This window comes from Eublepharis macularius, chromosome 14, assembly GCF_028583425.1.
Source record: "Eublepharis macularius isolate TG4126 chromosome 14, MPM_Emac_v1.0, whole genome shotgun sequence".
NCBI lineage: Eukaryota > Metazoa > Chordata > Lepidosauria > Squamata > Eublepharidae > Eublepharis > Eublepharis macularius.
Genome location: NC_072803.1, coordinates 39,812,035 through 40,381,994, shown reverse-complemented (window position 1 = coordinate 40,381,994; position 569,960 = coordinate 39,812,035). Strand labels below are relative to the sequence as shown.

The following is a 569,960-nucleotide window of genomic DNA, read 5'->3' as shown; positions in this document are numbered from 1 at the left end:
CCCAGCAGTGTCACTTCAACTAAGCCTGGTTAGTACTGCGCAGAAGGCGGCAATGGCAAACCACTTCTGCTAATCTCTTACCTTGAAAACCCTACGACGAGACAAAAAGATATATTTTACATTAAAGCAGTAAAATAAGTTTAGGCTTGTTAAGTAACTATTAAATATATTTCTATTTCCCCCCAATGTCCACTTTTTTCCAAAAACAGAAACAGTATTGCTCTATGGCTATACAATTTCTGGAAATTTTATTCTGTAGGCCAAATTCCTGGATTGTTTCAGGGTTGTGTGTTCCAGCATAAAATTGATTCAGGTACTCTGTTCAATACTGTGCAACTTAAATCCACTAAATCCAACGGCTGACATAGCTAAGCCTCTCAACATGTAGCATTTTGCTCTCAGTGAATCAGGAATTCTCTACCATTAACCTCCAATTTATTTTTGTTTTACTTCCTTTATATCCTACCTTTCTCCCCAATGAGAACCCAAAGCAGTTTATATCATTCTCCTCTCCTCCATTTTATCCTCACAACAACCCTGTGAGGTAAAGTTAGTGTGTAACAAGTCCAAGGTCACCCAGTGAGCTTCCATGGAAGAGCAGGGACTTGAAACTGGGTCTCCCACATCCTTAGGCTGATACTCAAACCATTCCATGACACTCAGTCTCTACAGTATCTGTTACCGCACAGTATCTTCTACAGCCTCCTGGTCATCAAAAGGGCAATGAGTTCAACTTTAGAAATACAAAATGAGCAGTCAGTTGAATCTTTAATCCCAGATGCCTAGAGATTAGGAAAGACCCTGCACATGCTTAAAAGTGTTTGCATCCCATCATGTTCCTAGGCTGAGCGTCGACACTAAAAACAACTTCCCGGAGATACACCTTAGTGTGGTTCAACTCAGATCACAAAGAGCAGGACCCCAACTGCAAGTGCCCTCCTTCGGAAAATTTAAAGTGATAAAGTGACCTCCAAAGTCTATTCCAAGTTACGTCAGAAAGCCATAAGTAGTTTCTTATATGATCAAGATTTTCATAGTTTAAATAGTTAGAAAAAGAGGAAACAGAAACCAGTTCACTTCAGGACATCATTCAGAAGAGAAATCTTTCTTACTGGAAAAAAGAGCAACTTTTCAATGGGTGTGTTCCTAATTTAGACAAAGCAGACACTCACTTCCAGGACTCCCTCCCATAGTTTCTTCCAGGGATGAAAAATGCCAAGCGTCACAATATCTGTTTAAGATATCAGTCAATCACCATTGAAAGTTTGGAACTGACATCTCTAGCATCAACAAAACAGCATCAACAGAAGCATAAAAAGCACAACAAAAGAAACAAAATAAAAACAAATAAGCAGCAACAAATTAGTAGTAACAGCATACAATAAAGCAGCAGATGAGGGGAACTGCAAAATAAAATTACATTACATAAGACTAAAAGCTGTTATTTCATAACTGTGACAGCATCACACATTTAGGCACCAGCCTGGTGTTTGTTACCACTATTAGCACAAGTGATCAATTTCTAGGCTCCCAAGATTTTTCTAACCATAACTGCTTCATTCTTCTTTTATCCCAAACTATTCTGAGACCACAATTACATTTGCACCTTCTGACGTTTTATAACACACCTATAAATCCATCTTCCAGCATGGCCTCAGTACAAGGGCATTGAATTCTGCATGTTTTTCCATGTTCACATCTGTATTTTTGTATTTATTTAGGTATTCACACCTCACTTTACATTCCAAAGGAGATTCAAAGAGGCTTACAATATCCACCTTCATTTTTACCCTCACAACAACCCTGCAAAGTAAATTAAGCTGTGAGAGAGTGAATGGCCTAGAGCAGGCCCGCGGGCCACATGCGGCCCACTACAGAGTTTTTTGTGGCCTGCCAAGACAGTAGAAAAGTGTGATAGGGTACATTTGTCTCATTAAACTGATTCTAAAATTAAATGTGCTTGCAGCTATAGATGATATGAAATTAGCACAATAAATAAATTGAATAAAACTACCACTATTTTATTTAATTTATATTTATTGATTTTTATGATACAATTTATACCTTTTCTGAAATGTAAAGTTAACTAATGAATGCAATCATTTTAAAAGGTGCGGCCCTCCGCTAACCTCTGCTCCCACAAAGTGGCCCCCGAGCCATAACAATTGCCCACCCCTGGCCTAGAGTCACCCAGACAGCTTCCATATCAGAATGAGGATTTGAACCAATGAAAGCAGTGTTGTGTAGTGCCAAAAGTGATGGACTACTAGGATCTGGGTGACTCAGATTCAAACTCCCACGCTGCCATGGAGGCTTGGGCCAGTTACATACCCCCGGTCTAATCTACTTCACAGGATTGTTGTGAGGGAAAATGGAGGAAAGAACGATGCAGCCTGCTTTGGGTATCCATTGGAAGGAAAGGTGTGGTATACATGAAGAAAAATAATATAAAATAAATTGAAAACCCTGGGTCTACAAGTCCCTAGTCTAGCTCTCTAATCACTATACCATGCTGGCTCTCAAGTATGTGGAGAATTAGAAGAGCATTTTAAATGGCATCACTGAATTCAGATTAAGAATAGATTTTTTAAAATAATTACATTTACTTCTGATGAAATGTTTGTCATGCTGTGCTTTACTGTACAAAGTCCTGCCGCTTAACCTTTCCTCCAAACAAACAAAAGTCACATTTTTATTTCTAGACAATGGTAAGATTCAAGGTCATTCCAAAACTTTTAATTACGACTCATCAAGGATTTGCACTCTACATTCACCAACAACACCTGGTTTATGAACATCTGCACTGGCAAGAAACAAAAGGAACCCATAAACTGTAATAACTGTGTTATCATGCAGTCAATGAATGCACACAACCTCCAAGAGCCAGCAGTCCATCACTCACACAAATCTGTGTTAGAACACAACCAGTTGTTGCAGAAACAAAAGAAAGGAAAATATGGAAAGACAAGCAATCACAATTCTTGGCTCTCTCCCTTCTACTACTAGAATAGATCTTCCAATCACTCTGCTTTCAGTGCTCTTCCTCCATTCATACAGCAAAAGAAACATGAGGTAACAGCTAAATCCTTCTGTTCCATACTGTGTAAAATGCATTTTCAGATAAAAACAGTATGCACTTGGATCAGATTACCTTTCTGTTGTCTGATAACCAAGTTCCAAACAGATCTCAAATCTGCCTCTAGTTCTTTTAAAAGCAACAGGCCACAGAGTGATGAAAACAAACTATTTTACCAGCCAGGCATTTTGGCTTGGCTCACCAAAGGCTCCCAGCAGTAAATACCTCTCAGTGTCACGTACCTGATAGCTTTTATTACATTTGCAAATGAGACAAAGCGATAAGCACCTTGCCTGTTAAGACTTGCAACGTGCAAGAAGAAGAGGAATTCTTCCAGAATGTTTCAGTACATTCTACTAAAAGGAACAACTCAAGACAATTTAAGGTGAGTTTATATTTGGCTGCAAAATCAGCCCAGTTCTGCTAATGAATATTCTGTTAGGGTTTTAGCCCCCACGCCAAACATTTCAAAAGATCAGTCACCAGGAAACTTATCCTTGGTCTTCCAACAGCACTGGAACCTTCAGCCATCCAGTCTCATCATCTCCTCACTATCTTGTAGCCTTTGGATAACAAAGCAGAGCTGGTGGCAGAAATGAGAAAAATAAGTTGGTCCATAATAGGCAGATGGTTGTGCCTTGTATGAAGAAATCCTATAGAATAAAGTTGCTGCCATTTGTCATTAACTTTCCAAGCAGGATATTTTATCAACCAATACAACACCACGGGTCACGAATAGTGGCTCAGAAACTTGTAAACAGTGGGCAAGAATACAAATGATATCACGTATAATGGATCTTCAAGAGGCTGCACTGTTCTATTCTGCCTGTGGCTGGATTAATTTTTCAAGTATACACAGACTCACCAACTTTAAGAAATTTCAACCTTCCATGCTTCCTGCTACCAATATTAACACTTCTTATTACACATTGATATTTTATATCTAGGATAAGGACTATTCAGTAAGGGCAAAAACCAGAGCAGTAAGTAAATGTTACCATTCACTAGAACTCTCCTTCAGTTTGGAAGGCTAACTCAAGTAACACCAAACCTGACATGTTTCACACAAAACAACCAACTACACAGAAGCATCCTAACCAGTGTACTCTTGTGCCATATCTATCAGCAACAAAAAAGTTATACATTTAAGAAACAAATACCAAGTAATCGTTCAATGAAATAGACAAAAATCCTAAATCAAAACACAATTTCAGGAAATCTCCAAGTCTTAAACTGCCTCCTTGCCAGTCAACAGGCAATCAGCACATATATCATCATCCTGCTAATCTAACAAATAGTTGATGCAGATCTAAAATACAGCAATGCAGAAATGGCTTGAAATACTGGCAATGGAGCTAAACCTCAAGAAACTAACCTACAAACCCTCAATTAAGTTCTCAAAGCAATTACCATTACAACTTAAGGGTAACACAGAATTAAAATGCAAACTTTAATATAGCTGGAAGCAAATAATTCATTTCAACTCATCTGTATTTATCTTATGAATCCTCAACCCACCCTGTTACCTAAATACCTATTAATTAACAGAGTTACTGCTAAAGGCTTTATTTAAATAACCAGTTTATCTAAAAGATCTACTCTACTTTGCCCATCCCAGAAGAACACTTGCAAATCTCAGTGGCTCATTGATAACAAGTATACTCAAAGGATATAGTGTTCTATCTTCTTCAAAAGTGCATTATCCATTCAAAAATTCCTTTCACCAACTCACACAAAGATCTTGAGAAAGGAGACAGTGAAGAACAGCTTCTCAGCCTCTTAACATGGGATCAGAAAAACCTGGATCTTCTACTCAAACTGGAGGACATTCTTGCCAACACCCACCTAAACCTAATGCAAGAGAATGCAACCCACTAAAACCCAATGCAAGAGAATTTGAATTAAATGCAAGGTTTCCGTTTACAAAAATGCCTAAGATGTCTACATTTATGCATCTACTAGCAACAGAGCCCATTGTGAAAAGAAATGCAATGGGCTCTAGCAGTGAGGCCTTGGGAGGGCTGTACCAGCACGGACCTCCCAAGGCCCTGCAGCGGCCACAGGGAGCTTCCACTCCACCCCCAGCATCACCTTCCTACAGCCTCCACAGCCCCTCAGGGTCTGCCACAGATAGCACAGAGGCCTAGTGTGGACTCTCAAGGCCCTGCAGCAGCTGCTGCCCCCCCCCCAGTGCAGCCTTCCCACCACCTCTGTGGCAGCTGTGGGACTGTGCTGCACCTTTCTGTGCCGCAGATGGCGGGAAGGCCAGACACAGACTTCCCAAGGCCCCGCAGCAGCCCTGCCAGGTCACCGGGCTGCACCAACAACTCCCTGCAGGCCCCTCAGTGCGCCTGTGCAGGGATAAAAAGTAAGTCATCGCCAATACGGCTCAGCTTTTATATAGTTGGATATGGTGCACTGCAGTATGGAATAATATAATCAGACTGGAAAGACCAGGCTTCAAATCCCTATTCAACAAAGAATCTCACTGGGTGACCCTGAACCCATCACCGTAACCTGGCCACTTCCACACATATTGTTACAACGGTATATTGATCTATTGTCATTTTTTCTAAAAAATTACAAAAGCCCTGGTAGCCCAAGGGAGGAGGGGTGTCCACTGCTGGGGGACTGAGGCAGGGAAACCTGCTGTGTGGAAGCCCAATTGCTCCTGCACTTTATCGGCATCTCCTCCTCTCTGTGCACAAACAACCCTGATCTACTTTACAGATTTGCTGTAACATGTGATACATATGCATATAAATATATATTTGTGGGCTGAAGCATATCCCTTATGCCTTATGACAACATTAGCTAGAATTAAAGTTGTAAATTTTCTTATGAAAACAAAAGAACTGTGTTTTCAATATCCTTTTGAATGAATGCAGTAGCTGCCTTTGGAGCAATATTCTCCTTTTGTCATGTTCAATACAGAAAGGAAAAATACACCCCATATTGTCCTGACAGGGCAGGCTAATTTTCAGAAACAACTTTTAAAGCAGCAAGCACTCTCCTCATGGAGCAAATAATGCCAGACCAAGACACTGTTTAAAACTAGCCCAAGTAAAATGAAAGATAACATTAACAAACTGGGAGGTTTAGTAGCCCTTGAAATATGCCAACAGTAAGGGAACCCTATTGCCATCTGCTATGAACAAAGCACATAGCAATTTCTGTCTGAACTCCAAGAAATAAGTGGTAGACTTGCAGCATTCACTTGGTTGTGTGCATAACCACAGCTGCAACCCTTACACACACAAAACCAGAAAACAATTCACTTGGTTATGATCAAGGTTTCCCTTTCATACCCCTCCCTGAAAATCTGGCAGTCAAGGTATTGTGCATGGAGTCTGCAAAAGAATTAAAAAAGCACCAGTAACAAGTGGAAAACTTAGTATCCAAGCCATAGTATTCATCTTCAAATTAGTAATCCTACTAACCACCCAGCTCTTCCTTAGCTACATGTTTATATTAGTATCATTTTGTCCAATAGGGGCACCTAAACTGATTTTTAAATAGATAATCACATAAAATAGAGTTAAAAACCCAAACAAGAAAAAACTATGAAAGCAGCAAGTATATCAATAAAAACAATAAAAGTAACATACCAAATGAGGAAACAGTAAAAGTCATCAACAAAGCAGCAAAATCAAATAGAACAAGAGCCAGCCAGAGCAATAGAACAAGAGCCAGCTACTAAAGCAGAGAAACAACAAGAACAACCATTAAATATCATCATAGACCTTTTGGAATAAAAACATTCTTCGCTGAAAAGCCCAAAGTCATAGCACAAGTCTCACCTCCTTTAACATGGAGGTGGGGGCTGAAGAGGCTCTTCTGTGATTGTCAGCTAACTTTATGTCAGGTTAGGTGGATTATTGGAAGAAGGTGTCATCCATCAGCCTCAAAGCTTGGGCAGATTGATGGTAAAGGTAGTCCTTCCAGTACTCTGGACCCAAGCCACGTAATTCTTTAAAGGTTAAAACAAGCACCTTGAATTGGTTCTGATAACAGACTGGGAACTAAGATTTTTAAAAATGGAGGCTTTCACATGCCTTCTTTATTCTTCAGACTTTCCCTGTTTTCTTTATTCTTCAGACTTTCCCAGCTAAATTCAATGTTCTGAGATACCAACTGTTCTGTGCTGAGAAAGGAGACTATAAAGATACTAATTCCTGAAACAGTACAACATGCAAACTAGCAGGCTGCAATCAGAAGTGATGTTTAGCGTAGTATCCAAGGACATTGGCAGGGGATGGGATTTGAAATCCACAGGTTGGTCTGAGCAGCTAGCTGTACACTGGAGTGAGGGTCTGCCAGCACCCAAGTTTTGCTTGATCTACTGGCCCATAATATCACGAAAGTGAAAATTACCAAAACGCGTGTCTGACATGTGAACTTACATACACCAATATGTGCAAACTCCCAAAATATAGAAACCATGGCATCAGTCAGAGAATGGAGAGTGACAGCTAAGGTTGCCAAGATTGCCTTTTTATAACTCAGGTTATTCCTGAAGAAAACTAATCCCACTTCTAAATGTACCTGAAGAAGGGAGCTTTGACTCTTGAAAGCTCATATTCTGGAAATCTAGTTAGTCTTTATGGTGCTACTGGACCCAAATCTTGCTAATACGGCCATAGTCACTTAAGCTTTGGTAACACAGAAACTGGACTAATATAATGCTGGTGGAGCAGCCTCAAAGACTTCAGGTAGTACAAAATGCAGTCGCTAAGATTTGCCAGCACCTGAGGCCATACTTTACCTACCTGCATGCAGTTGCACAAAGTAAAATATGCACACTTTAAAAACAGGCTTACAAGCACTGATTTGTACAAACTTCCAAAAAGTGAAAATCAAACAATGTTGAGAGAATGGTGAATATGTAGCTAAAGAAGAGATGGATAATTATTATGACCAATTTGGGGAAATACGTAGTAAGAAAGACTGCAGGAAAGGTCAGTCAGTCACTCAGTCATTGTAATTCATGTTACAAAAACCACCATTAGGAAAATCTAAATGCAATGAACTGTAGTGAAGCATGCACATTATTGTTTTAAAAGTTTCCAAGTCTCCAAGTAATTATTTACAGAAAGGATAAAAGAGGCCTTTAAGTTCTTGTTTAGTTCAATTCAGTCAACTGTACACATCTGACTACCTTTTGACAAAAAAAATCACCTCCAATGCTTTTTAAACAGATTTAACAAGCATTCCACATACTATATCCTTGATAAATCCAAACAACTGGGGAAGTTCAAGGAAAGAGAAAATCACAGATAGTAAGAAATTGTCTCTTATTAGAAGGTGCTCATCATAAAAAATGCATTAATATAACCGTGTATTTAACAGTAATATTGACTGCCAGAACAACACAGGCAGAAATAATCCAGACAAAGGAGAGTATTTCTAAGCCTCAATCAGTGATTTAAACACATGCTTAATTCTGATATTGAAACTGAGGAAACTTTGGCTGGATTGTGCCCTAATTCATATCGAGATTCTAATATCTAAAAGCAAAGCGAGGGGCCATTATAAACTGTTTCATAATCATATAGAATAATAGTCTAATTTTAACAGTAATTCCAAAGGGATAGCCATGTTAGTCTGTTGTATCAACGTTACAGAGGAGTCCAGTAGCATCTTAAGGAGTAACTTTCGTGAGCGAGAACTCACTTCTTCAGGGGGCCATTTACAAAGAAGCCAGTATAAAACAAGATCATTCATGCAGAGTGAGTAGAAGACACCTCTAACTAACAGCAGCAAAGTAGAACACAAAAGTATAAAGCATCTGTAAGGGTGAAATATTTAAATCCTAGTATTAAGAGGTCAACAGATTTAAGTCCTGAAAATTGAAATGCATCCATAAGGGAAGTTGAAACTTATTTGGGATTGTGATCAAGAACAGCTCTTATTTGATAGGTCAATGCAGAGGAACATGCAAAAGGTTTCTCTAGCAGCTCTCCTAGATACCACCACCAAATTTACAATCCTCACTAGCATTTCTCAAATATTATGGAAGTCAGTTCATGGTGAAAAGGAAGGCTTACCCTGTCCTACAGGGAGAACTTGCCTGGGAGGATGAGAGTGGTTTAGTCACTCCTGGTTGGGCCTGTTTTGGTGGGGGGGGGAGGGGGGAGTTTCTCAAAAAGCATTTTACACAGGCTTTGGATTGCATATTCCAGGTTGTATTTTTTTCCTCTTAATTTTAGTTATGTTGGCTGCAGATACTCAGCTGGGGTATTGCTTGTAAAAAACAAAAGATGGTATATAAGTATACAAAATGTATGCTTCTTTTGGAAAACAGGATTTTAAAAATTAAATAAGTGATCTAAATTAAGGCAACAAAAATCAACACCTTCTTTTTCAGTCACTTCCTCATATCCAGAGAAATAACACTGAATAGAAGTTTGTATTGGATTCCATGTTCCATATGCATTAAGCCAACCTACAGTCTATTGTTCTTATATCTGGAATTGTTTTTACTTGAATATTTGCTTTTATTTATTGCTTTGATTTATAGCCTATCATTGTGCTTCATGTTTTGTCAGGCACTATAAGTATTCTATTAATCAAAAGGAAGCCTTGATATTTCTAAGCACGAACAAATTTTAGCTCTGTTTTAAACTGTTTTAATGATGCAGTAAGTTTGAAAGGAGGAGTTGGTTTTAAAATGTGATTTTACTATGTATATTTTAATTTGCTATCCACATTGTGACTCTTGTGAGGCCAGAAATGTGAGGTAGAAATCTTGTAAAATATAATGAAGCAAAACATGAGATTATAGATCATGCAACAATCACTCCACTATTTCGTATAGGCCTCTCCTCGCTGTATTCTATATAACATGTCTTAATAAGCAAGCATTTAATTCAACAATACTGCATCCAACTTCTTACATGAGCAATATACAAGAAGATTCAAAACTGGTCATCTCAAGCTCTCAACATGCACTAGTGAAACATGCAGCCAAAGGATAGAAACATGCACCAAACTGAATGGATGCTTTCATAACTGAATGCAACCTGGAAATCTGAAACTGCGTGCAAACTACACAACTGTTTTTCATCCCATAAAAACACTTGCAACCTGTCCACCGCAGCTCAATAAGTAAATCTAGCAAGCTCCAAGCGGCCAACAGTATTCTCCTTCAAGGGAGAATACATGCAATACTTTGAAGGAGGAAGCTGTAACGCTTTTTAGGTACAATTTTATTTCATCAACCCTTGAATGTTGGTTTTATGGGACTAACTAGAAAAATCTAGTTCCTGTTCTGTCACTAGCCACAGTTCAGGTGGAAGGTTACCACAATGGCACCAGAGGGTAGAAGTTTTTCCTACACTTTCTCAGCCTTGCACACTTGAAGAAGCTTCTTGCCACTGAATGTTTAAGTAGCACACCAGTCTTTCCCCTTTCTTCTCTAGGTTTTAGAAAGACTGAAGGTTAAGCTATGTCTCATGCCTCTGCAAGCATTTCACATTTTATTGCAAGCAGAACACAAATAGTGGTTACATCATGTGCTTAAAATACTTCCAAACTCCAATCCACTTACTATCATTGCCATGGAGAAAGAGCGTATTAAACACTGTACTTTGATAACACATTCAGTCCAGAATTACCCAGCATATACTTGCTTTAAAACCAGAAGAAAAATGGGAAGACTTTACAAATTAAAACTCAAAAAAGTGGACCAGGAAGCATTGCTTTGATGTGGCAAACTGGAAAAATAACTGGTCTCCTTGCTGCACTCACATTCAGAGAGGTATCTGAAGCAGAAAGCATATTTTTATACTTTTCAAGCCCTACTCATGTTAACTATACATTTTAAATCTAATCTAGACACTCTAAAGTCAACCAAGACTCTTTCCCACCCTACAACCCATCTTTCTCTACAAAGAAGGTTGCTTACATCACACAACAATTTGAACACAAAGCCACCACAGGCACCATTCAAATACTGAAGTCAGTCAAGCTGGGTATAGACAGGACACAGTACAACGACAGGACAAAAAAAAAAAGCAGATGCAGCTGATAGGCTCAGAACCACTTCAAGAACAACAGTTTTCACTAAACTCATTTTAGAACATCTTGACAAAATACTGTAGTTCTAACCAGATCCAGAGTGATTCGACAAAAGATAATGAAGCACCAAGAGAAAACAGTTTAACTTCCACAGCGTTTGCTCAACAGCATCAGAGGAAAGGAGACTTGATCATCTTCCTTTAACGGGTGCCTACACTGCATCTCTCTAAGGAGCTAGATCACAACTTCTTGTTCTTACTTTCCAGCAAGCAACCACTGCTGCTTTGTCCTGAGGAAGAGACACTGAACCTTATCTTCAATTTATTTATTCTTTTTCAACTGTGTTCTGCAGAAAAAAAGGACAGTTTGGAGGATGGGGGACAGCACAGATGGACACAGTATGAATCCTGGCTGGTCCAAGAAGGAATTAACCATTTGGGGGGATTAACCATTTTGTGGCATTAACTTTACCAATTTAGTTTACCAGCCCAAGCTATTATCTTTAAGGGCAGATATAAATTCTGGCTACTCCTTCAAAGTTCAGCTTGCATTGTATTACAACAATCTGACAGGGGTAATAGACTTTTGCATAAAGGGGCCTCTTCTATATTGCAAAATAAACCACAAGAAGTTTTGCCATGCAGAAATTAAGCACACTGATGCTGAGCTGGAATGGGGAGGAGAAAGAAAAGACAAAAAAGGAGGAACAAAGCCAGGAGGGGAGATTGTAGGGTGGTTGTTTCCTAGCATTTGTTACTTCCCACTTCTCTGTAACGTTTCCCATAACAATATGGGTTTGCATTTGTATAGGGTTTTATTGATCCTCTGCTTTCAACAAGAGAGCGGCGCCAAAGAATTCCAGCGTTATAAAATATTCAAGGCGCTGTTTACACCCAAGATTGATCACCGGCATCGCAACCCACCGCTGACAAGGAGAGGAAGAGGCAGGAGAGGAAGTATCCGAAGGGGGCCGCTGGGAATGGGAGCTGCGCTCTCCAAGTCCCCATTTACAGGTCCCTTCCCAGAGGGACGACCCCCCCCCCAATCTCCCAGAGAAGAAACCGGGGAGGGGGGAGGAAATAGGAGGGGGCAACCCCATTGGAGAGGAGCAACCGCATTTGGGGGAGGGGCGAAGAAAGAACTCCATCCCGGGCCAGTGCCTCCCCCCAAGCCCCCCCCAGCTCTAAAAGCAACGCCTGGGTGCCCCTCACCTCTAAACTAAAGGGGGGCACTCGTGCTCTATCTCCCGCCTCGCTGGGGGGGGGGGGAGAAGGGCTGCCTCGCTGGGGGGGGGCGAGAAGGGCTGCCCCCCGGAACCCAATGATGGCGCCACCGGCCCACCCCCTCACCGGTTCCCGCTCCCTCGCCCGACCACGGCAGCCCCTTCCTCAGAGGGGGGCCCTCCTCGCCCACCCCTCCTCCGTGCCAGCGCCCACCTACCGTTCTGCGGCTGAGGCGGCGGTCCAGGGGGCGGCGGCGGCGGAGGGGGGGGCGGCGGCGCTGACCTCCGCCCTCCTCCCCCGCCAGCGTTGGGGGCGCCCGGCGGGGGCTCGGGCTCAAGCTCCATGGCGGGTGGGTCAGTCAGGCGGGTCCCCGGAGGGGAGGCGGCGGAGGCAGCGGCAGCCCGAGACCGACCCGGCGCCCAAGCGCCCCCATCGCTCGCTCCTGTCAGCGCCGCCCTCGCTCGCTTTCTGTCCGCCCTCGCCTTCCTCAGAGGCGCCACTCGCGCTGGCTCTGCAGCAACTGGCCGACCGGCCGGCGGGACCACCACACCCCCTCAGCCTTCTGTCTACTGCGCACGCGCAGCCCTTCCCCCTGGGCATGCCGGGATGCGTAGTCCGCGACCAGCTCGGGAGAATCCATCGTTCAGCCTGCGATGGGGGAAACAGTGATAAATTAGTAAAATGTTCTCCCACTGTTTTTTGAGTAATGTGGTTTTTAATATCAGATTTATGTCTGGTTTTGAAAGTATAATCCTTCCTTCCTGAGAGACCTCCCCATTTCTTTCGTGCTCAGTGGGCTCTCCCAAGAGGGGCTGGGACAGCGCCGGTCGCGGGCTGTGTACTCCCGCCCCTCTTGAATATTTATTTCCGTTCATGAATATGTATATACAGAGAGAATCAGTCCACCCGGCTGGAAAGTGTATAGCGTCGAGCACTCCGACTGAGTTCCGAGTGTAGCAATATGATCATATGCCCTTACCCTTAGCAGATACCCAAAGGGAATAGCATTCAGCAGAATCAATGGGTCTGGCTTCTCCTCTCCTCTAGTCTCTTACGGTTGGTGGCAGCAGGAGAACTGAAAGGAGGAATTATAAAACGAGACCAGGGACTCAACAGTCCAAGGCTTAGAGACGATACATTTTCCTTGCAAAAGACCGATTCAACCCGCAAAGAGTCATCTGCTCAGATTGGTTGTGGACCACTCCCAAAGACAGATGACCGCTTTAGTACATTGACTCTTAACAGGGGCCATCTGATCAAGAGTATGCATATGAATTCCACAGGAGCAGTTTCCCTTTTGCTGAAGAATAGCCATTTTCCAAGGGACACTAGTCAATGAACTAGTGGTATTACTATTGAGCAGAGGCAAAACTCCAGGATGGGGCTCCAGAGGCACTGCCGCCCCCTCCTGGCCTCCTTGCCGAAGACCAGCAAGGTGTGACCCCCCCCCCGGCCCATTTCAAGTGAGGGGGACCATCGCTGCCATTGGAAGCCAACTGCCTGAGCTCCCGATGGGGCAAGAGCAAGTGACTGTAGAAACCTGCCCTTCTTCCGCCTCCATTTTTGCGGCAGGTGAGTGGGTGGATCATGGGCAGACATTTCTTCCCAAGCACGGGGCACGTTCCTGTTGTCCACTAGCTAAGGCCACCCCTGTTGTTGCAGCAAAAGCAGAAGAGCACCTGAAGACAAATTTATTGTGATATAAATAGGTCTGAAACCCATTTTGTCAGATGCAGTGAGAAAACTAAATTGGTTCGGGGAAAGCAGGACTCTTGTTTTAACTTGGCCAGCGATGGTGTGGGGGGGGGGGCGATGCTCCCCCACTGGCTTCGAATTTTCCATCCTCCCCGTCTTTATCCTCCATTTTCCCACTAGGAGGCAAGCATGCGACGAGAACAGAGAGAAGCTTCGTGATGAATACTAGCCAGCAGCTGCAGTCCAGGGCAAAGAACATTTCTACAGCTGTAACCCTCTCTTGCTTGCCATGCTAGTTTTCTATGTGCAAGGAGTTTTTAACACATTTAGATATTTCAGCACATGGTCATTCATCCATAATCTGATGTGATACTGTCCATTCTACCATTCCCCTTTCGCTATTTTGCGTGGGTAAATCAGGCCTTTTTAGGAGAGTTCAGACCTAGAATTTCTTTGTAATGCCAGGCACCAGTCCTGGAACAAATCAAACCCTGGAGAATATAAGAATCAGAAACGAAGCTTTCTTGGTTCCTTCCCACACACTTCCCTTGCAAGGTTTCAGGGAAAATAAAAGATGTGTGTCGTCCTCAGCTCCTACAAGAAACAGCAGGAGACAAGCAGAGTGAATAAAGAAAGGGAACAAGGAGCGCCAAGGGCACTTCCAGGATCGCATGATAGGACAATTTTTCATCCTTCCAGAGAGTGACTGTAGTTTATCTGGCTCGTGCCTGTCCATCTGTTGAACACATTTCTGGGCTACATGTCCATTCTCCTTTGTCTGCAGTACAGATTTCTCTAGACAGACCTTCATTCCCAGAACAGACTGTAAATACACTGATGCAAATCAGGTGGAAGTTAGTGCCATGTTAAAGAGGCACTATTTTGGGGCACTCGATCCAGCCAAATATCTGGGAACCTTATTTCCACCAGATATTTCTACTCATTCTCTGCTTGCATTCCACTCATGCAGCAATCCCTACCCAAAGGTAAATTTTTCCAGCCAAGGTTGAACCCACACTCCAGGGAGGAGGCTAGCTGTTACACCACCAAGCATGTGAACAAGTACTGGTACAAAAGGGAAGCCTCTTCTTCCAGCAGAGAAGCAGGATATGTACTTGCCAACATATTGGTGTGCTGAGAGCTACAGCCTTAGTTTATAGATGCAGGAGAATGAGATAGCTGGATGTTGAAGTGGTAGAACAGATTACATTGCTTGACTGTAAGCCAGCTTTGAGGGTAGCTTCACTTTATAAACTCCATGCAAACAGAAAGTTAGCAGCACAGCAGGAGAAAGCTTCTCCTCCATTTTTTCCTTCCTCTGCTGGTCTTCTCATTGCAGGAAGAGGACACAGGGGAACATTCTAAGACTTGGTAATGCACCTGTCCTCTGATGTTAGGCGCACCCTGCCACCTCTGCATCTCACCAATGCCTCCCCACCTCATTCTCTTGTATGTGTTAACCAGCCCTTTGTTGGCCTCTCTGCAGGTTGCTAAAGCAAGCAGCAGCGCACACAGAGACCTGGCTCTTTACAGAGAGCATCTGTGGTGAGAAGAAAAAAGGCTGAGCCCTGCAGGAACCAGCTCAGGAGAGCCCACTGCATCGGGCATCCCGTTTCCGACAGGGGTCAACACAGAAAGTTAACAAATTAGTTGCTACCACAACCACCATCACCACTACCAAGTCAGGCAGAAGGAGATCAGAGTTAAGCAGACTTATTTATTTCCATTTATTTATTTACACTGTTTATAGTCCTCCTTTCTCATTGAGACTCAAAGCAGATTACACACTCTAAGTCAAATACAGTCAACATAGTGGAACATCCAATAAATAAAAGCAAAAAGGTTTGAATAATAGAAGTCTGAAAAAAAACAGATATCTGAAAAATTGAGTTGAAAACAAAGCTGAAACAAAGCTTAAGTATCGGCATGTCACATTAAATGATGCCAAAATTGCATAGTAGGATCATACTTAAACAACACAGCACATGCTATACACAGTAGTATAGCCTAGAGTCTCTCTGTCGTTACCAAAGTATCTTTCTGAAACATTTCATTACAGTACAACCCTCATTACCTATGTAAAAGGCTCTCCTGAATAATTCAGTTGTGCATAATTGATGGGAAGCCACAAGGGTGGGAGCCTTCCTTGCTTCATCAGGCACTTCACAACAGAGAATTTTGCCTATTTGCAGGGTGTCACCTGCAGGAAGCCCTGCTCTGATGAGCAAAGCTGTAGCAGAGGAGCAAAGGGCAGGCATCCAACTAGAGCTCTGCAGGGCTTAGCCCTGGAATCTATTCCTAGCATCAGCCTTGAATCATACAATTTAATTTAAAACCATAGACTGTGCAGAGTGCCATTCCCTCTCCAATGAACATTCACAAACAGAGAAGGTGGGGTGGAGGAGGTTCAACATATTCCAGCAGTCCACTCTGGATATATCCAGGTTTAGTCACAGAAAGCAGAGGCACCAGTTTGGTGTAGTGGTTAAGAGCAGCAGGACTCTAATCTGGAGAACTGGGTTTGATTCCCCACTCCTCCACTTGAAGCCAGCTGGGTGACCTTGGGTCACTCATAACTTCTAGGAGGTCTCTCAGCCCCACCCACCTCTCAGGGTGATTGTTGTTGTGGGGATAATAATGACATACTTTGTAAATGCTCTGATTGGGCGTTAAGGGCAGTATACAAATCGAATGTTGTTGTGGTTATTTTCCTATACCTCAGAAAATCTATAGCTATACTATCTCCGCGGAGCAAAGGACAGAGGCCTGCCTAAGGCGCAAGAGCCAGTAATTCTGTCCAGCACTGCTCTTAATGGAACCAGCAAGCCAGGCAGCGAGTTGGGTGCTCCAGGAGAATCCATGCACTGGTTTGGAAAACGGGGGAGATTGCAGCCCCCCTCGGCCAGCGTTTGCTTTGAACGGATGGCGGGCCTGGGGCCGCCACAGCCAGTCGGTTCGTCAGGCTGCGGAGTACCAAAGCAAAATGAGGGTGCAAGGAAGAGACACCAGGGGGAGCCGACAACCCCGACGCCGTCCTCTCCCGCCCCTTCGAAATGGACACCGCTGGGCAGGAGCTGCGCTGCTGGGCGTGGGATCCTAAGGCCGTTCCCACCCCCGATAGCCGTGGTCGCGATCTAAGCTTTCCTTTGGTCCCAAAAGGCGACCGACAGACTGCGGCCGGACCTTCCCGGTGCAATTCTCAGCGCTTAGATGTTACCTGCGCAGAGCTTGCAAACCTGAAGGACTGTTTCTTATCGCACAGGCTCCAGGGTTTTGACTCCTTTTTACTCTGTCCATCGCGATACTCCTTCGATTGATTACCGTTCAATGCCTCCTTTCTTCCAGAGAAGGGGTTCCGGATCCTCTCCCATCCAGGCTTTAGCCTGGCCCAAGAGGTGCTTTGACCGCAGCTGGAGACCCGATGGCGACTGGCAGCGGGCTCGGAACAGACATGGGGAGGGGGGAATCCTTCCTAGATTCGCGGAAGAGATTCGCTAACAGAGAATACCCTGTTGGCTCTAACAAAACAGTGGTTCTTTGAAAGGGCGAGGCGAATTTAAGGTTCACACAGCAGGTCTACCAACCAAGAGCTATATCAGTTATATTTACCAGCTTAAAATGAAGCCTTCGCATTGGAAGGCCGTGCATCTCGGACTAGCGGGTGGTGCCCTCGCAACACATCGTATTTAGTAAGATCGCGCTGCAGGGGGAGGGACCGCTTGCCGCCGTCATCCCTGCTCCAGAGTTCTTTGGCTGCCCACGGATATACTAAGTACTAGGTTCTGGTTAGTACTCGGATGGGAGACAACCAAGGAAGGCCAAGTCTCTACGCAGAGGCAACAATGGTAAACCATCTCTGAACGTCCCTTGCCTTGAAAACCCCAGCAGAGGTCGTCACAAGTTTGCTGCAACTTGACGGCATTTTAATCCTCTCTTTCTCTCCAAGGTCCCCGTTGTGGAGGGTTTATCCGTCGACTGGAAAGTCTCTCTGTTCAGCCACCGCTAGCTGCAAGTCTAGAATTCTTTGTCTTCCTGTCAAAGTTCACACTCACACGCTGTTCTCCTAGGTCAGGCAAGATCCCTCAAGCAGCCGTTGGTGCGGACCGAGGCCCGTTTAGTTTTTTCTTCCTTAGCGCTTGCAGGTTTGATTGCCCAGCTCGAAAGGGTTCTGGTTCTGGATCCAAGAAACGCGTTGTGAGCCTGCGTTGCCTTTGAGCAGGCCCCCCCACCAAGTTTTGCCGCCGCGGGTCACTCAGCTGTCCTCCCCTCCCTCGGCTGCTGAAAAGATCCCCCTTAACGGTTTGCGAGCGCGCTCCCGCCAACCAGCCGCTAGGTGGCAATCTTGCACACCAGCGCTCACAGCGCTCGAAACCACTTGGTACCCAGGGTAATGGATTCACTCCCGAAAACAAAGGGGAGGGGGGTCCGTTTATGCTTTGTGCATATTCACAAAGGCTGGCAGGATGCCTGGATATGGTCCAGACTCCAGAGCACTAGAATGACTGGATTGCAAAGGTACTCTGCACATGCCCAAGGCTCTATGATTGTTTTCAGTTCAGGACTGAGTTCAGCAGATGGAAAGGGATCTCACTGCTCTACTTTTCCCGGGCTGGCTTTTTGATAAGTACCCATCGATGTTTGATGTTACTGGTAGCTGCGTGAATATTTGTAAAGTTTTCTGGATTTCTATCGTTAAATCTACATTAGACTTGAGATAAAGCAAAGCGGGAAAGTATAAACAAAGGTGTGAATGTTAGCTCTAGACTTCTTTCCTTTCTGACGGGGGAAGTCCAGTTAGGTTTTAAGTGTACGATTTTTTTTTCGTGCCTGGCAAAACCACCAGCAGGGAGTTCCATAGATACTGGTGTTGCCACAAGAGGAGAAGAGAGTAAAAAACTGGTTTTGGTCTACCTCCCTCCTGCAGACCTCTGCCTAAGACATAAACTAATGTTGTGTTTTAATGATATTCCGCGCTTTCCGAAATTGTTGGGAAAGGAGGGATAAGTATAGAACCCAAACATAGTTTTAAAAGTCATGTTTAAAATATTTAACTCTAAGAAATGAAATCCGAAGAGCAATCAACTCCAGAAATGAAATCCGAAGAGCAATCAAACCCAGGATGAATCAAACAACCAAGGAAAAACAGTCTCCTACAGGAAAAGTGTTTTTGCCATATATCAAAGGAATTACTGATCAGATGGGAAAGCTTATGAAAAGGCATAACCTTCAAGCAGTATTCAGACCCACCCGAAAAATACAACAGATGCTACGATCAGCAAAAGACAGTAGAGACCCCCTCACCTCTGCAGGAGTATACCGTATACCCTGCAGCTGTGGACAAGTTTACATCGGGACCACAAAGCGTAGCATCCAAACAAGAATAAAAGAACATGAAAGACACTGCAGACTTGGACAACCTGAAAAATCAGCAGTGGCTGAACATAGCCTAACTCAAACAGGGCACAGTATCTTATTCCAGGACACCAAAATACTGGACAACACTTCCAACTACTTTGTCAGACTGCACAGGGAAGCCATTGAAATTCACAAATTCGCAAAACTTCAACAGGAAAGAAGAAACCTTAAGAATGAACAGAGCATGGTTTCCAGTTCTGAAAAACACCAGGCTAACAAAACATTCTATCCCCGACAATAGCCCTGCAGAGAAGATTAGCACATCAAGTACCAATCCATATGCAAAAGAACCTCCTCAGGATACAGTGAAGCCTCCCGCCATTAGCATTCCACACCCTGGGAAACCCTTACAGGATGACTCAGCTCAACCCCACCCCTCCTGAGTAGATACAAATGACCTACATCTTTTCCACACTGTGACACTGAGAGATCTCTGTCTTTTGGTGCTACACCTCTGAAGATGCCAGCCACAGCTGCTGGCGAAACGTCAGGAACTACAATGCCAAGACCATGGCAATACAGCCCGGAAAACCCACAACAACCATATTTAACTCTAACTTTAAAAATTGTAAGGGATGCACATTTTCCAAGGTGAGTCGGCTGCTTAGGTCTAATTTCGGGGGGGGGGGGGATCAGTGTTAATTCATTCATTAACTTGCCAATCCAGAATGTCCTTCTAGAGTACGGCAGTTGCTATCGTAAAGGAGAAGGATCAAAGTTCTAGAAATAAAAATAAAATAACTAGAAAAGGGGAGTCCGGAGGGGCGGTCCTTTAGGGACTACATCGAGATTCCACTTACAATGGATTCTTCCCTCTCTTTATTTAATTCCTTTATTAGCCACCTCTTCATTATTCTGCTCCTGGAGGCTTATAATGTACCAATAAAACAGTTTTTAAAACACAACAAAATCACCAATAATAGCACTGAGTCGAGTTTGTGTAGAATCCTCCTCTCTCCCACACACAGGCATGGAAAACCAGTGCCCCCGCCCCTCCTCTCCCCGGTTTTCTTTTAACTAAAGGAAAAAGAGGAAGAAAGAGTGACGTGTGTTTTCTATGCAACGTCTAGTAAACAGAGTCCCTGGCCTCAGCTCCACCCTCCACACAATGTCCAGTCCTTTAAAAAAGTTTCTGGCAAACTCATCACAAGTGTTAAATCACTACGACAGCAAATCCGAGACAAGGCATAGTTTTGCAATAGCTATACTTATTGAACCAATATTTCAATTCGCGGATGTTAGGAGCAAAGGTAGGGGAGGTGGAGGTGATAGCCAGGGAAAGAGCGCAAAAATTTAAAAGGGAGAAAAGCCAGGGTAGGAGACCGGATGAGCCGACCAAGGAAGTGATTCTGCACTTGTTGACTCGCCCCTGCTTAGACCCACTGGAGGCTGGAATTCCCTTCTTGGGGTTGGCGAGGGAAGCTGTTCCTAGTAAGGCTACGTGTACTGGGATGGGACCGGGTCAGCTACATTTGAGTTCCAGACTCCCTAAATTGCTCGAGTCAAGTTCAGCCTTGTTTAAGCTTTCACCGGGGGTCAGCATAGGGCGATGTTAAGTAAGTAAGAAGAAACCGTTTGAGCATGTACAGAGTAAACTCAGAACCAGCCCCGACCCATAGAAATAACTTTGGCTTCCAGACAAGCTTGAGCCGCAATACTGGTGGCCTCAGTTTCCCCCATCCGCAAAATGGGAGAGCGTCGATGGTGCATCTCCGCTTCGGACAGCACTGGCAATCCAGCGCCTTGTTTCCTGAGCGCCAGGTAGAGAAGCCGCTGCATTGGGCCAGAGCGGCAAGACCCGAGCGCTCTTATCCCGTCCCTGCACCGCAGCGGTTCCCATTTTGCAGGAAAGTGGACTGGGCCCGGGCCGGAACCTGGGGTATGTGTGTCAAGGGCTGAGCACAAGTCAGGTGGGGATTTCCCTTCCTTTCGACGTCAGTTCAAAGCGGAGACGTCGCCTGCAGCTTCGGCCACCGGGCGGAGGGCGTATCGGCGCGCGAGCCCGGAAAACGCCGCCTCCTGCAAAGCTCTGGAAGGCGTGACCCCCTCCGGCCAGTCGGCTCTGCCAGCCCGAGGGCGGGGGCGCCGTCGCGGAAGCCCCTCCCAGCCAGTATCTCTCCCTCCCTCTCCGGACCGAGCCGCAGACCAGGCAGAGCCGCGGGCGCCGAGCGGACTGTCCGCCGCCCGGACGCAGGACTTCCACGGCCAGCTCCGGCCTGCCGTCGGTGCTAACCGCGTGCCCCTCTTCGCCTGTCTGCCGCGGCCATGCCAGAGCACGCCAAGCAGGGCCGCCTCCGGCTCCCGGTCCTGCTGCTGCTGCTGCTTTCCGCCTCGGCGCAAGGGAACAGCAAGGTAGGCGCAGACAGCCTGTGAGGACTTGCCCGCTCTCAGCCACCCGAGGCGCCTCCCTTTGGGGCGCGGCTCTCTTTGGCTGGAGGGAGGCGACCACGTGCGCCAGGGCCCGAAGCCCAGCAAAAGAAGCCCCTGGACGGGAAGGGGCGAACCTTCTGTGGGGAGGGAGGCAGGTAGTTAGGCTGGAAACGCTCCAGATGAACTCCCCTCCAGTGCTGTGTTTTCATGGCTGCTCCTTGTTAATGCCAAGAGGAGACGTTTGTAATGCCGGCGAGCATTCTGGGATCTTGCTGAACACTCATTTAAGCCAAAAACTCCGGCTCGGTCCAAATGACCGAGGCGCGACTTTCTGAGGCATCCCTAGCCCCGTTCCTGCAAGGACTGAGAAGACAGCGAGGGACTTTGAAAATCATTGCTATCATTCTTAATTTTCATCTGCCTTTCCTCTAAGGAACTTGGGCCGGTATACATAGATTACCTGCAGATAAATTATGGGTTTCTTCAGAGTCGGAGAAGTTGTCAGGCAGGTAGAAAAATTCCAGCTTGCAGGGGAGGGTTGAAAGGAGGGAATGAAGAAAAAGTTGCCCCACAGAAGTCAACTAAGCAGGCCCCAACGCAGGTGCAGCTGAATTCAGTGGGGCTGGGGATCGGACAGGAAGGGAAGGCAGTAACTGGCCTTTTCCAGCCCTTAATAGTTCAAAGCAGCCTGAAGGGAGCTGAATGGCTCTCTTGCGTCTAATTGCCCCGCTTCCAGAGCAAGATGCTATAAGCTTTAAGGGCTCTGACCTCTTTGAAGCTTTTATTAGGGTCGAAGGAAAACCGCTTCCTCTGACCTCCGCTGGGATCTCTTTCAGCAGCAGTGGCGCTGGAACCTCTATAGCAGACTGGAAGATGAGAAAAGGGTCGGAGGATTTGGGCCGGGAAGCACACACGCCCCTATACCGAACACTCCCATACCACACTGGGAAACGAAGATAAAAAGCCTCGTTCACCGCACGGCACGGCGTGGATTCCCGCTGGCCCGGTCGGATCCTCAGCTGCAGATACTGCAGCGCCCTGGCGCTAGCCTGCAGGGAGGAACCACTCAGCTGATTCGAGCTGGGGTGTCCTCAGTGTTGCCCCTTTCAGTTCCTCGCAGGCCCGCAGTTTGCAGCGCCATTACCTCAACCCCTCCACCCCCAGCAATCTCAGCACTGGTGGATCCCCCGGGATCTGGGATGAGTCGTGCGCGGGGAAGGGATTTGACGCCTCTCCTTGCAAGCTGGAGCGCAGCTGCGCAGAGCCGAATCTCGCCCTCCACATGGCGGGTGGTGTTAAGTGTGGGAGCGGTTCCTTGGCCAAGGAGGCCTCGCTAATTGGGGGCAGGGTGGGGGATGCATTCCACATTTTCCCTGGGAAGACAGGCCTTGACTTTGATGTCAGGAAGGGGACGGCAGTCTGCGTTAGCTCTTGTGCGTTGCTGGTCTGGTTTTCTTGGGCTGCGTTGTGTAAAGGAGCACGGTCGGATCCTGTTCGCCCACGAGCCGCATCTAGAGTTTGTCAAATAGCAGCGGTGGTCTCTGACCATGTGCAGAAGACACGTCACTCGGGCCAGCTCTCCTGCATTTAGGAATCTTGCAGCCAAGTCAGCGTTGCTTCCGGCCGATCCTCGGCTGAGTTTTGATACTGTTTGCATTTGTTATTCTGTTTGACCAGTAGCTGGCAGAGGAGGCTGCAGCCGCCGTCCGGGGATCTTGCGATCCTCTTCGGCGACCGAAGAGCCCCATCCTCTCGCTCCCCGCTTCAAAAACAAGGTCCGGAAAACCGCGGCGCCCACCAGCGCCCGGGTGGCTTTTCTCGTCCTTCCCCAGCACTTCTGGGGCGGCGAGCAGGCCTGGACTCGCAGCGCTCTATTTAGAGAGCAAGTTCTGTTGCACTCCATGGGATTTACTCCTGAGTATTCGTACTTAGGCGCTCGCCGCCGCCAGTTCCCGCCTTAAGCCGGCACGTTCCCTGGCCGCGGGGCCCCAGTTGCGACTGAACATTGTGCCCAGACAAAGCCCCCGAGGCTGCTTTTACAGGGTCGTTCGAGCTCTTTCTCAATCGGATGAGGCCGACTCGCCAATGACCTTATTGGGGGACTAATTAATCCTCGACTTAACGCGAGGGCTGCCAGAGACAGTCCAGAGAAAAATGCTGCTCACCCACGCACAGCCGGATTGTGCGGCCGAGACTTCACCAGTAAGAGCATGTATGCGCCCCAGGCCGGCTTGACTATGGCGAAGTCAAGGAAAGCAGGCCGCAGCCCCCCCCCCCCCGGATTTTTATTTATTTTCATTTATATTGCACTAGTGGGACCCCAAAGCAGGTTAAGTTGTTCTTCTTTCTGCCAATTTATCCTCACAGTAGTTAGGCTGAGAGTGCGTGATTAGCCCAAGTTCACATGGCAGAATGGGGCTTAGAACCTGGGTCTCCCAGATCCCAGTCTGACACTCAAACCACTACACCAGATCCATTTTGGTGCCTCCCCCTTTGATGTTGGGATATCATTTTTTAAACAGTTCTTAGCAAAAATGGGGAAGAGTGCTGTGATTTTACTGCTCCCTCCACCTGCAAAAATGTCATAGGTCAATATAGCAAGCCTGAAGTGGGACTGATAGCTTTTACTTGTTTCTGCTAACCAGACAAGTAGCCTTACCTGGCCTATTCCTCCTCATGGTGCTGTACAGCCATAGGGCCACAGACAAGTCAAGGCACATGACAACCAGGTGGGGCCGAGTAGAAATGACAGCTGTCCACTGGCACACAGCATCTCCTGCAGCTTTTCATTTTTGGTCATCCTTCCCACCATTAATGTTGCTTGTGCCATATCATGCAAATATTGCTTCACAGAGTACAAGGTCCCTGCCCTGAGGAACTTACAGTCTAAATGTTGAGACAAAGAAGACCACAAAGGCAGGGGAGGGTTGTGGAGGCAATCACAAACAGGGTAAAAATGTGCACTCATGTTTTTCACATGGTGAGTGAGATTTGGCATGTATGTGAAGCACGTATCACATCCACATGACTTACATTCTGCACATCAGTGATCCCCCCCCCCCCGGCAGCATATTCTCCAAATGGCACATGTAGCTTTGGATTTCTGAGCAGTGTGTTAACCACAGACAGAGCCAGCTTCCTACTAGGTGGTTCCAAAAAGAAGTCTTGATACCCTGGCTTATTGCGTTGTGGGATGTCACAGCACCATCACTGATGACTTATGGGATGCAGGATTCAACACATGCCAGATGATGCCTTGATATTTATTCCAGTCTGAAAAGCCACAAATATTCTCCCTGATCACCAGCAGCTTTAGAGCAAGCACGAGACGTAAGGATTCTTGGATTGGCAAGTGCTGGCTTTCCCAGATGCCAGATAGTAAAGGCAAGAATGGATGACTAGGAAAGAGATGTAGGGGCAATAATAAGTGTTAAAATGGGAGGGCGAGCAGAGACCTGTAAGAACACTGTAGCGGAGGTAAGCCTCTTGCTTGCATCTAGAAAGAAAGTGGCCTACACTTCCTCTATCCCTGCCAGTGCCAGTTTCACTTGATTTGTAGAGTAGAGCCTGATCCAAGAGTGCAGATGTACTTCAGGCTGTGCTGTGGGACAGAGAAAGGGACTGGGTTTTGGAAGACATGATCTGGAATTGCTGGCCAGGGAAATAACTGCAGGGAGAACTGCTGAAAGAGGGGCTTGTCTGGCATCTTGGGAATGAGCAAAACAAATACTTAGAACATGTTCACTCGCTTAACCCCTTGCCTTTACTTGTACCAATCCTGCTCTTTCAGATGATGGTGTGTACAGGTAAGTGCAGAATTTTCTTTCCTCTTTCTCATTTTGCATTCTCTCTGGGATATGACTGCCAAGATCGCAGAACCTTCCCAGAGCTGCATTTTGTTATTCTTTTGAGGTCCCATTTGTTGCACCAGCTATGATTGTACAGCTTGCTATATTATTGCCCCTTTGCAGGGTTACAGAGGGCTGGAGCAGCAACATCTATTTGGGAGGGCAGCTGCCCTCAAAGACTTCAGCCCCTTGCAAATTGTTTACATAGAATGCCCAAGAGCCCCTGAAAATGGAATCTGTGGGAAGTGGGGCTAGCAGCAGCGGGGAGGGGTGGTGCATGCTCCATCACGAGGCCGTCAGTGTCTGGAAGTGGCTTAAGCAAACAATGGCCTGCGGGAGAGGAATCTGCTGTCCAAACTGTCTGGGTTCAACCAGAAGCAAGGCTGGGATGGTGCATAGCATAGCAGTTCAAGTCTCCCTGCCGTCAGCTCAGACTCTAACCTAAGAGGCATGCTGGCATGCCTGGAGCAGAGAGCACCATATTCCCTTCATTCCAGACCCTAAAGCTAGGAATCTGCAACCTTTTACAATTTAAAGAGTCGAACAATGCCAAAATTCAGAGCAAGAGATGAACAAAAAGTCAGATAAGAAAGCCTATTTCCATAACTGAAAACATACATCTTGACATTACTGAGAATTGACATGTTCATTAATAATCCATAACTTTTCGGTAGCCCAAACGCTGGTTATCATGAGGACTCTCATAGGAAGTAGCGCTCACAAGGTCTCGCAATAATACACATGAGCATCCTGTGCAATTGTTCTAGTGCACTGGCATAAATCTGTGCATAGTTTACACTTGGATTACTGGCAGCTGTTCATCTCTGTTATATTCCTTACTGTAAAGCATCTCTAAGAAGCATTTTTAGTCCGATAATTCCCCTCGCCATTCCTTTCATAAACTGATGATTCTACCATCCCACTTACCCTCCAATATTAACTTAAAGATTTCATTTTCCATTTTTAAAAGAGACATAATTTGGTTCCTACTGAGCCACATTTGGCTCTAAAGCAATAGGTTGCAGATCTCTGTCCTAAACAATCTAGGTTCCCTGGCTCAGCTGTTGTAGCACAGAAGTTAAGTGGTTGGGCTACGAATCGGCACTGTACTGGTTTGAATCCTGCCATGAGCTCAATAGGTGGCCTTGGGTACTCCTCTCAGTCTCAGCTCCCCAGCTGTTTTGTGGGGATAATAATAGCACTTAACTTGTTCATCACTCTAGGTAGGGCACTAATCTGTCTAGAAGAGCAGTATATAAGCACTATTATTATTATTATTCAAATTTCACACAACAAAATCAATAATAAAGATCACATGTTATCATTGACTGGCCTTGCTGGTATCCAGAGTTTCCACCAGAGACCTAAGTATCAGCCAGGTATCGGTGTAAAATGTTTGCCGTTCCAAGTAACACCATCTTTTGCAGTTCTGTAAGTGTTATATCAGAGAGCTGCAGTTTATCCATATAAGTTGTGAAGTTTTTCGAAATAGTTCCCAGTGCCCCAATGACAATGGGGACTTGTTGTTGTTGTTGTTGTTGTTGTTATTTCTGGAGCAAAGCCCCTTCACCATGCCCAGGCCTGGCAAGCCAGTGCAGGTTGATAACTGCCATAACTGTGAATGCTTATCTACTGGGTGGGGGGGAGGATGGGCTTTCTTCCTGTAGTGTAGTTTTCTTCCTTCATTGTATCTTGGCTTTGCTAAGAGGTCTTATCAGTACTGCTGGGAACGTGTGGGAACGTGTGGGAACCAACCTTGAGAAATTCAGCTTTGCATCTTTTTCAGGACTTTCACTGACTTCAACTTACTTGTTTGGACTGGGGGGAGGAGACTGGGGTTATAACCTCTTGGGGAAGACTTTGCTTCAGCATTCCATGCAATCTCTATGTACCCGTGCACATCTAGAGATATCTAATAAAGACATTTAAGTCATACAACTGTGTTTGATGAAGTGGAGAGTCTGAAAGAATCCTCTAGCCAGTCCGGAAGATAACAGCATAAAATTGACAGATTTAAACCACAACCCTAAGCACACTCAGGGAGTAAGTCCCATTGAATTCCATAGGATTTACTTCTGAGTATACTTGCTTAGGCTTGCAATGCCAGGGTCCTGTTCTAAATATGTTGCTGTCTGGAAGGCCACCTCCACTAAAGTCTGGAAAAAGTCTGATGGTATGCACCACTGAAAATAGGTATTATCACAAAGTTACAGCACTGGAGCATCTCAAGCCCAAAGAACTGGTCTGGTGGATCAGACAAGAGTTCCATGTATCCCAGTTGAAGCAGCAACAGGCAGATGTCACTGTGAACTTAGGAAACAGACCTTCTGCAGGTTTATAGAATGTGGTAGAGAAACTGGATAAAGAGAACTTTTTCTCCCTCTCCCATAATACTAGAACTTGAGGACTCCCTGGTTGGCTGCTATGTGGGACAGGATGCTGGCCTAGATGGACCACTGGGCTGATGGGCAGAGCACATACACTCTGTGCATCTGATGAAGTGAGTTCTTACTCATGAAAACTTAAGCTTATCTGTTTTTAACTGTATTTATGTAATTTGAAATGTTGTACTCCGCCCTGAGCCTGCCTGGTGGGGAGGGCGGACTAAAAATCTAATATAATAAATAATAATAAATAAATAATAAGCTGTAATTTTTTTAAAAAACCTTTAAGGTGCCACTGGACCTCTGTTTAATTTTGTTGGAACAGAATAGCATAGCTACCCCTCTGACATTAATGTAACACCAGTTTTTGTATGGGATTCAAGGGGCCTCTGGAAAATTACAGACTCCTCTGGGGGCTGATTTCAATGATATTACATATTTTTTGTTTCAAGGCCAGCAATTCTACTTTTGAGTTTATCTGGGAAGTGTGTTGCTAGATCAGACCAATGGTCCATCTAGTTCAGCTCCTGTTTCTCACAGTGGCTGACCATATACCTCAGAAGGCCCACAAAAGGGGTGCAAAACTTCTCCTTGTTGCCCCCCCCACACTCACCAGAAACTGATATCCTAGTATATTGCCTTCAGATGAGGAAGTCCCATTCAGCCATCATGGCGGACAGCAATTGATAAACTTTTCCTCAATAACTTTGTCTGATCCTCTTTTAAAGCCATCTAACCTAGTGGACACTATGTGAATTCTACAAGTTAATGATACATTAGAAGCACTTTCTTTGCTCTGTCTTGAATCTACTGTCCATCAATTTAATTGGGTGTCCCTGAGTTTTGTTATTTTGAGAGAAAAGATTCTCTCTACTCGCGTTCTCCAGACCATGCATAATTTTATAAACCTCCACGTCTCCCCTCAGCCATCTTTCCCCCTCCCTGTATTAAACCCCCTAAGATATTTAAGAATGCTTGGGTGAACCGTCATCTCTAATGAATTGTAGATTTCTTTTTGTCAGCACTAAAACTTAAGCCTTCATTTTAGGACTGAGGGTCTGCTGCTTGATATAGTTCCTCTGATGCCTTTCCTAGAAATAACAGCTCAGGTTAGGGCATCTTTCAGTATAGTTCATAGCAAATCCCAAGGCAAAGAAATCATTTAGCTCCTCTGCAATCTCACTACCCTCTTTAGCAATTCTTCCACTTTTTTGTTGTTCAACTGCATACTTGTCTAATGTCCTGCTCCTGATGTACCTTAAAGACTAAAAAAATATTTTAATGCTTCTAATGATTTGTTCCTTCTTTGCTTGATTTACAGTGTAATCCTATGCAGGATTACTTCAATCTAAGCCTGTTTTTTTTTAATGCAGGTTGCTAATTATGATTTCAATGGTCTTGGTCTGCTGCATAGTCTGGAGCAAGCCTGCCTGCCTGCCTGCCTTTTATGACCTCCTTGACTTTGCTATTTAACCATACCAACATCTTTTCAGACCTGTTTGACTTTTTCTAATCTGTGGTAAACATTTTATCTGAGCTTCTGTTAAAAGGATTTAAAATATCCTCCAACTTTTCTGAAACAATTTGACTACCCAGATGCTTATGCAGAAACTCTGATTTCAGTGTGTGTGTGTGTGTGGGGGGCTAAATATGCCTAACTTTCTTTCAACTGTGCCTTGTGCCTGCATTTCAGACTGACAGATTCAGATGGGTGGATTCAGATTCAGTTCAGACAAGGATTCAGTTCAGACTGGGTGATCCTGCATTTAAACAGTTGCACTGAGATGGAATATTTTGCAAGTTACTGCTTTTCCTGCCAGCACCACAGACTGCCATTCTCCAGCCTAAGCAACTGTTTATGCACAGGAGCTCTGCCTTTGGCCTTCAATAGCCAACTAAGCCCCACCTTTCCCACTCTCTGCCATCTGTGTGCTCATAGCTTCACTCACCCCCACTAATGCAACATACACACACATACTCCCTCTCAAACACACACAGTGCAAGCGTGCTAAGGGGCAACTCTTAAGCAAGATTAGAAACAATAACAATCAATCTTAGCCAATCACTTGCTCTCACCCTCCCAAGGGAAGACCACGTAAGCAGCCAAGACCTGTGGCATGCCTTGCTCTGGCACTTCAGACCATTCAGCTGGAAGCCAGACCTATTTGTTTATATCTGCATCTTGGCAGGCTGCAGTGAGGAATGTATCTCAGCTGTCCACATGGCAGCCATCTCTTGGCAGCAACGTCCTTTGAAGTGCTGGCAGTATGCTTGTGTGTGTACTCCAAGGTACAGTAGGATTGTTAAAGCCCACCCCCACCCCCCGCTGGGGGTCAGGCACTGGATTCTGCTGTCTCCACGGCAGGAGCCACTTCACCAAATACTTGCTGATACCTCAAAACTGGGCCAGCTCCCTATACATGCATCACTTTCGCACTCTCTGCTTTGGGCAAAGTCTTTGGTGGAGACTCAAAATGCATCCCAGATGGCTGGGGTTAAGTTTAAAAGCCAAATGCGGGGGGTGGGGGGACAAAGATAGCTGAGCAGACGGCTTATCAATCTCTCTAGGCCCTGGCCACTGCCAGCCCCTGGTTCTAACTCAGAAGGAGATGCCAGTAACGGGGGCAGCATCCTGCCACTGAATGACCTTTGCCAAGCGCTATTATTAAAAATGTTTGCTTTTTATTAAGCAGACTTCCGTAAGGCCAAATTACTTGAATAACCCATATGGTTCCTGTTTAAGGAAGCTGTTTCGAAAACACTGAGCGGTTGGGTCTGTCTACACATCTAAGGAAAGAGAGACGAACAGTGTGCAGCGTGGTCCAAATGCGATCACCAAAGGCCTGTCCCCTCCCAAGCAGCTCTCCTGGAACCTCCTTCAGCTGCAGAACTTCTGACTATGCACAGTGGCAGTCCTGCTTCCACTGCAATAATTTCTGGAATAGGCCCTCTCCCATCAGATTGGGCTGCAGGTGCAAAGCCAGTTGGGAGTAGAAACAAGAGTGGGAGAGAGAGGAACAGGGGACCACTGGCCAGATTGTCTCAGAGTATCATCCTTGTTACCTTTGTGAAGTACTCAAGTCCCTTCTGATTTCATGGACACAGTGTACAAGCTAACACCATTGTTGAAAGGAGAATACTTTCAGTCTCCAATTGTTTTGATTGTGCTTGCTCCCCTCCAACTCCAGTTAGAAAAATTACTATTATTTCCCATTTTACATACAGGAAAAATGAGACTGGGTGACTTGACCAAAGCCATGTCATGAGTCCCTAGAGGTTATGGGATTCCTATCAGATTTTTCCAGGTCCCAATTTCTAGCCTCTGGAATCAGAGCAGCTCTTGCCACAAAGAAACTGTTCTTGGCTTGTGTGCTGGCAGTGTGACAGGGCAGAGACAAGGGGTTTTGAAGAGAGGAGGGCTTGAGAATCATGTTGAGAATGAGTTTCTACACTGTAGTGACTTCTCATCCACCTGAATAGCAGCAGTTGCCAAAATCTGACATAGTAAAATGCCTTCAAAAGAGAAAAAAGCTTCAAGGCTCTTTTGCAAGCACAGCTTAAGCTGGGCTGTGTGTTCACATAGATTCTGCTTTTATAGAGGTTACTCTGGATCAAGTGTCACACTTATGTACCATTTATGCATGAGCATACTTCTATTCCCCCATCCCACCCAAGAAGACCATGTGAAGACATCCCAGTTTTTTCTCTCTAGTTCCAATAACAAAGCAGTCCCATTTTTTGCACCCACCAACACCCAAGCTGTTTCCACACGGCTATTTTGCTCTACCATGGCTTCCTCCCAGGCATGTTGTTTTTAGGAACATTCCCATGATGTCATCCTCTATTCATCCTGCTTCTGTGTCCCCCCCAAACTTAGTATGGTACTATCTTTTTGGAAAGATCACAGTCAAAACAACTTTAGGTGCTGTGTAATCAGGAAGGTGTGCATTTTTGTAAGTCTCACCCACTGGTGCCACTTTCCTTGTCTTGACCCCTTCACTGCCACCCACCCCAGTGGAGGACTTATTTTGGCTTTTTAAGAAAATTTGTAATGGATAGATTGCTATGGCACTGTAACATAATGGCCCATCACAACAATGCAATAATTCCCAGCCTTCATTTTTTAAAAAACAAATCCCTATTGCTAGCAATTTGAGTTAAAAAGTGTAGGCTGCACATTTCCCTTATAATTCTGCAATGAAAAGAACTAGAGGCAAAATAGACGGTTTTAATGTTGTAGTGACCTAGCTGTTATTTTTTTAAAAGCCTTTTGGAGATGTGGGCAGGGAGAATGGCAGCCACAGGGATCTGAGTCAAAGAAAGTACAGAGAAAACTTCTGTGTGGACACGGTTTCGGTTTCCAATGCCCCTGCACTGGTAGCAGCAAGTGCTACACAGAGAATTGTCTGCAGGTGGAAGTAGCATTAGAGTTGCTGAATGCAGGATGTGCACTCCTCTTGAAAATAGGAAACATCCTCAAAACATAGTGTAAGTGGATAGTACTTCAGGTAGGGGGAACCAGGGATCAGATCACCAGTAAATCACAGAGTTTGTCTTGGACCAGTTAATCTGTCTCCCAAACTACCTTTATTCAATTTAAAATAGGGATAGACCAATTTTTCCAGCTTTGTAAAAGGCCGGCTGTCTTGGAATAAAGAGAGAATGCATGAGACCCTGAACTCCTGGGAAGAAGTAGAATAAAAATGTAATCATAATGTGTTTAAGAGACTGCTTGGTTTGTTGCTTACCACACTCCTCATTCAAGCCTTGAAAAACACACATGATGCTATTTATCATCTGTGGCAGAGGATCCCAGCCCCAAGTTTCCAGGAGTCTGTATTTAGTGTCTTTCCCCTCTCTGTAAAGGCAAACTATGTCATTTTCTGTCTCTTCCCTGGGAAAAAGGCAGCTTTCCTTTGGGAGGGAAAATTAGCCATGCTTGTGTGACAACTGAGAACTGTGGGAAGAAACCCACAGCAGTCTCCAGTATACTGCAGCCCAGCTGTTGCCAGCCCCTAAGAGGGTTTCTTCTGGTTTGTGCTTAGATCTTGTGAGCTTTGCCCTTAATAAAGGAGAACTGGGACAAGTAGGATTTTCTCATAAAAAATCACATCTCTGAATGGCTTTGCTCTTCCTCCACTCATTACAAATGGAAACCACGTGACCTCATGATGTTCTGATGGGTAAACTGGAGGACTGTGGATTGGACAAGATATGAACACACTGGAAAAGTGGGCAGACTTAAATAAGATGCGATTTAACATGGATAAGTGCCAGATTCTCCACCTGGATAACAAAAATGTAAAGCAGGCATACGGGATGAGGGATACACTTTGGGGTAGCAGTGTGTGTGAACAAGATCTGCTAGGTAGGAAGTTAAATATGAGCAGTCAGTGTGATGCAGCAGCAAAAAAGGTTAACACAATCCTGGGGTGTATTAACAAAGGCATAACATCCACATCACAGGATGTCATTGTTCCACTGTATACTGCATTTGTCAGGCCCCACCTGGAGTACTGTGTGAAGTTCTGGAGGTCTCACTTCAAAAAGGACGTGGATAAATTAGAACAGGTGCAGAGGAGAACAACCAGGATGATCAGGTGCCTGGGCAAGCTAAGACTGAAGGAACTGGGAACGTTGTTTGGAGGAGGTAGAAGGGAGACATGATTGCTCTCTTCAAGTATTTAAAAGGCTGTCATTTAGAGGAGGGAATGGACCAGTTTCTGCTGGCAACAGAGGACAGGACTCAAAACAATGGGTTTAAACTACAGGAGGGAAGGTGCCAGCTGGAAGGGCCCACGTGCCCTTCCTAAGTCGTTTGCAGTGGGCCCGCTTGCTCGGGAGCAACGCCGCCTTGGCACGGGTGAGACGGGACAGACAGACTGAGGCGCCGCAATCGCCTCCGGCAGGCGAAGCTGCTCTTCCGGCGCTGGGGCGTCTCCCTCCTGTGGGCTTGGGTGGTGCAGTAGCTGACTTCACTTTTGTTGGCCCCAGCTGTGCATTGCCCGGCCTGGGCATGGGTGGGCCGCCTCGATCGCTGTGCACCTTTAGGTTGCGCGTGGAGGCCTCACGCTTCGAAGCGCTTCTATCCTCGCCCCCACTCCCCCGCCTCCGCCCTTCCGTTTGCAGTCCCGGTTCAGGCCCCTTTGCGAGAATTGTTCCGATTGTGGTCTGCTTCGCTGACCTCTCCTGGAACGGCGCACGGGGGCGCCGTCCAGGGTTACAGGCGGGCAGTAGCGCCTCCGCTGGCATAGTAAGACCAGGAGGCCTTTGAGAAAAGAATACGGGGTTAAATTTTGCATTGAAGCAAAACCCACTCGTTGCCTTCCCCGTAGGGCTTTGTTTGCATGCTGGGCAAAAGACGCGCGCACACAGTCAGCGTGTTTCGCCCCCTGTTCTTTGAGAAACTTCTCCAGATGACACGAGAATCCCAGCAGCTGCCAGGTCGCAAAATATGCCTCCACCCCCCAACACCCGGTCAGCGCGTTGGTGCCTTTCTGCCGGGCCGTCTGTTCGCAAAGCTGGTTGCCAGGGTGTCTGTGGGCAGGGCTCGTCCGGCGGGATTAAACTGGGCTTCAGGAGCTTCTTCCGCCCGGCCAGCAGAGTGGGAGAAATGTTGACGGCCGAGGGAGAGGGGGACTTGGCTGGAGAGAGCTGGCCCCTCCCTCCAGGGCCCAAGCGTGGGAGGGGCGTGCGCGATCCAAGGCTGTTGGCCCGACTGAAAATGTGAAACTATCGGATGGTCTTTTCATCAGAATTTTTTTAAAAAAATATTTCCAGGCTCAGAGGGAAAGTACGAGGGGAAGAGTTACAGATTTGTCTCAGGGTCAGATATAAACGACCCCTGCCCCCGCCCCTGCATCCAAGGCAGGCAACCTTACCTACTGGTGAGATCTGGCTGAGGAAGGAAGCCGGATAGTTGCCTGGGGGGGGGCGGAATTCTTCCTTTCTCCTGTTTTAGATTTTATGAGGGCTGGGGAGGTCAGCACTTTGCCTTTGAGTCCATTTGTACCCAATTCATGCTGACAGCACTATGCCACTGAGACAAGCTACGGATGCACTACAAACTCCCCCCCCCCCCAATAATTATGGAGGATCAGATAGAATCCCATAAAATCAGGTGCAAAACTAGCTTCAGTTCAGTGAACACAGTTTCCATTAAAAACTGGGATTTTATTACATTTTAATCCTATTCTTCCAAGGAATGTTGTGAGATTCTGAGGAAGTGGGGGTAGAATCCTAGGTTGCCAAGCACCTGGAACTTCTGATATACCCTATCAGGACTTTTGACTTTATTTCCAGGCATCAGAGACATTTTGGGTTGCGCATATGTTGTGAAACGTCCTGCTTTGATTTGTTTTCCTGTTTGATTAGATGAGCAAACTTCCTAGGTGATAAAGACTGATTACAGCAACAAGATATAGTTGAGGGTATTTTCTGAGTGCTCCAAACAAAAGTCACTTTTACAATTGTCCTTGAACTTTGCATTTTAATTGAAAACTTGCAGGCCAGGCTGGGAGGGATCTTGAAAGAACTCCTTGGCATGGGTTAGCCAAATATGGCTATAATCTTAGGGGTTTGACCTCGTAATGGATTTAGGAAGGGAAAGGTTTTTTGTTCTTTAGGGGTGCCATACGAGACTGCTAAGGATATTCTTCTGAAGGAGTAAGTAGTGCACTGAGATAAGTCCAAATTCATATACTCTCTTCAGATTTAGGAGGTAGCTGTGAAGGCAAGTTGCAATCGAACAGTTTCCTGGGATGGAGCAAGAGTCCAGTAGCACCTATAAGATTAACAAAAACCTATAAGACTACCACAAATGTTGTTAGTCTTATAGGTGCTACTGGACTCTTGCTCTTTTCTACTGCTACAGACCAACTAACATGGCTACCCATCTTGATCAGTTTCCTGGGAATATGCCACAGAAAATAAAATGGATTTATGGCACAGTGGACCAGTTTAGGATTGCTCCTATAATATCCTCTCTGCTAAGGCAGAAGGAGCCTCAGACTTGGAATCTTGTCTGAAACAACTCACTTGAACAGTCCCCCAAATCTGTAAAACAGATTCAGTCAGAGAATAGATGACATTCCTTTTGAAGTCTTAGTGTGAGAGAGATTGTCCCACCTGCACCCTTCCACCAACCCAACAGTTGCCAAGTTTACAAAGATAAACTAGTGTGTGTGCAATTTAAATTGAGAACCAGAATTATGTAACAGAGGCCAAGACTGGAAGTCTGGGAAACCTGGGTTCAAATCCCCACTCTGTCACGGAAACTTGCTGGGTGATGTTGGGCCAGTTAGTCTTTCTGCCTAATTATCCTCTCAGGATAGTTGAGGAGAATGTTGATGCTTTGGGTCTACAGATCAGGAAAGTGGAATATAAGTAAATAAATGGATAAATATTTATGAAAAACTTTATGAAGGCCACACTGTGCACCCCACCCCAAATCTAGAGTACTCCCAGAGATAGCTCCAAACATAGCCCCACTGTCTCTCATCAACTGTAACTAAGAGAAGAAATTATGAAACCTGAGTTGGCTAATGCAAGGTACAGGGGAAATTACCAGTAGGCAAAATTATAAAATCATAGTTTTAAAACAAAGCTTCATTCCCTGAAGTAAACATTAACAGTTCCCAAAGAGAGCTTATAATACCAACAGGTGGGAGATGAAAGTAGAAAAAACATGGACACGTTCTCAAACTTCGGTAATACAACTGAAATGAAAATTAGACTCCCCCTCCCCCGTTAGTCCCTCTAAAAGTCTCTCTGTCTGTCTTGCTGGCTGATTTTCTGAGGTGTTAGTCTTGTCATTTTCAGGAAGTCACAGCTGTCTGTTCTCCTGACAAACTACACCCTTTCCCATACAAAGAACACCACCTTCTTTATCCTCATGGCCAAACCAAATCTGTGTTGCAGCTTCTGTGTTCACAACTTTCAGCAGTTTTATAAACTTAATTTTCAGGTGCATGGTGGCAGTGAGGCAGTGGAACCAAGAGGCCATGGTTTAAGGCTCCCTATCACTCTGAAATGGCCCTGGAGAGCGTCTATTTGTCCTGTTGGGCTAAATTCTCATACATTCGGATCAACCGGGCAAATTGTGGCTCTCCAGGCTGTTCTAGACTAGGAAAATGGCACAGGGGGAGGCTTAACCCTCCTCCCCAAATGCAGAACTGCCAGTGCACATCCGTTTGTTCCTCAAACAATTCATTTCTCACCAGTAATTTTTCTTCTTCAGTGGCTTTCTATGGCTTTCCCTCAGGGACAAAAGCTCTTTCCATGCCAGTCCACCTGAGTTCCAAACCACAAGGCAGGCTTTGACAAATTTTCTTTGGCTCTAGGAATCAGTCACAACATTTAGGAGCCAAATTTGTTTTTACAGCACAATTTTCTAATTATAGAAAAGACTAACTTCTTAATGGTTTTTTGTAATTTTATTAAAGCTATAACAAAAGGTTTGTGTGTACACACACACACTGGAACAGAAAGCATCTGGTTTAGTAATAAATTCATCCTCCACCACTGATTGGTGTAGAGTTGACATATAAACAAGCAATGGCAAGAAATCACACACACATTTTTATGTCATAGAAAGCATTCAGATGTGAAATGATAAATAAGCTCTGGGTTTGACCAGCTTTTTCACTCAACCTTGGCATTATTACAACTTCCAATACATTCAGCCTTGGCCTTCTTACAGCTTTTGTCCATGGAGGTCCCATGATCCCAAACATAGCCTTTAGTGGTCCCCAGGGCTTTTTTTCTGGGAAAAGAGGTGGTGGAACTCAGTGGGTTGCTCTCAGAGAAAATGGTCACATGGCTGGTGGCCCCATCCTCTGATCTCCAGACAGAGGGCAGCACGGCGCAGAGGGCAATCTAAACTCACCAGCCATGTTCCGGTTGGAACGCTGTTCCACCATGTTCCAGCTGAAAAAAAGCCCTGGTGGTCCCTTTTAACTAATGGAAAAACCGGTTAATAACAACAACAACAACAACAACAACAACAACAACATTCGATTTATATACCGCCCTTCAGGATGACTTAACACCCACTCAGAGCAGTTTACAAAGTATGTCATTATTATCCCCACAACAACACTCTGTAAGGTGGGAGGGGCTGAGAGAGCTCCCAGAACTGTGATTGACTCAAGGTCACCCAGCTGGCTTCAAGTGGAGGAGTGGGGAATCAAACTTGGTTCTACAGATTAGAGTCCTGCACTCTTAACCATTATGCCAAACTGGCTCTCATTCATCCCTTTGTATTTTGACCAAGAACTGCTGAGAGATGCTATAATAAAATCCTTGCTGAAAATACTAGGCATCACAATAAAATTTCTAGGTTCCATGTCAACCAGGCACCTGGGAGTTTTCAAGCCATGCTATGAGGTGACAACTCCAAGAAAATTAAGCTATTGTAAGCAAACCTCAGTATTGGCAGGTAAAATCAAGTCATTATTTCCACCTCCTATTTTGGGTTTGCCCTTAAATGATTACTACTGGAGGCAGAGTTCTCATTTGGTGAAAGATTGTTAGTATGTTGCGGGGGGGCAATGAATCTGGTGCTATCTTCCAGGTGATTCTGGGGGTCCCTTCTTTTGGGGACTCTGAATCCTTAAGGTTTGTATCTATTATTTTAATAGGAACATGAAGACATAGTTAGTTAGGCCAAGTTGGACAAAAGCTTAGACAAACTCAAGGCTCAAGGCTTTTCACTCTTGATAGGGAAAACTGCAGCAATCTTGTCCTGCCCCGCATTAGAACTCCTTTTTGAAATGGAATGGAGATTGAGGCTGGAGGCGGGAAACTGGACTTTAGCTAGCTCCTGTGCCAAATAAAGAAGCACCTCATTTTTAAAATCAAGCCTTGAAAGTTTGTATTAGCAGAAACAACAATGAATCATTTAAAGGCCAACAAAGGTAATGTGGCAGGATCATAATTTTCTTTATACTTATATACCACTTTCCCTTAAAAATCTCCAAGTTGTTTATATAACCATTTATTTCTGCCTTTATCCAATTCAAAGCTAATAACAGACTGATCTTATTGTGTCATTTGCACTAAAAGCTGGAATATACTTTCCATATTGATAATTATTCTTGTAGGCCAGAGCCAGAAATGATAGACAGTAAAATTGTGGACCTGAGGGGAAGCGCTACACCCACCAACCTTCCCATTCTGTCAAGACAATTCTGCAGTGCTTGGAGGTGGGCAAGACAGGACTTTCTGGGTACTACAATGACGGAATTGCCTCTCTGAGGACACTTGCCAAGCTGCATCCCAGTTTCCTTTTATTTATGCTTTTGTCCCATTTGCATCTGGCAAACTGGCAGCAAGGTTCACAGGTAGGCAAAAATGAACAGGGCAGAATCCAGTGGTAAAGGCAGGAGTTAGAGGACAGGGATCTTCATAAGAGGCAAGGAGGGCCTAAATCTTAGCAATAAGCTAATATCAAGACTAAAACCCAAGGGAAATGTTAAACCACCTTCAACAACGTACAGATCTAGAGTTAGCTCCTTGAACCTGCTAAGATCTAAAGAGTTGCATCTTTCTCCCGAGAGAGGCTGTAGTATGGGAGATCCCAAGCTGCCAAGCATGTAGTCCTCCATCTGGTCCAGCCTTTTGCTCCCCTTTCTCTGTTCCTGAGATCCTGGGGGACACTCCAGAGGGGCAGGAGGTGGACAGGTCCACTTAGGGGTATCTGCTGGTTCCAAGAGAACATGAACATGAAGCCCCTGTTGGTGAGGAGGCAGTGGAGCTTCTCTGGAGCCGTGGCCATGTGAAGCCAGTGGTTAGAGTGTTGGGCTAGGATCTGGGACACCCAGGTTTGAATCCCTATTCTGCAATGGAAGTTTGCTGGGTGGCCTTGGGCCAATTACATACTCTCAACCTAACACACATCACAGAGTTGTGAAGATAAAATGGAGGAGAGGAGAAAAGTGGGATATCAGAAATGCAGGGGGACTAGGGCAAGCCTTGACAGCTTTTTATTCAGCCAGGCATTTAACTTGGGGCTTGTCTCACAGGCAGCAAAGGGCATTTTACCCATCCACTCTCTGCTGATTGGTTTAACATTTCATGTTCACTCATTTTCTATCAAAAGGATTGCCTTTTGATAGAAAGGCAATCCAGGTAAGTGTATAGTTCGTGAAAACACTAAAATACCACACAGGCAAGGCAAAGCAGAAGGCAAGAAGAGATGGTAGAAACAGGAGAAATGAGCTTGGAACAGTACTGCTGGGATTGAGTCCATATAATGGGGGGAGGGGACAAGCCATAGCAGGAGACATCAGCAGTGGTGCCATCCCTATTTGCTTCCCTGCCCACTGTTTCCACCAGGTGCTTGACGATGTGGACCAGGTACGCATGACCTCTGAAGGCTCTGACTGCCGCTGCAAGTGTATTTTGCGACCGCTCAGCAAAGATGCCTGCAGCCGCCTTAAGGAGGGCAAGATGCGAGTGGAGGATTTCTACACGGTAGAGACAGTCAGCTCAGGTGCCGACTGCCGGTGTTCCTGTACTGCTCCACCAGCCTCCCTCAATCCCTGTGAGAATGAATGGAAGATGGAGAAGCTCAAGAAACAGGCACCTGAGCTCCTCAAGGTAAAGTACTAGGTAGTATGTTAATGCAATGTATGACCTTTCTTGGGTCAATATTCTTGGAGGTCTTACCTACTTGGCTTAAGTCTGAGTGGGAATTGTCCTGCGCTTTCATGCATCACAGTCCTGGTGCAGTAGGACACTGGGGAAGAACAGCATATCTGAACCAATCTGCTTAGGGCTTACAGGTAACAAATCCATTGGCTGATTTTTTTGTTCCTCTGAAGCTGCAGTCAATGGTTGACCTTCTGGAGGGGACCCTGTATAGTATGGACATGTTGAAAGTGCATTCATACATCAACAAGGTGGTCTCACAGATGAACACTCTTGAGGAGGTAAGTCTGGGAAGGTGTGAGTTCTTTGTCTGTCTCTCGGTCACATTTTTATTCTACCCTTCCAAAAGGAGATCCATGCACCTTGTGTCATTCTTTGTTCCTCTGTTTTTTAATCTCACAAGAATCCAGTGAGTTAGGTTAGGTTGCAAGAGAGCGATAGCCCAAGATTACCTAGGCCATTTCCAGATGGCTTACCTGAAGCAGCTCCATGCCGCAAAACTCATGCGAGAAAATGCGTTATTTCGCGTTTTCCCCGGCACGATCCACAACGTTGCGGCATGGAGCGGCTTCAAGTAAGCCATCTGGAAATGGCCCTAATGAGTTTCATGTCAGGGTGGGCATTTGCATCCAAATCTCTTTAGGCCTAGTCCAGTGCTCTAACCACATCACCACAAAGTCTGTCTATTTTTTCAGTGGATCAGCTGGTGCCTCCCAAACATAGTCAAATGTCACACCTTCCCAGTGCAAAGGGCAGCAAAAGAGTTGCTGCAGTCCTAATCACTATACCATCATGTAGCTGCTCCATAAAGTTGGTGTCTGTAGAGTTCTATGACTCCTTGTTTGGCATGCTTGGGAAGATAATGTCGCTGCTGCTTCCAATGACAGATAAATCCTGGAATAAAGCTGAAGCTATGGCTGGAGCTCCTGGACCTACCGTTTCCTGAAGTTGGTGCATACACTTCGAAATGTTCTGAAGTGCAGCTGCTGTGCCTTCCACCCCCTTCCTCTTTCTCCACCTGTTGCAGTCCATAGGATTTTCATGTTATCTTAGAGCCTGTGGGGGAGAAGAGGAATGGGCAAGAGGTTCAGTGACAGCACCCTGGCATTTAAAGATAAAGTCACTTTCATCTAAAGATCGCCTTGGCAACCCTACCTGCTTGACCTTCTGTTTCAAGGAGAATCAATGTGAGAGTTGGCTTTAGGAAGCTGGGTTGCTCCATTATAAGTCCAGGGTTAACTCTAATTATATCATGGAAAACCTTCCAAACGTGATTTGGGCTAGGATGTACTAAGGCAGGGTTCCCCAATCTCATCAAGCCTATGGGCACTTTGGAAATTTTGAGAACATCAAAGGGACTCCACCACAGGGCGCAGTTAACCACAAATTGGTTGCCTGGATCTGGGGCAATCACAAAACACCAGGAGGTTTCAAGCCAAGTGTTCTGCCATGGTGGAGACAGCTGTTTCCACAGTGGCGGCACTTCCTGGGTTCTTCTGAAACGACTTCTGGTCTAATGAGGGTGAGAAAAGCCAGCACTGGCTCTTTACTTTGGAGAAGAAAAAAGTGAGCACCAGAATATAAACTGGTGATTGCTGTGGTGCCCATGGACACCACATCGGGGCTCACTGCAGGAAGACATTCTTGAGTTAAAGTTTTTGCAAGATCAGTTCACCTCAGCAAAATAAAAAATGTGTCACAAAACATTGCCATGTGACTGCCTGCTTATGCTCATGCCCTGTTTAGAGCCAGAGCTAGGTTTTGGGGTCTTGGCTCTCAAATCTCCATCATACATTAAACACAATTCTTCTCAGCTGGGAATAGAACCTAAGCATTTCACTAGTAAGGCTGCTGGGAGGGAGTGTGACTCAAATTCTCCAAACTCATCCTTGTACCCAGACCATCAAGACCAACCTGAGCCGGGAGAATGACTTTATGAAAGAGAGCGTCCTGCATCTGAGCAACCAGATGAAGCGTTATGAGAACTATTCAGACATTATGATGGGCATCAAGAAGGAACTCTCCAGCCTGGGATATCAGTTGCTACAGAAAGATGCAGCTGCCGTACCTGAGACCAAAGCACAGGTCAGCATTCTTTCTGCCATGTGACACAAGTACAAAATGGCACCCTTTTTAAGATGGAGATATCCTGCCAGGCCTCTGGTTGTGGTTGAGGCGTGGGCAAACTACCTGGCCGAACTTCCTGCTGTGGGACTTTTGGGGCTGCTCCGCTCCTGCTAGTCACATCTTGGTGGCCTACTGTGCCCCACCCCACAGTTCTTGAGGGTACTGATTGAGCTATATTGCACACCGCAATTTGGTATAATTGGTTTTAACTGTATCTGTATTGCCTTTGACAATATTTTATTGTATATTTATTATGATTTTAGTGTGTTATTGTAAATGGATCTGATGTTGTTACTTGCCCTGAGTCCACTTGTGGAGAGGGCAGGTTAAAAATCCAATAAATCAAATCAAATCAAATCAAAAGGGTTGAGGAGGGGTAGGAAAGGGGGAGATCAGGAGAATGCTGGAAGCTCACTGAGTGAAAGAGTCAAGGTTATCCTGGCTAAAGCTCCTGACTGGACTAGGGGTACATCCATTATTCTGGGCTGTCAAATAACCAAAGGCCCCATGGTTGAAGGGTGGCTCAACTCTTGGGCTTGGTCGTGCCCCTGAGGAGCCCAGTTTGAGTACTCATTCTCTGACAGGACCCAATAAGGGAAACAAATCAGGAGACTCTATACCTGGGATGTGTTCAATGAATGCCTGTCCCAACTTTTCTTGAAAACCTCCATTGATAAAGTCAGTCTGACTGCTCCTCCTCTCACCAGCTTCATTCATTGTTTAAGTCCTCCTTTGAGGAGTTCATTTTTAACTGCTTCTACAAGGTCCTCTTCACAATCCCTTCTTACTTTGTCAGTGTCATATCTGCCCCTCTGCATTGCTCATCAAATTTTTCCTGATGGTGGCTCTTTTCCTTCTAGGACACAACTGGAGGAAAAGAGAGGGACAATGGTGGGAAGTACTCTGGCAGTCGGAAAAGCCTGGGGGACAAGACAGTATCAAAGGCTCCCAAGGAGAAGCCACCCAAACCAGAGAAGCCACCCAAACCGGAAAAGCCAAGAAAGGAAAGTGCAAAGGGGCGGCTGGGACCATCATTGCCCACTTCCAAACCTAAATCCTCAGGGCACCAACAAACTGTGATCCGAGGTGTCACTTACTACAAGGCTGGACATCAGGAAGAAGCAGAGGGGCTGGTGATCACCCGTGGTAAGTTCTAAGGCATGTGTGCATAGGAAATACTGAGGCAATTTTTGTAAAACTATCTTAGGTTAGGAAATGCAGTTGACTATGATGACAGGGCAGAGGAGCTGCAACTGACCGACTGCAGGGAAGCAGGAAACAAAGCACCTCAAATTATTGGTTGTTCCCCACAGAGAATCACATAAAGGGGGCACTGCAGATGGAGCAGCAAGAAAGCAAAGGCCCTGCGGCCCAACCAGCTCAGGAGGTACAGACAAGAGCTTGGGAAACCCCTGCAACAAGGCCCAGCACTACTGGAAGTCCCAGAACCAGCAGCACTCGGCCTCCCATTATGAGCACTCCAACTCCACTGAGCACTGGTTTTCCCACTGGAGCACATGACAACATCACTGAAGGGCCCGAAACACCCAGCCATGGTATGTACAAACCCTTGTTTCAACTGCAGTGTAAAATTAGGGCTGGAGGTTGCCAGAGGGTAACCTGTTTCCAAATCAGGCCACCCCCTTCTGCAGTGCACTTGGGCCACGTGAGAAAGATTGGCACAGAAAGGTGGGGCTTAGTCTTGGGTATGGTTCTCCCCATGGAAGGGAGATTGCTTTGTGGGGAGGCAGTCCCACAGCTCCAGCCCTCTTGACCTTGCTGTTGGCTCTCCAGTACGTGAGGCAGTGTGTGAAGGTACGCTGGAGTCAGTGGAGGCTCCTGAGAAGCACCACAGCTATGGACGCAACGAGGGAGCGTGGATGAAGGACCCAGCTGCCAAAGACAACCGCATCTTCATCACCAACTATTACTACGGAAACAGCCTGGTGGAGTTCCGCAACCTGGACAACTTCAAACAAGGTGAGGAGGTGGGGACCAGTGCACTGAAGAGTAGTGGTTAGAGAGTTGAACTAAAATCAACCTAACCTGCCTCACAGGGTTGTTGTGAGAATAAAATGGAGGACAGCAGCTTTGGGTTCACCCTGGGAAGAAAGGTGGGGTATAAATGAAGAAAAGGAGAAATAAAATCAATTTGGCTGAAGGCCTGGTTTTGGAACTGAAATTGTGCTGTTCGCTGCATTGACTTCAGAGGAGAGTCAGGGAGTACATTCTTGTTGATTCTCCTGGATCACTTTTTCACTCAGTCTCACCCATTGTCCTTCCATACTACAGCCCTTGTCCCACATGGCTTTTTGTCCATGCAGATCCCATGGTCCCCAGCATAGTCTTTTTGGGTGGAAAAGAGACCCTTCCTTCTGTTTTCACCAGTAGAAAATCTGGAAAGATACCCATGGTATCCTTCTGGACCAATTGGCTGGGATGGGGATCAGATGCTCTGTTCTCCAGTGACTCAGTCTCTATATGGCTAATCAGTACCAGAAGGTAGTACGGAAGGTTACTGCGTGAGCCATTCGCATTTGTGCTGTGGAGTCTGGCAAGGCTCCGTCTTATCCTCGTTGCTCTTTCTGCCACTCGGTGAGGTGGTCCAGACCTTTGGAGTGAGGCATCACCAATATGGGGATGACATCCAATTCTTTCTCGTTTTAATTTTATTTATTTTTATTTTAAAATTATCTTGCCCTTCTGCCCTCACCAGGCCACCAAGGTGGCTAACAAATGTATATATATAAATTTATATATATAAATCTCATCTTAAAAGTCAATAAAACCAACACACATCGTTCACACAAATAAAACATGGGCAGTCCTTTGTGTGTGTTGGTCCAAAACCATATAGGGCTTTAAAAGAGCACCAGCACTTAGAATTATGGCTGGAAACAAACTGGAAACCAATGTCGATGGAGTGATACGGTCCCTGCAATCCCCTCGCCCCCAGTCAACATCCTGGCTGCAGTATTCTGCACCAGTGTCTGAACATTTTTCAAGGGCAGCCTCATTTAGAGCACATTGCAGTTATTTAATCCAGACATACCCATGGCACGTACCTCAGAGGCCAGATCTTTCCTGCCCAGGAAAAACCTCAGTTGGCTAACCAGTCAAACCTGTTGAAAGGTACTCCTGGCTGCAGCTGCCACCTGCTTATCCAGCAGTAGGCCTGAATCCAAAAACACCCCCAAGCTATGGACCTGTTCCTTCGAGGGGAGCAGAGCCACATCCAGAATAGATGATACCTTAAATCCCAGGTCAGACTTTAGCACTTCTGTCTTTTCAGGATTAAGTATTGTTTAGTGTTGTTTTTTTGCTGCCATCACTGCCACAGAGCACACTTTCAAATGAGCTTTTGCCTGTGTTTTATTGGATTTGTCCCATGTTTACCTCCAGTGTCCCTCTAGCCATCTCCCTTGTCTTTTCATTACCTACAGCCCCTCAGTAAACCAAGGGGCTACCTGGGCTCTAACATTTGACTGAGCATCCACCTGAGTCCACGTGCTTCTCTGAGCCAGTGCTTGAAAAGTGGTAATGGGCCAATAAACAAGATAATCCAAATAAGACAGAGGTGCTGTTGGTCAATAACATAAGCAATCATGGGTTTAGGAGTGAATCTGGGTTTGCTCTTTCTCAAAAAGCAGGTTCTCAGCTTGGGGTGCTTTTACTCTTCAGATGGAGGCACAGCCATCATAGTGTGTTGTATTTTGTCTCAGGACGTTGGAGCAACTTATACAAACTACCATACAACTGGATCGGGACGGGCCATGTGGTATTCCAGGGAGCTTTCTACTACAACCGGGCCTTCACCAAGAACATCATCAAGTACGACTTGCGGCAGCGCTATGTGTCAGCCTGGTCCTTGCTACATGATGTGGTCTATGAGGATACCACACCGTGGAAATGGCGGGGCCACTCAGACATTGACTTTGCTGTGGATGAGAGTGGCCTGTGGGTGATCTATCCTTCTGTGGACTATGACTATTCCCAGCAGGAGGTCATTGTGGTGAGCAAGCTGGATCCTGGTGATCTGTCCATCCGCAAGGAGACCACATGGAAAACAGGCCTCCGGCGTAACTCCTACGGGAACTGCTTCATTGTCTGTGGTATCCTGTATGCTGTGAATGCGTACGATGCAAAGGAAGGGCAGGTGACCTATGCCTATGATACGCACACAGACACTGAAGCCAACCCTAAGTTGCCCTTCATTAATGAGTTTGCATTCACCACCCAGATTGACTATAACCCTAAGGAGAAAGTCCTCTACGCCTGGGACAATGGACACCAGGTCACCTACAGACTGCACTTTGTTGCCTGAGCGTTTGCTCCTCCCTTGCCACCAAACAGAATATGTGCCGGGATAAAGCCTCCTCCCTATTCTGATACTGGCAGACGCCCCAGATGGAGAACTGCTCCTGGGACTACTGATGAGTCAAAGGCCATTCCAAGGAGGGAGGCCATCCAAGGCCTTCTGGGAAAACCCCAAAAAGCTTTCTAGTGGTCAGCTTGTCCAACATGTTGAAGGGCGACAGCAGGAGGGAGAGAAGCGTCTTGCTAAAGAGACATGTTTTACCCTTTCTCACACTGAATGCTTACTCATTCCTTTCGCCCTGCTAAGATATTGTGCTTTTGCATCTTATATTGCAGGATGCAGGCAGCAAGTGACAATGGGCAGTAGTGGTGCGATGTTGATATCCACAGGTTGGGTGCAGGGTACTGTTTGCTAGTTCCTGCTCAAGTGTGGTGATGTGACCTAGGCAATCCCATGCCAACAATGCACCTGTCCACTTTCCTTGGGTCAGCCCACTCCTGACTGTGGGGTTGAGTATGTGGAGTAAAGCAGATCCCAGTGGTGAAGGAAGAGAGTGTGTCCATTTGGCTAAAGTTTCCCCCTGAACTTTTCCAGGGAACAGTCTCTCATATGCTTTTGCAGCCCCCTTCCCCAGTACACCTGCCTTTCTCTGGCCACCTTTCCAAAAAGTGCCCATAAGAACATGTCAGCCAGTTCCATGAAGCCCACACCCCATAAGCAAAGTGGCTGTTTTGTGACAGATATATCTCATTGTGGGACTGAAGTTTAAAATATTACCCTGATAAAATTCTCTAAAACATTGACCTGGGTTCCATCCCCTCCCCACTCCTTTTCAGAATCTTGTTTGTATCATTTTCATAATCTTTATGAGCTCAGTTCAGCTCCTCCAGCACATGCCCCACTGTAATGAATGAATCCAACTTGAGGGGGCCTTAGTGTACCAGGCTTTTCTGGTGGATTGTCGTTCTCTCATCCTGTTGCAAAGTGAGTTTGGCGTTTTCCATTTAAATATCCTTTAAGATACAGAAAATAGCTTGCCTTGGGTGGGTGACTCAAAGAAGGATGAATAGCCTCAAGACTTCACGCTCATTCCATATTGCAGTCACTTTAGACTTCCGCTGTAGACTTCCATTACCTATTTGAGGAGAGCAAAGAGAGCAAGCCAACCCATGGTTTGTGTTGGGGTAGGATGAGCATGGGGAAATGGGGTTATTGTGTTTGTTTAAATGTATGGAGTTTTGGCATTGCTCCTTGTTGGATACTAAGGCTGGGCTGAGAAAGAATGCCCCATGGAGAGGCTAGAGAAGCCATGAGGCTGACTTGGACTTTGCCAGTTAGGAGGAGGAGCAGAAGGCGTGGATAATTTTGAAAGCCATTGTAAATTTGCCTTATTCCATTTAATGTGCATATCGTTTTCATGAACACACTTATGCCAAGGTGATCTTATATTGTTACCTTTGTATTTTGAAATTATTTCCCTTTGAGAGTGGAGGTCTTGGCTGAGGCTTTGACCTATTCTTAACGCATGGAGTTCTTGGCATTCATAAGCACTGAAAAGGAAGAAGGAAGGCAGCTTTTCTTTCTTTCTTTCTTTCTTTCTTTCTTTCTTTCTTTCTTTCTTTCTTTCTTTCTTTCTTTCTTTCTTTCTTTCTTTCTTTCTTTCTTTCTTTCTTTCTTTCTTTCTTTCTTTCTTTCTTTGCTTTTGAGATTTTGATACTTTATTTGCATCACCTTCACAAAGTTATCTCTGCATCTTCTCAGGATCTCAATGTAGTGCCATAGGCCTTTTAAAAGAGTACATGCAGGCCCCTCCAGCTTTCTACAGTTTTTCTCCCACAAGGATTGCTTAATGCCTACCAGTTGCTAATGCCCCAGGAAAAAAAGAGAGCTGGACGGGGGGGGGGGGGTCAGGAGGTCTGCTTTTGCATGACAACATTAATGTTTTCATTTTTGTATGTCTGAAATTAAAATCTTTTAAACATAATGCAACTGTTTCTCCTAACACAAACTTTTGGGTAAAGACTTCTTGGTTTTGATGATGATCGCATTTTAACTGTAGTGGGAGAAAGGTGGGAGGAGTACACACAGGCTGCAGATACATGAATGGCGAAACTTCCTTCTCCACACACACAACCCAAAACGTGAACATGTTTTCAAAAAAGACATATAAATGATGCTTTCAGTGCAACATGATGGGTTTAGAGTAGAATAACTTTGCATATGATTGCACTGTTAGATATGAAATTCTCATTTGGAAATCTTCACTTACCTCCCACTCCAACATACATCCACCTTCCATAACAACATTAACAACATTCAATTTATATAACAACATTTGATTTATATATACCACCCTTCAGGATGACTTAACACCCACTCAAAGCAGTTTACAAAGTATGCTATTATTATCCCCGCAACAAAACATCCTGTGAGGTGGGTGGGGCTGAGAGAGCTAGAAGCTGTGACTGACCCAAGGTCACCCAGCTGGCTTCAAGTGGAATAGTGAGGAATCAAACTGGCAGGGCCAGTGCGCCCATTGAGGCCAGGTAGGCGGTGGCCTCAGGGCATGAGGGCACTGGAGAGATGCTGGAGGGGGTGTCGGGGGTGGAGGCGCACGCCACGGAGCTGACGTAGCTGGCCCGCAGCTGCTGCAGCCAGCCAGCCAGCCCCGTGCCACTGCTGCCACCGCTGCCACATGCCCCCAGCCGGGCGCAGCAGCCATGAGCCACTGCCAGGGCGGCGTGCAGAGCGTGGAGCAGCCTCCGCCTGCCATCCCAGGCATCCGCCGGCGAGTGCCCCCGGCTTGCGCTGTGTGATGACGTCATTGCACAGGGGTTTGTCGCAGGCGCCAGAAACCCTGCCACCAGCAGTGCAAAACAGTTCTTCAGAGTGAGGAATCAAACCCATTCCTGCGCTCTTAACCACTACACCAAGCTGGCTCTCTAGAAGTTGTATCCATGAGCCAGTGGTAGCAGTTATTGGATGGTACCCATTTCTTTCTTTGCAGTGGCTGAAGCTCAGCAGAAGCCTTGCTGGACTGTCTTCCAGTTAGCATGTTTCTTTCTCCAGTTTTAGTTGAACAAAAGGGGAGAGGGGGACAACACTCCTCTCCAACTTGCCTTCCCAGGAGGAAATACAAGATCCTCACCTGTTCACCTTAGTCCATGAAAAGAGTGCTTGGATAAAACCTGAGGTAAGATGGAAGGGAGAGGAAGGAACTCAATTTTGCTCCACCATTGTCCCAAGTCTTCTTCCCCAAGAACATCAATCCATTTCAAGTCTCAAGGACAGTCCAAAGATGAGAGCCAATGTAGTGTAGCAATTTCAGTGTCATACTAAAAGTATACAGGCCCGAGTTCAAATTCCCCTCTCTGCCATTAAGCTCACTGTGTGCCTTGAGCCAATCACTGTCTCTTAGCCTAACCCACCTCACAGGTTTGGTATAGAGATAAAATGGTGGTGGGGAGAATCATGTGTGAGAGCCTTGGATGACAAGTGAAATAAAAAAGTGGGGGGGGGGGAATAAAGAAACTTGCTTACAAGCTGTTTGCCCACATGGTGACCAGAACTGCATGTGACCCAGAGATAGTGGCTTTATATATCCTTCCTACCCAGGCAAGAACCCAAATTGGTAGCCAATCAGGAGCAGAAGATGGGCAGCTCTATAGATCAGTAGAGTTTGGGTGTTCTTTCTGCAAGCGCCAGAGGCTGCTCTGCTTTTCCTGATGCCTCGCGTGCCAGCTACCCTTTTGGTGAGGCCAGTGGTGCAGAGACCCTGCCAGCACAGTAGGAAGGGGCACAGCTGACTGTCCAGTGCTGCCTGTGTTGCAAAAGTTGCCAGGCGCATTAAGTTTTACTGAAATGCATTGTACTGCGATGGAGCATGCTCCAGTGACAATTTATGTGCTGGTTGCAGATTAGGATTCCCGGGGTTGCTGGGCAAGAATGTTGCAGGGTCAAGAGACAAGACTATTCATACCAGTCTCCTCTTTCTAGGAGGGTCTGCCTAGCAATGGACAGTCATAGAATATAGTGGTTTAGCTGGACATCTGGTGTGTTTGTCCTGCTCCTTCCTGTGCTACTTCCATTAGGAGCAACTTCCTCGGGATGCTCAAAAGCTTGTTCAGTTGCTGCAACCATAAGCATAACTACCCTGCTTAGAATGACTTCATATCTTCCAAAGAGAATCTTTTCATTGACGACCTCTCACATCATTCCCCCCCTCATAAAAAGAGGGGGGTGGCCTCTGCTCGGGCACGAATTCTCACAGCAGCTCTTTTGTTGTCTGGACCACAGATGGTGCCAGAGGGTGTGCTGGGCCTTGGGAAGTTTCCTTTGTGCGTGGTACAATCAGCCCTTCTCATAGCACATGTACACATATCCTCCACCCTGCAAATGCCTCTGGACTCTGAAGAATTCTGTTGCTCCACCTCCTCTTATGTGCCACTCCTGGTGCCCAGCAGCAAAGCCACAGGATAGAAGAAGGAGGAAAGTGCCATTCACCATTATGGAGAGGCTGGCCAGCAGCACATAAAGTAAAAGGAGCTCTGTGGGTCAGCAACCAAAATGCATTGAGCTAGAAAGTTAGGAGCAGGAGAGAAGCCACAGAGCAGATTCATAAGAGCCAAGATGCCGTTCCTACAAAACACTTCACAAGCAGAGCTCAGCCGTCATCCCAGAATAGCAACATGTATGAAGTGACCTTTTACAGGGTTAGGTCACACCCAAAGCTTAGTCTTATTCACTCTGATGAGTGGCAGCAGTTCACCAGGGTGTCAGTCAGAGAAGGTCTTTCCCAGCAGCTGAGATCCTTTAACTGGAGATGCTGGGATGCAGGGATTTAACCTGCTGCATGCAAAGCAGGAGCCACCCCCAACCCCCCATGTGGCAAATCCTGAGAACAGATTCAGTTTCTCATAAAGGCTGAGATTTATTCCTTCCAAGGTGGCTTTTTCCCCAGCAGGTTCATCCATAGTGATGCATTTTGTTCTCCATAAATTTACTAAATCAGATCATCAGTAGTTACACCAAAATAAGTTGTGCTGGAACTAAACTGGCCAGATTCAAGAAAAACACTTTTCAAGACCTCAGCACCACCTGTTAAATTAAGCAGTGCAAAAGCCAAGTTGTGGAATTAAAGAAAAGTTGTCATCCTTATTGTTGTGGAAGCAAAAGAAGCAAGATAAGAAGCAGTGATCTGCTGTAAGTTAATGGAAATTGAAATTTAATTTACAAAGACTGCAGCCGGATCTGATGGGTCAGGGACGTGCTCATTTCATTCATTCAGATATGTGGGAACATATATCTTGGCTTTCGTTCAAGGGACTGGGAAGGCTTTGAGACAATGGCCTCTGGATGCCCCAAGGATCAGCATGGCTTCTGTTCTGTGGCTTCACCCTGAAGATGGCTTTGCAGGGTCCATTACACTGGCCAGGTCCTTGTTTGCCCATCCAGCAAGTGTCCTCTGTTGTTTTTGCTTCTCTTTGAGCGGCACCACTTACAACAGCCTCTGCTACTTTTCCACCCTGGGATTTCTTGATGATCATTTGCTCTCTTGAGAAATAACATAATGCTTTTTTCAGACCTTTTTTCTTGGGGAAACAGGTGGTGAAACTCAGAGTAGTGGTTGCCAGCACCTGGGGCAACTCCCCACAGGAGGTGGCTACCCTGGCTTCAGCTGCTTGGTGGGGACTTCCCCACCAGACAGCACAAGCAAGCCAGCGAGATATAAATGCCCTTTTCCATGTCATTGCGCAGCAGCACAGAAAGGGGCATTTAAACCCTGGCTTCAGCTGCTTGGCGGGGACTTCCCCACCAAGCAGCCCAAGCAAGCTAGCTTCCAAGCAGCACTGAAAGGGGCATTTAAACTCTGGCTTTTTTTCCGCTTTGGATTTCCCAAAGCACATGATCATTTTGGACATGTGCCAGAACACCGTTCCACCACATTCTGGCTGAAAAAAAGTCCTGGCTTTTTTTTTTTTTTTTAAAATGTCTCACCAACATGCAAGCCTGCCTATAGTTTTGGGAAGGCGCGTGCAAGGGGGAAAGCCCATTCTGCAAAATATAAATGTCCCTCCTCTGGCACTTGACGTGCCACAATTTAAGTGGCTAGGGATCTTTTTTTAAAATCTAGAATGTTCCGATTCCTGCCTGTGGCTGCGCGACCTTCCCCACTGGTTTGTAAGGCAGCAGAAGGGGAGGTGAAACTGACACTGCCTTTGGGGAGGCAAAGAAGAAATAAACAAACCCCCTGAACAGTGATATTTGGGGCTCTATAGAGAGGGGAAATTGACAAAAACTTCCAATCTGTTTTGTATAACTCGGCTTCCTGGCTAACACTGCGCCTCCCTTCATTTGAGCATCCTTGTGAAATTCGTCTTGTTTAAAGAGACCTCTCCTCATTCCACCCTAGTGTGGTTTTTGCCCGGCTCTTTCCTTGAAAGTACACTAGCAGTACCACCTAGCCCTTACTTTGTCCTTCTGATGAAATGTCAAGGCAGTGGTGGGGCCACTGCTCATTTAGGAGAGAGGGGGTTGAATGGACAGAGCTTCAGTTGAGTAGCAAGAAACTCCCTGCTGTAAGAGGATCTGAGCCCCAGACAACGGGGTTTCCTCCCTCCCTTGGTGCAGAGCCCAGCCTACCACCTCTCCTTTGTTAAAGGATGCCATCACTGCAGACCTCTCAAGTGGGTGGCTGAAAAGCTCTGTATCTCACTCGAAAGGACAGAAGAGCATGAGGGTTTGGCAGACACCAAAGGTCACATGCCATCCCTACCCCCTCTATTTAGTGCTTGTGGAAACTTTGATGATGAATGTCTTGGATAAAGTTACCCATATTTTCTCATCAGCATTCCAAATCTTACCATGATACTGGCTTGTTTTAAAAAAATGCTTTAAAGCTACAACATTGGAAAGACCTTTCTCTTCATCACTACTTGCCTTCTGCATCAGGGCTTGAAGACCCCTGCCTCTAGAAGCAGCAGCACGGGGAGCCCTCTGTGCACCAGAGATGGCCTGTCCTTGGAGACTGAGCGGTCCAGGTGGTTTCCAGGATGCACTGGGGGATTTTGACAACTCTGCTGAAGCCTTGGTGGGAGCTTGCAATACTAGACTTTCAGGGGCAATGGACACGGTTGCTCTCCGCACTCTTCTTCCTCCCTTGAACATAATCTTGAACTGGCAGGAACGAAGGCCCAGTGGTAGAATATCTGTTGTATGTGGAAGGGTCCAGGTCCAATCTCTGGTAAAAGGATAGGGTTTGCCAATTCTAGGTTAGGAAACTTCTGGAGATTTCAGAAGTGGAGTGTGGAAAGGATAGATCTGGGGAGGGACCTCACAGGGCATAATGCCATAGACCACCCTGCAAAGCAGCCATTTCCTCTAGGAGAACTGATCTCCATAGTCTGAAGATCAGTTGTAATTCTGGGAGATCTCCAGTGTTACCAGAACTGCTCTTTATTATAATGGGGAATTAGCTGTAGCAGTCTGTAACTATTAATATTAAGCGAGGATCATAACCTATGTTTACGGAGGTCCCGATCCCAGACACTCTAGTGAAAAAGAGGCAGACAAGGAGTAAGGTCCAAACACGTGTATTGAGTGTAGCGTAAGCCTAGCTCGCACAATCATACAAGGAACACACAAGGTCTAAGAAATACAGGGTATGAAATACAGAGACGTTCGCATTAGCTGGTTCCCAACGATGGTAAGGGAAATACTCACAATCCTGGAGCGAAGCAGAGACACGGCAGCGAGGGTGGCCCAATGCCAGCACTGGAACCACAGACGGACAGCAAGGAGGTCTGGATAGGGAATGGCCGAGGCACCGAGTGGTCTGAGAGACCAGCTTAAATACCCCAAAACGTACCCTGGGGCTGGTGCTGTACTTGGTGGTTCTCACAGATTAAAACAAAGGGTCTAATGGGCTACTGAATGGCTTGGATGGGCCACTTTGGTAATCAGATCGTGATAAGTGACACCTCAGGAAGAGGGGACAAAAGAGGGAGGGGGAAATCCAAGTGGGCTGAAAGGATGTTCCAGCGGACAGGGCTTGTCCTGATGTCATCAGCTTTGGAATGCGGAGGTTTCTTTGAGATGCATTCTTTAAGTGCTTGGGATGGTCGGCACTTAGTTCCTTCTCCGGGGCGGCTCCTAAGATATGCAGAGCGGGGCGAGGGGCTCTCGCTGCGGACGTGGTGTGCCCGCTTCGCCGAAATGGCTTCCCAAAGCAGTCTTCTTCCCAGGGTCTTCTGGCTGCCTGAGAACATGGATGCCGGCTGGGCATAGCTGGGGCCGGATAGCAGGCTGCCCGGTAGCGAGGGCAAGCTCGGCGACCGGCTCGCGGGAGGCTCCAGACGGGAACTGACCAGGGAGCGCCTAGCCAGGCTCGCTGGAGGTTTCCCCGGCTGCTAGCAGCGGCTTGGGCCCATGTGAGGCAGGCTTCCATGGAGGCAGCGGGAACAACACTTTAAAACACAGTCCAAAGCAGGGAACAGGCACGGTCCGTGGCAGATGGCAATGCAGGCACGGGGAACACTTGTAACACAGTCCAAACACACACTGGGAAGTCCAGATACAGGTCAGGGCAGGGCTGCCCAGAAAGAGAGTCCTTTAGTGCAGTTACCCAAACATGGAGTCAGTAAACTACACAGTCTATAGCAGCAGCAAGGCAATTGACACGCAGGCAGGAAACTGACACGTGTATCAGAGCACACACGTGCAAAGCAATCTTTGTGCAGCAGTGAAACAGTAACGCAGGAAACTTTAACACAGTTCATAGCAGGCTTTAAAGCAGGGGAGGGAGCCTACTTGGCAACACCAGGCTTCACCTTGGGTTAGTCACAGCTTCTAGGAGCTCTCTCAGCCCCACCCACCTCACAATGTGTTTGTTGAGGGAATAATAATGACATATTTTGTAAACCGCTCTGAGTGGGCATTAAGTTGTCCTGAAGGACAGTATATAAATCAAATGTTGTTGTTGTTACTTGTAAATATTGCAGGAGACCTTCAGAATGTGTTGGTGGGAAACATGCCAAATCTGTCAGAATATGCTATGTATTGAGCTATAGAGTGCACTCAGAGGCCTTTGGCAGTGGCGAAGGAAAATACCTTACCTCTACTATTACAGCAGCTGAATCACAAGTAGCACAACTATTTGGGCAAATCTGACTCTTGATGACTCCAGGATCCGAGTCCCCCAAAGTGATAATTCTACAATTACCTGTGATGTCTTTGCATAGTTCTTTGCTGATAAAATCTCTCAGATGCGCTTAGAGGCCCATTTGGTGAAGGAGCCTTGCTTCATTTGGGCTAGAGTCAGTCAGTCTTGGAGTAGAAAGTTTAACAAGCCAGGCTGCTCGGGAGTGCAAACAATTATTATTTTTTCTCTGTGGATAATCCAAGAATTTTTTTGTATAATTAAACAGCAGAATTATCATTTCCAGCAGGAAAATTGCTGATGAGCAGATCACAAATCATGCTCAGATGGAAAAAATAGTTCTGAATGGCAGAAACACTCAGTCAACTGCCCACAACGGTCTTCTGGCAGCCTGCTTGCCGGTGGGATTGGGTTCCACTGCCCTGAATGTCTGGTGCCCTGTTACTGTGGAGCAATGGGGAGAGAGAGATGCAAACAGAATCAAAGCATTCAGTTTGTTTTTACATGAACTTTCTCTTTCAGTGGGTCAGAGCTGTGGCAGGCTTTTGGCCGAGACTCAAATGGTTCTGGCTTCTTGTTCTGCTAGCCAAAGGCCCCGGGTGGGAGGGAGAGAGGGAAACCATCCAGAAAGGGTTCCTGCTGCAGGCATAAATGGAAAGGAGTCGCCTTAATTGTGAGCACCCCCACCGAACTTTTTCTAATTCAGGATGTGATTCTTCCCCCACCATGGGAAACACAGACTTGGCCAAGATTATACCTTCTGTTGAAGCAAAACCCTGGTCATGTTAAGTGTTTAATGGCAGAAAGGGATCTAAACCATATGTTACCAAGCATGTGGTGTAAAAAAGCACACCACACTCAATCACAACATAGCCTCAAGGGATCATTGAGTAAGAGGGATAGTAGGCTCAGAAAAGAGCAACCTCAAAAAGCCAAAACAAATGCAAGGGGGAAAAAACCATCCCGCAATTCTGCCTGTGCCCTTGCTGTGACAGAGGGGACAGCCATGGAGGCAGACTGGCCAGTTAACTGACAGGGCGAGTTCCTGGTAGGCCAAAGTCCTGGAGTTCCAATGGCAGACTGGAACAAGCAGAGCCAAGTCTGAGCAGGGACAGCAGCTGGAAGCTCTGGCAGCCCTAGTTCCTGCACTACCACACCCACCGTTGGCACTGCTGCTGGCCAGGTCTGAGCTAAGTGGACTTTGTAGCAGGGGCCAAACAGCCTGGCCTGAGTCTTGGGCTCCTGCCTGGAACCAGGAGAGCTTCTGGGCACGTGCAGAGAAACTTCATCTCCCTAATGGGCAACAATGACCATCCTCTGCACATTTTGGACAAAAGTGCAGTTTCCTAGCAGTGTTGAGTTTTTGCATCTCTCATGCCATCACCTGCAGTCATTTTCTCAAATCTCAATGGAGGAGGGGGAAGAGGAGAGAACAGCTGTCCCTGGACTGGTGAACCTATTGGTGGGGACTTCTGAGCAATGGGCTCAGTGGCACTGTGCAGAGGAGAGTGCAGTGGGTAGCCGACTGTTGGGGGGCAGTGGATGGAATGGCACATTCTCCAGGCACCACTTGGAGAGGCAGAATGAGATGGTGCATAAGCAAAGGGAAGGTGATAAGAGGGAGCTGGGGTGTGTGTGTGCTGGGGCAGATAGCAGGCATGCTAGGCTTGTTTGCAAAGACAACAAAATGGTCTCATTTCCCACCACCACCGAGTTGACACAGAGCCATCCCACTGAGCTGGGTTCATGTTGTCCTCAGCCTCTCATGTGTATAAACTCTGCCCATTCCTTGTGATATTTTCACACAACATTTTGCAGGCAGCCGCTCATCAATGTAACAATTTAGATTCCACCTGTTTTCTGTTTGGTCTCAGGGTGTTTTCAGATTGCATCCTGCCCTGCATTGTAGTGTGTGTGTGTGTGGGGGGGGTAATCCTCACAAGAATCCTCTGAGGTGAACTAGCCTGGGATAATGGCTGGTCCAAGGCTCTTCAGTTTGCCCAACCTTCCAGCCACTCCACCTGATTGGCTGCTTCCCCTTGAGGCTTTGGTTCAACTGCAGAAGATCCAGTCAATTGGGAGGAGAAACAAGGCGGTGAGGTGGACCTATGAGGGGGAGGGCACATGGTATCTGCTTTTCTGTGCTGCCTTTCTTCCAAAAATGTCAGGACAGCATCTACATAATTATCCTCAGAACAACCCTATGGGGCAGGTTAGGCTGAGAGAGAGTGATGGGCCCAAGGTGTTTTTTTTGGCTGAATGGGACTTGAATTCGGCTGTCTTCAGTCCAAGTCCTACATGCTACACAATGCACCAAACCGACTCTGATTCCCTTTGTTTGCATCCACTGGAAACCCATATAGTATTGTAATGGTCACTTCCTGGCAAAATAGTAACAATGCAGTATGCAGCACAATGCATTATCTGGTGAGTCCTAGCCTGAACCATTCCATTCAGTTTCTCATGGAGAAGGGAGGCACCAAGTGGCCATGCAGGGAGGAGGGGGATGCTGACTTGATAGTACACAGTGAGGCTTGGCTACTTTTTGTCCCTTAGGATTCATCCATTGTCTTGCCTTGAAATTGCCCCAGTCCAGCTTCCACACCTTTCTGCAACTTTGCTTCCTTATCTGATGAAGGGAGCTCTGACTCTAGAAAGTTCATACTCTGGAAATCTAGTTGGTCTTTAAGGTGCTGCTAAAACCAAATCTTGCTTTCCCTTGCCTATGTATCAGTTCTTGCTTTCTTTCTAGAGCAGCTTCAGCACTGGGCATTTAAATTTGTACTCAGCTCAATATATTACATAAGCAAGCAATTTTTCTGGATATAATTTTAAAAAACCCAAATGATAGTAAAAGCAATACAGAAAGGAAAAAGGGATTGTATAACATAGTTGTGTAAATCAAAAATAGTTATATATAATAGCATATATAAACCACCAAGTATTGCTCCTCACCATCCCCTTCATTAAATTTTTAAAAAACACTTTCTATATACAATAATACTTACATTAAAATACATTTATATTCAACATTTTGATAACAGATTTGATAATTAATCTATTTGTTCTTAGTTATTCTTAATTTTCAGCTATACAATCAAAAAAAGCTTTCAATTTTTCCTGAAATTCTAGAATTGCCCTGTTATGTATATAAGATGTTAACTTTGCCATTGACACGTATTCATAGAGCTTATTCGCCCTTTGTGTCAAAACTGGACAGGATCCTGCCTTCCATTTTGCTGCATATACTACTCTTGCCGCTGTCACCATATATTTGAACAGTTCGCTGAGTATTTTTATAATTAGCAAGCATTTTTTAATGGAACAGCGAGAAAGCCAGTTTAAAACTGGGCATAAAGAACTGTTTATTAAGAACAGATCTGAGATTCAGGAAATAACATAAAGACTCAACTGCCACCTCAAAAGGATGAAGTTGCCCCCCCCCCACACACCATGAGAGCAGAGTCTGTTAGGAGAACTGCCACTTTGGGTCCCAAATAGTCCTGGTTGTAGCAGCAACCAGGTCTGCCACGGCTCTTTGCAGAGTCCAAGCAGAGTTGAACTGCAAGGGATGAGCCCTTCCAAATCTTTCCCTCTCTTGGAGCTCCATCTAGAATTTGTGTAGAATTGCATCCCCCTATTGTCAGCACTCCAGAGAAGCTCTTAAACAGGCCCCTTCTCTGTGCACTCTCAGTGGGAGGTTAATTGATTTCTTTTCTTTTGCTTGTTTCCAAGGAAAAGCGTTTGACTCTTGATTCTAATTCACACAAACAGGAGACCCCAGGGCTCCAGGAAGCTGAGCCAAGGCTAGCCACAAACTCATTCTGTAGTGGATGACATCTTGGTCTTCCACCTCTTCTCCGCCAGCCTTGTTTAATTTGCTAGGCAACTCTGCCTCGTGGTAGCGATGCTCTTCTGACTCCTTTGCTTGATTAAAGATGCTTTGGCCCAAAATCTCTTGAGAAATATTTGACTGGTCTGGGCTCTTGCAAACTTAGAAGGGCTTCCCCACCTCTCTGCTTTCAAGCTTTATCTAAAATGGTGGTCTCTGCAGCAATATGAATACAGCATCTGTACTTACATGGCTGATACTAATTAGAATCTGATTCTGTATATGCCATTTTGCATTAAACTGCTTTATCAGTTTGTGCATTAGGCCCCTAGGGAGCTCTACTCAGCTAAGGATCCTATTCTTGCGGAACTGTTTGTCCATACTTGTCACCCACAGGATGGCAATCTGTGCAAAATTTGTAAAGGCAAATGTGATGTGCTGCATTGGGGGCGGGGGGGTAGTTGTTGATAGTGATACACATGACTGGATGGATTGCTGCTCTGAAATTGCTGGTAAGAGTGGTACAGTGTACAATTGTTATGTTTTCTGTTAAATTCATGACTTGCACGCAATTATTCCATCTCATATATACGTAATTATGTTCATCATGTTATGGTCTTGTGGCAAATTGACTTGGTCATCTGTCTGACCACTTCACGCCTAGAGGTGTCTTTAGACAGGCATTCAAGCCCATATATGAACAGCCATGTTCAAACACTGTCTGAGGCAGCCTCCATGGACAGCTGGCATCAAGCGGGAGGCGTTCATTTGCAAATGTATTTGACTGTACTGTGGAAAAATTGGGGTAGACACTTTGATCTTGATTAGAGCATTGGCGTGTGGGGTTGGATACAGTTTAATACCTGCAGAGTCCTGCCTCATCAAAAAGTGTGGGGCTTTGCACCACTTGCAACCTGCTGAGCATATGGCCTGGCCTGGCCTTTCAGTATCATGGTCCAAGCATCACAGGTGGCACAGCAGCTTCCTGGCATGCAGCAAATCAACAGAAAAGCAGCCGATGGCTCCCTGCCTTGCCTTGGTCATCCTCCTTTAAAGGACAGCCTGTTACAGCACCTAGTACCATATGTTTTATGCACTTTCACCAAGAACAAATGAAAGCTGCAGCTTGTGTGAGATCATCTCTGATTCTCCTGTGATGCCGGATGCTAAACTGGACCAATGTAAACAAGCTGCAAACAGCAGGAGTTTCTCTCTCAGTGAGGGCTGCCCTCACCCAGAACCTCACCTTTGACTCCTTTGAGTACAGGCAGGATGGGGACTCCACAGCTGGGATCCTTTCTAGTAGTATGCGCAATCTCTCTGGCACTTTTAGTATGCAAAATGTTTCATTCATCACAGACCTGCTGTGTAACAGGGCACTGATCTTTGCATTAAGGAGCTGGGACCAAAGCCTCCCTGTGAGTTCATTTATTTTATTTATTTCTGAATATCAACAGCGGCTGCTGCTGCCCTAGCAGGTGTGCAAGGCTGACATACTGTCATCCGCTGCAGCTCATTGGTTCTCTGCAATGCATCACTCCTGCTTTCAGCCCAGGTACTTCTAGCACCGGTACAAGTATGTGGACTTTTAGGGAAAAGTTGTGCTGGAGAACCTTCCCCCACCCCTGGCTAAGGGAGCTCTGTTGCAGGCCTTCACCCTCTCTCAATGATCTCCAGGAAATGTACAACACTGTTAACGGGCAGATAACAGCAGCCATTGTAAGTCTGGAGGATAGAAATGGTCAGAAAAGGAAAGCTCTGAGGTCTGCTAGTATGTTTGACATCCAAGAGGCTGGCTGCTCAGGGGTTAACAAACCAGGCAACTGTTTTCTGAACCACAGTATATTGAGTTTGGTCAAGCATGACAAAGATTTGGGGAAGAGGGAGAGCTGCAGGAACAGAGACTGGGGTCAGTTTTGCTCTACCCTGCTGTGAGGAATGAGCAACTTGCCTCCCAGCTGTCAGATCTGACTCTTTTCATCCTGGTGGTTATGGGGAGGCTGGCAAATCAGTGGGAAGCAGAGCACAAGCTTGCCTCTCTTGGCAAAGTTCCATGGGGTGGATGGATTCCAGTGGAAGGGCTATGGAATGACCAGGTATGGGGCAGGAGAGGGCTGTTGAAAAGTTGTAGGATCACTTGAGAAGAGAAGACCTCTGCCAATGAGTCCACACTAGGTTGGTATCCTCTCACAAAAGGCAAATTTGTTGGAGGCAAATTGCAGTAACAACAGATCCCAGAACAAGGATTCTCAGATTATAGTCCAAAATCAAAGTCCAGAATCAGGTAACATAACCCAGCACTAGGTGCTGTAACATAATCCAGAAGCACAGTTACCAGTCACAGATTTCAATGTCCAAGAGTTTAACAGCAGGCAGGTTAATCCCACATTGGTTCCAGCTTCACTGTAGCCTTATGTAGGGAGTTTCCCCTCCAGGTGAAGCTGGGTTTCTCCTTAGGTTCCTTTCTACAAGCTGAGCCGTCTCCTCTACTCCTGCGGAGTATTGGGGCCTTAATCCTGTAACGGGTCTCTCCTGGAACTTACTCAGCAGGAGGGAGGCCTCAGGCTGCCAGTCATACGCTCCCGCACCAGTTGGGCCCTTTGAAGCTACTTGGCACCAGCGGTTTGGTGCGTGCGTACTGCAGTCCCATTTGCTCCCCCAGAAGCTTGTGAAGAGACCCCCTCTGAGGCAAGAGGAGAAGCAGTTCAGGCTCCAGGCAGTATCTTCTAGGCAGCCTCTCCGCAGTAACATAAAAACAGACCTATCAGTAGTGCTTGTATGTTCCCCCAAATACCAGCTACCCAGCCTCAATTTCAGATATGGAAAATAGTGCAAGGCTCTCCTTTTTTAGTGTGCCAGCTCTAATCTGAATAGGGCTCTCAGGTGCCTGGTTTTAGAGAAAAAAGTTCGCAGGGAACTCCGTTCAGAGAACTCTCAGCATCATATGTCTTTGAGCCTTGAGGGCTCATCTTTAAAGGACATTGCTCAGGACTGGTTGGGTGCCTGATGTAACCTGGCAGGTCAGATGGAACTGGTGCCTAGTCCACAGCGATCCCCTGATGATCTCTGAGCCAAGCTACAAGTGACAAATGACACTTGAACAGCAAGTGAACAGACTCACATATATTCCTCCCTGGAGCACAAGTGGAGCACAAGTGAACAGGGAGGAATACACGTGAGTCTGTTCACTTGCTATTCAAGTGTCATTCATCACTTGTAGCTTGGCCCTCTGCTGCAGATGGGGTCCAGTCAGTGTATTTCCGGTTTCAAGAGGTGGTAAATGCTTATGGCCCTAGCCCTGACTCAGTGATCTCTCTCATCTAAAACGCAAAAGGCACAGACTGGGGTTTCATTCCACCACATACAAGCCTCTGTTGTTCTCAATCCCTGGTCTTGTTTTCTGTACGGAACCTATAATTACAGAAGAGCTAATTGCCCCCAGGGGTGAATAAGAGCCAGTGACTTCCTCTGGGCTGAGTCATGACCTAAGAGACCACCACTGGCTCCAGATAAATGTAGGATGGAGAGGGTGGGCAGGACAGGGACAATGGAGCAAGGGCAGCTGAATATCTTCCCTGGGGAAAAGCCAGATGAAGGTCAAAACAAGGAGCGGCTGAGCTGGATAGCAGCAGCTCAACTCATCCTCAGTCCTCTAGTGCAATAGTGAGTATTGTGAGGTGGATGTCTACACAGGAGCAAATTCAAGATTCATCTTTGCACAAGACATGTGCTGTACAGTGTCTCCAGTTGGCTTGCTCCATGTGCAATGCAGACTCTGAGACATGCCCTTGAGAAATGAAGTTGACTGGAGTGATGTCAGCAAAGGTCTTCCTCCCATGTCCTAGTATGACTAATTCAGAGGCATTTCTTCTTTCTGATAATGTCCTCTTAACTGAATGTTGCACTGTCTGGTTCCACCTGCAGGCTCAGTCTTCGATCCAGAGCGAGAAGGATGTTTGGGCAGCTCCAACCAGAAGAAGTAAAGGCAGAGGGCTGGGGAATATGCTGGCTGTGGCTCCTCAGCAATATGCAGCATGCACTTCAGGGACAGAGGCAAACATTATGTTAGTGTGCTCGCAGGCAGGCAGGGTTGAGAGGTGGTGGGAGAGGAGGAGGAGATACTCAGTCTTCGCCTCATCCTGAAATAGGCAGCTCTGCTTTGTAAATTTGAAGGGGGAGGGAACAGAGACAGACACTTTCAGGAAAAACTCACTAAACAAGATGTGAAAGACAGTGATGAGGAAGGGCCAGATCTTTTTATGCAACAGAGGTTCTCCTACAAGATCTGTATGTCGCGGTTAGTGCTGGGGGGGGGGGAGATCCAATGAACAGCCTGCCTGAGTAAGTCAGGAACAGTCCCACAGATCTATAAGCCCATACAATGTGGAAAATGGTAATATTTAAAGGTGAAAAATGGTAATATTTAGGAGTGCATTTTTATGAAGGGATTGGAACTGCAGGATGGAACGGTCGAGGAGGGCACCTTTATAAGGAAATAGGATTGTAGTCTACTGCAATGATGATTCTAGGCATTATGCTGCTTTTAGTGCCTCCACCTCTGTAATTCTACTTACCTTGCCCTAGTCAGTTCATGGGTCACATCGTCTTCTAATTCTGTACTACAGAATGTTTCATTGGATGTCTTATGCTGAATGACTATGTTGCTTTTATTTTGTAACCCGCCTTGAGTTTCAGTGAGAAAGGTGAGCTATAAATATCATAAATAAATAAATGCATATTCTCAAAGGGCAAGCACCCCCCCCTTTTGTTTCTTTTCTATCCCAGTAGGATCCTGAATTGTGTTTTGCACCCGTTTGCAGCCTGTAATCCGATTAAGTCTGCAGTGCTTCCTGTAACTCCATTTTAAGACTGTCATAAGACTGCAGGCTTGGGGCTTTTCCATCATGCACTGAAACATCTTTTTCAAACCACCCACCCCCACCCCAGGTGAGTAGGGAGCATTCAGCCCGATGAAGTGTTCTGGGGAAACTGAAAGCTTGTGCTCACAATTTTGTGATATTTTGATTGGTATTGTACAGCCATCACCAACCCACCCCCAGTCGGCCACCATGAGTGAACATGGCTGCTTGCAATCTTTGTCTAAAGTACAAAGGAACTCTAACAATGGGTGATCATTTACATGTTAGCTAAGAGTGTGGGCCACCAGGGATGCAGGGCGGATGCAAGACCAGCCCCTCTGTGTTCCCTGTATGCATTAGAGGGCTGGAATCCTTTCATGAGGCAAGGAAGAAAGATGAGCTCAACGGAAGCATGCAAAATTGACTGCAGAGGAGACCAGGTGTTCTGGTTATAGCTCATGTACTTAGCCCCTCAAGCTCCAAAAAGCCCCCCAACATGACAGCATGAGAGAGTTTCTCTGTCTCGGAAGCCTAAGAGGGTTGAGTCACGGTGAAAACTTCCTTCTTAGCCAGACAAGTGGTAACTTGGCACAGGCTGTGCAGCCCACAGGGGCTGGCTGGGCACGCAGCCCAACCACCACCTGCTCCAGTGTTTTTCTTCTACAAGGAACCTGCCCTACTGTGAGCCTGGCAGTATGCTGAGCATGTTCTTCATTCCTACATTTGTTTTGGAAGAAGTTGGGGCACTTGATAGGGGGAACAAGGCTGTCCGCCTCCCTGTAGGGTTGCCAACCCTGTGTTGGAAATTCCTGAAGATTTTCTGAGTAGAGCCTGGAGAAGGTGAGGTTTGGGGAGGGGAGGGACATCAGCAGAGTATAATGCCATGGTGTCCACCTTCCAAAACAGCCGTTTCCTTCCGGGGAACTGTTCTCTGTTGGCTGGAGATCACTTATAATTCCCGGAGATCTCCAGCCCCCACCTGGAGACTGTCAACCCTTTGGCCAGTCCCAATGTCAATATGCAGGGGACAAGTAAAATGTCCCATAGCTTGCAGAGCCCCAGGGATGCTGTTAAATTGGGCCTCCACCCTGAGCTATAAGTATGAAAAGCTTGTGCAGATATCTGCCGTGCCCTTCTGAACTGTATGTCACTGCAGAAGAGGAGGTCTCTGTACAGCACCTAAACACACCCTTTGCACAAAAACAGATATTTGGTGTAACAGCAACAATTGTGGCAGTAAAGTTTCTGCTACCGTAGCTGAAAAACCAACACAAGCTTTCAAGTTCTCCAGAAGTCTTCATTAGGCTGAAAGTTAAAATGGGCAGGAGGAGGGCACATCCTTCAGGCCTCTGGGTTATATTCTGTTTAAAGTCTGTGCATGGAAGCACAACTTCCCTGCTTCCCACCCCCAAAGTGACTCAATACAGTGTGTTCCCTGAAATGCTACTCCTGGGAGAAAGGCTCTCCCTATCCCAGAGTAACATGACCAGAGAGTTGTAGGGCTGCTGCAGAAGAGGGGTGGGTGGGTGGTGGAAATGTGCTCCCCCTGCATGCATGGAACTTTTCAAGAGTTCCAACTCTCTGTGTTTGTGTCCTGTAGGATGCTTAGGTGACTTTAATGGGCACAGGGGGTGGCCAGCTGGTTATCAGATTGTGCCCATGGCATGCTAGGAAAAAGAAGCTCTCCAGTTGAAAATATAAGAACCAACAGTTGATCTGTTTTGCAGCTGTTTCTCTTGTTGCCTCACCCAACAACCCACCTAATACTGAGGCCATAGACCTTTGCTTTAGCAACCAGTTTCCTACACTCTCCAGCTATTGCTGCTCCCCTAAGCCTGATAAATGCTTGTTGGGAGGGACAGCTGTAGTCAAGTGTAATCATGATAACTCCGTAATCAGATCTCTTGTCCAGCTTTTGGTATGCGTTATGCTCTCAGAAGCGGCGCAGATGAATCAAGATTTAAAACAAACAACAATGATGCGGAGGGTGGGGGTGGGATTTGCCAGATGATGGGCATTGGTCACCTAGTACTGGGAAAAACTGGGCCAGCCTGCTCTTTTCTGCTTTTGTTCCCAGAGGGGACCCAAAGCAGCTTACAACATCATTCTCCTCTCCTCTATGTTATCTTCACAACAACAACCCTGTGAAGTAGGTTAGTCAGAGAGAGAACGGATGGCCCAAAGTCACCCAGTGAACTTTCATGGAAGAGTACGGATTTGAACCTGTGTCTTCCAGATCATGGTAACCACTACACAATCCTGGCTCTTGTACATTTAATAGCAGCTTGATTTTCCAGAAACAGTTAGTGAAGTTTTCCACCACAAGCATTAGTGCTTGTTAAAGCCGCCAGATGAAGGAGTTGTTAAAGGGAGGCCACAAAAAAGTTGGCAACCCTGCCATTCTTGCACATGGCTTGAGCGAACTGCTGGGTCCACATCACAAAGATACATGGGGGAAACAGAGGATTGCAGGAGCCTGAACCTGGACTTTATGGAATGAATGCTTGAGAGCATGACACCCACGGAAACAGTAACACCATCACCAAGCTAACACACACATGTGCGCACATTGAGTGCATTCATGGAGACAGCTATGCTCCCAAGGCTGGCTTGCCAGGCCCTTGGAACAAAACGTGCCTTTCAGGAGAGTGATTAAAAAGTGCCCTTGGCAGTTTTTCCGTGCAATCCTAAGCAGAGTTATACCCTTCTAAACCAATTTATTTCAATGGACTCAGTAAGGTGTGAGTCTGTTTAGGATTGCAACCTTTGTCTCTAGGCTGACTTTGCAAGCAATGGTGACATTTAACATCTACAGCAGCACTGGGGGCCAGCCTGGTCTGAGAGACCCACAAAACGCTGAGCCTCGACATTCCTTTGTCAGCAGAATCCCCAAGGGAGAAGCTGGCCACAGCTGCTTTCTCATGCCCCAGAAGGCAAACCTCTCACATCTGACTAAAATAGGAAACAGGATCTCTCTAAAAGAGGGCCACGCATGAAGCACAGCACCTTGAAACTTTCTCGAAGCAATGAAACAAAGCAACACTCTATGGCAAGCTATAGCTCAAGACAAGGAGAGGTGTCTTTGGAAGAGCAAAAACTTTGATAGGAGTTGGAGGTCCCAGTCTAGTCTGTCTGCCTTCCTCTAGGTGATTTGGTGCCATGAGAAGACTGGAGGAAATGAAGATAGGCATTGCAGGATGCAAACGGCAGGCCTCACCTCTGCTGGCAAATCTCTGTTCTCTATAGTTCGCAGCCTTCCCTTGTAGTTTGTGGTCTGACCTGCTTCCTTGAATCACCTGTTTGTTTTTGAGGCAGCTTTTTACAGTGATAGCTAGATGAGCCACCCTGCCATCCCTTCTGACAGGAGGTGCCTGTGAGGGCCATGATTCTGCAGTATCAGGCACAGGGGTGTATTTGGCAGCTGGGCCCAGTTGGCCCGCTACCACCTCATTGGCCAGATCACTTTGCTCCTCTTTCCTGGAGTGATTTTCAAGGCATCCTGGCCCATGGTGGGAGCCACAATCTGAAACAGACTAGGCTGGCATAATGCCAGGCAGCATCTGTTTCTGATTCTTTCTCTGTGAATGCTGGCAATCATTTATTTATGGAAGCGGCATTTCCCTTGGAGAGTGAATTTAATGCTATGGAACATCTTCAGTTACGAAAGGAAAATAAACAAGGTTGCTCCTTGTCGGTCTTGGGGTGGAGTCAAGGGAGGAACTGCCTTCCTCAGCAATTGGCCTCTGAGGAGGGACACACACACACACCCCAAACACACACAAGAATCAGGAGCTCCACCTAGCCTAAGAAGGGAGACTTGCATTAATCCGGAAGGAGTACGTCCAGAAGGCTAGTTGTGTTTGTCTGTTGCAGCAAAATTAAACAGAAGTTTAAGGTCCTGCGAGACCGTTGTTTAACCAGTCCAGAAGGATCTGACCATTTCCAGTATGAGGTGAGCTATCTCTGTGCAAAGGAAAAGAAAACATGGCGTAGCTCAGGGCTGTATTAACCCATGGCCGGGCCCCTAGGCTTTCAGGTCTTCCAGGCCCCCTCCGGCACTTAAAGTCTTTCACCCCACTACAGCTGACAGCCTGACCCTAGTATGGTAGGTACCAGACTGCAGTACATAGCCCAATATCCACTTTGAGGGTCTTCTGAAAAATTCTATTCACAGTTTTTTAATATATATTTTATTGTGTGAGTAGAACACTTCAGGAAAGCACATTTTAGGGGTATAATTGTTCAATACTGTAATATTTTGAAGTGAATAGAATGTTTATTATTTATTACAAATATATAATTTATGGATAATTGTTTTAATATAAGAGAATTTGTTTCACTTCAATAAGGAAGCAGTTAATTATCTTATTAATAGGGATTATATAAGAGAATCAATTAATTGTAATTTATATAGGGTTATGCCTCAGTAAAAAAAAAAAATGTCCAGGCCCTTAGTCCCTGTGGCGCCCCTAGGCTTCGGCCTAGTCAGCCTTATGAATAATACGGCCCTGGCATGGCTCACTTCCTCATGTAACTTTGTGTGGTAAATTCTGCAGGCATTTCCCCCGTTGCTTGGTGGACCTTTGTGTTGCGCCAGCAGGTTTGCGTATTTGGGGCTAGGAGGAAGACAGACTGGCTTTGGGCAGGCAGAGGCAGCCGACAGCTTCTTGGTCCCATCCACCCATCCCTGATCCTGTAGCACAGCAGAGCATAAGCCAAAATGTAAACCCTCCTGGACTTTTTCTGGGGATGGATGTGTAATAAAAGACTGTGATTTGAAGGTCCTTGTGTGCACCATCGGATTTTGAAGCACTGCTCATCTGTTTCAGGGGTAAAGGTCGGGGTGTGACTCCACTCTCCCTTGCCCCTTAGCAGTGATTGTCCATCTGTTGGGGCTGACTCTGAGCACATGTAACTGATCTAGCATGGATCACTGCTCACGCATCTCTGGCTGGGTGCTGGATGTGAGGATTTCCCCCTGGGATCCAACCTGCTTGTACTATGAACTGCCTTTGCAGGATCCACTGCCTTTTTGTGTCCCAAGACAGTCTTTTGTTCAGTATGATGCCTCCATTAGGGGTGTGCAGAAGGAAGAAAAATGGAATCCGGTTTGGATCTTTTAGAAACCTAAATTGGATGCCTTTAATACCGGAATGAAAGGCAGTTATATTAGGAAAGTAATCCAATAGTTATTTCCACTGGTTTCAATGGAAAGTACTTTTCTCACTCCCTGCTGTCTGAAATTAGGATGAAATTCTCATGGATTGCCCTTCCTCCCCATGGGGTCCCCACTCCCATATTTCAGCAAGGGCGGAGAAGACTTCCCCCTTCCACAGGCAATTAACAGTGGAATCCTAAATGATCAATGGGTTTTAAAGGGTGTATCGCTACTCTATGAGTGGACAGTAAAACTTTCAGTCCGGTGCAAGCATAGGGAGATGCAAACTGGTTTGCGAGTGACTTTTCCCCTTTCCGCAATAATTGGGGGGTGGTAGTGGGGGGGGAGTGAAGGGGTCTTCTTTAAAATAATAAAAAAATGTAACACAGAGATGAAGGTTAGCTAAACCCTGCCCCTTCATGTGTTTCATCTCACTGTGGTCTGATACTTGAAGTGGTTTTCTCTCATCCTGGCTGTTTTCCTCATTGGAGACTTGTGAGGAGAAAACATGGTCCAATACGAAAGTGGAGTGGGAGCAGAATTAACTCCCTTCGGGTGGATTTTGTTTCAAAATACGCGCACTCTGCTCTGCTCATGTCTACTGGGTCTCTACACAGCGTTAGTACTTTTAAATGCAACAAAGATTTTTAAAAAATTCTAACCAGCTTCTCTCTGATTATATTGGCTTTTGCTTGCTCTATCTGTTTCTGCTTTGATATTGTTTTATGTATTTTACTGTTTTACTGGTTGGTACTGTTTAGATATAATTTTATCATTTTATGCTGGTTTTCATTCTTGCTGCTGCTTTTTAAGTTTTTGTGATTGTTTTTATTTTGATGTCTGCTTAATTTAAATTACATTGCTTTACTTCAAATAAGCCACCTCAAAGTGTTTTCTGGAAAGGCAGCTACAAAATGATCTAGTAAATAAAGTTGCCTGGAAGATGTCAGATCCCGAAGCAGCAGTTCTTGTGTGCAGAAAGATGGTTCGATCCTCATCACTCACCTTTCAGGTCTCCTAAGTGTGTGTGTGTGTGTGTGTGTGTGTGTGTGTTCTTTTCTACTGTAGGAGGGAGCAATTTTAAGCCTTTGCCTCAATTTCCCCTCTCCAGTTTGTAGGGTAGGCAATCTGCCTATTCCTCTATTCTCACCCACCACTAAAGTCTTGCCTGCCTACCAACATGTGCAAGCAAAGGTGTTGCCTCATTCCCGTGATGCTGTAGGTGGGTTTCTTTGTCATGGGGGTAGGGGAAATGTAACCTGGGGTCAAACCTCTGGTTCTGTTCCCATCTACCCTGTAGTACACTATATGTATGCAAAGTTTGCCCCAGCCTCAGAGGTTGCAGGTGCACTGGTACATATCTTGAATCACTCTCTCCCCTCCTTGGCTTTCCTAGCTCCTCCTGGCCAGGAAAATGAAACCAGCGTTACTGTCAAACAGGAAAGTTTCTGGCTACTCCCAAATGTCACAAATTATGTTCCAATTCAGAGCACTTACCATATTTTCAAATGGCCATTTCTTGGATTAGATCTTCATTAGTAAACTTTGGATTGTCTATTTCATCTCTCTGTGTTGCACCTGAAAAATGAACACCCTTCTAGGAATTTTTGTTGCCGTTTCTGCTACTCCTAAATTTTTTCATGAGAAGAGACCAGAGTTGGCTTCTTTCTGTCCTTTGACAGGGAGTGTTTTGCCAAACAGAGAAATTAACAGACAGCAGATACTGCTCCGTGAGGAGAACTGTAGGCTAGGCACACACTGAGCCTCCAAAGGGAGGATGTAAAAGGTGCACTAACTCGGGAATCATCTATAGAAAAGCAGCTTGCCTCCTCCCTCATGGTTCTTGACCATTCAGCCCTGGAGTGGGCCTAAACAGAGTCTCTTTCCCTTGCTTTTCGTCCGCTGTCACCCAAGCTGGGACCTTTCTGTTTTGTTCCCTGCCAGCTGGCAAACGCAAAAGAGTGGAGAATGTGAAGTTTCTATTTATTCCATGTTAATCCTTCAAAGAGTTCAGGATGGCATGTACTCTTCTCCAGTTTATCCTCACAACCACCCTGTAAGGTAGGTTTGACTGAGTGATTGGCCCAAGTTCATCTAGTGAGCTTCATGACCAAGTGGTGATTTGAACCCAGGTCTCTCCAGTCCCAGTTATGTTTAATCACTATACCACGTTGATTGTTACTTCTCATCATCACCCACAGGTTGGTTATTTTAAAAAAAAACATTCCCAGAGACATGAAAAGTACAGGATCAAGATTAAGTGTTCCCCAAAGAGCTCTCTCCAGCCTCAGCTCCAACCTCTCTCTGTCCTTTCTGTGGGAAGCAACCTTTTAAAATTGGAATCCTTCAAATGCTACTTAGGCCTCTTGATCCCAGTTGCAAAACTGGTGAGAGCCATTGTCTGCGTACACAGAATCAAAAGCAACCTGAAGATGTGGCCCCGAAAAAGCTGTGCCTCATGTAGTCCTCTTGATTTCAAAGGGCCTTCAGTAAGCTTAGCATACCCAGGAAGTAAGTATCTCAGTGCACCTAAGCGTGTTGCAAATGTTGCTAAATGGGATACGTGAAGGACTATGCCAGCAATGCCAAGATACAGCTGGGTTCAAATTTGTCCACAGTTCATAGACTGGCATCTACACTGTGGACTGAAAGCCAGCCCTGCCTGCTGGGAAGACAGTAATAAATTGTGATCGATTTGGAATCATGATGCTGCAAGATCCTATAATCAAAGCCCGTCTCTGTCTGCACTTGAAATACCTCCATTCCTGGAGGAAAAGCAGGATATAAGCTAAATGAATAAATAAAGGTCACACCTCCAGGCTTCAGTTTCAATACTGAGGTGTGGAACATTAAGAAAATCCCAGAATGAGAAGACTCACCTTGCCAACCTTCCCCAGTAAGCAGAGGGGCAGCAGCCCCTATCAAGACACTTGCTGTTGTTTGGGCAGTGGTCGACCTGGCTGAGTTTTTCTGTGAGTTATTCTATGGGGCTTCTCAAGACTCACCGAGCTAACTTTTAAAGTTCCCTTCATCTGGGCAGCTGTTGTGTTTGTCAACCAACCCCTAAAAGTGATTTTTCAGACCCCCGACTGGTATTTTTGTGCATGTGCTTTGTGCATACTCCCGTCCTGTGGAGTATGGCTTGGTTGGCTGGCTTGTGCAAGCCCTTGAGGGCTGTTTGGCCAGGATCATGCAGGCTAAACAAGCAGGGGTCTTCTCTTCTGGGCAACCAAAGAAACTCTGGGTATGGGAGGAAAATATAAGATCCTCACCATTTTAAAAGGCGTTTCCTGGGTATAGACATTTCTAACACGGCCCTCTTGCTGCAGGGAATGAAAGAGGGCCCACTTTGGGCTCCCAAATGAAGATGGAAAAGATCCATCAGTTCTACCTGGCAGACTGTACTGAGAAGCAAGTGGGTAACTTCAGGTTTTAAGCGTCTGTGATTTTTATGCTGGACTTTCAGATGTGTAGCCAGCCTAAATGGGGTGCTGATGACCAACATCTTACAATGCTCTGATGAAGGGTAGCCCCCCCACACACACACATCATCCCCTCCCCTGTGGGAAAAAATGGGAACAGCATTTCCAGGTCTAGACTACCACTTGTTCCTCCACACCATGGACACAACTTTGTCAATGTTCTTTTTCCAGGTTTGCAACTTAAAAATAATGGAGAAGACATGGGTACCACTGTATCCCTCATCCTGGAAATCTGGCAGGGGTGATGGAGGTGCCTTTCACACTGGGTGTTGCGAGTGATCTATTTTCAGACAGATGGGATAGGTGCATGGGCCAGGGCTTGGGAGCAGACAAAGATTTTTGGTATTGCCCCTTTCTTCTCCACCTGGGATCAGACCTGCAAAGGGTGATGTGTGTAGCCTTCTACTGATAATGCTGGCCAAGCATGTTGCCGCTGATAGGTGGTGTTCATAGCCCCCAAAGAGATCCAGTTGGGTAAAAATGGTCATCCTTCTACTGCACGAAAATAGAGGTGTTTGGAACATTCACAGCTTCACGAACCCATCAAAATATCTTTTATGGATACAGTTAAGATTGACAATAATGCTTCCCGCTCAGAAATGCATCTCATTCTTTAAGGTCTTGAATGGACTTGGTTCTAAGAAAACTTAGTCAGTTTTATTTCTGAATTACAGGAGGGGCCAATGCATTTGTACTAGTTTCTGAATCTTTGTATTAGTCCCTGTCTCTTGGGGAAGAAATGCATGCTAATGTTTAATGCTAATGATCCCCAAGGTTGTCATTTCACTTCTTTAGGAACATCTTGAAAAGTTATTAGTGCTGTACTATTTCATTTAGATTGGAAGAGAATTAATCATTCAAATGTTAGAACAACTACTATGTCTGCAAGGGTTCACTCAATTTGTTGTAAAAACCACAAGTTCAAGGAAGCAGTACAGCCAATTTGTCATCAAATTTTTGAAGCATTCCATACATCTAATTATCTCTTACATGAGGGTAGGAAATTCAAAAGGTGCGCTTTAGCTGTTTCACACTTTTAACTGTTGCAGAGTTCTCGGAAACATCACTGGACTAGAGTCAGGATTATACCACTTTTAGACAGCAAAGTAGGGGTTCACCTTCTGGAATGTTCCTCCCTGGAAAAAAATCTTTATTGACAACTGAAAATTAGATCTTGGAGAGGTCTCCAGAAGTCTTCTTCTAAGTTTTCTATGTATATCATAGAAAAGGGGGGAGGATGCCATCATTTGAGGCTGCAACTACAGTGTGAAGTGATACAGCCCACACACAGGTTTGCCATCTTAGCTACTTTTTGTGAGAACTAACAGCCCTGCCCAATTCTTAATGCACAAAACTGGACAGCTGTAGTTAGTCTCGGTTTCACTAAAACAGAATGGCTATAGAGGCTGCCCCCTGGTATCTAGGAGAGAGGTTCTCTCTTCTCCTACCCTCCCCCTTCTCCATCTCAAGATTCATTCACTCCATCTGCTCCTGAGAGAGCACTGCTTTGTTTCTAATCAGCTACCAGTTGGCCTTTTTCTGGACGAAAGGCAAAATGGTACACACAACGCCCTTCTTGTTAAAAATCATTTCTATTTCACATTGTCTTACCACCATTATACACCTTCTGTAGCTTAGAGTTGCGGGTTTCAGTTTCATCACATTTATAGTGGCTTTCTCACAGTTAGTGTTTAAATAGGAAATTACCCCCCCCCCCAAAAAAAGTTTGGGAACTTGATGCCCTAGAAGGGCTGGGCGTTTCTGTCCTTGGAACAACTACCCTCCATAATACTTTGCATGGCCAAAGAGTAATGTGTCCTCAAGCAACACAAGTAAACAAGCAACAGGGTTAATGCTGTGTGTGTGCATGTGTGTCCACGTGCCCATATACATGCACACTGAGCTTCTACCAATTGCTCTGTGTATGAAAAAATGCAGCTACATCCCCAGAAGAAGGGGTTATTTCAGAGCCATTAGTTGGTTCCATGTTATGCAAGTAAGTCTAAATATCCATCCCCCTCTCCAATACATTTATTAAGCAAAAATTGTCTAAAAGCCTGCTAAGATGAATTGAACTTGCTTGATTTTGAGCAGCTAGTATTAATGGGGTCTTGAGACTGCTTGCTGTTGACTGCTGAGTCTTCCACCCCCACCCTAAGGACTTGGAAACTAACCATAACGCCCCTTATTTTCATGCCCTGCATGTGCGTGTCAGGCAGCAGGCTGGCTTTGTTTCAATGCCCTCTTCCGCTGGGTTGCTGCTGCATCAGAGGAGTTGCCCACCTCACGCACTTCACTCTGGGGCATTTTCAATAAGGCAGCAGCCAAAATGGGAACTGCAGCTACTACTGACAAGTTGCCCCACAGAAGACTTTTTACTATAGATTATATACCGTTCTCCCAAAATCCAGTCCTCTGGGGTTAAGTTTCAAACCAGGGCTCACACTACTTAGAAACTCTCTCAAGAACCCTAGAGTGTTAAGAGAGCATTTTGCTCAGGACAGGCACTCCAATAGGGCTAGCCTCAGGTGGAACTATATTATTCATTCATTTCCACTTTCCTGCCGCAATCAAGGAGATTTCACCCAGGCCCAAGCAGCAACTCTTGACCCTGTTTACCAAAGATGCGAATTTCATAGTCAACTCTGGACATCCAGCCACTCTGGATTTAAGCTTTAATACTGGCCATATGATTCTCTGGCACTAGCCAATTAGAGCTACAAACAGCTTTTTGGGGACGCTGGGAGAGGACAGCACCAAGGTGCTGTACTTCTGCCATCTGGTGACAAAACCATGCAATTGCAAAATAAAGAAGAATCTAGTCAATCCCTGCATGAACAGTTTTATTAAAACTGGTAATACATTTTACTTATTAAATACTGAAAAGTGATAGTGTTCAATAGAGTACATGCCACGTTTCCCTCTTCCACTCCTAGGAATGCGATAATCCCCACTTGATAATCCCAGCAGAAACTCTCCTCCCACCTACCCAGTTTCCTCCCAGCACAGGTATTCAGAGTTCCTTTCCCCACTGGATAGTTTCTGCCAATTTATCTCCCACACTCTGGCCCAGTGCTTTGCCCCCTGGAATATCCAGGCCCTGCCCCTCATAAATACAAAACCTGGTGGTTTTCCAAGCCCCCAGGAGAGAGCCGTGTCCGTCCATCTGATGAAACAGATGCAATAGAGTCTTGAGGCACCATAAACACTAACAGATTTTGGCTTACAGAAGGGTGTTCATATCACACACTTTGTTTCATGATACATTTGTAATAAATAATAATGTCCTTAATTCAAGTTTTCAGCCCCCTTGGTCACTGTCCTCCTCCACAAAATACTCAGCCCCCAATTCCTCCTCCAGGAAAAAAATAGAAGCTGCCCATTCCCCAAGACCATAGCCTAAGGGAAGGAGGTTACCGCTTCTCCCCACACTGTTTTCCTGAACTAAAGAAAACTAACTAGCAGGAGCTGCTATTCACCTTGTTTGGGAAAAATGCATCTTTAAGCCCACCCTGAATTCTCCAAAGTGCAGTCTTTGTTCTTGATCATCAGTTCAAAGTGCCAAGCTCTCGTGAGTGCAAGCTCACCTGTATAGTCCCATTGCATGGCTCAAAAACTGAAAAGGCCCCATCTTGCTATCATATTTATCTGGTGGCTTGCAGGAGGCTGTGCGAAGCAGAGCAGATGAACTCTGTAACTTGCCTGCCTTGCAGTTCTTGGGAGCCGCTCCCTAGCTTCTAATTTGTCTTGCTTTCCTTTGAGTTCTGCCAAAAGCATATTCTGATTATGGCTGTTTTGCACTCTTGCTGTGCAACCTATTTGTCCCTACAAAGCTGACTATATTATCCACAATTCAGCAGCACTTCCAACCATTAGGAGGCTACTTTGTGTGTTTCTGCAAAAAGGTATGTGGAGTGCTTTGTGAAGCCAATTATTTTCATGGAGCTTTACCATGAAAAGGGCATTTGATGGATCACCTGATGGGCTGTCTTTGGGAAGATGCTTCCAGATTTCTTGGGATCCAGGCTCCTGTTTGCTTTAGGGCACTTTTGAGAACCGAAAGGAATTCCTTGCATTCTTACTACTGTTGGCCATTCTCACAGCGTTTCTTATTTTTACTTGGAAACAAGCCATACACAGTTCAAAGAGGGCCGAGTTTCTAGTAATGGTTCAATGCAAATATCTATCATTCTAAGGAGTAAATTATCACATGCCCCATAGTACAACCCTCTCTTTGCTCTGTAGGATTATCTCCCCTGCATCTGGTCACTCCACTTGATCAGTTGTCTCTTTGAGGCACAGTCCCCAACAACCCAGAGAAACCCCAAAGCTGGCATAGAATGCAACTGAGTTTGCTGTGCAGACTTGGAAGAGGGAGTATGTGAATTTCTTGCATAGTCCTCGCCTGCTATTCTCAATACCAGTGCAACAAAGCGCACAGTAAGTTTTCATATGGCTTCCATTTCTCTTTCCAAGCTGGAACACTGATCCAATTCCAGTTTAGCTTCAGCAAAGCTGTTGTATCATGTGCCTTCATTCTGTGCTTCTGCACCATTAGTTATGCTTTCCCCTCAACCTGGAACAAATCTATTGCAACCTCTTGGTTAGGACACGGATTTTGCTCCAAACAGAACCAGTTTCAAGTTTATCTTCTCTACTGCCACCTTCTAATTATATCCATTGATGGGCTCAGCACTCTTCAGGGGGGCGGGTCTTGAGTATGTTTTTGCCAAAGCTCCCTTGCAAGGCTCCCCCTCCTGCTTCTACTGGGTGCTTGCTGAAGGAGTGGGCTGTTGGAAACCCCCCCCCCCCAAGGTGAGGATGGCCTGCCTTTAGAGGGAAGCACCTGCATATACCCAGCACATCAGCACCACACCACAGAGTAGGGGGTTTCTACAGCTTTCAAATTAAGAGTTTATGCTAAGTCCTGTTTATACCCATAGTCTCTTAAAACTGCAACAGTGGCTCTCAAACATTTTGAAATCAGGTCCATTTCTAAACTTGCTGTACTTTTCTAGGACTCATCTGTAAATTAAATTCTCTCTCATATCAGTTAACACTGAACAGTTGCTTATTTTATTCTTTATGTTTACTATTTATAAACACATTATGCAGAGGCAAACTCAAACTTGCCATTAATTCTCTTCTCCCAGCTCACCCTTTCTCTCCTCATCCCTCCAGGTTTTCCGACACATGTGCAAGCAGATCACAACTCCCTTTTGAGAACCTGACCCACCACCTGAGAACCACTTTGCTACAGTAACAGCTTAGCAAAAGAGACTGATTAAATCATTGCAATGGCACTTTACAGCCACCAGCCTGCGCCAGAGAGCACTTGCAAGCTCCAGGTGCAAGAGAGCTCTCTTAAGCAGCTTTAGTAACACATTGTTTTGTTTTCCCTGGAATAGCATGTGACCAAAAGCTCTGCCAGCAGCACTGCCATCTAGCACAGCCTAGTGGCCCTGAGGGGTAAACATCAGCTGATTAACTGCTCTCTGGTGCCCCCTGGTGGCTAGATAATGTAGGTACAGCCAAATAATTACTATTGCAAGCAGGACACTAGGACTCTGCAGCCTTTGAACTGTTCTTGGGCGCACCCTGGTGGCTACAACTATGGATTGCTCAGTTCCCAGTTTCCTACCCCTTGGGATTTTCAGAGGGCAGGGCCTGGTGATGTCCCATAAATGGCCGTAGTAAAGATACAAAGAATAATAAAGACACTGAAGAGTCACTGTATGTGAATTCAATAAAGATTCAATTGTCATACGTGTATCAATTAAATCTTATAATAATTGTTTTACCAAATAGTCACTGCACAAATTATGTTACGACATGTCGTAATCTATTTACAACCAAAGTCAATAAAAATAGCAAATAGTACATTTAATTAATGAGTTCCATTCATATAAACTACAATTTTCCAGGAGTAATGTACTGAGTCCCAAAGCATAAACATAACGAGTTTTCTGGATTTTTTTTCTCATTTCATGTTTCTTCATCAGATAAAACGTCTCATAATGTACCACAAAAGGAACAAGAATTCTACTAATAATTCAGTGCTAGGAGCCCCCAGTTCAACAGCAATCAGATGGACCACAGTCTCTGGCACCAGTGTTTTGATGAAGCAGAAATCTGCAGTAAAACAATTATTATAAGACTTAATTGATACACACACGACAATTGAACCTCTATTGAATTCACACACAGTGGCACTTAAGTGTCTTTATTATTATTTGGTTTTCAACTGTATCCCTATTTGTAGTCAATTTTACAGTATTAAAAGTACAGACATATCACAACAGGCACTGTAGCACATGACATCTGTGTATGTGTAGTTGCAACCAAAAGCCATAGCACCACACTATGACACTCCATCTCAGCTGGTAATAGATGTTGGTCAGAAGGGCACACAAACACACTGAACTGCATGGCTGGGGTTGACACAGTAAGCCATTGTAGCTTATTGGTAAAAATATCCGACTAGGACCAGGGACATGCAGGCTCAAATCCTTACTCCACCATGAAATCCCTAGATGACCACGGGCCAGGCAATCACCTACACTCTACTTAACCTATCTTGCAAGATGGTTGCTGGGAGGATAAAGGCTAAAACCTCAGCTACCCATCCACAATAGGGCTCCAATATCTGTCTCCTTCTGCTGCTTAAAGAATTGAACAATCATAGAAGTCCTACTCAATGCAAAAACTTCAGAAAGGCAAGATACCACTTCTAGTGATGCTTTGAGACAGGGTGTAAAAGGGGGCCTGTTGCCCTGGATGCTGAAAAGCAGGTACTTGAGATTCATGAGTTCAGCACTTGATGGAGACCCCTTCATAGCCCTACAGCTAGAAAGTGGCCTACCCAATGCAGAGCAAAACTCACAAGTAGAATGATTAGACTCTGTAAGTGCCTGTGGTCCAGTGATTTTAGTCAATGAGAGGTAGAAAAGTATATAAAGGAGCACAGGGAGGAAGTGCAACTACACCTGCTTTCGTATAGAATAGCATATCCCACAAATGCACTCAGTATGATAAAAGCAGCACTTGGGACTTAGTAAAGCTTTCTATGATCCCTACAGCTCAGACAGGTTGGAGTTCTCCCTATCCAGCCAGCAGGCATTCAGCAACTCTTTGCAGAAATCCTTGTAGCAGCTCCAACTCTAGCAAACCCACAAACACCTTCTTCTACAAGACACTCCATTCGAAAAGAACTGTTGGTATGGTTTTAATATTTTATTATTTTAGAAAACTTGTATCCTCCTTTTCTGTTAAACACACACAAACAAAGCTGCTTACAAAAAATATAGAATACAAAAATAACTTTAAAATTAAATAAAAGCAGAAAGAATAAAGCCCATTTCTAACCTCTGGCAAAATAAAAATCATTAAGTATCATTAAAGGCCTTCTGGAATGAATGTGTCTTCAAATTCCTGTGGAAGGCCTGCACCTTTGCAGGGAGAGAGTGTCTTGGGGCAGAACCCAAAGGCCTTCCCAGATGTCCCTGATAATTGGGTCTCTGGAACAATGGGTTCGTGAGAGATGACTTGAGCTGGTTTGTATGGGTGAAAGCGGTCCATCAGGTACTTGGGACCTGCCCTAATTAGGGCTTTAAGGGTTGAAACCAACACTTGGAATGGGGTCTGGAAATAAACTGGGAGCTGACACAGTCGGCACAGTATGGTTTTAATGCGTTCATTGCAGCAGATCCCACTTAGCACTCTGGCTGCTGCATTTTGTACCAGCTGAAGATTCTGAATAATGCAACATGTTATAGTAATGTGACATTATCCATGAGTTTATGACTCTGCAAACCAACCTAAACAGACAAAAAGTATTCCTGGCTTCCTCCATCAGTTATTTATCAAGGAACACAGAAGAGTCTAGGAGTATTTCCAAATGGCAAACCTCAGAGAGGGTGCAACCCTTCATCCAGAACAATCCCATATCAGCATTACCCCCCAATCCACAGTACTTCCATCTTGTCTGGATTAAGTTTCAGTTTGTTCATCCTCAGCCAGCCCTGCATGTCCTCCAAGCACTGATTCTGCACTTCCACCACCTCCCTGGATTTAAATGGAAAGGACAGAGAGAGCTGGGCATCATTCACATACTGATGACACTTAACCCCAAATTCAACACTATAAAGAGATATCCACTACATTGGTCATCCTGGGAAAAAACTTTAACGGATCCAGCTGAGAGATCCAACCACTAAACCAGAAATAAACTAGTGTTTCACAAACCACTCTTGGGTGTTTTTGTTTCACTGCATACTTGCACAATGAGTTTATTTGAAATATAGTCCCAGGCAAAAAACAAAGCAAAACATCTAATATAGATTCAAGCTTAATGCCATGCCCATGGGCATCCTCCCCGTGCCTCACCGGTTCCATAAATCCTGTGCACCATTCACCAGCCCTAGTCTCTGCGCTTGGGAACAGAAGTGAATATCCGTAGTCCATGCATTGCTTTAATCTCTTCACTTAAAGCCTGGGAAAATAAAGTGTTGCATGTAACTATTACAATACATGACATGCAAAAAAGGTAAAGAAGGATAAAAGGGAAAGTTTTATTTTGGTTCAGATTTATAAAAACAGCCACATTCAAAGCTAAAATAAACACAAAATTGAGTTATTTATATCCAGGCACCAGTAAAATGAATTTGTTCTTATATCACATTTCAGAGACCCACCTATGACAGCAGCCTAAACAACACAGTATTGTGCTTAACACTTTTACTGAGGCATAACGAGTCCTCAAAATCTGTCCACGATAAATTGGTTGACCACAGCAGTCAAACAACATTTTATATTTGACAAGCTTTGATCGATTCAATATTGTTGCTCTGACATACAGAAGTAGGATTTATCTGATTCTTTTAAATCGTTTTTATCCTACTCTCTCCACCACAGATGCTCAAGGTGGCCTATAGATTATTTGAAAAATACCAGCAAAAAAACAATCATGTATTAAAAGCACAGCAAGCAAATGAACATCACCTACATTAAAACTATGTCAATACCAGTAAATTTCTTAGCAGCTTCAGTACAATAGCAATAATAAAAATTAAAATTAAACTGCAAAAACAGAAGCAAAATTAAAAACTGAAATCAATTCATACGGAACAAATAACGAACAAGAATTTAAATGTGGACAATAGAAGAGCAATCATAAACAACGCATTTCAGCTCATTAACTTGAATAGACTTACTAGAGTATTACTCTGCATAGAATGTAAATGTTAAAAGTTGTAACATAAATATTTAGAAATGTTAAGAATTTGCAGGGACATTTAAAAAAACATCAGAAAGCCTGTTAGGCTGGGAGACTAGTGAAGAGGAAAAGGGATTAAATGCCTCAACTTCCTAAATTAGTGCTCTCTCTTCTCTCCTGACTGCCTTTGGTTTAACAAAAACAGGAAATCAATAGGGGATCTCCTGGCTTAACACATTAGGTTGGATCCTATCAAAAACCAATCTGCACATGTAGCAGTGAGGGGAAAGTTCCCTCCTCTAGCAGCCTTTCACCTACTCCATCATTTTGCTCCCATGATTCCCCAATTCCCCAGGAACAGCATTTTAGGGGACAGTCTGAGCTGCTTTGAGAGAGAGCGGGTGAGGGGAAGTCCCATGCAAAGAATTTAGAGAGGATCCAACCCACTATTTGGTCCTGCCTCCCATTGCACGAATACAGAAAAATGATTAAGAACTAGTAAAGAGAGCCTCCACTTCAGAACATGGCAGCCAGCTTACCTGATTGACCATTTGGTGCTGTTGAACAGTTCTCTTTTCTTTAAACTCTTCAGATTCTATATGAATTTCATACATTGCTCCACAGCCACCTTGAAAAAAATTGATTTCCATTTCCCACTGGCCTGTTCATTTAGATACTGATTTGAAGCAGCTATTTTAAACAATCCCTTCATGCATTGACTTCCAATCTCACTTTTTAAAAAAGAACGGAAAGAGAATAGGGGTGAGAAACTCTTTTACATACTCAGCTAAGAGTAGACAACTTGTTTGAAAAATGCGGCAACATAGCATGAGCCACAGCCAATTTGCAAGGTATAACAGTACAACTTATGACTTCCTGCATTTTCCTGCAGTGGACAAAGGTTAGGAAGTTGCAGTGTAATCTAGACAAATCAGAAATTATGGAACGCTTGCCTATCCTAGATGACTTTACACTCCCCTGATGAATAGGGACATATTCTGGGTGTTCTCCAAGGCTCCACTTTGTTTTGGGGTCCATTAAAAGATATAGTGGAAAGAGTCAGTTAACATTTCCATGAAAGATTTCATTTTGGCAACAGAGAATATCAGTCTAGTTAAAACAACATATGCAGTAAGATGACATATAACAATTGCGCTTTGGCAGCTTCACAAGTTATCCAAATCTTTCTATGCACAATTCAGTGTGCCAGTGATTACCATTAATGCTCTTCATGGCACGGGATCTGCATATCTAATGGGCTGCCTTTCTCCATATGATCCTGCACACCAACTAAGGCCATCAGGTGCTTCACTTCTAAAAGTCTCCTCTTGGCCTTCTGGCTAAGATCAAATGTACACACAATACTCTCTATTTGGGAGGTCTGTTCAGCTACAGCCCTTGTGTGCTTGTTTTCATTGGCTATGTTCACACTTAGGAACAGCCTGCCAGATATGGCATGGAGAGCTCTTATACTCTCTTCCTTCCATAAAAGGTACACAATTATTTCAATGCCCCTTTAATGGAAGAAACTAATGAATGTCTATAACACTGAGTTTGGGCTGCAGACTAAGAAAAATTTACTCAACCTTGTATCACCAAATACAACTTGTGTATTAACAGTAAGACTTCAGTGACCTTCCAGGTCACTGGAAAGATTCAGAGTTCTTCAGAGGTGCAAGTATTCTACCAAGGCTTGTGACCAAGCCTGAAGTTTGGCCAGCTACCTGATATATCCACCACTTTGATAGTTGCTGCTTGAGGGAACTTCTCTTTAAGGACTTGTGCCACCCTGGCTTCTCCATCAGTCTGCGAAGCAAACATCCGCACTGTGCTGCGCAGGAGAAAAAGGATCTAACAGACGTACAGAAAGCAGTTATATTAGTATAATACAAAATAAAAATAAAGCCACAGCTTCCATGGATAATGAGAAGGAAGCATACAAATGTTCCTAATACAAGGACAATAATGCATTGCACTCTTCTTTCAACCAAGGATAAACAACTTGGTCCAACATGCAGACATCATGAATTAGCCACAGCCAATGTACTGCCTTCAGCAGCACAGGATACCACTGGTAGAGCATTTTATAGCAAAAAACAAGCTGGCCGCTGAAGGAAAGGGTGTACACAAAGCACCACCAGCACGCCATAAAGGCAGCTAACGTCCAGGTGGTGGCTGGAGATCTCCCGAAATTACAAGTGATTTCCAGGCCACAAAGATTAGTTCCCCTAGAGAAAACGGCTGCTTGGGAGGGGAGCGGGGGCTCTATGGCATTATACCCCGCTGAAGGCTCTCCCTTCTCCAAATCCTGCCCTCTGCAAGTTCAACCCCAAATCTCCAGGAATTTCCCAACCTGGAGCTGGCAACTCTAGCAGTGACAGCCAGGCTGGAAGAGGAGCCGGTTGCTGGCACTCCCTGGCGAGGGCAGGAGAACTTCTGGCACCCCTAAGGTTTTTAGCTACCACCTCCCCTGACCTCTTTCCTCCGCAGGGGAATCCCGTTAGCAGCAGCAGCCATCATGCCTCTACGTCAGAAGGAAGCGCGCTTGCCGTGTCGCTGAGAGATGACGTCACAAACACATTTTGCTTGCCCCGCCTCTCCTTTCTGAAGGGCTTTGACGTAGGACTTACGAACTAAGTCCGGAAGGGCTGGTGTGAGATGTCCAGCTCAGTTTCACTGATTTTCTTTGTTTCTGCCCATCTTCAAAGCGCCTTTTCAAGCACTGCAGTGCCTGGAAGTGTAACCACAATATAGGAGAGCTGAACTGAACCTCCCGGGTGGAAGGCACTCTATCTGGCTACTAGATGCCAAGGAAAGACCATCCTCTTTCCGCTTTGCTCAGAGCTTCTGGAGGCATCTGGCTGGACCCCTGCTGGAAACAGGATGCTGGACGAGCTAAACTAATTTCTTTTTTGTGGGGTGGTCTTTATATTGAAGCAATGGCTATAAAAGAGGGATCAGACAAAGTAATGGAGCTGTTCCAACGGTTGTTCACCACGGTAGCTCAATAGAACTCCCGGTTCAGAGGCAGTGTATGTCCCTCTCAGGCTGCTAGTTGGGGGGAGAAATGGGGTGTGTGTGTTTCCCTCATGGCCTATTTTGGGGCTCCCTACCAGCAACTGGCTCATGCCTGTGATGGAAACAGGATGCTAAATTAGATGGTTAGGCAGTGATGTTCAGATTCTTGTAACTATGCTGCTGTCAGTTCTTATGATGTTGAAGACCACTGTCATGATCTTGGGGAGGGCAAGGTTTGTTGCTCATTCAGTCTCTGTTCCCTGTAATTGCCCAAACCTTATCATCACTTTCAAAAATTTCCACAATTCCTGCAGTGTCATCACCAGCAATAACAATGGAGTAATTTTGTCTTCCCTCCCTCTAGCTAAATCATTACATTCATAATAAATTATCACTAACAAAAAGGTTGTGCATGGCCACAGAGAGATTCTAGCTAGGCAGCCATTGGTACTCTCTATCTGCCTCACTCCATTCTTTCTTCTGTATTCAATACTTCCAGCTCCCTGCTTCGTTTGGCTTATAATTGCCTAAACATTTCTTTGGGAGATATATAAACAACTGGCCTCTCCAAAATCATGATGGCCCCAGTGTTTCCATCTCAGATACTGAGTTATGAAGTCGCTCTAATCAGTATTTGTGAGAGACTGAAATACAATCTGAGAAGTACTGGAATCTTCCAGTTTCCAATTATAGATTTTTCCTTCTCGAAGATACCTCAGATTGTACCTTCTACTTAGAATTGATGTAGTGAAGTTGCCAAGCCTAATAACCCTTAACCGGAAGTGAGGAGGCGTTCCCCCAAGCTCCCCCACCCCAGCTGAGGTATATTTTGCCCTTAGCACTCACATCTGCAAAATGTGGATAATAGAGCTTGTCATTCATAATGACCTTTGAAGACATGAAACACGCTATGTAAATAACATGTGGGTGTGTGGTGTGTCCTCAGCCATAAGGACTGCATGCTGCATACTAGGACTGCTGGACTCAGTGCAAAATAGATGAAAAGAGGCAGAGATGCACTAGCAATGAGTCTGCTCCCAAACTCAGTAAATAGTTCAGAGCTGAGGAAAAGGAAGCAACAGGCACTGGTGCTGCTGGCCATACTCCTTCCCTGTTACAAGTTTTGGTTATGATTGTTCACAAACTCTGCTACAGAATAGTCAGAATCGGGTCATTTCGTAGAAAAAGAGCAGGAGGAACTCATTAGCATAACTCATTAGCATATGCCACACCCCTTGACATCCCCAGAAGTGAGTCATCAGCATAACTGATTTGTGTATGCCACACCCCCTGACGTCACCTATCCTGGCTGTTTTGGACCCAATCCTGGCCATTCAGGGCCGAAATGGGGCCCAAAATGGCAACAAAGGACTGAAAATGGCTGAAAAGGGGCCCCAAATGGTCAGGATCGGGCCGCTGCTGAGCGGGAGAGTGATCTACCACCCATCAGAGGCCTCATCTGGGCCGTTTCGGCCCCAATCCAGGCTGAAATGGGCCCATAATAGCCAAGAGTCAGGTGGGCAGTTCCCCTCTTTGGGGAACTGCCGGAACTGCGTTCCTGTGCGTTTCCCCTCAAAATGAGCCCTGATCAGAATAGGGAGGGAGAATAGGATCTCTCCAGCAGATATAATAGTGCCAACCTGAAGAATGAAGCAGCTTCAGAGGATTTCATGGTTAACTGAACTTTGAGCACGGTCATGCAAAGACAGCCAGAAATGTGTAGTGGTTAGAGTGTTGGACTAGGATCTTGGAGTCCCATTTCAAATCCTCACTCTGCCATGGAAATTCACTGCATGACCATTGGCCAGTTGCACTCCTACCTCACAGGGCTGTTGTGAGGATAAAATGGAGGAGATAATGATATAAGCAGCTTTGGGTCTCCACTGGGGAGAAAGATGGGATATCAGACAGACAGACAACCAGTTCACACCCTCTAGTTAGGATGTAGGGCAGGACAAGAATTGCTAGAGAAAGGTTGTGTTATATATACATATAGGTGCTGTATACTATTGGTCTATCCAAGTCAGTATTATCTATCTGTTCTGACTAGAAGTGGCTGTCCAAGTTCTCAGGTTAAAGTCTTTCACTTCACTTACTATCTGATCTTTTTAGATAGGGATATCTGGAATTGAACTTTTGCATGCAAAATAGATGTGCTACCACTTTGCTCTAGCTTCTCTCCGTGGCTTTCTCTGAGCTCATGTAGCAAGGGAATGAAGGGAATAGGGTGCCCTGTACAGCTTGGCTTGCAACAAAGCACAGTATGAGCAGAAACTTTGTCTAAATAGAAGAGGAAAAAAACCACTGAATTTGAGTGCAAAAAATAAATATAAAATTTATTAAAACACCCACAATAGTTTAAAGATATCAGGAATAATACATTTCACAAACCAGTTGGTTGTGTAACATAATAAAATACAAATTAAAAAAAGAAGAAGGATCCATACTTGCGATTTTTAGGCATCCTAAAAATAAATTTGCTGAGACACTGAAGGAAAAATAAAGAGTGTAAGAAAAAAATACAGACAAAAGGGGGGAAATTATACAAAATAAAATTATCAGCATAAATTTACTGTACTAAGGATATCTACAGTTTAATACACGTCCTATTGCCTTGAAACATTGTAAAATCTACCATTTGTCAACCAACCCCAGATAAAACTTCATTTCAAGTAGCCACAGTCACAAATCAACAAAGAAATCTTCAAGTGTGGTCCACAAGGCGGCCTCCACTGGAGGTCCTGTTTTCCAAATGTGAATTCAAAGAGACAAGAAATCAAATACATTGAGAAGTTTCAGCCTCCAATTAGTCTGCCAAATCCAACCTGGGGTTTTTCCCTCATTTCTCTTAAATTAAAAAAATGCCTTTAAGACAGGTTTATACCTATACTTTGTTTTACACACAAAAATGCATAAAAAATAAATGCTGAAAGCCAACTAGACAATGCACATTTTCCAATGATGGAATAGCAATGAGAAACCTCCAAGCAATGGGTGCTTAAAAAGATTTTAAAAGAAAGGCAAAAAAAAATTAAAATAAAATTAACATCCCTGATATTGGAACAGATGAAGAATTTGGCCAATTTGTATAACTATTCTTAGGCAAGAGAGAAGAAATTCGACAATACAGCTCTTCACTGTGTAATATTCTGTAGGCAGGGAAGACCCACAATGCATTCCACAAGAAAACAGGAATTGTTCCCTTTGCTTACATCATAAACTTTGTAATTCACCTTCCGAGAAATGAGGGCCTGGATACTAAACAAATCTGCTTGAGAATGTGAACTAATCCAGTACCAGAATGTCATCTTTGCTTCTGACTATAAATTATGTCCTAAAAATCTGTTGAGCCTCATCAGAGCTGTTTCTTCCATCATTCTGATAATGAATGATGTCACAGAATAATCTAACTAGGTTCTTCAAATGAACTTTTTGCTCAGGGGTTTACTAATTAAGCAAGGATCCTATTGTTCTTCTTTGGGAACTTTTGTAAAATTTCCATAACATGGTTGGAGAACAACATTCCAGCCAAAAGTTGGAATTTTTCATAAAATATGCTGAAATTATTGATGATAGATCATTAAAAATTTAATTTCTAAAACTCATCCTATGGGCCACATGATGCTGAGAGGTGTTTCAAGAAGCCTGTGTGTCTTGAAACAGATGCATAGCATCCCCAGCACACCTCTTCATTCTGTACAATTTAATTTTCCAGATGTTTCATTGTTCTTTAAAGTGAGAAGTTGCCCAAGAATAGAGTATAAAAGGCCATACAGTTTCTAAAAGTCAAGTACAGTGTTAAAATAATAAAATGTATACCATTGTTTCTAGTATCAGTATCCATTTTATTACCTATAACTGAATCACAGGTTGCCACAATACTCTTTTTTGAGGTATTTTTTGTATGTATTGTGATAACAGCAAGCTTATTATATGATGAAACCCTGGCTTCTAAACATGTTTATAACAACAATGCTTGTGAACGAAAGTGAGCGAGAAAATAAATAGCACCAAAAGAGCATTTTGTAAAAATTTTAGATACATCTACTCACAAATAGTGATATATAAAGCAAAAAAAAGTCATCATAAAGAAGCAGAATGAAGCAGGCTTTGTAGACTAAAGGTTAGCAAATCCTTGTGTAGTCAGATCCTGTCCCCCCTCCCCTCCCCCACCCCAACCATTCTACAGGCTGGTCCCATATTCAGTACTGACATATACAGAATAAATCTGTTTTTACAATGAGATGCAAATATGGTGCAATAAGGATTATTCCCTGGATGAGGAGAGCAAGGTTAGGGCACTATAGGGCTGTCATAAATCCCTCCCCCTCCCCTTTAACAATAAAAGCAAGCAAGCTGAAGAAAACGGCAACTACATTGCTTTTATAAATAGCTGCTCTGTCTTGGAGTGACAGCACCCATCATTTTTGCATAACAATTACCAATACACAGGGTTATGAGTTGTTGCACCATGCACACTTGCTCAGTTGGCACAAGTGTTAATTCTGAGTACAATTTGTAGTACTATATTTCCCCCACACACACACACCTTCTTGAAGAAAGTCAAAGAAAGGATTCCTCCCCTCCCATTTTACTCATCCATAGTCGTATTTCTCATGGCCAGATCTTCTCAGCCCTTTCCACTGATGGAGCTTTACCAGCAACCCAGCCAGTGTAGGGAAGAACCAGCAGGAGTAGGTGAGTAAAAAGACGACCCTCAATGCCACAGCCTGAGCCTTGCAACTCCATTTCTACCAGTTATGGAACTAGCCCTAGAAGGAAGATAGTTATCATTTACACTAGAGTTACCTCATCTGCATCTACGCACAAGTAAATGAGCTCAGAATCATCCAGTTGTATATTATAGACCTAGCACAGAGACTATCTGTACAAATATTTAAAATGTTGAAACTTTCTATTTTCAGTTAATTGTATACAGTTATCTGGTTTTACATATTCAGTAGCACCGTAGCAGGATGAATTCTGGCCAGCCCCGTCCCCCCTTTTTTAATCCACCAAGATAGCACCATTTCTTCAGAAGATTTGTTGATAAAAATACGTCTTCTAGTCTACAAAGCACTCCCCAGAACTAAACATTATCAGATGAGGCACCTCAGGGCTTCTTTTATTCCTGTGTCCTCACTTTGCCTCTTTTATGGAACACAGTTCTGACATAATGAAAAAAAAACAGGGATCCACTGATCTACTGTAGCATATAATCCTCTTTTAGATGTAAATGGGGCTACAGTTCCCTGTCTGCTTCTCATAGGAGACAACACAACTCTTTTACACAATGAAAATGTTTCAGTTTAGCCAGTTCACAGGCCATAGGCTACTTTTTGCCATACAGTTAATTTGACCCTGTACTGTTAAAATGTAATCATTCTTGAGTCTCTTGTTTATTAGACCCCTTTTCGCTTTGGTCCCAGAATATTTTCTTAGTAAATAATTTTTAATAAGATCTTAACTCCTTCTGGATCAGCACAGGAAATTAAGGGCCTAATCACAGTGATACTGAACTATATGCCACAGTGTCCCATAAACCAAGCCAAGCCAAGCCAAGCATTACAGGTGAGGAGACAGGAAACTATTCAAAGAAGTGACCTCAAGAGACCCACTTTTTCCAAAAAAGTTAATAGTAATTTTTAATGACTTCAGCTGAGAGCAAAAAATTGGCCCTTTGTCAAGATTTTTCCAGGGATTATGGATTCAGTGGTTGTTTTAGCACCATGTGTTGGGTTTGGTTGTATTAACTTGCTTCAAATCACTACCCCAAAAGTAACTCTTTAGAAACTCCTCACTACACTTCTGAGAGCTGCTTTGTCTTTGCACATTAGCTTAAAAGACAATCGCTGCAAGCAGGCCAACATGCAAAGGTCAATATAGTGCTCAGAACCCCATTCTGGCTTTGGGGTCCTGCAGCTCTTAAGAGGAGATCAATAGGTACCCAGTTGCTGGTCATGTGCGTGCAGGCAGTGGCTTGTCAAACTTCATTTTAAGGAATGAACAGCATGATCAAACCTGCTCCAGGTTGACAATGACTACCAAAGCAGCATATCTATGCTACCATCTGTGAAAGTATAAATGTTTTGTAGCATATTAACACCAGCCCATTAGCTTTAGTACGGCTAGGACAACTTTGAGCCCTTAGGATCCATACATATATATATATATATATATATATATATATATACCCTATATATACTCTTGTAAATATATCTGCTTCATACTTTTATGGTTTTCTGAACACCTTAACCACAACACAGTAACTGCGATCATCCAGATATAAGCAGAAAAATGACGGTGCCGATGAATAACTTAAAAACAGACTTCTCGGAACTAAGCAGAAGTAGATATCCTATGCATAGTTTTGTATTTCTCATATAAATCAGAAGCATGCTTGCTGATTTTTTTTTCACAACTGAGATTCGAGGTAGGTTATATACTTCGTGTGAAACAACCTTAGATTGCAACCAACTTTGTTATAACATGATCAGTTTATCTGGGATAGAGAGAATCTTGACTTTCAAATGCCTTATTTTAAATCAAACATGTATATGTGGGTCTGTCTATAATTGTTTATAATACATGTGTTTTAGAAACTGTTTCAAATTCTGATGGCATTGTAAGCCAAGAATTAAGCAGACTGGATTGTAAACCAAGAATTGTAAGCCAAGTATTAAGTCCATTGGATTCCAACAATTGCTATAGATTTAATACTGACGTTGCCAGGATCAGATGGTATATAGATTGCCTGCACCTTGGTCAAACAATTATATTACAGGGATCAGAGCAAGGGATCAAAGAACTAGATTTTTTTTTAATATATATATATATATTTTCTTTTTCTTGGACCAAAACTCTTAAATTCAATCTCTGCTGAAGCACATGGGAATTTTGCTTTTGACTATAATTTCAACATAGATTAATGATTCCAGTTAAGTTACTTTAGCCTTATGTCAGTGTAAAGGGAGAACATAATTTGGTCCTTTGGAATATGTATATGTGAAACAAGTAAAAGTTCTGGCCTTTTAATTAGGTTCTCCTCTTTCCTCTGTTCCTTTGAGAAAAAACAATGTAAACAGACAGAGGCCAAACATGGAAGCAGTAACGGGTCCTATCCTGTTGCCACCTCCTGAGATAGCACCCGGTTCTTTAAGAGCTCCAGAACAGGAAACTTACATCTGCTTTTACAAAAAGTTTCCTTTCCCTAAAGATCTCAAAGGCAACCATCTCCTGAACAGAAAGTTGTAACTCCGGACAATTACATGCCAAAACTGGATAGTTAAAAAAAAATCTCAAACAGAAGCATACAAGCCCAATAGGATTTTAAAAGGTCAGATGTGCTGTCACATTCCCCCCAATGTAAAACCTCCCTTCCTGCATATATCACAATTTCTTGCTCTCTGAAGTAATCTAAATGAAGCTTCCAAGGCACCCCTGCAACATCTTCAAAAAAGGGAAATCAAATGAGACACTAACAAAGAATTCACAAAAGCGAAAAACCAAACACCCAGAACACCCCCACCCCCATTAACATTTCTTGGGGAAATTTAGGCCCAATTTTTTTGTAATTGCAGCTGGCTAAGGGACCCATCCCACATCTGCACAATAGCAGGAGGCCATTTACTTGGCCTAGACAAGAATCTGTGGTAATTTAAGCAAAAAGCTTGCATTATGTGTTCAGATAGAGGCCTGCTGAGACGTTGCCAGTTTTAACTGAAGACGTGTGTGTGGAGGGGGTGTCACTGTAGAATGCTCCTGAACATAATAAGCCTCCCTGCATGTAAAAAAAAAAATCATAACCGAGGCTACGCTAAAACATTCCTCCCTCGGTTTTTGTTTGCTTATAGGAAGCCTATAAAAAGTGATTTCCCCCCCTACCAGCAGTTTGAAGTGGTACAATTTAGATAGGAATGTACCACATGACTTTGCTAAATTTGTAGCTGGGCCTTCTGCAGAACACCATGGAATTCAGTGGCTGATTTACATCAGTGGATGATTAGGCCCTGAGTGGTTGCCTTCACAATTGTCCTGTGACCTAGGAATATTACCCATCATCTGACAGAATAATTCTTACAGCTGTAATATGTTCAAGGGTATCTATACAAAATCAATATTCATTCATTGATTTTCCTTGCCAAATATAAGGAACTTTATAGAATACAGTAAAAGAAAAAAATTAAAATGAAGGACGGACAAAGCATGTTAAATATTTTGTCTCTATTTACATTTCTCCCACAATAATCTGTTTTAAAACATACTGCTCTTCAAGTTATTGGGTTTTTTTTCTTTTAAATCTTGGTGAAAGTGCTTTTTTAAAAAAATCTTTCTCTATTTACAGTTTAAAATCAGAACCACATAAAACATCCAGGATGCTGTATAGAGATCCTGTTTATCTGTGCCGGTGCGCTAAGATTGAGAAGGTTTTCTAGTAAACAAATGCTATGTACAGATTTTCATTTGCAAGCTGTCTTTTTCTCAAAAGGCACCTGTTAAGTGCAGAAGGTGATCGAGTATTATAATCCAGTTTCAAATCTCTAACAGGTTTTTGCTCTTGGTCCTTCTGCACTACTGAGAAACCACACATACACACAAGCTCCTCAAAGCCAGTGGGATTCGCTCTGCTGAAGGAGTCAGACCTCCAATTTCTGCAGAAAGACATGCAGAAAAAGATGGCAATATACTCTTACCTATTGTCACTAGAGTTGCCACCATCCAATCTGAAGAGAGACCTTATCTCAGGTTGCAGAGATGTTCTGAAGGTACTATCTTCAGATTGGAAAGTCCCAACCTATGGAAGTCAACTGGGATTTCCCCAATAGATTCAACAGGAGCACCGTGTCCATTAGAAACTTCATCCTTTAGCTCAACATTTTTCTGGTACAAGCGATATTCACACAATATGGAGAAGACCTATGCACCTGAAGTTGCTCTCACACACATCAGTCTATTACCATACATTTCTATCTATCAATCTTTCCCATCAAGATAATAACCGATTTAAACCAAATGAGATCCCAAAACTGGTTTTGGTGTGGTTTAGGTGGTATGAGACTTGTGAACTGGAATAAATTCCACTATAATTTAGGGAGGACCATCGCTAATCAAAGCTTCTCTTAAAGGGAGGTCTGGCTTCCAAGAGGTCTAGCCACTTATGTGAATTAGTATTCTTAAGACAACTTGCATGATTGATTCGGGAGGTTGAGTTATTTTACAAAATTGTGATTCAAAGTTTTAAAAGCACCAGCTGTGTTGCAGTAATTTGTCATCACATAATTGTTGGGGTTTTTTCTTTAAAAAACAAAATGGCACCAGAAAAAAATCCACTTACAAGAAGCTGCTTATTTCATTTTTGCATTTGAAAATATCCACTTGTAAGGAGAGGACATTTTCATTTGGTAAGCATGCACCAGTGGAAAATGCAGTGCAAAAAAGACCCACTGAGTCCTCTTTTCTATTGGACTCTGCACCAGAGATGATAAAAACAGGCCACGGCCTCACGCCCCAGGACAATCCCACCAGAGTTTGCATTATGGGGTTTGGAGGTGGTTTCTGAAAGATACAGTAGTTCAATCCTGAGATTTTTGTGTTTATAATTTCTAATTTATGTCTCTTAGTGCTATAGAACAGAAGGATACAAAGATAATACAGACCACAGTCTGAACTAGCCCAAACCAACTTTTCTTTCCTCTGTGGGAATTAGTTTACAGGCTTGACTGAAATGTAAAAGTTGCTAAATGCAGTTGTGGGAATGCAAACAAGACTAATTATTTTCTCTTCATCCTACTGCTGAATTCCTCCCACAGAATGAGACAAAAAGAAACACTGTCTGGACCAACAGTACTCCTTTGCATGTTGTTTGATATGGACTGCATTCTACATGGATTTCTCCCTATCACCCAGTTACATCTTTCTCCCTCTCTTTTACTTCCTTTTCTCTTGTTTTTCTTTCTCTCCTCTTAATTTAACAGGATTCACGGATTAGGTTATTATTTAACTGTTGATGAAGAAAAAATAAACTAGCTTAATTCTATGCACATCATGCAGCCTCTTTTCTTCACTCATAAGCTTTTCACAAGGGAAGCGGATTTATTTACGTATTTTCAGATCTCGCTGTTCTTCTTCATGCTAACAAACGCCTAAACCTGGTCAAAAGAGGTAAGTTCACATTCATTCCCATTTCATAACTGCTGTAATGATATAGCCTCTTCAGCAAACCTGGTTCGTAATCATTTTGCGCAAGTTCCCTCTTGCAATTCAAGCATCAACATGCATAAACCACATTCATGTTAACACTCAACCCCTGGCAGAGGGTACAGTATCTGAGTTGCCCTACTGAGGCTTCAGTTGTGCAGGGGTTTGGAATTGGCAAGCAAAATGTCTCTCTTTCCCTGGTTTCATAAGGAGTGAGTGCTTTTGACAAGAACAGGAAGTTTCTGTTCAAAGATGGCAAAGACCCACTGAACAGGAAACCATTATTTATCTATAATTCATTGTCATAGAACATGGGTCTAATCTCCACCAAACCTCTTCCTTCCCTACAAAGATCTACTGTATCTGTAAGAAACATTCAGGCAGCAAATTATGCACCCCATTTCATTTTAAAAAATTATTTTTCAATTGAAAGTACACATTTTGGGGTGGTCTCCAAGGTTGAGATTTCTACCAGCATAGATATGAACTGTACAGATTTTTAGCTGGTTTAGTATGAGGTGGGGCTTTTTTGTCTTTTAAACCTGCTTCTTCAGAGCTGTAATAATATTTTGTTAAAAATCCAATAAATATGCATCTGAAATGGAATTTAAAAGCTTTCCTTTGTGAAAGGACACTATAAATTTCTCTTTCCATTCTTGCGATGAACAAGGATAGGATTTTTTTTTAAAAAATGCAGAGATATAAATATTGGATTACTGGAAAAAATGTTAGCAATAAGTTTCTTTAACTTGACTTCTAAGTGTAGATCTCAGAAATGCCACAATTGGCTAGATTTCATTTGTATTCTCTCTGACATCCGCTAGGAAAAAGCACCACAAACTAGCACTGTCTTCCAGTGCCGCAGACTTTGAGGTAAGATGGCCACATGTGAGCAGTATTCTTCTCATATCCAGCGACTGTATGGTCCAGTTACCTTGGTATAGGCATAAGAGGACACAGTGATAGCAGAGTTTGTTGGAATGGCCAGGGCCTGCCGCGTCGGGACAGAATCCTTTTTTTCTCTGTGCTGGGGCTCTGTGGCCAAGCCGCCTCCCCATTTCCGCTTCTTGCCAAAGGCCTTGATGTCCTGTTGAAGGCCGAGCCTGGCTGCCTCCTCTTGCCTTGCCCGTGCTCTCTCTGCCAGCTGTTTCATTTTTGCTTCCCAAAGGGCAAGTCCATGATTGGGCTGGTTCAAGTTCTTGTGCTGGTAGAATACTAGAGAGATACGAGTGGGGTGACATCGGTTGGGTTTCTTCAGAGGGGTGGTGGCATGCAGCTCTCGCCTCGCACATTCAATGAGAATAGAGCCATGGGCCGGAGCCACTGCCACCCCACCAATGTTTTCATCCAGGAAGTTGTGTTCACTGTCTGACCATATTTCCTCCTCTTCCTCCCTGTCCTCTCCCCCCTCCTCCTTTATGTTCTTGTCAGCTGACTCTTCCATGCTGTCATCTAAACCAAAAGGGTCCCAAGGAGGTCTTTCTTGGTGGCCAGCACCTGGCAACATTGCACTGCCTTCTGCTTTCAAGGAAGTAAATGGTTTCTCTCCACACACACCTGATGCCATAGTAGACAATGAACCAAAAGAACTCCATGGCCTGTTGTGTAATCCCGTGCCAGGTGTTGGAGTCCTCCTGTCATCCACTTTGACAGAACCCCAAAACTCCTCTTGAACCCTTGAGCTTCCCTGGCTGGAACCATAGTTCAGTTGTCCAAGGTTCCAGGGTTTCTCCTGAAAATTTGAATTTGTTGAACTGGAAAATACCAAAGAATTTTCATTGGCCTTGCAGGGGCTCCATGACTTCCCTAGCACGTCAGAGCCAAGTGGCAGTGGCTGCCCTTCTCCAGGAAATAAGTTCCACTGTTTCTCCAGTAGATGGGACTGTGGTAACCTGGTAGTGTTTGAATGGGAGCTGAACAAATTTGATTTATTCTGTGTGTTTGCACTGAGCACACCAGCATTGTCACTAGGCGTAAACATGTTCCATGGGCTCTCAGTGTCACTAGTCCTGCCAAAAGAAGACTCATTTCTGTTGGCTTTATAAGGGCTCCATCGTTGTTCTGTTCCTCCATTCTGAGATGACAGGGACAAATCAGATGACTTCAGACTTGAATTATGTCCACTAACAGAAGCAGCCCTCTGAATGCACTCCATATGTGACAAGGAGTCCACTGGCTCTTGCTTGATCGTTCGGTTGTTGAAACAGTTTGCATTTTGTGCAAATGGCAGGACTTCTGCAGGGACTGAGTTAGATCTCTGGGGCACAGCCACTGTTTTTCCTGTATGCCTACTGGCTCTCTCATAGGTTCGCTGGTGGTGGTTTTTGTTTCGTACTGTGGGAGGGACTTCATCTGCTATTTCAGAATTCCTGTAAGCGTGGCTCAAGTTATCTTGCAACATTTGAACATCAGGCTTTTTCTCATAGCTGTTGTTTAGCCAAGGGGCAGTCCTTGTATCACCATAATTCAAAAACTGGGAGTGGAACATATGATTGCTGGAAAATCCATAGTACCCAAAAGATGGAAGTGAGAACTTTGAATGCAACCCATTCATGGAAGGCAGATTAGGTTGTGCATAGTAGGAATGATAAGAGTAAACACTGTTCATGCTGTACGGGTCAGAGGGCCTGCAGTTCCCCAACACAGAATAGCTTTCCACCACAGCATTTCCATTGTATTTGAAAGTGTTGTAATGATTCTGAGGTTCCACTTTAATGGAAGGTTTGACTGACTGCTGCGGAAATCCACCTTTCAAGGCTGCATCTGTGGGCACAGCACCAGAGTCAATATCAGTTTGCAGAAACAGCACAATTTCTTTAACACAAATTTCCAAAGACAGAGGCTGTACCCTCATTTGATGGTCACAGTCACACTATATCTGAAATTTTTATATCTCTTGGCTGAGTGTTAGAGGGGTACAGGTGGCCATTTGCCAGATGGTGATTTACCACTGCATGTATGTAACAGCTGATAAGCTGATTGCCTGTATTAACAGGCAAGGAGAATTTTACCACATTCTGCACCTACTAAAAAAATCTAGGGAATCTTGTGCTTACCCACCCCCACCCCCCGCCAGTGCTGCCTCTCTTCCTGTATCTCACTTGTCAAAGGCCTTACTTAGCACCTGCTCTGGGGTGCTGCAGCTGTGCAACATTCTCAGTTTTTTGATGCTTTCACAGATTGCTAGGCAATCTACACACTCCAGCAAAGTATACCCCAGCCACATTACTTCCTTGGCACGATTCTCGTAACTAGTCCCTTGATGACTGCAACAGTGCCAGTCTGTAATCCCCACAAGATATAAATGGGAGGGAGAGGATATAAAGGAATAAATTCTGATGTTGTGCAACAATTTTTTGGCAATGGAGAACAGGTTTTGTTTCCTGTCCTAAGGGGTCTCTTCCAGTACTGAGGATTCATTTTTCTGCATTTCACTTCTGACCTCAAAAGCAAGAGGTGAAACTGACAAGGGCCACTCACTACACAGTGAATCACCTACAGTAGTGGTTTTCAAACCAAGTTCAGGTGAACCCTTCAGTCTCATGGTAGCTTCTTAGGATTTTCTAAATAAGAACATCAACAACAGAGGAGAATCTTAGCCCACCATTACCAATCTTCCCCTCCAATGTGCTTTCTAGAGAATACCGGGTATCTTCTATGCTGCAGCATCAGGAGAAGACCAAACAGGCCTGGCTAGTGCACCAAGTTAGCTGACGGAACTCATGTTCCAGATTCCTATCAATACACAAGCTTTCCATGGCATATGTGCATGGGTATCCTCAGTAGAAAAGTTGACATAGAAAGCATTTCCTGATAATAGGAAATCAAAAGTTGATGCTAGTAAAAAGTATAATGAAACAGTAGCTACATCAACAGTCCATCCATGGAGGGGGTCCCCCTCCATAAGCTAACCTAGCAAGAATCATGTATCAAAAGCAAGGGATGGGCTGCGACTGCAGTCATCCTTCTGGCTATGAGCCCTGTTGTCCTTACCTGCATTCTGCTGGAGTGCTGGGATCTCAAGGACTTCCTGCTTGATTTTTTCAGGTGTAATCAGCTTCTCTTTCTGCATTTTCTTTTTCTCGGCAGCTGCCTTCCTAGCTTCCAGTTGCCTCTGCCTGCAAGACTTGGCTGGCTCAGGAAGCTTCCTGACTTCCCTTGGAAAGGAAGTGAGCACCTGGATTGCCCCACTGCCCACCTTTGCAGCTTGATTCTCCTCACTGCCAAACTCATCTGTGGGGGACATTTTATACAGTGGAAGGACATGCAGTTGTTCATCCTCTGGGATCTGCCCGATGGTACGATTGTCTTCTTTTGTCAAGGTACACACCTGAAAAAGTGGGCAAACAAGGCACAGGTTAAATGATATGGAATGCAGGAAACCAAGGCCACAATCCAAAGAGCTACTTGTGCTCAGTCAGTGCCTTGTAACGTAAGAAAAACTGCTTTTGCAACTCGATTTCCAACTTGATTTCAAAACTACTGTTGAAGAAACTCAAGACCAAGGATCTCTTGAACGCATGGAGCAAGTTGCATGGTTCTTGGAATTCTGGTCGAGAAATATTCCAGTTCAAGATTAAATCTCTCATTACAGCGTTATACACATGCCTTCATTTCCCTTGGGCTATGAACTTTAATAACTGGTTATAATTAGCCATACATGTTCCTTAAGGCAAAGGGCTTCCTTAATTTTTTCTTGCTGGGGTTCATGCCTATGCAAGTTCCACCAAGGCAAGTATGTGCACACATGCCCCCTTGATTGGATCTACTCAAGTCTACCTTGCTATGTTCCAATACTGCAATGGCAACTTCAGTCCAGTGGGTAGTGCAACAATTTAAAAAGAACTCCGGGCACATCTGCTCTTCACAGTGGTTGTCCAAAGAATTCTGGGAATGCTTTGCTCATGATTCCTCGTCAGCTCCACCCCTGCTCTCACTCTTTCAATGGATGAATGGATTAGTGATATTAGTGATATTCAACCTCAGATCAAGGATACTTTAGTGATATTCATTAGTGATATTCAACCTCAGATCAAGGATACTTTCTTACCACAGTGCACCCATTGTAGAGGTTATGCTGATCCTTATGAGCATGAGCACAGAAGTCCATACATGCTGTCACCCCGGAGAAGGGCCTCCCCTCTTTGAGTCCAAGCCGGCAGTCTATTGCTATATCTTCATTGTTAACCTAATTTTAAGAACATACAAAGTTCTACTTACAATGAGAAGTGTAACAAGACACTAAAATCAGAGGATGTGAGATGGCCCTGTCAAAAGCTACAGCATCCCTCTGCCCTCTCTTAGGATAGTACATGCTGCTTCTCAGCATATTTCTCTGTATGAAGTCTCCCATGTGCTCATTCTATGAAAAAATGCACCTTGCGGCAGACAGAAAGTGATGTGTGTGTGGGCAGCGAAACTGTATATTGCAAGGCCTCCTAGAGGATGCAGGATCACACAGGAGCATGTTGTAGTTCCCAGTGGGTGGGAGGAAGCTGGGCTAACCTGGTCAAAGGAGGGGAATGAAATTTTGCCTCACCACAGCACTGCAGTTCTTTAATTTGCCACAGGAGTGAATTGAAAACAGTTCCATGGGAGAAAATGAAAGGGTGAATTCAGGATCTCCGGGGCATAGGCTAGCATCTGGTTTAGCCTTCTCTCGTCTGCATTACATACTGCAGCTCATTTTACTTTGCCCCATTATCAGTTCCACTTCTTGACCATATTAGGCTGTAAAAAAAACCCTGGGGAAATTGGCTTCTCAATATCAATTCTTCTTAAAGCGAACAGCTGAAGAATGGGAAGGTAATATCCAGCACCTGATTTTGATAGGCATGGGGTGCCAGCTTCTTATAAAGTGGGGCAACTTCTGTAGCCAGGTCCTGGAAACTTCTTCTGAGCACTTCTTCCTGAAACAAGAACCAAAGTTTGCTCATTAAAATACAAAGCAACCTTTCCAAGGGAAGAGACTAGTCGTGTTCTAGCCCAACTCTATCTGCTTTGAATGGCAGCAGCTTTCTAAGGCTTCATGCTCAGAGGACTTTCCCAAGGCTGCTGTCTGTCTGGGATCGCAGGTTCAGCTGTACATGCCAGGGGCTGGATTTTATGCATGCAGAGCATGGGCTCTACCACCGAGTCTCTGCTTTTTCCTCCTGGAGCAGAATAACAAAGAAACAGATGCACTGGGATGTACACTGGACTTAGAAACTGTACAGTCCTATTAGGACAGTGCTGGTAGTCAGACCAGTAGATCTTTATTAATACAGGCTCAAAAATCCACCAATGGCTAAAGACTTGGCTGCCATTTTAAAGACAGGAAACAATTAACCCTCTCCACAATCCTTTCAGGCCACTTACTATTATTCTTATTTTACAGATTCTGAAAGAAAAAGGTCTAGCTTATTGCAAATTAGACCTGGGATCGGAACCAAGATCTTCCTATTCAGAAATAAGACTAGATTTCTGGAATCAGCCACTGCTTAGATGGCTTGAAATGCAAAAACAAAAGAGGAACCCACTGGCAAAGGTAAAGGTAACTAAGCAAGGTGAAAACACACCAGTAGGGACAAAGTAATCACAAAATGTATCAAAAATACTGTAATGGAGTACAACTCTCATAAATAGTCAATCCAATCAGTAACATGAGTCAGGTAAGAATACAAAGACAGGTGCACCAGAGTCGTGTGCAGGTGACTAACATATATGATACAAGAAATCCAACAGGAAGACATCCAACAGGTAAGTCCAGAGATTCCAAGTATTTGAATAAAGTTAATCAAGATTGATAATACGTGTTTTCTTTCAGGTGGAGCTGTGTTCAAAAGCTGCTGCAAAGAAGCCCACGATGCCCGACAGACTGTGCCAGCTGAGTTCCGCTGTTTCGTGTTCCCGCGTCATCAGGGGCAACATTTAACCACCTTAAACAGAAATTAATTCATACTTCCATGTGAGACTCAATACACCAATTGACTGTCTTGACTTTGGCATGTTGGAAGTATGAATTAATTTCTGTTTAAGGTGGTTAAAAGGTGGTTAAAACAGCGGAACTCAGCTGGCACAGTCTGTTGGGCATCGTGGGCTTCTTTGCAGCAGCTTTTGAACACAGCTCCACCTGAAAGAAAACACGTATTATCAATCTTGATTGACTTTATTCAAATACTTGGAATTTCTGGACTTACCTGTTGGATGTCTTCCTGTTGGATTTCTTGTATCATATATGTTAGTCACCTGCACACGACTCTGGTGCACCTGTCTTTGTATTCTTACCTGACTCATGTTACTGATTGGATTGACTATTTATGAGAGTTGTACTCCATTACAGTATTTTTGATACATTTTGTGATTACTTTGTCCCTACTGGTGTGTTTTCACCTTGCTTAGATGGCTTGAAAGGCAATTGTGCTGCTGTGTAGTTTGCATTAACATGGTTCCTGATATGCTAGTATTCTATATGCAGGGATTTAGAGGGTTTTTTGAAAATGAAGCCAGAAGATCAGTTCTGGATGTACTGGACCTAATGTTCAACTGAAGGAAAACCAGGGAAGGGCGTGGTCTGAATGCTGTCTTTGTTTAACATGCATGCTGGCCTCAATTTGCATAATTTAAATCTTGTCCTGTCTGCTGGAATAAAGCTCTCTCGTCCACCATGACCAAGTGCTTTACTTCCTGTTTTCTTTTAATAGTACAACAATTCATTTTGCTTTAGTGCATGCATTTTTGAGAACTGTGCTAGGACTGCAGTGTTATTATTCTAACTCTTAAGTCACCATACACTGGTAAGCCCAGGAGCCTTAACTCACCTTGCAAAATGAATGAGTAGCCCTGCGTTAGGTGTGTGTGTGTCTTACTCACCTCCTTAGGATTGTCTCCTATTAGCCTGAATTTCCTAGGAGTTTTACTTCGAGCATATTTGCACCCGTTGAAATACATGCTCCAGGAGCAACCAAAAGAGAAAGAAGCACCACAAGAGTTGGGGTCCTTGCCTTGACATGCACAGGTCCGACTGGAAATAAGTACAAAACAGCACATGGGCATATTAGTGTAAAGAAAACCACAGGTCTGTGGCAGGAGCAATCCCAATCTAATCCCAGGGTATCAAACACAAATAAATTAGAGGGCCATAAACTCCTCCAGTCAACAGTGCCTGGGAACTACGATCCTTAGCTGGCAGCCTCTGATTTTTTATTTGAAAAACTGCATAGTGTTTGCTAGTGATGCTATGAGTCCCGAAGGTTCAGTCTTCAGCTCATCCTAAAGTAAGCTGTTCAAGTAGCAGCTCTATTTTCTTTTAAGAGAATGAGAAACTCAGTGAGGAGAGAGAGAACGAAAGTGAAGGAAGGACTTATATGAGAAAAAAATTAGAAGTTATATCCCAAGTTGCAGGTTAAGAAAATGCAGTACTGTTTAGTGGCTTAGGACTGGGGAGAACTGAGTTCAAGCCTCTGTTCAGCAATGAAACTCTCTGGGCGACTTTGGGCCAATCTCTTTCTTTCTCAGCCTAACATGGTTGTGAAGACAAAATGAAGAATCATGTATACCACCCTTAGCTCCTTGGAGGAAGGGTGAAATAAAAAGTGAAAGAGATAAAGCTGCTGATCTGAAAAGCTAATCTAAAAATGCTTCAGTTCAAGTGCCTGACCCACAACTGGTTCCCACATGCTCCAACCAGAATCTACGCTACATACCAGGCCTCCTACTAATGTGCATCAGCCTCCCTGTAACAAGCAGGAGGCAACAGGAAATAAGGTTCCCACCCTTGCTCCGAATGGTGCCACCGCAAACAAGGCATATTTTAGTGGAACAATCCACAGAGCTCAGGCAAACAAGACAAGCCTCACACTGCAGAAAGGAACATCAACCAATAAATAAAAACCTCTAACATAGCTCTTTCCCATCAGCCCATCCACTTGGCAAGCATTCAAGGCACTTACTCATCATTCAACCCACATCGTCGAGTGGTGGGGTTTCCATATTTTGTGAGTGTGTCAGTGAGCTCTTGGTACAGGGTGTCTCCCAAGGTGCGAGGGATTCCCTCCCAGGCCAGAATCAAGATGATGATGACAGCATTCTGGCAGTGGTGGCCAGCACGATGCCGCACCAGGCACAACAGCTTCTCATCTGAGTTGTGTCTCCTGATGACCTGGAGGGTGGAAGAGGGCACTGATTGGTTAAGGAAACGAAACACATGTGCACATATGGAAGCTACCCAAGCGCTGCTTTGTGGCATAAACCAGCCTTTTATGCAAGGCAATTCCTACGCTCTGCAACAATGATGAAAGAAAGGCGACAAACCAATACATTAAATGTTACTTTGCTTCAGCTCCCTAAAGCTGTTCTTGAATTGGAGGGGGAGATGTCTAGGAATTTCTTGCATGGTGACAAAAAAATGTGGAAATAGATAACTCTTCAGCCAAGTCTATGTGGTAAAAGCCACTTACCCACTTAGCAATAGGGCAACCGCGAGAACTCTTTCCCTCCTTCCCTGTATAGATCACCTTTTCAATTCTGATGGCTTTCCCCTTCTCACCATACCTGGTTGAAGAAAAAAAATCACAATTCTTATAGAAAAGGAACAAACATGGGGCCCGTGACGGAAAGCTCTGTTCCAGTGGATCCTATCCAAATGATTAAAAATCTCTTCCTGGAGAAATATTAGAGAGAGTGGGTTTCCAATGGCAGTGTGGATGTCCATTCTCCTAGACTTGCTTCCACTTCTGCACCACATCAAGTTAACACATCAGACTCCAGGCAGAGACACTGTGATGACTCATGTTCCGTAAACAACAATAACTATAACATTCTGCAAAACCTTAAGACCTGGAAACCATGTGTAGGACGTCTTATTTTCTAGATTCCTCTCTGAGCGCTGATGAATGGCGAGCGTGTATATTTTCAGTGGGAAAGACTGTATTTTTTGCTGCTTCTTCCCAAGAGCCTCTGGTGCATCTTGAAATCGGTCCTACACCCATCATCATATAATCTCATAGTCTACAAAACCTCCTGGCCTCCACTTTGAGAAAGTTACACATTGCATGCTTTGGGATCTTCCACCTTGGCCTGTAACATCTTTTTTCTCAGTGATGCCATTGCTGCCTTGACGGTGGGACATGCCTGCCATTTGCTTTGCCAGCCAGGCACTTATACAACACTCAGGGGGGTCACAGGCTCACTGCTTCCCTGGCACAAGAGGAGGCTGGCCAGGTCGGACACTTCTCCAATGCTTGGGGGTGAGTGGGCTTGCCACTTCCTGGCCGTGGAGTAGGCTGGTTGGCTGGGCCCTTCCCCGTGGGCAAAATTAAAGGACATTTATATGTCTGGTATTTTTACCATGTTTTCCCTGGACAGCCAGATAAAAAACAGATTGTCAGGGGGAAAACTGGGCACTTAGTAATTCTATATATCTCTGCAATGAAAAGGGCTAGAGGCTTATTTTTTTAAAAAGCTGAGAATTCAGTGAACCCAATACATAAATGTTATGGCAATATTCATGTGTTGATTTAAAAAAATTGAAAATTCCAGTAGCATGGGGGATGGGAAGTGGGGTTGGATGCTGCCAGGGGACTGAGGCAGAGAAAATATGGGGAAACCTATCATGCAAAATCTCTGTTGTTACTGCACTGTACTGACCACCACAGCACCAATGGAAAAACCACACAAACTTGTTCCCTTTTGTAAAACCCCAAGGTTGCTGTGAGAATGCCATGGGATAAATCCACGCTGTGCCACCTTGAGCTCCTTGTAGGAAGGGGAGGGAGTTAATGTGATAGAGACAGAAAGCATCTTTAATCATAAGTTAGCAGAGCCTCCGTTAACCTAAGAGCAATAATATTTAGTATGATGAGTGTTAGCTCAGCAACCCTTATAAAGGTATGCCAATATTATTATCTCACATTGAGGGTGAAACTTCCCATAACCCAAATTTCAGGAACTGAAAAATGAAACACCATAACTTCATGCATATGCAGCCATTTTCTATTTAAAAGCAAAAGGGCAGTCTGTAAACAGTTTCAGTGACCTGCAACCAGGGCTTTTTTTCTGGGAAAGAGGTGGTGGAACTCAGTGGTGGAACTCAGGACTGCACAATGATGTCACTTTGGGTCGGCTGGAACAAGGGGGGAGTTTTTTAAAGTTTAAATTGCCCTTAGTGAAAATGGTCACATGGCCAGTGGCCCCGCCCCCTGATCTCCAGATAGAGGGGAGTTTAGATTGCCCTCTGCACCAGCAGCGCGGAGGCAATCTAAACTCCCCTCTGTTTGGAGATCAGAGGGCGGGGCCACCGGCCATGTGACCATTCTCAAGAGGTGCCAGAACTCCGTCCCACTGTGTTCCGGCTGAAAAAAAGCTCTGTCTGCAACCATTACTGTTTTCAATTACTGCCACAGATTTCTGCTTCTGGTTCTTTCTTGGGGGAGGGACTGCTAACTCCTCACTCTAATATTTGGCCACATCCCAGAATCATTAGGCCTGGACAAAAACAGGGATGGAGTAAAGATGTTAAGGCCAGAGGTGCAGGGACATGGACAGAAAAAATGGAAAGGAATCCTCTGCCCGCCCACCCCCCATTTGGAAATACTGGGAAGTACTGAAAAACTCCATTTAAAATATTACCCAAAATACATCCTCCCTGTTTCTTCAGTGAAAAACTAATCTGCATTCACGCTCTTGTCATCTCTCACCTTGATCTCTGCAGCCTCCTCCTCTCCGGTGTCATTTCACACACACACACACCCAATACCTCTATTCAGCTCTCATAATCATTCACCTCTGCCATTGTTCTGACCCTGCAATACTCCTGCCTATCAGCTTCCATCAGCTTCCAATTTACTTCTGAATCCAGCAGAAACTCTTCATCCTTTCTTTCAAATCTCTTCAAGGCCCTTGTAGTCTCCCACCCAGCTTATCTCTCCATGCTCCTATGCTGATCTTCAGCTCCACTACTTTCAGCAATCTCCTGCTTTCTCTAGCAATCCTGCCCTTTCTCCTTTGCTGCCCCTTTTGCCTGAAGCTGCTTCCCGGCCGGGACACCTGGTGTGATGTCACCTCTCTAACTGCCTTCATACCACTCTTTAAAACCTACTTTTTCCATGAAGCTTTTGGGCACAACTTCTACAGTTCCTGTCCCCTACTGAAATGAAGTCAAAGCATATTATCTCTGCTTGACTTGTTTCTCCTCATTTCCATCTCCCTCTCCTTCCTTTGTAGCATCCTTTGTGTCAAATGGGAGATTGTAAGTTCCTTGAGAAAGGAACCTGTCTTCTTGAACTTTGCTAGCTGCATTAACAGCATTGCACAAAATAAATAAATAAATGAAAAGGACTGTGCTGCCCACTCTCTCAATGGCAGGAGTGCCATTTGTGCTGCAACACACACAGAGTGAGCTTCTCAGAAAATCTGCTTTGTGTGGGAGCTTTAGGGAGCAACAGCAATTGCTGCCTAAAGGTTCTTTTCCAACCTACATCTTTCCTCCCTGCGACGGCTTGCCAACCTTGGAAGTTGAGACAGGGTGCACATGACTCAGCAGTGCTGTCATTAGGTATGACTCAGTGCGTTCAAGAGGCTATGAGTCAGCTGCAGGGATCGAACAGCACCAGTTTTAATGGACGTGCCCACCTGCACGCAGTTTGCAAGGTTAACCCTTCTCTGCCTCCTTTGTTCAAGTAATGTACGGCCTAATCTCAAACAAGCTGCAATAAGTGTATTTCTAATACCAAAATGTTAAGGAACAACATTCTCTTCTGTATACATGATAATACCTCTTGAAATTATTAAGACATGAACCATCTAAAAGAGCAGATCTTAAGCTTCAGTTCAATATATATAAATAGTATTTTGAATGTATGTACAATTTAGAATATACAATGCCAAACTTATTTCAATCAATGGAGAGTTAGGCAACCACTTCAATCTCTCTCATGGAATCACTGGGACATCAAAGTGCTTATGACTGGCTGGATGGTGTCCATATTATCATTAGATAGCTTTTAATGTACTGAATTGACACTTCATGAGAAAGGCTGGTGCAGACGAGTTCTGGTGTACAAAAGAGGTGATGAGCCAAAGTAATTTTCCTTTAACCCAGAGGTGTGCAATCTTTTACATTAAAAGAGACAAGCTACACCAAAATTAAGGGAAAGAGATCAATAAGCCAGAATACGGCCACCTATTTGCATAAGTGAATCTATGCAGCTTAACACTAATGACAAATAACACGTTGATTAATAATCAACAAAGTTTCCACAGTCCAAACGCTAGTTGTTGTTAATCCTTTATTGGGAAGTGGCACACACAAGATCTCATAATAAGTTATAAATATACACAGGCGCATCCTTTGCTATTGTTTTTGTGCACTGGCATAAATCTACACATAGTTCCCACTTAGTGAACGGCAACTGTTCACCTCTATTGTTTCCCTTTCTGCAAAGCATCTCCAAGAAGCCTTTTAATCCCGTAAGAATTGTTGCCTGCCATTCTCTTCACATGCTAATTATTCTAGCATCCCACCTTCCCCTTATACCTTTAAGTAATACCTTAACTTAAAGCTTTCATTTTTTAAATTTTTTATTCCAAGCCATATTTGCGCTAGAGCTATAGGTTGCAGTTTCTGCTTTAACCAGAGCATGTAGAGGTAGGCCCTCACTAACTTTAATATTAATACTATGCTATCTCAAAAGATTGCCATGTACAGAGAGTTAATATTCTGATCAAGCCTTTTGTGTAGAATTGTGGCACTCGTGAATTTCACTTCTATCTTTTTCTTTAATGAGCTCTGCATATTCTGTGACTTACCGGTCCTCCATGAGTTCCCTGATGGATGCCACAGTAGGTCCAGACCCCAGATGAGTGTAATACGGTCCCTCGTCTTTCTCAACTATTTGTTCTGTTTAAAACAAAAAAAGGCACATTTTATTTCAGCCTTGCTACGCTTTAGGGGAACAGGGACTGTTGAATGGGGACGCACTAATGTCACACAAAAAAGGGAACAAAACAAAGTTATCTTGGCATACAATCCCACGTAACTTTTAGTTGCTGAATGTTATCAACCTTTGTCGGAAAACAAAAAAGGACAGTCCAGTTGTCCCCTTGCTCCAGCCCAGTTCCAGAGCAGCATTGGGTTAGGGAGCTGGCTGCTAGTAAGAATCGAGCAGGATCCACCTACTAAAATGGGCAGACAGGTTGCCCTTTGGCAGAATCATGTGATTCTGGATAACCTAGTGTACTCCAGACTTCTACACACTCAGCCATGATGGTCAACCAATCCACACTATTTGGGTTTCAGCTATCAACAAGAACAAGTGGATGCAAATATAAAATGCTCAACAGAGAACACATGGCCAAAGTCAGTCACCAAAGCGGTGTACACTGTACCTGATCATTCAGTCAGGCTAATGCTGGAGATCCTTTTGACAGATTGTGCCCCATGTTTTGGACTTGCTTCTTTCTCCATCTGCTGCCTATAACACGACCCCAAGTTTGTCATCTGAGGACAGTGATAGGACTAGCCCCATCTCATTCCTGCAGAACCACGGACCTCCAGATAGGTCACTGCATGGAGTTGCACAGGCTCACAGAAGCCCTGGCAGGCAGGTCAGGTAGTAACTACCACACCTCAGTCTGTCCTGAAATTTCAGAGTTTGTGCTGCCTTCTCACTAGCCCTCTTTAGAAAACATCTCTGTGTTGACATCAACGTACTTAGAGGGGGGATGGGAATGAGGATGCTGGTCCAGCCGATTTATGATTTCTGGTTCCTTAGTATGGCATCTACATGTATACAAAGTTTATGTGTATACACCAAACTGAGAGCCAGTTTGGTGTAGTGGTTAAGAGTGCAAGACTCTAATCTGGAGAGCCAGGTTTGATTCCCCACTCGTCCACTTGAAGCCAGCTGGGTGACCTTGGGCTAGTCACAGCTCTCTGGAGCTCTCTCAGCCCCACCCACCTCACAGGGTCTTTTGTTGTGGGGATAATAATGACATACTTTGTAAACTGCTCTGAGTGGATGTTAAGTCATCCTGAAGGGCGGCATATAAATTGAATATTTATGATGATGATGATGATGATGATGATGATGATGATGATGATGATGTGCTGCACTCCCACAATCAGTGATGTTTGAAAAAGCAGCATTCCCAGTCATAAGGACAAAGACTACAAATGTAGATGTTGTGCTCATGGTCTGCCAATGGTACATAAGAACTGGGCAAAGCAGTTTGCTTATTCCTGCTCCCCATGTATACATACATTGATTTCAATATGCAGATACTCGCTGAAGAAGGGAAGAAGTAGGAGACTATGTGCATTATCTTGGATAAAAAGGTTTTGCTTAGTTCCACTTTCTCATGGAAGTTCCACTAGGTTCCTCTCCTTACCTACCAGGTTCCACCCTCTGATGTGCCATGCACCTCCAAGGCTCTATTTGCTGAGTCCAAGCCTCAGGAAACCTCAAAACTCTTGATCATTTTTTAAATAACTGGTGCCAGTGAATCAGTGTGCAAGCAAAGAGGAGGGCCTCAGGATCCTATGCAACATCTCAAGAACAGTGTGGCAAAACTCTTGATTGCATAATCTTAGAGTTGCTCTCAACCACCTGAACAATATTGCAAGAGATTCTTGAGAGGAGCACCACATAGGGAAACAAATATACTGAGGTTGGTCCTGGCTTTGTTCCTAACCTCCTAAAAGCATAGTCACACCTACAGGACAAACAGACATGCACAGTGCGAGTAGAGCGAGCCTGCTGTAGGAAACACATTCACCACAATTATGACACAGTATCTTCTCCCCAGGATCAGCTTCAAGGGGAACCTGTTTTCCCTGCTAGACCAGAAGCTAGATTAAATGTTCCTTGTATCAGTCACAAAGCCACCTTCCCCTTCTCCCTTTCCATACTGGTTTTAAAGGGAAACACACACAGAGAACCTCTGAAAATAACAAAGCAAACTAATGATTGCATAACTATGGTAGGAGCTTAAGGTTTAAAAAAAAACCTCACAATGCAGACAGCCCACTTGAGGAGGTGGTACATCTTTTGATCAGAGTAAGACACATTTGTCAGCAGAAGAGTGGGAGTGGCAAACAAGTCCTGCACCCATTCCTGTTTCTATATACATGCTCTGTACACAGCCATAGAGGTTCTGAGCAAGATTTTGGCCAAAGCTTCAAGTTTGCTGGGCTACAGTGCTAACTCTACTAAGAATCACATCTACACAATGGGACTGCAACCATGATTCTGTCTACTTAGGGCTATGAACTAATTAAACAGGCTTTTGTTGAGTCATCATCTGCCTCTGAGTTAATCAATCAATGAAATTTAAATCAATGTACACATTAAAATACCTATGCACCATTATGAGATACTGGAGGAAATATAAAATAACATAATTTAATAAAAAGCTAGTGCTCACTGATGGAAACAAAGTCCATCTTAGATTATTACCTACTTTCTTTTAAAGTAGCACACTAGCAACCAGAACCAAAATAGCTTCAAAAACCAAAGTTAAGTTTCAGCTCTACCAGCTAAAATTTCCCCTCACTAACTAGATTAGATTTTCCTCTCATCAACTAGAGTTTAGGTTGATTTAGAGCACAATCCTAAAGCCAACCTAGAAATGCTTTGGATATCAGTTTATGCCAGCTTAACTTGAACACAGCACTGCACTGACAGCATATCTAGCAGAAGGGTTCATGGCACCCAAGGATGGAGCAAGAGTGAGCCAACAACCCACCCCCAGTGCCAGCATAATGTTATGCCAGTAAGATCACTGTCATAAGCAAAAACAAGTCTTCTCCCTCACCTGTCTTCCACCATGCCTAACATTGTACAGTTTAGGATACCAACTATATCTGTACCCATCACAACTTCCCTAAACAACCATGAACTCTAGCAATTATGTCATAGGTCACAAGGTGCACAGCATCGGGTTCTGTCTCTCTGGCTTGATAATATGCATACTGACAATGCACACAAGATGGAGGAAGGATTTTGGTAATGGACCAAAAGGGGGCATTTTGCACAACCAACCATGGACGAGAAAAAAGATTGTCATGGCATATTACTGTCCATGCTATGCTCAAAATTGTTAGAACTGGAAACACAAGGACAATGCCCCTCCAGTAGCTAAGCAATGGGAGAGAAATCCCCTACCTCCATCTCTGATTGCAGCTAGTATCTCCCTCTACCCCCTTGCAATATGTACCTACTGCTTACTGGCTCAGCAGCCCTTCCTCCCACAATAATTGATGGCAGTATCTCCCACACAGGAGGTGCATAGTCAAATATGCACTGTGAAGGAAGAGACCTCCCATGGAGATACACTGACAGAACAAAATCGTGATGTCAGCACAATGTCATGATTGTGTAACTTCCCATTGCAAGGGGGAACCAAGGAACATGACCACATTCCAGGATTAACATCAGCTGCTTTACTCCAACTATTCATGTTTCGATTTCTCCTTTTATCTTACGGAGCATCAGGGACTGGTCTAACCAGAGACCATAGAGTGCCCCAGTGCAAAATTATACAAGGGATGGATAAATATTGGTCCAATGAATACACTGCCTCCAGCAATAGGTAGATCCTTAAAGATGAAAAATACCAAAGGGGAAGTGTAGGGAACCTCAGTGGTGTCATTATCTCAATTTTGTAGCTCATACCACAGACGTTGTGGCTGAGCCCACATGCTATTTGTTGCTACTGCTAAACATCATTAAGTGTCTCTTTTGGATCTTTCTAGACAGCCCTCCAACTGGTGAGGATGGACCCCATTCACAGTGCAGTGTCAACCATCTGCTAAGCCTACAACATGATCGAAAGCTGCAATGACCAATGTATACCTAACTGCTCTGCTGTGTGGTTTCAAACTCTCTTGTTATAGTCTGGATTCTGCACCAATGCAAGCAACTGTTTGACATGCACAGTTATATCTATCATGGTTATGCAGTGATAGGGACAGCTCAACCTGTGATTCTGTTGGTTGTCACTGCCGCTCTTAAAGGCACAGGAGTCTTGCTAGAACAAGAGAACCGGTAACCCTTTTCATACAACCTGCTTTCAGAATTGTTTTCCTGATATCATTCAATAAATATTTGAATTACTTCTCAGCTGCCTTTCTGTATTAGTAGCATTTGATAAGATAGGGATCTATGCCCACCCCCTACTTGACAAGCCTATACTTTCCTCAAACTGGAAGGTGATTGAAAGTGTCTCCCGATGTCTACGAAGTTGTGCACCAGTAAGAGGGAAGGGCACACGCCTGAGTGCTCACCCCTCCCCATCACTGCTGGAGTGTGGTAAATCATGCTTGCTATGTGGGAGGAAGGGGAGACGGACAGCTAGGGTTGATAGGATGAACAGCAGCAGGCAGCAGTAATTAACTTCAAGGGATGATGATATGGAAAAAGGCTGAGCAAAATGATAAACCTGGGACAGGCAATCAGCAAGAGCTGCCCTTCCACAATGACTGGATCTGATAGTGCAACATCTTAGTTGTGGATAGGATTCCTCCTTCTAGTTCTCTCTGATAACTAACTACAGACTTGAAACAGGGGCCTCAGGCATGACAAGTCTGTTCTGTTTCACAGTGCGACATCTTTCCCTACAGTCTTTCCCACCCTGGTATATATCGCTGGCTTCAAGACCAGAGTCAGGGGAGAATTCCAAATGCCTTGTGATGTGTTTTTTTCTTGTGTGTCTAATTGGTTATGTGGTTACAGGGAAGCTCTGCAGAGTGTGAAGTATGGGTTCTAGGGGTGCGCAAAACGAAATCCTCGAGCCAAAGATATACACAGATTTTTAGAAATTGCTGTTTCTAAAAATTACTTTGATTCTCCAGAATGGTAACAGAAATTCTGGATGCTTGGAATAACGAAACCACTTCCCTCCAAAAATCCAGTTTCAAGTTCTAATACCTACCAGACATGTAGCATGAGCATGTGTTTTCCTTTGTGTATTCCCTGATAATGGCATCTCTCCCTTCCAATCACACTTGCAATGGAGGAGCAAGAGCACTCCCAGCCAATCCCAAGCTTCAGAGAGCTGCCATTCTCCTTCTTCCCTCCTTTATGGTTGGAGAGAGTTTTCTTTCCCCTCTGAAAGCAGAAAGCCTAGACTAGTTCAGGGACCCATATAATTCAAATACTTTGTCTAATTTGCTTGAAACTTGGAGTTTCTTTGGACACTCTGCTGCAATTTTGGTGACATTTGGTTGAAAAACAACTCCAGCCGCCTTTAAAAATCCCCACAGGGAATAATGAACGTACAATTACAATGGCTGGGGGAGGGGCATCTTGTTCAGGGGCCCACAGAATTTAAACCCTTTGTTCAATTTGCTTGAAGCTTGGGTGTTCTTTGAAGAATGGCAGATCTCATGCCTTACTTTATTAAAGAGACCACAACAAGGAAGTACGGCCAACAGTTTTCAGCAGAAAAGTAGAAGTTTTTTTATTGTCAGTCACTGTAAGAGTAGGAAAATAAAATTAATGCAGACAGGGGTGGAGGGTTATTCCTATGCCCAGTCTGGAGCTCTCCCACTAGAGATGAGTGCAGCTACGTAGAGAGGGACCTACTTTGGGGGGGATCTATAAAATCAACCCCCTTGATTGAAATTTAGGAGGTCTTTAGATTAGAGGGAGCAGTGTTCTGTGCAAACTTGATGCCATTATCTTTATAAACAGCTGCCCTGGACCTTGAATAGGCTTTCCATTAAAAATAATGGTCTCAAGGGGACAGGGGGAATCCTCAAGTTTGACTCCCGAACTGGTAATACTTTATCCAGAAATAAGCAATAACAGTAAAAATTTCCCCCCAAAGTCCACATCAGAAATTATAACAAAGATTTTCTCAATGCACATTTCTAGAGTGTTGTGCCTTCTCCTGTTTTAGCTACTGATTGGCTTGTTGCTGGCTTAAAAGTGAGCTTTGCCTTCTTTCCACCTTCCTTGGTGGAATTTGAATCCCTTACTCCTGTGTGATAGATATATAAGACATGGCCCAATCCTCCATACAGTGCCAGACTGCTGTTTCTTTCCTTATGTTCTGCATATGGTTGAGGGCAAGCTTGGAAGGAATGCTGGCATCACCATGAACTGAGTGTTTGCTTCCACATATTGCGGCACTGACATGCCAATCTATGATTAGCAAGTGTTGGCTATGTTGCTAAGGTCTCCAACACAGGATCCTTGGGGTTGTTGTTGTTGGCATTTTTTCTACTGAGATGGTAAAGGATACTGATTAGTTATGCCAGTGCTGCACTGGCCTCAGTGATGTGCCAGCATGGTGTAATGGTTATAGTGTCGTCTGGTCTCTGGGAGAACTAGGTTCAAATCCCAATTCTGCCAGGGAAGCTTGCTGGATGACCTTGTCCAGTAACACACTCTCAGCCTAACTGAATTCATTGATTCGTTGTGAGGATAAAATGGAGGAGAGAAGAATGAGGTAAGCCACTCTGGGTTCCCACTGGGAGAAAGACAGGATATAAATGATGTCGGGGTCTTAGGACGAGGCTGCCAATCCACCAAGTAGATTTTCTTTTCTAACATTTGGTTTGGGATCTTAGTTGGGGAGCTTAGCAATTCTGTATAAATGACCTTTGTTATATTTCTGGTCGTAACATCCTGTGACTGAAGACTGCTCTTCACATTAGTTTCTGCATGTACAGGGCAATGTATGCATCTCATTCAGATGAATGATAATGCATTTATTACTCGTAGTAGCCTACAAGCTGCCAGAGAGATTACAATCATATTGCTCATGTGTTTGCCTGGAAGTCAGACTGGGATATTATATATTCATATATAACTATGCCTCTGTTTGACTTTCTAAAATGTAGCTATGTGAAACTGAAGGGTGGCAACTGGACAGACCAGCCAGTTTCTCAGGCTGCCCTGGCCAACCCACACTACCTTGATACATAATTGCTCCCAGCACAATTGACAGGGATTATTGCCAAAACTGATTAGGGCTATCCAATTCATATGACCCATCCATCAGCAATGACAGCAAAGCCTGTAGCCTCAGTTCTCCAGGGCTTGCCAGATACTCTGGGGCACAACTTTGGATCATATGAGGGTAAGGCCATTATGTGTACATTTTTGTCTTGCGATCTAGTAGAACTGTCCAATGAACAAATTAATTAGAAGATGAGTGCTACTGGATTCTCCAGTAGAGTATAATATGCAGCTTGACTAGCTCAGACTAGCCTGAGCTTGTCAGAGCTTGGAAGCTAAAGTGGTTAGTATTCGGATGGGAAACTACCAAGGAAAGCAATGGCAAACCACCTCTGCTCATCTTTTGCTCTGAACACTCCATGAGGGGTCACCATAAGTTGGATGCAACTTGACGGCACTTTATTATTATTATTATTATTATTATTATTATTATTATTATTATTATTATTATTATTATTATTATTATAGTAATTAATAACTTTGGTCAGGAAATAATGGAGATTGTGGTGGGTTTTGTAGTAGGCTGAAAAGGTTCTGCAGGAATGAAGTGGGCATTTAGGAAAGACTGCATCAACTAGCCAGGACATCTCCAGACTCACCAGGACAACAAGAATTTTGACCAGAGCAACAGTCATTTTAGGGGGAAGTTCCAAAGGCTAGACAGAAACTACCTAGAGCCATCAACCAAAGAATGGATTGCTTTAACAGGTCACCCACCCATCTGGAAATTATGAGAAGTCATCAGTCTAAACCTCACCATAGAATGGTCAGTTTATGAAGGGGGTGGGAGGGGATCATAGACACTTTCCCCCACTGATCTCACTCGATTTTGGTACAGAACATTTGGCATAAATAATGAGGAATTGGTGCCACTTGCTAAAACTAAGAAAATTAATAAGCCTAGAGTTAAGCCTACAGTTAATTAATAATCCTACAGTTCCCAACCTTCAGGTGAGGTATGGAGATTTCCTGGAATTACAACTGATCTCCAGGCCCCAGAGATCAATTTCCCTTGGAAAAAAAATAAAAAGCAAGGAAGCAACCCCCAAACAGAATCCAAAGCCAACGGAGAGAGAAAAACTCCCATTGAGGGAACAAAAACCAATTACTACATATATAAATATTTTCATTCACTCACTCACTCATAAAGTGCTCTAGTGCCAATGTGCTAATCAATATCAATCAATATCAATAAATATCAGAGTTATAACAATGTAGAATCTCATATCAATAAGTACACAATCTAAGCAGACCAATAAATTATATGTCTGTAAACAGTAAACAGTATATATGAAGTGGCTGAACAATGCAAAATATCATTCAAAACACATCAAAGACACGTCACAGTCCATAGGATACCCTTAATGCAGTCTTTACCTTTACTTCTTGCAGGTGCGATGAGAAGAAGAAGGGAACTTCATCTGTCTCAGGTAAGTATATGAAGCTTGTTAACCTCTTGGATGTATTTTCTCCATAGGTGGAACCAACATGCCAGGGAACAACCCCAATGACCCCAATGATGGCTAATCAAGCACTTGTTTTGTATGTAGCATAAGCTTTTGAGAATCACAGCTACAATAAAGTTGGTTAGTCTTAAAGGTGCTACTGGACTCTTTTTGATTTTGCTACTACAGACTAACACGGCTAACTCCTCTGCATCTGTTTTGTATGTATATATCACCAGGAGTTGTGCAATAATTTCACCGTATATCCCCATAAGCATAGTAATTCTGTTGTCTGCTGTGAATCGAGGTGTATCCAGATTCACAGACTCAAAAATTCACAGACTAAGGAGAAATAGCATATTTCATTTCATGAGAGTTGAACCTAGAATTTTGTTTGCCAGTTACAGGAAATCTAAGGAAGTTTGTGAAATGGTTTTTAAAATGGTTTTTAAAATTGTGGGAATTGGTTACAGTCAGTAAAATATGGTATATATGGGCTAAAAAGAGAGTATGTGGTATAGCGATTAGACTGTTGAACATGGATGTGGGAGGTTTGAATCCTCACTCTGCCATGGAAGTTTGCTGGGTGACCTTGGGCCAGTCACAGACTCTCAGCCTAACTTACCTATACTATGTACTATGCATCTGACGAAGAGAACTTGATTCTCGAAAGCTTATGCTACAATAAAATTGGTTAGTCTTAAAGGTGCTACCGGACTCTTTTTGATTTTGCTACTACAGACTAACATGGCTAACTCCTCTGGATCTATTACCTCACAGGGTTGTTGTGAGGATAAAGTGGAGGAGAATGATATAAGATGTCTGGGGGGGTCTCCATTGGAGAAAAGGGCAGAATATAAATGAAGTAAATAAAAGAAAAAAATGAAAGAAAGACAAAAAACAGTTTTGAGATTTAGAAATAGTTTAAGAATTTTAGGCACTGTGTCATACATAGTATTACAGCAAGTCCCTTTGCTTTGTATAAAGTTACATCTTTTAGTAATTCATAGTTATAACTGCAGACAATCAGTAAAGTAGGTGTTAGAACTGTTTGTGTTAGTATTCTAACTTTTTATTAATTTTTACATATGGAATCTCAGGTTAAGGATTCTTATGACTTAACGAAGTATTGCTAGAAATGCTAAAAGGTTTGGGGTCTTAATGTTGTTAATGCTAAAGGAGCGATGCATGGGTAAAATGTTTTCTTTTATTATATAATTTTGTAATTGAAGAATTCAAAAATGGTACATACTCCAGTTACAATTAATGGCATGTAAACTCCATGTAAACTCCATGTAAACTCCATGTAAACTCAGGAGCTATATATACCATGGTTTAAAAACCAAAGTATGAAGTGGAAACTTTTTCTGATATAATGCCTGGCCTTCATAGAATTCCTTTTTAATAACAGTTCCACCCTGCACACAAAATCAGAATATCACATTCGTTTATTGGACATTTTTCTTATATGGCTTTGCAAGCAATTTCTTATGTTCTTGCTTGCACACTCAGCTTCGAAAAAGTCCAGTGAATAAACTTCTGGACAACAATTTCACATGTACCTGATCAAGGGAACCCTTCAAAATCATGTTCTGGTATGTATTTCAGGCCATAAAAGTTCAGCCAACTCACAGTAGCCTATTTTATCACCGGCAACACTGAAGATCTGTAAGAAGCAAGAGTTTCGTTCCCAACATTTAATTTGCTGATGTGGAAGGATTTCAAATTTCAGGATGGAGGGTGCATTTCAGACATTATTCTTTCTAATTTGGAGATGCTATGTGCTTAGAATGTTTGGGTCCAGTGCCAGCTGGAAACTGACAGTTGAGAACTGATAGTTTCTCATGGAGAAAGCGGAGACATTCTCTTGAAAATAACTGTCACCTTCTACCAGGTGACCCAAGAACCATACATTGTTTCATTTGTAGATTTACTGTAACTCTAGATAATCTCCTTCTTTCCCCTATGTTCAACCCCTTTTATAACCTTCAAGACTGAGGATCTCAAAACACTTAGCTGAGGATTGCAGTAATTTTGAAGAATCCCTCTTGAAATATCTTTACTCCTTGTATCTTTTTATTGCTATATACTTGTTTGCAGTGGTGTTTATTAAGTCTAAAAACAATTAATGTATTTTAATTTAACATAATCCCCCCCATGTTAATACCCTAGGATTACTCTGTAGGAAGTAATGAGATTTTTTATGTAATTGCTTTTACTTATGTATATACATGATGTGTGGCATTAAGAGAACTTTCTCTTTCTCTTTGAGTCCAATTGTACCTTAGAGATATACAAGATTTTCAGGGTATGAGCTTACAGGAGTCAAGACTCCCTTCTGTTTGATGGGAGCTTTCACTCTCAACAAACCTTATAGCCTGAAAATCTTGTGGGTCTCTAAGATAGGGTTGCCAGCTCCAGCTTGGAAAATTCCTGGAGATTTGGGGGGTGAAGCCTGAAAATGGCAAGGTTTGGCAAGGGGAGGGATCTCTGGTAGAATACCATAGAGTCTACCCTCCAAAGCAGCCATTTTCTCCAGGGCAACTGATCTCTAAGGCCTAGAGATCAGTTGTAATTCTGGGAGATCTCCAGCCACCACTTGGAGGTTGGCAACCCTACTCTAAGATGCCCCTGGACTCAAATCCTACTAATCCACTTCAAACTATCATTCCATACCTTGATTGTAGCTAATCTGAAACCATGACTTATAGGCATTCAGACATAACATTTAACCATGATTAAGGAAAACAAACAATAAACATTATGTCTGTACCAGGCCAGTATGTGGGCTCAGGCCTGTGAACACCTTCAGAATTAACTGTTCATGTTGGAAGCAACAGTCACTTCTATATCAGGCCTGACTAATTCCTTCACACTGCTAGAACAGAATTCTTGGGAAAAAATCTGAGAACGTGCCCCATACAGCACCTGCCAGATCGCTTGTGCTATAGAAACTTTAAACAATGGCCATGGTGTTCTCCAGGTTGGAAGCAGCCGACTCTAAATTAATTTGGCACATTCTCTGCCCAAACAGAAGGGACTGGGCTTTGACTAATGCAGTTCCCTCTTCCCTCTTCTAACTCTAATTTTTATTCCAGACACATCTTTGTGGCATGGTGTCAAGAGAAAGAGAAAGCAAGTCACAGCTGGACAGCAGCCATTCAGCCAAAGATCAATAATAGACATGCAGCACCCTTAGATTTTATTAACGGCAGCTGATGGCAGAGGTAATAGCCAAAACCCTAGTTCCAGTTCTTCACTGGCTGCCTTCTCTCTTCAGACATTAATATTTTTTTTGTGTAACTAGATCACGTGTATGTTGTACAGGTCTGAGGGAGCAAGTGAAAACCCTGCCAAGTGAAAACCCAAAGAGTGCCTGTGCATTTCCCTGCTTGGCAGGGAAAATAATCAGAGGTGGGGTCTTCTGCCCCCATCCCAACAGTCAGATAATGAAAAGATGCAGCTGCTAAAACTTCTCCCTACTATGTTGTTATCAAGGCTTACGTTTCAAGGCAAGGCACTGCCAGTCATGCAGTCAGGGAGCATGTAGTCTCTTAGAGAGAGTCTGTAGCTCAAGGGAAGAGCCTTTGTTTTACATGCAGAAGGTCCCAGGTTCAATTCTTGATTAAAAGGACCAGGCAATAGATGATGTGACAGACTTCTGACCTGAGACCTTGGAGAGCTGCTGTCAGTCTTAGACAATACTGACCTTGATGGACCTAGGGTCTGATTCCATATAAGGCAACTTTATGTGTGTTCATGACTTAAGGTTGGGTATAGGCTCAAGGAGCGAGCTGGGACAAGTTCCTGAGCCCTCTTTAGATGTGTATCAAGCCCCACAATTAGCAACCAGTATGAAGCCAAGCTTGGATTGGCCAAGTTTAGGGAGTCTCACCGTATTCCTTTACATCATCAACTGATAGAGACTTTCCATCCACTGCAGTTCAGATTCCAGCTCAAGCTTCCTGTTCCACTCGAGTCCCCACTCCAGGCCATAGAACGGTCAGCAAGGACCAAGGGCTGGAAAAACTGTATCCTAGTTTTGGATTTCAAGCACAGTCGCTCAGTATGGCCATAATGCACACGCTGTGGTGGGCTTCCAAGAAGACTGAAGACTCAGGGAACAGGCATTAAATTTATTCCCACACCCATAAGATTAAATGCAATGTATTAGGTGTTGCATACTTTAAAAACTAGAATCCTATTTTTTTAGAGCATTTGCAGCTTAGCAGGCACAGAGGCAGCAACAGTAATCACAATTGGCAATACCATATACCTGATTTGTCCTGCCCACCACCCAAATACACAGCCTCTCCTTCTCCTGTACTCATGAATGCACGAAGAAACTGCCTTTGTCTATCAACGTCAGTATTGTCTACTAAGGCTGGCAGTGCCAGCAGCAGCTCACCAGGGTCTGCCTGAGTCTTTTAACTGGAGATGCTAGGGATTGAACTTGGGACCTCCTGCATGTAAGGCAGATGCACTAGCACTCAGCCATGGCTCCTCCCCTCCCTAGACATAGAGGCAAACAGACTCTTCTCTCCCAACAGGCTAATCTTACACATGAAACTAGCATTCATCAGCTCATCACACCAGACAGAATGTTACAATTTTAAAATTTTCTCAAAGCTAGGAATAGTGCTATTGCGCCCCAATATTGCACAAGAAAACAAGCGCCCTGCTTGCAAGAAGTACTTCTTCACCAATAACATATCTAAATTACAAAACCCACAATCACATGATGTTGTGATAGTCACTGATAGTCACTGAAACTCAAAAAGAGGTTCTATCCAAGTTTGTTAGCTATAAGGATGGTTACTTATGTCTTAATGCCTTGCTTGTGAGTTTCCCAGAAGTATCTGGGTAGTCAAGTATGCATACAGAACGATGGCCTAGATGGCTTGGTCCAACAAGACCATTTTTACCTTCTTAAGAATGTGAAACTGTTTAAAGGAACTAAGCCCAGGATGCAGACTCCCTCTCCCAGAAGCACTCATGGTTGAATTACACTGCCACAGCCTTCATGCATTCTTTAGACAGGACTGGCAATGTTTAACATTGCACCCTTGCTTTCAGTAATGCTGAAATAACTCAAAATCCTGAAATAACTCAAAATCCAAATCCAGCATCAGGACCAAGGTGACTTTCATGTAGGCAAAACACACACACACACCCTGGTGAAGCCCACTCTCAATAGAATTCCCTTTTAATGCAAGAGGTTATCAAATGCCATGACTCACCCACACAGTCACAAGTTGGGAACTCTGCCTGAGCTCGCTTGGCTGGTGTGTCCAGCAAACTTTTGGTTGGTGTGTCCAGGTACTTCAAGGGAGATTCCAAAAATCCACTGAGAGTAGGTGTGAGTGGCACTTTATCCTTGGTTGGGGTCCCTTCCACGGAAGCAGTGTCTGTGTTTTGGTTTTCATCAGAGTAAAAGCACGTGGTGGATACCACAGTAATAGCACCAGATGATTCGATTTTTATCTGCTTGGGAGACCGAGCAGCAAAAGGGTTTTCAAAAGGCTGCTCAGCACCCGGCAAGAGGGAGAACATTTTGTGACCCGCATTGGGAGTGCCCATCGAAGGCGGTGTGCAATCCTTAGCAGCCGAGGGCTGGAAAGCAGGATCCAAGCCCCCAGGAGGCTCCGGAGAGTGGCTCAGAGAAGACAATGGATGTGGGGGAGAAGGAGGCTGGGCTGGCAATGACCCATCAGTAAGCAGACCTGGAGCTGGAAGTTCAGAGTTCTGCAAGCTGAAACTTTCTCCAAATTCAGCCTCAAACTGTTTGATCAGTTCCTCCAACTTGTCATCCACTGTAATTGGATTGTGGGCAAACAGAGGGTGATCTGTCGAGTTCATTGGTCTGTGGAAAGCTTCCTCATGCCCATTGCTGCAAGCACCTGTGGATGAACATGGGGCAAAGCCTGGCACAGGAGAGCTGAGAGAAGCAGAACTGCATGCAGCATTCTCTGGGTAGTAGCAGGGGCTCTCCTCCTGGCTGGGATGGCACATTTCCTGAGAGTTGGGAGCAGGACTTCTGTTTTCAAGTAGCTTCTGCAAGGGAGACAGCTCTGTGGGGCTGGATGTAAACTGAGCAGGAGACAAAAACTTGGTAGGAGTCCCAGGGAGCAGCTGTTCAGGTTGCATCTCTTTGCTTAGGCGCTCCAGTGGGGCAGCTGAGCGGAGCCCTTCTAAGCTGATCTGTCTCACAGGCAGGAAGAGGGGCTGAGAGTCCTTCTGCTTGGATTTTTTAATCTGGACCTGCTTACGGACCGGTTTGACTTGAGCACCTTTTTCCACCTGGATCTTTTTCTTCCTCTCCTTGGGGGACTTCTCTGATGACTTCTGAGGCTGGGCCTGCTGTGACTTGGGAGTCCACCAGCTGGGCAGCTGCTCCTGGGGGGCTCCCTGAGGCAGGTTCTGGTCAAGGAAGAGGCTACGTTTGTGGTGGAGATGCTGCTGAAGAACCTTCTGAGTCTTCTTATGGAAGTTTGTCTCTTGCAGAAGCTGGGACAATTGCTGGCTGGAGGAGGCTGGCTTATGATAGCCAGGGCTCTCGTCCTTCTGGGCTAGCTGCTCCTGCTTTGCTTTGATGGCTTTCACTTTGCCAGGCATCATGTCAGGTCGTTTAAATGCTGTTTTGATGCAATGGCCCGCAGTGCCTAAAAGCTGCTCCAGTTCAGCCATGGGATCACTTGCCAAAGAGGACAGGGATGGGTTGGAGTTCAGACCCCAGAGGTTGTTTTTGAGCTTACTTTCTTCACTCCACTGCTCAGGGAAATCTGCCTTCTGTGGGGTGGAGGTGCAGTTGGGAAACAGACCTGAAGTGTCCAAATGGCCATTGTTGCGATTGAGGCAATAAGGAGCCATCTCCTGAGCACCTTTTGTACCCTGCTGCCAGGAGGAGGAAGCCAAGGACACAGGTGCCTGGGGCAGGTTGTGGCTGGCATAGGCTTTCGAGGCCTGGCTCTGGTACAGCTCGGCACTGGACACAGATAGCACCGAATTAGGGATGTGTGCCGGGAAGGTGGAAGGCTGGACCAGCTGCTCCTTGGAGGTGAAGGCCATGGCTTGCAGAGGGCTCTGGGGAGGGGGTGGAGCCTCTTTGGCGGCCTCAGGAAGAACTGACGATAGTTGTGTGAGGGCTTCAATGGCGATGGCTGTCTGGAGGCTGATGTTCTTCTCCTTAGCAATATTCAGTGCACTTTGGGAAAGGGGGAGAGCCTCCGATGGGCACAGAGTTAGCTTCTCATCTGCAGCAGGCACCTGCTTTTGATTAGCACCATTGTCTAAGGGAGGTTCAGAAGCTTGGTTGAGAAGCTGGGGGGTACAACTCTGGTCCTCTACGGTGGCTGACTTGATCTTGTTTTCCAACCATTCCAGGTAGTCTGGGCACTCTGGTCCATCACAGTTGCAGTTGGGTGGCTTCATGCCGTGTTTTGCCAGAGCAAGAGCAGCCTTGAGAGCATTCAGATCCTCAATGTCAGGGCAGCTGTTGGAAGGAGGCATGGCCGGACCATCCCCTGTCCCACTTCGATTCATCTCGGCATTAAACTTCTCGTACAATTGCATGCTCAGTAATGAAGGGGAAGATGGAGGTCCCATTCCATGCGAAGACATGGCTGCTTCTGCTGCTGCGGAGAAAGCCACCAGGTTTTGAGCATCTTCCAAGTTGGCGTTGGTGGAATCACCTTGGCTAAGGGCAGCTGGCATGCCCTCCCAGTCGGCTTTTTGCTCGGTATGTGGACTGCCAAGCCATGTGCCTGTTTCCATTATCATAGCCCCTTTTCCAGCCGTTTGCTCCCTTCCGCCGTTTGCCAGGCCAGGCCCATCACCCTCATTTAGCCTTCTTTCTTCAACATGGTTAAATAGCCCTTCTTCCATTTGGCCTGTTTGGGGTCCATCAACTGAGCTGCACTCCAAACCAGTCTGAAAAGAAAAAGAGAAAGAAATGAGTTCCAAAGTGGTAGCAACATTCATTTCTTGTTGCAACAACATCAACAACAAAGAGCACCTTAAAGATGAACAAACTAATTACGGCATAAACTTTTGTGAAGTGAGCATAGATTCCTTTACTTCTCGGTACACATTGTCTTTCTCAGAAAGAGTGGTGTTGATTATAGTGGGATATTTTAGGAAGAAACACTCCTGATATTCCAGAGAACAGCCCTACCAGCCTGTTGTGGCCAACATGACGAAAAGTAGGGAACTTTCAACACTAAAACAGTGGTGTATAGCAGACGGTGATGGAGTTGTCTATCAGGCTCCTGTTTGTAATCTGACTTAGTCATGACCACCATGGCACTATTGTGGACAGCGACACACTACAATGTCAGAGTTGTTCCTGAGGCTGTGGCTGAAATGTTAGTCATTGAAGTTCCTCATACAGAAAATGGCAAAAGAGTTTCTGATACACCAATAACATCTACATGCTGAACTTCTCTTACCTCCCACAAATATAAGCATGGATACCCTCAGCATAATCTCTCCCCCCCCCTCTCTCCTCTCTCTCTCTCTCTGGATCAGCATATCTCAAAAACTGGATTAGGGATGTATCTATTGCTACCATCCAGCAGCTCCATTTCACATTTTTCAGGGTGAGGTTATTGATTTTGTTTGGGATATAACTCTTCAGTTTGTCAGCTAGGATGAAGGCAGAGGCGCAAAGAAGCAGCCAAACGAAGTCCAGAGAGAAGCCTCCCTTATTTGTTCCCATTCTGTGAAAAACCACTGCTTCACATTCTATAAGAGATGCAATTCCTTACATATTCTGGTTTTATAGAAGTTAAATCTATTTGCAAGCAGAACAAAATCTTTGTTAGTTTGTTGTACTAAAATATTTTGAACAGAAGATGTTTCTATTGCGAGAAGCAAAACCAAGAAGTACCTTCACAGGAAACGTTATTTGCAGAGCAATTCTAAGCAAAGATTCTAAGCCCACTGATTTCAATGGGCTTAGACTGGAGAAACTCTGCTTAGGATTGTACTGTTGGTTAATGTATACTGCTTCCGTCCATCCAACCCACTTACTCTAGTTCTGCCCCATTACATCAGTTTCACCAGGCTCTTGCTCATCGTTTGCATAACTGCTGTATCCTACCCTTGGAGATGACACTAATTCTGTCTCTTGTTCACCTTTCATCTCACCCAAACCCACCACCAAACAGTCATGTAGCCAGCAGGTTGACACTTCAGTATCAGGTATGCTGAAGTGAGGACTGCATGATGAACTCCTAAAAATAGACAGTTCTCTGCATTCATATTATACTCCAGCATTCAAAGCACTTTGCATACATTACCTCGACAACCCCTGGTGGGTGGAGGAAAGTGCCATCAAGTCATAGCTGAAATGGCAACCCATGCTGGGGTTTCCAAGTCAAGAGACTAAGATTCTCTCTACACGAGATGCCTCGGCACATGTTCGTCAGGTGTAGGGAGATGCAATGTTAGCCGGGAAGCGTAGTTTAAAAAGACAGAGCCAGCAGAGATCGCTCCTCAGAGGGTTTATTAATTTCATGTTCCCCTCCCCGAAGGCTCTGTCAATTTCATCTCTCCAGTCTAAAATTGTGTGAGATCACAAGGGCAGTGAGGAATGGAAATGGGCTAGAGCTGCCTTTCAGAGCCGGGCTTGGTCCTAGAGAGATTATAATGGGCTGAAGTTTCCTTTCTGACATTTCACAGCCCCTTCACACAGCTCCAGTGTATAACAAAGCCTGCTGCTGGCTCTGTCTTTTTAAACTACCCATTTAACATTGCCTCGATCAACATGTGTTCTTCATGCGTCAGATGTCTTGTGTAGAGAAACTCTAACAGCAGTGGCTTGCCATTGCTTGTCTCTGAAACCCTGGTCTTCATTGGAGGTCTCCCATCCAATTACTAACCATGGCCAACCTTGCTTAGCTTCCAAGATCTGACAAGATCAGGCTTGCCTGGGCTATCTAGGTCAGGGCTAACAATCCTTACAACTACTAATGAAGGTACGCCAGTGTTATTGTCCCCACACAGCAGATGGGCTAAAGTCATCTTAGTGTGTTCATGGCAGATTTGAACCAAGGACTTCAGACTCTTGCAGATCCAGATATACCATGAAGCAGGGTGAGGGAGGAACCTCTAACAACAGTCTTTGGAGTATTATTAAAAAGCAACCCACTGCCATTTGTTTAGTTCACTATTCAAATATTTGTACCACTATAGGGGAGATTCATTGGGATTTTCTGCCTCAGGCATCAGTGTTTCTTGGGCTGCCCCTGGTTTCTTAACTACAGCAGCAAAATAGAAACAAAACATCAACCCTTGACAAGTCTTTAAATGTTACCCAGTCAAGGAATATCTGTAGTGCTGCAGGGTACCCCTTGCCATCCTGGCCCACCAAAACTCGCTGCCATGCCTACGACTGGCATTGAAAGCACACATGACGCACTGGGGAATGCCAAAAGCCTCCTTGGGAAGAAGGCCAGGGTGACTCCCAAGCAGCTGGTGGATCCCCTGACCGACTTGGATAAGAGACAAGAAGCTCCCAGACCTGCCTTATCGGCCTAACCTTGGCAAGAGCTCAAGCAGAGAGAGCGGGCGGTGCGTAAGTCTATTCGTACAGAGAAGCAAGTCACTGCTTCACATCAAGCATGCAGGTGACAGCCACACACACACCACTTTCCCCCCAGAAATACTTGTTGGACTCTGCTAGTTCATTGGGGAGTTATTGGCAACTGGCTAGAACAGGCATCTGAGCTATAGCAGCCACAGAATATATGAGACTCTTCTGCTAAAGTCTTTCCCAGGTAGAAGATTCCCTCGGATGCATTAAGCCAATGTTGTGTAGTAGTTACAAAGACAAACTGGGATCTAGGAGACCCAGGTTCAAATCTCCACTCTTCCATGGAAGCTTGCAGGGTGACCTTGGGCCAGTCACACACACACACAGCCTAAACTACCTCACAGTTGTTGTGAGGATATAATGGAGGAGTATATTGTAAACCACTTTGGGTTCTCATTGGGGAGAAATGCAGGGTATAAATGAAGTAAAAAAATAAAATCAACCCACCTTCTTGCCAGTACTCCTAACAAGGAATTTGCCCCACAAAACCCCATGCGATATTTTCCCTCCGTTTTGCAGAACTGCCTCACACATATGGTTCAGTACTACATCACCAACCAACTGTCCAGGCAGCCACTTCCTGGATGCAGCCCAACTGTGCGGCTCTGAAGATCATCCTATTTTCCCACATAAAACTGTACACAAACAGAAACTTCACATGACCTCTTCCAACCCCACTCCCTGTGGCATTATGACTAAAGTTGGGGCCAAGTTTAGCCCATTTTTATATGATTGACTGATATTTCAATCTATATGCTGCTTTTCCACTAGAAACATTCCTGAAAGCAGACTGAAAAACAATGAAACTTATCACAAAACATTTAAAACTAAACATTATTGTAACAGAATTCTTAAAACGAATAAACTCTAAAACTAAAAGCAGCAACACAAAGTGAGTTGAAAAGGGTTGACAAAAAGGCAGGTTTTCTTCACTAAAGGTACTTTACTCAAGGTAAAGAGAGTCTAATAGAACTCTCTTGGGACAGAGTTCCAAAATATTTATCCCAGCACTAAGGCTGAATCCATATGGTGAAGATTCTCTGTTTTCCTGTCATCTGCGTTATTGATGGGACATTCACACAGGAGTTTTGTTCGTACTTCCTTCCATCAGCTGCCATTTCCCTTGCATCCCCCCACCCCACTCCGCCACTGGGAGACATTTTGAAGTCTTTTTAAAAAATGGTAATTGCTATTGAGATACAGCCCAATTTACTAGGTACCCTGAATTCCCAGCTTGCTTGCTTGCTTGCTTTCTTGCAACCCATCCCTTTGTGGAACCTCTACAACAAAAAGGGCTAGGGACATTCTTTTTTTAAAAAATGAAAGCTGAAAATTCAGAGGACAGTAGATTGTAGCAACATATTGTTATATATGTTCTTGCACTGTAACAAAATAGCAATTACTGATTTAAAAAATCTCAAAAAGCCTTCCAGTGGAGCAGTGGGCAAATTGGTTGAGGGGCTGGCCAAAGGAAAATGGCACTGATGTGACTGGGACCTTCTAAAATTCATATCTTGAACTACATAATTTCCAGAAAGAACATATCAAACCAGCTTTGAGGAAGAACATACCAAAAACAGGGAAACCTGGAAAGTGGATGATTAGAGGACAATGTCATGTGTATGCTCCAACTCCCCCTGCAACATGGACACCAAGGCATCTATTTGGATGCAGCCTAAGGAAGCACCAGTCAAGGATAACCTCACTGCTAACAATGGTGGCTGCTGCAGCACTAACTCTCCAACTGACAGTGTGTGTGGGGGGGTGGGGGAATATATATGAGAGAAGACACACCCTAAGGTATTCCAGACTCAGGCTGTTTAGGTTAGGAATACAGCTGACAAGTCAGCAGAAGCTAATAAAATCATCTGGCCACTAATGTCACACAAATGTCTAAAAGCAACATCTGTTCCTGAAGCACACAACCTTTACCTTTCTCCTTATAACTCCAGAATAAAAAGGGTCTTTAAGACTTACTTTTTAAAATGACAGCTACAAACTGGTAATACTATAGCAATACAGCAATTCCCACATTTACAAAAAAAGCCCAAGAAAAACCCTGCTGCGTGAGGAAGGACATGGCAGCCAAAGAGTTTGAGACAAAGAAAATGGCATCAGTGCCTTTGGGATCTGCATTAATGCACCCCTTCCCATCCACATGGTGCCCAAAGGCACTTTGATTGTGATCTTTTGACAAAGATAAGACCAAACTAGGTTTCGGGAAGCCCACAAAAAGCAAGGAAAACACAGAAGCAGAACATACAGAGGACGGCATCATGTGGATACTCCCCAAAACACTGTTGCTGTAAAGAAGCCAAGAGTGAGCAAAACATCCATCTGAAAACAGCGTAAGTTGCATATGGTCTGAGAGACGTGAGCAGGCATTCTCTGTGGCAGAGCAGGCAATGGACCACAAGGTGGTTAGCAAGGTGCTAACTCACCAGAACTTCTGTGAATATTGCTGCCCCAACTGACCAGTTGGATGACTTGGGCAATTATGCCACTCTTGCAAAGAAACAGGCAAAGAAAAACACCTATGCAATTCCTGTTCCAGGATGCTAAGTACAGTTGCAATTAAGGAACTAATTTTTGGTCTCCCCCAAAGCTGCAAAAAGCAATCTTTCGAGCATGCCTGCAGGATGAGACAATGGGAGCTTCCTTCTATTAATTTCATATTGTACTTTAGTGTAATCTGTACAAGGGGTCTATTATCTCCACAAAAGACAGTGCCAAGAGACATCAGAAAGCAATGTAATCAGAAAAGGGGGCTCTCTGGGGGGTCCAGGAGAAACTCTGCCCTTGGCCAGTGTTGTAACTTCAAAGGGCAGACATGAGATGCAATACTTTATTTTCCAAAGGAAAGAAAAATACAGCTAAATGATTGTGTTTTCTCCTCCCAAGTAAAAATGATGCCTTAGGGAAAGTATCCAGGGTTGGGAAAACATTTCAAATGCAAGAAGCCAGCATAACAGCCAGGAAGCCAGGGCTGAAGCTACACTACACATTTCTTAGACTAGTATGGATCTACCATCAGTTACATTTGTATCCCATCCTTCCTCCCATCCTTCTTCCATTTTCAATTTATCCTTAACTCAGCTCTGTGAGGCAGTCCTAGTCCAACATTCTAACCACTGTATCACACCGACTAGCAACGCTGACCTACCTTATAGTGTTGCTGTCAGGATTACAAAAATATATGTGGAACACTTGAAAACACTTTATAAGTGCTCATCAACATGACCATCTCTGAACAATGTTTAACAACCGCTACTTGAGCACAAACAGTCCATGGACCTTAAAGTGCTTTACAAGAGCAACAGATGTTTTCCACATGCAGGGCCAGACCCGTTAGTTGGAGATGAAGCATTTGTCTCAGGTGGCATATTGACAGGAGGGGATGAACGATCAACTTTTCAAAGGGAAGAGAGGGAGGAGGGAAGGAGCTAGAGAGACAAGCTGATACACAATAACCTAGGAGGCAAGAGAGGAATGCAAACCTGGGATGGGGTGGGGGGGTATAACCCCAAGAGCCCTTTTTAGGAAGCCCAACCAGATACTCAGAACCATGTCAGCAACATCAGGCACATTTTGGGCCCAACTCTGCATGGAGAGCCTGCTGCCTACCAAAATTGACTGCTGTTGCCCTCTCTGCCCGCTTGCCCTCTCCCCTCTGGCCCGGATGGCAGTGGGTAAATGAGTTAGCAGTGAAGGCAAAGTAGAGCAGAAGCAACTCCTGGATCCCTGACATGCCTTTTTTCATTCTGGCCAGCAGTGGGGATGGGCCAGGGCAGCAGGGCTTAAATTGATGCTTGACTTCTTTCTCTCTTCCCCTCTTTCTCTGGTCCAGTGAACTACCAGGAGGAGAGAGAGAGCACATTGAGCCCTGCCTCCCCAAGACTGGAGTGATCACTCTAGCTATTAAAAACATGCCAGTTTCGTGGATCCTTATTTTATGTATTTTATTTACTTCAATTATACCACATCTTTCTCCCCAGCGGGGACTCAGAGCAGCTTACACTGTTCTCCTCTCCTCTATTTTATCCTCACAACAATGCTGTGAGGTAAATTAGACTGAGAGTGTGTGAAAGACCCAAGCAAGCGTCCATGGCAGAGAGAGAATTCAAACCTGGATCTCCCAAATTCTAGCCTGACACTAACCACTACACCACACTTACTACCTTTGGGGAGCCTAGGACTGGAACACTGAAAGTGTTAAAAAAACTGAAACAGATATATTCATGGTCTCATCAGACAGGGGGAAAACTGAGCTGAGTTGGGAATTCTGTCCCTTTTTTAGTAATATATTTTCAGTGGGCCTGTTACAGCAGCAATTATTAGTAAGCACTGACATAGTATTTTAAGCATTCAAAGCACTTCCAATACATTATCTTAGCAACCTTTACAACAACCCTGTAAAGTCGGGCCAGCATAACTATAATCTCATACTGCGGATGGCAGATGGAACATACCCCACACCCACACACACAAGTAGCTTAAGGTCAAAGTAGACTTTATAATGGATGGTGCTGCTGTCACTCTGAGAGACACTCTCTTTCAGGAGCATCTAATGCAAACATACCATCACTCCAATCTACATCTCTCTGCCCCTTTGCAACCAATGATGCTTATTGTGATGAATAGTTCTCTTACCACAAAGAAAGGATAAAGATGGCTGCACTGTGCTTCTGGCAATGTCTATACCGGCCTTAGGGCAACCTGGTGAGTTCATGGCAGAGGTGAAGGATGAACCTGGGCCTTCTAAGCTCACATCATAGCCATTGCACTGCACCAGCTCACACCACCACTCTATTCCATTTCTGTCTAATGGAAAGGGTAGAACTAGTTTATTGAATTTCATTGGGAGCATTTAATGCAAACAATGCGTAACATTGGGAGGAAACTGAGATAGACTTATCTGCTGCTTTCTTGGGTGGGGGGAATAGATGTGTGCTCAAGATCTGGAAAGGATCTGGGGGCAACCAGCAAGAGATTAATAAATCAGTGGAGCACTTATGTTTGGGTGCATACACACATACATGCATGTAGCCAGAAGAATCTGAAATAAAGGCCGAATCCACACTTCTTAAGTTTTCCGCTTTTTTCCCGCCCATTATTCGCTTCTCAGAGGGCTGTTCACATACTCTTACCTCAATCCCACCATTCTCTCGCGTCTTTCGCGTTGCGCCTCAGACGAATTTGTCATGTGTTCAAACGCTTCTCTTGCACGGTTCTCACCATGGATGTGGACAAATAGAAGCGTTTCACAAGGAGACCGCCCCCTTCAAACCACCCCACTTCCGTGTTTGCAGCCTTTCCGGAACACCATTCCTCTTTGCCGTGCAATTATCAAGCTTTTCCACTCTCTCCACAGCGTGCCTGCCTGCCCGCCCTTTCTCTCTCTCTTTTTTTTAAAGGGGACTTTCCCAGCATTGTTGCACAATCCCGGCCATAAATCTTAATCGGGGTGCTCCAAAATCCCCGCAGAGACATCAAGGGGTGGCGTCATTTCCATTTCCGTGTCATTTTTAGGATGCTGAACAGTCAGAGAGTTTGGATCTCCCCCACCTTAAATATCAGTTCAAATTAGCCCACCAGAATAATGGTCCAATGGATTTCAAAGAAGAAGGCATAGAATCACATTAACCAATCACAGGCATCATAGGGGTGTGGCCTCGCCATAGCAATTTCGCAAAAAACCGCTATAGCGGAAATCTGATGAAAAAATGAAAAAAAAATGAACGTGATGTCATCATCGGCGACGTCAGATCTAAACCCACCCCATATTGCGCGATTCTACCAGGGATGTGGTCGAAGTATAGCGCGAGGCTGCGGCAGTAAGAGAAGGGATGTGAACACAGACTGGGACATTGCGGGATAGAATCCAGCGTGATTAATGCACATGAAAAGCAGAAGGTAGAGAAGTGTGGATTTGGCCAAAAATAGAATCACACATTTTACATTAGTCTTGGTTTCTGTGCTCTGTCCCCTTAAAGATGTAGGCAGTAGCAGACAGGGCAAATAGTGGCTGTTTTAAAGATGCTTTTCACTGTGATGAAACAGTAGAAATGTAAAATATGTTATAAATTTAATTTTTAGTGTTCTACATATTTTTCTTATACTTTACAGTGCTCAATGGTCATGACTGAAATGTAGGTACTTGGAGTCCAATGAGACATAACAGTGGGAGATCTATACATAAATTTCCTGCAGTGATTTTAAGACTAAAATACTGAGGGGGGATTCAGATTGAGGTCACTGCACTGGAATCTTCCTTCTGGGCCATTTTTTTTTAAAAAAGTAAGCCGCTCTCCCACTAAGCTTCTATTTGCCCTGGGTACAGGTTCTGGATCTATATGTTCCTTTTTTGTGGGATGAATATCAGGCTAGGGGCAATCTGTATCAGGAAAACAGCCTACAAGGAATGGTTTAACCCTCCTTCCCCCAATGTTGCAGCTCTGGTCTGAACCAAGCACTTCTGTGGCTTCTTTTTAAACCCTCTAACATGAGAGGTCCATACACAAACCTTCCAACATCATGTCTAATTTAGCTGTTATACATGGTGTTAGACTGTATTGCTATTGTACTACTTTAGACTGCAGATGGCCACAGAAAAGACATTCCTTCCAGTTTAAACAAAAACCCTGTTCTCTCAGGGGAAAGACAGAGTATCTCTACACAAGACATCTGACACATGAAGAACATGTGTTGGGAGATGTAATGTTTGCTGGGAAGGGTAGTTTAAAAAGACAGAGCTGGTGGCAGGGCAAAGGCTTTGCTATAACGCTGGAACTGTGTGAAAGATCTGTGAAATACCACAAGGGAAACTTCAGCCCTTTATAACCTCTCTAGGACCAAGCCCGGCTCTGAAAGGCAGCTCCAGTCCATTTCCATTCCTTGCTGCCCTCTGGTTAGGATCCCACAGTTTTAGACTGGAGAGGTGAAATTAACAGAGCCTTCCAGGAGGTGAAGATGGAATTAACAAACCCTTGGAGGAGCCCTATCTGCTGGCTCTGTCTTTTTCAACTATGCTTCCCAGCTAACATTGTGTCTCCCTACAGTCGATGAACAAGTGCGGAGGCATCTCAGGTAGAGAGACTCATAGTCTGGAACTATTATTCCAGCCATGCTAATTTTCTATGCGCAGGGCAGGGTTTTTTGCATGGAGGAGCATTTGTTCATGGGACTCTTGTCCTCAGTCTGAAGTAGTCCAGTTCAGACACAGGTTCACCACATCAGTGTAAGGACTTTGTTGCATCAAATCAGACTAGTAAGTTACCTCCAACCCATTTCACAAAGGAAGACAATAGTGAAAATTACCTTTAATTTCCCACATGAACTGATCCTGGATATGTGCACAATCTGTTATCAAAATGTCTTGGCATGACTGGGATGAGGGAGAGATGCATCTTCCCATTGATAAAGTTATTGAGGAGGAAAGTCACACACACATACACACACATGCAGGCATGCGCACACACTATCTTCCTCCTGAGCATGACACTTGGTATAAGGAAAAACGAGGGCTTCAGCCTGACCTCATGCTGGGCTTTGGAAACAATTTGGAGACTGGGATGGTCACTGGTGCCCATAAATTCTGAAAGGATACTACCTAATCCAAATCATATCTATATTGGATATGTCTGGTGTGCCATGCAGAGAGACCAATACTGTCTTAAGAAAGGGCAGAAGCCACTCTAAAATCTAACAGAAGAGGCACCTTCCAAAAATATTGCCACAAAGCCTGGATCAAGGACCATGTTCACACAGCAACGCCAGTGTGCACATTGATTTCTGCATGGGGAACCCCCTGTATACGAAACAGGGATTTCCCTGTTGAACATACAAAGGATTACTGCCCAAGGCACAACACAGCCGCTGTATGTAAAGAATTCTTGCAAACCAGTGCTGTATAAAACTGGAATTTTTGCTCGAATTTGTGCCTGCAAATGGTGCAACTTCATATGAAAAAATTACAATACAGGAAAATCAAAATTGGCCTCAAAGGCCAAGCTGAAAGAGAACAGGAGGAGCAAGAAAAAGAGAGCACTTTCCCATTGATATATTCAGCTTGTGTTAAAATTGCAAGCTGGAGCCCAATTCTAGTAACAAAGTGAGGAGAGTTTCTAAAACCTTAGAACTACACTTTTACTTAGTCTAGACAGCTGCCAAGAGGCTGATTATAAACACAACATCTTTTATACATCAACAGACAATTTTTTGCACACAAAGCTTATCAAATTCCTTTTTTTGTTTAGCAAGTTTTGGACATCCATGGTTTTTCCCGATCAGATTCTTTGTTCCTTCACAGCATAGGAGAACAAGACCTACTGGAGGCTTTTGTGCATTCATCTCCTTCCTCAACACAATCCCATCCCCCTCAAAAACTCCACAATCAGCACAAACCCTTTGGTTTCCTCTTCTTAACTGCATCTGAAAATCCACTGGGAGAGCGAGCATGTGCATCCCAGAGAAAAAATTATGCATGTCCTTCCCTTGCCTAATTGATCCTGGAGAAATCAATAACTCATGGACAAAGTCATCCTCATTTTGTAAAATAAAACCCCTCCATCCCTTGCCATTGTTAATTGTGAAAAAGAATTCTTGGTCCATCACAGAGGAAAATAATACAAGGAAGAGCATTAAAATGAAAAACCTATTTTTTCTCTATTTCAAACATTAAAGCTTCACATTCTTTAAAAAAAAATTAAAATAGTTGCCAACTGATTTTTTTAAAAGGGAAAAAACCCTCGAGGAATTTGGCAAAGCTTCCACATTCAACAAATCTACTTCAAAAAGTTAGCAGCTATTTGTGGTTTAAAGTAACTATTATGGGAAAACTCCACTGTGAAGATGCAAGAGAATGGTTTTTTTTAATGACAGGGTAACCTTCACACAACAGAATGCCTGCCCTTCTTCTCTCATACTCTGCATTGTTTTGGAACAACTATCTGGGTTTAGAATTATCATCTGCAGACATTCCTGTTCCCCTCCATACTTCTTGCAGTGATACACTGCCACACTGCAGAAACTGCAAGCAAAAATATTGACAGAGGCATATAAAGGTTCACATTTCGCTGTTTCTGAAGTGGACTCTGACTCCCCCAACAGTGCCTCAATTTTCTCCACCAGTTCTGCCACACCACTGCAAATCCTGTTTGTTATTGCATTTTTGGGAACTCCATTTACAGGAGAGAAACCAGTCCTCTGTGCACAAGGCAGCAGCATTTGGCTAGCTGCTCCACATACTGCACAGCCGAGTCAATAGCTTCTCTAGCAGCACAAAGAAAGAGACAGACGGACATCTTGGGAAACTGCAAGCAAGGAAGAGGAAGGGGGGGAACATACCACACAGTCACACTTACACTAGCAGAATCCGCCGAGAAAAGACCAAACCCGGAGAAGCAGAAGGAAAGGGAAGCATGGAGGAATCCAGAGGAAAATGCAATACACCACAACCAAAGACCGACCTCAGAGGAGGCAAAGCTGCTCCGGTTCTTCAGCCTACACAGACCTCCCCCTCCCCTCTCTGAACAGCTGTGGGGGCCATTATCCCTCTTGAACATTGCACGTACATCGCCAGGATGGCTGCAGTACTGCACAGAGGACTGGATTGCTGCAGGAAGCAGGAAGGCATTTTCCCCTCTTGAAACTGGGGAGGGGGAGCCACACCCCAGTAAGCTCAGGCCAGGAAGGCCTTTATCTTTTTAAAAATCATCAAAAATAACACCAGATTTTAATTTTTTTTTAAAAAAACTAACTCCACAAGAAAAACAACAACTCCCCACACACAAACATATGAGAAGCCATTTGATTCTGAGAGCAGTGTATCTGCAAACACTGTGCTTTTCTGCTGCAGACTTTAACAGAACTATTCTGTTCAAGGAACCTCGTTGCAACTGAAATGTGATAACATGGCACCAGCAGATTACATTTCATTCTCTTTCCCTCGCTGGCTCTTTAAGGCAGCAGAGCATCATTTCATAACAAAAACCTCCTTCCAAGGTGAGCAAAGAGCTGGATCAAGGACCGATGCAAAAATATAAGCACTGCCACCATTCCCGCCTCCTCTCTCTTTCTCTTTCTCTGTCTCTCTCTCCTCCTCCTCCTCTACTGTAATTTGGAAATCCTTGGGTTGTGGAAATGCTCCACCCCACATGCCTACACAGTTATACCTCCAATCACATATCATGGGGCATGGCTTCCCAAGCCATGTGACTTCAGACGCCGTGGCTGACACTGTTGGCGGGAAAAGTCAAAGTACGTTAAAATAGAGAAAGAGGGGAATTATGAATTGTCAGGAGGCCAGAGCTTAACATCTCCCCACTACGGCCAGTGAGCTGCCATTGTGTCAAGCAGCCAAGTTGTTACCCATTCAATTACACGTGCTATTATTCCCCACTTAAAGCCTACTATCGGATATACAAATACTAATAACTGAAGCTTGAGTTCTCCAAGCACAGAGTTACACTGGCTGACACTAAAAGTTTGCCTCACGCAGATTCAAGCCTGAAAAAGTGATGGATTCGTGCCGCTCTCCTAGCCTAGGATTTGCCCCACAAGCTGCTGGAATGTTGGCCTGTTCATCCTCCAAGATCTGACTATCAGGTTAAAAAAATGCACTCTTCATAGTTTCCTAGTAATCAAAATTTGGCTTCTCTGCTGGAGTGGAATTACCTTATCCAGACTATTCCATTTTTTTTAAAGGGCAGTTACACCCATGGGTGGGAAGAGAAAAGATGGAGTTTAACCCTTTCATCCCCACAAGGTTTTGCTTACTAATCAATCCCCACCCCACAAGTTTGATATTATAATCTCTCTAAAGAGTGAGGAGAGACAGACTTGCTCTTCACCCATATATTTTTTCCCCCTTTAAAAGGTTAACAACAATGTGGGAGATCAGTTTTGATTAGCAAAACCATACAGGGGTGAAAGGTTAAATCCCTTTCTCTGTAAGGGCCCTGCGCAGCAGCAATTTGATGTAACACTTTTAATTCCATTTCTGAGAGAAATATAAGGGTGTCCTGTTGCGAAATTCTTGTGCCTGGGGAATCTTGGAGTCTATTTATCAGATTCTGGTATTATAGATAATCCTGCAGAAACCTGACAATTTTGGATCTCCAGTCAGTCAGTGAGGCCCAAATACATTTATATAGACATATTTAGAGAAATTTACAGAAAGTATTTCTATTCCTCTTTTCTATATCAAATATCCAAGGGCAGTTAACAACATAAAATAATATATACACATTACAACTGTGCACAGAGGCTGATATGTAGACAAGGTTTTCAAGTCTCTGGGGATTTGTGTGTGGGGTCCCCAGCATGCAACACCTCCTTTCTCCTAGGCCTCCAGTACTGGGCCCCTTTTATTTCCATGTAAGGTAAAAGGGAAAGGTAGTCCCCTGTACAAGCACCGAGTCATTACTGACCCATGGGGGGACGTCGCATCACGATGTTTCCTTGGCAGACTTTTTTTACGGGGTGGTTTGCCATGGCCTTCCCCAGTCATCTACACTTTACCCACAGGAAAATGGGTACTCATTTTACCGACCTCGGAAGGATGGAAGGCTGAGTCAGCCTTGAGCTGGCTATCTGAACCTGGCTTCCGCCGGGATTGAACTCAGGTCATGAGCAGAGCTTGGGATGCAGCTGCCATGGCTGCAGTGCTCACTGCTCACCCTTACTATTTTATGCACACATGCAGATATAAAAGAATGCCAAGAAACATTCATAAAAATGCAAGAACTCTCTAATCCAGCATTCTGTTTCCAAAAATGGCCAACAAACATGGTTCTAGCAGTTTACCTGGAGGGTGTGGAGATCATGGTGGGAACAAATAAAAGGGAGCCCATCTATCTATTTTGTTTTTATCCGCCCTTCCTCCAAGGAGCTCCATACCTGGTTCTCCTCTCTTTCATTTTATCCTTTAATCCATCCTATAAGGTAGACTAGGCTGAGAGACAGTGATTGGCCCCTTGTCACTTATTGTGCACTTCTAAACAGAATTAAGCAGAGTGACTTCAACTGACTTTGGTGTTCCTCTGCTTAGGATTGCACTGCCTTTTATGGCTAAGGTTTGAACACACATCTTTCCAGTCACAGTTTGTTACACTAACCACTACACCACGCTGGCTCTTTTGTTCAAAGGTAGACTGCCTCTAGATATGGATATTCTATTTAATCATAGCTACTAATCACCACATATGATCGTGTGATCACTTTATCGGCAGCTAAGCTAGTGACCATCACCATATCTTGTAGAAGTGAATTATTTTACGTTAAATTTGCATTGTATAAAGTAGTGCACCAAATATGAAAGAAAAAAAATGGTGGCAGGAGGACTCAACAACCTGCTTGTGACTTAGTTTTACCAGTGCAGGCCAGAATTGAGACACATGAAAGTGCATCTTGCTACTCTTCAGCAAAATTAACATACTCTCAGTCATTTGTACAAGAAGTCTTGAAAGAAAACCATCTAAAATGGGCCGTTGTCACACGGCCATAAATTTAGCGCCGAACTAGTGCCATCTCCCGCTGAATGCTCACCTTATTCCGTCTCTCTTACGATTTCGCCATTCTCCCCAATTTACACTTTGTGACTCTTTATGTTGTCTTTATCCACTTCCATGTGAATGCCCTGGATCGACTATGAACGCTTTGCAACACCAAAACGCTCACTCTCCCTGATCATCTGTCTCACCTAACACTGATTCTCCTGCCCTACGCTCCCACAAGCCCCAGCGCGACCCGCAATTAAGCCTCAAAGTAATTTTTTTTTAAACGTCAGCCTTATAGCGCTATAGTGCTAGCCTGCCATGGGCGGGAAACCTCTGCTACCTATCACAGTTGGCTTTTGGGTTGGCCCAGCACATTGGTATAATAGAAGAGTGATATAGAGCAAATATGCAAAAAAAAATTTTTTTAAGGGGGCGGGATTTTTAGGGCCCCGTTACTGGAGGCACTTTAACTGACCGTTGAATTGCACTTTTCCTTTTTAATGTGACTAACTGGAAGCGCAAGCAGTCATCAAAAGATGGGAGAATCCGTTCTAATAACGATAACAGAAGAAACGATTTCTAGTGCAAAACTGACGAAATAAGGGCCCGTGTGATGACGGCCCATGGTTTATTTATCAGTAATATGACTGAACACACTTGGATTCAAGAGAACTTTGAAGACTGAGAGGTTCTCTGGTGCTCTGAAACATTTTTTTTTCAATAAAACAACCTTCTGGCCAGAGACACCTAATGCCGCAGCTACTGGTTGCATTCAGATATCCACACAAACCTTAGTTTGCCTGTGACAAAAGTTTTTGTGGTTTAGAATCTTACAAAGCAAGAAACAAGCCACACAATTTGTTAAAATGTCTATTTCATACATTACAATGAAAAGCAATTGGTTAAGATACAGGGGTTATATAATATCTTTTATTAGGACCAACAAAAACATCATGAAGCAGTGAATAGACATTTCAGTTCTCCAGAACTCTTAGACTGGGTGCATAGTACAATACACAAAAGGGATAGGGGAGGGAGATAATCCAGGATATGATCCCAAGGCACATCTGGGATTTTTCAGCCACGCTGTGAAATCTGCATTCTTCCTGGATGCACACACCCCCTCACCTCAAGCAAGCCATTCCTCTTTTGATACCAACCATCCCGCCTGAGGAAGTGTTCTAGGGACCTTGGAAGCCTGCTCATTGCTTGGTGACAATTTAGTCATGACGAACAGCATTCTGCAAGAACACAGAAGGTGAAATGAGAGCTGCCGTAAGCATTTCTTTGAACTGGAAAAGTGGCACTGAAATAACGTTAATAAATATTTTTTTTAGATCAGCAGCATCCTCTCACATAGTCCTTCCTCAGCCCTACTTGAGGCAAAGAAGAGTTACGATAATCCCCTAAGTCTCTTTTGCCTTCTGAAGATAACTGGTACGGACAGTGGCAGACCTGGATTGTATACTCCTTGTATTGGCATCCAGGCACAGGGATCTTACTAGGAGACTCATCACCTGGCTCACCAGCAAGTACCCTGGCTGATGGGGCAGAGATGGAATTGATGCAGAAGACTCCTAGGTAGACTCCACTTTGGAGACTCCAGTTGGTGTAGACTGCCACAGCTCAGCTATTATCAGGGCCGAATCCACACGTCCGTTGTTTTGCATGTTTTTTTTGCCACTGTGTCGCTAAACTCAGCACTGCTCACACGCTGCTCGCACATTTTGCAAAACTCCCACAATCAATGCGCCATAATAGCACTTCCATGCTGTCCCACTTGAGAAGCCCGGAAATGCTTTTTCCACGCCTTTTTTAAAAAAAATTACATTCATAGTGCAATTGTGATATCGCGTTCTCGAAAAGAAGCCCCCTGCAGAGCTACTGACAGTTTCCTGAGACCAGTAAACAATTATTGCTCATGACTCTGTGTTGCAGCTATTTCGGTTTTCAAATTAAACTGAGAACCACATCAAAGCACTAAACTTCTCCTTTCTTGGAAATCAGCAAACACGACAGAACAGATGAAAGACATTCAGTACACCTCCTTCCCACTTTAGCAAGCAACATCAGAACTCCCGTCATTGTCCGCGAGGGAATTGAAGTTAAGGGAACACTTTTCTATGTAAAAGCCAAGACTGCATCTCAGCGCCTTACATGTGAGCAAAGGGGTGTCTGGTGGAAGTTTTACACGGCCAAGTTATTTCAAATTTGCCTGCCAGAACAACGAACCAATTATACTCAAGTCGACCATGATGAGCGAAGAATAGGCCAATCACAGACAACGAAGGGAGAGGGGCCATTTCCAATTTTTAAGCAGTGAAATATTGATATAGTGCAAATCAAGGGTTTTTTTTAAAAAAGGGAAGGAACAGAATGTGTGTCGTCATCGCTGACTAAAGTTAAAGGCTGCGCCCACTATCACACTTTCCTCACTGGCATGTGGAGAACTAATACTGCCATGAAGACACCCTAAGAGCATGAATGTGACTGTCCAATTCATGACAGTGGAATCAACCCGACTGCCATAACTGTGCGAGAAAAGTGGAAGGTGAGTGCGTGTGGATTCAGCCCAGGATTCAGATGGAGCTTGCATAGTATTCTCATTCTTCAGTCACTCCATGGCTGCCCAAGGCACTGGCATACAAATCCTTTCATGTTCTTGGTCCCTCATATCTGCAGGACCACCCCTCCCCACATGCTCTGCCATGACAGCTTCGCTCATCTGAGCAGAGCCTTCTAAGGGTGCCACAGTGCAAATGGGTAAAATCAACAACTGTTCTATTGTGGCCCCTGCCTTATAGAATAACCTGCCTGATAAGGTCACAAAAGCTCCCACCCTCTTGGCTTTCTGCAAACAATGCAAAATTGAGTTACTCAAGAGGGCTTTTTGCATGGGAAATAGGGCAGTACTATAACAAAACAATTGAGAAATAGCTTGGGATAAAGGGTAAGAGACTGTAGACTATACCACTGCTAATGGGTATAGCTCACACTATCTATTGCTGAAAACAGGGTCTTCCTATTTAATTTTTGCATCTTTTCATGTGCCATATTCATATTTGTGCTTTGCTTCACTTCTGTTTCAGATTTCTGGATAGTTCTAGATTCCTACAAGTCAAATCCTACTGCCTCATCTATTGGATATTGATTGTATGGACTTATTCTGTGTAATCCACCTTGAGTTCCAGCGAGAAAGGCAGACTAAAAATAACACAAAAATAAATAAAATAAAAAATATTGTCCCTGGGGACTTCAATGTCCATGCGGAAGCCCCCTTGTCTGACCATCGCCTCAACTGCAACTACAAGGTCGACCCAGGTCCTGTTGAGCCCTGCACATGATGGCTTCGATCTACTGTTCTGTACCAAGTTACTGATCATCTGATTAAACAGCTGGAACTAGTTCCAGAGTTTTTGTTGCGGTTGGATTATCATATGCTGAGGGCTTGGGTTATATTACTCCTCCCTTTCTCAAGAGTGGTGGACCAATTTAAAAAGTTTCCAGAACATTCTGGGGGATTTTAGGAGACTGAACTGTGATACTATTGGGTGTCCAGTGACAGGTTGGAATGTAGAGCTAACTAGAACAGTAGACAAGGTCTCCCCAGTGCCCCTCCCCTCATTTTGTAGAAATGCTGTCCTCAGGTGTACCATTAAGCAAAAGCATCATTGGTGGAAGTCTCATGCCAGATCAGACAGAACACACCACAAAGCCCATCTGGATGCTTAGGAGGTGGCAGTGCTAGTGGTACATGAAACATTTTGCCTAACACATTTACCATTGTGTTAGCCAAATCATGTCTAGCAAGCTTTTTAAAGTTATGTGAGGTATATTGATTCCTACTTCCGAACCTCTGGAAGACTCTGCGTTATCAGTCCACTGTGACACTTTTGCAAATATACTTTGGGCTGAATCCCATGGAATATTTAGTATGTGTCCTGCACCTGGTTGGATGGTCTCCTCAGGAGCTGGTTGCTTGGCTAGCTGGCCTGCGAGGGAGCTTGGAGCTGAAACGTAAGGTTTACACAAAGTGAAGTGGCTGATCCAGCGCTGAAGCTCTGCCAAGCCTCAGCCTAAATAGGCTGAGGGGTGATCTGGCTCCACTGTGTCTGCCAGCAGGAGGGGAGGCCCTGGTCTGCTCTGGCCATGGTCCTGCAAGGACCATGCAAGCATCCCCGTCAAGAGTCCTGACCTGAAACTGCAGGGAGATGGCATGCTGCCAGCCTTGCACTTTGCCTCCTCTGTGCCACTTCTGCCTGGATCCTTTGCTGCTGTTGCTTCCTCGGCATGGGAGGCTGAAGGGACTATCAGCTCTAGCTCGTGTCCTGCCTGATGGGGCCTCAGTGGTAGTCTCTGAGGCAGGCAGCAAGGATTTGCTTGCTGGTGACAAGGACTCAAATGCAGGCTCTGGTGGGGTGGTCTCAGATGCTGCTGGGGTATGGTTGGCCAGGGCATCTCTTGTAGGTTCTGGCAGAGGGGTCTCTGTTACTGGGTTAGCCAGTGCCTCTGCAGCACCAGGCCCATCCTGGTCCTGATGGTCCTCAGGCTCTTCCTCTGAACCCTCCAGATCTGAGTTGCTGGCCTGGTCAGAGGGCTGGTCAGAGGAAGTTAATAAGAGCAACAGTCCTTACACAAGCAGTAGCACCAATATTAGACTTAAATAAAACTGATTGTATCTTTGCTTTCTTTTCCACATGGGCAAAACATAATGCAAGGTATTTCTTCAGATACAGTTTCAGAATCAAAATCATATGACCCATCAGTTGTACATTCCATGGCTCCAAACGCACATCATCACTTCATTAAAATTATATTGAAGTACATGTTGCTAATGCTATGCTATTGCTTGCAAAACTGAAAATTTGCTAATTTTCCTGTCTGCTCATCCTCTGCTAGATTGAAGCCATTGATGATAAAATCTTTTTAAACCAATCAGATACCAATTTAGTAGCCATTTGTGTTCACTGTATGGATAGTTTCAGCTTTCTTTCGCTGACTGAAATAGACAGGATACTTGGGTGTGTGGAGGACACAACCCATAAATGTCATCCTTACCCTTCCTGGCTTGTTAAAGCTTAAGAGGAGACCTCTTTAGCAGGTCTCCTTTAGCATAAATCCCTCTTTGGGGCAAGAGCACCTTTATGAAGAACTGTAAGACCTCTGCAGTTCATGCTGTGTATATGACAAAATAGTGGGAAACAGCAGTGGTCTCAGGGCATGACTGGACAGTACTTGGTGGAAGCTAAAAGCAGGAGTGAGTTTGGCCAGCATTTGGAAGGAAGAATGCCTAAGAACCTCACCATGTATGCTCCCCTTGGGTTTCATGACACAAGAAAGACAGGATATAAATGTAATGAAAGACAGATACCCTGTGTGTTGTAGTGGTCCGAGGATCAGACCAGGACCTGGGAGACACAGGTTTGAACCCCTACTCTGCCATGGAAGCTTACTAGGTGACCTTGAACCAGTCACAGATTCTCAGCTTAACTTACCTCACAGAGTTGTTGTGAGGATAAAATGGAGGAGTTGAGAATAACGTAAGCCACTCTGGGTCCCTATCAGGCAGAAAGGTGGGATATAAATGAAAAAATAAAATAAAATAGAGAGAAAGAAAGAGAGGGAGAAAGAAGGCAGGTAATAGTTTTAGAAAATTGGTTTGTAAGAGGATTCACTTGCCATGGTATACATACACACACGCACAAACCTTTTGTCCCACTGACACCTCTGGTCAAACATGTTTTTCTGCTTTTTGAAACAACAGGGAAAACATGCAAACTTTTTTGAGAACAGGCAAATTGGGGAATTGTTTGAGTACTGCTATATACACCAGAAGCAGAGATTCCCTCACTCAAACCTCCTGGAAAACAATTCCGTCTTCAGCATATAGGTCAAAGTTGCAAACAGTTAATTGCAAGAACCAGGCTATTCATTTTCACAAGAACCTGAGAACTTTGAGACTCGCCTTGTGGAATGAGCCAAAAGGCTTGAATTTGTAGCCTTGAAACAGTCCCCTCCTTCCCCACATGGTTATAATCAGGAGCAACGTTGGAACTGCAGCTCTGGGGCTGAACCAAGTCTGTTAATAGCTCACTTATTTTTATTTTATTATTATTTTGTTAAGGCAAATGCAAACACTAGATTGTGGAGCAGAGACAGAGAGTGAGCGAGCGCTTGGAGCTGCCTCAGCAAGCTTTGAGTCTTTAAAGAGCCAAAGAGCATTCCTGCCAACTCCCCAAAAGAAAACAAAGGGAAATGAAACATTCTAATGGGCTGAGCTCCACCAGCCAGTTTTGATACTACGCTCACACAGACAAGCAGCAAACAAGAGGTTGGGGAGGAGAATGGAAGCAAGTCAGTTTGAGAAAAGCTAAAGGGAGGCAAGCCCAGTACTGTAGGTCAGTTACTTCTACCAGGCAGTGTTCCTATCCTAGTCCCATGAAACAGACAGGAGCTACACAAGAGCACTAGCCAAACACTACAAGGAGGGTCTAGAGATCTACAGAACAAGGGAGTCCGCATCTGTCTGCACAAACACAATCCAGCACAATGCTTTTTTACTGAAGGGCAGTCTCTTCAACCACCTGAAAGTTCCTCTTGTGTGAAGAACAATGGGGACACACATGCACACAACCCAAGCTGGTTCACACATGCATGACCATCACAATTATTGTACACCCGATGACTCACAGGCTCTGATAAATATGTGAACAGGCTCCATAGGAAACAGTGTGCACAAGATGATAGGAAAGTTTTATCTGTGATAGCCCATTCACACATGCAAGTTATCAAGTGATGTTCATGGAGGAGTGAACCAGCCCTATATCAATGCCTTGATCTGGAATCCTTCTGGCATTTTTGGTTTGCCTCCCCCACCCCAGGAGCAAATTATATTTATTCATTTTACTTTACCTAAGTTTTATTATTGGTTTGCAAACCTGAAGGAGTGATGTTTTGGTATGGCTAGTATAAGTAATTTTTTCCTTACCCAAAAAAGGAAAAGGGACAGAAGTGAAATCCAAATAAAGATCAAGAGACAGAGTATAAAGGTTCATGTAACTGAGGCATTGACTTGTTAGAAGCAAAGTTCTATTCTACACTGCAGCTCTGGCAGCAGGAGGAAATTGGCTAACCACAAGAGGATACTCAGGAGGTCAGTGAAGGACAAGGAAGGACACACACACCATTAGACAGCTTGGTCTTCCAAAAGGCATAAGACCTTTTGGCTCTTTGCCTGGGGTTTCTGCAAACACAAAAATGGAACTGTTCCAGACCAGACCCTGACTTTGTGGTTATTCTGAACTGGCACCCTCAACACCATTTCATCACAAGTGTTGGCTGCATGACTCTTGTTCTGATGCAGCTAAGAAAAGCAGCTAGTATAACTTATTTTTCTCTTAAGGGTCAGGGTTTTTTAGCAGAATGTCAAGCAGTCAAACATTTCTGGATTCCAGGCCAAAGACTGAAGCCTGTGTGTCTGGAACAGAACAGAAAACAAAAACACTTAATTCCCTGTGTGTACATGTGAACACTCGTGCAGAACACCAACCAATTCCATCAGCAAACAGGCTAGGCTGAATCTGTCTCTAACGTATTAGTGGGTCAGTATCTCTTGTCCACAGCTTTCTCGCAACTCTCAAGATGTGGGGAAGATGCACAGGTGATAAGAAAGGAAGTAACTTCTGGTTATCATTAGTTGTCAAAAAAGTTTTGATCTCACTGTTTCACCCTTTGGAGGGAGAAAACACATCACCTTTCCCAAAGACCACAAGATATGAAATGAGGCAAGGGGAACAAGTACTAATTTGCTTCAGGAAGAGAACATGAAGACATCCAACATGCAATCACTACACATTCCTCCTTCGCACGTCTTAAAAGTAATAAACAAGTGGAAAATTACCACCAATGACAAGACTTGTCAGTCTGAGCAACCAACCTGGACATCTCCAGTTTAAATTTTGCTTTAGTCATGAACTCGTTTAGGCAAAACACAATCTACCCCCTCACAAATAACCAGGGGACAAAACTACTGCCCTTCCTTACATTGAGAACACTGAGAGAGAGAGGGAGGACTGTCAAGGCTCAGTGGCCCTTAGGCATAACACCTTAGCAGCACAATCTCTTCCCCAGGCTTTTGAGTAGTCCATTGCTATAAGGTGGCCCATACAGACCATAACATTACTGTAATGGGAGTGACTGAGTATGGAAGAAATAAGCACAGAATTGGTCAGTTCTTTCTGTATCTGTGGAGAAATGTTAATAACCAATAATAGTGTGTGGGGGGGGGAAGCACCTTTTAGTTGAACTTTTCTCTCTGCTCACTCACCTGGGGCACTTGAGAATTGCTTCTAGCGAGCTTCATAAAAGTTGGTTCTTTTGGGTCACAAATTACTAACACAAGCTTGAGGACTAGTGAAACGTTTGGTGGATTTATGTTGCTGGGCAATTTGTGTTCAGCAAAAAACACGAATTATGTCAGCAGAATTTATAAGCATCACTATTTCTTAAGCATGAGACAGGTCCTTTTCCCGCCTTTGTTTTCACACACACACCCCACACACACACCAGGTGTTTCATGTTCCACACAGCAGAAAGAAGCCCGTGATTTGCAATCTTGTTTCTAACCTAGGAATACTTCCTTGGGATATCCCAGCTTCCTTGTTACCCTGAGACCTTCCAAAATCCCCCACAGTCATGTTCTTTAAGGCTATACAGTGCAATTCTAGTACTCCCCAGGAGCAGACAACAAAGTTCTAGATACAATACAGGAAAGACAAAACCTATTAACTGAAATTGTAGGGCTTGGATGGAACATTCCCTTTGCCAATACCAATATGCAGTAGAGTATTTTAAGCCACGTGTTATTAATTTGCTCTGGAGGCTTAAAAAAATTGGAAAGCTCAGGGAAGCACAAGCAACTGGCAGGCATTCCAAGCCCCACAAATTGCAGTCACTGCTACACGCAATTCACATGCTAAGCCTTTGCTCAGTGCTTGCTAGAAACATTCTGAAAGAGGAAGCTGCAGTGCTGTACAAAAGAAGCAAGAACATACTGGATGTCCCATGGTACTATAAAAACGTCTGGGCTCATTGCTTGAGAAGAAGGGGTCTGGCCTGCCATTGGCTGTTCTCTTCTGATCCCAAAGCTGCCCTATGGCAGGATTATGTCACTCTTAAGAGCTTGCACTCTACATTCTGTGCCAAGAAAATGTAGATTCTATGGCATGTATAAATTAGGCAACTAACAAATGTGCACAATTTCTCATTTAGCAGAAATCTAGAAAAACTGCAAATTTGCACAAGTTATTCTTGTCTTTGCTAACCATTCGAGGGGTCAGGGGCACTGACTTCTGGCCTCTGGGATTTCAGCAGGCATTTCTAAGCACAAACAATAAAAATAGAGGTAGATATCCTCCAGGAGTTGGCTCCTGCAACCACCACCATCTTCTGTATTCCAAGCAAATCACCCACAGAAACATTCCTGGAGAAGGCTGGGAAAAACGTAATTCATACACCCACAGTTGGTTGGAGAAAGAAAGCACAGAAGCTGTACCTCACACTAGTTGCCTTTCAGAACTTTTGGCAACTATCAATTTTTTTTTATTTTGCTATAGCTGTTCTGAGTTATTTCTAAGATGCTCTCAATGTGCAAGCTCCCTTGAGCCCTGCCTTGGGAGGAAAGGTGGAGTACACATATTTTAAAGAGCATCTCTTTATGTATGCAGAGAGATTGGTAGGATGAGTGTATGTGTATAGCAAGTCATGACTCTGAATACCCCAGTACAAGACATAGCCAGAGGCCATTTAAAAAGAAGCTTTCTGGTGCTGCTAGCAGCTTTTAAAGAAAGGGTACTGTTCCATATCAGCATCTTGATGGTTCTGGTACTAATATTATGGCTGCCTCTGATGACCTAGCAACCATATTAGTGGTCCTTTTCATCCTTCCAGGAATTTATATCACAGTGGGTACCATTTAACATTCAAAAACACACTGGAGTCATGGGTGAACAGGGACGCAGCCAAGTTTGCTGAAAACAGTATGTAAAGAAATACTTGCTTTGATTTTTGTCCTGACCTACTGATAATCCATTTTGATAGTCCTGAAAGAGAAAGCGTTAATTATTTTTCTACACAAGAACTGCTCAAGGGTCTCCTTAACTGGGAGTGAAGAGATCTGGATCTGTGAATGGCATTTTTTCATCCACTCATGGAATGCACTACAGATTATCCCCAAGATCAAAATGATTCTTGTCTGACTTCTGCTAGGCAGCCCCTCTGGGTTAAAGAACGTAAAGCTGTATTATAACCCTTTCCTCGCCATACAACTGCCAAGTTTCCTGGGTGATTCAAAATTGGGAAGAAGGGCTGCAGGCAGAGAGGGCTCCAGAACGAGCAGTCCTGGTACTCGACCTGTGCTTACTTCAGATGCAAATCGAAAAGAGTCCAGGAGCACCTTTAAGGCTAACCAACTCTACTGTAGCATAAGCTTTCGAGAATCACAGTTCTCTTCGCATCTGACAAAGAGAACTGTGATTCTCGAAAGCTTATGCTACAGTTAAGTTGGCTACTGGACTCTTTTTGATTTTTCTACTACAGACTAACACGGCTAACTCCTTTGGCTCTTACTTCAGATGACATCACATACAAAAAACCCAGTATTTTGCCCCTCCTTTTTTGTTGGCTCTAAGGAAAGCCAGCTTTCCTCCATCATCTTTGCTGTTCAGGATGGAGGGTAGCCAGGTTTTAAGGGGCTGTCACCAAAAATGTAGAGTAGATGGCTATTTTACATCAATAAAAAAATGTGAGCCTTCCCTAACTATTACAGTTTCTGGACATGCACCATCCTCTTCCAGTTATCTTTTGTTCCATCACCACCCATACCATGTCTGGGCTTCCTTTAGCTTGCTGCCATTCTCATCCCATTACTTTTTGTACCCTACTACTTTCCTAAGCCCTCCTGACCTTAGAGAGGCAAATCCAGTCTGGAGACCCTTCAGCATGCTGAACCTGTCCCAGTCACTCATTAGCCCCATTCACATGTTACATCCTACCTATATGTGCACATGTGTGTTTGTAAGAAAAATCTTACATGCATTCACTTTATGAACAAAACCAGGGACCAGTACCTGGATACATGTGCGGTTATATCACACATTCAGCTGTACATGTGTTGACTGCAAAATGAGAATCATTCAGCCCGCTTACAAAGAACACACAGGTGTGCATTGTATATGGATTGTACATGAGTTTACTATAACTTGTGAACAGGGCTACTGTCAAGGCATCATTGCTGCCAATATAATACAATGAGTACTTTACAATGTAGATAAAAAAATAAACAAGCAAAAAATGTATAATTTTTTGTTTTAAAAATGTGTTATCTGTAACAAACTGGGGCAAGAAGCCAGCATAGAGGACAGTACAACATAGTGGCAGAGTACTTGCATAATTAAGTCCAAAATCTGCAGGACCAAATTAGATGCTACATGTAATTCTGTGTATGACTCTCTCAACATTTTTTAATTAAAAGGAAGTTGAAGAAAGGAAAAGGAGCTACTTAATCCTTTTCCTTCAAGCTATTTCTCAACTTGAACTGCTGTTCCTATACCCATCCTTTGACCCACAGGTAAGATATCAGGTGTCCCCCATTGCTCATCCACTTCCAAGTTTATTATCCAAGAGCTTCTTTTTAATGGGGGGAGAGGAAGAAGAGATACACATACTACTGCACATCAAGTCTAGCTTGGTCCTCAATCCTCAGCATCTACAGGTGGTAGAACTAGAGACTGCGTTGCAACACCCATGGAACTGAAGGCCACTGGAGGATCCTTTCAGCCGCAGGAGGAACCTTTCAGCCTATTACGCATAGAGATTCCCCCTGTCAGCACCACACAAGTACAGCCACCCTTGACATTGATGCAGAGGCATAGGACTCCGCAATCCGCCCACCTTAATGAAAAACATATAAATGTGAAGTACTGGTGCAACAAACCATGTTGGGTGGCCCTTGATAGAATGAGCCTAATCTTCAGGCGAGACATAAAAAAGGCCCCTGCTGAGAACTTTGGACAGGAGCTGGTAGTCACTGGGCCAGACCCTAATTCCAGCTCAGCAAGGCAGTGGCTGATCTATCTTACTGCAAACTCTATCATGCATGCAAGCATCCTGATGACAGAGGGAAACCACAATGTCAAAACACAGAGCTGCTGGGGAGAAGAAGGATCTTCTCCAAATCTCGGTCATTCGTGCTGGTGCCCATAGTGTAACTTGAGCTCCTCATCATAGTATCCACACAGCAGAAGCAAGTGTGTTGAAGGAGAAGCCAACTGGCAGGCAAGTTTTCTGGCTTTTCAAACTACTTCCAGCAGCTGTTGGAGTCAGAACTTGATGGGGCAAGTTCCAAGGGAATTAAAAAGACTTTGGAGTCAGTCGTTTTCCTCATACATCGCCCAGTTGTCTCCTGCAACAGAAACACTGTCTGATTCCAAAAACGCATTTCAATACTACTTTTGGTTGGCAGGGGTGGGGGCAGTGTGAACAGCTAATAACAGATCATTAAGAAAGGGACTTACCATAGCTACATAAATATCAGACAGTGTAGTTATGCCAACTTTACTTGTTTTCTACAATTACGTATATACACAAACACATATTTAAGGAAAAGGGTCATAGCATCTGAACAAGTCTGTTAATGATAGGACATTTTGGAGGTCTTTGATTCACAGGGTCGCTATAGGTCAGGGGCAACTTGACGGCACATAACACACACAGGGTCATAGCATTTGAAATTTTAGGCAGCTTTAATTGCTTTGTTCATTGTATATATTATACCATTGCAGTTTCTCTAATTTTACAATCCAGTTTGATGCTATTGTTATATAATTTATTCGCTTTATTTATACCTCCCCTTTCTTCCCAATGGTGACCCAAAGTGGCTTACAGCATTTCCTGCTCCTCCATTTTACCCTCACAACAACCCTGTGAGGTAGGTTAGGTTGAATACATATGACTGGCCCAAGGTCACTCAGCAAACTGCTACAGCAGAATGGAGATTGGAACCTGGGTCTCCCAGATCATAGTCCAAAACTCTAATCGCTACAACACACTGTCTCAGTGTATTTTAATTATATATTTTATCCTGTTCCTGGTGTACCATTCCCTTTGTAATCCAGTTTTATTACACTGTTGTCTCTGTATAGTTCACTCTGTCTTAGTGAAAAAGGCAGATTAAGGAAATGAGCACATACATGCACACACAGGAAGTACATGGTCCGACTCCTGAATAACACAGTCTTGTTACCAGACATTCCAAGAAGAAATTACTTTAGCCTTTAAGTGTTGTATTTTTTAAAATCTTCCTTCTTCTTGTAGGTGCATATGGTGGGTTTGCTCATCTACAGGACCTCTTCACACATACTCCCAGCAGCATGAGGATTTCATCATATGGGAAAGCAGCTCAGTGTTATAACAGTCCAGGCAGCTACACAGTTTTCTATTCTTAGCCGGTGATATTCCAGTGGCAATGAAAAGATTAACCTGAGATTGTATCCAAAAATCTATGTTTTCTACTATAGTACTTTCTCCCAGCCCATTGTCATGTACTAACAATGCCAAATATGTAAGAGGTCTGTATCCCTCAATTTACAATCACAAATTTTGCTTTACCTTACCAGGGACAACAAAATACTTTATTTGCAAGTATTCAGACAGAAGGGTGACTCTCTTAATTTCTTCACCATTTCTACAAGAGAAATATTTTTCCATCTTGTGGGGAGGATCACATAATTCTGAAATGTTATACTACCTCTGCTTTTTATTTTCAATATCATATGGAAATGCAGCCCTCAAATTCAGCTAAACTTGTAAGAAACACATCTTGGTATTTATTTACTAAGAAATAAATGGGAGGCATCTCAATAAGGAACTGGCTAGAGAAAGAGAAGGACCAAGATTGCAAGTAGCCACACTGGCCCACCAATACATTTTTTTTAAAAAATGTAATATCTTTTATTACCAAAATACTATAAAACCACATGCATCACAAAAAGCTGCACAAGCTTTCTAGTGTGAACCACTGAAATGATGGAGGGAGTTTCAGCACAGCATACAGGAAAATTCTCTAAAGTAATCTGAGTGGGTCATCATGGATAGGGTTCATTTTTTAATTTAGTTTAAAATGTTCCTATGCCACACTTCCGCCAAATACGGGGTTCCCAAGGTGGTGAAACTCCACGGGTTGCCAGTTTCCCACTGGGGGCAAGGGATCTTCTGCTCCCACTGGGCCATTCCCACTGCTGCTCAGCGGGACAGAAGGAGAAAAATGAGAGGTAAGGGGGGGCATGATAGCTGGAATCCTGATGTTACCAACCTCCAGGTGGGGCCTGGAGTTCTCCTGGAATTACAATTGATCTCCAGACTACAAAGATCAGTCCCCTGGGAGAAACGGCAGCTTTGGAGAGCAGGCATTATGGCATCACATCTCTATTGAGTTCCCTTCCCACCACTCCCAAATCTCCAGGACCTTCCCAAGCTGGAGCTGGCAACCCAACTTCCAAGAGGCCATATGGAATTGTGCTGTGCCTAGCCCTTATTTAAACCTTGCCTTCCCCCCTAAAAGGGAGCCAAGGCAGCTTACAAATATATATGTCCAGCATAATAACCAAGCACCATCCTCCAAGCATACCTTAAACCGTAACTTTGCCAAAAAATCATCACCAACTTATTGACAAAACAGAGTCTTCTGAAAAATATTGGTTCACAGACCCTTCTAAATACCAGTAAAGGCAATGCCTGTCTCACCTCCTCTGGGAAACATTCCAGAGGGACAAGGCCGTAACAGAAAAGTCTCACATTGAGGCCAAGAATGATCTTCCTGAGTGATGGGATGGGGTGGCAATAAAAAGCCACCACGAGAAACGAAGCTGGCATGTGAGTTCATACCAGGAGAGACGGTTCTTCAGATAAGTGGGGTCCAGATTATGAGGGTGTTTAAAAAGTAAGAACTAGCACCTTAAACTGAGCCCAGAAACAAACAAGCACTTAATTTACCTATTTTAGAACTGTCAAGATGTGTTCATACCAGAGCTCTTTAATCAAAAGACAAGTAGCCATATTTTGCACTAACTGAAATTTCCAAGATGGCTTTAAGCTTTTGGGCACAAGTCTGAATCATCTGCTTCCCTCTCACAAACCCCAAAACACCTAGAATAAATAATGTTGTAGTTGACCAGCAGCTGAATAAGTGAAAACTGCACAGAAAAGCACTGTGATATGAAAGTGGCAGTAGATCTGTGATGGCCCAGTCTCACAGGCGAGACATACAACAACCACGATGTAAAGAGTATGCATGTGTAAACCAGATCCTGAAATGAACGTACATGAACAACCAACATACCTGTATGAACCTTTTCAAGTTGGACCCTGGGTTCTAAATAACCCATGTGAAGCATAATTTGCATTCTGTAAATGCTAAATGTTACTAAGTTTGCCACTAAGCAAAAAGTGTAATTAATTGAGATGCTGTCGCATACATCCTGTGAACCTTTTGCAGCTTCCAACCCCGCTTTTGAGTTGCCATGTGATAATGGGCAGGGTTGGCACAAGACATTTGGGTGCCCAAGCCAACCCAAATCATACCACCTCTTTCTCTGCCTCCCACTAATTTATGGGGCACAATCATCCAGGGCTTTGTCCTGCACAAGCTCCAAAATGCACCACCTCACCTTGTCTCATGGTAAGGTCACCTCTGCAAAAGAATGCTGAGCAGACCATTCCACAAACGTAAACGTGGCTAGAAACTAAGCAACCTACATGTGATACATTTTAAGAATTAACATGGCTGAGAGACCTTAAAGAAATGGCTATAAGCAGAATTCCTCTGCCTCCCCAAACAGCCATCTTGCTTCCCTTAAGAGAAAGTTGGTATGTGACTATACTCTCCAAAGAGATCATGAATTTAAACAGGCGACATCCCCAGTGCTAGAGGGACCAAAATTATAGTAGCCCATCTTTGACATATGGGGGGCAGGTGCTGGCTAACCCATAGAACTAGCTTTCCTAATTCTCCTCCTTCCCCCACGTGCCACAGCAACAACTGTGAGCTGCAAGGGAAATCTTGCTCACGCACGAGACAGATGCCGTCACTCCTTTCGCCATTAATGCCTAGAGACGGGTATCTAAAAATAGCACAGACGAAAGAAGCACGCTTCCAGTGCTGCAGAGGTGGGAGGGAGAAGAGGGCTCTGCTTGCTCTTGATGTACTAAAGCTTTGGACTGCAAATAAAATACAGCGCAGAATGCAACCATCAGAAAATGCAGGCCACGTCCTTCAGGCACCAAGCACCAATTGGCTTCCAGTCTCTTCTTGCTCCCTCTTCTATAATGGAGACTGAGAAGGGACACAGTTTACGAGATAAGCCTACAACTCCTAATTGTTCAAGCTCCTTCATTTTTCATTTCATTTCATTTTTTAGTTATCATTTCCCCCTTTTCCTCTCTGCTTTTTTCCTTTTCCAGTCTCTTGATCATTCCTCTTTTCCAGAAACAAAACAAAAAAATCAGCAAAATATGAAAGCCAGAAGTTTTAAAATCCCACTTAAAATAATAGATTACCATTATACAACATCGTTATCAAAATCTGTCAATTAAAATACACATACACACACAGTAAGAACATTTATTTATTAAAACATTTTTAGCCCACCTTTCTCACTATAAAGCATTATTCATAAGGGTACTGAATAATATATGCAGCCCATATATTACTCCACATACACTCCTGTCCTCCAAGCATGATGTTCCAAAATGATAGAAATTAAACTGGGAAAAGGAGGAGCCTAAGCAGTTTCCCATGTGAAGTGGGAAAAATAAACTTGGTGTGCTTCCACAGACCACTTCCATGAAGGGGAGTCATATCCACCATTGGGCAGTAACACTGCTCCCACCGTTCTCTTCTCACATTTGCAAAGCAGCCCACTGAAATAAGAACACTGCGATCAAGGTCAATTTTGGTGCTGCTGTCATCCCAGGGAATGAACCCAGGAAAGGGGAAAAAATGCTGCTTTCACCTTACCTTCCTCCTTCCCGTCCATAATCTGCAAGCCCCAATGCTGTGCCAGGGTTTGCTGACTCATGGAGATGCGTACGCATAGCCTGCAATGTTTGTAAACCCAAAAAGCCACGTGCGAGCAGGCGCTGTGATCCAGTTGTGAGCACTGGCTGCCAACTGCACACGGCGGCCACATCTCCAGAGGAGGATGATGGGGGAGGGAAGGGTGCTCCTTCAATTGCTCAACAGTTTAAAATTAGGTCTAGACACCTCCGATGTCCTTCTGCACATCTGACCATAAGCACAACCTCAGGAGATGAGCACAAAAAGAGAGGAGCAGAAACCCATTCCCTTGATACCCTCGAGCTGACTCGCTGGAGATGTACATTCTCCATTCACACACTTTTTCTTTTTAAAAAATAGCTGGAAGGTAGACAATGAGTCAGTGAACAGTATACAAGTTGCAGCTCTCCCCCCCCCCACCAATTTTATAATGTTGTAATAACAAATTATACTGTTGTATGTAGCAATACTGAAGCTAGATATACACTTGGAAAAGGAATCTTTCTGGGGCATAGGATATGCTCTGAAGGAACACTGAAGGACATCTTGTGAAATCTAAATAGTGACTCCTCTGAATGGGGGACTCCACTGGAATTCAGCTTCACCCCACCCTGCTCCTCATGTATGTATCAACAGCTTCCACATGTAGGTGCAGGGACCACAATGGGACATATACATAATAAACTTATCTGTATTAAAAATGTCAGGGAAATATGTCTCAAACATTTTTTACAAGACACATTTATGGCTCAGAACCGTTCTATACATACTGAAACTAGCTACATTTGCATGCAAAGACACCTAGAATGGTAAATTGAGCCTGTAGAATTTTAGGCTGCCCCACTTCAGACTGCAGCAGATGGAACTCCCTGCATGCAATAAACTAATACATCGGAAGGAGAGTGATGCTAAACCTCTGTTGTTCCCTAATGCGCTAATTTAAAACATGCAGGTGGAGAGTGGGGGGGTGGGATTTCAAATATATTAATTCCCGTAACACATATACAGATGAAACATGATAGTCTGTGTAGAGCTGCTCCCAGAAAGTCAGAGATGCGACTTCACCATAAGCCAATTACAGTCAACTTGACTGTGGGATGAAACAAGCCCAAACCCAGGAAGAGGAAACAGAAGGCAAAAGCAGCTTATCAATTATAGGTGCTGCATACTTCATGCACAGAACTCTAACTCTCTGTTTTCGAACAAATCACTCCTGTAGCCTCAGTTCCCTTACCTATAAAAGGAGAACAAGGTTGGTGAGAGGAGATACACAATATAACAATGCTGCCTCCCAGCCCTGACAGGGCTCCACTATTTTAAAAAAAGTTGTCTAACTTGATTCTTTGACCTGCATTGTTTAAGCAAATTGCAGAAATGTACATAATAATGTTGCATAATTTATTATGCTACTAATCATTGGAAGCCCTGACCTGGATGGCCCAGGCTAGCCTGATCTCCATCAGATCTCGGAAGCTAAGCAGGGACAGCTCTGATTAGTACCTCATTGGGAGACCACCAAGGAAGTCCAGGGTTGTTACGCAGAGGCAGGCAATGGCAAACCACCTCTGATCATCTCTTGCCTTGAATAACCTATGGGGTTGCCATAAGTCGCCTGAGACTTGATGACACTTTCCACCACCAATGGTGAAATGGGCTAGGGAGCTGCAAGAAGCTACAATGGGTGCCAAAGCTTCACCTCTAGCTATTGGAAATCCTATTCAGCAACACTTCTGTTTTTCAAGAGGCCATTAAGCACTGCACATACTTTTCAGTCTATCTTCTCAACCACAAAGACTAGAAACTTTAAAAAATGAAACCCAAACTCCTCAGGAAGCCAATTTCCATGCCCAGTACTATATTCTGAACTTGTAGAGAATGACAGCAGGCACTCTGACTGTAAATCAAAGAACATACATAAATAAATTGACCAGTGTCTTGGGTTTTGGACAGTCTGGCTCCACAGGTAAGGGAATTCATCCTATATGCAAGCTTGTTGTGTTCCTACTTGCCCTTTAAGAAGAAACTGGATATCTGGTTCCTGTAAACATTTTACTTCGTGTTTGTTTGTCATGCATATAAACTTGCTTTGTGTGGGGCAAAAAGGGAAGCTCCTTGAAGAATTAAAAGAACTGTTCGCAATTTCAACAATACTTTGATCTTGGAGTGCAAGCACACACCCTCTATAGACATGCAGCAGCTTTGGATCTTTAGTTTGCATCCGATGGTTCGGCTTAATCCCTCACTACCTCTTGCTTCTTTTTGCCACTCCATACACCAAAGCCTTAGCTCAGTAGCTAGTACATGCACAAGATCCCAGGATACAATTCCTCATGTCTTATCCAATTAAAAGGATCTTAAGTAATAAAGACCCCCTACTTGGGACATGGGAGAACCCCTGACAGATCAATGATCTGAATCTATATACGGCAGTTTCATATCATCTTAAAATTACCCACCAATATAAACTATGACCTTGCTACAATGGAAAAAAAGATACTCCTCGGATTAATAAGTTCTAAAAGCAGTGAGTGAATATACATTGAATGGACTTAGGCTACCACAGTTTCACCCACATTCCCATGTTAAGAAAATGCCCTGGGGGCAGGGATGTTGCCTTCACCTTGCATCTCTTCACCATCCTACCGTACCTACCGTACCTCCCACGAAGGATCAGTCATCTCCTGCATGGGAAAACTGAGCTCCTAAGCTAAATAGATGTCTGTTTTGAAAGCCAAACTACCTGTCATCAATGAGCCAGTTTTAATACTAAATGGTAGTGGTTCCTTCTTGCCTGAACTGCTCTAGGAAGAGTAGTCAACAGATAAAAGGCAAGTGCCAACAGCTTTTTTCCCCCCTGGCTGCTTTCAGAAATCTTTCTGAAAGGCATTTAAGGAGGATCATTCAGGAGATAGAATGATGTCTATTTGTTTACCTAAAAGGGCAGATCCATTTTTTTAAAGCTTCTTCTAGTTTTACAGAAACATTGGCAGCCAAAAAGGCAAATAAGTGGGTTCTAGATCAAATCTAGAACACTGAAGGCAGTAGGAAAAGAGGAAGTCCCAGAATGAGATGACTTGACTCAACAAAGGAAGCCCCAGCCTTCAATTTGCAAGATCTGTTAATGACAGAGTGTTTGGGGGATTGTTAGAGATAGGGTCACCATAGGAGATTGTTGGAGACAGGGTCACCATAAATCGGAAGCAACTTGATGGCACATAACACACACACACACACACACACACACACACACACACAACATTGTAACTAAATTAAGCCTACTTCTCAGATTCTCAAGCTGAGAAAATGGCAAAGATTTGGTAAGATCTCTTCCTTTTTTCTGCATTGGGCAAACTTGTAGCAGATAATGAAGAAACACATAAGTGGGTACAATATGTAATTAAACGCTTTAGTAATTCTCCAGAGTTACTTGAAAGTGAACAAACTCTTAAGGGTAATTTGTTGATAACAGTGAGTACTGTTTTAACAGTGTATTGGAAAAGAATTTGTTACCTTCAATGGTTGTGCAGAGTTTGACAAATTATAGTAATTACTAAATTGGTCTATAACAGACATTTATGGGCACGAACAAATCAAACTGGATACAATTTGATCAACAGAAAGGATTTATTGTACACCAGAATCATAACAGAGTCATGCAACAAGAAATATTGGCAATTCTTTGTTTAATAAAATACTATTTTTTTAAAAAATCAGTGTATCAGAGGTTTTACAGAACAACTTCCAAGCAGCTAAATGTCTGGTTCCAAAGGATTTAGTTCTATCTTTTGCACAGAGGATTGTAGTTCTGAAGTTAAAATAGAACCAAATTCTCCTAATTTCCATCTTCATTTGGCCCATTTTTGAGACAGTCGGATCAGAAGAGTACCAATTCATAACCGCAAAAAGGTACAGTAGACTTTCGCCATTCACAGGTTCATGACTCATGATTTCACTTGTTCATGGTCTGACCACATGATGAAGTCTCGCCTGTTGTTACTCTCACCAAGGCATCATTGGAATTATTATACTGTTACAGCTTGTGAGAAATTTGGTTTGTTTTGCTATCCCCTGCCTTCAAGTATTCACAAATGTCACCATTTGCAGAGATCCGGAAACAGACCCCACACACATACAAATAGTGAAGGTGTCTTCTAATTATTCAAACTGAACGAAGACTCTATGCAAGTTAGCCTTTTTACAAAATAACTACACACAGAGTCTAAGATTTGATTAATCACTTTAAATCAGCAAGTGAACTTCATTGCTGCTCTCTTCTCAAGTGCTTGGCCACATGTACCTCCCTTCTCCCATGTCCCCAACACATTGTTTTCCTTAACTGTTTGTTTTCTCAGCCTCTGCTTGTTCTGTCCACCCTTCTACGAACTCCTCCTCCTCTGTATGAAAGCAGTCCAGCCAACAGCACCCAGAAACCCTTCAGCCTGCCCTGCCCCTCTGTGACACTAGAACAGCCCATGCTTCATAACCATGGCCAAATCTCTCTATGCTGGACAGCAGAGACAACGAGGAGCTATAAAAATGAAGACCTGTTTACAGCCCCTATTCCATCTCCACTGGATAAGCAATTTTAGGTGACATTCCTGCATCCTCCCTGTCTGGTCCCTTTTTTGTTTGCTTTGCCATCAGAAAACGGCACACAAAGTAAAACGTGTAGTTTAAAGCATTCTTACCAGGGCTGGAACTGCCCAGGGAACCAAAACAGGTGTTTTTAAGACACCAGCAAAACCACCAGACTCCTGGAAACACTTCATCAGGTCTCCAAGAATGCTCTGCTCTTTCATCATGTAGTACAGTTTTATGGGGTACAAAAAAGCTGGCCCCAATTCTTCCAGAGGCGCTGTGTGCCCTTCTGACTGGAACATTTGCAAAACAGGTCTCCTCAGTCTGATTTTTGCCATTGTAAAATGTAACATCACAGTACACAGTTACACAGTAACATCAGCCACTGGGTCAAGCACAAAGAAACAGTTACTGGCCTTTAATTCCAGGGCCAGCCAGACAAACATATTCCAGGTTTTAACTGCAAATTTTCATGCACATTTGAGAAGGTTTTGGGTGCCTTATCTTGCAGTGGGAAAAATCAAGATACAAGTCTCAGAACCTGACCCAGCAAACTGTTGCTTCAGCAGGACAACATAAGAACTGATCTCACCTTACTCACAAACTCACTAGATGTCATACAGCAAGCCCAGCCTCTCCCCTTCCAGAAACCTGTAATATGGGTTAATAATTCTAATTTGGTTATTGTTAGTAACAGTACAATCCTAAGAAAAGTTTCATCCTTATAAGCCCACTGACCCTTCTAACTAAGTCCACTGGTGGATTTAGAAGGGTTACCTGTTTTAGAATTACAATATAAGAACATATACATGAAGAACTTCGGACACTTTAAAATCCATCATTTAAATGCTGTATTGCTGTCGTTAATATATGTTAGCTACTGAAGAGCCACAATCAAACTTGTTGGACAAAAAACACCGGACAACTTAAAAAAAGGCAACCCTTCCCCCGCCCCAATATTCAGCAACATTTTTTACACAGCCAGATTTAGAACACACAAATGAGTGCTCTGCGGTCCAGCCATATGCATTATACACTGATGGATTTCCAAATTCTTCAAACAGCTGCAGCTTCTATAGCCCAGCATGAGAGGTGGGGGTGAGAAAGCACTTTAAGGAATGAACCCCCTCCCCCCCCCAAAAAAATCTTCAGTTCAACTGCATGGCAAAGTACTCTTTTTGGGGAGTTCCCATTCAACTCAATTCCATAACATATTCCCCTTCTTGTAGCTGCTTTTCCAGATATGTATTTTATTTTTCTTTATTTATAAGTTTTATTCACTTTTTCAAAATTTCAAAGCAGCATTTCCAAACTTCCCTCCACTAGTCTCCCCAAACACCCAAGTAGCCTGGAAACATTGAGATACAATCACACACTAAACTAAAACAGCAACAAAGGAATATTCAGATACTCCCAGAACATCAAGGGAGATACAACAACTTTCATCCCCAAATGATTTGCCCCTGAAGTTCCAAGAATGGATCAGGAAGAATTTTCCAGTGGCAAAATGGATTTTGAATTTACTAATTCAAAAACTGAAGCCTCACTGCATGATACATGACAGTCTGGCTGAAGACAAAGCCCTACAGAACACAGAATGTTTTGACAATAGGGATGCTCTCCCCACACTTCTTCCCCCACTGTTCGTAGGACTGCAAATCTTTTGTCCGCAAGTTACGATTTTTGTGCTGCATTCTATCAAATGGTCCTAAAAGCCAGCCTCTCCGACTTATTGACCTAGGGCTGCCAACCTCCAGGTGGGGCCTGGAGATCACCCAGAAGTACAACTGATCTTCAGATAACAAAGATCAGTTCCCTTGGGGAAAATGGCTGCTTTGGAGGGTGGACTCTATGGTATTACATATCACAGAGGTCCCTCCCCTTCCCAAATCCCACCACCCTCAGGCTTTACCCCCAAATCTCCAGAAGTTTCCCAACATGGAGTTGGTAACCCTACATTCCCCCCCCCCTTTCATTTTCTATTTACCAAGAACACCCACCAACATAACCTGTAATGCTGCATGCAGTATTTCATCATCACTACTGCCTACTCCTAGGGATTTTCCCACAGAGCTGCTCTCAGAACTGGAACAGCCCTTGAGACTGTCTTGGGTGTGCAGGCAGAGTGGAGTCTTCTGTTGTCAAGTTACTTTCTGTCTGGAGCAGCATAACTGGGGGGGGGGGGGCTCCAGTCTTGAACAGGCACAATGATAAAACTCAGTGAGCCTTCCCTTGGGACATCCCTTCTATGCAAGCACCCTTCCCCCCCCCATCAACCCCCCCCAGAAAATTAAGTAAGCCAATGCTGTTATTTTGTGCCTCCTCCACACATCTAAGATACCAGCTACCTCACAGAAAGGTTAAGACAATTGCCATGGTTACGTCAGAATGCCGTCATGCCTGCTTCAAAGCAAGCAAGGCTCCTCTTTGCTAATTTTACGAGCCATGCTTGGGATTGGGGGGGGGGGAGAGCCTACATTACAGGATCTCTGTCATGAATCCAGAATTAAAAATAATCTTTTAATGAAATGTTCTCCATATTAAAGGAGAAACTGTATGCAAAGAAACCCATGGCAAGTCAGCAGAAAACCCAAACACATGAACAAGGGCAGAAGAGGGGCAAGGCTCAGACATCCAAAGATTTAACACTCAGTTGCCATGCCCTTCACTCAGGGGTGGTCCAGTTCCCTCCTCCCCCAAATCCCTTCAATACTTTTGTGTTTAAAAAAAGAATGAGGGAAAAATGGTACCTCTGCTGCTGGCACCAGTCCTTGCTCACTGGTTTCTTTATTGTCCTTTATTTCCACCTGCAAAGAAGGAACCTATCAGCATATTTTTGTTTTTAAAAAGCAGCTGGAGTCCAAAACTCTCTTTGCATATCCCTCTTGTCTAGAGAACAGAAGAGAGAAGCTTTATTTGCTAGGTCCTTAGTGAAGTATTTAAATGTTCATCCTCCATTTAGAATAATCCTCTCGGAAGAGGAGGAAAGGGGGGGGGTGAGGAGAACACTTGCATTTTAAAAGGTCTTTGGCCATAAACATGCTAAAGGAATCCATTTCTTACCTGGCTGAGCCTTTATTCCACACCTTCCCACTTCGCTGTCCAGCTTCCTTCCCCCCCCACTCCCCCAAGAAGATCAACCCCAGCCCTCCTCAGCCCCAGCACGAATCCATCGTCGCTACCAAGCAGCCATCTTGCCTCATTCTCCTTGAAGCCGCGTTACAGACACCCTGGTGCATTCAGGGGCTTTTCTTCTGCCAGACGCTAGAGTCATTATCATACTGCTGAGCTCCCAGCCCTTCTCCCTCCCACTCCCCCACACCTCCCCTCCCCAAGAAACAAACAGGGTGGACGTGACATGCATGCCCAGCCTAAGCCAATCCTTGCAGGCTTAGCAGCACATAGAAGGAGGAGGAGGGCAGAGAGGGAGGGCTGAAGTCTGGCTGCTACTGCAGCCTCCTCTCTCCAGAGCTTTCACCTGCCGGAGAGGGCAGCCAAAGACAGGCTGGTCTGCTGACCCATCACACCAACTGAAGCAAGGATCTTCCACTACAGATGGGAAAGAGACTTTGGCTCTTCTCCTGCAGGAATGCATTCTACAGACAACTTCACCAGAGACGGGAAGGGAGTTGTGCACACACTGCAAGAAAGAAGCCACTCTTCAGAACCCAGGAAGGAGACTCGTATATTGCAGTGACTGTGTTTAGTCTGGTTGCGCTGGTGTTCCATAAGTGGGGAAAGAGAAGTGTGCGTCTCAAGTATGCAAAGAAGTACATGCTGGATAATTGAGGCCATTGTGGTTCCCCAGCACATGTCTCACATAAGGATCTGGAACACACAGGTCTGAGTCCTCACTCTACCATGGAAGCTTGTTGAATAACCTTTGGCAAGATACTTTCTCTCAGCCTACCCCAACCTCACAGGGTTGCTGTCGTGAAGATAAAACAGAGGAACAGAGATGTAAGCTGTGCCATCGTCACAGCCAACTCATGATGACCCCCTCCACAGTGTGTTCCAGGCATGAGATGACAGAGGTGGTTTGCCATTGCCTTCCTCTATGTAGCCACCCCAGTCCTCCATGGCAGTCTCCCCTCCCAGTAGTGACCATTGCTGACCTGGCTTAGCTTCCAAGGTCTGATGAACTTGGGCCAAACTGGACTAAAGCAAGGTATAATTACCTAAACAAATACACAAAAGCATAAATTGGCCCTTTGAGAGGACTGATGGGAAGGAGAAGACCTGAGTACCCCATTTCTTGCTTCCAGCAGGACAAAAAATGAAAACTAGAGCGGGGAAGAATTTGACAAGTGCCTGCAGTTCCTTAGAGACTTCTCACAATTTTGCAAGCCACAGAGGTATCCACAATTACCTCATGACAGAGCTGGTAATAAGAATTCTACAAAATATTCTCATAGTTACTTAATCTACTCTTCATATAGTAAAATGATAGAGCAGGAAGCAGAACTCAGAATGACAGAGCGTATTTTGTAGGCAAGGCAAGCGACAGCAGGACTATTATCTCATCCAAAAATGCCAAAATATATATGCCCTTTGTTGTATTGTCGAAGGCTTTCACGGCCGGAGAACGATGGTTGTTGGGGGTTTTCCGGGCTGTATTGCCGTGGTCTTGGCATTGTAGTTCCTGACGTTTCGCCAGCAGCTGTGGCTGGATGCCAGCCACAGCTGCTGGCGAAACGTCAGGAACTACAATGCCAAGACCACGGCAATACAGCCCGGAAAACCCCCAACAACCATATATGCCCTTTCTTTGCACAGAGAGCTGAACAGGAACAGAGTAGAAATGGAAGGGTGGCACCTACCTTCCAAACACATTTGTTCAGCATATTCATAGGATCCTCTCAGTCTGTCAAGTACATTAAGACAGACATGTAAAATTACATTGCACTGTGTTCTTAAAGAGAAAGCTCTGCACCCAGTCACATTCTGCTCCACACAAATTGCTCAGACTTGTCTGATCATCTGTAGAAATCACTCCCAGATTGAAATCAGCTGCCTGCACTAAAAGAATTTATCATCTCATAACCTGGCACATTGCGAGGATCAGCAGATGCAGGTTGACTGGTTGTGGAACCTGTTTGTGCATGCCAGAGGCTGAATTCAGATGAGAAAGTTTTACAGGAAACTCTAGAGCAGCAGCCATCAATGTATAAGGCAGACACAGAGTTGTCTGAAATATAGCCCTGTGAAACTTCAAAGCTTTCACATTCCTACAACAATATAAGGAGAAACTAAGAGCAAAGCTACAAAAGACGAATTACACGCAGAGGAGCACGTGGAGGGAATTTTAATGTTAGCCAGGAAGCTGAGTTTTAAAAGCCATGGGAAGGCTTTGTCAATTTCCCCTCTCTACAGCCCAGGGAGATGGCTGCTCATAAGGTTTGTTAATTTCCTCTTTGCCTCCTGAAGGCACTGTCAGTTTCACTTCCCCTTTTAAGAGGCAATGAAGAAATAAACAAACCTTCTGAGCAGCCATCTCCTTGGCTCTGTAGGGAGGAGAAAGTGACAAGGTCTTCCCATCGCTTTTAAAACTCAGCTTCCCGGCTAACATTGCAACTCCCTTCACGTGCTCCTCCTCGTGTAATTCATCTCTTGTAGCTTAGCTCTAAGTTACAATTCTACCTATTCTATAGCTCTTAAAAAGTAGTGGTAGATCAGATTAGTTCTCTCCAGATCTGCATGTATTTCAAGAAGAAGAATACTAACCATGGTGTATTTAGTCATTCCATTTAATGGAAGAGCCCCTTAAGTTGGAAGAAGTCTAGTAGACTGGAGGAAGACTTCAAACTTTGCTGAGCAGAGTGGCTGGATACACCCTAGCAGCCATGCTGCGCTTTCCAGCTCAAAAGGCCAAAAATACCACATGCATTATCTAGTTGTAATTTTTACAATAGCCATGTAAGGTAGGTCAGTACTATTACACCCATATTACAGATGATGAACTAAGAATAAGAGAGTGGCTTGTCTAAGGCCATCTACTAAGAATTTGGTGGCATATACAAGGGAGTGCAAAAATGTGCCCTTTCTATGGTGACAGCAGCAGCAAGCCAAGTAGGAACAGGTGAGAGCATGGTCTGTACATACCTGTTCTCACTCCATCCGTTGCTGCTGCTGCTGCTGGCCCCCACTGTTCTTCTTCCCCCTTTCTGTCACTGCGCATGTAAGGGTACAGCACACCGGATTGGAAAGTGCCGTATAAAGGGGTAAGAGTGGATGGCAGGCATCATTTTGCTTGGCACCATTCTGAAACCACCTCCTCCCTCTTCTGGCTGAAGATGCAGCATCCATGCAGCTTGCCCATTCCTCCCGCTGCAAGTTCCTCCTTTGAACCAGATCAAAGAGAGTTTTGTTTTTGATCCAGTTTAAAGGAGGGAGACCCAGAATGCCTGCCAGTGCTGCTCAGAATGAGAACAACATTATGTGGGCATTCTCTTTAAATGCAGGGACTTTCTACTCTCCATATGGGGGGAAATCCCTGCATGGGAACTCATTTTTGTGACAAAGGAGAGAGTCAGATTAGAGACTTTCATATTCTATAACATTTCTCCAAGGACAATAAACATAGTTTCCATCCTCACAACAAGAAAAAATAACTGGCCTAAAATAACTCAGTAAATTTTATAGCTGAGAGGGGATTTGAATACAAGTCTTCCCATTCATTATTTGGCACTGTAACCACCCCAACACACTGGGTCCCACTAGGTTCATAGCTCAGTGTCCCTCAACTATTTTTCACTAAACCCTGATGCTGACCACAGAATGTGGCATTCTGAAGATCTCAGGTTTCATTTTTTTGAAAAGCAAGTTTCTAGCCCTTGTGATTAATAGAGTTGGCAATGTTGGCTAAAATCTCTGAAGCCTGAAAAGAGCTCTGGAGGATTTCTCCCACTAGCCAAGAGAATAGTCTTTCATGTCCTGTATCAATCTATGCCTTTCAGGATAATTAGAAGCAGAATAAGTTATGCAAATCAATGGGCAACTTTACATAATCCCAATACATTGCAAAGTTCCATTTATCTTAGAACAGATTTTTTGTAGTATAGTGGTTAAGAGTTTGGTCTGCGAATCACCACTCTATTGGTGGTGAATCCCACCAGTGCCATGAGCTCAGCAGGTGGCCTTGGGTAAGCCACTCCTCTCAGGCCCAGCCAGCGCCCCAGCTGTATTGTGGGGTGCTGATTTTAACAACGCTGATTTTGTTCACTATTCTAAGAGGGGCACTAATCTGTCTAGAAGAGTGGTATAATAAATGTAGTTATGCCACCTTGTAATTCCCACCTTCTATTCCTAGAATAATGGTCAAGCAGGTTTAAACTCCAGACCCTATGCCAGCTGAAAAAGCATTTTATTACAGAAGGCCAAAGGGCTGAGGGGCCAGAATATCCTGGTAGTCTTAAATCCCTTAACTCTCACCACAGGAAAATAGGTCCTTGGGCGGATGGAAATACTAGACTTTAATATTAACCAACAGGGAAGAATTGGTAGATGGGGTGAAGGTGGTGGGGACCTTAGGGGGAAGTGACCATATCCTCCTTGAATTCCAGTTGCTGTGGGGGGCCAAGGAAGTTCATAGCCAGACTCGTAGATTAGATTTTCCTAGGGCCGACTTCAATGAACTCAGAGGCTTGATGAGAGTCATTCCATGGGGGAGTGTGCTGGAAGGGAAAGGAGCGAGTGAAGGGTGGGCTCTTCTCAAATATGAGCTTTTGCAAGCTCAAGCCCTCACTTATCCAGCAAGATGGAAACATGATAAGGGCTCCAAGAAACCGATGTGGATGAACAGAGAGCTCCAGAACAAGATAAGGAAGAAAAAGGAAATGTTCGGGAAATGGAGAGAAAGAAAGACCTCTAAAGAGGAATATATGCAGTACTAGGTACTGCAGATCAGCCACCAGAGAAGCCAAAGCTCACTGAGCTGGGTGTGGCCAGGGGGGCTCGTTACAATAAGAAAAACTTTTACAGATATGTGAGAAGCAAATGCAAGGTAAAGGAGGCAATTGGACTGCTGTTGGGAGTGGAAGGAGAAACTCTGATAGAGGACAGAGAAAAAGAAGACAGGCGTAATGATTTTTTTGCCTCTGTTTTCTCCCTGAAGAACTTGAGCCCATCTAGAGATGGTAGTAGACATGACAGGACACCTCGGGAGCTAGTTGACATTGACAGAGAGGTTGTGGAGAGGCACCTGACTGCACTAGACGAATACAAATCCCCTGGGCCGGATGGGGTGCACCCAAGAATGCTGAAAGAACTTTCTAGAGAACTTGCAGAGCCTCTGTCCATCATCTTCAAGGCCTTCTGGAGGACTGGGGATGTGCCACAAGATTGGAGAAAAGCAAATGTTATCCCAATTTTTAAGAAAGGGAAGAAGGGTGACCTGGGAAACTACAGGCCAGTCAGTCTGACTTCTGTTGCTGGGAAGATATTAGAACAGATTTTAAAGGGATCGATCTGTAAGCATCTGAAAGACCACTTAGTGATCCGGGGAAGTCAACATGGTTTTGTCCTCAACAGATCTTGTCAGACAAACCTGGTTTCCTTCTTTGATCGAGTGATGAGGTTACTGGATCGTGGGAACTCTGTTGACATGATTTACCTGGATTTCAGTAAAGCTTTTGATAAGGTCCCCCATGGCATTCTAATGGGTAAACTAGAAGACTGCGGACTGGAGTATAGGACAGTTTGGTGGATAGGGAACTGATTAAAGGACCACACCCAAAGAGTGGTGGTCAATGGTATTTCATCAGATTGGAGGGAGGTTCCAGTGGGGTGCCACAGGGCTTGGTTTGGTGCCCTGTACTTTTCAATATTTTTATCAATGATTTGGATGAGGGGGTAAACAGGCTACTCATTAAATTTGCTGATGATACCAAATTGGGAGGAGTGGCAAACACCCAAGAAGACAGAGTTAAAATTCAACAAGACCCGAATACTCTGGAGAACTGGGCGGTTGTGAACAGGATGCAATTCAACATAGATAAGTGCACAGAATTACATCTGGGCCACAAAAATGTGAATCACAAATACAGGATGGGGGATACACTTCTGGGTAGTAGTGTATGCAAAAGAGATCTTGGAGTAAGAGTGGACTGTAAACTAAATATCAGCAGTCAGTGTGATGCAGGAGCAAAAAAGGTAAACTCAGTCTTGGGTTGTATCAAAAGGGCCATTGCATCGAAATCGCAGGAGGTCATAGTCCCTCTCTATACTGCCTTGGTCAGGCTGCACCTGGAGTACTGTGTGCAGTTCTAGAGGCCTCAGTTCAAAAAGGATGTGGTCAAAATTGAGAGGGTGCAGAAGAGAGTGACGAGGATGATCAGGGGACTGGAGACTGAGCCCTATGAGGAAAGGCTGAGGGCCTTGGGAATGTTTAGTCAGGAGGAGACTGAGGGGGGTCACGATTGCTCTCTTTAAATATTTAAAAGGCTGTCATTTGGAGGAGGGCAAGGAGCTGTTCCAGTTGGCAGCAGAGGGTAGGGCCCGAAGCAACGGGCTTAAATTACATGCAGAAAGGTACCGGCTGGATATTAGGAAAAACTTTTTCACGATCAGAGTAGTTCAAAGGTGGAATCAGTTGCCTAGGGAGCTGGTAAGCTCCCCTTCACTGGCAGTTTTCAAGAAGAAGCTGGATGAATATCTGTCAGGGATGCTTTAGGCTCATCCTGCATTGGGCAGGGGGTTGGACTAGAAGGTCTGTATGGCTGCTTCCAATTCTGTGATTCTGTGAAATAAATTTGTGCCAAGAATAATCAATTTTTGGAATGCCACGACTACAAACACTCTGCAGAGTAACCATACACATCTATCTCCTTTATATTAGCAGATAACAAGCAGGGAACCCACAAGGACTTGCAGGGAGGGCGGTATAACTAAGGAGCTGAGGGCAATTAAACATATCATTGTACTGGGCTGGATAGGCCAGTTATCAGGGAAAATCCCAGTCAGCCGCTTCCCTAAGCCCCACGGTGGAGCTGGTGAGGAGGAACAGGTATCACTGGCATAGGACAAAGCTGAGAGCTTCTGTGCCTATGCTTTTCCATGCCCAGGCCACAGAAGAGGAGCATGGGCACCTGTCTTCCCCTTGCCAGCACAGGTGTGGTATGGCCAGCGAAGGGGCATTACTCATTCTTCTCTTTGCCAACCCCATCATGCCCAGGCTGACAAGGAGGAGCACAGGTACAGCAGCATCTGGCTTCACCCTGTGCCTTCTGAGATGTCAGGCTAGAAGGATGGCAGTGCCTACTTTTGCCCAACTGGCTCAGGTGGGCTGTGGCCAGAAAGAAGGAATGTGGTGGCACCTCCTTTCTCTGTAGCTCACTCTTGCCCCTTCCATCAGATGAGGGGGGCATGGCTGCAGAAGTGGGCCTGCGAGCGTGTCCCTTGTCCAGGACTGTTTTGGCCTGCCAGTGTACCTCTGCATTGTGCTACTACAAAGCATACTCTCTTTTCTACCATCATCACATCTGGGGCTGCAACTGACCCCTAATAAGTGAAACTCAGAAAATTCACTAATTTATTATGACAAATTTGTGTGGCATTTTGCAGATACTCTAATCCATGCCAATTTCCACAATACAGACTAGTTGAGTTCAACAGAAATCTTTCCATTACTGGGGTTCAGGAATATGGACAAGCTGCTTGAAAAAGTGCAACTTACCACATATTTACTCAAAATTTTCCCAATGCTCAGTTTGATTTTTAACAACCCATTAGGTTCAGGAGGCTGTTAACACCTCTTTAAAAAAGGGGGGGGGTAATTCCAATAGCACTGGAAAAAGAGTGATATGGACTTTGCTGGGGAGGGGAACCTTGTTATTAAAAAAATTACCAGTCACCAATAAACACCTTTTGGGGAAAAGTGCTTGAGCAGGTAGTGGCAATCCAACGCCATGCACTTTTGAATGAAATATTTTCTAAACCTGTTTGGCTTCAGACCAGTTTTTGGGACTGAACTATCAACTACCTTGATAGCCCTGATGGAGGACCTTTGCCAGGAAAGTGAAAGAGGAGTGAGCCCTTTAGGATTTTTTTTTAGAACTCTCAATGGCCTTCTATACAATTGACTTGTATCTTTCTGGATCCAGTGTTGGGGCACCATGCTCCACTGGTTCTAATCCTGTCTGGCTTACTGGCACTGGGACAGCATTGTTTTGCCCTGCGACATTTATACTATAGAGTTCCACCAAGTTCAATTTGCTCCCCCATATTGTTTAATGTCTACATGACTTATATTGTTTACCATCTACTCAGAAACGCCATATCGACTTGTAGGATTAAATGCCATCAGTATATGGATGATATTCAGTTTTTTTCTCTCCTCTCCCTCTGAATCAGGTGAAGCAATGGATGTCCTGAGCAGTTGCTGGCAGTCGGCAATGGGCTGGATAAGAGATGATTATCTCAATCTAGACAACACTAAGAGCCAAGCTACAAGAGACAAATTACACAAGGAGGAACACGTGAAGGGAGTTGCAATGTTAGCTGGGAAGCTGAGTTTTAAAAGCAATGGGAAGGCTTTGTTAATTTCCCCTCTCTACAGAGCCAGGGAGATCCCTGCTCAGAGGGTTTGTTAATTTCCTCTTTGCCTCTGCTCTGTCAGTTTCAATTCCCCTTTTAAGAGTTGAAGAGGAAATAAACAAACCCTCTGAGCAGATCTCCCTGGCTCTGTCCAGAGGGGAAATTGACAAAACCTTCCACTCTCTTTTAAAACTCAGCTTCCTGGCTAACATTGTGACTCCCTTCACATGCTCCTTGTTGTGTAATTCATCTCTTGTAGCTTAGCTCTGAGGTACTGTTAGTTGGCACTGGTACTGACTGAGAAAATCGGCTACTGTTGGCCACAGATGTAGTTATACCTGCCTTACAAGAACAGACTCATGGCTTGGGGATGCAGTTATATAGATGTATGTTCAAATAAAATAGAAGTTTACTATGATTGTACACCAGCAAAATAAAATATACCTTAAAATATTTACAAGCAATGTTACCTAAAAATTTTGTTGTTGTTGTTGTTAAATAGCAAGTATGTTTCACTAAATCAGCACTGAGCTACAATAGACACTGCTAGCTGCTCAGCTGGATGAATGCTCAGATTTTTACCAGTTTCAATCGGATTGCCAGCAGCAGACCATTCTCAAGAAGCAATATCTGGCTACATGAACCATGCTCTTATCACCTCCAGATTAGATTACTGCACTGAGATCTACATGGCACTTCCCTTGAAGACTAACCGGAAATTTCAGCTGGTCCAGAACGCAACAGATTACACAAGTGCTTCAAGGGCTTCGCTAACTGCCTACTCATTTCCAGGTCTGATTAAAAGTGCTAGTTTTAGCCTTTAAAATTCTAAACAATGCAATACTAGAGTACCTGAAGAAGTGTCTTCTCTTGTATGAGCTTATGAATGTATTTCTTTTATCACTGCACGTCCAGTTTCATGTCCCCTCCCTCTGACAATCTTTGGAAGTCAGGTAGATAACCACAAGAGACTGGACCTTTTTTATACCAACTCAGAGCACTGGTCTACCAAGGTCAGTACAGTCTATTCTGACCAGCAGGAGCTCATCAGGGCCTCAGGTACAGGTCTTTTACATCATTTACTATCTGATTCTTTTAAATGGAGATGCCAGGGACTGAACCTACAACCTTTTGCATGAAAAAACAGGTATTCTACCACTAGGGTTCCCAACATCCAGGTGGTAGCTGGAGATCTCCCAGAATCACAACTGATCTCCAGGAGACAGAGATCAGTTCCTCTGGAGAAAATGGCTGCCTTGGAATGTGGACTCTATGGCGTTATGCCTAGCTGAAGTCTCTCCACTCCCAAATCCTGCCCTCTCTATGCTCCATCCCTCAAATCTCCAGGAATTTCCCAACCTGGAGCTGGCAATCCTACCCACCACTAAACCATGGCCTTTCCCTGAATGTGGAGCCCCATTTCTGGAATATTCTTCTGCTCTTTGTTCACCAGCCCAAGATATTTTTAATCTGGTCACACTTTTAATTAGTGGACCAATAAATTTAAATAGGATTTTTAGCTGCTGCTGTCATTTTTTTTAAAGCTACTGTTTTAATTATTAGTGCTCTTATGAGACATTTTGTCATTTTTTGCTACTATTTACTGGGTATTTTAACAGGTTATTATTTTAAATTGTGCTTCCATGTGAATGTATGTAAAGTACTTTGGTTTCTCAAAAGTGCTTTATAAATGCAAGGTGTTGCTGTTGTTTATATTATATTACCATTACCCTTAAAATGCTGTTCTTTTCATTGATGAAAAGTCACTGATGCAGTTAACCTCTCTGTTTAACTGGACTTCCTATGGATTAATAAGATAGGTTGTTTACATGACCAGTTAGTATAAATATTATTTAGTCACATAAAATACAGATCCAGTTTCTCCAGTGACAAGCTCCCACCAGAACCAAAATAAAACAGGGTTTCAGTGGCATCTTAGAAATTAACAGCATTTATTCTAGTGTAAACTGGATCCCTTTTTATGTTGCTAGAATAAATTGTTAATCTCTAAAGAGCCACTGGACTCCTGTTTTGTTTCATTGCTACTGACAAATGCAGCTACCCATCTGGAATTACCACCAAAATCTCTTTGGCTCCTTGGTATTTGAGGGAAAAAAACACTTGATCATTATCATCTCATTCAAGACTGACCTCCTAGTAAAGCTGGCTAGGTTTTTAAAGCACACACAAAGGCACACTCAATAGCAGCCAATGCAATACCAGTATTCACAGATTCAACTGGACAACAACCATTACCCACTAAGTAAAGAAGGTACCTTGGGGCTGAACTACTGATTTGTCATTCACTGACTTCTCAGTGCAAGAAAATGAGAAAGTCTCATTGGAAGAAGTATAAAGGGGGAGGAGAATCAGTCTTCATGGGTCAGTGAATACTACTGTCCCACACTGAAGATCTCCCCTACCCCTGCTGTGAGCCTTTGGGAAAAAATAAAGCAGTGACCATTCACCTTTTCCCCTCTAATCAATAGTGACCTCCATAACAAAAAGCCATTCCCCCTTTCTGTTGCAGAGGTCTCTGGCCCCTGCTAGCCTCAAACACACTCACATCTGAAAATCCTCCCCATTAGCCACAGAAACATTTTGCATTTAACAATCGCCCCCACCTTGTATTTAAATAACACCCGAGACAAGCCGCTGAAAGTCACGTGATACAAAAAATCAAAGCCGAAGCCCCCATCTTTTATAACCCTGTTGTCCAGCTGAACAAAAGACACAGGGCAAGTGAACCTTTAACAGACGAATTGCCAGAAGTGAGTTTTTTTAGTTATACAGAACTCTTTCAGACACAGACAACCAAAGCAAAAAAAACCCACAAGTTTTTTTTAAAGTTATATGTTTCAGAGAGCCAGTACAGTTTTAAAACAAAGGGATGGTATGGTATAACGTTTAAACAGGACTTAAGTGTTTGATGTTGCTGGAGGCACACAATTTCCCAGAAACAAAGTAGCAAAACTTTTAAAGACACAATTACAGACATCCCATGGTCAGTGCAGAGTTATACCTTTCTAAACCCACGGCAGATTGTAACACTGTGTAGGAAGAGTGATCTCACCCTCCAGGTTGTAAAGTCACTGGCCTTTAAAGCATAATTCCACATTGGCCTTCTGGATTGAAGGGGCCCATCAAGACATCACTGAATATTGCATTATTATTGTGCCATGGGAATCATTTGACACTGAATTATATTATCCACGCAAAGAAAATTCAGTTTGGAATTGTTGCTATAGCACTATGATAGCTCAATTCCAACAACGTATAGATGCTGTGCAAAATAAGTGCGTCTCACCTGGAAGCAATTCTGACTTTCCATAAACAAACACCTAATGGCTATGAGACTGTTTGAAGAGAAGCTACCTAGGACAATAGTCATACAATAAATGTAGCAATTTGCATATCAGAAAAGGATATATTCCACTTCTTTAACTGAACATATATTTATTGATAATACATGAAACATGCTATGTTTACAACAGTGACACACACGCTTCAATTATATAACAAAGTTTTTTGGACAATACCAGAGATTCTGGAATCTTGAGAGGTCAGAGAAAGATCTACAGCAAACCTATAAAATGGCCCAGGAGCCTACAAGTCAGCACCTCAGGGATTACTCAGCCCAAATCCAGCCAGTGGCAGCCATGATACACATTGGCTCATCTTCATCATCAGCAGGCAGCCATTGAACTGGCACCACACAATGCCTTCACTGAAGGTTCCAAGTCAAGTGACCTGTAGAGCAACTGGAGCTTGGTTCTACTTGCTCCTGACCCCCAGCGGCCCTCCTAAGCAGTGGCTCACTGGGAAATTTCTCTGCCCGTGAATCTATGAAACCTTTTCTGTTCACATCCAAATTACACTTCATCAGGGCTACATCACTTAATCCCCAATAGGAGACAACCCTCCCCCAAACCAAAATACAAATCACAGTCACCACCTCTGAGACTTTCCAGACTTTTTCCACTATTCCTTTAGTTCTCTTTCACCACAAGAACCTTATATACATGAATATTAGCTCATATTCATCCCTTTTCATCCTTGTGTCCTTCTTTTCTCCCCTCACTCTGTTGCCTCTCTTCTGTCAAGATGTAAACTGAAACCTTCTAGGAGCAAGGATCTGGTCCTTTTCCTTATGGTACTCTGTAAAGCACCAGGTACACCAATACAGTAGTAATAAAATAACAATAGTATGTGTTATTAAGCATGGAGTAAAACGTGCCTTAGAAGTGCTATCTTCTCTCATACTCAATCCGTATAAACTAACTGGGGTGATAGATTTCATGACACACTCAGGCTCTGTACCTTTATGAATTTGCCATAGAGCAATTTTAGCCCATTTGAAAATACCATCACTGTCGGCATGGTAACCACATTCGCACTTTCCTGAGCAGAGTATCACTCGCAAACAGTCATGGACGTCAATGGCACCGTGGGTGGGGAGATGTGGGTGATGGCTTTTTACAGTAATCTGTTGACTACACAGAGAAAGGTGTGGATAAGGAGGATCTCAGGCAAACTGCAGAGACGTTCTTTGAAAATAAGTTGAGGAGCTGTTTGAAAGGTTGACTGAAAACAGCAACCCTTTGACTAACACTCTTTACCCAAAAAATGAGCAGAAGAGGGCCACTGGATGCTGGGATTTGTAGTCCCAGCACCTTGTGATGCTTTATAAATACACTAGGCTAACTATTCTAGCATTTTATTTCAAACACAGGCCAGCTAGATATTTTTGGAAGTTTACCTGAAAGGAACAGCCAGCTTCAGCTAACAATACATTTCTGGTAGGCCTGAGGACCCAGCTTGCCCTTGGAACATGGGACTTGATCCCCGCCCCCCCAAACATAATAAACATATATCAGTCCATCAAGAATTAATAAGTTCCAGTCACCAGATATCAACATGTTCACGAATGTTGATAGGTTCAAGCACATCCAACCGTTTAAATTTGATGTTTATGGAACACAAGCACATGTCACTTGTGCTATGTTCAACACATAGCCATTCTGGCACTAAATTAATTATCATATTAGTAAAAACATGTAACCTTGACCAAGGCATGTTTTTTCTTATGCATCCCCTGTGCCTGCTAAGCTACAAGAAGAGACGATTGTGGGCACCCGTCTTAACTATATCAATCTGCATGCATATGGATGGGTGGGAGGGAGAATGATTTGACTGAAGAATTAGATTTGAGGAGAGCCAACCTGCCAGGTATTTGCTAGCAAAACAAAGAGGAAAAAAGTGCCTCACTACCTCCAGAAGGGCTAATAAAAAACAGGCATAGCAGCAGGCATCTGAACTGGGAAGAGGGGCTTCTGCCAAGTATGGCAACTCCATCTGGAGAAATGCTACTTTAGATCATGGCATACAGCCAGAGAAGGAGACTTCTGTAGGCAACAGCGCGATTATTGCTGCTTATTAGAAATCTCATGAAGCATTTTCAATATGCACTTCAGAAAGTTTAAGCCTGGAAACACAAACAGTTAACAGACACAGAGCAGGCAGGCAGGTGCATCGTAAAGCAGGGGTAACACTAAAGACTTGACTACCGGAGGTAGGCAGGGAAGTCTAAGACTTGAGGATCCTAAACATCTCATTCCCAAAGAGACATTTTATCAGAATTTATTCTTTTCAGAAGAAAGGCAACAAATTAAACATAAGCCAATTCAATGAGAGCCAGAGTGATGAACTTTTTAGACTCAAGAGATGTGGGTTCAAATCCTCACAAGTGTCACAGAAGCTCACTGGGAGACCTTGAGCCACTCACTGTTTCTTAGCTTAACCCACCTTACAGGGTTGTTGTGAGGATAATATGGGTAGAAGGGACATGTATACCACCCTGAGCTCTTTGGAGGAAGGGCAGAATGAAATCTAATATATAAATGATAAGCAAACAACTACACAGATCCACCAGCCTAGATTGTGGAAAAAACACATTATATTAATAAAATTTGAGGCTCTGACTGCCTTGTACAATGCTCAAAGACCCAGATCCTTTATATGCATACAGATGAATCCCCCTCTGTGCTTACTTAGACTATCAACTCAAGATCCACTGCAGGATCACACTGCCTTGACAACTAAAGGCCCACAATACTTGGGGTAGGGGAGATTGCTGGAGGAGTTGGAGGTCTTGTCTATTTCTCAGCCACTCTCCACCTCTGAGCTACTGGGACAGCTCCTCCATCACTCTCAAGGGGGGGGGGCAACAACAGGGGAAGTGCATGAGCCTTCTTTGCCCCCAAGGCTATTTAAGGAGTGAAAACAAATACAGAAGCATGGACAGGTCGGAATTGCTTAAGTGTGTGAGGAGGCAGAAGCCCAGCGGCACTACAGGGTAAGAAAAATAACAGGTGGCAGAGCAGCTAATATTTCTGTCTGGCCCACCAACTCAAAGTGGTTTCCAAGCTGTTTTACGAAAGACTGAACGCTGAACAGAAGAACAATATATAAAAACAATAATAAAACCCACACATACAGTACTAACAATAATCTAGGGGGAAACTACATTTTTGTCTTGTTTTTTTTTTTAAAGCAAACGATTATGAAAAATAATTTAAAATGTCAACATTTTAAAAAACAAACAGGGCAGTTGACATAAAATCAAAGCAAACAAACTGGCCAGCAGGTTGCAGAAAAGAAAAGCCATTAAAAGGCAGCAAATTGTAAAATATGTAGTTTATTTTTATGTTTTCCCTCAGTGTGGGATAGTATATGGAGGTTCCATCCTATAAGCCCAAAGTGTCTTTGGCTATCTCTGACTCTGAAGGGATAAAAACAGAAGTCAAAAAGAAAGTGGAAAGTGAAAAAAAAAGAAAAAGGAAACAGAAACAGAAAAAGAAAAAGAAGCTGTTGGTGCAGTTTCCTCGTAAGTGAGCTGGTAAAGGCAAGTGCTGACCTGCTCAACAGGCCTGCTGCAGCTGAGTGGGTGGATTTGGAAACTGACAGTGTAGGTGGTGATCTAAGCATATTTTTTATGAGTGAGCTGGTATGCTTAGTAAGTAAAGGATGATGTGTTGGCAGCGCTCTGAAATCATGCGCATCATTGCACATACCCTACTAAACAAACCACACAGGGCATTTCCCCACCCCCAACCTAGAATGGCTAGAAGTAGAACTGGTGGACCAACCATGCGACACAGAGATACCCTCCTGAGGGCCAGAGCAGCATCTCACAATGGAACACAGAAGGGGAGCTCCTCTACAGAGGAGCAGTTTTTCAACTCTTAAAGTAAACCTTCTTAGAATAAAGAGATTTAAAAACTCTTCAGCTCCAAAAGTGAACCTTCCCAGAAATAAGATGTTCCTCCAATTAAGGGGGGAAAGCTACACAGAAATTTAGGAAACACAAGTAAACTTGCCTCAAACACTTCTACAGGTACATCTCATGAGACTAACCTACAGGAGGAGCTCCTGTTCGGTGTCAGAGGCATGCATCCTATCGGTGGCTTTTCTCTCATGGATTTATTGTTTTGACTCTGCTAGTCACCTTGAGAAGATCTTTAGAGAAGTGGTCAATATATCTCCCGAGTAAATACGCAGAGGTAAAACCACACCAGTACCTCAGAGGCTGCCTACATGCTGGAGTGCCCAACAGAGCACCAGTCAGGCACAAGGCTTAGCTAGTGGCACACATATCCTCCAAAGTTGGTCACCGATGCAATGTGGGTCTGCAATAGGCACCCAATGCAACCATGACATGCAAGGAAACCCTGAGAAATTAGGTTCCTTCCTCCTACCCTCCTTCCGAGGTGAACAGCATGAGTCAAAGATTCCTCCCGGCAACTGCTTTCCCCCTCAGCTACACAAACAAGCAGAAACTGGAAAATTAGTCACTAACTGACAGGAAGGCCAGCAACTGTGGGTTACATGACAGAAAGTGCAAACAGAGAAGTCTCTATCTTTGAGAAGGGCTACAAAATACTAATAAGTCACGACTGGATTTTTACTTTTTAAAATTATTTTGGGTGAATTATTCTCTGTTTGTTTGTTTGTTTCATTTCAAGTACAAAATTACATAGTCCTTGTAATATGAGTGCATGGCTATGCATGCAAGCAAAGGGCCAAGTAACCTAACACACTGGGCATTCCACATTATATACCATAACAAGGTTACCATAACAAGGTTCCAAGTTATATACAGTATTGTGTCTTATGATGATTCTTTTCATAAATTTGTTAACTTTAACATCTGAAGGACCCATCGCTCACAGAGTATCTGCTTTGCATCCAGAGGGGTCCCAGGCTCAATCCCAGAAATTTCCCATTAAACGGAACAAAGCTGGGAAAGGCATTATGCTGGGACCATGGAGAGCTACCCCGACAGTGCAATCCTAAACAGAATTACTCCAGGCTAAGCCCATTGAAATCAATGGGCTTAGACTGGAATAACTCTGCTTAGGATTTTAATATGAGTCAAAATAAGGCTATTAATTAATTACTATAAGGGATTTATACGCTGCCTTTCCAGAAATCAGGTTGAGGTAGCTAAGTGGACCAATGACAAATTATAAAGCATCTTCCAATGGTCAATGGTAGTTCACTAACTCAAGAAGCTCATTAGATTTACTCCATCTCCATATATATTTTCAGTTCTCAGTATAAAAACATTATATATTTAATAGTAATGAGTATCCCCATCCAGTGGATCAAAAATAAATGATGGGGGGAGCACCCTAGGCGAAGGTATATGTTTCTGTAAACCCAGGAGAAAGTCCAGATTTGCAGGAAAATGTGAAAAGTTTCAGGTTGCAGAGCACTAGAAAAAAAACCAAATAGTAATAAACACTATATACATGAGCATAAGCAGTAGTGGGGGGGACTTAAGGTGGCACTTTAGGTTGTCATAGCAACACAAAATGGCATCCCAAAATCAGAAGTAAGTTGGGGGATAAGCCATAACACTAAGAGAATGGGAAGGAAACACTACCATGAGAGCTACAAGATGAAGGAAAAGAGAATCAGTGGAGGGGAGTGAAGGAAGAAAACAGTGAACAAGTGCAACCGGCAGCTAGGTGCAGACAAAAAGGTTGGGATAAGGGATGGAGACTGAAGAAGATATTCCCGTCACTGAAACTGGCAAAAGAGGCAGAAAGGGCATCAGCATTCCCTTCCTTCTCACCTCTGCTGCCTCCCATCATGCACAGCTATTAGTGCACGCACGTTCCATCCTGGAAAAAAGCTTTCCTGGAGGCAGAAAGGACTGCTGAGAGGAATATAGTAAAGTGTTTTCTGCTGACAGATCATGGGATCCAGCTCTTTAACTGGAGACATGAATGCAGAGAAGAATGAATGTTGCATCTCTGCATGAACCCTTGTTCTGTTCTGGGCTTGCTGGAAACACATTCAGAAGAGTGACTGACACAGAAACACCAGAGCTATCTCCTCTGCAGACAGATAATTTGTAAGACAATACTTCAATGAATCTCTTTGGGGGTGAGAGTGAAGGGTGACTAATTCTAATGCAGATTTTTAAACAATAAGTTGGTATCACCTTTGAGAATACTGAAAAATGTTTCCCCAAAGAAAGTGAGGAAACCTCCACAGGTAATTTGCAGAGGGAACCCAAACAAACCACAAGTAATGTATTACAGCTGCAAGGCCAAGGACCCTTAACACAATCAAACTCATCCCATTTTCAAACAAATATTTCTTTGACTTTAGAGACCACATTATGGCATATACAGCTACTGTGTGAATAACTCGATATCTGCCTCCCACCTTCCTGCCATATGTAAACTATGGCCTCAGTTTCTCAAAAGGAGCAGCACTTGCAACCTACCTATAGCAGACTACTAGACTACAGAAGTATTCATACAGTATATTAAATAAAGTTATTTAATCCTAGGATCACACTATAGAGACCTTTCACTGAGAAGTCGCTAAAAAGCCTGTTTATAGAACAGAAGCAGAGACTGCATTCATAAGTGCAACAAGGGCAAAATAATCCATATGGTGTGTTGATCGCCTGGACCGTAGCCCTATCCCCCACGCACCACATTTCTGTGCATGTCCTGCAGCCACAGTAAGGACAAGATGTTCAATGTGTCCACTCCTACTTCACTATGACCATGGGCCTACACGGAGATATTTACTAAGTACTTCCTTAGTGGCAATCTTTCACTTTGTTACCAGTTAAGAGAAGAACTACAATACACTTTCCCAGGTTTTGCCTACACTAGCAGTTCCTTTGGTACCAAAGGGGAGGAGTCTGTGTTTGATGCTACAGAGATGAAAGAGGAATTACCTTTTAATTAAATGCATCTCTCATGGAGAGGACAGCACACTTCTGCAGTAGCTTAAAAGTCTGCAACTGGAAAGAGACTTGTGTAATTGGCAGGTCTACCAGATGCAACTCAGAGATCTGTTCCTTCAGGGATTCCTTTAGACATACATTTTAGCCAGCAGTGCAGTTGTGGCTGTTCCTGCAGTTGCTCCGATACTAGTAAAAGAAAGTCTCAAAGTCTTTTACCCATGCTGGCTGCTGTTATGTCATGCATGTGGCACACCTCCCAGTGGGCCAGACATGGCTTGTCTGTTTGTTAACCACAACAGAAGAGCAATCCACGTGGACAGAATATTTTAGACTTTTCTTACAAGCAACGCAGCAACTGCAGGAACACCATCAGCTACTTGTGCTGGTAAATGCACCGTTTAAGGCGAGGCCAATCCCTTCAATGTACTCTTGTTCATTCGCTGGATTGCAGCCCCTTTAATTGCAGTCCTATCCCCAAGCATCATAACATGTGCCATTGTTCAAAGGCGTGCAAGCCAATCATACCCAGTTCACAGGATATGGACTACTTTCGCATGTTCCCTTCAAAACCAATGGCAGCGTTTTTGCTCATAATTGCCAGTTCTGCTTGTTGAGAAGTTATTGCCAGGCATGACTCCTTGGTCTGATTCACAAGAGCATGTTCATCACGCCATGACGGAAACATTAAGTCATGATTTGTACATGAGGATCCATCACCACCAATCAACGTCAAAAGTAACTTTCACTTCACCTTGAATCACTTCAAACATAATATTTTTCAATGGCACAAATCCATACATTCAGGGATGAACAATGTTTTCAGCAAAAGCACATGGTACAGCCCTCTCAAAGCCACTCCTGAATGCAGATACTAGATCATGTATCTAAATTCTCCCTCACATCAAATCCTCATAACCCAGGAGGTGAACAACAGTGACAGATAAAAGGCTTCATCTTAGCCAACATGTCATTGGGGAAGTGGGGGTGAAACTTCTTACTCATACTGTTCCTCTCAGGGAGCTCAAAACATAAGATAGGAGGCAACACCACTTTGGCCACTTTCCTACCCATACTCTTTACTGCTCCATGCCCACTTACATTCACTCCTGCAGAGAAGGTTTTCTATGTGCAGTTTTTTTCCCTTCACGTGAGCTGCCGCCTGCAGTCTGGAGCTGCAGCGTCCCAGAAGGGCTGTATTACTTCGGAATAAGCAGATGTCATTTGATGATTCACAGCTCAGAACTGAGTCATTAAGCAAGGGGATACTGGGTATAAGCAAGCATGACCAAAACACCTGACACAGAGCTGCAGTGGATAGTCCTCACTCTATGCAGGTACATAGGGTGCTGCATCAACTCCCCAGTTCATGTGGCTGAAGATCTCTAAAGTGAGAATATACCACTGCAAGTCAATACCTAGGAATCTTCCAAAGCACCCAATCTATGCACTTCAGCATCTATCCAAAAAGCGGAGCTAGATGTTTTCGAAATGTCTGCACTGATTATTGTGGCATAAGACACAAAGCCAAACTTTTGTTGGATAGCTGCCCTTTTGGCAGCCCCACTTGAATAAGCAATCTACACATCTGAATAGACAACAATGCATTTTTATGGACACTGATGAAGCAAAGTGCAATCTGAGAGGCACACCCACAGGACCCCAAGCAATGACATGGAGGAGCGACTCTCCAACTCTGACCTCTTGTGAGATCAGGTGTGTTTGCTCTTGGTACACTGCATTTTTTTAAGTGTTGAAGTTTACACTTTGGTACATTGTGGAAATTCCTAAGGAACTACTGGCTGTTCAGCATTTTCCTCTGCTATGTTCATCACAGGCTCACAGTCCACTAAAAGCGCACCAAGAAGCACTTATGAACTCTGGACCATAGTTTTAAAAACTATTGTCACAGGATGCTGAGACTCAACTCTCAGGCTGTGAGCAAACTAAGAGTGGTACCCCAGAATCCTCTCCGATACTGCAAAAGATCCTGGATGCAACTCTCAGACTAACAGACCAATAGGTTGCTGCAATAGTAACGGCTGGGTGTAAACAAGCAGTGATTCCTTCACACTAGCATCTTACATTCAGAAAGGAGGAACCTTTACCTGGTTCAGACCACCCGACTTTCTCTTCTTCAAGACTTCACACTTTCTCATCTTGCAAACCTGGTGGCTGGTCCTTCGGTTCACACAATGGGTGCAAGTTCCACAATTTTCCTTCCTCAGACATGGGACACAAAGCTTGCAGCGCTTCCGTTTCTTCCGGGGAGGGGTGGTGATATCAGACCCGATGCCACTGCTGTCATCCTGCGTCACTGTGGGAAAGCCCCCATTGGACTTGCTCAGCATCTCACCGTTGTCAGGGTAGTGACAGGTGTCTTTCACCGGTGACAAAAATGGGATCTTCTTCATGATTCTGCCTTCACAGAGGCTGCTAAATATGGGGCTGTCCGGTTCAATGTGAGATTTTGCAGCCTTTTTAGAATGAAAGGGAGAGGGGAATCGACAGCTTTAAAAATAACTTTAGGTCCCTTCAGGAGTCCAGCTTGCTCTGGGATAAAAAAAAGAGAGACTTAACTGCTCTTCTTGCTGAATTTCATCTGCGTTCCCCCGCTAACATCTGCCCTCTTGCCAGAGAGCCTCCCTCCCAACCAGCGCTGGGCTGAGGACAACGGAGGTCCGAGATCTCGCCTCGAGAAGAAACCATCCCGGGTACCAGAACAACTTTGGGTGGGATGAACCTGGAATAAGCGCGCAAGTCTCCCCTCAAGGCAGTCCCAACGCAGCGGAACCAGGGAGGGGCCCGCCCAAAAAGGGGAAAGCGAACCCTACATTCGGCAGCGCGGTTTCCTCCCGCCGGGCTGGCTTGGCGACCCGCGGCAGCCCCTGCAGCCCTCACGGAAGAAGGCGCGCTCGTTCCGAAGAAAGGCGGCCTCTCCGCGAGGCGCCTGCAAACTTTAAAGCCCGACTCTCCGCCACCAGCGGCCAATTCTTCGCCGTCGCCAGCAGAAGCATGGGGAGCCGCTGCCCCGAGCGCCCGAGACCGCTTTGCCGACACGCGCCTCCGCCGCCCCGCCACTCGCCCGGCCGAGCCCCCTCGGAAGGCGCGTGGAGGAGAGTCCCGAGCGCCCCCGCCCCCTTCACAAGACACAAAGGGCCATTGACGGCCAGCCGCCGGGAAGGGGCCGCGCAAGAGGCGTCCCGAGCGCGCTCGGCCGGAGCGGGAGGGCGGGCGGGGGCGGCTGCCCGGAGGGAGAGGCGGATAAGAAAGGCGCGCGGAGCCAGGGAGCGGCGGCTTCGGGGCCCCGAGGAGCACGCTGCTCCAGCCGCCGCCTCTTTGTTCTGGAGGTTCCGCCCGCAGCCCCAGCCAGCCCGCTCCAGCGCCCTCCCACTCGGCGGCAGGGCGGGGGCTGGGGCTGGCGAGCGCGCACGAGAGGCTGGGAGGCACGGGGGCGCGGGCCCGCCCTCCACGCGCTCGGGGCCGGGCAGGGCGCGGGGCCCACGAGGCAAGCTTCTCGGGCAGGCGCTACCCCCACCCCCCGCAGGGTGGCTCGTGGCGCTTGGGCACATGTGGGCGAGAGGGGAAAGGCTAGCGCCCAAGCGGACGCGCCTCTTCGAACCGGTTTACACGTGCAAGAGGGCGAGGTGGTGGAACTTCCTGCACATATGGCAGCTTTCAACGTTCCTGTAAAAACTTCCTTGCAACACGATGACAAGTTTCGTGACTAACCACTCGGGAGTCCAGTCGAGGTTTGGGGGTTATTTCTTCAGAATCATAGATTGCTAGATCGCTTCAGCGTTACAACAATATATCGATATGACATTAACAATCCCTGCCCAGGAAAAAAAATCCCTCACTGCAGCGATAGGTGTACCACTTATTCCTCAGTAATCAAAAAGTTTGAAAAGCTTAGGTGCACCTTATCCTCCATCCCAGCTTCCCTTCATGATACAGTTGCCAACTCCAGCTTGGGAAATTCTTGGAAATGGGGGGGGGGGGCTGGGGAGTAATATCAGTGGGATATATAATGCCACCAAAACACAAAATGATAGTTCTACTGTATAAATACATCATATAGTATAGAACAAGAAAGTTATTTATTAATAAATATATTTGCATAAGCTTCATTGCCTTGTTCACCTAATCATTTCATTCTCTGTATAACATAATATTGTATGCCAACAAGATTCTCAGTGTTTCAATGTTGTCAGTTTCACCATTTTTATCACATCCCAGGACAGAGAGAGAGACATCCAGTGATAAGCAAAATCTATTTTTGCCAATTTATTGTAACGCGTTATACAGTAGCAACAGTAGTTGAGAACTTAATTGTAACATTTCCCCCATCTTTATAAGGCAAAAGACCCATGCCTTTGTAAAATAGGCCATGATATGTTCTTTTATGACTTTGCTGTTGTAAGCAAGCATGCATGTTACAAATCCAAGAAACTTTTTTTTAATAATGGCCCTACAGATGTCCTTCTGATGACAAAGAGCAAAGCACAAAATCTGAAGAGGTGCAGACCAGACACATTTTGCCCACTTCTGTAGGATGTACAACATTATAGTTCTTTTCATGTTTGTTTTAAACGACCATTTTCCTCTTTTGCAAGTGCAGCCTCCAGAATTACTTTTTAAAACAAGAGAATGGTATGGGAAAAGAAGGAAACTTTAGCCATTTCCTTCCTTGTGGTTCTGTTGCAGGCAAAAGCCGCCCCCTTCCTCCAAGTTGTTCCAGTTCAAGCTTTACAAATACCCATATTTTCCCCCAGTGGGGATAAAAACAGCCATGTTAGAATATTACTACAGCAGGCAAAAAACACCGTCACATCAGCCACGGTGGGAGGCACAAATAGGTTATCCTTCTATCAGTAGAGAAAGCTCATTAACATTGCTCATATTCTAGCGTATAAACCGCCACACATACCATGGAGAGCATCATATATGCTGCATTTGATTTCTCAGCTCCCCCTCCAAGCAATCCCACACAACAGCTATTTGCTAGCTCTTATCCCCCTGTACAGTTTAACCAAGGGAGCCATCTGTTCTTTATTACTATTGCATGATCTAAAGCATCCATGCACTAGGCATCATTTAAAGCCTCTATCATGGAGCTCAGGCTAGAGCAAAACAAAGTAGTTCCTGTAATAATGAGATGTAAAGGAATTTTGCACACCCGTTATGTTGTTGCGCTTGTCCTCCATCCCCTCCAAGGCAAAATAAAGTGTCACAGGAGACTATCACCAAGGCCACCTCCCCACATCTGGACAGAAGAGCTTCCAGGTCTGAAAGCATGACAAGCTCCACTATCCATGATAGAAATTAAGCCCTGGATCTAGCCCTCTGAAGACAATTATATATTTATTTATTTATATATTTATTTATTTATTTTATATTCGGTTTATATTCCGCCCTCCCCCCACACCAGCAGGCTCAGGGCGGATTACAACCAAATAATTTAAAATTACATTAAATAGTTTGTACAGTTTAAAAACCAATAAAGCATTTCAAAATTACATAGTTAAAAGTACATATATCCACAGCAGCACAATAATCTGACCACTCATTAACCATCTCCAGAGCATCGTAGCAGGGGATTAGTAGGGAGGGCATGTTCTACCGGCCAGGGGGCTTTGCCTAGCATTGCCCGTATGCCTGGCGGAACAGCTCCGTCTTACAGGCCTGGCGGAAAGATAATCCCGCCGGGCCCTGGTCTCATTGGACAGAGCGTTCCACCAGGCTGGGGCCAGGACTCAGAAGACCCTGGCCCAGGTCTTGATCTGGCTTTGTCTCAGTACTAGACCAGTATCTGCAATAGAAAACTGGGATTGGTTGGGGCTCTCTGTCACAGTCCCACACACCATGTACACAGGATCCATACAACTTGTTTTTTAAAATCTCACAATTAAAGAACTTCCTACCTCACTTGGCATGAACATCAAATTCCCACCAAGCCCTTTGTTCTCTAGATATCCACTCACTGTCACCATGCTCAAAGGATATTGACTTCACCAAGGAAGTCAAAGTAATGCATGATATTGGTCTGGGCCAGGCCAGCTCCACACCCCTGGCAGAACAAAAGTGCCACCTACTGTAAGTTAAGACCTGAAAGCTAAGCAGCATTTGCCAGCAAGTTATATCCCACTGGACTCACTGGACTTTTTCAAAGTGAAAATATTTTAAATCACACTATTAGCTATGGGTTGCTTTAAAACAATCATTTTCCATTCAAGGATTTTTCAGAAAATGGTAACATGTTGGACTTATCTAGCAGATATGATAATGAGGTAGATTTCCAGATAATAAGGTAGATTTCCAGCATGATTTGTGACTGAACTGGAAGGGATTACAAGTAATCACGCAGTTTGATTCAACCTTTCCAGATCCAAGACCCACTGAGCATAAGATCCACTGGGCTGTAAGCGCATGTCACATGACAGGAAGAAGGAAGCCAGAGTTATGAGCTCACTGGAGTTGACCAGGACCACAGGCAGCACAGCAAGAGCACCTGGCACAGGAAACACAATATGTGCACCAGTTGGTATGTGCTGTTGTGAGGAACAAGCCAAGGGTCAAAGCTGCAGAGGAACATGCTTCATCAGCAAGTTACCTCATCTCACTAACCTACAGGCAGCCATGGTCCTAAGAAAGATCAAAAAAATAAAAGCCTTTTATTAGAGCCATCCACTCACACACAAGTGTACATAACCCAGTGGTGCTCATTCTGTAGCTTGTGGAGGGCCACATTTACAATTACCATCATCTAGAAGAGCCATCTTTATTTCTATCCTTAGCATGATGCCTGAACCACGGGGAGGCTAGCAGCTTACCTCTTCTTCCAGCAACAGCAGCTTCAATGTGAGAATGAACTGCCAACGAGCAGGTACAGGCCTTGCCTACTTCCCTGGAGAAAATGGTGCAGGTGCCACTTGAAGAATGGTGCTCAGAAGAGTTGCAAGTGACATCAAAGGGCCACATAGGCTCCTGGGCCACTATGTATTACCGATGTATGTTTTCCAGAATTCTTCACCAGGCTTTCCATTAAATTTAAAAAATGAAGGCAGTGGTGGGAAGAAATATTTATTTATTATCTATTTATTTTATTCAGTTTATATTCCATTGTCCCCGCAAGCTGGCTCAGAGTGGATCACAGGAGGTCATAAATACAATAAAAACAAGATCGCATAAATTAAAAACATTCAGTCAGTTCAACAAAATGTATATAAAACAGCTGCACCCATATTGCACATCCACTAAACATTAAAACAGATCCATGGGGCAAGGTGGTCAGCTACCAGATGAAAACAGTCGGGGGGGGGGACAGGACACTTCCCCTCTTGACAGGAGGCCGGTTTTGTGGCCTGCCCAGCTCAACCCCCCATACTACATGGGGGAACTGCAGGCCTGGTGGAAATGTGGGCCTGGGTTTCCACAGACAGTTTCACCAGGTTGGGACCAGGACAAAAAAAGCCCTGGCCCTGGTTGAGAGAAGGCGAACCTCCAGTAGATGTTTGTCTGCCAAATGGAGCAGCCTCTGGGGAATGGGGAGAGGCAGTCCTGCAGGTATGCTGGTCCCAGTCCGCTAAGGGCTTTAAAGGTTAAAAGCAAGGCCTTGAACCTGAAAGCCAGGGCAGCTTTCAGTGAAATTCCACTGAAAGCCAGTGCAGCTGGCACAAAACTGACTGGAACGGAGTCTCGGTCAGAATGTGCGCCACTGCATTCTGGACCAGTTGAAGCTTCCAGAGCAGACCCAAGGGCAGCCCAGCATACAGTGGGTTGCAGTAGTCCAGCCTGGAGGTGACCGTTGCACGGATCGCTGTAGTTAGGTCATGGGCTGAGGGATAGGGAGCAAGTTGCCTGATCTGACTAAGATGACAGAATGCAGATTTGGCAGCTGCCGTGACCTTGGCCTCCACTGACAAGGAGACATCCAGGACCACTCCCAAACTCATCACTGGCACAGGCACCAGCAGCGTCCCATCAAGGGTTGGAAGATGCTAACACAGACTGGGAGAAGCTGAAACAATATCTGGAGAAGAAGTGGGAGGTGGGAGGAAAACTGTGGCAGTTTGAGAACTACTGAAGTACAATAAAAGTATAAAAGAGAGGGGTGACTTTACCGGGGGAGGAAGAGAAATGTGAATTTATAAGCAGTTAGATTAATTAATTGATTGAGATATATATAGATATGTAAAGGTTAATTGATAGAATATTGATAGAGAATAATTAACGGTTTAAACATGAGGATTGAGTAATTAACAATATTTTTTTTTTACTTGATAAGACTTATATGCACCAAACTGAATGTATAGAAGAGTTAAAATGACTGACTATGTGATGAGTTATATAGAAATACTATAAAAAGAAGAAATGATTAATATAGAGAGAACAAATCAAATTGTTTGATTTAAATGTGGGAAATTTTTATGGTTTATGACATACAGAAATATTCAAAACTGGAAAATGGGATAAATTGTTTATCTAAAGAAGTATAGTTTGGATGTTTAGTAAGTAAAAGAGTTAAAGATGTACTGCTTAATATAATGGAGAATATATATTTGTTTTAGATAGAGGAAATTAATAGAAGTAAGGGAAAAGGGACAGAGGGTGGGAAAGCTGTTGGAAGTCAACAAAAGGGGGGGAAAGGGAGGGGGTTAGAAACGAAAAATTAGGGGATAATTGAATGCAATGTAATGTAAAAATATTAATGTTCTAACCCAATAAAAATTTTACAAAAAAAAAAGGGTTGGAAGATGCTTTAGGCCCCGACATTAATGTCTCTTGTGTAGTATGCCAGGCAGACTCGTATAGCTTAGATGGTGCTGGGCGAACTTGAGAGCCAACCATCAACAATTTATTTAGGGTATTTACATACCACCTCTCCAGAGACAGCTCAAGGTGGCTCAGAAAATAAAAACTATCCAATTAGAAAGGGCAAAGGAGGTCAGTCATCCTCTTAAGTACCTAAGAGGATCATACACTATATTAAAAATTGTTTCCAGTGATGATACCAGTATGACACAGCAAAGCTTCCAGTACACTTAGAAATGAAAGGCTGGTCTTGCAAGCCCACATGCAGAAATGCCATTACAAATTTCAGTGTGTATGTGCACTGGCAGCGGGCTGGATTCTGAGCAATATCTGACTGTCTGTTCTTGGACATAGTGAGATTCAGTTCCTAAAGAGACAGTGTATTTTAAAAGCATTTGTTCTGATTATTTTTACACCACTCATAAATATTTGCAGCAATATTATCTACACAGTCACTGCCTAAGCAAAGGGATTTGTATCTTTGGCATGCATAGCTAGTGCACAGGCCCAAAGTACTGAATATTACAATGGTTTACAATAGTGTATAGAACCAGTATGTTAGGTAGCACTCCTGACACAGAACCCCTTGTGGTCTGACACGTAGGGGAGAGCAACACTGTGGCAGCAACAATGATTATCACTCACCCCTCCCCCGACCACAGGAATTCAACTACAATGATGAATTGTGCTTTTCAGCCCCATTCTCTTCACCACGCACCTCAATATTACATACACAATATCTATTTCATTGATTTATTAATTTAAATACAATATTTTATAACTTAGGAGGAATACGGTATCTACAAAGGGTTTTACAGTGCACAGAAAGTGCATTTACACATTAAAATAGAATTTGAAACTATCTACAAAAGCAGGCCTTCCTCTCAACCAGGATGGTTGGGTTTAAACGGGATGACGTACATTAATTTTAGGAGGATTTACACATTACCTTGAGATAGCTGCTCCTGACCCATTCCAGGCAGCACATCTTTTACCCATGTGGTTAGGTCAAACTGTAGGTTTACAGAGGAGTAACTATGGGAGAAAGCAGCGATCACTTCAGTAAAAAATAACCAGGCCTTTGACTTCCTTGAATAGCAGTTAAAAGAAACTGCCAAGCAATTGTATTCAGGAGAAATCCAGGAGTGGTAGCTTTGGACTCTTCTTTCTGCTGTAGCAGAAGATACTAATTTCACCAACAGAACTGAGCCTAGAAGAGCACAAAGCTTGTAGTGCCACCCAAACCACAGTTACACCCTTCTAGGTCCACTGAAGTCAATGGGATTAGAGGGGTGTACCTCTGCTTAGGATGGAACAGTTAGAAGCTCAAAAAGAACCATTTATAGCTATTCCTCTTAGGCATCTGCTTAGCTACTCAACCCTACTCCAAGTTGTAAGTTTATTTAACCTTCCAAACTGTAGGTAAATTCCTTTATGGACACATACATGTCAAGTTCTTTAAGCACAGATCTAGCAACAAAACACCACTCAGAGCGAGAAGAGCAATACAAGCTCACTTTATCATATTACTGTGTTGCTAAGTAAAGCTGAGCCCTACAGCAGAAGTCTTTGAAATCCAAAGATATCAAGGGTAACTAGAGAGGCAAAGAAACAAGCAGAAATCTGATACCTTGTCTTGGTTCCAAATGCTACTGTTTATACTTTAGGATATAGTTTGTAAACCACATGGTTCCAGCAAGCACCTGGCTAATTAGATATGACATGACCTCATCTAAATCATGAAAAGGTGCCATGTGTATCTAGTCTCCTGGACTCAGGTCTTGCATGACGAGTTTACATGAGCGCAAAGCAATGACACAAAGCTCTCACTGACTCTGCAACGTTCTATGTGTGGTCCCTTAAACGTTTTGCCATTAATCTACTTCTAATCTCTTCCCTAGTTTGAGGGTTTTCAGTACAACAGAAAGGAGTACAGATATACAGAAGTGAGGAATTGTTTGACCAGACTACTTTTCAGGGTAATTTCTAGAGAAACCTAGAAGCACAAGAGACTAAAAGCACAGAAGGTGGTTTTTTTTAAAACTTACAGAAAAGTAAAGTGAAGCTCATAAAAAGATCGATGTCACAAGTCCAAGTCACAATGGGCAGAAGAAAACGAGGGCACATAGAAAGCTCCTCCTCTTAGAAAAAAACAGAAGCAAAAGCTGGTGAGGGAAGCACAGGTCCCAGACTGCAGCAGAGGAACTACCATTGCTGATGCCATGGGTCAGCGGTAGGGGAGGTGGCAATCCATGAGAGGGGCAGCCAAACTCTGACCTTGCACTGTACTTAACCAGGCCCACGCCAAGTGAAAGCCCACTTTAAAGTTCCTTAAAAGCCAGAATGGAGGATTGGGGGCAATATTTGACCTAGGCCAGCCCATGCAGAAATGCTCCCTGCCTCCTTCTTCACATGACTGTTTGTATCTCCATGCATTCAGGTGGAAGTGGTCCAGTGAACCATTTCAAGATCCTGCTGGTACTGGAAGGTTTTGTTAGTAGCGTCTTAACTTCAAATATCCTGTGAGTATCACCAACCCTGTTGGAACTCTTTACCCAGCTGATTTTGATCTTCTAGGGTTGAAAAAGGTTTTCACTTGGCCTCTTGGTGGGCAAGCAGCTAAGGGGCATTTGTTTGCGAAACAAGAGTCTGAGCTAGGAAGTGGTAGCAGAAGCAGAAGGCAAAGCTTCAGAAGAGAGGCTCTTTATAAAAGTCTCCACCTGTAGAAAAGGGAAAGGCATCAAGAGATTTGTGTCCGGACAGCCAATACCACATTCGCTTCAGGCAATAAAAGGAACTAAATCAGGCAAGCTGAAAACTTGCTGAGCTACACTTAATGTGTAAATGTTTCTAGCAAAAATCAGAATGATTTTACCTGTCTCACAAGTCTCCTCTGCTCATTTGTGTCATCCTCAAAATCCTTGGTGACATCAAGCATCAAGACTGGAGCATTTCTTAGGTTTTCAAAATGGATCCTGAGAAACCAACAAGCAACAAATGAAAATCCTGAGCATCCAGCAGAAGCAAAGCAGGCACAAGAATTCCGCAATACACATGACACAAGAACAATGAAATATGCCCACAGAGTTCAGTCAGTCAGATTTATTTACAGTTAATAACCAGTACAGACTTGTAAAAAACATAAGTGAGTATCATACACAAAATACACCACTTTATAAAAATAATTATATAAATATATTAGTATATAAAAACTTGACAATATAAGTACAAAAGTGTGGGCTTTCAGGGTTAGAAATAAAAGCAGATGTTACTCCTTTGCACATTACCTGCGGATTCTACAAGCCGCAGCTAAAAATCTGGCACTAGCCAATGTGATCTGGGAATCGGCACCAAACAGGAGTTTATTAATTTGCTCTGTGTCAGGGAGGCTTGAAAGCTTCTTCAATGCAGGTTGGATATGTTTTATACGTATTTCGTGGTAGAACTTACAAGCAAGCATGATGTGCTCAATTGTTTCTACTTTCCCTGCCTTGCATGGACAAACTCGCTCAGCCATTGGGACCTTCTTATAACGGCCTCCAAGTACTGCAGATGGGAATGTATTACATCGGGCTAATGAGAAAGCAGCCCCACAGAGTTCTATTACACAAGGACAGGATGGGTTTAGAAGAAGAAGGGTTGACTCTGATGATCCTTCAGAGGACTCTCTTGTCCTGAAGTGCCATGAAGACTGAGAAAGGCATCTGGGGTGCCCACTAATTCTCCTAGCATGGTTTAAGACTATTGCATTGTCTTTATCCTAAGACTGGCTCAAGCGTGGAGTTCACCAGACAGATTCAAACATATTGCTATTTCTCAGCCCATACTTCCACATCAGGAAAACCACTTAAGTAAAGTTTATTGTATTCTATACCTAAAATTGGTGCATGGCAGGGACTGTGAACCTCAGCATTCAGTTTAAAGAAAGATTTTAATCCTCATGACAACAACACTGGTAACATCTCCTGAAGGCATCAGGAGTGTGGAACTGCCACAACCTACTTATTCTTCCTCCCATTTGTCTTCCTGAAACCCTCCCATGACCACACCCCCTAACTGCCATCATTATTGGTCAAGTATCTCTTCCCACCACCCAAATGTTCCAAATGTTGGGAAACCATTCAAATGCGTTTGGAATTATGCATGAGAAGTGAGAGCAGACCCTGGTCAGATTCGACCTGAGATAAATGCAGGTAGGATGGCCCAGTGATGGAATCATTCAGAGCCCACTAACTGTGGCTGATGAGCAATTCTCTGTGGTGGCTCCCACTCTGCAGAACAGTCTGTCTGAGTAGGTCAGGAAGAACCCTCATGCTTCGATTATTTTGCAGAATGTACAAAACCAAAAAGTTCAGGAGGACATTCTTACAAAAGTATCAGAACTGTAGCATAATGAAACACCTCCAAAGGATGTTTTGATAAGGGAATTGGATTGTAGTCTATTGCAATGATTGCTGTATGTACCATCTTCCCTTTGCTGCAATGCCTTCTACCTGGTCAAACCATTTTCTGCATCATGGCACTGTCATGCCTCAAGACAGTTTCTGTTCTGGGTTTTTTTGTTTGCATCCTATTGCATTGCTCATTGGACATCCTTGCTGTCTGATCAAATTCTTTTTAAACTTTGCAATTCTCCTTGAATCTCAGCGAGAACAGTGGGCTGTAAATAAAATCAAAAATAAAATAGAGACCCCCCCTCTATTCATTTCTATTCTGAACAACACCCAAGGTTCTCCCCTCCTACACTTATCTCCCCTCGCAGCAACACTAGCAAGAGAGGTCGAGAAAGAGTGCTAGTGACCCAAGGTCATTCAGGGAACTGACTGGAGATTTGAATTCAGGTTGCCCCCCCCCCCCACCGCCTCCATTCATCATCTGACTCTCTAACTACTGTACCACCATGGTTTTCTGATTACAGAAGTTGGTGGGGAGAGAGCAAAGAGGCATCAGCATGCAAGAGAACTGAACTTCTTGTAACTTATGTTGCCTGCAGATATCATATTTTTGCAGCCTGCCTAGAGATTTAGGTTTTGCATGGTAGATGGACAGATAGTAGTTCACGTGACCATTACTCTGCTGCAAACTCTGCCCATTTACGTTGTGAAGTCTCATGATGGAAAGGGCCAGGATTTGTGACCCAGAACAGATAAGAACAGGAGCCTCTTGGTACTATAAAACAGGCCTCAGTAGCGGACAAAGCATAGCGTTGCAGGACTGAAGTCTTCATACGCATGAAGCAGTTGGCCCAATCACAGGTGCGCTGGCCGCTTCCAGCCAAATTCTACTACTCACTTTGTGCTTCTCGTCCGGAGCCAGTTTTCATGTTGTAAGTGTAGCTGCTCCAGGTAGCACAGCTGGATCTCCTTCTCCTCAGGCCTCGCTCTTCGTCGCAACCTCTCTAGGCACACCTGAAAGGAGAAAAGGGGTGCCTGCTAACCAGCCCTCCATCACTTTAAAGTCAGTGTTCCCCACTTAAGAGTGGATGTGTGCTTCACTTATGATTTTAAAAAATGAGTCATTTTGAGATTCCATAAAAAGAAGAAACACTTTGAGCTTCTTTTTAAATCACCACTGTGGGCAAGCTCAGAGCAGCAACACACGAAAAGACAACATCCTCTGGGCGAAAGTAACCGACTGACAGAGTCGCCCCTGATGCAGACACATCACAATATGATCAATCCCCTCGCAGAAGCTGACTGGAAAGAGGCAAAGCCAGAACTAATCTTGGCAGGCTCCTTTTTACATGGAAAACACAAGCTCACATGAATCTTTACGTAATATGTTCTTGCAGCACACAGTTTGAGAATTATTTTAAATGGCAGGGGAAAGGACAAGAGTGGTTTGACATGCCTGAGGGGAGAGTGTTCATGAGCTGGACACACTATCTGAACCATTCACTTGCTAGTCCCAGAGAATAAGACTCCACAGCAAAGCCCAAAGCCTCAACCAAGAGGCCAGAAGCACAGACCGGATTGATTAGCATCTCCAAGGTCAATCAAATGAGACCATTTGGAAAGTGATTAGCAGTAGGTAAGTCCAGCTTGTGGCAAAGAGCTACGGGGACAGATTAACTCCATTGCCTGCATTATAGTCCTGCCATTCCAATGGGGCTTTTCAGTTCAGTCCAGGATGTTCACTGCTGCATAACACTCCAACCTTTTATCACTTATTATGGTCTCAACAGATCAGTGACTTTCAATGTCTATTGTTTCTTAGCCTTAGGCTTTCTCTATGCATCCGAACAAAATATCACAGATGCAAAGAGAACAAGATTAAGCAGAAGCAAGTGATAAAGCAGAAAAGCGTTTGGAAAAGGTTCTAGGAAGGACTGTCTGAACTAACCTCAGTACAAGAGCAGCCTGGAAGCAGTGGGGAAAAGACAAGATAGAGAAGGTGGCAGTTCATGAGAGAGAACAGAGAGGAGTCCAACTATCAGCAACCTTTTTCTTGCTCTGTTTCCCCTCCCCCCCCGCCGCCCCTGCAGTCCCACTGACACATGGCAAGTTGACTGCTGGAATCAAGGGACCCATGTAGACAAGTAGTTACAGGGATTTAGGGGCTGCATAGAGAAGGGGAGAAATTGCCCTTTTCTCCCTCTTCAGTCAGCACATCACTAACAGCAGAGGAAGGAAGGGTGATTTTGTCCTCTTCTCCCACCCCCCTTTCCATTGACAGATCACAGGATACAACTTCCCAAGAATGTGACAAAGGCTCCAACCTTGCAACGATTTTGGAGACTCTGTAAAGAGGACTTGTGAATGAAGTTGTGGTCTGCTTAGTTTTACCTGCTTTTTTGAGATTCAAGACGTTTGTTTTCGATGTGATGTGCCTTTAAGCCCCATTGGTCAAAAAAAAAATTAGGAGAGACTTCTCTGTGTACTGAGAGAGAACGGAGGGCAGTTTGTATTTCTCTTAAGGAAAAAAAGCAAGCCTTGAATGCAGTCAACACACAAACAGGCCAGCCTCTGGGTACTTTTTCATGGTTACCTCAGGAGGTGCCCAGAGATAAAGGAAGCCATGGAGTGCAACTCGGTCCCCAAACGCTTGCAGGAGGAAGGTATGCCAATCTTGGTAAATTATCCACTCAATCTCTGCCAAGTGCCCAATCTCAAACAGATTCTTTGCAAAGACATACCTGGGTTGGGGGGGAGGAGTGGGGGGAAGAGACAGACAATCCAATTAAGTTTCCCTGAAGTACTATCTCACCATTTTGGCAGAACAAAGAGGTATGCCATCAAACCATATTTACATTCTTGGCAATATATTCCTTTCAGTTGCATGCCCCCTTCAGTGAAAATATCAGACCCCAACCATCCCACTTCCAGTATTTAAGTAGAAGCCTTCAAACACATTTTCGGACCCAAGAGCCCCCTACAACCTCAACCTGCAACATGGAACAAACATCTTTAAGTTATAAGACCGCATGCCTCTCTTCCCATCTTCATCAGTCTCCAAAAAGTACAAGGAAGGAGGGAATGAAAGGCAGTACCTTGGGTAATCAGCCTTTGGCCAGAGCACCTTTCTCCTGCCTTACTCCCTGAAAAGTTTGGAAACTTTATCTGCAGAGACTCTTTTCCATGCTGGCTTGTCTGATTATTTATGTCATTTATAGTCTGCCTTTCTCATGGAGACTCAAGGTGGATTACACAGTGTGGGATTAGTACAGTTAATATCAAGAACATTTCCATAAACAATGCCATAGGGTAAATAGATACAAGTTCACAAAGACATAGCATTAGCAGGAATCCAATTCAACATAGTGGTGAGGTCTATAGTCCCTAACTTATTAGCGGATCATCTGAGATCCCCTCCCTACAATTCAGCCTTCCTATCTCAGTAAAAAGCCTTTTTGAATCATTCGTTTTTGCGTTGTTTGTGGAAAGCTAGGAGAGAGGGGGGCTCTCCTGACCTCCTCAGGCAGGCCGTTCCACAGGGTGGGGGCCACCACAGAGAAAGCCCGTGTACGGGCTGCTGTTGATTTCGCCAATGTGAAGGACCGACATGGATCTCAGAAGATTAAATGACATTGTCCAGGCCGGGTTCCAGCCAAACCTCCTGGTCGTGATCACTGCCTTGTATTACAGGGCAGTATACAGGTAAAGCAGCATGCAGGTAGGGCCTGCTATTGTGAGCGAAGAAAATTGGGAAACTCTGCTTGCTAGCTGGGCTCATCTGCAGATTTCTGAAAAGGTTGCCCCAATAGATGCTCCTTCACAAGGATTTTCTTGCTATTGTTTCCTCAGCCTTAGCTGCCCTGGTAATAAGTTCCACACAATTAATTAAAATAATGAATTATGACAGAAAAGAAATTATACTGCCTTCCGCTCATTAAAGTGGGGCATTAATATGCAAAGAGAACAAGTCAAGGGACAATGTAATTTTTTTTTAAAAAAGAGAAAGAAGATTTGTTAGATTTTCACCCTTCCATTATATAAACTTCTCATCAGAATTACTTGAGATATTCATCTTTAGTATTTATATCATCATTGAACTCTCTTTAATGGCGTTGTTACAAATATGTTAAGAACTGATAGATAAACTCTAAAGTCATTATCTGCTTTTATTTTAATACTTTAAGTTCAGAAATACAATTCATTCATTCCCAAATAGGGATATGTTGATCCCTGGTAAGTTTGAATTGGAATTGGTAGTAGTATTGTCTGGTTTAAAAGAATTAGTGGGGAACATTTACCAGCTTTTAAGACAAGTTATAAAGCAACAGAAGAATGATTCTTATTTCTCTGTTTTGCCAAGCAAAGAGGAATGGGTTTAGAGAAAGTGTAAAGGTATTTCATAAATATTAAAACAAATGAGAGGGTTTTTGGAAAATTACGTTCTTCCCATATGTGAAGCACCTATATAAACTGACTCATGTGGCTGTTGGTGCTGTCAAGCATTAATCACCGATTTTATTTATTTTGGAAATGGTGACTAATGGAAACAGACTTGGAACATTATCAGAGACATGATGGAATATGACATCCCACTGGATCATGAATCAGGGCTTTGGGGCTATTTAAAAAATATTCCTAGGGATGACATGATGCTTTTAACACCAGCAAGGATGTAGATATCACCTTCTGTACTACCTCTTATGGGCTGGTATAAGAAAATATAGGCTGTCATTCTTTCAACAAAATCGACTGAGTCTAAAAGAGCAACCAACAGAAAAGTCATATATTTGTTGAAAGGCAATTTTGTTCACTGGAATAATAACAACAACAACATTCAATTTATATACCACCCTTCAGGACAACTTAACACCCACTCAGAGCTATTAACAGGTTAGTGCCATTATTATCACAACAATTGCCCTGTGAGGCGGGTGAGGCTGAGAGAGCTCTGAAAGAGCTGTGACTGACCCAAGGTCACCCAGCTGGCTTCAAGTGGAGGAGTGGGGAATCAAACCCGGTTCTCCAGATTAGAGTCCCGCTGCTCTTAACCACTACACCAAACTGACTCTCTGCATTTGCAGTTTGCTGTCTCTAAGTTTATTGTTTATTTTATATATATGAGAACAGGATTTTTGTACCATACCTATCACTGTACACAGATCTCTCAAAAATCTGCACAAGTTCCTGGGTCATCAAGGGCTTCATTGACAGAGGCTGCAGCTGTGCTTTGAACCGACTGAGACATGAGTAGGTCTGGAATGTATAGGACCATCTAGATGGCTCCCTGTAGAGCCTTTGAAGCAAGTTTCCAAAACTCTGAGAAGGCAAGGCCTGATGGGGAATGACAAAGATGTATGTTTAAGAACAAGCTTCCCTAAAATAATGAGGGGAAAATATATCAGGGATGGGTTCTGAGGCATCTTGGGAGGGGGCTGCACTAGTAGGAGCTATTTTAGCCATGCTAAAATTCTGATGCAAAGCCTTCTTATCGATGACCACTGGAACATGGCCCTCAATGCAAAACAAAATACCCTCTTTCTCCCTGACTTAAGTAATGAAACAGAAGCCTCTGATCCACATCAACAGAGATGGAGCAAAAGTTCTGCTTTTAGGATGTCAAATCCTGTAGCTTCAAGCAAAACTGTCAGCAAATTGTCTCAATGATTCTTTCACTACCCTCAACTCTTGAGCCTTTCTACCCAACTTTCCCCCTTCAAATCTCTCCTCAAAACGCACCTTCTTTTGTCCTTCCTGACATTGTTCAATGCTGAAAATGAACACTATAAACTCCCTGTGGGGAAAAGGATCTACAAAGTGTCTTTTGCTTATATGGTCAAGTGTCCTGTGCGTTGTACATGACAAACATTTCCATAAAATAGTTTAGTCATGACAAAATAGAGAACTAGGCCAAGGCAGAATCAGTCAACCAAAAGAGCAACACAGAGATTGCTTATATTGAGTGCATATATAATACAATACATCTTTAAACTGTCCTAATTTCTACAGGCTGAACCTGTATATGCTAAACAATTCCAGATGATGTCCCTCTCAAAATGCTTCAGCTGTGAAATGCCAATGGAAAACCACCCCATACTTACAATGAAGGACTGCTGTTTGACTGGTCAAAAAGTTGCAGTCAGTGCCGATGAAGTATTTTTAAAAGCATTAATTTGATTAAAACAACAAAAAAGATACTGTAGTCACAAGCAGAATTGAAGTTTAAGCTATTTACAAGAATACTTTAAACTGTAACTGTGAAACAATGAAATCTTTTAAAGGATTATTACATTTTTAACAGGAAATATTTGTATAACTGTATTTATTCCCCACTTTTTCTCTCCAACGGAGACTCAAAATGGCTTACATCATTCTCCATTTATCTTCACAACAGCCTTGTGAAGTAAGTTAGGCTGAGTGTGACTGACCCAAGGATACTCAGCGAATGTCCATGGCAGAGTGGAGATTTGAACCTGGGTCTCACAGATCCTAGTCTGACACTAAGTGCTGAAACACACTGGCACGAGCAATTCCCTAAGCAATTTTTTTTGCTAGCTTTTACCGCAGAACACCAGAATTATTCTACAGATTCCATTTAAAAGAGAATAAATTTAAACTGGAACAAAGCTAAAATAAAAGTAACTATTTAAAAACAGGCTGATTCTTCCTGTTTGGAAGCAGTAGAAGGGAAGTAAGTGAAGCTGTGCTACGCTGCCAAGGTTGCCCCTTCCAGCTGTAGGAAAATCTGCCCTTGTTCCTACCCTTGCTAATGAATTACACTGAAATGAGATTTAAAAGCTAAACTGACATCCTGCACAGCAAAATCCCCATCTTGGCATCCTATCTGACAATATTTGACAATGGTCAAATAACGGGCTATCAATTGACAGAATCTAGCAAGTCAACTGATGGATATGTCAACCCAAATGCAACTAACTAGGCAATTAGCTGTAGTTCTGTCAAAACAGTCAATAGTAAACACGTTGCTCCAGATTTCTATCTAGCACTAGTCTTGTGTACTAGCTAGCATTCAGCTGTGTGAGGATAGCAGAAAATAGCACAAGATCCCAAATTACTCTGGTCTCATACACTGGAACCATTGTAATGGCATGGTAGCAAACTTTTAGGCTGCTCAGAATTATTGTACCAATAGGAAAGATGACATCTGTGCCATTCACAGGCTTGCATTCCTAATAACACCAAAGGAATGCAAAGTATTGGATTAGAATGCTCACACGCATTGGAAGTTTTGCACTTTAGTTCTCACCTGATTGGAGTGATCCGCTTGAACATTCTGCCATTTGGAAACTGGTTCTGTAGTCATGTGCCATTCTGGAAATGCTTTTTTCAGCAGCCTTACAAACGTGGATTTCCCTACAGCTATAGGGGGGAAAGTCCATTAACCAGCATCTCTGTTTTAGAAAGAAGGGTCGCCATAAGATAAGCAATAATAAAAAGGAATGACATGCAGTACAGAAAGCTCCAAGTTCAGATCTCCCCTCAGCCATAAACCCAGTCAGTCAGTGTTCTCTCAGCCTCACTTGTGGATAGCCATACAAACCAAATGCAAGAACCATAAAATCATACACATGAACCATTTGGAAATACATGCAAGCAATCACTACACGGTATTAATGTATCACTGCAACCATTCCTCTTCCCACAGAGAAGCCTCCACTTGAATGTGTGCATCTTCCAGATGTGGTGTGTGCTCGAGAGAAATTCTGGTTGCCAAAAGGGGTGAGGTAGAATTGAAACAGAGCCCACAGAAAGGAGCAAGCTGCAGGTCTCCTCAAACTGACAGACCATCTTGTCCCAGTGCTGTAGGGCTGCCAACTCCGGACTAGGAAATTTTTGGAGATTCGGGGTAGAGCCTAGGTTTTGGCGACGGGCTGGAGCTCAGCAGGGTATAATGCCATAAAATCCAACCTCAAAAGCAACCATTTTCTCCAGAGAAACTAGTCTGTCACCTGGAGATCGCTTTTAATTCCAGGAGAGCTCCAGGCCCCATCTGGAGGTTGGCAAGTCAAGGTACAGTTCAGCCCTCTGAAGAGGGTGACTCCGAGTATGTGCAGAATGCACTTCTCATTACCAAGTCAAGAAGAGTCGATCCTCCCCCCAGCCCTTACCGATATTTCCCTCGATGGACAGTTTCTTGGCGGCCTCCATGCACAAGCCCCGCATCCCAAGCATGTCGCGGCGCCAAGCAAGCCGGCGGACCCACTCACCCGCAACCGACAAGCGCCCGATCGCCGGAATCCACTGCGCTGGCGCGGCCGAAGGCGCTCGTCTCCTTCCGGAGCAACGGCGTCCGAGGGCTGCTGTTCTCTTGGTCCGCCCTATAAACTCGGTCACAGAACGCCCGCTCGGACTCGGCAGCCATTTAGGGGGCAGAAGATTCTAAACAGCCAAGCTGCATCCTGGGTTGCTAACTCTTTGTTTGGAAATTCCTGGAGGTTTGGGGGTGTAGCCTGGGGAGGGTTTGTGGATGGGAGTGACATCAGCAGGGTATAATGCCATAAAGTCCCCCCTTCAAAATTGCCATTTCCTCCAAGATTGATGGCCGAGGCAGGGAGCTTCCCTGGATGATTTTTGCACGCACTCAGATTCTCGTTTTAAACTGTGCTGCAGGCTGTGCAAAGTTACACAAGCTGAGGGCCAAGCTACAAGTGACGAATGACACTTGAACAGCAAGTGTATTTCTCCCTGTTCACTTGCCCTCCACACAATCCACTTGCAGTTCAAGTGTCACTTGTCACTTGTAGCTTGGCCCTTAGTTAATATGTGTTATGTGCCGTCAAGTCGCCTCCGACCTATGGCAACCCTATGAATGAAAGACCTCAAAAACGTTCTGTCATTATTAACATACTCCTGCAAACTGGAGGACGAGGCTTCTTTTATTGAGTCAAGCCATCTCGTTTTAGGTCTTCCTCTTTTTCTATTGCCTTCCACTTTTCCTAGCATTATTGACTTTTTCAGAGAATCTTGTCTTCTTGGTATCTGCAGGTGCTAAAAGATCTCCAGCGTGGACACTAAGCACGTGTTGGCAACTTGCTGTGCAGCCTAGACAAGATCCCAACCTTATGCAAAGTCATAAAGAGAAATTCTTTGCCTTGCCAGTGTCTCACTTTAATCAGGCCTGTAATGATGTGTGTGAAGCACTTTGAACAGTTTACTGACTTATATAAACGTTATTAAAACACTTTAGATTAGTGTGGCACCTTAAAGACTAACAGATTTAATGGGCTAAAGCCTTGCATAGGCAGGAGCCTACAAAAGCATATGCTACAATTACATCACAATTCTAAGCAGAGATGCACTCTTCTAAGCCCAGTGACTTCAGTGGATGTAGAAGGGTGTGGCTTTAAATTTTTTATTTTATTTTACTTCATTTATACTCTACCTTGTCTCAAATGGAGATCCAAACCAGCTGCTCGCTTCCATTTTATCCCCACAATAAGGTCACCAAATGAGCTTTTCTGGCAGAGTGGAGATTTGAACCTGATTCTCCCACATCTTAGCCCAAGATTCTAAGCACTATACCACACTGGCTGTCATCTTACCTTTCCTTAGAATGGCACTGCTAATCTGCTGCTTTTAAGGTATCACTTTAGGTTACAGTAGACTAACTCAAATACTCTTCTAAAATGTATCCTTAAATAGTATAAGTAGATGTAGAAAGATTAGAAAAGTTGTGTTTCTTTTGAAATGTGGATTTTCCCCATTCTCTGAATTTTGAATTCTTTGGTGATGCTAATGTAACTTTCACACTAAGATGTTTTGTCTACAATTCCCATCATTTGTGCACTTGATTTTAACAGATAATTCAGATGGCATTATTGGCAACCTGTGGCATTCCAGTGTTTCCTTTGTTGTCTTCCCAGCTTTTTTAAGATGCAATTTGTGATGATTTAAAAAAATTAAAATACGGTTGCATTGCTAACCTGTCTAGCACTGATAGTCAACATTTGATTGAGGCTTCTGAAGGCTAAATTTTGCTCTTTTCCTTCTGCTTTCAGCTTTAATTACTTTCTTTTAATTCAGCTGAAACATTTCTAAATTGATCCTCAATACTTGTTCCAAGGAAAGTGTTTATGTTCTGCTTAAAAAAATGTGTAATTTATAATGCTATTGTGCTCGCCTTAAATGATCACAAAGAGAAAAGTCAATCTTAATTCCCCTCCCCCTTTCCTCTAAGGAACAAGAATGGGCCATTAATAATTGATTCATTCATTCCAAGCCCCTGTGAAATAACTAATCATTCTGTAAGCAAAAGAGCAAATGGAAAATTGCGAGCAGAAGGAGGACCTTTGCTGAACAGCGCTTATTTCCAAGTAAACTTACGGTAAGCTCCTGTTTTGGGGTATGGGTAATTCTAGACATTTGTGAAGAATCTAGCACCATATTAAGTGCTGTATGGAACTACATTTTCAGTTTCACATAACTGATTGCAAAATAGTGGATTCATACCAACCAATACAAAAGTGTCCTTGTCTGTAAGCAGCCCAAAGACCAAAAAAAAAAAGTTTTCTTCCAGGCTGAGCTCAATGATACAAGAAAAGGCACAGGACAAAGTATTACAGACAGTGCTGGTTTGAAAAAGTTTTAATGCATATTGTAGGTTAGAAAGAATTGCAAAATAAGAAAAGCTCCATGCTCTTGAATAATCTAGCTCTGGTCTTTAGAAGCACTTCCTATGCACAATTGAAGGGCCAGCTTCATCGTATTCTGGTTTGCTGATCCACATCTGCTGGAAAGTGGAGAGGGAAGCCAAGATGGAGCCTCCGATCCAGACGGAATATTTGCGCTCAGGAGGGGCTATGATCTGTCAAAATATTTGCAAATCACCATTAGCACATGGAATAGGATCATACACGTTAAGTGCAATCCTAAGAAGTTACTCCAGTCTAAGCCCACTGAAATCAATGGGCAAAGAAGGATGGTTGGTACCTTTTTTGACTGCCCCTTGTTCTTTTGTCTTGAACAGAAAGTTAATTTGCTGGATTTGGTAATATTATCTCCCTGCCTTGAAAAAGCTTTTTCCCCTGAATATTAAGCTATTGTTAAAGGCACATAAGTGGGTCAGGCCATTTATTTTTATTAGTAGGAACAAAAAAGTACCTGTGTTCCTTTCAGAACATATTTGTCAGTGTACTTTGGCTACTTCCACACTGGCTGGTTAATCTGGAATGCACATCATTTGTTCATTCTGTCTTTATGTCCAGACATTGTTGTCTAAGCATTGCTTTCTAGAGTTTTCTATGTGTGTCCCCTCCCCTGCTAATCAATCTTTCTTTTACTTCACATGCAATTGAAGCCCCAACATGTCCAGTGTAGGCTAACGAAGTACTGCTGAAAATTCCTAGGACTGTAATCCCTTGAATTGTTCCATGAACTTGCCTGAAAAAACCTTCTACTTCTTAATAATTTGTTTCTTTTGCACTACAGCTTTCCTGAGTTGGTCAGTTCCTGTTTATGTTGAGGGTATGGAGTTTAATTACCCTTTGCAACCAAAGCAATTGCTCTTCCCTTTTTTCACGATTGCAAAAAAAAAGAGAGGGGATTAAGGAGCATTTGCTCTGGATATAAAGAGCAATTAAAGCATGAAAACACATATGCACATACCCTGCAGGGAACAGAAGGAGATCCATTCAGAAATGCCTGTTAATGGGAGACATGTACTTAGAGCAAGAGCATTTTTTAACTAATGGAAGGGACAGCAGCAATGAAAAATGAGACTGTTTGCTGAACTGAGCTTTCTTCTGAGCAAACATATAGTAAGAATGGGTATTGCTAGGTTTTTATGAGGAATATAGCACTTCGTTAAGTTCTGTGCAGAACCACCATTTTATTTTTGCTTTCAATTCATTGCAGAAAGGAATGTCTCAGCATTGTTAGTGAGTCTTTATTTGTATAATTTGAGAGCCAAGCTACAAGAGACGAGTTACACAAGGAGAAGCGCATGAAGGGAGTCGCAGTGATAGCCGGGAAGCTGAGTTTTAAAAGAGATCAGAAGGCTTTGTTAATTTCCCTTCTCTACAGAGCCAGGGAGATCCCTGCTCAGAGGGCTTGTTAATTTCCTCTTTGCCTCCTGAAGGCACTGTCAGTTTCACCTCCCCTTCTAAGAGGCAAAGAGGAAACAAACAACCCTTCTGAGCAGCCATCTCCCTGGCTCTGTAGAGAGGGGAAATTGACAAAGCCTTTCCATCGCTTTTAAAACTCAGCTTCCCGGCTATCACTGCGACTCCCTTCATGTGCTTCTCCTTGTGTAATTCATCTCTTGTAGCTTAGCTCTGAGATGCTGCATCTAGAATATATTAGGTGCATAGCTGTGTTGGTCTGCAGTAGAACAGCATGCTTGGAGTCCAGTGACACCTTAGAGACTGACAAGGTTTTGAGAGCAAAAGGTTTTGAGAGTCAGACTTCTCTTCTTCAGACACAAGTAGGAACCCAGCCAAAGGTGAGGGTGGGTGGTATAACAAGGGAGGGCGTCAGGATGAAAACATTTAGAATTTAGAATGTTCTCAGATGCAGAATGCCAGGATCCAGCAGAGACAAGAAGATTTTTCTGTTCTTGACAATGAGAACGTTGCAGGAAAGACCAGTTAAACCCCAAATAAAACAGGCTACACATACCTTTATCTTCATTGTGCTGGGAGCTAAGGCTGTTATCTCCTTTTGCATTCTGTCTGCAATACCAGGATACATTGTGGTGCCTCCTGAAAGCACATTGTTGGCATAGAGGTCTTTGCGGATGTCGATGTCACACTTCATAATGGAATTGTAGGTTGTCTCATGAATGCCAGCAGATTCCATGCCTGTGGGGAATTATCTCAGTTCAGTAATCTATCATTCCTAATTCAAGTGGGAATTCAGGAACACTTTCTTAGGGTTTCACCCACATCAGTATACTTTCCTTAATTGTATCAATAGTTTGCTCTTTGTGGTAGTTTAATCTTCTGTTTTGGAAAGTATCTTTAAAGCAGCTTTCTGCTCTCTTCTCTTAGCACTAGTACTAAACTAACACTGGGGAAAGGGAAGAGCGGAAACCAAAACAGCTGCCACTTACCTCCATAATTTGTTATTTAACTAGGGTCAAATGATTAGCCTAATTTAAAATCTCCCTTGATCATTCATTTCAATCTTATGGCAGTATTATATTATATAAATTAGAACAGGGAAGAGTTTATTCTCTTCCCATTCATAATTTGCTCCATCAGGTAAAGGTAGTCCCCTGTGCAAGCACCGAGTAATTACTGACCCATGGGGGACATCACATCACGTTTTCTTGGCAGACTTTTGTTACGGGGTGGTTTGCCATTACCTTCCCCAGTCATCTACACTTTACTCCCATGAAACTGGTTATTCCATCATCCGGACTGAAATATCCACAATTGGAGATTGGAAAACTGGATATTTCAAACTGGATATTGAAATATTGAAATATCCAATTTGCTCCATCACCCAGATTGAAATATCCACTATAGACCAAAACTGATAATGTACTGACTTTTTAAAAGTCCCAAGAAGAGGAAAGACTCTTTTTTGTGCATAAATTATGGCCCTTTGTCCCTAATTCTGAAGTAGTTGTGACTATCTTCTGTCCAGGGATGGAGGCTCACCAATAAAGGATGGCTGGAAGAGGGTTTCTGGGCAACGGAATCGCTCATTGCCAATGGTGATGACTTGCCCATCGGGAAGTTCATAGCTCTTTTCTAGGGAGGATGAGGAAGCAGCTGTGGCCATCTCATTCTCAAAGTCCAGAGCAACGTAGCACAGTTTCTCCTTGATGTCACGCACAATTTCTCGTTCAGCTGCATAAAACAGAAGCAAGTTATACCAGAAGAAACTTTACTATGGATGAGGTGGTCACCTCTGGTGGGAGATCTATGGGGGGGGGGTCTTAAGTACAGCAGAAAGGAAAGGAGGCAGAGTGGCCTGGAACTTCTTATATGGAAGCCCTTGAATAGGAAGGATATGGGTTTTCCCAACTCTGTAGTCTCATTTTACTACCACATTTTTCCTGTTAGTTATGCTCAAACTTTACAATAGCCTCTAGGGTTCTCAAACCAGCATTTGAATTATGGATCTGATGATAAAGCTCAGAGAAGGAGAGAGAGTCAATTGACTTGAATCAGAAGGACTTAATATACATACAACTTGACCAAGAATCTAGTCCTCTTGACAGCGATCCTTAATCATATCTCACATATGGAATTGCCCTCTCAGCTTTCTTACATCCCCTTGTTGCTTCCTTTGACAGAGCATTAAAAACTGTGATTCTGTTAGAATTCCATTATTGTGGATTTTCAATATACTCCCCAAACTACAGTTCCCACAGTCCCTTGCAGGGGAACCATGACAGTTAAAGCTCTTTAAAATTGATTAATTTTTGTAGTGAAGAGATACCATAAGTTAACAAAGTAAAAACTAAATGTAATCTAAATGTTAACCCATGTATACTCCTCAAATCTGTATCTTGAGACTCAGGACAGTTAATAAGAAGTCAACATATGCAGGGGGCTTTCCAGTGCATGTACTGAAGAAAAAAAATGTTCCCATTCACAGTTTTCATGTATATGCACTACATGTATATTGGAAAATTAATGCTGGAACAGGACTAAATAAATCACTGAATCTAGTCCAAGTGAGCCAATTCCTCCTCACCAGTGGTGACAAAAGAGTAGCCCCTCTCTGTAAGGATCTTCATGAGGTAATCCGTAAGGTCACGGCCAGCCAGGTCAAGGCGCATGATTGCATGAGGCAAGGCATAGCCTTCATAAATGGGCACATTGTGAGTGACGCCATCACCAGAGTCCAGAACAATACCTATAGACAAGAGCAGATAATGAATCAGATAATGAATCGTGGGCTTCTATTTTCCTCTCTTTTGTGCTAACAAAAATTATTGTGCGAACATAATGAGTTGTGAAACCTCCATATCACTTAATCATAAAATGTTTATTTTGTTAGAAGTAAACAACACTGTCTACACTAAAGCTGCCACCCCTCAGACAACAGTGTGAGTATAATAAAAGTGTGTCTTATCAAAATCTGCTGCCACCCATACACATACATTCTCTACGGTAGCCCCCACCTTGTGGAATGGCCTGACTGAAAAGGTCAGCAGAGCGCCCACTCTTGGCCTTCCACAAACTATGCAAAACTGAATTATTCTGGAGGGCCTTTCCACTCAGGTAATAAGGCTGTGCTGGAAGAAATGGCTCTGTCTCTTTCGTAAAGCCGTTGTATTGACTTATATTGTGTATTTGTAAAGGAACAGCGACTGCAGACTTTACTGGATACTGTTTGTTGATGTAGCTATGCTCCTACTAGATAGTTTCCACATTGTTTAAAATGTCATGTCAAATTACTTATGTTTTGTTTCAGCAATGTTTCATCTCTGTATCAGGAATTATGCTTGTTTTCAAATTTTTGCAAACTATTCCTTATTGTATTATTTATTGAATATTTCAGCCGTTAATTGTATTGACTTATATTGTGTACTCTGCTTTGAGTCTCACTGATAAAGGCAGGCTATAAATAACATATAACTTAATTTTTTTAAAAAATCAGAAGGGTTCCTAATTGCTGGTTCACACATGTATGCACATTGCTTTGTCCCTGACTCATGATTACACTTGATACCTGACTGCTGAACTAGTTCTAGCTAATATGGAAAAATTAATATGAAGGCTTTAATTTGTTCAGATTCTTTCACATATATAAGTGGGTCAAAGGCATCAAGTGATATACATGCATTTTTAACAGGACAGCTCATAGAAGCTATACCCTGTGCACCCACAGGATGTGTTGTACCAGGTGAAGGATTGCACTGCTTCCTCTGTTCTAGTTTAAATGCTTAAAGAAAGGCAGCAGCCATACCAAACAAATCCCATCCTGAAGGTGGTCTGAATGGCTCCTCCAGGGCAGATGCCAGTTGGCAACAGACTGGGCTGTCTTCATGAACCCAAAACAAAAACATGGTCCTGCTCAGAACTGAGCTGCAGTCTGATATCAGCAGCAGTCTTTCCCAGTCCGTAATGAGAAATATGACTCTGTGTTCTCTGGATGCTTATGGCGAGGAACGTACCTGTCAGATTCTTCAGTTTCCCTATTCTTCATGCTTATATTGCTTCATATTTCCTTCATTGTCTGACTTCACCTCTAGACTTCTGGGGATTGGGATTCAGTGAGGATGTGGAGAATTCTCTAACAGAATTCTTAGGGATTTAGAAGCTATCCCAAAAATAAGGAGAGAAGGCTGGGTGGAACTGGAGAGCCACCGGTCTGCTCACCTTTTCTTTCCTTTTGTTCTTAGAGTGAGGAGGAGCACAGAGAATTAGCTACTAAGGGAGAACAAAGGTAAGCCAGGAGCTCCTGTTTACAATCCCATCCAGCTTTTTCAGGCTGTCTCCAGTGAAATTTCAGAAGTCTCAATAGCTAAAGCTTGGTTTACTTGTGGTGATTGTGACATGATGTAGCATCTGTCTTTTTTGTTGGCCAAGGCTATCAGCAGAAGAGGGGCCAATGTATATAAAAGAACTGGAGTGGTGGGGTGGGGTGTGTTGAGTTGGGGAACACTGTGATCCAAACTAGGCCTGTAGCTGTTCTGTGATCCAAACTAGGCCTCCTGTAGCTGTTCTGTGATCCAAACTAGGCCTCCTGTAGCTGTTCTTTAAATTTAAAGGAAACATTGGGAGAGATCCAATCACAGATCTCCCATAAAATGTGCAATTTGACTTTTAAGGATCTTTTGCACTGGGAAAAGAGAACAACTACACAATCAGTGGAATTCTGCAGTATAAATACAGTATTTACTCAAATGCAAGACCATGTTTTTTCCCTATGTATGCCATAAGTTACAGTTATATCCAGCAATCGTTTTTCTTGTGTGTATAACATTTTTAAGGGGGTTATCTTACATTCAGGGTTGTATTCCTTTTGGTATGCTCTGAGATTCAACACAACTTTTAGAAGCAGCATAAATTGTCTCCCAGGTAGGGCAGCAGTTTGCATATAAATAGACATGGTGCAAGGGTTAATTTATTTCCAAACTTGAACAGAACTCGTGCTTCTGAACACCACAGAAGTGAAGCCCAGTACTCACCAGTGGTACGGCCAGATGCATAAAGGGACAACACTGCTTGGATTGCAACATACATTGCAGGAACATTAAAAGTTTCAAACATAATCTAGAGAGGAGGGAAAGAAGAATCAAGACAGAGCCAGGATTAGATGAAGGCATGGGGCTCTTGTAGGTACACTTATTTAATGGGCTGGCCTAAGATGTGTTGGTGACTAAGGGCAGAACTGTATGTTAGGCTATGGTTGTTTAATTCAAGTATTCCAGTACAGTCATGTAATTCCAGTATTCTTTTTCACAGAATGCAGCTGCAGGGGGCTTTGATTTTAGTGGGAGACTGTTGTGGAGTGTGGGTGTAATTTTTTTTCTTTCCCTTTGAAATGGTACCTTCCAGCACAGTCCACCAGGGAACCCTGGGAGTAATCCTGTATTAGCCTCACTGGAATGAATTGGAGCTGCACAAAGGTGCTCTCCATAGTTCTGACTCCTGACGCTACGTATCTTGCTCAAGAGAACTTCCTGTTGGATTGTTTGCCAGAACTCAGATTCTTACATCATTAACAGTAGAATCTTGAGTAGAGTGACACCCTTCTTAAAGTCCATTTAAGTCAACGGGTTTAGGGTTGCACTCCAATTCCACTAATAGCCCCCATCTCCCATCCTTGTCCGAAAGTGGCCACCTCAGTGTGCCTCATGCTTAGGACTGTCTTGACCTGTACACATGTGCACACTTCCTCCTATGCAAAAGCCACACCTGAAGAAAGCTCCAGGACACAGTGCATGGCCAGTCTTCTCATTACGAGCAGGTAATGCTCTTGCTATGTTCTGAGCTGTGGAGTCAGGGGATTAAGCATCATATACAGCTGCCTGGTGTGCCCTGCAATATTGCAGAGGATCGGGGGGGGGGACCACTTGGATAGTTTCTTCACTAGTGTGCTTGTGTAGCTGCCAGAAGCTGCCTCAGCATCACCTTGTGTGGGGTCGATTGCAGAAGATGGACAAGAATTTCCCTTCAGGCACTGCTGGTTTTACCTGAGTCATCTTTTCTCGGTTTGCCTTGGGGTTCAGAGGTGCCTCTGTAAGAAGAGTGGGATGTTCCTCAGGAGCTACTCGCAGTTCATTGTAGAAAGAATGATGCCAGATCTGAACAAAATGGAAAAGCAACAGCTCATAGCTGATAGTCAAAAAGTGAAGCTTTGGAGCAAGAGCCTCAATCCACACTTTAATAACCTAACCTTGTGCTTATATATCACTCTTTAGGACAGATTATGCTACACTCAGACAAGTCAGTGCCATTATTATCCCCACAACATACATCCTGTGAGGTGGGTGGGGCTGAGAGAGCTCCAAGAGGCTGTGACTGACCCAAGGTCACCCAGCTGGCTACAAGCAGATGAGTGAGGAATCAAACCCGGCTCTCTAGATTAGAGTCTTGCTGCTCTTAACCACCACATCAAACTGGCTCTAATATTATACCTGCCTTTGGGTTTTATATGCAATGTGCAGCTGATAGCAACTTAGAGAAGCAACTGAGGTGCCACATCTAGTTCGTGGATATTTTAATTTCAGTGTTACCTGACATGTGCTTTCCGATAAGATAAAGAACTACCATTGGGTTGTCTTTGGAAAGGATCTTTAGAGAAATCAGTCCCTCAAGTCACTTCTCTAGGACCTGATAATGCCTCAGCACATGAACTCCATCACCGGAAAGTATTTGCAGGTGAGTGATCAAACACAGTTTAGCCCTTGGACCAGCAATGTGACCCTTAAGAACACAGCATTTGTGCACCGCTAGCTTAACTAGTACAATTAGATCTGCTTTCCCACTGATTCCAGAGATGCAAAGAATACTGAGTTTATATTAACAGTATGGAAATAGAAACAAGTTGAAAGGTATTTGTTTAATGTTAGTTTTATATCATGCCTTTCTATAACACTCTGGGCAGCTAACAAGGGTTAAAAATTCTAAATAACAAACTGAAATTAATACAATTTCAAACAATATAGACAAAAACACATCAAAGTAAAAGCAATTAAAACAAATTGATTTAGCAGCAGCAAGAGGGTAATAAAATTAGCAAAAGCAAGTAAACCAACAGTCAAAACACCCAAAATAAGCAGTATCCTCTTTAAATATGCCACTAGTGTGGCATTTATTACTCCACCTTACATCGCTCCAGAAGCCCTCCAACATGCCAGAAAGCCTAAAGGAAGTTGGCAAGATAGGCATCTTGGGAAGAAAGTTCTAAAATCCTACGGGAAGCAGCTGTGGTTTAGTGGTAGAGCATTTGCTTTGTATACCGAAGGTCCCAGGTTCAATCCCTGGCCCTTCTAGTTAAAGGGTTCCGGTAACAAGTGATATGAAAGACCTCTAGCTGAGATGCTGGAGAGTTGCTGTCAGTCAGAGTAGACCTTGACAGTCTAACTCAATATGGCAGCTTCATATATAGATATACATATTATCTTCAATAAAAACTGGAAGTAAAAATGAAGAGGAGAGTTCCTCACCACACCTTTTCCATGTCGTCCCAGTTGGTGATGATGCCATGCTCAATGGGGTATTTGAGAGTAAGGATTCCTCTCTTGCTTTGGGCCTCGTCCCCCACATAGCTGTCTTTTTGGCCCATACCCACCATCACACCCTAAGGAACCAAAAAGAGAAATTAATGAACTTCCTAGCCAAAGACATTCAAAGGGAGGAAAGCACTTGCCTTCAGAGTCTAACACATGGCACAACCATTTCTATACATTGCGCTCCATTCATCAGCACCAGATCATGACCTATTCTATTGAAATTAGAGCCCCCTCCCCTCACCGGTAACCAAGTAGGTGTGGCCTGGCGTTCCCCCAGAATTACAACTGATCTCCAGATAGAGATCAGTTCCTCTGAAAGAAATGGCAACTTTGGAGGGTTGACTCTACTCCTCTTTGTAGAAGACAGATGCTTTAGACTTTGCCAGCACCAGTCCACCTTTCCTCTGCAACCACCTTTGTACTGTTCACACCTGACTCAAGGATCACTACAAGTAGCTGTCCATTTCCCATCACCCAGCTGAACTGAAAACCTGCTGCCATCTGCCAGTATTGCAGTCAAGGATAGACTGTCCCTTTAACTTACTGGGAAAGTTCCTGTTAAACTGCTACCTTGGAGGGCCCACTGGTGGTGAGGAAAAAGCTGAGCTGTGTGTTCCTTGCAGTGTTGGTGGCAATGCAGCCTTGCAGGTGAGACTACATCACTGCCATGACCCAGGTGTGAGACAAGCATCCCCTATGGCACCACAAGCACTGCAAGGGCCATGGCATAGCTTGCTCTGGGGCTCTTTTCACATCCCAATCCACCCCTGATCCCAGCCAGTCAAAGAAAATATTACAGCTCAGAGGATATTGGAACAGGTGAACAGAATGCTGCTTGTCCATCAAATGTCATGTCCTTTCCTACAGCCTCTGTGGTCTCAATAGCAAGGAAGAGCTACAGACAATCCTGGCCTAATACTAAGTCATTTGATTATGCTTCCATTCTTCCCCCATTCACCTGGCCGGAGCCCTTGCTGTCAAACAACAGCCAGTGACCAAGAGTGCAATCCTATGCAGAGTTACTTCAGTTTAAGCCCTCAATGGGCTTAGACTGGAGTAACTCCGCATAGGATTGCACTCAACACATTCTCTCTTATTCCAACACATAATTTTCCATGTCATATGATATATAGTTTCTGCCCCTTTTTCCAGGCAGTAGAATGATTGGGGAAGCCCCATCAAAACAGGTTTATCAAATCAAGTCTGCAAAACCTTGCCGGGGGGGGGGGTAATTCATTGCTTTCCTCAAAGGTAGCCTGCATTTTGCACCATGCATCATTATTAGAAACACCCAAAGAAGATTTAACACACAAACCTGGTGACGTGGACGACCCACAATGGATGGGAAAACTGCACGAGGGGCATCATCACCAGCGAAGCCAGCTTTGCACAGCCCGGAGCCGTTGTCACAAACAAGGGCAGTTGTCTCCTCTTCACACATGGCTGAAATAAGAGGCGGTGGGGCACAGGGGGACCTGGAGGAGAGAAAACCGAATCAGATTTTATGATGCAGCAATGCACAGCGGTCATTTGCAAGCATGGGACTGAAAGAAGCCAGTTGCAACAAGAAGAAGTCCAACATTTAGCAAGCACCCAGTTAGAAATGAAGTTATAGTGACATCGTTGGTTAGAAGGGTCTAATTGAGTACAACTCATCCCAACAGGGTATCCTAGAAGTCATCACAGCACTAAAGACACGCTGGCTTAACATCATTCCCTCTCCATAGAGAGCCCTGGGAAGCAGAGGGAGCCATGACAGTCAAATGGGAGGGGCTGTGGCTCAGTGATATAGCATCTGCATGCCTTGTCAAAAGTCCCAGGTTCAATCCTTGGCATCTCCATTAAAGGGATCAGGTATTAGGTGATGGGAAAGAACTCCGCCTGAGACCCCGGAGAGCTGCTGCTAGTCTGAGTAGATGATACTGACCTTTAATGGAGAATGATCTTATTCAGTATAAGGCAGTTTCATGTGTGTACACTTTTGTACTGTGGTTATGCCCATATATAACTAGTGTTCTTTATCTTCCAACATCCTTGTGACTCTCATCTATTTTCTACTTGCAAACCAAAAGTCTAGAGTGGAACGCTTGCATGCAGATGCAGGAAAACACATTAATAATGTTTATGGAAGCATGAGGGCCTCAGCAAAGACAGCCATGCTTGATCTCTCTCTCCATTTGCATTTTTATTTTGCCTTCTCTCAAAGACGTTCAGGGCAGTGTAGTGTTCCTTTTCTCAATGTTATCTTCACAACACCCTTGTGAGGTAGGTTAGACTTAAGAGTGAGTGACTGGCCCAACATCATGTACCAAGCTTCACAGCTGACTGAGGATTTTAACCTGGGAAGTATTGGTACCTAACTATTATACTGAGCTAAAGAGAGTTGAGCTCTAGTTGATCTTGGACCTGGACTGGTAGATTTGATACCAAAACAGCATGACATCACTTACTTCCCTTTATGAAAAAGTTTGACAAATACTGTAACAGAGTAAGCCTAAAGCACTCACTACCACAAGAGGTGGTTGGTATGGTCACCAACTTATATGACTGTCCAAAGGGGCTGAGCAAATTCACAAAGAAGGAGATGTCCATCTACAGTTATTAGACATAACAATACCTAAATGGCTCCTCCAAGTGCAGAGGCAGTCTCTCCCTGAATGCCAAATATTACAGACCAACAACAGGGAATATCCCTTGGTTTCCTCATGCCCTGCTTGGGCATCTTGAAGGAATATCTGGCTGTCCATTGATGGAAAAGGGAGACTGGGTCAAATGGACCTTTGTCTGTTCCAAGAAAGAAAATTCTCCCCCCTTGAGACCAGCAGCATCAACATCTTATTTTGTACGTTTCATCCCTAGCCCCGGTAGTAACATGACTTCACCATTTTCCTTGGTATACCAATGCCCTAGAACTGTGTATGTTATGTTTCACTGAATTACCAACCAACCTCAGAACGTGGCCCAAATCAATATGAACAAAGTCAGATTAAAGTTTAGTGACCTCAATGTCAGTTTAGCACCAAGCCATTTTTTAAATATCCTAATTTAAAGATTGATCAGATTCGAACCCTTCAGTAAAATAAATTTCAAAGAGGCAGTCACACCAAGCTTGAACACTTGCAAGCAAAAGAACCGAAATCTAATTTCTATTGGCTTTAAAGTAAGGCTGGATCAGGGTTCAACAAGGCTCTACCCTGGCATCTTTTTCAAGTACCAAAGCTTATCCTTCGAACGTATGAAATGGGAAAGTGCAGAGAACACTTCCTCTAATTAAGGATTAGATAAAAGAAGTCCAGATCAGAGAATGACATTTTCTCATAAATAGGATTGGCCATTCTTTGTTGAAGAATCAAACACTACTTTAATGGACTGGCAAAGGCATGGAAGGTTAGGGTGAATTCTGATTTTTGAGATTACTCACAAATATCTTTTAAATCTTGAACTAAATTTGTTTTAGGAAAAAAATATTTTTAACAAAATACTACCAAAGTATTGTTATCTGCCCTCTGGCAATGTCCTAGAGCTCTCTTTGAGTTCTTTTGCAACAGATCTTTCCACTCATCCTGAAAGCAACAAGCATGAATCACAGCGAGTGTAGCATACCACTCCAGTCTGGGTGAGAGTAAACAGAAACATGAGGTACCTCACAAGCTTTTCCCAAAAATGGAAATAATCTTCCCAGCCCCTGGCTTCCATAAAAAGGCCACTCCCCACATTTTTCTTTCAGATCTGGATACAACATATGCAATATCAGGGAAGATTAAACTATTTGTTCTTGAGAATAACAGTTAGTGGTTTCAGTTGGCATTGAAAAGAATACAAAAGTTTTAAGGGAATAGAGAATTTAGGAAGAGGGAAATAAACTAAACAACCAGTAACATGAGAACAGCTCATTTCAAATGCTTTGATATCCACAGACTTTGGGGAGGGGGGGGGGGTTCTTCCCCTGACAGATGTTCAATCTACCAAATTCCACATTTTAGCTGTCCTTGAGTCTGAATTAGTTTCCTTTGCAGAACTATACATTGGGCAGTAAACTCTTCAAGGTGCCTTCTTTATATCTGTCTGCAAACACAGAAAACCCTAAAGCAGGTACACAGACACCCATGTAAATCCCACATCACAATAGCCCTGGAATGGAATACCTTACTTCCCTGGCAGCTAGCCCTTACATGTGATACACACATGCACACACATACACCAGAAAGAAACTTTCCAAAGGAATTGCAGAGCTTAGGGCTCTGCATCCCAAATACTTCCTCTGGATATTCTCCAGAGAAACAAATCTAAAAGAAATACAAAGAGTCAGCAGTCCTTTCCCATCTGTTTCTATAATCCAGTTTCCAAAAAGACACATGCAGAGAAGGTGCAGTCCTCTGGTTACTTAGCAGCAATATGTTTTTAAACCTTGCCAAAGCTGTCATATTCTCATGCATTCCCTGAACGAGACACTATCCTTTTGATACTTCAGAATGCTCAAGCTAGCAAAATCTATCTGTAGTTACTCACCAAGTTTACTAGAGAGCTCCTTCCCTCTGGGACTCTGTCCTGACGATGCTTTTGGTATAAATACCAGTGAGACTATAAAACTCCAGAGGCGGATCTTCTCTAAGCCAAGACCCTAAAAAGGATAACGGATAGTATGTTAGCCATATAAGGTGTTTTATTTCATTACATTGACCGGTCTGATGGTTGAACAGAGCCTGGTGAATTATTATTGTAAGAAAAATGTATGCAGGAAAAGTTGGAAGGCAACGCCTTGCTTGTGAATCTGCTCCTTTTATGCTACACTTCAATAAACACAGAAGGGGAAAGTCCATATAAGTTACGTTGGGAGAGGAAGTAGCAGCACCTCCAGTCACGGAGGTGAGAAAGTTACCAAGAATGGCCCGAGTCAGCTGAGATGTTCTAGTGCCCCCCAGCCAGAAAATCTATATGGCATCCCTCCTGTGCTAAACAATATGGGGCTTAAGTCACCAGGAAGATCTCTTGCACATGGGCATAGCATTTTCCCTTTAATCTGGGAAAATAACGACGATTAAAAGGTAAAACACTCCACTCCTGCACATTGCTTCCCTATAACATGTAGGTCCATTCACATGTCTTTATGGTTGCCACAATGACCAGATGTGCACATGAAGTTCTGTACTCAGAACAATTCCCAGGTTTGTGCAGTCCGATTTGGACTGGGAGCCTGGTACCTAGGGAAAGTGGGCTTCAGCCTCTCTTCCTCACACCATTTTTCTGACCTGAAACCTTGGGGTTTCTGACCACAGGGAAGTTGCTATTTCCTCTTTGGGGAAATTTAACATATTGATGGCTATATTGTAAATTTGCCCACCGAGGCAGGGCTTAAGCTATAGTGCTCTGCAGTTCTGATGCAGATTGGGCCTGCTCATGCCTATGCATTAAATTCCAAGCATGGAACTTCCAAAATACATCTGACAAAAACACATTTGATGGTCCTGAGGCGCTTGTAATGTATGAATTAGCCCATCTTGCGTCAGAATATTCATGGGCTTATTGAAAGAGAGCTTGCATATCGCAAAAGATGAGCTCTAAGGTGTGCTCTTTCACAGCAACATTGAGGTTCTCTAGGCTGGCCAAGACCCTGTGTGACTTGTGTGTCCTAAAACACTTCGCAGAATCCTCTGTAATATGACAGGGAACTCAGCAGACTTGCTGATGTGAAATTAGTTCCATGGAATGAGTCTCAAGAAGTGAAAAAATCTGACAGCTTTTGGTAGGGTGTTTCTTGATCCTCCAGATGTTCAGAGCCTCTCAGGTTGGTCTCTACGTGTTTTCCTCAGATATGGAAGCTAGGGGGCTGGTTGTCACACTCATCTTCCTTCTCAACTGCCATTTAGAGATGGGGAAACAACAGGTTGAGAGACCTTCCTTATCTGCTTCTTTCCTTCTCTCAGAAGGAATGACAATTCTCCATGTAATTCTCATTGACTCAGCAAGTGCATCCACAGTAGCAATGGTGTATCCACGTGGCAATTTTCTGTACACTTTCCTCACACACACTTTCCTTCCCTCAGCCTTCCACAGCTGCCATTTCTACTTGCCTTAGCAGCACCAGAGGGCATTTTTTAAAATAAGTGATTGATAGATCATTATTGTGCACAATGTTATAACAATCTATTACCATGATATGTTAGAGATTCCCTTTAATCTCTGCAATGAAAAGGGTTCCAGACTTGCCTTTTTGTAATTTTTTTTTTTAAACCCGCTGATGGGACAGAGAGCAATTGCAACTGCAGGGGGCTGAGACAAGGAAAATTGTATCAGTATAGGTGGGACCTTCAAAAATGCACACCTTCCCATCCAAAGGCACCCTAAATGAAATCTTTCCTGAAAGAGTTATGAAACCAGGTTTAGGAAAGATCACAGCAAAGCCGAGGAAAACCTAGAAAGAGGACCATTGGGGAATGCTCACTGTGTGAATGCTGCAAAAAACAACAACCCTGCTCTAGTTTGGATGCAAAAGCACTGCAAAACCTGTACATGGACACAACCATGGACGGACAAGTCACATATACTCTGAGATCTCATCTACTTTTACAGGACCTCTGCGGTAGTGTTGCCCTTGCTCTGGCAACCTACTTCTGTTGCTGTTCATGATCAGAGCTGTCCAGCAGCCCGACACTTATTTATAGGGGACAGGGGAGGCTGGACTCATTGGATCTTTATAGGTAAGAACCAGCGACAAACAGAGCTCAGTTAGGAAGTCACCATTTCCATCAAGATATTACCTAGAAATGATAGGTTTGATACTGTCTGAAAGTTATTCAAGTCTGTTTTGTTCAAAGCCTTAACCGCTACCTTTTTAAAGATCAGCAGAACAAACTGTCCATTGGAGAGGTGTTGGTAATATTAATAATTGATACATATGGTCAGGGCTTTTTTTCTGGGAAAAGAGGTGGTGGAACTCAGTGGGTTGCCAGCACAGGGGGCAACTCTTGGTGGGAGGTTGTGCCCCTGGTACTACATGTGCGCACGCAAAGTGCATGCATGCTCCCAGGGCCAATGACATCACTTTGGGTCAGCTGGAATAAGGGGGGAGTTTTTAAAGTTTAAATCACCCTTGGCGAAAATAGTCACGTGGCTGGTGGCCCCGCCCTCTGATCTCCAGACCGCTGGAGCGGCACGGAGGGCAATTTAAACTCCCCTCTGTCTGGAGATCAGGGGGTGGGGCCACTAGCCACGTGACCACTTTCAAGAGGCTCCGGAACTCCGTTCCACCACGTTCCAGCTGAAAAAAAGCCCTGCACACGGTCCACTTTTGACAAATTTTATTAGCCAAGATGTTCATTGATCCAGTTGATAAATGGTATAATAAATTATCATTCTAACGTTGTACCAACTAAAAGATATCAATAGAAACTTAACGGCAGTCCCTAGAACATTGACTCTGTAATCATTCAGTCCAAATTGGATCAGTTGTGGGGAATGTGATCCACAAAATGCTTAGCAAATTGATCACAACAAGCTGCTGAGACATCTCTTATTTTTTCTCTGGGGTCTAGAGGTAACAGCACTCTTACAACTTAAAGCAATATTGTTGAATGTAACTGTGCAGATGAATAATGGCAGATGTAGGATTTCTTTCCCACTATCACCACCACAGGATAGGTCCTAAAGTGAGCTATAGCTTGTTTTTGGTCAGATGTGGCGTTTCTGCACTTCATTTCCCTATTATTTTCTAAGAATGTAGATGTATGTAGATGTAATCTAGCATGTTGGAGAGTTTAGGAGTGTAGGAGCAATTGTGTCTATTTTATATGCAGTCTCCTGATTTCAGTGACCCACGAATTCGTTGTCACAACTGCCAGTTATACCAGCATGGAAATACTCCAAGGCAGTAAGTAAAATACTTGGATTCTTCTTTCTTCAAGGGCAAGCCGTCCTAATTTGCACTCTCCCTCCAGCGCTGTGAGGTTTATTGCCCCAACATTGCCTGGACACTTCAGCACCACTGTGATTTGGGTCATTGCGTCACCTCTATCTACTCAAGAGTAAACAAGGAACTTTCATAGTTGTTGTCTTCTCAACTAATGTCATAGGGGAGAATTAACTGAAATGCTGAGGGCCCTGTGGTTTCTTCTCCCCAAGCATCCAGAATCCAGCATCCACAGGCTGAGTTGCTGTGATGTCATATCCTTCTCCCCCATTCCTTCATGGTCACTTCCTTTCATCAAAATTCAAATTTTTAACTTAAATGTCCTGCTTCTTATTACTCAACCTCCCCCCCTCCAACTCTAAAAATTGTCTTCAGATTTTTCATTGTGTTAAGGAGAAAAATCCATTCTGAAGACTCATAAGAGGAACCCAGCCAACTGCAGTCCCATCCTTTTCTCAACTGCCAGCTGCCTTCTAGCATCCTTACAGGCAACTATCGAGTCTCTATGGTATACTATAGAAGTGGAAGTCCTAGAACACCCACTCTCCTTGACTCTATGTTCTTCCATGAGAACTGATCTTGGTCACCTAAATTTGTAATTCTGGGAGAACTCGAAGCTTCATTGGAAGGCTGGCAACCCCACATAATCAACTGGGACAAATCCATTGTCATAGCCACAGAATCAAGGTCCAGCATTCCATTATTTTATCCTACAGCCTGAGCACTACTAGAAAACTTTCTTTTCTGAATTCAGCGGCATTTGGGCTGAATTTTTAGAGTTTTATGAAACTGGCTACAGTACTTATTTGTAATTGCTTGGATAAGTTTCACCTTCGTTCCCCTCTCCCTTTTTTCCCGTTGTGAGAATTATTGGTTTTATTTTTCTGTTTCATCTTTTCCCTATCCTCCCCTCTTTTACAATGTTCTATTTGTCTCTACCTATTGCTGGGGGAAAAGGGTAGGTTTACTTGGAGGAAGGGCTGTGTCTGACAGTAATTATATTGTATACTTAAAAAATAACAATAACCTTTAAAAAAGAGATAGGGTCCAAGCAGAAACACACGGAGGGTGCTATCAAACATCCAAGTGTTTCATGGTGCTGATTAGAATCACAGTTTTCAGTCACTAAAATCATGGCAATGGCAGGTTCGTTGTAGGATTGTTGCCTTATTGTTTGCATAGAAATTTTGCTGAGATGAGGGATTAAGCAGCTGTCATTTCGTAGAAAAAGGGCGGGAGGAACTCATTAGCATAACTCATTAGCATATCCCACACCCCTTGACATCACCGGAAGTGTGTCATTAGCATATGCCACCCTGACATCACCTATACTGGCTATTTTGGACACATTCAGGGCTGAAATTGGGCCCAAAATGGCAAAAAGGGGCTGAAAATGGCTGAAAAGGGGCCCCAAATGGTCAGGATTGGGCTGCTACTGAGTGGGAGAGTGATCCACACGTCAGAGGCATGATCCGGGCCGTTTCAGCCCCAATCTAGGCTGAAATGGGCCCAAAATGGCCGAGAGGCGGGGCCACCTGACATGTGACCTCTTTGGGTAACTGCCGGAACTGTGTTCCGGCGCATTCCCCCTCAAAATGAGCCCTGGGAGTAAGGATACAGTAAGGTGTTTCCTTCTTGTCCAGTTAGAGCGTTGGGTACATTTGGCCCACAAAATGGTTTATCACTGAAATTTAATTTAATTTAATTTAATTTATTATATTTATATTCCGCCCTCCCTGCTTTCGCAGGCTCAGGGCGGATAACAAATACAAACATGTTTAAAAACATTTAAAAACATTAAATAATACATATAAAAACATTTAAAAACATTAAATATAACAATTCATGCTGCCCAGTGGTTCATACATGCCTCTGTGTTTGCATAGGGGTGATGGTTTAACCCCCCCTTCACGGGGGGGGCACTGCCCGGCGTTAGCCATATGCCTGGCGGAATAGCTCTGTCTTACAGGCCCGGCGAAATGCAAGCAAATCTTGCCGGGCCCTTGTCTCGCAAGACAGAGCATTCCACCAGGTCGGGGCCAGGACTGAAAAGGCCCTGGCCCTGGTCGACGCCAGGCGGGCCTCCCTAGGGCCAGGGACACTTAAAAGATGTTTTCCGCCAGAGCGGAGAGTCCTCCGGGGCTCATATGGTGAGAGACGGTCCCTCAGATACGTCGGTCCCAGTCCGCGTAGGGCTGTGTAGGTTAACACCAAAACCTTGAACCTGATTCGGTACTCCATTGGCAGCCAATGCAGCTGGCGTAGCACCGGTGTAATATGCTCCCACACCGGTGCTCCAGCAATGACCCGCGCTGCTGCATTCTGTACCAGCTGTAACCGCCGGATCAGGCCCATGGGAAGCCCAGCGTAGAGCGCGTTACAGTAATCCAACCTAGAGGTGACCATTGCTTGGACCACTGTAGTCATGTCACGGGGAGACAAATAAGGGGCAAGCTGCCTGGCCTGCCGAAGATAATAAAAGGAAGACCTGGAAACTGCAGTGATCTGGTCCTCCATCTTCAAGGAGGAATCCAGAATCACCCCCAGGCTCCTAACCCTCGGGGCCAGTGTAAGTGCTGCCCCATCAAGTGTAGGAAGCTGGGGTCCCAAAGCCATCTCCCCACGACCCACATACAGGACTTCCGTCTTCGTGGGATTCAATTTCAGCCGACTTTGTCTCAACCAACCAGCCACAGCCTCAAAAGCACGCTCCAGGGCATCAGGGGCCGATCCAGGCTGCCCGTCCAACAACAGATAAAGCTGGGTGTCATCCGCGTATTGGTGACACCCAAGCCCGAAACTCCGCACCAGCTGGGCGAGGGGGCGCATATAGATATTAAATAATAATGGAGAGAGTATTGCTCCCTGTGGCACACCACAAACCAGTGGCCTACGAGATGACACCCTCTCCCCGAGCGCCACCCTCTGTCCCCGATCGTGGAGAAAGGAGACCAGCCACTGCAGTGCTGTCCCCTGAATCCCCACATCGGCAAGGCGGTGGGTCAGAAGCTCATGATCGACCGTATCAAACGCTGCTGACAGATCCAGCAAAATCAGCAGTGCTGATCCGCCCTGATCCAGATGTCTGCGGAGATCGTCTGTGAGGGCAACCAACAATGTCTCGACCCCATGTCCCGGGCGGAAACCAGACTGGAAGGGGTCTAGGGCTGAGGTCTCCTTCAGGAAATTCTGCAGTTGCTTCTCTGCCGCCCGCTCAATCACCTTCCCCAAAAACGGAAGGTTGGAAACTGGTCGGTAATTGAGCAGGTCAGCAGGATCTAATGATGATTTCTTCAGAAGAGGCCGTACCACAGCTTCCTTCAGCGCCTTGGGAAAAACCCCAGAGCTCTTCAGGAAACTTTGAGAATTATAGCTTTATGAGAGATACCAAGGATCTCTAACACAAAACTCAATACTCTCACTAAACTACAATTCCCAAGATTATTTGTGGAAAGCCATGACAGCTGGGCTTTTTAAAAAAGAGAGTGAACAAGCACTGGGGACTGAGGGTGACTTGACCAAAGTCACCCAAGTTCCTTTGAATCCAGGATCAGCAAGGCCCACAACCAACAAATACCACTCCATCATAACACTTTGTTTGAATCCCCCAGGAAACTTTTAAGACAGGGGTTGAGATTCTTTTTTGTTTGTATGTTCCACTTCTTTGGGTTGGAGGGTGTTTTTCTCAAGGGGCTCTCAAATCATGGAGCTGTTAATGTTCAGACCTATTTCTTCAAAGTCAAATATTGATGTTCCAGAACCATGAGTATAAATCTTCTCTCTAACTTGGTTATTAGCTGCAGTGGTTTCGGTCTGCTAGCCAGAAGTTAGAGCCAATTCACCCTTGCATTGACATCATCACTTGAGAATGCACTATTTGGTGTTTCTATGGACTCTCAGCCGATTATATCAACTGCCTCCACTTAAAAACACCATGTACATACTGGTATTGGGAATACAAAGGTTCTGTTTCTGTTTAATTTTTGATGCAGCTACCTGTTTGATATTGCAAGGTTTTGCTAGTGAAACTTTAGGCCCCTGTGGTAGTTACTCAGGCCTGGCTCCAGGTTAGAAAATCCACATGATGTCCCATTCACTTCCCAGTTAGCATTGAGACAAGCACTTGGGTAGTTCTCCCATGCAAGCCTCAATGGAATGTTTGCTGAAATGAGCTACTGTTCTTCTTGTACAGTCTGTTTCAATGGAACTTGTGTAAGAAGAATTGTACAGTGGATTGTGTCACAGGAGAGGTCAAATATTTTCTTCCAATCTGCCCTGCCTTATAATGCCTTAACCTGCAGCCTCAGGTGGCCACCTCACTTTGCTTCGTAGTTGAGCCACCCTTTACTATGCCATTGCGTACTCCACGGCAGCTGTGATTACAAGAGACCTTAGACCACTGACAAAGAGCAGATGCCTAAAAAGATCCAACCAGATGCTGAGAAACTCCCAGCTGCCTTTTTATGGGAAATAAATTACACAGCAGCAAAATACTCTGCAGAGTGAGCAGCAAGGAAAGAGAGGCTGAAGCAGCAGCTAACTGATCCGCAGCGGCAGAGGACAATTACCTGCCTGTTGTGACTCAAGAGCTGGGTTTTAATTTAATTGTCCAGCTCTCCTTACTCTTGCATAGAGAACTGGCATGGTGCTTACAAATAAACAGCAAAATTAACAATATGCAGGCATACACAGAGGGCCAAGCGCTGACCAAAATCTGCTTCCCTTCTTGCTTTTTCTCCATCCTGTCTGGCACTGATTTAATAACAAAAAGGATGTTCTTTGGGTTAAACACAGCATAGAAAAAAAAATCCCATGTTATCAACAATCCAAAATGAACCCCAGTAGTTGCAGTGTGAAATAGACAGCTGTGTGCTGCATGTTGCTTTAGGCTCAAATGAGCCATAAGTGTTTATTTTTTTAACATGCCCTTCCAATAGGGCAAATAAGACCCCTGCGGCCATTTCAAGTCAGGAAAATAAGGGGGGATTCTCTCCACTATGCCGCACTCCCACTCTGAATCAGAACCCAGCAGCACTTGGGGAATTACTTTCCCACAGCTGTACCCTGACTGTGGCGAATGAGCATCAGGCCAGGGGAACCCCCTCCTCCAGTCTCATTATAACACATCACAACTAGCTGAAGCATTAGTGTTCATGCATAGGTCTTTAATGCGGACAGGCATGAGAGACAAGACATATGCATGCATCCACCCACCCATTGTAGCTTCTAGACCCCTAAAACAGTTTTCATTACTACATTGAATATACATCCCAGTTACAAAAATATGCTACTGCACACACTTTTTAAAGAGGTACACCCCAAGTCTCTTGCAAAATAAAACAGGAACAGTGATTTTTCCATAGATCCGCTATCCCATCTAAATAGGGAGAAGTTAGCCATGTGCAACATATTCCAAATGCTAACACGAAGATAATCTGTCTGCTCCGCTTTGTAAATTAGGTCTTCTTGGACTCTGCCCCGTCAATCTGTTCCATTCCGCACACACTAGACTAAATGTAAAGAAGTATGAAAGGATTCTCATCTCTCCACAGAGCTGGAAGTCCCTGCAGTCAGTCTGACAATAGTCTCCCTGAGCAGTGAAGCCTTTTCCCTTGGCTAGAGCTATAGAACAATCAATCATTAATGGTTGCTGCGACAACCACAGACCAGTTTTCCTGAAGCCAGATTGTATTTTGAACAGTATCCAAGGATGAGGTCATGAGGGGAGAGAGTTGCCTTATATGACAATGGAGGTAGAAGGAAGGCACTTTTAACAGAAGGTGGCAGCTGTGTATTAAGTGTAGGATAGCTGAAATATACTTTTCACTTGGGGGAAAAAACTGGGTTCCCATAGTCAGATACACCATCTCAAACATTATAAATTGAGCACTAGCCTCCATATACACCCCATGTTTGCATGATAGCACTACTTCCATCAAGGCTCTACTAACCCATATGTGACATAGCACCTATAGCTGGTGCAGAACCATCCGAAGGTGGTATCAGACCTCATGGAATTATGAATGGGAAAGGCTTCATGCACACCCCGTTTCCAATGGGGACCTGCATCTTTACAGCCAATCAGTCATACAGACAACAACTGGGGAGGGGGAATCCCTTCTTCCCTGTTACTGATGTTGAAACAAGTGTGACAAGAGGCCCCCAGGGGCCTGCTGCATTCACGGTTAAGCAGAATACTGGATTCTCAGTCTAGCTCCTATCCCAGAACTTAACCACAATTTTTGTAGCCAGTAGAAGAAAATGGGATAGTGGACTGCAGTTCCCTGCTTTTGTTCTAATGACCAAAGAGTGCCGTACAGTCCTGTTCTCAGTTTATCATCTTCCTGGGTGAAGCGAGCCAGCTGGTAAAGGGAGCTAGGAATCCAGGATGACTATCTTGCCTATGTCAACAGATCTGCAGATCTAGGATTTGGAGTCACCCAGGAAGGAATGGGACACATTGTCCTGAGCAAGAGGGAATTCTTAACAGAAATTCAAATCCTACCATTCAACTCTCCTATTTGGTTTACAAATCCAGCCTTTCCATTCAAAGCACCAAATCCCGGCAAAAAAAACCTTACTGTGTCCCCAGGCTGCTGCTGGACAGCCTAATAAGGAAGCAACTGACCCAGGCAGCCAATCCAACTCCCCACCCTATTGCTATCCCTTCCTGTGATGGAATGTAATTCAGCCCACTGACACACAGCAGGCCAAGATGGGAGGATCCTTTGAGGAATCTTAGGCATCTCCCACTACAGGAGCATTCTGGGGGTGGGCTCGTGGCTCTCCGAATCTCTCAGTCCAAATGACAATAGTCATAAAACTGCTTCCAGGGATTCGCACGAGTGGTTGCTACTGCCTGATGTTTCCAGTCATCTCCTCACCCAATTTTCAAATTTTGTTTTCACTGAATACATGCTGAAGAACTCCAGAAAGCTATATAGGATTTTGAGGCATGCCCTAGGAAATAAACCCAGTTCCAACATGGAACATGCCAAACTGGAGTCTCACTTGAATTAACTGTGACCTATCTAGTACCTTTTCATCACAACTTTCTTCATTACCCATAATCCTCTCCTTTGTGCATTGCAGGGAAAAATCAGTGGGGGTGAGAGGGCAAGGAATCATTCAGCGAACCTTGGTCACCATGACTGTCAGAAACTAATAAACTTCCAAGGACCCAAAGATTCTCTAGTGAGTAAGTGTGCTGTCCAGTCACAACCGACTCAAGGTGACCCCATGAAGTTCGAACTCAAGAGACAAAGTGATTCACAATTGCCTTCCTCTGCATAGCAGCCCCAGTTTTCCTTGGTGGTCTCCCATCCATGTACTACTGACCATGGGTAAATCTTCCAAACTCTGACGAGATCGAGCTAGTCTGGGTTGCTATAAGATTCCCTAGGACAACTTGAAAATTACATCCCCAGATAAAAAACACCCCTCCACCTGAATCTAAAACGAGACACCCTAGATTCCCACACCTAGTACCTTATTTCGCTAGCACTACTGCTCACACATTCCTAGCTCCATAGCCACAGTAGCAAGCTGCCCTCACTAGTGGCCCTAGTTCCGAGGGGCAACACCCACCAACCTAACAAATTATTACATGTAATTTGATAGTACAACAGTTTTCCTGAACACAATGTAATGCAACCTGGCCCAGAGGCTGGTAGTGCCTACATTTCTGCATATTTACTTCAACTGAAAAGAATATTTACATTAAAAAGACTTGTTTTTAACTTATATTTTCATGTGAAGTCGGGCTATGATGGTTAGTGGTAGAATATCTGTTTTTCATTCCGAAGGTCCCAGGTTCGATCCCTGGCATCTCCAGCTAAAATGATCAGATGATAGGTGATGCAAAAGAGCTCAATTGGATCCTAGAAAGCCGCTGCCAGTCTGAGTAGAAAATACTGGCCTTAAGAGACCAACGGTCCAATTCAGTATAAGGCAGCTTTATGTGTTCAGACCCTCGGCACTAAAGTTTCTTGTCATCTCTGCAAACAGGTGCAAACCCATCTGGGCAACAGCAGAAGACAAAAAGAAGAAAGGGGGACTGGGCTCAGCAATCACCTCAGGTCAGTTGCAGCGGCAGGGGCATTCCTGCTCCGATGCAAATGTGTTACTTCAGATGCAACACAGCAGTGGGAGAACCTCAGGCCCCCCTTCTCCTTTGACTTTTTTTTCTTTTCAGGTATACATCACCTCCTCCCTGAAAAATCTGAAAACACTTGTTTATATGGCGGTCTGCCATTCTTAAAAGTTACAACAATATCTTCTTCATTCACAACTGTTTCTTCCCTCTGTAAACGTTGTGTAGCTGCTCACGGAAGGCTGGGTTCTTGGCATAGCACTGTCAAGCACAAGAACTCCAGATCCATCTTCCCTAGTACATTTTATCCTGCCATTCCTTGCAGGAGTTCAAGTGATGTATTTTGTTCACCTTTTCCCCTTTGTGTTTGCACAACAACCCTGCAAAGTAGGTGTGATTGAGACAGCAAGCCACCCATTGTCCCCCAGGGAGCTTCAAGGCAAGAGGACACATTTGAATTGGGGTCACCTAGATCTTATGTTCAACACTCTAATCACTACAACATACTAGTTCACTACCTGGAGAGTCTAAAGTTGGGGGGGGGGTACTGAGTCTGAGACTTGATTGGAGACATTGAGAGGAAGGAAGACTAACAAAAGGATTCTGGTGCCAGAGTCTTGCAAAAAGCCTTTAATTTGTTTGCTAGATTCTGCCTTTTTGCTTTGCAATATGCTGGAGTGGAAGCCTGATTGGTGAGCAACCAGACACTGGTTAAATCAAGTTTAATGTTAGTTTCAATTTAAGAATGAATTCTGAGTTCATTACTCCCCTCCAACCCCCACATTTAGCAACTGTGTGAGATCAAAGAGACTGCAAAATTCCTGTTGTATTAACAGCTGGTATTACAAGTACTGGGAATCACTGCATAGAGGGGATCATAAGTTACTGGAGGAAAAACTTCCATAAGTTATCTTGGATGACAGTGAACAGGTGACAAAGCATCTGCTTTATCGAAGGTCCAGCACTGTCACTTCCCGCTCCATGACAGTCACATGGTTGCAGGTCTGAAAGGGGAAGAAAGAAAGGCATGATTGTAAGTAACGGTACCTGACATTTTCCATTACATATAACACTACGTAAAAGCAAAAGAAAAAAACCCTATCAGAACAGCAATAGTTAGCATTTAGATGGTATTCTACAAGCATTCAAAGCAGTTTACATAACACACCTCTATCCTTTCAACATGCCTATAAGGTAGGCCAGTGTCACTGCATCCCTACTGCAGAGACAGGAGACTGGCGTGCACAAGGTACACAGAGAGTTGGTAGCTGAATAGGGATTTGAACTGAAGATTTTTGGCTCATATTGCAATACAGCTACTATACTAGCTATGTGCTTGCCACAGAGACTCTAGGAAAGATATGGATTTATCACTGCCACTTTGCAAAGATGAGCAAGGAGCAACAAAGGCAGTGGAATCATGTAGGTGTTCTTCCCATGGTGGGACTCCAATGGTCAGCCATAACTCCACATATATCTCTGCTTTAAGAGTGCTTCCTACCATTCCACAAGAAGGAAGAGAAGAAAAAAAAATCCTGAAGTTGTGGTGACAAGGGGAGGGGGGATTCAATGGGACGCATATTACAGGTTACTTCTTTGGCCTTTCCATTGTACAATTTGCAGGTCACTTCAGAGTAAGACAGACTCAACAAGAACAGCCTAGAACAATCACTGATGCTCAAGGTCTTGTCTTTTGATACTTACAGTAAAGAGAGGTGGATCTTTGCTATGGGGGTGGAATCCTTTTTGTCTACAGGAAGATATCTCTTGCATGCCGTGGTCTGTCAATCTAAAGAATCCTGTTCTAGAAAAAATAGTTGCAAACAAAACAGTTCAACTTCCTACAAAGTTCAGATGGTTTCAGGTGGTCAAGTTCCATGATACTTTGTTACAGAGCCCCAAGTAGTTTAAACGATCAAAGAAAGAGAAATGTACAAAGACCTGCATTTAGCAAAAGCCTGTGTAATGTTTTGTAAAGTTGGTCCAATAAACAGCCATCATTTCTACAAATATAGTGAGAAGCTTTGATTATGTATGCTTTGAATATGGATTCTTCTTCATTTTAAAATGGTACCTTAAAGACTAATGTATTTGTTGTAGTGTAAGCTTTCAGGAGCCAGAGCACACTGTGTCAGATACGCAAAGAGTTATATTCTCCCCCCCACCCCCCACCACACACACAAAACACAAATATACATATACCAAAAACTACAAAGAGCAGAGAAGCGGAGGTGGGGTGATTATTACAAAAGTCATCCTCCAATCAAAAGTTATGTGCTCAGAGTGGATTATCCAGTAAATAATCCAAACTGAGACTGATTAAGAGCAGCAAGACTCTAATCTGGAGAGCCGGGTTTGATTCCTCACTCATCTGCTTGAAGCCAGCTGGGTGACCCTGGGTCAGCCACAGCTCTTTCAGAGCTCTCTCAGCCCCACCCAACAGGGTGATAGCCATGAGAATAATAACAACACTTTCTAACAGCTCTGAGTAGGTGTTAAGTTGTCGTGAAGGGCAGTATATAAACTGAATGTTGTTTTGTTGTTGTTGTTGTTATTAACAACAACAACAAAGAGGAACAAATACTTTTTGCAGTGAACTAGCCACCTCAAGTCTCAACTGATTCCATGCCTGATTGTATCTAATCTACATATGAATTCCAAACTTAGCAACTGCTCTGCTGGAGTTACTTTCTGAAATTCTTCCATTCAAACAGCATAACCTCTAAGTCAGTTATTAAATTCCACAGAGGTTGACATGCTCTTCTACTAGTTTTTTAATGTTCCTGATTTGTTTCTTCTCTTGCAGAGTGTGTCCAGTCTGTCCAAAGTAAATGGCAGAATGGCACTGCTGATTCATGACACTGAATGTGCAGGTAAACGACCCTGGATGGCGCCACTGACGCTGGGTCCCGTGATGGTGTTGTTTGAATGGATGTGGGGACAAAGTAGACAATGGAGTTTGTCAGGGTCTAGTTCTTGGGTTTGTGTCTCCACTGAGTGTTCCATTTTTGCTGGTAATTGCTTCAGACTGGGGAGCTGTCGGTATGCCAAGACAAGCTCCCAAGGCTTAAGAGAGGGAAAAATTATCTTTCAAGAGATGCTGTAGATTCCTAATTATTCACTGGAGAGGTTTTAAGCTTGGTGCTGTAGGTGACTATCAGTGGTGTTCAGTCTTTTTTTGTACAGTCTTTTTTTGTACAAAATCTGTCCAGCAGAACATAACTCCTTGGTACCTGTCTAGCTTTGTCAACTTGCTCTTCTCTCAGTGGGTACTGAAGCTTTAGAAACGCTTATTGTAAATCCTCTTTTTACAACACTGTAGTTCCCTGTCTGTAGCTCTCCCCTACTGACTGCATCCAATTCAACAGACTCTGGCTCATGAAAACTTATACAACAATACCTTTGGCTAGGCTTTATGATGCCACAAGAATCATTTCAGCTGCAGTAACTAATATGGCTACCCCTTGGGAATTTGGCTTCATCTCAGATTTTTTTCCTCCCCCTATTTCCATATCCTTCTGCTTCCCACATGCTCTCTAGTGGAATTTTGGGCAAAATGGAGTGACTATACATGTGTTTTGACTGAGAAGGGCAAACAAACCAGAGACTTACTCTTGGTATTTTGGAGAACAAACAATTGCTATGGACTCGGGCATCATCATTTGATAGGAGCAATGTGTATGCAGATCCACACTGGACAGGAAAGCGGTTTGGGTAGGATGAGTCTAAAGAAGGAGAGGAGGGAGTTAAACCAGTCACCAAAAAAAAAAGTATGGCCACATCTTCAGAGCACTGAGTGTTTATTTTAAGAATCCATATCCTGTGGTCCTCAGCCAATGCAATACAAATATTGTATATAATAAAAAAGTATCAAACTGAAAACCTCTTTGAGAATATGCCAGCTCTTTAGTCCCTGAATAGCTGCACCAGCCATGGTGTTTAAAGGAAGACTCCATGTACAGAGGTAGCAAACCTCTGTATACCAGTGCTTGGAGGCACCAGTAGGGGAGGGCCTTGGCTTTTATACCCTTTTTGTTTAGCCTTCCACGGCAACTGGTTGGCTACTGTGTGAAACAGAATGTTAAACTAGATGGACAACTGATCTGATCCAGTCTTATCTAGACTGAACTTTAGTTTATGGGGCTACATCTAATCCATTACCCCCTCCAGAAGCCAGTTCAGAACATCCACCATCTCAGATAAAACAGAAAAGTAGAGCTGGTTGTCATTTGTATGTTGATGACACTTTACTTCAAATCCCCAAATAACATAGCTATAAACAGTCACACTCAACATAATCCATAGCAAAGTTGTCCTACATAAATGCCATGGAAATGAACAGAAACTGCTCTCAGAGACTGTGCCCTGGGCTTAAACCAGTGTCGCACGGATGAGTGTCATAAGCATCAGAGCCAAGTCTGAGGTATCTTGAAACTTTAGGAAGAAATTGTTTGTATGGAGCTGGCTGCTTGGCAAGCTACCTGGTCTGCTGTGAATGTTTTAAATGGTCCCTTGTTGTACTGTTGGATCCACCGCCTCACCAATGTGGGATACAAGGGACTGCCTTGCAGTGGCTTGTCTCTTTTCTTCATGGTCAGGGACAGAAGGTGGCCCTAGGGGAGAAGTTGTTATCCCACCACCCGTTGGTGTGCGGTGTCCCACAGGGGGCAATATACTCCTCATTACTGTTTAATATCTACATGTGCCCCCTTGCCCAGTTGGTGCACAGCTTCAGACTTGGGTGTCACCAATATATGGACAACACCCAGTTGTATCTGCTGATGGATGGCCAGTTCAACCCAGCCCCGGATGTCCTGGAGCGTACAACGGACTGGGCAGCTTGTCCCCTACCTCTCAACCTGCGACTTAACTGCAGTGATCCAGGCAACAGTCACCTCTAGGCTGGATTATTGTAACTCACTCTCCCTACATATGCCCCAGAGGATGCTTTGATCAGGAGATAAACAACTATTGGTGTTCCCTGGCCCCACGGAGGCCTGCCTGACCTCAACCAGAGCCAGGGCTTTTTCGGTCCTGGAGCCATCCTGGTAGAACTCTGTTGAGAGCAGGGCCTGGCAGGACATCTCTGTAAGACAGAGGTGTTCTGCCAGGCATACGGTTGGGCTGGACTAGGCGTCTGCTGGCCTGGAAAGAGGAGAAGATCTGAGCCCTCCCCATCAGTGTCGTCCACCATCTGGCTGCTGTCTGGCATATTAGCCATTATATTGAAATTTTAAACTGTTTTATTGCTTTTATGATGTAAATTGTATGAAATGTTTTTATTGATATAATCTGCCCTGAGCCTACTTGTGGGGAGGGCAGACTAAGAGTCTAAAATAAATAAAGAAAGAAAAACTCACACTATTATGGGTGCAGTTCACTAGGAAGATTTCCTGCATGAGCCTCACTGAAATCAACAGGTGTTACACAAGATTTCATAACACAACAGCCTAGGAACCTTCTGGGAATTCTGCATTAATCTCCTGCCCCACAGTCAGCAGCAGAGCACCTCAGAAAATCTGTGCCCCAAACGGAATTTTTTCCTTCACCTGAAAGGCCTTGCAAATACAGACTTACATGGATCCATCCCAGAGTGATAAGGCCATACTGATCTTGGATCAGGAAGAGCTCTTCTTCGTTCTCAGTGTTGCAATAGTCAGGGCCCCCATATTGCTTGGGAATAATGACGTGGGTTATTGTGAATTCATTCCTCATCTGGGAGAGAAGACCAAACAACACAGGATAAGGTACCACCACTTCTTATACAGCAAAACAAGCAATTCTTTGGTACAAACAACAAGCAACCTGGATGACTCAGAACACTCTCATTCACTAATGCTCTTTGAACACCACTCACTAATTCTGCATAAAGCTTCCTGCTTTTAGCGCACTACAGACCAGGACACATTTTTTGATCGGTTCATGAAATTCAGCCCTTCCTGTTCACCAAATCCCAACTCTGGCCAACCATTCTCCAGTTTCCAGAACTCTTTTGCCTATCCTACCACTATGACAAGACCACCACCCTCTGGATTTGTGTAAGGATTTCCCCCAACTTCAGTTCCTTTCAAATTCCTGCCTCCTTCACTGTGTTTCTTCAGGGCACTGCTTCTCCCACCATCCCTGTATGTCCTCATCCACTTCCTTCAGGCTTCCCATCCATTTGCCCTTCTTACTCCTCAGTTGTTTAGTCCTGCTGCCTGTACTCCTGCTGACAGAACAGAGCTCCATTTGGTCCCAGGATGTTTCTGTGAAGCTTTTCCCCAGAAAAACACACTCCTCTTGCTTAAAGTTGTTTTTCTGACACTTCCATCCATGCAGTTTTGATAAGGAAAAAGTCAGCCTTTCTGGGAAAGATCAGTTTTAGCCTATTTTATATTTGCAAAACGGCGTTGAAGTATGAAGTCACTTCCTACATGATAAGCAGCAAGCAGAATATCAATAGACTAGAGGTACTTTCAAGTGATCAGATCACCAGCACAGAAGAGTCAGAACCAAAGAGCTACCAGGCAGTAACTTGCAGTTAACACCTTACCAGCTTCCCACAAAGGATCCCACAGGTTTCCACACCCCGTGCAGTGTTTGCGTCCGCCAGCTGGAGAAACTTGTGGCAGAGGTCCCTGGGAATGATAATGTGGCGAAGTCCTTCTATAGTTGCATCTGCAGAAACAGGAATCTTTGATGAGAAATGTCACCTGTATGTTTCAAGCTTATTTCTCAAATAGCAGATGAAGCAGTAAAACTTGTGTCTGCAGAAAGTTTTTTAATATGAAGAATTATTCAGTCAAGTGGGTTCCCACTTTCAATCTGAAGTGGTATTGTCCAGACATAGGCTATTTCTAAGAACCAGAACGCAGAAAAGGTTGCTTTGAGATTTGCACTTTAAGGACCAACACTGTTGTCTACCAGAGCAACTAGCCTATGTTTAAAGCCACAAAAAAACCCAATGGTTAGTACTGTGCACCTGGAAGTGACAACTTGTAGACATTTTCCTCCTTCAGAAGACTGAGAAAGGAACTAGGAGAATTAGTTTAGACTTTTAAATAATAGAGATGCCTTGGTAGATGAGGCGAAAGTATTAGGAACCTTGGAGTTTAGACTTTAGAAAAGCTGATTTTAATAAATTCAAAGAGGCACTTCAAAATGTTTTGTAGAAAGATGCCCGAAAGAAGAAAAGAGTCCATGATGGATGCCAGTTTTTGAAAAATGAGGTACTGGAGGCAAAAAAATCACAAACAATTACAGCACGAAAGATGTATGGAATACGTGTATAGAAACCCACAACGGTTATGTAAGAAACTTATTGATGAACTAAGAGAAATAGAAGGGACACGTTACCAAGGGTGAGAACAGACAAGTAGCTCAACCTTGTAGAGACTGTGTCAGGAAGACTGAAGTGCAGAATGAATTGAGGTTAATAAGGAACTTTACAAGCAAATGGAGTATTTTCAAAGATATATTAAGAGGACAAGAGAGAAGACAGAAAGAGTAAGTCCACCACTGCTTTGTGAAGACTGATAAGTTAACAGGTGGAACTCCTTAAATTCCTATTTTGCTTCAGTCTTCTTTTATAATGGTAATGTTGCACAACTGGACAAAAATCATAAAACTGTTGAGTGGAAAAGATGTGTCAAGGTAGACAAAGAGAGAGTCAGGGAATGTCTAGCAACTTTAAGAAACCCTAAGTTTCCAGGATGGGATGAATTACATTCTCGAGTATTAAAGGAACTTGCTGACGCTCTTTCAGAACCTTTGTCTGTGACCTTTGAGAATGGAGAATGGGGGAGGTGCCAAGCATGTTTATTAACCACTCGTCATTGAACTGAAAAGTTTTCTTTGGTGTACCAAAAGGCTCTGTCCTGGGACTGCTGCACAGTTTAACATTTTTATTAATCACTTGGATGAAGGTGTGGAGGGAAGTCTTATTAAGTTAAATGAATAGAATTGGGAAAAATAGGCAATATCTTTACACAGTGGTTCTTAAACCTACCCCTCAAACTTCCTCTACTTTTTAGGATATGGTTACAAAGTAGCTCTGTGCTACTATCCCCGCCCCCCCAACTTAGAAAGCAAAAATTGTATTATTGGTTAGCACTGAACAAGTTTGTATTTATTGTTAATTTCTACTATTTATAAATGTAAGCCACTGGGTCCCCATTAGGGGAAAAGGCAAGCTATATATGAGGTAAATAAACAAGCAGCGATACTGAGCAGCATGCTGTATTTCATGGCTTTTTCATACACTATGTGGAGGCAAATCCAAATTTGCCATTCAGCCTTCCAGAGCTCTCAGCTCACCCTGTTCCACCACTTTCCTCCTAGTTGCGAGAGTCCCAATCCACAGTTTGAGAATCATTTCCTTGGAAGATACAATTCAAAAAGACCTTGACAGGAAAACTAGGCTGTTATTAATAAAATAAAGTCTGATAGAGATAGGTAAGATTCTGTCCCTAGGTAGGAAAAAGCAAAAGCATAAATACAGGATGGGAGATACCTGGCTGGGTAGCAGTACAAGTAAAAAATATTTGGAGATTGTGGTGAATTGCAGACTTGAGTGCGAAGAACTGTGACAAAGGCTAATGCGATTTGGGGAAATATTAACTAAAGTCATAGGAAGGAATAGTTCCTTTCCATTCTGCACTGTTTAGACCTCATACACAGCACTGCATTCAGTTCTGGGTGCTAAACTTTTTAAAAGATATTGGAAAAACTGGAACAGGTTAAGAGAGGGCAATGAGAAGGAGGAGGCTGATGGGTCAGGAAATGAAGTGCTGCATGGAAAGGTTGAAAGAACTCAGTATGTTTAGGTTAAATAAGAGACAACCATAGAATGATGCCATAGCAGATTGAGTAACGGCCCCAGTGACAAAGCATATGGAATAACAGCAAGTTAAGTAACTGTGCAAGTACAGCACCTGGACAAGCAAGCCAAGGCTCTATTTCCCTCATTATTAGACAACAGTTCAGTCCCAAATAAATACCTTTGCTTTAATTTAAAAGGCATTAAAGTGGAAGAAAGCCAGCAGGGTGATGGGGAATATGTAACATATTGCACAGATTGTCTTCTGCTGATAACCTTCCAGTTTGACAAAATCATGATTTTTAATGGTTCAAATGTTGAGATTTAATTTTAGAATGTTTCCTCCTCTTTTCTGGGGGTAGGAGGGTTCCACAAATTCTTTTGAACTTTAATTAACAGTCCCGGTAAGACTGTTTCAACATTTGGGAGTAACAAGGTAGATCAAGCCAATTCCAAAATATACTAACTGTTCTCTGGACTCCCCAAAGCTCCAGGTTTCAAAGACCTGTCCACAATGGGGGGCTTTGGCAGCACAGCTCCTCCACCAGGGCTTGAAGGGTGTACAGGCGGGCATGGAGTCTTTGCATCAGTTGGGGGCCTGACCACACCAGGTATCAAAGGGCCCTCCAAGGAGTCTGGGCCTGGCTCCAACTTTCCAAACTGCTGCACAATTTTCAGACGCTCTTTCTCCAGCTCTTGGCGCCGGATCATCTCCTCAAAGGCATGAAACTGCTCCTGTTCTGCCTGTTGCTGCTTCATCAGGGCCACTCTTTGCCGTTCCTCATTCAGCTGCTGCTGCAGAGCCAAGTTACATGCAAACTCCTCTTCCTGCTTTTTCTGCAAAGGGAACATTTTGAAAGTAATCAGGTGACAAATTGCAAAAACACAGATTTAACTTTTTGGGCTCAGCATATAGCTTTGCTTGCAGAAGGTTCCAAGTTCAATCACTGGTATTTCAACTCAAAGGAAACCAGGCAGCAGGTGTCTGGAAAGGGACCTCTCTCTGAGACTTCGGAGAGGCACTGCCAGTCAGAATAGATACTGGCAAGAAGGACTAACAGACTAATTTGGTAAACAGCAGCTTCTTGCATTCAAATAGGATGAGATGGAAGACTGCCACTCTTTTGTCTCTAACAGATTGGGCAGGGAGGAAAACCAAAATGATACACTAAGCATTGACATTTCAGTCTAGCTTATATAGGGGGTCTAAAAATATGATAAAAACTTAAGCTTGAACTTATCAGCTTCAAAACTGACTTACAGCAACTGAGCTGTTTCACACTAGGACTGGAAGCCTGGAGCACCTAGGAATCACCACTGACCCACAGAATTCACTGGAACCAGCCTAGGACGATGGCATTCTCCCAGCATCACAGCTCTAGCCTCCTGTGTTTGCATCATTGCAGAGATTAAACTCACAACAGATATGCACCAAGTGAACACCAGTCTCAAGCATGCCAAGAGCGGAGAGAAGGCAATAATGAACTGGCATAGGAAGCACTAATCTCATCAGCACTTGCTTCTCTACAACCATATATACAACCAAGAGCCACAGTTGGTGTAGTGGGCAAGAGCATGGGACTCTAATCTGGAGAGCCGGGTTTGATTCCCCACTCCTCCATTTGAAGCCAGCTGGGTGACCCTGGGCTAGTCACAGCTCTCTGGAGCTCTCTCAGCCCCACCCACCTCACAGGGTGTTTGTTGTGGGGATAATAATAACATACTTTGTAAACCACTCTGAGTGGGCATTAAGTTGTCCTGAAGGGTGGTATATAAATCGAATGTTGTTGTTATTTTCAGTGCCTGACACTGAATGGGATGGGCAGCCTCTAATGAGGCACTGAGACGTGGGCAGGGAGGAGGGAGAGAAGAAACGTGCAGTATCTCTCCCTCACTAACCCTAAAGCAGGTCATGGGGCTTCAGAGTATCATGACTCTTCTCCTCCTCTCCTCATCAGTCATCCACATAGCTAGTTGAGGCCAAAGACTGTTTTCCACTTCCAAGGGCCAACTAAGGCACACTCCAGTGAGCCTCTTCCCAACTCTTGTGGAAAAAGCAAGAGAACTTTGAATATATCATGCCAGGTGGGAAGCAGAGGAAGTAGAAATGATGTGTCCCTCTTCTAATGCTGATTTCTCTTCTGTCACATCTATTTTTGCCCATCTATTTTCTCCTTTGTTTCAACTACTGCCCCTCCCCTTCCAAGCCTATACAACTTCTTTGTAGTTTCTCTTATTTCAGGTGATGAGAAAATGAAACACTGAAAATCTCCATTAGGATGGGGGGAGCCTGGGCATTCCCCACTGGAGGGCGGAAAGGGAAGCTTGAAGAGAGACCGGAAACAGGAAAGGTGTTGGCAAGGCTTCTCTACGGCAATAACAGAAGCTCATCTTCCAGAAGTCAGGGAAGTGGGAATGTTGCTATCAGGCCTTGGCCTCAGTTTATCCTCCTCTCTATCCAATTCCTCTTCTCCTAAACTGTATACAATGAAAATTTTCTATGATCCTCCAGTTGCTGCTGCAAATGCAGAGCAACTGCAGGATGGTGGCTTTCCCCCTCACTTTCCTAGCTCCAGCCTCCATGCTACCAGAGGGATTTTTCAGACTACTTTAATGCTATTTGTCAGCTATGATTTCTAGCACAGAAGCCTGAAAAAGTCCTCCAGTGGAGTGCAGAGGGAGAATGGCAGCCAGAGAGGGCCTGGTGCAAGGAAAATGGTGCTGACGTGAGATGGATTTGCAAAAAGCGCACACTTTCGTATCCTGACAGTGCAAAGGCACTTAAGCCTGTGATCTTTCCTTATAATTACACTAAATCAGGTTTGGGAAAGATCACATAAAGATGGGAGAAAATTCGGAATGTGGACAATTAAGGGATGATGTACTCTGGATAATCCCCCCCCCCAAATTGCTCGAGTTTACACACAAAAACAGCGCAAAACCTCTATGTGAAATTAGCCCCAGTCAGCAGTTTCAGCCAGTGATCACAATAAAGATATGAGATCCAGCAGAGTGAGCAGGACTGTGCCTAATCTCATCACACTCAACAAGGTTAATAGCAGCAGCTCCAGAGGCAACTTGAGCCTTGCCTAGTATTGAGCAATAGTACACTAATCAGGGTTGCCCAGCTATTTAATCAGTGCACTTTGCCATAAAAACATCTAGTTGTGTTAATGCTCTGCCAGGGAAAGAACTATAATCTCATTAGTATTCGGATTGTTTTAACCGTCTGGCAAACACCCAGTTCAATGGCCCCACCTTTTCCTATTTGGAGACCTTCAAGCTCTTTCCTTATTTGGAAATATTCCCAGGACCCAATATCACCCCATTCATTCTTTTTTTGGCCAATCAAGCAGCAGACATCTTAGTCTATCTTGCCCCCTCCCCCTCCAAACACGGAAGGAAAGGAATCTTCTTTTTGACACAAGCCTCTCGCCCTGAGAGTGAGGTCAGAATCTGGCTTCAAATCAAGTTTCTACCTGCCCAGGAGTACCTCTGCCTTGTGAGCTGCGGAGTGCCCAGTCTGACACATCTTATACATTTTCACTGCTTTTCCTTTCTTGGAGTACTTTTGGATGAGTGCCTGCTAGGAAACTCAGACCCCTGCTTAATAACCACTACCTTTGCTAAACCTGAATAGGTAAGACGGATTCACCCTCTGACTCTACTCCTTTGCCCTTTGCCTCCCCTAGCTTGAGTGGAATACACTGCACAGTATGTGTGGCCGCTTGCAATCTTTGGCTCTTATAAAGGTGGGCTTATTAGCATTGGGCACTATATTAAGTTCTTGATATTATTCTGACTGCTTCCCCAGATCAGCTGCTTGCATGATTCTCCTCAATAAATTTGTCCAAACTTGTAGAGGAGCTTCAATAGTTTGTCAGCAGATCTCGTTTGTGTGGGTCCCTGAAGATAAGGGATGTTTCTTTAAATAGCCAGCATAGAAGTAAGATGGCAGAAGGAAGATTAATTCTACATGCTCTGGCTACTTCGGTTTGAATATGGGAAGAACTGGAAGGCAGGTCACATTCACACCAATACCTAGAGTACATGGGTCTCCCTGACCAGACCAAGCAACGTATCATTTCATAGATGTGCTTGAGTAGTGAGTATGCAAGCCTCTGCTGTAAAAGCAGACTCACCGATAAGGACATTAATACCCCGAGCAGGGGTTGTTTTCTGTAAACCACAGTATGTCCTTCAGACATAATATCGCATTACTGACCTTCCGCACATTGTATTCTGCATATTCTTTGTTATATTTTTCTAAAAGCTCCTTCTTCAGCTCCTCAGCTCTAGGAAACACAACTTCTTTCAGTTTCTGGGAGGAGAAAAGACAAGAAAGAGGATCTAGACCAGAAGCTTCAGAGTCAGCCACAACACTCCCCACCCCCACAATGTTCTCTTACACAAATTCCACTGAAACGAGCAGAAGTTGCACAGAGAGGGCACAGCTTTCCTAGCACAAGCGAGTCAGTCAGTCTCAGAAGGTTCTGAGTTTCAGTCTCAGTGAACATGAGCTTGTACCTCTTTTTAGGTGAAGTTACAGCTCAATGGTAAAGTGCCTGCTTTGTTTGCAGCACATTCCAGGTACTGGGAAAGACCCCAAGCTTCAGAGACTTGCTACAGATAAGCAATATAGGACAGGATAGATCAATGCTCTACTGATATATAAGTCATATTCTAGATATATTCCTATCCCAGAGACAGTAGATGAGCTGCTTATTCTTCATCATCTACAGCAGGATTCTCCAGCGTAGTACCCATAACTGCCATTATGCCTACCAGTACTTCCCTTGGCATCTGCTGAGTTTTTTCAGAACGTGGATGGGGTGGTTGTAAGGCAGGGCTTGTTACTAGCTACTCTTTCAAATTCCACTGGAGAATCAAGAGACCTGGAAAGCACCCGGGTTTTCCTCAGTCACTGTGTGCTTCCATTCCTCCTTCAGGCTTTCTTTCTTCCCAGGTGGTGTGAGGTATTCTGTTTGGCTTAAGTTTGGCTCTGCTGACTGAGGAAGCCATTTTTTTGAGTGGTGCTCACTCTACCTCCTCTCAAAAATCCAAAAGTGCCTGCAGGCTCAAAATGGTTGGGGACCCCTGATCTAGAGTAACTACAAGTTTTGTGAGGAAAAGTTTGCAACAGAAGAAGTGGGAAGAAGGGAGGGGAAGCATACATTAGAAATCTTCCCCCCACAAAGCTGCAACCTACTTTTACTGTGTCTTTTTTCTCTGGGATGACAGCAGTTTTGTAATCACGATGCTTTGGGAGTTTCTCTATGAAAAGCCTAGGAAGAGAGAACGAGAGAGAGTTGGCAGCTGAAATGCGGGGGGGGGGGGTAGGGGTGGGGGAAGATAATGTTCAGGATTTATCATGCAAACAATCCCCCAGATTTTCAGTGTATACCTTCTGAACGCAAATTTTTCAGGATAAAATTCTGCTCTTTTATAAACCAAGCATTTATCTCTTCTACTTGCCCCCCTCCCCTCTGGAATGTTTGCAATGAAAGGCTCATTTCAGGAAAAAGCATCACAAACCACAGCAACATTTTAGCATCCACAGCTACATTACAAAGTAGGAAGAACTCATTCTTGGAGTCACAAAAACTTCAATCTCCAAATTGTATGTATGTGGAAAATCCAATTTCATCTTCCAACAAACATTTGTATCTCACTAAGTCCATTGGATGATTTCCCTCTTCCAGAAAACTTTTTTCACCAGTGCCATAGAATGGGTGTTGGCCTTATCCATGATCTGCAAGTTTATACATCATGTTTCTATAGGAAGCATGAACACAGAATAGTGGAATTATTTGTGAAAAGAAAAATATAATGCATGAATCAGCCTACAGAATTGCACAAAAGGATACATAAAAACTGTTCATCGCCTGCAAATAATGTTGTGAATTGAAAAACTAACAGTGCAATTCTATGCAAAGTTCCTGCAGCCTACGACCATTATTTCATTAGGCTTAGAAACGGAGTAACTCTGCCCAGGACACCTTGTAAGACATCCAGTTCAGTAAATCAAACTTACTTTTGAGGTTCAGGAAACGGTATGGGAATAACAGAAACTGCAGCATTATTGAGGGCAAGCAAGCGTGAGCCTGATTTATAATCTAAGCCAATGTAAAAGAGAGACATATAAAGTAATTTTTACTTATTTCTAAAACCTACCCTACTTTCATTCTGATGGGGATTTAAGGAAAACTACCAGTAGATCTTCATTAGTGGGGGACCCTGCAATTCTAGCAAATTTTCACAAAACTGTGGTGGAAAAAACACCATACTATTGTATTTCTATATACACGTTATTGTATTGCTCAGTGTGCTGATCTGATTAGGGTAACTTTCAGAAAGCAAATTCATTTCTCAGCACAACCCAGTGCATTCAGTTCATACGGCTATTTATGCCAACTTTACTAATAAACCTCGACATCTCAGAGGGTTGGATTATTTAGCTGCTGGAAAATAGCGACTAAGTTGGACAACCTAAATTTAGGCTAAGTTACAGTGAGACAATTCCCTCATTGTCAGGGCACACACAAGGCCCAGAAGAACAGATGTATCATCTGTACAATATGCCATCTAGTGAGTTCACCCCTCCACTGCTGCATGTATTACCATGATAGCAGAACCATAGCTGGGACATTTGTTTAGTTAAAGGAGGCTTTAAACAGCTGCCAACAGGGAACAGCGCTGGAAAGATTCCACCAAGTTTTATACTTACCAGGTCCCTTGGCCAGCTTTTCCTCCCAGTAATGCCCATAAAAGATGAGGAAGCACTAGGGGTTAAGGGAGGCTGAATGCAATGCTAATCGGGAAAAAATGTACTGAATGTAACATGGTAAAGCAAGAAAAAGGGAAGAATCAACAGTTTGGGGTAAGAGAAGAGGATGGGAGTATTAGGTTCTCTTTTCCTATCAGGTAATCATATATCTAATATCCAAAGGATGCCCTGTGTGGATCTTTAAACCCACGGACTGGGCTACTTGATGACAAAGTGGCTGCTTTCACAAGCTTGGGGAACTCCCAGGGTTGCAGAAAAATCTGAACACACTAAAGAGCAGGGGATAAAAAATCCCAAAGCCAAACAGCGTGTTCTATGCATGCACACAACACACATCAACCACTTCCTCTGTCATTGTCATTGTGGACAACAGGAAGGGCCCAGGGGAGGTGGAGCGGAGAGCAAAATCAAAGATAAAGAGGCTGGGGGAGGAGAGGCCAAGCCACCACCATGAGGCAAAAATCAGAGATGTGATGAGGCAAGAGTGAAAGTGGCAACATCCGTAACCAGGAAAGGGGAGAGGAGTTGAGAGAGAAGCAGCCACCACGGAAAAAGCACGACAGCTGGGGTCAGCTGGGGGGAAACTGCACACAGCCATGCCAAGGCTGACATGGACAGGTTTCAAGGGAGGGAAACCAACACAGCCCTCCTGAAGAGGGCTGGGAGGGCAGGCTGGAGGAGCAGCCACCCCAGGCACTGCTAAGAGCCTTGAGAAAGCTATGGAAAGCAGGGTCAGTTGACTGGGGTGGGGAAGGAAGCTCAGCGCAGAACCCTGCAACTCCTCTGCACAATTCTTGCAACCCCCCTGCTTGTTCAACATTAATTTAGCAACTTGTTAAAACAAATCAAGAAAGGAATTTTCAATATAATATTATTATATCAAATTCCAAAATTGCATTCTTACTTTTTTTTTAGGTTAAGGTTAAGTCAACATGAACTGATTTTTTGGGCTACAATTTTTATGGGGAACCAGAGATAGTTACTAAATTTATAATAGTGGTCTGGGGAGATTTCTTGCATTTTTCCAGCACTCATATTGTAATATTGCTGCTACTGCTAATGAATAAACTGCTATTGCAAGTACTGGGTGAAACCATAGTTGTACAAACTGTCACAGGCACCTCTCTGATCATGTCTGTGACAAGTAACAGCCTCCACACCCCCACTATGGCTGTGCCTGTGACACAGTGTTAATTTTTTAAAAAAATTCTAAAACTGTTCTGAAGGCTGAATTGTTTATTTTGTGCACTTTATTCTCCTACCCTTCCTTCCAAGAAACACAGGGTAGCATACAAGGTCTTCCCCGTCTCCATTTTATTCTCTCAACAATCCTGCAAGGCTGAGACAGATGATTGGTCCAATGTTACCCAGTCAGTTTAATGGCAAGCAGGGATCTTGCCACAAAGACATGCAGACTACGCTGGTACCAGTACAACTCTCTAACCATTGTAGTTCTCTGAACAATACTTTGCAAATGAATGAATGTTAAGGTCATAAAAATTAGCAAAGTGCTCTTGTTTTCTATACAACAGCCCCAGGCTGTGGAAGTGTTTTGCCTTTATTTAGTTCTTTAAAGGTTGTGCATAGGCCTGCAGCAGCACTGAATCACATCCTCCCTGAATCAAAGGAATGCAAATTTCACCCCCAGCAAGGCCTTTCCCATCAATTATGTACAGTCCTGACACACAGTTCTTATTTTTGTATCAAGACTTTCAGGGCTACCCACCGCTGAGGAAAGCTCTAATTGGTTGTTTGCATAAACCCTTAGAGACAGCATGAGGATCCTATTTAGCCCAAAACAACAACCACCTTCCTCTTACATTTAAGAACCTGGGACTAAGAGAAAAGACAAGGATTTGGAGCACTTGAGTCACACAGAAAATAAGTAGTAGAGCCAGAACAGAGTACAACTCCAGGTGACCCACCTGGTTTGCAATGCAAAATAATTGAAAGATCTATCAGAACAGCCAAAATTTCTTACGTGATGTATTTGTTGTACAATATAAAGGCATTTTCAACGTTGCCTTCCTCAGAATAGATAGTTGCCATTCGGATCATTTCAATCCCAGAACGGTAGTACCTCCGTGGTGGGACATCTTCATTCACCTCCACACAACTCCCCATCTGGATAAGACCCCTGACTCGGTCCTCTGGGGGGAGGCTGACATCGGTGTGATCAGGCATAAGGGTCAGTCTGTAGAAAGAGCAGATATGGCTTATAGTGAAGTCATGTTTCCAGATAAGCCCTCTGCCTGAGCATTTTCAGAAGACAGAGGACCTTGGAATATAAAGACTGATGGACTCAAAAGCAGTGGATCCGATATCTGGGTAAGTGAATAATGCTACTGAAAACACATAACTGTAGTCAAACTAAGTTTAAAGCTTATGTTTTGACTTCAACATTTCCTGTAAAGAAACATTTCCAACAACCAGTCATAGTTACGGAAACAGGAACCAGTTGATTACATACACCTACTATAAGAGGCCATCTTATAAAGTAATGGCAAAGAATTTTCACTAAAAGAACTTCAATAGAAAAAAACCCCTTTCATATTCTTATTAGAAATGTCTCGCCATACAGTTAGGAATTACACACATCTTGTGCTGCAATCATCTTGATGCAAAATTTACAAAATTCATGAGAATGTTAGGGCTCCATAAGAGTTAATTAGAATTCATGTAAGAGAATGAGTAATTTTTTCAAAGAACTTTGCATAATCAAGGGTATATCAAAGTTTTTCATAGTCACCCAGCCAGAGATCTCAATTTATCCTGCCTTTCTCCTTTAATAGATCACCCTTCTTTATGTACAGCTCTCAAACTACAAGGCAGTCAACCCTATGGGCAGCCAACTGCAAAGAAAGGTAGCAGCATCCCATTGCCTCTACTTTATCCCAGTTCTGTCCAGGGATAATATGCTCTACCTTTCTTTAACATAAACACAGAACTACTTAAGGGATGCTTCCCTCCACCCACATTTTCCCTAATCTTCAGCCTGCATGAAGCACAATCTCAGCTCTTTTCTTTCTATCTTACTGGCTGCAGAACTAAGTTGAGAAAGTGCTGCCATTTTGCCCTGAAGTGTCCAGAAGTCCCTCTTAACTTCAGTAAGACAAAAAACAAACCAAAAAAACCCCTAGATTTCGAGCCCCACCTCTGCCACACAACTCCCTGCGCGCCTTGGACAAGTCACTGTCTCCCAGCCTCGATCCCACCACAAGTAAGGCGGAGGAACAGAAGGAGGCTCTTGGCAACTGAAAGACCGCCAAAGACTTCGCTGACTGAGGGAACGGGGGAAGGAGGGCAGCGGCGGGTCTCTCTCTCCCTGTCCGACTGAGGAGGGAAAATATGAACTTCTCTCACACCGCCTCAGCATCAAACTCGCCCCCTTCAGCCCAACCTGGAACTCCACCGCAGAGACCAGGTCAGCCCTAGAGAGGCAGGAACAAAAACTAGTTCCGGGAACACATCGCGACCAAACAACTTCCGGATCCTCTAGCCTAACTCTTCCATAGAGAATTGAACACCGACAGACTTAAAACTAGAGCAAGCCTGGTCAAGCACGGCTATCACCAGGAGGCGGGACTTCCTGGATAGTCCCCCCCCTCCCTTTTTGGGATGGGTGCCCAGAGGAGACATTCCGGGCATTGAGTATGTGGCTTGTCTGACTCATGGTGTTGCCAGCTCCAGGCTGGGAAATCTCTGGAGATTGGCGGTGGAGTCTGGGGTGATGGGGGTTGAGGAGGGGAGAGATCGCAGCAGGGTATAATGCCATAAATCCCACTCTCCAAAGCAGTCGTTTTCTCCAGAACTGATCTTATGTGGCCTGGAGATCAGTTGTCATTCTGGGAGATATTCAGGCCCCAGATGGAGGTTGGCTCCACTACCCCAGTAATTCATCTTATTTCATACTGAGTGTGGGTTGTTTTGTTTTTAGTTTGGAAAAAAAGTCCCACACAATGCAAAGTCACTGCCTAGCTAACCCCATATTAAGGGGGTGGGAGCAGCATCGACCGTCTTATAACATCACTGCAATGTAGCAAGCACATCGTTAATGTGGAAGTTTGGAGGTGGGACACGGTGTGATGTATTTATGTATGGTGTATGCAGGAAAAAACCATTAGTATATGCCGATCTCGCCTTTCTCCAAGAAGTTCAGGGCAGTGCAGGTTGTTCTGTGCTCCTCTTAACAACCCTCTGAGGTAAGTTAGGCTGAGAGAGTGGCTTCCAAATCCTAGCCCAATTAGATTTCCAGGGTATGAGCTTTTGAGAGTCAAAACTCCCCTCCGCAGATACAAGGTAGGAGTCCTTATAATCCAGACACAGGGTGGGAGAGGTATTGCAAATTAGAATTGTCAGGAAGCTAGGTATAATACATGCTATATGTAGCTTGATAGAATTGGGACCTGAAAAGCAGATCAGCGTCTGTGGTGAGAGAGAAATCCAATGTCCCTGTTCAGCTCTTGGGAGGGAGGTGGGGTCCATTGTTCCAAACTGGCAAATAAACTCAATTTCAGCAATCTCCCATGGTAATTTCCCTGGAAATCTAGTTGGTCTCTAAGGTGCAACTGAACTCGACCCTTGCTCTTCTACTGCAGACCAATACAGCTACCCACCTGAAAAAAATTGTAAAAATTGTAATATAGTGTCGGTACCTTCTACTGCTTGGCATGGTGACTTTGGGCCTGTCATTTTTTCTCTGCTTGAGAGTTTGTTGTGAGGTAATACAGATGGGCAGAGAATCGTGTGCCTCGCTGTGAGCTCCTTGTAGGAAAGTCAGGACAGAAATATGCATCCAAAGAGTTGTACAACAGTTACGTGTGGCTGCCCAGTGTCACAATATTTGCAGTCTCCCAAGGCACAGTAGCCTGCTTTTATACAACAATTGGGCCCAAATGAACCAGTATAGCTCTCCTGGTGGTTTCTCTTTCTTAAAGGGAAAGCAGTTGATCACAATAGCAGTGTTGGGGGATTGCGTATCTACTGCATGAATCCCCTTTGACAGTACGGGGAGGGTATGGTTTGATTGCAAAAGGATAAACTGAACCTTCCCAACCCATCCCATCATGAGTAGCTCTAGCCTCAAGAGCATTAAATAGTACTTTCAAACGCTACTGTGAAAATTGCCCCTTTCTGGCAGTGGTGGTTTGGGATTTTGCCAGAAAACCACTGCAGCCTGCAGCCTGGGTGCACTAGTCAGATTACCACCCCCAAGCCCATCCTCCTCCAACTACATGCAGATGCTGCTTGCGTACTTCGACTTGCCTGTTGATGGGCTAGATTTTTGCCCCTTGCCTGGTCACATCCCCATTCAATTCGGAAGCTGGGCTGGCATTCCATCTTTTCTTCCTTCCAAGGATGAAAATGGGGACAGGCAAGTAAAACCCCTCTTCTCGCACCACCACCAACAAAAAAAATCACCTCCTGGGCCTCAGGGACGCCCATTGTTGAAGGCTTCTTTGTTCCTCCTGGGCTGGCAGCAGACGGTTCTTCACAGGAACTGATGCTTGAGGGGGTGGGGTTAAATGTGTACTGGAAAGAGCATACTATTTCAAAATATGTTATCAGCAGTTCAAAATGTACCTCAGCAGTTGCAGTGAGTGAAATGGCAAGCTGTGTTCCTTTTGTAACCTTGGTGTTCACATGCAGCTATTTACACAGATATGCCTTAGAAATGAGACATGGATGTATTTTTTAACTTCTTTGAAAAAATTTAACAAAGTGTTCCAAAAAGGAAGAAATAGGGGCAGCAAATTATTACTTTATTTATTTATATATTTATGTTATTTATATTCCGCCTTTCTCACTGAGACTCAAGGCAGATTACATAGTGTGAGATTAGTACAATTAGTGGCAAGGACAAGGGCAGGCATTTCCATACAGTGTCAAGAACATTTCCATAAACAAATTACTAAGGAAAAGACAAGGGAATAGGGACAGTTAGACCATAAATGCAGAGGAGTTAGCTGTGTTAGTCTGTGGTAGCAAAATCAAAAAGAGTCCAGTAGCACCTTTAAGACTAACCAATTTTATTGTAGCATAAGCTTTCGAGAATCAAGTTCTCTTCATCAGATGCATGATACAGAGACTGGTCAAATACAGAAGAGGAGGGAAAATTGGATGGTCTAGCTGTTTGGCTGCTATAAAATAACAGGGCAAACTCCTTTGAAGCCAACTGATCCACACACCAAAACGAGATGTTTACATATACTAGCAAAGGAATGTTTTGGTTCCCCCCCCCTAATTGCCTCTTCTCTCTCCTCCCCTTCTTTCCCTCCACTTCTGTATTTGACCAGTCTCTGTATCATGCATCTGACGAAGAGAACTTGATTCTCGAAAGCTTATGCTACAATAAAATTGGTTAGTCTTAAAGGTGCTACTGGACTCTTTTTGATTTAGTTAGACCATAAGTCTTTCTATTTAGGGCTACCAGAATTATTCTCTCTCAAGTTCTCCCCAGACCCCCTCCTCCCCAAAAAACACTTTACAGGGAAGCACTCTGCAGATAGAAGAAAGGCCATTGTGTTGGTTACTGAGATCAGGACAGAAGTGAAGAGCAGGCATTATGCCAGAAGGAAACACCATATTCAAATGGTAAAAATTTTCACTCAGCAGAAAAAAAGTGATTTTTAAAATAAAACCAGGTTTTAAAAAAATGTAAAACATTTTGAATTTAAAATCTTTTATTAAATGTAGTGCTTGCTTTATTATGCAAAAGAAAACCTCAAGGGTTGTAACAAGTTACTAGGTTATAGTTAGCAAACAGATAGCATGGCTATTGACTCTCCATGTCACAAAAAATACTGTTCTGCCCAGAACCCTTACTTCTGGAAAATTCTGGGGCCTTAGCCTACAAACTAGGACTACTAATTCCACCTTTAAGTAATTGATGCTGCTTAATGTCCTTGCTGCATAGGCAGCACCAAACAAATCTGTTAAGTTTTAGTTTCTTGTCACTAAGCAGACATAATATGCTTGAATATCAAATCATACTGTACTCGTGTTTAGGAAATATCACATACGATAGATTTACATTGGACATTTTTCTTACAAATACTTTGCGTTAGATCACAAGTGATCTAGATTGAATCAATCTGTTTTGCTTTTCGTGGACTGTAACATAGCAGATAAAGAAGTTTCATGTTTGCTGATGAACAATCTCTGCCCTAGTTGTTGTTATGCTTGTACAGTACATACCGTAATACAGTAGAGGAAGACCCCAGTTTATATTTGTGCCAAGCCATACAGGGACCGGTGAGCGTTTTCCAGTGCCTCTGGAGCACACAGCATTGACAGTCTGAACAAGCCATGCTTTCCCCACCCCCTACCCCCATAGGGAGCTGCCCCTTTTTGCTCCTTAATTTAGGTCTTTGGCTTAAAGGAAAATATTTTTAAGCAAGTGCCTAAAAAAGGCAAATTAGAAAGTTTCCCTTGCATGAGCACACATTTTCCTGAGGGTTGCATATTATATTTACAGCGACTGGTCTAATTTGCATATTTGTATACTTCAAGCCGCAGCTGCTAAACTAAGACCACGATTTGCAAACAAAATTTATTTCAGAGACAGGAAGTGGGTGCCCACTCATTTACAGGGCAGCAAATCCATCCAAAAGTTCTCCTACACAAGCCTTACAGAGGTGACCAAAAAATCTGATTTTTGCTTCTTAAAAATGATTTAGTTTCTGTAATATTAAAAGGTAAAAGTAGCCAGTCACCGAGTCATTACTTACCCATGGGGGGGGGGGGACATCGCATCACGACTTTTTCTTGGCAGACTTCTGTTATGGGGTGGTTTGCCATAGCCTTCCCCAGTCATCTACACTTTACCCCCAGGCAACTGGGTACTCATTTTACTGACCTCGGAAGGAGGGAAGGCTGAGTCAACCTTGAGCTGGCTACCAGATCCCAGCTTCTGCCAGAATCAGACTCAGGACTTGAGCAGAGCTTGGGCTGCAGTACTGCAGCTTACCACTCTGTGCCACAGGGCTCCTGTAATATTAGTACATAATATTAGTAATTAATATCTGTAATATTAGTACATATCAAATCAGGATTACTTTCAATTTGCTTTAATACAAAATATTCCCAGGGGTTAGCCCACTTTGCTGATTCAATTGAGATGTATTTCTCAGGGATTGTGCCCCTTGCTCTACCTATCCTTCTCCAGCCAAGTAGCAGACAAATAAGAGAAAACATTGCTATTTAATAGGTTTTTTAAAAAAAATCTACCTTGCAGAACAAGCCCAAAGAGACATGATGACATTGCATACAAGTTTCGGCTCTTTGCCTGCTAGGATATGGAGACTTTGTGCGTTAGCACATGCATCTTTAGCCCCAAAAAGAACACATGGATGAAGGGGAATTAAAATCCCTGTCCATCATCATTGCAGTACTTTGGTTCATAGCAGCAATTTTCTGGTGTCAGAATTATGTTGGGTAAGGTAGGGAGTCAGCAAAATTTACCTCCTTTTGTCCAATGGGGTCTATTTTTATTACTGATTGGGGTGTTTAGGATTGGCTTTTGTCTTTGTCCATGACAGACATGATTATCAGTAGGAGTTAAATGTCACTTCAGCGTCTACCTGTATTTATACAAACAGCAAACAAAGCTTTGCTCTTGCCTAACAAGCACCATCTCCTGTTAAGCTTATGCACAAAGAGCCTTTCTTCAGCCACAGAGACGGCTCAACAATCAGGAAAAGTGGAAGCATCATGCAACAGAAATGTCAGTTGTGATCATCCTGTTCACCAGCAGCATTGACAAGAACCTGATATGGCTATTGTACAACCAGAAGTATTTGTCCCCCCTCCACACACACTGCCCCTCATGCTACCTAGAGAACCAAAAGCAGACAATAAGGAGCTAATATAGTAGATCAGAATGTTTGCAATTGTTACTAAATGTTAGCAATTACTGTGCTCCAGGAAGTTGTATTAAAAAAAAACATGATGTTCTGGTTGGATTTAGATTCTTTATTATTTGACTGCACAGTCTTAAGTCTCATTGATTTATTTCAATCAAGCTTGTGTAGCAGAATTTCCCACAGGTACTGAACCAGGTCACATCTTTCTGCCTTCCATGCTGCTTAATACAGGGGTGGGCAAATTGCGGCCCGCAGGCCACATGCGGCCCGCTACAGAGTTGTTTGTGGCCCGCCAAGACAGTCAGAAAAATCTGCCTTGAACTGAGATTTCCTTCATTTCCTTCATTCCTACATTTGTCTCATTACACTGATTCTAGAATTAGATGTGCTTGCAGCTATAGATGATATGAAATTAGCACAATAAATAAATTGAATAAAACTACCACTATTTTATTTAATTTATATTTATTGATTTTTATGATACAATTTATACCTTTTCTGAAATGCAAAGTTAACTAATGAATGCAATCATTTTAAAAGGTGCGGCTCTCCGCTAACCTCTGCTCCCACAAAGTGGCCCCCGAGCCAAAACAATTGCCCACCCCTGTCTTAATAGCATCCAAGATATCTCACTTTGCTTCATGGTAGGAATAGTATAGTGTGTAGAAGGAATTAGTTTTAGGTGTCCCAAACAAGTGAATCAAACGATGCTAGACCAAACAAAGCAATACACACAAAAAGAGTGGGGGAGATATGAGTGACAGGATTTCTATCCAAATTTTTCCTTATGGAAAATCCAAACCCAACTTGTAAGAATTCTTCAGCCCTGATTCATAATTACTTATGCAGGCTTAGAGTTTCTTCCATGTGACTTGGGACCCATCTCCCATGCTTCAGTAATCTGTGAAACAGACTGACACAACAGTGTTATTACTTCTTTTCTAGGAACTGGCCATTATAGGAAGAATTTCTTGAGCTACAGTGGTAACAGATGAACCAAATTCTGTACTCTGGTTACCAACTGGATTCTTTGTGTTATGAGGAAAAAAATTATTTCAGAACAAGAACCAAACCTGCTCCATATTCTGGACATGTTGTGGCACAATGTTCAAGAGTTGTATAGGAAGATAATCTTTATTGAACACAATTACATTTCAAACATAATATCCAAAAAAAAAAGTTTCCCGAGCAGGGTGGCATGTATGTCCCAAATATACTTTATTTCATATTTTAAAAGATCAACCCATAGGGACAACTTAATATTTCACTGCTCTTATCACCTAAATGACATCTGGCTTTACAGCAGCAACCCAGCGATGATTTAACACAGCCAGCAGGTTACCACTGGATGACTGAATAATAAATAAGAAAGAGTAGTTCTTCCATTACTGTCCTCTTTGCCAACTGCAATCCCATCAATAAAAGTTATGTCTGTCTGTGTTGTATCTTCCTTGCTGGAGAGGATAATGAGGGTTTTGCATTGGAAAAGAGGATTCATATTGCTGCAAATGGGGATGGTGAGGTGAATCAAACCACTTGTCGTGTCTTCTACTGTGACTCCATCTTTGCTGGATGGTGTCAGATGCAGGGGGATACCAAGGACCGTAAGCAGACTGATCTTCGTCGTAATAGGTGGGGATGATTGGGTTCTTACTAGAACGTCTTCTGAAAAAGTGAATAGAAGCAGTTCTTAAAGGATTCACAAAGAACTTCCAACCACACTGCAAGTTTACAAAGAGCCTCAAGGCTATTCCCAAATCCTTTTACATTTGAACAGCAACACTTCAGTATCCTGAAGGAGGAAGGGTCTGCCAAAGTAGGCTATCCGACTCTCAGAGAGAATGATGGGTCATAAAGAAAATAAGCTTCACTCAGGTCACCCTTTGCATATGAACTTAGGCATAGGAGATCCACTAACTCACATGAAATGGAACAAGATCCCCAATCACTAGAGGGGCCACTCCTCAGTGACTAGAGAAACTAAAGATATTATTTTGTACTACCTGAGAGTTGCCATAGCAGGGGGGAGTGTTAACTGAACATTGTGTCTTTACTCAGGCAAGGGGCAGGAGTTACAGTTTGAAGTTCTTTGCACTGTCATAGAAGATACTGCGTTACACTCCAGATATTTTCCAGTCATCTCAGACTACTGTAAGGAGTAGTCTGGCTGGAGCCAGGAGCTTTGCCTGGCTGACTGTATTTGGTACTGCTAGGGTGTACCATGCAACCATGAAATCTAGTATCTGGCACAAAACTGCATTTTTCACTTTTAAGAATTATGTTCCCAGCCATTATGCTGAAGATAACGGTTCTGAGATTAACTCATACCACTCAGAGAGTTCCAATCAATGTGCCCTTCTTTCTTCCCTGCCGGCCCCCAAGCACTTTACAAAAATCTGTTTTGGAAAGTCTTGCTTTGGAAGTATAACTATGCAAATCAGATATTCAAATTTAATTTGTGTGATTTATGTTTTCCATGAAAATGTGAGTGATTGTTGCTACTACATACACAAACTGAATAGAAGTATCCTCCCCAAGACATATAAGCCAGAGATACAATTAAATTATTTGTAAGATGCTAGGAATTCTCTTACCTGTATGAGTTTTGTCCATCCCTTCCTCTTCTACCACGGAAGTGCCTATAACAGAAAAGGTAAAAGGCTGCTGGCACTCAAAAGTCGTATGTACGAGTTGGAGAAAAAATAGAGAGAACTTTGTTCTCCCTATCTCATACTACCAGAATTCAGACACCTATCAAAACAGATAGGCAATAGATTCAGGATGGAAAAAAGTGAGCGCATCTTTAATTGACAAGTAATTAAAACTGTGGAAAACGCTGCCAGTGGACATAATGATGGTTCTGAGCATGGATGGCTTTAAAAGGGGAATGTATAGATTAGCCACAATGATTAACAGAAACTTCCACATTGAGAGGTATTAAATTTCTGAATACTTGTGCTAGAAAACAATGTCAGGGGAAAGCCTTGGCCTCTTGTCTCTTGGTCCTTCAGGGAAAACGGCTGACCTCTAAACAGGATACTGAACTAGATGGGTCACTGATCTGATCTAGCAAGGCTCTTCTTCAATTATCTTAGCCTCCAAGGTGCACAAGACTCCCAGAACCTTCTTAAGCATCCTGCTATCTAGAACTAGCATTATCCTCATAGGAGCAGAAGAGACTGTTCCTCTTATTAAAGTGTGGACTTGGATCACCCCTGCAGTAGAGATCTGACTAATTTTTTTCTAATTTGTTTCAAAACTTTCAACAGAAAGCTTAAAGGGTTGACCAAGTTTATACTCAGAGAGATAGAAAAATAGAAAAATTGTCAAGTGGTGAATCATTATATGGCAAAGAGTTCAGGCACATGACATCATACTTTCTCCTGCCTTTATTATACTGAACATTCTGGAAGGAGGGGAAAAGAGAAATGAAAACCTTTGATGTTGCAATGCAAACTCTTGCACATTTCGTGGGTTATAGTCAGCTGCTTGAAAACCAGAGTCGTGTGCAGGTCTGAAGTGTCCTTTATTCATCCAACCATATCCTGAGTCAGCTGCATGATGATTCCTTTAAAGAAAAACATTAGCAAGAGTTATATATATTTAAATGTTTAAAGAAAGTATTGCTTTGATAGAATGGACATAAACTAGCAATGGCCATCAGCTGTAAATTCAAAGATTACTATATGTAGATTTCTGCAACACTGAAAAGGAAGTTAATTTGAAATGGGACACATTTTGGAAGGATCACTCGAGCTTCTGAGTTGGGGCCTTGGCATGGCTGGTGTAGACTGACCTATGAGAGAGGGGGTTCCTTCTTTTGCCTGGTCAACAGGGACCAGTACAAAGGAGCTGAGGAGGAGGGCCTATGTGCCTCTAACAGTGGTTCCCAACTTTTTGGATATGGTGACTCACAAGTCCAAATTCACTTGGCACAGTGACTCATCCAGGGTCAGTCTAAGCTGAAGTATGACCGTGGCACCCATCTAGTCCAGCATTCCATTATCTAAACTGGCTAGCCATTTGATTTTTGAGAAACCAACAACATCACAGCCTGCTATAAACTTCAGGCAACTGGCATTCTGAAGTACAAAACCTTTGCATACAAGGGCCTCCCTCCAACCTTTGACCACCCTTTTCTTCTCTGTTATTCCCTCTAATCCCTTTTAAGATTCTAAGAAACTCACTCTGGTAACTACGGGGACACATTTTACTCAGTTCTTTATCAATCAATATGCATATGCAGTGAAGAAAAAAACTTACTAATGTGAAGACTGTTTCCAGGATCAGGTCTTACTTTCCAAAACACAGGTCAAAGCCTCACCTCAAATTAAGACACCAGGTTGGTTCTTACAGGAGCCACTTGCTCATGCTTCACAAATGGAACTGAGAAAGAACTTTCCTCAGATGAGAACGAACAGGGTCCCCAGATGTGACATTTGGCTCACTGCTTAGATCATCTACAAGAACTGATTCAGGACTAAAAGGTCCTACAAACAAATCAAATGGATTGTCCTCATTTATCTACAAAGGGGTTGTTATGCAGAGAATGCTATTAAGAGGACCGCATGGGTTTGAATGTTATACTTCTTTGGACTTACGTTTGTAGTACTATTCTGATCAGGTACTTTGCCCGTGTTATTGATAGAGAAGGTTGTGGTAGATATGAGAGTAAAACCACTTTCTCCCTCTAATTCCTGTTTCTTCATAGCAGGCAAAGGCAATGTAACTTAGCTAATAAGGCTGAAGTGAAAACAGCATACCTGTGGACAGGTCCTCTTCTAAGGTCGCTGATATAGTTCTTCCTCTCTATAGAATGCCCTCTGCATCTATTAAACACTAGAAGAAAAACAAGTTTCAAAGTTATTTCAAAAAGCACCAATTCCAAATTAGATGCTTGAAGCAGCAGAACATCTATGCTTGCTGTTACCTCACCACCAAGTTTCGTGTACATTTAATTACTAATTTTCAAGCTGTATCCTAGGGAACCCTAAGAAAACAACCAGTAGCAGCTGATATTATGCCTTTCTCTTTCAATGGGCAGTAATGGGGGTTTGTAAAAGGGGCTCATATCATACAGGAGGCAAGGGAGGGGCACAGTAGTTATGGCCCAATGTCCTACAAAAACCAGGCATGCATCCAGAACATGCTCCAGAATCCTCTGCCACGTACTGGGGTTAATAGGAAATGTATGGCAAGTTCCTTTACAGATAAGTTGACCTGGAAGGGATTCCCTAGAAGTCAGAAGTTTGAAAAAACGGCATTGTAAGAAGTCCTTCAACAATCTTGTAGCGTAGGTTAGTATTATCTTTATATTGAAAGTGAGGGGGCAAACTGAAAGAACTCTGACTTGCCTAAACCACCCGGCAAGTTTATGGCTCAACTGAAATTTGGACCAGTTATTTCTCAGCTATGGAAATAGAAAACTACAAGTGTGTGTGTGGGGGGCAGTGCGGGGGGCGGGGCGGGATTCCTCCCAGATTTCACCTGCCCCTTGGAAAAAATTGAAAATTGCAAGAAAATGTACATATATGTAATATTTATATTCTTATTAGAACTTACTATTTTAAGTGAATTATTTGACTTCAAACAAGATTGTACTGTTTGATGTATTTGTAACATTTAAATGTGCTACTTTTATTCAAACAATTACAAAAACAGTAATGCAAGCAACTGAGCAGCCCAATATACCAAATCATTATGTACTCCTAATACATAAGATTGCAGCCTCTCTCTGTACCACATGCAAAAGTGGTGTGGGGGTTAAAAACAGACATTAGCAATACACCCAGGCACATCTTTTTTTCACAGTCAACACTGGAGTTATTGTACAAAGCACAAATAATAATCTTTCTTTCAAACAGCTTCCAACCAGGGCAGGGGAGGGAGCTAATGGCTGATTTACATCTTTAAAGACTATCAGAAAATCTGAATCCTGCATTAAACTTTGGAATAATGTTGATCTGTTCAGTAACACATCACTCACAGTTATATGAAAAGTAGACAAAAATTAAAACCAATACTGTGCCATGTAAATAAGTTTTTGACTTACACTCATAATTCTAAGTAGTATTTTATAAGAGGTTCCCCCCCAATTTTTCTAATATTCAATTAAAAAAATTGAAAGTTAGTATTCAGGGGGAACAGGAAGTGACCAGTTCTCTAAAATGCTGTGCCTGGGTGACAGGAATAGCTTTGAGGAGGAGAGAGAGGTCAGAGGTATGCAGCAGAAAGAGGAAACTGTCCCAAATCCCCTAATTAGCAGAAACATGCCATGGGATGCAAGCCTCAGACTCCACTTGCAACCAAAAAGAAGGGGTTATTTGAAAAGGATCTGAAGCAAGCCTGGGTGTATTGCCCTCTGGCACAATCCTAGAAGTGTCTCCTTGTTTAAATTAATATGATATAAATCCTGTATGTGCTGTTATAGCATTTTCTCACTGGCAGAAGGAAAGCGTACCACAAAATTTTGTTGCTATAGTTTCCATCCAAACTTAAGGGTATGTTTTTGAAAAAAAGAAATTATTTGCCCCGAACCCACTGAACAATGCAAATAACAGTGGAAAACTTACATTCTATTGCCATGTTTGGATCCATTCCTTCAACATCAATTAGGTACCTTAACAACAGCAAGATGGCATTCATAAAAGCAAAGAACAGCACTAGAATATTTACAGAAGGTTGTATGTACATTTGAAAACATTATTCCTGCAGAAACCCAGAAAATTAGCATTCCTGAAATCAATATGCTCCACCACGGACACAAAAATCAGGCATATAGCAAAACTTAGATTGTAAGTAGGGGTCCCCAACTTTATTGAGCCTGAGGGCATCTTTGGAATTTTCAGAGGGGGGCAGTAAGTGCTACTCACACTGACTTCCACAAGAGGCAGAGCCAAACCCCAAATGGCTGCTGCAGGAGGCGGTGTCAAAAACAATACCTCCCTCCTCCCTTTACAAAAGAATCACAGGGCAAATGCCTTATTCAAAGTCCCTAGTATTATCTGTTTTTTCATTGGAAGCATGGTCCAGCCCCTGGAAGGACAACAAGCCTGGAGAAAGAATGGGAGCGTTACTATTTCTGGACATTCATCTACCCTCATGCAACAGGCAGATCCCTCGACTAAGCTCCCTTTCTGCTTTGCAAAAAAAGCTCATGGTAACAGTCAGGACTGTTGGGGCAATGGAACCACACTCTAGCTAAAGAAAGCCCAAGTGCTTAGTAGTCCTCCTGATCTTCCAGAAGCTGGAAAACACTTTCATTTGAATGTGGGTAGCCAATAACAAGCCCTGCTTTACAATGGCCCCTCCCACTTTCTGAAAACTTTGACAGGCTCCAGGGAAAGTAGTGGCTGGCACCACAATGGGGAGCACTGTTGTAAACAGAGTTCTTTATTGGAGAAAGGCAGGCTAAACTATTCTAAATAAACCAAAAAACTCTTAACAGTTTGACCCTATCCATGTTTAGATGGGAAGTTCAGTAAGCATGCACAGGATTGCCACAAGATAGCTTCACGATGAACACAAGAATGTATTTCAAGAATGAAGGAAAACAATGTTGCTTAACACCATTTAAAGCTTTAGAAAATTCCTGCGGTACTCTAGCTTTGAGGAAGCGGAGAAGCTATCTAGAACAGTCCTCCAAATAACTCACAGGCTGCTGTGAAGTGGATTGTATCATAGCCCAGTTTTCAGAGCAAAGGGCAGAACCCTGCCTTACATGACAGAGGATAGTTTATTTGCCCCTTAGCAATGGAAGGGGCACTGTCAGTGAAAACCATGCTGTAATATTAACACTTCCAATGCAGAGATGAACTGTTGGGCTCTGCAGCAGCAGCCTCTAGGATACACCCCAACCTGCCCCAGAGAAGTTGGGTTACAGATTTTACCCAACACGTGTCTCTGTCTTTCCTTCCTTCAAGCAGAAAATGATAGTGGCATGGCTGATGTGGCACACCTTAAATCACACTAAAATCTAGAGTTGGGTAGCAAATTTTATTATTATTTTATTTAAAATCTGTATGCTACCTTTCTCCCTTATGGCACACAAGGCGGTTTGCAGCAGGCATAAAAACCTGAGGGGCCAGGCACACCTCCCTGGAGATGCTGTTCCATAATCATGGGGCTGCCACCAAAAAGGCCCTCTCATGTACCCACCAATTGAGCTTCTTTGGCTGACAGGGCAACCAGTAAGGCATCTGAATGTGATCTTAACTCCAGGGTAGAAAAGTATGGGAGGAGATAGTTTTTCAGACACCCTAGTCCCAAGCCATGTAGGTGAGAACCAGCACCTTGAATAGAGCAGTGCTTGCAAGCAGCATGACATAAATACACGTATCAGACAAAGGCTTTTATCTATGAAGACTTGGACCCTATACCTTCTTTCTATTTGTACTCCCCTCTTTGTCTATTTCACAAAGTACATTCTCGCACTAAGCACTCTGGCTCCTTGGAAGACATTGGCCTTGCGCCAGAGGAATACATGTTTTGCAGCAGAAGACCACCTCTGCAACAGATGAAGAGGAGCGCAAGCAGAAGGAAGGTCTAGGATCTAGACTGCTGACTATATATTCAGCAAGAATCTGTGTGACAGATATTCAATATCTACAAAGCCCGCGTGACCCCGCCCCCCCCCCCCAGATCAGCAGCATTTGTTTCTCAGGCAACTCACCTGCAAACAAGGTAACCAGTTCGATTCAAGCCATGCGTGCAGTGAACTCCAATAAGTTTATCTAAAAGACAGAGAATTCATGTTTTTGTACATTCCTCAGTTGCACAGAATTTTATTCATTTGCCCTTGTTTGTTACGTAGTTCGATAATGCTGACATTCCTACAAAGCACTGTTTATAGCTAAGAATTAGATTGTTCATAAACCACTAAAAAGCTGATGTAATTACACAGGAGACTAAACACTCTGTATTTTGGAGTTCAACCTTAGTGAAAACCAAACTAAGTAAAAACTTGATGAAAAGGTAAAAAGCACCTACTGTTCACCATTATCCTGGGGAACAGTTTTAGCTTTCAGTGTAAAGATGGCAAGCACGTACCAACAAGAGAACAGTTACCTTTCTCTCCCCCATTCCTTCCCTCTTCTCCCCTCAATGTCAAGCTTTAGACTGTAAGCTCCTTAGGGAAGCAACCCATCAGCTTTGCTTACGCCCTGTAGAAGAACTGTGCAGTATAGACAGCCAACAGAAGCCCATGGTGCAAGAAGCAGGAAAAACTACTAAATTAAAATCATACACGTGCTATGCATACTGAAAATATGGTAACAACAGCTCTGTTGGCTGAGAAAAAAATCAGGACTGAATCACATTAGATCATTCTCACCATTATGTTGGTTCTCCATCAAGAACTGCTTCACAACACTTTTGAATTTAACAACTGTCTCGTTATCTGGTATTTCATGTCCAACTGTCATAATCTTACAATGCTGCAGTCTATCTGGTAGCTCCTATAAGAATGGACAAAGCTCTTTTGATATATAATGGTTGTAGAGAGCACAAATAGAAGCCAACATCACCATCTACCCCTTTAAGGGATATCTGATCTATTCTCAATGTTTAGGTACTAATGAGATCAAAGACAAATTGTGACTCTTCCCCCCAGAGATCTCTTTATGCACAAGTTTTGCCTATTTTCTAGGCAGTTATGAAGCAAAGGAATGTAGAATGGGAGTTCAGAAACCTCACTGGCTTTTCCTTCCAAGCCAAACTATAGGCTTAGACCCAACAAGCACCACTGGCATTTCTTTCTAATTGAAGAGTATCCACATGGGAATTTCCCCTTGACCTGCCCCCCTGGAGCCAACCCATATGATGTCTCTGCAGAACAATGATGGGGTTTTAGAAAACTCCTACAGCTGTCCTGAGTCACACAGTATACTTGTAGCTACTCACAAGACTATAGCATGCATTTAATGTCTCCTAGAAAGAGGCTGGATGGCACAATCCCCACACCCTCTTCCCAGGTAGCAAACTCTAACTACAACATTGTAGTAATTTGCTGTGTTACAGGTGTGGACAGCTCCATGGGAAATCAAGAATAATTCTCCCATTTTGGCCAAAATACCATATCCCAGTCAGGTTCATGGGCAATAAGCCCCAAACACACACACAGCCTTCTAAAAACATTTCACATTGCTTCCCTGCATGCTACAGCTGTAAGCAACCAATCTGTATACAGCTGTATGCCATACCTTGCAAGCTGAACATGAGTTTGCAGAGTGATGTGGTTGCAAAAAAGGCTTGTGCTATTTTATGCTGTATTTAACACTCATCCCAGTTACGCTGAACTCAGACTCCAGCTGGTGCAGAACGCTGTGGTGCACATATTACTGGGAACCAGGAAGAGTACACACATTACATCTATTCTGCAATTCACACCACTGCTACCAGTTAGTTTTCAGGCTCAATTCAAGGTGCTGGTTATTACCTACAAAGCCCTTCATGGCCTAGGACCCACTTATCTACAGGAGCACCTGTCTTGACAATCTTTGCTAAGTGAAGCCTTCTGAATGTACCACCCTGCCAAGGGGAGTGGGGGGAACTGTCTGTATTAGAGCATTCCCTTTTGTTGCTTCCCCCTGGATGAATGGCTTGCCTAAGGAGGCCAAGAAAGCATGCACACTTCTATCATTCTGCAGATGAGTAAAATGGAACAGATCAGGGGATCATTTTATAAAGGAAACAGTGATGTGGAAAAACAGAAGGGCATTTTCTATAAAAGTAAGGGGGTTCTAATTGCCTGTAAAAACTTTTGGCATTCTTTTCCTTACTCTTTATGCTGCATTGTTTATTGGATATGTTGTACTTTTCACTGTTCTCCAATTTATGAGATGGATTATAATGTTTTAATTTCATTGTGTGGGATTTCTAGCCCTGAGGAGGGGTATCAATCACATTGTCCATCATGTAAGGCCCATTCCAAATCTGTAATTTTAATGCTAACAAAATGTATTTATTTTAATAATAATAATAATAACATTCGATTTATATACCGCCCTTCAGGACAACTTAATGCCCACTCAGAGCGGTTTACAAAGTGTTACTATTATTACCCCACAACAATCACCCTGTGAGGTGGGTGGGGCTAAGAGAGCTCAAGAGAACTGTGACTCGCCCAAGGTCACCTAGCTGGCTTTGTGGAGGAGTGGGGAATCAAACCCGGCTCTCCAGATTAGAGTCCCGTGCTCTTAACCACTACACCAAACTGGCTTTTTAAAGCTTTTACCAAAATCCTGATCATTAAAGAAACTACTTTTCAAACAAGAAGCAAGATCTTCCTTTTAACAAGCATTTCCTTTTGAAGAAGACTACCAAACCTTTAAGGCATGTTTTGTAAAACTTACCTCTGGCTCATAATAGCGAGCAGTATATGTTAAATCAATGATCAAGCCAAGTTCTTCTTTCTGCTCTCTAATTTGATTAACAAGGTCTAATGGAGAAAAACGCTCATTTGGGGCAAGTCTCCATTCAAAACTCTGAAAAGAAATTAGGATGAAAGCATCTTAGAAAGGGTGGTTGAATAAAGTCTAGACTCTTTATTACTGATCATGAAGCATAGCTATATTTGCATAGCTCTGTATTGTAAGAAGACAGAGGAGCATTGTGGGCCCTTAAAGACTAACAAATCTTTATTTTAGTCCAAGCTTTCAGTCTCTAGAGCCCACTTCATCAGATTGGATACAGTCCATGAAAGTTTTTACTAGAATAAAAACATGTTTAAAAGTGTGAACAGAGGTTGTTAAGACATCAGACCAAGACAGCTCCCTCTCTGGAAAAATACTGTAACACAGCACATACTACTAGATAAGTTTCTTCTGCTAAAAGAACTCAAACCCATAAGCAGTCATTATTTCTGGATAACTTGAGACTCAGCTATTAGGTCTAAGAGCTTGCTTTTAACCATTTTGGGCTGACAACCCATAAAAGTTTTATTCCTCCTCACAGAGAAAATTAGGATAAAATGTTGAAGAGAGAATCATATATACCCCCCTGAACTTCTTGAACAGAGTGTGGTATAAAAATATACTAAACAGATAATAAGTTCAGAATCAAATGAATGTGGTTGTCTCATGTGAATAAAAGCAACGGCAAGCAAAACATGCATGATGCAAACATGTTAAAACTAAACCAGATTCCTCTACTTGCATAAAGTACAAAACAATCCAGAAAACTCCTACATCCAATTGCTAACTCATCTGACAAGGAAGAGGATAGGGAGGCTCCCACTTCAGACACAGATCAGATATCACAATCAGTTGTACTGTAGACATGAAGCAAAACTGATATGAAAAGCTACACTAAAACAAGTTGTTCTTCTGGCACAAATCCACCCTGCCCAATCTGACATATTGTACCAGAGGCATAATTTTGGCGTAATGCCTGTAACATCAAACTCCAGAGATGCTGTTTTCTCTTGTATCTATTCTCTAACTGATGTACATTATTAAATTGTCTAGCTGATGTTCTTAAGTGTCATCTAATTCTAGCCTGTTATGGGCAAAAAAACATTACTGTTTTAAAACTGAACAGGCCCTTCATGCTGCCAGCTCACTGTTCTATTCCCTTCATGGACATCAATATAACAAAACCAAAAGTAAAAGTATTGTTCTATCTCCAAACATATTACCTACCTGTTTAAGAGGAACTTTGAAAGCAATAAAGCGCGTCCCAGATATCCTTTTTCCAAGAGGTAGGTAATGAGTCCATCTAGAAGAAAGGCCTTACAGTTATTCTACACTGGCTTCCATACTAAAAGAACTGTGGTTTGTATGCATGTACGGGTCTGTAAGGCTGCAAAAACCTAAGCAAACTTTCTCAGATACTGAAATCCATGGAATGTGCTCCTATAGAATCAGGGCCACTTGCAAAGAGGACAGAACAATCAGATGATAAAGTTGATGTATGAAGACTATAATGACGGCCAAAGAAAAGACCATGAACTAGATCTTCCAGACATTAATCTTCCTGTGTTAAAGACCTTCCTTTTCCAACCATTGCTGAAAACAATGTATAAATCCATTTAGAAACAGAGAACAGGAAGGCCCACCCAACCAGGAAAAATGAAGCCAAGGGCGCTGATGTGGAAAACCAAACCAGGTTCCCACTTTTCTACTCACAGAGTACAGAATACCAATACGTAGTGCTTTTGTTTTTTAAAAGTGCCAGTGTTCATAAATAAGGTTGCACTGATTTCCACCAATTTTCCCCACGGAACTTGGGAGAGCCCCCCCCCATTACTCAGTACATGCACTCTGAGGAAATAAGCCCTCACTCACAACTGCTTATGCTGGGATAAGTTTAGTGACTCTCTTAAATGGCACTGGCATTCTGCTTCAAGTAACTCCAAGAAACCCCCACAATGACTTTTTATTTTGCTTGTTAATATTACTCTAAGAAGTAACATGAGCACCAGTATTTCTATACATCCACAAATGGGGAGGGGGGGGGAGACGGGGACATTCACATCACCAAAGCTTCCCTTGAGGGTTATATAAGGTCAAGACTCAGGCGCTTCAGCGGGCTGATTTTTCCTCAACCCTTTAACAGACACCGCGCGCTTCTCAACACTCTGACGCTTCTGGAATCTACTCGGTTCTTATCGGGCCGTTTTCTGGGGCGGAGGGCGGGTGCCAGCTGCGGACTGGAAATTCCTGGAGATTTGGGGGGGTGGAGCTTGCAGAGGAGAGGGTTTGGGGAGGGAGATCAGCGAGGTATAATGCCACAGATCCCGCCTCCCCAAGCAGCCATTTTCTCTCGGGCAACTGTGGCCTAGAGATCAGTTGCATTTACGGGAGATCTCCAGGCTCCACCTGGAGGCTGGTAACTCCATGGAACGTGAAATGTCCACGACCCAAATTAGATCGGGGATGGGCGCTGAAATATCGCGGTTGTCGCCTGGGGAGGCGCCGCTCCCTCACCTGTCCGGGATGCTCGATTTCCCCTTGCCCATGGCTCCGCTGTCCACCGCTCGGGTTACCCCACCATCCAGGTGTTTCCGGTTCTCACACAGACGACGCGCCGCCGCCCTCCCCAAGCGCTCTAAAAACGTCATCACGTCCCTACGGGCGCTTCCGCGCCGGCCTTCCTAAGCTCCCGGCAGCGACCCCTACAGACCAGCCGGCAAAGCACAACCCCGCCAATTCCTGACCCCGCTCTCGCTCGGGTCGGCGGTGGCTTTCAATGCCGGCTGTCCCGCGGGCCAAACTCGCTGCCGTGAAGCGGCCCCCACCCTCTCTGTCCCTGCCCGCTTGGCGTAAGAGCGCGAGCCCTCTCCAGCGCCTCCAGCCAGCGGCTTCCTACCACCCGGACCCGTTCCAGAATGCCAGTAGCCGCACCTTGTAGGCGACTCCAGTGAGGAAGCTGAGCATGCGCGCCGCGCTAGGCCGCCTGAGGCCTGCCCCGCCTGGCGGGCGGTGTGGAGAGGCTCCGTGGCCGGGCGAAAAGCGCGGGTGAGGGGGTGGGGCGGGGCGGGGCGCGCTCTGCCTGTGGTCGGCAGTGCCTCCCGTTTCGTGGGATTTGGAGGAGCGGGTCGTTCCGTAGGACTGCGCCTCATACCGGGAAGAACGGGGGCAGCTCAGAGCCGCCGGTTCTCTTTCCTCTGCATCGCGCTCCTCCCCTCCCGGGAGGTGGCAGCAGGCACCGGTTGACGAGCGCGTCGACTTTCCTTCTCCCGGCCCTCGCAGCCCCGCCACCCCCTCGCTTGGAGGGTCAGGGTGGAGAAGACTTTCCCTCCGCCTCCGTTAACTCCCAAGCAAAGCCTTGAGGCCGCTTTGTCTTCTGTAGGGGGCGGCTTCGTTCTCGGCTTTCGTGCCTAAAATGGCTGCGGCATCCTCGCCCTTCTCTCCAGCGGCCCCTTCATAAAGCCTTCGCAGCCCAGAGAGCTTTCACTGAGCAGGGCAGTTACTTGGAGCTGCCCTTTTGTCTGACTCAGATCGTTGGCCTAGCAGCTTCGTCTAGAGAGTAGGGTTACCAACCTCCAGGACAGGTGGGGAGGGGGTCGAGTTCTCCCGGAATTCCAGCCGTTCTCCAGACAACAGAGATCAGTTCCTTTGGTATTTCCCAGGGTGGGGACCTCAGGCATCCCATCCCCACCAAGCTCCCTTCCCAAACTTCACGCCCAGTCGCTGCCTCCGAATCTCCAGGAATTTTCCAGGTCAGAGTTGGCATCCTTATTAGAGGGGTACGCTGACTGGCATATGTTGCGGGAGCTTTGGGGATTTGTGGATGGGGGTTGGATTGAGTGGGCGTTTCCTTGGGGTTTTGTTGGGCTTTTGGATTATCTGTCGAAAAGCCAAAAAGGTAAAGAACTGAAAGTGCAAGTCCTGGATTGGTTGTAGAGGCTGGATGAGATGTGGAGATTGGATGTGGTACTACTAGCAAGTATGTGGTATTTTCACAGTTGGTTGAACAAGTGTGCAGAAGGGTAGAGAGCTGGAGAATGTGGTTAAAAAATTGAACTTTCTTTTCTGGATTTCTTATCTAGTCTCGTTTTTCCATCCAAAGAGGCAATGATGAGATGTAAGAACTGTCCATGCTGACGTTAGCAGCAGAGGTGTCTGATTAAGACATGTCTTACCGAAGCAACGAACGGGACTTTCAGACTTCGGCTCGGAGAATGGGGACCTCTCTGCTTTTCCAGCTGTCAGTCCATGAAAGAGAACTCGACTTGGTCTTCCTGGACCACAGTTATGCGAAGCCGTGGAGTGCTCATCCTGATGCCAGCAATGCCCGTCCAACTCGTCTGCTCTTTGTCACTCCCAAGAGGCATCAAGATAGCAGTGCCATGTGAGTTTGGCTTTACGTGAGAGTTGAGCTAAAGGCTTTATGCGTATACCTGTAATTTTATTTCCTCTCCTTAGTGCGTGTGTTTTTAAAATGGATTTATAAAATCAAAGCAGGGTGACCCACATTCTAGAGTAGTAATACTCACTCAACAGCTTGTACAGAGCCTTTAGCTCATTTCCATTCCTGGCATGAATGCATCTCATGGAAGCTTGTAGCTTACCTTTTTCTCTGGGGTGGGGTTTTCAAGGTAGAAACCACCTGCTTCTGCAGGTGTTGCCCATATTCTTGAAACATTGAGGGACTGTGTTCAAAAGAGCCACATGGCATGTCTAAGAGGCACAGAATAAATAGTGCTGTTTTAGAGGTTGTTTTGTGATACATTTGACCCTTTGACTTTTAAGTACATCTAATTTGCACTGGCTGTGTTTTTCTTTTTGATAAATCTACTGATTTAATCAGAACTGTGAAGAGGGGAAGCATTACCTTGACATTTCTGTTTCTGTTTTCAGTGAGGCAGATGTTCCCATTGATGTAGAAACAGTGACACCTACACCTGTGCCACTCTATGACAACCAGAAAGCCCGCACTGTGATGAATGAGTGTGAGCGTCATGTGATTTTTGCCCGCACAGATACTGATACTCCTCCTCCACCTGATGACTGGGAGGAGCATATGAACAGGTAGCAAATAGGGGAGTGACTGCAGGTGATTTTATGTGCTGTTTTTTCTAACACGGGGGTGTTTGTATGTGACTTTTTTCATACCTTTTAAAACCTGGATATTATGTGAGATATTGGTCGACTTTGAATTTCAAAATACTCAGGCAGTACATTCTGATGATTTTCTCTAATATTTTGTTAGTTTTAGTATCTGACAGTTACAGGAAACATCTGCAAAATAAGCAGACATATAGAATATCATTTCTTGCGTACCTTCTTTTGTAGTAGGATCTATGTCTTTATCATGATCAGGCGGTCTGAAAATGAATGTGACAGCATTTGCGACATAAAAGCATGGGTTATGGCATTCAATGAGAATCCTATAGCTTGTTGATTCATATTTTTGAAAAACACCTTTCTGTCTGTCAAGTTTTAAAACGTGCTGAGAGTTTCCAAGTCCAGCATTGTATTTACAGTTATAAAAGTATTCTGCAAATTATGTGAAACATTCAAATGAATAAGAACTGTATATTTGTATAACTGTCACCCGTCATGAATTTGGGGCTTCAAAATTCCACACCCTCTTGGTAAACTTGTTAAACACTGCAACAGAAATATTCAAAACCAAAAATTCTGTATTGTTTTTTATTAGGACCAGATGTAATATCACAAACAGTGAATGCAAGCATTAGAGTTCCCCAGAATTCTTGGAACATAATGGTTCAGGGCACAGCAGAATTGTCCCTGTGTTACAGTTTCTACAATCCTAAGATGGGACACAAGATGCTGCAGACTTAGTAGTATTATTTGGTATTCTATGCAAACAGATTCCAAACCGCATTCATGTTGCTGGGACTGGGATATAGAAAAACAATTGCCACATTTGAAAATATTGTCTAGCAGTTTAATCAAATGCCTCCCCAGCATTAATCAGAATACACAGGTTCTTTGCAAGGTGATAAGCAAGAGAAAAATACAGTAGTCCTTATATTAATAAAGTTGGAGATTAATTTAAGTTGATATGCTATATAAGCTTAGGGTAATGTTATCTAGAGTACATCATAAAGCCATGTGTGCAATTTTGAGCATTGTGTTCTCCTATCCCTGCTTTTATTTTGTACTAAAATCTAAAATAAAGCAGACATTGAGGGGAGAACACAGTGGTTCAGGGCACTGTGGAATAGTCCCCTGGGTCTGCTGTTTCCAGAACTTTAAGAGGGAATACAGGGTGTATTGCAACTTGACTAAATTATTTGATGATCTGAGCAAACAAATATCAGGCATCAGAAGAAAAGAGAATGTGTCCAGGGTGTCAGAACTGGAGACTGAGCTTTTAATCTAAGTCTTCTTTTGATTGTTTGCTAACCTGCCAGCTGTGCTAATTTTTATTCCATGTATCTCACCTTTTAGATGTAGAGTCATCTGAATTTTAGGAAGCATTGAGGAATTTTAAATTAAAAGTGGGCTTTGAGACAGGTGTACTGGTGCAGTGTGAATGCAGAATGTTTTTGTATTGTGCACTTATCTTGTAACAGCAAATATGCAAATTTCCTGCACTGAAGTAACATCCATGAAGGAAATCATCATGTGTAGAACATACTTTAGCATCTGCTGAAAGTAATCATATGTGAACATGGAGATAAATAAGTACGTTATACATAGTGGTGTCCTCATAACTGATAGTTGAGTACAGTTTGTAGTGGAATATCGTTATTTGTGAAACAGTCCTTACACAAGAGGTTTATGATTTTTGAATGTATGTGGTTTCTTAAAAAGTAGTTTTACTTGTGTGTTTAAAACCATGTGCTGCATGTGTGTCCACCAGATACTGCTGGTATAAAGTAGTAAAATCTGGCTTCTGTCAGCTGTTGATTTAAAAGCTGAACTGCTAACTGTCTTTCTGCTTTCTAGGTCAGGCTGGACTGTGGCCCAGAACAAGCTGTTCAATAAAATCCTGAAAGCTTTGCAGTCTGACAGGCTGGCTCGATTAGCTAACGAAGGGGTAAGAGCATCCTCTTTCTACTTCTGTTAGCCTGTTTGTCTAGTCTCAGCTTCCAGCTGCTCTGACAGATGAAGCAGAGGTCCTCCTGCATGTTCCCCTTGTACTTCTGCACTATCAAGAAGGCTCTGCTTCTGTGTGTAGATCTGAGGACCATTAAGTCCAAGCTTCCACTGTAGCTGTAGTCTGGGGATGGCACACTTTATTTTGCTGACATCGCTTTGTGTCTTTGTTTTTCCCCAAGGCTTGCAACGAGCCAGTGCTAAGGAGGATAGCGGTGGACAAATGTGCTCGACGGGTCCGCCAGGCTCTGGCGAGCATTAGTTGGGATACCAAGCTGATCCAGTGGCTTCATTCAACTTTGGTGGAGACTCTCAGTTTGCCCATGCTGGCTGCTTACTTGGATGCCCTGCAGACCCTTAAGGGAAAGGTGATTTGCATGAATTTAAAAACTGCTTGTTGTTATCTGTTGATCCTCCTTTCTGGTTTTTGTCTTCAGGGAGGGGGAGGGAGGGGGGGTTGGGTTCTTCTTTCTCTTTCGCGTGTATGTAGTATAATACATAATACATGTTCTAAGACATAAATAGCAATAGTGGTTTGGTTTTGGTACTGCCCCAAAAGGCCCTCTGTGACCTGGGAGAGTGCGGTACCAGAGCCCTTACGTGGTAGAACAGACTTGCGCTTCTGACTGCAAGTGGTGGATACCAGCTATGAATGTTCCTTTGTGTAAAAAAAACTCTCCACAAAAGTGGAAAGTGAGCACAACAGGGGGAGAAAAGCTACTACCACACTCTTGGTTGCTATGCTGATTTTCTGTTTGCATGGATTTTTAATCTAAGGAGTGTTTCAGGTGCTGGTCCTCTGCTTGCGGTCTGAAGCAGTGCAGTCCATCTTGCTGTCTCCCTCTGCATATGTAAATCAAAACTTTTTTTAATTTGACAGAACATTAACATATAATAGAGATGCAGAGGAGATACTAGGTAATAAAATGAACTCTAAACAGATCGAATGTATGTGTTTGTATCAACCCAGAGACTCTCATCCCCTGTCCCTTACGGCTCTCCTGGCTACTCAGGTCCCCTAGGAGCCTCTTAAGAGCTCTGGTCGTTTGTTTTGAAGCACTTCGGCTTCCTGGGTTCTTTTGAGTGTGTGTACCTCCTTACTAAGCAACACTGGACACAGGCTGGTAAAATATATATTGGAGTTAATTGAAGAAAGAACAAGAGCGTGTGCAAAGCAGAAACTGCTCTTAGAAAGCATTTAGGCAGGGCAGAAAACAAATAACAGCTTGCTGATCTAAATATGTTCTAACTATAAAATACTACTGACTGACTGACTAGGCATTCTCTGAGTTGGTTCCAAAGTTGGTTGATCTTACCAAACTTGAACCAAAGTTTTAGTCTGTATTAAATGGAACAAGGCCTGCTCCTTACAATGTTAATGAATTCAACAGCAACTTTTTGTTGGTTTCAGATTCCCACCCTGATTGATCGGATGCTGTTGTCGTCTTCTGCAAAAACAGGTGCTGAAGCTCTGTCCCTCTTGCTGAAGAGACCATGGGATCCAGCTGTGGGTGTCCTTTCTCATAACAAACCAGTAAGTGCATTGTGTACCTTCAGCAAAGGGGGTCCTGGGTTTATTATTTTGACATTTGGTTTTCTGGGACCTCATTGTCATGAGTGTACATTATTCTTGCAAGTTGTTTAGCTGTCCCCAGGTGGAGTCTTAAACACATTATGTGAACCTGGTAAACTGAGAAATTCAGCAGAAATTTCTATAACAGGGCAATATTTTGGGTTTTTTTTCTATTTGCATAAATGGCCCTAAATTAATCTTGTTTAAATGGGCCAAGTCTCCTGCTAATGCTTAAATATCTTATTAAATAGTTCTTCATAAGACGTTAACAAATACCTCTCCCATGTGCTACTTTTAATTTATCTGTCTTCAGGAGTTTTGCCCCCAAAATTTTTAAGGTGCTGGAACATCTTGTAAACTCTTGTAAACTGTCAACAGACTTTAGGTTTACTTTATTTATTTTTTTCAAGAGCAAGCTGCCTGGTTCTCCCTTGATCCTGCTGGCATCTTCTGGACCTTCCAATTCAATGTTCCCCACTTCCCGTCGGCATCGATTCTGGCAGTCCCAGCTGTCTTGTTTGGGAAAGGTTTGTGTAATTGTGCTGCTGCCTCTTCATGTATATTGGAGCTTTTCTGCACAGTTCAGTTGCATGCTTTTTTAAAAAAAAATTGCAGAAGATGAGCCACTTTTACTGTTGTGTTCCCTTCTTGGATTAGATTTGATATGAAGCAAGTGTAGAATAGCCATGTGTAAATTAGTCATGTTTAGTAGCAGTAGGTCAGGCACCTTCCTGTCAAGTTCTTGGGGCATGCCCTGGGCAGGTAGCAGATGGATGGGATGCTGTGTTATGTTGGCAGTCTATAACAGGTGTAAGGCAGGAAGTGTTTGGGGTGGCAGCTAACTCCAGGATCACCTGTCAGGTATAAGAGACACATATATGTCTCTGATTATGAAATTTTCAGGCATAGTCAACATTAATGAATTGTGCCGTGGTGGAATCACACTTGTATACCCTGCATGCTTTCTTTTATGTTGTTGCCTTGCAGGTGATCCCAGTTGCTACCCATTTGATGAATAACGGCAGTGGTGTTGGAGTGTTGCAGTGCCTGGAACACATGATTGGTGCTGTGAGAGGCAAAGTATTGGAAGTAAGAATAGGAACTTCCACTGGAATACCTGGGTCATGAGTATTACTGAATGGGATAGCTATGGATTAAAAACCCAAATGCTTTCATTTCGATTATGCTTGTGTGGCTTCTTCTAGTCCTGGGCTGTCGAATGATTAATGTCTGCCTTTCTGTTAACTTCCCCCTTTCATTTTCTCTTCCAGATCCACAATCATTTCTCTCACAAGCCAATTATCCTGATTGGCTGGAACACGGGAGCTTTGGTGGCTTGTCATGTATGTAATTCTTCTCCTTGCCACTGTCCTAATAAGACTGTGACTGTGTACTGTATACAGCACCAGCAAGCAGTGTGTTAGTGCAGTCCTGAACAAAGAACACCTTCCCTGCTGTGGGATTGAAAAAACTGCCCTGCTCTACTGTGTGTTAGCCATTGCAATGTGCCTTTGTAGAATTTGCCTACATACAGAAAGGCGTGAATCATGAATTGAGTGGCTGAGTTAGGCATGGGCTGAAGTTCCTGGTCAGCTGTGGTATTACTAGGTAGCCCACCTACCCTGTGTATTGGTAATACTTTGCATTTTGCCTCATGGCTGATTTTTCAGGACAGATCTGTTGAAGAATTGAACACATGTTGAAAATTGCTTTTACTATGAAGTAGCTTAAAATTAATACTGTACTAGCACAAAAATAAGCAACAGTTTGCTTTGGTTCATTTAGAAGTGTGGATCTTTGTATACCAGCAGAAGTCAGTCGATTAAAAGGCATTACTTTCTTTCATTCCCTTTCTTGCTGCACCCATAATGCCCCCTGAAATGCTTCACCTGTGGGAATGGGATTTCCCTCCAAGAATTGCACTTAGAAGAAGAAACATGAGGCTTCAGCTCTAATCCAGCCCCTACAACTAAGCTATATCATCTTGTAGTGCTGTTAGGTGATGATGTTCCCTCTCCCTGCTTATAGGTTTCAGTGATTGAGGATGTCACTGCAGTTGTGTGCCTTGGATTCCCTCTCTTAACAGTGGATGGGCCCAGAGGGGTAAGAATGAAATGGGGATAGACCTGATTAAAAGAAAGATGACTGTTAATCTGATTCATGCTAGTGTGTAAGGGATATAGTTGGGTGAAGTTCTGTGCCTGCAATTTTTAATCTCATTCTTTATTTTATCTGTCTTATTATCTCTACACATAATTGAAGCACTTATCTCTACACATAATTGAAGCACCAAATGCTTATTCAGAGTGCTTTGCTTGTTCAGTACCATCTTCCTTTCAAATGCAGATATGACTAGCAGAGCACTTAGTGAGGAGTGCAACCACAAAATGCACCTTAGGAGTAAGAAGACATCCTGAAGATGGGATTCTCCTTCCATTGTGATTTGGAGATGGGGCTAAACTTTTTGTACAGTTCCTATCTGCTGTAGTAGGGGACACCCCTCCTATTTCTTGTCCAACATAGAACTAGAGTGTAGGGTTTCTCCTGGGGCCTGTAGATTTCAAAGTATGTGAAGGAGTACTTCAGCTTTTCATCCCCTTTCCTTGGAGGATACTTTTCAAAATTAGGAACATAACATTAAAAACTAAAGAAGAGTGGGCCAATATTTGGAGTTGCAAGGAGACAGGATAGGCTTTCTGCTTAGTGGCAATTTTTTTATTTTGGCAAAGACAGCCTAGGGATGGAGTGTGCATAGAGCTTTGAGAATTTGTTTTCTGGGAGGCCCCATACTATCCTCTCAGTGCTAAAATCTAAGCGGGGCGGGGGGGGGGGGGAGCTTGTCCCTCTCCAGCAGAAAAACGAGGGAAGGTAGAGTGCCTCCTTAAGAACCATAACCACTTTCTTTGCTGTTTGCATTCTGTTGGTGCACATCTGTAGTGAGCAAGAGTGGCACACCTTCTGCCTCATTTTGTCTACACAGTGAAAGGAACAGCAATATGGCAAGGCAAGACCATCTGTAAACGAGATTCCATTTTTAGCAGAGACAGGTTTATAGACATGCCCTCACTGTAAAAGCTGTCCTTAGGTTCTTTTTATAAGTGAGGTCTGGGATCTCTCTGCTTTTGAATCTTGTTTTCCTTTTGTATTGGTCACAGAGAGTACCCCCTGTTTTTTCTCTTTTTTATGTTTAATAAGCATGAATAGCAGTTTTCTGTTAAATAAGCTTGACCTTATTAGGGTTCTGTAGTAATTTTCCTGTAGTTTTCCACTTTTTCTTGTTTTGTGAGGGGCTTCCTTTCCTAGAGCAGGGTAAGAAATCTTTGGCCCTATCTCCTGATTCTAACAGAAGGAACCACTCTCATCAGGATGCCTCTCTTACATCCAAAGAGAAGGAACACTTAAGATGAGCCCAGTGAACAATCCCAACATTGTCTAAAACAACCGAAGTCTGAAATACATTGTTTTGGGTTGCAGGATGTTGACGATCCTCTTCTGGACATGAAAACTCCAGTTCTTTTTGTGATCGGTCAGAACTCCCTCCAGTGTAACAGTGAAGCAATGGAAGATTTCCGAGAGAAGCTTCGAGCTGAAAACAGCCTAGTTGTAGTCGGAGGAGCTGATGATAATCTCAGGTGTGTTCAGCCAGCTGGTTATTACTGGTAATATTGGCAGTAAGGTCAGAGCTTCATTCTGAAATAAAAATGCTTGGACTTGAAACTCTTTTTGCCACTGATATTTGTGGAATATGAAATCACTGTAGGCTATTAGCCTATTTAGTCTGTTTTGTCTATTCTTACTCGAAGTGGCTTTTAAAGTTGGAACCCTGTTACCTAGTAGTAGAAAATGTTGTCAAGTTGCAGCTAACTTACAGCAGCCTTGTCAAGTTTTCAAACCAAGGGATGTTCCATGATGGTTTGCCATTGCCTGCCTCTGTTTAGCGATCCTCAACTTCCTTGATGGTCTTGCATTCTAGTACTAACCAGGTCTGACCCTTCTTAGCTTCCAAGAACTGATGAGATTGGGCTAGACTGGGCTATCCAGGTCAGGGCACCCTGTTACGTGAGATCCCTTAGATGGAGCTATCAAGAATTGAACCTGGGATTGTTTTTGTGCAAAGTGTGTGCTCAGCATCTGGTTAGGACCTGATAGCTGACCACCAGCTATGGAGAATATACCTAAGCTAAGGCATTCCAGAACGTTGTTGTCACTCATACTGACTTTTAAATTTTATTACAGTTTAAAATTCTGGGTAGACATCATCATCCTATAACGCTGCTGAAGTCCTCAGTGTTTGGTCCCTTTAAGACATACGGAGTTTCTAGTCTGTTAAGGAGCTTTTGATTTCATCCATCAAACACTAGTTTACTGAATCATAATTGATAGAAATCTCTAGTACCAAGTTGTCCTTTCAGGGTTCATCTACTAACACTGGCATTCAGGTAGAAGATAATGCCAAAATGAGGGGAATGAGGTGAAAAGAAGGGCTAGGAGAGAAATGAATGTATATTTACAGTTCTTTTTAATAGGATAAGCAAAGCCAAAAAGAAGTCTGAAGGTCTGACACAGAGTATGGTGGACAGATGCATACAGGTAAATAGAGCCCCCTCCCTCCAAATTATGATTCTTCACATTTCTTGCTACAGGTGCATCTCAACAGCTTTTGACACATTTTTTTTCTTACTTCATTAGCCCACTTCGTACCCCACGTTTTTCCCAATGAAGATCCAGAGGAGCTTAAGTTGTTCTCCTCTCCACCTTTTTATCCTTGCAACAACCCTGTGAAGTAGGTTAGGCTGAATGTGTGTGACTGGCCCGAGTTCACCCAGCAAGCTTCTATGATAGAGTGAGGATTTGAACCCGTCACCCATATTCCGGTATTTCACTCTAACCACTACACTGGCCACCATGATACTCCACAAATATTATGGCAACAGGTAGAGTTTGTTAGTTATTGAACACCAGGCATTTTCCTCCTAATGTATTTACTGTACTGATATACCACTGCATTAGGATGTCTCCAGGCCTAGAGAGGATGAGGTGTAGGACTTTATTTGCTAGGAGAGATTCAAGGATGGCTGATACTGGCTGTATTTAGGGTGAGAATATGACTAGTACTTCTCTAGAGAAGACAATTTCTTGTTGGGGTAGGAAAATGCAGTTCATCAGTTTGCTTTGCAGATCAAATAAAACCCACTGAGATGTGACTCCTCTTCTAGAGAGCCAGTTTGGTGTAGTGGTTAAGAGCGCCAGGATCTAATCTGGAGAGCTGGGTTTGATTCCCAACTCCTCCACTTGAAGCCAGCTGGGTGACCTTGGGCTAGTCACAGCTCTCTGGAGCTCTCTCAGCCCCGCCCACCTCACAGGGTGTTTTGTTGTGTGGATAATAATGACATACTTTGTAAACTGCTCTGAGTGGGCATTAAGTTGTCCTGAAGGGCGGTATATAAATCGAATGTTGTTACTATTATTATTATTAGAGCTGAATAAAGCTCTAATGCAGTTAAATAAGACAGTCTTGTTAGTAATGACTGCATTATCTTCTTGGTAGTTTTCAACTGAACCCCCTTTTACTGCAACGTGTTTTATTATCTGTACTTGGACAATAGTGATGTAAACATCTAGATTGCCCTGTTGCCTTGGACTGGGCCAGAAGATCCTATTGTTCTTCAGATCTCAGCACATGGTTCTTTCCCAAGCCACCTTTATCACTCTTCATAGGTTTTAATTTTATTTTCAATTGACATGAGTACAGTAAATTAAAATATAAGTGTGGGACTGGTAAAGTACAGGCAATTTTGGCCTTCCGTGGAACCCTGGAGTTCCTTTTATGTGGCTTAATTATCTTACCTGCAAGAAACTGCCTTTAGGCCCAACAATAAAAACACTTCGGGTGCCATATCAAAGTCCAGTTCTGTCTTGTTGCTTCTGAAGGATGAAATAGCTGACTTCCTGACCGGTGTGCTCACTCGAGCCGACAGCCACTCGGGTTCTGACCCTCGTGATTTAGATGCTGAGAAGAAGAAAAAAACACGTGACTCTGCTAGAAGGGATCTGTCATTTGACATGCCGGAGAGAAGCAGTCGGCCTGCTTCCCCTGCAACCAAGATCCCAGCTTCACCTTCAGGTTCAGAGGTGAGAGCAGCAATTTTGGGGTGAGTGCAGTGATGAGGAGGCCTGTAAGATGTTGTAAATGATAACAAAGTTAGTGGTTTTCATTGTTTGGGTTATGTCTTTTTCATGTTCAAAGCAATATAGTCTTAAATAACAGATCATGTTATTTAAGTACTGTCCTTACCTATTTTGGGTATTTTTCAGTTCATTATCAAATATTTCCTTTCTCTCTAATATAAGCATTCCTATTACCGGATTAGCGAGCCCCGTGGCACAGAGTGGTAAGCTGCAGTACTGCAGCCCAAGCTCTGCTCATAACCTGAGTCCAATCCTGGCGGAAGCTGAGTTCAAATAGCCGGCTCAAGGTTGACTCAGCCTTCCATCCTTCCGAGGTGTGTAAAATGAGTACCCAGTTTCTTGTGGGTAAAGTGTAGATGACTGGAGAATGCGATGGCAAACCACCCTGTAACAAAAGTCTGCCCAGAAACCGTCATGATGTGATGTCCCCCTATGGGTCAGTAATGACTCGGTGCTTGCACAGGGGACTGCCTTTACCTTTATTACCAGATTACAGCTAGAGCTCTAAAGAAGCTCAAAATAAAAAATATAATTTAAACACATCCATTTCAGTGACATCTTTATGGACAAAACATGGAATAAACACATAAGCTGGAGTTAGTACAGCAATATTCTTAGAGATATAGTAGGAAGTATTAATACAATGCAGAGTTTAAAGTATTGAGCAGGACATAGCATTAGAATAGTCAAAGGGATGGCAAGACAGTGGAAACAACTGCAGTTTGTAAACAAATGCTGTAAAATTTAATACATTCTTTATAAGAAAACCATTACAATTGAGAGTCTTTTCCCTAACTAAGCATCAGGGCTGATTCAGAGACAACAGTTTACAAATGTAAACTTGTAGCAGAAGTACCATGCTTCAATGTACTTGTGAAAGGTTCATAGGGGAAACTTGCTTCATGGTGAACCTGGGCTTTGAAAATCAGATTTAAGTCGGTAATAGTTCCTGGAGCTAATGTTTTCAAAGTGGCTATTGCCACATAACAAGTTCCTGTATAAAATAACTAAAATTAAAAAGCAGTAAAAAGTATCTCAGTAAAACAACTGCAACAGGCCTGAACTTCAGTTTATTGGCCCTAATCTGCCCATAACTGCTTCTTGACTCTTGGTTCAAGTCCCTTGACTGCTGGCTAGTAAAGTTGGATGTTATCAACATACTAATGTCAGGTGCTTCAAATCCCTAGATGACCTTTCCTGGTGGTTTCATGTAGATGTTAAGCAGTTTGAGTAAACAGAATAGAACATTGCAGAGCAGAGAAAGTAGTACTTTCCCCAGCATCACCTTCTGCAACCCCATTGGTTGCAGATGAGTGAGAAACCGCTCAAGTATGATGTTCCTGATGCCCATCAGGTGTTGAAGAATACGCTTCTCAGAAATAAAGGGTAACTGTATGAAGGAAAGGATTACCTGGGAAAATCATGGGTTTTTTTTAAAGAATGGAAAAAGAAAATGTTGGCAATCTTCATTTTGTTGAAGTGACTTAAACCTTAGGTGGAGTGGCCGTACCAAGGCTCGCTATAACTAAAGTTGGCTTTTGGAGGAGAGGTCTGTGAAGGGGTCAGTGGCAGGACTAGGACTCTGAGAATGAGTTTCATGGTCCATGAATTCCTAAGAGTTTTTAATAGTTTTTCTTACAGTGTAAATCTAATGGTATTGGGGGCTTTTCCTTCCTTGGGTAGGATCTCTCCAGTGTCTCCAGCAGCCCTACTTCCAGCCCGAAGGCTAAAATGGCCACTGTGTCATCTATTCAGAAATCCACTCAGATTGGTGCTACCCAGATGCTGAAGAGGCCAGTGCAAAGAACAGAACCAGTGCTGGCACACAAAGCAGCTCAAGGTAATTTGCCCTGTTTGTGTCCTTGGTGAAATTCCTGACCTCCTAGGTATGTTTATGTTTTGACCTAGGCCACAAGCAACTTTCCTGCTTATGTCTCCTAACATTATTCAGTAACATAGCTTTCATATAAGGGACACCTTTCTGTAAGGTAAAATCCTCATATATTGTCCTTTCTAGACAAAGCCTCAAGGAGTCCAAGAGTTGGGTACATTTAACTGGAAGTTTGAAAGGGCTCAAGTCTGCTCCTAATAACCTGCATTGTAGCTGAGGAGTATCTTCCTGTAGGTTTGCTTATCTTTTTTAAAGCTTTAACTTAAATTTGCAGGTCCATTTGTTTGTTTCCTAACAGTTGATTGAACAAGGGAACATTTTATGAGACATATATAGACTTGTACATTGGAAGGAGACAATGAAGAGCAGAGTTGCACAAGAGCTTCTACAGTGGTGGGCAGTTTTGACGGAGATGCAATCTGTAGTCTGTCAACTCCCTCTTTTCTTTTGTGTGAGAGGAGCTCTGCTTACAGAAGAGGCAAAAGGGAGCAATTTCAGCCTGCTGCAGCCTCCTGACCTGCATGGCTGTTATTCCACACAGGTCCCACAACTCTGGGAATGAACTTCCGTGGTGGCCAGTAATGGCTGCTGGGGGAAGGGGAAAGCCAGGAAGATCGAGGACCTTGCACGTTCCTTCAGCTCCATTTTTTATCCTGTTTGGCAATACATTCATGCTATTGCACGATTTGGTCCATGAAACAGATATGGGTAACTCCAAGTAGGTAGAAGCTGTAGTGTTTTGCCATCTGCTGATTGTAGTAAATCACTGTTGACAAACGTGCCAAAAAGGGGGGGGGGAACCCCAACGCAAGGTACATGACAGCTTGTATGTCTGTGTGCGCGCATGCACGCATTTACCCCATTAGGTTTCTATGCATTCCTTATGGCTTTACAGGCCTGCTAGCTCCCATTAATACCTTGCTTTCACCTTCCTGTTGCGGATACAGATTCTTTCTACTCTACTCTTAAACAGAATGTGTGTGCTCATTAAACTGCTGTGATGCTTTGTTTTCTCTAATAGTTAGGTTTTAATCTAAACTCTGCTATAGCCCTGCCTGCTAAATGCTATCTCTGCCTCATGGCATCTGATGAGTGACATGCTATTAGGTGGAACCAACTTTTGCTCCATGAAGAGTAACATGATGGAGCAATGCAGTAGTCCTATAAACTGAAACTGGAGGAACACAGTCTGAGGAGATGGATGGAGAAGCCACAGTTAATTGGGCTTTGCATGTAGAGTCTGCAGTTAAAGAGATTTTAGGTAGCAAGTGTTAGACACTTTTATCTGCATGAGACTTCTGAGAGCCGCTGCTTAGAGATTATTGTGATAATCTTAGAGATTATTGTGATAGATGAATCGATAGTCTGACTCGACATAAGGCAGCTTCATATATTCCCTCTAGGGTATGCTCTGTTTTGGTTTGACAGTTTCTTAACTCCCAACTATTCACTTTGACATGACATCACACTGTGTATCTGGAGGATGCTATTAGAGATTGGCTGGAGTATATTTTGTTATAGCTCCACTTCTTTCTCCATTTGTCTTTGAGCCTTACACTGTGCTGTATGAAGTCATGGGAAATAGATGCTGAAAAATGGCAATGCATTGCACGGTCCTGTCAGTCTTTGGTGTCTTGGAGTGGAAATTCCTAGCACCTACATTTAGCATGAATACTGCATTGATGAGGATGGGGTTCTGGTGAGAGTTGCTCTTCTATACTTTCTAGCGGGAGGATGTTCCTCCCAGTCCTCCTTGTTCCATACTGTTAGTGCAGTGTCAATTGACACTGCTCTTCTCTGGCCAAATTCTTTCTTTTGCCTTCCTTCTCTTATTCTTTGGCGGTTCAGATGGGATGAGAAGGAGCTTCATTCTTGCTGATGACTACTTGATCCACAGGTGTTATACTCAGCTCCTATGGGAGGAGACCCTAGCTCATAGGTGCTAGAAGGCAGGCTATATTCCTGATAACCATCGTCATATTCAAGCTAAATACCTTCAAGTGGAAGAGAAACAAACTCAGCCCACATCATACTCAGGGGTGCTAGCCAGGTTTTCCCCATTTCTCTCCTGCTACTCCTCCATCTGGCTGCAAAAATCATAAAATAACAGGGCTCAATCTTTTCAGTTTGCTCATTTGTGTTAATGTTATGTCCCAACCCCATGGCTTAGAAAAATCTTTAAAACTTCTTTTTCTTGGATCAGGGAAAGGAAGCATTAGATAGCAAAATTGAAGTGAAAGATAAAATGGCATGGCAATTGGGAATGTTTCCTGCTGAAAATGAGCCTGCCTTAAAAGAAGACATTTTAGCAATAACTAAACAGAAACAATGGATAATAGTTTCATATAAGGTAACTGTAGCCATATGGATGAGTCAGTAAAGAAACTGACTCCTTAGAATCACCTGCTGGCATAGCAAATGGCACACTACGACTGGTGTTAATCTTTCAAGAAAAAAATGGATTCATTCTCCCCACCACTGCACCTTGTTAATTTGTTTTATTTGTATATTGATTTTAGTTTTTGTTTTTATCGATTTTAACTGTTCACCGCCCAGAGCCCCTGGGGATGGGCGGTATATAAATTGAAAAAATAAAATAAAAATAAATAAAAATAAAAAAGGAAGAGATTATGAAAATTAAATTTGAGGACCTTAATAATAGATATCAACTGAAGGACAGAACAGAAAGGGTGTGTAGAATTCAGCCCCCGTAGGATAAATATAGATCCTGCTCAAGGAATACTGTTGTAAATCTTCTCTGACATTGATGTGAAGAAGAGATCTTAAAGGAAGCAAGGGATGGGATTACTCTGCCTTTTCAAAATGTACAAGTATCACTAGACTCTCGAAAAGATGACAACTTGTGCTTATAATGGGGCTCTGAACAATGTTACTGAGTTATAGATGGAGATTTTTATTTAAATCAACAATTCAGTATAAGGGTTTCATACGGAACATTGATGATCAAGAACAAGACATCTGGCTGATTTACGCATTTGCACTTTACACTTCAAAAGTAGAGATGGACACAAAATGGGGAAAAAAAACAAACCCTGAGTTTCATGGTTTGTCATGTTCCATGAGCCCGATTCATGAGGTTCGTGATTCATCAGATCCCAGGGCCCTACAATGACCCCCTTCATACCCAGAGATGCCAAACTCGCAAGGAGACTTCAGAAGGCTCTCCTCCAGCCACCCTCCAAGTAGCTCTCTTCAGGCTCTCTTTGCTGACTTTTCCTTCCCATCCCCTCGTCTTCCTGCTGCTCTGACATGCCCTCCCCCCACCTCCAAGTTCTTGAAGGAAAAGCTGAGCAGAGCGGATCCGCTCTGGAGAGCTTGGGGGCGGGGAGTGGGAAGGCATGTCACAGCAACAGGAGGATGGGAAGTAGAGAGTCAGGGAAAGGATCCTGAAGCTGGCAAGCACTGAGCAGTGGCAGAAGGAGCTGCGGAGGCTGCCGCCGCTACTCCACCATCCTGTTCTTAAAAACGGAGAAGGGAAACAGAGGGGAAGGAGTCTCTGACTCCAGTTCCCAGGTAAACTTGCACAGACCCTCCACGTGTAGTTTGTCATTTGTAGCTTTGCTCAGCTCTCAGGTTGGCAGAGAGAGCTGCCTATCAAGGTTATGTGAACTAAGATTGGGGTTTCCATGGCAACAAAAGGTCTGCAGACATTCCAGGCCTATGTTGCCTAGGGAATCAATGGATCGGCGCCAGCCTGTCTGGCATCATGAAGCATTCACAAATCAAATGAATCAGTCCAAAAAGTCATGGATTTCGTGAAAAACGCAGCCCTACAAAATGCATTTTCGCAGTACATGAATCAGCCCAATTGGTCACAAAATTTGATTCGTATTTTGATTCGTACCCATGTCTACTCCAAAGATCTGTTCAGACATTTAGATGTTAGGAAAGAATGGCAGGAATCATTGTAACAAGGAGTCTCGGTGGGTATTGTCAAAAACGTGAGGGACTCGAGAACATTGTGATTTATTCGAGTCAGCCAAGCAGCACCCTCTTGACATTAAATCATTGATATTTTTTATGTCAGGTTCGAAAGACTACAATTTAGCTATTATCTGTGTAGCTTGTATTGTAGGTAAATGTTGCCCACGTGCAGATGAGAGTGGTTCTATAGAGTGATGTTAAAGGATATAACTTGTTGTGGAAGAGGGAAGCAATTTCTCTTTTTTTTTTCTCCGTCAGTGTGATGCCAGGCACAGAGGCACTGCAGTGCCTGGATATATCTGAGACATGCATTGCCAAGGACTGGTCTTAATTTTAAAGATAAAGTTTTACTTTTCCAGTGCTGGGAAATTTTGGGGAGGGGGGGGGAGAGCATGGTTCCATCAGTAGAGAGAGGGAAATGTTAGACTTGCCGTGAATGTTTCTGCTCATTAATGGATGAAAAGTTTTCTTCCCTACCTGACTAGTCTTGCTGTTTCTGGAACAGGATTGGGTGACTAGCCTTTGACTCTCAGGACTTCAGTCAGATGTAGAGTCCTGGGTATGACATTCAGTCCTATTCTTTTTTCCCTTCAACTTTCACTGATACAAACCCAGTACAGGTCTGGTTGCTTTGTGTATGGTTCAAAATAGTTTCTTCTGGGCTATGTCTGAAAACTGGGAGAAGGAGTTGTTCCCCACATTGGAAGGGACTAACACTGATCAATTAGTGTAGCTCTGCCTGTGATGTGAGTGGAAGGAATTTTGCCCTTTCTAGCATAATGAGAAGAAACGTTTACAGTACTCCAACGTTACTGTCTACACTGCATCTCAAGGGTCGCATATTTTCAGAAAAGCAGTGCTGTATGTTAATGTTTCATTTTTCCCCTTTCATAGATGTTGCTGGTAGTAGCAACTGAATGAAGTCACAAATGCTAGACATGTCTATTATAGCAGTTTGTTGAGAATAGCCTCCAGATCTGTGCTCTCTAGGCTGCCGTATCCTCTGTCTGATCATTGGCCAACACTGGCAGTGTGTGTTGTCTAGATAGAGCAATAGAATTAATGCTGTGTTGGAGTCTGCATCATTGCATATTTTGTTATGAATGTGTTACATATGTTCATGTCCAGGTGTTTTGTAATTGGGTAACCATCTGATTTGAAATAACTAAAAGTCCTCTTGTTAGTAGCTGTGGTGTAGCTTAAGAAAGTAGCCGTCTCAACTGTCTGTATGCTCTTGCCCTAAAGGAATTGTTGTCCAGTCTTGCTAACTCTTAGATACGATACAGTGTATTTGGCCATGGGGAGAGGGGTCTGCCTCACTTCCAGAGATGGTGGTGTTGCTAGTGTCATCGTGCCAGTGGGAGACACTTCTTCAATTGGCCTTCTCCTGGCAAGTACAAGAGAGGAGCCTCCGAAACATGAGCTGTAGTACTGTAATTCTCTCTGATTCATTTCAGCTCAGTTTGCTGCATTTCTGAAACAAAACATGCTGGTGAGGAAATCTCTTCCTCCTGGCACCTCTTCATGCCTCTTTGGTGAGTATTTCCTCACTTTCTGCCTTTGCTGCCTTTTATCCTCCACTGCCCTCCTTCCCTTTCTCTCCTCCTTGCACTTAGTCCATGGTGTTTGGGAGACATCCTGCTTTTTACCTCTGCATTGATTTAATGGGAGCTGAAGCAAAGCAGTTAGAACTTTAGCCACCTTCTCTCCCAACCCTTCCCTTCTTTTTTTTGGTGGCAGGTAAATGATCCTTTTGAAAAATGTTCATTAGCATTTTTTTTAAAAAAAAAATCATGGTTGTCATGGCAGCTACTATTGTAATGGGGCCTGAATCTTTCTGTTCTGGTCCTAGAAGTGCTGACCATGCGTTATTTCCTCTGCTCCGGTAACACTTGGAGCTGGAAATTTTAACAGCTTATGTGGGTGATTCTGGATGCTACAGAGGCAGCCCTGATATGAGGAATCTGGTAGCTTCCTTGGGTGGTAGATTTGGACTTGATGAAGGGCAGCAAAGTGGGATGTGGTTTACGCAGAAAATGCTACAACTGTGTAGAATGTGTTTCTACAATGAATTCATGGAGGGAGAAGGACACTGCCACTGGGCAGCTTTCATGGCAGGAGCTTTAGCCCCTAGCTGGTGCAGCACCATTTACCACCGGGGAATACTAGCCAGACTCATCAAACAAATTCAAGCAAAGCTTGCAAGGTGAGCAGTTCATGGCATGTTTGTTTATTAACTCGCACATGCTGTGAAAATAGCATGGGTTAGGTTGCTAGTTCTAGTATCTTGTTATGCATGGGGGAGATGTTTTCAGTCACTGTATTAACTGAATATAGTTGGCTGTTACATATCCAATTCTGTGCATGTCTATCTGGCAATAAGTTTGATTGATGTTAGTGGGTAAAAGTGACTAGAATTGCAGCTTTAGTTGTCTTCAGCCACTTGTACACGGAAGAACATTAATCAGAGCTTGCTTGGCACTATCTTAATGGATCTTGGTAGAAGAGTCCCTTCCTAGTTATTTGCAGAAAGAATGGCATCCTGCTCAGTGTGGCACTCGAAAGATCAGTAAAAGTCTGCAGAACTCCCATAAAATTCTCATGATGGAGCAAAGTGGAGACAAATTCCTTATTCACACACTGTTAAAAAGTTCAGTAGCCACAGGTAGCTCACCTGAGTTTAAGTTTTGGTTGCTGTCACTACCTGTAGCTCCTTCATCTGTCAAATGCCATTCTTATTGTTATCAGTATTCCTTAATGCTTTAGAGCTAGTCTGGAAATTTGCAGTTTCTCTAGCTCCAGGGAGTGTGTGAGGTAAGTTGCAAAAGAAATATTTACGTACTAAATGAGGGGTACAGCAGAGAAGTACTTATTTGTCACAACTCCCTCCAAAATACCACTTGCAAATTTATTCAGTGTAAATAAATTTCAAATTAATAATTTTATGAAGCAAGTCCAGAGTGGAGTTTGTACTAAGTTTTCAAGTGCTCCTCTTCTTTGCTCTAGCTATAAAAAGGTTTTATGAATGTAAAGGGGAGGGGCATGAGTGGCTGAACTTCTTTGCTGAATGACTAGATGAAAGTAGAGAGGTAGAATTTTCCTGGTCTGGGACAAGTAAGCCTCAAGTTCACTGACTGCTTTTCTTGGAATCAGAATCTATGGATAACAATTGTTCACAGCAAAAATAGCCTTTGTTCGATACTTTGGCTTCTCTGTCATCCATATGTTTCGGAATAATGTGTGGTGCACTTGATTTGTTCTAAGACAGCTGCAGCAAAGTGGATTACATAGGGCAAGCCAATACAGTCAACGTGAAGCGACATCCAAGTAGCAATGTACTAGGACTATAGAAATCTGAATAAGGATAGCATTACAATTCTCCCTAGAAGCTAAAATGAAAAAACTGAGGCTATTGTACTTTGGTCACATCATGAGAAGACAAGATTCTCTAGAAAAGTCAATAATGCTAGAAAATGTAGAAGGCAGTAGGAAAAGAGGAAGACCCAAAATCCTCCAGTTTGCAGGATCTGAGTAAATCTGTTAATGATAGTACATTTTGGAGGTCTCTCATTCATAGGATCGCCATAGGTCGAAGGCGGCTTGACAGCACATAACACTCACAGTTGAAACAATGCAGCAACAACAGTGCACTATATTCAGCAAACAGCTAATATAACCTAAAACACAGTGGTATAGAACACGGTCCCTTCCCCCATAAAATGCTCTCCTGAATCAATAGTATGGCCCTATTGTCTTTATTGAAAAGCCTTCCTGAACTACTGCATTTTACATTGTTTGTCCAATGACAGAAGCATGGGAGCCTTCCTCACCTCGAAGCAAGCCATTCTACAAAGTGAGAGAAACAACACGTGCACGTGTACAGGGGGTTGTTGATGTTGTTTGATTACAGGGTGGTACCTGCAAATATGAGGGATCAGTGATACTGATTCTTAAAAATACCTGGATTGCTTCCTGCTATCAAATAATGAAACTGTTGGTGTTTGCTGTTTGCTGTAGCCAGAGGGGAGAATTGTATTTCTGTGTGTTCCTGTTAGGTATTTGGGCATGTCATTGTTTTATCTCTGATTAAAAAACCGCCAACCTTGCTCATTGTTTTTTGCAGAAAAAGACACTGTGCATTAAGCAGGAGAACCTTGTTCACTTGTCAGTAAATAATGGCGAAATTGGTGAGACATACTGTAATGTAAAAGTGTCTGGCGTTGAACTGTACATCTCACTAATTTCATTGCAAATTATTTTTAAGAAAATATGCTAAGAATTGCAGACTTGTTGTGGAACTTGATATGAGTACTAGAAAGGATTTCTTTTTACAGTCTTCATCTCACATGAATGCAGATCACAATTTCAGTATCTGTTTTCTTCCTATCCCTCCGTTATCCTACACCCCCACCCCTCTTTCCCTCATTATATTCTATTGCTCTACAGCTAGATCAGGCCATTGATTCTAGTATGATAATTCTGCCTTTTGAATAAATGTTGTCATGCCTGCAGATCCATCTTGCAAAGTGGTTCTTTGAAGCTTATTAGAACTGATAATAACTTTTTACATTGTGTAAATGCATATTCTTGGTCTCAGTGTACTGGCAGGGTTTTGGCAATTTTTGACTTGAAGTAGAAAGCTTTTCATACTATCTACTCAGTAAGGATGTAAAGCTTAAAAATAAGTGACTGTTGTGAGCATTTCTTTTTCATATAACTGAATCATTGGTTGACTAAGGTATCCTTTGAAAGCAGATGGGAAAGGCTCTCAATATGTAGGAAGCCAAAGGCCACTTTTTACAAATGACAGCACAAGGAAGCTGCGTGGAAGGAACATGGGCCTTTTGGTTTTATACAGTTTCTAGCAATGGAGGAATCTCCTTATGCTTTCAGCTTAAAGTAAGCTGTTTCATGTTGTTTGGTTCCAGTCTCTTCAGAGCAGCAGCTGGATGCAGGGGAAAAGGAAGATCTGCGAATGCAACTGAAGAGGCACCAGGCTCCTAGCCCCACCCAGTGCACCAAATCCGCCAAGCGGGCCAAAATCAAGGTGACCATTGTCTCCCATGGGGAAGCTGCTGGAGCAGGGAATGGTGCCCCCTTGGATACATCACCAGAAAGTGAGTCCCAGAAATTAGAAGCAGTTTGTACATACCTTCACTGCAGATAGGAAGAGACATGGAATGTGTAAAGGTCAATTATATCATCTTTAAATAGCCTAGTTGCATTTCAACTGACAGGAATGAGTACTAAGAGTTGTGAAATGTGAATGTGGTAGGTGAATTCAGAGTTTGATCCATTAGCTATGATAGTAGAAAGCAAGCTCATACAATCTGGTAGGCAGGCGCTTGGCATCTTTCTTTGCCAAATGCTTGCATAGTTCTACAAACTTAAAACATTATGCATGGGGTAGAGAGAATCGACAGTTTTTCTCCTTCTTCAAAAATGGCTAGAACTCCAGAGCACGCAGTGAAACTGATAGGCAGTAGATTTATAATGGACAAAAGGAAATACTTATTTACACAAGTGATTAAAATGTGGCATTCGCTGATAGAAAATGTTGTGATGGCCACAGACATAAAGCTTTATAATGGAATTAAACAGATTCATGGAGGATAGGTCTACCAGTGGCTGCTAGCCATGGTGACTAAAGGGAACCTCCACATTCAGAAGCAGTAAACCTCTGAATCCCAGTGCCAGGAGGCAACATCAGGGGAAGGCCTTGGCCTCTACGCCATGTTCTTGGTCCTCCAGAGTAACTGGCTGGCCACTCTGTGAGACAAGATGCTGGCTAGATGGACGACTGGTCTGATCCAGCAGGACTCTTTATGTTCTAGAGAATAATATAGATGTTATCATTCATGAGCAATTTCTAATTACAATTATGGAAGGGAAGCAAGAATCACCTGTGCTGATCTGAGTTCTTTGAGCGAAGAGCAGAATAAAAATGTACTAATATTAGAAAGAAGCTTGTATAGTATTGTGAATGTATGATGTGTATTATCTTCTGATGTTTCTTAGAACTTGTTAAATTGCAGTTAGATTACAGATTCCCTCTGTGTACTTAGCTGTGCAACAACCCTCATGAAGGGACAAGTGACAAAACTATAACCATCCCAGAACTGGAGTCCAGTCATTCAACCCCCTTTGTAGATTTCCACTGGCAGTTCTGCCATGTCACTGCACTGCATTGCGTAGTGAGAGTTTGAAAGGGGGAAAAAAAACTTGATGAATACTGTTAGAAGTTATTTCCAGGGCTAAATGTTAACCTTGTGCTGCTAGCTAAGGGAAGATGTTTGTGACTAAACTGCTGCTTTGTGAGCTGCTGTTCCTCAGTCAGTGTGATGGTCAGAAGGCGGGAAATGCTGGAGCATTCTAAATATGAAGGGATTTGTTAGTATGGTCAATGTTTAAAAAAGAATATCTTGAGAGAGTTCTGTAGTCTTTGAACCTGGATCTGTAGAAATGGTTTCTTATGCACAAATATGTTGTAGTCTTAAAAGCTTCTTCCTGGGATCTCATTTGTTCTTTTAAAATATTTATACCCTGCATAGCTGGTTTTCTGGATGGCTTAACTTTAGGATATTACCATGGCCTGAAATATAAAGATCGTTACAAATGTAAAAAGATCTTCCCTCCCCCCCCCCCCAAAGCTGTGAGCCTCTTACAAGCCAAGTGAAATGAGAAACAGCATTTAGTTTCATCCGTTTCCTTGTAACAGGCTGTGTCACACACTTGGTTGTTTGGGAACACTGTGTGCATGACAATCATGTTTGCAGATTCGTATCTTACCAAACTGGGATGGTATAGGATCACCTCATCCATGATGTATGGCACCCCAACTCCTTAGAAGAAGGAAGATAGGTAGGATATAAATATACAAATATGCTGGCCTGGGAATTTGCCACAGTGCATTGATTTGCTTGCATACTGATGCAGATATTGGTTTACCACTGTGAGACGTGAACAGGAGGGTGTGTGTCTGTTCCAAATCTTGATTGTAGTTGGCTCAGTGGCAGACCTAAATGAAAACTAGGTGAATGAATTAACTAGTTCCCTTTACAATCACTGAGGTGAATGCTTTCAGAAGGGTGTAACTTTTGATTGCTGCTTTCTACAGACAGCTTCTCTCAGTATTAGGACAGGACTCGGTGAAAATTTGAGAGCATTGAGATACAGAGGCTTCCAAAGCTGTAGAATGCTGTACTTTTGCAAACCTTCCAGTGGTTAATTTAACAGTATTATTTCTATACTGCACAAATTAACTCTGTGTGAATGTGTTTTAACACTAAAGCATACATTCATCAGCTTTGAAAGTTTCTGTTCCTTTAATTTTTTTTAATTATCCAAACTTTATTTCTTTTCACAGAGAATAATGAAATGCAGAAGTTAACTTGAACAAAACAAGAATTCCCTCTTACCATACGTGGACAGGAGGAATATGCAAGACAAATTATATTTGTATCCAAAACACTACAATAAAAGCATAATTTTAACTCTGTTTTTGTTCCTGTGTATTTTATACGTCTTAGGAGGATGCTGTCAGAATTAAATCTATTAAATAAGGCCCTGCTATGTCTGTTTAGCTGGAGAAACAAGAGTAGTAGAGAGAAGAGAGAAAATAACATAAGAGTAGCCACGGAGAGTAGCAGTTTGCCATCTTTGAACCTGCAGGCCTAGATTTCCAGTGCTTTGGAAGCAATGTCTGGTTTCTGTCTTGTGCATTGTAGAACTGCTGGTATCCAGAATCCATTTCATTTGTTGTTCTATGGTATTTGCTGAGTGAGTTGCTTGATCTCATAGTATTTCTTGCATTTTTTAACAGCAGTATCAGCTTATGGAGTATGAGTGCTGCAGCGTGCTACCTCAACTTTTTCCAGTCCTTCAAAAACAGAAATTAGAGACTTGTTCAATCATGGTGTAAGAGAGAACCTGATGCTTTATTTCTTTCTTTCATTTTGCAGCAGCTGCAGTGAAACCTCTTGCTGTGGCCTTTGGACAATCTGTGCTGGGTACAAAAGAGGTGACAGGAGTGCTTGCCACCTCAAAGTGAGTATGTTGGAAATAGCCAGTCAGAGGCAGCATATTCCAGTTTTAAATGCCAGATTTAGTTGGGCCATTAAAGCTCTAACCTTTCTAATCAGCATAGGAGCTAGCTCATTCATTACTTGATGGCAGAACAGAAATCTCACTAGGAGACCAACATCAAAGGGTGATTTGCATGTGTAAGTACGTCACTTTGATACAACCTCACAGTGGTCTCAGATCACTGGTGCTTTTCCAGAGAAAGTCGGTTCATACATTTAGCTGTGAGAACTCAAAAGATCCATGTACTTCTGTGATCTGGCCTATACTTGGCACTGCCCCGTGAACCCTGCAGTCCTGGCTGTTGTGTGTCACAGGATGCAATCAAAAGCAGAACAGAAGAGGGAATGAGCCTAGAATGTGAAGCTTCAGGTACTGTGTGCGAAGTAGCAAAGTCATGTACTTTGGGGAAAACAAAAGCTCTTCGTCTACTAAAATTTGTTCAGGTATCTGATGCAAATACTTTGAGCAAGAAAGTCTGTATGTGGTTTCAGTTTGACTACCAGTTGGTGTGGTTTAGTGTTTAGACAAGGATCTAGGAGACCCAGGCTCAAATCATTCTGCCATGGAAGCTCAGAGGGTGACCTTGGGCCAGTCAATCTCTCTTTTACTCTAACCTTCACAGGGTGGTGATTTTGAGGATAAAATAGAGGCAGGAAGTGTGGTGATGTAAGCTACTTTGGGTCCCCACTGCAGGGAAAAATGGGATATAAATAGAAAAAGAAATGCCTCCAGTTGTAACTTAGTTGCCAACTTGACTGCATGTTTTTCCAGGCAAAGTTCCACAGCAGACAGCCCCTCTATCAGTCCCACCCCCTCTGCTATAATCCCCAGTAGCGCAGCTCCAAGTGCTTTCCATGCTCTGCAGAACAGACTGGTGGCCAGCGGCACGCACTGTGTACAAGCCCAACCCAGCACTACACTCCAAGGTAACTGCTAATGGTGTCTCGTATTGTGAAAGGCAATTCCTGGTGCTGAAGTGGGTATAGAGAGCAATTACTGTGTTACCTTCGGCCTCAGTTTGGGTATTCCTTCAGTGCTTGGGCATTCCAGCATCACGGATTGGTAAGGACAGTTGAATTATTTTCAGAGACTTGCAGCAGCTTCAGATATGTGATCCTGTGCAGTCAGGTGAATGCAGAAATGGCCATGCGTTTTGTAGCTGTGCAGGGTTGTCCTATCCCTGCCATCCGGAATCATGGCATCAGTCAGCAGTTGAATTCCCTCCTGTAGAAGGACAAAAGAAAAAGAATATTTTATCTTTGGTTGCTTTAGGGGCAGCATCAGCCAGCAGTCTTCTTCAGGGCTTGAGCTTCAGTCTGCAGGACATAGGCACAAAGCCAGCAGTTCTTCCAGCAAGTGTTGCTGCCACTGGTCCTTCTGTTCAGGTAGGGAACAATGTTGATGGTAGTGAAATTGAGATGCAAGCGTGTGAAACAAAAGATGAGGCAAGAGACTACACAGACTTTGTTTAACCTTCTGGCTGTCTCCCAAGATGGAGGAAAGCAGTGCATAGCTTTGTCCCACTGCCACTGTTCGTTCTTTTTGTACTTTGCAGACCTCAGCCTTGAAGACCTCTGCACCAGTCCAGAACTTAACTGCCATAACTACTAGTACAGGAACAATTGTCCGCACTATCCCAGTAGCCACATCTTTATCATCCCTTGGAGCTTCAGCAAGTGCAAAGCCCACCACAATTCACCAGCTGCTCACAAATGGGGGCCTGGCAAAGCTTGCAAGCAGCCTTCCAGGCTTGGCTCACATCTCCAGTCAAGGGGCAGGTAAGAGTCAAACTGTGATGGCAAAATAAAGAACAGCTCCCTTCCAAGTGGCTTTTCCTGGACTAGCACCACAACATGTGACTTCACCAGTATACATACTGAAGTTATCTTGTCAGTATTAACAATAACCTAGTTATCAGAATGACCTAACCTTGAATGGATTGAGACACCACTGCCACACTCAGAGCCAGTGTTATGGAATGTTTTTGAATGCACCAGAGGGTTTCTTCATTTAGAGACCTGTGTTGGTGTGTTTGGAGCCAACTTTGAAAGCAATAAATAAAAATCTAAATCCAAGCTAATGATGGTTATCAGCTGATGAGGCTGGCACATGCTTTCAGTGCCCTATGAAGGGAGTCAGTGTGGTGGAATGGCTGGACCAGAGACCTGGGTTCAAAACCCAGCTCAGCCAGGAAATTCACTGATTGGTCTTGGATAAGGCACTGGCTGTCAACTTATCTCACCAGGTTGTTACGATAACGTGGCCTGACTCAGCATTCTACCCTGAGCTCCATGAAGAAAGGGTGAGATGTGAGATTCTGCAGTATTACTTGCCATAAAAGCAGAAGAAAAAGTTAAGATTATGCCTTTCACCAGTGCACTGATGGGCAGGAAGCCCAGTTTGTCTAAAAAATACTGCCTTGAGAGCATTTTCTGAGCATTTCTAAAACATCAGCTGTAGTAGCTCCTGAGTTTACGGCAAAACGTATGTCCTGAAGTCACCTTGCACAAGTTGAGTGTCTCTCCTTTGTTCCAGGCTTGAAGGCCCCAACTACTATCACGGTAACCCTGCGGGGACAGCCCAACCGAGTTACCACCCTTAGTCAGGCAGCCATCGGAGCTGTCCAGCCCCAGCTGGAAGAACAGCAGCTGCTGCTCCCCCCACCACAGACAACCCAGGTAATTTTAGCCTCCAGAACAGTAATTTTCAAATGAGGTGCATGAGAAACAGTTGCAGAAACTGCCTATTGAGGCTTGAGAGCTAGTGTGGTACCAGGTTCAAATTACAGCCATATAGCTCATTGGGTGAGTTTTTGTGAGAATAGAAGAGGGGGAAACAATGCATATAGCCCTGAGCACATAGTCAGAGAACAATGTGCATCATGGACTCTATTGTCCTCCCATTCTAGTGGTTCTTGCCAAAGCCTTTGGCACCCGATGATCTCAGCATCCTCCAAAATAGGCCTTGTCATCTTCTGTGCCACAGAGGTGATTTACCTGCCCTCTATTGGTAAGGCCTTCTTGAGGACTACTGAGGATCTGGCCATTTCCTGGTTAAACTCTGTAGTAAATGTTCCACCTCATTTGAAATGATCTATTTCTGAGTTCTGTGCTTTAATGGAGAAACGTGTCTGTATAGTCCCTTGTGGATCAGTCACCATGCAACTTCAGCAGTGCTCTGTAGATGCACCAATAGGTGGAATATCTCATTCTAAGCATAAGCATTGTATCAAGTATGCCTTCTGTGTGAAGAGACAGATTTGGGGAGGAGAGGATAGATATATAGGATGCCATGGAGACCATGAATCCAGGCCCACCTGTTCCTTGAACATTAAATCTCTAGATTGAGCAACATGTGAAGACCTACTGAGTCAGCTTAAGCAGGTCAGCCATGTAGCACATCAGCAGAATGCTCCATGACACTGATACAGTTTTGGTCTTGCATGGGTCTTTTGTTGGATATCAAGCAGTGGTCAGACCACTCAGTTCTGAAGGCTCGGCTGGAGATGCCGCCCCCACCCTGCAAGGGCGGTGAGCTTATTTATGCTCGCCCGCGGAGACTGATGGATCCAATTGGTTTCCAGAATGCTCTGCGGGTTCTGATACTCCCTGGCAGTTCGTTGGATAAGCTGGTGGAAGATTAGCAAGTCCGTCTCTTCGAAGCCATCGATGCAGTCTCCCCCCATTGCCCTCTTCGTCATCACACCAGACTGGCTCCCTGGTATACAGAGGAGCTACGATGGATGAAGCAGGAGCTGAGACGGCTTGAGCAAGTGTGGCGGCGATCTCACAACAAAGACGCAAGATCATCTTATAGGACGTTTATGAAAGCCTATGAGATGGCGGTGAAATTGCAAGGAAGGATTTCTACGTGGCTTCCATTGCATCAGCTAGCTCACGCCCAGCAAAATTGTTCAATGTGGTTCGGTCTTTGGTCACCCTGTCAGGGGGAGACCATCAAATTCTGAATTTGGGTATTAAGCTGCGAGGCTTTTGGGAGCTTTTTTGCTGACAAAATTTTGTCTCTGTCACGACTGTTGGTATTGACCTATAAAGCCCTATGTGGACTGGGCCCAGTGTATCTATGGGACCACCTCTCCCTGTATGTACCCCAGAGGATGCTTCATTCAACAAATAAGCAACTTTTAGTGGTCCCTGGCCCAAGTGAGGCCTGCCTGGCTGTGACCAGAGCCAGGGCGTTTTCGGTCCTAGCACCAACCTGGTGGGAACTCTGTCTAATGACACTAGAGCCTGGCAGGATTTGTTATCTTTCCACTGGGCCTGTAAGACATACCAGGCATATGGTAGAGGCTAAGTTGGGCCCTGCCCATCATCCTGTATGTGGGCCTACAGGCCAGACTGAAATGTAGCACTTTATGGTTATTCTATGGTCGCCATCTGAGGAGGAGGTTTTATTGTATGATACGTTTTAATGCCTATTTATATAATGTTTAAATGTAGTATTTTATTGTTTATGGAAATGTTGTGCTCCGCTCTGAGCACACCTTGCGGGGAGGGCGGCCTAAAAATTGAATGAATGAATAAATAAAATAAATAAATATTATTAAAAACATGCAGGAAAGTGCATAATGCAACAGTCAGCAGCCTCTTCTTGAATAGTGTTTCCCATCTCCATTGGCCATTTATTAAAACAGCAGCAGTGTGGAGGCTGTGATCAGTTGACATTGAATACTTTGGCTCCAGTAACTTTCTGTCAAGTCACTTAAAATTTCTTAGCTTAATGTTTATCAGAAAAGCTCATCATCATTAGGCAGCCCCACTGAATACTGTGAAGAGCTTAAAAATTGAGATTTGAAAACATGGTGAGTTTTGTTTGCTTCTGGCTCTGTGGTGATGATTGCAAACGTCCAAGGCACTTCAAGACAAATGCTAGAAGCTTGGAATTTTTTCCCAATTAAAAATACACTGATGTCAAACTACAAGCTGCATACAACGTTTACAGTTTTAAGTGGTCAGCTTTGGCCTCTTCCCATTAACTTCCTGACATTTCTCAGTTCCATAGGGATAGCAATGTTAGTTTGTTGCAACAAAAATAAAGAGGAGCCTTGTGACCCCTTGATTTGTGGTTCAAAATATAATTCTAGTGCTATCTGTTCCTGTGTTTTGTTTCTAGGTTTTTTTGCATGTTTTAATTTTTTTTCAGATTCCAGACAGTGCGATTGGAAGCTTAACTAGCCCAGCATCCAACTCCATCCCTCCCACCAAACTGCTCCCTCAGGTGGAACTTGGCAAAGCCCAGGCTGGTGTAGAGATGCCTCCTGCAGACCCAGTATCTCAGCCAATGTCAGTCACGCTCCCTGTAGGTGAGAAATAGTGTGGGCATCCATCAAAGCCTAGAAGGGGGAGCTCTGCTGTCCTTGAATTAAGTGGGCTTGTCTCTTTGCTCAAACTGATTGAACTGCCCAGGTACATGTTTCCTATGCATTTGAGTTTAGCAAGCCCAGTGGATCGCATTCAGCTCTTCCACTTGAAGTTTTGCTCATTTGTATGGAACAAATGGAATGCCTGTTTCCGGGCCGGGGGGGGGGGGGATAGGGAGGGTTTGTACATTACTGGAGATCCAGTGTGTCTGTACTACCCATTGCAGGTTTTTGCAGTGCTGTCTCCCCAACTGTAATCCTTTGCTTTTTCTTCTAGGAGAGAACAGGAAATGATGAAGGGGATAGGGGAGCTTAGCCTGCCCTGGTCACATCAGTATTGAGGCAGGAAGGGAATATATACTCCCATCACCCAGTTTCCCATTGCAGCTCTCTTGATTTTCAATGGCTTCCACAGTCCAATGGGAGGACATTGAGTTGAATTCTGTGGGGCAGAAGCATGACAGAGACTCTTCTGAAAATCATGGTGACTGGTTGGCTTAAGAGAAGTGTTAGGGCCAGTTTTCAGACTACAGCAAATGGAGGGAGGGGGCAGCATGCGTGTCTTCTGAAAGTCTACAAATAGGATTCCTGATAGGTGGAAACCTGGTGCTGCTAGCAGCTAGCTGGCTTGCTTGGGTTGGTCAGACTTCTAAGCATTGAGGAGTCAACTGAAACACACACCTTGTCTCTCTTCCTCAGCAGTAACCACAACAAGCCCCATGAAGACTCTGTATGTGATGTCAGATGCCAAACTGTCAGCACTCACAAAATCCGTCATGGCAGAGGCTGCTTCTGTCCCGTTGAAGCCCACAGCAATCCAAACCACTGCTGTATCCTCCTCTGCTGCCACCCCTCTTGGAGCTGTAACTTTTGCCACCTCGACCCCAGCCAGTAATCCCAGCCCATCCTGCAGCCTGGTGCATTCCAAAGTGGGACCTGTTTTGCAGACAACATCCAAGACTGTTATACTGACCTCTACATTAACGGCGATGAAAGGTGACCGGGCTCTTGGACAAAGGGGAGAGAAAGTTAATCTGACCAAAGGCCATGCGGTTGGTGCTCTGGAGACCCTCGGCAGGGTGCCTTCTGTCATGGATGATAGCAGCACCATCATTCACACCCGAGAGTCTCTTACTAACAGACACTTATTGCCCCAAGGCATGTTGCCTACTGCACCTGGCACTACGCTTATAACGTTGGGTAGTAACCTGGCCAGCTCATCTATCATAGCCACCACTGGGCCTGCCCTCAGCCAGAAGCCATAGCAAACTCCACGCCGTGTTATTGTTAACTTGATTTTCCCTTTGCTATGGAAAATGAAACTTGGTTATGGGAACAAGAGTATTGTTCCCTAATTCCTATCCTCTGTATTGGGAGGATGCTTTGTTTTGTTTCTTGGTCACCTTTAATAAACTTTTTTTGTGTACACAACACTTAATTGTCTACCATAAGAGGCATACTAATTTTAGCAAATACAGTATGCTGTTGTTGGGTTCCTTATGACAGCTCTTGGAAAAATGTGCAGGCTGAGAAGGTGTTGTATTCCCAGTACAGAGCAGCTAATAAAAATTTCGTTTATGGAGACTACTTATGGACAGATTGACTTGGAGTAGTACAGTCACTATGGATTAAGATTAACCTACCACAAACTCCATTGCTGGAGATAAGAGGATGCCAGCCTGTCCAAACAAATTCTTCCATGTAGTAGGGGGAAGTGGTCAAGGTCTGGTGGAGTGTCTGACAGTGCCATTCTAAGCAGGTCTACTCACAATCCAACTGAGGTCCGTTTAATGGGGCTTACTCCCAAGAAACTGTTTTTAGGATTGTACTGTAAAAGGGGCATCATGGCTGACTGCCTGTTGGTTGAAAGGCTTCCCTAACAAATTATTTTGCTAAGGTTGTGTTAGAGTAGATCCATCTAAGTAAAAACAAGATGGGCTGGTCAGAAATACAAACTAAACACTTTTGACAGGACAGGGTTTTTGTGCTAAAACTGTTTCTCAAAGAGATAACAGACAGCAGTTGTATCAGAAGCTTAGGAAGGCACAGGAATATTTTCCACATTCTTCTGGAAGCACAGAACACAGGCATGGCAAATCATGTACGTAACAGTTTAATGGATATCCTCTCTAAAGTTTCCAGACATCCAGTGAAGAAATGTCCCTGTCCCAATTTATAATTGGAACAGTTGGGAGAACTCGGGAAATCTCTTCTCCAAGAGTTCTCCCAGCCATGAAGACCTGTCATCTGGCAGAGCTCTTTCATTCCTCCTTAGGACTACAGAATAGAGGAACTCTGTTTGCAATGGCACTTACGTGTGTAACTGAGAAGACTGGCAGAAGTTGGCTTTGGTCTCCCTCCCCGATCTGCTTGTAATAAGGGGGTTAGTGGAGGGAAAGAAAGATAAGACTTAAGACATAATGTACCAAGCCACTAATTCAGAGGGATTTAGAATGGTATGGATTGTAGATCTCAGTCTGACTCTCTCCCACCTCATTTCAAAAACTTGGCAGGGGCAACTGCTCTGCTTTTTGCACTGAATAACCCAACAAGCTAGATCATGTGCAGAAAAATTTATTAGCCAGCCAGTGTAAAATGCAATGCATTTCATGGTAACAGGCAGTCTTGAAACTATAGTGTGACATTCCGAATAAACAAGCCAGTGATTTCTATGGAGGGAAGTCCACCACTGATGTAATAACTATAAACACATTTTAGAAGCGCTGTTTCTCCTCACAGAATAGCAGTCTTTGAATGATTTTGTTGTTGCTGGAATGTAGTACAGAACTTTTGGTAGAGGCGTAAGTCCAAAGAATTTAACTGAAAGATATCAGACACTGTGGGGATAGATGCTATGAATGCCAGAGCTCTTGAAATTCAGTGTACTTCTATGCTTTTCTATTTATACAATGATGTACTTGTTTTCCATAAAGCCTATCAAACTGAAGATGTTCTTAAAGATATTCTGATGGCTCAAGATTAAATTCTGCAAGCTAAACGACTATTCTTGTGCTCCTGTGCAAATGGAAAGATCACAAAATAGGCAGACTTTTCCTGTTCACTTCAGTGGAGAAGAAACCTTAGCGCAAGGTCACACAGAACAGCGTGTTTGTTCCATTTAAGTGAATAGGGAAGCCTTAGCAAACAGAGCTTTGTAATTGCTCTGGAGCCTCCACACTTGGAAGGAATCACTGGAGTGGAGTAGTTGTATTCAGATTTCAAAGAGAGGCTCCCATTTAGAAGTCTTCCCTACCTAGGAAGATGATGCAGCAAGTACAGCTTGATATTTCCGTAAACTTCCAACAGATGAGAAAGACAAGACAAACCCATTCAACTTCCAAGGCCATTCTTCTTAGCAGGCAAACTGCTGCTGCATAATGATTTTGCAGGGAGATATAAATTGCAAGATACTCTGCATTATGGCAAAGGAGGCTAATTTGTCACTGTTGGAGATGCTTACTGATCAAGTTGTCTGCTATTTATATTCTTTCCTTGGAAGCCCAGGCCAACATCTCCCAACACGATCTCTGGGAATAAGTCGTAATTCTGAACCATGTTTCAGGAAAACATTTCCTAATGGGGAATGAAAGAAAACTAATTACTACTTAAAGTATACATCCAGAGGTTTATGCTTTTATTTTAATCTAGGCCTTCAGTTGAACACATTTTTGTGACTCCGGGGGGCGGGCGGGCAAGGTAGAGTATGTTCAAACAGAGTGGTCACTGCCCATTTTACGTTGTCCAACAAGGCACAGTAAGATTCACGTTCCATTAAGGCCACTCTACACAAAGGTATGCTGTCAACAGAAATGATGGCATGAAACAGAATAATAGTGGGGGCTACAAATAGAACAATAAAGGATCTGTGGGATATCCTTTTGAGGATGTGGCTTTATTAAAAGCCTACACTTAGAAAATATTCAGGTTTTAAAAATCAGACCCCAGATTGCTACTTACCAGCTGTCTGTGCAGGATTTATTCCTATTCCATCTGGGAAAAGAGGGAAAACATTAAATTGTACACAAACACATGCAACATCAGGCCTACAGGTGCTAAAGAAACCTAGAATCAATGATATGTACCAACTTCCCAAAAAATCTACTGACAAATTTTCCAGAGTTTTATAGGAGAGGGGAATTTGAATATGAGTACAGTCACACTCTTGCTCAACTTCTACCACTGTCAACTAAGTGAGAACTAGAAGGCTTTCTAGACTACCTCTTGCTGGCTAGCACTAACCAGCTTTAATGATAGCAGCCAATAACAAGTGAGAAAAATGCACTATTGAACTTCAGCAATATTATACCAAGCTCTGGAACCTCTGGTTAAGTTGCTAAAAAGCTGCCAATGGTGTTTTCAGAGCAGTGGTGACTCCTGGTTTTGGACTTGGACAGCCCTCTGTGGGCCATCTTAAGTGCAAAAGGTAGGAAACAAGGCAGCACTTTCAGCTACACTGGTAATACCACATCTTCCCATGGCAATGATGGTAGCAAAAATGACAGCAAGTGCTGCTCCTCTTCCTTGCCTGCTTAATAGCAACGTCAGAAAACCCAAAGGGCGCCTTCATGGCTGCTGCTCCTGACTAGGCTCTCAAGATCCACTTTCTCCATCCAGTGAGCATGTCCTGGGTTTGACTCCTGGAAGCTCTTAGCCAGTTCAAGTCAAAACAACTAAACTGGTCCTCCAGGAGTAACGTGGCTGCCTGTGTTCATGGGAGCTCCCCCGTCCTGAGGGATCTGAACCGGGGCAGTGGCAGAGCTGGAGCTGGACTCCCCTAACTTTTCTGGAAGGACAGACTTTTGAGCACGGAAGGAAGAGCTGCAGCCACCAGCTCTATGAATACGGCTCTGTGAGCCAGCCCAAAGACTTAGGGTGGAGCTGGACCTACTTTTCAGCCTTCAGGGTTTCAAATGTGAATGACTTTTCTAATTGCTACCACAACACCTAATCCTCACTTCTTTCTAGTTTCTACACAAAGTGTTGTATATAATTAAATAGAAGGGTAACCCGGGTGGTCACCACAATAAAAAACTTAACTTCTAACTTCTCCCCAATTTCTCATGATTCCAGCATTGCTCTAAAACGCTCCATTTAATTGAATCTTGGAGCCAGTATAGAAAGCAACTGGCTATGAAATGATTTCATCCAGCACTATTAAAGGTGTCAAGTTTATATATAAACAAACAATGATAAGAACTTTATGAGTTTATTTTTGTGTCATACAACAAAACATTCTGATGCAAAATGATAAATAAGTTCTGTGGTTACACTGAGAAATGGCAAGGGACATTACAATAAAATTATTGCTAAAAATATGAGACACCACAGTGACCTGGCACCTAGGATTTGTCAAGCCCTGGATTATAGGCACCATGTTGGTTCTACCCATAAGGCTGAAACTCTGATGGAAGGAACACTCCATGTGGAAAGCAAAGCAAAGTGAAAGCAATACCACAACCAGTTGCTTGTCCAGCTTTTCCCGCTAGCTTTTCTACCATCATCTACGTGCTTGTTTGAATGCATGAGCAGAAAAACTCAATAGTGCTTCTGACATGGTGCTCTGTCATTTGGGATTTGGGGGAGCTTCTAGTGGTGGTAGACCCTGTTCTAGTTGATATTGGACTTGTTTAGAGTTTACTAAGCTGTAGCACAAACACAAGCTGACTCACCATTTGTTATAATGGCACTTGTTGCTGCAGGAACTTTGAACTAAAAGAAGCAGAAATGTTAAAACATGTTAAAACCAATGTTAAAAATGATGAGATGCAACAATTCTTTCTTGTGCATTTTATGCAAAAAGTCTATTAATGAAATTCTGTATTGCAGACAGAAGAAATTACTATTGTTCTGATTTAAGATTCTGGGGATTTTTAAACAATTATAAATCTTTTTAATAAAACAAACAGCAGATACACAAAAATATTACCAGAAACCCACTTACTTCTTCTGCCGCAAACTTCAAGACAGCTGTGAAAGGTGTATTTTCAGGCACGCTTAACCTGTAATATATAGAAAGCCACAAATTTCTTGTCCGCATTTCATAACTGAACATACTGAGAAACAGCAATGCTGCAAAAGGCAGGAATGGCAACTGGTCGCAATTATTATCCCCATATCCTTCTACAGTAGCCCTCTTCACAAGTTACACGTACCCTCCATGTACAGCATACACTTTATTTTCCTTTATATGCATATTAAATCATTCTCAAGTTACTTTCAACATACATACAGCTAAATGTGTGATTCAAATTCCACATTAATCCCCCTGCTGGTTCCCAGTTTCATTTGCAAAGTGACCATGTGGTGGCTCTTTCTTACAAACATATGTGCACATGTACCATTCAGCATATACATGCATTCACTGCCATATGTAAATAGGGCTACAATCAAAAGGGCAGGGCAGGACAGATGAAACCCTCGAGGCAATTACTAGAGGGACACTACTCAGAACATTGGCGTGGGGGGAGGTTCATTCTGGTTGTTGCATTATGAAAATAACTGTTGCCTTAACTCCAGATTTTCCGTGGTCGGATGCTGCAGGAGGAGGAAAGTATTACTATCCAAGCTCGCAAAATAGCTCTGACCAAGCCCAGCAGCTCTCAGATTTTCAGCCTGTAGCGCCCCCATGAGGTTCTCTCTGGGCCAAGGCACATTAGAGCGACGTGTCGGGAGGAAAAGCGCATGCGCACCGCTGAGGCCGGCGTTGCCTCGCGGGGTGGGTAGGGACAGACTCACACTTTATAAGGCAGTCGCGGGTCCGAAGTGAGCGTGACCTTAAAAGTGACCTTGGCCCTGCGAGGGAGAAAGGGAGATAGACACGGGGTTAGACCCGGGAGAACGGAGCAGAGGCAGAACTGCACCACGCAGCCAACTCACATCGTCTCCTGTCAAGCAGCTCCCGGGCGTACAAGTTAACGTCACTTCCGGAACCCTCTGTAGTCAACCCTCCCCAAAGAGGAAAAGTCAAGAGCATTTACTTCCGGTTTTCATTCGGACGCCTATCTGGGAGCCAACATGGAGCCTCTGATTCCAAGTATGGTTCCCAACCTCCAGGTGGTGGCTGGAGATCTCCCGAAATTACAACTGCTCTCCAGGCCACAGGAATCAGTTCTCCCTGGAGGAATTATTATTGTTGTTGGTGTTATTAAATTGCTGGTTTGGAAGGGGACTCTATATGGCATTATATCATCATCTATCCAGGTTATAGGGCTGTGTCGTAAACAGATATATTGGTGGGGACAGGGATTATATGCGACTCTATTGCATAATGACAGACATGCACCTACTGGGGTTTTCCACGTCGCTAAGCATGCCATGCAATTTAGTTGTGTTTTGTTTCAGACAGATTTCTCTTTGGTTTTATGCCTGCTTTTCAAATTTTTTCTGCTTCCGTACCCTATTGCGTCTTTCACTGACAATTGTATCTTTTACTGACATTATTGTACCTTGATCAGTGAATGTCCTAATGGTTTGATTATATTGTATTTTCACTCGCACTGTGTAATCCGCTTTTGATCTCAGTTAGAAAGGTGTGAGCAAAAGCACAGCCATTATTTCTTCCTAGCTCGAATACAAAGCAGTTTAGTTACTTGGCCATCAATGTATAACAATGGAAGAGAACAGCTTAGACACCAAGGGAGTAGCGATAAACAAGAACTAGTTTGAGCGACAGAAATAAGGAGAAGAGAAAGATCCACTAAGGCACAGAAACAAAAAGAGGTGTGTTTTCCTCCAAACAGAGCCCTTGTCTCAAGAAGAAAGGTATAAAAGCGCTCGCCGCCATATTTGGGCGGGCTAAGAACGTTTTTACTTGTTGAAACTCCGTTCCTCCTTATTTCGTGAAGGTTTTTCCTCTTCAAAGTTCTCCAAGTCTTGGTGTAAATCACTGGGCAAAACACCAGGTCACAACCCTTGCTATTTTTGCAACCGAGGCGGGCTGACAATAACAGCAGCCTTCTGAGGTTCTTCTCAAGGCTCCAGCCACCAGATCTCCAGGAACTTCCCAACCTGGAGATGGCAACCAAGGAAACACGGACCTGACCAAGCCCAACAACAGGCCGCCTTTCGAGCTGAGCCCGCTCTCGACCCGGGCAGGAAAGCCGCAGGCGGCGCGCCCGGCAGTCTTGGCGTCCGGACGACACGCGTTGTGGGCGGCCGCGCCCCCGGAAGCTGGGCCGGCGGAAGCGGATGTCGTTGCGGGGTGGCCAGCTGGGCCGGCGGCAGCCTTGGCCCGGCCGAAGGCGACATGAGCAAGCGGAAGGCGCCGCAGGAGAACCCCAACGAGGGCATCACGGACTTCCTGACCGGTGGGTGTCCGCTCGGGAGCGAACTCGGTGGACTGCGACGAGCTTCACCCCCCGCGAAGCCGCCGGGCCCCTTTCGCGCAGGGTTGGCCCCGGATCGCAGGCTGGGCTCAGCCTCAGCCAGGCAACGCGGAGGGCGGATGTGCAGGAGCCCCGGGCCCTCTCTCTGACTGGGGCCACTGCAGCCCGGGCGCCCAGCTTAGAGGCGCCTGGCTTCGGAATGCCCCAAGCGAGGAGGAATTCTGCGGTTCTGCCCAGGTGGGGCAGCTCCCTGCGCTTCTTTGGCCCTTGCCTCCTTTCCTCCTAGCGCAGTGCTGCTCACACTCCTTCGGGACAACACGCCCTTAGTACCCTAAACTCATCTCCAGTGCCCCACTACCCTATAAAAAGCAGTCTGCATGACTCAGAAAGGGAAATAACAATAACATTCAACACACACAGTGATGCCAGTTTCTTGAAATATGTTCTGACTAGAGCTCTGGTGGCATGTTTACTAAAAATCCCGATACTTCTCACAAGATTTCAGCACCATGCAGAGGCAGAAACTTAAACCGTGTTTCATTCAAGGCTCTAACCTGGTCAGTCATAATAATGCGTCAAAGAGGCAACCTCCAACACCCCCCGCCATCCCATTGCCTCTTAACACCCCCCCCCATGTAATCCTACCATTCCCAGGAGGTAGTACTGCTTATTTTGGGAACCACTGTCCTAGTACTTTATTTGTTTGCTCCATTTTGGAACTGGAGGGGAGGTGTGTCCTTTTTACAGACTATCAGATTTGCACAAATGGGTAACCATAAGCACTTCTCAGTCTACCAGATTTCAAGAGGGGCTTAGATCTTCCCTTGAACTTAAAAGCACTTAAATATGCTTGACTTTGCCCATTTTGTACCATTTTAACTTGTGCAACTTTTCAGAACTAAAAGGAATCTTCTTTTCAGAACTGGCCAACTATGAGAGGAATGTGAATAGAGCCATCCACAAGTACAATGCCTACAGGTAAAGCCTGTACTTTGGAGATCATTTACTTTAGGCTGGGGGCTAACTGGAACTCTGGTCAGTAGAGGTCAGAGTGAGTTCATGTACTTTACTGATATATGATTTTCATGCCATGGCATCATACAAAATGTATGTACCAGCAATGCCCATCATGGTACCCACTTGCTGCCTTCTTACCTGACTTCTTCCCCCCTTCTTCTCTGTTCCCCTTTCAAGTTCCCATCCCTTTGTCCTCCTTTGCCCTATTCATGTTCTGTCCTTCTTTTGTCCTCTCCTTTTCTACCCTGCCATTGATCACATTCCTTCCTTCCTGTTGCATTAACTCTCCCTCTCACGTCTCTCTGTCCTTCATCTCCACTGCTTCTCAGCCAACTTTATGGTGTGCTAAAGGCAATGGAAGGACAGAAGTTTTGCAGTTGTGGTGAGGAGCTTGGCAAGGAGGAGGACACAAGTTCTAGCCCCCTCTTGCAAAGTTCATGTTGGGTGATGGGCATCTGAGCTCACAGTTTGATTCCATTTGTCATTGGAGTATGTGTTTCCTTGAAACTGCTTCACCGCAACAATTCCATCAGCAGTAGAGAAGAAGGCGAGGGAAGGACCCTCACCTATCATAAGTGAAAGTAAATATGAGAAAATCCTAAATAGATAAGGAAGGAGGGGAATTTATGCTGCCTCAGTCTCAGCTAGGGTCCTCCTAGCACTTATGACATCCAGAACATCTTCACACGCATCAGATAAATTCCAGTATACACAGGCTTATGTGTACATTGCCTGTTTTGGCTTTAGCTAGATTCCTCTGTCAGTAAACTGGAAAGACTTTCAGATGATAATTAACGCCTACCTATCCCAACATGTTTGGGTTGCAGAAATGTTAGTAAGCATGTGCAATTCATGATTACCTGAAAATTTGGCACCCTACAGAAACCAAAATCTTCTCTCCCCCATCCTCCTTCAGTGTCTCATTTAATTGAAATGCCATTTTAAAAATCTGTATGGGGAAGGATTAGAGTTAGAATTCCCTATGGCGTTCATTTTAGAGTGGTGTTCACTACCCTTTCTTAAAATTCCAAAGTGCGCAAAGCCTCATCAAGGTTGGGGACTGCTGTTCCATGAAGTCAGGTGTAATTGAGCAACACAAAGACAGTATGCCTGGCAAAACTCAATCTCACCCCTTGGATGTGGCAACATGTAAAAACATGGGCCTGTTCACGAACAGCTTCAGTAACACTGCACCAGCTGGGTTTGGATAGAACTATGTCCTCTGTCTTGGCCCAATCGTGATTTTCACAAAACTGCATTTAGATAGTCTGCAGAACCTGCAACACAACTTGGCGTAGGCAGATGAAAAAGAGAGAAGCTGCATTTATAGTGAAATCCCAAGCAGAGTTACTCCAGTCTAAGCCCATTGAAAGCAATGGGCTTAGACTGGAGTAAGTCTGCTTAGGATTTCACTGTTAGTCTTGTCCTTCCTTCTCTGTAATTGATAGTATTTCCAGAGGGGCAGCTCTTCACTGGATTTGCAGGGTGCATTTCATATAGATTTCATGCTAAATATTTATGGAGGAGCCTGGAATGCAGAATTTTCTTTTCTTTATGTAGGAAAGCTGCTTCAGTAATATCCAAGTATCCAAGTAAGATAAAAAGTGGAGCTGAAGCAAAGAAACTGGTAAGTTCTGTCAAGCCAGTAGGAACAGGCTGTTCCCCTGTCTCTCATGACTCATTTAGAATTGTGACATTCATCTGCTTGCGTGTCTATTGTTTGGATGAAGGTTTCAAATGCAACTTATGAGCCAGTGCGATGTAGTGGTTAGAGGGTCAGGCTTGGATCTGGAAGGCCCAGGTTCAAATCCCCACTCACTGGGCAATGCTGGGCCAGTTACTGTCTCTCAACCTAGCCTACCTCACTGGGTGCTCGTTACAATAATAAAATGGTAGAGGGGAGAATGATGTAATCCGCTTTGACTCCTTGCCCTGGAGAAAAGTGGGGTGTAAACATCTAAATAAATAAGGTAAAGTAGCTTTGTAATGCAATGAGAAAAGCAAGCAGGAGACAGGTTTTGTGTAAATAATTGGCCTTTTGAACAGTTGTGCTTGAGCACAGCCCCGTTCATCTCCGTGGCTGAACTTCACAGCAGCTTGTGCCCCTCTTGTTAGAATGGTCCATGCTTGGGGGTGGCTAACATCTTTTTAAAAAACATTTTCATGCTACATGTCCCTTTTTTTGCATACACTTGGCTAATGGATGTAAATTCGCTTGACATCGGAGTTCATTCTGCTGGTCTCCCTCATGAACAGCCTTCCTGGTGCTTCATTTATATTTGCCCATTTCCTTGTATTCTGTAGGATGGAGTAGGAGCTAAAATTGCCGAAAAAATTGATGAGTTTTTATCCACTGGTAAACTACGTAAAATAGAAAAGGTAAGTGTTTGGAATTTTATACATTTATTGAAACCCCAAAGAGCAGAGGATGCCAGCATAAAACTGCTGAGTTGGAATTCATAGGCAGATTTAACACTGTGAAACTGGGAGCAGCTGGCTTAACTGCTCTGCCAACTCACCAGCAGTTTGGAGTGGCCCAGCCCTCTTTAGATGGGGGCCTTTATTCTTTGGATAGGATCTAGTTTTCTTGTGTCCAGCATAGAAATGCCACTACTCGCTTTAATTTTGTTCTTTTATTTTGTAATAACTTCTCTCCTTTCTCTGCCCTTGTTCTGTTTCTTTCTATGTATATTCATATTTGCCACCCGAGGATTCTGCTCATAAAAGCTTAATTTCCAACAAATGGGTTAATCCTTTAAGGTGCCATTCTTTGGGCTGCAATGAGCTAACATGGCTCCCCCTCAAGAATGTCCTTAGTCTTTATGGTACCACTAGACTCCTGTTTTATTTTACTGCTACTCACTTACGTGGCTACTCATTTGGAAATTTATTTATTTATTTACCCCTCTGAAATTTATTTATTTATTTATATTCGATTTATATTCTGCCCTCCCCACAGCAGCAGGCTCAGGGCGGATTACAACCAACATACAATTTAAAATTACATTACATTAATGTAATATAATTACAATGTAATGTAATTACAGTGTATACCTTTATTCGTAACTGTTGCTTTGAAAGTCATTTGTTAATACAGTTTTAGGCAGCTCTTCCCATGGGACTGCCCCTTTTAAATTCTGAATCACATGAAGTTGCCTTATACTGAATCAGGCCATTGTTCCAACAAGTATTATCTGCTCAGACTAGCTGCTCTCCAGAGTCTTAGGTCAGGGTCTTTCACCTCACCTACTAGGTGATCCTTTTTAACTGGAGATGCCGGGGTGGGACCCTTCTGCATGCAAAGCAGATGCTCTGTCATTGAGACGTCGTCATCCCCCCCCCCAATTTTGCCTCAGAGGCAGCCCACCTCTGCACGGCCTTCTTGAGCCCTTGAGTTTGTGCTGGTGCCTCCATCTTCTTCCCTTGTGCTTCCCAATCCAGCCATAGCTGGAAGGGGGAGAGCACAAGGGCAAGTGTCTATTTGGCCCCCAGTACACACCAAAGGCACAATATAAAACTTTTCGTGCAGAGTTTCCCGGAGCTGCATTTTGCTCCTCGACATTTTGCCAGTTCTTGAATTGTGTATTTATGAACTTCCTTTTCAAAGGTCATCCAACTGTTTCTGTCCCTTTTTTTAAGATTAGACAAGATGATACAAGCTCTTCTATCAACTTCCTGACCAGAGTCAGCGGCATAGGGTAAATGTGTATGCATTTTTAAAAATGGGATCAGGATACCCAAATTGTCTAAAAGATGGAAAATGAAAATATTGGGGGTGGGGGCGGTTGATGGTGGTGTCGATTCAGGATCTCCCTTGGCTTTGGAAAGGCATCTGCTCTGATCTCTTAATCTGGCTGGCTGCATGGGTAGCAGATTGTTGATCTTGTCCAGAACTCTTGTTGGAGAGTTTAATATATTTTTCTGGGTGCAAATCTCCTGGTTTTCCAACCTTTGGTCCTTGGCAGTGGCATTAGAGCCCTCCCTCCTTTATCTGCAAAGCCCTTCAATTTCCCCTCTCTTATTGTTTCAATATTTGTGTAGTTACACACAGTTAGCTTACTTGGTCCCCATCAATTGGTTGCTGTTTGTTTCTTTTTGAAATGCCACACCAGTCCCTCAGCTGATACTGGAATGAGTTGTTGTGCTAGAGATTCTAAGCTGCCTTGTCTCTCTGCAGCCCTGCCGCTGCCAGGAAGTTTGTGGATGAAGGAATTAAGACCCTGGAAGGTGAGTCCACTTTGTGGACGGTCTGTCATGGCGGGAGGGAACAAGCAATTCACAATGCTGCAAGTGTGCTTTCGTATTTGTCAGAGTAGGGTAACAGTCTCTCCACACTGAAGCTCTCTTTCCTCCTTCCCCAGTACTGCAGGTGTTGAATATCTTGGAAATTTAGCGCATTTGGCTGCTTGTATTTTGTGTTTTCTTGTAATCTTGATGCTCTTAAGAAATATGTACCAAACAATGCAGATTTCTCTTTTCTAAGTAACTGCTACTCAGACCCTCAGTGCAATCCTAAGAATGCTTTCCTGGGAATAAGCCCCACTGAATAGACCTGGCTAGGATTTGGAGAAGACATGCTTAGGATAGCTGTCTTTGTGAAATTATCCCCCACATCTAAAATTATAGACTTCACTAATGATTTTAAATCCTGTAGCATTGGTGGTGCCTCTTCTCTGTCTGAGGCTCCTGGACACCAATCGCTGCTTTTCCTTCTTGATCCCTACACCCCTGTACAACTTTATCTTGAAGAAGCTGTTTTTCCTATATGCTGTTCTTCCCCTCTCTTCATGCCAAAGTCAGCCAGTTTTCCCTTTTTAGTATTTATAATTTAGGGGTTTAATCGTTTGCCGGGGTGGGGGGTGTCCATTTTTTGTAATTTTATTCTTCTGTAACTCATTGTAAGAACCCATTGGGTTAGTGGAAAGCATGTAGAATTTGAGAAATAAATAAATTGGTCCTACATTAGCCAGGTTCATGATGCCACTGGGATCGTAATTCACAGATGCATGACTGTGTACAGGCCTGTTCTCCAAAAAGAGAATGCCAAATTAAAAAGTTTAAAAAGTGCTAGACTGATTATATTACTCCTTTCTTTCTAGATCTGAAGAAAAATGAGCATAAATTGAACCACCATCAACGAATTGGGTTGAAGTAAGACATATATTTTGTTTCTCCAAGAGCTTTTTGATAGGCTTGAATGTGTGTCCTCCTGGAGATAGAAATCTCTTCAAAGAGCAGTGTTTATCCAGCCTCTAGTTGGTTGCTGAAGGCAAACTCTCCAAGAGAGTTTCAGCTTTTAGTTCACTTTTTGTCATATTAAGAATGCAGATCTGACTTCTTCATAGATTGCAAATTGAAAAGTGAGATTAGATTACTTGGCTCAATTGTGTAATGCCAGGGGTGTTTAGAAGAAAAACGGGTAATATTGAGGCTTTCCCTCTGTAAACTTGGTCTGGTAAGTGATTGATTTAACTAATAGCTATCCAGCATATTGAGTCTATCCATATAGTACTAAGTTTATGTAGTATTTAGTCTGTCCCAGGTGTAAGGCTGATTTAGACAATCTATTTCTGAGTAAAAGCCATTTTGAGGGGGTCTGATGATCCCAGGTATCTTTTGAATCAGACTTCGGTATTCATGGTATGATTTATTAATTCTCATTCCTTGACAGAGTTAGTATATTTGTTTTCAACATAATCTGCATGCAAATAAATATATGTAGAATCACCACCTTTGCTTTTCTCTAAACCCCATTTATATTGCATATACAGGTATTTTGAAGATTTTGAGAAAAGAATTCCTAGGGAAGAGATGTTAGAGATGCAGGTAAGCAGGGACATCTTCTCACTAAAGGGAAAGATACAAACGTCAAAGAAAGAAAGATCAAATGATACGGTTTTCCCTGTGACAGGAAATCGTGTTGAATGAGGTCAAGAAAGTGGACCCCAAATACATCGCTACAGTGTGTGGCAGCTTCCGCCGAGGTTGGTGTTTCAGATAACATAAGCATTCCTCCTGTTTAGTTGTTTTACAGGTTTATTGTCTTGGCCCTTTGGGTTGCAAAAATGCTTTTATTTGAAACGTAGGTGTTCAGCCTGGTGTGTGTGTTCATGTTGCTTTGTGGATCTGTGTGCTCTTTGTGTTTATTTAAAACTAGAAACAACACCTGTTGTGTAGAAAAATACAACAGGCTCTAGAAAACTGATTTGGCAGGCCCCTGCTGCAGGGAATTGGGACATGCCACTGTGCCGGTCCTCCCCGCTGCCCTTGTGACCACTGCGAGGACTTGGGAGGGCCATGCCACCATACCTCCCCACTGCCTCTGCGGTCACTGCAGGGTCTTGGGAGGGGCACAGTGCTGTGCTGGGATTCTCCTGTGCTGCCACAGCCTCCTTGGGGCCTCCAGGGGCCAGAGTGCGCCTACACAAGAATAAAAAGTGAGTCATCGCCAATATGGCTTCTCTTTTATATAGTAGGATGGGTAAGTAGAGCAAGTGAAGAGGAATAATTTGCTTCCTACTGCATTCTAACTTCAAGGCAGGTAAAGAGTAGGAATGCATTGTTGGATTATTCTAACAATTCAGTCACATAATTTCTGCTTGCCAAATCCAACATGCTAACTCTGATTTTAAAATCATTGTAAAGCCAAAGACCAGATGCAAGGAAACATAAAATTGCAGATCTCGTTTATGGCTTATTTATTGCCTCCAGGATTCATTTTTCCTACATCTTCTATTTGTATAGGTGCTGAATCCAGTGGGGATATGGATATCCTCCTGACCCATCCAAACTTCACTTCTGAATCCTCCAAGCAGGTAGGTTTCTGTGTTCCAATTTTAGTATTTGGGCTGTCAAAGCAAGCACATGTGTGAGTGTTTTCTGTTTTATATTCACTCCTGCTTGGCATCAACACTGTTGTAGCATCAAGGACATGAAAATCAGGTATAGATGGGAATTACCAGAATTGAATTGAATTTGGAGGGGCCAAAAAGCGTATTAGATCTGAGCGAGAGATGGAGAGATGGAGTAATGTTTTTGCTACAGACAATACCAATTATTCGGGACTCTAAGCAGTTTGAAAAATGGCAGAGGAAAATATCAGATTTTGTCTGGGCAGGCAAGAAGCCTCGAGTGAAAATCAAAGTTTTACAAGATGCAAAAGAAAGAGGCGGAATGCAACTGCCCAATCTAAGACTTTACTACGACGCAATCTGCCTAGTGTGGTTGAAAGATTGGATGACGCTGAAGAATAAGAAATTATTGGCCCTAGAGGGATACAAAAAATATTTGGATGGCATGCATATCTATGGTATGATAAAGTAAAAGTGAATTCGATGTTCTTACATCATTATATACGGAGAAGCCTATATGTAACCTGGAGGAAGTACAGAGACTATTTACAAGAAGGAACCCCCCTGTGGGTGGTTCCATATGAGGTAATAGATCCGAGAGCTGTCGATACTGAGCAACAGTGTTTAACTTACAAGGAGATAACCCGAATAGAGTCTTCTAAACTTAAAATAAAGACACAGGACGAGTTATCACCAAATTATGACTGGTTTCAGTACAGACAGATCAGAGATCTTTACAATTCGGACTCTGCAAAGGGAGGCATAAGAACAGAGAATTCGGAACTAGAGCAGACACTTTTAAAAGATGACAAGAAGGAAATTTCTAAGGTATACCAAGTACTGTTGAAATGGTATACTGAAGATGAAACAGTTAAAGTACAAATGGTGAAGTGGGCCATAAATTTCAATAAAGAAATAACAATGGAGGCATGGGAATACTTGTGGAAGACTACAATGAAGACTACGACGTGTACTAATATTAAAGAGAACATTTACAAAATGATTTATCGTTGGTACATGACACCAAAGAAGATTGCGCTAGGGAATTTGAATACCTCTAACAAATGCTGGAAATGTAAAAAACATGAGGGTTCCCTGTATCATATGTGGTGGACGTGTGAGGTAGCTAGGCAGTACTGGGGGGAAATAATAAGAGTAATAAGTGAGATTTTACAATTTCAAATTAATAAGAACCCAGAACTCCTGCTACTGAACTTGGGAATGGAGGGCATTCCAGCTCAACACAGGACATTGTTATTTTACATGACAGCAGCAGCTAGACTTTTGTATGCGCAAAAATGGAAAGTACAAGAAGTGTCAACTATCGAAGACTGGATTTACAAATTGCTGTATATGGCGGAAATGGATAAAATGACAAGAAAATTGAGAAACCTTGACCCAGGACAGTTCAACACAGACTGGGAGAAGCTGAAACAATATTTGGTGAAGAAATGGGAGGTGGGAGGAGAACTGTGGCAGTTTGAGAACTATTGAAATACAATAAAATGCAGAGGGGGGTGACTTTACCGGGGGGGAGAAGAGGTAAATGAAAATTTCTAAGCAGTTATGTCATTAGATTATTATATGTAGAATAATATATAGAATATTGATAGAAAATAATTAACCATAAGGATTAATCATAAGGACTGACTAATTAACATTATTTTTGGTAAAATTTGTATAATGTACCAAACTGAATAAGTTTATCTGAAGATATATATGAGTCAAATTGATTGATATTATATGATGATAGTTATATAGATTTATAATTGAAGGGGAACAAAAACAGTAATGTAATTAAATATAACTAAAGCAGAAAGAAGAAGATATGTAGAATGAGTAATACATAGAGCATAAGTTAAATTGGTTGACTTATATGAATGTATGGTTTATATGGTTTATGATCTATAGAAATATTTGAAATTATGAAAAATGGGATAAATTGTTTATCCAACATGGAAAAAGGGACTCAAAGTTAGGGTACAGAGTATCAAAAATAGTTAAAGAATTATTGCTTAGAATAAAGGGAGAATATATATTTGTTAGATAGAGGAATATAAAAGGAGTAAGGGAAAAGGGACAAAGGGTTGGAAAACTGTTGGAAGTCAACAAAAAAGGGGGGAAAGGGAGGGGGTTAGAAATTGGGAAATGGGAGAATTGATTGTAATGTGAAAATAATTGATCCTAACCCAATAAAAAAATTTTCAAAAAAAAAAAACACTGTTGTAGCATCAGATGCTCCCAGATCTGGTTCTGGGCTCAAGAAGCTGCCCGTAGTTGGGGAAGGGGAGAATAGACTTGAAAGGGGGGAAGCCCTTGTTGAATTTCACATTTTCCTACATTGCCAGATTTGCAGGGGAGGCATTTTAATGAATTGCTGTCGGTTGCTACTTTTTACATAGCATGGCAGCATAATGGTTTCTGTGGAAGCCTTGACCAGCAAATGACTTCTTAAAAGATGAGATGAAAATAGAGAAGGTGCTACATATGTATGCTGTTGAGGAAGTTCTGAGCTCTTGCCAAGCAATTTTAGGATTACCACTGATTTGATCTGGGGTGATAATTCTTCCCCACTTCCAACAATGGTGGTCAGTTAAACTCTGGAAGTAAGACAAATCCAGATTGTCCCTAAGGGCCTTTTTATTCACTGCAGTTCCATCCACATGGCCTCTCACACACAGCCTGCCTGCCCGCCTGCTTAGCCAGTCATGTGGGGCCTGTGCTTCTTTCATTCCCTCCTCCCTACTGAATGAAGCTGCCAGCACTGCAGTGACGGGGGCTTCGGAATAAGGGGGGAGCAGCTGGTGGTAGGGAGCCCCATTGGGCTCCTCCCCAGCATGGGCCCTGGAGTAGTTGCCTTGGATGCACCATGGCTAAGACCACCACTGCACACACACACTGGTGGTCTATCCAGGAAGGGTGGTATGACCGCCATTCACAATGGGTAGGAGAAAGGTGTTGGGGTGGGGAGAGGTATGATTGAGGGCCCAGTCCAAACAAAGGTGTTCTTGCCAAGCCTCTCCGAGATGAGCGAATGGGAGAGCCTGTTCATTTCAGCAAAGCTTCTGCTGAATAATATGTGAGGAAGGCAAGTGCTGTTGGATTCCCCTTTCTCAGGCACCAGAATGCTTTTGGCTTGCATTGTTCCCTGATGCTTGTCCTTATTGCTCTCCTTAAGTGACTCTTCCATACCCTAAATATTCTGTGTGAGAGGAGGGAACTGTTCCTTGACCTCTGTGCCCTGCAGTTTGGGGCATCTACTTGTTGCCTCTCAGATTTTGACACACACTGTTGCTTTTTAAGCCGAAGCTTTTACATCAAGTTGTGGCGCAGCTGGAAAACATCGATTTTATCACGGATACACTGTCAAAGGGAGACACCAAATTCATGGTAAGGACCTTTTTGTTTTAATTCTGTGTCTTGAAAGAGAGCCAAATAGTTGGGAAGGAGGAGCCAGGAAAAGCCAGGCGGTGAAGTTCTCGACTGGGGCCATGTTTGTAGCCCTTCTCTAATTTGGATGAGAGGATGCAGCATTCTAGAGAATGGATGTAGCAAAGCCCAGACTTGTCTGTCTGTGTATTTTGTTTTTTGTTAAATGCTAAGAAGCCTGAAACTTTGTGTATCAAAGTGAAGGAAAACTCTTTTCAAGTTTGACCTCAGAAGAAAGTGCATTCCCTTAAAAACATTCCCACAGGATTCAGCTGTTGGAACTCTTTAGCCAGAGGAAAGCCTCGGTTTTGTATTTCAGCAGAATGTTCTTTGTCCGGATGCAGATGCCGCGTCTCCCTTTGATGTGGGTTTTACCACAAATTACAAGTTGAAGCATTATTGGGAGAGGGAGGCCTTCAAGTACGCCTCTAACTCCGTGTGCCTGTTGAATTCTAGCCCCACTTTGAGTGGGTCTGTATAGTATGCAGATGCCTTTTTCTCACTGTGCCTAAGTGCTTATAAAACACTTACGCTGAGATTTAAAAGTCTTGCAGCAAATAAATATAAATCGTGTAATTAGAATAAACATAATACAACCTTCCTTACTTTGAAAAAATCTCATTTAACTGGCATGTTGTTTTGAGACCATTAATTCCTAATATAATATGGAGCGGGGGGAGTGGCATGTGACTTGATGGAGCTTGGGTATAAGTGAGTAGCAACCAGGGTGTATTGGCCACTGGGGAAAGTCCAGTGTCCTGGAGGATCTGCCCCTCCATGCTGTGCCTATCCCAACCTTGGAGTGGCCATGTGCAAAGCCAAGAGGGAGCTGCTGCAAGCTGGCAGCCCCCATGCAGAGAGGGCTGGAGTTGCCACTACTGCAAGCCTGCAGCCGCACCTCTCACGAGGCAGGCAGGAGCTACAAGCCAAAGGCCCCCGTGCAGTGTGGTGCTTCGGGTGCCCCTGCCTTCTGAGACCAGGTGGGTGGCAACCCAGGAGAGGGCCTTCTTAGTAGTGGCACCAAGACTCTGGAGCTCTCTCTCTTTGGGAAACTCACCTGTCCCCTACTGTTGCCATCTTCTTCAGGCAAATGAAGACTTTTTTTTTTAATTTCATTGCCATTCCCTCAGTTTTTTGTATCAATTTTAAGCTCTGGTTTCAAATTGTTTTAATAATATATTTATGTACTGATTTTAATGCTTTTTAAGATGAGATTTTACTTTAATTTTTTAGCAGCCTTTATGACCCTATGATGGCAGAAAGGCTGGGTAAAATTCTGCGTAATAAATGTGGGTAAGCACAAGCTGGGTGGAAGCTGTAGTGAGCCTGCGTCTTCCCTCCCCTCCTCTGTTGGGGGTGGTGTGGCCAGGCCTCTTCCTCCTTCCCTCCCCCCTCGATTCAAGGGGCGGGGCCCTTCCCAGGGCCTTTTTTGTCTCCCAGTCTCTCCCTGGCTGGGTAACACAGGAAAATAACCAGCCAGGACTTGGAAGCTGTGCACAAGGCCACTGCCTCCCACTTTTATATGCCTCTCCAGCACTGCATGCCAGAAGCCTGCTTCAAACCAACACACTCTTGTGATGGTGAGTGGTCCAGGGGCCTAAACCTGGGTGGGGTCTCAGGCGTTTGTAAGAAGTTTCCTACAAAGTAGCAACAAAGCCTTATTTGTGTGAAAGTAAATTTGGTTTCCATGGCATTTCAAATCATGGTGTTTTAGAGTAGTTCTGCGTTTCATAGAAAATGTTTCCATTTCTCATAGTGCCAGATTTGGAGCTCCCTGGAAACAGCATGCTCAGCCCGGGGTGGGGAAGCTCGCCACTGTTGTTCTGTTCACAGCTATTTTTACTTCCAGGGAGTGTGTCGACTTGCAAACAAAGATGAGAAGGCTGACGTGCCTTTCAGGAGAATTGATATCAGGTAACTTCCGCGTATTTACACCATAACTTTCCTTTAATGAGGAATATTGATGTAAAAGCTAGATGATTTTATAGGAATTGTCTGTCTTTGAAGACCCAGAGGATAGGAGCCTATTCTTATGCCTCTGTCAACTTTTATATAAAAGCTAAGCAGCAATATAGGGCTGTACTTAGAATAGAAAAGGAGGTGTATAAATCCAGGACTTGGTCCAAGATATTACTGACTTCCATTAATCATAATAATAGAGCTTTTTGGAAAATAGTTAATGGTTTCCTAAAGAGTTCCTATAGAGTTCCAAGTCCCTGAAGGGTCTTGAGGAGATTGCTTCAGGAAAGAGAATTCTGCACTGCACCATGCACTAGTTAGTGCTCATTTGGCCAAGAAATATTAATCCTATAAAAAGGGAAGGCTTTATTCTATTAATTTAAAGTCTCTAGCACCTGCCTGTGGAAGCTACAACCATACCTATGAGGCTGTTACTCCTAATCAAACAACTTGAAATTATATTACAGTACCCAAGGCTCTCTTACTGATTTGGTCACAGTCACTTGGGGTACATTGGAGTTGTGTTCTTGCTCCCTGTCTTTTCCATTTTTTTTATATGGCCTCCCTCAGAAATTTGCCTCTACTGACCTGTGTGTCCCTCAGTTGGCTGGTCACCTCCTCCTTGCTGACAATGCCGCGTTGCTCTTGCTTTCAGCAGTTGGTATTCATAACACTTTAAAAATATTTGGCAAATGTTGCAAATCTGAATCCTTAAATATTAGCTATTTTAAAAAACAAAGATAATGTAAAGCAAAACTATTATATGGAACCCTAGCTTGGATTCAAACTATTAATCCTTCTAGCAAATGTGTTCGAACTACCGTCTTGTGTGGCCCTTTTGAAGCACCTAGATGTGTAGCCTCATTGGTCCTGTGACGGAGGCGAGCAGGATGCAAATTTCAACCATAGCCTGGACTGCAGCAATTAAGTTTAGGCTGTCTCTTATTCCGTCTGACTCCCTTCCAGCTATGGTGAGCTGGCTTCAGCCTGACTCCTATTCCAGCTTATGGAGCCAGAGGACAGACAAGAAATTTGCTGATCTGGGCCTTTCTGTGACTGGCTTATCAATGTTGGGGTTAAACAAAGCCTGTACAGTAGTATTAGAAAGGCTTGAAAAGCTGGACTGGCAAATGCTAGACGCTGATGCTAGGCGAGACCGCTCACACCTCTTTCTAGGCTTTGTGCCCTTATTTCCCTTTGCTTACAATAAACCTCTAGCCTATCTTACAGTTCCTGCCTATTGTTAGCTGTTCTCTTTCGTCCATTTTAATATGCTTCTCTTAGCAAAGCTAACAGGAAGATTTAGGGGAAGTTTCAGAAGTTATGTCCTTGTGGTGCTCAGGCAGTGGAATCTATTATGTGTTTTCTGTTCTTCTGTAAGATGTATGCTGAACAAAGAGTGAACATGCTTTTTCCACTTAGTGGACTACCACCTGTTAAATCACCTTTTGGGGTCTAAAAAGAGGACAAAATAAACAGTGGTAAAATAGCTTTCATAGGCCCTAAAACACCACGACCAAGTCCTGAAACCTTCTCGATTGATCGAACTCTCATAGTAGGCATAATCAGTTTCTCAGCTTCTCGACATTTAAAAGTTCTAACTTATTTTGTGTGAACCTTCTGATCTGAATTGTGTTTTATATGTGCATGTTTGTATTGAGTCCAGACTAAGTTAAGTCCAAGGCGATTGTGTTTTATGGACTATTTTAATGTGAATAAGTATATCAGGTGAATCTGAAGGAGAATGCAACTGTGTTGGTGCTGTCCTTTCCAGCAGTATATCAGTTGGCAGTCCCTGCTTAATGATTTTCCAGATAAAATGACAGAGTTAGAAAAAGGGTGAAGACAGAGGCTTACAGATGTCAACTGGGATGAATAGAGAAGGCAACAATTTAAAATGTCTTCTGAAGACCATTCAGTCGTGGTATTCTTGCAAGTGATCTAGGGGCGGCAGTTATGGCCAGAGAAAGGAGAGGAACAGCTCTCTGCTTCCTTATAGGGAGCAGCGTTGTGTTCTCTAAAAGGCCAGCAGCAGCAGGCCACTTTATGTTCATCCAGCCTTTCCCATTGGTGCCTCTAGCTTTTCCCTGTGCCTGCCTGTGCAGCTTGTAGAGGTTGCTGACATTGCAGTGTGTGTGAAGGCAGGCTGTCTCAACTTAAGTTCTTTCTTGCATTCTGCATCAAAAGGCAGCTTATAAAATAGAACATAAAAGCAAAACAATTAAAAAATCAGTGAATGGGAATAAATAAGCGAATGGGAATCAATCAGCAACATCTGTCTCAAAATTAAAGTAAGCCAAACCCTGCCTTCCCAGCATCAGGATTAAAAAAAAACCCTACGGCTGCAGTGCTAAGTCAATTTAAACTGTGGTACTGGCTGCTATGGTGGTCAGAAACTGATTTTCTCAAAGGACAGCTTGACTGGCAAGATTCTGCTTCTTCTTATCGCCATAAAATGAAGTTGGTCTCTCTTGGTTACACTATAGGTTGATTCCCAAGGATCAGTATTATTGCGGAGTCCTGTACTTCACTGGAAGCGACATATTTAATAAGAACATGCGCACTCATGCCCTGGAAAAGGGCTTCACCCTCAATGAATACACAATCCGGCCCTTGGGTGTTACAGGTGAATGTTTTCCTTCATTCCTGAGGCTGATTTTGGTCAGGCGAGAGATGGGAGTGGCTTCCTGCCTGGCTGCAGTTGTGTCGCAAGCTCGGGAATCTGATTTGTTTGTCAGACTCCTGATGAAAAAGAAGCATAACTGTCTAGCACTTCAGAGAGCAAGTGAAGCCAATGCTAAGTAAAGATGGGTTTGAGTTTAGTGTAATGCTTTTAGTGTCTAAAGGAATTGGCCCTCCTCCTTGTATCTTCTGTTGCCTGCCATATCCTGGCCCACTGTCCCCTCTTCATGTGGGCTTTGAAAGTGAGTTCCTTTAACATGCCTTGTTCCATCTAAAGCCATTTTAGCATGTGTGGCCTCAAAAATGCAACTCCTTTTAAGAAAAATATCATTTGCATAATCTGCTCACAGTTTTGGCTGTGGAATGGGAGTGGCATGCGTGTTTTGCTGGCTTGCAAAAAAAACAAAACCCTGCATCTTTACCTGCAGAAACAGAGGCAGAACCATTATTATTTGTGACTTTCTCTTTTGTGCTGCATTTGTAGGGGTTGCCGGAGAGCCCCTCCCGGTGGACAGTGAAAAGGACATCTTTGACTACATCCAGTGGAAATACCGAGAGCCGAAAGAACGGAGCGAATGATGCCGCTGTGGCTCAAGGCTCCTTCTTTGGGCTTGGTTCTCTTATAGAAGGTGTACAAGGTTGACTGTTCTTGAACTTTTTTTTCGCTTCTGGGTAAAAAGTATGCTGTAATTAAGCTGCCAACTGTGATGTACTGGTGTACATTCTTTAATTTTAATTTTCCTTTTAAATAGATCATGCTACCAAATTTCCAAAATAAACTGACACTGCATCCAAATCTGTGCAGCAGAAATGTATGTTTGCCTTCTGCAGTAGACTGTGTTGCTCATTCGTGGGAGATGCAGAGTCCCTTTTTTACTTTTCAGTGGGGCTTGTTCAGGGCTGTAAGGCAGGCTTCACTCGAAGAGAAGCTGTCTGATACTGTTCAAAAGGGATAGTGAGTGGACTGGATTTAGCCCTTCACCTTGGGGGGAATCTATCTGGAACTGAGGGTGCCACACAGGAACCCAGAGAAACTCCTGTTTTATTCTGTAATTTAAAAAACAAAACTAAATAACCCCTGTAGAGATGGATTAATTTTTAAATTTTCATGGGCAACAGATTTTTGAAAGAAAAAATACAATTCAGAGCAAGAAATAAAACATGTCTTGTTTTTTATTTTGCCTGCTGTTATTCTGCTGGGTCCTTTTGTTTAACGTGCTGCCTGTAGTTAAAACAGGCTATAATACTTCCGTTGCAGAATAATTACTCATTGCAGCTTTCTTGGGGGGGAAAGAATTATTCCAAAGTTTATAAATAATTGGTTTATAAATAATTGCTTACATGTATGATCTGTGTAATGCACATCTACTTCATGCAAGTGGCGTCACTTGACTTTGGAAAGCACCCGGTGGTGCAGCTATATGAAGTGAGCCGAAGTGGAACATACAGTAAATGGTATATAGGAGGAAGATGTGGTGAGAAATAACCTTTTGTTTCTTAAAAGAATGTGAAGCCATCCAAGGCTTCATGCCCAGAAGCAGCCTTAATTAGCAGCTCAACCTCAAAATATATAATTAGAGGAGCTGGCAAAGGTGTGTTTGCTGGCTGGAGAGCAGATGGCAGTTCAAAGGTAAAGTTGGGAACTGACACATACATGGAGATTTTATCATCGCTTCTGGCACTAAAAATTGCTTAGTTTTTCTTTCAACCACATGATGTGGTGCCTTGAAAGAACTTCATCCCCCTTCTTATGTGAGTGTTTCACTCAAGCTGTGGGTGTTGGAAAAATCAAACACAATCCAGCCAAAGTTGAGCATCTTCGGTTGAGATCAGTGGGGCATGTGGCACACCCTTTACACAGTGGAGCTAAAAAGAGCTTCAGTTTTGCAATGTGATGTCTTGCCAGCTTTAGAGGACGAAAGATGATCTGGATCCTGTCTGCTCTCCTGCTTGTGTTCTTGCTGCTTGGTGCCTTTGTGGAAAAGACCGCAGCTGCTTTTCAGGCAGTACGGACTACCCAAACCTTTGGAGTTGCTTCTGCATTGGCATTGCAGGTGTTGTATATAGTCGAACAAGAGCAGAAGAGTTAAGTAAGCAGCAGCAACTGCACTATACAGTTAAAGCTTGCATGACCTTCCCAGGGGCCTCTGGCTGACCCCTGCTGGGGACAGAACACTGGGCCAGGTGCAGCAAGGCAGAGCTGACATTTTCTAACATGTACATGTTGCCTGTAATCATTTTATCTGTTGACTTTAAACTTTCAAAATCCCTTTGGTTGAGTAGAGAGGCATCAATAGGCATAGCATGATCTTCATCTCTGTTTAAATATAAAGTGTTGAGTCTCTACTGTTCAAACCAACTAGACACGAGAGGGAAAAAGTACTTCATGCAACACCAGATTAAAAACCAGACAGTATCTGGCTGCCCTTGATGTATATAAAAGGTTCAACAGCACTACAGGGGTTACACAACTATATAGTAAGAATTAGAGCAAGTTCACTTGTGGGCTGGATGTCTCTTTTACTGCTAAACTTGGACCACCTTCCAAGAGCTAGAAAAACCTCGGTACAACTGTAACTGTCAGTTTCTCAGACACACACTCAAGCGTGACTGTTGTGACAGTTGACACGATAAGCCTGGCCCACAGTCACAGCGCTGGAAAATTTCTGTTCCTTGAGCTCCCTCTTTCTGTCCTCGCCTGGAGCACACCTCTCCTTCCATGAGAATGGGCTTGCAGATTTTATCCCAGTAATGACGGGCGCAGCAAAGGCCTGGAGCACAATCAGATGTGCGGAGACAACTTTCTCCCTCCTGAGCTGTGGGAAATGGCACAAAATGAAATCCACCTATTAGCGTCTCAGACTTTCCTCCCTGCCCTTCTTCTTGAGAAGCCACAGATCCAGTGTTAAGAGTTAGCATAACTGGTCATCTACTAAAGCCTCTGCCCTTCTTGTAAGGAGTCTAACAAAGGATCCCCCAGGAAAGTATTTTTCCTGCGGAGGAAGTTGCTTAAGAGTAATCTTAATACATGTCACTGCACGTTTTGCAGAATATGCAACATGGAACTGTTCAGGGCATATTTAAGGAGATACTATAAAACAATTATGTAGGAGGGCACTTCTATATAAGGGAAATCAGGTGGTTATTTTAATCACCTGGGAGAATTTTAGGCAGTTTTCTTTTTTCCACTCCCTTTATACTGCATTGTTTTATTGGGAGAATATTATTATTTCACTGTTCTTTATCACAGCCTTATCACATTCTATACAATAAATGCTTTAAATGTAGATCTCTTTTTTGGATCCACTAAAATGTTGCATTGTCTCATGTTAGCCTATTAGGTTTACAGTGTAAAGAACCAACATAAAAAGCATCTGAGCTCACACTGGAATGAGACATTGCAGATATAACACAAACTTCAATCAACAATTAAATACAAAACTTTTATATGCAAAACAAATGTACTGCCTTTAAAACAAAGCAGATAAAAACTATGACTTGATGGCACTTTCTTTCACCACCATTAGATTTAAGTAGCTATGGCTAAAATTCTCTATATTAAATACTTTATATCTAATATAAAGCTTTCTCTCTTATCTGGAACTCTGCACTACTTCCCTTTTACTGATGATAGACAATTAGTACTTTAAAAGAAAATTTCTTGTGGCTAGAGACAATTGCTGTCCATCTTACCCCTTTTTCTTACCTGCATCACTTGAATTTTTGGTATTTCCTTTCTTCTGAATGTTGCCCTCTTGAACTGGATGGTGTTGTATGTCTTTGTAACCAGGGCCAACCTGTTCAACACGTTTCTTTTCATCAACCTGTGCCATCCTTTCAATCTGGCTGCACACATCTGGCATTAAAGAGGAGAGCAGTGTGTTTCTGAAACTGTCTGATGTCATCACTGCTTTTGTCCCTCAAATTCAGTATATACTCAAATAGATAGCCATGTTCCAAGATCTCTGGAATGAGATCTTTCCCAGCTCTGCTTCCTGAAACCCTATTAACTGCAGACACTTGAGGACTGACTGTAGGAGCTTATGCATATGGGAAACAAAATCAAATGTGCAAAAAAGTGTTCTCTCTGCATATTCCTGTCCGTATTTATCAACTTTCAATGATTGTTCTAGATGACTCTGGTCAGGCCTGATTCAGATATAGGGGTGCACTTAAGAAGTCCTGAGCATTTAGTTAGCTTTCCCGTATCAGATCATTTAACCACCACAATAACATTTCAGGTCTCCCAGTGGGTATAGTACATAAATAAATACTATTAAAGAATCTGTTTCTATTCTAAGTCTCTTTTAAAAATTATTCAGCATTTTTAACAATGGCTAAATCAACTCAGAATCATACCGTCCATCATAACTAAATAGATCATTCCAGGAGAGCAATTACATGAGTTCATAAAAATTTCTTACCTCAAAGATAAGAAGGTGATAAGCAAGGAGCCCCTTCTAGAGAGAAGCTCCTGATTAATTCAATTTCTCATATTTATAAAATTTGAGAATCCTCTCTAAACAACAGCTAACTCATTGTCTTATAACTTCAAACACCGTAAAAGTTATTAATACTTGAAATGTCTTCTTAAAATATTTGAAAAGTTTTAAATTCCTTCTTGCTACTTTTTATCTTAAAGCCTATATAAAAAATAGTGATTACAAGTTTCCCATGCATATGAATATCCTTTCGGCCCTCAGCCAATATACCCATCCTTGAATCACATCTTCATTTCTGTGAAGTTGGACATCCTTGCCATTCCTAGATGTTCTCTGCACTTGGGCCTCCATACATAGTGTCTATTGATATGGGTTAGATGGATCCTAATCTATACGAGGCTATACAGTTTGTTACTACTATTTTATTTTGATCTCTAGACTCCCTTTGGGGCATGTTTAGCTGACAGGCCAGGCTAACTCTTTTTCTTTGTGAAGAGACATCCTTCCTCATCTTCTTGGTGTTAAATCCAGCAACTATTCCCCCCTATATTTCTGGCTATATCCATAACATGATGTTTAAAGTTCTAGGGATGGAATATCTGAACAAGATATTAATAATGTTAGGATCCTGTAGAGTGATTCATCAAAGTCAAAATTATGAATGCTTTTCTCTGCATAGCCACATCAAAGGCCAGATTACCAAATATTTTTTGTGCATGACGTGTAGTTCTGCAGATATTTCTCCTAAACGGTTAAGGCTTTCTGCAACTGTCTTATGTTATCAGGTGCTATGACAGGCAAGGATCCTCATCATATTGTCTATTTCCGATATCTTCTTGCCTAAGCTGGTGATTGCTCCCTTGGGCTGCAGCAACTGCTTACCATTTATGCAGAGCATCCCGGGACAGCACATAGTGTTGCGCTGGCATCTCCTCCGTAGTCCTCGGCAAGTAGCACAGTAGGGCAACTTCTCCTGGGGCTTGTAGCAAAACTTCCGTGCATGGCAGTCCTTGTCTGTCAAGCACTGAGGACTCTATGAGGGGGGAGGGAACCATCCAATTTAGGAGAAAGCAACAACCACAGACAGGAGGAGCTGTAAGGCTTTCGCTGCTTCTTTGGGAGTTTTTAAGAAGGCAGTCCTTATGGAAACAACTGAGAGAGAAAGAGACGTGGGGACTCTTTTTTTAAGAAAAGGTTGGGCAGCTCTGCAGGGGCTGCTTTAGGGTAGAAAGACTTCTGGCTCAGGATTTGTGGTTTGAGAGAGACAACCTTCTGCTCTCTGACCTGGTACAACCAAACTGTAATTATCTTGGCAAGAATCCTACTTTCTGGACTTTTCTACTGTTGTCTAAATGCCAGTCATAAGAATGTTGAGCTGAAAAAAACTTCGCCCTCTCCCATTTTTTGGTACCTGAAAAGGAGGAGCAGCTGTTCCCAGCCAGGGAAGAAAAACTTGGGGAAAGAACAGATCAACTGTGCTACTTAAGTTTGAGCCTAACCCTCCATGCAGGCCTACCACTTTGTCCAAGGTGCTGCCTGTTCATTTACTCAGAAGTAAATCTAATTGAATTCAATGGGACGTACTTCCAGCTAGACATGCATAGAAACTGTCTGCAAAAATGAACCCGGTGGCTCTGCAACATTTTTTTTTATCCTACAGCCTCCGAAATGAATCCCTCCCCTTCCCACACTTACCTTCTTGGGTGTGGCTACTTCAGCTGAGCCCCTGATGGTGTTGAAGTCCAAGACCATGGCAGTCAAAGGGGAGCAGAAACAGGTGATCCCCAGTAAGATGGCAGCTTCCATTCTCTCCGCAGCCTAAGTTTTGACCTCCTCCAGAAAATGGCAGCACCTCCTGTCAATTCTTCCAGTTTCCTTGGCTAAAATGTCACCAAGCAACATACCCTGTCCCCGCAAAATATCTCAAACGTCAGGCTTGTGCCTTGTGTGAATAAGCCGCCAATGACATGTCACCCCTGTAGCTAAATAGACTTCTTTGAGCATCCCGCTTTCCTAGACCCATTTATAAGAAGAGCTTCTCACTTTTCCTTCCTCCCCAGACCCCACAGACTCTCCACCTCCCTTTGATCACTACTTCAAAACAAACCCTTGACTGCCTCCAGCCCATTTCTCTCTCCAGCAATTCCTAATTGCTGCGTATCAAAGTCAGTTCAAAGAGCCAGAACAAGAGACGGATGTAGGTATCAAAGCCCCCTGTGCATAATCACCTGTATTTCCTGCTCTCTGAATAATCCCTTTACAGAAGTGGTTTTGTTCTGGGATCTATTTTCACGACTGATGGGTGATTCACTTGGGCATGCTACCATATCTTAATTAATTAGCTGGGTTAGGGTGATGATATAGAAACATACCAAGTATTTTGTGGTTGCTTCAAGCAAACTGCCCCAGAAACACCTGATTGAGCCATCAAGTTCCTAAATGGAAGGCAGTTTTCCTTCATCATAATGCAGTTATGGTTGTTGAAGATTTGGGAATCCACATCCTGGAAATGATTTTCACTCAGTAACCGACAGTTGAGCTTTTGATTTAGGGCTGGCCTTCAGTGCTAGCAAAGGGTGACTTAGAGCTGTTCATCTAGTCCTGTTGAAAAATGTTACTGCTACGCTGCCCTAAAGGCGGCCTGGGTGTGGCTTAATAGAGGTTCAGTTCCCAACTACATTTGCTGCTGACAGAAAGCACTTCCACCATCAGAATAACAGAACTTTCCTCCCCCTCCCCATTAATCACCTCAAAATGCTGCTCCTGCAGCCAGGTGACCCTCAAGAGTGGCATAAGGGACAAACTGGGGCTCTGCTGCAAGAAGAGGGAGTTCATGGAAATTACACCTCCCTTTCTGTTAACGGAAGACTCAGAGCGGAACCACAAGTGACGCCTGACACAGGTTGAACACTCGTCAGCTTCCCTCAAGTTTTGATGGGAAATGTAGGCATCCTAGTCTTGCAGCTTGACTCTCTGACTGCTGTCCAATGGACTTTTCAACTGTCACTTGTCCAACATTCCGTCAAGCTGCTTACATTTCCCATCAAAACTGGAGGGAAGCTGACAAGTGTCCAACCTGTGTCAGGCGTCACCTGTGGTTCCGCTTTCAGTCTGGGACCAACTTCTGGGTCATAAACCAAATAGATCTTGCTGACTGTGATCTTGCTAGTTCAGAGATGCTATGAATGTTTTCAAGAATGGGGCATGCTGAAGAATCCTGGAAACCAAGGGGGTGTGGAAGCTGAAGATGGCTTTCATCTCTGCAGCTTTGCTCATTTGAACTGGGCCTTCTGCAGATACCACCTTGCAGTTGGGCTCAATCAACAACTGCCCATACATGTGCTTTCTCTGTGGTGGCCTCCACCTTGTGGAATGGGCTGCTTGCGGTGGTCAGGTAAGGTCCTGCTCTCCTGACTTTCCACAAACTATGCAAGAATGAATTATTCAGAAGGGCTTTCTACTCAGATTATAGGGCTGTGTCATAAGAATTAGCTCAAAGAGATACCTTGGTAAGGGACAGGGACTGTACACTAGGCTATTGGATACTATCTGCTGATGTAGATACTCTCTTACTGGGTAGTTCAACATTGCTAAAGACGTCATGTTAATCGCTTATATTTTATCCAAGTAGTAACCAGGGCCAACCCTGCTTAGCTTCCAAGATCTGACAAAATGGGACTAGCCTAATTTACACTCCCTTTCCCTCCCAATAGGAATCCAAAATTGCTCACATCATTCTCTTTGCCTCCATTTTATCCTTACAGCTGTGAGGTAGGTCAGGCTGTGTGTTTGTGTGACTTGCCCAAGGTCACCCAGCAAGCTTCCATGGTGGAGTAAGGATGTGAACCTGGGTATTCCAGTTCCAGGTCCAACCATCACCATACACTGGCTCTCAGGCATCATCATCTCCTCTTAACAACAGGTTGAAAGATACTGCAGCCAGCCTTCAGAAAACAGCAAGCTACCTTGAAGGATAAAAATCTTTTGAAGAGCTAGCTTTGCAGTCAATTCTACTAGTTGATATGAACAGCTAAAGAGAACTGGCTGGTAAGAGGGAGGGGGAAGCTCCTTTCTGAAGTCACTTGAACGCATTTCAGCCACCACACCTGCAGCCCTGTGACTGCCCCTCCCTCACTCCCAAGATTAAGGAAAAGATTATTTGTGGCAGAAAGGACTGAGAAACACACACTTTGGTTTGATATGCTTTTTAATTTAAAAAAGGTACTTTGGATCTTAGCAATGGTTCTTAGCTAAAAAATGGCTACTGTGCCCCAGTCAAGGCTCAGATACATGACTGACAGACCAGAAGGTGGCCAGCGCTCTCTCAATTACATGAAGATGGCAGATGGGCTGTGGGTCCAGTGAAAGAGTGGGAAATGCTCTAACAGCAAAGGCTCTCCGGTTCAGGCCCTGGCATCTCCCACTAAAAAGCAGTGACAACACTGGGAAAGTAGGCTGCTGTAGCTTCCACTCAAGGCAGACAGTCTTAGGCTAGACAGTTTGACTGTGGCTCCTTCTACTGCAGAGGGCAGCCATTCCATACAATTCACCACTGCATCTAGCGGTAAACGGAACTGCTTCAAGGTGGTTAAGGGCAACCATGAAATGCATCTGGGAGAAAGTTCCTGGCCTTTGACTCCTTCCCTGCTGCTATTCTTCAGCCTCTCTATGTTCCTTCCAAGCTGCAGTCCCAGCCAGCTCCTGCAGTTCCTTACATTCCACTCCTTTTGCCAACAGATTCCCACAACTATCTGCCTAGCAAGACTACCTGGCTCTAGGGTAGCCCAACAAAGCAGCACAAACACTAAGAGGCCCTTTGAGCCCCACTGTGCAACAGCCACCCCACAATGCCCTGGAGCCCACCTGCCACTGTTGTGAAAGCAACGGTACCCCAACCCAGTTTGGTTGCCCCCATGCCTGCCCCCTCTTCTCTCCTTAGGGCACTATACAAATGTGCCGCTAACACCACAAGAACAGGAGTCAGAGCAGGATCACAACAGGCAGTGGTTCAGAAATCCAGTCGGAGTCTGCAGTCTGTCCACTGAGAAACAGGAATGCAGAGAGGCATCTGCTAAAGGCTTTCTCCAGGTTTAGGCCCAGAAGGCCACAGCACAGACAAGAGAGCGACTCCTTGGCATGCATACACGCTTTCCCTTGGCTCCGCTGTGAGATGAGCCCAGGTTGCTGACTGAGGTCGTTCAGAGTTCAGAATGCTCCATCTCTTTTGAAGAAGTGTCCTGACTGTTTGCAGTGGAGTCCACGTCATATTGCATATTGGCATAGGCTACCTCCTGTGCTAGCTGGTCCAGGGAGGGGCGGCCAAAAACCAAGTTCCGTATGGAGATCCAGGTCATCAGAAGGCTAGGGGTACAAAGAAGCAAAGTGGAGGAATATGGCATATTCCCAAGAAAGCAAAATGGGTGTTATTTATTTTTAAAGGTATACCCTGCCATTGAACCTAAACAGGTACTCTCGCCAGCTTGCAAAACTGATAAAAATCACACAAAAAATCAGACAAATCTGTATTTAACCTAAACTGCAATCCAAGTGTGTTTTCACTAGTTTCCAGCAGGTTATTATTGGTAAAGGCAGTCCTTGAAAGCAGTGTGAGAAAATGTAAGGCAGAATGGACAGCTAAGGCAAGCAAGCAGCACTGGCATGCTCACAGGGATCCTTACAAAAAGCCAAAATAAGCCAGGCTAGAAGGAATTTACAACCTCATCCAAGCAGCAGAAACCAGCCAATGGGGCTGGGCTGGCACCTTAAGCAGCAACCATCATTCTGTACCAATGTGCCAAAAGAGTTCTCAAGAGCTCAGAAAAGCTTCATGGATGAAAACTGCTGGTTTTCGTAGTGCTTCTTGAAAGAACAGGGGTGTGGGAAATTCTGTTATTACGAGGCAAGAATTTAGGTCCACTCAAGACCTTTTTACTACTGCTGGTGTGCTGCTTTTCCACTGTCAGCTACAAGAAGGATTGTAACTTTGGTTCCCTCTGCAGTCAGTACAGTGCTGCATTCCCATTACAACTCTAATTCTCAGCCCCATCGCAATTGCAACACCAGGCTGTGCTGCACCAACCCCTTTGGGATCTGCCCCAAGTGAGCCAGCAGAGAAAGATTTGCCTGCCCTTTCCCCTCCATGCATGGCTCACACTCAACTTCAAACAGAATGATCACATTCTAGTCTATCTCAGGCAAGTGTTCACAGTACTGATTGTTGCTATGACCTTCCAAGCAACTTCTGGCAGCTCCACCGCACCCCACCCGCCCAAGCAACGTCAATTGTGCAATTTCACTGTTCCAACTGAAACTTACAGGGGTGTGTGTGTGAGTGAAATACCTCCCAAAATGTATAAGCATACAATTTCCTCAGTCCTTTAAGAATTCCTTTTTGTGATCCCATCTTGTTAATTGATCACTAGTGCCACTATTTAATTGTTGTGCACCAGCAGATGTACAAAACGTAAGCTTCCAAACCAGCAAGCAAAATCAACTTTTAGTTAAGCAATTCCTGATTTCATTTTCTTTTTGCAATTGCAGCTGTGTAAGAGGAATGAGGGGAAGGCCAGGTTGCATTTTAAAACTGAATCACAAATAGGAAATGGTGGGTCATGATCTGCCACCTCGCTCATCTTGACCACTTTTGCCAGGTGTCTCAATAGCACCTGGCCAGTTCCCATTGAATAAGTAAGCCAAAGATACCACCATAAGCCAGGTTTGAACCAAGACAGAAGGAAAACACTGAACTGCAGCAGGTTGGCAGTAGCATGGGTTGGATTCTGTGTAATAAAGAGTGGGACAAAGAGCAGCAATTGGCAGAACAGTTAGCATAAAAGCAGCCTTGGTAAGCCAATAACACACATCTCAATAAAATAAGGGTCTTCTGAGTAATGAAAGGATGGAAGCTATTGTTGGTAATGTGTTTCCTCACCTCCTGCGAAAGATGAAATACTTCTTGTTGGTGAAACGGTGGAAACGCTCTACCAGTGTGGCATTGCGACGCTTCTGCAGCTCTTCCATCCGATGCTGCCGCCGAAGGAAAGCCTCGACGACAGGGTCTGCCTGGGTCACGTTCTCCAGGGAACCATCTAAGATAGGCTGCAGCTCTGGGGGGAGAGGCTCCGTTTCTAGGGAAAGGGGTAAAAAAAAAAAAAGATCAGGCTCAGACTGCAGCAACCCCCCATCCCCTGGAAAACAAAAGCATTCTAGAGGAGGACAGTATGGAAAAGTCCAACACAGAAGATGTCCCAGAGCCTCAGATCCAGCTGGGGAACTGTACAGGCACCAATTCGTCCATCCTTTAGCCACCAGCAGGACTCACCACTCCCGTTCTGCACCTTTTCCCGCAGCTCCTGAAGCTGAGTGAAGTTCTGCTCGAGGGCTGCTTCAGTGGTGTTGACATACATATACATGTAGCAAGAGGGATCCTGGGACACTGTGAAGACTTTATGATATTCACCAGCTGGCAACTGTGACCATGAACAGAAGGAGAAGTTATGGCGGAAGTAGATTGGCAACTAAGTCTCCTCTCACACTGCAAGGCTTCTGCAGACTAGACATGGGCACGAATTGAAATACGAATCAAATTTCATGACGAATCGGGCTGATTCATGTTTTGCGAAATGCATTTCGTGGGGCCACGGTTTTCATGAAATTCACTACTTTGGGGGCCGATTCGTTCGATTTGTGAATGATTTGTGATGCCAGACAGGCTGGCACTGATCCATTGATTCCCTAGGCAACATAGGCCTGGAATGTCTGCAGACCTTTTGTTGACATTGGAAACCCCAAACTTAGCCCACATAACCCTGATAGGCAGCTCTCCCTGCCAACTGGAGAGCTTCAGTTCTGTCCTATACAGCAAAGAGCAGGGGGGTTAATCCCCTAGGCAACTGAGGAGATGGGCCTTCTGTAGCCATGGGAACACCAATCTCATCCCTCCAAACCCAGTTAGGCAGGTCTGCCTGCCAACCAGAGACCTCCTGTTCTGCTCTATGTGAGCATTTCTTATATAAGGCACAGCTCTCTGCCTCATGCTTTTCAGTTCCAGTAGACAGAGGGAGAGGGAGGACCTGTTGCTGAGATTTGGAGTGAGAGAGTGGAATTGGGAACTTTTGGCTGGATTTGCTGCTGCTTTAAAAGAGACTGAAAAGCCTCTTTCTTATTTTCAGCTCTTGGTCTTGCTGGGAAGGTCATTGGGTGAGGGTGCCTTCTTTCCTCCACCCCACCCAACCCCAGTCTCAGGGCACTGTCTGGTTCTGGTGCCTAGCTTGACTGAGGCCTACCTTTTTTTTCCTTTAATTTTCTTTGCTTATATTCTTATTTAGAGCATTTGTTCTTGCTGGCTTGTTGGGTGAGGGTGGGTGGAGGAGAGTCTGCTGAAGTCTTCCTGCGAGTTTGGCATCTCTGGGTATGGGGGCCATTGAAGTGCCCTGACAAATTGTTTCACAAAATGGGACAATTTCGTGAAACTTCGTGATTTGTGGAATGTGACGAAACATGAAACGCTCGTTTCGTTTTTCCCATTTCGTGCTCATCGCCTCCCAATCTTATTTCTTGCATTTCAAAGAGTCCAGGTGGACCTGAAAATCCTCAGGTAATTTATATTACAGGGTTTGCAATCAGGGCTGGGATGGAGCTTATTCCCACAAGAAACTCCAACAGTCTTCCCCCCTCCACCATTGTACTCAACCCTTACACAACTATTTCATGCACACGGGTGATGCATCTGCATACCACAGCACACAACGAGTCATACTTTCTTGGCTCGGGGGAGTGGCAGGTAACCTCCTCTCACTTTCCTCCTTCATTTGGGGCAGAGCCTCAGCGTTACTGGAGATCCTGAAGGTCAGCTGAAGGAGCTTCACTGCCCATACTCCCAGGTTTTGAGCTCTCACCTGTATTCTGTCTCCTTCTTGCAATGTATAATTTGTCTGCTTGTTGACAATCTCCACAGCGACTTCCCCCTTCAGCAAGTGGAGGCTGGTGTTGCCGAGGTCCTCACTGACAAAGTTCTCAAGGTGCAGACCTGCCACAGGAGCAACCAGGACTTGAGTAGCTTAAATGCAAAGCAGCCCCCTTTGGAGCAGGACCAGAGTGCCTCTTATGCTCCCAGAACACTACTGTTACCAGAGACCATCCCTTGTAGATGCTGACCCACATGAGAAATACAACATACAACTTCCTAGCAAAGGTTTAGTCCAGGTCTAACACTAAGCAATCCGTGGACGCTGGGCTAAGAGGTAAGCTCAGCACGGATTGGATTATCCAAGGAGCCAGCTTCCATGTCACATGGAGTACCTGGAAAGTCTGCAATGAAGACCACCTCTGTCTGGTTGTCCAGTGACTTCTCAATCTCTTGCAGCTTTGTCCGCCATGGTGACAAGTCAACCAAAAGAGGCTTCAGCCATGGCGTCTTTTTGAAAGGTGACCACTCAGCCCTCACAATGTCCACATGGGGGTCGAAGAGTCTGAGATGGGGATGAGTGAAGAGCAAAGTGGAGAAGGGCATGTAGATCCTAATGTCAGCAAGGTCCCAAATATATCCCTCAATGAGGATGGGTCTACCTATGTCTCAGATTCCAGGGAGCTGCCGTTATTACACAAACTCTCCTTCCTAGATATACACAGTGCCCACTTCTATTTGAAAAGCTACTGACCACAGCTATTAAGCTGGTCTCCTTTTGTTGGCAAAATGGACTCTGCTAGTCCAAGGGCAGACTGTCTATTGTTGTTCTTGTCTTGGCTTCTTACATCCTCCTCTCCACTGATGCAGGTGCAGGATGAAGAGCAACCTCCATCCCATCTGCAACAGCTCCACCTCCTACCCCCCAACATTTTTCCTGTCCACCCCCACTTCCCTTCCAGATACCCCAATCTATAGCTGGAAATGCTAAAATAATACTATTTTCCAGGTCCCTGGTTGCAAAGAATACAAAAAAGATGAAAGCAATGGCTTGCTAAAAGCTGGATCCACTTTTCAGACAGATTGATCAAAGAACAGTGTACTTGGAATAGTTTGTAAAGCTGGTATTATTAAGTGTCATCACATTCTGCTTGCATAGAGTAGCTCTTATACTCACATCATTTTAATTTTTTGGTTTGCTATAACCCAGGGTCTCTATTCCTGCCACCACCACTCCTCTACAAACCTCTGCTGAAAGCGGTCGTTGATGGAGACCCAGATATCAAAGTAGATCTCTGGCTGCGAAATATTGTAGTTTTGCAACAAGTGACTCAGACAAGTGGCATACTGTTTCAGCATATCTGCGTGGTCCTTCCAGCGCCGGCTCTGAGTGAACACCTGCCCAAACACACACAGCTAAGACACGGGAATGCATGGGATGTGCTGCTGCTGGAGTTGTAATACCAGCAGGAACTAGAAATCTCTATCCAAAAAAAATGCAGCTAGAAAAATGCAAATCTGAAGCTGAGAAGAGTTACACCCAGGGCTTTTTTTCTGGGAAAAGAGGTGGTGGAACTCAGTGGTGGAACTCAGGACCACACAATGATGTCACTTTGGGTCATCTGGAACAAGGGGGAGTTTTTTAAAGTTTAAATCACCCTTGGCAAAAATGGTCACATGGCCAGTGGCCCTGCCCCCTGATCTCCAGACAGAGCGGTGTTTAGATTGCCCTCCGCGCCATGGCGTGGAGGGCAATCTTAACTCCCCTCTGTCTGGCAATCAGGGGCGGGGCCACCGGCCATGTGACCATTTTCAAGAGGTGCCGGAACTCCGTTCCACCACGTTCCCACTGAAAAAAAGCCCTGGTTACACCAATTGTACCAATTTATCTTGTGTACTTAGTTTGCATAGTTTGTTATGCTTGATAAAAACAAATTATAGAATGTGGACAGCACATTTCAATACAAAAATCAAAGGAGAGAATCTTCACAGAGCAGCTTGTTTCTCCAAGATAGTTGTCCAGGAAGAAGTATAAATTAATACACATCAGGCAATTCACAAGTATTTATATATCATTCTTTCAAAGTAACAGCTTGAGGTTTTGCTGTTCTGCTTGGCCACTTAAATCTTCTATAGCTGAGAAAGGTTCATTTCACAAGCACAACCACATTACACACACCACTTGCCTACCCAAATATCACCTTGGTGCAGGAAAACAAGCATTCTGGTTCCATGCAGCGCACATTTATTTTCCCACATGCACACCCAGCAGGTGGCCCTGATTGATGGTCAATTCCTGCAGTGCATGAACAGGGAAAACTAGGCACCTGCGCATTCAATTAACACAACAGCAATCATGGCCTAGATTCTCCTGCAAGGAAGCCATTGGTAATCTTCAATCACACTAGCAAGAATCCCCCACAAAATAAAGGAAGAAAAAACTGACCCCTGGGTTCAGATAGCCAAGTTCCCCAGTGAGACCATCCCGGTACGTAATCTTCACATGTTGGTGGGAGCGCGAATGGACCATCATGTCCCATGAATAGCCATACAGCCCATTGGTCCAGTTGTTATAACCCTGTGTGGAGAATTGACCGGCTCAGGTGACTTCTTCCCACATGGGCAGCTGCAGCCATTTCATTCTCCCCCCCTTCCTTTCTCCCAACAGTCAAAGCAGTGCCTTAAGTTTCTGCACTTCCCCTCAGACTATTGTTCTATGCCTGAAAGCTGAGTACAAAGTTATGTAACCTATCAAATCCTTTCACTTCAATATGATATTAAAATAGTGAAGCAGAATTAGATCAAGTAATTAAAAAGCAAAGCAAACATAATTACTTAAGAAACATCAAATATTTAACCTGGGGCTGTCTATATACAAAACCGATGCTCTACCACAGAGCCAAAGCCCCTCAGTCTTAAGATTCGGCTGATTAAGAGTCTGCTATCAGCATCTTCCACATGTTTGGAGGTGGCCCTGGGCCACAGACTTCAGGTCTTCTGGGAACAAGATGTCTCAAGGATGCAGAGCAGTTCTATTTGCAGGATTCTAGACACATTGGCATTCCTCAACCCCGGCAGCTGCTCTCTGCAAGTGCCACCACCATCTTCTCTTTGAACAATACATGCCTGGGAATGTCTCATTTATCCTGTAACAACATGCAAGTATTAAACACTCAAGGAATTCTCACCTGGGTGATGAAGTGTGAGTAAGGCAGGAAGAACTGTTCCACCACATAGAGTACAGTAAAGATGGCTCCCAATTTCTGTCGCAGCCCCACCTTCTGAGTTGTCTTGCCCAATCTCTGCTTCCCTACTTCTCTATACACACACTCCTGGCTGGGCTGCGGCAGATCTGTAGAGGGCAGGAACTTCTGCAAGAAGCCTGGGAACTTAGCAATCAAGCGACGTGGCCAGTCAGGGTAACAGAAGAGGGGGCTGGAGGCCAGCATGGTATAGGAAAACATGCCTGTAGTTAAAAAAAAGGCATCCAGGGGGGGGAATTGCTTTGGGGAGGTCTGCACAATCAGGCTTCTTGCAAAATACAATTCAAAAACTAGTAGAAAGAATCTACCAAGCCTCCCATACACTTATGTCACAAGCAAACCATCTGAATGGAAGAACCCTTCACGAATGCACCTATGCAAAGGAATCCCAAACATGACTGCCCAATGAACATTTTACTGGTCTGTTTCTTCAAACATACTAGTGGGTTGCATCCAACAGCCTGCCAGTGGAAGGATCTTTCCCTCTTTTCCCTCCCCCCAGCAGTCCCTTCCAACCAATCAAGAAAGTTAATTTCTGGGGCCTGCAGGCCTCTCTTGGAGAAACAGCTACACGGGTCAGGCAGCTGCAGTGAGAATGGGGAGAAATTGCCCTTCTTGCCTCTTCCATCAGCAGAGCTGCATTGACAAAAAATGCAGCAGTTTTGCCCTTTTCCCACTCCTCACTTCAGCCCACCAACCTACATGTCTATTATTCCATGTGTGTCCACAATCCCAGGCATCAAGTTTTCCCAAGTTCAGAAAGAACTGCTGGAGGGGAAATCAGAAAAGATCCACGTTCCTTGTGCAAGCAAGCTGTGGCACACTCATGTCCCAAGGAGGGATTGGGGGACAACCCACACCATCTTCCATTGGACAAGAGCGCCTTTGCTGGAAACAATATCTACTTCCTCTAGGTTAAGTGAGCGGTGCAAGCCTGAGCTGTAGTTACCAGTCTTTGAATGGGGTTGTCTGGCTCTGTGGGGTACTTACCAATGCTGAAGAGTTGTGAGTTCATACAGTGGAAGTAGGAGACAAAGAAGAGGGCAACAGGGCGGCTGGCATCAAAAAAGAGCAGGAAGCCAGCCGTCAGATCCAGCACCAAACCCCCGCCATGCACCACCAGTAAGCTGGTCATCTCCTCTGACAGCACCAACCTGAGGTAGGAGACATGGAGCAGGTGAAGAGGGGCTCTGTTGGAGCCAAGATGTTAATGGCTTGGGAGGGAGCGGTATCACTCTATCCACACCGTTCATTACAAAATACTGAAGTCCTCCAACAACAGTCAAGCAGCCTCTGGCCCCTCCCACTCACCTGAATGGGCTGAAGAGCCAATGCTTAGCCAGAGAGCCCATGGAGTAGCCTTCCACCCAATCAGCATCCAGCTTCTTGATGCCCGCAATGAAATAAACAATGAAGATCTGTTGGGCAAGAAGAATCTTTATCAAGGCTCAGAGGCCAAGCACTCAGCAGGAGATGGAGAAGCCACCAAAGGGGCTTCCAGCTCATTAGTATCCCAGGGTTCCAGGGAAGCTAAAGGTACTTCTGATGTGAGACTCAGTGACCTTGGGTCCAGTCTCCCCAAGTGCAGACTGGCTGTTATTTGCTCACTATCTTCAGAATACATTGCCTTATTAGTAACTGTTGCTTATGCCTTGTGTCCAGCAGAAGCTGAGAACTACATTTGTAAATATTTTCAACCCTTGTTGCTCTTTCTAAGCCTTTTTATTTTAACCCTTTCCATGGAAATAAATAAACCACCTGTGTGGTTTTTGGGCAAAGTATTTTCCTAAATAATAATTAATACAGGAGAAAAGAAGACTTACAGTACAAGAACACCAAAATTCATTTGACCACTTGGTTTTGCTTAAAGTTTAACCAGAGACGGGAGCGGGGGATGGCTGCCAATAAACTCCATACTATGTGACCCCATTTATATACATTTCCACCTGAACTCCAAATTCATCACACCAATCTGATGTACCACTTGCTCATGCTGACTACCAGTACTCCAGTTCTGGCTGCTATGTTCCCTTATGATGCTTCTTAACAAGGAGCCATATGTCTCACCAAAAAGCAGCACAGATGGGGGTGAAATGGCTCACCCATCAACACAGAGCTCCCTCTGCTTCTACGGGATGCCTTCAGTAAAAAAAAAACTGGCATGGCATGCATGCACGACAGCGAGGCTGTATTCCAGTAGCACATGCACTGTACCTGAAAGCGCAACATTGTGTAGTTCCACAGGGGCACATGAGCATTTCTCTTCCGTGGATTCCATAAGCCATCAATAGACCTGTGGGAAAAGAGACATCAGCAGAGGCTGCCTGGAAGGATTGGGAAGTGTAATGCCAGATGTGCAAAGGCTTTTGGGAACTCTATGGTAAGGGAAAGGTGTGGAGAGGGGAGAGAAGGGTGCCTGTTGCAACCCTGAATGGGCATCTATGGACTGCCAGAGCTGTAGCAACAGCCTTTTGCAGTGGATAGCGTTGGGCCTAGTCACAAATTCCCACTCAGCTGTGATGTTCATTGTAGCCTTGAGCAAGTGACTCTAAGCAAGTTTGTGCAAGGGTAAAAAAATGCCACCCCAATTTTCCCAGAAATAAAGGGCAATAAAATACATCTCACAGGGTTAAGAATCCCAAGAATAGGGAAGGGACAGAGGCAGGCAGAAGCAAAGTGAGACAAAAGGCTCCACATATACTCTTCTCACTATCATGGAGTTTGTAATCCTTGCACAGGTCCCACCCAGAATAAAATATTGAGGATAATACTGTAAATAAGATAGTAAGTAGCACCTCTTCGGGGACTTGCAGCTTGCTACTCTTTTATAAAATCAACTTCCCATGGTGCAGCTTTCTACTTTCACAACAGTTTCTTCTTCACCCTTGCCATTTCCCCCCTAGCTTGGACCCATCCTGATGCTTGTGGATTACTAGGGCCAAAACTCCCTAATTGTTCATATAAAAAAATTCCACAACGGGAATGACGGTTTGTTTGCTTGGCATAATCTTACTGCGAACACAGAGAACCACAGTGAAGTGTTGCAGAACTCCAAAACAGGGCAACAGGAAAAGAGAAAGCCAAAAGAGAAAACTCAATTTGAAAGAAATCGATGAAAGGGCTGTTACCAGTAGCGGTTTGCATTCATGAATGTAAGCTGGAAGCCAATCAGTCCATACAGGTAGGAATGGTTGTTCCAGGCTGTTTTGTCCAGGAAGAAGATATACCAGTACGGCAGTAGGAAAAGCAGGCAGCTGAGCCGGTAGAAGCAGCCCAACATGATGCCCAAGGCACCTGTCAACAGACAGAGGCAAAGTTACAGTTACAGTGATTCACCCTCAAAACACCTTCATAGGCAGATCAACAAGGGAATCAGTTTGCCTTGGAGACATCAGGGGAACAACACAGAAGTCTGGGGAGTCAGATGGTTTTCTTTGGCCAGCAGACCCACCAGCCTTCCTCAAAAACAGAAATAATTTCCCAGAATCCTTACCCAGCAACATCACTGTGTAGACCACGTACATCCAGTCCAGTGGCAGTGGCTCCAGGAAGTTGAAGAGGGGGAAGCGACACACCTGCAGGCCGTCCAAGTACCTGTGGTCCAAGTAGCTCAAGCCCCGTTCTTGTGGAATGTCCAAGGCCATCAACAGACCTGAGAAAAGGATAGAGTGAAAAACAGAAACATAGGTTAATGACAGCAACACAGAACAGAAGGAAGGACCCTATGAGGCACAAGCAGTTCAAAGGAAAACAACTAGGATGAATGGGATCCCAGCTGAAATGTGGCAGGAAGAAGAACCCTGGGAAAAGAAACCTGTTGTGGAAAACTCAGGGCTATGATATTACTCCCTACAAGCCATTACAATCAAGAGGCTGGGAGAAGAGCTGGGCTACACTCTGCGGATGAGACCTTAACCATGACCATGTTTCCTATAGCAAATTTACAAAGCATTCTCCACTTCCATTCTTCCAAACTGAAATTATTTATTTTAATTGTCATTGCTAATGCTGCTCTTTTGTTCTCAAAACAGAACATAATTTGAATTTGGTTCTAATAGAAGTGCCGTTCTGGTACAATCCAGATCACTGGTTCTGCTGGGTTTTGAACTTTATCCCCTTAACCAAAAACACCACTCAGATTCAAAAGCATCTTCTAACATTCCCAGGGGAAGAACATTAAAGTTAGCCATCATTAAAAAACCAACAAAAACATTAATTTCATGCAGCCAATGTACCAAACACAAACCAGAGACACACACAGCAGCCTCTTAGCCCTGGAGCCTCAGCAGGGGAAGCTGATCCAGGCCTTGAGGCTGCAACTTCCGAAGAAAGAGATCTTTGATACAGGAGGTGCCAGCTGGATATCTTCTGTCAGAGCAGCTTTCACCGCTTCCTTTCCCCAGGCCATCCTCCTGAGAGGTGGTAGCATGCAGCCAGGAAAGGATCACAAAGGCCTTCTGTGCAGTACTAGGCAGTTGAGCCCGCTTCAGGTTGTGCTCAGGAAATGCCCACTCCAACACACAGTCCCTTTACTTGAAAGTGGGAAACGTGGTTTGCCAGCCCCCTTGCCACTTGGTGTGCTATTATAGGCAACTCCAGAAAATGGTTGGCGCCGAGACTCTCGGCAATATGGGAATGGACAAATGGCTATGAGAAGTGGGAAAGGTGCTGAAAGTTTCAAAACACGGGGAAAGAAATGTAGCAGCAGCAGCAGCAACTTAACTAGAGCAGCAGGGAAGGAAGCAATGTGAGATCTACTGATTCAGACGTGCATATGTTGCCCAACTATTATACAGAGAACATCTGGGTGGACTATGCTTGTGCTATGTCAAGCAAGCAAGCTGCAGGAAAGCCAGCCCCCACCAACATAACACCAAAAACACACACAGACCCACAGAACATAACCCGAGTTTTGTTGCCAGCCAGTCTGACCTGCAAAGAAATTCCATCCTGCCCCCAAATGTGAGGATGTTGGTCCCTGAAAGTGTAAGAAAACTGTTCAGTGAGTCTTTCACCAAAAAAAGATAAGAGTTTTAAACTTCCAGCATAAATCAATGCTTCCTTATGTGTCCCGGTGACAGAAAAACTAGCCCCAGGGGGAACACCCCTGCCTCACTTCAAAACTGTTCCCAAAGTACTAGACCATATATTTTCTTTCATGATTTGTGCTGTTTTCAAACTAGCACATTGTTTCAAAAAGGTTGCATTTTTGGGCTCCATTTTGCTCTCCTGACGTTCTCCATGAAATGCCTGTGTTTTCTTCTTTGTCCAATGCTGGCTTGCCTCTCCAGGATATAAACAGCCAAACAACGTTTGGCTACAACCCTAAGAATACCTTCCTGGGAGTAAGCCCCACTGAGTAAAATGAGCCTTACTTCTGAGTAGGCTTGCTTAGGATTACTTCCTTTGTTTTTTTCCTTTGGCCACATTTAGATGAGAAGCTATTTTTGCTCCCTGTCCAGCATTTTGGTGCCAAGGTGAACATGAGATACAGTCCTCAGGAATGAAGAAACCACATGAGAAGGACAAAATTGCATTTCTACACATGCATCTTTAACCAAACACAGATGGCCCCATGCTCTCTGAACTGGACAAGGCCTGGCTGGTCACACGGCACTCAAACAGAACCGCCTCTGCTGACAGACACTTGCATGTTAGGGAGGTGCATTATGGCAAAGCTTAAAACACTCTGAACTGGAGCCAGGAGGATATCTTAAGAATTTCAGCAACCAGCCCCAAACACAGCATAGCTGAAAGCCTTTCCAATTCCAGACGGATTTGTGTTAATTTGAGCAACCTCTGGGCAATATTTCAAACAATATTATGAACAGCTGCTTTTTTAGCAACAGTCTCCTGGAAGGCTGATCCCGGATAACAGGTTTGACAAAGGCATTGCCCACTACAACTGGCTCTCTTCCTGCTAAGTCCAAAGTCTCCCACTCTTCCTGATAAGGCAGAGGCCGGCAAAGTTGACCAAAAGTGTGGAAACAGAGGCTGTTCTGCCCAAAGACTTGAAAAGCCCATTGCTCTCCCAAAATACTCGCTGGTTCTAATTCTATTGTGCAGAAACTGCAATTCAAAGAGTTGGGAGACGTATCTATGACAGGATGTGGAGAGTTTGTTGCTGTGTTGGATTACAACTTCCAAGAGTCAAAATTTCTTTACTTCTTTTATAGCTCTCAGGAAAATTGGGCATTTTCTGTGGCCAGCATAGCCTACAATCAGATTTGGAGAGCAGCTTGGTAAAAGACAAAGCAAGCCTGCTGGAAGAAACAGATAGTGTTAAGGGCGGGGGGGGGGGGCGGGGAGGAGAGACCGACTGCTCTGCAAGAACACTCCAAGCAACTGTCACATATGGAGTCAATTCTATGCCTGTGTCTTCTGGGAGCAAGGCCATCCCAAACTGTATGCTCCACCTATCCAAATATAACAGTGAAAGTACCACAAAAAAAGCCACCACTCTTGAACTGCATGCCCAGTTTTACTATGTCCTTGCTCTCTTAACTCTGTTCCCAACCCTTTTTTATACCTGATAATACGTGGCAGACGTGTGCGTGCACGCACGCACACACATGGCACACAAATGGATTTCAGATGCTCAGATGCTGGAAACAGCAAATATTCCTACTCTCTCTGTGACAGAAATGTTATAACCATAAGAACATAAGAACATAAGAGAAGCCATGTTGGATCAGGCCAATGGCCCATCCAGTCCAACACTCTGTGTCACACAGTGGCCAAAAAACCAGGTGTCATCAGGAGGTCGGCCAGTGGGGAAGAGACACTAGAAGCCCTCCCACTGATTCCCTCCCCCAAACACCAAGAATACAGAGCATCACTGCCCTAGACAGAGAGTTCCATCTATACCTTGTGGCTAATAGCCACTGATGGACCTCTGCTCCATATGTTTATCCAATCCCCTCTTGAATCTGTCTATGCTTGAAGCTGCCACCACCTCCTGTGGCAGTGAATACCATGTGTTAATCACTCTTTGGGTGAAGAAGTACTTCCTTTTATCCATTCTAACCCGACTGCTCAGCAATTTCATTGAGTGCCCACGAGTTCTTGTATTGTGAGAAAGGGAAAAAAAGACTTCTTTCGCTACCTTCTCTATCCCATGCATAATCTTGTAAACCTCTATCATGTCACTCCTCGGTTGTTATTTCTCCAAGCTAAAGAGCCCCAAGCACTTTAATCTTTCTTCATAGGGGAAGTGTCCCATCCCTTTAATCTTTCTAGTTGCCCTTTTCTGCACTTTTTCCAGTGCTATAATATCTTTTTTGAGGTGTGATGACCAGAATCATACACAGTATTCCAACTAGAGTATCATCATTATTCTAACAGAAAACTTTATGGTTCAGGGCATATCAATAAGACAACAAAACAGGTATACAAAAGGTATTTTGTAAGTTTAAAAAAGAAGAAGAAACTTCTCATTAAACAGCCTGATGAGGAGAAAAGAGTATGTTCATTGCCCTGAACAGCAAATAAAGAGAGAATAAAGTATAGAGAGGATGGGAAATTTGGTTTGCCCAAACTTCTAAGAACTCACAGTACACTGGCAGAGGAAATTTCCCAATTGCTTATTTCATCCACAATCCCTGGCAGGCTCCCAATTTGTCCTTGGTAGGAGCAGTTGGTACCCGTATTTTCTGGGAATTTGCCTGGCCCAGTTGTACACCAACAGGATACATTATTATAGGCACCGAGTTTCATGGTACTCTGAGGATCTCTGCTCCAAAACTGATCAAGGCACACTGTATCACATGCCCCCCTCAGAGGAGAGCCCTTTCTCCAACTTGCCCACCTGGGCATTCTAAGGGACCAACTCTTCCCTGCTCTGAAGCTGGAAGGCAAGACTCACCAAAGAGGAAACGGAAGACTCCCAGAGCTCCAGGGTCGGTAGGCCTGTTCAGCAAGCAGACAAAGCGATGCCAGCTGGAAAGATCGGCACTTTCAAAGCCCAAGAGAGTCTTGGTCCAACTGCAGTGGGATGGCAGAGCACCCTGTGTCCTCGTTTCCCTGCTCTGCTTCTTCTGGGAGGCAGAAGTCTCTGCCATTTGGGCTCCTGCAAAAGAAAGCTAGACAGGATGAGACCAACTTCTGGAGCAAACTGCAGGGACCTTGAATGGGGAAGATACTGAGGACGCAAAAAGCACAGGAAACATCCCCCAGGCAATTCAGGAGTGGGGCATGCTTACCATGTTGGTAGAAATTACCTGGACTTCAAAAAGTGGCACACTGAACCCTCTCCCCTTCGCATAACTATGGTAGCACATTGTCTTGCCAAAAGAAGTTGGAGGATTTGCATCCCTCCCCCACAGCACAATCTAGGGTTGCCAACTTTGGCTGGGAAATTCCCAGAGATTTGGAGGTGGCGCTGGTGGAAAGCAGGGTTTGGGGAAGGTAGTTCAGTGGGGACTTGATTTCATAGAATTCATTCTCCGGGGCTGCAGGGGATCTTATCTTTGTAATCTGGAGATCAACTGTAATTCCGGGAGAACTCCTCTGGGAGGCTGGCAACCTTAGAGCCTGGAGGGGCGGGGTTGGGGAGGGGAGGGACTTGAGAGGGTTTAATGCCAAAGAGTCCACTCTCCAAGGAGCCATTTTCTCCAGGGAAGCTGGTGTTTGTAGCCTGCAGATCAGTTGTAATTCTGGGACAAGCACAGCCACCACGTGGAGTTTTGGCAACCCTGTCAGCCTCGCTTTGCTTTGGCCCACGGCGGTTGCAGGAATAAGCCTCGCTGCTGCCCAGCACGGGGCCGCGGCGCAGCCTCTCTACACAGAAAAGGGGCCGCGTCGCCCCGCCCTAGCGCAGGCTGCCTCCCGCGCGAAAGAGCTCCGCATCCAGCCCGATCAGTCCCGGCCCCGCCTGACCTGCTGCGGTGCCTCGACCGGGTTCCATCTCTAGGCGGCGGCGAGAGGCGAGGCGGGCCGAGTGCGAGCCCCGTCAGAGGAGTCGCGAAAGACGCTCCTGGCGTCTGAGGCCCTTTTCCTGGTTGGCTCCGAAATCCGCTCCCCAAGCTCCACCCAGGCGCACTGAAGCCCGGCCCAGGAATGGCTGCGCTGCCTGTCCCTTGGCTGGCTCCGCGGCTGGTTTTGGATGGAGCGCCGCCCGCAGTTACTCCAGTCTAAGCTCATTGATTTCAACGGGCTTAGACTGGAATAACTCTTCTTAGAATTGTATTGTAGGACTGGCAAGTGCTGTACACTTTAGGGCTTTTGTATGTTTTATATGCCTGCCTGGCCTTTTATGTGCTTTAAAATTTCAGAGTTTTATTAGCTGTTTTTAACCGTTGTTTATTTTAACAATTTTGTTTTTAAAAATAATTTTATCTTGTTTTATTTTGTGAGCCACCTTTGAGTAGATCAAGGTGGGTAGCCGTGTTAGTCTGTCTGTAGCAGTAGAAAAGAGCAAAAATCCAATAACACCTTTAAGACTAACAATATTTGTGGTCGGGTATGACCTTTCTTGAGTCACAGCTCACTTCTTCCGATACAGCTAGAACGAGAGTCCTTATATCTTGGAAAGTGGCGTGATTATAGAAGCCAAATGATAATAGCCAGTGAGGTGTACAGGCTAAGGCATATATACAATATTGAGTCTTATGATGATACTTTTTATAAATTTGTTAACTTTAACATCTGAAGGGCCCACAGCTCACAGAGTATCTGCTTTGCATCCAGAGGGGTCCTAGGCTTAATCCCAGGCATTTCCAGTTAAACAGAACAAGGCTGGGAAAGGCATTGTGTCGGGACCATGGAGAGCTACCCTGATAGTGCAATCCTAAACAGAATTACTCCAGGCTAAACCCATTTAAATCAATGGTCTGAGACTGGAGTAACTCTGCTTAGGATTTTAATATATGTCAAAATAGCCAGATTTGGGCTACAGCAGTTGAAGGCTAGATAGTAACAGCCACACACCCTCCCTGGTCTGGTTGATCGAGGACTGCATAACCAGGTGGTGTAAATTACGATAGACACACCACATCTTCCTGCAACATCCCACAGAGGTATGCAGTTTTGTGCCTCAATTATCTGGTCTTGCATAGTAATCATGTAGAAATGGGGAAAATAGGGCCTCTTGTGTTGTCAGTTCTAGGGATGCTACAGAGGTTAGAAGGCTGTCCGATGTCCCACTGGGTCAAAGCTGTACACTTTGCAGCATTCTAGAGCTGGTGTGTGTTGCTTGTCCTCCCACATATGCATATGAATGCCCTTGAGGGGCACTGAGAGTTTGGCAGCTGTGAAGGTGTGGAGAGCTGCCAACCAGCTATATATGCTGTGCTCTATAGTGACCTAGAGGGGGAGCTGTTTGCCAGTCTAAAGCGTCTTATCTTATGCAGAATCAAAAAGAGTCCAGTAGCACCTTTAAGACTAACCAATTTTATTATAGCATAAGCTTTCGAGAATCAAGTTCTCTTCATCAGATGCATGATACAGAGACTGGTCAAATATAGAAGAGTATGCAGTGCTCCCTGTCTGATCTTCTCCACTGTGGCCCTGCTATAGTTCATCAGGCCAAAGAAAGTCAATGCAGCCTGTGTTTTGTTCCCAGCAGAAGGCTGTTTAATTATATGTTTTGACAGGCATGCTGTCAGGCTGTACTACCCAGTTCATCACTTCCTCAACTAGAAGAGGCAGCAATGGGCAGCAGAGGTAAACCATCCACTTCTCTAGACTGAGGGTGGAAGCACTGGGCATTCTGACAGCTGCACTGGAACAAATGTCCATCTCCAGTGGCAAGCCAAAGGTTTCCATGTAGCCTACAAGATGGGCAGGAAGGCAAAAGGTGTTGTCTCCTCTTCCCCAGCACAGAGGAATGCTGCCTTTGATTGTGGAGGTTTCATTTACCCATCATAGATTATAACTGTTGATCAACCAATCTTCCATCAATTGGGCTAATCTCCTCTAAAACCACACGTATGTTGGTTCTGGTGAGGATATAGAATGCTGATGTGGCAGAGTGAACGCTACCGCTTTGGATTGCAAGTAGAGAATCATGGAGGAACACATTTGGGATATACTTCCCCAGTTTAAAACTCTCTGCAGACTGAAAACCAGCACGACAAACAGAGAGAAGAGGTAGAACTTTTCTTCCTCTTGTCCTAGTTTTCTGTTTGCATGGAGTTTTAATGTGAAGGGACAATCAAAGCTAGAATCCCTCACCTACAGTCTGAAGGACTCTGCTGCTTCATTGTCTTGTGTATAAGAACCCAGCTTCAGCAAATAGCGATCACTACCTCCTAAGATATCACGACATCTTTGACAGCCAGCATCGGGTAATGGTTAAGAGTATTGGACTGGGATCTGGGTAGACCAAAGTTCAGATCTCTGCTCTGCCATGGAACTAGCTAGATGAGCCAGCCAGAGTTACTGTTGTTAGGGTAGAGTGAAAGGGTGAGAATGGCATTGGGTACCCATTCTCATTTGGGTTTAAATAAATAACTGACCGTGAGACTCAAGCAAATTGCTAACTGTCACAATCTACTAATCTTTTCCAGCAACAAAAAAGACCCTTTGGTGTTCAGGGCTTCCTGAATTAGGCATCTTGAAGATTGTTCAGAAGCTTCATCTGGTACAGAAAACAACGTTGACTGGAGCGGGTCATGGCGTGCATACCACTCTAGTCTTGTTTCATATACACTGGCACCGAATTTGCTTCAATTCCCAATTAAAGTTGCTGGTATTGATCTTTAAAGCCCTATAATGGCCTGAGGCCAGCCTATCTGAAGGACCTCTGGATCCAATATGAACCTACCCAACCTCTCTGATCATCTTTGGTGGATCTGCTTCAGGTGCCCCCACCATGTGAGGCTGGGGTGTGTGTGGCAATACAAAAAAGGCCTTCTTGGTCATGGCACCAAACTTTTGGAATGCCCTTCCCAGGGAGATTCATCTGGCTCCCTTTAGTGTTGTCTTCTGCCAGTAGGTGAAGACTTTTGTTTTGTTTTGTTTGGAATTCCTTCACTAACTCTTATTAGCTGTCCCCCCTGCTTGTGTGATTTGGGGTGCAGGGCTTTCTATGTATCAGCATTTTTTTGTGGTTGGATTTGTGGAACTAGGAACTGGCAGTAAAGAACTGAGAACCAATTTCAGTCTCATCTTGTTCACATTCTTCAGGTGACAACCTTCTCTAGTGGCTCAAGTCCCCCTCCCAGCTCATTTTACTCCAGTGGAACCAATTTATTGGATTCTCCAAGTTTATTCAGTTCAAGATTCCCATGCTCTCACAAAGTGCTTTAGGCTACCGCCCAAGAACAAAAACAAGGCTTAGCTTGTTGCTTATCTGTGCATTTGCTCAGCATTTGTGGTCACCTGTATCCATGTACAACAAGAGAGAAGTAAATATGCCCACTTAAGAGCCCTGCCTGCCACGTTTAGCATCTTCTAGTTTGCATAGGCAATATTATAACTGTCATCGGAAGACATAAGCAGCTGCCTCACATGAGTCAGACCAAATGTCCTCCATCTAACCCAATACTGCCCAGAGAAAAGCCTTTCCCAGTGCTTGCCACCCGAGGACCCAGAGATGCCAGAGGCTCAATCTGAGACCTCTGCCACTGAGCTGCAGCCCCTCCCCAGTTGTGGGGTGCTGCTGTGCCTTCCTGCTGGACGCCTGGAGAAGCAATTGCTGGGGTCAGGAGTGTTTCAGTGGAAGGACGTGCGGGGAATCGTGTTGCTTTAGAAAGCAGAGACACCTCCGGGTAGGTGGAGGAAGACAGAGACGATGCGGTTGCTGGATGGATGGGACCCAATAATTGAAAAGTGCCCAGAGGGAACCTGGAAGAGGCTTGTAGTAGTGGAGAAGATGCCCTTTCTCCAACAAGCGTTACTCTTGTGAGGTTCCTGCTCTTTGCTGGACGCTTCGCTTCCTTTCCCTTGTCCAGCCCTGGGGCTTGCTTAGGAGAACTTTCTACTCCTCCTGTACTTCTGAATATATCTGACGAAGGGAGCTCTGACTCTCGAAAGCGCCTGCCCTGGAAATCCAGTCGGCCTTTTAGGTGCCGCTGGCCTCGGATCTTGCTCTTCTATTGCAGGCCTGCCCGGCTTCCCCCCTGGCTGAAACGATCTTCCCGCTCTAGGGGCTCGGGATCCCGGGGCGCGGGGCGCAGTCTTTTGCACACGGAGCTTGCTGGGAAGCCTCCGCCAGGCGCCTCGCCAGCCCCGTCTTCTCTTCCCTCCCCAGCCAAGGAGACGTCCCAGGCGGCCCCCCTGCTCGAGCAGCCGCAGCCTGCAGCCGGGAGCGAAACCCGACGGGGCGCTTTAAGCGGAAGCGGGGTGGAGGCGGCCGGGCCCGCCCAGGGCCACCTGCGGGGAGGACGAGGAAGCAGGAAGTTTCAGACCAGCAGCAAAGTTCCAGGGAGCGGCTGCCGGGGGGCCTCCGAGACGAGCCAACAGACGACGGCCCATGGTGAGTCCGCTTAGGGGATCCATCTTGCGCCGCGCGCCCTCTTCGTGCCTCCCGGCCGGACGTGTAGCGGGGAAAGGGGCCCCCGTTCCCCCCCCCCTTCCCAACTGTGCCTGCAGGTGTCCCTACCCAACGGGAGGCTCTTGGCTTGTGCCCAGACTCGACTCAGTTGGGCATCGGAGCTCCGTCTGTGGCGTTGGAGTCGCTGCCGGCCCCTTGGAGGGAAAGTCTCTTCCTTCCCGGCGGCGCTGCGAACGAGACGCTTTTGTTGTTCTCTCTCTGCTCCGCCGGGCTGGGCTCCGGATTCCAAGGGTTGGCCTGCTTTGTCGGGCAGCTTGAGAGTACTGAGGACTGGAGGTGCTCAGGGTCAGGGCCGTCTTAACCCATGGCCGGGCCCCTAGACTTGCAGGTATTTCGGGACCCCTCCGCACTTCAGTCTTTCACCCCACTACAGCTGACAGCCTGAGCCTGGTATCCTTGGTACTAGACCACAGTACATAGCCCTATATCCATTTTGAGGGTCTCCTGAAGAATTCTATTCACATATACTTATGAGAGTATATATATGAATAAATATATAGGTACACGTATTGCTATGGTGCACAGCGTAAAGTGCCTTTAACCATTGGAGTCCTAGGGCGCAAGTAAACAGTGCCTCAGCAAAGAAAATTGATGGGCCCCTAGTCCCTGCGGGGCCCCTAGGCTTCAGCCTAGTTAGTCTTATGGATAGTACGGCTCTGCTCAGGGTTCTGGAATCTACCCCCCTCCATCAGTTTTTGGTTTGTGGGGACCATTCAAGCAGATCTCGAGGGCTAGAAACTCTATCCTTTTCCTTAATGAAAGTTGGGGTTCGGAGAGTGCTGGAACTGGGTCCGAAACCCTTGCCTAGTGTATTTTTTGCAGTTGCGCAGGGTTTCCTGAATCTCTGCAGAGCCCTGCATATTCAGGTAGTTTCAGGCAGATAGCCCTGTTGGTCTGCAGAAGGGCAAGAGTCGGGCCCAGTAGCACCTTAAAGACCAACTAGATTTCCAGGGTGAAAGCTCCCGAAAGCCCATACCCTGGAAATCTAGTTGGTCTATAAGCTGCTCTTCTGCTTAGTTGGGGTTAACAAACACACCCACCCAAGTTGATGTTAGATAAACTAATTGGAACATGGAAGTTTCCTCTGAATTTAGCACATAAAATGGTGATTGGGTGTTGATGTGTGTTCAGCTTGCTTTGTTTGGTACTTCTGAGTTGTGCATCAAAGAAAGCCAAAGTTCTGTGTGGTGAGAAGCTGAATTCTGTTGCCTGCAGAAGTTTTATGCAAATGAAGCACACTTGATAAGGAAGAAGCCAGGAGTTGTAAATTCTGACTTGCAGTTTGGCTTGTGACATTCACTGGCCCTTGGCTGCATGCTTTGAAGCAGGGCTTTGCAGCTGGGACGCTAGAAACTTTAAAGAAGTTAAAGAGGAAATTATTGAGAACTTGCAATTTGTATTCAGAGCTGCCATCCGGCCAGAGTGATGTAGTGGTTAAAGTATCAGACTAGCATCTTGGAGACCTGGGACTGAATCCCCACTCTGCCATGGAAGCTTTCTGAGTGGCCTTGGGCCAGTCACACTCTCTCAGCCTAACCTACCTGACAGGGTTGTTGTGAGGATAAAATGAAGTAGGGAAGAACGTTATAAGCCACTTTGGATCCCCATTGGGGCCAAAGTGGGGTATAAATGAAGTAATAAATCTCATCAAGGCTACGTTCAGCTTTTCCTGAAGCCCAAAGCTCAGTTGTGCCTTGGTTATAGTTAAGTAGGTGGTCATTCTTGATAGGGGATTGTTCCCTCTAAATTAATGTCCTTTCCTTGGTCAGTGAATGCCACACTGTATAGCCTGAACTCTTCATCAACGTGACTGGAATCTGACCAAATAGATGAGGTTTTCAGATGTTTCTTTCTATCCCAGTGTGAAATAGGGGAGAATGATTCCCCCACTTTCCTTCGCCTTTTGATTAACTTTGAATGTGCATCCCTCCTCTTCCATCTACTGTTGCAAGGCTCTTCATAGTTTTTGTTCCTCATTGTCCTCACAACAACACAGTATGTGTAGCATCTGTAAAAGTGGAGAACTGAAACTGATAGGAAGGAAAGACCTGTCCAGGTTCCATTTAGGGAGTCTGTGGCTGTGTGGGAGGCTGAACCCAGGAGGCAGTGTGGTGCTCTGTGCGAAAGTACTGCTGGAGCAGTAACTCTGTGGGTCTCCCCCCCCCCACATACTGGCTGTATGCTGGCTGTACATGTGTGATCCATTGTGGTATAGTAGTTACAGGTTCCGATTCACACACTGATGTGGAAGCTCACCTGTGTGACATTAGGCCAGTCTCGCCTATGTAAGCTGTTTGGAAAGAAAACAGAGTATAACATAAATGAATAAATCCTGTGGAAGATGCGGATTTAACCTAAAAAGGTTAAATCCGCCACTGCCCTTATTTAGAGTCACCGGGTCTTTGTTGTATTTCTAGCTTGTCTTTTTTTAAAAAAAATATTTTATTTATAATTTTTAACAGTACAACAGCTTGTTGTCTTGACTCACCATGTTTTGTCTCCTGCCCTCTCTGGTTCACTGAAACTGCCCTTGCCAAAACCACTGGCAATCTCCTAGCAGGCAACCCTGTCCACACACCCCTTGATCTCTCTCTGTTGCCTTTGACACAACTGATCACTCTCCTGCATGACTCCTTTCACACCTGAGCTTTCTGTGACTGCGTCCTCAGCTGGTTGCCCATAGGGATGGGTGAACTCCCTCTTGGGAGTCAGGGTCAAGCACACAGAACTCCATTTAAAAAATAGCAAACAGCGTTGGTTATCCCAGGTCCAGTTTGGAGTGCTCCAGAGCATGCACCAATACCCCATCCCAATTTAGCTGATACTGCAAAGGCAAGCAGAATTAGATGTAGCCCACCAAGAGGGAAAATTCTCCCTCCTTTTCATGTCTTTCCTATCCAGGCTCTTTAGACACATCACATTCATGTGCCCTCTGGGTAATGTCAGGCATCCTGGAAACTGCATGAGACTTGGACACTTTTACAGAGCATACTTGATGACAAGAATGTTGTGTGTCTGAGATGCTGGGCAGGAAAGAAAAGGAAGGCAGCAGGGAGCATCTTCCCTCCTCCAGGCCGTCTGGCTAGCTCACTATTGTGTGCCTCTGCAGTAACAGGTAAGTTGGTATGGGGAGGAGCAATTTTTCTCTGGATCTGGTAAAATGTAGGGGCTGTCATGTTACCTTTTGCAGGAAGTGAGCATTACAGGCTGCCAGAACTAGTACTCTGAACCAAAGGAGTATGAATGCCAGCATTTTTTGTTCCTGTCCTACTTGTCTAATCGTTCATTCAGTGTTTTCACAGAGGGAATCTCTGCCTCAGTTTTCTCATTTTCTACTGGGGTTCCCTGGGGATCTGTTCTTGCCTTTTACTATTCTCTCTCTATATACTGGCCATCAAAAATCCCAAGGTTTTTGGTACCCATGCAGGGCTTTTTTTCAGCTGGAACGCGGTGGAACGGAGTTCTGGAACCTCTTGAAAATGGTCACATGGCTGGTGGCCCCACCCCCTGATCTCCAGACAGAGGGGAGTTTAGATTGCCCGCTGCGCTGCTGGAGCCACCAGCCATGTGATCATTTTCTCCAAGGGTAACCCACTGAGTTCCACCACCTCTTTTCCATGTATGCCTAATGACATGTATGCCTAATACATGTGCCCATGTATGCCTAATGACACTCAAATCTACCTCTGAGCTTTTCTTCGTCCACTCTCATGTCTCCAACTGCCCATCTGTCTGGAAGTTATATTGCTGTTTCAAACTCTGTATCTAAAACTCTTCTTATATATGCTTTATATCCACAAACAGTATTGCTGTCCACGTTGTAGCACAGGCATAAATGCTTAGCTTTTGTGAGGATTTCTCTCGCCCTTTCCCATATTTCTCTCGCCCTTTGCTTCCCATATTCAGGCTGCCTCATCCTTATCAATGTAGCAAAACTACAGCTGTTTTCCTTTGTACTCTTAGTGGGAACTTTCAATGCTTTCCTTTTTTCTGGCTTTATGATTGTGGCTCCTCAGCCTGCTCACCTGTATCTAGAACTTTGCCGCCAAAACAATCCACCTCGCTCATTGCTTGGGCCATGGGATGCCCTCCTTAAATCCCTGTGCTGGCTTCCTTTCCTGAATCCAGCATAAACAGCTCCTTATCTTCAAAGCCCTGCATGTCCTTGTCCCTCCCGCTTCTTCTTATCTCTCTGTTCTTATATCCTGATGCATCCGTGACTGCTCTCAGCCATCCAAAGTTCTCCTGATTCTGCCAACAACTCTGCCTTTTCTACTCCTTATGCCTGGAACGCCATAATGTCCCCATTCTTTCTTCCTTCAAAAACCTACAGCTGACACAGCTTCTTAGACACCATCACCTGCTGAAACTAACTCTTTGTGTAAGAGAAGCAAAGGCAGATTCTGTCTCTGTTGATCTCCTTTTCTCTCCTGTTACGTTATGGTCTCCACAGAGAACAAACATATACCGTCTTTTTCTCCATAAAGGGTCACGCTTGTTAATGGTGCTATCTTAATGGCCCCCCTCATTTTCCCCCACCTTTCCTTTTTTTTTTTTTTGAAAAATTTTATTGGGTTAGAATCCGTTATTTTTACATTTACATTCAATTTTCCCCAAATTTTTCATTTCTAACCCCCTCCCTTTCCCCCCCTTTTGTTGACTTCCAACAGTTTTCCAACCCTTTGTCCCTTTTCCCTTACTTCTATTAAATTCCTCTATCTAAAACAAATATATATTCTCCATTATACTAAGCAGTACATCCTTAACTATTTTTCTTATTATATACCCAAACTGTAAGTCTTTGTTTCCATCTTAGATAAACAATTTATCCCATTTTCCAATTTTAAATATTTCTATATATCATAAACCTATATATCATAAACCATAAAAATCTTACACATTTAAATCAAACAATTTGACTTATTCTCTATATATTACTCATTCTATCTTTTTATGGTAATTCTATATAACTCTCATCACATAGTCAATCAATTTGACTCGTCTATACCTTCAGACATTCAGTTTGGTGCATTATACAAATCTTATCAAAGAAAGAAAATATTGTTGGTTACTCAATCCTTATATTTAATCCTTATAATTAATTATTTTCTATCAATATTCTATTTATTAACCTATTTTCCCCCACCTTTCCAGTGTGGCAATGGCAGTTATTAATTCCATGCTCCTGTGAGTGTCATGCTGTACTCCATGGTTGTGGTAATCACAAAAATATTACACACAGACTCTGAGGCATCTGCTGTATGATGGTAGAGTTTCCTTAACACAGATTGTTCTGTAAACCAAGTCCTACAGCTCCAAATTTAATAGGTTTTCTGAACAGTTGCTCTTCATCCATCTGAGAGTATACATAGATGGTGTTCCCTCAGACAATAAATTCAGTGTCTGTGTTAGTGATTACAGTACTACAAAGGGGCCATCACCAAAGAGGAAGGAAATGCTGGAGAACAGAAAAATGACTTTGGGGGATCCCAAAACTAATGGAATGTGGATTGTGAATGCATGCTGGGAGAAGCCATGGCTCAGTGGTAGATTACCTGCTTGGCATGCAGTAGGTCCCAGGTTCAATCCCTAGCATCTCCAGTTAAAAGGACCAGGGAACAGGTGATGTGAGAGCCACTACCAGAATGAGGAGACAAGACTGACCTAGAGCAGAACCACAAGTGACAAAAGGCACAGACTGGACACTTGTCAGCTTCCCTCAAGTTTTGATGGGAAATGTAGGCATCCTGGTCTTGCAGCTTGGCTCTCTAACTGCTGTCCAATGGACTTTTCAACTGTCACTTGTCCAACATTCCGCCAAGCTGCCTACATTTCCCATCAAAACTTGAGGGAAGCTGACAAGTGTCCAATCTGTGCCTTTTGTCACTTGTAGTTCTGCTCCTAGATAGAGCCATGGTCTGACTCAAGGCAGCTTCATGTGTGCTGTCATAGAATCCTGGAGAATGGGAATGCCAGCCTTCACTCTGCCCCGTGATGGGCTGGATGGCGTTGCCATTTGCTTGTCAAGAAGGCAATGGGGAGAGGAAAAAAATGTGTCTTAGCACTCTCCCCCACTCCATCAACTGTGCTATGGAGATATAACCCTTTAAGGCTGTTAAAGACAGCTATCTATGTAAGTCCTAGAATTGATTATGTTCTGTTTCGGCAATTCCTCAGCCCCATACCGGATCCTTGCTAATACTATATCTTTGTAAACTTATATCTTTTTACTCCATGACATTGTTTATGGAAATGTTCTTGACAGTGTATGGAAATGCCTGCCCTTGTCCTTGCCACTAATTGTACTAATCTCACACTATGTAATCTGCCTTGAGTCTCAGTGAGAAAGGCGGAATATAAACAACATTAAATAAATAAATAAATTAAATTAAATCTGCCAAGCAGGTTTTTACCCTGCCCTTCCTCTAAGGTGCTCAGGAGGGCATACATGGTTCTCTGCTGGTCATTTTATCTTCATGCCAAGCCTTTGAGGAAGGTTAGGTCCAGAGAGCCGCTCTCCTGAAGCCACAATACTCTCTAATGTAGTATTCAGAGGTTTAACACCACCATTGCACATAATTTAAAACAGGGCTTTTTTCTGGGAAAAGAGGTGGCGGAACTCAGTGGGTTGCCCTTGGAGAAAATGGTCACATGGCCGGTGGCCCCGCCCCCTGATCACCAGACAGAGGGGAGTTTAGATCAGGGGGCGGGGCCACCGGCCATGTGACCATTTTCAAGAGGTTCCAGAACTCCGTTCCACCACGTTCCTGCTGAAAAAAAGCCCTGATTTAAAATATTGAACATCTCATTATAGGTCTTTACTTTATATCAGCAAATATGTGGTTCATAAGTGATACTATGGTTGTAGGGGGCATTTGTAAGGGAGGATGGGCTGAAGGTGGACTGCTTAACTCCCTCTCATGCCAGCTGATGGTCTCTTACAAATTCTTCTTTCTCCCTCCCCCCCCCCCTCCCAAACCCTCACTTTCCATTTTGGAACACATCTGAGGGAAAATTGCAGGCAAGAGGAGTATTTTCTAGGGGAGGAATAGAAGATGGGGAGGAAGTGTTAGGCTCTCCCCTCCCACCACCACAGTAGTACTACTGAGGGTTGAGGACCCTTGTAACTTTTCATCCCCTTGATACACATTAGTAAGTTTACTTGTATCATGTCCTTTAAAAGCAGTTGGGAGTCTCTGACTCCCTCATTGTGTAGTTTCTGGTAAAGAGTATTGTGTTCCTGGATGCTTTCAAAGAAAGAGTTAACTATGGTTATGTTTAATTGTTAGTACTCAGGTTTTGAATAGGTAAAGATAAAGGTAGTCCCCTGTGCAAGCACCAAGTCATTACTGAGCCATGGGGGGATGTCACACCGCGGCATTTTCTTGGCAGGCTTTTTATGGGGTGGTTTGCCATTGCCTTCCCCAGTCATCTACACTTTACCCCCAGAAACTGTGTACTCATTTTACTGACCTTGGAAGGATGGAAGGCTGAGTCATCCTTGAGCCAGCTACCTGAACCCAGCTTCTGCCAGGATCGAACTTAGGTCATGAGCAGAGCTTGGGCTGCAGTACTGCATTGTTAGTAATCAGATTTTGAATACCTAATGAATAAACATTGATTTTAGTTCAACGATTAAAGAACAAAGGTATGTTCAAATTTTGTTAGAAGGTAATTCAAAAAAATAGTGCATAACAAAATTTCTCAAATTGCCCCATGCAGTCCCACCATTTTCCATGTCATGCAGCTAGATCAAAGTCTTGACTGAAGCAGTTGCTAGCCGAAACTGGGATCCTTTCCCTTCTGCTGGTGTTCCTTTTACAGCTGCCAGACTCTCAGGCCCTGTCATTCATTTTCTCCACTTGGGCCAAGTTTCCTTGGCTCTTCTTGAGTGCAGCTTCTTCACTAAGAGGCCAAACTGTCACTTTCATCAGGGGTGTTTTCTCTCCCTCTCCTTCCCAGGGCAGCCGGGACCTGGCAGTCTCTGGCTCTTCCCTCAGGGCTACGTTTTCATTCAAGGGCAACTGAATGCCAGCCATTAGTTTGGATCAACTTCCTACAGCAACTGTTACCAATTCAGCCCATGGTGATCCTATCAAATATTAATCAAATTATCATTTTAAAAAGCAAGAGATCTCTTATGTTCCTTTAACATAACTTCTCATAACATTGCTACTTCATTTGCAGGCAGCCAAAGACCGCAGCCCATCTGCCATTTCAGTGGATGTCTTTGGAAGAACATAGGCTTGTTAATTCCTTCCCCCTAACTGACCACCTCCAACTATGTGAGCGCATGAGCTCTTGTTCATGAAAAATACTTTCTGCTGTTTTAGAACCTGGCTAGCCTTGTGATGGTTTGAGAATTCCAGTTTTCCAGGCTAGTATTTGGAGAATAGAATGGCCCTGAGAGTACAGTAGTTGTCCATCTCTGAGTGAGCCTCTGTTCCCTAGGCGGAGGCCAGGTAATGGAACACTGGCCAGTTTCCTTTGGCTGCTAGAACTGATGCTAAGAATACCAGCTTTGGTTAGACTGAACCTTGGTCTCATGCAGCAGGGTGTTTCTTTTTAAAATTTGCAACTCCAAGACTGTATACTCAGGCTATCGTAAGACCATCCTGCGTATGTGCTGTTGCTTTGTTAAAATACGCATATGTTGGTAGACCGTGAGGATTCTAGCGGGGGGAGGGGTAGAACATGCTACCGTGCTGTAGATAACTCGTGGAAATCTGGTGCTGCCAAATGATCTGTTGCAGGTTTATTAGCTGAAGGCAGAGATAGCAAATTCTAAGATCAGATGAGGCGTCAGAAGTATAATCTCTCTCATGATTCCAAGGCTGTGGAATGGTTTCCCTATGGAGGTTCTCCTTGTTCCCTTGCTACTTTTTTTGGGAGTTAATCCAAAAACCAAGAATGAAATCCATGTAATACCTTTTATTAGGAACACCTAAATTGACACAAAAAATTGTGCAAGCTTTTGAGCTCGCCAGAACTCTTTGTCATACTGAATGTTGCAAAATTTTAAAAGATAGAAGGGTAGAATACAGATTTTTTTCAGGCCATGATTTTCTATGGGATGCAGACAGGCAATTAGCTTAACTTTATTGCTGAGGTGTTGAATTACAGCACGTTCTCTAGGAAGCTGTATTTGTGTCCTCCATTCTCTGTTCGTTCTTTAAAATACAGAAGCCACCCCAGATCTATCCTAAATAATGTCAAATGCCAATGAGAAACCCAGTTCCCTTACAGGTTAAGAGTAGTAAGAAGCACCTTATTACAGTTTGTATATTTAAAAATATTTGGGGTAAATTTCAGATGCTACCCAAAGTAATAAGAGTCAATTAAATCCAGAGTAGGTAGTATTACCTTATACCCAGGCCTGCTTCATTTCTGCTGACAATTCCCTCTCACTCTTGGTTGAAATCAGGTATCCTTGATGTCAGCTTTGGAGTTTTACAGAAGGCTTTTGGGAAGTGAAATGATGCTTTGTATCTATTTAGTTTATTTTTCAGAAGTCATGTTTTTCTGGCTGGTGCTTTTTGTTTTGGGATTGTTTTGTGTCTTTAGTGGATTCCATGTGTCTATTTGAATATTTCTATCATTTGGCTGGAAAGGTGGGACAGCAACGCTTTTCAATCCATGGTGGTGGAAAGTGCCATCAAGTCATAGCTGACATATGGTGATCCCTACTGTGGTTTTCCAGGCAAGAGATGAACCGAGGTGGTTTGCCATTGCCTGCCTCTGCATAGCAACCCTGGTCTTCCTTGGAGGTCTCCCACCCAATTCCTAACCCAGGCCAAACCTGCCAAGCTTCTGAGATCTGACAAGATCAGACTTGCCTAGGCTGTCCAAGTCAGGATTTTAAACCCATAGCCTCCTACAAGACAAAGATGCTCCAAGGCTTTGAAGCCTTGTCTGTGCAGTATTCTTTCTTGCCTGTGTGCGCTCATCTGTTGGGTTGCCAGACAAAACATCCTAAAATAAAGGCCCTCGGGAAGCCCGGATGCTTCCCAATGTTAAAAGATTCCTTCCTGTGCCCTGTGGCCTATAGTATTGTACGCTAACTTTGATATTTACAGAGGAGGATGCTCTGGGTGAAGTGACCTATTTAAATCAAGGTCAGGTACGAGGTAGGTGTCAGCCCTAACGTAAGATGTGTTAATTCTGAGCCGTGTGCTGACTTTTGCACACCCTTGTTCTCTTAAGGCCAAATGTCATCTATGCTGTGCGTTCTATTGGCAACTGAAGAGAGTAGTTTTGCTGGTTCTGGGAGATGCCTAGCATACTTGACTGACTTCGTGGAGGGATGGGGGTTATTTATGTAAGTGAGTGTGTGTGTAACACAGAGAGACTCCAGCTGGGGAATCTGCTCAGGATTTTTCCCCGGTTCCCAATACCTGCACAACATATCTGACACTGGAAAACAAATATTGCCCACCTTCTCAGCAAAGGCATAGTTTAGATGGCAGTGTGTTCCACGCAGAAACAAGTTTGTATGGTTGGTGGTACTACGGTTGCTAATACGGCACAGCAACAAGGGGCATCCAAATGGCTGGTTTCCCTACACTTTCTCTGCCCTGGTTCCCTGGCAGTGGTTATTTTGGCCCCTCTCCTCAATCAGTAGGGGCTTTTCCAATTTTTTTTAAAATTGATACTTGAATATTATAGCATTATAACAATCTGTCGCTCAGGTTATCTGAATTCCCAGCTTTCATTTTGAAGAAAGTAACTGTAGCTCCTTTTGTTGCAGTGTTACGCTTTCTCCACAACAAAAGGGTCTAGAGACCCTTTTTAAAAATGAAAACTGAGAATTCAGAGAATCTGCTAGACAGAAGGGGAAAAGCTGCTGTGGGTGTCTACAGTAAAGAAAATAGTGCAGATGAAGGAGAGATGGGACAGCTGGGGTTTTCTGTCCTCAGGGGTGCCACCCCAGCTTTACTATGAATTTTCCTAAAACATCACAGCAAAACATTTGTGAGAAAAATTGCAGGAAAAACAAGAGGTGCATAGAAGCAGCACAATGTTGTGGGAAACCTGGAGGGGGGAATGCTTCCCCATAGCATCCAAGCTAGGGCAAGCAACTTGTGTGTAAGAGGCAAATGTCTCTAAACCCCTGGATTGGGTGCTTTTGATGTGTCTGGAAATGGGAGTTAGGGCCCTTAGCCTTTAGCTAGCACATTTGAGTTCAGAGTTTTGGCAGCCATTGAATGCTCTTTGCAGAAGTTGCTTGAATTTGAGGTTCCTTGCTTCTAGGCCTAATGGTGGTCTTTGTTGAGACATTTCGTCATCATGCCGTCTTGACTATCGTCTGAAGGTGATACTTTCAGGCCAAGGAGAGATGTAGAAATGAAATTTCATTGCCTCTGCGGAATTTGAATTTGGCCAGGTAGGAGATATTGGAGGAGGGATCTAACTGGGTGCAAAAACCAAATATAGGCATCCCATTTAACAAATACGCTATATCCTGTGTTTTTGGGGTACCTTTTACTGCGTAATATGAATTGCAAGACCCAATAAAAATAGGGATTACATTTTCCAAACCTACTTGTGTTTTAACTAGAGATGGGCACGAACCGAAATACGAACCAAAGTTCATGATGAACCAGGCCGGTTCGTGGTTCGCGACCCAGTGGTTTGTCAGAGCCCATTTCTGACAAACCACCACGAACTTTAGGCTGGATCACTTGGTTCATTTTTGGTTCGTCACTGCAGACAGCCTGGTGCCGATCAATCAGTTTCCTAGGCAACAGGGGATGGACTTCCTGCAGACCTTCTGCTGGCCCGGTAGTGACCTGCTGACGATTTGCTGACCTGGATGTGATGTTTTCATGAACCAAACAAACCAGTTCATGAACTGGGGTAGGTTTGTAAAAGTTCATGGTTCGTGCTTCGTGAAATGCGATGAACCACAAACTGCACGGTTTGGGTTTTTTTCTGGTTCATGCCTATCTCTAGTTTTAACTCAAAGCATGTGCTGGTCAACAGATATAGGTTGGGCTGTTGGTGGAATTCAGCTGCAATCTACTTTTAGCGCGTTGATGGATGTTTTGAAATTTATTTTGCATCGTACAAGGGTTCCCAAGTATAATATGTGCTAAAATAGATTCAGTTTGGCTTCTGTGGGCCAAATGTTTTCACCCAGGAAAGAGCCTGTCTGCAAAGTTTCTGTATATTTTATGTCTCTGGCTTTGCCTTGTTTCAGTCAGCCTCTGTTGAGGGACTTTGTGATTGAATGCAGAGGAGTTAGCCGTGTTAGTCTGTGGTAGCAAAATCAAAAAGAGTCCAGTAGCACCTTTAAGACTAACCAATTTTATTGTAGCATAAGCTTTCGAGAATCAAGTTCTCTTCGTCAGATGCCTGATACAGAGATATCAGGCATCTGACGAAGAGAACTTGATTCTCGAAAGCTTATGCTACAATAAAATTGGTTAGTCTTAAAGGTGCTACTGGACTCTTTTTGATTTTGTGATTGAATGATCACTCACACCTGATGCAGAAACTTGGCAGGATTATCTAGTCTTCTTGTTGCCTCTCTGCACGAGTCACTGCTTAGGGCTTGTTTTGACTCATACAGAACATTGGTGGCAATTTCATTCTCTTTTTTGGGGTATAAGAGTTGGGTATACCTGCAGTCTTAAAATCAGAAAGCAAGGCTACTTCTGTGGCCGAAAGGTTGTATTACAGAGCTCTGCAGCTTCTTCTGCTGGGTGCTGCTGGCAAGAGAGAGAGGCTGGCTGGGTTAACTTGCATTCCATGACTTCTTATCCCTTCTTCTGAGAAACTGAGTTTGCAAATTACAAAGAAAACAATTATGTGGAGCTGTTGAGCAAGAGCTGAGATTTTATTATTGCAGCATCTTTGAGTGGGGGTGACGACAAATGTTTTCACTTCATTATTCATTGTTCACACGAGTGGCAGTTTGAATTGTTAAACTGCATATTTGTTTAATCTCTGACCTTGAAGTATGTTCTGTGTCTCTGACTCCTATATTTTTCTTGTAACACTGTTTTATTCATGTTTTTTTAAGCATAACTTCCAATGTCCTAAAGGGCCAAGTAAAAGAAACAGAGGAAGAAGTAGATTTTAATTTTGTGTGACCACTGCCCAAATTCTATTGGTTCTTACTGGAAGAAAGTTAATACACCAGCATTAGCAGAATAGTGTTAAAAGGATTTGAAAGATTGCTCTAAGAATGCTCAAAATCAACATATTACAGGAGAATGAGAGTTAACTCCCAATATAGTAAATGTACTGAGAAATTGGCTCTTTTCATTGTGTAGTAGAGTGCTAAATATCAAAATGAAACACAACCTTATATTTTTTTTCAGTGTCTTGTGTGATGGATTAGAGTAATGCTATAATTATTGAATTATTTTATTTTGGTCAACTGCAGAGAAATACAATAACAGCATTGATACAAAAAGAAATGACAGTGTAAGAAAGAACAAATATAGTCCATTAGCGCAATGTGTTAATTAATATAGAACTGTGTTGAGCTCTGGCAGCTACACAGAATTTGGCCGTAATCAGAATCCATGATCAAAGGCTCATGGTCTGGAAGAAGAAGGGCTGTATATATTTCCATAGATCTATCTGGCATTTTGTTTTTGAAGTAAAGGGGAAATAAAATGATGTCCGAGATCAGGATAAAAAGGGCAAAACAATAGAATATGCCCAATAGTTTTGACTTCCTCACTTCCACAAGGGCATGTCTGTCCCTGAAACTGTCCTCCACAGTATCTCCCTTGCAGAAGTGCAGGAGGTAGGGTGCTTCGTTTGTGCTTTGATTTGTTTTTGTTATTAATCTTGTTTATATATTTACGTATAATTGATTAAAAGAAGGAAAAGGGGAAAAAATAACCTGCAATGGATATTAAAAGTAGGAATAAAATAGAGTGGAATATAATGCACAACCAGTGTAGCAACACAGCTGCTATGTCTGGTCTTCCTTCTAATCTCTTCTAAAAACCCACGAAGCTTTCAGTAACCTCTTTAATCTTTACTCCAACCAAAACTGAGCCTTAATACACACAGCCGCCTTTGCACAACCTACCCTCCCATGCCTTTTCTTTCCTCCATGTTTTCTCTTTGAGCTCATAATTTAGAGATTCCAAGTTCTTTGAGGCAGGAACCTGGGGGATTTGGGCGGGGGTTGGGTGGGGATTGTGTTACTTTGATAAAGCATCATGTACACATTCAGGACCAACAAAAGATAGTACTACTTTGCACAGCTGATAATTAACTTGTCGAACTTATTGCCAGGGGCTGCAGTGATAACCACCAGCATAGGTGGCCTGAGAAAGGGATTAGACCAGTTTGTGGAGGACAGGACCAGCAACAGCTACTAGTTATGATGGTGAAAAGGCACATCCTGTTCAGAGGTAGTGTACCTTTGAATACAGTGGTGCGGGATGGGAGGCAACAACTTTGGGGAGGCTTTGGCAACTGTGTTATGTCGGTGGGTCTTTCAGGGCATTTGGTTGGCTGCTGTAGGGAACGGTGCTGGACTAGAAGGAACCTGCCTTGGTGTGTTCCAGTGTGGCCCTTGGGTTATCATATACTTTGATGACACCATAAAGATTGTGAATGGCAACTTAATAATGCTGTGCTTTCTTATTAAATGTAATTTAGGCCCTCTATTTAAAGGTTTTTTACGTCAAAAGTGGATATGGATCTTGGGGAATATTTATTCATTCACAGTGGAATGTTGTTTGAGATTCAGGGTATCTATTCTCTTTTGATCTAAAAAAAATCTTTATAAAGCATCCAGTGCGGTGGTTGAGAGAAGGATTATATCTAGCTTGTGTTGGCATTCCACCCTCGCCACACCATGTCACTCATGTAGATATGCTAATGCTATCCTTTAGGAGCTTCATTTCTGAAAGAATTGCTGCAGATCAGTAGGTTCAGAGAGCCAGGGTGGCACAGTGGTTACAATGTGAGACTAGGAGTGTGAAGACCTAGGTTCAAATACCAATTAACCACAGAAAAGTTCTTACTTGTCTGTCTGCCTGACCTCACAGGGCTGTCCAGATAAAGTGGTGGAGGGGGGTGCCACATATCTGCCCTGAGCAAGATAGACAAAGAGTGGGATCAACTAGTCTTTGCACACAGCAGCAGGCTGCAACTGCATGCAAGAATCTTGTGGAACATCTGGCTGGGTGAGAAGGCTGGAGGAAGGGTAAATATAGGAGGGGAGGCAGAATTCAAAAGTTCAAAAAGAATAATCACTTCGAGCCTGTTGCAAGGTTTCTTGATCAGATTTATGTCAGGCGGCCTGACTGATTTCAGTTCTTTTTCCTTTTGTTGTTGTTGTTCTTATATGCTTGTAATTTATGCAAATACATTTCATTTTCCTTCCATGGGTACCCTTTCCATGGATCAGCCATATCACTGGCAAAATCTGACCACCATTTAGGGTGGCAGAGTGAGAAATGGACAGATTGGAGTCATGAGGATAATCCTCTAGAGCTATGTGCAGCTTCTGCTTCCCCCCCCCCCCCCCTGCGTTCCCCACTGGATTATGTCCCACATTTGTTACTTTGTGTGGGAGCCCTTTGGATTTTCTGTAATGAACACAAAAATGTTTTAGATCACCCTGTTGCCCTCTGCGCTTGCTTATCCCTTGTTCCTTCTTTCCACAGGAGCCTGGCAGCAAAAGTGGCCCTGGGATGGCCAACAACCAGGTGAAGAACCTCCAGAATGAGGTGGAAGGCGTAAAGAACATAATGACACAAAATGTGGAGCGGATCCTGGCTAGGGGCGAGAATCTTGACCACCTACGCAATAAGACAGAGGACCTAGAGGCTACGGTGAGCTCTGAGATGGGGCGGGGGCGAGGGAGGGCAATGAGGCTGCAGCAGTCAAAGTGGGACGTGAGCCCCTCTAAGAAGGGGGGGGGTTGGATAGGTGGAGGTTTCTTATGGAGTATCCAAGCTGCTGGTGGCCATGGAAAGGAAGGGAAAGATTTTGCCACTTCCTACAGCAGTGTGGAGCCTTAAAGAGGAAGGATACCCCTTAGCCTTTCTGTATAAACTGAGTGGGATTTGCACCACCTGACATACAGCCAAATGCCCCACCCCACTGATCTGAAAAGTACATGCCAATCTACCTACACTGCATGATGTACCCGTGGTGTGGCATTCTTGGTGCCAGTGTGGGCCTTTGATAACGAGAGAGACTCTAGGAGTGGGGCCAGATGAAATCAGGAAACCAGCGCTGGGGATCTGCTTCTGCCATGTGACCAGTAAAATGGTAGGGGTTGGGATGGGATGGGATGGGATGGGATGGGATGGGATGGGATGGGATGGGGAGAGATGGATTAGTGTCACGGAATCTTCTGAGAGTGCCAGATACTGGCAGGCAGAGCGGACTGGTTGGGCTGTTTGTGCGCCTGACTGCAAAGCTCAGAAGGCCCTGGCCATGCTCTGGCTCTGGCTTTTGTTCTGCTGCAGCATTCATTGCCACCTAAGCCTTTTCCCTGGCAACAGATCCAGCAGCTTGTGAGTTTGTCCCGGATCGCAACACAAAACAAAATGTCATCATCCACCAGGTATCTGCTGTGGCGGACCTTCCAAACAGTCCTGGTCAAAAGATGTGGCATTTAGTTGTCCTCTAAAACTCTAGGGGTGTGTGGGGAGTGTTGCTGCTTTTCTTTCCCTGTAGTTTTGATTACACAGGATGGGAAAATGAAGTTGATAAAAAGAGTGAGAAAAAGGACTCCCAATGGATTCGGAGTGGTCCTGCTAGAATTTGTGAAGCTGAATAGCAATTTGCATATGGCAGTAAAAACACCTTTTGTATATGCATTGGTTTTTCACTGTGCTCAAAGGCTGTGGTAAAAAGGGGCTGAACAGATACTGCTGTGGAATTTGCCCATTGTCCATCCATTCATCCTGTATGCTTACAAGAGTCTCTTTTATATGAAGGCTTCTTCAGCGGAAGCTGATGTCATAGTGACTTAACTGAACCTCTAGGAAAGACAGGGGTAAAACAGTACCAGAATACCCATAGCCACAACTGACAACCTGATGCTGGGAAGCCTCACAGTAGAGGTGCTGTTAATAGCCACCAAATTCTGTAAATCTGTATTAGGATGTGCTCTTCCCAAGCCTGTCCTCTTTTACTGTGGCCGCATCTGAAGAAGCAAACACAAGTCTTCACCTGAAAGGTGCAAAGGGAAGAGACCATGTCTGACTAATTCAGTTTGCAAACACAACATTGGATCAGAGCAAAGATGCATTTAAAGTCTGTTGCAAGCTGCCTTAAGTGTCATAAGGTAGAAAGGTGGATAATAAATGTTTTAAATAAATTAAACTAATCACGTCTGTGTCAACCAACCCTGTGTTTCCAAGAAACCACCAAGCATCAGTATTTGGAAGCAAGATATGTCTGAAAGGCATCATGGCTTATAGCACTGCAAGCTCTGTCCTCTATGGACAATGCCATCCTAAGCAAAGCTATACTTGTCTAAACCTATTGGCTTCAGCGGGTCTGAAAGGTATTAACTGCTTGGAATTGCACTGCAAATCCAGTAGCCAGCATCACCACATTTTGTGCTATGGGGTCATTACTGGATGAAGGAGGACTTCATTCACCCCCCCACCCCGCCCATGAACCCTTCTGCCTAATTCCTGGTGAATGAGACTCTCCCAAGAGATCCATTGCTGTTGATTCTTTCCTAATGTGTGTGGGGGGGGGGGGTGCTTTTTCTTCCCATGTTAGTAATTGACCTATTATTTGATCTCCATTGCAGTCAGAACATTTCAAGACTACCTCGCAGAAGGTGGCGCGCAAGTACTGGTGGAAGAACGTCAAGATGATCGCCATAATCTGTGTCATTGTTGCTATCATCCTCATTCTGATTATCCTCTTTGCTACTGGCACAATTAAAACTTAAGCCTTCTTCCTGCCCTTGGATGTTCTCTGTTGCCCCTGTATCTTCTGTACCACCTTTCCCCTTACTAGCTGAAACCTCCCACTGAACCACTTGGCCGAGTGCCACCGTCAAAGGGTTTGGGGCATACCCTGAGGATGCTGACCTCACTTGTTTCCACATTGTGCAGAGGGGTATCCTATCACCCTCCCTGCTGCTCCACTGTTCCTTTCCTTGGCCTCACAACAATAACAAGTTGCACTACTAGGCAGTAAAAACTTCTCTTGCCCCGAGCCTAGGATTCCAAAGCTGCCTGGGCCTCACTGAACCACAGGGTACAGATCTTGGTTTCTGTGCAAGCTGTTAATCTTGATGCAGGTCTCCGTCAAGCAGTTCTTTCCCCCTTCCTCACACCTCCCCCTTGGCATGCTAAGTTTCTGATTCGAGGGGTCATAATCTTTTCTCATTCCTTACTGGAAGGCCCATGTGTAGATCTAATATCCGAAATCTTGTAGGGGGGTTGGGGTATGTGTACAGAGTTGCTGTAATTATAGTGTCATGGAATAGGGGAGGATTTCTGTCTTTCAGAAATAAAATGGGAGGGCATTACTGATATGTATCTGTCTTCTAGTCTCCTATGAACAATTATGGGGAAAATCTTTGGTTAGGCCACTTTTAAAAAATGCAAGATGATGGGTTTTTTCTCTCTTTCTTAAATGTGTTTTGAATTCCTACTTCCTCCTGAGCTGCATAGAGTCCTGGATCTTGATCTTAAGCATGGAAAGAGCAGGTGTTTCTCCCAGAGTTGCAATTACCTGGTTCTCCTGGGAGAAAGGCATTTTTTTTTTAGTGTTCCTCTTTGTTTTTCAGTCCCTGACCCCCTCAAGAAAATATGCTGTTCTCTTGATTTGAGTTTTTACTGTGATTGCCTTCCTTGACCAAGCTTTTCTGATTCTTTAGAAGTCTTCACTGTAATGGATATCTCCCCCCACCCCATCCCTACCTTCAGCAAAGATTTGGTAGCTGTAATAAATGTATATATAGGTCGCTGGCTAATACAGAAGTCTGTTTAGAAGAAATTTGCATCTGACTTTGATTTTGTAGCTCTAGCTTGGTATTGTGTCTACTAATATTTGTATGGGTGGTGTTGATTCTTTAAAAAAAAATTCCTTGAAGCATTCGGGGTGCTTCTTGTACATTATTTCAGAGTCTGTTCTTGAATTTCTAAATAATTTCACACACTTGCCACTGCCAGGTAGGACAGGTCAGGAACATTGTCCCCACAATGTCAAGTGAGAAGTGAGGCTTGTAAAGAGAAGCTTGCCTGCAGCTCTCTAGGATGCTTGAAGCTCAAGTGACACTAAATCAGGCATTTCCTGGTTCATGGTTTATTCTCTCCATTGCTGTGCTTTGCTTCCCATGGAAGGCATATTGAAGCTATAGATCTGAGCACAGCTGGAATCGCCTGCCTGTTCTTTTGAAGTTCTTTTCACCTCCCTACTTCTATAAAATTAAAGGAAAGATCCACGCTGATCAGGATTATGGTTTTGCTTTTAAAATGCCTCTAACAACATTGAGAGGCAAACAAAAGAACCCGTAATGAGGCCTGTTCCTACCCTCTGTCCATGGTTCATGGAAAGAGGACACAGAGATGCATTTGTTCTTTTGTTTCTTTTGGTCTGGAACCAGGAAGCTTCAAGTAACATCTGGTTGCATTTTTGCAGACACAAACAGAATAGAAAACGTTAAGTTGGGGTTTGTCCAAGTGTTGGAATTCTAGTTGATGGCACAGGGCCCAACAACTTCATTTAGAAGCAAGTGTGGGACCCCTGGATCAAAAGGAAGAGTTGTAGTCAAGGCTGTAGGTGAATCTGGGACTCAACAGCTGGACACATCTGGGCAACCTGGGTTCAGCATCTAGTGAATTTGGAGAGCTGGGACAAATCTATCGATCAGGTTCAGTTGCCTATCTGTAAAATGGGTATAATGCAAAGATCTTTTCCTAAGTCTCTTAAGAAGGAATAAGTAAGGGCCTGGAAAACTCTTCAAGCCTAATTTTATGGGCATGTTTTCTAGTGCAGGCCTGACTGATATCTCCAAGCTGGCTGTGAAACGATAGCTGCCAGCAGTGGATCTATTTCTTTTGAAGCCAATACCATGTTGTTGTTTTGTATCTACACAAACCACCTGCAGGCTAAAGCAAAACCAGAAGAGAGCTGAAACATGGTAACAAACTGCTCAAGCTGTGAGAGGAAGGCCGTGCCTGCTCTGTGAAGGCCCCACTATGGTATTGCCAATCTCTGACTCTCAGGTCTTTAATATTAGTATTCAAATATATGAAGTGGGTGGGAGGAGATTGAGAATCTTCTTTGCTCTTAAAATAAAACCTGCTTACCTTGCTGGTGTGCAATAATGGCTGAAGGTATAACCGCTGAAGTGTGAAAAAATCTTTTCCATTTTAAAGCCGTAATCTCATTGTTCTTGAGTGCAGTCCACCAAATGCAACTTCTTACAAGTATGATGAGCTTGTTCGATGTGGCTGATGAGTAGTTAGGTAACCTTTCCTAAGGTGACTGATTTGGTCAGGTATTATGGCAGGCCCATCTATTGACCGTCAACATAAAGCAACTGCCCCACACTTGTCCCAATAGCTAAAAACATGTCTTGGGCCCCTGGGTACTGTTCCCTACCCTGAACAAGCTGCATAACAGGCACCACTGTCACACTGGTTATTCTGATTAGTTTATCTTACCTCAGCACGGGGGGAACTGGCCATTTAACTACCAGGCAGTTCTCTGAGTGGGTTGCTGCCCTGGAGGGTCATTGGCAGCTAGTAGAAAGCAGGGCCACTAGCCAGAACTGAAGGGCTAACTCACAGCACTTTCAAGTCCACTTCTGCTCAGCAGCATAGTCAAAGACTTGTTTCCCTTGGAAATACCCTTGTAACGTTTCTCTCTCCACCAGTCTGGGAAGTAATTCATAGAATAATAGGGTTGGAAGGTACCTCTAGGATTATCTAGCCCAACCCCCTGCACAATGCAGGAAATTCACAACTACTTCCCCTCCCCACACCCTCAGTGACTCCTCTTCCATACCCATATGATTCTATGATTCTGCTCCATGAATCATATGATTCTAAGTAATTGTGTATGGTGAGCCTTCCCACAACTGGCTTTGTGCACATGGCTTCAGCAGTGACTGTTCCTTGTTTACAAGATTGGGACTATTTCAGATGAAGCTTCCAGAGACCTTTATTAATTAGTATCTGCAGTGTGCTGCACATGGTCTGAGCCCCTTTTTAAATCTTTCTACACAGTGCTTAGATTAGAATATGGCCTAGTTCTCCTGTTGCTGGTTGTGCTTGCAGTTTCACTTTAAAACAATGTAAGGACACAATAGTTTCAGGAAGTATTGTAAGTAGGCTTGAGATATTGCAAAGACCCAAAGATGGCTTGGTCTCTGTTGCCCTCCTGTGGCCACAAGTTCCTGGTCTTGCGCATTCCAGAGCCTTTCCCTCTCATTATTACATACATAGGATGAGAAAGTTAAGCAGCCCTCTAAATATTTTAGGTTTTAACTTTTCCCAGAACTTGCAATAGGTTGAGAAGGAGTAACTTGTGGCAACTGCAGAGAAGGAAAGGTCTAATTTTTGGAATGTGACTGGATGCAAATGTAGTGGTGTAGGTGGTCAAGTTCCATTGGCCAGGTCCTCTGATCACTGGAGTCTTTTATAAATAAAGGCTGTCTCCTCTCAAAAGTGTAACCAAATAAATTTTATTTAGATATTTATACCTTGCTTTTCTCTGCAACACAGATTAAAAGCACCTTACTACATCATTTCCCCCTCCTCTGTTTTATCCTCGTAACTCCCCCTGTGATAGTGCACGGGCCCAAAATCACCCCGTGAACTTCCATAGAACAGTCCGGATTCAAACCTGGGTATCCCAGATCCTATTGTGACACTAACCACTACACCACACTGACTCTTGTTAAAATGTTTGAAGTTATGTCTTTCTGTATTTATTTATTTATTGCTGCAGTGTGTTTTATGGCAAAATGCTTATGTCAACACTGATGCCTTCGAGTAACTTGATGATAACTTTTGCATGACTGAGACTTAGCAATATATCCACTATTTTCAGGAATTACCCTTTTCATCTGAAGGTCACAGAAGTAGCTAATCTGCAAAGACAAGCTGGAATAAATGCTTTTGGATGACTGCACCAATTTAAGTTTGGTCTTGACTTTTCTAAATAGTTCTTCAGTGACCCTTAGTTAAGCAACCATATTGGGGTTTCTGACTGTCTGCTGTTCCTGTAACAGAATGCAGGTTCAGGACCCACATCATGAGAAAATAGCCTGCAAAGGTTCCAAGGTTCAGGAAGGGTTGCAGGGATGCCATTCTAGCGTACTTTTTAAAAGCAGCTGTTCTGACTTCCGCCAAAGAGGCAAACTGATTAAGTAGTTTGATGTGAAGCAAGAGAGCATCCAGCTTGTCTAGATATTTTTTTTCTTCCACCCACCCCTACTTGGCAAGTGGGGCCAAGTTTTCCACTCCTAGATCTGGCCTTGGGAGGCTGGCCAGAGCAGAGACAATACTGACTTTGTTTGGGGCATTGCTGGAGATAGAAAGGGAACCACCAGCTGGGCCAAGATGCTGCTTCTTCCTGCCAAGGGAAGGCTGCAAAGAGAGCCCTGGATTTAATTAGTATGCAGAGTGAGAGAGAAAGTTTGCTTTGTGTTGCTTTTGTTTTTAGTACCTGTGTTGCTTCTCTGTCCTTAGGACCCAGGGGGCTAAATCCAGAATTACTTACGGGTTCCACAACAAAATCCCAAGAGGGGGTTTAAGCCCCTGCCCCAAGCAATAGGCTTCCAGCTCCCCCTCCCCCTAAAAACAGCCTTCAACAGCTACCTGAAAAGTAAAAATCGAACAGCAGAAGCAATGAACCAGTCAGTTTGTGCTGATAAAAGCTGTTTCTCCAGCCAGTGGCTCACGAAAGCTTGTATCCTAACACATTTCGTTAGTCTTATAGGTACTACTGGACTCTTGCTCTTTTTTACTGTTAAAAACATCTGCATTCATAACTAACCAGGCTGTCTACAGCTGAAACATGATTATCGTTATCAATGCTTGAAGAAGGGTTCTGGTAATTATACATTGGATGAATGAAAAGATGCCCACTCTATCTGCCATTTCATTCTCTCTCCAGAGGTGAACTGGAATGTCAAGATCAGAACTCCAGCCATGTAATTTGTTCATAAAAATGCAGCTGGAGGAGAATGTGTGCACGTGTCAGGGAGGGAGAGGGAGAAAAAGAATCAGGGCCATGTCACTCAAAAAGAATAGATTTAACCCATCCTGGTACCAGTTTGCTAATGGGAAAATGCTCCCATGGCCTACTTTAAGGAGGAAAAGATTAGAAAAATATGAGTTATACCATATACAATTTCATAAAGGTTTTGGTGAATTTTGTCCATGGAAACGTTATTGCAAACATTTCTAAACTTAATAGGCAGAGCTTCAAATAGTGAAATGTTTGTATTTTATTCCATCCACTGAATTAATGAAATTTGTTCTCCAGATATGGTGGCAAAATATACCAATGGTATATGACAAATGTCCCTGAGGTGGACAGGTTTCAGGGGAAATTGATAGGGAATGGTGTTGATTAGAGATGGGCATGAAATGAAAAAAACCCCGAACCGCTTGGTTTGTGGTTTGTTGATTTCCACAGAACACGAACTTAACAAACTCACCCAATTTCCGCACCGGTTCGAGGTTCGGGGGAGCCCGGGACGGCCCCCTTCATGCTCAGAGGAAAAGCACCCTTTTCCCAAGCACCTCCCCAGTCCCCAGTCAGTAAGAAAAACAAGAAAGCAAGAGAAAAGAGGCTTTTCAGCCCCTTTTCCAGCAGCCAGAAGTGCAGGCCAAAGATCCAAGTTCCAATCCCAGTCCCAACACCCCAGCCAGCCCCCAAGCTCTCCTCCCTCCCACTCTAGAGAAATTGAAACCAGGAATCACACTACTTTCCCTATTTATGGAAAAAGCCAAGAGATTGAACAACACAGGAGCACTCTGATTGGCAGAAAAACCTGCCTAACATGGTTTTGGAAGGAAGAGATTGGTGTTACCATGGCTGCTGAAGGCCCATCTCCTCAGTTGCCTTGGAGATTCTAACCCTTCCTCCCTTTTCCTGGCTAGATAGGCCAGAGTGGGAGCTCTCTAGTTGGCAGGGACAGCTGCCAATCAAGCCTGGAGGCCTCAGATTGGGGGCAAGCTAAATACTGCCACCGTTGCCTGGGCGAGGGAGTATTTGGTGCCAAAAGTGTCCGAACTGGCAACAGAATGGTAAGAAAAGTTCGTTTGGTTCAGAAGAACACGGTCCCACGGAACACATGGTTCTTTGACTACGAACTGGCCGTTCCGTACGGAATTTTGTTCCGTAGTTCGTTTTGTGCCCGTCTCTAGTGTTGACAGTAGGAATCACACTTAACCAGCTAGTAATCTGGCAATATCTAGGGTATGTTTGCCACAGGTCTTTCATGGTCAATATTTACATATGGATCTTTGAAGACCATTGTTCACCCAATGTTAGGAGATACTGTGTATGAAATACCCTTTTAAGGTTTTCTTTTATTGGACATACTCTTTCCCTGTTTTGGTGTGCTTTAGGGCTAGCATTCCCCGATGAATACTTGTGCTACTAGCTAGGGCTTGGTTTTTGATATAATCTGTCTACAACAAGAATAATAATTTTTACTGAAGCTGCTGCCTTACCTACTTCTTGTACACCAGCCCTAGCATAATCTATTCTGTAGATATTTTGGAGTGTAAATTAGCAAAGTATTGCAAGCTATACTCTTTCTTAAATAATGGTGTGTAGTAAACATGATAGAAATGTTTTCAGACTAGATGGATTTTCTTGAATAGGCATGGACAAACTCTTTGATTCTTGCATAACTAGAATTTATACCCAAGCATAAAAACCTAGAATAGGTGCTGGTATGCTTCATTGCTGGACATGGTATGACTGCATAAGAATAGATTCTGAACTTTTGAGTCATGCTTTCCGGGAAACAGTTGGTTTGTGTAGTAAATTTACCTCTCCAGAGGCCTGCTTGAGGCAGCTAGTAATTAAGAAATAGTAACAAAAAAATCCAGTTCTGTGGCAATAAATACAAACAACACAGTAAAACTAGCATTTCCGGCAATGAAACCACTTCAAACTTAGCAGTTATAAAGCCACCTTAACTGCTACAAGCAGCTAAAAGCCATCTTATCAGCTGGTTGTAAAAAATTTCAAAACTCGCAGAAAAGAGGGCCCCATTCTGGTAACATGATAAAGCAACAGTTCAGGAATGGGATATCTTGCAAGAGGCTGCATTCTGCTTGTTTGGTCAGAGAGGATGGAACAGAAGTTAATGTGTCAAAGGCTGAAATGACTCCTCTGGTCCTTGTTCTTCCTGCAGAAAAATTAGGAATTTACTCTTCTGGCCCAGGTCTTAAGCTGCTAGACCAGAATGAGGAATTGACCTCTCCAGCTTTTATCCCACTCATTCCCTTTCACAAATAGGGTTTACTCTCTGCTGTCACCAGCAGGCTATTAATAGAATTGAAGTCCAACACATCAGCTATCCTTTTTTAAAAAAAACAAAAAACCAGAATCCTCTCCTTAATTCAGCCAACCTGGAGTTTGCGGGGGGGGGGGGTGGATTCTTGAAATTTCCTTGTTAGAGAAATTTTCAACTAAGTAACCTCTCGATGTATTGTCGAAGGCTTTCACGGCCGGAGAACGATGGTTGTTGTGGGTTTTCCGGGCTGTATTGCCGTGGTCTTGGCATTGTAGTTCCTGACGTTTCGCCAGCAGCTGTGGCTGGCATCTTCAGAGGTGTAGCACCAAAAGACAGAGATCTCTCAGTGTCACAGTGTGGAAAAGATGTAGGTCATTTGTATCTACTCAGGAGGGGTGGGGTTGAGCTGAGTCATCCTGTAAGGGTTTCCCAGGGTGTGGAATGCTAATGGCGGGAGGCTTCACTGTATCCTGAGGAGGTTCTTTTGCATATGGATTGGTACTTGATGTGCTAATCTTCTCTGCAGGGCTATTGTCGGGGATAGAATGTTTTGTTAGCCTGGTGTTTTTCAGAACTGGAAACCATGCTCTGTTCATTCTTAAGGTTTCTTCTTTCCTGTTGAAGTTTTGCTTATGCTTGTGAATTTCAATGGCTTCCCTGTGCAGTCTGACAAAGTAGTTGGAAGTGTTGTCCAGTATTTTGGTGTCCTGGAATAAGATACTGTGCCCTGTTTGAGTTAGGCTATGTTCAGCCACTGCTGATTTTTCAGGTTGTCCAAGTCTGCAGTGTCTTTCATGTTCTTTTATTCTTGTTTGGATGCTACGCTTTGTGGTCCCGATGTAAACTTGTCCACAGCTGCAGGGTATACGGTATACTCCTGCAGAGGTGAGGGGGTCTCTACTGTCTTTTGCTGATCGTAGCATCTGTTGTATTTTTCGGGTGGGTCTGAATACTGCTTGAAGGTTATGCTTTTTCATAAGCTTTCCCATCTGATCAGTAATTCCTTTGATATATGGCAAAAACACTTTTCCTGTAGGAGACTGTTTTTCCTTGGTTGTTTGATTCATCCTGGGTTTGGTTCATCCTGTTTTTGCAACATATTAAAATACAATTTAAAAATTCATGTACATTAAAAACAACACATTTAAAACAGGATGGTGGACAGCCTTCACAAGGAGGGTTAAGATTTATACACCCCTTTCTCCAGGCTGGCGGAGGCCCAGCCTCAGCCATATGCCTGGCAGAAAAACTCTGTCTTGCAGGCCTGGTAAAAAGATAGTAGGTCCTGCCGGGCCCTGATTTCAGCAGACAAAGCATTCCATCAGGTGGGAGCCAGGACCAAAAAGGCCCTGGCTCTAGTCGAAGCTAGGCGGGCCTCCTTGGGGCCAGGGGCCACCAACAGCTGTTTGTCCCCTGATCGGAATGTCCTCTGGGGAATATATGGGGAGAGATGGTCCCATAGATATGCTAGTCCCAGTCTGCACAGGGCCTTATAGGTCAATACCACAACCTTGAATCTGATCCGGTACTCCGCTGGCAACCAATGCAGCTTGCGTAACAGTGTTTTATGCGCCTTATTTGGCACTCTCATAATAACACGTGCCGCTGCATTTTGTACCAGGTGTAATCTCTGGGTCAGGCTCAAGGGCAGCCCTGCATAGAGCGAGTTACAGTAATCTAGCCTAGAGATGACCGTTGCTTGGATCACTGTAGTTAAGTCACGGGTTGACAGGTAAGGGACAAGTTGCCTGGTCTGCCGCAGATGGAAAAAAGAGGACCTGATAACCGCTGTGACCTGTGCCTCCATTTTCAGGGAGGCATCCAAGATCACCCCCAGGCTCTTAACCCTCGGAACTGGCACTAATGGTGCCCTATCAAGGGCCGGAAGTTGGAGTCCCGAACCTAATCCCCCATGGCTCAAGTACAGGACCTCCGTCTTCGTCAGGTTCAGTTTCAGCTGACTCTGCCTCAACCAACCAGTCACGGCTGCAAAAGCATGTTCTAGGACATCTGGGGCTGAGTCGGGCTGGCCGTCCATCATCAGATACAACTGGGTGTCATCTGCATATTGATGACTCCCAAGTCCGAAACTTCACACCAACTGGGCAAGGGGGCACATATAGATATTAAACAATAATTAAACAACAATTATGTATATAGCACCATCTCTTAATTTTATTTGAATTTGCTTGGAATTTTTTGTTATAAGAGGAGCTCTGTATAACATGAAAGCTATTGAACATTAAATGATTTTTAAAAATGTACTTAGCTTTCTGTGCAACTTTACAGAGAAATATTGTCCTTAAAGCTGCCTCATCTTGACCCCTGAATCATTAACTCATGTGGGCATTGGGCCCACCTGTTATGCATGCCTGGTTTTGACTAAACTGCTTGCCAGCTCCCAGTGGGTTGCTGTGGGAAACTATGCCCGCATGAATTGGGTGTGTGTGTGAGCATTTTATTTCCTAATGATTCCTCATCCCTTTCTTTCTCAGCCCAAGTTTTGTTACACATTTTCCTACAAATGCTAAGAACTGCATGGGATACAGTCTCCCCTGAAAAGCAGACAGATTCTAGGTGGAAAGGGAAATTTTATACCAAAACTGGATGTGTGGTATTTATGCTTGAAAACAGAATCCTCTAAATCACGATCCTCTGGTTTGCTGCCAAAGAAGGACAAAGGCGGCTACATGTTTGCTACTCAAATTAAGGCTGTGTGACACAGGTATAGCGACTCCAGGCACTGCAAATGTGCTTCTGCTTGCCATGTGAGCTGCTGCATGTGTCTGGAGGGCTACTGTTGGACCGCAACTGGTTAAGAAAGCATAGTGGTACCCAGGACTGGTCCCAAAGAGAGTGACAGACTGCCACTTGCTGTGACCTGTAGCAGTGGTTCTCACCCATGTTTCTGGTGGGACACAGTATTTTCATATCAGTGACTAAGAACTCACTTTCCTTTGATCCATGTGTCCACCTGCAAGTGTGATGTGCCAGCTTCTGCCACTCGGAAGATCAAGTATATACCATCAAGGACTTAAAGGTCACTGTAGTTCAACAGAAACCTTTCAAAAACAGAATCCAACGGGAAGCTGCTGGATGGAATTCATATGTAAATTTGACTCAGTCAGGCTTGGATTGAATAGGGACTATGAATGGTTATCTCATTATCAGAAGTAACTGATCCCATTATCAGAAGCTACTGATTGCATCCACTCCCTCCTCCTCTCTCCACCTATATATCTGACCAGTTTCTTCTTACCCTTCATGCATCTGATGAAGAGAACTGTGATTCTTGAAAGCATAAGCTACAGTAAAGTTGGTTAGTCTTAAAGGTGCGACTGGACTCTTTTCTATTTTGTCCTGTTCTTGTGACTCTAGGAAAAAAATACTGGGAGGCTGCGATACCACTTGTGAATCTTTTGCAGGGCTGGTAATTGTAACCTCAAGTGATCTGGGTAGTCATAGTGGTCTAATCAAGGATCGCCTACATTCCCCATCTGAGAACGTTGGGGAGAGGCCTTGCCAGTTCTCCCCGATGCTCATGAGTCATGACTGAATAAGATTTCTTCACCTGATATTTCTCTGATATCCAATAGATAGTTGAAGCATATTACCAACTCCCATTGTTCGAGTGAAAATTTTTGATCTGATTACACAGACCACTCAGTTACAACTTGATGGTACTCTCCATCACCACCACAAGCCTATCAGAACTCACTTCTTCAGATGTCTAGAAATGTACGTCCATCTGGTTGGGATAAATACTTAGAAAAAGGGTGTGGGAGATGTCACAAAGAGAGACTGAGGTAAAACAGGATCCAATCAATGCTAAAAAAATCTCACCCACCGCAAGACATGGTTACACAAAAGGGGCAATCAGTGACAGAGATTCACAATGAAGTAGTAGTTTCACCATTCACTGTGTCGCATAAAACATTAAGCAGAGCAAACAAAAGACAAGATGGCTGGTGGTACATTGTTAAGGAAGTTAAGTTCCCAACTTTTGAACAGTGTGCAAGGAGAGAAAAATACAAAAGGGAAGGTTCTGGTAATAAAAGGATATAATTTTGTACTTGAGTGAAGCTGCAGACAGGAAATGGAAAGAAGGATAAGCAATCATTTACAAGTAACATTCCTATGCAAATTATGTAACACAGAATTGTGCTGGAGGGCATTTTTATAAAGGTAACAGGGCTATGGTATAACAGAATGGTTCATGAAGGTGTTTTTATAAAGTGAACAGGACTGTAGTCTATCCAGCTGTCTTGCCAGCTGTCTTGCAGGCAAACCCAAGTTTTCCAAACATTTATGTAGAATCCCCAACCAGCTTCAGTCCCTTGATCCTGCCCCCACTCTGCTACTTTCTCTCATTCAGAATGTGCATTTAGGGGATTAGCCCCTTGCTCAAACCAGAACCAATATGAACCTGCTTGTTTGTTCCTTCTTAGATGGTTTCAAGGGTTTTTCCTTATTTATTTCTGTCCATTTTTCTCACTGAGACTTAAGGCAGATTCCACAGTGTAGGTCAATGGCTGGGACATTCAATAACCATTCAGTTAAGAATACAACAGAATAAGGATTGCAGAAATTTGAAAACAAGCAAGAATCTGACAAAAAGCTGAAAACAATGCTGAAAATAAAAACATAAGCAAGTTCACATGGCATAGTGCATGATGCAAAACTGTCCAGTAGGAGCACACTTACACCAATGGACAATACTATAGTCTACAGGCCCGATCCCATTTCATTGCTTTTCTCTGAACCATTTCCTTATAGCACAGTCTTCTTAACTGTGTAAAAAAACCCTCCCCTATAATTCAGTTTTGCATAATTTATGCATAGCTAGTAAGTGGGAGCTTTCCTGAGCTCTTCAGGCAGGCCATTCCATGAGATGGGGGCTGCCACAGAGAATGCATATGTATAGGCAGCGGTTGATTGTGGCCAAGTGGCACAGGATGGCACTTGCAAAAGCGTCTGTTCAGACTCCGCCATGGTGGGGCATAAGAAGAGAGGTAGTCCTGTAGATATGAGGAACTGAGACTATGAAAGGTTTGTATGTGATAGCCAAAACCTTGAACTGAGCCCTGGGAAGCCAATGGCGTGACTGCAGAATGGGAGTAACATGCATGCTTTGCCTAGATCCTGATAATAATCGGGCTGTGGCATTCTGCATCATCTTGGAGTACTTTGAGTTGATTTTAAGGGAAGACCTTACATAGATGCATTACAATAGTCTACTCTTGATGTTACAGTGGTGTGGATCCAGATGGCAAAATCTGCTATACGAAGGTTGAGGCCATCTTCCAGGCTAGCTGGAGTTTGCATTAACTTTTTTCTCTAGCAGCAATCCTGGATAACCCATAGGCTCTTAACTGAGTATGTAAGGGTCAATTGAACCCCATTGAAAGCGGAGAGCACAACGTCCTTCAGTATCTCTGCCTTTCCAACCAGCAGCACCTCAGTTTCAATTTGTTTTCTTTCAGCCATTTGACTGCAACTGTCAGGTAGCAGCTTAAGGGCTCTACTGCATCACCAGGAGATTTGAACAGCGAGACACAGAGCTGGGTGTCATCTGCATGATGTGATATCCAATTCCAAAGCAATACACCGATGATGTAGTAAGAATAACCTTTCATGGGCAAGGTGGGGGTTAAGGAGTAATCTGAGGAAGCCTACAGCCAGGGAGCCACACAAGCGGTCAGGAAGGAAATTCCAAGCCTGGAGGAAGGGCAGCCATGGAGAGTGGACGGGTTATCCTCCCCACAACCCTGTGAGGTAGGCTGAGAAAGCCTGAGAGAGAGAATGATTGGCCCATGATCAGAGACACCCGCTCTTATGCAGAGTTATCCCAGTCTAAACTAACTTAAATCAACGGGCTTCGTTTGGAGCAACTCCGCACAGACTTGCGTGCCAGTGACCTTCGAGTGGGGATTCGAACCCGGGGCTCCTGCGCGCCCCACACTGGCCCGCCCCCTCACAGCTTGGCCAGCCCCCCTCCGCAAACCAGCCCGGTGGGGCAGCTGCGCGCAGGGGCGTGGGACGCTTCGGGGCAGCGATCTGTCCCCAGCGCTCCTGGGACTGTTGTCACCGAGCGCCGCCGAGGCTTTTTCCGGGGTAAACAGGCGGGAGGAGGAAAGTGAAAGCTCGCCCGGCAGCGTCTGCCTCGAGAGGAAGCAGGTCGCCCAAGAAGAGCAGACCCCGGCCCGCCCGCTGCCTTTCTTGGACGCTCAGGCGCCTCCCTCTCGCCGGGCTGGGGTGGCCGGGGAGGAAAGCAGGAAGACGGTGCTGGTGGGAGCCCAGAAGAGCCTCACGCCGGCTCCGATCCGTCTTACCTCCGCCGAAGCGGGGCGCCTCCGCCGCGTCGCTGCACCGCCCGACGGATAGCCTTAGCCATGGTAAGGGTAGGCGTGGGACCGGCGGCCGGGCGGCGGCGGGGAAGCCGAGCGGGCGCCACCTTTGCCCCGGGCGGCCTCGACGAGATGGGGAGCAGGGGTAGAACAACCGCCAGGGGGCGGCCCGGGCGGCCGCGCTGCCGCCTGGCCTTTCTTGCCTACAGCCAGGCAACCTCGAGGTCCGTCCTGGCAGCCCGGAGCGGGAGGGTGGAGCTGGACCGGCCAAGCGCTGAGCTGAGCGGCTCCTGTCTCTCGGGTGCCGCTCTGGAGTTTGTGCGCCGGTGATCCCCCCCACCCCGACGGGTTTCTGTTGCTCGAAGACCCGCTTAGGGGCTGGATGAATCTCAATGGGACGCTTTTGAGTCCCTGGGTCGAGTTGCGAACGTGGGGCTCTCCCGCCCTTTCGTGTTCGGGTGCCCTTCGGCGTCTTTGACCTCTTCGGAGCCCTTGCCCGCCTCCCTGCAGAGAGCCTGTTTTCTTTCAGTTCGGCAGGGGACGGGTTATCTTTGCTGTCCCATGCTAGGGCAGGGGCGGGATAACCATGTCAGCCTTCTCTCTGCCAGGCAGATACTACTGGTGTCAACTGCGAGGGAGGGAGTAGGGTACCCAGTTCTACCCCTCCTCAGGTAGATCCATGGGATTGTTAACAACACTGAGCTCTCTTTGGGTAAACATGTGTTTACCCAAGTAACAAGTAACAAATTCCTAATGCCTAAGTAACAAATTCTACAAATTCTCTGCCTAATGTGTATCTACTGAAGTAGCATAGTGGATAAGTGGTTGGGTTGTAAATCGGCACTTTACTGGTTCAAATCCCCCTACTGCCATGAGCTCAGCAGGTGGCCTTGGGTGAGTCACTCCTCTCAGCCCCAGTTCCCTGGCTGTGTTGTGGGGATAATAATAACTCAGACTTTGTTCACCACTCTGGGTGAGGCACTAATATGTCTAGAAGAGCAGTATATAAGCACCACCACCACCACCATTATTATTATTGTGGGCTCCAGGGGGTGGGGGTCCCTTTGGAACCCTCCTACAACTCACCACCATCACCCCATCAGCGTTGCAGCGCCTGTTCTCACCATGTCCCTCTGGCCACAGCAAGAATGCGATCTGGCTTGGGACCAGACTCCTCTAGCTCCAGATGGTTTATTTTGACTGGCAGCCATTCTCCCTGGTCACCTACTGAGATCCTCCTCTTGCAATTCTTCAAACCAGGAGATTTAACCCGGGACCTCCACAGCTTCTTCCCATAATACTTCAGAGTGACTTTTAAGAGCTCAAAGTCCTTCAGCCACATGGTCTCAAATTCCAGAGCTGGAGTTGGGTCGACTGTTGCGGGGAAAAACAAAAGATAGATTGGTTAGGACCGAACGTTTTGCCTGCTAAAGTTCTTTCCATGGATCTGACAAAGTGCACTGTAATCCACAGAAACCTCCACCACGATCAGTCAGTCTGTAAAGTGCCACAAGATTCCTTTGGATTTTATATGTTGTTTCAGTAGTTCCTGTAACAGCGGTTCTCAAACTGTGGCTCACTACTCCCTTGCAGGTGGGTTATGAGGTCAGGAGTGAGGAAGAGCTGGGAGAGTCAATGGCAACTGCGGGTTTGCCTCTACATCACGTATAAAATGAGCTTATTGCTCAGAAATGCTATATTTTTATAAATACTAGAAATGAAAAATAAAGTACAAATTTGTTCAATGTTCACTGCATGTTATGTCGATAAGAGGGGAAGTAACATAGTGTTTCTTTGCAAGTGGAGCCACCAAAAGGTACAGTAAGTTTAGGTGTGGGTCCTGCTTAAAAAAGAAAAATTGAGAACCACTGGCTTACAACAACCCTGAATGGTAGGCCAGTGTCGTCTACAGATTGTAGATGGGGAGTGAGGTCAACTGAGTTGTGAGTTCATGGGAGTTGAATTTTGTGGACAATCACTGTTACCCAAGGGCAATACTTACTTTGGGTGACTTTTACAAGATGATCTGGCTTTGAGAGCCAGGTGTACATCTCTGTGGACACATCAATGCAAGCATTTGCATATTCACTTGCAGAACAATATTGTGTTGCCTTGTAAGAAGGATGTGGGTTTTAGTTTCCTCTTCTACAAATTCTCTACACATTCTACGGCAACAGAAATAAAACAGAAGTCTTGTGGCAGCCGAATCGTTGAGTAAAAACCTTTGGGGCAGGCTCCTCTGCTACTGAAAAGCTCACAGCCTGTTCTCTAACGGTGCAATCTTCAACAGGTTCTATTTGGAAGTCCCATTTTCTTCAATGGGGCTTACTCTGCAGAAAGTGTTCTTGGGATTGCAATGCAATCCTGATCAGAGCTACATTCTTGTAAGTCCACTGAAGTCAATGGTTTAGAAGGGTTTAACTCTGTTTAATGTTGCACTGTTAATCTCTTTACAAGTTTCCCGGTGTAAAATTGATACGAGCTAGTTGTTTGTTAATGGGGCAGATGAAGAGATGTGGATTTTTTGTATATATTCATCCACAACCATATACATTTTAGTACGCATAGCACTTTGTATACATCTTCATCAAGCAATTCTATAACCACCTATACAATACGTTGGTATGATTATATTGGGGCCCAGTGTGGTGTAGTGGTTAGAGTTTAGAGAGTAACTAGAGACAGACGCTGGAATTTGTCAGTGTCTATGGAGTTTGTTTGATTGCCCTTTGCCCTAAAGAGCTGTGTGTAATTTGAAGCCAACTTTGAAACAGCATGACCAAGACTCACTATCACATCCTGAGAAATTTTCCATTCTCTTTTTAAACTTAAAAAATACATTTATAACATCCAGCCTGATGAAGGGTTCTAGTAAACTCAAAAGCTTGCACTTTGTTATATGTCTTTTGGCTAGTCCAAATAAAGGGTATTGAGGAGACTAATGTTAGAATCTAGGAGGACCAGGATCAATTCCCCCTCTGTCATAAAAGCTTTCTGGGTGATCTTAGGTCATTCACTCATACTCAGCTCAACCTACCTCGCAGGGCTGTTGTGAGAATAACTTGGAGAAGAGAAGAACAATGTTGTAAGTTACCTTGGGTCTCTATTGGGGAGAAAAGTGGGGGTATGAAAAAATACTGCAGATGGGGATCTCAGACTGAGAGAGGGTGGGTCGCCTAAAGCTACCCAGGGATCCCACAGGAATGGATGTTGACTGCCTGGAGAGGGGGCAAGTCCCTCCTTCCTCTTCCAAGCTGAGTTCCATAAAGACAACGGGCTGGTTCATTGCTTATTTATTTAGTCCATTTTACCCAGCCTTTCTCCAAAGAACTCAGAGCGTCATATGCTGATCTGCCTCCATTTTACCTTCACATCAGCCCTGTGAGGTAGGTTAGGCTGAGTGTGAGTGGTTGGCCCAGGGTCATCCAGTGAGCCTCCATGGCAGAGTGGGGATTTGAACCTGGGTTTCTGGGATCCACGTTCAACACTCTAACCACCCTATCCAGCAGTATTTGCCAACTTTGACTGCTGGTGGTGTCACGTGAGTACAGGGGTGGAAGGATGTTATCTGCATGTACCTATGAAGCTGCCTTCTGCATGCATCTTCTCTGGCTGCCAGCCCCTCTCTAAGGCCTTAGGCAGAGTTGTTCTGCTTCTCTGATATCCTTGTCACTGGAGACTGAACCCAGGACTTCTTGCAAGCAAAGCATGGGCTCTGCCAAGGGAGCCCGTCCCCTTCCTGGCCTCTTATTTCTCTTCTCTGCCCTGGAATGGGTTGCTGGCTAGTCTGCTTGTTGCAGGGTGGGGGGTGGGATTTAAAGTGAGCAAATGACTTTGATCTTGAGACTTGTATGTGCTGGTCTGACTCTGTCATGTTGGATCGCCTGGCTCAAGCTTACTACTCTGACTCTTTATTCATCGTTTTGTGAGCTGGCTCTGTGACAATTGAGACTGGGTCATGGCTTGGTTTGTTTTATATTTCAGGCATTTATCAACTGAGCAATGAGGTGCACAATGTGGTTCACTGTGTAATAAAGCTAAAAACAAATTAATTAACCCTACATTCAGCCATGCCCTAAACTTTTAAAAGCACCCCCAAAAGCCCAAACCCAATTAAAGCAGCAGTAGGAAAACAAACAGCCATCTTAAATTAGGTGAGAAATTAAAAATTATCAAGGGGGACAATACACAAACCAAATGACTGTAACTAAAAGCTGGAAAAGACATAAGATTTATCAGGGTAAGAAGGAGAAGGCAAGGCTTAATGCAAAATGTTATTTTTATTTATTATTTATATTTATGTTATTTTATAGCCTACCTTTCTCACTGAGACTCAAAGCGGATTACACAGTATAAGTCAATACAGTAATTGACTGGGACATTCAATAAACAATACAATAAGGTAACGATAAGAGAAGTTTGAAAACAAACAAAAGTCCACTACAGAACTGAAAAAAATGGTGCAACAAGGTATAAGCAGATTGACACGACATAGATAAGACATATTAAAAACATGGAACTATCCAGTACACAGTAGTATACTCTGAACCATTTCCTTAGAGTGCAACCCTATTATCTGTGTAAGAAGTTCCTCCTAAATAATTTGGTTTTGCACAGTTTGCAGAAAGCCCGGAGGAGGGGCGGCTTTCCTGATCTCTTCAGGCAGGTTGTTCCATAAGGAGGGGCACTACAGAGAATGTGCATGTACAAGCAGCTGTTGATTTTGCTGACTGCATGTCCTCAGTGGGTGCTATTGACCCCTTAAGGGCTTGGAGAAAATGGCTCCTCTCTGGTGAGGGCAGTGTGGGGCAGTTGTGCATGAGTGTGCAAAGAAATTGCAGGTTTTGAATATTAGCTACACATTATGTTTTTCTTATGACCTCCCTGGATCTGTTCAATCAGACACGTGTTGTGAATTCTGTGCCGGAAATTTATTCCTGTGCATGCACGGATTTAACTCACATGGAACCACAGTGCATGGGAGAGGGGGCTTATGCCTACCAACCCCTTTCTTTTCCTGACCTCAGCCAGGGAGGGTATTTGCCACATTGGAGAAACTTACCTGTAGTCCATTAGAACATGTAAGTTTCCCTAACAGGTAAATGGAGGTTCTCTGGGGCCATTTCCAGGGGGGAAAGCAAGGAGGGGAGGCCTAAGCACTCTCAACCCCCTATGGCTGTGCTCTGAATCGGGCTTGTACGTGCCTGGGAATTAATTTCCAAGCACAGAACTTGCAATGTACATCTGAGTGTGCAGACCTGGAAAGGTAGCAAGGAAAACATAGTATGTCCTCATTAGGCCCTTTGCCTCCACCTGTGTTCTACTTGTACAGAGAACAAGCACTACAAACCTGCTCCAAGACCCCAGTCTCTTCTCACCCAAAGGCAGCCAACCCACATCAGTGCTGATGCTGGAACTTCTCGCTGCTTGGGGAAGTGGGGGGACCACATGACACTGGTGTAAGGATGGGATTGCATTTCCTTGGAGAGAAACTGCACTAGTGAAAATGAGGCAGAAGGGAGTGAGCAGCAGCACACTCCTGTTATAAAGAAAATTGCTGCTGCTACAATGAGAAGCTTCACAGTCCCTGGTGAAGTGCCTGGAGCCTCCTCACTAGAAGGCAAGATCCTCGCTTGCCCAGCTACTAAAGGGGCTTCTGGTCCAGAAGCTGTAGTTAGGTGTGGCTGAAGGGATCTGGGGATGGATGAGCAGGTGATGGGATTGACTATGTACATGTAGAGCACAGGTGGAGTTTGGCAGAGGTTTCGTCTCTCCAGGAGGCCACAAGCAGTGATCGACTGGGGGAATGGCCCCATCACTGGGAGAGCTCTTGGTGGAGGGGGCGGGGGGGAATCTGCAGGAGCTGAAGCTGAGAAAAATGCAGCCCAGGCACAAACGGAGTGCCTTGGAGCAGAACAAGTTGCAGCAGTCAACCATGAAAAGAGAGCTTGTTTACAGTGCAATCCTGTGCAAAGTCATCCTGCACAGGATTGCACTGTTGTAGACCTGTGCAACCATGGGGGAAGGAATTGTGCAGGAAGAAGAGTTGTAAGTGTGGGTGTCTGGAGGAAATCAGCCACAGCCTGGAGTCACAAGTGAGAAAAAATCCTTTACAGATCTCTCTGGAGTGGGATCAGATTCCTACAGCTGATGTGCTCTAGTGGCAGCCCACTCCAAATGGGAGGCATCCAGATGCCTGTGGGGTTATGGGGTGGGGGTGGGGAATCTATTTGCCTCATTTTGATGTCTGCTTTATAGTGACGATGAGCAAAAAGAGGGCTTATGGACCAGCTTGAGTGCTGAATACACTCCTAGAGAAAGACATATGGCTGGACTTATATTGATAGTTTGGAGCAAGATGTGAGTTGAATTGACCTGGGAACCAAATCAGGAGCAGTAACAGAAGAACTTACTACTCAGAGAATTTGACTGGAACTTTTGTTTTATCTTTCTGGGAATGTGTGTAGAGAATTAGAAATCCTTTTGTAAGTAGCTGCAATGCAAAACTCTACTCAGCTACAGGACAAAGAGATGCATGGTTGATTATGTTTGTTTGGAAGGGGTCCTTTTGAGATTTAGTGCCTTGGTAGTTTCCTGTTGTAAGAAAGGAATTTTTAGATCTGTGGGAGAACTAGAAATAAGTGAATCTCTTATTTTTAGTTAATGAAAAACCCCAAGAAAGCACACAAGAAACTGTACCATGTTTGTTTTGTTCTATTTTGTATTGAGACTGTTAAAAACATTTTTTTTATGAGCTTCTTGACCCATTTGTCATGTAAAATGTTTTTTTAATCACCTCACATAAAACAAACAATAGGAGCTTGGGTATCTGGAATAAACATCTCCTTCTGGTTGCAGGTCAGTCCAGCCTCCCCACAGGAAACCCAACACTTGAATCACTAGTTAGTTCCAGGCACGTTGGGATAAATTCTCCTGGTGACTTTTCTCTCCTGCTGGCAAGCAAGGTCTTGGACCATCCGGAGGAGATCATCCATCAGGTGATCTCTGATGGGCGACCCAACACTGCCAAATGGGAAATGTTTAGAAACAATCCTGCTCTGCAAGGATTTGTGGAAATTGATTTATAACATATGTAAGTGCATTCTCTGTAATGCACGAAAAGTGACTTACAGCATTCATATAATAAAGGAATCAGTAGATAAAAATGCTGAACAGCTTTTAATATATCTGGGGCAAAACATAACCATAATGAAATAATGTTAAAAGAATATCAAACATACAGCACAACAACAATAATGAACACTCAACAGCATATAGTCCATATTTTGCTGATCTCAGTGGAGCAAAAGAAGGGGAAACAGAGCAGATCTTCCCCAACAGGATGGAGGGTATAAAGGGAAAGAAGTTCTGTCAAGCAGATGGGAACCAGTCCATCCATAGAACGTGTTACATGATTCATCCCAAACCAAGAGGATACTTCGAGATGGGTAGCCATGTTAGTCACAAGCAGAAGAACAAAACAGGAGTTCAGTGGCACAAAATTTACTCCAGCATAAGCTTCCGTTCCAACATAAGCTTATTTCGTGAGGTACGTGGGAGTGTTAATACACAGGGCCACTTTATAAGCGAATGAGCACAACAGGAAAATTGGCGAGTGGGGGACAGAAAGAGGTTGGTTTAAAACAGGATCCAATCCAAAAAGTAATCAGTCCTCCCACCCAAAAGATTTCTCATACCGATCAGGTTGAGATTCCCCGGCAGCGGCACGAATGATTGGCAGCTGAGGCTCCCCCTCTCTTTCTGAGTCTCCAAAGGAGAACTCTGTTCGCAGTAAGTGGAGGAAGAAGCTGCTCGGTTTCGGTCACCAACCCTTCTGGCCACTGCTGGAAACTGTATGCAAAGGACTGGTGAAAGACAAGAAAGAAGAAAAGGGGGTAGCACTCAGCAACTTCTGTGCTTCTGGGCAGTATCTACCAAAGACCATCATCTCTTGGTTGAGATGATGCGGTCTCTTGATGTTGGACTAAGCAGGCCTTGTGAGAAGCATGTTCCGCTGAATGGCATGAGTCTGGGGTTTTGTGCCATCTTTGTCCGTTGACTAAAATTAATGACAAATAGAAGTAATGCAACTGGGGCATTGTGCTGAGAGGAAGATCCTTTCCATGCCCACTTTTCTGTGTTTTCCTCACAACAAGAATCAGATCTGTATCCAAAAATGGTGAGTGTTGGGGTGAGGTACTTGTTTCATAGGAGAAAATTGTAATTTTGTTTCTTAATACATTGTGGTAACCTAGAGCTTAGCCCCTCCCTGGATGGCCCAAGTTAGCCCGATCTTGTCAGATCTTAGAAGCTAAGCAGGGTCGGCCCTGGTCCGTACTTAGATGGGAGACCACTGTGGAAGTCAAAGGTTGCTACACGGAGGCAGGCAATGGCAAACCACCTCTGAATGTCTCTTGCCTTGAAAATCTCGTGAGGAGTTGTCATAAGTTGGTAGTGATCTTATAACACAGCCTAGACCTTAGGGCTTTGTTGTGGCATGGAACACACCAGTCAACAACTGCATACAATATCAATAGCACAAGGCTGGCTGAAAGTGTCAGGTAACATATGGGCTGAGGAGTGTTCTCCTGCCAGACCTGCTGAGAGTCTTCAATGTCTGATTCCTTCAAAACGAAAGATTTCCCGTGAGACCAAGTCAATATAGAGCTACCTGAAAACCCATCCTTCAATGATCCCTGTCAACCGGTGGTGGCAGACAGAACAGTTTCTTGGGCTGGTGGTTCTGATGGGACAGTTCCTTCTGGTGCCAGTTGGTAGCTGCTCCAGACCTAATATCCAAAGCTGTTGTTGTCGTAATGACAAGTTCATCTTTTTCACTGAGATCCAAGGCAGATTACACAATCTGAGTGAAAATACAATATAATCAACAGCTAGGATATTAACTGAGCAAATGAACAACAGTTAAGACATTCAGTGAAAGAGATACAATAGGGTACAGTAGCAGAAGATTTGAAAAAAGCATAAAGCTGAGCATAGAGATGAAATCTTTCTGAAACAAAGCATAACTAATGGCAACTAATTTGCAACGTGGAAACTCCCTAGAAGACGCGTATCTATATCAGAAGACAATACCCAACAGAGTAGCGAATATTCCCTTTCCCTACCAATGCATCTCTCTGAGTTACTTCTTACGACACGGCTCTATGATCTGGGCAGAAACCCCCTGAATAATGTGACAATTGATACTAATGAGCACCCCTCCACACACACAACACTTCTACTTATTATATTCAATAAAGATGTAACGAGTAGATAGTTCATCCATCCCAGACCCACAACTATCTTTATGGAATTTATTTGAAATGCCCATTTGCTTATCTCACAAATACAGAATCTTATTCTGGGTGCAACATTTGTCCTCCCAAGCATGCTTGCTTGCTTGCTATTTTGTTGTAAACAATGTGCATGGCACTTTACAGAGTTCAAGTAGCCTCAAGGAGCTTATAACGTCAAATTTGAAACAAGGACTAGGGGAGGGAAGTGCAAGTGAGTGGAAACTGGGGCGTGTGTGTTCATCTCAGTTACATGAATTTGGGAAGGGGAGCTAAGGTTTGTGGCAGAAGCTTCACTGAACACTGGGGTTTTTCTGCAAGGGCCATCTCAGCCAGTTTGGTGTATTGGTAAGACGGAGTGGTAGGACTCTAATCTGGAGAACTGGGTTTGATTCCTCACTTTTCCGCTTGAAGCCAGCTGGGTGACCTTTGGTCAGCCACAGCTCTCTCAGAGCTCTCTCAGCCCCACCCACCTCACAGGGTGATTGTTGAGGGGATAATAATAACACACTTTGTAAACTGCTCTGAGCGGGTGTTAAGTTGTCCTGAAGAGCGGTATATAAATCAAATTATTATTATTCAGTCGTAGAGGATGGTGAGGAGAAGCAGCATGAACTACCCTTTCAGTTACTGGCAGTGATGTACTCCAGGCCATCATGTGCAGCATTCATTCCTGGGTCAGTACCCTACTTCTTGCACATTTGCATCCTACAAATCTTTACTCTTCTTCTGGAATGTAAAAGATTCCAGATCCCATGGCTTCAAAGGGAGAATCTCTTTTCTGAGCCCAACTGTATTGTTCCTCTTCTTGGCTTTCTTGGAAGTGTCCCCAGTGCTTGCTTAGCCTGAGAACACAGACCAAGGCTGCCAAACACCTTCTGAGAAAAGGTGGCATTTAAAACGACCCAGGTCTTGTACTTCCTGCTGTTTGGGGCTTGGCTTTCTGATGAGGTTCATCAGTGGTCCACCAATTCAGAAGCAGGAAGCAGGCAATTTGGCTGATGGATTGGGATTTGAGTTGAATCCTGTTTTCCCTTCATGGAATGGCTATTCCTATGGGATCTTTGAATCACAGCAGGATAGGAAGGATCATGCCAGGCCAACTTCCCTTTCTTCTGAATCATGTTGCCTTTCACAGCATCAGCCTGAGACGACTGCTACTAGGATAGCTTTTATACTTCCTACCTTCAAGGAAGTTTTTTTCATATAAATTAGCCTGTCAAGAAGCTCTTAAGCACCAGGTTATAGTTAAATGGGACTAAGCGGAGTTGCCAAGTTTCCAGGAGGGAACAAAGAAATTAATGGGAAAACAGTCATTTCCTCATAATCATTTCTAGCATCTGTCATCAAGCCACAGATTATCTGTGTACATTAATTCTCTATGAATTGTTAGCATCAGAAACATGTAAGCTGAATAAAAACATTTAATTTTTAAGTTTAAAAACCTTGAATTGTTTATAATGAGCTCTGTTCTTGAAGAAACAAAATGCTCATTAAGCATTCCCTATGTTTTAATGAAGGGTCTGGGAGTGGTTATGGCTGCCATCCTAAAAAAACAGTTTCCTGGGAATTGCCCCATTGGGACACATTTCTGAGCAGACCTATTTAGGATTATGCCCATTGAATCTGAATTCTGCAGCTCCTGAAGGCTGCTTTTAAACCCTTTCTGGTTTCTAAGACTTCACACACATTTTCAGGTTGTTTGCCCCCACAATGAAAACAATTGTGTCTGTTTTTATCAAAAATGACAGGCAGCTTTCCACTTCCATGTTAGGCTGTGTACAAACAGGGTGTCATAGCATAGCACATTAATTCCCACACATTGCTGCTTTCACAATGCAACTTGATGAACTTATCCACAATTTGAATGTGGATCCCTTTGTCCATACTGCTTCTCTCCTTTGTCTGCCTTTTATTTAAAAGTTAGAAAGAGCTGCATATATATTTATTCAGTAAAACACTTGTCCCCTAAGTTAAAAATGCAAACATGATTCTAAATTGTTGAAAAACTGCTCCAGGGAAGGAGGAGAGCTAGTGTTGTGACAGCACGGGTTGCAGCCAATCAGTGCCATGCATAGTCTGTTTCTGTTGCAAACATACAGAGTCAGTGTCCCAAGCCTACGCCTGTACAGAATACAGTGCACACATCTCCACACAGCATCCTTGTATGCTGTACATACTCTCAAAGGACACGCTGTCTGTTCCTGCTCACAGCCAAACAGATTCCTTGTTCCACAAAGCAGTCCACAGCAAAGTGCAGCAAACCAGTGACCCAGAGCTACCCTACCTCATTACTGCATAACTGGCCAAAGAGTGCATGATAACAACCATCTCTGGGCCATTGTGTTTTTGCACGAACATTCTGTCCTCAAGTGGCACTAGAGACTGAATTCCCACTGCTCTGACCAGCCTCTTTCTCTCCTTTCGGCAGCCGGAAAACCATTTAGAGCAATGCCAGAAGGAGACCGAGGAAGTGACTGAGATCATGCTAGAAAACTATAACAAGGTGCTGGATCGTGAGGGCAAACTGCACGACCTGGATGAAAGGGCAGATGAACTTCGAAACCAGGTATGAGGATGGAAAGCGGGTGGGTAGGCAGTGGCTGGTACACAGCCGCCTTCCAAAACTGAATTCTATCAGCGTGGCTGAGGTATGGAGAGATAATTCTCACCTACAGCCCTGGAGAAAGCAGGAGTGCATGGACTTTCCTTTCAAATAGTTTCTGTTTTCTGTCCCAGAAAGCCACAGCCTGAGAGGCACAAAGCATTGTGGGTGTTCACCTTCCTTACTGAGTCTGAAATAGGAAGTGGTGAGGTAGCAGGATTGCTAGCCAGTTGCTTTGAGGAGAGCAGGAGCTAAATGCTGCTCCGAGCAAGCCAGAATTCTGCAGTCTTCACAAAGGATGCATATATTTGATCATGGTAGCATAATCTAGTCATCTGCTAATTAGGGGAATAGTTATACAAACACACACAGTATTGCCTGTTTACCATGCGCGCTCTCTCTCTCTCACACACTACTACTTCTGAGATTTCATCAGGTGCTGCTAGGGCTTAAAAAAATTAAAATTCTGTTCCAGGCAATCCAGGTTCTGTACTAAGAAAGTTGAATTTTGTAACATGTATAACTTAGAAAAATTGAGGATATTTGTGTAACATTTCTTCCTTCCATCCATCTTATCTCCCTCCCTTCCAGGCTTTAAAAGGCTCCTGACAAAAATTATATATTTAAATGAATATAATGAACAGTAACAATAGAGCACCATTTAAAATGACACTTTCATAAACAGTACTCAGTAAAAACCATGCCAGTTCAACAGCTGTAGGTCTTTTGGAGAAGCTTTGCATCCTCTTGGAAAAGTCACAAAGAAAGCAGTCTTGAACCTCTTCTTACAAAATGTATTCTGGTTTTGCCAGTTGGGAGGGGAAGGCACTGCAGTCCCACAACCTCACTGTTGGCAAAAACTTTCAGCCACCCTTCTCTTTTTAGAGATTTCAGTAGGAATCACCTGCACGGTTTCAAGCACCTTTTTGCAGCCATAAGCTCTAGATGCATTTTTCCGCTTCTTTTTTGAAAAGTGAAAGTTGAGATCGTCAAGGCTAAACAAGGCATAACAAGTGAGTTCCCCAATCCATTTCCCTCTTGAAAAGTTAATGTGAGATGGAGAGAATCAATAGCTGAGAGTAAGGGGTTCTCCTGTACTCACCCCTATCCCCACCCCAGTCATTTTAATTTTTATTTTCTACAGGTAGCCTCCAAAAACAAAAGCAAGCCTGGCTGGTGATTAAACAGCCTCAGGGAGGGCAGGGGACAATTAGTGGCCATAGGAGGGGTTCTCCACTCTGTGAATTCCCCCTCAAGTCCCCCTTTCACATTCCCTGGTATCTCAGCCACTATAGGCTTGGGTCCAGGAAGCTGACTGTTGTGCCCAAGGGCCACCATACACTTCGCCATACACTTTCATAGCCTTGCAGCTGTGAGCAAAAGCACAGCCATTATTTCTTGCTAGTTTGAAATACAAAGCAGCTTTTGCCTGGCCTTGAGTGTAATTGTACAGAGAAATGCTTGGACAGCAAGACCAGAAGCAGTAAACAACTACTAGTTGAAACCAGGTAGATAATATGGGAAAGTTCCACAGAGAGCCAAGCTACAAGTGACGAATGACACTTGAACGGAGACACTTGAACAGGGAGGGATACACGTGAGTCTGTTCACTTGCCGTTCAAGTGTCATTCGTCACTTGTTGCTTGGCCCTCTGAGCTGAGAAAAGAGGATGGGCTTTTTGTCTCAGCAAGGAGGTGGGTTTTGTCTCAGAACAAAGCAAGGGGTATAAAAGATCCTCCCCGCCATTTTAGGGTGGGACCAGTGTTTTTTTCCTGGCTTGAAACCCTTTATTTCTGGAATAAAATCTTTTCCTCTTCAAAGTTCTCCAAGTCTTGGCGTAATCATTGGGCAAATCACCAGGTCATGAACCTTGCTATTTTTGCAACATAGCCACAAAGCCCCAACAGTCACCTACACATTTCCAATATTTCACAGTGAGAACTTCCTTTTCAAAAAGGTCAGAGAGAATGCTCAGGATGCTGGAGTGCTCACAAAACCCACTTCGTGCATTGCAATGTTGAAGTTGGGGGGAAAGGCAGTCTGCTTGACTTCCTGTTGAAGATGAAAGGTGAATCGTCTGGGAGTTTTTGGGAGCTTTGCCGAGCATGGCTGGGAGTCCGCTGGGAGCCCGGGGCTGCAGAATACAAATTCTAATGGTTATGTATCCCATTGCTGTTTCCCTCTAGAGTTCTGCCTTCAGCAAGACCACAAAGACCATAGCCAGGCAGCAGCGCTGGAAGAACAGGAAATGCAAGATCATCTTGGTGGTCGTGGTTGCTGGGGCTGTCCTGCTGATCATCCTGGCAATAGTTCTCGCACTCAGCTTCCCCACTTCTGGCAACCAGGAGGCTGCAGCAAAAGCCAGCACTGGTGGGGACTGAGTGGGAATTAAGACAACCTGAGAATCTTCTCCGCCAGACTCTCCCTTGACTCAGTGTGTTGATGCTACTTGGGGCTTGAGCGAGACTTAGCTGCTGTCTAGTGCTCCTGTCACAAGATTTGCTGCCACCACGGCAGCAGCATAATGTAGGGGAGCAAGAGCTGCAACTCTTGTAGCATTCAGTGTCCATGCGCAGGCCATGTGGCTTCGGCTGAAAGATATCTATGCTCAGCCCTAAATGGTGCAACATTGTATGTTTGCAATCTGGTGCCACATGTTGATCAAAAAAGTAAGACATGCCCTTGCATTTCTGCATTCAGGTTCAAGGAGACAGGAAGACATATCCCTGCCATCTTCCACTCCTGAAAACTGCTGCAGGATTTAGTGTGCAGATTATCTGCTTTTTATTAAGGGAAAATGAGAAAGAATTGCTTTTGGCAGCTGAGTTTGGGTGCCATTAAGAGTGACGGACTACATGATAGACAGGTTTGAACCACAGGAGGCAAATAATGGTCCTGTGCAAGTTCCATTCATATTGGTGGGGCTTGTACAGGAAAGCTTAGCCTGGGATTGTGTAACCATGTTAATTAACAGGAGGGGAGATGCCATTTAGATTTTAGGCACTAAATGTCTTGAGCCAGCCCCAGTTTTTAAATTCTTAAGCACATTACCACTATAGATATGTCTCTGCAATTGGGAACATGTATGCTGCTTCTCAATCACGTGATTAAGCCATAAACTGTGTTTTCAGTGATCTTGAGAAATTTTCAGGTGATCTTGAAGTTAGTAAGTTATGCTGTAGCAGGAACGATGCCTACATTTCATAGGATTTCTTTGCTGGATGTCATATAGAGCTTGTGTGCACCACCCTTCAAACTTTGTTTTAGTTGTTTGTGGAATTTTTTTGAATGTGAAAACTGACACCTTGCTCTCACATAGGAATCAATTTTGCTGTTGTGTCTTGCTATCAAAAGTAATTTGAACAAAATTAATACTTTCTTCTGACTTAGCCAATGTTTTACCAGGATTTTTTTCTTTCTAAAATGTATGCATCCAAATATCCTGCTATTTTCATTAACAGAATATCATTTTTCAGCTTTTTTTGTTTCCACATGGCTGCCCATTTAGTGTTCTCATACAGATACATTTCCCCTCCTCTTTCTGATCTTGCTCACCCCTGAATATTTAGAACTGTATAAAACAGCTCTATGTCTTCCTATGCACAAATCTGTATAATTTAAAAACCATGGATCACTATTGCCCACATATTGTGGGGGAAGAAGTTTTATGTTTTTATTAATGGGGTGCAATGCACAATGCTCCCAAAGCATGTGCTACACAGAGGTAATAAAAAAATAGAAGGATTACAATAGAACACCCTGATATTGACACAGCCAAAAACATAATCCACTGCCATACAATACTGCTCCTTGTGGACTTGTGGCTGGACAGTTTCAGATGTTTGCTAGTAACATTGTTCAGTTACATAAATCCAAATTACATAAAACCAAGTCATCTAATAGCTAAAAAATCTCTCACATTTTTAGACGTTGGTGGAAGTCTTATTTAGATGCCTGCTTTGCATTTTTAATACCACTTTACCTTTTAACTTATATGCTATTCAAGCGTGTACTTATTTAACAGATAATTCTTCCTGTACTGTTTCAAGAGCTGTCTTTTATGGCAAGTTCAATAAAAGAGACAGACTGCTACATTCACTGGGAAGTGATAAGAAGTCAAGTGGGGGTGCCTGTCAAGAGAAGACAAGAGCAAGGAGAATAAAAAGCCTGGCAGTACGTTTAGGACTGTAAGGACTGATTCAAACATGGTGCTGACGGGCAAGAAACTGCCTTTGTTCCACTGCAGGCACCCAGCATCTTGTTCAAACTGGACCACTGCAAAGCTAGCACATGAGCGCATAGCCTGCCTAGGTGATGGTAGTCAGGCATGCTAACATTGCATACTTAGCAGCTGAAAGCCCAGTTTTAATGAGACACTGAAATAAACAATCTTTAAAGTGCCACTGGGTTTTTGTTTTATGCGCAGTGTCACAGAGGCAAGTTTTTCTGTCCCACCAGCATCATGTTTAAATTGGACCTGATTCTCAAAAAGTGGACTGGCAGCTTCATCAGGTTGCAAGATGACTTAACAACTGGAGGGAATGCAGGCTGGCAGATTTTGCTAATGGTTTCTCATTTGGAGCAATGGATGTGCATGTTTCTACTAGCAAAACTTTGGCTCTGGGATTTTCTGTTCTAAGGACAAAGCTAAGCCATACTGATTGCGTTTCCCCCCCTCCTGTTTCTGGATAGTGTTCATCTGAGCAAAGCCTTTTGAAGGTTCCACCTTGCAAACAGATAAGATTGGCAGCTGCCCATTCATGGGCATTCTCTGTTGTGGCTCCCACATTATGGAATAGCCTTCCTGAGATTATCAGGAAAGCCCCCCATGCTTCTATCATTTTATAGAATGCGCAGAACAGAAATATTCAAGAGGGCATTTTTATAAAGGGATCAGAACAAAGATATAATGGATCTACTCAGGAGGCTGCATCTATAAGTGGGGTTGCCAACTCTGGGTTGGGAGATTCTTGGAGACTGGGGAGGGTGGTGTTTGGGGAGCCCTCAGTGGGGCATAATGCCATATGATGCCTGTCTTGGGGGACCCTATTTGGGTGGAAAGGTGGTATAAAATGTTTTCATTTATTTATTTAATAGTCCACCCTCCAAAGCTGCAATTTCCTCCAGGGGAACTGATCTCTGTCATGTACAGATTAGTTGTAATTCCAGAATATCTCCAAGCCCTATCTGGAGGTTGGCAACTCCATCGATAAATGATAATATTGGAATATATTGCTGTGGTAGTTGTACATCTCATTCCCCCTTTTGACTGCAATGCAGTGTCTTCGAGACAACCTTTGTAACTCTCCACTACAGGATGTCAAGCCTTAGACAGCTTTGTTGCCTTAGACAATTTGTTTTTGCTTGCATTGTTTTTCCCATTCTTCGGTCCTAGCTGTAATGCCCTGTTTTTGCTCATTAGAGAGCTTTGCTGTTTGAATTGTTTTTCATGTTTTGAAAGCCACCCTGAGACTCAGTGAGAAAGGTGGGCTAACTAACAACAATTTTTGAAGAGCATTCAGAGGGTAGAGAATAAAAACTAACAAAATATTTGTTATGTATATTCTTTTTTTTTTTTAAGAAACCTTGGAGTCATTTGCTTAGGAACAGAAGGATTCAGTGGCTGCTCTGGTGATGCACTCATGAGAAAGCAATGCCTGTGACCATGTTCAAATTGAAGTAAAGCTGTAAAGTGTAAAATAAGGGCAGCAATGAAAACAGGTTCCTGAGGCAGTCCTATTGGGGGGTGGGGGGAGATGATGATGTAGGTCACTTGACTTTATGACTCAGAAAACTTCTCTCCCAGTGCTGCAGGCACAGCTATGACTGTAGCTTCCATGTGGGTTGAAGGCAGCCCTCCCCTCTCCCAGATTCAGATAAGCATGCACCCTTGCACAGCATCTAATTGGAGGGCCATGTGAAGGACAGAAACTTATTCGTGTGTGAGCAGCACAGAGGCTTGGACTGAGCAGGCTCCAGCAGCAGATCTCTGACTGAGCATCTGTATGACTAACACCCACCTGCCTGTTCCTGGCCAGTCTCCTTACAGATATGCCTTAGAAGGGATCTTCTCATGATGACATGGTTTGTTACTGTGCTTACCAAGAAGCTTTATGAATCCTCCCAGAAAGGGATGTCTCTCAACCAAGCTCCAAAGATGTGATTTTGTTCATGAGGACTTGGTGTCTCATTCAGCCTTTAAAAATCCACGCAGCCCAATCCAGTGCAGCCTTATGGCCGACCCTACATGATGATGGAGAAATAAGCCCCACCTCAGGGGATCTTATTTTCTTTTTAGAAAATGCAACTTCATACCACAGAAAAATGGGAAATGCTAACAAAAATACTGGACGCCTCTCCCCTTTTCTGACATTACATCCTGGTCTGGTAACTGGCCAGGAGAATGAAATGCTGCTTGAATTTATCCATGCCCTGGCTACAGCTGGATTAGATTACTGCAATGCATTCTGCTTGGGGTGTCCTTGAAAAGTGTTTGGAAACCTCAACTGATGCACAACGCTGTTGCCAGGATGTTGGCTGGAGTGAGTTGTAAGGACCATATTGCTCCAGTCTTGATCCATCTACACTGGCTCCCAATCTATTTCTGGACACAATTCAAGGTGCTGCTGGTGTTGAAGTCATTTATGGTTTGGGACCAACATACCTGAAGGATTGCCTGTTCTCTTATGAACTGACACAAGGCCCTGTTTTAGGAACCCCTGCCTTCTGAGATTAGGCAGGTGACACCCGGGGAGGGCCTTCATGGTTGGTTCTTTGGCATCAAAACTCTAGGGAGACCTGTCTGTCTGCCTCTGTCTTCTTTCACTGGGTGAAGATGTCTTTGTTGTTGGGGATTTCCCTTAGTGATACCTCCTTCATACCCTATGTTTTAATTTTTTAAAAAATGTTTTGGATGTGTGTCTTAACTTTGGTTTTCATTGTTCTAAAGATACGTTCATGTTTCATTTTAATGATTTTTAAGACAAGTTTTTATTGTTTTTTTTAATCAGCTGCCTTGGTGGCTCTGAGTGGGACAGAAAGGCAAGTTATAACTTTTGTGAATAAATACATTTAAATGTTTATATTCCACTTTTATCCCTACTGGAGACCCAAACTGGTTTACAATATCATTCTCCCCTTTTCTATTTTATCCTCACAACAACTCTGTGAGGTAGGTTAGGCTGAGATCATCCAAGATCACTCAGCATGCCCCCATGGCAGAGTGAGAATTCAAATTTGGGTCTTCCAAATCCGAGTTCAGGGGCTAATGGAGGTTTACTTTTATGCAAGAGATCCAATATGGTGCAGAGGTTAAGAGTGTCAGACTAGGATGTGGGAGACCCAGGTTCAAATCCCTGCACTGCCATGGAAGCTCACCAGGTGACCTTGGGCCAGTCACACTCTCTCAACCTGACCTACCTCACAGGGATGTTTTGAGGATACAATGGAGGAGAGAAAAATGATGTAAGCTGTTTTGAGTCCCCGTTGGGGAGAAAGGTGGGATACAAATGACATATATAAAAAAGGAGTTGTGTATGATCGGCCCTTTAAGGTTGCAATTTTATGCAGGCTTACATGGGAGAAAGGTCCGTCACATGCAGAGATTAATTTCCCAGCAGTCACGCCCCGAACTGGGTCGTATGGATAGTAAAGGCTGATTGAGTCAAACGCATCACGCCTTCGGAGTAGCTGGCTCGTCAGCTCCAGTTTACTGCAACAGGATTAAGGCGCACAGAACAGGGAGCGACTTCCAAGAAACGAAAGCAGCCCGTCCGTTCCAAGGCTGAGTCAAGGGCTGGGGGACTAATCTGGACTCGGAGCGCCTCGCAGTCCGCAGTGATTGGCTCCGGCGCGCCGTCCTCCAACACTCCCGGGCCAACCGTCGAGGCGGACGTTGGGTCCGGATGGAAACGAGCTGAGTCGCGCTTGGAGGCGGGATCGCGTCATGGCTTCCTATTTCGACGAGCACGACTGCGAGCCGGGCTCGGGCCCCCCGGAGACGCTGCACCGCCGAGCGCTGCTGGAGCTGGCTAGGTGGGCTGGGAGACTCCGCCCGTGGAGTTCGCTGGGCGTCCGGGGGTGCGGGATGGAAGGCCCTTCCGCGGGGCGTGAGGAGCTCTGCTGGCCCGAGCGCCCGCTTCCTCCTCCGGGCTCTTGACTCTGGCTCTCGCGCAGGTCTCTCTTCCACGGCCTGGAGTTCGATCTGGGCTCCCTGGAGGGCGGCGACTGGGCCCACCGGCTGCCTCCCCCGGCTTCCAGGCGTGTCGTCCAGAGCCTCCCTGCGCTGCGAGTGACGGCGCTGCAGGCAGGTGCAGGTAAGCCGCGTCGTCGCATCCTTGCCCGGCCCCTCATTCTGTGCGTTCGCCAGAGCAGCCCCTCCTCCGCCTTCCCAGAAGCGAGTAAAACCCACCCCGAGGAAATTCCGAGCGGAAAACAAGGCGGTGTGAACCTGAGAGGAGAGGGGGCCGCCTCTCTCTCTCACTCTCGAGTTCGAGGCCGGGGGACGGAAGAGTTCCGGCTTCCTCGCTATTTTCTGCCGTGACACACAAATACGCGTGGTTTTTCCTAGCCCCAAACTTCTAAGAGGAAGAGATGCAGGGCCCTATGTGGGAGCCACCTCCTCCGGTTGGGTGGCACTACATGGAACAGGGCCTTGGAAGATCCCAAGGCAGAGAGCAGGTGGCCCTTGAGAGAGAGAAAAAGAGAGGCCGAATGTATGTGTTACAGTTTTATCCTGCCTGTCCCCTAAGGAGCCACACGTTGTTTCCCCCTCATCCTGTAAGCTACCATAGGCAGAGTGACTGGCTGGGCCGGATAATTGGACTTCATGGAAGAGTTAGTTTCTGGTGGGAAGCCATGTTGATCTGCACTAAAAGAACAAGATTCAGGTCCAGTAGCACCTTAAAGACCAACTAGATTTCCAGGGTAGGAGCTTCCAAGAGTCAAAGTTCAAGTTCCTGTCCCTCATGGATTTACAGATACATTTAAAGATGTCTGGTGGTTCTATAAAAGGCTTTAGTTTCTAGGGGATGGCAATTCTCTCTCTCCTGACTTGACTTTCTCTATACCCACCCTGGCTTCATGCCACCAAATCCCACCACACAAATTCATGCTTTATATTTGGGGGTGGGGGACAAACATTCAGTGTACATATGCATAACTGATAATATATTCAAGTATGATTTGCATAGGTCTGCATAAGGGGTTGGGGTCATGGGACCCAGTTTAGATTTTGGAGCAGATTTTGAGAAGTCGTAGCTATTCTCTATTATACTGAGAACATACCCCTGCTGAGGTCATTGTTTCCCTCTTCCCACCTGTCTCTCTTCTGCATTTTCCCAGGGCTGAAGTGTCCGGTGTGCCTGCTTGAATTTGAGGAGGATGAGGTGGTCAGGAAGATGCCCTGTGAGCACTTCTTTCACACAGACTGTATCCTTCCCTGGCTTGGAAAGGTGGGAACCAGCACTGTTAGATGTCCTTACTTAACATTTGGGGGGGGGGTGACATTTCTTGAGACAAGGGTGCTAAGTCTTCCTTTCTTGTCCAGACCAACTCCTGCCCCCTCTGTCGCTATGAATTGCCTACCGATGATGAGACATACGAGGAATTCAAACAGGACAAGGTGAGTGACAGGTTATAAATTTGGGAGTGCTTGGTTCAAAGTTCACCTTCGCCATGAACTAGAGAGAGAGGCAGTCAGAGACAAGCCATTCTCTCTCAGCCTCTCCTCTATTAATAATACTCGCCTACCTTACAAGCTCACCTTATTTCTTGGGGTGGAGCTTAAATGTACAATCATCATAATCCACAGTGCCATAAGGGAACTACAAATAGGTCTTTTCTTACAAGTACCTTCAACATTTTGATGGTAAGAACAAGAGAGTCAAGGTGACAGAAGCAACAAGATGCAGCTACGCATTTGGGGCCAGTCTAGCCACCTCCTTAACAATGCCTTTATGGTATCCAGATATGCACCAGGTTTCTTGTAAATACATATTATAAGAAAGTGAGTGAGTAGCATTGTGAGTTGTGAAATGTTATCTCTTGTAAACCCAGCAAGATGGTCCAAGGCAATGGAGTTCTGCAGTTACTGACCTACCTCTGCCTATTCTTACTGAATATTCTGCTAGGCATTCAGAAGCATTCATGAGCATAGAATAAATATTAAATGTGGGCAAGATGATGTCATAACAACACCCTAGAAAGAGGATTGTGAAGGAGCTGTAAAAAGCTTTGAAGAACTGAAGGTAAATGTAGGGGAAGCTGAAATATGGTTCAGCTATGTCCGAGTACTCTTGTCAGTTCTGGTCAAGTCAAGTGTGGCAGCAGAGAAACTTCAGGGGTGGCTGGTAAAGTTGAAACAACACCTCTGACACTTCCTGTATTTTTTTTTTTTTGCTAAATTCCTGTGTGAAAATGAAGCCCTTTTCTGTTGACCTCAGGAATAAAATTTTAGGAGTTAGTGCTCCTCTCAAGCAACTGAATTGTGCCAAATGCGAGCTGTCATCTAAAGTGCTGAGATTTGGGGAGTGGAAGGGTTGATGAGCCATGTTTGTCCCCCTTTGTGTTTGTAGAGAATTTGAATCCAGCAGCACCTTGAAGACCCAACAGGATTTTGTGAGTCACCGCTTACTTGGTCAGATACAAATATAATTCTATTTTTTTCGGTTTGTACTTTGTCAGATACAAACAGAAAAAATAGAATTATATTTGTATCTGGCAAAATAAGCGTATGACTCATGAAAGCTTATTCCTTGAAAACCTGAAACTTTTGTTGTTGTGCAACAGATGCGGAGGGAGCAGCAGGCACACCGACTGGAGTACCTTCATGGGGCGATGTACACATGACATATACTTTACTCTTGAGCCTTCCGTCCTCTCACCTAGTACTGGAGGATTACCTGCAATCTCTTCCACGGCTAGCAGGGACCAAGATGCCTTGGCGGCACAGTATGCCTCCCATATCTTGCCAAGGTTTGTTGTACAAAAATATTGCCTTCTTCCAGGAATAAATTCCTCTCTGCTTATCAAATTCTTCTCATAGTGTGCCTACTGTGTATTGCTCCCTGTGATATTTGGGCTATTTTGAAAAAAAAATTGCAAATGGGTTTCCCCCCCCCCCTCCTCTGGAAAAGATGGCATCCTGTTCTGGGTGGCTGTTCCATCTGCCTGGGGATGAGAGTGGACAGTCTAACTCACAAAGTAGGCTGAGCAGCAATGAAATGGATAACTGACTAGTTTCTCCAACACCCCATATCCCCATTTCTGACTAGTTTCTCACCCACCCCATATCCCCATTTCTGCTTCTTCTTGAACGGAGTGAGTCTGCACTGAGGGTGACTCATCTGAACTTCCAGGACATGTCTTGCAAATGGTGTGAATCTTGGGACATAATTTGCTGTATATAATAAATTCACATCTTTTATCCATATGTATATAAATAGTTACAACTGGGTGCTGCATAGCTATATGATAGAATAGATGCATTTGTTTTTGGTTCGGAAACATCTTGGCTGAAGCATTTTTCAGATGGTCTTGGAATGCATTTATAAAAGAAGGGGGGTATTACATGTTTGTGATTGTTGCCTCCTCTGATCAATGCGGGGGTGGGAGTGAGGGTGAATTTGGCCCTGGATCATGCTAATATATTACCAGTTCATGCTATACATTTATACATGTCATGAAAAGGTTCTTGCAGCAGAGGTGTACATAGGGAATAGACCCAACCAGTAACCCCAGAACAAAGGGTCACTTCTGAAGCAGGTGCACCTGACTGCCAAATCTGTCCCCCTGGCACATGTATACAGTTGATCTTGCAAACAGCACTGCTTAGCTTGGTTTTTTTTTTTTTTGGCTAGGTGCAGTAATAGCAACACAACAGAACACCTATCTGATTGGCTATTTAGCAGCCAAACTACCCTTAAGTTAACTTTCCTGTCTCTAGCCAACTACCCTTCAGTTGGCTAGAGACTGTCACAGTAGTGGAAGAAATTTGTGTGAGCTCCTGGCAGCTGCCCCACCTTTCTCCACTTGTCCTCACTCTTTCAGTCTTCTGTTCATCACAACAGCTGAGGAATGTGTTTTCTGCAGGTGGCTCTGGTGTACTACAGATGCAGCCTAGAAGCACAGCGCAATTATGCACGAGTGTTCTGGGAATGCCTAATTGCGAAGTTCTTCTACAGCAAGGCTGGGGTCTGAGCCTAGCAGCATTTCACCTTGAGGCACTCTTCTCCCCTTTCATAGAGCATATAAAATTTCTGGTGACATGGTATGGACCCCCTCCCCCCTGCTTCCTGGCTTGAGAATCTCCAACATCCCAGAGCTGGTACTGACAACCATATGGGGAAAGCTCAGCAACAAGTGTGCAGGCAGCAATAAGGAGCCCTGAAGCCAGACTTTCTGCTTGTACTGATCAGCTCTGGCATCCATCAAAAGCAGGGCTGCACTGGTCTGAGTCAGTCTCAGCTGCGTTAGTGCCCAACTAGAACTTAGCTTTGAAGGGCAACCAAGGATTCAGCCCTTGAATTCTGGAGTAGCTAAATTGGCACTCCTGCTTCTTTCTCCTTCCTGTTTTTGGCTGGCACCAGAGGGGAATAGGATTGTAAAGCCAATACACCAGCCTAATGGTTGTCTCAAAGGCAAACTCTACTTATCATACTGAAATCTCACCTCTTGGGACACTTCAGGCCGGATGAAGGCCATTTTGCTAATGCTGCTGACCACTCACGCTCCATCTCTAGCTGCCCCCTCATGTGCAGGGTACATGCGAACTGGTAGACAGAACAGCCCCAGAAAGTGAAATGGGTGTGCTGCAGGAGAGTGCCCCTTCTGATTCCCCCCCCCAAAGATAGAACAAAGCTGCTCTGATACAAATTCTCTTTATGTGCATTTTATAGAGATATATAAAAAAGTTCTAAAAAATATCCAAACATTTCACCCAAACAAACCAGCTCAGACATGTGCGGCTGAGCACCAGAAGTATTCTTGTAGCCCATCCCAGTTGGTGGCCACTATGGGAGAGACCAGGAAACACAGTATATGCAAGAGGGAGAGCCGTCCTTCCTCTGCTGGCAAGGCCCTACTTCTTTGCTTGTCGTTATTTCAGGTGCAGTGCGAGGCATCGTGGTTTGTGTGTTGGTAATATACATAATTCCTATGCTAAGGGAGGAGGAACCCACCGATACGGAATAAGCAGCCTTCGTCATTAGAACTATCTGCACCTCCCACATTCCTGTAGTAGCTCAGTTATGTCCATGTACTGAGACTGAAAGGTAGGTAGGTGGGGAGTGGCAGTGAAATGCAATCATATTCTCATGAGCAGCCATCATTACAGGCACCCAAATAGTAATCCCCAAGCCAAGGTAGCCAAACACCGCCCCCTGCTCTCTGGGAAACTGGAATCAGGCACTGTGTATAATGAAGCTGGAAACAGCAGCTGTTCCCTTTGGCACTGGATTGCTAGCCCCAAGGGGCAGTAAGAGGCGAAGGCTGCAATCTTAAGAACACTTCCCTGGGAGTAAGCCCCAATGAGTAAAATGGGTCGTCTTAGCAGACTTGCCTAAGGTGGTTCCCTAAGGTACCATGGCAAGCCTGCTGTCCAGCAAAGATGGGCAGGGAAGGTTGCCATCATCCAAGCTCTAGCTGGGGCCTCTTTGAGAGCTCTGCTGCTTTGCAGAATATCTCCCTTCCAGCACCTAGCCCCAAACAGGCTCTGGCTCCCAGCTGGACCATGGCACTCGGAGGGAGGGGTGGGGGAACTGTTGGCAGCAATAACTCTCTAATTAAAAGAAACCCCTTTGGTACCAAAAACACTAGGAGGAGGAAGATGCTCCTCTTCTCCCATTGAGGGGGGGGGGAGGTAGCTCACTGCAGCTGCAGAATGGGATTTCGCAGCAGGCCTCCCCCTCACTCCTCCCTCATATCATGGCAATGCTATCAGGGTTACAGTTAAGGTGTGTGGAGGTGCTGCTGCTCCCTGGAGACTTGCACCCCCTGTTGTTTGAATGCTGCAGGGCAGCCACCAAGGTGTCATTAGAGACTGCACCAAACTCGTAGGTGAAAGTGCCATAGAAGACCAGGATATCGATGACAAAGATCCATTCACAGATGGCAGTCATATGCTGCAGGAGGAAGCTCTCCTGGACGAAGAAGATGCCAGCTGACAGAGTTGGGGTTAAAGGAAATGAAGGAGAGCTTTGGAGTTTTAAATGGAGAAAGAGCAGGGGAGTTACGTTGTACATTGGAAGCAGGAGCATGCCATGGTCAGTTTGGAGAAATGAGGTCCTGCTAAACCTTGGTCTGAAGTTTCAGGGAATACGGTCCTTGACTGCTAGGACTGCAACGAGCAGTAGCAGCATACAAAGCCTGCTTGTGCTTGTCTGGTTAGGTGGCTGCTGGAGTGTCTCCCAGCCTATCTTTTGTCCACAAACAGACCAGGATCCCAAGCCCCTTGTCTAAAGCAGTGAACCAACACACCTGGCTACAAGTATTTCTTTGCTGATCACAAACAAACGCAAAGGATAGGGAGGCAGCGCAGCAGTAATCAGAAGCATCTCCCCGTAAAATTGACTAGGAAGCGGCGGGTGATGTGAAAGACCCAACACCTGAGAGCTGCTGTCTTGATAGATCTATCATCTAACTCAGAAGAAAGCAACTTCACATGGTGCCACACAGCCTGCTTCCTCCAAGCTCCAAAAACATGGGGTGATTTTTTTTTTACCACAGTGGCACTTCAAGCTCACCCAAAGGAAAAGAAATCTTCACCAATGGGAGTCCTCCACAGAGACACCTCTCCCCCCCCCCCATCAAAGTGACCTGGCCACTTGTTGCCAGAAAAGGATACAGAGGACAAGGGAAATTAAGGCCACAGTAGTAAGGAAGACGCGGAGATGCGCCATCCAGAAGTCCAGGACAGAGACTGCAACGTGGTAGGAGAGGACGCACTGGAGGCAGACAAAGAGCAGGCCAGCAGGGAAAGCTACACAGGCTCCGATGTAGTGAAGATATTTGGCATACTCCACCTATAGTGCAGGTAAAGCCCAAACATAGGCAGTGAAGGCACTTTGTTCTGTACTTGACTACAACCTTTCCCATAAAAAAAGAGCCAGTGTGTGTAGTTAAGAGTGTTGGACTAGGATCTGGGAGACCCAGGTTTGAATCCTCACTCTGGCATGGAAGCTCACTGGGTGACCTTGGGCCAGTCTCACACACACTCAGCCTGATCTCCCTCACAGGGATGTTGTGAGGATAAAATGGAGGAGAGGAAAATTATGTAAGCCACCTTAGGTCCCCATTGGTGAGAAAGGCATGGCTGATATCTTTTCCAGGCCAGAAAGACTCATTAGGGAGAAAAATCCACCATTTCATCCCCCATTTTGAGATCTGATGTATACAATCGATTTTGCATTTCTTCTTGCACAGTATGAACAATAGCAGTGGAAGAGAAAACCTGCTCTGCCACCCACCACCTCCTTTAACAGCACCCCAAACTGACTACCTCACCTTGCTCCACGATGAAATCACCCTTCCTAAGGTAACAACCCCCCCCCCCCCAAGGAAGAGTGCAACAGCAGCCCTTCTCCACCTTCTCACACTAGATATACCAACTGTTTCAGGAACTTCTCCTGTGTAATGCCGTCTGTTCTGGCATGGGACAAAATCCTACTTTCCCCAAAGTAAGGGTCACTCAAAATGAGAAGGGACTTCTCAAAATGATAGAATAGCTTTCCTAAATGTTTTGCTGCCTGGAGCACCATCCATCAAACTCTGTTCACCAACCTGGAAATTGCCAACTATGACTAAGCCTGCGGCGTTGGTACAGCCTATGATCAGCGCTGTGGTGTTCACCCAGGAGCTGTGGCTCTGCTCTATCAGCTGCCCATAGCGCAGGAAACAGATCACCACCACTGTTGGGGGAAGCAAAAGATGCAGTTTGGATTCTTGGGAAGTAGGTACCAAAGTCCGTGTGAAAGAAAGCAGAGCAGCACAGGAGGCTGGTCCTTCAGAGTAGTTGTCTTTTCACGTAAGCAGTGCTGTGGCTCCACGAGAGCGCAGAAAAGTCTGGAAAGCAAGTCTCTAGCCCTTACAATAGTAAAGATATCCTGGAAAATGCATGGCCTATGACTGGTGGAATCTCAGAAGCCAAAGAGGTAGCTGAATAGGCTTACCAGTGATTTTAAGATATCGGTGTCTTTATCTCTTCTATTACTTGCAAGACCAAAAGAAATGATGCAAAGTATCAAGAATTATAGAATTTTCTGTATTTTCTCATTTTAGATCATATATACAAATTCTCACAGTGCCATCTTGCAGTTTAATCTGCATTTTGCAATTCTGATGCCTAGTCCTCTCTCTTTTTTTCTTGCTTTGCAATTGTGTACCCCAATTAATCAGAGAGCATTTTATTATTTTAATTTAGGCCTTTAGTTTAGCTTGGAGTACACAGAGCCTGGGTTACAAGCTTGTCACAGACCAAGAACATTTCTGCATTTTTTTTTAAAAAAAGTAATGATTCTGTGGTCTGTCTTAGAGCTGTCAACTAATACAAGGTATATGTTATTGTTTTTAACAATTTGGCTTGTTTTTATATACTTGATAGTATTAGTTTATTGTTTGAGTCATAAGATGCCTTGTGCAGTTCTGGAGAAGAGGCTGAGAAATTTTTCTAAATAAATAAATAGTTTATTTTGAAATTGTATGAATTTTAAACTGTTCTAATTGGATGAGCAAACAACAGTGGGGGAAGCATTTTTAAAGTATTAAAATAATATTAATAAATCAAGATGGGTAGCAGTAGTCTGTAGCGGTAGAGAAGAGCAAGAGTCTAGTAGCACCTATAAGACTAACAAAATTTGTGGTAGGGTATGAGCTTTTGTGAGTCACAGCTCACTTCTTTAGATAAAGGCCTTGCCACCAAGGGAAGGTGGCAGGGCCCTTTCCAGTGCTGTTTCAGCCTTTGAAAGGAGAGTCATTGGGGACAAGTCCAACGGCAACCATCAGGTGACTGGCTATCACCTGACTTTCATGACTCACCTAGGCCTGGCTGCTTGCTGCTGTTCAACAGCAGCCGCCCCACAAATGCCAGTGTTGTATAATGGTTAGAGTTTCTGATGGAAAACTAAGGATGAAACTTACTTTTGCAAGGCTGCACAATAAATGCCCCTTCCCCATGCAGAGGTTGGATTCAGATCTTTCAGATCCATCCCTGGATCTCAAGAACTTCTAATATTATGTATGGATCTTGTTGAAGAAGCTGTGACAAACATGATTGTTTCATTTTCTTTGAATACATTTTTTACCCCTGTTTTAGAAGACATATGCAGGAAAACCATTCAGAAGTAACAATGTGTACATTAAAAAACAAATTGTATCATTTCATTGAAATAAGCAATACTTCACCACGGCAACAGAAACTGTACGAAGCTGGTTGCCAACTAAAGTGATTTCATTATGATAAGCAATAGTGCACCTTAGAACTGAAGAAAAAAAGCATAGCAGTATTTTATAACCTTCTCCCCCTCCCCCAATGGGTTCAACTTCAGTATTTTTGCTGGTGTTTTTAAATAATGTACTGTGACACAAAAGCAGTGTATGGATTTTGTCTCACTAATAGATACAGATAACAACATTCAGAAATAAAATTGTGGCTTAAAATCCTGTATATCTGAAGAAGTGAGCTGTGGCTCACGAAAGCTCATACCCTGCCACAAATTTTGTTAGTCAGATAGGTGCTACTGGATTCTTGCTCTTTTCTACAAATAATATTAATGTGCCTCTTGTATTACTAATGGCTGCCACTTCTGTTTTTGAAAACAAAAAGCCTAGGCTGCAAGCTCTTCAGCACGTATGTGCAATAGGACTTGAGGCTGACATTAATATTTCCAGGAAGTCCTTTGTCAACCTTCAGGATGCCCCTCCCAGGTCACCTCTGGCTCTTGAGCAATCAGGCAGGGTTCTTCCTCAAGTCCCACAGGCCAGTATAGCATCAATTGCCAAGCAGATACAGTTTCCTCTGCAACCCCCACACTGCGATAAAACTTCCCGTACTCTCCTTGAAGATCTGGCACCCACTCTGGAAAATTTTGCTCAGCTGGGAACCTCTCCCAGGCAGTAAATACTTCATGAATGAAGAGGGGAGGGGACACACTGTCAATAAGCTGCAAGGGCCCATGGCTGCCTACCCTTAGGGCTAGTGCCACAGACCAGCTTTTCAGCTTCCCAGCTCAGTTGTCAAAGGTTGTCAAAAGGGGAACCACTTACCCATGAAAGCCCCAACATTTCCGATAAGGCTGAAGAGGCAACTTTCAGGAGGGTAAGTGCCACATTTGCTGCAGGATAAAGGAAAACAAATGGTTAGCAATGACAAGAGGAACAAACAAGAATGCATTCACCCCTCAAACCCAGTTTATGACTTTTGAACAAGATATCACACCTGGTAAAGCTACTGTTTCTGCCCCTGCTGGGCCCAAATTATTCTGCAGGCCAGAACTAGCTTGTCCCCAAGGATGCAGAGACAGTTGTTCTCCTGATTCTGAAGATCCCAAGCCTCCTTCCTCCCTCACCTGATTAAAGGGATATCATCCAAGGTGCAGCAGCTTTTGGGGTAGCCATGCTTGGCAGGTTCAGAAGAGCAGGACTCATTGTAGGACCTGCAAAAGTTGGAATAAACCAACCAGTGATGTAGGGATCTCTGGAACAGGGTCTTTCAAAGGGTTCTTCATCTTGATGAAAAGACTCACCAGTTCTCAACAGGGCACACGTGGTGATTCATCACTGCCATGGCATACCTATGAAGAACAAAAAGAGCAAGAATTACCGGCACTTAAACTAGAACACAACAAGCATGCATTAAAATATCAGTATAGTGGGTGAGGGTAAAAAGAATACTATTCCCCCCCCCATCTTTCCAAACTAACTTCCCAACGTTAAATGCACCCTATTAATTAAAACCAGTGTGTGTTGAAAAGACTAATATGGGCTAGGATACATTAAGAATATCTCTCAAATGAGTTCCACTGATGTGGTCAGGGAATAAGATTTTCTAGGATGCCTATGTGCAGCCTTTTGCATGATGAAGAGGGGAATTCAAATTTATGGGCAGGCTTCCCAAAGGCATCTTAAAGGGCCAAAATCAACCGTGAACTATTCTGGCAGTCCAGCTGTTACTAGAGACAAAAACAAGTGTCTTCTCCCTGGACCACCAGTGGACACTTGGTGGATTCTTTAAAAATGGTAATAGGAACAGTTAAATGATGCATCTGTTCCCCCCAAATAAAATATCAGTGTGAATCAGCAGTTGAGGGGAAGATAAGCCTAGCACCAACTAGAAAGTGACAGGGAAGAGCAAGTGTTGCTTTTTATTTTGCTGTAGGGTCTTATTACCCTTTCCCCTGGAATCCATTCTAGTCCTAACTTGGAATGGATGGCCTTGGTTTCCATCTTCCCGGGCCTCACTTACAGAGCCAATGGTCCTGAGGACACAATTGCTGATTTGTTCATAGAAGCTGGAATTGAAAAGCAGTCATCATTCTACACATTAAGGGTTCCAGGGTCATTAACTTGCTCCCAGTAAGGGGTCAAGTGCAGTAAAATGTATACACCTACATCTGGAAGATTTCACCAAGACAAATGTTAAGGAAAATGTCCAGTGATTGAAAGCACTTAGAAGCTGCATTCTCAAACCACTTTGTTTTCCTTACCAGAAAATTGGTCCAAATGCGCCTTTCGGAGGCAAGATAAGGATATCCCATTTGACCTTTGCTGCCTCCTTGAATTCAGTTTCGACAGCTATCTCCAGTTTTAGACTGACAAGTCATTCTATTCTCCTGCTTGCATATTTGTTGCCAATTCCTGCCCCTACTTACAGGCCTTTACACATAAATATGTCAGTGGAAGGAAACCCACTTCCTTCTGGAGAGCGGTCTTGCCAACATGAAAAGTCATCAAGACTAGACTAACTCAGACCAGAAGGAAGGGGCCATGGTCACAGGCACAGGGGCCTATGGTTTGCCCTTTGTTCTGGGAAATAATCTGCTACAAGACAAGACAATCTTGCTCTAAATGCCAGGACAGAATCAGGCTCGTACTCTCAAGCTTGCCGCCTTCTAGGTTAGAGATGGGGCAGATTATTTCATCACTGAACCCAAAATGCCATTCATTTGGATCAGGGGTCCTGTTGCCACAGTACCACTTGAATCTGCTGGTTTGATCAGAGTATTTCTGCTTGTGCAACACTAGCACTTCACAAGGGATCCAGCAAGGTGACTTACACTTTCCAGCAGCAGTGTAGTCTTCGCTGCCTGATGCAATTGTCAAAGGCAAGCACACCAGTGCTCCAGGAGAATTAAACTTGCTTTTTCAGATGGCATTGTTCCCTTGGAATGGAGCAGACTCCTGAAACTAACTTGAAGTGATCTTGGTGAGCTGAATCTCAGTGCTATTTCTAATGGTTCTCTTTGTCACACACATACACAGAGTTCCTCTCTGTGGCTGTAGAAAGGAACTGCAGGGTAAGTTAAGGACACACCTAGTTTTTTTAGTTCTTTGTGGAGATGAAGACAATTTGCTATTGTCAAGCAGCCACAATGAGGAATCCCTCTTTCATTGTGAAATGTGCTTGTCCCTATGACATTGTGGGAGGATGTACCTTTGCTGTTCAAAAAGCCATGGACATTTCTCCCAAGGAAACATACCCACCATAGTGCCAGACAGCAATAGGAAGCACAGCATCCCTATCTTCTGTTGGAAACAATATTATTAAATATGTTGAAGAGTTGCATACACCAAGGTGGGCGAGTTCTACAAATCACTGACATGCTGCCTCATGGCAATCAGTACTGGGCAAGTGCACTTTAAATAACTCTAAAACATATGTATATCCTATCAGGGATATGCCCAGATGTTTTGAGACTATATTGAGATAAGCAAGCCCTCAAAAGAATGAAAACAATCTGAAACGGGGTGGGGTGGGGGGGAGAGAAGGGTTTTAAATCTCTCAATTTCAGATTTCTAGCAGGAAGTTGTTAAAAGTGCTTTATAGTTTGAAGATGTTTACACCCTTAAAAGGCAGAGCAGTGGTAGCTGACAACGGACTTGTTTAACAGTATCCTTGGGGAAGCCAGTTGTCTAGCACAACTCCCAAGACAGGTTCTTCTAGCAAGAGGTCAGAGCCCAGAGGCAGAAGATACATTCTTTCCCCTTCTACCCATACAAAAATCAAGGCAAAGACAACAGCGACTCTTACACAATCCATATTCCTGTGATTGAGAAGGCAGAGAGGCTAATGGGGAGGACGATCCACGCTGTCATTAGTGTGTGCAGGTACACAACAGGTGTGTGGGGGAGGGGGGAAATTCAGATGAGGGGGGAGGGAAAGGGAGAGGAAAGGAAAGGGGAAGGGGTGGGTGGGCACCAGCTACCAGCAAAAGCCTCCAAGTGGAACCATCAGAAAGCACCTGGAAAAGAAGCAGAAACAGAGAGGGAGTAGTTGAAGCTGAGCTGAAACAAGATTTGCCCCAAAGACAACGTCTGTTTAGCTGGATAAGTAAAGGTATTGTGGCACCAGAGTTCCTTAGCCTCTCTCAAGCTTTGCTTCAGTAGAAGCAGGTTCTGCTGTCCCACCCAAACACACAAGCAAGCCAAAGTCTGAAAAAGAAGTGTCCTTATAAGCCAGCCACAGTGGGTCCCTGTTCTGCCTCTATCCCAAATCAGCAGCATTAACACATACAGTCCCTCATTTGATCATTCTTGACACCATCATGCATCAATCCTGGCTCAGGTACCATCACAATATAGTGTTTTTCACAGGGCAGTACACAAGCACTTCCTACTCTTCCCATTAAATGGACAGCTGTGACATTCTTATAGCATCAACTTACTCCCTAATCTATTACAGATCTGGCCTCCCCATTCTTCAGCTACCCAACTGCATCTTTGTCAAGACTGGTGGACCCTGTTTCCCAACACTTCAGCTAAAAGACTCTTGCTAAACCAAGGTAGCTTGGATTTCCAGACTTTTGCCTCATGAGATCCTGGGTCCTCACAGAACCCTCCTTCAAAAGATGTTAATTTCAGACTTCCTAAAAATGCCACCAAGTCAGTTTGTTCTGTGCCAGTCACTCAGGACTATTCATAGAACAAACCCAACAGTAGGATAAGCACCACTACTGCTCCAACTTGGAAGCATCTCCTGTATAGGCAAGGAGAGTTGGATGGTCTCTAGGCTTCTTTCTAGTGATAATAAAAGATTGCTGTCAACCATCATGTGACCTGGGTTACGGTGTCTTGCTTTCCACATAGACACAGAAGGCATCTGAAGTTCTTGAGAACTGGAATATAGATTCTGAATGTTTAACCAAGTAAAAAAACCATTCAGACTCAATTAAATCAAATTACATTTAGGGAGAATAAATGTCATTACTAGAAAAGTATAGCTCTAAGCCATCCCAGGTTCTCAAGAACATCATATGATTCCAAGAACCTCATAAAACAACAGCAAATCAATTTCAATACTTAAAGCAAACCACTCCCCTACTATTTGAGCACAGACCAGTTGGGCAGTTGTCCCAGCTTCAGAAGCACACCCTACAGATTCAGGTTTAACAAGAAAAGCAAGCATGTCTGTCACAATTCTGCACCTGATCCAGAAGAACTGGTACCTAGAGACATTCACAGGTTGTTTTCTCATTGCAACACTTCAGCTCATGAGTTTTTGTTTGTAGCCCCTTTAGTTGTCTGAAACTGTTCCATAAATTTGTATCCAGTCAAACTCAACATCTTTGGCCAATAGTCTCACTATTGCCATGTTTGAGATTGCCGGTTATCTCTCTTAGAAATCACTGCAGATCAGCCTTTGGACTGGACATTTCAACCAAGGCCTCTTAGCTTTTAACCCTTCTTTGACTAAGCTATGTCTTCGATTTTCTGTTTCTGACATGGCACATATGCATTCTCTTAGAAGTGAAGAATGTGTCTTTTAAATAAAAAGTTATTGTTAAAACAACTTCTTTATATAAATTAGAACTTTATTTTTCTCCTATCTACAGAGTCACCACTGGAAAATACTAAATACCTATTGTCATGTGAAAAATAGGGCTGAATGAAGCCTGTTGTTTTCCTTGCCATCCTCCTTTGCACTGCAGTGTCACCACCCCATTTGTTTCTATTTCTGCTGTGATGTTTCCTTCCAAGAACAATTTTCCCGGAGCCTTTCATTGGTCCATTATTTGCTTCTCTGTTTTACTTCCAGATCCTGTTCTGATGGGTCCTTAATATTTTGCTGCCGCTGCACAATTTTGCCGCTCTGACCCTTGCCAGCCAAAAATGTTGCCACATAAGATTGAAATGTGGAACAAATAAACGTTACGTATCTCTGTCTCTACTACAATCCATCTAAAAATATCTTTACGCTAACATGTGTTTCAATGCTGCCCGTGTTGCCATGATCTTCCCTCCATTTATCCACAGGACATGTTGGTTCCATTGCACATGTTATTAATATGTCCCTTCCCGCTGCCCTCCCCAGCTTTGTTCTGAAGTGTTTGCTGCCCACTTGATGGAGGAACATCTCCAAGGAGAGATACCACCTGCCCTGGACACCAGTTGCAGAGCCAGGGGAAAGGTAGCCATGGGTGGAAAATAGGCTGGGCCACGAGGACCTAACCCCCCTGTCCATTCGCAAGCATCCAGTCTGGGTTGAAGGGAAATGTTTTCAGAGTCCTCCCCATTCCTCAGCTGCTGGGATCTCAGCGGACTTCTTAGCCGATACTTTCCCCGCATATTTGGCAAGATTCCTACAGCCCCGGCGTGCCAAGAACCGCCAGACGAAGATGCCTGCCAAATCCTCCTCATTGCCAACTCTGGTTTGGAAAATTCCTGGAGATGTGGGGGTAGAGACTGGAGAGGGCAGGCTCTGGGGAAGGGAGGAACACCAGTGAGGAATAATGCATACAGTCTACCACCCGGCACTGCCGTTTTCTCCAGGAGAACTGATACCTGTGGCCTGGAGAACAGTTGTAATTCCGGGAGGTCTCCAGGCCCCACCTGGAGGTTGGCAACCCTGTCACCCCACGCAAATCACACGCCTGGCCGGACTCCAGGCGCCCAGGACGGTCCGGCATCCCGGGATTCCCCCCTCGCGGCCAAGCTGGTCCCTCTCAGAAGCAGCAGGCCGAAACAAGCGAGAGGAAGCGGCCTGGAGGCTCCCCCCTTCCCCGGGCAAATCCAAACCCGCCGCCGGCGAGCAGGGCACCGAAGCCGCTTGGTGCACGGAAGGCTGTCGAGCGCGGGCGCCTCAGCACCGCTTCGAAGCGGGAGGTCAGGCGGCCAGAGCGCCGAGGGCTCTCGGCTTGGCCGCCCTGTCGAGGGGCTTCGGAGGAGCCGGCCGGACCCTCCGCGGTTCTCCCTTACCCGGTCCCGCCGCAGCTTGACGAGGCGCGCCGCCTTCTTGCCCAGGCAGACCGTCAGAGGCGGGCAGGGCCAGGCCAGGCCGGCCCTCCGACCCCCCTTCCCCAGCCGCCCACCCCAGTGACCACAGCCGGGGAGGGGGCTGCGAGCGAAGGCAGCGGAGGTTCTTGGGAAATGTAGTTTTGCGCGGCCAAGGAATGCACCCGGGACGCGACGCCGCTGATGACAGCCGACCGCCTGCTTCTGGGCAGGACGTGTGAGGCAGATCCTACTCGGAGCGTAAGCCTCGGGGTGTGCCGCTCAGCCTCCCCGTTCGTTACCTCATATTGGGGCAAGCGGAGACACTTGGCAGTGCAATCCCATTGGAATCAATAAACTGACCCCGCAATCCTATGCAGAATCACTCCAGTCTAAGCCCATTGAAATGAATGCGCTTAGACTGGAGCAACTCTGCATAGGATTGTAGTTTAGATGGTACAGGATTTCAAAACAGACCCAAAAATTAGACTGCCCCATTCATTGTAAAATCCCAAAGCCACGTAATTCCTTTTATTAACAAAAATAATTGGTTGGTCTTAATAACAGAATAGGGTAACAGAATGGTCATCATCTAAGTCCATTGGTGTTTAGGATGGCACTGTCAAGGCGGGGAAAAGGCTGCATGGCTGTGGTAGACAACAGCTGGCAGCCACTGGACCTGCAAGGTGAGCTGAAGGATGGGAAAGCTGGACTGTGCCTTGCTCATCTGCAGTTTTGTGAACATGCCAATACACAGCTGCTCAAGAGGCCATCATCCTTGGGCCAGTTCTTTCGGGGGAAGAAGCTAACGTTGCTCACATAACCCACTTCATGATTCCAGAGGGGCAGGAGTCCATTGTCAATAGTAAAACACTCTGTTTCAATCAGGTTTGCTCTGTTTCCTCAGACAGGGACTATCGGAGGATTTCAAAACACATTTGTAGGATTATAAAACCCTCTTAGTAAAGTAAGGGAGCCAATCAACAAAGCCAGAATGATACCCAGAACTGGCATGCTATAAGACAGACCCAAGAAGGCTAACCCCACCCCCCGCCCCGGTTATCATCTAATACTCACTACTTAATTCGTCTCCCCCATGAGGATGCAAGTAGCTTACAACATTCTCCCTTCCTCCCTTTTATCCTCGTAGCAACCCTGTAAGTAGATTAGGCTGAGAGTGTGTGACTGGCCCAGTGTCACCCAGCAAGCTTCCATGGCAGAGTAGGAACCCACAGCTTCCCCTGGATAAGGGTAATTCTCTTTCACAGGCATGGGGTAGCAGGTCTTTCCTTGCTTACAGACAGCTTAAAACAGCTTCTCACCAATAACAATGGATCATCCAACAGAAGAACAAACCCAGGAACCAAACCATGGAACAAGCCAACATGTCCCCATATAAACTCAGGCAATGCAATTATTGGCCCCAATAATATTACTTACACCATGTTGAACTCATCCACTTGCACATAATTTAATATATGCCATCTAGTGCCACCCATGCCATTCTAATGTTTACATTGAGCAAATGGGTTGATCCCTACATGAGAAAATCAATTAACACTAATTTGAGAATTTCAGAAACCGGTAGGAGAACATTTTAACCTTCTTGGACATACTGTTGCAGATTTGAGTTACCATTCTTCCAAAATGAAAAAAACATCAGAGAATACACAAAAGTGCTGAATTAAAATTCATCAAGAAATTAAACACGATTTATCATCCTACCTTAAACAAAGATTTGGATTTCCTTACTATCATTTCTAATAGCTCAACGGGACCCAAATTGGTTAATTTTTCCCATTATACTATACTCTTTTACTGATGTTAATTTTCTTATGCTTCAGACTGTTCTTCCTTGATTGGTTATTGTATATCCTGCTTGATTACACTTTCATCTGCACCCCATGAGAGAAGCCGGAACCCTCTGATTTCCCTCATCATACATTTTATTGCATTATAGAAAACTTAAATCTCATTCACTAGTTACTAAACACTGCAACACACTTGCACCATAAAATAAAAACAGAAGTTAGATCTGTTAATGCAGGAAGCCAATGGTGTCTGTTTTCAGCTTTCAGAAGACCACATTTGGAGTCTTGCATTCAACTATGCATGGGGAAATGTTTAGTTGTGGAGGTGGTTCCTACTGAAGGTCTGCTGAAAACATTGAATTTTGTGGAATCTACACAAATACTCTGATGCTGTATGAAGAACTGCCATGTAAGATTCTGCTCCAAGGGATGGCCAGACAGATGCCTTTGGGCAGGTCATGAAATAACAGGATGCCTCTCTGATTTGTCATTAGCCTCTGGCAGGTAATCAAAAGTCTATTGCTTCATGAGTGTTTCATTAACACAGGCATCTAAGAGCAAGTTTGTGATCAGTGATTATTATGCTGGTTTATGCTGCCTTGCTTCAGACAAGATAATGTTGAGACACAAGTTAGCAACTTTGTACAAAAAACAAGTTAAATGAACAGATACAAATTTCCAAAATCAAATGCCCTAGCATTACTCAGATGCTGTTTCCAATCCATTCTTTTATCAACGAGGATCACATTTTGATGTGACAAATATGATTGAATAATGAAAATTAGAGAAGAGGGGAAAGGATCAGCAGTAGAAAGGGGCTTGAAATCCTGGTCATAAATCTTTTAGATGTGATTCTCTGTGTGACTGGACTTGGTTAGGTTGTTACACACCCATCGTACTTGACTTCAGTACATTTGGAAACTGAAACACCCTGAGCAAGTTGTCAGCTAAAATGGCTGGACCAACCTCTTGAGGATTCACCTGTTAGATTCTGAGTACCTGAATTGCATCCCAGACTAGTCGCAAATCAGATCTTTGTTACAAACTCTTTGTATTCTTTTTTCTTTACTTTTTTCCTTCTATTTCTCTGCCCTTATTATTGGGTTTTTAATAATAATGATGATGATGATGATGATGATAAAGTGTTAAAACTGGATACTCTATATGTGGAATACAGGGATACAGGAAACAAACAGATTTATACCTTCCTTTGGTGTGGAAAACACTTAGAACATACTCATATCCCAGTCACGGCTCTTAGCTGCAGCAAAGTGTAAGAACAACAGTACGAGATTAATGCATTTATTTACAATCATGTGGGATGTTTTTGAAAATATTTATTAGTGCAGAGCAATGCAAATTCATTTTTAGCCTAGAGAACTCAACTGAAAGCCAGATGTAACTCAGCCAATTGATACATCCTATCAATGCCAAGAAAATGCTACACAGTCTTAATGAGATGTTGATCTGGAACCTGTGTATTTTGAAACAGGATATTGTAGAAAGATATATGTATGGGTCAAATCTGAGTGTGGACCAGATGTATATTACAAGGCTCACTGCCACCAACAGCCCCATGGAAGCTCAATAACTTCTGCAGAGTTCAGCAACTGCTTTTCTGTTGCTTTGTAACTTCCCTTGCTCACACCAGTCAATGTGCTCCAGGCTCATAGCACAACCATCCTGGGGAATTGTTTGTCAAGTTGCCTGCAGGTCACGGACAAGGCAAACTGAATGCTCAGCTCAAGTGCCACCCAATGGGCTGAGGAAAATGTAAAACAATAATGTGAAACATCTGTCTTGGTGTGAATTCACCTAATCTAGAGATTCAACAGCCAACAGTGGCATCTCACAAAAGGGGATAAAGCTGGGCTAGCATGACAGAGGGGTTTAGTTATGAGACCATTCCTCGGGGCTGCAAGAGACCATCTGATTAGGTTTCAACTAGGTTATGTCTTCCTGATCCTAAATAGCTTTCAAAAAGTCCCTGCGCCATTTCTGGCTGACATTCTCTTGCTGCTGCCCTAGCTTCTCCCAATGACTCCTTTTTAGGCACTGACAACAATGTTGCAGTACATTACTAGGAAGCAGGTACCTGTAATAAGATTCAGCTAACTCCCTGACCCTCTTGAAGCCTCCAAGCCAAACACTGTGGAACAAGTTCACTGCCCCTTTTGCAGAAAGTATTTTCCAGCCAAACAAACAACATATCTCCAATGTGTCTCAGCGCTTCACCCGTCGCTTCTCCAGCTCCTCCTGCACCCGCTTCTTCAGGGCATCACGCAGAGCTGGTTCCAGTTGGTTCTGGGCACTGATTTTCTCTACCACCTCATCAGCATCGTTGTCCTGTAGGAAGAATTACAGGGCCCACTGAGAAAGGATGAGTACAGAACAGACACAATGCCATACACATCAAATTAACAACATCCAGGAAATTAAAAACAAACTCAAAGACTCTCTATGCACACACCCTTTTTCATTTCCCAATCAGACAGTCTTTGAAGCACATGGCTTTGATGAGTGATTCGCCTGGGTAACCCTTTCTTAAAAAGGAAAAAAGAGGTTCAGAGGTAGATAGTAGAGGAAGAAACTGAGTTGGTACTTTCCCTGTCCCATTCTACCACTGAAGGAAATGAAAGCCTACGGGCCTTTCTAGACCAGCAGCACAATTATTGCTTATATGTTCTGTAGGAGCCAGACATCCTCCCTGAATCAAGCATTCTGCTTCTGCAATATCACATTTTTCCAGCATTCAAGCCACTAAATCTTATTAATAGGAAAATGCAATTCTTTCTCCAGCCAGAGAAGCTATGGCAACTTGGAGTGTAGCTGCACAAGAGTCCCAGATACCTACTGGGTATTGACAACTCTATTCTTCAAATGCCCATGCCACATTGTAACTTTAACACCCATGCTCAGTCTACAAAGAGAGCATTGGCAAGAGAAAGGAAACTGGCTAGCCTGAAGAAGCCCCTTTTCAGTTTCCTATACATACCGATGCTGTGTAAGATTTTAGAAAATGCAAACTGACAAAGTGCTTCTCCACACTCTGCCCAGTATTTGATCCATTGCAGCTCCTGGCAGAACATACTCTTTGAAGGATCCCTGCCTTGTGCTACAATGCACACTACCCAGGCTTCAAGGGAAGAAGGGAAGATGCAGCCTAATATTGATAATTGATACATCTATGAGCCCTAGCACAGGTTACGCTTCTTTCCCATGGCACTCATGAAGGAGTTCCACTCTCTGGCTTGTTCAGCACACCAGGAAGCCCTGTACCTGGTGTACAACAACTGAGGTGATCTTGCCACTGTCAGACTCATATTCCAGGCAGAAGAGTGCTGGTCCATAAGGGTCTAGTTCAGTACTGGAACTACTCTCACTTGAGCCCTCATACTCCAAGCCAGATGTGATTTCAGCTCTACCTGGAAAGCAATGAACAAAAATTGCTAGGAAGAGTGTCTGTTTTTTTTCAGGTTTAGGCAGATTTTCTTGCATTATTTATTGTATGTATCATACTGTTTTTACCGCCTTGCTTCATAGTTGGTATAATCCAGTTTTCTTGAATTTTTAAAAATTTTGTAATCCATCTGACAAGATAGGTGGGACTTTCCTTTTCTTTATTTCATGCTCACAGACTAACAGGTCATAAGCAAAGAAAGGTGGACTATAAATGAAGCAAGTCAACCAATAACAAAGGCAAAAACATATACATCATCTATTTTCATCTTAGCCACAACAATCTGCTTTGGGATTCAAATATTCTGCAGTATAGAGTACAGTTTTTGAGGTATTTAGCATAATCTAGCCCCGGAATTAAATATCATTCTTTTCCCAAGAAAACTATCACTTGGGAACTAAAGCGCAATGCACTGGACAAGACATATGGCTGACTGAACTCACTTCTCTGACGTGGATGATAGACCTGCTGATCTGGTTTTCTGGGTCGGGCTGGGGCTGGTGTGTGTCTTTTCTTCACCTTTTCTTTGGCTTGCTTCATCTCCTTGTCATAGTCATCCCTGGAGAGAAAAAGGAAGGATACTTTGGAGATACTGAGCAGTAATAACAACATTTGATTTATATATTGCCCTTCAGAACAACTTAACACCCACTCAGAGTGGTTTACAAAGTATGTTATTATTATCCCTACAACAATCACCCTGTGAAGTGGGTGGGGCTAAAAAACCTTGGAGAGAGCTGTGACTGACCCCAAAGTCACCCAGCTGGCTTCAAGTGGAGGAGTGGGGAACCAAACTCGGTTCTCTGGATTAGAGTCCTGCCACTCTTAACCACTACATCAAACTGGCTCTCATAGCTTAGAAGGTGCTCCTTTTTATGACTTTCCCCCTATTAATTGTGTGAATTCTCAATTATTCTAATAATGAAGGAATGTCTTTGGCAGCCTAACCTATTGCATGCAATACTTTTCTTTCCTAAACAAATGGTTTCATCCAAAATTTCTAGCATGAGCGTGGCCACAATTGTTTCCTTTGGTCCTGATCCTGCAGAGAAGGATAAAATAAGCTATTGCATGAATGAGTACCCCTTTATAGTTACTGGAATCAGTGATTTAAGAAGTTGCAAGACGAGTAGCACATTGACAAATATTGATAAGCAATGATTAAATCTGCATTTTTTCCTGAACTGTTTAACATAGTACTAATTTTCAGTCTTGCACCTTCATGAGTAGGTCAGGAGAGCTCCCACTCTCCTGGCTTTCTGCAAACGATGCAAAACCAAATTATTCAAAAAGGCTTTCTATTCAGATAGGAGGGAAGTATTGTAGGGAGGGGGGTCTCAGATGCTTTGCTAATGAGTTAGGGACCACAGACTTCACCACTGTGTTACCTTGCATATTATCTGTTGCTTTGAATATGTACTCCTATATACTACCTGTGCTTCATGTCAATGTCAGTCCTAGAACTGATTATGTTGTTTCAGCAATTCTTCAACTCTATATTGGATCCTTGCTAATGCTATGTCTTTGTAAAATCCTATGACATTGTTTATGGAAATACCCTTGACAGTGTTTGGAAATGTCCTTGATACTGATTATTACAAATCTCACACTATGTAATCTACCTTGAGTCTCAGTGAGAAAGGCGGACTATAAATGACACAAATAAATATGTTCTCTTCAGCTTTAACAACAAAAAGTGAGGTAATATTGTTGATATAGGCCAAATTATTATAAGCTTTCCTCCCTCTGTGTATGTGTAGGAGTCCCCAGCATGGTGCGTTTTTAGCATGTGGGCATGGCCAGGTGGGGCTTTTGCCCAGTAAGGCTGGCCACGCAGCAGCCACCAAGCCACCACAACACAAGGATCTTCACTGCATGACTGAAGGTAAGCTGTGTGTATGCAGGAAAATATTTTTAAACAATGTGTTAAAATTAAAATGGGAGGGGTGTTGCTCAGTGGTAGAGCATCGACCTGGCATGCAGAAGGTCCCAGGTTCAATCTCAACATCTCCAGATGAAAGAATCAGGTGATGTGAAAGGCCTTGACTGGAGATCTTGAAGAGCTGCTACCAGTTTGAGGAGACAATAACTGAACTTGATGGACGAATGGTCTGATTCTGGATGAGGGAGTTTGATGTGTTCAGTGTGTAAATGACATCATGTTAAACACTGTTTGTTTGAAAAGTTGAACAGTTACTATTAAAATTATGTATAATCTCACTCCTTGATACTGAGTGGTTGAGCCCACCACCCTGTGTCAGAATGCCAAAGGCAGCTGCCGGCTCAAAAAAGGTTGGGGGCACCTGGTGTAGAACATCAGCAACTAACTGCTCAGCTCATCCTCTTTTCCTATCAAGTTACATTATTAGGGCTGCAGTTCTATGCATGCTTGCCTAGGAGTAAGTCCCACAGAACTTAGTAACTTATGGTATATTTAGCTAATTTTAACTTATATGTAATCAAACATGTATTAGGAATGCACTATACAATTACTATCTTATTCTTCAAGGGGCTTTCTCTGTGATGGCCCCTACCCTGTGGAAGTCAGGAGAGCCCCCATTCTCCTGGTTGCCTGAGGAGGTCAGGAGAGCCCCCACTCTCCTGGCTTTCTGCAATTGACGCAAAACCAGATTATTCAAAAAGGCTTTTTACTCAGATAGGAGGGCTGAATTGTAGGGAGAGAATCTCAGATGATCCACTAATGAGTTAGGAACCATAGACTTCACCACTGTGTTGTATTGGATTCCTGCTAATGCTATGTCTTTGTGAATTTGTATCTATTTACCATATAGCATTGTTTATGGAAATGTTTTTGATATTGAGTGTACTAATCTCACACTGTGTAATCTGCCTTGAGTGTTAGAGAGAAAGGCAGGCTATAAATGATATAAACAAATAAAAATAATACTAACCTACCTTACAGGGTTGCAAGAGTTACCAAGGCAGATACTAAAATATCACAATAACTAGTACCAGCAAAGCCTGTTGTAATGGGGGAGGGGGAATCACAAAGATGGTGGATGAAAACAGGAAGTCCCGTTTCAAATCTCGCCTCTATGCTGACCTTGCCGGGGGTCTCTCCCTCGGCCTCCCGCTTGCAATAATAATACGGATCTACCTCATGGGGTTGTTGTAAAGATCAGAACTTAAGAGCTTCCAAAGTGGAAATAAGATCATGCCTGTGTCGCATCTGTACCGAGGTATTATCTCGCCTGGGGTTCTTCGGACCTCCCCGCCGGCCCGGAAAAAGGGGAGTTCCCCAGAGCCAGCTGTCTGGACTGGGCACTGGCTCGCCGCTCCCCCAGGCTCTTCCCGGGCAACAGCCGGTACCTGGCGATCTGGTTGCGCCTGATGTGCCTGACGAAACCGTGGCTCATATCCAGGCGTCCTCCTGGCCGGCAGTCCCCCCAAGCCGGACTCTTCCGCTCCGCTTCCAGCCGCGCCGCTGCCGAGTCCATGGAAATCCGCCCTCGCCTTGCCTCCGGAACCCGAAGGCAGCCCGGCCAGCCCCCGGGGAGGAGCCGACAGAGCGCCCGCCCCGAAGTGCAGCTGCTCCGGCCACAGCGGCCTTGCCGGGAGAGAGGCGCCGGGTCTGACCCCGCCTTGCTCAGTGTGGACTTAGGGAGGCTCGTTGGGCGAAGGGTCGCCTTCATCACCCCGGCGCTACCCACAGATGCTGGGCCCGAGCCCCACGAAGCCAGGCACCATCCCACGGTGCCCGGGAAAGGCTGGCCTCGGAGCGGCGCTGAGACAATTCCTAGCGCCACAGTCGTTTCAGCGTGGCTCTGGGCGAAACAAAAGCGCACACCTGTGGGGCTTTGCGCTCAAGATTTATTTATTATTGAGTTGATTTGATTTGATTTATACCCCGCTCTCTCCACGAATGGGCTCAGAGCGGCTCACAACATTAATAAAATACAACAAATTAATCAAATCTATAAAATCAATAATAATCTTAAAACAGTCATCTGGATGATATCGCAGTCACTATTTGGGTGAAAAGCTAAATAAAATAATAAGGGGCTGAAATAAGGGGCCAAGTTGCCAACTCCAGGTATGAAAGTTCTTAGAGATTTGGGAACAGAGCTTGGGGGAGAGGAGAATACTTGGCAAGGTAGAGATGCCATAAAGTCCACCCTCAAAAGTTGCCATTTTCTCCAGGGGAACTGATCGCTGTGGAGATCAGCCATAACCCTGGAAGGACTCCAGCCTCCACCTGGAGGTTCGCAACCGTAGCCGCTGAATACAGCAATACTGTTCTGATGAAAGGCTACATTTCTACCACAGAACAAGTAAAGGCTGCAACTCTATGCACGCTTACTCGGAAGCAAGTCCTGTTGAAGAAGCTGGGCTTTGCTTCCGAGTAAACACGAAATAGCTCGGAATAGCGGAAGCAGATACAGTTTAAAAACGCAGTTGTGTGTGCGCATGCGCCGCTTTAAGGCCTCTGGCAGCGGGGACAAGAGTCAGATTAACCGGCGCCTTCCAAGTGATGACTTCCGCGTGCGTCTGAAGGTGCTTGGCTCATGCGCAGACTGGTGGATGCTCGTTCTGCCTCCGTGGAGATGTCGGTGCGGGTGAAACGGGAGCGGAGTGCTCGTGAGCCGCCTCCGCGGAACTCGCTTTCGAGCCGGATTAAGCAAGAGCCGGGTAGGGAGAGCAGCGCATCTCGAGGCTTGGTGGGTCGAGACCCGGTGCGTGTGAAGCGGGAGCCCGAAGACAACGAGCCTCGAATCAAGCGGGAGCCCGAAGAGGAAGAAGAGGACGATGAGCCCACCGGTGGGTGAATGGGACGGTCGCGGCAGTCGAGCCATCTCCTTGTCAAAGATGTACCTGTTTATGAAGCTCGTTAACTTGTGGAACTCCGTGCTACAATATGTGATGGCTGCTAAGTTTAGGAATGGTTTTTAACAAAAGGTTTAAATAAATGATGTATTTATTAAAATAGTTGTGAGCCCACCTTTTACTCAACCAGAAAGGAGACCCAAAGCAGAGGAAGGTACTTCTCAACTATCTCCTAAAGGTGCAAGCATCCTTTCAGGATCTGGCCTTGGTAACTTTTTCAGGCTTTTTATGCCATGGATTTGTTGAATCATGTACAAATCATGGTCCCAGCTTCAGTCACTGCATATGTGAAGAAGCAGCAGTAGTCACCTAGCTTGCAGGGTTATAGTGTGGCTAAACAATTAGGACTGTAAAGTGCTTTATTCAAAAACTTTATTCAGTGGCATGTCTGTAAATAACAGTACTTGGGTCCTAGTAACAAGAGAGAGTATCAATCAATTTGTTCTCTAAGATGTCACATTCTCGTTGAGTTGTTATATTCATGATGCAATGTGGCCTCTGCATGGATCTTTTAGGACAAAAAGCTCTTTAGCTGATTGCAAACCCTGTTGCCTTGTGATTTTGGTACTGAGAGAAGAAACTAATTATATTTCTTTATAAGTGAAAGGCTATATGCTTTTGTGTTGCATGTAGGCATATGCTGCTTTTATTATACAGAATGAAAAGAGATATTTTGTCAAGTGACTGTCTTTAAATTTACTATAGTATTTTTAGTCTGTTTTTCTCATAATCAAGGCTCAAAGAGGATTAAAAACATTAAAACAATTAAAGCTGTACAATGTAAAGCAATCCATACCAAAACACCATATTTTTACCAATTATCAAACAAACATCAACCAGTGCTAAACCTGGTTTGAAGTGTGTCTGGCTGCCCTTTCATTCAAGGAAAGCCCACTTCCAGAAGGCTAAACAAGTTAGGGCTTTTCTCACTGTCCCTTCTGTAGCACAGGGGCTGCTATTGAGAAAGTTCTGGCCTGGGCCGTCACTGTTCTAACTTGCCTGCAAGATAGAACTGCTGATAAAACTTAATCTTATGAGGAGAGGTGAACCCCAAAGTATTAAGGCACCAAGCAATGAGCTGCTTTTAACGTAATAACCAACAGTTTGAATGACTCTGGAGATGAAATATCAGTGCAGATCTTTTAAAATTGGTATGATATTATTAGCCCCCGGCAGTTACTTAGACTGCTGTGTTTTGTATTAGCTAAAGCTTCTGAATTGTCTTCAAGGGAAATAATAATTCATAATCCATTAATCAAAGTGATGAATATTTTCATATCTCTAGTAGGGAGAACTAGTGGTCAGTAGGAGTTCTACCAAATGAAACAGTCCCAGAGAGACTCTTCTAAGATCCTCATGCTGCCCCATCTTTTACACAGTTTTACAGTTTTTAAACAAAATAAAGTACCACTTTTTATTGTTGTTGTCTTTTATTCTGCTGTATCTTTTCAGTTTGTGGTACTGGATTTCTTTCTGTTGCCCTTTTTTTGTTCATCACTTTAGTACTTCTGTTAGGAAAGCAACTAGTAAAATGTATAAATAAATACAGGATTTCACCCCCTGTTTTGGCTAGAAGGTACTTGTTCTGAAGAAAGGTATTTTGGTATGTTTGTTTCTCATTTTCCTTTCTGCTTGCCTGTTTCAGTGAAGTATGGTCGATTTGACCCCGAAGACCGGAGGAGCAGGCACTGCCCATATTTGGACACCATAAACAAGTCAGTACAGAGAGAAAATAAAGTGTGTGGTGGTAGGGAGAATTAAATTAATGCATACAAGCGATTGAAAATGTACACTGTTCGCAGCAGAAATCAATAGGTGGCTGAACCCTTCCAAGTAATCTTCTTTTCCCACGCATGCAATAATGGTGTCCAAATACCTATAAAAGTGCCAGAATTAGACATGTGCCCCACTCTTCTAGAATCACGTTAAGATGTTGATGTGAAAGGAGAGGTTGGCTACAAATGCAGTCTCCTGAAATGCCATGTGCAGTGTAAGGTTGGTTGAGTTGGAAATACTGCTGAGTGCTGTTGGATTGAGGAGTCTGGCTGCTCCGTGGTGATTAACTGGCTAATATTCTGCCCTTGTAGGAGTGTTCTGGACTTTGATTTTGAGAAGTTGTGTTCAATCTCGCTCTCGCATATCAATGTCTACGCGTGTTTGGTGTGTGGAAAATATTTCCAGGGTGAGTTTGCATTCATTTTAGATTTTCCTAGCCATCAGAGAGAATATATTGGGGCATACTACCTCAGAATCAAATTGTAGTTGTGGGTTTCATGCACAACAAAAGGACAGGTCTTCACACTGTAAGCTTAATGTGTTACATGTCTCTTTTGTTCACAAAACATTAGGGAGAGAGTTACCATAATGTTATTGCAGTAGTAATCTTTTATGATGCTCTTGGAAACCTGCAGTTCAAGAACTGGCTAGTTAGTTCCAGTCAGAATATGGAATTCATTCCCTTTTGGGCTTTTGTTCACCCTTTAGGGTTGGGTCACAATGCTGCAATGATAGTAGAAGGCTTATGGTAGGATGGCCCCATTTGATGCAGGATCTGATGTTCACTTGGTTCCTTGTACTCACATTCCCTAGTACTGCCTGCCTGCCAGTCATGGCTTGGATCCTGAGCAGTGCAAGCAGAGCTGCACTTGAGGAAGGCAGCTTTCCCCTTTCATTGCAGTCTCCTGGGCCCCATGAAGTTGTGCTCTTGTGGATCAACAGACCCAGACTCCTGACTTGCTCTCCATGCTGTCTCTTAGGGTCTAAGGGACAGCACGGGAAACAAATTAGCAATCTGCAGCAGGAGGGTGGGATTGGCAAAAATCTCTCTCCCCTCTTCCATAGACAGAAAAGTTGTTCCATCAGAGGAGCTGCAGCTGAGCCAGTGGAACTCCACCATCCATGCCACTCTCTGTTGCTCCCACCCTATTTCCACTCTCCTTCAACCGTCTCTCTTCCCATTGTGGCTTTCCAGCCTACTGCTGCTTTGTTCCACTACCTTTAGTTACTCTGCCTCTTCACCACCTTTTTTGCAGTCCTTTCTCTTTCCTCCCATAACTCACACGCATGTCCCAGCTTAAGTGCTGTGAGAAGTCTTCAAAGCTGCTGCCTCCTTCTCCCTTTTCTTATTCTAGCATTAATAGTGTTTTCAAGGTTTTCCAGATTATTTCACCTGCCGCAAGAGAACTGTATGATGCTCTCTTTATTCATGATAGTCTGCCTTTTTCTCTGTAGGTCGAGGCTTGAAGTCCCATGCTTACATTCACAGTGTCCAGTTCAGCCACCATGTCTTCCTCAACCTTCACACCTTGAAGTTCTACTGCCTGCCAGACAACTATGAAATCATTGATTCTTCCCTTGAGGATATCACTGTATGTGACCTTCTTGATGGACTGTGGGTGGGTGGGTAAGTGGGTTGGTTGCCTATGGTTACCATAGGCAAGCTGTCCAGGATAATGAGCCCTACTATATTTGTTGACCTTTTTCTTTCTTGAGACAGAAGCTTTTCTGGGCTATCTCAAAAGCTGTTTGGTTGCTACCCCTTGGGTTATATGTCAGGAGCAGTTTCTGTTGTGTCACAGGAGATTGTTTTTGCCTCCTTTCTTTGCAATGCATATCTCTGGGATGGGTCCTTAGATATAAATATGTTTGCAGGTTTCATGTCCTGAGTTCTAGGGGAGAAGTGATGGGCATACAGTTCTAAGCAGCACAGTCCTGCAGTCAGGGTACGAAGGTTTCTAGTACAGTGCGGTTTGTTCCAGCTGTAAGCTCAGCATACAGCTACTTCTTTTTGGAAAAAAATAAATTTTAAAAATTTAAATGTTAAAAATTTAAAGTTTATCTCCTGCATTCTTCAGCCAATGCAGACTTCTTAATTGTTAAATAATTGGAACAGGTTGTGCTTATATTGGAAAATACATTCGGAATAAAAAATTAGGGAAAATTCTTGCTGGCTATTTGATTTTGCCCCTCTGAAAATCTAAGTTTGGTGTCTCATACATATGGAAAGCAGCACACTGCTGTGTGAAGTGGGTGACCCCTGCTCCTGAGCTAAGGCTGTTATCATGGGTGGGGGGGAAACTCTTCAACATATACAAAGAACTTGGCTGATAAGCTCTTCCCTTGCTGTCTACAGTATGTTTTGAAGCCCACCTTTACTAAGCAGCAAATAGCCAACTTGGACAAGCAGGCCAAACTTTCTCGGGCCTACGATGGTACCACATACCTGCCCGGCATTGTGGGACTGAACAACATCAAAGCTAATGACTATGCCAATGCGATACTCCAGGTAATGTTTTTGGAATATATTGAAATAAACGTGTTACAGGCGATAACCATTCCACAGTCACTTTCATGAGAGTCTCAGCCACACATCAAGCATTTGTTCCATTGTTGTAACTGTATTCTGTTATCTAGAGACAGCTTCTTGGTGAGTGGGCTCTTCACTGAAAAGGGGGTTCTTTGCCACTGACCTCTAATATGTATGCCTAGGCACTATCTAATGTCCCACCCCTGCGGAATTATTTCCTGGAGGAGGAGAACTATAAGAATATCCAGCGCCCTCCAGGGGACATCATGTTTCTGCTGGTCCAGAGGTTTGGCGAGCTCATGAGGAAGCTGTGGAATCCACGAAACTTCAAGGCTCATGTTTCTCCCCATGAAATGCTGCAGGCTGTGGTTCTCTGCAGCAAGAAGAACTTTCAGATCACTAAGCAAGGTGAAGCAGGGGAGGAGCTTAGCTCAAATCAGTGGTCTGGGAATTCTGTTTAGGGGGTGGGGGCTCAAGTGTGTGCAAATTATTAGCAGACCAAACCAATTACTTTCCAGGGAGGCCAGTAATGCTGAGTCCATCGCTCCCTTCCTTTGAGAGGGCTTAAACCTGTGATCATCTGCCTGAAGAAGAGGAGGCTTCAGCTTTAACCATAGAGGCTGGATCTCTAGCGCCTTTGCTGTGTCAAGCTGCCATGCTCCTTTCACACTCTCCGTCCTTTGCAGGTGATGGAGTTGACTTTCTTTCCTGGTTCTTGAATGCATTGCACTCTGCCCTTGGTGGGACAAAGAAGAAGAAGAAAAGTAAGTCTGAGGTGGCTGCCTTATTGAGCGGGACTGCTGCTCTTCATCCGATCAGTGTCAACTGTGGATGTTCTTGAGTTGGGTCATGTCCAATTTCATGTTTAGTTTCTATTGCATCAGTTTGCTAGGAAGTATGTTTCTTCAAGTGATGCCAGCAGGAGCATCCCTGAGGTGTCTTCTTTACCTTGGGGAAGATCAGCAGATACACCTATTTTGATTTTCCTAGGAGATGTGAGATGAAGGGGAGATGGCAACAGCTACCTTTGGGAAGAGAGTTATGAGAACTTGCTTCTCACTCCCCCTCGCCATTGCTATCTGTCTGGCTGTAGAGGGCAGTCAAGGGAGGGCATCCCTTCTGCTCCTTTCTGCTGATGTTATTTACAGTGCCATCCTAAGCAGAATTACATCCTCAAGCCCATTGACCTCACTGGATTTGGAATGGTGCAGCTCTGCTTAGAATGGCTTGATGGCTGTTGCTGCTTAGAGATAATGCAGGAGCAAGGTAAAACTGAATGAGTTATGGCACAGCAAAGGTGGTGCCTGTTCCAAGAAGGAAGCAGTTCACATAGCAATAGGCAGTGTTTGGCAGGATTACTTGCATTATGTGACAGCAGGGGAAATCTCGGTACTGTGCCTTGGATTTTTAGGGGGGAAATGATAGGCATGCACTCCTAGACAGTATAGTGTGGCAGTCTAAGTATGAGGATTTCCAGTAAAGTGCAGTTTGTTCCAGCTGTAAGCTTAACAAGCAGCTCATACCACTTAACTAAGTGGAAAGTGCATGTGGTGGAAATGCTGCAGTTTCTGTCCCCACCATGTCCGTAACAGCAGTGCAATCATTCCATCATCTCTAATGTTGCACCTGGATACAGTTCCAGCATTTTAAGTAGCGGCAGTGTTGATCCTAGACCGTTCCCATAGTATTGCAGAGGGAAACTACTGATCAAGTTGGGCAAGGGGTAGAGAGAGAGAGAGAGAGCGCAAATGAATGAATAGTAACCGTTTCCCCCCCACTGTCTGTATTTGCAGCCATTGTGACAGATGTCTTCCAGGGCTCCATGCGGATATTCACCAAGAAATTGCCACACCCAGATTTGGCAAGTTTTCTGCAAATGGGCTGGTTCTTGGTCACAACAGTTGGGTGGGGGGGAGGTACGTGGGAGAAATCTTGGTAGTAAGAGGGAGCTAATAATCTCTGTACCATTGTATAAAATGTAACTGATGTCAGACATGCACCAAATAGAAGAATCCTTCCTCTGATTTTAGAATTTAATTTCACAATGATAATGACTCTTAACAAACAGCACATGAATTGCACTGAAGGGACTGAAAAGAATCCAAAGGACAGCCCAGCACCAGGTAGCTCATGTAGCTCACCGGGGGTTTATTGTTAAGGGTGTATATGTGTGAGCCCTCTTCCAGATGAAAGATGTGTGAGAGTTCTCATTCCTATCTATGGTATGATGGAATGATAAGGTAAGAACATAAGAGAAGCCATGTTAGATCAGGCCAATGACCCATCCAGTCCAACACTCTGTGTCACACAGTGGCCAAAAAACCAGGTGTCATCAGGAGGTCTGCCAGTGGGGAAGGGACACTAAAAGCCCTCCCACTGATTCTCCCCCCCAAAACACCAAGAATTCAGAGCATCACTGTCCTAGACAGAGAGTTCAATCTATACCTTGTGGCTAATTGCCACTGATGGACCTCTGCAAGTATTTCCTTTTATCCATTCTAACCCGACTGCTCAGCAATTTCATTGAGTGCCCACGAGTTCGTGTATTGTGAGAAAGGGAGAAATTTCTCTGCCTTCTCTATCCCATGCATAATCTTGTAAACCTCTATCATGTCACCCCTCAGTCATCGTTTCTCCAAGCTAAAGAGCCCCAAGCACTTTAACCTTTCTTCATAGGGTAAGTGTTCCATCCCTTTAATCTTTCTAGTTGCCCTTTTCTGCACTTTTTCCGGTGCTATAATATCTTTTTTGAGGTGTGGTGACCAGAATTGTACACAGTATTGGAAATGGGGCTGCACCATTGATTTATACAGGGGCATTATGATACTAGCAGAAGGTAAGCTGCCACCTTCTCAAGAATTTGATATATTGACTGTATGATCCATTGGTTGACTGATCCAGAAATCTGTGAAGGAGGGCTGGGGATGTGTGTGAAGTCACATCTGATTAGTAGAAGTCCCTCCAAAGTCTCTTCTTTGTATTTCCAAAGTTCACATAGTCACCATGTTCAGACTTCTGTTTGCAACTTTCTTAGTTAGGAAAAAAGTTTAAAAGAGCTGCAAACAGAGCATGCAGTAGAAGAGGGTTTTTTTTTTCCCTGTGCTTGGCTCCATCCTGCAAGGGGCAGGCCAGAATCTGCAAAAGGTGCTTGGGTTCCTCTGTCGCTGCAGACTTGGGGTAAACTTGCATCTAGGAATGTTTTTGTAGTCTCGGTCCATCCTCTCTCCCTGGCAATGTATCCCTGTGTCTGCCCCCAGGCTTGTCCTCCTGCATTGGCAGCTCTGCTCATTGTGGTTGCTTTATCTTCCTCTCTCAGCCAGCAGAGGAGAAGGAGCAACTGCTCCTGAATGACGAGTACCAGGAAAAAATGGTGGAATCCACCTTCATGTACCTGACCTTGGACCTCCCCACGGCCCCTCTTTACAAGGATGAGAAGGAGCAGCTTATTATTCCCCAGGTGCCACTTTTCAATATCCTGGCCAAGTTCAATGGAATTATGGAGAAGGTAAGTCCTTCTCTGTTTGGTCTGCACTGCTCTTTTCATCTCTCCTAAGAACTGGTATAAAGGGATTGGGGTGAAAACGTATTGTGCTGACTCCAAACACTATACCCCTTCACCACTGGGAAAGTCCAACCAGCTGCCCATCCCACATTTTCAAAAGATTTAGAAGCAACTCTGTGCTGAATTTAGAGGGGATATACTTTCTCTTAAAACCAGAGTTGAGATTGCAGTTATTTTGCAACTGGAATTCTTTCAGTGACCAAAAACTGACCGTAGGGACTTGCCAACGGTCTCCAGAGGCTGTGCCTGTGCTCTTGAGTGTGTGTTGGCCACAGGGGCCCCTTTTAACCTAATTGGGAGAGCACCACAGGTTGCCATGTAAGATATTTCCATTGGCTCCTCTATTCTAACACACTAGTGTTTTTTGGTTCCTGTGGCTGTTTGGTGGCCTTCACAAGATGTGTACTCAAAGTAATTAAGATTAGAGGAACAAGCAGGAAGCTATATTTGCCAGGCTTCCCAATATTGATGATAGCTTTCTTCACTGTACCTTCTACCCACTAAACTAAAAGGACAGTTATTTCCCTCATGCTCTATTACGAAAAATGAGATCTAGCCCCAAATGTTGCAGGATGAGTAAATGTACAGTCTTGGCCTGTTCCCCTTGTGATTGGTCTTTTCTGCATTTCTTTTGGACAAACCATTTCTTTGGGCCTTCAGTGCTTTAGTTTGCACCTAAGCATGGTTAACTCACCCTTGCCTAAAAGAGGGGCTGAGGGAGAGCAAGATCAGTTGCGCTAGATGAGAGGAGAGGGCTCATCTGCATATCCAGCTGCATGATGACCTAGTTCAGATTCTCTGACAGCACATCTGCAAAAATTGTTTTCCTTAGGAATATAAAACCTACAAGGAGAATTTCCTAAAGCGTTTCCAGCTGACCAAGTTACCTCCTTACCTCATCTTCTGCATCAAAAGGTTCACCAAGAACAATTTCTTTGTGGAGAAGAACCCCACCATTGTCAATTTCCCCATCACGTAGGTACCACCATGTTGCCATGTGATGTTTCTCTGTTCCTGTGGCTCTTTTAGACTCTTCCTGAACTTGGGGCTGAACCTGAGGGAGAAACTTTGGAGCTTTCTGGATGTTGCTTTTTAGATGACAAAGTTGGAAGCTTCCTATCAATGTCACTTCTGAAGGCATTTACTGTTTGGTTCCTAGTTAATTTTATTTCCTCAGTTCAAGTAAGAAACGTAAAAACAAAATCTAGCTAGTGAAAGATAACATTGACATGGATGTTAAAAGTGATCTCTCTTTAAACATCCTTCAGAAATCCCCTGGGTTATAAATTGAGAATTATCTGAGCATTACAGTGGTCACATGAAGTTACTTGAAACAATGTTTGTGTGGTACCTGCTGTGCACTGTGCCTGTAGAATGGGTTGACCCTAACATGCACAGTGTTTGCACAGCCTTCTGAGAATGTCAGGCAGGGACATAGAGATCCCTATATAATGGAGGCAAATGGTCTTATCAGCAAAGATAAGCAACTGGGAGTGGCTGGTCCACCATCCTTCATCCCCCTCGTAATGGTTGGTCAAGGCTTTGCAGGTGACTGTAGTTGCCAGCAGCCTTGAATTTCAGGTGCGCACTTTTGAGTATCTCTAGTTAGAAGGAAAGCTCTGCCAAAGGATCTTGGTGAGAGTAAGTCCTTCTCGTGTCTTTTGGTAGTCTCCTGGTTCTAACAGTTCTGATCCAGGCCTTGGTAACCAAATTACTGGTGCTGGTTCATGGATTTGTATGAAAGAGGGGGTGGCTTTTTGTCAATCTATAAAGACTTGTGTATTTGGTTGCCATAACCAGAAATAGCAGATTCGAAGCGCTGTCATCATGATGCAGGGGGCCTTGGTTTCAGCAGTAGTCCACCAACTTGGGCCAGCTCAGGCATGTTGTGGTCAGGAGTGGTACTCAAAGTGTTTATAATTTCTGGTTTATCTTCTGTGCCCTGGGATTTTGAAGAAGGTGCCAGGAATGCTTTGCTGGTATTACTTCCACCTCCAAAAGCTCATGTTGTACAAACCCTGTACATACGGAGCAGGGGCACGCCCCAGAGGGGGGAAAGCTTACCAAAACTGCAGATTTATGGCATTCTGTGTATGGGAAGGGAAGCTGCAGGCATTCCTGTTTTTTATAGTTGTATAGTAAGTAAAGTACTTCCCATTTTGGTTGCTTCTATTTCTGTTGCAGGAATGTGGATCTCCGGGAATACCTCTCTGAAGAAGTACAGGCTGTGCATAAGAATACAACCTATGATCTTATCGCAAACATTGTGCATGATGGGAAGCCAGCTGAAGGGGCATACAGGATCCATGTGCTGCACCATGTGAGGCTTGCTCTTATTACCCCTGTAATCAGAAATTATGCTCCAAGCAGTTCTAATTCTTGGCTTCCCAGAGGGATTGCTGTTTCTTGCAATAAAAGCACATTGTGTACGCGCACACTCTACCGCCAAAGCTGTTCGCCTCCCTGTGTTTGCTAGACCCATTCTGTGACCCTCAGCTATTTTTTTAGGCCTTTCCTTTGGCCTTTGTGACAAAATAGTGCTGCTGTGTCAGGGGGTCCAAATTCCAGCCTCACCCTAGACAGAGTAAATGTTTGTGCCATATTGTCTTCTTTGCTCATGAATAACCCTGCTGGCCCACATCTTACCCTTGTCCCTTTTGTTATGGCTTTGGCAGGGCACAGGCAAGTGGTATGAGCTGCAAGACTTGCAGGTGACGGACATTCTCCCCCAGATGATCACACTTTCTGAGGCTTACATTCAGGTGAGTGTCGGGACCGGTTGGTAGGCAGAGGCTGTTCTGCATCTTGAAGCAGTGACTGAGATCAGCTGAAGAGAAGCCAGTGACACGTGGCCTGGGGTTTCAGAGGGAGGCCAGGATACCAGTGTAGTTAATAACTCAGTATGTACATGTCATTCTCTCTGTGTGTGCTTCCTACCACAATCATACCTAACGCAATCTAGATTCTGCTCAGCCCTTGGAAACATTGGGATAAAAGTATACAAACTAAGCAAATACTCTTAAACTAATTGGAGTGTCATTTCATTTTGATTGGAAGATTTAGTGTAGTTTTGTGTACACTGAAATAAGGCCTCTGTGGATTCAGAATACGTGCCACCAAACTAAAATGAGGTTTGACTTATTTCTGTAGATCTGGAAGAGAAGAGATAATGAAGAAGAGACCAACCAACAAGGGGCTTGAAATCAAGTGTGAGCCATTGAAGGATGAAGAGAACAGAAAGCTGGACTCATCACCAACTTCCTCTGCTGAGGTTGAAGAGTCCAAACTTGGACTGTTGAGTAATCTGTTCAGATAAGCTGTTGCCACTGACAACAATTGAACAGTGTGGACCTGTCCCTTTTAGAAGCCTTTGGTTGCTGGTTGTGTCCCTTCTTCAGCCCGTCTCTTGGTTCCTTGCTGCCTCTATAGGGTTGGAGCAGGGGATGAGGGAGAAGAGGTCAGAACCTTTGGGTGTAGTTTACTCCACACATTTCACCGTCCTGTTGGCCTACCCAGGGAAGATACCCTGAATGCCGAGTGACTAACAAGGACCTTTCCCATGTGCTGTGCTGGATATTTCTGTTTATGTGCATTAAATGTACTTTTTTTTTAAAGCGTGTCTTTAAATAATTTTCTGGAAATTACACAGGCATGTGATGGACAAGAGAATTCCATTTAATTTAGTCATTTCTGTGTAGCGTCCATGAGTGTGCTAAGCAGCAAGCTACATCTTATGAACTGGCAACAGTAATATTGCTAGCCGCAACTGTTTAAAATCGTAAGTCTGGAAAAATTTTGCTTTGTCTTGTGAACAACCTGTTACAACAGAGTCGGTCAGCCAGGCAGTGATAGCTGTGAAGGTAGACTGTGTGGCTCTTTCCTTTCCCTCAAGCTTTAGGGATGGAGAGTCTAGGCATGCATTTTTTGGGCTAGCCAGTGGGTTCCCAGCCCTTTTATGCCAGTGTTCATGTGAAGCCTGCTCTTTGGCTAAAGAATCTTATAGGCCATCTAATCCAGCTCTCCAAACAAAGCAGGAAATCAAAGCTAGAATATTCTCAAGAGAACTGCTTTGAATTCCCAGACTCACTGAATTCTGTCTTTGTTTGCCAAGTCATTCTTACATGATGAGTCCTTCATGGAACTCTCCTTTTTTCTTGGAGTGGTGGTAGAATGGCTCTCAACCCACTTTGAAGTTGTGCCAATATTGAGAGGGTAACTGTAGATTTTTCACTTTAATGTGATGCTTGACCATGACATTGGGTTGGATCTCATGGGAAAGATCATCACGTGCATGAAGGAGAGGGTTTTTTTGCTGATTTCCTCCTGCTGTGGCGACCCCTCCTTTATGCTCCTCCTATGTGTGTGTGTGTGGGGGGGTCTTCTCCTCCAGGAGCAGCATTTCAGGGGCTATTTCAGGCTGCAGCAGGAACGGAAAGGCAAGAAGTTACATTTGCATGTGCATAATGTAAATGGAACCCAACCCATTGCACACCCCTTGCTTTTTCCTGCATCTTTCCCAAACTCTCCTGCCCTCACTTGCTTCCTCTCACTGCAAGCCATCTCCTCATCCAGCCTTATTTGTTGCTCCATCTTTATTGTACCGTAATTTATGAGCACAGAGGGAGAAGCAGTTCTTTTGCTGTATGTGGTTCTCAAATATATTTCAAGGACAAGAGTCAGTCATGTTGGGATGAGTTTTAATATTCAAGGGTATGAGACACTCTTACATTCTACTTCCCCTCAATGATCAATAAGCAGGAAGGATGCAAACAACTGGGTCAGAGGGCAGGAGCTTGTTCCAGCACCATTTGGTTCCTTATCTGGCTACATCCACACGTGAGCCTGGCAATGCTGTACCGCCTAGGAGACCATGAGAAAGGGGAGAGAATTAGATCCAAACTCAAAAGGATGACAGGGGCTACGATCAGTGGAGGTAGTGTTAGTACTTGAGCATTGTGTTGTGGCCATTCAGAGGTCTGGGACAATAGCCAATCCTGCTGAAGTTCGTTCACATGTGAGAAATGGTTGTATGAACAGACTCTACATACCTGAGAGGCCCAGTCCTACTCTTTATTTATTTATCACATTCTCTCATCTTCTTTGTCCTCACAAAAACAACCTTGTGAGGTAGGCTGCGCTGAGATGGTGATGGGCCCAGAGACACCCAGTAAACTTCCACAGCAGAACAGGGACTCGAACCCAGTTGTCTCAAATCATAGTCTGACACTTTAACAAATATGGCATGCTGACTCTTTCCTTCACCTCTTTTGAATGACCTCCTAGTAGCACTTCTAGGCTGAGACAATATTTATATTGTAATGATTTCTCTGTTGCCTGTCAACCATAAGACTCTTGCTGGGGGTGGGTGGGGGTGGGTGGGCGGGAGTAATGATATAAAAACGAAAAGCTGTCAAGTCAGCAACCTTTGAAAAGTCATAAAGTACAAACCACAGTGGTGGGGAGAGGCAAGAGGCATGGTTTCCATAGAGCCCAAGCTGGACTTGCCCTTCAAAGACCAAGCTCAGAAGCTCCTGCCTGCCATGTGTCTGGTGATCTTGGCAGCCAGGGGTGGCTCAGTTTCGCTGCAGGTGTCTGATGCATGGCTTGTCCACAAAGCAAACACAGTCCTTACCTTGCATTGCTCAGCAGCGCTCAAGCTGGAGCACCAGTACGTAGGGCCCTGGGCACATGCTGTGTTTCCGGAAAATGATCCCCCCTCAGCCACACAGGCACCCAGTTCCTGTTAGCAAGGAAAAGGGAACAAACAGGAGGAAGAGAAGTCAGTGGAGTCCCATGCCTTAAGCAAAATAGTCTTACTGCCTTATATGCTGCCGCTGCTTCCTAAGCCAAGTTAGGCTCTGGAGTGTTCATGTTCTGTGAGGTGGTGTTCTGTGGTCATTAAGAGAGCTTGAAACTGGAATGTTCCCCCGCTCCTCCTGTTGCTGATACCCCTGGGGGGCTGAGCTCTGTGTGATCCTAGCCTCAAGTTGCAGTAACATTTATTCAGCACTTTGCTGCTGCATGGTTTGCTTCACAAATCAGCTGAGGCTTTTGTAGCTGATCCTTTCCTCCACCTGACTTGGTTTGTCCAGTTCACTGGACAGAAAGTCGGTGAGCAAATGAAGCAATGAACAGGACTGAATGAGGCTGGACTGTATGGAAGGTGCTGCAAGCTGATTCAAGGAAGACAGCCAAGCTTAACAGAGATGGTTTAACCTGAGGAAATCCCTTACTCTTGTGTCCGCACCTGCCTGCTGCATTGCTTGTTGTTAGTTAAATACACATCAGAAAACAATGGCTGCTTCGCAGTCTCCCATGTTGTGACCTTCACCTGTATCATACCTGCAGAGCTAGATCTCAAGCTAGGCTGTGGCATTTGAGGGATGCTGTCTGTCATTAACAGGCCTGGCATACCTGACATGTTGTCTGGGAGCTCCAAGGTTTTGTGAGCAGAGTGGCCAACTTTGACTGGTGCTGGTAGACGAAGCTTTCACACTGCAAAAGAGTTGAGAGTAACTTTACCATGATATGGGTTAGATTCACCCAGGTTTTCTACCAGCAAAAAAAGATGGACTTTGACTACTTAAAAGCTATGCTGAGAATCATGACCTGCATGTACAAAAAGCCTGATTGGGGGTGGGGGGGCTGTGGCTATTGTCATATGGAGAGGAATCTGGTGAGCTGACTGCATCCACCCCTATATCTATTTCTTTTCCTGGAAACTTGGATTCCTGCACATAGAAGTTATTGGTATCCCACTGCCTCTATAGATCACTTTATCCCGTGTGGCTGGAAAATAGAAATCATTTCTGTTTGTTGGCAGGAGGGAGTATAACTACAACTATCTAGGTATCACCAAAGCCTAACCAACTGCCTCTTGGATGTTTGGGAGGACGGAAGGTGGCATCTCTGCCTAAAACAAATGCAAGGATCTTATTTGTAATTTACATAGCTTTTAGAGGAGGGCTCTGTCAGTTACCCTACTCTCCCCTTTAAACAGAAAAATACATTGTCTCATGTAATGTTGGATAGCCCCTATGTAAGTTTTAGGCAGGTGGATATAATGGGGGGGGGGATCTCTGTGGCTCTTGGCTGGCCCCCTCTCCTTGCTGCCTCTTAACTTGGAACATAAGAGCCCTGGTGGGTGAGGCCAGCAGCATTTTTTTAATACAGTGGCTAACCAGTTGCCCTGGAGGGCCAAGAAACAGGGCCTTCCCCTGAATAAGCAACTGCCGGAAAGAGCAAGAGCTTTTCCCTTCCTGCAGCTCAGCAGCTGAACAATGTCTGCTTTGCAGTTGTGTGTTGTCTCCCCCCACCCCCGTCTAGAGTTTCAATTGTCCCACTTAAAATTCCACACTGTCTCATCATACTGATAATTAGATTTTGCTTGAGCACAAACAGCTTCATCTGTTAATTCTTGGCTTTGGTGAGGCCAAGACTTTGGCACAGAGTCCTGGGCCATTGGTTGCTCTCTCTCCTCTCTTTGGGCACTCACCTCTTTTTGCCAGTCTGAATAGGTGCTGCTACAGGTGCTAAGCAAGGCTGCCTCTATTTCAGTTTGGGTGGTGTTGGCCTTGAGGGACAGCTTCACCTGGCTGCTGATAGCGAGACAGGCCTGGCAAGGGAGCAACCCTGGACTCATCTCTGTGGTGGAGAAACACGCAGTTCTGGTGAGGGGAAGCCATGGTACTCAGCTGCTTGCAGGGCACCTTGGGATCTGCCCACTTGAAGCAAAACTGTTTCCTAGTCTGCTGTGTCTGTATTTCAGCCCTGGTAGCTAACCTGTTACAGCCACTTTGAAGCCCCCTCCTTGCATCAAAAGCTCTGTGCTACAAAGCTGATTTGTACTGAAGGGCCATCTCTCCAGGGCCCTCCTCGGCACAAGAGCTACTATCACCTGCTGTTCTTCTGCCTCAGCCAATGATTTTTGTCTATTCCAGGGACTGGGTGTGTGGGTTAAGGAACCTTGTGCTTAGCAGCTGTAGATTGCAAGCTGTCCTAAGCAGGAAAGGGGTGAGAAAGGTGCCCTGTGGCTGTTGGAAGATGTGTGTTATCCTCCCTCTCAACGCTAGCCATTGCACCAGAGCTGAAGGGCAGTAGTGGAGTGTGAGAGAAGGTGGAAAGAGGGAGGAAAACTGTGTGGCCCACAGCCAGGCAAATGGAATGCGTGGCTCTGGTTTGCCCCGGCATCTTACATGCCGTTCAGGAACATCCCTCTCTCTCTGTTTGCATCTGCTGCTCTGGAGATCATCACTGTCCATTCCAGGTGTAGGCAACCTTTTTTGACCCAAGTAGTGAAAAAAATGCAACATCAAGTGTGTAGATGTTGGTGTGCAGGCAGATCCAAGGGGGGGAGGGGGGGCAGGCTGTACTTGGCTAGAGATGCTTGTAGCAAGCCAGTTCCCAGAAGTACTGGCAGCATCTCATGGATTTATCTTGGTCTGAGCTGGTAGCTGAACAGGTCTGGGAGGTGATGACAGGCATAAGCCATGTCTGTTGCCTTCTCTGCACCACTGACCCAAGCAGAGTTGCCTGCACAACCGGCAATAGGATAGAGCTGGTGGGAGAGTCTCCATTGATCTTGAAGTGGCCTGGTGAGAAACAGGCATGTATACATACCTGACCTGTTTGAGAATAGAAAGAGTTCATCTTGACTAGCTTTGTACCTGGACCACAGTTTTCCTCTGTAGCACACATGAGCATCATCCCGCAGATCAGGCGTGGCCCCAGTTTGCCCAGGATCAGGTCAACAATGATCACGGTATATTTCTCCATCAAACACTGGCACATTCCAGCAATGGCTGCTGGCAGAATCCGGCAGAGTTGAGACAGGGACTTGGCAATCGCTCCCTGAAGACAAAGCGAGGATTAATGAACGTTCGTGGGCTGATCAGCGTCTAAGGCAAGAGAGATCTTGACTGGGCCTAGTAAGTTGCTTGAAAATGCTTGTCCTGCTGAACTTTGCAGGTGTAGACATAGGCAGGCGGGGCCAAAGAAGGAACCTTGTGCTCTTTCAAGCGCTGTGCAAAGGTCCGTGTTTTTAGAACTCGTTCAGTGTCACTTCAGCATGATGGGAAGGACTCTCAGCAGCACCCGTCATTGGCAGCCCAGGGTGTCCTGTGCAGGGGAGTGGTGTTCTGGACCCAGACCCAGTATTGCACAAAATATGAGCCAGAAGCCCATGCCCCTCCTTCACTGGCCTGCATTACTCTGCTTCTGCTTGCGGGTGGGGGATGTGCACAGAGAACTAGCCAGAGTACTGAATCCTCATCTCTGCTCTAACCAATAGAGACTGCCATCTGCCTCTTCCATAGATGGGGAATGAAGGCCCCTAGGCCTCTGCAGAACTTTTAATAGTTGCCATTGGCATGTACACAAGCTTAACCGTTTCAGGTTAGAACTTCTGGGTTTTTTTCTTCTTAAGACAGCAAACTTAAATGCTCAAGCTGCTGACCTCTACGCCAGCTTGCTCCTGTTTTGTAAGAAGGAAAATGGTTCCTGTACCTTTGGGAGGGTGGATTCAATCCTGCCCACAAAAGATCTGCACATCCAACAAAGAGGCAGGGGGATGGGCAGCTCCTCCCCTGGTTTTGCCTAGGAAAAGGATTAAGTATCAGCAAGTCCCATCTTGTAGCTGTAATAAAAGCCGCACTGAAACTGGTTTGGGTTTAGTGCCTTGTTTACTATGGAGCAGAAAAGTTTTGGCTCTGTTGACCCTTTCTGATCTGTTGTTCCTTGGGCCTAAACAATCCTGCTTTATCCAGGCTCATAGATGGGTATCCTTCCCCTCCCACTTTGTTTTGTTGAGGCTGTTCACCCCCCTCCCCTTACATGCCCGCCCAGTGCCAGGCTTGCTGGACTCCTTCCTTCCACTAGGATCTCTCCCTGTGCCCTGGCCAAGAAGATCTACAATTTCCTCACTGTGTTTCTTGTGTAACTGATAATTTCAGGCAGGTGAAGTCTTTGTAATACTCTTCTGCACCAAAAGCACTTCCTGAGCAAGGGGCCATAATACACCCCTTGGGCTCACACATCGGTTCATGCAGGATTAAGGTTAGCCTTAGCGGAGGAAGGCTTTCTCCTCTCAATCTCAGTCTGGCAGGGTTAGCACATTGAAGCAGTCCTTACCTGGGTCTGGCTGTTGGGTGTGATGAGAGCTTTGCCTTGCAGTAGCTGAAAGAACTGCTCCACCACTGGAACCAGCTCGTCAAAGGTGTTCTCGCTCGCTATTGGCTCAGAGTGGCAGAGGCCCAATTTTGTGCAGACAGAGCTGGGCTTCTGAAGGACAGAAGAAAATCCAGGGTGGGAAGTGAATTGTTAGTTCCTGTTTCACAGGCAGCCTTATCCAGAAGCAAAGTGAAGCAACTGGAAAGCTGACCCTTGGGATCAAAATCTCCTGTGAGGGTCTCTTGCCAGCCCCAAGAGCAAATAGTTTGTTTCTATGATGCTTCTGCAGGAGATCTTCACAGCAGATTGGTCCAGATATGTCTGTCTTTTCTTCCACCTCTGGACCTTTTCTCCTGCTGCAGTAGTTTCTACCTGGGCTTCTTCCCCCACTCTACTATCAGTCAGCTTCATGGTTATTAGACTGCTAAGACAGGATTAGTGGCAGAGCTGGTCCATCAAAAGGCTACTTACGATCTGTCCTTCCATAGTGGAAATGAAGAGGGCGAAGTATGTATCCACCAGTGTCTGGCAACGTGGGATCAGCGTCTGCAGTGGCAAGGTGGTACATTCATGCTCCAGGTACTTCTGGATGGCCTCCTGTGTGAGGACAATAGTGGGAATTGGGAGGAGGAAGAGAAAGCAATATGAGCAGGCTTGGGGTGCCTGTTCTCTCCTCTTGTGCCTGCCTCTCTAGCAGCTATTCACAGTCAAATTAGGAGGGGATAGCTGTACCTTATAGGATGTCAGCTTTATCCACTATTTGCTCCAACATAAAGTTGGCTGTTTGGAGGGTACAGTGATGCACAGCACTAGCTGGATTGTCCACAGTCTCCTGCATTTGTAACAACTGGGGTTGTGATGTTCAGTCAACTGAGTAACAAGATTCATTGACTAACCCATGTGTTTTGATGACCTAAAAAGACTGACTGCCTTCAATCAAGCAGCAGGTTTTGGTGTGTGTGTGTGTGTGGGATCTTTGTTAGTACAAGTAAGTTATAACAACTGCATTTGGCAAGAGGCATTCCCCCTCTTCCATCCAGGAATGCCTCTTTCTAAACTAGAGTTTGCTATGATGCTTGGGCAAATAATTAAAAAATAAGAATGATTTTTTATGATCTGTTCATATTTAAAATATTTATTTAAAATGGCTGAATCCACATGCCCTTGGAGCGTCCCGGCGTTGCGCTAAATACCTGGAAGTATAGCATCTTTCTAGTGCGATTTCTGGATCATGCTAGAAAGACGCTATACTTCCGCGTGTTTAGCGAACATTTAGCGCAATGCCGGGACGCGCCAAGGGTGTGTGGGTTTGCCCATTACCTGCCTTTTTCGCAGGGCCAAAGACAGACGTATAAAAATATGTTCAGATTTAATTCTTCTGCTGTTCTTAGACTGTTTCTACTTTAGAATAATTTTATTTATTTATTTATTTCAGATTTGTATTCCACCCTCCCCGCGAGCGGGCTCAGGGCAAATAACAACATATTAAAAATACAATTAAAAATTCATGTACATTAAAAACAACACATTTAAAACAGGATGGTGGACAGCCTTCACAGGGAGGGTTAAGATTTTTCCAGGCTGGCGGAGGCCCAGCCTCAGGCTCAGCCATATGCCTGGCGGAAGAACTCTTGTCTTGCAGGCCCAGTGAAAAGATAGTAGGTCCTGCCAGGCCCTGATTTCAGCTAATCTGTGTTAGCTTTTAATGCTGATTATTCTGCTTGTAGTTTTTTATTGTTTGCTCATCTAACTGAATTTTTACTTAGAAATTTTCTTGAGCAATTTTGGGGGGGGGACCTGCCATATACATGTTTATCAAGTAATAAAATACACTGAGATTAGCAACTTTAACAGTTTAGTTTATGCAATGGCAGTAATGTGAGGTTTCTAAGTCCTGTGCCTGTAGTTCTTAGCTGCTGCTTACTAGGGTCTGACTTCTGCTCTGAATTAAAGGGGGTTTGGGGACCAAGACTTTTATGATCTTTGTGCCAAATTCTGTCTTTCAGATACACATAGATAATTAGGCAGGCATGAAGATGGAACTGCTCCCCCCCCCCGACTTCTATTGGAGGACCTGAGCTTGGTCCATCTCTCTGTGGTAGACTGTAAAACACTAGCAACTCACACTAACAAAATTTGCCCATGGCCTTTGTTCCCTCCCACATGCCAAAAGAATGAGCTTTGTGGATATGAAAAGAGCAGGAGGTAGAAATCAACCAAGATGCTCTTAGATGATCGCACAACTCCAAGGGCTGCTTACTTGATTCTGATCATGTTGCCTAAAAGTCAGCGCAACTCCTTTCCAATCCAACTATGCATCATTTTACAGATGAAAATAGTGCTATGCTTCTAACCCCCTCCTTGTTCTCATTCTGCTTAATGAACCCATTGCTTACCCATTGCTGGAGGCTTGTTGCCATTTAAAAACTTATATTCATCTTAATTTGCAATTCCCTGTCTTCCACTGAGTCTTTTATTGAAAGCTGCACTATTTATTTATTGATTTCATTTGATTTATACCCCCACCCTCCCCACAGATGGGCTCAGGGCGAAACATAATTGTTCTACAATGCATTATCAGCGCTTGCACTGTAAGAAGTGGCTGGCCCTGTACAGGGCATGGAGCCTTACAGACAAGCTACAAGTGGCGCCTGACACAGGTTGGACACTTGTCAGCTTCCCTCAAGTTTTGATGGGAAATGTAGGCATCCTGGTCTTGCAGCTTGACTCTCCATTTAATTGAAGTTTACAGAGCTGCAGTCTATGGGAGGGAGAACTTGCGGTCGAGAGGGGAGTGCAGGCATCGGGCTCTCGCCAGGTGTCCCACTTCCCCTCCGCTGTGTGTGTGTGGGGGGGAGGTTTCTGTAAACTTCAATTAAATGGAGAGCCAAGCTGTAAGACTAGGACACCTACATTTCCCATCAAAACTTGAGGGAAGCTGACAAGTGTCCAAACTGTGTCAGGCATCACTTGTAGCTTGGCTCGCAGGCATTCACAGGGACGTGCCCTGGGACAGATGTATCCTTTCACATGTAGAAGAGAGTGGAACAGTTGAAAATGAAACTTCTAGCAGCTCCCAACAAAAACATCTCAAGAAGACATCCTGCCCCACAGGCAAAAAAGGGCAATGATTTGCCAGAGGCAAGGGGAGCAGAAAATAGGGGCTGGTAAGTGGAGCACAGACTATCTGGTTCTCTTGGTTACCTTAAAGGCTGACTCCTTGGCCATGCGCATGAGGATGGTGACAATCTGCTCACAGTCTGTGCACATATCTTCCTAGGAGGCAAGAGTAAGTGCTACATCACAAATTGGAGGCAAGCGAAGTACACAATAAGCTTTTCCCTGATGTAGCCCTGGCATGGGGGTACACCAACATATTCTGTGCATCCAATGTGCACCTGGGCCTAATTTGGATTGGGCCTTGGCACATGGAGAGAGCACCCAAGTGTATCCCTCTGTGCAGCTTTCCAGATGTGAAATGGCCCAGTGAGCCACTATTTGACCTTTAGGGGAAACTGAATGTGTGTAGTGATAAGCTAAGGATTAATTTTCCCCAACGGAACAAATGGCAGCACCCTGGGGATATTTTAGGTCAGGAAAAGAATATGGGAGGGGAGGCTTACTCCCCTCTCCTTGCATGCCATGTTCCCAATCAGAAAAGGTTAGCGCATAGAAACCCCTTCATGGCCTTGGAACCTCATACCTGCAGGACCATTTCCCCTCCTTTGCTCTGCCATGGCAACTTCACTCATCTGAGCAGGGCCTTCTGAGGATGCCATCTTGCACCTGGGCAAGACCAACAACTGCCTGTACATGTGTGTTCTGTTTCAGCCCCTACTGTGTAGAAATGACTGCCTGAGGAGATCAGGAAGGCTCCCAAACTATTTTCATTATGTAAACTGTGTAAAACCCAATTGTGCAGGAAGGCATTTTTATAACGGTAGTAAGGCTATATATTATAACATAATGGTACATTTCTAAAGGGAATGGGTGAGTGGACTATACCACTGTGAATAGAATGCATCTTTTCCCATGCAGAAGACAGCTGAACACTTGAAAAGGTGTTTGCTGTATGTATTATGCTGTTCTTACTACATTGTTTCTACTTACATAATGCCACTTTCTGCATTGTTTATCATATCATGTCTAATACCCTAGGCTTTGTTCCAAATTTCTGCAATCTTAGTCCTATCGTATTATTAAGTGCCTCATCCTACTAACTTTATCGACGTACACTGTGTGATCTGCCTTGGGTCTTAGTGAGAAAGGCAGACTATAAATATAGTAAGTAAACATTTGGAGCATGTGTTTCCTGTAGCTAGGCCCTCCAAAATACTATTTTTCCAGTCGTCATAGTAGGTACCGTATTTTCCTCCCAGCAGCAATCCTTTGTTTTTCTTCCTTGCCTGGTGGCCAGGTACAACTGCAGATTCTTCCTCACCTCACTGTTCTATAATGAATGCCAAACCACATAAATGGAGAAGGAGCTGCTGGAGAAAGATACTAGCAGATACTCACGTTGGTGGTCCAGTTCCAACCTGCCTGCACGCAGTGTTGCAAGGTGCCACACTGGATGGCCGTCATTAAGTTCTTACACCAGTATGTAGGACCTTTGGCACATTGAGGATGAATGGAGATCTCATTGGCCAGGGCTGGAAAAGAGAGCCAGGCTTGTATAAACAAACACTGTACTGGGAGGACAGATATATGTGCTCTTGGAGAAGGATTTATGGTCAAGTACTTGACCAAGGTGTTGGTCAAAGCATCAATATGCAGCATTACCAAGACAATAATAGCCCTTCACTTGAGTATCCAAAACATTGTACATATTTTATCTGCTTCTTTTTGTTGCAGTATTAATCTTCACAAGTAGCTTGCTATGAGCCCCATAATGCAAGGTTGAAGGTGAAAAAACAGTGGTATCCTAAAGTCCCTTGAGCGTCCTTATAGCCCAGTCTCATCAGAACTTCAGGTGGGTAGCCTAGCTTCAAATCTTTCTGATCCGAACTTGGAAGGCAAGGTGGGCCACAGTTAGTACTAAGATGGGGAGACCATGGTGTTGCTAAGCAGAAGGTGGCGATGGCAAATCACCTCTGCTTATCTCTTGCCTTGAAAACCCCATGATCCTAGGTTTGCATTAGTTGGTTTCAATTTGATGGCACACAATTTTTATTATGTTAAAGTCCCTTGTGAATTTGTGGCAAAGATAAAGATAAGCTGGAAAATCAGGGATTTTCCAGCTTACACTCTTACACTTTTTGTCTTTTATTGGAATTTTAGGGCCTGCCACTTTGATGCACAGTCATATAAAAACACAACCAGCAACGTAAAAATACAATGCAAAAGAGAGGAAGAGAGTATAGTTAGCTTACCCCCAAGCTTCCAAGCTGTCAGAAGTTAGCTATTTCAGCGAGTCTGTGAAAGGAGAGGAGGAACTTGGCCCACTGACCTTCCCTTGAAAGCAGGGATGGTAGAAGGGAGGGGGACCAGTGGAACTTATTCTTGTTAATCTGACCTCCAGTAATGGTGGATCAAGAAGCAAGGCCTCAGATGAATACCCAAGTATTCAGTCAAGGCCAGACAGGAGCAAGGGAGATTTCAGGACTCTGATCCTCAAACCATTACGTATTTGTGAGTCAAACCCAGCAGTTAGTACTGAGCAAAATGTGGTTTTTGAGTAGTCTTCAGAGGTAATCCTACATCATGAGTGTAACATTTTTCTAATTTGAAGGTTACCAAGGCATGATCAACAGCATGAAGATTATAATTTCCAGATGCAGAGGTTCCAACTGAAGCTGATGAAAATTGCTCTAGGTTGCTTCCTGAGCATCTAAGAACCATGTTCAGGCCAAGGAGCAGAGACACGGTCCTTAAGACTGAAATGGAGAGAATCACACCTCTTCTGTCTGTCTCCCAACATCGGGCAACCGAAGCACCTCCATTCCAAACCTGGGTCTGAAACCACATTGATGGAGGTTGGTTTCATCCAGGAGAGTCTGGGGCTGCCCCACCATCACATGCTCAATAATGGAACAGGGCAGATGTTGCAAAAGCCACCTGAGTCCAATTAGGGTTTTTTTTTTTTTTAAAGGAGTTATCTCAACACTGCCTCTTTCAAGGCAGCAGGCACCAACCAGGCACTTGTAAAGAAATATTAACAATCTCTTGGGCCCACACAGTCAGATGAAATTAACCATGAAGGACATGAATCTTGTAAGCAAGTAGCTGGCCATTTCCATTTAACCAGAACTTTCTATAAACAGAAACCATAAAATGATGTAGCAAGCATCCATACAAAGTATTCTAACAGTGCAATAAATGCATTTCTGGATTGGTGCAAAAGGATATGGACAGTGGCCTAACTAAATTAACTTGCAGCAAACAAAAAAAAAGGACGAGAATCCCAATCAAATTCGTTTTTAAAAAACTGGATATTTTAAATTAAATTTTAGGATACATATCTTGCTGGTTCTTTGAGACCATATGAATTATGTTCCTTGATATAATCTGAAGAGAATATAATTTTTTTAAAAACTGCAATGATTTAAAGGTCGTATAAATACATGTTTAACCTTCCAAGCTAAAAGTAATTTCACAGTCCAAGCAACCACAACAGTTTAAATAATGTTCTTTAAGGAGGTCCAGTTCACTTATATGGGTCTCCTCTCCTTCATTTTACCTTCTCAACAGCCTTATGGGGCAGGTTATTCTGAGAGAGCAAGAGAGAGAGTGTGTGAGTGACAGGCCAAAGATCATCTTCATAGCCATGTGAGGATTTTAACTGATTTACCATGCTGACCATTACACCACACTACCTCTCCTTTTTGCCACGATGTTCTCTTAGCTCTTCATTGGGGTGGGGGAAGAAGACAATGTGTTCCATGTTGGCCTTCTCCTTGGCAGAGTCCAGCACCTCTCCCACAAACATTAGAAAGGGAGTTCTTCATTGTTTGGGTTTGGACATACAATGGGAATAATACACCAGGAAGTTCTCAGTCACAAAGCCCATTGAAGTAAGGGAGAGGTCCTCCATTAGCTCAGCTGCACTCTTTCTCTTTCGCAACACCCTTTTATGGAGCTTGTTCAAAAGTCTTACTTAACCCCTTGTCTGCAGTACTAGAATCACCATTGTCACTGCTTGGTTTCCCACTTCCTAGAGGAGTGTTTCACCTGAGCTCACTATGGACCTCATAAGGATGTCACCAGCATCAACAGGGACACCAAAGAGTTGAGAAAACTCCACACCCCTCTAATCCATCTCTTTGCTGCTGACCACCAAGGGATTACTCAGAAGGAGCCTCATTTCATCTGGAGCCAAGGGTCTGGCATTGGACATCATTTGATTGAAAGTTGGAATATAGTTCTTTAAAATACAAACCAGCCTGATGTAGTGATTGGGGAGTATAAGCTCTGGGAGACCCAGGTTCAAATCTCCACTGTCCCATGAAGCTTGCTGGGTAGTGACTTTGACAACTGTACAACAAACAAAAGGGCCCCTTCAGCTGCAGCAAAGCTACTACAAAAAACAACCATCTGGAGGTATGACAAATCAAACTATACTTATAGAAGTATTTTAGACTTACAGAAGTATTATTATAGAAGTACTTATACTTCTCTAAGTATATACTTAGAGAAGTATTTTTAAATATATTTTTTCAGAAAGGGCAATAGAGCTAAAGTGCTCAATCTTAATACCAAATAACAATCCTGGTTTCAAAAACCTATCAATAAATTCTTATAAATAAATATCAATTATAAATAGTAGACATGAAGTATTATGCATTAAATCATTCATAATAAATACATATTGTTCATAATAAATGACAGTCATTAGATATTAGACATCCAACTGGTGAAAGAGAATCCTCCTTAAGAAGCAGAAGAGTTAGCCGTGTTAGTCTGCAGTAGCAAAATAGCAAAGTCCAGTAGCACCTTTAAGACTAAACTTTATTGTAGCATAAGCTTTTGAGAGTCACAGCTCTCTTTGTCAGATGTATCACAATTATTCGGCAGATGTATCTGATGAAGAGAGCTGTGACTCTCAAAAGCTTATGCTACAATAAAGTTGGTTAATCTTAAAGGTGCTACTGGACTCTTTGCTATTTTCCTTCTTATGAATATGTATTGTATCTCTTTAACAAAACATGAGAAAATACTCTGAAGAGGATTCCGACTTCCAAATCTGAAGCCGAGCCAAAATGAGAGAGTGAGCCAGTCTAACCATCACAGGGTGGCTGTGGTAATGATAAAATTGAGACTTATACCTATCACTCCAAGCTCCTTGGAAGAAGGGCAGGATAAAAACATACAAAATATTGATCTGAGCTCTTTGGAAGAAGGGCAGGATAAAAACATACAAAATATTAAACAAGAATAAATAAAATATATCTGTTAGCCTGTCACTAAGTGGGGCTCAAATCAAGTCACTAGAAGGGAACAAGGAGTAGAAGATGCTACTAGAAAAGAAAACAGACATAGCTTGTGATATAATACTAGGGGATGGAGCAGAAGGTGAAGTTTATCCAGTTAGGGTGAAGGCAATAAATACTAGCCGCAAGAAAAACAGCGCTAATGCTCATCAGGCCCTGTGCATGTGAGCCCTCGAACACCCTCCGTTTGCATCACATCCCTTGCAACACTTTGAGAGCTAAAAAGCCTCGTGCTAGGACAAGGTATTGGTCCACTTGAGAAGTTTTTCCTGTTTGCAGCTTAGGTCAGATCCCCCCCCCTTGACTCTCCCCCTCCAGATGATGTGGGTATGATTCACAATGTTCCCACTTGTGCTGTTTACTCAGATAGGCTTGGCACTTGGTGTGAGCAAGAGTCTCCTTTTGTAAAGCAGCAGCTTTCAATTTTTTCACTATTCCAAACAAAAAAAAGGCAATGCAGACCCACAAAACACCAGCCTAAGACATTTTTCTGCCCCTAGCAACTGTCATGTGTGTTCGGAGAAGGTGCTTCAGGAGCTCTTGTGGCCTCGTGGGAGATGCTAAGAGTGCAGCCCTGGAATCAAACACTTCCCAGATGTTATAAAATCAGGGCTTTTTTTCAGGGGGGAATGCAGGGGAACTGAGTTCCGGCACCTCTTGAAAATACTTGGCAATAGTGCTTGAAAATAATATGATTTCAAAGAATCCTGTGTTTCTTCCTCATTTCCCTCTTGAAAGTTCCGCCACCTCTTTCCCCAGAAAAAAAACCCTGTATAAAATGTTGCCTAGAAAGCTGTGCCAGATTATGGTGATGTCAGTGTTGAATCTAAAAAATTTCCTTTTACAGAAGGTGGAGAAATATTACTATCTTGATCACACATTCAACCAGAATTTATGGCTACCTTGAAAAAATTCTGTCCTTCTTATAGCCTAATAAACTGGGATTCCTGAAAAAACAGCATATTTTAACATTTTGTTTCCAAATCTATCCCTCTAAGCCAGTTCCCTGCATTCTGACCTGCTGTCCACAAATAGAAGACAAAGCAATGCATTCTTAATAGTTGTTTTTATTGGTGATTTCCAGGGGCAGGTTTTGTTCCTGCACAGAAGTATCCCTTAATTTCTAACAGTTGTCATCCATGTCAAAGTGGACAAATAAAGTGCTGCACTTAGGGACCCTGCTAGGAGCAGGACGAAATTTTCCCATTGCTTGATACTGGATGGCCTGGCCTTTGCTGAAAGGAATAGCACAGGAGTTTGTGCATGCAGACACACACACACATACAGAGAGAGGATCCCCTGCATTCTACAAGCCACCCGCCACTCTCCCGTACCAGCTTACAACTGCCATTTTGCTAGGCTTGCAAATGTTATCCTGTTGCTTTTGCTACACCAATGGGTCTGTAATAAGAATGTTTCCCCAAATCCCCTTTAAAGGAGCCAACCCCAGCAATCTCTATCACTGACAAAACTAAACTAAAATCAAAAGTTGGGGAATACACAGTTGGAATCCATAACCTCAATAAGAATGGGTCTGTAATAAGAATGAGATAAACAACAACAATGCCTGGTAATGGCATCTCCTTTACAGGGCCCAGTGATATTGTCCTGCCAATTATCACTCCCCTGCCTCTACAAGATTTCTTACTGGGGTAACATATGACCCAATGCCACACAATACAATGAATATAGATAACCAGATTAATCATGCATTTGATGAAGAGAACTGTGGTTCTCGAAAGCTTATCCTACAGTAAAGTTGGTTAGTCTTAAAGGTGCTACTGGACTCTACTATTTTGGTACTACAGACTAACACGGCTAACTCCTCTGGATCAGTTAATCATGCTATCCATAGTAAGATGCCCTCTGGAAAGTAGTGATCTTTATTCACTTTGACCAGGTCATCTTAAGATCAGGTTGTGGGGCTGGAGGTGGAAATTCCTCCCCGTGTTCCCAACCAATCCTGCTTACCTGAGCCCCCCCAGAGTAGGGTGAGTAGAAGCAGTTGCAACACGACCATGTTGTGCTTTGATATTCAAATGTGTATCCTTTTATAAAGGAGTTCCTTTTATAATATTGCTGGTTAAGGAGGGGCTTGCTTGAGAAGAGTGGAGCCAATGGGCCCAGCCAAGAAGGAGGGTCTATATAAATCACTCTCAGTGACAGGTCTAATGCTCCTGGTATCTTTAGTCACACCAGTCTTTGGGGTTGTCTTCTAGTTGCAAAAGTGGCCACTCTCCCCCATGATTTGGGGGTGAGACCAGATTCTGAAGTATAAGGAAGATGAATGTGATCTTTTCATGATTGAAACTGGCTAAATAATTGTGCTACAGCAAATGTAAAACTGGGGCCCGGATTATGATGGAACACAATGGTCTCTGTGCTGGTGATAGCTCCTCAGCTGCAAATCACATTTTACCCTTGCAGCCATTCCAGTTGTTTCTGGGTTCCATTTCTCTCACAACTTTACTACTCATTTTTTACTGAAAAGTCTCCACAAAGTAACTTTCTCACTTGATCCTTGTGTGGGTCAGGGTGTATAATCCCCTTCTAGCTAGCAAGTCTCCCTCCTTTTACAATGTACATTTTTCTCGATGCTATCCAAACTCTCTCACCTGTCCTGTTCCTCCTGCTCTGACTTCCTCCTTAAACCATTCTGTGTATATCTCTGGCCTTGTGGGAATGTATCAGCTTTGGGGTCCTCCATCTCAAGGGGCTGTTGTGGGGGCTTTTGGATTCCTAGGCACTCCCCCCCCTTCACAGGTATGAGCTGTTAGTAAGCCAGAGGACTTGTTATATGAGCTGGGTTAATGCTTGACTCCTTTCATCCAAATGGTACTAAAGCATAAGTGGCAGAGACAGCAAACGTGATGGGGAAACTAAACTGAGGTGTGCCTTTTCTTCCCTCTAGGAGTGTACATTTACGCACTTGGTTTCCCTCTCATTTAGCTGAGTGGGACTCTTGAAATGGGCTTACATAACTGAGTAAACAGCACCTGAATGGAGCCATTCATCTCTTCCAAGTGCACGAGGAGGCCATCCTTGATGATGGGTCTAGGACTGGGCCCAGTTGGCTGTTAAGTTCCAGCTGTGCATTCATGATGTGTGTGGAATTGCCTTTCTTCTGGAAATTCTTCTGGACTAAGACTATGCCCACAGATCTACAGTGTAAGGAGACTAGAGGAGAAAAACAGGGGTGAAACTCTATTTAATGTAATGAAACAAGGTAAGTTTTAGCAGGAATAAAAACAATTCAATATTCTTTCTTGAAAGGGAATGCAAACTCTCTGCATCTGCTGGTTCTCACACCTATGGTAGAGTATGGCTCTTTTTCCCTTTTGGGACATTTTGCAGAAAGGGAAGAAGTGCAACCTCTCATAGATCTCCAGTCAATGACTTGGTAATATACCAAATGCTTGGTGATTCTCTATGCTTCTCTTTTATTTCATGTGTTCCAGGGCCCTTGCATTTAGGAAAATTGCTAGAGTAGGTATTTGATAAAATCACCCTTCTTCTCATGCATTACTATTGATAGTATTGGCAGCCCCGTGGCACAGAGTGGTAAGCTGCAGTACCGCAGCCCAAGCTTGGCTCACGATCTGAGTTCAATCCTGGTGGAAGCTGGGTTCAGATAGCTGGCTCAAGGTTCACTCAGCCTTCCATCCTTCCGAGATTGGTAAAATGAGTACCCAGTTTCCTGGGGGTAAAGTGTAGATGACTGGGGAAGGTAATGGCCAACCACCCATGATGCAACGTGACGCAACCTCCCCCCATGGGTCAGTAATGACTTGGTGCTTGCACAAGTGACCTTTATCTTTACTATTGGTAATGACATTTACAAAAGGAAACTATCAAAACTCTGCCCACTCCCTAAACCTGCCTTTGGCCTAAGACACATCTATCTTGAACAAGTTACAATTGGTGAAAATGCACAAGAGGGCTTTTTGATTCATCCACCCAAGACAGGAAACTCCTTGTCACAAGAGCCTTCTCATTCTAAAGGATGGTGAAGACCATTATATCCATGCTTTTGCTGATAAAGTAGTCCATTTTTATGATTTTTAATTTTTTTTCCTGTATTTTTTAATTTTTACTAGCTTTTACTGTTGGAATGTTTTATTGGTGGTCTGCTGGTGTTATTTTTTATGATTTGTTTGTTTTGCTGCTTTTGTATAGGGTCAGAGTTTAAGGCTATTGTTAATGGTGGTGATGTGACTATTTTAATTTGTATTTTTATGTTTGCTGTTGGTTGTTGCAATTTATGGGGAGTGAACATGGCATGATCTTGATAAAGATTCACAGAAACGAGATTGTAATCTGGCTCCTTGTCAAGTGGAGCTGTAAGGGTGTCTTCTCCCCTGAAGAAGAAAGAAAAAGAAAACAGAAGTTAGCAACACTGAGAAATTATTGCACTGTGCCTCTTTATTGGACTTACCTGATCTCCTAGATCAGTGTGACGTGTATTGATGAATTTATTCTTAGATTCTTTGTTTGTACATCTATCTATACTTGCACTTTGTCACTTTATTGGACTTCCTGGAGGTCCAAAAAACCAATAAATACATGTTTGAAACAGATTTAAAACTTGTAATATTACTCTGTAAATTTTTACCAATGGCAGTTGTTACGCATATTGGTGAATTTTTTCCTAGAATCTTTATATATACAATTTTCATATATCATTTTGTCTTGAACTATTGTAGTTAACAAGTTAAGGTGATTCCTCCTTGTTGGTTTAGCTATTTAACATAACTCTCTTTTGCAGTTAACCTAGATCAGCCACTAGATCTCTTCTGGTGGCTCCAGTGATCTGCAAAATGCATTTGGCTTCTTGTAATGGTTTACCCATCCTGTGAAGTATGGATTTATCTTTACATTCTGGGACACCTTTCTAAAGGAAGTGTGGATGTCCCCTTCCTCCCTTAGTTAAAGTTGCCAACCTCCAGGTGGTGGCTGGAGATCTCCCAGAATTACAACAGGTCTCCAGGCCTCAGAGATCTGTTCCCCTGGAGAAAATGGCTGCTTTGGAGGGTAAACTCTATGGAATTACACCCCTCTAAGCCCCTAACCCTCCAAAACCCCACCCTCTCCAGGTTCCACCTGCAATATATCCAGGAATGTCTCAATTTGGAACTGTTGACCCTAAGTTTTTAAATCTGTTTTCTTGAAAGATGTTGTCCAAAAAAGCAGTTGTCTTTATGGAATTTTGATAGGCATTCTATTTTTGTATTTTTGCAAAAAGTTTCAGACTTCTTCAAGGAGAAGGACTAAACGTTTAATAAATATAGCAAATAAATGCAGCGACTTTCATTACATGTACATCTTGCAATATGTGGATTAGATGATATATTAAGCAGCGATACAGACTGATATAGAAAAAGATTCCAGGTAATCCTGTTGGTTCAAAGAAAAATCCCCATAACAAAAGCTCAGTACTGTTACATTTTTATTATTGTTAAGGCGAACCCAAATGATACAAAGGGTTGTTTGGCATCGCAAGCCAGCTCAACTTTCTTGTCCGGAACTCCCAATGTACCGGATGAGGAAAAAACCCGCTGCCACCGATCCCTGCGCAGGCGACATCCGCCAGAGGCTTTCTTGGAACAGTTCGAAACCAGCCAAGCAACCAGACCTCGCGAGGAGCAGCGGAACTTTTTTTCAAAGCCTGGAAGGATTCCGCCTCCTCCTCCTATTGGCTTCTTTGCACGGGGCGGGAAGAAAGGCGGCGAATGGGAGCGCAGGAAGAGCCCCGCAGCAACAGTAACCGTAGAACCGACAGAAAGTAACGAGCGGGGCGAAGTTTCCACCGGCTCCCACCTGCCGCCCCGGCCATGGTCTCGCGGATCTTATGCAGCGCTGTGGTGTGAGTCTGGTGGGGGAGGGAGCTTTGCCGGGCGCGCCTGCCGCAAGTAGCTGGGGGGAGCGATGCTCCCGGGTGGGCGGTCGGGAGGGGAACAAGTTTGTTCGGAGTTCGTCATGCTTTGCATCGCTGGGGAAATTTCCGCACACCACAGGGACCAGAAACTTACTTGTAGACTGGAAGTCCGGGGCCTTGCCTCAACGTTGCTATTTTCCTAACGGTCGAACTCCTCGTGAGGCCACGAACTCTGCGTCGAGCTGGGCTATTGCTCGGCTTAGCCCACCCACGCTCCAGGCGGTTCCGATGTCCTTTTTTCTGTAACAAAGCGCACGGGGTGCTTCGGAGGCCTTGCAACTGGACAAGCAAGGCTGTGGCCCTGGAACCTTGCTGGATCGGAGACCGCCCTGTAAACCGAGTCTGGGCCAGCCAGCTGTGCCTCGGTCCTGCCACGATTCCCAGTGGGGCAAGGAGGAGGAGCCAAGCAGCCCCCCACCTTGATGCGTGGGTCTGTGGTGTGCCCTCAAGTCGCTTCCGACTTCTGGCGACTCTATGAATGAAAGACCTACAGAACGTCCTAACCTTAACAGTCTAGTTCAGATCGCGAACACGAGGCCTGGCTTCCTTCCCTCTCGTGCTGGGTCTTTCTCCTTCCTTCCACTTTACCTGACATTATCGAGTCCCTGATAGCGACTCCTAAAGAGTCCCGGCTGAGAAGGCCCTGCTCCTTCAAGTCCTCCTGCACTGCGGAAGGAACTCTGGGCATCTCAGATGTTACCAGCTTAACAATATTTCCACTGCTGTCTCGCCTCTTGGCATTGGTTCCTAGACACTTGGTGTGGGCAGGTCACTCTTTCCGCAGTCTTGACTTCCAAAGCATTTCCTGGCCACCTTGGGTGGCTCACCTGAGTGGTAAAATGCAAGACCCAGTTTGATGGATTGTCTTTGTGGTGTGGACGTCCCTTCCCTTGGGATTCCCTCTGATGCTTTATTGCCAACAATGGTGCTTCTCCACTGTCGGGGCCCTCATCCCAAAGTACTTCCCTAAAGTAGAACTCTGTGGTGCTGACCTTGAGGGAGTGGCGGCTGTGCCCCAAAGGAGAGAGAGTAAGCCCCGGGCCTGAAGAGTTAGCAGGCCTGAACTTGCACCTGTCTGGTTTAATACAGTCTTGCTTTAAATCCTCAGCTAATATGATGAACAGCTAAGCCCTACTTTAAAGACAATCCTGACATCATCTTAAAAAGTTAAGACATCCATTGCAATCTGCCTTGATACTGAAGACAGTCTGTTCTGTCTTCCAAGTGACTTATTTGGTTCTGGAGGCGTTTGACCCCCTTTGGCATGAGGATCCTGTTCATACGCTCTTGAATAATTGTGGATTCAGTTGGCTTGCTGCAGCCCCTGCATCTCCTCCCCAAATGCCTGTGCCTCTAGAGGAAGGGGGCAGAGAGCTCCGCAAGATCTGTGTTGCTCTCCCTATAATCAGGGTGGATCAGGGCTTGTTCTGTTCTAGGAATTCACCTGTTGCATGTGCTTGGGGTGTTTCAAGGTGGGAAGTTTTATTTATTTACTACCTTTTTAATGCCACCTATCCTCCAGTGAGCTCAGGATGGAATATCTCAATATCCTTCCATTTAACTGTCACAACAACCCTGTAAGGATGTATAACTGGCCCCATAGTTACCCAGCAAGCTTTGTAGTAGAGCGGGATTTGAACCTGACCCTTCCAGATGCAAGCAGCCTGAATTGTCACAGCTCAGAAACTAAGTAGTGTCTGTGATGGTTAGTACTTGGATGGGAGACCTCCAAGGACGATCAAGATTGTTATGCGCAGGCAATGACAAAACACCCCTGCCCATCTCTTGCCTTGAAAACTCCTTGGGGGGGGGGTTTCCACCATAAGTTGGTTGCAGCTTGATGGCACTTAGTTATTATTCTTCCAGATCCAACACTCTTACCAGTGACCCAAGCCACTTTGCTCCCCCTCTAGGAAGGAGGCTTGAGGCATCCACTTGTTAGCAGGGCCCCTGGGCCACCCACTTGTTTATATGGAGGCATGGCTTACAAGCTTGCAGAGCTGGTCTTGTCTCCAGTTGTGCAAGAGCAGGCATGTGTGTGGGAAGGTCCCAGAAATTATCTGCTTGTCCTTGGGAGTAGCTTCTTGTCGGTTCTGCTCGGTTGGTAGGGTCAGGCACCCTCTTGCCAAGACAGCTGGGAGCACAGGGAGCCTCTCAAGTTAAGCTAGGCTGTGCCTTCCTCTCTCGTACCAGGGCAAACAGGAGCGCCCCTTCCTGGGGTCACGATGGTCTTGGAAGCAGTGAAGGCCAAACTGCAACGCTGGGGCCAGCGGAGCTGCCTCTGGCTGCTGGCAGGATTATACAGATGGTGGCCAGCCTGCCTGACCCCTCCTTTCCGTTACAGGCTGCTGTTTGGGATGCTGTATCCTGCCTACGCCTCCTACAAGGCTGTGAAAACAAAGAATATCCGGGAATATGTAAGTTGGGGCAGAGGTTGGTGGAAGCGCCTCTTGCTTCAACTAGTTTAGCCCAAGTGTGGGAAGCTAATCCACGGAACTGGGAGGGTGGGGGGAGCCTGTGAGTAGTGTACAGTGAGCAGTGCAGTTCTCTGAGCAAAGTCACGAGGGGGGTGGGGGGTGGAGGGTGAGGAATGATGCCTCGGGCAGCTGTGTTTTCTCTAGCCTTAGGTGGTATTCTGGCTACAAGGTATGGCTGTGTGTTTCTTTTCATGAGTAGGATGAAAAACGTGTGGGTTTTTTTGTTTTTTTAACCTGGTTCTAATGCATTTTTTGATACTGTGTGTGTTAGCATGTCTGTTTTTAAATAATTATTTTTGTACTTCAGTTTTTAATTTAAAAAAACCCCTCATATATTGTTTTTAATGACTTGTGTTTATATTGATAATTCATAATTTTATGTTACTGTTTTTACTTGTAAGCCACCTTGAGTAGGACTCTAGAGAGGCGGTATATAAATTCCCCAAATAAATGAATAAATTCTTTAGAGAATATGGCTAAGTGGGAATGGAGCATCCCTCACATAAAGTGAAATACTGGAATGCCTGAGCACGGGTTCTCAATGCCAGTATCTCCTCTCCTTCAGCCCGTTTTTCTTTATAGAGGAGGAGGGGAGAGTCCGTGCCCTCTGATCCTCCCCCTCATGTCTATACAGGTGCGTTGGATGATGTATTGGATCGTATTTGCCCTCTTCATGGCTACGGAAACGGTTGCAGATACCTTCATTTCTTGGTGAGCTGCTGCAAATCCTGCTTAGGGCTGAGTCCTGATTTTTGCCTCCCCAGGCCAAAAGATTGAGGTTTCTGGATCAGTACACTCCTAGCAGGCATTTGGAACAAATTAATCTTCCCAAGCTGCTGATTTTTTTGGAAAGGAGGAATAAGGGCCCTTGCATAATATGCTACTGGGCATTATTGGCCTTCTTTGCATTGTTGCTACCTGTTGAATTGGCTGCTTTTAACCATTTGGATTTAGGCTGCCTCTGGTGCTTCTCGGTGGGCATGGAAGCAGCCAGAGTGTAAAACGCTTGCTAACGTCACTGCCATTGAATCATGCTTTGTGAAAGGCATTTCTGTATTATAATCTTTTGTCATTCCTTCGATGTAACAGTTCCTGGACGAGATTTCTCTCTCTCTCTTGTTAGCATTGCCATCAGTGGTCTGAAAACGGACATTATTGATTAAATTCTTGTAACTTGGTATCAGATGTTCACTTTAGGGTTTTTTTTTAAGAATGGGTATAAGTCAGTGTGTATCTCTGCATTCTACTAAATTATTTTTCAAAAATACTTCACTGTCTCTTGACTCAAGCACTTCTATCATATGGGCAGCAGAGTCTGATTAGCTGTGAGTTTTAGTAACAAGATCCAACTCAAATTCATGCACAGTGGTATGTATCAAGTTAGCAAGTCTCCCTTTATTATAATTTGCTTGCATGTTGCCTAGAATTGCAGTTTTGTGGCTTGTCATCTATTGATGTGGTTCTGGGTTTGCTGGGCTTATCCCAAAGAGATAAGGGGGGGGGGGTGTGTGAAGTGCATTTGTGTGTGTATTCTGAAATATGGATCCATGGATGACAATCTTGTACAGGCTGAAGTGCAAATTAGGTCTGAGCCACTGTATGTGACTCACTCCTTTTGGGTCTGACGTGGGCTGAGGCGCGATCTGGGTCAACAATAAAGCATCTGATGACTGGTCCACCCCACTTCGTGGATCAATCTTGGTCTCTCTTTCATCATATGTGAAAGGTCACCTCAGTTGACCCAGAGACTAGGTAAGTTTCTCCTGCTGAAGGGTGAGAGTTCTAAAAATGTAGGTGCACTTACATTTACTATGCAAATTATTAGTGATAGCGTTACATGGCTGTGGTCAAAAACCAGAGTATCTTTAATGCTGTAATGCTCAAGGCAGCTTATAACAAGCAGTTGAGTTACAATGCATCTAAAATCGATGCTTGTGTTAACCGGAAAGGAATGCTTCTTGATTCCAACCCACCTCTGCACTTTCAAAGCAGGCACACGAGTGCAGCAAAACACACCCCAGACTTTTGGAATGATGCTCTAGAACCTTTGGTTGGCTGGGAGGCTCTACTGAACTAGGAAATGGGTTCCTTGGATGTGTGGCAGATGCTCAGCATTCTCCAGTTCTCTTGTAGCCTTGTTGACCCCGCTGCCGTTTCTTTTGTTCCCAGGTTTCCCTTCTACTATGAAATCAAGATGGCCTTTGTAGTGTGGCTCCTGTCACCTTACACAAAGGGGGCCAGCCTACTGTACCGCAAGTTCATACATCCTACATTGACTCGCAAGGAGAAGGTAAATACTGTCCCAGCACTGCTTGTACTAATACAGGCCAGATGTTGTAAGGGCAGAGAGGATGTCAAGTCTGGCACCTGCTGAGCTTCTTGCTCTGTTATCAAGCTTGTTCTGGGTTCAAGAGTGGTGGTCTTTTCATCTGCTGTTCTGGAAACTGTTGCTATTGGCTCTGCAGAGGTGTAAGATCTTGGGTAAAGACGGGGATGTTCAGGGATATGTGCACAGCCATTCAGACCTGTATCATGTAGGCAGGCCTTCTCAGAGCACAGCTCATGAGGTGTCAGCAGGTCCAGTGGATAAAGCTTCCCGCAGTGACAGCTTTTGCTAACTTCTGATACAAACCCTCAAGGGTGGTGTGGGCAAATGTGGGTTTGGTCAGCCAGCTAGCAAAATGGCTTTCTGCTGCTATTTTCCATCCAGGTTAATTTCTTATGGACTACCTGTTTGCCCCCCAACTTTTTTGCAGGAAATTGATCAGTTCATTGTTCAGGCCAAAGAGCGTGGTTATGAGACCCTTGTGAGCTTTGGGAAGAGAAGCCTTAATGTAGCGGCCACAGCTGCTGTCCAAGCTGCAACAAAGGTAACTAGGTTTCCTCTCTGAACTTTTTAATGGATGTGAGGCACTGCCTACCAGTTGTGCTTTCTGTTTCCCTGGAAATGGGCTTGCTGGACTTCAGAACTGGAAGGGTGAGAGGGTTGCCTTCCACTTTCTCTTCCTCCCCTTCTCAGGCACCTCCTTCTGCTTGGCCTGGCTTCCTGGCCCCTTTTTATTCTTTCTCCCAAGCCTCTTAAGCCTGATCAGTGGGTGTGGCCTACAGCAAAAATCTCCACCCACGCAAGAAGTCCAAATCATCCATAGCTCTCTAGCATGTGTTCAGGGACTTCCCTCTGTTGGCCCTGCTCTCGCCCAACCAGGAGAGCACTTATCCCTCCCACAGTCCTTGAAGGGCCTGAACACCTGCTCACTGACTGGCAAGGATACAGCGCCCCTCCCCCTTGCTGCCAAATTAGTTTTGGCTTCAAAATGCAAGCAAAGGAATGCAAACTACAGAGGCTCCCCTGGAATCTAACCTGAAACAAAAGGTGGAAAGCCACTACCACGGGGATCAAAAATCAGTCTAAACAGAATAAGATGTTTGTATAAATATAAGTATAAATCCAGTATACACATGGCCAAGATCTGAGGTGCTCTGACTTGTCATTTGAGAGAATCTAGATTTTCTTGTTGATCTGCGTAAGGTGGATCCCTGAAGAAGTCCTTGCATGAAACAAGTGTAAAATCAGCCGGCCCCTTGTTGGGTCCTTGAGGATTTTTCCTCTCTCTGTTTGTGGTTCCACCTGCAAAAGAAAAAAGACAAAGAGATTAGACATTGTTTTCTGATACTCACCTGACAGCAGCGGTGTTTCTTTCTAGAGCACCCTTCTTCTGTGCACCTGCAAGGAAATATGTAGAAAGAAACTTCATTTCTTCACACACAAACTAATATTTATTGTGTTATACAGAATGTACAACTCTGGCCAACTTTTCATATTTTTGTAATTGCTATTTATTGTGGAATGTGGATGCATGGTAAGATGTTTTGTTAGATCCTTTTATGATATTTATATATTTAATATGTACATTAGCACTTGGCCACCTTGCACTTTAAATATATTTATACTGGATTTATACATATATTTATACAAACATCTTATTCTGTTCAGACTGACTTTTGATCCTTGTGGTTGCGGCTTTCCACCTTTTGTTTCAGGCCAAATTAGTTTTCGCAGCACTCTGCCAATGTGGGAGTGGCCCTTGAGTGCCTTCATAGTTGAGCTGTCTTGGGGAAGGAGTTGTTTGGGGTCACCAACAGGCTAGGGTCAATGGAAGGGGTGGGGCCCACAGTGATGTCTGGCTGTGGAGATGCTTGGGAGGAGGGTGTTGCTGTCACATTCCAGACAAAGAGAAGTAGTTGTTCCATCTCTTCTGTCTCTCTTCTGCTCAGTTTGCCAGGCCTCATAGCTGGATCCTTTGCATAGTTTTAACCTGGCTTTGCCATGAAAAGCAAACTCCTGTCAATTTCTTGGGAACTGTTGTTGGCAGCCAGTCAGAATCTGCAAAGTCTGTTGCCGTTCACATTTGCTCAGATGATGTTTCATCATACTCTAGATTAACATTCCCATCTTTTTAAAAATCCATGTTTGTATGTGGAGGGTAGAACAAGCCCCCTTTTTTCTTTTTCTAATATTTCTATTCTGCTTCTCAGAATCTTGCTCAAGGTGACAAGCAATGGGGATAAATCAATAATACAGTCAGGGTTTTTTTTTCCAGCCGGAACGTGGTGGCACCTCTTGAAAATGGTCACATGGCTGGTGGCCCCGCCTCCTCATCTCCAGACAGATATCAGTTCTCTGAAAAAAAGCCCACTTCTTCCGATGCCAGAGGGATGTGGGGATCCCCTCACCCCTCTCATACCGGGTGAAGGAAGTGCCGTGGGGTGGTAGGTTTAAAAACCTGCTTCCCCGCCACTGGGGCACCCACTTCGCCTGATGCCAGAGGGACAAGGAAATTGCCCTCACCCCTCTCGCACCGAGTGAAGGAAGCACCTTGCTCCAGCAAGGGGGGGGGAGTGGCACGGAGGGCGATTTAAACTTTAAAACCCTCTGCACTGCTCACAAGCAGCACAGAGGGCTATTTAAACGTTAACCCCCCCTTGCTCCAGTTGACTGGCACCAGCAGTGCATGTGTGCTTTGCGCACATGCATGTGGTACCAGGGGCACCACCTCCTGCCAGGAGTTGCCCCGTGTGCTGGCAACCCACTGAGTTCCACTACCTCTTTTCCCAGAAAAAAAGCCCTGAATACGGTTAATTTAAAACAATGTCTATTCAAAAAATCCCAGATAATGTTTTTACCGTTTATAACCTTAACTGGCAGCACTGCAAACAAAAGGCAAGCCATAGAGAATGAGGTTTAAATAACCAAAAGGTGGAAATTTGTGTGTATGTAAAGTGTTGTCAGGCCACACCCAACCTCAAAGGGTTTTCAAGGCAAGAGTCTTTCAGAAGCGGTTTGTCATTGCCTGCCTCTACATAGTGACCCTGGCCTTCCCTGATGGTTTCCCACCCAAATACTAACCAAGGACAATCCTGCTTAGTTTCTGAAATCTGATGAGAGTGGGCTAGCCTGGACCATCGAGATCAGATCAGTGGAAAATTTGCTCGAGCAAAGTTTTCTGAGATCATCATGGTGAGGCTGGGGATCTGAGTTTGGAGCAGAACAAGCACAAGAAACATTTTGGTATGGCTGCAGCCTTCATCGTGGCTTCCACACTATTCTAAACCTAAGAATGTTGTGCCAACAGAACCTTGATATCTGTTTTGGGGTCTCTGACTATGTTACAGCCTCTTGGTATAGGATTTACTTCTACCCTTTCTACTGCCTTGTGCTTGATCTTCACGTGTGGCAGCTGATGATCTTCTCTCCCACTACCCATAAGGTTTTGGGGGCACCCACAGCCCCAGTGAATCTTTCGGGACTCCATTGAATGTATATGGACACGGTCTTGGAGCCTGCCTAGAATTTTGATGCTTATAGAGAGGATGTGTGTGTATTGAGTGGGAAATCAGCAAAAAATGTTTTCTCTCCATTTGAAGAAATTCTAAGTTGTTAATTCATCATAGTAACAATACTTTTGTGATATGTGAAAGCTTCTTGACAGGAGAAATTCTTCTGGTAAGCTCCACTGTGGATTCTTCCTCACCATTTTTGCCTCTGGGAAGCTTATTTGTTTACCTTACTTATAACCTGCCTTTCTCCCCAATGAGAACCCAAAGATGCTTATATTGCTGTACATTATTTGATCCTCACAGCAACCCTGTGAGGTAGGTTAGGCTGAGAGTGTGTGACTGGCCCAAGGTCACCCAGCGAGCTTCCATGGCATACTGCGGGTTTGAACCTGATTCTCCCAGATCCTAGTCCGACACTCTAACCACTACGCTATGCTGCTGTCCTCAGCCTACAGGAAGTTGGCCAGCATCTTCTGCTCTATATGGTTCTCCATCTCCTCACTTTTCCTCCTTTCAGAGTCAGGGTGCCCTGGCTGGCCGACTGCGGAGCTTCAGCATGCAGGATCTGACTTCCATTCCTGACACCAGCCCGGTTCATTTTTCGGATCCCCTCTACCTGGAGGATCAGGAGCCGCGGCGGCCAAGAAGTAAGAGTCGGCCAATCTGTGTGGTTTCCTCTGCCCCTGCAGGTTCTGATTGTGGAGGAAATGAAGGGAGGGAGGGCCTGAAAGGTTTGTAATGGGAACCCTTCTGGCAGTCCTGCAAATGGGGAAGGGAGACCTTAAAGCGCAGCTACCAAGATAAAACCTCTTTTTTTTAAAAAAAAAAGCCTGTGGATAGCATTACAACTGTTGCCCAGGAAGCACAATTCTGCAATCTTTGCTTTGATTTATCTGTATTCTGTCCTTCTGCTGGGTTTGAGATAGGCTAACATAATACGCCAAGTAAAAAAAGGAACAGAGGAAGGAGTGGAAAAGAACGGAATCCATTTTTTTCTCCTTAGATCAAGAGATAGGCAGTGACCAGGTGGATTAGGAGGGGAGGAGCCCCATGACACCTGGCTCTAGGCAAGCCAAGGGTGGGACCCGTTGTTCCCTCTGATGCAGCCCAGAGATCTTCACTAGATGACCTTGGACAAGCACTACATGTGCTATGCTGGCAAACTGGTTCCCAAACACAGATCTGGGGGAGGGTTTGTGTGCATGTGTGCGCTTAACCCTTCATGTGCCTGCCCTCCCCTGAAAGTGCCCCCACATCCCAGCCTCTTAGTTCAGCGAGGTGGGCTTGGACACGAGTCTGGCCCTTTGTGGGGGTTGGGAAGAGAAACAGTAATGTGACTGGGTGGGAGGGCCTTGCAGGGGACAATCAGCAGGCGTGGGAAAAGGTTTAAACTGCCTCTTGCCCTCTGCAAGTGTTCCTCCCCACCCCTACCTTCCCTGGGAAAAGAGAGCATCGGGAGTCCTGTTTGATTTGCAACGTAGGACCTTTGAGCTGCTTTTTAAAAAGACCCCTTTCTCCCATTCTCAGGTGTTCTGTGCACTTCTGATTTGCTACAATTCACTCTTTGAAATGTTTGTAGTACTTCTGCCAGCAGCACCTTCTATATTTTCTCACCCATTTCTGGCACGTTTTTTGAATGGATTGTGATTTTTGCTATAGTGCTAAAGCAGTGAATGTTGGTACTGCATATATGGTATGGTATCACCATCTTGGTGCATTGATGCACTAGAGCACGAAAGGTTTAACTGATTTTTTAAAAAACCTGCATGGTGCCATCTGAAAAAGTGCCAGTGTTTGAAACGGCCACAGTGATTCACATATGGTTCATTAATGGATGTAAATGCTGTTTGAAGCCTCCGTCCCCACATCACTTTACATGGGGTTGGGGCAGCAACAGATAACAGTTGGGTTACAAAGGCTGTGTGAAAGGGTCACCAAACTTTTTTCCCTTGATGTGAGACTCAAATGCCCCCTGAGCTGCTTGGAAAGTGGGATAAACATTGTTCTGGGTTTGAAATAATCCTAGCAAGATCCAATGAGAACTGCTTTCCTTATGGGTGCTTTTGTACCTTCTGGGGATTTTCCAAAAAGGATGATTCCCAAAGGGCAAGCCATAGCTGTTGTATATTGATGGGCCTTCAGTACCTAGCATAAGAAGGATGTTCTTCTAGACAGGGCCTTGGGAATTAATCTGCAAATTTGTTTTGATCATGGTTCTTTACTCTTGCCTTCTAACGGCAGTGGCTCGCCCTGTAGGACACAGAACTGTTATCCGACAGTCGGAGTACGAGAGCAACGAGGAAGACTGCTGGTCAGATTCTCAGCTCTCCCCTGGTTCTAGAGTCCGCAGCAAGGACCCTTTGATTTCCAAGCCACTGTCTAGAACTCAGAGCCTTCGTCTGGTGAAGAGGAAACCTTCAACCAAGGAGGTACAGCTTGTGTTGAGTGGGCTAGGCCCTTGCTGTGTGTGTACAATTCTGGGGGAGGTCTAGAATCTGAAATGGCATTCCCTGATACTGAAGGGGAAGGGGGAGAGTGTGCCACTGTCTACCTTAGACTTTTAGTTCTTGGCTTGAGGCTCCAGGTGCTCAAGGAGAAGCAACAGCTCTATCTCATTCCCCCCCCTCTTTTCACTGCAGGGTTCTGCTCGGCTGGTGCGAAGCCGCCCAAGAAAGAAGGTGGTGGATCAAGACAACTAGGCCACTTCAGAGAAGAACCTTGGGCAAACAAGTTGGCACACGGAAGGGGGATTCTAATGGTGCTTCACAGCTTGTATTGCCAACCCTGTTCAGGGAACTGTGAGTAGGGTCTTTTCCCCCCCAGTTAGACACAGCCAAAGTGGCCCCAAATGAGCCACTTCTCAGTGCCTCTGGTTGTGCTGGGGCTGAGGAGGGTTCTGAAAAGAGCCTCTTGCTGATGGTCCCAGATGGTTGAGGGGAACCTGACAGCCCTTGTGTGCGGTTAGCAACTGAGCTGGCAGCAGCCTCCCCCCTGCCAGAAGTGGTAGCTTGACTCAGAATGGCAGCTACGTTTTTTCCTCACTGGCTCTTCAGCTGTATCTGTTGAGTATCTTGCCCACTTGGGATGCCTGTATTAGGAACAGTCTCTCCCCCCGACCATCTCATGCCTTCACCAATGCAAGTACGTGGCACTCTTGAAGTGGCAGGAGAGCAAGGGCAGCTTGACACTGTGCATTGGCATGCAGAAGCTGGGACATCATTTTTTTTTAATTCATGTGCAATGCCTGCCAGCATTTTGCAGACCTATGAGCAGATATTCAGTGCAGCTTGTTGACCAGCATCTCAGAACTTTTTGCATTCCCCCTTCTATTTAGGATTGCAAGAAACCAAAGAAAGCCAGAACCTGACAACTCTTTGTGGGTCTGTCCTCCAAAGAGCCAAACTTGACTACTAATGTGATTTGAGTGTCTTCGTATCTTGAGTGTTTTGAGTATATATTAATTAAATATGTGTTCTTAAATCTAAGCAAGGCTTCATTCTGTTCGTTTCAGAGATTGTGTGGGGGTAGGCATGTTCTCCCTCCCCTCTGCATTCCAGCCCACAGATTGACCTTTAAACTAATTGGAAGAGGCAGCATTGTTGAGAGTTTGAAGCTGGTCAGGCTGAGAACTTGCCTGTCTCCTTCCTTCCTGACTGTTGTGGTGCAACTGGTAACTCGTGTGCTTACATCGACGGCTTATATGTCTGAGCATAGACAGGGAATGGGCAGGCACTGCTCTGCTATCCAGCTCCCAAGTGAATCTCCACTACCTGTGCTTAGTGAGAAGGCTGCGTGTGGTGAGTGAGGTTCAGTGTATATCTGTGTTGAAAGAACAGCTACATAAGGGGTCTGTACTGCCAGCCAGTCACAGCTCAACTTGCTATTTGGATCTGTTCCATGCATATCCAAGCTTTTGTGAATGAGGTAGACACAGGGCTTTTTTTTCAGCGGGAATGCACTGGAACGGAGTTCCAGCACCTTTTGTGACAGGTGATCACACCCCCTGATCTCCAGACAGAGATCAGTTCCCCTGGAGGAAATGGCCATTTTGTAAGGGGGCCTGTGTGTTTCTCCCTCATTTTCCCCTTGAGAGTTCCACCATCTCTTTTCCCAGAAAAAAAGCCCTGGGTAGACACAACTCTTTTTTGGGGGGGGCACACTCCACCTTTCTCCCTAGTGGGGATCCAAGGCGCCTTACATTATTCTCCCTTATCTTATCCCTACAACGGCCCAAGGTCACCCAGTAAGCTTCCATGACAGAGCGAGGATTCAAACCTGAGCCTCCCAGATCCTAGTCTGACAGTCTAGCCATACCACAGTGGCTGAGTCAGTTTTTAAGCAAATGGTGCAACTTCTTTAAGTGGGCATACAAACTGGGACCAGAGCCAGGCTAGAGGCCAAAGCTGCCTTGCTCCCTCCAGCTGGAGTGCAGGCTTTCCTTTACTCCTGGAACTGGTGGTGGATCATGTCTATTGGGGATTTGCTCATCCTCTCTACCCTCCTTTAATTGAGTGGCTGGGGTGGGATGGCAGTGGTTTTTCTAAGCGTGCCAACAGTGAAGAGCAAGTGTTGGGACTAAGCCTGGAATCCACCCCCCCAGGAGTTGTGAGTCTTGCTGATACCAACTGTAAAAGCAAGCCAACCAATCTGCAAACACTTTCCAAAAGCTGCTCTATATAGAGTGTGTTGCCATCCTCCAAACTGGAGGTCACAAGAACATGGATAACTTTGGTTAGACATTTCCCATCCAGGGTAACAGCTTAAATGTAGTCCTGAACATATTGGAGCAGGGCTGGATCCATGAGCACACCCAACCGGTGCACTTCAGTTGGGCGGTGACCTCATTCCAAACACCTCCTGGATCACTCGTGATCTCAGTCTTGTTTCCTGTACTGGGCCTGGACCTAGTTCCAGCTGACGGGCACCCTGTCTCCTCCTTCCGCCTCCCATCAATCAGAGGGAGAGCAGAAAGTATGCCACAGGGCCTGAATCTAGCTCAGCTGAGAAATACCTCCCTCAGGACCCGTGTTAAATGACAAAAGTGATTCCTGTAGGTGCTGCCTTGGAAGTCAAATTTTAGTTTAAAAAGTCTCAGCTTATTTGCCCTCCTTTCTGTCTGATTGAACCTTAGCCCACATTGCAAATGGAACACAAGTGGCTTTGTGTGGAAAAAGTAAAAAAAAAATGTTAGCAACTGGCAGCCAAAATGGTCTACAAAGGCTATGTGAAAAGGTCCTAGGATGCAAATCAGACTCTACTGCAAAGGTCTCCTGTTAGTTTAATGCAGATAGCAAGCAAGATGGTTCCATACTAGCAGCAGAGCTACTGTCTCTCAGCTCCACCCTCTGGGAGGAATTATGTCCATCTCAGAACAGCAGCTTCCAGTTTCATCCGAACATTGCAACACAGAAGGGGATTCTAGGAGTTTCCAAGAGCCACCAGGACTGTGCTCTGTGTTCTGGCACAGGTTGTCCAGAAGGGTATCAGAAGTAGTTTCTATTCCAAAAACTTGGAAAAGATCCAAATCAGTATTCTCAAGGCTGCCTGGCAAGAGCCTAGCACTACACACTTGAGCATCTTGCCCTAAGTAAGTGGTCATGGGGAGGAGGGGTGAACGAAGATTTATGTTGGGAGTGCTCTTGCAAGGGGCTAGAGACCACCTGGTGCCTCAAGAGGAGACACTGACTTCCTGGGCATCTTGTGGTAGATTTTAACAGGAAGAGCAATGTTCCAAGCTGAAAATACTTGCTGTTTAAGTACATCGGTGAGTTGACTGGGCTGTAGCTGCTGGGAGAGGCCATTAGCAGCAATCCTCTCAGTTGCCCCAGGTCATCCCCCAAAGCCAGAGGCTGAGCAGATCTCTGACAGGACTATTGGCCACCTCACAAGGAAACTCCCCCAGAGCTGTCACAAGATCCTCTAGGTGGGAAGCAAACCCCTCTGCACAGCAGGAGAGCCCTGAGAGACCAGCTCCCCTCCCTCCGGGTTGGAGAAAAAACTTGCAATGGATATACAGAACTCTGTTTCTATTATATTTTTATTTTGTGAGCTGCCAGGAACAGGTCTCTCTACCTGGCAGTTTTTTTGTTTTTGTTTTGTTTTTTAAAAAGAGATGCTGGTACTCATAATGGTCACCAGCTTGGGGACCCTATTTGTGTGGTAGGAGGCGCAGGAATGTTTTAAACAAGTAAATCATATATAAGGAATTCACAGATTAAAACATAGTACTTTTTATATTACAAACATTAAAAACACTTATTTACTAAAAATAAGTAAATGGTTCATATTCCATTTTCAGTGAGATGAGCAGACAATAAACAAAAGATAAGTTTTGTTGTCTCACACATGTCAGTGAGACAAGCAAGCTATATATCAATAAACAAAGATATGCCCAGTGAGAATCAAACTATATCTCATTAATTTCTGACTGCAATCAAACTGCTACCCCCATGTCTTAATATGACCAATGCCATCAGTTTTATGTACTAAATTCTTTTATAGAAAATTCTAAATTTTTATTCTGTTCTCAACAGCCTGACTTTGTTCTTTGCTGTTGGTGTCTTCCCCAAATGATGGTTTTGGAGCAACCAAGAATGTTAGGGTCAAAGTGTGAAAGGGCTGGTCCAACAAATTTAATAAACAAAAGTGTTGAGATGTTTTTGTCAGCAAGGAAGTTACTGCTTGGGTGACTATCAGGCTCAGCTGTGAAAACGCTCTTTCACATTTGCTGGAAAAAAGGGGAACAGTAGCAGGAGCATGTTTTAAATGCTGCAATTTTCCTGGGAAAGTTTTCATTCAGATATGGACAGAACTGGAGATTTTCAGCAGCTTTTGTAGCAGCTGTATAATATGGGCCTGAAAACATTTGACTCGTCAAAATTTGTACAGGAACATTTATCTTTCAATCTGCTTTATACAAGTCTGTATCAATCCTTTGCAAGTCCAAATTCAATTCAGATAATTCTTGGAAAGCATCAACCATCAATTCTAGTTCCAGTAGAAATTCTGTGCTTGTGATTTCTGCTATAAACTCCCATGTGAACTTTGCTCTGCATGGAATAATTTCTTCAGGCTTGAAGCTGTCATGTTGAAAATTGAACATGTATGCCTAACAAGGACAACTTGTGTGTCCACCTATATGTAGGGTTGCCAGGTTCCCGCTGGCAACTGGTGGGGGTGGAGGGTTTACTAGTTCATGGGAGTTGGGGGTAGGCCAGTAATGTGGTGACATCACTCCCTCTATGCCTGGAAATGATAATGTGTTGTCGGGGATGCTCTGGTATTTGGGACAAACTATGGGTAAACTCGAATTCTGCCCAAATACCAGGGCATCCACAGCATCCTGCAGATATCACTTCTAATTGCCTGAAGAGTATGTCAATGCATTGGGATGCTGCCAACCTTCCTGTTTCCCTTCCCCCCCTCCTGACAGCCAACTGGATGATTGTAGGAAGCCCCCATTGGCAGCAGCGGAGCACCCTACCAGCAGGGGAATGGTACCTGTGTCTCTGGGAGTCCGTAGGGCACTTTCTTCAGAGAAAGGTGCTGTTCAGGGCAGAACTGCCCCTCCCAAGCTGTCTGGGGGCCCAGAGCCATCTAACATGCTCTGCACATTTTGCTAGTCAAATGTACCCACGCATGTCGGCTCAGGCACGGCTGTCAGTAACTGCCATAGGCCCTCAGCCCAACACAGACACGTTTTGGTTACAGTGTCGGGCTGGGAGACCCAAGTTTGAATCCCGGCTCTGCCACATTCTCAGCCTAACCATCTCACAGGATTGTTGTTGAGAATAAAATGAAGGCGAATCACGTAAGTTGCTTTGGGGAAAAGGTGGGTATGAATGAAGTAAATAAATAAATAAATAAAATAAAAGCTTCCTTGTGGAGGGTCCATTGCACTACCCAGTCCCAACCGAATAAACAGAAACAAGTCTCATCCCTTGAACACGAACAACCTTTTGGATAGTCTAAAGTGCTCCTCCCTATGCTATGTCCCCGGGAACATCCCCAGGAACCGAGGCAAAGGGTACCGAGCAGCTCCTGCGGCTCCCGAGAACCCTGGACTCCAAAAGCCACGCCCCTGCTGACGCCATCGCCGGCCGAGGCTCCTCCTTCCCTCATGCGCGCGCGCACAGCTCCGCCCCTGGTCCGTTGCCGGAACGGTGCGGGCGGCTCTCTTGCGGGCTGCCATTCGCTGCCCTGGACAACAGCGCCCCTGAGCATGTGCAGAGAGCGCCGCAGAGATGGCCGAGGAGGAGCTGGAGTCGCTCCTGAGCGGTAAGGGCTGGCCTGTCCCGGAGCAAGGGGATGCCGGTCCCCCACCGCCTCTCCGGCCCGTCTGCCTTCGGAAGGACACTTGCTACGTGGTGATGGCGGTGCTGTTGAATGAGAAGGTAAGCCGGGAGGGAGTAGTCGCCCTCCCGCCCGGGTTCTCTCGCCCCTGGCCCCTCTCTCCTAAGTCCCTTCGCGGCTGCCGCTTCCTCCGCAGAAAGAAGTGCTGGTGATGCAGGAGGCCAAGCCGGAGTGTCACGGGATGTGGTACCTGCCTGCGGGGCGGATGGAGCCGAGAGAGACCATCGCGGAGGCCATGCAGCGGGAGGTGAAGGAGGAGACCGGCTTGGAGTGCCAGCCGCTGACCCTGCTGGCCGTCGAGGAGCGGGGCCCCGTCTGGCTGCGCTTCGTTTTCCTGGCAAAACCTACAGGTGCGACCTTTAGGGGGGCGGGGGTGGTAGTGGGCAGTAACCTCGCTGGATGCCCCGTGGGAAGAGAGTAGCCCATGAAAGAAAAACGGCCCGTGTCTCACTTGGGCGTCTGCGCTCTGGAGGATTTTGGAGGCTCAAAGGCGCAGCATGCGAGGTTAACGGATCGGCAGTGTGAGTTGGCCATCGCTCCCCATGGCATGTAATTTTTCCTATACTCTGGAGAACTCGGAATTAACCTATCCAGAACAGGAACATGGAAGGAAGTATTCTCCAGTCGCTAGTTAGTTGATTTCCTTCTGCTCACAAGAGTAATAATATCCAGGATAGTTGGGGGCTAGAGTTCTCCCGGAGCTATGGCTGATCTCCAGACCAAAGAGATCAGTTCCCTTGGTGGAAATGGCAGTTTTGGAAGGTGGACTTTATGGTATCACAGCCCCGCTGGGTTCCGTTCCCTCCCCTCCCCTCCCCTCCCCCAATGCTGCCTCCCCCCAGCCTCTGCCCCCGGATTTACAGGAATTGACCTCCCACAGTTGAGAGCCCTAGTAAGATCCCAATTACTGCTTAATATTTACATGCAAGAGCTTTGCTTGCCTTTTTGTAATACAGTCACTCCTATGACTGTATAACAGAAAGCCTCTTGAAACCTAGTGTACCTTTGTTTTACTTCTGCTTGTTATGTCAACATCTGTGGGAAAACTAGCCAGCACGAGATACACAAACAACTCTAGCACAGCTGTCCTGACACCAAATTTTCTTTCTCTAGGTGGTACCCTGAAAAGCCTGAAGGATGCAGATGCAGAATCGCTGCAGGCCCAGTGGTGGGACAGGAAGTCTGCGCTGCCCTTACGAGCCCGGGACATTTTGCCCTTAATAGATCTTGCGCTGCAGTATCAATCCGACCCATGCCACCCACCTACGCTGCCTACAGAGCTGCCTTGTGCTGTGATCTGCCAGCGGCTGCTGGCCATATTTACTGACAGTAATGGTGCTCTGTGGGTGCTCTTGGGCAGAGAGAGTTTTCCGCACTTGCCCATTGCTGTGAGTAGCTTGTCTCCATCACAGCTGGGCAGAGGACTTCTGGTGGCCGTTCATCAGTTCCTCCAGGAGTGCTTGCTACTTCCTCGTGTGGTGGTCCAGGTCCAGGGCTTGCTTGGGCTAGAGCACCTAGGCAAGGATCCAGGACAAAGCGATGGCATCTGCCTCAACACAGTATTAACAATTGGGGACACAGACCAGTGCTCAAAGGAGAAACCTCCGGAGTTGCGGAGCAAGGCCTTCTTCTGGTGGAAGGTCAAAGATGAGGATCTGAAGAACAGGATCCTTCATAGGCTTAACACATCCGCCTTTATCCCTATTCACAGCTAGGTCCCCTTCTTACTAGTGTCAGGGACTGAATAGCTAAGAGTCTAATGCTGTTTGACTAACTGGGGTTTAGGAAGAAGCATGTCCCAAACAGCCACACTGCTGGGTCCTTTAAAGCTGAGTTGGAAGAACTAGTTTTCCAGGTAGGAAAACCCTTGGCTATGTCAAAATACAACCAGCCTGCACACAGTTTGATGTTGGAGTAGTGCTTTGGTGAGGTGCAGAATGGAATTAGGTGACACCAGGGCAGCCTAAAGTACCATCAAGAGTAACTAAGCATTTTTGGTTTTGTATGAAATTGCATGTTTCTGTCTAAATACCGGGAACTCATTGGTGTTCTCTCATTTGAGGAACACCGAGGAACATATCTTTTTTCTTAGGGGTCCACAGCAAGGGAGGCTTATGCAATATCAGCTAGTGACTTATGCATCCTCTACAAAAGTGTAGCCCTGAAGGACCAAAAGGTGTTGGCGGCTCAGAGCTGTGGTTTATTGCTGGGGTCTCTTAGAAGGGATTCTCAGCTTTATGTAGAAGAATTCAGCATAGCAATGTCTTTGACTTTGTACAAAACAAATAACAGCCCACTTTCCTCCATATGGTTAACATTTTTCATTAATGGAAACAGGACCAGGAGGCACATAACTGGGACCTGCCTTGAATTTCATAATGAAAGATGTTAATTTTGGCCAGAGCCCCTGATCTTTCCCAAGCTTCTCAAGGTCGCTACAGATTTGTTTTACCACTGTGAGCAGTGATCCAAGGACTCGATTTCTGCAGGATTTTTACCACAGCTTGCTCCGTGTTTGAGGCACTGATAACAAGTCATCCATATAATCAGCACTGTAAATGGGGAAAACTACATGGTTTGAGATGTCTCATAATGAACTTTGCTCTTCTTTACCTCTTGCTGAATCCTGCTTTGCTCCTTCAAAATGTTGCACTAATGCTTCATAGTTTTCCCTAACAGCTGACACTGACTGGTAGATGTGATCCATTCAGTGCTTAAAATTTGGCCAATTTAAACAAGTTAACTTTCTCGCAAGTTTGTACACATTTTTCAGTTCTCTCCTGTTTTTAGGTGACATGTAATACAAGATATAGTTTATCAATTAAATCTATTGATTCCAAAGACTGATTTTACAGCATCACTAACTCATAGTTCTAATCTTTGGCTGGCTGGTATACTGCCACACACTAGAGCCAGTTTGGTGTAGTGGTTAAGAGCGTGAGACTCTAATCTGGAGAGCCAGGTTTGATTCCCCACTCCTCCACTTGAAGCCAGCTGGGTGACCTCGGGCTAGTCACGGCTCTCTGGAGCTCTCTCAGTCCCACCCACCTCACAGGGTGTTTTGTTGTGGGGATAATAATGACATACTTTGTAAACTGCTCTGAGTGGGCATTAAGTTGTCCTGGAGGGCGGTATGTAAATCGAATGTTGTTATTAAAGAAGGAAATTTAGAAAAAAGCAAGAGTCCAGTAGCACCTCTAAGACTAACAAAATTTGTGGTAGGGTATGAGTTTTCGAGAGCCACAGCTCACTTCTTCAGATACAGCTAGAAACAAATTTTGTTAGTCTTATAGGTGCTACTGGACTCTTGCTCTTTTCTACTGCTACAGACACACTAATATGGCTACCTCTCTTGATCTATCTCCAAAAGGAAATTTATCTTTCATTAGTTTCTTAAATCCATGTGTAGTCTTCATCCATTCCATAAAACTGGAGACAACCGAGTATAGAATCAAAAATCCCTTTTGCAGTTACATCTTCAAGTTCAATCAAGTCCAAAAGTAAAGCGACTGGTGAGTTCATTCCCTTATCTGGGATACAGATTCAAATGTACACAATTAAGGTACACTTTTTGCTTAAAGAAGATGACTCATCAATTACCAAAGAAATTTTACAATTTGATTTGGTAACTTCCTTAATTAAGTTTCTTTTCATTACATCACTAACGTGATTCACAATGCTGATACAGGCATTCGTTGAGTGAACAATCTGGCCTATGTCAAGTCCATGTAGTTCTTGTAAATCTATTTCAGAATCAAAATTATTACATAATTGGTTTTCTTTTGCTAATTTGTATATTTATATATTGTGCAGAAAAATGTTGCAGGAATAGTTTTTTCACCAAATAATGCCTTCATACCCATTTTCCATGGTGTTTTTCTCAGCTTTAGACAACGATTTTGCAGCTTTGTCATGCAATTTCCTTGTAATCAATTTTTTTTTCTGCGATGTAAGCTGTTGCTGTCAATGTTCACTAAACTAAGGACTGGCCCATTCTTTAGAAATTTGCATTCCAGCCTTCACTTCCACTTCAATGTTCCTATTTTGAGGCAGGGTGTACAGCCAAGTTTCTTATTTCTAAAATGCATCTAATTATACTGTTTGCAAAAGTCATTTTTCTGATCAACAGTCCAGCAACCATGTCAGTTGTCATCTGATTGCTCATGGGTTCTGGATGGATTGGGAACAGTAATTTTAGGTGGGTAGCCATGTTGGCCTGCAGTAGAAAAGCATGATTTGAGTCCAGTGGCACCTTAAGAGACCAGCAAGATTTTCAGGATGTAAGCTTATAAAAGCCAAAGCTCTGACTCTCCACAGCTTACTCTCTGAAAATCTTGTTGGTATCTATGGTTCCACTGGGCTCAAATCCTGCTGGGATCAGTAACAGTCACTTGTACCATTCCTCTTTGTTCTTCTGTGTAGTCCCACATTGGGACTGCACAGGCTAGCTGTGGGAAGATTTCCCAAGCTCCTAGATACTGCGGGGGCTCCCCTCCCCCAGGGTGTCATAACAGCATTTCCTGCCCTAAATGTCAAATGCTCTGAAGGAATTGCACCCCTGTCCTTCAGTTCTCTTTTCAAACCCATGTGGAAGGGATTGCTTGGGCCAGGCACCTAGCCAGGGAGCCAGAGCAAAGTGATGGCGTCTGTTTCAACGTGGTAGTGATAACTGGGGCCACAGGCCACTGCTCAAAGAAGAAATCTCCGGAGTTGCAGAGCAAGGCCTTCTGGTCAAGGTCAAGGATGAGTATCTGAAGAACGGGATCCTTCTCAGGCTCAACTCATCAGCCTTTATCCCCATTCACAGCTAGATCCCCACTTACTAGTGCCCCCTTGCATTTCATAATGGAAAATGATCTTTCCCAAGTTTCTTGCAAGGTTGCTACAGGTTTATCTTACTACTGTGAGTGATTTCTGTAGGATTTCTGCCACAGCTTGCTGTTTATTTGAGGCACTGAGGACAAATCTTCCATATGATCAGCACTGTAAATGGGGAAAACTGCAAGATTTAAGATGCTCACTTTGTTTTAGCTTGATGCAGTTTCCTCTGCTATCATTTATTGCACTTGAAGAGTAGTTGTCCAAGTAAAAGTCCTAGTAACAGACTAGGGTGATTTCTCCACCCCCAATTTCTGTCTGCTCCACTCAGTTCAGAAAGTTTAGGGCCACTGTTTGCTGGCTGAGTCTTTGTAGGCTCTGTGATAGAACACAAGATACAGAGAAAGCAAAAAAAATCTTCCTGGGGAGGCAGGACCAGGAAGAGTGGCAAGGGAAGAGGCAAGAAAAGCAGATCAGCTACTGCCAAAGGCCATTAAATAAAACAAGACAGATCCTTAAAGCAGCTCCTACCAATCTCTTCCTTCAGCAGAAAGAGGAAAAATAAAGAACAAGGAAGGTGTCATTAATGTCCTCCGGTGCTGGTGTCAGGACAGCAGCCCATTGCTAAGGCAGGGAGGGAGGAGAGGTAGTCACATCTGCTTTGACCACTGCCCTTGTGACCGACTATTAGCTTTGCTCAAGTGGTCATAATAGTGCCAGCTCTCACCCCTTTGGGGGTCCTTCTGATCCTGAGCCAGCCTTTTTCACCCAAGGGCAGAGTGGGACTCAAAGAGGGTCCTGCAGGATGACAGTTTCTTCTTTTCCATGGGAGAGAGAACTGTCACTGTTGTTCCCAGCTTTGCAAGTAACTGCTAGAGTTCCAAGTGCACAGAGCCCACCGCTGCCACTAGTGCTTTAGCCTGGCCTGGCTGCAAGCCAAAACTTCAGAACGCCCTGGAAAGGTTTGGAGAACAAAGTTGGTGGGTTGTAGCATTCAGGGCCCCTTGCCCTTCTTGGCTGAAGCGGCACCTGTGTCTTAGGCGTGGGTGTTTCTGTGCATCAGAGGGTGCCCTTTGGCACAGATTTCACAAAGGCAATGGCGGCCAGCTCCTTGCAGAATTCCTCAAGCACGACCACCCCCTCCAGCAGCATTTGGTGGCTGATCCTGCATGCAAGGAAAGAGCTTTTACCATCTGTTTCAATTGTCTTGGAGTTACACTACTTGGCACCTACAAAGCACTTCATACACATATTTTCAGCTCCCTTTTAAAAAAAAAACCTAGCCTAGTAGGCAAGAATTATCACCTTCTCACAACTGATGAAGACAGTAGCAAGCCTGCAACCACGCTGGACCTGGAAACTTTGGTTCACAGCTGACTGTTTTCCCTACTATGCCACAGATGCTCATGCTGGAATCACAAGGAGGGGCAGCTCTGTCCTCCCATCTCCAGCACAGCCAGGGTTGTAGGAGAGCCAGTGTGGCTGTTAGAATAGGATGAGGGGGAGGGACCCAGGTTCAAATCCCCAACCAGTCATAAAGCAAGTCACCTCAGCATGTTGTGAAGATCAAAAAGGGGGAGACTAAAAACAGTCACGAACATTTCTCTTAAGTTTATCATAGGAAGGGCAGCATATAAATATATTAATAAAATATGGTAAGCAGGAACAGGACTGCTTAAAACGACATATGCTGTCAGACTAATAGGAATCATGGGCTAGAGAGAATATCAAGTTGCCACTTTTTTTTTTACTTCTAATGTCTGAATGACATGCAGAGGTATAGGACGGGCACTGGGTGACCAACTCAGGTGACTAAGGGAAGGAAAACCCACCACAATGCTGAGCCAGATGAGGCAGAAGGCTACGGCATGGGACACCAACTCTGCAATGAGCTGGATACCATCCTGCTCATGTAAGAAAGGCAGGGCAGAACCATAGCCTACAGTGAAGAGTTGGGTAAGACAGGGGCAAGAAGAAATTTAAATGATGACTAGGTCCAGAGATTAATCCCACAGCAGGTAACTTGCATCTTGTCTCTAAAGCCCTCCCCTTCCCCCAGCATCAGAACAGCACAACACTCACTGCTGATCTTCAGGCACCAGGCCCAGTAGACGTTTCCGAACCAGCAACAAGCTGGCTGGGAAATCTGGTACCCTTTGGATTCTCTGCATCAGGTCTCCAATCACCTGGAAGGAAAGGAGCATTGAGTCAGAAGCAACTGGAAGGGTGAAAAGGCAGACTGGCCGGCCTCCACTTGCCAGGATGCAGGCGCCTGCTTCGGGACCCATTATACAAGGGGCCTGGGGCTGTGCAGTATTCCCAGCCCCCTCTACTCCCCAACCAGCTTAGTTTTTTCCTGTCTTTGCCCCTGCCAAAGCAGGACATTACCCGGATCAGCATTGAGAAGAGAGTCCTACAGCCTGGGGCCAGGGGCAGGTACGGGTCCAGGAGGTATTCGTGGAGGTGAGGGTGTGGAAAGAGGGCCAAGCGGGACAGGACTGATGTTACTTGCAGGTTCACTGCATAGGACTGCAAAGGAAGAACAACACTAGAGGTGGCAGAGAGCCAGAGTTGTGTGGCTTCATTCATAACTAGCTGCTAGGAACAATTGCACCTAATGAGTGGGGCAGAGAAACAGGAGAAAAGTCACAGCCTTGGCCAGACCCACTACCCATTCATGAGGGCCCTTCCACCACCTCCTCTTTGAAGCTGGTTCCCCTAGAAGGGAGAAGTACATGTTACTTCTTCCTTCCTTGCCACCTCTGGGCCAAACAGCAGGACCAGGGCAGGCTGAGTTCCAGACTGTTTTCTCTCCTACCTGATCCAGGATCTGTGCCAATCGGTCAAACAACACTTTCAGGAAATGGCCCTCATAGAAGTGGGATCCTGCAAGACAACTTTCCAGAGGCTGAGAAGCCTGGGGCCAGTTCCAGTGGGATGTGTTAGTGAGACATTCCCCAAACTGGAAGAAGAGAAAGGAATCTGGTCACAGGCTGGCAGCAGTCTGAAGGGGCAGACAAGGAAGGGACTTGGGAATGGCACTGAGCAACCCCTCCCTGATTAAAAGGGTCTGAAGAGCTCTGCGAGTCACTTTGGCGACCCACAGAAGAAAATGGGTATGTGCTGTAGCAAGGGGGTGAGTAATAACAAGGGGATTGCGGGAGAAGCCATGGAAATTGCAACTCACCATTCTACTAGCATCATGGACGTAAGTGTCATAACCTCCCTCTTCCAGGTAGGCAGAGGTCTTTGCCTCACTAGGAACCAAGCAAAGGAAGCTGAAAGAAAGAGCAGCAAATCAGGTTCTCAAACAAAGATCCTGGAACAAGCATCAGAGCAGACAAGTGCTACTTCCACATTAATCATTTTCTCCAGAATGGACATCATTCAAGCAGTTACAGAGAATTCAAACAGTCAAAACCCACTGCTTTGCCCTACTGCCAATGTAGGAATGTTAGTACATGGCAGCTGGTGGTATAGCTGGGAAGCCCCATATTTCTACACTGCTAGCCCTTCCATTTTCTGGTTGTATTGGGATTACAACGGCTTGTTAACATAGCCCTTCCTTGTCAACTTGAGATTTTTTTGAAAGGAAAAACAGGTTATTTGTGCACAAGTATATACAAGTATATTAATAAAACCAGTTTTTTTACTGAGTTATTACAGTTGTCAATCAAAAAGGTCTCCCCACCCTGTTGGCTGGGCATTAAAGTGGCTCAGACTTCTTCCTGCTACAGTCTCCTTTGCAAATTTTTTCTTTTGCAACTCTGACAATTTCACTGTTGACTTGACATTCCAAAAAGACTATTTAGTGTTCCTAGAAACAGGACTGGAAGTCAGTAAGAAACCTGTCCCTGGCCATTAAAAAAAGCATGACAATGAATTGGTATAAAAATATATATTTAAAGAAGACTGAATGCAATTAATTAACTGGCCTTTGGCTGCTGCAATCAAATACATTTTAAGAGTAAGTTACATTAAATGGGATTTATTTCGGAATAAACATATTTAGGATGAAGGAAAATCCAGATGGATTATGTTCTTACAATCTTGCCAGCAGGGATGGGAATTGCAGATTATCATGCAGATTGTAGCACTATATTAAGCACTGTGAGGAACCACAATTTTAAAATTCAGCTCTCAGCATGCTATGGAATAGGAATGCCTCATCAGTCCTAAAGGGCTCTTATGTGGAAAGGATCCAGATCCTGCCTAAATTTAAAGGGAGAGTGGCTCTGCCCAGCTAGGAAGCCAGCCAGTTGGCTAGCTACTTCAGGTGGGAGAAAGACCCCCCCCCCCCCGCATCTTCAGGGATGACACCCACAGGATATGGAGAAAACCAAATGCCAAGGGATTGCTCTCATACTAAGATTCATATTTGAATTTACACAGAATATGAGGACACTGAGCCACTCAGGAGTGAATGTACTGTGGGAACTGAATTTTATTGGCTGGAGTGGAATTTCTATTTGTCATGCTTTGTCTTCCTTTCTATACTCATCACCTTGCCAACTTGGCAGCTTCTGTTCCACCTCCTTGCTTGTATGTCACCAAATGCATTGTCCACTAGACCCATGTTCCTGCCAAACCTGTGCCAAAATGACTAGCCACACCAATCCTCACAGCCATAGCTGCTGGACATTGAGCTCTGAAGAGACACCTGAACTGTGCATGGCATGTGGCTAAGGAGCCCTTGCCTCCCTCCCGTTTCAGCTTTGGAAAGAGAGGTACCTGTTAACAACCTCCTTTACATCCATCTTCTCTTCAGATTGGACAGGCTGCTTTGGAGCAGGGACTGCTGGCTTTCTTGAGGCTTGGAAACCCACAGCTGGGAATCCATCTACAAAATAGGGATCCTCTTCCAGTTCTCTGCTGGGATAGAGAACAAGGATCAAGAGGGGTACCTTAGCTATGCTCACTCTCTTTCCATCTCTCTTCCCTCTTCCAAACCCACTTACAGCCCATCCTCACAGGGCTCCTGCTCTTGGCTGCTGTGTTCTTCCTGCACAGATGGGATTTTCAAGATGTAGCGGCGCTCCTCCAGGTTGTGCAACACCAAGCTCTGTAGGATGCGCGGGTCAGGAAGATGAAGCAGCTCCTCAAAGAACTTTAAGGTGACTATGCTGATCTGAAGAAAGGCAGGAAAGTGACAGAAGCCCCAACATAATCTTGCTTGAGACTCCCAAGTTGAGCAGAGTTGTCACTTTCCCCAAAGAGAGCTCTGGGGGAGGTGAGGAAAGTGAGATAACTGAATTTCCTGCATTGTGCAGGGGATTGGACCAGATGTCCCCCGGATATACCTTCCAGCCCTATATTTCTATGTGTCTACTGTAGGAGCAGAAGAAAGTTGCAAGTTACAAAAAATGAACTCAAAACCTTCAGTCTTAATGAGCTCAAAACTTTCCATCGAGCAGCTCAAAACAACCCCTTTGAGGCCCACACAGCTCCAGCCAGTTTGCAGTAAGAAATAAAGGTGGCACAGGTCTGGGAGGAGGTGGCTTCCTCTTGCATTCAGCTTGCTGGTCAGCAGCAAACATCAGAGTGCCTTGATCACTTCCAACTCATACTGTGGTTTTATTTGGGCTCCATAGGAATATCAGGGCTTAGCAACTTCAGCCCCTGAGTTGGGTTTCATCTCTGGTCTTATGAATTCCCAATTCTCTTATCTGGAGATGCTGCTGACTAATGTCTGAGATTTTTCTGGCAGTTAAAGAGTAACCAGCTCCAGCAGGGCAGCGGATGAAACTGCAAAAGAGTCAAAGTGCCAGAGGGCTGCTGGAGAAACAGCTGCTCCAGAGCTTAATCTGAGCCAGGGAGGCTCAGCTCTAGTGACTGTTTTGAATGTCAGGAAACAGCCCCACATTGCATGAAGCAATCAGAAGAGATGAGTGCCTCAGGGCATGTACTACAGTCCCTTCCTCATCGCCTAACTGACAGAGCTGCTCTGCTAGAGTCTGGGAGACATAGCAAGACATGCAAGACATGTCACCTTTGGGCAATCATGAGCCCAGCTCCTCCTTTCTTGGGAATTCAACAATGGGCTGCCTACTGGCTTGACACCCAGAGCAGGCTAAGTCTGTGTGCCTGTTTGTACATTTGGCCAAAGGATTCCCACTCACCTCGTCAGACAGATGGTTGCAGCGCTCAATCAGCTGGGAGCACAGACAGTGGTACGGCTGGTGGTCAGGATCCTCAAGCACTTCAGGCTCCCTTCCAGTCCTCAGTAGAAATACCACCAACTCCTGGATGAGGGCAGGAGCACGGATTTGTCTCACCAGGCCAGTAAGAATGGCTGTCGAGAGAAGAATGCCATCTTCCGACCTGTCAGGAGAGCCAAACAGAATTGAGCAGACTGGCCCTCAGCTGCTGATTTGGAAGGCTGCTGAGCTCTCCCAGCAAAGCAATGCTCAGAGCTCCCCCTCCCCATGAACCCAGACTCACATCTGCAGGAGCTGAGGCTGGAGACGTCCCACGAAGAGCCTCTGTCCCACTGCCTCTGCTAGAAGACGGGCAACAGTCTGGTGGAGAGCAAAACTACAGCAAGTCACAACTCTGCTATGCTCTCCCCCTTGCCAGCTTTATATACTGGAGTCAGTTAACAGGCCGAGGCAACACAAATACATGTGGTTGCAGTGGGGCAGCTTCAGGTTTCTTACCGGAGGAGCTCCTTTTACAAGGCAATCACAGAAGTCAAGCCAGGCAAAGAAAACTTCTAGGTCTAGTTGTTCTAGAAAGGAGTTCTCCTCAGCAGAGTTGCCCTGCAACCTGCAAGAAGATCAAAAAGGTCACCAACTATCACAACAGAGGCTCTGTAATATTAGGGAAAAGATACTCCCTTTCAGAGCCTGAGAACCTCATGGGGCAGAAAGCCCAGTCCTAGAAATTGCAAAGTGAGCCAGACAACAATCTCCTTAACAGCTTTGGACTCTCTCCTCCTCATGTCCGTTTAGGGGAAGGAAATCCTCTTTTCTACACTGGCTTTGAGGTAAAGCAGACCTCTAACAGGGAACACAGTCTGATTTCCGCATGGCCCAGTGCTAGGCCCTGTTCACAAGACTATTCTGGACATCTAGTTTGTCTTTAAGGTACTACTGTACCCAAATCTTATTCCCAAGCTGAATTCCCAGGAGCAGGCACCATCGGCAATAGCCCGTTGTATCTGCCTGGCAAATATTTATCCAGGCCCAAATCATACCCTGAATCTCAGGGGAAGACTTGTCCATTCTTCTTCATATTAATATTCCTCCTATGTATTCATGACATGTATTACCGAGCAACTGTTAAGTGGAAAGATTGTCTAAGGAAGTATTTTGTGAGAACACTGAAATATGGGAATTCTTAATTCTGCCTTTCTGCATAGCTCAAAACTAGTAAAATGATCTAACTCCCCACCCCACAAAGGCCCCCACAAATGGAAACCATAGAAACTTGTGTAATATGAGAAATACAGTCAAAAAACCGCTCTGCACTAATTGCATCTTCTGAATTGCCTTCAAGGGCAACCCCACGTAACGAGCATTACAGACATTCAGTCCAGTTGTTACAGAAGCATGATTGGATCAGCTGAACCCAGAAGAGAATCTAACTTATGGACTAGGTGAAAGATGGGGGGAAATTGCATTCAGTGCATGCACTCCTCTCTCCATTAACAAAACAAGGTTCAAAGTATTTCTCATATGTATATACATATTTTTAATCTCAATACGGCTAAGCAGGGTCTCACAAAGTACTGGAGCTGCAAGAGACAGGACAGAGGGAAGAAAGATTTCTGTGGAGAGGCTAAGGACCCCCCTAGTCTTGGCAAGCCGATGGTGATGGGCTTAGGAGGGAGGAAGCAACCTATTACCAGCTCCCTGCTTGCCCAAATGAGGGTCCTCTGATCCCTGAAGTATTTGGCACTGGGTATCTCAACTGTATACCCACCCAAACCTGCTACTTGTTAAAGATCAAACCATGCAAAACAGGGCCTCTTCACCTATGGGCCAGGACTTCTTGCTGTGACATGGGTAATTCCAACTGCAGAACTATCTCAGTGTAACTCAGAGGGCTTCTTACCTCCAACTGACTGGCTGAAGCATGGCAACATTGGCAGGGTCAATATCAGCAGGGACGGCATCATACAGGAAGCAGAGATAGCCAGCCACCAATGGGCACAGCATGCTGTCTTGGGCCAGGGCCAGAGAAGCCGTTGGATGATCAATACTGGTAAGGAGCAGTAGATTCTCTTGAGCTTTTACAGCAACCTTCCTCTTCTAAATGGGATGAGAAAATTACACTCCTGCAGCCTCATCCTGTGTTGAATCTCCCTCCTTCCAGCTGTGATGCTGGGGAGGGCAAGGAATGAGAGAAAGGGGAATAGGACTAGCAGGAGACTATGCTTTGCACATGCACTCTTGTTCCCACCTCCATACCTTGCTCTTGCACAAATTGATCAGAGAGGTCACCAGGTTCGCTGCAGAGGAGGCCGGTTCCACAAGTGACACCCCACAAGGATCCATCCCTGGGCACAGCCTCTCGCCCTGCTTCACAGGGTCTATCTCCTTGCTCACATGGTCTGAGGACTCAGCTGTTGCTTCCTGTGGTTGGAAGGGCTGATCCACATTCTGGCCATTTGCCACATGCTTGCCCTTGTGCTTGCCCTTGAAAATAAGGGAGAGATGTCGAGGCTCAGACCTTTTTACTGTCTGATGCCTGCTTGGTTTATTTTCAGAAATCAAGTGAAATTGCAGTCCAAAGGGAGTGTAGCTCACATGGGGCTCTTCAACAGACAACACCCTTTGCATGAGCTTGATATCTGGAGTCTTTCCAAACGGCCTGGAATGCATGAAAGCTTTAACCCTTCAGACAAACTAATTTCACTTGATTCTTTGCGAGTCAACAAGCACTGGGGAAAAAATGCATTAATCTATCAATTAACAAAAACTGTTTAAAGAGCTGTTCCACCTATAGTTCCTTGGGAGTTCTGCAACTCAACCAGAAGTAAATAAAGCCAAACCAGAAAGGATGTGGTATGGCACTACTCTAACTGTTATCCTAATGCATTTCATTAAATCCGTTTACTTGGGTGAAGGGAGAAGGAAGAGTCAGTGGGAAGCCCAGTGGGCTGATGTAGGCGGAACACAATAGTGTTTCAAAAACTGCATCACTAGGCTGCAAGGCAGCTTCAGCCCCAGTCCCAACATCACCATTTTCTGAAGCAGTCTAATTTTCATCTCCGTTGGACAGAGCAATCAAGTACATACTTGCCAGGGAAAAGAAGCATTCACACTTGGGGAGACTTAGAGGCAGAACAGTTACACGCAGCCTGTCCCAGCCCATGCCAGGAAGGGTCAAAAAGAGATCCAACAGTCCCTTACCTCAAGAACATAGGGGAGCAGAGCAGGTTCCTGTCTGATCTTGGTGCACAAAACAGCAATAAACTGCATCATTTCCTTCTCAAGCTCAGGGCCCAGTTGAAGGAGTTTCTGTGGAACAACACTGAGGTAATCAGCAGAAACTCCTAGAAACAACTGGGCAGAGACACCCAAAGGAGCTCTAGGCCAATAGCCTACTCTCAGGCCACTGAGAGCCGCTTGTGAGTGCATCACACTCACCTGAACAGGCCTGTACACACTCAAGTAATGCAGCAAAGGACACTGCATTTGTCCCAACAGACGGCTGAAGAACAGAAGCACCTGAGATCTCATTCCCGGAGGGTACTGGGGAACAGAAGATGAATGTTAGAGGGAGTCTCACCCATTTGACATGTCTTGGGAAAACAGCAAGTAATATAATTTATTCATTGCATTTATATCCTGTAACTTGGTTTCAAAGAGCTCTTAAGGTGGCTTACAACAATGTACGGTGACAATACAGCTATGACTACAACAGATCATCCAAAGCTTCTTTCAGAAGAGGGTTCCACACTGAGGACAGCTCTGTCAAAAGGTGTGTCTAAGCTTAGGGGTTTTATCCATTTCCTATGTGGTCTCATACAACTGTACCATATAAAAAGATGAGGAAGAAAGAGAGTAGCAAGGAAGGAAGAGCAGCAGAACTGTAGGTGGATAAGAAAGGCAAACAGGAAAGGATGGTACTCAGCAATTAAAAAAAACACACACTAGAGAGGTGTCATTGTGGGACTATGTGGCCACTTATAATCCCAATAGTGTTTCTCAAGAAGCAAGAACCATAGATTCCAATAGCATTCACTTCTAAACAGACTTGCACAGAAGTTACACCCCCACTGTGACATCTCCTGGTGTAGGAGTTTTGTATCATCCCACTTAAGTAAAACCACAACAGATGCTCCAAAACTGCTGTGGCTTTAAGGTATCATAGGCTGCATATAGATAGAACTGAGATATTACACAAGATGGAAAAAAGAGAGAAGAAATGGATGTTCGTTATAAGAGATGGTCTGATTCAGCTGTGATTCAGGAAGTCCCTGCTTCACTTATCAATTTGGCCACATTACTAACTAGAAGGTCTTAGGAAAATAATACTCCTCTAGGCTTAGCTGTTGTCCCCCTGCCAATAAGGACTGTAATACTGATCTGCCTTAATAATCACCCTGTAATATTAGTAAGATAATCTACACAAACAATTTAAAGGCGGAATATAAGTGGCAAATATTATTATCACCATTACAAAAAAAAAGATTAAAAATGGAGGCAAGGCAAGTTCTTAACTTAGGAGAAATGCTAAATTCAAAGCCACTGCTTGGGAAGCCGCCAAGGGGTAGATGTGCAAAATGAGGAACTCTGAAAGGAAACTGTACCTCAGCTTTTCCTAGAGTGCTGAGAGTCTCTAGTGTTTTGTGCTGAAGCAAATACTCCAAGCAGGGTCCCGTCTCCCCTGGGGGTTGTTGCTTCTCCTCATACACCAGGATGTCCAGCATCTGTTTCAAATGCCAGGGGATGTCCGTCTGCTTTGCTGGCTTATTTTCATCTGGGAGCAAGATGATCAAATGCATGTATATCATCTTTCACTGCGCATTCACTCCCCTTTGAACTCACTACTAATAAAGACTGCTGAACAGTGTCAGGCATTAATGCCTGCAGAACATTAATGCTCAAGAGCCTCTTTTCCATTGCCAAGAATGTGAGGGAGATCTGGCTGTGACTATTTCAAGAATTTTAGTATATTTCTTTAAACTCCATATTGCCCCTTTAAATGTCCTTAAGATGGATTGTAATTGTAAGAAGGCCATCAATAAAACAACAAGAATAAAACCAAACAGCATACATTCTGATTTCAGCAGCCACACAAGAACACGTTAGTTACTATTAAAAGCTCAGCTAACCAAGAGCCAGCCTGGCATCTGAATGAGAATAATGATGACACCAATAATGCTGGCACCAAGCAAAACTCCCTGAGGAAGTTAGCAGCAAAGCAGGTGCAACAACACCAAAAAGCACCTCTTTAAAATAGCTGTAGTTAACGAAACTCATCCATGCAATCATGATTTTGTGGTACTAAGGGAATATCTACCAACTTATTATATCACTTATGGAGGAAAGATATGAAAAATTTTATCCAAAGGAAGCTTAGCAAATTACAGTGGTCGTTGAAGGTTCACCGTCCCTTGGATTCCTTATGAAGATGATTCTTCACTACCAGAAGCACTTTTCTGAATAAAACTACAAGAATGCAATGGTAATGAAGAAGTAAAATAAATGGGCTCTATCCTGTGTTTAGTTAGATTATTCCAACTTCTCCATCTACAGTCTACATATCCCAAATGCTTCATCACTTCTAGCTCCCTGATCTGGCTCTAGTCAATTGGAACAGAAATTTAGGAGTAATTGGAAGTAGATATATTTCTGAATTCAAAATATTGACAATGTTCTTGATAGGACTGCCAGCCATGTCAGTGGGAAATTCCCATCAGGGGCATTAAAAAGGGACAGACCAGCTGAACTAGTTCCACAGTACTATGAAGATCTGAACACACTGCTAGTCTACTGGATAGGCCAACAGCAGTGTCAACACTTTTTCCATCCCCAAAACTCTCGTCTTGTTGGACCTTTAATACCTTGCTTGACCCAAAATACCATCTACATAGAACCCCAAACTTTATGGATTCCCCCAAACTTGTCATGAAGTTTTCAGAATGGATGTCTGATGCAAATCCAATATCGCATTAGCAAGTTGAGGCAGGAGATCCATGAGGGAAGCAGGGTGGGATTGGGAAGAGCCAACCAATTTCCCAACCAATCATTTATCTAATTTATAATTTCTGTTAATAACAATAGTAGTAATAATAATAATAGCACTTATATACCACTCTTTCTAGATAGATTAGTGCCCCACTCAGAGCAGTGAATGAAGTCAGTGTTGTTATTATTTCTGCAACACAGCTGGGGAGCTGGGGCTGAGAGGAGTGGCTTACCCACTTGCTGAACTCATGGCAGCAGTAGTATTCAAATCAGCAGAATGCTGATTTGCAACCCAACCACTTAACCACTATGCTGCACTCACACATGGATGTATATAACAGAGTGGCAGATGGTGGTAAGAAGAAGTCTTACGCAAATCCGAGAGGTAAAAAAGAGCGAGACATGTTATCAGGGTGCAGTCAAGACCCGCCTGTGCTTTCAGGCGTGAGGGAAGCATTTCTGGTCAGGAGAGCCCGCAACTGGTTTTGACAGATGTGTCGGCAGCAGTTTCTGATAGGAAACAAGGGCCTAGGCACCGTTATACATGCTGGGGTAGCCTCCCGGTTACAATTCAATCAGCATAATGTGTTCTTAGTTTGGTCTGCCTTTGAGAACCGATTGTGAACAGTCTGCCAACACCACCTTAATTTTCTGCTTATTTTTAAAAATTGTTTTGCAGTAAATTTCATAAGAGCGAGTTAACAGTCCACATTAGGCAAGAACAAAAAGAGTCCAGTAGCACCTTTAAGACTAACCAACTTTATTGTAGCATAAGCTTTGGAGAATCACAGTTCTCTTTGTCAGATGCATCTGACGAAGAGAACTGTGCATCTGATGAAAAGAACTGTGATTCTCCAAAGCTTATGCTACAATAAAGTTGGTTAGTCTTAAAGGTGCTACTGGACTCTTTGATTTTGCTACTACAGATTAACACCGCTAACTCCTCTGGATCTATTAGGCAAGAAGGTAGTGTCCAGTTGTTCTCCCGAATACCCATTCAGAGGCCTTTTAGCCTTGATGGGTGGGATACAATCAATCGATTGATTGATGGGCGGGATACATCCTGATATTCTAACTGCAACCCCCCACCCAGTTTGTCAGGAAGAGACCGTGGAGGGGACTGGAATAACGGCCCCGGTCAGAGTACAGAATCAGGGGTCCTGCCGCCTCTTACCGGTGGTCTCCAGGTAGTAGTGGGTGAGCCCCTTCCAGTGCTCCGTGAAGGCTGCCAGGAGGTCGATATCTGGCTCCTCCTGCGGGAGAAAGACTCAATGAGGGGGGAGGAGGCAGGGCCAGCCCCCCCTCCCCTCAGTCACCCACGAAGGGGCAGGATCCCCGGGGCCCCCCAGCAACAGTCGCCCCCTCCTCGCTAGCCACCCCGCTGGATCCCGCCCGCACCGTCGCCACTGCCCGTTGCAGGAGGGCGCCCAGGCGACCGAGCAGGGCCATGGCTGTACGGAAGGAGAAGGGAGGCAGGATTGCTGCGGGAGCCAGGCGGCCGCCCTGTCCCGCCCCCTGGCAGGCGGCGCCAACCTCCTCCTTCTTCCCAGCTGGAAAGACATAAACCAAAGCAACCTAACCCCTGGGAGGGAAACAAAAGGTTGCCGCTTCTGATAGGTCTACCGCACCGTCCATCATAGATGTCGGAACCGAGCCCCAATGAGAATGGAGATATCAACAAATCTCCCGTCTCTGCCGCAATCCAAGCTAGACGCTGTCTCCGAGGCGACCAGGTTTCGTTGCCTGGAACTGTCATCTCTCCGCGACTCGGGCACGCGCACAGAGACAGGGTCCTTCGGCAGTCAAAGGCGCAGGAGAAGCCGTGAAAGCGGGGCCTGCGATTTCGGCTTCGTTCGGTCGGCATGTCCTTGGGGCCGGTATTCCGCGGCGTTCGCAGCCGTGCGGGGCTTGGCGGTTTGCGATTGGTGAGGAGAAACGGGGTGGGCTTCGTGGGGCAGGGCGCTGTTCGTGTTTCAGATAATTCGATCCTTGGACAGCTGGGTCTGGGTCGCCAGCTCCGGGCTGAGAAATTCCTGGAGATTTGGGGGATGGAGACTGGAGAGGGCGGGGTTTGGGGAGGGAGGGAAAGGAGCACAGCGGTGTATAATGCCGTAGAGTGCACCGTCCTGGCCTTTAAAGCTGATATTTTCTCCAGGGGAACTGATCTAGATGGCTTGGAGATCTGTTGTAATTCTGGGAGATCTCCAGCCGCCACCTGGCGATTGGCAACCTGTGCGATCGCCTTTCTGCCTGCCTGCTTTTCTTAGTATCTGGTTTCTGTGTGTGTGTGGGGGGGGGGCGTATATGGTAGGGCTGGGGTTACTAACCTCAAGGTGGGGCCTAGATTTCCCCTGGAATTTTAGCTGATATCCAGACTACAGAGCCAAGCTTTCTTGGAGGAAATAGCAGCTTCAGAGGGCAGCTGGCATAGTACCTCCACTGAATTCCCTTCCCTCCCCAAACTCCATCCTTCTCAAGTACTGCCTTCATATCCAAGAAGTTCCCAAGCTGGGGTTTGTAAACCTAGGCAGGGAAGTGTAGGACTTGTGTAGCTGTGAAGGACTCCCAAGCTCCAGGCTGTTCTGTAAAACAGGGATGTGCCTCAGAACTGAATGAGGTTATTGATAGCTGCACTGGGCCCAAGTAACACCCCCCCACCAGCTATTTGCTACATAATATATTTTATTGTGACCAACCAAAAAGGCACAAAATAATGTGCAAGCTTTCAGGTTCTCCAGATGTTAAAAACAAAGGGAGGACATTTTTCATTCTGTGGTGTTAAGGCTTCTTTGTCTGCATTGGACACAGGATGTGGCTGTCTAATAGACTAAGTATCCTCTGTTCTGGTTAAACATCATGTGGAATACTGTGTTCAGTTTGGGGCACCATAGATGAGGATGTTAACCAGCTGTAACCTGTCCAAAGGAGAGCAACAAAGATAGTTAAGGATCTGGAGACCAAGTCCCATGAGGAAAGGTTGAAAGAGCTTGGTATGTTTAGTCTGATAGGTGATATGATAGGGAGAACATGAAGAGATGAGCTGGTGCAAGGCCTTTCTTATATGCCCAGTGTAATGTCAGTTGCCAGTTTGAGATCAGAAACAAATTTTCCTCCAGGTCAAATTGGCATGGATCCTGGAGATTTTTTGCCTTCTGGGCATGGAGCAGGGGTCACTAAGGGAGTGAGTGTGTGTTTGGGGTGGGGAGATAACTGTGAATTTCCTTCATTGTGCAGTAGGTTGGACTAGATGACCCTTCAAGTCCTTCCCAGCTCTTTGTTTCTATATTTCAGGTATTCTCTGGTTTGCAGACAAAGGTGTCTTAACACCATGGTGTTTTTCTTCCCTTTGCATTCCTTTAGTTTTTAACATCCACCTGATGAAAAGCAATGAAAGACTCAAAATATTGCATACTATTCTGTGTCACTTTGGTTGGTCTTAATAAAAGGTATCATTTTTTTATTTTTGGAGCTGAATATTACTGCTCCCCTCTTCTCTTTCTTTATTCACCCTGGTGTGACTTTAGCCATTCTCCCTTTGGTTGTTGTAATGTCTTAACTTAGCAATGGTAATTAACCCATCCTAGATCAGTTCTCCTTGCAACTTTCATTAGTATGTACGCAGGTGCCTTTTCAAACCTTGGTAATTGTTTGCTGTATGGCTGTTTGACAGTTCATGTTGATAGAGCACTAAAGTGGCAAGAAACTTATCTTGATTTGGCCTGTTTTTTTTTCCTAGGCAAAGCTTCATGTTAGCTCTAATTGGAACCTGACGTATGGCTGGATTGCCTATATGTTGGGAGAGAGAACGACAAAGAGGTTCAATGAATACAGCAAAGTTTTTACAGTGGATGGCAACTTGCGCAGTGGCAAGGGCAAACTGGCACAGCATATAGCAGAAAAGCTAAGTACGTATTTTTACAATAAGTTGAGTATTGATGTAATGCTGTTAATCTTTATGAATCATAATTCAGATGTTTGGGGCTAAGTTAAAATGTCTAAGATCCAATGATTCTTGCCAACATAGGTTGGAAATGCAACCGTTAAACAGAGTAACAGTGCCATCTTGTGCAGTTACCCCAATCTAAGACCTCTGGGTTCAATGCGTTTAGACTGGAATAACTCGGAATAGGATTGCCCTGTAAATGTTACAATTCCTGTGTCTCTTTTCTTTGGTAATTTGTAGACAATACTGCTGCTGGCAGTCCTTTGTTAAAAATACAGAATGGCTGTCAATCCAGAGCGAGCATCTATTAGAACCCTCTTTCATTCAGGCTGGATTTCGGTGACTAATGCAAAAGAGAAAGCTTAAAATTTTAGCAGCTTTATATAGCGCTGGCATGCTGTATATGTTAGCCAATAAATCATATGTGTTTAAACTGGTTAGTGTTTTAACTGATTAATAATTTAAATCTGCAAAAACTTATGAAAACAGAAGTTCTGACGAAAAAAGTACTTTCTCTTTTAGGTGGTACATATGTTATAGCAGACTAGTAACAAAGTCCATTGGGGGAAAAATACAACGGGCTCTAGAAAAGGGAGGGAGGGCAGGCGGGCATTGCCTCCTCTTCCATGACTGATCCCGGCTTATATGCACTTGGTACTTTAAATTGATACATTGAATGAAATATTGCTAATTTGACTGTTAATTCATGGGGACGTTTGTCTAGTTGATTTTTGTCGGTTGACCTGTGGAAGCCTTGTTTGTGGTCATGTCTGCTCCTGATCCCAGCTGGGTGAAGTGGTGGGGGGGCTGGCATTACCACCTGCTCCGTGTCTGATCCCAGCTGGGTGAAGGTGGGGACAGGCATTGCCACCTGCTCTGGTCCTGATCCCAGCTGGGTGAAGGCGGAGGGCGGGCATTGCCACTTGCACTGCACCTGATCCCAGCTGGGTAAAGGCGGAGGGCGGGCATTGCCACCTGCTCTGCACCTGATCCCAGCTTGGTGAAAGCGGAGGGTGGGCATTGCTACCTGCTCTGTGCCTGATCCCAGCTGGGTGAAGGCAGGGGGCCGGCATTGCCACCTGCTCCGTGCCTGATCTCAGCTGGGTGAAGGCGGAGTGCGGGCATTGCCACCTGCTCTGCACCTGATCCCAGCTTGGTGAAAGCAGAGGGCGGGCATTGCTACCTGCTCTGGTCCTGATCCCAGCTGGGTGAAGGCAGGGGGTGGGCATTGCCACCTGCTCCATTACTGATTCTGATTGAGTGAAGGAGGAGTGGACATTGCTGCCAGCTCCGCGCCTGATCCCAGCCGGGTGAAGGGGGGACAGGCATTGTCAACTGTTCCGCGCCTGATCCCAGCTGAGTGAAGGCGTAGGGTGGGCATTAATACCTGCTCTGCGCCTGATCCCAGCTGGGTGAAGGCAGCGGGCGGGAATTGCCACCTGCTCCATGCCTGATCCCAGCCGGATGAAGGACAGGTAGGAGGAGTTGGACCAAGATTGCATATTATCATGTCCAAAGGACTAGTAGTACAAGCTAAATATATCATTTCCATTAATTAGTATTTATTGTATAGAAAATGTATTGTATATTTATTGTAAATTATTTATTGTAAATTGTACTAGAAGTCTGTATTTGTTGATACATGGCATAATGATTTTTGTGCTGGGGGCTTCTAGGTTGAACAGTTGATACTGATATGATTGCAATTCACAGTTATATGCACTTGGTACTTTAAATTGATACATTGAATGAAATATTGCTAATTTGACTGTTAATTCATGGGGACGTTTGTCTAGTTGATTTTTGTCGGTTGACCCGTGGAAGCCTTGTTTGTGGTCATGTCTGCTCCTGATCCCAGCTGGGTGAAGGCAGAGGGTGGGCATTGCTACCTGCTCTGGCCCTGATCCCAGCTGGGTGAGGTCAGGGGGCGGGCATTGCCACCTGCTCTGTTCCTGATCCCGGCTGGGTGAGGTCAGGGGGCCAGCATTGCCACCTGCTTCGTGCCTGATCTCAGCTGGGTGAAGGCGGAGTGCGGGCATTGCCACCTGCTCTGCACCTGATCCCAGCTTGGTGAAAGCAGAGGGCGGGCATTGCTACCTGCTCTGGTCCTGATCCCAGCTGGGTGAAGGCAGGGGGTGGGCATTGCCACCTGCTCCATTACTGATTCTGACTGAGTGAAGGAGGAGTGGACATTGCTGCCAGCTCCGCGCCTGATCCCAGCCGGGTGAAGGGGGGACAGGCATTGTCAACTGTTCCGCGCCTGATCCCAGCTGAGTGAAGGCGTAGGGTGGGCATTAATACCTGCTCTGCGCCTGATCCCAGCTGGGTGAAGGCAGCGGGCGGGAATTGCCACCTGCTCCATGCCTGATCCCAGCCGGATGAAGGACAGGTAGGAGGAGTTGGACCAAGATTGCATATTATCATGTCCAAAGGACTAGTAGTACAAGCTAAATATATCATTTCCATTAATTAGTATTTATTGTATAGAAAATGTATTGTATATTTATTGTAAATTATTTATTGTAAATTGTACTAGAAGTCTGTATTTGTTGATACATGGCATAATGATTTTTGTGCTGGGGGCTTCTAGGTTGAACAGTTGATACTGATATGATTGCAATTCACAGTTATATGCACTTGGTACTTTAAATTGATACATTGAATGAAATATTGCTAATTTGACTGTTAATTCATGGGGACGTTTGTCTAGTTGATTTTTGTTGGTTGACCCGTGGAAGCCTTGTTTGTGGTCATGTCTGCTCCTGATCCCAGCTGGGTGAAAGCGGAGGGCGAGCATTGCTACCTGCTCTGTGCCTGATCCCAGCTGCGTGAATGCAGGGGGCGGGCATTGCCACCTGCTCCATTCCTGATCCCGGCTGGGTGAAGGCAGGGGGCAAGCATTGCCCCCTGCTTGATCCCAGCCATGTGAAGGGGGGGCTGGCATTGCCACCTTCTCCACGCCTGATCCCGGCCGGATGAAGGGGGACAGGTTTTGCTGCCTGCTCCATGTCTGGTCCCGAGGGGTGAAGGGGCGGGCAGACATTGCTGCCTGATCCCAGCTGAGTGAAGGCGGGGGGGCATTGCCACCTGCTCTGCTTTTAATCCCAGCTGGGTGAAGGTGGGGGAGGGGGGCATTGCGCCTTGGAACAGAGGATGTCGCACCAAAAAAACAGCAGGTCAATGTGGTGAATTAGAATACTGCCTTGAAAAGGTATATATGAAACAGAAGCTAAGCTAGCAATCTGTCTCTGTCAGGACAATCCTTGGGAGCATATTGCATCTTGTTCCATCCCCTGAGGAGGGAAGCCAACAGCATGGTCAAGGAGCAGAATTTCTATATGAACGTGGAACAAAAAAAATAATGTAGTTTATAAAAATCATGATAGGAGAAATGAATTTGAATTATTCAGAACAGTTATAGATCTGTCCACCTACTTTGCAAGAGCAGTGTAGACCATTTTTTGTCTATTTACACCGTAGGAGGAGTTGGATTAAGATTGCTATTATCATGTCCAAAGGACTAGTAGTACAAGCTAAATATATCATTTCCATTGATTAGTATTTATTGTATAGAGAATTTATTGTTTATTTATTGTAAATTGTACTAGAAGTCTGTATTTGTTGATACATGGCATAATGATTTTTGTGCTGGGGGCTTCTAGGTTGAACAGTTGATACTGATATGATTGTGATTCACTATTATATGCACTTGGCACTTTAAATTGATACATTGAATGAAATATTTCTAATTTGACTGTTAATTCATGGGGACGTTTGTCTAGTTGATTTTTGTCGGTTGACCTGTGGAAGCCTTGTTTGTGGTCATGTCTGCTCCTGATCCCAGCTGGGTGAAGGGGGGGACAGGCATTGCCACCTGCTCTGGACCTGATCCCAGCTGGGTGAAGGCGGAGGGCGGGCATTGCTACCTATGCTGCACCTGATCCCAGCTGGGTGAAGGTGGAGGGCGGGCATTGCTACCTATGCTGCACCTGATCCCAGCTGGGTGAAGGTGGAGGGCGGGCATTGCTACCTATGCTGCACCTGATCCCAGCTGGGTGAAGGTGGAGGGCGGGCATTGCTACCTATGCTGCACCTGATCCCAGCTGGGTGAAGGTGGAGGGCGGGCATTGCTACCTATGCTGCACCTGATCCCAGCTGGGTGAAGGTGGAGGGCGGGCATTGCTACCTATGCTGCACCTGATCCCAGCTGGGTGAAGGTGGAGGGCGGGCATTGCTACCTATGCTGCACCTGATCCCAGCTGGGTGAAGGTGGAGGGCGGGCATTGCTACCTATGCTGCACCTGATCCCAGCTGGGTGAAGGTGGAGGGCGGGCATTGCTACCTATGCTGCACCTGATCCCAGCTGGGTGAAGGTGGAGGGCGGGCATTGCTACCTATGCTGCACCTGATCCCAGCTGGGTGAAGGTGGAGGGCGGGCATTGCTACCTATGCTGCACCTGATCCCAGCTGGGTGAAGGTGGAGGGCGGGCATTGCTACCTATGCTGCACCTGATCCCAGCTGGGTGAAGGTGGAGGGCGGGCATTGCTACCTCCTCTGCACCTGATCCCAGCTGGGTGAAGGTGGGGGCTGGCATTGCCACCTGCTCTGTGCCTGATGTTGGCCTGGGCTTCCTGCCACAGCGCGCTCTTGGAGGGATGGGCTGCCTCTTTGGGCTTCCTCCACAGCAGTGCCCTCTGGAGGCGCATCAGAGTAGAAAATGAGTTATCTGGAACACAGCCTTTTATATAGTAGGATATTATCTTGGAAGAGGCATCTCCTCCTCCTCCTGTGTAAGAAGAATGCCTCTTCTAAGAAGGCACTTTCTATCAATCAGTTTGTAAACATTTCTGTTTTAAAAAATTGTGTTTTAAAAACAATCTGCCTAATTAATCATGGTACTCTTATTTAATTGATCAACTATTTTAATAATTCTAATTATTTAATTGACTAACCATTGCATCCTTAGGCTCATATAGACAAGATGATCTTGACTTTTTCCACATTTAACCTAAGCTTTTGATTGCTCCTTTCCAGATATGCGATACTTCCCAGAAGCAGATGCTCATTATTTAGACAGAGTCACAGGAGATGGAAGAATTCTGGATTCAAAATTCAGTGGCAATTGTAGCTTGGAGACATTTTATGACAATCCTAAACATCCAAATGGAAATTCATACCGTCTTCAATACTGGCTGTACAGTAACCGCCTTTTGCAGTACAGTGATGCACTAGAACACCTTCTAGCTACAGGTAATTCACATTCAGTTTTTGTTTCTGAAAGAATCCTGCTAATAGAAGTTGAGCTTCTATTTAGGGAAAACAAATATAATGAGAATAAAGCATAACTGAAAAACTTAGTCAATAGTCTTTCAGGAGCAGCTCTCAAATATACATATGTTTGTAAGTTTTGTTTCTAGAATACACTGTTGAAAATGTTGTTGCGTACACAGAGTTTCTTTGCAGATGGTAAGAAATTCAGTTGTCTTAGAGTGGACTAATTGTACACAAGATTTCACTATGAACAGCTAACATACATTAAGCAACTTCAATTTAATCTTTAAGATGTGCAAGTATTACTTATGTGAGACTTTAATTTTAGGGCAAGGAGTAGTACTGGAGCGCTCACCCTACAGTGACTTTGTGTTCTTGGAGGCGATGTTTAAGCAAGACTACATTCACAAAAGGTGTAAGTAATTTCTTTTTACAAGAAAAAGTTAATATTAGCAGCTCCTGAGAGTATTTGTTTATTTTAGAAAGTTTATATCCTGCCTTTCTGCCCTCACAAGGGCCATCAAGGCAGCTAACAAATATAACATACACAATAAAATCACATTTTAAAACCATTAAAGCCAACAACCCCCTCCTCTCCATTAAAATTATTGAAACCAGAGCTAAAATACATACAAAAACATTAAAAGAATGATTATGACATTGGGCAGAAAGGAGGAATCACGAAAAGAACACTAAATGAAACAAAGTCTGCCCCCTGTGGTGGAAGATGGCAACAGAAGGAGGCAGGTGAATCTTCCTGGCGAGAGAATACCAGAGTTTTGGTGCCATGAGTGAGAAGACCTGGTCCCAGATTGCTACCCACCTGAAGCAGGGCCTCCAAAGATGACTGTTGGGGTCAGGTAGGTTCACAGGGGAGTAGGTGGTCCTTAGGTATGTTGGTCCCAAACCATATAGGGCTTTTAAAGACAACACCAGCACCTTGAATTGTGCCCAGAAAAAAACTGGAAGCAAATGTAGACAAACCAAGCCTGGAGTAATATGTCCCTATGTCCAATTCAGGTCAATATCCTAGCTGTAGCATTCTGCACCAATTGAAGTTTCTGAACATTTCTCAAAGGCAGCCTCACAGAGCATGCATTGCAATAACCTAATCTAGATATAACCAGAGCATACACCACTGTGGCCAGTTTTTTTTCTGCAGACCAGCACAGCTACCCACCTGAAACGGTCTTTGCACTGTGGTCTTCTGTTGTACCTTAGACCTACTAATGGTTTATAAAAGATAGACAGCATGTTCTGCAGTGAGGAGGTGGTTATCTGATAATCTGTAGACAAGACAGATTATTTTCCACAGGTGGCTGAGTAGCCACAGTTTCCAGTGTTGGCATGTTTGATATATTTAAGAATACATTTGCTGGCTGAATGGCTGCTGCTTGTTGTGATGAACCATCTCTTCCACTGCATAAAACACACACTTGCATATGCCTGCTTTTTCAATATAGGTGTGGAGCACTATGGAAATATGAAGCACCTGACCATTTGTGAGATCTTGCCTCCTCACCTGTCCATTTATATTGATGTACCTGTCCCAGAAGTGATGAAGAGGATTGAAGAGAAAGGAAAGGTAAGCCCAGGGTAAATGCAAACAAGGATTTTGTTTGTTGAAAGGGAAGCTCTGTGCTCCAGAGCTGTAGAACTTGCTGTACTCTCTATTTGCTGATATTGTCTCTTCAAGATGAAGGACTCCAGATGTTCTGAAGGAGGTAGGTTAAATGTCATTGGTGTGTTGACTTTTCAGGTGTTTTGGATGTACGTCTATTTTATTTTAGCTCACTACCTATGCTGTACTGTTCAGCCTTATATACCTAACTCACTGCATTATGTTTGATCCTAATGTGCACTTGATTGTGGGGAAGAGGGGTCATGAGAGTAATGGATATACAAAATCATCATGCAGAATAAATGGTAATGGTAACTGCTGAGCGTACTTGAGGTCTTGTGCTCAACGTCAGACTGAAAAGGATGTGCAGTGTGTAAAGGTGGAAAAGAGTGTTTTCTTTCCTGAAATCTGCTCTTTCTAGCTACGTGGCAATAGCACATACCTCAGTCACTAGAGAGCTAACGGCACAGGCTGCTGTTTCAGAGCCTCAAAGGAGCTGCTGTCCTATTAGAAGATGCTTCTGTTCTGCATGACTCTGGTCTGACGTGATTCAGATAATAGTCCTGCAGTTAAGAAGCCGTGAGTGTCTAATTAGCTTTCCTGTGCCAAATCACTTGACTCCTGGCCAGAGGTACTCCACAGATAACGTGCCTGGTTCGTTACTGGGTATAATACACAAATAATACAATTATGGAGTCTCTGCTTCCTTTTTACTCTTTTATTATTACAACATGCCTTCTTAGTATTCTTAATAACAAATTATAACAAATGCAGAGACCATTAAGGAGAGCAAATACATGAGTCCAGAAAGTATCTTACCCAGGTCACAGGCAAGGAGCCTCTTGTAAAAAGAAGCTCGTTATCAGTTTAACTTGTCATATTTATAGGGTTTCAGAACCTTCAGATTCTTGGCTAACTTATTATCTTGTGATTTTATACATCAAACAACATTATCCATATTTGAAATGTCTTCTGAAAACACATAATAGCTTTTTGTGTTAACAGTTTATGTAGAATTAGTGATTACAAGTTTCCCATACATCTAAATATCTTTTGGCCCTCCACCAATATACAGATCTATAATATTGCCAGCTTCTGTGAAGTTAAACATTCCTGCCATTCTCAGATACTCTCTGCACCTGGGCCTTGTTACATCATATGCAGCAGTATGAGTTAAATGGCTCTACACATGGCAATACAACTGTGTAACTCTATTGTGTTATGCCCCTCTCCAAGGTTGTTTTATTCTAACTTCGAGACTCCCTTTGTGGTCTGACTAGTTATGGGGCCAGGCTAGCTCTGTTTCTGTATGCACAAGTGTCTTGAACAACTTTCTTGTTCATATCCAGCAATTGTTCCCCACTAGTTCTATCCATATCTTAGACACGTCATCTGAAAAGCAGAACCTACTCAAGATGCTTGTAGTAACACTAAGCCCATCTCGAGCAGCTACAATAAAATGGAGATTACTGATGTCAGACAAAGTATGGGCATTGAAAACTCCATTCTGTGGGGGAAGTGTCTGTCAGATCCTTTGGGATCCCTAGGAAATGGATACAGAGTAGACATATTGTACTCCTACCAAAAGATCCAGTGCTTTTAGCATGGCTCTAACTTGTTCTCCTTTTGTCAATTGGAGTTGTTGTGATACTGAATTCCAGCACCATGAAGTGAAACTATGGACTATACTATCAGGAAACATGTACTAGCAGCACGAGGATGCACTTTCTGAAACCATTGTATCCTGTACAAAGATACAGCCAATGAAAACTTTGTATCAACGGGGAGGGGTGGGGGAGATTTTATTCTAAAATTAACAATGGCCACAACTTTTTTTCTGAGTACACCTCTGCAGCCAGATGCCTGGATTTAGGTTTCCAGAAGCTGTATGTCATTCCATCCTGTGAATAATGGATGAAAAGTTTCGAATTCCTCTACTACCAAAGAGATTCCTCTACTACCTGTGTCTTTCTGGCTTATGAAGCTCAACATCTCAAGCCTCCCTGAAGGTGACCATCCACTTCATAAGAGGAGCTTCTATCGTCTTTAATACCAGTGTCCTCTTAGATGCAATCTGTAAAGCAGCCACCTAGACATCTGCTGCCTCTTTTATGTGACATTACAAAATAAACTGCTGAGCTTCTTTGGATACAATCACTGCTTTTTAAATGGCTCGTTCTCCAGGATATAGTCTTCCATCAGTGGAGAAAGGAATGTTGAAACTGCTGCGCACGGTCCTGATTTGTGTTTGGAAGGTGGCCTGCTTTCCTTGCACCCTGAATGTCACCCTGTGCCATAGGGCCAGGGTGGGATTTCCTCCCCCTGTTATCAGGCCAGGAGTACTAGCTCTGCTTTCCTTAATGGTCGTCTTCCTGCTTTTATGTTCTTTTTATTATTGCTTTTTTTGCTGCTGTTACATCCATGAATTTCTTTCCTCAGCAGAGAATACCTTGCAAACTAATTTGATTATGCCTATCAGAGTGTGTGTGTGTGGGGGGGGGCACTGCAGGACATCTTCCCACCACTGATGAGAAACACCGTTCACGGTTAATCCAGTACTTCTTTCATTTAGGCCTTGTGAGCATGTTCATAGTGGAATGTGCCAGAGATGTTTCCTTCCTGAAGATCTTATTATTCGTGATATAGTAACCCTGTACCTAAAAACACATTAGTATTCAAGACCAGCATGTGTGGAGGGAGAGTGAACATGATGCTACCACCCTCTGTTTTCATGGATCTGCATCTGGGTACAGTGCCTGTGTGCTGTGAACACATGTGACACACGTGGGAGGACCACTCTTTGGTGCTTGTTTTTCACTGGCCTTGTAACTTCTTCGCTCTCCCCTTCCCCCTTTTCTGTTGCTCCAAGTATAAATTCAGCTGTTTTGGATGGACACTCTATTACGAATTCTGACTCACAAAGATTACGCAGAAATAACATTTGTTAGTCTTTAAGGTGCCACTGGACTTTGTTTAATGGTTCATGGAGTGACTTTGTTCTCACTTAGTCTTATCTTTAAGATGCAAGTAGAGAAAGTTCTGCCCAAGCAAGGCTTAAATGTTCTTTTTGTCTCTTCTGTGTACCTTATTATAAAGATTCAGTTTGTCTTTTTTTTAGTGCAGTGCTGATAGCCAAGAGCTTTAAATGGTCATATGACAAGGTGCAATACTTTCAATCAGAGGACGTGAGAAATTTTGTCAAACAGTCAATAGCACAAATACCTTCGTTTTCCTTTTAGCCATATGAAAAAAAGGTGTCGTCGGCTTATCTTCAGAGCATTGAAGACATCTATAAGAAATCTTTCCTGCCAGAAATCAGGTTAGTGAATGTAGACATTGAATGTGCACATTTTAATTGAACTGTTTGCTCATTAATGATACTAGTAGTGTTGTGTTGACTATTTTTGATGTGTGTGTTAATGTACGTTTAGAAATTATAAAGTACATCCCTCTCTAATTAGAAGGCTAGTAAGTGCATTTGTTGAAATCTAACATTTATGTAGCGCAAATGCCAACTTAGAACCAGCTTCAGTATGCCCCTCATCAAATTTCCAAAATTTCTAGAAGGGCATCATCGTGTGATGATGGATTTAGCAGTCTGCACTAATGTGTGGGCATTGTTATGTTGCAAAACTAATTCTCTTCCCACCTGCTCCTTAAGCTGCCTTTTATGTTAACTTTGTTTTATGCTTATATCTGTTTCTTTGTACAATTGCAACACCTGTTAACAAACTCTTTAAAATATGATAAAGTGAAACTCCCAACATTCCTTCCTTGTCAAAGCACCCATATTTGGCAGTTGTTCTCATTCATTGTCTCTTGTCCTTCCTTTCTCCTCTTTTGTCTTGTAATCCTTTTTCAGGTCTCTCTGTGTGTGTCTTTCTAATATGTTCTGTGTGGAATTTTTCCTTTCTTCCATTTCCCCTTAATTATATTTTGGATTGGCCCCCAGTTCTTAGAATGCAGCCTATCACTGTCTCCTCACACTCTGTGTTAGTCCTCAGCAGCTTTCCATATTAGTTTTTTGTTGCTAGAACAGAAGCATGTCACATATTGAAGACTTAATACGTTTATTGTGGCATTTCATGATCTAGAGTTTGCTTCATCAGATATGTGAAATGTATCCTTAGTTTGATGGGCATTTGTATATATGCATACAGGTATAGAGAAAAAATTGTAACTAGTGGGGGCAAAAGACTATATGAAATGCAAGAGGTGCAGGCACTGACATTTCTACATAAAGCTTGTATATACTCTGGAGAATCACAGTGACTGTTCACAGAAGCAGTAATTGCTGCTGAGAGTCTTGTTATTTTTGCTAAACTGATTATTACCTGTAGTGGGCAAGAAATGCTTTAACTTTTATTCAGGCCTTGGAGTTTGTGAAGACAGTCAAATGTCTTGATTTTTAACTTGGGTAGGCTATTGGCAGCCAGGAGCCAGGAGAGCTAGGCCCCAGCAGCTTCACCAGCACTGCCGGAGTCTCCCTCGGTGGAGCAGTCTTAGTGATTATGGGGCCTTGAATCACTGCCACCCCTAGGCCCAAGCAAAGGGTGGCCTGAGCCCTGGACTGGGCAGGTGCAAGCAACTTTTAATGTGAGCAGGCGGTCTGAGGCCCAGAAAAGGCAGACACCAGGAGCTGTGGGGCTGGCTCTTCCTCTTCTTTCCCCTCCTCTGTCAGGGGGCCTTTTCCAGGGCTGCTTGTACTCCGCAGTCTGCCCCCAGTCACAGTTGATATCCCCATCTGGCTGCCGTGAAGCTGCTGCTGCCTGCCGTGACTCAAGAGGCCAGCAGTGGTGGTGCTGTGGTAGCTGATGGCCCCGTTGTCCCTTCAGCAATAACAGGAATGATAATTCTTCAGTTGCTCTTTCTCTCACTGCCCTTGCAGGGGTCTGAGCTGAGTGGCTCCTGCCATGCTGGCTTGCAGCTTGGCTTGTTTGGGGGCTGCTTAGTCCTCCTCTGCTTTTTGGTCATCATCAAAGTTTCCTGGGAGGCTGGAGTGCTTTTCTGCTTGTTTTGCTCTGTTGTCATGTTGAATGTCAGATTTGTGTCCATCTCTTCTTTTGCATAGGGATTAACTTGTTTGCCCTATGTGCAAGGACATTGTTGGCCAGAGCTGGTTGAGTGAATAAAAGTAGCACAAGGAGGAATGGCCAGGAGCAAGCACACTTCCTGCTTGCTAGCTGGGTGCACCGTCAGCAACGCATGTGTGTTGACTGACTCTCCCTCTGTGAGTGGCAAGTATGAGACTGGCAAGTACTCTTTCAAAAGCAGAGGTCCCCTGCACTGTGCTTCATTACTTTCAAGTGGGAAAGGTCAAAGTGTCCTGTAATAGTTACTGATCTGTTCTGTAGCATTGCACATATGTATGCTGTCAAGGCTGTTAAAGGTTTTTTTTCTAGTTCAGTAAATGCTTTACAAACAACCTTCCTAGCGTCTTTCAATATTGAAATTGTAACAAGGGTTTTTCTTCTTCTTGGTTTGCTAAAGCAAAACTGATGCTCATTTAATTATTATTAGTTTCATTCCAATCCTCTGCTTTTGTTAAGAATGTTTTGAAGAATGGCTTAATAATCTTACAGTGTTCTGCTGTTTGCATTACTCAGGATTTGCCTTTTGGGGTTAGGTTTGTGGTATACTTCTGTTAGTTTGAGTAAGTGTGTTTTGCAGTCCTCTTCTCCTTCAGAAGTTCAGCTTGAAGAGTTTCCTTTCCCTGCAGACTTATTTCTTGACTCTCTGGCATGCTGTTAAATTCTGACCTAAGAAGGCACCCTCCTCCCCCTCCTCCTTTCCATCACACTGTTCCGTAAAGATTCTTCTCTGCATCCTTTTGATCTTCTATTAATAGTGCTGCTCTCACTGCTTAAAAAAATCAGATAGTCCCTATTTTTCTGTCCTGGAATCTTCAGCGTTATCACTCTGCTCTTTAAGCCATTCTCCATGTGACTTCTGTTACCCTGTTTGTCTTCTGAGTTTTTAAACCATCTTTGTTTTTATGAATTGATGTATTTCATCTGTTAGCCATATAGCTCAGTTGCCACGTTAGAGTTTTTGTGGGTCTAGGAAAACTATTACTAAATTTTAAATGGTTTCCTGAATCAGGAATATTTCATTGAGACGGTCCGAGAGGGCACAGTCTGCTTGGTGTGAGAAAGGCTTATTCACAGCGTTTGAATGAATCTGAAATAGTGATAATTTATTTCTTAGCGTATTCACTATCAACATTTGCTAAGATATCTTCTAAAGAATTTTTGGGGGATGAGACAAAACTATTGTGTTCCCCCTTCTCCACTTTACTTCTTGTCAAAATATTGCATCTTCATGCAGGAGGTTGGCTGAGATACACCCAGGACCTTGTAAAGACTTTTCATAACCACAGGAGGATTAACTTTAGTATTTTCTGAATGCAATAATTTAACATTAGAATTTTTCTTTCTAGTGAGACCTCTGAGGTTTTGCAGTATACAGCTAGTGAGGCTGAAGAAGTGGATAAAGTAAGTATAGTTGGTGTACTGTGTACTCTTTTTGTGTCCTGGACTTCCTCTGATAGGTGGATCCTTTTTTTTTTTTTTACTGAACCCTTCTCCTCCAAATGTTAACTATTTTAAGGCAGCTGTGCAGTTGTTCAGCCTGGGATATTTTTGATCAATGGAACAGGTCTTATACATTTGAGCTTGCAACTTGTGTTTTCATCCTGATTCAAGAAGGAGAAAACTTGAATTAGGGGCAGGATCAAAGAAGTATGACTACATTGATCGTAGGAGAGAAGAGATCTTGAAAGCTGAGGTTAAAGGAGCTCAGGTTAGCAAAGGGGAAGTTGGGAGCAATTCGTTCAGCACTGTAGTAGATAATTGTTGTGACTACAGTCAGCAATGGCAAAACATTGACCACTTAATTTTGTCTATTAGATCATTCAGTAGAAGAGAGGATACTTTCAGCTGTTCAAGACAGAGTTAGAATAAACTTGTGGAAGCCTTTTTTAAAAAGTAATGGTGCTTCATAAGACCTTGGTTCGTCTCCTCTTCTCCTGAGGTGTTACGATGGGAAGGGAATGGCCGTAATTTATCCAAACCTCCTTTGAGGAGCTAAGAATGATTTCTCTCCTCCAGTGTGATCTCACAACAGCCGTGTAAAGTAGACTTAGTTGAGAGAGTGTGTGATTGTCTGTAGGTGCATAGTCAGCCTTGTAACTGAATAAGGGGTTAGAACCAGAGTCTTGTTGGTCAAGTACTCCAGCTGCTAAACCACACTGGACCAGAATGCAGAAGGATGCCTGTAGTCCCAAACCAAAAGTTATGTTGAACAGTAAATGGGGAGGATGATAAATTCTTTTGGTGAACACCAGGTAAACAAAGTGAAACGAGAAGGGAAGTGGTTACTGCTTGGAACGCTAGAATGCCCAGACTTTCCCCCCAGAGATAACTGGGCAAGATGAATCTGCGTGCTGTGATTATAATAAGTAACATGCAAACCTTAAATATAGAATACAATCCATGACTGGTGTAAAAGGCTTACTGTAGATACCTCTGTGCCTTCAGTTCATCCTCTAGTCTAAGGCTACTGTATTGCAGGTATTGTATTAAACTTTGAGGGCAGGAATTGGTCAGTTGCTTATTTCCTTGCTAATATGACACTTGAATGGAATTTTTTGTTATGGAATAAAATGCCTTCTGCCTTTTCTCAGACCAGTTGAAGTTGATTTGTTCCAAGGGTGACCCCCATTAATTGCTAGATGTACTACAGTTGTCTCCTTTGGACTTGTGGAGATGATGCATTGTCTTTCTCAAAACTAGCTATGGAAATCCACATCATTTTTTTTTCTTCTTTACAGGTCATTGAAGATATTGAGTACCTGAAGTTCGATAAGGGGCCTTGGCTGGAGCAAGATGACGTTACTTTTCATCATCTGAGGAAATTGTAAGGGCCAGCTATTCTAGCAAGTCTCATTTCATTCTGCACCTTTGCTACTGATGTCCAAACCATCCAGAATAGAAGCCCCTCCATTGATACTACAGACAAAGGTTCAGTGCAGTCTTTCCCAGCATACATAGACATTACAGCTGTAGTTTCCAAATGACTGATAGCCTAGGCAAGGTTTTCTGAATTAAAATTGATTTAACTTACACATTCTAAAAATAAACATCTGAGGTGCCCACCTTCTATGTGCTTTATGATTTAGAAGATGGTGGGTCCAGAGAAAGCCCTTCTTCAGAGAGACAGTGGGCAGGGGAAGAAAAGGTTAATACAGTGTTACTCACTTTGTAGCTTGCAGAGAGCCACATTTGCAGTTACCATAAAACAAAACAGCCATATGACTACCCTGTGCGCCACTCCACAAAAAAACACACAGTAATAGAAGATACCATTAAATATAAAATATATAACTATAAACTTTTTAATTAACTAGAATACTGAAACTGCAGGATTATTTTCCTCAGCCCTGTTGTACCTTAGCCAGCCCTTGTGTATCTGCTGGGAAGAGGACTTTGCTCTTTGCCTTCTTGCTATCTTCCCAGCATGATGCGTAGTTGCTCTGCTTCCATCCTTGGCACAAGGCCTACAACTTAGGAGGCTCCCCACTTATCCTTCTCCTGTCCTTCTGGAAATGGCTGTTTCAAGGTGCGAACCACCTTGCCCACTTTTCTAAGACATCGGTAGGATTATTTGTCGGATGATGTCGTTCACCTCTGTGCCATGAAAAGTATCAGTTGCCCATTTCCACATATAAAGCCTCTGTTAATAGGGTAAGATGCTTTCCCCCCAACCCATTAGTATTAATTATAACTGTAACTTGCTACAGGATCCTTTACAAAGGCAAATACTCCCCTTCCAATAAGTGTGAAAATATCAGGCCTCCAGGAAGAGCTGAAGCTGCGAGAGCAGGTGACTTGCTTTGAAGCAGCCAACTGTGGAACCCACCAGAGGATTCTAAGTGTGGATTAAAAAGGGCCTGCTTTTACTGTTGCTGGCTGGCCTATTTCTAAGTGGCTTTTAGTAATCCATGGTGTTCATGGAAGGGAAGGGTTGTGGTGCTTTCTCTTCCACTCCCCAAACATGTTTCTCCTCCAAGAGAGTACATTTCCCCACACTATGCGTAAAGCTGCTGCAAAGTTTATTTTGATAAATGGAGGATAACCAGTTTTTCTTTCCATCTTCAGTGTAGAGGACAAGATGGCGGTGGTCCGTCCTATGAATCTTCCCGTATATGTACCTGAAATCACAATAGGAGGCCTGGAGATTGACAAAGTGTATTACCAATACAGGGATGTAAGTAAATGTTCGAGGGGTTGAGAGCACAGACTAATTTTAAGATGGCACTTCTGCTAAAGATGGACTTATGAGGTGGGATTGTTACTTGGGCTTAATTTAAATATAGCACTGGTAAGGCAAAAAGTACTTCCCCATGAGGCTTTGTGCTTGCACAGCACCTAAATTGGGCTACTACCTGTACAGAGCAACTGTGTTGCATGAGTGAAAAGTCCTGCAGGAAAGTGCTTTTTGCCTTGCCAGAACCACGTTTAACTTGGGCCTTAATCTAGCCACTTTAAGGATGCACATGTGACCAGTCTGTGATGCCCACTTGATGCATAGCAAAGCTTCTGTGAGGCTGTACTAGCCTTTTGAGTCCCTTCCCAATAGAGGTTGCTATTGTGTGGTGTGTGTGTTGGATTGTAAGCCCTGCAGGCAAAGCTACCACCTTTATCCTTGGGCAAAGCCTAGCTACTTTAGATAGTTTATAAATAATATCATGGTATTTATTGCCAATAGCCAAAGGCCATTGCAATGTATACATAATATTTACTATTGTGTTATGTCAAGCACACTGCTCCTTACACTGAAGAACTGCCCAGCAAGTCATTTGGTTCTGATGGCTGACCTTTAGACGTGGCTGGAGAAGAAAAGTAAGATTCAAGTCCAGTATCACTAAAGACCAATAAAATTGCCAGGGTATAGGCTTTAGAAAGTCAAGCTCCCTGTGCCAGATACCAGGGAGCTTGACGTGTGAAAGCTTATGCCCTGGAAATCTTGCTGATCTTTCAGATGCTCTTGGATTTGAATCTTGCTCTTCTACTGCAGACTAACATGGCTACCCTCTTGGAACTATCTTGAGAAGAGAGTGTAGCTGCCTAACTCACACATATGGGCTTCCTGTTTTGGTCCTCTCCTATCATTGGGAATTAGAGTTTGGTAGAGTGCTGAGAATGCTCTGCTGGTGTGCTCTGGTTCTCCCAGGGTTCCCCGAGGAGAGTCTTCCTGTCAGATCGGTTTCTCTTTGTATATAGACATGGTTAGAGAGGAAGGATCTGCTGAGCTGTGTGATGTCAGAAGGATTCTTTGATCTCCACCTCATCGGATTTCCTCTCCCTTTCTCTGCAGCTTCCGGGCCGCAAGTATGCTTTTGGTTATAATGCTGATGTCGGAGACAAATGGATTTGGCTGAAATAAAGCTTTGTGGGAGAGATGGCAATGTTCAGTTGACATCTAAGCTATGATGATGGAGCTCCTATTAATCATCCAGCCCTTTCCACCTCCACAGGGTGCCTGAAGTGCAAGAAAACACTGATGTGTAGAATGGCCTTGTTGCAGAAGGTGCACATCCTTCCTGAGGCCGTTCTGAAATGAATCCCACTAGGAAGACTTAAATAATTAGTGCAGCACATAGGCTTGGTGATTTAAACTGGGATCTCATCATCAAAACTGTGGCTTAATATACCCTAAGAGTTGAGATGTGAGTGAAATAAAATCCATGGCTTGCATTGAGTTTTCGGTGAGTATTTTTGGCAGTGTGTGCGTGCGTGTGTGCTGTGACTGGCACAGTGAGGCTTTCCCGAATAACTGTAATCCAACTCAGATCCTTCCTGGACCACACTGGGTGTCCAGAGGCCCTGCCTGGATGTAAAACATTCTGTCCTAAAAGGCTGGGCAGCCAGTGTGTTACAGGGGTTACAGTTAAACTTTCTCTCAATCCAGTTCCCCTTGCAGTGTGGCCGTAGTGTGAGGAGACTAGGAAAAGGGCAGAGAAGGGGCTCCATGTGTGTGATGAAGCACCTCTAAAGTAGTTCCCACTGCCGAAATGTGCTTGGTCACTAGAAGGCACCAATCAACACAGGTTCATTGCTGCATCAATGGACTGCAAGCAAATTCCTGCACAGCTTGTTAGAGTGAGTCTAATGTTGGAAAAATACTAAGTATTAGGTAAGTGTAGTGTGATTCTGCTGCAACCTCCTCCTCAAAATACCAAGACATTTTGAATAAAGCCACTTCACATTTAATTAAAAGGAAAAAAAATCATTTTCACACAGTTTGACATCAGGGCAGGGGTGGAACCAATGCTGGGACAGCAGCAAGCCACTGTGTTAGAAAGGGAGAGTCCCTATTTATATATTTATAGATATGTTCACATAAGTAGCAGTGAAAAGCAAGTAGAGACCAGTGGCTTCTCATAAATTACATTTGCACAAAGTGGAGTGGCTGGGGAAGGAGGTGGATGCCAAGCTCTTCCTCCAGAGCATGGCAAGGCCGTTTCCCACAGCTGTCTGCTAGAAAAGTACCCTTGCTGTGGCTACACTTGCTGGAGGCAGGAAGAGTTGGGTGGCTGGATTGCAAGAGCAGGATTGATTCTCCCCCTCCCCAGGCAAAGACCAACCTCTGGTCCATCTCCTGTCACCTGGTGAAAAGTTGCAACTCCTCCCCTGCTAAAGCCATCTTGAAAAGAGACTCGTTTTATTCCAGTTCACCATCTCAGTCCCCAGGACTTCCTCTGCCCCTTTTTTACCTTCTGATTTTTCTTCTCCATTAACTCTACCATGCCTCTGGGGAGAGGGGGAGACAAAGAGAGATGTTTTCAGTCTCTGGATCTTTCCACTTCTGAACACCAGCCTTTTTGATGCATTAAAAAGAATGGTTGGCTGAATGGGCATATGATGGGCCTGGGGCTCAGAAGGGTCTGCTTTTTTGAATATCCCTAAACTGGCAAGTGGGATTGCCATTTAGAAGGGAAAAGGTATCTTTCTCAGCTGCCACCTCTGCCCTTTGTCAGACTTCAGTTCACCTATCACAATGCTGGCATGCCCAAGGGAGGGGGAGGGGGGAATGGTTTGGATGAAAAGGAGCCTCAGGCAGGAGGGGGGCTGGGCTCTTTCCCATGTCTCACCTCCTCCTAAAATACTTAAGTGGAAAGCCATGTGGTGTTGGTGGGCATTGTGGGAAAACATCTGAAGCAGGAGGGGAGAGGGCTATAGCTCAACACCCCCCCCCCAAAAAACATCCTAAAGCTGTTGCCTCTGGTAACATGCCCAAGCACTTCCCCAAGGCCTGTAAGCACTTGCCTCAGAAGCAAGCATGACCCCTTGAAGATGAGAAGGCAAACAGCACTTCTGCTTGAGCCCTTTCTGGCTGGCATTTGAGACAGTTGTGCTTGGAAAGGTTCTCTTTAGCACCCCCAGGCTGTGCATGAAAAGGGTAGCAAGGAAGTTGGGGAAAAGGCAAAGGGCCAGCCTTGAGCCCTTCTTTTCTTGCCTTCAGCGCCTTCCCCTTGACTTGTCTGGCCTTTGAGTGGATTTTGGGATACTAATAACCCTAACTTGTTCATCACTCTGGGTGAGGCACTAATCTGTCTAGAATAACGGTATATAAGCACAGTTATTATTAATTGCATATTGCAGGATTTGGCTAGCTAGCAGGGAGGAAGGCCTAGCTGAGAGGTATGGTTCAGGTGCCTGAACAGGCTGAGAGGGCCCAGCATCCTGAGGCCGTCTCAGTCCGTGGGGGATGAGGAGACTGCAGTAGCCATTTGCGACAAAGTAGGAAAGCCATCATGTGGAGGCTCAAGTAGACAAAACTCTCACAGAAGTCTGTGGCTCAGAGCAGCACTTTTTCTCCTCGAGTTGTGGCAACAGTGGCAGCATTTGAAAGCTGAAGAGGAGGGGAAAGCTTGGGGAGAGTGCTGTGTAGTAGCCCAAGTGCTTCACTTACCCCCAGCTATTTCCAAGAGTGGAAACACTGGGCTGAAGGTGTTGGGGCAAAGAAGGTGAGGGCCTAGGGGAAGGAGGCATCAAAGGGGCAAGGGGCGTGGCTGATTTGGCAGGCAGGGGGAGCTAGTAATTGAGGCAGAAATGGAAAGTAAGTAAGGACCTGCAGGGAAGCACTAAAGAATGGAGCAAGTAGGAGGCAGATGAGTGAAGATCAGAGCAACAGGCCTAGGAAAAGGAAGATGAGAGAAGTCAGCACACATGCCTGCCTGCTCAAACGCAGCCCAGCATCAGGGACACTTTGTTCACTTTGAAGGGCAGTACCAGAGGCGTTGGATCATTTCTGTAACAAAGTCCTTGCATCCCATCCCAGTTGGTGGTAGGATGTGTGGGACAGCATTGACACTTTCTGTGGAAAGGCAAAGGGTTCACAACTATGAAGGTTTTGAGGTACAGCAGAGCCTGAAAACATCCCCAGCCAGTGTGGCCATGTGAACAGAGACCCTCCAATAGCTGTGCCCAGGTGAAATGCTGCTCCAGCAGAGACATGGTCCAGAAGGTGCAATAAGACCTGACACCCTTCATGCCTGTCCCTTGACCCTTTCTGTTCCCAGAGCCTAGCATGACCATCTCGCATCTGGCCCTGATTAAGTTGCTCTGGATGTCTCTAAGCAAAAGACAGACTGTGGATGGGTGTGTTTGGTCGAAGCTTCTGACGAGCCCTGTCATACTTTGCTGGACCACACCTTCATCTGCCTGAAGGGATGGCAGAGCACAGCCCCCTCGTTCCACTCCATTCCTCTTGCCTCTCCAGGCCGTGTCCTGTACCCAACCTGGGCTCTTGCTTTTCTCTTCTCCTCTTAGCCTGCTTCTCTCTACCTTCTACCAGATGCAGGCTTGGAGCCACCTCTGCAGTGAGTGGGGTGTGTGGAAATATAAGGGGAAAGATCCTTGGAACCAGCTCAGTTGTAGCCCTAAAGCGTCTGTGATGCAAGACGGTGTGACACACATGGAGTTCACACTGAGCCTGTTGGCTCAGAAGGGGTTAGAAGAGGAAAGCTTTCTTCTTTAACTCATTCCGCTTCCACAGGGCCAGCTTCCCAAACTCCTCCGGTGGCATCTCAAAGACACGCAAGAAATCATCGGGTGAGAGGTGTCTCTGTGGAAGAAAGACAAGGCGTGGGGGATTTCTTGTAAGAGTTATGCTCTTGGTCTCAAACACATATCAACAGCATCATGAAGCTCAAACACAGGCATGTGAAGGACAAAAATACCCTCCATCTCTCCAAGGAGATCAGAATGGTGTGTGTGTGTTCCTTCCATTTGGCCTCCCTCACAACCCTGTGAGGTAGGCTAGGGACAGAGATAGGCCCAGTGAGCTTTTTGCTGTGCAGGTATTTGAACCTGGGTCTCCTGGCTTTTAGTCTGACCCTCTTGGCTCAGGTGTGTGTGTCCTACAGAGAGAAATGCATCATGGACTTCGAAATGTACTAATGCTCTGTACCTCTAGCCTCGTTCTGTCTACTCCGGGAGGCAGTTTCACACGACCCCGATTTGTCACCATCAGCATCTCGTAAGGGTAAATCTTTTTTGAGGGGGAAAAATAATATGCTTTGTTACAAGGTTTGCTATCTTACATATGGAGCCATATTCCCTCCTTCCTTCCTCTGCATCTTAAACACAGCACTTACCTTTTGCTCCAGCATACTGGGAAGGGAGTTTCCCCTGTCCATCCGCCCTCGCTGGCCATTCTGCAGAGGAAAACACACATGTGCACCATTGGCTGGAGAGGCAGCTGGCACTGGGCACTGCCGGAGCAAAGGAGCCAGCCAAGGCAAGATCCAGGGCTTGGGTCAGCCTGGCCCTTCTTAATCTCCCCCAGTACTACTTCCAGACTCATTCCATATGTTCCTTTGTCCCCTCCTTCCTCGGAGTTTATGGTACCCCACCCCCACCCCCCCTGCATCTGCCAAGTGGGTCTTTGTGCACCCTCCATCAATCTTTTCTCCCTGGTGTTTTTTCCAACACCAATTCATGGAAAGGGGGCGGATGGCATGATACATCACCAACACCTTTTCCAATATAATCTCTCCAGCAGGAGGGCACGTGCTTACCTGCAGGCCTGCAAAACAGAAAGGAAAAAATACGTGGCTGTGTCAGTTGTGCAGGTTCATTCCTAAGGAAACAGGAGTGAGGACTGGGCAGAGCCAACGGGGAAGCCAACCTCCACCTCCACCCCGACCCTAAACCCTTAGCTTATACTTTCGCTTACCGGGGCTGCCCTTCTCACTTCCAGTTGGGCTAAACTCTGTTGACTGTAGCTGCAAAAGATCATAAGAAGAGGCCTATTAGATCAGAACAATGGCTTGGTGTCTGTGGCCTGTCAGGTACTCTAGAAGATCCAAAATAGGGACCAAAGTTTCCCCCCGACGAAATGCTGCCCCCTCACCAGAAACTGATATTCAGAGACATACTACGTCCAAACATGGAGCTCCATTCACCTATTGTCCCATTCCTCCCTAACTTCTCTAATCTCTTTAAAACCATTTCATGCTCCGAAGATGGTATCATAGTGGGTTATACCATTTCAGTTCGGTTGTGGGGGGGCAATCATCTTCTTAACGTTCCCCCAAGTAAAAACTTTCTGCAAATATATTTTTAAAAACACACAGGAACGGAGGTTCCAACCTAAGGACTATATTTTTATCCTGTCCTCCTTCCAAGGAGATTGGGTCAGCACAGAGAGTTCTCTATTCCTCCATTTTATTCTGGCAACACCCCTGTGAAGAAGGTTAGATTGAGAGAGAGTGATGGCCCATGGTCACCTTGAAAGGTTCATGGCAAGTGAGGATTTGAACCTGGATCTCCCACATGTTGTTCAGTGTTCTAGGCACTACCCCCATAGAGGGTCTCCATTGCATGCTTGCATCAGTTTTCCACTTACAGGGACCAAGGAATATAGGGGAACTCTGAACAAGGCAATTCGCTGCCTACAAGTGGCAGAGTCTGTTCTACTAGCTGGGCTCTTCCACCCCATTCCCACCTCAGTCTGCTGCACATGGATGCCTAAGTTAATGGCCATCAACAGATTCCATGGCAATGAGTTCTAAAAGTTAATGACACACTGTATGAAGGAGCACTTTATTTTAGCCATTCTGAATCTACTGTCCATCAGTTTCTCTGGCTGCCCACAGGTTTTAGTATTTAGGGAGAGAGAAAAACTCTTCTCTCTATCTGCTTTCTCCAGATGATGCATTGTCATCTTTTTTCCCCTCTTTCCTGAAAAGCACCACACCCTTTAGCCTTTCTTCATAGGTAGGGTGTCCCAACTCCTTGATCATTTTGGTCCCCTTTTCCAGTGCTCCAGTGCCCTCTAGAGATGTGGCAACCAGAACCATGCAACCTAGATCTATACAAGGACATGATGATACTGCTGGGTGAAAATGGAGAAACTCAGAGAGAAGACAGAGAGGTTCTTTAAGTATTTAAAAGGCTGTCAATTAGAGGAGGGAAGGCAGCTCTTCCTGTTGGCAACAGAGGATAGGACTCAAAACAATGGGTTTAAACTACAGGAGGGAAGGTACCTGCTGAACATTAGGAAAAACTTCTTCATGTTAAGAGTAATTCAGCATTGCAATTGGCTGCCTATGGATGTGGAGGATTCTCCCTCACTGGCAGTCTTCGAGGAGTGGCTGAATTAATACTTGTCAGGGATGCTTTAAACTGTAACTGCTTTGGGCAGGGGGTTGGACTAGATGGTCTGTAAGGCTCCTTCCAACTCTATAATTCTATGACACAAGCTGTTTGATTTTCAACCCATTTTGTAACCCATCATTTTCAGAGAATTTGACTTTTTTACCACTATCACACTGTCTTGGACATTTTTCATTGAATTGTCTCCTAGAAGCTCAAAAGCTAGTCACTCACTGCTAGTTCAGACTCAGCTAGCATACAGAGGAAGACAGAAGCTTAGGTCTCAGTCTGCACACCTTTACACTCACGCAGTTTGGAGAGATCTTCTTAGAATCCTTCACAATCTGCCTTGGTTTACATCACCCTGAATAGTGTCATCTGCAAACTTAGTCATTTCACTGCTCACCCTCTGATTCCGTATTATTTATGACAAATGAAAAAAGTACCTGGTTCTTCCTGCAAAACCCAACTGTTTATTTTCCTCCATTGTAAAAACTGTCAATTTACTCCTACTCTATGCTTCCTTGCATAGAACCAGTTACTAATCCATTAAAGGATCTGCCCTCCTATCTGATGATTGCAAAGATGACTCAGGAGCGTTTAAAGGTAGGCTGGAGGACAGACATGAGGCCCTCCCGAACTGAAATAATTAACAGGAAAATAATTTTTTTTTTAATTTTGAGGATATTAAGAATTCAAGTGGAAAAACTGGGACATTTTCCATTCCAGCGGAAAAACTGAAATAAACTATGAAATATGTTTTTCTTTGGAATGAATCAAAAGCTTTTTAAGACAAGATTTTACTCTTTCAAAATGTATAGCATGAAAGGCTAAGTTTTTGTTTTGTTTTTTAAACATTTTTCATATAGAAGTTTTGGGGAGCACTGAAAAGCTCATGCATAGTTTTTTTTCTTTTGGAATGAATGAGACACTAAGCACCCGTAAGGTGCAGCAGTTTGTAGATCTCTTACTTTAGTATCAGATTCATTTGCAATGTTTTTCTTGTAGAACATCAAAACATTTATATTTTAAATTCCATAAATATGCCAATTCATATTATTTTATATGCTAAGTTATAAATGATGCATTTCAAGTTCTGAATGCAGCAAAATAGGTTTACATTTGATAGGGAAGTGAGTACTGCCTATGTTTCAGTTTTCCCCATAATTCCCCCCCCCCCCACTTCTCCTCCACCTGGCTTCAAAATTTCTGGAAATATTACATCTCTAGGCTGTAGCATAAGCTTTCGAGAACCACAGTTCTCTTCATCAGATGCATCTGACGAAGAGAACTGTGGTTCTCGAAAGCTTATATTACAGTAAAGTTGGTTAGTCTTAAAGGTGCTACTGGACTCTTTTCTATTTTGCTACTACAGACTAACACGGCTAACTCCTCTGGATCTCTAGGCTGGACATGCATTTAGCCAAATCCCATACATGCAGTGTCAGGACTGAAGGACATGCCTCTTGAAATAACGGGCAGCTGCATAGGTCTTGAGGTTAGCCATCGGAGGGCTTTCTTCAGCCTCCCAAAACTCAGAAGCAGTGGCTGCTACTGAGAATCCACATGCTAGTAAGGCTGGGTGGAGGTAGGCACGGTGGGAGGCCGAGGCAGAGGAACAGACTGCCCAGGTAAATTCTCACTGTAATGAGTCTCACTATGTCCAACAGAGTGAAAATGCTAAGAGGGAGATCTGAGAGCCGCACACAGCCATGAGATATTGCTTTGAAGGCACGTTGTTGCACTGGGTGCCACACCACGCTCTCCACAAAGCTCCCGCTGGTTCTGTAGTGGCCTCCCCAGCTGGCTTCTTACCCTGGCAAGAGTGCTTCTCCCAGAGGCAGGAAGGGACGAAGATTTGGAGCTTCCTCCATGCAGCGCTGGAAAAGACCAAAAGAAACTATCACTTCCACACAAGACTGTGCCACTTATGTCCAGCCCAGCAGCTTAAGAACTCACATAGAGGCATGGCCTCAAAGGGAACTTAGAACACAGGCTGTTGGGTGTAGCAGAGTGGGAGATAAAAAGTTCTTCTGTGCAATCACTATGGAAATGAAAGAGCATTGTGGTGACCTCTGGGATTTTCTGCCTAAGGTGTTTGGAGGAAGCATCTGCTGCTAACTCCAATGGGAGGCTGTTCTAGAACATGAAACGTTGCAAGGAGGAGGTAGGAATACAGGCATAGAGGGATCACTCAGGAGCACCACAGATGAACAGCAAGCATTCCATGAGAAACAAATAAAGGCCCAAGGGAACCATGCTTAGTAGAGGCTGCCTGCTGCATCCCTGCATGAATTGCCGCTCTGCTCTTGCTTCCTTTGCATCAGTCTCAGCAGGGGCAAGTGTGTTTCTGCACAGAAGTAGGATTTGTTCATCCAATCACTGCCAAAGCTGCAGAACCACCTTCTTTCAAAGGAGGCTTCCTGTTGCAATCTCTAATATTTGTTTTAATATTAGTTATACTGTGTGTCATCCTTGGCTCTTATATGCCCTGAAAGCATGCTTGCACTTAAAAAAATTATTTAATACAAAAAAGCAGTGTTGGCTGCATCTCTGTAGAAACACCCTTCTTGAGAAGAAGGCCCTGCACGAAAGACAGATGCTCTCCCCTCCCCAGGCTCCATTCCCCCTTTGGAGTCTCCTGGGAAGGCAAGGATAAGGCTCACTCACAGGTGTGGAAGGGGGTTCGGTCTGGGAGGGAACGGGTTTTCCGCCGGATGGGGAGGGACTTCTCCATTTCTTCCTTCAGAATGAGCTTGCCTAGGTTGGAGGCGATCTGCAGGGAGGGAGGAATGCACAGGATTACAAGAGATGCAAGCCGACAGGAAGGCCTCCTGCTGCTGCTCTGTCCCAACTCAGGAGCACTTGTGATTCTGGGCCCTCCCAACTCTCCCTTTATTCCCTCTTGGAGCAAAATACACTACAGTTTGCGTTCTGACTTTATGGCCGTTTCCACATGTCCTAACATTGCACAACACTCATGGAATGAGGGCATCTTCATGGCGCGATTTCTGAAGTCATCGCGCCACAAAATGGGATTGTGGTGCGATGACATCAAAAATCATGCCATGAAGACACCCTTGTTCCGTGAGTGTTCTGCAATGTTAGGACGTGTGGAAATGGCTTATGTTCCACTACCATTTTCTATCATCCCCACTGCCCACCAGGGTCCCCACAGCATGGGGCCCTGGACAACTGCCCAGGCTGCCCCATGGGTAAGACTGCCCCTGATCCCACGCCCCAGCTAACCCACCTCTTCATATCACCTACCTTGCTCAGCTCTTGCTTCTGTATCTCCTGCAGGCTCTTCATTTCTGTTGTGAGGTCCTCATCTTCTTCACCTTTCTTTAAAGCCATCCGCTGCCTCCACTCAGTCTCTATGGATGCAATAGGGGTGGGTGGATTTTATTACATGGTGCAAAAATAAAATAGACTTGTTCCTTAGATAAGTCTTTCAGCTCAGTCCTATATTTGCTTAGAAGAACAGAGCTACTGATTTAGATGGGCTTTGCTCCCAAACAAAATCTTCTCAGGGCTGAGATCTTGGTGGCAATTTTAGTCCCACAAAAGAAAAAAAAAAAGCAGAGACAGCAGTGGTATCCTTTCCAACTAGGCCAACTCTTATTCCAGTGGCACAATAAACTAGAGTCTTGTGGTGCCTTAAAAGATTAAAATTCATTTTTAAAAAAAATCAGAATTCATAAGCAAGTGCCCACTTCATCAGCTGCATGAAACGGAAACACCTGCACACACATACAGCAGGGTAGAAACGGAAGCAAGGCCAGGGGCAATAATTAAAAATGGAATCCAGAAAGCCCAGCAATCCTAGACATAAGAGCATTTTTATTACATTGTAGAGCGCAGGTGATATCTAGAACAAGTCAGAAATACCAGCATCTACATGCAGGCATCACAACAAACCTCTGTGAAATGTCCACCTTAGAATCCCTTGGGAAGGAAACCAATTTGCCCAAGCACCTGCATTCAGATGTCACAGCAATCCTGAGCCTAACTGAAGGCTTCCCAATACAGGAAGCCCAACTGCGTTCTGCATACAAGGGGAGGCAAGAAGGCAAACACAAATATGATATGAAAAGTGAGTTTGTGCCCATAGCAGAAGTTTGCCATCTGAATGTAGCAAGTGTGTTGTAGTGCTCAGAATGTTGGACAAAGACCTGGTGAGATCATGGATCAAATCCCCACACTATCATGGAGCTCACTGTGTGATCTTGTGTCAGTCTTGGCCTAACCTATCTCACAGGGTTGTTGTGGGATAAAATGAAAGAAGGGGCAATTGTGAGTGCTACCCCAAGCTCTTTGGATGAAGGGCAAGATACAAATGTAATAGATAGGCAGTCTAGAGACAGCCCCTCCTAGTCTCTGAGGAGCCCAAGTTAAAGAGTGTGAACTCTGCATGAATTCTAACTCAGCATGTTTTCACTAGAGTTTTCCTTTGGAACTCTTCAGCCAAAGTACTACAATCTTTAAGGCTACTAGTGAATGTCCAGAAGGGCTGAAATGTTCTCCCACTGGGTTTGTGTCTATTTCCTCTTTTATGCAGAGGCTGTCCATGTCCAGCCTGGCCAAATTATATGGAAGGTGATGGCACATGTCAGCACCTTAGAAGATGTGCAGGTGAATGAGCCAGGACTGATGTTATTGCACACTGTGGCAGTGTCATTGGAATCAATCTGTGGACAGAGATGACACTGTGGGGTTTGTTGTCTGGGCTAGTCTCGGATTATGTCCCTTCATTTTGTCCACTGTTGTGCAGTTACTTCAGGTTTGACAAGGGGGGTGGCCCTTCCCTGAGGCTTCTGAGAGGGAAGGGTCATTTTCTGGAAGAGGATTTCAATCCTTTTCTCCTGTCCTTTTTGGTAACACAATCACAGGGAGACTTCTGTAGGAAGCTGTTGAGGTGAAATTATTAAGCAGACATGACATGATGAAGCTTGGTTCAGTATAATTCAGAAGCGGCTAAGGCAATTGCTCTTGTGCTCAACTGTACCAATTTATTTGCATTCCATGGCAGTCTACACCCATTCTGACTGGATCATTTTATTTTTCTCTGGACCTTATTTTTGGCTGTGTTCTGCAATGTACATATGTCTCGTAATGCTTGGCCTTCTGGCAGCCCTTATGTCAATTCCCTCCCTTCTCTTTGTACCCTATATCTATCTATCTGTCTCTCATATGTATGCTTCAGCTGCAATAGAATAACACAGCTAGACCTCTGGAATTTGACATCAAAATAGGAGGCTATTATATGCCTGGGGCTGGTTGAAGCCTACTAAAAATTGAGTAAGCACATCAGAGATTTCAATAGGAACCATATCTGTTAGATTGGACTGCAGCTCTTGCCAACTGATAAGACTGTTCAGCTCGCCCTAGAAACTGAGAACTGGATTGCAAGCTTTCCTGTTTGGGCTTTGGAGAATCAGTAACTCACGACAGGCCAGTTGTTATATTCTGAGGGCTGAAGGTGACAACCTTTGTGGGCATCCACAAGACAAGCCAACGATAGGCCCAGGTTTCAGGAGAATTCTGGGAAATAAACAGTATCCCCCTTCTGGGAATACCTATTTAGACATTTCCAGCCTGCTTTTCTTTGCAATGGGGATTCGAAGCAGCTTACGACATCATTCTTCCCTCCTTCATTATATCCCCATAACAAAAAACAGTTGTGAGAAAGATGAGACTGAGCAACTGGGTCAAGGTCACTGAGCAAACTTCTATAGCAGGGTCCAGATTCAAACGTACCTGAAGTGTTCTGAACATGCATCATGCCATGCGATGACGCCCACTTCTGACTGAATGCGCCATGAAGAAGAAAAGTTACTCATCCTGAAGGTGGCACACCCTTGAGTTCCATTACTCTTTTTCCACTGAATGCTTTTTTAAACTTTTGTAGATAACTGCTGTAGGGCTGCAATTTAAGGGGGTAAATCTAGAGGGGGGGGCTATTTAATTCTGTCCTGTTCACTCCAAGATTGCCACCTTCAAGATGCTTTAACCCCTGCTGGAGAAAACATATATAAGGGCCACCTACCAACAACTGCCAGAGAGGGAGGGCAGGGCCAGTAGTCTGTCTCAATCTTGGCTGGCTGGTTTGGGTCTGGGGGCTGGGCTGCTGGGAACTTGGAGGACTCTATAATCTGGTCTTCTATCAGGTGTTTGTTCTGTGGGGTTGGTATTGTTGAGTGCTCTGGAAGGGACAGAAAAGAAATAGTTGGCTTCGAGGCTTAGCTCCATTGATTTCCTGTTCCAGGGGTCATCAGAGATTAGCACCTACCCCTCTGCTTGTAGATTGGAGGCTTCTTGTAGATATTCATTTCTGTTGTGTTGGTATCTGGGGAAGGAACAAGGCATCTTCAGGACTCACTTGGTCATTCCTTCTCAGACTTCCCCCAACACCTTAATCTATTGCCTACAAGATTCCTTCTTCCTTGAGAACCAGGCCTCCCATCCTCTTTTCACTGGGTTTAATTGGAAAACAACCCCTTTATTATAAATATTATCAATCTGAAGAAAAATACATTATATGTCTGTATGAATCTCTTTTCATTTTGACCCACTGATCAGAAAAGTGCCGGTGGACCTTAGAAGCTGACCTAAAGGGACTTTCCTTGATGGAGAAAACTGCTGGACTTAAAATCTTACCAGTGTATATTCCTTTCCTGTTGTTTTCCCAATACTATTAGCAGTTCCACAGGCAAAGGTACAGGCTTCTCAGGCATGCATCAATAAATGGTTCTAACTACAAACTAGCAATATTAAAGACCTGGTAACAAAACCTTAAATGTGGCACTCCAGCCGTTTCAAATATTCTAAGATATTATCATGCTGCTCTTTTGAGAGTGGTTTGTGATTGAGGAGGATTATAAGCACTGAGATAAAGAGGGGGAGTAGTATAAATGGAGGTGGAATTTTCCTTTAAGGAGGCATTTGCCGTAAAATGCATAGATGGTCTGAGATGATCTTTGACTAACTGAGACATGATAATATTATCATTATCAAATGCATGCAATTTCTATAGAATTATGAGTAGTAGATTATACTGCTAAAATAAATGGGAGTGGGGGTTTCCATACAACCAGTACCATATTTATTCCCTCCTAAGAATGAAGTTGTATGAGGTGGGGGACAAGCCAGAGGGCTCTGACAGCATCCTCACCAAATTCCCAAGGTTCAGTGGAGGAAGCAGGTGGTATAAAACAGACACTTTTTTAAAAAACACAGCCATGCCTGTGGAGGAAGATTTTGCCCTAAGTACCTCCCTCCCTCACTGCAGCTGGTGGAGGATGTGAGGGGAGCTACATAGAGGTAACAAGGAAAGTCTGAGGAGGAGCTTCTGACAGGAAGGAAGGAAGGAAGGAAGAGAGGGAAGAGTGAGGTCCTACCAGGACGGTGGAAGTGGTGGACTCCGCTGCGACTGGAGCTGCTGACCCTCCGACTGGGTGCCTGGGAGATGTTTCCCGGAGACTTGTTCTCCATCCAGTCTCGGATGACCTGCAAGTGCGGCGCAACAAGATTACAGCAGCAGGCTCTCAGTCTGCTCTCTCCTTCTCTCCAGAGCTCCTCTCCAAGGCAAACCAACCCTTCTTTCCCCTCCCAGGCTGCCAACACTTCATCTTAAAAACCTCCCCCTTACAAGTATAGCAGTGACTTATTGCAGAAGAGTAGGTGCGTTTAAGCACTGAAGCAAAAACCACGCTTTTAGAGATCAACACTTGCTCTGTGTGGTGGGAGCTTTTCATCCTGCGTTGTCAGGTGCGTGACACAGACAATGACAACATAAGTCTGGGTGGGGCCTCTGAGCACGGCACATGAGCAAAGACACACAGACACACACTCCCTCTGGTCTTCATGACCTTGCAAAACAGCTCTGCTCAGATGAGGGAAGATGCTCATCTCCCCCTCCCTTCCCTCCCCCAGGCCTTGCTCTTCACATCCCCTTCTTGGCAACTCATCTCCAAGGCAACTCTGGGAAGCACTTACTTCAGGAGAAGGCGGAGGAGAGAGAGATTTGGGGGAGAGAGAGCGCTGCAGAGAGAGAAGCAAAAAGACCCACGTTATTTGACAAAGCCAGTAACTGCGTGTTACTGATTAATTTATTCTAAGATGCACAGAGTACCAATCAGCCAATAAATGACTCTTGTGATGGCTGAGAAAGCAAAACAAAAAAAATTAGCAATGTGATATCCTCAAAATATTAACAGGTCAGAACAGCAGAAGGAGACCACAGCAGCTATGAAGCATCTTTAGCCAAGATAAGATCCTTCCCAAACAATTTTTTAAAACATTATTTCCTCAAAAATCCCATTGGAATGAATGGAGCTGGTTCAAAGAAGGCTCTCCCCATCCCACATTGCTCACATATGTCAATAAAGAATTTCCCCTTCCTCACCTCTCTGCTCCTTGGCCTCTCCACATGGTCCAGGAGAGAGTAGGTAAAGTGGGGCTCATAGATCATCAAGTCCGGACGCTCTATGTCCAGGATTGCTTTGTCCTTAGGGATTGCTGCCAAGTCCTTGTATGCCAGGACTTCATTGTCCATTTTGGCCTGGGGAAATGAGCAAGTCAGACAGGCCAAAAATTGATGCCCATAGTGTCTATGGCATAAGTTGCATGAATCAAACAAACTCCTGTTTAGAAAGCTATAATTTCTTTATGGCATTACTTGCAGGAGCTCAAGGCAGAATACATGGCTCTATATTCCCCTTTGGATCCTCAGAACAGCCTTGTGAAGTAAGTCAGGCTGAGGGTCTGTGACTGGCTCAGGTGAATGAAGGGGAATATAAGCCCTCATTTCTCAGTCCAAAACTCTCTCCTTTACTCCTCTGGCTCTCAGGATGAATGTGTGCACCCTTCACAAACACTATGGATTCCCTTCCTCCCCCCACACAAGTAGGATCATGTTCATTGGTGGATATCCTAGGGGGCCGAGGCATTGTGGGAAGGGCTGTCTGCAGCATTTATGGGAACATGCAGGGGCATGTTGTTATCTTGAAAAAGGGGCCTGTGCATCTGATGATCTCCCACTTGTTAAGCTCCCTTCTCGTAGGAACAGGAGTTCAAGAACATCAAGAGCATGGCAAGCACAAAGGTGTTCTGTTGGATGTTGCATGGTGATGGGGATGCAACAAAACGGGATTGGTCATTTCCTTGTTGTGGAGATCAGAATGGTACTCACCACAATGCTGGAAGGTGACCCTGGGACACTGGATCCCCGGGATGAACCGACACTCCCCGGGGAAGTCAATTGCTGCAGAAGATAAAGGGGACACACTTTGGTCAAAAGGACTTTGATTCGTAGTGAAGACAACCTCAGCTAAGGAGAAATGCAGGGCAGATGGAGTCAGGCCTTGCAGTGGGGGGGGGGGGGGAGCTGCAATGTGGCAAGGGACCGAAAGCATCGCTCAAGGTCCTGGGCATTTCATTTGGAAAGTTTCCATGGGCTCTGTTTCATGGGCTCAAATCTGTCAGAGACACAAAGTGGTCTAGAGACATGATCTACATGGATTCAGATGGAAGCAAATGACGTCACTGCAAGTCATGCAATTCTATTGCTTTTGCTACAACAGACTAACACAGCTGTTCTTCTCAGAAGAGGGGTGCCACAGGCATTTCCCATAAACATCCAGTCCAAACTGTGGCATTTAAAGAATAGGAGTCTACATCCCCATCTGCAATGTTGCTCCCTCCTCCACACATTTCCCTAGTACAGGAATATGCGGTGCATACACGTGAGGGTGGGTGTAGCTTAGTAACCAAAAGACTTCAGTTTAGATTTTGTCTCTGTTAAGTGGTATCAGGGCACACGAGCGAATGTGTAGTTCTGTGATTCTTGTAAGGGACGTTTTCTCTTCTTACAAGATTCAGTGGCTGAGACTGAGAGATTTGTGTGGGATATCTGTGTTACCCCTCGGGCTGTTTTCTTGCCTCAAATCCTGCCCCCTCCCTGCGGCTTTTACCCCTAGTGGGTAAGAGACATTGGACTCCTTTTTTTTTCTAGCAGGCATAAAAGCAGTTTGGTAGAGGGGATTTTCAGTGGGAATATGGTCCAAGGGGAAATGTGCCCCCCCCCTTCAAACTGAAGCTTGGCAGCTGCGTTTCATAAAATAGCTACAGTCCATTAAAGGAAGTTGTCTTGGGTTGTTTCTATACTATTGCTTTCCCACAATTCTGATGCTTTTATGAAGCAGGTCCCCCCACCGCCACACATCTTCACAGCATCCTGGTTCTTCTATGTACCACCTGGGTTTTCCTCAACTTTTCCTGCTTTACTATAATGTTTCCTCTCATCTGGCTTTTGTTCCATTAAACTGGCTTTATGCTGCTGGTAGGTTTTCAAAGAAATTCCTCTCTGCTATGCTGTTCACTAGTTTTATACAGCTAAATGGTTTTTGGTGGAATTTTTTCCCTTCTATTTTTTTTATCTTGTTTTATGTATTGTTCATGTTGCTGTAGTGGTGTTTGAATTGTTTTAAGATTCTATTGTATATAGATAAGTTCTTGTTTATAATGTTATTATCATCCAACTTGCGAATCAAATATTAAGGATACAAGATATAAATATTTCAAATAAATACATCAATGAAAAGCCATTCCCCCCCGCCCAACAAACAGAATTACATGTAACGTAGTTCAGCCAAGCCACTCTTTACTTCAGTTCCTCTCTGCAGCATAGAGGAAACAGGACTGACCTACCTTGCCAAACTGTTGTAAGGACTACTGAGGTTATGTATGCTGAGTGTGCAAATAAATAATAGTAATTGGGTAAGATGCAGAGGGCTGGTGCAGTGTGTCCATAACAGTAACCAATCCATGACCACTAGGTAACCTTATCTTCTCAGTGTCCAGCATATGTGTAGAGGACTTAGGGAAAATCACAGAAGCACTTTAATGATCATTCAGGAATCTCCTTCTATTTTGGTTAATGCACATTACCACCCTTCAGAAACTATGCTTCTCCCACATCTGTGTGCAGGTGACACACAAAATGCAGGAATAGGATTGTAAATCCACATTCCTGCATTACCATCAATTGATTAAAAATAAAAGTAAATGCACATTTAAAACTGCATTTCTGTCTTTCACATGCACAAATATCAACAGTGGGAGGCTCAAAAATGCTTTAATTGGAATGCATGAGATCTGACATATCTAGAAATCCTCCCAGGAGACAGGAACTGGACAGGACCAGACTTTATCTTGTTCAGCCTGGAGAGGCTTACATTCCAACAAGGACTTCCTTTCAGCAGAGTCAGGAAGCTCCCTCTTGGTATCTCAAACATACACATGCAGTGGAAGCTGCTGCGAGGATGGGGGTGGCTGTGACATTTTCTGGACCCTTCCTTTTTGTTGTGGCCCTTCCAACTGTGTCACAAAGACCTCTAGGTTTTTATACTGACTAGCAAAGATATTTCCTGTTATCCAGAGAGGAAGAGGAACTGGAACCAACTCAGAACCACTAAGTAGCTTTTGAGTTTCACTTGGTGGAAAACCCATTTGTAATATGTTCTACTCTAGGTTTAGGCATTTAATTTGGTTTAATTAATACACTCTGGGAATATACATTAAAATGCAATGATATAAAAAGGATTGTATTTTAAGTATTTTAGGCTGTCTGTATGAACAAGAACATATCTGAATGATCAAATACACACTAAAAAAAAACATAAAAGAGGAATCATAACAATGTTCCTTTGTCTTAAGGTCACAAAATGCCTTGTGTCCTTTAGATGATCACCAACCTCCACTTCAGTGCAACTCCTTAAAGACTAACAAATGCACTGCAAGAGAAACTTTTTTGCCATCTCTCTGCCAACTGAATGCAGGATTTCATGCATCAAACCAAGCAGGCTCTGATTCCCAAAAAATTCCTCCGTACTTAAGGTGATCTCTTTTTATCTTAGCTGCAGCAGGTGAACTCAGCTAGCTCTCAATAATTTTCTATTTTAACATCATTTCTTTTTTACACACAATGTTCCTTCATGTCCTTTTACATCAGTGTAACCCTTGCCACCCAACTAACAGCACTCCAGTTTTAATCTGGTACTGGATAAGTGGCTGGCCTTGTTCTCCAAGAGAACTCATGGTGCACTTGCAGCCCTCCCACAGATGTTTAAATTAAGTGAAGAATGCTAACAATAGCTGTCACATCCTCATCCTCCAGTCTTCTATAGCAGGCATTGATTCACTCCTCCAGCTGGGCTTGGGTTCTTTTTCTTTCCTTTGTTTTTAGGTGATGATTAATCTTGCTTCAATTATCAAGTTCCTTGCAAATCTCCCTGCAAATCTCTATGCTTTCTCTTTATACCGTCCCAGATATAGGCTTTAACAGAAACTCTGGAGGGGCTACTGGAAATTAATAACCTATGATTTTTTCGTGGGTGGACAACATTCTCCCAACATTTAAAAAATGTATCTGCAGTACCACAGACGTAATAAATCTGTTTTCTTCCCAACCTCAACAAGTCTGTAACCACCTGGCTGATATCACATCTGCAGGTTCTCCAGGGCCTCTCACTAAAAGCGAAGGGTGACAGTGTTGTCACTCACCTCTCCTTAGATTTGTCCCAGATTTTAAAAATAACTGGTCATATCTTCCATAACAATATTTGGGGAGATTGGACTTGACATCATTTAGCATTTCTTAGCTTGTAGCAGGCGATCAACTGGATTCTTGAAACTTACTTGGAGATGGCTTACAGTCACATAGTCAGCCTTTGGTGGAAAAGTTAGCACTTTTGAAATTGTCTGACTTGTACAATCTTTCAATTATTGTCTGTGTTTTTAAACACTATATTCCATTTTGCTTTATGTGTATTAATTTTTTTCTACTGAGGATAAAGTATTAAAGTGGCAGGATAAATTTCTTAACTGAATTTTAATATCTTAGCCAAGTAACTCAATATGCTCCACTTCCAACACCCCTACCCATATATGACCTGACAATATAAATTTTCCATTTGTCTAGTGCCCTGTAATCCTTCAAATGCTCATTTAAATGTTTTTCTGTGTGTGTAAAGGGCTGCCAAGTCACAGCTGACTTATGATGACCCGATAGGGTTTCCAAGGCAAAAGATGAACAGAGGTGTTTTGCTATTGCTTGCTTCTGCATAGCAATCCTGGACTTTCTCAGTGGTCTCCCATCCAAGTACCAAATAAGGATGACCCTGCTTAACTTCTGAGATCTGATGAGATCCAACTAGACTGGGCTATCCAGCCCAAGGTAAATGTTTTGCTAACTGTATGCAATGTTCATCCTTTCTTCCATAGAAGATATAAATATTCTTCCCTTCCTTTATCATTTGCATTGGGTTAGAACTTTCAATATTGCTTGAGATTTGTAGTATATAATCTTTCTTTTGTTTGTCAAAAGGACAAGCTTGCCAACATAACCTTCAGTCTGCCAGGATGGTTTAAATCCGGACTAGATCTTTTCTTGCTGGTTGCCCATCCTTTCCTTGGAGCCCTCTGGAGTGCTTCAAGTATACCCAGACAATACATCTTGACTTGCTCTTCTAAGGAGAAGCTGGCCAATGCTATCTTGATGTGACCTGAACACAATGGTTGGATGCCATGTAAATTCCACCCCCCCACACACACCACCAATGGATCTGATTTAATTTGTGTTTATTATTTCAGTAACACGCTTTGCATTTAAGAGCTATAAGGCCTTTGCATTTCCCTGATGAAAGAATTTTATTCTATTTTAATAGATTTGATCTATCACCTGTTTTCCACCTTCAAATATCTTTCTAATCCCACTTAGAATTGCTTATAACATTAATTCCACTTTCCCGCTTAATTAGCACTTGTATTGATTCCGCTTTCCACAATCCATAGAATTTTTTTTCAGTTTCAAACCATCCCATAAGGAATGTCATGGGCAAAGGAATGCACTGAGGCAAAGTAAGCCTTCTAAACACTAAAATGGGTTTCCAGGCTAAGCCCCTCTACCCAGTTACCTTCTGTAACTTTTCCATTCAGCTTGAAGCTTCAGCTGATTCACGAGCCCTGTGGGGGAGAAAGAGACAGGAGAAGATCAGACTGGTGCTTGGGGGGGTCTGTGAGCAGCCAAGGGGGAGGAAAAGAAAAGGCAAATGCTTGGGGTCAATCTCCTCTGGAGCATCCAGAAGTTTTCTCCTTCCCTCCACTTGCCTGAGAGTCTCTGGCAGAGCTGGATTTATGCACAAGGGCCTCAGATTATGAAAGGCCTCTAAATACAAATAAATAAATGAATAAAAATAAATTGCTAAGATTACTAAATTGTCTTTTGTGGGGAGTGTGTGCTATGGGACCTCCACATGTCTTAAGATGGCCTTGTTCTCTAGAAAACTGCCTCTTCTCCTGGAGGCCCTCCTCTTGAAGTGGGCTGCTGCTTCTGAGTTTTACTTGCCTAGTGATAAAATGGGAACAACAGTGGTTCATCCCATGGGATTATTGTACGGGCAACCAGGAGAAAGCTGAAAGGATTTTGTATATTAAACATGCTAGATAAATGATTAATGAGTCCTATAGCCCCCTACCCACCCACTGCAGGCTGCTGCCATCTGGAAAATGGTGCATTCCTGACCATGATGAATATTTAAACTGGCACCTCAAGGATTGCTGTGGATTGTTTTTGCAACATATCAAGGGGAAAAAAGAGTTTTCTGGGCATCCCTACAGCAGCTAGGTTCTCTGGTTGCAGGGGGTAGTGGTTATATTTTTCCCCATTTACCAGATGGTTTCCTTTTTTCAAGCCCTTTGGCTTCTTTGCCTAATCATGTTTTCAAAATATTATTTATTTACATAGTTCCTTAGGGGATAGGGGTGGGGACTGTCCTTTTTTGGTTCTGTTACTCCAAAATGAACCATAATTGTTAATGGCACTGCACAGACAAATCAAACCAAGAATGATGCAGGCACCTCCTCTTTCTAATTCAAACATACCAACTAACTTTGACAATAAAATTACATTTTAAAAAAAAACCCTAAAGGATTAGTGCATTGGCAGAAATTTAAAAGGAATGTTATTAATGGTAACCACATACCTGGGTTGAGAGGAAGGTGAGGGAGGCACTACTTCACACACTACGGTGTTGGCAGCACTGAACACTGTCAAGGGAAGGGCATCTTGGCACTGCCTACTGGAAACTTGCCCAATCACACTGAAGGGAAACCCTCTATGGATTGTACCACTGGCTGGAACACCAAGGGTGATACTCCGTGCTAGGCAGATGGGAAGTTTTGTTCTTGAGAGCTTGTCCCCACATACAAGGCACCATTAACCACATCCTAGTGGATCTGTCCTGCTGCTCTTAGCTACATCGCTTGGACATTAGATGCCAAGGATTTCTTGAGACCCCTAACTACTTCCTAACATGGGATAAGAAGGAGCTCCCTAGTGGCTCCTTTGGGATGGATGCGGGGGCGGGGGATGACACATCAGGGCTGGTTCTCCGTTTAAACCATCCAAGCCACTGCATGACATGGTACAGTGAGGAAGGCACATGAATGTACCACAGGGACTCAGCTTGCTCCCTGCCCTAAGTGAAATGGGAGGTGACTAGCATCCTCTCCTAGGATCATATTGTACTTGAGTCCAGGACATGACTTTGTAAGGTTGCCAGCAGGTAGCAGTACAGGACCAGGAAGTTATGGGTGTCATGGGATGACAAAGTATCTTGACCTAGTCCTGGGAAACACGAATGATGAAGGTAGTGCCCAGTTTGTCCTTACACACCTTCTATTCACTCTGGATGCCTCAGATTGAAGAAACTGCTGCCTTTGTGGACTTTGTCCTCCCTGTACAGACAGGGCTCTGGTGAACATGAGAGGCACCATAATAGGCACATTCGTGGTTGCCTGTGCAGAGGGTCTTGGAAGGAATGGGTGAGTGGGGGGCTGGTCAGATCTCTGATTTGTGGAGATGAAACTTGGGTGCAAAGGGCAACCACCTAGAAGCCCCAAATGCGGTGTGCCTATTACCTGTTCATCTGACTTCCACATCCCTCTGGGCTGGCTGGAATTTGGATCAGGAACTCCTTCTGAAAAGAGAAACAGGACAACTGAACGTCTCCCATCCTAGCCACATGAAATCCTCCCAACTATCCCCTTTCCTACTCTCTCTGACCCACTTCATAATCTGCAAGCAAACAGCTGCAGTTCGGGCCCCCAGAACTGCTGTCCAAGGAGGAAAGGTCTTTAGGGCTATGATCTATAGTAGCTATCATCCATGTGGCACTTGCTGCCCCGCTCTGGTTCCTTCTGCTCTCATTTTCAGGTTCCCTTCTTTTGTTCTCTTCCACATTCACATTCCTTCCTTTTCTACTCTTTCTCATGTTTACCATTCCTTCCTCTTCTCCCCTTTCTCTCATGAGTTTCTCTGTCCTCACTCTGTGCAGACTTCAAGGCGTGCCAAAGCAGTCAGGAGGATGGAGAGACTGTGGCTGTGGCAACAGGACTGGCTGGGGGTGGGGATGAGGAAGCTCCATTCGCCCCCAGCGAAGTCCAGCCAGTAACTGCAGTTTAAAGGATAACAGGCCTTGAGCATGCAGCACGGGGCATATATTTGCTTGAAAGTCACAGGTGTATCATGAACAGAAAAAAAGGAGGGGTGGGAGCTTTGCTGCAAACAGTTAACAGAAAATATGAGAAAAGCCAGAACTGCAAGTAAAGAGAAAGATTTATATTCCATAGTCTTAGTCAGGGAAACCCACTCCATCCTAGCATCTATCCCATCCACAATACCACAAACACACACATCAAATAAAATTCATTGCATACATCTTTCTGGATTCCACTACACTGGCTTCAACTTGATTTTTATTTACTTTATTTATACTCTGCTTCTGTCCACAATGGAGACCCAAAGCAGCTCACATCGTTCTCTATTTTATCCTAACAACAATCCTGTGAGGTAGGTTAGGCTGAGAGTATGTGACGGCCCAAGGTCACCCAGCAAGCTTCTATGGCAGATGGGGGATTCAAACCTCCCAAATCCTAGCCCGACATTATAGTTGTACACCATGCCAGCTACTGTTGCTTGGGACACCCTGCTGGACTTCCCAGCCCTAGGTGGTAAGTAAGGTCTCCCATCATTTATTTGAGCTGGATAAATGCTATTAAAGCCCAGGTAGTAACATTATTATAGGAAGGTTTTCATAGTCCTCTCCATGAAACAAAACCTTCCACTATCTCCTTGGCTATTTTGTTTAATGTACACTTTGTTTTTAAAATATATGAGGAGGGTTAGGCTCAGGGCTGTCAATGACAGCCATTTTGTGGAAGCAGCTTTCAAAAAATTCCCCAAATGCCCACAGACTCAACAAGGTTGGGGACCCCAGAACTAAAGTAAACAAAAAATGTCATATCTGGGATAAGCAGAGAGTCAGACGTGTTTGTCACAAGGAGAGAAAATCTCTTCAGATACTATTGGGAACTTCCCTATGGCTGTGTTGTATTTAGGCAATGAGAGTCAGACAGCCACAGCAGGCCACAGACTGCTCTGGACATAATTGTCATGCGACTCTGAAGACAGTCTCAGCACAGCAAGAAGTTCAAGGCTTCTAGAAACCAACACATACACCTTGCCAACACAATGACTGCGCCTGCCATTGCACCGTTTGTAGTCTGGATCCTGTAAATTTGTTTTGAGTAGGAGTACCTGCACCCATGTTTGCCTTACACCAGAATCTGCACTAATTTAAGGGCTTCTCTTCTTGACGTAGCTTTTCCACAGAAGTGGCCAGCTCCTTTTACAGACACTAATGTATAGATTCACCAGCATTGTTTCACTGTTGTTGTTTCTTCCCTTCTTTTTTAAAAACCAAAAAAGTGGCCAGCTGTGTGTCAGGGTACATTAAAATCGATAAATTTGGGATTATGAAGGGGGCAAAACCCCTTTGCGCTCCCATCAACATCCATGGATGGCTCCCCTCAGTAGGCAGCCCCACCTGCTTCTTATACTCATCAACAGCAAGAAAAAAAGAATGAATGAGTGGAATGCCTCAAAGGTACAAAGCTACCAAGCATTTACCACCCTCACATACTAAGTTTATGTAACAAAATTATACAATACTTCAAATCATCCCTGTTTACAAGGAAGGATTCTTCTCCCAACAGATGCAAAAAATGAGAGGTCACTATTCTCAGCTGAGCACTGAATTTTTGTGTTCCACTGGGCTTTGCAATTTACAGTTAGTTTTCTGTGCCTGTGTGGCTGTATTAAACAGGAATGGGTCCTTCCAAACTTACTCATAGCATATGGCAGATTCAATGGGACTGGGTGTCCTGGCTGGCTAAAAGAGTGGATGTAGCAAAGGTGCTCTTGCCATTGAAGAAGTGACCAAAGATCGGCGTGTATACCTATTTCAGGGCTTATTGTTAAAAATTATTTTAAAAGGTTGCTGAAATGACAACACATATAAAATACAGTGTTATTAAAAGGAGCATGGCCCAACAATCTGATTCAGTAATTTGACCTCCAGCTGAGCACAGCAACTCAGCAGCCACCTGGAATTCAAAGTTCAAGAGCAGCTCCTGGTTGAAATGAAGAGCTTTCCTCAGGGACAAAGATGATTTATCCCCTGTTGCTACAGGTAAACAGATTTGTCAAGATTTCTCCAGCTTCTAGGAACTTAAACATTGTTCTGTATTACTGGCAGAATCAGGAAGGTTTTTGTGGGGAGTGGCATTTGGGTTGTGATTTAATAGGATTGTTATTGGAGTAGCTTGTTATTGCTTACATTTCAGGATATGATGGTAGCGTTTGGTGGTTTTGCCTCACACATCCATTGGGTTGTCAAAGATGAATAAAGCAAAGCAACTTCAAAACATGGAAGGCAGGGGTGTGGGCCTGAGGCTCATCCCTCAAGAAGAGCTAACAAACATCTCTTTTTATTTCAGACTCAGTGAAGAGGCTCAGGTGACAGACCTATATCAACAGCTCAGCTAGGAGGCCACAGCCCTAATGAGCAACCAAGCCATGGGCTGAAGAGAGGCCTCTTCCTTTTCCCTTCTCTTCTTGTCTGTAGTTAGCAGTTCTAACATTTACCTAAACTCAGCTTCAGAAGAAAGTGTAATCAAAAATAAGCAAATAACAACCAACTGAAAGGGCAGAATACCTAACTAAGTTATTTTAGAAAAGGAAAAAGGAACTAAGGAAATAATTTTTGAGGGCACAGGAAAAACTATAGGAACTGAACCAAGAAGTGTGTTTCAGCATACACCTGCCTCAAACGAAACCCTCTCCCATTATGATCCACAATGGAAGTCTCCGTGCCACATGAAGATCAGTTTGTTTCCTGCTTTCTTTTCTTTATACCCCACTTTCCCCCACAGTGGTGACCCGAAGTGGCTCACAACAGTCTCCCCGTCTCCATTTTATCCTCACGACTACCCCGTTGAGCAGGTTAGGCTGAGAGTGTGTGATGGGCCCAAGATCACCCAGCAAGCTTCTATGGCAGAGTGAGGAATAAAACCTGAGTCCCCCAGATCCTAATCTATCATGCTAGCTGCTACACCAAACTGAGCTGGTGAGAGCTCTGAACAGTCCTTCTTGGAAGTGGCACCACATCTTTGGAATATGCTTCCAAGAGAGGTCTGCCTGACTGCATTGCTCTAGTATTTTGTTTGTGGTTTTTTATTAACTACTTATTAGTTTTGATTTTGTCTTTATGTTCCAGTGGGTAATATCTATAATTGTCAGGAAATATATAGAGAAGAGTACCGCCATTACCAAATGGATTCCTGTCTGGTGTTCTGTTGCAGATGCAAACTTCAGGCATTTGTTTAATACAAAAGCAATGGAGCAGGGGAAAAAAAGGAAGTTTCCTCAGTCAGAGCTTCAAAAATCCAGCTTAGCCTCACACACCCCTTGTCTGCCATCAAGGCAGGTTCGGTCCACCTCTCGCCTGCTGCTCCCTGACCTGCCCCCACACCCACATCTGCATGACCTGATGCTTCAGCCCCCTCCTGTCCCTCCCACCTGACTTTGTTTTCACAGACATTAATGTTAACTGAATTATGAGACACACACACCCCTCCCCAGCAGTCCTTGGAAAATGTTGCTGTTTCTTTGCCAGGCAGTTAGTCCTACCTTCCATGCTCTGAAATTGTCCACTACTATTCCTAAAGTTCTCACACCAACTGCTCATTTAGACAGCTAAGCCTAAGGAAGTCTACTCAGAATCCTACTTAGGTGTATTCAGTGGGATTTACTTCCAGGAGAGCATGCTTGGGATCGCGCTGTCTCTTCCACAGAGCCTAGAGGCACTGGTTATTTGCAGTGAAAGCCCCTATGGCAGCCAAAAAACTTGACATGTGGATTGCGGCCTGGGCTTTCATAGGCAAGTCTGTTTCATCCACTGCATGGAGATGTTTTGCCTCCTCCTCTTTTTGACAAGTCCCATTTGGAAACAAATCAAATCTGGCACCTTTCCTAGTGTCAAATTCTAGAGCCATAGCAATACTAGGAATGTTGATGGAAACCAATCAAGAATCCTGTGGTACCTTAAAGACAAACAGGTTTATGATGGCACATGCTTTCATGGATTTCATGAATGTCACCCTTGATAAAAAGCAGGTTCTTCTGGTTCACAAATCTGTCAGTCTTTAAGGTTATGTTGGTTGTTTTCTTGCAACACAATTAGTGTGCCTATCATTTTGGATAATGGCCTTGAAAATCTGTTGAAGCAAAGAGCTTTGAGAAAGAGAGAGGATAACATTACAAAGTTCTTTTGCATCTCCCCCCTCCCTATGCCTCAGTTGCTCCATGTCCCAATCCTTGGGCCTCAATGGAGTTCTTTGCTGGACCTTGATGGGCGGGAGTTGTGAATAAGTACGTTGCAGCTTGGAATCCCCCGCAGATGATGCCAGGACAGGCATATTCCATTCATCTGTGCCTGAAAGCCTTGTCTGTGTGCAGTTGTAGAGCAGGCAGGGAGCATGAAGGGCAGTGGATAAGGCTGCATTGTGCACACTGGAAGGCCAAGCACTGAACCCTGGCGGCACAGGATCCATGAGCTCAGAATTTCCAGTGTCTGCGCTGCTCGCAAAGCCAAGGCTGGACTGTGGGGAAAGGGTGGGCATGTCACACCTCTTTTTGTCCTCAAACCGGGCTCCTTCTGGGGCAGCTCCTCCTGGGGAACCTCAGGATCCAGCTACTGCTTGCTGCAGATTTGCCAGCTCGTTTTGTTCAAAAGGTAAGGCTGCTACGGGGGCCACATTAATGCCAAGGGAGACTGCTGACATTCCTCGCCTTAGACACTGAAGTGTCACGGGCTGGCCATTTCCCTTCCTTGCAGTCACAGCACGCAGGTGGCTTCTCCAAGCCGCAGCGATGCTTTTGTGAGTGGCCACCCCAACATTCCGAACCATCACAAGCCCCGCATGGGCAGGAACGATCCCTCTTTGGTTCACTCTGCACCCAAACAGACTAAGATGATGAGCACAGACAGGCTACCAGCACCTCACCCTCAACCAGCCAGTCAGTCCACTCCACACAACCTCCACCACCTCCAATGCCAGGCTGCTTCTTTGAGAACTTTCTTGCCTGAGATGGAGCCAGAGGGAGCTCTTGGAGCCACTGGGGGTAACAGTCTGAATCCTACAGCGGTTTGCCATAATAAACATGCCCAATTTAATTTATTTATCCAGATACATACCCAAGGCTTTCTACTTTAAAAAAATACAGTACTTAAAGCTCTTAGTGAAAGGAAGACAAAGCTAAGAGGGAGATTTTGAAGTAGAAATGAAAGGAGGAGAGAGGAAGGGGGATACAGGAAACTAAAAGGAAGTGCTGAGGAAATGAAAGGGATCTTCCAAAATGGCTTACAGGCCGGTCCAAATAAACCGCTCTCAAAGTCCAGGTGTCACTTTACTGCAATCTGAATGCTCCTACTACAGCTGCCCCTTGTGACCCTAACTACTCTCTCCAGCTTTGTAGGGCAACTGGACAGGGCCTACAATCTAACACCCACTGCCTGTTTCTCACCAGGAGGGCAATTGCTTCCAGCTTGTCACTGTGAGCTCACACACCCGTGCTCATCCCTGGCTGGCAACACCGGGGAGGGGGTGACTCACATGTGTCAAAGCTGTTCCTTTCCACTCACATCACTGCAAAAACAATTCTCTTTCTTTCTTTTTGCATATGCTGGTGAGAATAATTTCCAAGTGAGATTTGTAAATGTTTATTTATTTTTACTTGATTTATACCCCACCTTTCCCCAGGGGGGATTCAAGGCAGTTCACTTTGTTCTAGTCTTCTCCATTTTATCCTCACAATGACCCTGTGAGGAATGTTAGGCTGAGATCATGTGACTGGCCCAAAGTCACCCGGTGAGCTTCCATGGCAGACTGAGGATTTGCATCTGGGTCTCCCAGATCCTAGTTTGACATTGTCACCTCTGCACCACACCGGTTCTCATGCTTTGCCTTTGCAGAGGGTCCCCCCCCATTATTTTTAATAATGGCATAATGAACCTAACAACAATGTCCTTCTGCTCTGTACATTGGACAAACCAGCCAACCTCTACGCAAAAGAATAAATGGACACAAATCTGACATTAGAAATGGAAACGTCCAAAAACCAGTGGGAGAACACTTCAATCTACCAGGACATTCCACCAAAGACTTAAAGGTCGCTGTGGTTCAACAGAAACCTTTCAAAAACAAAATCCAACAGGAGGCTGCTGAATTGGAATTCATATGCAAATTTGACGCTGTCAGGCTGGGACTGAATAGAGACTATGAATGGTTATCACATTATCACAGGTAACAGATTTCCTTTACAGCGGCGTGGTCTGGGGGAGCCCAGTGACGCCTGGTGTGGGCTTTCGGGGACCACAGTTCTCTTTGTCAGATGCATCTGGCAGGGAGAGCTGTGGTTATCGAGGGCTTATACTACATAGAAATTGGATGCTTTTACTGCTGCAAACTAACACGGCAAACTGACTCCACACCAAAAGGAGATGTTTACATTTACTAGCAAAGGAATGTTTTGGTTGCCTCCCCCCTAATTGCATCTTGTCCCTCCTCTCCTTCTCTCCCTTCTCCCCCCTCCTCTTCTGTATTTGACCAGTTTGTAACATGCATCTGACGAAGAGAACTTGATTCTCGAAAGCTTATGCTGCAATAAAATTGGTTAGTCTTAAAGGTGCTACTGGACTCTTTTTGATTTTGCTACTACAGTCTAACACGGCTAACTCCTCTGGATCTTTGATAATGAACCTAAGTGAGTGATAGAGCAAGATCCAGGTCCAATAGCACCTTAAAGACCAACTAGATTTCCAAGGCATGAGAGCCAAAGCTCCCTTGGTCAGCTTCTGGATCTTGCTCTTTGACTTCAGACCAACATGGCTGCCCTCCTGAAGCAAATGAGTATTGTAAGGGGAAAAAAATATAAAATACTGGTTCTGCGCCCAAGGAACTTTACAAGCAAACTATCAGCAGGGGCTAAGGGAGGGGATCGAAAGGGTGAGGAGAGCTCAATGTCGGGTGTGTGTGTGTGACTTTGTTTCAGTAGGGGACATATGTGGTGCCCTTGGAATGGGGCCAGAGAGGCAGGGAAGAGGCATGAGACAGACAGACGGGAGGACAGACGGACGGGTCACCCGAGGGGAGTGGGAGGTGTGTGGCTGGCCTGGGAAGTGCAGAGGGGAAGGACACCCTGCCTTGCTTCCGGCGAGCAGCTTGCGACGGTATCCCAGCTCCCTCCTGTCCTCTCCTCTCTCCCTTCTCCACCTTTCACTTCACTCCTTGCTTATCTGGAGCGGTCAGAAGGGGACCTCGCCCAGATCAGCAGCCGGCCAGCCCGCCTCTCCATAGCAACCTCCAATCTCTCTGGACCATTCCAGCAACGCAGCTCTCTGCCCGGGAGGCTGGAATCCCGGCGGCCACGTGAGCCGCCTGCTCCTGCTGCGGCAGATAAGGGCCGGGCGGGCCAGGCCAACAACACAGTGGAGATTCTTCCAGCACCGGGGAAAAATGCGCTCCAGCCACACGCCCTGAGCAGGGGAAATAATATCCCGACCCATCATCGGTCAGTCAGGGCCAGCCTCTCCCTAAAACCTGAGAGCCGGCCCCCGCTCCCGGCCCCACAGAAAGAATTCCGCTTTCCAAAAAACATACCAGCTTGGAGTAATGGGGCGGGAGGTGTGTGGCTGTTGCAGACCCGGGAGATGTAAAAAGCCAGAGCTCCACTCCCAGCCCCCGCCCCCTTACCAGGGAATATCTTTTGCACGCCAGCTCTCCAGAGTATGCTAAATAATAAGACCAGAGCGTCTCTGAGTCCATCCAGGAGTTCGGCGACACCTCGACGTTTTATCCCACCATATATGCTTATATGGCTCTAGCCCACAAAAGTTTATGCCAGCACAAAGGGTGTTTGGCTTTAAGGTGCCAGGAAGAGAGACTCCTGTTTGTTTGCCCTGCTGCAGTCTGGAACCCCTTTTCCCTCTCTCCCGAGTAAGCTCAACCCCTCACGTCTGGGACGGGGCGGTGTCCCAGGTGGGTCTGAGCCCGACAACAGGCATGCCAGTTTGGATGCAAGCGAGCCTACGAAGGACAGCTGCGCTGCTCCCTCAATGCTCCCCGCTCCAAACCTGGTAGCTAAGAGCACCGCCGGGAGTGGCTCCTCTGAGACTGCCGCACCTGCTTGCTCCCCAGAGACCCGGGAAGCCGTCGGGCACAGAAGGGCGCTTTCTATGCGCCGGGCAGGGGGCATCTCGAGTGCCAGAGAGCTCGCACTAAGCGGGTAGGCATTTGGGGTCCTCACGTTTAGCAGATGAGACTTGCCCGGCCGGGCAGCTCTGGAAGGCTCAAAGGGGCCATGCCGGGAGTGGGGGGGCGGGGAGATGGCAACCTGAACTCACAAACAACCGTCAAAGGCACGGAGAAGGAAACCAGCTGGCCCCAAAGCACAGCGCTTTCCTACCCGCCCCACCGCGCCGCTGCCTCCTTTTCCCTCGGCGCTGCCCTCACTTTCTTTTGTCCTTTTCTCTAGTTCTCCGCCCCTCCCACGCCCCCCTCACCGCGATGTTTCTAGTGTCATTACCAGGTTTCTATGGAAAACTCGCGGCTGGTGCCAGAAGTCAGGCTGGGTCACAAGTTCCAGAAGCAGAGACAAAGTTCAGCCCTCCAGCCGGGGGCAGCCGCGTGGGGGCCGGCTTTGCTCGCACAGGAAGAGCCAGAGAGCTGCAGCCCGGCGAACATGCTGCGCTCAGCACATGGCAGGGAAAGGAGGGGGGGCAGGTGGCTTCCCCGGTAGCTCCCGGCCCTGTAGCAAACAGATGCAGCGTCTCCTGCCAAATCCACATCAAACACTCCAAACGGAAACAGCCCCTTCTCCACCGAGCTGTGGAGAGGATTTAGGGAATGTGGTCATCTCAGAACGGATGTGACTCCGGATCCAGCTGGGACTGCACTCATTTTGTCCCTATGTGGACAGGGCTGGTCCAGGACTCTTACAATGGGGCATACCGACAAAGCCGTAAATTGCAATGGCCAACCCACGATCACTGAAAAGTCAGAGGGAATCAACACCCCAGCTCCCACCACTTCATCTGCTTCCACTACACTGCTTGGGGTCAGGGTACATGTGACTTCAACGTTCCATCTATGTCTGTCAAGTTGCAGCAACTCAGGCCTTTTTGTCCATTCCCCCACATGTACATGGCTGCTGGAACCTGATAGGTATAGTGACATAGATGTGTATCTGTATGCCAGACATGTTAAGAATAAAGGAGGGCAATTCCTCATGCACAAAGTGGAGGAGGATTTAATTGAGGTCTAAGGCAACTCCTATAGGCCTAAGGACTCATTCACCTGCATGGCTTCCAGTATCACATATGAGATCACCTGCCAGCCAGTAATGGCCGTCCATAATACATGTCACCCCCATGTGGGAGAAAGTCACAAGTATGGGACACAAAGGGCTTCTCTGCACACATGATCATTACCACACAGAACAGGAGGGATAACTTGTTTACCATAACACAAGATGTGTGCACCTTTTCAAACATGCATAGTACAGGAGACCAATCTGTGACACCACAAATGGCACAGGCAGCAGGTGTTCCTTGCATCCCTAGAGGGGAGCTGGAGGAGCACTGGGCCACAATATGGAAGAGTGTCAGTGCGCTATTCTGCCTGCTTTTCCAGTGCTGTGCTATTTATTGAAAGATGATGGTAAAACTGAGCCATGGTCTGGGTGGAAAGGTGTAGCGTATCTCCTGTAACATCCTCTTGCAGTAAATGGGGGGGGGGTCATGCTTGTTGGAAAGGTTGCTGCAGGTATTCCACCCATACACTTGTAACATGAATAGTACCAATTTAGCGCAAGGCCACATAATTTAAAACCAGTGGGCATATGACCCAGTTGCCTTGTTTGAAACTGGTTTGGGCCAGGTCAGTGTCTGGATGGGAGATCCTCCCCCTCCCCATGTACGCTGCCCTGATTTTCACAATGGAAGAAGACATGAAATAAACAAAACTTGCATAAGAGAGGAAGTTGCCTCACATCCTTAATAAAGGCAAATAACAATTAAAAAAACAGAGACAGCATTTCTGTTGTGAACAGACCACACCAAGCCATGAGGGAATGAATGTAAATCAACAAATTTTAACATGCCTTCAAAAGAGGATGGTTGCTTTAAACTAACAATAACTGGGGAGGGGGGGACAAGGCCTTGCATCATAAAACTCTGGGTCCCTCTTAAGCGCCTCACAGCTCAAATCCACAAAGTTTTCACGGTTTTGCAAGTGCCAGGCTCAAGAAACCATTTTCTCCCCCCTCCCAGTCCATTAGAGACAATGAAATCTTAATGTGGCAGCTACTGGAGCTAATGGCATGGAAACAAGGAGACAGAATGTGACCAGGATCCTTAAAGGGCACCTCCCCCCCCCCACACACACAAGAGGATGTCAACCTGGTCTAATTCTGCCCTTTAGAAAGGCAGACCAAACAGCCAACACAGAGTGCACCCGCTAGCCACATTTTGGCAGCACCAAGCCAACTGCATGCCAAGTAGCTTGTTTCTGAAGGGCAGGCAGAGTGCAGGGCCAGGACACTGGTGAGTAAACCTCAGTTGTCTCGTCGCATACTCTTTATTTTGGCTTTGGGGCAAGCTGCCAGAAAAGCAAAGGGCTTGGCCAGTCTCTTATCTCCCCCCCATTCTTTTAAACTGTACCTCTGAGATTAATAGCCTGCTTTTGTACCAAGCTCAACTTGCCTCGCCAGTTCTGGGCTTTACTCCCCTTTCCCAGAACTGCACATCACAAGAGCTGGCAACCATAATGGCATGCCAAAACTTCAGGAGACAGAGCAAGTCCCAGACTGGCTGCATCAATTAGAAGCCTGAAAAAGGTCAGTTGCCTACCCACCCATCTGGGACAAAACATCCCTCAAGCTTTTCTAGTGCTGCCCATTTTCTAGGTTTAAAGTGGATCCCTATAGCAGATAGTAATCTGTATCTCTGAGGATAGTTTCTGGTAGGTAGTCATATTGTTTTGCAGTAGAAAAGCAGGATTTGTGCCCAGTGGCACCTCAGAGACAAAAAAAAATTGTCAGGGTAAGATTCGGGTCCAGTAGCACCTTAAAGACCAACTAGATTTCCAGAGTGTGAGCTTGTGAGGGTCTGAGCTCCCTTTGCCTTGAAAGCTCATACTCTAGAAATCGACTTGGTTTTTAAGGTGCTACTGGACCCAAATCTTGCTTTTCTACCACAGACCAACACAACTGCCTAGCTGAAAAGATTTTCAGTGTGTAAACTTTCGAGAGTGCGAGCTATCTGAAGAAGGGTGCTCTGACTCCTGAAACCTTGCACCCGGAAAACCTTGTTGGTCTCCAAGATGCCACTGGACTCAAATCGTCCTGTATCTCTGAGGCTCAGAACAGGGCAGCGTTGCTCAGAGGCAGGTTAAGACAGGCTGGGGTGGCCCTAAACTAGATCAACTTTAAGAGTCCCTCAGAGCATTGCGCAAGAAAGACGATTAAGGCATTCTTTTGTGTGTGTGAGAGAGAGAGAGGGGGGGGGGGATCCGTCTGCGCCGACCACAGTAGGCGGTTGCTGGGCCGCGTTCTCCTCGACGGGTCACGTTGCTGCTGCAGCACCCAGGCCAGGGGTAGGGGAAGGTTAATCCAGCCGCGGGCACAGCCCGGCTCGCCACTTTCCCTCCCTTCTCGCCCCGCCATCTGCTCGGGATGCGCCGGGCGGGGCCAATCCGTCGGCTTCCCGAAGCGTCCGACTGCCCGAGGAGACTCTGCAGCCGGGCCTGGCGACTGCTGGGAAGCTTCCAGAAGAGGAAGAGACCGAGGCGAGCAGAAAGAAGCCGCTGCCCCTCGCTCCTTCTCCCGCCGCTTCCTAACAAGCATCCCCAGCAGCGAGCGAGGCGCTGCGGCTTCTTCTCTCCTTCCTCGCCAGGAAGAGCGGGCCGCGCCCTGGGCAACTGCCGAGTAGGACCTCTGGGGTTGCCGACGCCCTGCTGGCTGCGGGAGGCCTGGTCCCGGAGGGGCCCGCGTGAAGCGCCTGTTAAGGCCGCAGGGCTGCCTCTGGCGGCGCAAGCCCACTGGTGCGAATGCAAGAAACGGTTCAGCGGCGCCGCTGCGGGGCCGCGTCGGCGTGGCTTGTCAGTGTGCCGGTGTGGAGGGGCATTATTTGGATCTCCCATATCCCAAATCTCGGGTTGCTGCTGGTCGCCCGAGCTAGCAGGAGTCAGCAGCCCAGCTCACAGCACAGGGCATGTTCCGCCTAGTTCATTCATCAACCATCCCGGCCGGAGAGCCCCGAGCGCAGTCCTGGGCTTGGCTCGGGAGAGGAAAGCAGCCTGCAGTTTGGTTTTGACAGGGAGGAGGGCCACGTGATCCGTAATCCCAGATCAAAATGGGATTAGCCTGCTCATTGTGCATGTCAGAGGAGGGGGGGAGACTGCCCCTGGCTGGCAGAATGGGGGCTGCAGCACTAAAGAGATGCCTGACTGGGGACAGGTTAAACACTGCACACCCTGGGGTGCAGGGCGGGGTAGAAGCTGTGACACGACCCAGCAGACTCTCCCTCCTCAAACTGGCAACATACTGCTCCAAGTAGCACCAGAAGGAGAACAGCCTGCGCAACGAAAAGGCGCTTAGATGCCAAGGATTCTCCAAGTCTTAAAATAGGGATGTGCAGCCATCTGCCTGGGCAGGGCCACGGAAACTGTTGGTAGCTCACAGCCTGCCCAGCTTGCATCCTCTCCCAGAGAGCACCCAGATGACCGGCAGCCATGCCAGGACACGCAACACCTTGCCTCTTCTCTGCTTGGAATACTGAATAGTTGAAAAAGAACTTGGTGAGGCTCAAAATCCTACCATGTCTAATAGTTCTACCACTGCTTCTGGTAAAATGCCATCAGATCCACACTCCTATCTTAGTGGCATGACCTCTCTCCTCTCACTCAAATTTCTTCCAGCTCTACATCCAGAGCTGGCAGACAAGGCACTGAGCAAAGACTTCCAAGGGCCACCTTCTGCTGGGAATCTCCTAGAAGAGGGAGACCTGCGCAAGGCAGAGAAGGGGGCCCTTGCCCCTTTGAATACTCTGGATCTGAATCTCGAGCACGATTATGATGAAATCCACCACAATGGCAGCAATTTGTCATAATGTAAATCATTGTTTTACATTCTTAAGGTGAAGAATTCGGCTTTCTTTCATACAGAATGGGACCAACTTCATCTTTTAACAAATGAGATGCAAATTGGGAAGAAGACTCCAATGCTTGCGCACAGAGAAGCAGCTCCGATCTTCGGGCTGTGAGCGTACTCTCCCCTCCCCCATACCTTCTCAAGAGTCCTTCTGACACAATGCTAGCAGCAGGCTGTGGGCTTCCCTGTCCTACCTTGGCACCCAACATGTGTGTGTCTGTGTGGCGGCTGAATTAGTGAGGCATACAGGATGGGAAAAAACAGACCTTTCAACCTTCCCTGCCAGCTTCCAGGCAGGCCAGTTGCAGTGCTGTTGTCCCAAAACTCTGGATCTAAATGTCCGGAACATGGAGAGCTGAGAGCAGGAGGTCAGTTCCTAAGTGCCTTTCTGGCAAGGCAATGGCAGAGATGGCCAAAATATAGATTAGGGTGCTTATATAGTTCCGTTCTTGGCTAAGACACATTATGAGCCACTTCTCCTCCAACACATTCCCTTCTTTTGCCTGCTGCAGACTCCTTCCTCACATCTTTGCCTGGTTGCCTGTGCTATCCTACTTGTTCACTTAAACACTTAGCCTTTTGCCTCCCTAATCTCCCTACATGAGAGAGCTGGCTGTTGTCCCTTTAGTGCAGATGAGAGCTATGGCACCCTTGTACATGTATACAACTTTGCCCCCTGCAACTGGGTTTCTGCTCAAAAGTGGAGCCATTCAGCAAAGCGGCTATTATCCCCTCTCCTGGCCCAGACCACGATAGGTGAGCCTCAGCAGGTTCATGGATGGGGCAGTCACTGTGCACAGATTTGCCAACTCTTGAGTTGTTTTTCTGTGGCTCTTCCAGACAACCCTACTAGATTCTCCTGATCCACGGGAAACAAGGCAAAATTACCAGGAAGCGTTTTAATGGTAACTGTGGGTTCTGAGACAGACTTTTTCTTCAACCAATTAAATATCTTGCCTACTACCCTTTCCCCTTGCAACTTGTTACCCCCAGAGCATGGGCCGTCTTTCTTGGATGTTTCACAAGTCTGCCGATCCAGTGGTTCTGGGGCAAGTGCATGCCCTCTGTGCCCTGAAACAAGGTGCAGTGTGAGATGGATATTTTACAAGTGCAAGAAGTGTGCTGTATTACTCTCGCTGCAAGACCGAAAAGCTTCAGAACTATCCTGTGGGATCAGGACTTGGTGTGCCTAGTCTAGCATTCTGGACAAGATCTGGCCAGTAACTGCACAGGGGCTCATTATCCGACATTCTGTTTCTGGCAGTGGCCAGCAGGATGCCTCTGAGAACCTAGCAGCTTTCCTCATAATTTGCATCTGGCACTCACAGGTAATCTACTTCTGACTATGGAGGTTCCATGTAACTGTCACTGCTGAAAATAATTTATTGTTCTATCCAGCATCACGAACTTGAGAATTAGAGTGGTAAGGGAAATTATGGTTTTATAGCATGGGGATGGAGATTGGATTACTGAGATATAATGCAGAATGACAGCTCTTTCACAAACATGAAAGACTGAGGAAAACACGTGGAATGGATAAAAAATGACCACATGGGAACTGCTCCTGTCACTTCATGCTACCATTACAGTAATGGTACATTAACTCACATTAACTCTGTATTTTGTGGATTTGGGATGGGTAATTCCACTCCTAAAGCCACAACAATAAACCCAAGGTAATAACATACTCTGACAGATCTAAAACCAAACAAAATCTCAACTCTGAATTCCTCTTTTTAAAGAAATGGGCACTGAAAGCAGAATGTAACAAGGTCTTTCATGGCTTCCTGGAAATGCTTTGGGCAGGGGGCTTCAAAAATGCCAGAATTTCTCCACGCATTTCCCACATAATTATATCAGCTTGATGCATCATGGATGGGATAAAATAATTTCCTCTTAGCAGACCATAGATATTGCAACAGGATGAAGAGGGAAATCTAGCCTGTGGAGTCTGAAACCCCTTGGTCACCACCGCTGTATGTTAGAATGGGCACCTTGAAGAGTGACTGGAAGAAAACGAACATGCTGAAGAGCTGCAGTAACACACTCCCCCTCATTCCCCCTTCACCAGCAGGCGGACCCAAGTAATTAGCTGAAGCATCCAAACAGCCTTCCAGGGCAGTCCCACATCTAGAAAGCAGTGGGTAGTCTAGCCAAGTAATTAGCTGAAGCATTCAAACAGCCTTCCAGGGCAGTCCCACATCTAGAAGGCAGTAGGTAGCCTAGCTTTATTACTACAGAAAGAATGGCCATGCACCAATTGTTCTGAATTTCAGAGACAGTCACAGCTTTCTCATGGTGGCGAGTTGGCAAAAAACACTTGTGAATGTCACTTGTTGGTATGAAATGATTTTAACAGAATGACACTTCTTAGATTAATGAGAACTTGCAGCTAATGTGTCTCAACTCATGTGATGCATATCAAAATCACTAAAGGGTCGGTATCCTGAAGATAAACACAACCTCAGCTCCATCTTCCTACCACCTATGCCTGCCCTCCTTTTTGCCAACCCATTTTTCTTTGGTGCCCCAGCCGAAGTGCACGCTAGTGAGCTCTGCTTCTGTTAATGCTTTCTTTTCCTTTGAAACACAGACCAGGGAGCACTAGGAATAACAAAGAAAGGGAAGATGTGTCATACTTGCATGGATGCCAGCTGGCTTAGGTAGCAGGTCTCGGAAAACCTCTGCTTCACATGAACACAAGAAACTGCCTTATTTATTTTATTTACATTATATTTAGTTTGCCTTTCTCACTGAGACTCAAGGTGGATTACATTGTGTAAGTTAATGCACTCAACAGCAGCACCATTCAATAAACAACGCACGAGGGTATGAAAATCCAAATTCACAGCTATTCGAAGACAAGTAGAAATTCAATACACAGCTGAAACAACGCTGAACCAGTCAGACCACTATTCTATCAAGATCCGTACTGTCCACTGTGCCTGGCAGCAGCTCTTCAGGGTTTCAGGTCTTTTACATTATCTAGTACCTGATGCTTTCAACTGGAAATTCTAGGGATTGAACTTGGGACCTTCTGCATGCAAAACAAATGATCTGCCACCAAGCTATGCCTGTCAGGATGGGTCACTGCATGATCCCCTGTGAAAGTATTTTTCCTGTTCCTGTTCTCCAGTACCAAGATAACTGGTCTCCTGCATTACAAAGGCCTTCCTCTGAGCTCCAGAAGGGGGATGCTTCCCAGAGTCCTGATGCTGCTCATCTGTCACACAGACTGTGTGTTTGTCTATTCTGCTTCTGGCATGAAAGACTTCTAAGCACTCACAAAGAATAGCCAGAAGGAGCTTCAAAGGCACCAAAAGAGGACCCAGAAATCCCACAGAAGAGCCATCCTAAGAGGACACTGAGGTTCCCCAGCCACAGTCTGTCATGAAACAGGCTCCACACACAGTGGATATCCTCCAGTGTGGCAGTCAACAGTGATGCCCCCAGAGGGATCAGAGTTCAATTTGTTCATCCTCTCTTACTTCATACTCTTCTCTCACCCCCACAAAAGGACTAATTTGACTTGCTAATTGCAGAGGGCTGCTAAGCTCTGATGGAACTTTAAGGACCACGACCACATTTATTGTAGCAGAAGCATTTGTGAGCCAGAATCTACTTTGCAAGAAGTCATGCAGAGGGCTTTTAACCTATATATACGCAAAAGTAAAATTTCATACAGGGAATCAAAACCAGTTTGTTTTGAGGTAAGAGGAAGCATGTGACCCGGCCCAGCTGTGGTGTCCCAAGAACCGCTGCTTGGTGGTTTAGGCCAGGGGGCCTGCTTTGGGGCTGGGAGAGAGACCACATGGAGCCATCACTGTGCCTCTAAGGTGCAAAGACCTTCAGAGGTCAGAGATAGGATCCAGGAGCCCTGAGCTCAAACCTGTAAGTGGTTGGGTTATGAATCTGCTGGCTGGAATCCCTCTACTGCCATGAGCTCAGCAGGTGACCTTGGATAAGCCACTCCTCTCAGGCCCAGCACCCCAGCTGTATTGTGGAGATAATGAGAACACTGACTTTGTTCATTGCTCTGGGTGGGGCACTGATTTAGCCTCCTCCTCCTAGTCATTAATGCAGCCAAGCAGCAGGTGTGAGGGGGCCCTGAAAATTCTCTGCCCCCACTTTCCTAACAACTTTCAGAAGTAAAAACTGCTGGGAGGGGAAGTTTAAGGGACTTCAGAAGCAAAGGCTGGAGGAAAGGTTTAGTCTGACCCGCCCCCCCCCCCAATCACTTCTCCCTCCACTTTCTGTGTGTTCAGCTGAAACTTGCAGACTTGCGCAGCCTTTTGCCCAAGGATCAAGTGGAAATGCTCACAGAAGGTGGGAAGGATGCGCTTGGGAGAGAGAAAACTTTGGCAGTCTTCCTCTCGGCCCAGCCTCTCCCTTTGCTCTTCTCTGCTGAAATTCAGACTACACTCGGGGAGGGGGCAGCGCTGGGTGGATCTGGGCAAAACAGTTACTCCCCTTCCCCTCCAGCTCTGCGTTTTAATGGCGCAACCCCAGAAAGCATCCCGAGGGCTGGCCCGCTCCCAGGGTACACGAACCGGAGTTCCAGCAGCGCAGGCTCCTCGGGGGCTTTTGTGCCGGCTTGGCGCGCTCAGAGCGGTCGTCCCGCCGGTCAGAAAGCGCCGCAGCAGCGCGCCGGGACAGGGACGAGGACGTTTCGCAGCCAAGCGCGCCTCCCGCTCCCCGAGAGCAGCGCCACCGACAGGGAGGCGTCCCCGGCAGACGCCCGCCCCATCAGCGCGCTACTGAGCTCGAGCGAGCGCGCCACTTGCGGCTCCTACTGAACGTCGCCCAGCGAGAAGCCGAGAAGAACGAGGCTGGTGCTTGGAGAAGGGCCGGAGCCTAGCCCAGGCACCTGCGGGAGGACGAGGGAGGGGGAGGCTGAGCCAGGCTTTGAAACCCGACGGGCCTCCGGGATCGGCGGAGCTGCCTTTCGGCGGGGAAAGCGGTGAAGACTCTGGCAGGCACGCCACCGCTCCCCCCCCCCCCCGCGGAAACCAAGTAATCTAAGCCGGTGGGTCTGGGCAAGGAACGTGACCAGCGCAGAAGCCGCCTTGTGGAGTTTGGCGGCCACCCAGGGAAGCCGGGAGTTAGAGGCGCACTTGGAACTTCCAACTTCCCTCAGAGCTCTGCTGCGATCTTTGTTTCTGGCCGGGCTCCTGTGCCTCCACCAACCAAAGGGCCGGAGGAAAATTTGCAGGTGAAACCCTCCCACCACTGCTGAATCCCTCCTTTGACAACAGACTGAAGCCCGTTGGTGACATGTTGGGTCCTTCCTCCGATGTGTGGCTCGCAAAGCAAACGTGGGATTCCTCCCGGGAACCCTGGCCCCAGCCACGGGGTCCGAAGCGGCCGATGCTCACGGGGCCGCTTGGCTTGTCCCTCCGCGAGTTGCCGCCTAGAGACAGAAAGGAACGAGGGAATGGACACACGCGAAGGAAAGGCGGCGGCGATGCCGGGGGAGCGGCGAGCAGGGGCCCCTTCTGTCCCCCATTCCCGAAATGCAGCTCCCGCCGACACAACCCCCCCGGGGGCCACAGCTCGACGACAGGTGGAATTCCGGGCGGGGCAGCTCCTCCGGGCTCCGCACCAGCTCGGCCGAGGCTCTCCGGCTTCGCCACCTCTCCCCAAAGCGCGGCGCTGCGGCTTCCCTTCCACGCCCAGTCCAGACGACGCCACTTACCAAGCCGGGCCTGCAGCGGCAGCGAAGGCGACAACGGCGAGGAGCCAGTCCCGCCCGCCGGCGCGGAACGGCCAGCCGGGCCCGGAGGCAGAGATGGACGGCGCCGAGCATCGACGGCGGAGGCGGCCGCCCAGGGCGCGCGCGAGAGCGGAGGCGCCTCTCCCGCGCCGCCGCCTCCCTCTGCCCGCCCCCTCCAGCGCGGCTGGGCTGGCGCTGGCCGTTTGGGAACGAGCAAGAGGAGAATGCTCGAGCGGCGCGGTGACGAAGCGGGATTGGGGCGCGCCCGGCTGGAAGCAAGGCCCGGGGAGCAAAGCGCGAAGAGCCGTCCCGACTGGCTGCCGTGGCCTTCCGGCTGTCGCGGATCGGGCCCGAACACCTGCCCCGCCGCACACCGGAATAGCCGGCAGACACCACGTGCACAGACCCCGCCGCGGGAGCTGGTCGAGCCCGGGCTGTCGGCCGCCAAGGAATGCTTTGTTTCCGCGAAGAAGGTGCCAGGCGAAGCCCCCTGCTCCTGCGGAAGGCCCCCCTCCCCAAATATCATCCGGAGGGGGCTGGGTGTGGTTCGTCAGGAGGAGGCGACCGCCAGCCTGCCTGCACATGCTCAGATGCACTCTTCTAGAAATACTACGACGCAGCTTCTAGGGACCGGCAGGGCCGTTCGAGAAAGGTTTCGGGGACCAGAAAGGATTTTGTCAGCTTTGGGTTCCACCATTTCCAATAAATATACATCTGCATTTTTCTGCACTCCCCCCATCTGCTAATAACTCCAACTCCCATCAATGTCTACTTAATTTTTAAAGCCAGAAGTGCCAGAGCACTTACACTCTTTAATGCTAAACCAAGCTACACAGGTTCAAATAATGTCTCTCTTCTTGCTGTGGGAACAGCAGCCCAGTCACCTCAATGTCCTCATCCTTCAGGGCTTCCCTTTTGTCCAGATGAAATATCAGTCTGAAGATCTATTAATATAACTAGCAGGTAAAAAAATCTCGTGAGCAAGAAAGATCTCTGCTTGATCAGCCCCCTCTGCAAATTCTGTATTCACAAAATCTGAGCTGCTAGGTCAAAGCTAAGATCTTCATTTTTCTGCAGGAAAACTTCCTTGGAATACAAGCTTGTCCTATCTTTTCCAAGACTGGAATCACACGTGCATCCTAAAGCACAGGAAAGTTGTAATGCAATTTTAAATCCAGCTTCTTGCATGGCCAGAATCAATATTCAGAAACCTTGCAAGCACGTTAGTAGTCATTTTCTGGTTTTCACATGTGTAGACCAAGAAGTAGCAGGACATCTTGGGTGTGGTGAACAATTTGCATGTTTTGGGTTACTATTCATTTTGCAATTTAAAATGTCCTCCTTGGCCAGGGCATCCCATAATAGGGGTCCTCAATCAGCACAGTGCCTGAGTTCTCATCATCACATTAGCCTGCTTGCATTCTAGCTCTGGGACTTAATAACTGTGCTTATATACCACTCTTCTAGACATATTAGTGCCTCACCCAGATCAGTGAACAAATTATTATTATCCCCACAATACAGCTGGGGCTGAGAGGAGTGGCTTACCCAAGGCCACCTACTGAGCTTATGGCAGTAGTGGGATATGAACCAGTAGAGTGCTGATTTGCAGCCGAACCACGTAACCACTGTGCTACAGCAGCTCTTGACTTGGGGACCAAGGCATTCCACTAGAAGGCAGAAGTAACAATCCAGAAAACACTGATAACAGCTGAAGCCCAGAAGCATTTGAACCAGGGCCAATGGTCCTCACTGTGCCCTGTTCTGACCAAACAGATGTTAGTGTGCCTTCAGGGATAGACTGCAGGCATGCTGGAACTCCTACTGCTGTCAGCTTGAGAGCACGTTGCCCATCTTTTTTTTGTGCAGAGTTCCTTAGCGTTTCCAGTAGCCAAAAACAGGCAAAGGAGTCAGCTGCCTCAAGCAGTGGGTCTTAGGCATCATTAAGGGCGTCAGAGCAGATGGGAGACAGACAGATCTGCCCCATATTGCACAGCACTTAAGAAGCCCCACTTAAACCATCAGGAGTTGCAGGAGTGGTACAGGCACGGCCCTGGCTTGAGAACACTGCAAGTAGCTTCGCGAAAGAGGGATAATAAGAAAGGACCAATGACCTAGACCTTCTTGGGAGTCACAGCCTATCTGCATGGGACCAGTTGCCTTGGAGCACAGTGCATGGATCCCAGGCCTTTGCCACTCCCCAACCCCAAAAGGCAAAGGCCCTGGTTCCAAGGCCAGGCTCTGTCTAGATAGGCTGCTTGCCCTAGGAGGCCCATGCTGCTGTTGCATGGAAGATTCAGGGGGACTATTCTGGGTCTTTAGGTTGCCTTGGATTAAGGTGGCTTCTGGCCCAGGCCACTGAGATGCATAGGAGAAGAAGGCTGGGCACTGAGGTCAGAAAAATCAGCCTTTCTGTAGCACATTTCAAATGCTCAAAGCGCTTTGGGGTACTTGCTGAGAATGTGTTGAAATGATGATGAACAGCCACAGATCCACCCACACCGCCCTCTCCTTCACTGCTAGAGAGAAAATCTCACCATGAATATAATGGTGCAAGCGCAGGCCCTGGGCTGCTGCACTCAAGTACCTCTTGCTCCCAATTCAGAATCTTTTGCTCTCAGGCTCTCCTGCAAGCACAAGCTAAGCAATATTTTTCTCCCAGTCCCAGCCATGAAAAACACCCACCACCACCAAGGCCCACCTGCCCTTCCACTGGCTGCCCTTGGAAAATGACAGTCCACCTGCCACAGGCCTACCTTCAGAGGAGACCGGGCCCAGCTGCAGGCAGGTTTGTCCTTCCGGGAGGCGCCATCCTTGCTCCTAGCATCTCAGCCAGGCTGCTGCTTGTTGCCACCGCGACCGACAGTCAGTCTCCCTCCCTCCCTCCCGCAGCAACTCACAGCTGGGATGAGCAGCGGCAGTAGTAGCTAAACGAAGCAGGAGGGAGCCGATAATTTGCAGCAGCGATGGATGCAGCCAACAGCTCCCTCTTTCTCTCGGCTGCCCAACTAATGGCAGGGGTGGTGACGAGGGAGGGAGGGAGGGAGGAAAAATCTCTGTGCAGACACCCCCCTTGCAATCAGACAATCCTCCTCTGATACCCTGCCTTATTCCTGATTGCCTAGGAGGAACATCCCCAAGGAAAGAACACTGTGCCCCAGCCTGCATGCACAGAGACACACAATCAGAACGAGGGCAAAGGAGGGCATCCAGTCACTGGGAGGATTGTGGTGTCACTCTGGACAACTCCGATCAATATGTGGGTAAAGAGGATGGGCTGGGGAGAGAAATGTCCATCCCCCCTTATCAGTGAGGCTCATGCTTGTGGGCACACGTCCCATCCCCGCTTTGCAATTCCCGCATGTATTTGGGTTCTTGGACCCATTTGTTTCTTTAGATATTTATATCCTGCTTTTCTCCCCAGTGGGGATCCAAAGCAGCTTACAACACGGATCTTCCCTCCTCTGTTTTATCCTTCCTAACAACGACACTGTGGGGTAGCTTCTGGTGGGTAGCTGTGTTATTCTGTAGTAGAAGAGCAAGACTTGGGTCCAGTAGCACCTTAGAGACCAACTAGGCTAAGAGAGTGACTGGACCAAGGTCATCTAGCAAGCTTCCACGTCAGAGTGGGGAATTTGAAGCAGAGTCTTTTAGATCCTAGTCTGATATTATTCCACCACGCTCGCTCTCCATGAGGCATTCTCACATTCAATAAATGGGGACTATTCACCATGGAAACTGCTACCCTTTTCCATGCTCAGTTTGGGTGGTGAAAGAATGACCAACGGTAGGCAACTTTCTTCTCTTTCTGAGCATGATACAGTTTGCATTCTCATGACACACACTTTTGAGTAAACAGAACATGGACTGAACTGCCCCTTACCTGTTACCAGCCACCTCTTTGTAACAGCCAAGGTGATGAGGTCTGTTAGCTACCTTGGGTGTTCTTTTTGAACAGAGAGGTGGGGTATAAACAAATGTAATTGAAGAAGGAACAAGAGGTTCTCCCCATCTCCAAATGCCTATATCTGGGCAGTGCATAGGCAGATGTGTTCTTATCCCAAGGCAAGATCTAGGATGCCATGCAGGGCAGCAGAGCAGGAGACGAGCTGATGTGACCAGAGCTACTGAGATTCCCAGGATATCCTCTGGGCCTCCCTTGTGCTGCTCAGAACATATTATTAAAACAAATCCCATGGCTTGCTCGGCAACGTGGACCCCCTGGAATTTTGTCCCTGCCTCAGTGGCCTTGGATTTTTAAAAAAATACTTTATTTTCAGCTTTAACATTTTATAACTCCAAATACAACATAATCTATAACACACATTAACATTAAAAGAAAAACTTTGTCAAAGATAAAGCAAAATAATGAAATACATAATATTTGTTCGTTTGTTTTGATTTCTATTCCACCCTCCTGCACTGGCAGGCTCAGGGCGGTTTACATTCCAAAAAACATTCCATAAAAACTTACATTTTAAAAGTTTAAAACAACAGTAACAAACAGTATGATATAAATATTTAAAAAGTACAAGAAAGCAGCAACAGAGGTAATACATA

General features: G+C 44.5%; 24 protein-coding genes across 45 annotated transcripts; 10 read left to right on the top strand and 14 right to left on the bottom strand.

Annotated features, from left to right (window-relative positions):
• The first annotated feature begins 21,588 nt into the window (after window positions 1–21,588).
• On the top strand, window positions 21,589–49,110 carry OLFML2A (olfactomedin like 2A). The gene is made up of 8 exons (XM_054998510.1): window positions 21,589–21,780; window positions 40,367–40,630; window positions 40,855–40,962; window positions 42,581–42,766; window positions 43,669–43,954; window positions 44,122–44,364; window positions 44,603–44,788; window positions 46,531–49,110. Exons 1-8 carry the CDS (start codon window positions 21,694–21,696, stop codon window positions 47,130–47,132), a joined length of 1,962 nt encoding a protein of 653 aa, XP_054854485.1. The 5' UTR covers window positions 21,589–21,693; the 3' UTR covers window positions 47,133–49,110.
• Window positions 49,111–79,479: 30,369 nt separating this feature from the next.
• On the bottom strand, window positions 79,480–85,368 carry BOLA3 (bolA family member 3). 2 transcript variants are annotated; one of them, XM_054997165.1, is made up of 5 exons: window positions 85,304–85,368; window positions 84,553–84,679; window positions 83,368–83,456; window positions 82,000–82,105; window positions 79,480–79,746 (listed from the first exon to the last, which is right to left on the bottom strand). In XM_054997165.1, the coding sequence occupies exons 1-4, from the start codon at window positions 85,346–85,348 to the stop codon at window positions 82,034–82,036; spliced, it is 333 nt and encodes a 110-aa protein (XP_054853140.1). In that variant the 5' UTR covers window positions 85,349–85,368; the 3' UTR covers window positions 79,480–79,746; window positions 82,000–82,033. The 2 variants fall into 2 exon arrangements, with proteins under 2 accessions (XP_054853140.1, XP_054853139.1); XM_054997164.1 differs by lacking the exon at window positions 79,480–79,746 and adding an exon at window positions 80,833–81,678.
• Window positions 85,369–96,743: 11,375 nt separating this feature from the next.
• TET3 (tet methylcytosine dioxygenase 3) lies at window positions 96,744–187,550 on the bottom strand. Of its 2 annotated transcripts, XM_054997327.1 has the most exons (11): window positions 166,273–166,492; window positions 165,960–166,016; window positions 123,671–126,359; window positions 109,829–109,919; window positions 105,481–105,574; window positions 104,974–105,182; window positions 103,895–104,045; window positions 101,863–101,952; window positions 101,094–101,231; window positions 100,037–100,373; window positions 96,744–98,806 (listed from the first exon to the last, which is right to left on the bottom strand). In XM_054997327.1, exons 3-11 carry the CDS (start codon window positions 126,312–126,314, stop codon window positions 96,948–96,950), a joined length of 5,613 nt encoding a protein of 1,870 aa, XP_054853302.1. In that variant the 5' UTR covers window positions 126,315–126,359; window positions 165,960–166,016; window positions 166,273–166,492; the 3' UTR covers window positions 96,744–96,947. The 2 variants fall into 2 exon arrangements, with proteins under 2 accessions (XP_054853302.1, XP_054853301.1); XM_054997326.1 differs by lacking the exons at window positions 165,960–166,016; window positions 166,273–166,492 and adding an exon at window positions 187,120–187,550.
• A 7,014-nt stretch (window positions 187,551–194,564) lies between these two features.
• Window positions 194,565–206,469, bottom strand: DGUOK (deoxyguanosine kinase). Of its 3 annotated transcripts, none has more exons than XM_054997793.1 (7): window positions 206,445–206,469; window positions 205,484–205,596; window positions 203,363–203,550; window positions 200,813–200,960; window positions 199,118–199,233; window positions 196,701–196,800; window positions 194,565–196,545 (listed from the first exon to the last, which is right to left on the bottom strand). In XM_054997793.1, the coding sequence occupies exons 2-7, from the start codon at window positions 205,538–205,540 to the stop codon at window positions 196,480–196,482; spliced, it is 675 nt and encodes a 224-aa protein (XP_054853768.1). In that variant the 5' UTR covers window positions 205,541–205,596; window positions 206,445–206,469; the 3' UTR covers window positions 194,565–196,479. The 3 variants fall into 3 exon arrangements, with proteins under 3 accessions (XP_054853768.1, XP_054853766.1, XP_054853767.1); XM_054997791.1 differs by having other exon boundaries at window positions 206,346–206,465; XM_054997792.1 differs by having other exon boundaries at window positions 194,565–194,860; window positions 206,346–206,465.
• Window positions 206,470–208,806: 2,337 nt separating this feature from the next.
• On the bottom strand, window positions 208,807–222,463 carry ACTG2 (actin gamma 2, smooth muscle). The gene is made up of 9 exons (XM_054998492.1): window positions 222,386–222,463; window positions 219,192–219,351; window positions 217,816–217,944; window positions 216,335–216,445; window positions 215,327–215,411; window positions 212,884–213,045; window positions 211,839–212,030; window positions 210,853–211,034; window positions 208,807–209,041 (listed from the first exon to the last, which is right to left on the bottom strand). Exons 2-9 carry the CDS (start codon window positions 219,315–219,317, stop codon window positions 208,898–208,900), a joined length of 1,131 nt encoding a protein of 376 aa, XP_054854467.1. The 5' UTR covers window positions 219,318–219,351; window positions 222,386–222,463; the 3' UTR covers window positions 208,807–208,897.
• A 12,047-nt stretch (window positions 222,464–234,510) lies between these two features.
• STAMBP (STAM binding protein) lies at window positions 234,511–252,879 on the bottom strand. Of its 2 annotated transcripts, none has more exons than XM_054997875.1 (10): window positions 252,616–252,879; window positions 251,443–251,655; window positions 247,884–247,959; window positions 246,900–246,995; window positions 243,142–243,511; window positions 240,410–240,534; window positions 239,452–239,589; window positions 237,487–237,599; window positions 235,579–235,678; window positions 234,511–234,878 (listed from the first exon to the last, which is right to left on the bottom strand). In XM_054997875.1, the coding sequence occupies exons 2-10, from the start codon at window positions 251,643–251,645 to the stop codon at window positions 234,822–234,824; spliced, it is 1,278 nt and encodes a 425-aa protein (XP_054853850.1). In that variant the 5' UTR covers window positions 251,646–251,655; window positions 252,616–252,879; the 3' UTR covers window positions 234,511–234,821. The 2 variants fall into 2 exon arrangements, with proteins under 2 accessions (XP_054853850.1, XP_054853851.1); XM_054997876.1 differs by having other exon boundaries at window positions 252,825–252,840.
• Window positions 252,880–256,164: 3,285 nt separating this feature from the next.
• DUSP11 (dual specificity phosphatase 11) lies at window positions 256,165–272,464 on the bottom strand. Of its 2 annotated transcripts, none has more exons than XM_054998313.1 (10): window positions 272,251–272,464; window positions 270,964–271,039; window positions 269,677–269,808; window positions 267,657–267,780; window positions 266,997–267,057; window positions 264,898–264,944; window positions 263,089–263,164; window positions 261,762–261,893; window positions 260,920–260,964; window positions 256,165–259,990 (listed from the first exon to the last, which is right to left on the bottom strand). In XM_054998313.1, exons 1-10 carry the CDS (start codon window positions 272,382–272,384, stop codon window positions 259,741–259,743), a joined length of 1,077 nt encoding a protein of 358 aa, XP_054854288.1. In that variant the 5' UTR covers window positions 272,385–272,464; the 3' UTR covers window positions 256,165–259,740. The 2 variants fall into 2 exon arrangements, with proteins under 2 accessions (XP_054854288.1, XP_054854289.1); XM_054998314.1 differs by having other exon boundaries at window positions 256,165–259,987.
• A 226-nt stretch (window positions 272,465–272,690) lies between these two features.
• On the top strand, window positions 272,691–305,333 carry KANSL3 (KAT8 regulatory NSL complex subunit 3). 7 transcript variants are annotated; one of them, XM_054998311.1, is made up of 23 exons: window positions 272,691–272,781; window positions 273,816–274,117; window positions 274,627–274,797; window positions 276,688–276,778; window positions 277,020–277,205; window positions 278,249–278,371; window positions 278,821–278,937; window positions 279,398–279,499; window positions 279,682–279,753; window positions 280,439–280,513; window positions 281,885–282,042; window positions 282,937–283,000; window positions 284,342–284,542; window positions 286,283–286,439; window positions 291,893–291,970; window positions 295,364–295,552; window positions 298,397–298,481; window positions 299,292–299,446; window positions 299,793–299,905; window positions 300,076–300,298; window positions 301,056–301,198; window positions 303,684–303,843; window positions 304,603–305,333. In XM_054998311.1, exons 2-23 carry the CDS (start codon window positions 273,900–273,902, stop codon window positions 305,163–305,165), a joined length of 3,444 nt encoding a protein of 1,147 aa, XP_054854286.1. In that variant the 5' UTR covers window positions 272,691–272,781; window positions 273,816–273,899; the 3' UTR covers window positions 305,166–305,333. The 7 variants fall into 7 exon arrangements, with proteins under 7 accessions (XP_054854286.1, XP_054854280.1, XP_054854287.1 ...); XM_054998305.1 differs by having other exon boundaries at window positions 304,600–305,333; XM_054998308.1 differs by having other exon boundaries at window positions 272,700–272,781; window positions 273,836–274,117; window positions 304,600–305,333.
• Window positions 305,334–306,458: 1,125 nt separating this feature from the next.
• Window positions 306,459–310,824, bottom strand: UFM1 (ubiquitin fold modifier 1). 2 transcript variants are annotated; one of them, XM_054998315.1, is made up of 6 exons: window positions 310,777–310,824; window positions 310,636–310,692; window positions 309,842–309,899; window positions 309,570–309,609; window positions 307,858–307,890; window positions 306,459–307,473 (listed from the first exon to the last, which is right to left on the bottom strand). In XM_054998315.1, coding segments are annotated over exons 1-6 (288 nt in total). In that variant the 5' UTR covers window positions 310,779–310,824; the 3' UTR covers window positions 306,459–307,375. The 2 variants fall into 2 exon arrangements, with proteins under 2 accessions (XP_054854290.1, XP_054854291.1); XM_054998316.1 differs by lacking the exon at window positions 310,636–310,692 and having other exon boundaries at window positions 310,777–310,814.
• A 1,260-nt stretch (window positions 310,825–312,084) lies between these two features.
• Window positions 312,085–328,958, top strand: POLB (DNA polymerase beta). Its single transcript, XM_054998511.1, has 14 exons — window positions 312,085–312,206; window positions 313,145–313,202; window positions 314,802–314,868; window positions 315,546–315,620; window positions 316,881–316,939; window positions 317,419–317,468; window positions 318,341–318,392; window positions 319,013–319,067; window positions 319,153–319,225; window positions 319,986–320,056; window positions 323,396–323,482; window positions 325,371–325,435; window positions 327,967–328,106; window positions 328,647–328,958. Exons 1-14 carry the CDS (start codon window positions 312,146–312,148, stop codon window positions 328,739–328,741), a joined length of 1,008 nt encoding a protein of 335 aa, XP_054854486.1. The 5' UTR covers window positions 312,085–312,145; the 3' UTR covers window positions 328,742–328,958.
• A 1,667-nt stretch (window positions 328,959–330,625) lies between these two features.
• Window positions 330,626–334,410, bottom strand: DKK4 (dickkopf WNT signaling pathway inhibitor 4). The gene is made up of 4 exons (XM_054998594.1): window positions 334,300–334,410; window positions 333,487–333,637; window positions 331,869–332,018; window positions 330,626–330,978 (listed from the first exon to the last, which is right to left on the bottom strand). The coding sequence occupies exons 1-4, from the start codon at window positions 334,408–334,410 to the stop codon at window positions 330,743–330,745; spliced, it is 648 nt and encodes a 215-aa protein (XP_054854569.1). The 3' UTR covers window positions 330,626–330,742.
• A 2,390-nt stretch (window positions 334,411–336,800) lies between these two features.
• GGCX (gamma-glutamyl carboxylase) lies at window positions 336,801–353,788 on the bottom strand. Its single transcript, XM_054998040.1, has 15 exons — window positions 353,650–353,788; window positions 352,637–352,840; window positions 348,266–348,424; window positions 347,901–348,066; window positions 346,987–347,065; window positions 346,084–346,190; window positions 345,763–345,926; window positions 344,698–344,975; window positions 343,956–344,087; window positions 342,756–342,907; window positions 341,905–342,074; window positions 341,502–341,632; window positions 339,926–340,073; window positions 339,536–339,731; window positions 336,801–337,965 (listed from the first exon to the last, which is right to left on the bottom strand). The coding sequence occupies exons 1-15, from the start codon at window positions 353,675–353,677 to the stop codon at window positions 337,803–337,805; spliced, it is 2,277 nt and encodes a 758-aa protein (XP_054854015.1). The 5' UTR covers window positions 353,678–353,788; the 3' UTR covers window positions 336,801–337,802.
• A 4,181-nt stretch (window positions 353,789–357,969) lies between these two features.
• VAMP8 (vesicle associated membrane protein 8) lies at window positions 357,970–377,218 on the top strand. Its single transcript, XM_054997192.1, has 3 exons — window positions 357,970–358,189; window positions 373,909–374,076; window positions 376,020–377,218. Exons 1-3 carry the CDS (start codon window positions 358,187–358,189, stop codon window positions 376,161–376,163), a joined length of 315 nt encoding a protein of 104 aa, XP_054853167.1. The 5' UTR covers window positions 357,970–358,186; the 3' UTR covers window positions 376,164–377,218.
• Window positions 377,219–389,728: 12,510 nt separating this feature from the next.
• VAMP5 (vesicle associated membrane protein 5) lies at window positions 389,729–407,508 on the top strand. Its single transcript, XM_054998490.1, has 3 exons — window positions 389,729–390,106; window positions 401,783–401,920; window positions 404,143–407,508. The coding sequence occupies exons 1-3, from the start codon at window positions 390,104–390,106 to the stop codon at window positions 404,335–404,337; spliced, it is 336 nt and encodes a 111-aa protein (XP_054854465.1). The 5' UTR covers window positions 389,729–390,103; the 3' UTR covers window positions 404,338–407,508.
• A 2,111-nt stretch (window positions 407,509–409,619) lies between these two features.
• On the top strand, window positions 409,620–412,990 carry RNF181 (ring finger protein 181). Its single transcript, XM_054998086.1, has 5 exons — window positions 409,620–409,990; window positions 410,132–410,271; window positions 411,299–411,408; window positions 411,504–411,578; window positions 412,745–412,990. The coding sequence occupies exons 1-5, from the start codon at window positions 409,902–409,904 to the stop codon at window positions 412,802–412,804; spliced, it is 474 nt and encodes a 157-aa protein (XP_054854061.1). The 5' UTR covers window positions 409,620–409,901; the 3' UTR covers window positions 412,805–412,990.
• Window positions 412,991–414,818: 1,828 nt separating this feature from the next.
• Window positions 414,819–426,583, bottom strand: TMEM150A (transmembrane protein 150A). Its single transcript, XM_054998368.1, has 8 exons — window positions 426,362–426,583; window positions 423,198–423,408; window positions 420,694–420,741; window positions 420,517–420,603; window positions 420,215–420,282; window positions 417,734–417,861; window positions 416,799–416,976; window positions 414,819–416,114 (listed from the first exon to the last, which is right to left on the bottom strand). The coding sequence occupies exons 2-8, from the start codon at window positions 423,260–423,262 to the stop codon at window positions 415,873–415,875; spliced, it is 816 nt and encodes a 271-aa protein (XP_054854343.1). The 5' UTR covers window positions 423,263–423,408; window positions 426,362–426,583; the 3' UTR covers window positions 414,819–415,872.
• Window positions 426,584–429,509: 2,926 nt separating this feature from the next.
• Window positions 429,510–435,300, bottom strand: C14H2orf68 (chromosome 14 C2orf68 homolog). The gene is made up of 4 exons (XM_054997251.1): window positions 434,978–435,300; window positions 432,091–432,206; window positions 431,467–431,612; window positions 429,510–430,533 (listed from the first exon to the last, which is right to left on the bottom strand). Exons 1-4 carry the CDS (start codon window positions 435,298–435,300, stop codon window positions 430,411–430,413), a joined length of 708 nt encoding a protein of 235 aa, XP_054853226.1. The 3' UTR covers window positions 429,510–430,410.
• Window positions 435,301–436,193: 893 nt separating this feature from the next.
• On the top strand, window positions 436,194–447,974 carry USP39 (ubiquitin specific peptidase 39). The gene is made up of 13 exons (XM_054998254.1): window positions 436,194–436,426; window positions 438,138–438,207; window positions 438,580–438,674; window positions 439,724–439,860; window positions 440,625–440,777; window positions 440,981–441,206; window positions 441,485–441,562; window positions 442,592–442,659; window positions 444,115–444,303; window positions 445,193–445,335; window positions 446,545–446,680; window positions 447,036–447,122; window positions 447,511–447,974. The coding sequence occupies exons 1-13, from the start codon at window positions 436,213–436,215 to the stop codon at window positions 447,559–447,561; spliced, it is 1,647 nt and encodes a 548-aa protein (XP_054854229.1). The 5' UTR covers window positions 436,194–436,212; the 3' UTR covers window positions 447,562–447,974.
• Window positions 447,975–449,040: 1,066 nt separating this feature from the next.
• Window positions 449,041–464,998, bottom strand: SFTPB (surfactant protein B). Its single transcript, XM_054997198.1, has 11 exons — window positions 464,928–464,998; window positions 459,046–459,179; window positions 457,732–457,803; window positions 454,999–455,124; window positions 454,489–454,638; window positions 453,865–453,954; window positions 453,027–453,210; window positions 451,856–452,004; window positions 450,775–450,855; window positions 449,993–450,100; window positions 449,041–449,220 (listed from the first exon to the last, which is right to left on the bottom strand). The coding sequence occupies exons 1-11, from the start codon at window positions 464,974–464,976 to the stop codon at window positions 449,185–449,187; spliced, it is 1,179 nt and encodes a 392-aa protein (XP_054853173.1). The 5' UTR covers window positions 464,977–464,998; the 3' UTR covers window positions 449,041–449,184.
• Window positions 464,999–466,163: 1,165 nt separating this feature from the next.
• Window positions 466,164–480,691, top strand: REEP4 (receptor accessory protein 4). 7 transcript variants are annotated; one of them, XM_054998557.1, is made up of 8 exons: window positions 466,164–466,182; window positions 471,236–471,308; window positions 472,003–472,079; window positions 473,538–473,658; window positions 474,125–474,238; window positions 477,724–477,853; window positions 479,448–479,635; window positions 479,846–480,691. In XM_054998557.1, the coding sequence occupies exons 2-8, from the start codon at window positions 471,249–471,251 to the stop codon at window positions 479,903–479,905; spliced, it is 750 nt and encodes a 249-aa protein (XP_054854532.1). In that variant the 5' UTR covers window positions 466,164–466,182; window positions 471,236–471,248; the 3' UTR covers window positions 479,906–480,691. The 7 variants fall into 7 exon arrangements, 6 of the variants coding, with proteins under 6 accessions (XP_054854532.1, XP_054854529.1, XP_054854530.1 ...); XM_054998554.1 differs by lacking the exon at window positions 466,164–466,182 and adding an exon at window positions 468,699–468,819; XM_054998555.1 differs by lacking the exon at window positions 466,164–466,182 and adding an exon at window positions 470,264–470,363.
• A 4,533-nt stretch (window positions 480,692–485,224) lies between these two features.
• NUDT18 (nudix hydrolase 18) lies at window positions 485,225–488,870 on the top strand. Its single transcript, XM_054997943.1, has 3 exons — window positions 485,225–485,599; window positions 485,695–485,908; window positions 486,672–488,870. Exons 1-3 carry the CDS (start codon window positions 485,450–485,452, stop codon window positions 487,271–487,273), a joined length of 966 nt encoding a protein of 321 aa, XP_054853918.1. The 5' UTR covers window positions 485,225–485,449; the 3' UTR covers window positions 487,274–488,870.
• Window positions 488,871–490,147: 1,277 nt separating this feature from the next.
• On the bottom strand, window positions 490,148–504,005 carry FHIP2B (FHF complex subunit HOOK interacting protein 2B). Of its 2 annotated transcripts, none has more exons than XM_054998497.1 (17): window positions 503,915–504,005; window positions 503,691–503,769; window positions 501,136–501,305; window positions 499,970–500,074; window positions 499,733–499,840; window positions 498,788–499,015; window positions 498,432–498,628; window positions 497,033–497,141; window positions 496,818–496,894; window positions 496,496–496,697; window positions 495,335–495,504; window positions 495,108–495,248; window positions 493,564–493,654; window positions 493,195–493,338; window positions 492,765–492,905; window positions 492,459–492,562; window positions 490,148–491,541 (listed from the first exon to the last, which is right to left on the bottom strand). In XM_054998497.1, exons 1-17 carry the CDS (start codon window positions 503,963–503,965, stop codon window positions 491,436–491,438), a joined length of 2,223 nt encoding a protein of 740 aa, XP_054854472.1. In that variant the 5' UTR covers window positions 503,966–504,005; the 3' UTR covers window positions 490,148–491,435. The 2 variants fall into 2 exon arrangements, with proteins under 2 accessions (XP_054854472.1, XP_054854473.1); XM_054998498.1 differs by having other exon boundaries at window positions 495,108–495,245.
• A 286-nt stretch (window positions 504,006–504,291) lies between these two features.
• NDUFA10 (NADH:ubiquinone oxidoreductase subunit A10) lies at window positions 504,292–524,109 on the top strand. Its single transcript, XM_054998576.1, has 10 exons — window positions 504,292–504,441; window positions 506,253–506,421; window positions 511,495–511,710; window positions 512,060–512,146; window positions 513,195–513,316; window positions 516,592–516,671; window positions 519,792–519,846; window positions 521,184–521,269; window positions 522,511–522,619; window positions 523,730–524,109. Exons 1-10 carry the CDS (start codon window positions 504,379–504,381, stop codon window positions 523,796–523,798), a joined length of 1,056 nt encoding a protein of 351 aa, XP_054854551.1. The 5' UTR covers window positions 504,292–504,378; the 3' UTR covers window positions 523,799–524,109.
• Window positions 524,110–524,605: 496 nt separating this feature from the next.
• On the bottom strand, window positions 524,606–565,622 carry DMTN (dematin actin binding protein). Of its 2 annotated transcripts, none has more exons than XM_054997838.1 (17): window positions 565,383–565,622; window positions 545,998–546,056; window positions 543,993–544,041; window positions 539,210–539,281; window positions 538,424–538,579; window positions 538,015–538,059; window positions 537,417–537,525; window positions 536,309–536,365; window positions 536,066–536,221; window positions 533,287–533,393; window positions 532,687–532,792; window positions 531,832–531,896; window positions 528,596–528,644; window positions 528,438–528,499; window positions 528,015–528,074; window positions 527,828–527,908; window positions 524,606–527,482 (listed from the first exon to the last, which is right to left on the bottom strand). In XM_054997838.1, the coding sequence occupies exons 3-14, from the start codon at window positions 544,008–544,010 to the stop codon at window positions 528,480–528,482; spliced, it is 960 nt and encodes a 319-aa protein (XP_054853813.1). In that variant the 5' UTR covers window positions 544,011–544,041; window positions 545,998–546,056; window positions 565,383–565,622; the 3' UTR covers window positions 524,606–527,482; window positions 527,828–527,908; window positions 528,015–528,074; window positions 528,438–528,479. The 2 variants fall into 2 exon arrangements, with proteins under 2 accessions (XP_054853813.1, XP_054853812.1); XM_054997837.1 differs by lacking the exon at window positions 565,383–565,622 and adding an exon at window positions 555,065–555,137.
• Between the last annotated feature and the right edge of the window lie 4,338 nt (window positions 565,623–569,960).

Bases quoted from the DNA above. Each gene is read 5' to 3' on its own strand.
- OLFML2A (XM_054998510.1), top strand. From the start codon at position 21,694: ATGCCAGAGCACGCCAAGCAGGGCCGCCTCCGGCTCCCGGTCCTGCTG. The intron at 43,955-44,121 runs GTAAGTTCTAAG...TGTTCCCCACAG, and splicing joins GGGGCTGGTGATCACCCGTG to AGAATCACATAAAGGGGGCA. The intron at 44,365-44,602 runs GTATGTACAAAC...TTGGCTCTCCAG, and splicing joins GCCCGAAACACCCAGCCATG to TACGTGAGGCAGTGTGTGAA.
- BOLA3 (XM_054997165.1), bottom strand. From the start codon at position 85,348: ATGATGGCTGCTGCTGCTAACGGGATTCCCCTGCGGAGGAAAGAG. The intron at 83,457-84,552 runs GTAGCTGGCCAA...ATTTTTTTCAAG, and splicing joins CAAAGTGGTGGATATATCAG to GTGGCTGTGGAGCAATGTAT. The intron at 82,106-83,367 runs GTAAGCTGGCTG...TTATTTTCCCAG, and splicing joins AGCACCAAATGGTCAATCAG to GCTTTAAGTGAAGAGATTAA.
- TET3 (XM_054997326.1), bottom strand. From the start codon at position 187,425: ATGAAGAAGATCCCATTTTTGTCACCGGTGAAAGACACCTGTCACTAC. The intron at 105,575-109,828 runs GTAAGTCACAGA...TTCTTCAACCAG, and splicing joins AGGGAACTCATGGAGGACCG to GTATGGTGAGAAGGGGAAAG. The intron at 101,953-103,894 runs GTGAGTAAGACA...TTCTTGTTTCAG, and splicing joins TAGGAGACAATCCTAAGGAG to GAAGAAGTGCTCAGAAGAAG.
- DGUOK (XM_054997791.1), bottom strand. From the start codon at position 206,409: ATGCTTGGGATGCGGGGCTTGTGCATGGAGGCCGCCAAGAAACTGTCC. The intron at 203,551-205,483 runs GTGAGAACTAAA...ATTCCCCATCAG, and splicing joins AAGCGGATCACTCCAATCAG to GCCTTGCCTTCTCAGAGTTT. The intron at 200,961-203,362 runs GTATGGTACAAA...CCCCCAACCCAG, and splicing joins AGATCTGTGTACAGTGATAG to GTATGTCTTTGCAAAGAATC.
- ACTG2 (XM_054998492.1), bottom strand. From the start codon at position 219,317: ATGTGTGAAGAGGAGACAACTGCCCTTGTTTGTGACAACGGCTCCGGG. The intron at 213,046-215,326 runs GTGAGTACTGGG...TCTTGTCTATAG, and splicing joins TGCATCTGGCCGTACCACTG to GTATTGTTCTGGACTCTGGT. The intron at 209,042-210,852 runs GTATGTGTAGCC...ATATTTTGACAG, and splicing joins CCAGCACAATGAAGATAAAG to ATCATAGCCCCTCCTGAGCG.
- STAMBP (XM_054997875.1), bottom strand. From the start codon at position 251,645: ATGCCTGATCACACCGATGTCAGCCTCCCCCCAGAGGACCGAGTCAGG. The intron at 243,512-246,899 runs GTCAGTAATGCG...TTCCCTTTGCAG, and splicing joins CAGAATACAATGTGCGGAAG to AAAAAGCAGGAAGAGGAGTT. The intron at 239,590-240,409 runs GTAAGGTGTTAA...CTTCTCTCCCAG, and splicing joins GGATCCTTTGTGGGAAGCTG to ATGAGGAATGAATTCACAAT.
- DUSP11 (XM_054998313.1), bottom strand. From the start codon at position 272,384: ATGACGTTTTTAGAGCGCTTGGGGAGGGCGGCGGCGCGTCGTCTGTGT. The intron at 271,040-272,250 runs GTGAGGGAGCGG...CCTTTCTTCTAG, and splicing joins AAATCGAGCATCCCGGACAG to ATGGACTCATTACCTACCTC. The intron at 269,809-270,963 runs GTAGGTAATATG...ATTTCTTTTCAG, and splicing joins TCAAAGTTCCTCTTAAACAG to AGTTTTGAATGGAGACTTGC.
- KANSL3 (XM_054998305.1), top strand. From the start codon at position 273,900: ATGTCTTACCGAAGCAACGAACGGGACTTTCAGACTTCGGCTCGGAGA. The intron at 301,199-303,683 runs GTAATTTTAGCC...ATTTTTTTTCAG, and splicing joins CCCCACCACAGACAACCCAG to ATTCCAGACAGTGCGATTGG. The intron at 303,844-304,599 runs GTGAGAAATAGT...TCTCTTCCTCAG, and splicing joins GTCAGTCACGCTCCCTGTAG to CAGTAACCACAACAAGCCCC.
- UFM1 (XM_054998315.1), bottom strand. The intron at 309,900-310,635 runs GTGAGTCTGTCC...TATATATTACAG, and splicing joins CCGCGACTGCCTTATAAAGT to GTTAAGCGTGCCTGAAAATA. The intron at 309,610-309,841 runs GTAAGTGGGTTT...TGCTTCTTTTAG, and splicing joins TGAAGTTTGCGGCAGAAGAA to TTCAAAGTTCCTGCAGCAAC.
- POLB (XM_054998511.1), top strand. From the start codon at position 312,146: ATGAGCAAGCGGAAGGCGCCGCAGGAGAACCCCAACGAGGGCATCACG. The intron at 312,207-313,144 runs GTGGGTGTCCGC...TCTTCTTTTCAG, and splicing joins CATCACGGACTTCCTGACCG to AACTGGCCAACTATGAGAGG. The intron at 323,483-325,370 runs GTAAGGACCTTT...TTTTACTTCCAG, and splicing joins AGGGAGACACCAAATTCATG to GGAGTGTGTCGACTTGCAAA.
- DKK4 (XM_054998594.1), bottom strand. From the start codon at position 334,410: ATGGAAGCTGCCATCTTACTGGGGATCACCTGTTTCTGCTCCCCTTTG. The intron at 332,019-333,486 runs GTAAGCAGTTGC...CTTTAATGCCAG, and splicing joins CGGGATGCTCTGCATAAATG to ATGTGTGCAGCCAGATTGAA. The intron at 330,979-331,868 runs GTAAGAAAAAGG...CATTTCCCACAG, and splicing joins CAAAAATTCAAGTGATGCAG to CTCAGGAGGGAGAAAGTTGT.
- GGCX (XM_054998040.1), bottom strand. From the start codon at position 353,677: ATGGAACCCGGTCGAGGCACCGCAGCAG. The intron at 344,088-344,697 runs GTGAGAATTCCT...TTCTCCACACAG, and splicing joins ACTCACACTTCATCACCCAG to GGTTATAACAACTGGACCAA. The intron at 337,966-339,535 runs GTGAGGAAACAC...TTGTACCCCTAG, and splicing joins TATTTCATCTTTCGCAGGAG to CCTTCTGATGACCTGGATCT.
- VAMP8 (XM_054997192.1), top strand. The intron at 374,077-376,019 runs GTGAGCTCTGAG...TCTCCATTGCAG, and splicing joins CAGAGGACCTAGAGGCTACG to TCAGAACATTTCAAGACTAC.
- VAMP5 (XM_054998490.1), top strand. The intron at 401,921-404,142 runs GTATGAGGATGG...GTTTCCCTCTAG, and splicing joins CAGATGAACTTCGAAACCAG to AGTTCTGCCTTCAGCAAGAC.
- RNF181 (XM_054998086.1), top strand. From the start codon at position 409,902: ATGGCTTCCTATTTCGACGAGCACGACTGCGAGCCGGGCTCGGGCCCC. The intron at 409,991-410,131 runs GTGGGCTGGGAG...GCTCTCGCGCAG, and splicing joins GCGCTGCTGGAGCTGGCTAG to GTCTCTCTTCCACGGCCTGG. The intron at 411,409-411,503 runs GTGGGAACCAGC...TTTCTTGTCCAG, and splicing joins TCCTTCCCTGGCTTGGAAAG to ACCAACTCCTGCCCCCTCTG.
- TMEM150A (XM_054998368.1), bottom strand. From the start codon at position 423,262: ATGACAGCGTGGATCGTCCTCCCCATTAGCCTCTCTGCCTTCTCAATC. The intron at 416,977-417,733 runs GTTGGTGAACAG...CCTGCACTATAG, and splicing joins TCATAGTTGGCAATTTCCAG to GTGGAGTATGCCAAATATCT. The intron at 416,115-416,798 runs GTATCCTTTTCT...CAACTCTGTCAG, and splicing joins CTTAATTTCCCTTGTCCTCT to CTGGCATCTTCTTCGTCCAG.
- C14H2orf68 (XM_054997251.1), bottom strand. From the start codon at position 435,300: ATGAAGGCGACCCTTCGCCCAACGAGCCTCCCTAAGTCCACACTGAGC. The intron at 432,207-434,977 runs GTACCGGCTGTT...TTTTCTCTCCAG, and splicing joins AGGCGCAACCAGATCGCCAG to GGATGACTATGACAAGGAGA. The intron at 430,534-431,466 runs GTACAGGGCTTC...TTCTTCCTACAG, and splicing joins CCTCAGTTGTTGTACACCAG to GACAACGATGCTGATGAGGT.
- USP39 (XM_054998254.1), top strand. From the start codon at position 436,213: ATGTCGGTGCGGGTGAAACGGGAGCGGAGTGCTCGTGAGCCGCCTCCG. The intron at 436,427-438,137 runs GTGGGTGAATGG...TGCCTGTTTCAG, and splicing joins AGAGGACGATGAGCCCACCG to TGAAGTATGGTCGATTTGAC. The intron at 442,660-444,114 runs GCAAGTTTTCTG...TTCCTCTCTCAG, and splicing joins AATTGCCACACCCAGATTTG to CCAGCAGAGGAGAAGGAGCA.
- SFTPB (XM_054997198.1), bottom strand. From the start codon at position 464,976: ATGGTCGTGTTGCAACTGCTTCTACTCACCCTACTCTGGGGGGGCTCA. The intron at 459,180-464,927 runs GTAAGCAGGATT...TCTCTTTTCCAG, and splicing joins CCTACTCTGGGGGGGCTCAG to CCCTGGCCAATGAGATCTCC. The intron at 452,005-453,026 runs GTACAAAGCTAG...TCTCCACCACAG, and splicing joins AGAGGAAAACTGTGGTCCAG to AGATGAGTCCAGGGTTGCTC.
- REEP4 (XM_054998552.1), top strand. From the start codon at position 471,117: ATGGTCTTGGAAGCAGTGAAGGCCAAACTGCAACGCTGGGGCCAGCGG. The intron at 472,080-473,537 runs GTGAGCTGCTGC...TTTTGTTCCCAG, and splicing joins GCAGATACCTTCATTTCTTG to GTTTCCCTTCTACTATGAAA. The intron at 479,636-479,845 runs GTACAGCTTGTG...TTTTCACTGCAG, and splicing joins GGAAACCTTCAACCAAGGAG to GGTTCTGCTCGGCTGGTGCG.
- NUDT18 (XM_054997943.1), top strand. From the start codon at position 485,450: ATGGCCGAGGAGGAGCTGGAGTCGCTCCTGAGCGGTAAGGGCTGGCCT. The intron at 485,600-485,694 runs GTAAGCCGGGAG...CTTCCTCCGCAG, and splicing joins CGGTGCTGTTGAATGAGAAG to AAAGAAGTGCTGGTGATGCA. The intron at 485,909-486,671 runs GTGCGACCTTTA...TTCTTTCTCTAG, and splicing joins TTTCCTGGCAAAACCTACAG to GTGGTACCCTGAAAAGCCTG.
- FHIP2B (XM_054998497.1), bottom strand. From the start codon at position 503,965: ATGGCCCTGCTCGGTCGCCTGGGCGCCCTCCTGCAACGGGCAGTGGCG. The intron at 496,895-497,032 runs GTAAGAAACCTG...GCTCTCCACCAG, and splicing joins TTGTAAAAGGAGCTCCTCCG to ACTGTTGCCCGTCTTCTAGC. The intron at 491,542-492,458 runs GTGAGTGTTGTG...CCTTGCATGCAG, and splicing joins CTGGTGCCTGAAGATCAGCA to GATCAGCCACCAAATGCTGC.
- NDUFA10 (XM_054998576.1), top strand. From the start codon at position 504,379: ATGTCCTTGGGGCCGGTATTCCGCGGCGTTCGCAGCCGTGCGGGGCTT. The intron at 506,422-511,494 runs GTACGTATTTTT...GCTCCTTTCCAG, and splicing joins GCATATAGCAGAAAAGCTAA to ATATGCGATACTTCCCAGAA. The intron at 512,147-513,194 runs GTAAGTAATTTC...TTTTCAATATAG, and splicing joins AGACTACATTCACAAAAGGT to GTGTGGAGCACTATGGAAAT.
- DMTN (XM_054997838.1), bottom strand. The intron at 528,645-531,831 runs GTAAGAAGCCAG...GATCTTTTGCAG, and splicing joins GGAGAAGCACTCTTGCCAGG to CTACAGTCAACAGAGTTTAG. The intron at 528,500-528,595 runs GTAAGCGAAAGT...CTGTTTCCTTAG, and splicing joins AAGTGAGAAGGGCAGCCCCG to GAATGAACCTGCACAACTGA.